Source organism: Triturus cristatus, chromosome 4_1 (assembly GCF_964204655.1).
Source record: "Triturus cristatus chromosome 4_1, aTriCri1.1, whole genome shotgun sequence".
NCBI lineage: Eukaryota > Metazoa > Chordata > Amphibia > Caudata > Salamandridae > Triturus > Triturus cristatus.
Window position 1 is genome coordinate 291,491,935 of NC_140585.1, and position 576,716 is coordinate 292,068,650.

The 576,716-nt window shown below is 46.1% G+C and overlaps 2 protein-coding genes and 2 non-coding genes across 5 annotated transcripts; 2 read left to right on the forward strand and 2 right to left on the reverse strand.

The window, feature by feature from the left end:
- The first annotated feature begins 18,802 nt into the window (after positions 1-18,802).
- CREBL2 (cAMP responsive element binding protein like 2) lies at positions 18,803-312,942 on the forward strand. Of its 2 annotated transcripts, XM_085652104.1 has the most exons (5): positions 18,803-19,054; positions 121,939-122,136; positions 172,048-172,195; positions 262,499-262,594; positions 310,934-312,942. In XM_085652104.1, exons 1-4 carry the CDS (start codon positions 19,040-19,042, stop codon positions 262,570-262,572), a joined length of 435 nt encoding a protein of 144 aa, XP_085508230.1. In that variant the 5' UTR covers positions 18,803-19,039; the 3' UTR covers positions 262,573-262,594; positions 310,934-312,942. The 2 variants fall into 2 exon arrangements, with proteins under 2 accessions (XP_085508230.1, XP_085508231.1); XM_085652105.1 differs by lacking the exon at positions 262,499-262,594 and having other exon boundaries at positions 18,806-19,054.
- LOC146854308 (small nucleolar RNA SNORA69) lies at positions 297,138-297,275 on the reverse strand. Its single transcript, XR_014981546.1, has one exon. It is a non-coding gene; the product is annotated as a small nucleolar RNA SNORA69 (small nucleolar RNA).
- A 78,411-nt stretch (positions 312,943-391,353) lies between the features above and the next one.
- On the reverse strand, positions 391,354-545,962 carry GPR19 (G protein-coupled receptor 19). Its single transcript, XM_085650536.1, has 3 exons — positions 545,679-545,962; positions 421,881-422,062; positions 391,354-394,267 (listed from the first exon to the last, which is right to left on the reverse strand). Exons 2-3 carry the CDS (start codon positions 421,967-421,969, stop codon positions 392,983-392,985), a joined length of 1,374 nt encoding a protein of 457 aa, XP_085506662.1. The 5' UTR covers positions 421,970-422,062; positions 545,679-545,962; the 3' UTR covers positions 391,354-392,982.
- Positions 462,659-462,812, forward strand: LOC146854310 (5.8S ribosomal RNA). The gene has a single exon (XR_014959043.1). It is a non-coding gene; the product is annotated as a 5.8S ribosomal RNA (ribosomal RNA).
- Positions 545,963-576,716: the final 30,754 nt, after the last annotated feature.

The following is a 576,716-nucleotide window of genomic DNA, read 5'->3' on the forward strand; positions in this document are numbered from 1 at the left end:
TGTGCCAACTGTCATAATGTACCTATGTATGTTTGGTGAAAGTTCCTTCAGCTGTTTTAAAGTTATTTGTAAATATGTAAATGCCCATTGGTATATCTGGATATGTATATATTTGTAAATGTTTGCAAACAAAAGGGGCGTTTATGAACATGTGAGTGTCTGATTGGCCAGAGCCTCTTAGTATGTCAAGAATTCCTGTCATACAAGGGAAACACGCCCTTATGTAAACAGGAGAGCTGTTACATAACTCAAGGGAAACACGCCCTTATGTAAACAGGAGAGCTGTTACATAACTCAAGGGAAACACGCCCTTATGTAAACAGGAGAGCTGTTACATAACTCAAGGGAAACACGCCCTTATGTAAACAGGAGAGCTGTTACATAACTCAAGGAAAACACGCCCTATAAAGGGAGGAACCGGGAGGTACAAGGCTGTCGGATATTGTGTTTACACCGACGTACCTGCTTCGTGAAGAGCAGTGTTCCGGAGTGGTGCTCCAGTAAGGCAAGAACGGAGGTAGGTCGAGTCGTTACTCCCTGGGCCGTGTCTTGCCCCATCGTCACCTGTGAAGGACCCGGAAGCTCTACCGGTCAACCATTGAGCTTCGCTTTTTGACTCGGCTGAGTCCAAGCGCAGTGGCGCTTTTGCTGGTTGGAGTCGTAACTCCCAGCCCGACCAGAGACACAGGGACTGCCAGCTGTAACGCACACCAGGAGGTGTTTGCCGCGTTACAGACTCGGAAGTCCACAGGATCGATCGAGCGGCTGCTCTCGGTTCAGTCTTCTTGCTTGTGATTGGGGTATCGGTGACGCATCACCAGGAGGTGACTCCGCGTCCCGGTGCAGTCTGAGGAAGAGGTTGAGCGGCTGCTCCCTTCAGGTAGAGACCCCGGCTGGGTGTTTCCCTGACTCCTCGATTCTCCCCAACACTCTTCGTGCCCCTCACAGCCTACCGATTGGCATTGTCGGCCATTTCATTTCTGCCCTCTGTTGGCATACGCCGGGATCGGCGTATATGCAGAGGACGGTTAGGACCATCCGTGCTGTGGGCTGGTAACGTACTTAGCCTGGAGGATTCCAGTGACTATAACCTTTGTTTGTTCTTTGTATTTTATTTGCCTTCATTAAAAGAACTAACCCTTCACAAGTGGTTGCGTCCTCATTGTCGTGTCTGTTAAACGATCCTGAGACGTTCAGGGCGTTACAAAATATCCGACCTTAATAACACTAACTGTCTCCCGGTCGATAACAGACATGGCAACACTTGATGATGTGCTGGCTGCTTTAGCGGCCATGCAAGTTGAAGTGGCTGCCTCTAGGCAAGAAACAGCCGATGTAAAAGCCAGACTGGATGCTATCCAATTGGACCCGCTCACGCCCAGCACCTCCCTCACGAACCAGACCCCTGCGGTAGTAGTGGAAATGCCGGTAGCCATCCCCTTGGCAACACCAGAGAGGTACAGTGGGGATCCTAACACAGTGCAGGTATTCCTCACACAAGTGGCGCTACATTTATCGTGCAAACCAAAGGCGTTCCCCACGAGTCAGGCTCGTGTGGCTTTCCTTATATCCTATTTGGCTGGAAACGCGGCACATTGGGCCGTACCTCTGGTGAGCAGGGACGACCCCCTCTTATGTGATTGGGGTGCTTTTCGCGAGGAATTCCTGAAGGTATTCGACAGAAGGGCTGACTCGTACACGGCGGACCGTGAAATGCTTGAGTTGAGACAGGGATCCAACGACCTGGTGCAGTATCTCAACGCGTTCCGAAGGCTGGTTGCGGAAACCAAGTGGCCTGTTGCTAAACAGACGGCGCTCTTCCATCAAGGGCTGTGCGATGAGCTCAAGGACGCCGTGGCTCATATTGACCCTCAACCCAAGACATGTGAGGGCCTTATCAACCTGGTATTACGGCTGGAACATAGGCTAAGTGAAAGAAAGGGGGATCATGGGAGAAAAGGAAAATCCCTTCCATCCTATGTGACGGTGGGAAGTCCTGAAACTTCCACCGCATCCAAGGGAGAACCCATGGACATCAGCGCAATACGAGCGAGCCTCACAGCCACGGAGAAAGAGTCACGCCGTAAACAAGGATTGTGCCTATATTGTGGCAAAAAAGGCCACTACGTACGTGAATGCCCTGCCAAACCGAAGACGTCACGTTATCGGGCCAACCGGTCGGTAACAGCCGTGGTGGACATACCGGCGGAAAACTAGAGGACTCCAAGACCAGAGAAGGGGCATCTCGGAGTCACTCATCCATCCCTTCACTTTCCAACTCGGTCACTAAGGGACAACGACACCTGTTTATCACGGTGCACGTGGGAGTGCATGACCAGTGGATACCCGTTGTGGCCATGGTGGATTCAGGGGCCACTGGCATGTTTATGGACCACAACGAGGCATGCAGGCTAGGGCCAGTGCTTCTTCCCAAAGCAGTACCCGAAGACGTCTATGCGGTAGACGGAAGGCGATTGGTGACGGGGCCCATCGGACAGCACACGGGGGTCCTTCCGATGAGATATGGGAGGAACCATTTGGAACAAATCGATTTTAACATCATCCGAGCGCCCCAATATGGCGTCATATTGGGATTGCCGTGGCTACAGAAACACAACCCCTTTGTGGATTGGCCAACACATCGCATCGAAATGACGTCACCGTATTGCATCCTGCATTGTGGAATAAGAACGGAATCCCTTGACGCAGATGAGAGCGGGAGTCAGACGGTGGCTACAGCGGCAGAAAAAGATGTGGCTCTCCCCCAGGCTTATCACAGTTTTGAGGATGTATTTGATGAGGTGAAGGCGGAAGTGCTACCACCACATAGACAGTTTGACTGCCAGATCGACCTGGTGCCAGGGGCCAGCGTTCCCAGCGGCAGGCTGTATGCCCTGACGGAGCCTGAAAACGTGCATCTCCGGGGGTACCTGGATAAACTCCTCAAGCTAGGATTCATCCGCCCGTCCAAGTCTCCGGCCGCCTCGCCACTCTTCTTCATCCCGAAGGCTAATGGGGAGCTGAGAGCCTGTGTGGACTTTAGGGCATTGAATGCGATAACCATAAAAAAATCGGTACCCCTTGCCTCTCATCAGTGTACTTCTGGAACAGGTCAAGAAAGCTCGTATCTACACCAAGTTGGATTTGAAAGGGGCATACCATCTGGTGCGCATGAGGGACGGAGATGAGTGGAAGACCGCCTTTAAGACCAGGTTCGGCCTTTTTGAGTACCTCGTCATGCCGTTCGGTCTGTGCAACGCCCTGGCAGCCTTTCAGTACTTTTTGAATGAGGTATTCAGAGAGGAGTTGGATATCTACGTGGTCGTATATATCGACGACATCCTCATCTATTCGTCCAGTGTGGAGGAGCACGTACACCACGTCAAAGCTGTGCTCCAAAAGCTGAGGGAAAACATGCTGTTTTGTAAACTCAGCAAGTGTGACTTCCACGTCACATCCGTGGAATTCCTCGGAGTGATGCTGAGTCCAGAGGGACAGGAGATGGCAGAACGAAAGATCAAGGCGGTGAAAGAATGGCCGGTGCCCCAAAGCGTGAAGGACGTCCAAAGTTTCACTGGCTTCGCCAACTTTTACAGGCGGTTTATAGATGGATTTTCAGGAGTGGTGGCCCCAATCACACAGCTACTGAGGAAGTCCAAGGAGTTTGTCTGGTCCCCTGAAGCGAACAAAGCCTTTGAGGCCCTGAAAAGCGCCTTTGGTAAGGCGCCGGTGTTGGCTCACCCCGATCCGGATCTCCCCTACGTGGTGGAAGCGGACGCGTCGGATGTGGCGCTGGGGGCTATCTTGTCCCAACGCAACCACGACACAGGGGTGCTTCATCCCGTTGCGTACATGTCCCGCAAACTCAACGACGCCGAACGCAACTACCATATTGCGGAGAAGGAGCTTCTCGCAATCAAGGACGCCTTCACCGAATGGAGGCATTGGTTGATGGGGGCAAGACATGTGGTATCGGTGTACACGGACCATCGGAACCTACAGTTCATGACGGCCACTAGACACCTTTCTCCCAGGCAGCTGCGGTGGATGATCTTCTTTGCGGGGTTCAACTTCCGCATCACATATCGGCCGGGGACGGAAAACCGGAAGGCGGACGCCCTGTCCCGTCAATCTGCAGTTAAGGAACCATTGCCTGCAACCGAGCGTTCCATCATTTCCCCGAGGATGGTATTGGGGGTTATCCAACCGGATACTTTCCTGAGGGGAATAAAGAGAGGGATCAGGTCATTCGCATGGCGGAGGTGGCTCCTCAGTCACAGAGAATGGCAGCTGAAGGACGGGATACCCCTGAAGGGCAGGTGCCTATTGATACCCACGCCTAGGCTAAGGAAACAAGCATTCATCTGGTGCCATGACTCTCCATGCGCAGGTCATTTGGGCTTTGAAAAAACGGTGGCTAGCATGGGACGGCATTTCTGGTGGCCAACCATGAGAGTGGATGTCAGGAGGTGGGGACAGGAGTGTCCTACGTGTGCTACCATGAAGGCCGACCATGGCCGAACCCAAGGGCTCTTACATCCACTTCCGACCCCGGATAGACCATGGGATAGCATATCACTGGACTTCGTGGTGGGCCTACCGGTAGACCAGGGGATGACGGCAATACTGGTGGTGGTGGATTACTTGACGAAAATGGGGCACTTCATCCCCTGCAAGAGAGTCCCTACGGCCGGGGAATTGGCGTCACTACTCCTAAAGAATGTGGTACGACTGCATGGATTACCTGGGGTGATCGTGTCGGACCGGGGGTCGCAGTTTACTGCGCAATTCTGGAAGACTTGGTGCACTGCGCTGCATGTTAAGACCGCCCTGTCCACCAGCTACCACCCTCAAACGGACGGCCAAACCGAGCGCCTGAACCAAACGCTCAAACAGTATCTGCGATGTTTTGTGGACCAGGGCAGGGAAGAATGGGTCGACTTGCTATGGGTTGCAGAGATAGCCTATAACAACGCCACTCACAGCTCCACACAGTCATCTCCGTTCTATAGCAACTATGGCCAACATCCCAGGTTCTTGCCATTTCTACATCCGTTCAGAGAGGACAGGATTCCCGCCACAGCGGACAGGGTGGCACACATAAAGACACGTTGATGCGCTCAAGGGCTGTCCTAATAGAGGCTAAGAGAAGATACAAGGCTGCGGCAGATAGGAAGAGAAGGCCCGGGCCACTGTACCGCACTGGAGACTACGTCTGGATATCCACAAGAAACATGAGGTTTCGAAAGAACAGTGTGTTCCATCCCAAGTACATGGGCCCCTATCCAATTACCAAGTGTATGGGTCCCGTGAACGTGAAGGTGTGCTTGCCACAGTCATTGCGGATACACCCTGTCTTTCATGTATCATTGCTCAAACCAGCACCCTCCAAGCCGTCTGGGACACCTAGGCCGGTATGCGTGGAGTCGGAGGTGGAGTATGAAGTGTCGGGCATACGGGCGTCCAAATGGCGCAGGGGGAAGCTGTGGTACCTGGTTGCGTGGAAAGGCTATGGCCCGGAGGAGCATTCATGGGAACCGGCTGAAGGGGTTCATGCTCCGCGCTTGGTCTCCTTGTTCCATCGGCGTTTTCCTGCCAGCGCTGGACCCGTGGGGAGCCGCTGAGAGGGAGGATGTACTGTCAAGAATTCCTGTCATACAAGGGAAACACGCCCTTATGTAAACAGGAGAGCTGTTACATAACTCAAGGGAAACACGCCCTTATGTAAACAGGAGAGCTGTTACATAACTCAAGGGAAACACGCCCTTATGTAAACAGGAGAGCTGTTACATAACTCAAGGAAAACACGCCCTATAAAGGGAGGAACCGGGAGGTACAAGGCTGTCGGATATTGTGTTTACACCGACGTACCTGCTTCGTGAAGAGCAGTGTTCCGGAGTGGTGCTCCAGTAAGGCAAGAACGGAGGTAGGTCGAGTCGTTACTCCCTGGGCCGTGTCTTGCCCCATCGTCACCTGTGAAGGACCCGGAAGCTCTACCGGTCAACCATTGAGCTTCGCTTTTTGACTCGGCTGAGTCCAAGCGCAGTGGCGCTTTTGCTGGTTGGAGTCGTAACTCCCAGCCCGACCAGAGACACAGGGACTGCCAGCTGTAACGCACACCAGGAGGTGTTTGCCGCGTTACAGAATCGGAAGTCCACAGGATCGATCGAGCGGCTGCTCTCGGTTCAGTCTTCTTGCTTGTGATTGGGGTATCGGTGACGCATCACCAGGAGGTGACTCCGCGTCCCGGTGCAGTCTGAGGAAGAGGTTGAGCGGCTGCTCCCTTCAGGTAGAGACCCCGGCTGGGTGTTTCCCTGACTCCTCGATTCTCCCCAACACTCTTCGTGCCCCTCACAGCCTACCGATTGGCATTGTCGGCCATTTCATTTCTGCCCTCTGTTGGCATACGCCGGGATCGGCGTATATGCAGAGGACGGTTAGGACCATCCGTGCTGTGGGCTGGTAACGTACTTAGCCTGGAGGATTCCAGTGACTATAACCTTTGTTTGTTCTTTGTATTTTATTTGCCTTCATTAAAAGAACTAACCCTTCACAAGTGGTTGCGTCCTCATTGTCGTTTCTGTTAAACGATCCTGAGACGTTCAGGGCGTTACATAGTAAATCCTAAAGAGGAATTCTAGCCAATCAAAAAGAATGCAGCTTCGGTACACTAGATGCTGCATTATGCCTACAAAAGATGAACCCTAGAGCCACCTTCTTGGGCAGATCTCTCCCCAGATGATATATCAAGAAAAGATCCAAAAACTAAAACCCCACCACTGTACTTTGGATAGGACGAGGGCAGGATACAAATACATGATAAAATAGCATTTCCAGGCCTTACTGCCCCTGTGTTTGACATTTCTTGACCTTTCCCGAGTGCAGGGGGTTTTGTTTTGCTTTCCTCCTCAGGCTTGTCTGAGGGATGAATAGGGTTATTTGGTGCCCCAGCCTTGTCACCTCCCTTGTTGGCAACGGTGGTATTTATTGCATCACAGGCATAGGCAGGGCTCCTCCTCTCCCAAGGACGGGTGTAGGGTGTGTATTGGTTGCACCCCGACTCTGCCCAGGAGCAAGGAGAATTTTTTACCCCCTGCCTTGCGCAACATAATAGGGAATTCATGCCTCCTCGTCTAACAACAAAGGTATATTTGTTGGCTCTGCCTTTCCCATGGGCAGGAGTAGCCCCACCTTGCCTAAAGGTGGGGTGTAATTATTTATCCAAAAATGGTGTTATGGAATTTGTCTCCTTGGAAAAACAAAAACAGCCGGCAACAGGGACCCTGTTTTCATTTTCGAAATTGGCAGTGAAGCAACTGTGCATAGACTGCTTCAACCAAGCAAAAATGAGGAAATTAGGACAAATTAGGCCCCTGACTGTTGCCTTTCAAACATCTGGTGACCAGGGGACTGTGTCAGTAGGAATGCTGTCCTAGACCTCCTTCAACCCCACAAAAAAGAAAAGGAAGGAGTTTTTGACTGCTGTACCCCTGCCCTATTTGCAATTTTAATTTAGGTAGCAGGGCAGCTGTCAATCATTCCTGGCCCTCTTTCACCTTTAAAAAATTCTGGTGATGGATGATTGAAACTATGACAACTGTCTCACTGCCCTTTGTAAATGTGAGCAGGGCATGAAGGAAGCTGTCCCGGGCTTCCCTTAACCATGCTAAAATGAGGTTGAAGGAGGCACAAGATAACAGATAGCTGTCTGCTACTCTCTTTGCAAATACAAACTGACCAGAGGAGCAACTATCAGTTACTATGGGTCAAATCATCCTCCCAATTCTTAAGCATGGTGTAGGATGTAAAGCCACCCGACCCATGTACAAGACAAGGGTGGGCATGATAAACACCTCACACTTGGGCAAGGAAGGGAGGGCGGCTACTAAATACCATCTTTGTCCTTTCCCTTTTTATGCCAAAATATTTGAATTATTGATATTCTGACATACAACCATATGGAGACCCTGGCAGGTTTTTCATAAAGTGCAGTAAACCTAACTTTGGTCTTAATGAGTTTTTTTTACCTGCTTCTATGTTTTAGGAATACAATATTTCATACAAAGCTGTGAATGTTATAAGTTGTTTTTCCTTTTATTGATCTGTCTTGCACATTCCTTCGCTCTCTCGCGTAACGGTGGCCTGCCTATTGTGAGGATCACTTTAGGGACACACTTATGTGATAGGGTTCCTCCAGGGGTTGGGAAAAGAGGGGCGTTAACTAATAGAGAGCAAGCTATGGGATTAAAAACAAAATGTGTCCTCAGTTTATGCTAAATGTTACTGCAATGCTTTAGATCTGGATAACTGCAGTTGGCACTTTTATTATGATGGTGTACTTTAAGGGAATTAAGTTTTCTACTATGTTCATGGGTAGGAAGGATATTGAAAATGAGAGAATGTATTATTGGTTATAGAGTCTTGCGCAGAGGTCATTCTCCTTTTTCCAGATACATTTTTCATGCCGACAAATATTCTTTTTTATCCAGTATACCTCAGTGCGTTAATTGCTTCTGTACAAACCTCAATAATGCAGAGGGAGAGTATATTGGTTATAAGAAGAGGGGGGATAAAAACTCTTAAGAAGGGCAAAAGCCTTATTGGACGATCCGTCCGGTGCAAAAACTACTGCAGCGAAGATTTATGGCTCCAAAACCAATATACATCCATCCTATATGAGCTCCACTCTATTCTGGTGGAAGCAGGGGGACTTATGTGATCCCCAGAGACTGAACAGAACATTGTTAGAAAAAGATTGATATGCAGTATTTGCTGTTAGAAAACCATGTACCATATCAACAAAGTAATTTATATGACAGGGCTGCTAGAGCTTGAGGATGCATGGCAAAAGATGTTTCAATCTGAGCCTGATTTTATATTTGTTCTGCATGGTATCACTGGTGTGAGAAAGTGGCTCTGTATATACTGTTCCCAAATAGGTACAGGGTGTACAGAGTCCACAGTCCCCAGAGGCTTGGCAGAGGCTAAAGTTAGATATAACCCTACTCTCTAAAGTGGTAGCTTGGTCGAGCAGTAAGGCAGTATCAGAGGACAGTGTAAAGCATTTGTTGTACACACTCAGTCCGCAAATGGTCTCACACACTCAATAACTGAACTCTAGGCCAATGGTTTATATAAAAAAAATATGCTTGTTTTATTTTAGAACCAACAATTGGAATTAAAATATACTTTCTCAGAATGAGATGCTTTATATAAATACTTTTGCAATATGCAATTGACTTTTGTAAACAGTTACAAGTGGTTGCAATAGGCAACACTATTTTAAACACAATAATGCATTGAGTTCAATGGAAGTTTCATGTTATTTGCCACAGATTACTTTTAGGATTACTTTTGGAATTCCAGGACTGGATCCTAGATTCAGTCCTGGGTCAGTACTTGGATTGGAATCAAGTGATAAAAGTCGACTTAATTACTGTGATGATTTTTAGACAATATTTTGCTATTTTAAAAGTTGACACTTAGAAAATATTTCATAGAAAACAGTCAATGATTCCCTATGGCAGAAAATTCAAGTTGCAGGTATAGTATGTTCTCGTTACTTTTGTAATCCAGTACTGGGTGCCTAGACTCAGTACTGGGACCTTTATCCAAAACAGGTAAGTAATTACGTTTTCAGATATTACACGATTTTTAAAGAATATTTAAAGATTGCAGAAATCGACAGAAGAAATTTCACAGAAAAACAGTCAATGATTTCCTATTGAAGAAAATTGGGTTACTGGTAAGTACAGTTGTAAGTAGTTTTCAGAGTCAGTGCTGGGCACCAAGATCCAGCACTGGGAGCTCACCTAAGAGCAGGTGAGAATTTTCGCTTTCGTTACTCGGCTGATTTTTGGTGAATATTTTAGGTTTTGAAAAGTCCACACTTAAAAGAAATTTCAGAAAAAGCCAGTCAATGTTACCCTATGGAGAAAATGTAGTTATCGGTTTAAAGGTAAGTACTCGACTGGCAGAGTTAAGGTTCTGGGCATAGACTCAGGGGTCTCCCAGGGTCAGGTAGGTACAATTAGTTCACCCCCAGCGGCACAAGGGTGACCGGGTGCAGAGATAGTTAGGCCCAATGTTATCCTATGAGAGGTTGGGGGGCCTTGGTTGGTGGCTGCTGACTAGCAGGACACGCGGCTGTGGGAGCTGGGCTCCTGGTCACTTACTCAGGGCAAGTGGGGAAGTAGGTAGGTGTAGAGGTTGCACTGCCAGGGCCACTCGGGCGGCTAGGTGTAGGGTGCTTTTGAGCCTTCAGGCGCTCAATTGATTTCAATGGGAAATCTCTGGTTTAGAAAAAGACTGCAAGCTCGGAGATGAGGATTCTTCGGGTGCCACCACCACTTCGAGAGGTAAGTTGGGTAGTTGGAGGATAGGTAGGTACCCCGGGATTGGGCACAGGGCGGCGCTGGGCGCCGGGTGCAGGGGTGCCTTTTGGTATCGGGAAATCTTACCCTCTGTTGATCGCGGTTGGGGGGGGCACCTTGTTCTGAGGCTGCAGGCTTCTTCAGGAGTGTCGAGGGATGTCCTTGGGTGCTGGTCTCGGGGTCATAGTCGCTGTGGGGTCGTCCTCGTGGTCTTTGTTCCCTCCGGCACAGGCCAGGCTTCGCTGGTGCAGAGTGTGCTGGTTTCGCGGTTCCGGGCTGCTGCCAGGGATTAGAAGTAGATTTTGAGTAGAACCTCTACTCATGGGAGTCCCAGGGGCTTAGAGTCAAAAGGTAGCCAGGTCCTCCGGGATTTGTGAGGTTGCTGGCCACAAGAGATGCCGGGTTGGAGGAGGAGCAGGTTCGAGGGTCGACAGGCCGGTAGGGCTGGGGCCAAAGCAGTTTGTGTCTTCCTCTTCTTAGCAGCTGCAGGGCAGGTCTTCTTTCTTCTAGCTCTTCTTCGGATTTTGGAATCTGGGGAAGGAAGGTTCAGGGTGCCCCTAAATACTAGATTTAGGGGCGTTACAGGTAGGTGAAGGGCATGGACCAATGGGTCCCTGTCCTGGAGTGGGTAGAAGCCCCTATCCTGCCTCTCTCCTGTGGGAGAGGGGCAGTAGCCTAGTCCTGATAGGGTAGGGCTTCCCATCTTCAAGATGGCGAGAGCCCGGAGATGTGCTTCACCTCGCCTCCCCCACCTGAGGGGTGGGGTTGGCAGGCTGGCACATCCCCTGTCCTTATTTGGGGTTTCTGGCCAAGCTTCCCGCCAGAGTGGGGGATTGCAGTGGCCTGGGGAAGCTCACAGAGGCGGCATGCCTTTGAAGCTTCCCCCTGCCCATCCTGGGGGAGGAGATTTAGCACCTCGCCCAGGATGTGCATTGTTGCAGGCCCAGGAGAGCAGGGGCTCTCCTACCTAGGGGTCCAGCAACATGTCTGCTGTGTGGCAGCCTAGGAAGCCTCAGAACAGACGTGGATGGTAGGTTAGGTTTTAGGGGGCATCTCTAAGATGCCCTCTGGTGTGCTTGGTACATTAAATCCCACACTGGCATCAGTGTGGGTTTAATGTGCTGAGAAGTTTGATAGCAAACTTCTCAGTCTTCAGTGTTGCCATTATGGTGCTGTGGAGTTCGTGTTTGACGAGCTCTCAGCACCATGTACTCTTAAATGGCAGCACTGCACTTACAGTGCCCAGGAATGGACCTGGGTACTGTAGGGGCACAGGGCTCCTGTGCCCACACCATTGGCATAGGGCACCCAGCTAGAGGGGTGGCTGATATATATATATGCCATGGTAGTGTAGGTGATGGGCATGGCACACATGGATGTGTGCCATGTCGACTCTTTGTTTTGTCTTGCATCCAGACACTCAGCCTGCAAAGGCAGTGTGTGTGTGTAAGGGTACAGGGCCTCTAAGGGTGGCACAATGAGTGCTGCAGCCCTTAGATGCCTTCCCTGGTCACAAGGCCCTGGGTACCTAGGGTACCATTTACCAGGGGCTGACATGTGGCCAGGGTTGGCTTTAAAATAAGTGCAGTGTAGACGGGAAGTCGATGACTCCCTGAATGCGGAGAACTACGGGCGCACCCGAAACCGTGGGTTACGGATCACGAGGTAAACGCACTAAGTGGGCTTTCTTGGGAAGTTGGTTAAAGAGATGGGTGATTATGTTTGGTCGCTTTCTTTGGTTACATTGTTATGTTACTTTAGTCACAATCACTATGGGGAGAACGGGGGCATGATAAATGTGGGGATCTGTTTTTTAGTTAAGTCCTGAATCATTTGTAGATTTTGTTAATGCAGTATGGTTGCTTATGCAGTTTTTTTCGATTTATTGCAGTACCCCTGACGAAGAACGTTTAAGGTTCGAAATGCATTGGGTTTTTATAAGGGCCAGCTCGAAGGAATGTTTGAAGCACATGTTCATGTTTAAGCATTCGCAGCATGAGACATTTGAAAATGCTAAATAAAACATTCTAAACCTGTCATCAATGTCTCTGGAGTGACTACAAACGATCGAACAATTTGGGACTTTCATGTAACGTTGTATTGAGTACTATTGAGTAAATTGGAGCACTTGGATTAAAAAGAAGCGCAGTATTGAGAGGAAGGTTCCTCAGTCCAGCAGTGCAGCAGCCGGGGGCGCAACAGTCGCCTCCCTTGGTAGATTGTATTCATACAGATGCTGTGTAAGGGACGATACAGCTAGCTGCTTGCACGCACGTATTTTCAAAAACTTAATTAAATCGAACTAACAATGAAGAAGGGAAGGTGTGCAGTCGCCACTTTGATAATGGATTTGTATTACTTGACGTCCCGTCAGCGAGTTGCACCCCAACAGAGCGTTAAACAACGAAGAAACACGAAGTCTTAAAGTATCACCCCAGAGACTGTACAACATTTAACCAGCACGAGCAAATGGCTAATAGCATTATATTGGTTGGACTGCATCGCTTAAACAACTTGAATGTAATACCTATGCTAATTCACCATGGACTAATATCGCAAACAATTGTTTTAGGGATTACGCTTAATTTAATCATTTTCTCATGTTTACCGTTCGTTTCATTTCATTCTTGTTCGCAACATGTATTCACAGTTTGTTTGATTTGGTGGGTATCAGGTTCTGTTTATGGGTTATTATTGACACGGGCAATGCATTATGGGACAATGAGGCATCAATCTCTTTGATGAACACACAGAGGGTATGGGAGGTCACGTGGTCATTTGCAATTAGGGAGAACATTAGGAAAATGTGTGTGATAGACGGCTTTAAAATAAGTGCAGTGTAGACGGGAAGTCGATGACTCCCTGAATGCGGAGAACTACGGGCGCACCCGAAACCGTGGGTTACGGATCACGAGGTAAACGCACTAAGTGGGCTTTCTTGGGAAGTTGGTTAAAGAGATGGGTGATTATGTTTGGTCGCTTTCTTTGGTTACATTGTTATGTTACTTTAGTCACAATCACTAGGGGAGAACGGGGGCATGATAAATGTGGGGATCTGTTTTTTAGTTAAGTCCTGAATCATTTGTAGATTTTGTTAATGCAGTATGGTTGCTTATGCAGTTTTTTTCGATTTATTGCAGTACCCCTGACGAAGAACGTTTAAGGTTCGAAATGCATTGGGTTTTTATAAGGGCCAGCTCGAAGGAATGTTTGAAGCACATGTTCATGTTTAAGCATTCGCAGCATGAGACATTTGAAAATGCTAAATAAAACATTCTAAACCTGTCATCAATGTCTCTGGAGTGACTACAAACGATCGAACAATTTGGGACTTTCATGTAACGTTGTATTGAGTACTATTGAGTAAATTGGAGCACTTGGATTAAAAAGAAGCGCAGTATTGAGAGGAAGGTTCCTCAGTCCAGCAGTGCAGCAGCCGGGGGCGCAACAGTCGCCTCCCTTGGTAGATTGTATTCATACAGATGCTGTGTAAGGGACGATACAGCTAGCTGCTTGCACGCACGTATTTTCAAAAACTTAATTAAATCGAACTAACAATGAAGAAGGGAAGGTGTGCAGTCGCCACTTTGATAATGGATTTGTATTACTTGACGTCCCGTCAGCGAGTTGCACCCCAACAGAGCGTTAAACAACGAAGAAACACGAAGTCTTAAAGTATCACCCCAGAGACTGTACAACATTTAACCAGCACGAGCAAATGGCTAATAGCATTATATTGGTTGGACTGCATCGCTTAAACAACTTGAATGTAATACCTATGCTAATTCACCATGGACTAATATCGCAAACAATTGTTTTAGGGATTACGCTTAATTTAATCATTTTCTCATGTTTACCGTTCGTTTCATTTCATTCTTGTTCGCAACATGTATTCACAGTTTGTTTGATTTGGTGGGTATCAGGTTCTGTTTATGGGTTATTATTGACACGGGCAATGCATTATGGGACAATGAGGCATCAATCTCTTTGATGAACACACAGAGGGTATGGGAGGTCACGTGGTCATTTGCAATTAGGGAGAACATTAGGAAAATGTGTGTGATAGACGGCTTTAAAATAAGTGCAGTGTAGACGGGAAGTCGATGACTCCCTGAATGCGGAGAACTACGGGCGCACCCGAAACCGTGGGTTACGGATCACGAGGTAAACGCACTAAGTGGGCTTTCTTGGGAAGTTGGTTAAAGAGATGGGTGATTATGTTTGGTCGCTTTCTTTGGTTACATTGTTATGTTACTTTAGTCACAATCACTAGGGGAGAACGGGGGCATGATAAATGTGGGGATCTGTTTTTTAGTTAAGTCCTGAATCATTTGTAGATTTTGTTAATGCAGTATGGTTGCTTATGCAGTTTTTTTCGATTTATTGCAGTACCCCTGACGAAGAACGTTTAAGGTTCGAAATGCATTGGGTTTTTATAAGGGCCAGCTCGAAGGAATGTTTGAAGCACATGTTCATGTTTAAGCATTCGCAGCATGAGACATTTGAAAATGCTAAATAAAACATTCTAAACCTGTCATCAATGTCTCTGGAGTGACTACAAACGATCGAACAATTTGGGACTTTCATGTAACGTTGTATTGAGTACTATTGAGTAAATTGGAGCACTTGGATTAAAAAGAAGCGCAGTATTGAGAGGAAGGTTCCTCAGTCCAGCAGTGCAGCAGCCGGGGGCGCAACAGTCGCCTCCCTTGGTAGATTGTATTCATACAGATGCTGTGTAAGGGACGATACAGCTAGCTGCTTGCACGCACGTATTTTCAAAAACTTAATTAAATCGAACTAACAATGAAGAAGGGAAGGTGTGCAGTCGCCACTTTGATAATGGATTTGTATTACTTGACGTCCCGTCAGCGAGTTGCACCCCAACAGAGCGTTAAACAACGAAGAAACACGAAGTCTTAAAGTATCACCCCAGAGACTGTACAACATTTAACCAGCACGAGCAAATGGCTAATAGCATTATATTGGTTGGACTGCATCGCTTAAACAACTTGAATGTAATACCTATGCTAATTCACCATGGACTAATATCGCAAACAATTGTTTTAGGGATTACGCTTAATTTAATCATTTTCTCATGTTTACCGTTCGTTTCATTTCATTCTTGTTCGCAACATGTATTCACAGTTTGTTTGATTTGGTGGGTATCAGGTTCTGTTTATGGGTTATTATTGACACGGGCAATGCATTATGGGACAATGAGGCATCAATCTCTTTGATGAACACACAGAGGGTATGGGAGGTCACGTGGTCATTTGCAATTAGGGAGAACATTAGGAAAATGTGTGTGATAGACGGCTTTAAAATAAGTGCAGTGTAGACGGGAAGTCGATGACTCCCTGAATGCGGAGAACTACGGGCGCACCCGAAACCGTGGGTTACGGATCACGAGGTAAACGCACTAAGTGGGCTTTCTTGGGAAGTTGGTTAAAGAGATGGGTGATTATGTTTGGTCGCTTTCTTTGGTTACATTGTTATGTTACTTTAGTCACAATCACTAGGGGAGAACGGGGGCATGATAAATGTGGGGATCTGTTTTTTAGTTAAGTCCTGAATCATTTGTAGATTTTGTTAATGCAGTATGGTTGCTTATGCAGTTTTTTTCGATTTATTGCAGTACCCCTGACGAAGAACGTTTAAGGTTCGAAATGCATTGGGTTTTTATAAGGGCCAGCTCGAAGGAATGTTTGAAGCACATGTTCATGTTTAAGCATTCGCAGCATGAGACATTTGAAAATGCTAAATAAAACATTCTAAACCTGTCATCAATGTCTCTGGAGTGACTACAAACGATCGAACAATTTGGGACTTTCATGTAACGTTGTATTGAGTACTATTGAGTAAATTGGAGCACTTGGATTAAAAAGAAGCGCAGTATTGAGAGGAAGGTTCCTCAGTCCAGCAGTGCAGCAGCCGGGGGCGCAACAGTCGCCTCCCTTGGTAGATTGTACACATGGATGTGTGCCATGTCGACTCTTTGTTTTGTCTTGCATCCAGACACTCAGCCTGCAAAGGCAGTGTGTGTGTGTAAGGGTACAGGGCCTCTAAGGGTGGCACAATGAGTGCTGCAGCCCTTAGATGCCTTCCCTGGTCACAAGGCCCTGGGTACCTAGGGTACCATTTACCAGGGGCTGACATGTGGCCAGGGTTTGCCAATTTGGGTTTTGTGTGTTTAGGGAAGGAACATAGGCCCTGGGCACCTGATTGGCAGGAGTCCAGGGCACACTCAGTCAAAGTACATTCAGCAAAAAAAGTGGGGGCATACCATGCAAGAAAGATGGCACTTTCTCACAACTGGTACTTTCCTATTATTGTGTGCTTTGTACCAAAGGATGCAAAGATGTTGCTAGCTCCAAGTGCCTTATCAGTTTGTCATTGATTTCTTTGAAGGCTTTCTTTTGAGAAGCATATCAGTGGTTAATAAAATTAAGTGCTAAATCTGTATTTGAAAATTACTTCAAAATTAAGATTCATCTAGAGGGTTTCATTAAGGATGGCAGGCATTGTTCATATGACAATGTAGGATCAGATGAATTTAGCAGTTTTGGATACAACCAAGGCTCATGTTACGAGATTAATCTCCAATTTGAATTAAGAAACAATAAAGTCCAGAAAACCTGAATGCAAAGTGTGATAGAGTTGATTTCTCAGCTATAAAAGGAACACTGACATCAAACTCTTCAGATGTAAGGAAGGGGTTGTAAGTAAAAATCCAGGCCTGTCAAACGGAACTAAGATACTATGAATATTCTGCCTTTTAAGGTTGAAAGCAGCTATTAAGACAAGAATAATGGGACTAGCAGTAATACAAGAACTCATACAAGTCATTGAAAACGCTCTGAACTCAGATGAATTGATAGCACTGGGATTTACTGCATTGGCAGGACGGCAGCATAGTTTGGACTTATTTTGATGGAAATATTGCTTGGCTCTGGCTAAATACTCATGGACCTTGTAGAGGGGTGTGGTGTGTTTGAAAACCAACATAAATATTTTCCTATAGGACAACTATAATTACCTATTCAGAAGTAATTGCATAGAAATGCATTGCGGTGTGAGGGCGACCTGTTCTCTGCCACCTGTTGTGTCAAATTCTGATCAGCTTGCATGATATACATAGTCTAAAAGAACAGAAATTTGAATTCAAATAGCTATTCCTGCTGAAAACACAATTGTGGAGTTGAGGGGGAGAGGTCATGCCAGGGTGAAGCTGAATCGACAACTGGTCCAGACGAACTGAGTACAGATAAGAGTCATTGTTCTTGTTTGCATACCTGTGTGCAATAAAGAGGAACCGTTTCTGCAACACTATTACCCGGAACAGTCGCCAACTTGTCGGGACTGTGCCTGCAAAAACGAGACAGTTGGCAGCTATGCATTCTATGTCTTCTTCGCTTTTCTATTTATTCACTTTACTGTTAGCAAAGCAGGTTTCTAGACGATTAGATTATACAAATAAAGGAAATTAATGCTTCGTTCTAGTCACAATTAAGTGGCGCGTATAAGAATTCAAATGTCACTCATGCCAACCTAAACACAAAGAAACGGCACACAAAAGCAAAGTGAAAACTTAGCAGCTATGCACCCATAACTTAAAAGTAGCACCCTCGCTGACCGTGAATTGAGCTATGTGTATGACAAACAGAAACCCTCTGACAGCTGGAAAGAAAGCTGATATTTAAAAATACTTGCATGTTTTAATTAACTTATGAAGAACTGTAAGCGCCCTCCCAACCAAATTCCAACGGCCGGGGGAACTGGGGAAACAGGTTCGAGTCTCGGCGTCAGCTCAACATCCTGTGATTCGGGGCAAATCGCTTAATTTCCCCGAGCCTACCAAAAACGAATGTGTCCTTGGATAAGTAAATAGTGCTCATGTAAAGCGCTCCGATACCTTCGGGTCGAGTTCACGCAAAAAAACTAAAACAGATGAGCTTCTCAACCGTGCAAATGACTCGACCTTTACATGAGCACGTTACATAAGGTCACATTCATATTTTGGTAGGCGCGGGAAGAGTGAGTGATTTGCATCAGAATCACAGGGTGCAGAGCCGACGCCGAGGCGCAGCTCGAACCCGGTTACCCAACGCCCAGATCGGCAGCTCTGGCGGTAAGGCTAAATCCTCTCTCCTTTACGCGTGTCATTTCCAGTAATTCAGACTGTTGATTCCACCACTGAAGGATCGATGTATAATGTCCAACATCAAGTGTTGTGCCATTTGAAGCAACGTGTGAGCCCTCTCTCTATCTGCCTACTCGAAATAAAAGACAGTGCATTAGGGAACTAAAGTTCCCAGGCACTGCAGGTTTCCGCTTTTCTCTGGCTGGCTGCTGGGAATTGTAGTTTAAAACCACGCCCCCTTATTGTTCGTTCGTCTTCAGTGAATAGAGAAAAGACTCACACTCCCAGAGTTATCTGCGCGCATCCTGCTTCCTGCTCGGACATATTTTCTCGCTGTGTCAGATTGTAAACAAACAGCAGGGGTATTCTTTTAAAGAGAGAAGAAGGACTTCGCACGGATTAGAGGCAGGGGCCGGCAGGCTTCTGGAAGATTCAGAGTGGGTCTGTGCAGGTGCATTCTGCGCTTGTGAGTGGGGAGGTTATAGCCGGCAGCTGCCCGTAGCAGCGCAGAGTTCAGGGCCCTATGGACGACAGCAAGGTAAGGCCAGCAATGCAGCCACAGGGTGACACATCTGCCTTGAAAGCACAATTTTACGCTTGCTTGTACGCTGCCCATTTTGTTCAATTTAGTAATGAGAGAAAGAAGAATGCTTTGTGTAAAAGGCCCGGACAGCATTTGCCTAGCACAAACTTGAAATCCGTGTATGCATGCCTGTTGGTAAAGTTTGTTATCCGCTATCGTCTCTGGGGAGAGTTGGATATAGATACTTTACATTGACAGGCGAAGATGAAGAAATGCGCCCCAAAAGGAAAAGGCTGCATGACTTGCCAATAAGTTTATAGAAACTACACTAAGGATTTTATCGTGAGGGTGTTTGTGGCATTGACTACTGGCATTAAATGCCATTTGAGGACCACATCACGTGGTTAGGTCTTCTTTATCTTAACATGTTACAAAGTATCGTGTGCCACGTTGGGTTCAGTAGCATGATTTTCTGGCTCATTTTTAATGCACGGCGGTTTTTATGTCACGAAAGAGCTTGTATTACTGTAGAAAAACGTTATTTCTTAATTGTATTTATATAGCGCTTACTACCCCTGACGAGTCGTCAAAGCGCTTTTCGGTGAGTTGCACGCTACTCCGGAACCCAAAAAGGATTAGTGGTGGATTAGAATAGGGAAATATGTGTTAATTTGAGCGGTGAACATGAAAGTCTTTTAGTTGGATTTAATAGGATAATGGAGAGATGGAAGAGTCTATAAGGTGTTATTTGCGAGTTCATTGTAGTAAGATGAGGCTTGGGATGAGTATAAGGAGGGATGCAGGAGTGAAGAGTCTTTAGAAAGGGATTAGGGAAATCAGAGTAGTAAAATGAGGTTTGGGATGGCTTAAAGATAAGCACCTCTGGCAGATGTGACTGAGGGCCAGGCCCTTTAAGGGAGCCCTCTGGCCTGCCCAAAACCGGTTTGCAATAATAGTGACCACACCGTCATCCGCTCCACTCAACACGTATGCACAGACATCACCCAATGATTACATTGACACATTAGTTATGGGTGAAGAACTGCTGCAGGTTTATTTCATACAACATAAGTATGACGATAGAGTGGGTTATCTTACGGGCGATTCAGGGCAAGCAGCCCCTCGCTGCTCCGCCCGCCTTGCGAGCCAGCACGCACGGTGGGTCGATGCCCGGCAGTGCGGCACAATTTTCAGATCCTCCTTTGGGTCACGTGATCTGTGTAATACTCCCGCCCCTTTTAACGGGGGCGGAGCGTGTTATGGCATACCCCCGGTTGGTCAGGCCCCCCAACTGCCCGAAGGACTAACGGGGCGCCGTCGGGGTCTTCCCAGAACCTCCTTCAGTTCCCGGACCTTGGCTCGGGCACCCTTACTGTACCGACTGTCGCAGAGGTACCCTTACTGTACCCTTCTGCCTCCAGATCGCCCTATAACTCCGCCTGCAACACAAGAAAAACATTATAACATTCCAGTTACGCGCTGCCTACGCCGCGCAGGGTGAGCGGAAAGGGTGGGATCTCGCGCGGCCAGGAGCGAACCAGGAAGCAGGGGGCGGGGGCGGGAGGCATAAATAGGGCCTGGTCCCGCCCAGCAGCCCGCCTCCCCGAGCAATGCCCATTGGGGCCTCCCCTCCCCAAGGCGCGGCCTCTCGAGAGAGGTGGAACAGGGGGGGGGGAGGCTCCGACGGGTGGCCACTAGAGAGCTGCCCTGCTGATGTCCCCCTGCGTGGGACGCGGGCAGTGGCAGTCTGTCCTGTGTGTGGGTTTTAGACCGTAAAGACTCCCCTGTGAAAGTATGTGTGAAAATCAATAGGAATGAAAACGAATGTTCCTCCACAGCCACAAAATAACATCATGTTATCGATTTACACTCTCTATTACAACAAAAGACAGAGTATTCAAATTCGGGTGTAATTCGGAGTCATACAGCGAAATGACGCACACCCACTTTAAAGAAATTTGTCTTCCCAAAGAAAGCGATAATGTTATCTATACAATAAAATATCATATATTTTAGCAACCGATTGTTTTATTTTCTTCCTACTTTGAGTAATCTGCAGCACTTTATAAAAAAAAGTTGCATCTTGTCAGTTAAAGTTCATTCGTTGATCATTCTACTTATGTCGCATGAAACGCATGTCTATATTTAGGTATTGTGCAAGTACGGTGAGGTCTGCCATATTCACGTGTAACCCGTAGGACACATGTAAACTGTAGGACACTACTTTTGAGCCTTTCACCTTTCTGGGACTGTTAAAATACTTAACAGTAAGGTCGACGTTTTTCAATGCTACAAAATGGGGAAATGTGTTTTTTCGAGTGCTACGTTAAAAGAACAAGTTCACATCTGTTTGTTTAATGAAAACATAGAATTTTCAATGGGCATCAAAGTTACTGTAGATGCTGAGTTTGCCACATTAACAAGCATTGGTAAATCGAATATATCATGCCCTTCAGTGGCATTGCCTGTGTTTATTTTGCCTATGCAGTCATGAATGGGAAAAATAAAATTAAAAAAGCGTTCTTGTCAAAACAGCATTAGCAAAACCAACAAAAAGAAAATTATAGCAGCGTAATGACTTATGTGCGTGCATCTTTATATCAAAGCCATTTTAAACTTTGAATCTCCTTTTCACAAGGGTGGATGCCAATATTGAACTAGTACATTAAAAAATATGAACAAAAAACACTTGGATATGAGTGGCCTTGTTGAAAAATTTAGCAGTTGGTCCCTCAAAAAATATTTTAATTTAAAAAAGAAATTTGGTGGGTATGGATGACGGGAGAAACAGGAGCAAGTCGATTGGTGCAAGTCAGCCTCAAAGCAGATACAACATGGAGTTGGGGGCGGAGAATAGGCACAACAGAAGCTTTTTGGGGCACTAAAAAAAGAATACTGTACTACTGGGTGGGGAAGCAATGGATAAGTTTAGGAGAGAAAGCGAAGAGCAGTACTCGATGTGTGGGGCAGGAATGTGGGAGAAAGCTGCTCATGGAGGAGAGAGCAAGAAAACCCAAGCACTTTAATGGAATGCTGATAACAAATGAACAAGCATTGGCGTAGCCAATAGGTCTCGCCTTTGGGACCTTATAAGTGTTTTGCCAGAGCTATTGGCTTAGTTAATGTGTTTAAGCTATGTTGTAGAGCACTTGTGACTGCCTGTTTAGTAGTAAAATATTGCAATATTTGGTGGTTAGAGGGGCTCCTAGAGCTTTGGGCCCCAGTGTCACTACACCTGCTGCACCATCTAAATAAAGCCTCTTTCAACTGCAAGGTAACTGCAATTTGAATGCCCGTTTAGTAGTAATATGTAGCAATATTAGGTGTTTAGAGGAGTTCTGACAACTTTTTCGCTCGGTGCCATTGCACCTGCTGCACCATTCAAATATATATAAAAACAAGTGTGATTATTACCCTGTTTAACAGTACACAATTTATTAACCTGAGCAAGATGAAAGATGGAGAAGGCCTAAAAGATTTTGAACTTGATTTCTGAATGAGGAAGAGGGAGAACGAGGAAGGGACATGCCATTGAAAGAGAGGGAGAGAAAAACTGGAGTATGCTTCAATAGAGAATCCTAGAATTTGCGAGAATTTGTAATAATCAGCAGAGGCAAAAGACACCAAAAATAACTTTCTGAAGTACGAACTTGATCTTGACAATCACTCAACTTTTCATAGCTCGGGATCCCTTTCCGGGCCTGTGAATACATGATTGCTGAAAGCATATTTTAATCAAGGATGCCCCGCATTTCTACACTCATGTGGAGAATCGCATTGCGTGCACAATGTTTTAGCAGTAACTTTAGGCGCACTTGAGGAATCTCATACCTGGCGCTGAGTGATTGCAGTCCGCAACATATGGTGCTTAGCAGTCTACGCAGAACTCGTCTGATTTTAGCAGCGTGTGGGCAATTGCAAAAGATTTGTTGTAATTCTGCAAAACGAGAAAGGGCTGCTGCGGAGCCGACACAAAGAATGCATGCACAGCTGGCAAAGATGTCTGGATGATATTACAGTGATGGGTGTAAACAAGACTTTGGACTGCGCTGGCTTGTATTTTATTTTGTCCTTTGTCGTCCAAATTCACTCTTTTGAGCATAATAAAAGTGGCAGCCGAATCATGTGCCACCGCACCAGTGTAACCTACCGCCTTTACAACTCGGCTTTAAAGAAAAGCATCACCGAGGCTTGGTAAAGGTTTGCACAACACGCAAAGACAAATAACATACCGCAGCGGAGCTCGCAGTGGAGCGACTAAAAGAAATCAGCACGAAAGTGAAAGCGACCGCGACACAGGCATATGTAAACAAGCACGGCCATGTTAATCAGAAACAGATGGCCCCTGCATGCAGCTGCTCGCTCCTGCAAGGTGGATGCCGTGGGAGTCAACATTTTGAGGAAAAAGGTGTGACCTGTACCAGCTCTAGGCCAATTGTGTGCTTTCTTTTCTGAAAGACAAACGCGAAGGCCAATACAATTACTGCAAAAAAAATGCCAGAAAAGTGCAGACCGCTTCCAAGAGGTCATCTCCTAGGGCAGCGCATGCGCGCTGCGCTAGGCTCGACCTACAAAAGAAGTTCCATGGTATGGAGCTGTGGAAAGACAGTCATCCAGTCAAAATGATACTAAAGAAGCTATGCACAAGGTGATGGATAAATACAAGAGGAGAAAGGAAAGCTACTGAATAAGATGCAAATGTTTGATATTGAGAAGAGAAGAAACCATTGGACTGATTCAAAGCCCACTGTAAGTATTGATATTGTCTCCAACAGTTCTTCAACGGATACCTAAAAGATGTGTAGGTGAGATGTAAGAAGAGCAAGTCCCAAAAATACTAGACCACATCAGTTATGCCACGTTTAAAAAAGAAATATATTTATATACCAATTTTGGCACTATACAAACACCATAACTGTTTCTGAGTAATGCAGGGCATCTTGGCTTATCAACGAGTAGTCAGAAATTGTTACCTTTTTGTATAGCACTACATGTTTTTTCAAAATTGCCAAAACTGATGGTTATCTATATCTTTAAGATATGTTTAGGTCTCGCCTAGCAGCGCGCATTTGCGCTGCTCTGCGAGACTTATTGTAAGGGGCTTTCAAATGCTCACCTCACGTGGGTAACCGCAAGTAATAGGCCACACACCACGAGCGTGGCCTATTGCTTGTGGTTACCTCCATGGGCGCCATATGTTTTGAATTATCATGCCAAGACACCGGCGTGATAATTCAAAACATATGGCCTGGTGCTCGCTCTCGTGTGCGCGCCACTCGCGTGACGCTGCATTTCCCTTTTTTTTTTTTTTTAAACTTCCAGACGAGCTCTGCTGAGGGAACCAGAGCAAAACGATGTTTGGGCCTAGAAGAAGCCACTCTCCCTACCTAGTGCTTAAATAACCCCGCCGACTTCTAGTGCTGCAGCGCATAAAGTTCATACGAATCTGCGTTCTTTTCTACACGCTTTACGGCCAGGACCCAAATGCTTCCCATCAGATATCCGTGCACGCCTGACCCTTAGAAACACGAAAGAGTAGAGCTAACATGACCTCACAAACCAGACACGATAGGTCAACTGTTTGTGAATCTCAAGGCCTGAAACATGAAACACGGTTGGCTGTGCACAGATGTAGCGTGACCTGCGGGGCTCAGGTTCCAACCCAGCCTTTCATCCTCGTGAGTTAGATACAAACCGCAGCCATGCATGTGCATCAGCATGTTCTAGTTGTGGAAACCGGTAGAGACGTGTCTCCTGACGTTCACGTTCATGCTTCAAGTGTCAATAAGAAGAGAAATACAGAGCAATGGCGGCCCAGATTAAACCACCACGTGGCAGCTCCCTCTGTTGTATAAACGTCCTATGCTGAAGACCCTCGAGCTGTGAATAAAATGCTGTGTTTGATCTTGTCATTCCCACTTGGGGACCATTAATATATATTACTGTTAATCAATTTACATTACCTAAAATTAACCAGCATTAGTCAAGCACGAAAGCAGCCGAGCACGAAGGCCTGCAGGCAAAAGAGGCTCACACATTTATTAAAGTCAAGATGGATTCCAAGGCCCATCTGTTAATTTAAACAGGGGAAAACTGGCTTCCGTGAGCAGCAGTCTTCGAGAAAAACCTTTTGAAATACAGTTTCTGTGACTCCCATTTCATACCTCCAACCAGCCTTTCCAAGTTGGGCTCCTTTGTAGACAGATAACTCCCTGCCCTGCTGGCCTGGTTCTAGAATCATATTTTCTCATTTTGGTTATTATCCCACAATTAATATGTTGTATACTGTGCCACACACCTTTTTACCACACACTGTACAAAACTCCTACCTAGGTTTCTTTGGAGCCCTTGCACAGGTGGGGTGAAGGTCTGTGTTGGTGGGTGGCAGTGATTAATTTGTAAAAAATGAAGGGGAAAAAAGTGATTGCCAGCCTGCTCCACCCATTGCCCTGTTGGCTCTGCCAATGAAGGTAACAGCACAACTACTAACCATCACACAACTTTGACAATTCAGACTGTTCTGGGCCACGTAAAGCTATAATAAATATGATTTGCAGGTATTTTAAAAAAAATTGTATATTGACTTATTAAACATTGTTATGCTCATATCAGAATTAGACAGACCGCGCCACCATGTGGGGACTGTCACTAGAGCCAGTGCTGACAATTGCCGGTGCCAAGCACCGGAAACCACCAGCTCAAATTGAGCACTGGTGGGTTGGTTTCTGATTTCTGGCATAGATGTGGCTTGTTCTCCTTCATGGGAGTGTGGTTGTGGTGGTGCATTGTAGTTATCCGGGCCTTAATCTCGCAGCATCTCAGGGTTTTCTGTTGCTGATGGGTAGATTTATTTTAAGCAGATTTAGATTTTTTCTTGTCCCTTACTTGAGAAACACTCTGTTTGTTTGATCCTTGGAGGTGTTCTGAACCGTAGTACACCTTCGTTATTGATTTGATTAAATATTGGAATGTCAATAGAAAAACCTCATGAGGGGGGAAAATGCAATAAAATGCTTGAAACCAAGATGAAGATTAATTGAGGGCAAATGGGAGATGCAAGCATAGACGTGGGTGCTGCTCACCCTTCTTCTTGCCCTGCTAATCCCAGCCCGAGTGCAAGTAGTTTTATGTTTCCAGGGCCGAATATTATTTTTGCGCCTCCCTACCTCAATCAGCAAGGCTTGTTTAAAGGCAGGTGCAATCTGGAACCCTCTTGTGGTCCCTTCTGTAGCCAATGTTCTGCGTTGGACCCAAAGTCCCGGAAAGGCATTTTTCTCTTTACCATCAACCAGGTTTCTTTTCACTGCAGCATTAGTTTTAAGTCCTCTGTCGTGAAAGCCCAGTCTTGATGAGGAGAGCCCAGCGACATTTAAAAATAAGCATTTGCAATGCAATAGGTCTCGCAGTTTAGCAAGTTTTAAGCTATTGACATTGTAAATGACAATGCCTTTAATTTATGTTTTTAAAAGGAAAACAAAAATAAAAGTCATTGTTATTTGCAATGTCAATAGCTCAAACTCACGTAAATGCGAGACCTATTGCATTGCAAATGCTTGTACTTTAAAAGCATGACGAGGTTGCCTGTGTATTTGGAATGGTGTGTGGCTGAGAGACTGGGGGCATATTGTGAAGGTCTGCACTCGCCCAGCGCACAGTCTGTACCATGTCAAACGTCTCGTTCTGACTCTCCCGTGTCTCTCCGCACTCGGTTTAATTTCATTCCCTCTGCCCTCCCTGTTCGTTTCTTTCTGACTCATTCTCTTATATATTTGCCGTCCCACCTCTCCCTTCCTCTTTTTATCTCCGTTCTTCCGTGCCTGCCCATTTGCCCATTACTTTATCTCAATCAATGGCTTTCCTCTTTCTTTCCCTCCCTTCAATGTCCTCCCACTCTCTCGCCTCCCTCTCTCGTCCGATCTCTGACCGTGGCTTTCCTCCCCAACAGTGTCTCCATCCTTATATATTCATCCGCCTACTCGCTTCTTGTCGCCATCTGCTCTTTCGTTGTCTCACACTCTCTCTCATACCTTTGCTTCTCCCTCCCCCAACTGGCCCTCCTCCCCTTCCCCCCTCCACAGCTCATCTGTAGCCCTCTTCTTCCCCCATCACAATTCCTGGTTTCCTTTTTCATATCCCTTTATGTTAAATTGCATCTCTTACCAAACTTCCAAACACCTCTGGCAAAACACTTATAAGATCCCAGAGGCGAGACCTATTGGCTATGCCAATGCTTGTTTTAAATGTTGTAGTCTGCATGCCTTGTATCTTAACTCCTGGCAAAAATTGTTCATTAAGTAATGACAGTGGCTAAGGCCCTTCTTACAAGTTGGGTTGAAGCACTGTTTGAGCCAGATGCTGGTAATCGGAGTTGCACGGTAAAACCACACTCCAGCGATCTTCCTTCCTTCTTTTTTTTTTTCTTTTTCTTTTTAATTTTGCTTGGTATTAGGTTCCAAAGAGGAAACATCTTAAGTTATAGTGTGGACAAATGTTGGTACTGCTGATTAATCCTTATTCTGACCTTTTGAAAATCGAAATGTGGCAATACAAATTTTCCATGGTAAAACCACAATCTACGGTCTTGGAATTACCATGAGTGAAAACTATTGGCTGCTAAATCCAGCAATTCCCAACGAGGGCCACAGTAGAGTTAGTTGTGTAGTGAATAGTATGGAGTTGAGTAATCTGAAGATGAATTCTTTATCTGTTTATTTAGTAGAGATCTAATATACGCAATATTATTTATTTTCCCATCTAATGAGGCTTCCATTGGTCAGTTCACTTGTATACACTAAGTGGAATCCCATAGGTGGGGATGGTGTGTAGATACTTTGAGTGTACATCTTGTTTTTGCGAATTTATACATTCATTGTTATAATAATGCATTTGTAGGTTTAAATGTACTTAGTAATGTGATAAGTATATTAGAATTAGTTTAGACTTTGACCATTTTTAGTTATTTTCTTTTCTCAAATGATGAATGTGGGTTTTACTATTATTGTGAGCTTTATTCAAGTATATCAAACGTGCATGTCAAGTTTGTTGAAATTTCATGGGAATATTTTTGAGAAATGTGTGCTTTACATAATATATATTAAAACTCCCTGTTGGGTCGGTCCTCAAAACTTGACTTAAAATTATTTTAAACTAAAGAAATACATGACCATTTTCACCAAAAGCATACATGTAATAGCCACATGTGAATCCCAAGAGGCTTCTTGAAATTTGGTGAACTTTAGTTGGTAGTTTTGAAACTATTAAAAAGGGAACGTAACACAAGTCTGGTGTTTTTGCACCACTCTACCGTTAAATCATCTACGGAGATATAAATAAATAGGATCGCTGGAGATGTACACCTCGGCCATTTTATCTGTTAACAAACATTATTCCCTTTAGTATGCATGGAAAGCAGTGCCAATTGTGGATTTACAGACCTACTCGTGGAAATGTAATTTGACGTTTTGGGGACCTATTTCCATAGAGGAAAGCTCCACAGAGACAGAATGTTCTCCTGTAAAAATGTATGCTGCTTTTTTTTTTAGGTCTCGCCTTGCTATCGCGTAAGCAATCGCAACGCGAGACTATTGTAAGGGGGTTTTAAAAGTGCTCCCAAAAAGCGGATTGCATGGCTAGCACGCGCACAATCACGCGCATCGTGCCGCCATGCAAACCGTTTGGCATCGCACTTCAAAGGGTCCGCTCCTCCGCCTGGAATGCGCTCCCCCTGCCAAGCATGCGCGCCACGCTCCGCCGGGCTTGTCTTGTCTCTCTTTCCTTTCACTTTCTCTTTGCGCTTGTTGAGCTTCTCATGTGTCAAAAATGTGCTTTGGTTTTGTGCCACTATTTGCATCTCCAAAGTGCTGAAGCCCTTTGAGTCCAATGGGTGTTGCGCGCCTGCTGGTAGCAAACTGACCAGATTGATTTTATTCACACCCAAACACATTAGCGCCACTTTTACAGAGTTTGCCAGTGAAGCGCTATTTTTGTTTTCTTGTCTTTGTTTTCCCTGGGCTTGCAACTAGTGCACCAATCCTGGAGGTACTGCAAAGTGTGGATTGGAAAACAAAATGTGTACTGCGGCTCTGCGTACAGGGATGTGGTGTTTTTACCATACTGCTTACGTTTTGTAAGGATATAAGCAATGGGCCCATTCAGGGCCCTATAGTCATGTCCTTAACTTTTCAGGCAAGAGCTCTCACTGATTTCTGAATAGTGAGTGTAAACGCATTAAGGTAACCATGTTGTTCCTGCTTACAATTCACATGATTTGCTAAATTTTGCATTCCCTATGAGTGTTTGCTTTTTCCAGGATGTTGTCACTTTTTTTTTGTAGGCTGCATATTGCTCTGCGTCATTTAAATTGAGCCGCATCCAGGTGTTTATAGCCGGCAGCAATTGGGTTGTAGTTGAAGGCAGTGTGAGTTTTTCTCAGTGGGGCAGTATGGTGTTCAGTGGGGGAGAGGATGTGGCACTATGGCCAGAGCTACTGAAATTGTAACTGGGGAACCAGGTTCAGCCTTAATGACCAGTCCACCAGACCACTCTCCTGAGAGAGCACAATACCATGCTAGACCTTAGAAGCCCGCGCAAGACCTTAGAAGCCCTGGTGTCTTAGCACCAGCAGGTGGACCCTAGCAGTGGCAAGTGTGGGTTAACCTTCAAGGTTTGTCCACCACAATCCATATTGAAGTTCACCTCCAGTCTTGCAGACAGGCCTATGAAGCAGCACACCCTAGAGCGACACGGACTCTGTCACTGAGGTCACAGGACACTTGAGAAGGGCCAGCTCTAGGGCAGTGCAACCGGTGTGACCGCACCGGGTGCTGACTTTGGGTGGAGGCATTATGGTTGCAAGTATTTTAAGGTTTTAAAAGTGCTTGCTGCCTCCTTCCTGGCCTCCAGCAATTTTCGGCAACAATAAAAATGTCATGATGACTCTGGTGTTTAATGTTCTTCCTAGAGAGAGATCATTTTGTCTAGTGGAAGTTCTGATTCATGGAAAGGTAGCTCAGAGGGTTAATGTGCCTGCTTCAAAGAATATGTACCATACAGATTGTGAGAAGTTGGCCTGGTATATGCTGTCCACTAGTTATAGTGGGCACCTTGTACCAGTCCAAACAACCCTTATTGATAGGTTTAAAGACAACCTTTATTGAAAGCTATCCTAGTGGTAGCTATGGAGAGCAGCCTTCAGGCTAAGTCTTGAAGGAGTGTAAAGCAGCTTGGTTTACCAGATTATAACCATTTGAATTACTAAATGAAAGGAGATCCACACAAGGTATATATAAAATATATGTATTTATTTCTAAACATTCACTACTAATCTCTTTATGAGATTAGAGTCCAAGATACACAATAATACAGTTGTAAAACGACAGTAAATAGCACAATATACAATGGGCCCTAGGGGCGGGCCAAACCATATATTAAGAAAGTGGTATAAGAACCTCGACTTCACTAGACGGTGCCTAAAGCACGTAGAATCGCTGGGACCCCAAGGAACCACCCAAGGTAGTGACACAGGAGACCCACAGGGGACGTGTGCAGTGTGAGAACACAGGCGCGAGCCCTGTACTATTTTATGGAAAAGTCACGGTTGGAATTTTAGAAGTTAAGGACACTTAGGAGAGGACTTTGAGAAAACCCCTTTAGACTTGGGGAGTTCTAGGGCCCACGGGAGCACCGGAGTACTTGAGTTACCTCACCCAGGGAAGCCGGGTGCATAGGTGTCAAATAGTGTCGGGGATCGTCGTTGATTTCAATGGCGATCTACTGCAAAGTGCTGCTGCCGTGAAGGAGAAAAGTGTCTGTTGTGATCCAAGCCTGGATCGAAGATCAGAAGAACCTGAAAGCAGAGGGCACAGAGTCTGGGTCACTTGCCAGTGACCAGGGGCACGGTAGACGAAAACCCACCGATGTTGGGTGATTCAAGTGCGAAGAGGCAAAGTTTGACTCTGCAGCCACGAGAACCAGGAGGCGTCGATTACAACCAGAAGCTGGATTTGAGCTGTCCCACAAAGGATGTCGAGTGCTGGGGTGTCGGTCCTCTTATTGAACACAACAAGCCTTGGCAACAGCAACCCACGCAGGAAGAGAAAAGATGCTTTGGTGCGGACCAGCAAGGTCCTAGGGACTCCCCAATGAATGGAGAGTCGGGACACGTCTGGAGCAATCAGGTAAGCCTAATTAGAGGTAAAGTTGCCTTCACAGGGACCCACCAGTCGATGGACTAGGGATCGCGAAGGGACCTCGAGAGAAAACACAAAGGGCCAGCTCACAGAACACTCGTGGAGTGTAGGCGGGCAATCTTCAGTGCAAATGCTGCTCTGGGTAAGGGCTATAAGTAATCCAAAGCTTAGCTGCAGGAGTTGTTGGACAGCTGATGCTTCTGCAAAGTGACGTGGTGTCCAGGGGTTCGGTTTGCACGGTCGCCACGAGGGATACGGGCCTCAGACTTGCTGTGGGCACTGTTCTACATCTAAGACCACAGAAACCCACCTCCTGTGTTGCAAAATTCTTCGGAGTCTGGCGGGAGCTTCGGAGCTGCAAACCGGTCAGATCTGTCTTTGGTGCCTGCCTTGCAGGGGAGTAACTCCTTTACTCCAAGGGAGATTCTTTACTTATCTAGTTCAATGTAGATCGTCGAAGTTCCAGGATTCAGTATCAGAGTTTCTTCCAGGTGTAATCTAAAGTCCTGTAGCCAGGGGTTCCTTTCTTATACTCAAGGAAGGGGTGGGACAAACTCTAGGGACCCACCTATGGGAGGGTCAGGAAAGAGGGGTGGCTACACCCATTTCCTTTGTCCAGTTTCGCGCCAGAGCAGGGGCTGGTAGCCCCTGCAACCGGTTTGAGCTGGACTATGCACAGGGACACCAAATGTGCCCCCAGTGCTGAACTTCAAAGCACTCTTGGAGTGCACCCACCCAGCCCCAATACACTAAAGCCTTTCTGGGAGGTGGTGACACCTCCCTGTGACAGGAAACCTATTGTCCAGGCCTCCCCTGCCGGAGTTTCGTCCAGCAACAGGAGGGCAGACTCGTGTCTGTGGCTGGCGGCAGCATCCATTTTGTGATGCCAGGGTTCTGTTAGCTGGTACCGGGTATACCGGTGCTGTCATGTCTCTCCCTCTAGAAGGGTGGGATCATACACCCACACCAGTTACTTGTGTGGGGGTATGATTCCAAAGTGTTTGACACCAAATACAACATGTTTCCGTGCAGCCATTCCGAAGTTAGCATTTACCGTTTGGTTATAATGCACTTAAGAGTGTATGGTTTGGCAGCATCACAAACCACCCCAGAATAAAGGTTCTGAAGGCTGCTGAGGGGCTCTGCTCATGCATGGGCACCCTCTCACATAAAATCCAGCACCCTGGATTGGTAAGGCCTGCCATAGGGGTGACTGATAGGTTTATATGTGCAGTGATAGGGGAGATATAGTGAACCTATATCTCAGTAAGGTGTGCATGCAGCACCTTACCCAGGCTGCAGTTACAGACCTGTGGTGTCATTTTGGAAGGCTTCCCAGGGGTGACACAATACATGCTGCAGCCCCTGGTAGGCCTCTGGGGTACCTATGCCCTTGGTACATAGTATACCATATACTAGGGACTTATAAGGGTACCCCAGAATCCAATCTGGAGTGTACCTATAGTACTTGTAATCAATTTAAGGGAGAAAGCAGATAGGCTGGGGTCCTGAATAGCAGGATCCCAGCCAGACTAAGTCGAAAACCAGCAAAACACCAGGAATAAAGTGGGGGCAACCATGTAGTGATTCCACCTTCCTACACAGATCACAAAGTGCACATAATGTAAATAGGTCAGTGGGCTACTGCTTTTGTCATAGAGATCCTTTTGTTACTTGCAGTTTATAAGTTAAAATCCTAACATACAACAGTGAGCTATTAACTTTCATCTAAGAGCTGCATACAACCTGCAAGGTATAAATTAGAGCGTTATGTTTCCCCCGCTCCCGTCTTTGATTATCCTTATGTTGCAAAAAGTGTTCTTTTGGACAGAAATCAATTCTGATTATTAAAGAGTACCCCCAACCATGGTATTACGATTTAAAATTCTGAGTTTGTTTCTCCAGACCAATCCCTATTAAACTATACTCCCTAGTAGTATGGTTGTCATGCGACTCCTACACCTTCTTGTCCTTAGTCTTATGTAACATTTTCTATACAGTGATTTACACACATATTGATTGTCTCTGAGTAATGTGTGTGATGTAAAGTGCTCTGACACCCTACACTGGTATGAGTGGCGCTGTAAATCAAATTAAATGCATTTGAGTGAGAGTGTGGTTATGGAGACTTGAGGGGCACTGTTAAAGGGTGGTAGTGAGGGAATCCATGACAGAGGTGGCCATTAGAGGGTAATGACAAACATTAATGCACAGGGCACCACCAGTGCTAAGACCGGCCCTGCCCTTGAGGCCAGTCTGCCTCAGCCATAGTTAGCTCCATTGGCCTTGTTTCAGAAGTAGTAGCTGCAACTCACCAGGGATTGGCAATGCAGAATTTGCCACGCACACCAAACTAAGTTCGCAAACTTCACAGTCTCTCTGCTTCATTCACAAGCACTTTTAACATGTGCTGCTTGCTGTGGGGTCACTGGAATTAAATATGCAGCCAAGGAGGACAAAATTATGCCACAGTGTTGGCTAAATTATGCATTTAAAAAAAGGCTGCAGCGTAATGCAGTATATTTTCTGATATTTTATTATATTGATGTGTACACATGCTAACAGTCTATGGAAAGATTTTGCCTTATTAGCACCAGTGTAACATACAAATGCAACAGTGAGAAATCAGTCAACCTTTGCAATAAGCCCTCCACTCCGCAGCAAAACAAGTCACATTTTTTTGTTAACTTTTGATACATTTGAGCTATAAACAATTTATTAGTTTAAATGGTCAGATCATGCAGCAGATCTTGCATTAGGAGGCAAATATGGCAGAGCCAGAGTTATATTGAAAACATTTGCAAACTAGGATATTTTGCCATCATGTTTGAACTGCTGTTGTGGAAAAAGGGAGAAGTGCTGATGATAAACACCATGGCTCTGCGAAAAATTGCTTGTGCTTCCAAATTTTATCGTATTTGGGACATTCTGTGATTAGAAGCCTATCCCACTTTGTGAATGTGTTTTAATGTCAATAACTCATTATAACCTTATATAATCATGTGTATCCATTGGTTGATTAAACTGGGCAGTGAAATGCCAAACATACTAAAAATTGGGATATTTGCGCTTTCTGGCCACTCCTCTGGCTCCGCCCACTGAGCCAATCCTTGGGTTATTCCCGCCCTCTGATTCTCCGCCCACAGTTCCCCTACTTTTTTTCCCCCACTTTCGACCACTGCCCCCGTGGCCAGCTTGGGTCTGTCACTGCACAGTCTGCCTGCCCCGTTTTCTTCTTTTTTACTGCCTTAAACACCGACCCTCACAACATTTCATATAAACCAGCCATTTCCGGGAAATCGCTGCTTGTTCTGCGGGGGAGGGGGTGCCTGTGCAAGCCCACCCTAGACCACATGAGCAGATGTACGAAAATGAAAGTGCTGGGCCAGGAGAATCTAGCACCCAGCGCCCCCCCTCCCCAAATGCCCTCCTCCGCGTGTCTCAGCCCGGCTGCTGCTGCAGCTCGAGCTGCTGTTTCTGGCATCTTATCTCCGACAGACACACGTTTTTCACAGGTCTTCAAAAGAGCATTTACATTCCTTTGGAAATGGTTAAGGAGGTTTTGTTCACTGATTCCAGTATCCCATGTGTCGCCACTCTGCCTATTCGCTATTTATTACTTTTTATTTCATTTCTACTGCCACAGTGGGGGAATGCATGTAGTGAAAGGCATCTCACAAGTAGGAAACGTACATTTCCCCCCCCCAAAAAAAGCATTGGCATAGCCAATAGGTCTCACTTTTGGGACCTTCTAAGTATTTAGTTATGCAGCACAATATCCTTGGTGCAACAACATTAACTGTTGCATGGCTAAACACTTATAAGTTCCCAAAGGCGAGACCTATTGGCTATGCCAATGCTTGTTCTCCATAGGGAATAACATTTTTCCTCATGTAGAGAGCCACTACAGCAAATCTAGTGGTTATCTGTTCCTTTTTTGCCTTCCAGGAAGGTGTGTTAAACCAACCCATTGCTGGAGTTAATCTCAAGCCATTTCCAGAGGGAGTTTGCCTGCATGCAAACATACGAGTTTGTGAGTCTTCTCAAAGTTCCAAGGCAAATAATGCCTTAGAAAACCAACTTCTATTGTATTGGGTGTGATTTATTAATGCAGACTCTGCACTCTTGGTGGAAAAATCTACTGTGATAAGTGCATATCCGTCTGCCAAGAATTCCTTTCTGAATTCCTGCAATGCGTAAAAATAGGCAAACTCGGGTATAAACCTGCAGTTACGATTGAATTTACCTTTGTGAATAGGGTCCTATATATCTGTATATAAGGAATATGTTATGGCTTTTTATATAGTATGGTTCGGCATGGTCGTATGCAGAGTTTTCATGCTACTGCTTTGCATATTTTTTTTAAAGGTTAGCTCTGCTGCACCACAGTCACACGACTAGGCAAACCTGTGTTCCTGGTTGCAGTGTGCTGCTTTCCAGTGCCAGTGCTGAAGGTCCAGAGCAGATATTCTGGCAGGGTGAAATATGCTCTTTTGTGCCTGAGCTGCCTCAGGACTAACTGACTTTAGGGATGCAGGTGGATGTCCCACTGGACTTCAGTTTGCAGGGAATAGGAAAGTTGTAATGCAAATGTTAAGAGCAAGTATATCATTCTCGTTGACCTAATTCTTTACTTTTAAAAGTGGGGTTCTTTGTTACCCGATATGTAACTGTAAGGCTGTGATTGGTAAATGTCCTCATAATTCCATAGCTTTAAGTTATATACTTTTTATATCGCATGATTTTGAAACAGGAATGTGTGTTTTGGAAACACGGCGTGATATAACCTCTAGCAGTAATAGTCTACTATATTACAGGACTCTGGCCTTATTTGCAGATGATGTACTTTTCCAACTTTTGGAAAATAAATAATTCAACAGCATTACAACATTTCTGTAAAATAAGATCTTTAAATCACTAAGAAGTATTTTTGACTTATGATCCAAACATAGGCTTTCCCAATTTATAGTTAGTTCACCCCAAGTTCACAGTACATACACTGTAGGCCTTCTCTAGACAAAATAATCTTGCCCTGTGTAATCTCTGGGCATGACTATACTCAAGCCCAGTGAATGACACACCCATCTTCTTAGCCCTTCCATACTAAGTCATGCCCCTGCCAGGTCCAGACTCCAGCAGCTCGACCTGCTTAAAATTATATTCACCAGCAATACATTATTTTGTGTCACGAAGATCAGCAATTGCCTTGTATCAGTCAAATGGTGTAGCAGAGTCCCTAATGCAAGCAAATAAAATAGCCTCTAGCCATTTGGTGTAATAGGAAATTATAATTGGGGTACAGTGGGCCCCTACACCAATGTGCCATGGCACCACTGTCCCATTTATAGCTAAGCTCCTGGTAATAATACTGCTTTCTACCATCTTTAGTATAATGCTTTGTGTACATACCTTGTAGTTTGTGTAAACAGATTACTTTGCCATTGACAAACTCATCTACATGTGCATATGTTCGCTTTGTTGGGTGTATTGTGTGTTCACAGCATACGTTCTTCTTCTTTTTTTTTTTTTTTTTTTTTTAATAGAGTTTTATATAGCTCAAACTAGACCCGACGATATCGGGAATTATTGCTTCACATAAGCACCAGTTTTGTTACAGATGGACACATTCATTTCTTTTTAATAACCTATTTTATTTGGTTTTCATGGTACAATCCGGGCAGTGGCCCTGCTTTTACATTTTGGAGACGAGATAAATCAAGAGTACCATAACATGCATACATTCGCAACTCCTGCAAAACTTGCAGGTAAAACAACATGAACATAGCACAGACAGTCCCAGATCCCACTAGTCTTAAAGAATTTACCTGAATGTAGGTACAAATGTTGACATGTTGTAGTATGAGTTGTTCAGTGGTCATTCGTGTGCGGGGACAATTCTCATCAGGGGTCTAGAGATGGCAGGGGAGGTAGGTCTATGCCCCGATGACACATTCATTTTTGTGAGGCACGGGGAGATGAAGTGATTTGCCCAGAATCACAGGATGTTGTTGAGCGTCGTTGCCGAGACATCTTGCGAGGGACTCTTCTAGGAAGAAACACCCTCACTATTTTAGTGTGCTACGAGGCACTTCTAAGATTCCAGACAACAGAACCTAAAGACATGTGAAATGTTCAAATGTTTCAGAACTTTCAGGACGCTTTGGAAATAAATGCTGATTGGAATTAAATGTGATTCCAGCATTAATTGGCATGTTTAGTGACTCAAACTGTTTTTTAATGCAAATGAGAAATAATACTTTTCTCCATTTCAGTTTTATTTCAGTTTGCGTTTTTAAATCTACTGCTGTAGACTACAACACCCTATCCTTTGGAGAAATTAGTTACAACAGCAGAACATATCAGCTAGCCAAGTCACTGTTTTAGATGTCAGTTTGTTTGAAAAAATAAAATGGAAAAGTGCAGTTAATTTGTTAAGGTTAAATATTCTAGCGAGTGGTATTTACCTACTCCATTTCAAATACTATATAAATAACGAGTGACTACAGCACATCATTTATTTCTTTTAAATTAATGTATTAGTAAGTAATTAAACATTTAGGGCCGAATTACGATGTCGGGCAGAGTTTCTTCTGCCCGACATCGCCTCAGTGAAGGGACCGACTGACACCTGGTCGGCAGTCCCGACCGACTAATTCGGATGCAACTGAACACTGTTTGGTCGCACTCCTATACCTTACAATGGGAGCATACATTATGACTGAAAGCCAGTCGGAATGACCGGTGGCATTCCTTTCTGACCAACGCCATCATGATGGGTGGGTTGGTTGGAAAGGAATCCGACCGGCTGATTACGATGCAGTCGGATTGGCTCCGACCGCATTGTAACCGGCCCTTTATTGTTGTAATGGAGCTATGGCTGCAGGATAAACCGGCCCTTTACATGCCCTCTTTTCTTCAAAGTGGGTATGTCACAAACTGCATAACCTCAGACAGTGGTGTATAGCATTGCATATTTGTCTATATCCTGCATGTGAAGCACCTGTCTATAGAGGCATGCTTCTAGGTAAGTATTATGTAGAATAGTTAACATACATGGATTTTGTTGCATAAGTAACCTACGTCACCAATTCATACTATGACTGATTTGAGGTGCATAGAAGACTAAATCCACCAAATGTAAGTGCCTAGTTAAAATGGCCAGACCCTCTGGAACCATGTAATCGATGCAAGTTAGTGCAAAGTTATGCATTCGGCTTACTGATGGTGGGGATGGGTACAAAGCATGATTGGAAAGACCTTGAAATCTCAGAGGGCTACGAGCTAGAAGATGTATTTGATAGCTTCTTAGTACACTGTGCATATTGTCGTTGTCCTTTCATAAAGTGCCCCATTCCCTTGTAGCACTGTTGCTTGCCCTGGAGAGCTGCATGCAGGGCCATGCGTGTATGGATGGAATGAGTGCCGCTTGATTTGGGGGGGGGGGTTGTTCCGCAAAGAGTTTGGTGATGTGTGCAAGAGCTAGTGGGTTACTCTGATCATTCGACAGCAGACATGGCTGAAAAAAACTAAGGTTACTTGAGAAGTACGTGTTGATTATTATAGTGGCAGTCAGGCATGTTACAGCTTGGCAGAGTTCAAATACAAGAACATGGCCATAGAGCTAGTGCTAGGTGGATTCGAAGGTGCTGTCAGTGAGTGTCAGAAATGTGATCTGATAGTATTGTAGAAAGGAACTAATATATTTTGGAGGAACGAGGCTGTACTGTTATGTATACCAGAGTTGAGGCACGGTAGCGCAGATTCAGGATGGCTCTAGTGTGCTGGTGCCCCAAGGAACAGCCTGGTCTTATGGTCCTAAGGGAAGCAAGGTGCTTGTGCATATTCCTCATGTGGAAAGGAAGGGAGTTCCATAGTTTAGAAGCCAGAACAGAACTACCAAAACATGTTTTTTTTCATTTTTATAGCTTACATTTGTCATTCCGTCTCAAACCTTCAAGTAAGGCGTGCTGAATCTTAGTTGAAGGCATAGAGGCCCAATCTCATGGAAGTTGTAGTAGGCATGGCTAAGATCAGAGGAAGACCAATGGGGGAAAATGTGGTGTATGAAGAAGGTTGCCAGGAGGTGGATGGCACAGAAGCGTGCTCTTTGTTCAGTGCACTTAAGTGTTTGTGTGAGAGGAGTTTTAAGACTCTTGGCCAGGGGCGATTTCCCGCTTTAGGACCCTGAGGCTGTGCCCCTCTTATGTTCCTAAATCGTTTCTGCAAATAAATATTAAATATGTTGATTTATTTAGAGCTTTGATCTTATTTCTAAATAAATCAATGTATTTAAATCTAGTCTGCCCGACCTGCCTCGGTCTGAACAAGGACCAGGATTCAGGCAGTTTATTGCTTTTCTGCAATGTGATGCACAACGCAGGGCTTACCTTTCTAAAGCCCTTCATCGCCTTTCAAGTCTTTGGTGATATTCACTGTAGGCAGTGATGCTGCCGTCGACACAGGTTCGGTGTTGAAGGCTGCATCCCTGCATAAGGCTAGATGTCATTTATAGGCATAGATCCCAACCTTTCACAATTGTCGCAGTGTAGCATTGGATGCAAGTTTGGTAAGTGGGATTTGGCACCTTGTCCTCGGTAATGGAAAGTGTTCATGCTAAACTTGTATTAGATATGTTGTCCAGAGACACGGTCACACTGACTTCCCCCACTCCAACACCCCATGTCACAGCTGTAGGTTGTTGGACCTTTAGAAGTGGAGCTGCATTATTTGTTCACCAGCGAAGTTGATCCAAAGTTCATGTAGGGCCTTTGCTCCATGGTGATGTTGCTTCAGATAGCCCCAGCTTTTGAGGCAGTCGAGCACAAAAAGAGAAATATGTGTGCATAAAGTGTTCTGTTCTGTGGAATACCAGAAAAATATAAAAAATAATTAAGTGCTAGGAGTACATTATGCCTACAATATGGCGTCTACACTTGGTGCTTATTAACATCCTGATTTTTTTTTTAGATTGATCTGTGCAGTGGTTCTAGAATGTTTTATCACCACTGAACACGTTTTGATGTAGGAGACAGATGCCGTAGCATGATACATGTTTGTAGTTGCATAAATTTGGGGATTTGGCTTGGTCATATGCCATCAAAACGGACATCGAAACAGGTCCTTAGATTCATGCCTTTAACACGATTGCCAAAAACACCTATTTCTGAACAATAAATATTAACAAGCATTTGCAATGCAATAGGTCTCGCATTTACGCAAGTTTGAGCTATTGGCATTGTAAATGACTATGCGTTTTCATTTGTGCTTAAAAAACAAAAACATAAATAAAAGGCATTGTCATTTACAATGCCGATAGCTCAAACTCGCATAAATGCAAGACTTATTGCTTTGCAAATGCTTGTTCCTCTTGCAGGAGATTTTAATATTCACCGCTGTCAGCACGGGTGTGTTGCAGAGCAGAGTTTAGATGGGAATAGGTCCAATAACTAGCGTTATGAACATTCTAAACAGGGGCATCCTGGAAGAGATTATGGCTCATAATAATTTGTTTTGTATCGACCAGATCGAGGGAGAGATCACGTCCCTTCGTTCTGTAGTCGGGGATTTCCCTCCACTATAGATTTTATAATGGCATCAGCCCTCTATCATCACGGTAGAGTAGAATAATTTCAGTGATCACAATCTGATTTCTTTTTTTTTTAGAACTAAATGGGGCTTGGCAATAAATAAAACTCAGGAAGTAAGCCCCTCAAAACTGGAAATTCTCCCCAGGGACCAAGAAAGAAGATTAAAATGGGATAGTGATCGCGGACACCTTTTTGAACAAGTAATGGTGGGAAAACAGCAGCAAGGGGTGGTTTAATTTCGCACTCAGTATGTTATTCCCCATTGTGAGCCAAAAACCGGTATCAGCACAGAAGTCACAGGTGATACACGCTGTAACTAATTCCCCCCCCCCAACCATAACAGTGAAAGTCATAATTGGGCCCCTATTTTTCTATATCTGTGCGCACAATAGCACTCCCCCCATGATATGCACATACTAACACCCATTTGAACACACCAGGGACCCCCCCAACACCGTCTGTGCAGCAGCAAACCGCGAAACACCCACAACGATAATAATAATGTTCTATAATAATGCCGGACAATTTATCCTCCAAATCATGTATCTTGTCTCAATCAATCTCATTTTGGTAAAGTGTCCAGCATCATCCCGAGCTCTGTATGAATTAACTGAAATCGAAAATAAAGAAAAGCAAGCTTTGCGAAACAAGCCATGAATGCATACACAATCACTTTGAATCCGTCCACATAGCTCAGCGAGTTAAACACTCGCCAACGAATACAAATTTATTTTCTGTTAAGTTCTGTTTTTGTCTGCGTCGGAAAATTGAACAAACATTAAATTGCATAAAAAATAACACCTGTTATTTACAGCGCTTAGAAATGCGGAAGTGCGGTTTGAAGTGCTACCTAAAGACAAGTTATCTTTACTATAGGTCTTATCTAGATGTCCAGCAGTTATTGCTTGTTCTGCATCCGTGTAATGCTAACATGAGAACTTTTCTGTAAATGCTTCTATCAGCTCCGATCCCTCCTAAGAGAGGCAACACTTCAATATGCATCTATAAACAAACCCTTGGTTCCTGGCAGCGAACTGGTGGCTCCCAATGGCTTCCACGCCACAATTCCCTCCGGTCCACGGTGTATTTTGTTAACGAGAGAGAACTCTGCTAATTACCATTAGCTGTAACAACTCTGGCAAAAAGAAGGAGGTGGGGTGCAGAAGCTTAAAACTTTGGTTCTCTTAAACAGATGTATTTGAGACGCGGTCTGGTGGCTCAGTGGGTTAATGCATCCTCTCCAGGGACCCGTGTGGGGCCTCACAGTCACAGGTTCAAATCTTGGACAAAGCCACTAACCCTTTCATCCTTCCTGTTGTGATTAAAAAGAGCACCACGAGTTCGGTAAAAATAGTATTATACTTACAGGACAAGGTAAGGCATAATCTCACGGAGGAGCCCTGTGTTGGAATGCACCCCCCACCATGCTCTCTCCTCCTCCTCTGTTGGAGACAGGCGCCCAGAGGAGAATCTGCTCCGAGCGAACCCTGGCTCAAAGCACTGTCACCATGTTGTGGTAATAGCTCGTACTGAATGAACATGGGAAATAGAACCTGAGCCCTTAACTGGGGCCGTAAACGGAGCTCACAAGCGAGTGCCCCCAGAGCCACCTGACAAGTGGAGTCTCTACAGTCCTCTTTATGGGGGGGGGGGGGTGTTCATCATTAAAACAGCGTTCCCTGTGAGAACAAAGCCGAGCCAGCTATGGGCAAAGGCTGAGTGTCTCACAAGCTCAGTAGTCCGTAAAAGTACGTAAATAGCACCCACACAAAAACAAGATGGCATCTGCACAAGCTCAGTAGTTACAGCAAAATAATATGCGTACGTATTGGCAAAACATGACTACGGCACAAGCTCATTAGTCATCATTAGTCTTTAAAAATGCGCAGGTGAAACAAATACAACTAGCGCACCTCCTGATCCGAGACAAGTGGGACTTACTTACGTCCGAGCACACACGGCTCTTAATGTAAACAAGGGCAGTGCCAGGGTCATACATACACCCAGGTGGCAATACTTCTCGCAGTAAGAAATCAGACAAGGAAGTGGCCCCAGGATGTAATTCCCTTTGTAGCGCAAGCACAACGCATGGCATCATCAGCATGCGACGTGGTCAATCTGGCGCTGTGCAACTTTTTACCATTTGCACAACGCAGCGCTGCTGTTTTTCACACTACATGAATGTTAGTAAATCTCTCCCTCAGTGTGTGCCGGTCATTTAACCCCTTCCATGCTGCGCGAATTCCGCCGCTGTGCTGACGGTTTCTTGCGCGGGCGTGGTCATGACGGAACGGTTCCGTCATGAGCACAGCTCAACCGTGGCTCATGACGGAACCGTTCCGTCATGAGCACCAAAGGGGTTAAGTACATAAATGAGTGTATTATTTGAAGTATAATATGCTTTATTCATTTCCTCGTTTCTTTATCAGTATAGCGCTCCATGCAGCTAATAAACAACTTCTTAGCGCTTCAGTATTATCTATGAACAATTTTGATTTGACTGTAAAGTAATTGTTTATAGTAAAAACGCAACATGAGCACATTTACTATATCGCGATTTAACAACTGTATTCATCGGTGTTAATCTTAAGGGTGGCACTTTAATCCATTCATGACCTAGTCCCGGTGCTGGGCACATTCCTGTAGCTCTGGTGACCGCCTGCTCAGTATACTGAAGCAGTGCAATGCCTCTGCCCCTGTTGGTACGGCAGACAGTGCTGACTTGGCGGTCGCTTTCATCTGCTTTTTCTTGAATAATCTTCCTTCTCTTTCCAGACAGTGTCGCACGCAGATATCGGCCGGTTTTTGGTGTATACGAAGGCTGTTCCCTGTTAAAAGAGAAGCAATCAGCCTTCCCATGCCACTGAATTCGGCCAACTCTATTGAACTGTGCAGCCGTATAATTCCGGTGACGATGTCTCATGCGCTGAAAAATAAGCACTGTGTGTAGGGAAATCTTTTGCTGGTGTATGTAAGAGATTGGATGTGCACTGCCTGAAAGTAAAACCTCCTAACCAAGAGCGCTCCCTTTCCTGAGACTGCACTCGCCAGGCAGCGGGACTAATAGTGTATTTTGAAGATGAGCCGGCTGTCCATTAACACCTGTCTTGGGACATACAGCTTCCGCCGGGACAGGCTGCCCTCCGCGCGGCAGCCCGCCTTCTAGTGGCGCTGGGAACGGGATAAAAAAGGCTCCCTGGCGGAAAGGATTAGCCGACCTGCAAACCGGCCACAATAGATGTTTAAACTCCACTTTCAGAAGTTCAAAGAACCGCACTACATCAAAGGTCCCTGAATGGTGGGCAGACACAAGGCCTCGGAGCCCCCGCGCACTAATGCCCCCCTCCCAGATACATTTCATACAAAGGACTGCAGGCCCGAGCCCGCAGCACGCCCCCTACGTCCCTAACACAGCGGCAGACAGTGCTGACTTGGCGGTTGCTTTCATTGGCTTTTTCTTGAATAATCTTCCTTCTCTTTCCAGACAGTGTCACGCGCAGATATCGGCCGGTTTTTGGTGTATACGAAGGCCGTTCCCTGTTAAAAGAGAAGCAATCAGCCTTCCCATGCCACTGAATTCGGCCAACTCTATTGAACTGTGCAGCCGTATAATTCCGGTGACGATGTCTCATGCGCTGAAAAATAAGCACTGTGTGTAGGGAAATCTTTTGCTGGTGTATGTAAGAGATTGGATGTGCACTGCCTGAAAGTAAAACCTCCTAACCAAGAGCGCTCCCTTTCCTGAGACTGCACTCGCCAGGCAGCGGGACTAATAGTGTATTTTGAAGATGAGCCGGCTGTCCATTAACACCTGTCTTGGGACATACAGCTTCTGCCTGGACAGGCTGCCCTCCGTGCGGCAGCCCGCCTTCTAGTGGCGCTGGGAACGGGATAAAAAAGGCTCCCTGGCGGAAAGGATTAGCCGACCTGCAAACCGGCCACAATAGATGTTTAAACTCCACTTTCAGAAGTTCAAAGAACCGCACTACATCAAAGGTCCCTGAATGGTGGGCAGACACAAGGCCTCGGAGCCCCCGCGCACTAATGCCCCCCTCCCAGATACATTTCATACAAAGGACTGCAGGCCCGAGCCCGCAGCACGCCCCCTACGTCCCTAACACAGCGGCAGACAGTGCTGACTTGGCGGTTGCTTTCATTGGCTTTTTCTTGAATAATCTTCCTTCTCTTTCCAGACAGTGTCACGCGCAGATATCGGCTGGTTTTTGACGTATACGAAGGCCGTTCCCTGTTAAAACAAGCCTCGATCTCTTGTCTTTATGGGGCCATGTGTTTTGAAACACATCGCCCCATAAAGATAAGAAAGCTTTCACGGCAGAAGGAAGGCAGACGAGCCCGTCCAAATGGGACGGCTCCGAAAGCCGAACGAAAACGTCACAAATGGCTGGCCACCGTTTAGCATAAACGGTGACGCCGGCCACTGGAAAAGAGGGGCGGGGCCTAATGCCCTTTACAGAAAATACCCCAAATCATTAAATCTCGCCAGCGAGACTGCGCAAGTGCGCAGCCCACGCCAGGCGAGACCTAAAAATAAGTAACTGCCTGTCAGCTATTTAGTTCCGGGTTTCTGTTTCATGTGTTTAATCTTGCACTCCTTTAAGAGTATTAGCTATTTTCATCATGTTGTGTTGCTATGGTTTTTTTCCAGGTCATCTTACTACTCCTGTATAGTGCACACGTTGATCCGAGCCGTGCCAGATGATTATGACGGGCCGCGATTGAGATCTCTAGCGCTGAGACTGAAGGAACTGTCAGTTTCCCACAGTGCTTGTCATTAGGTTTCTCTCTCTGCAGAACAATGGTCACGTGTTCCAGTTTTGATTTGAAATTCTGGGTAAATTTGTATGAAGGGGGTACACAGTTTTAAAATAATTACAAGGCAAAAATAAAAGAACATAAAGTTCTTTCATGCAAGTGCAGTGTACGTTTGGGGACGGTGTAGTGAAGGAGATGGAAGGAAGGAAGTGCTTTCAAAATCCAGTGAAATGAGGTGCCTAAGAAGAAACTGATGAGGTTTAAAATCTGCAGATGGACAAGAAATGGAGAGAAAAAGTGCATACATGTCATACATTAAAATAGTGCACGTAACTTATGACCAATGCTCCTTCCACAGACCTCAATAATATTTAATTCAATCTCTCAAATTCATTATTGAAACCTTGTCAATATTAATTATTTCTAACATAATCATTGTTGTTAATCCTAACCAGTTGACAACCATTGACAAAGCCAATAGTCCTGGCAGGTTTTCGGTGTATTTCAGTTCTTGTGTTATGTATTCTGGATGCAATACCAGAAAGCTGAGAGAGAAACCCAATAATCGATCGTGTGGCACACTGTGGGAATCACAAATTTAGATTGATATGTTTAAGCCATGCCCCGTTTAGAGACCCCCCACTTTTTTCATCACACTTGAAGCCCTGTCTGTACATATTTCTATATGACTAATTGCAGCCAGCAGCTCTGTGTGATCTTGTTCACGTATCGAACAGCTGATACATTGTCCATCTTCAGTAACACTGCACACCTCGCATTACTCTTCATAAAACTCTTTATCGCGGAAGACCCTGCTAACAACTCCAAACAATTTTATATGGGGTTTGCTCTCTTCTGACCAAACTCCACCTGTCGTAACTGAACCACAGCAAGCCCCTCAACCTTCTAGACCTGTATCCGATTCTGTTACTGTCTCGGGGCACCCCCCACCCCCTTAAAATAGCTTTTCCATTTCATGGCTCCATGTTCTTTAACCACCAATCCAATTCCTCTCTGCCCTCTTTAGATAGATTAGTTTCCTCTGAATATTTCAAACCACTCCATAAGTGTCTGGCTTTCAATCTCTGTAGTGCACAATAAGTTAATGGTCCTGGAAAAATATCTTAAATCGTAGCTGGGAGAAAACCTATGACTCTTGTCAACCCTCTCAAAGATACTTTCTCTGCAACCAGAACTTTACAAATATCCTTCCTTATTCTTTTCAACTTCTCCTGTGGTAATTTTATTGACCATCCACTGTATCCACCAGAAAACCCAAACACTGTGTCACCTGTCTTGGAACAAGACCAGACTTCTTCCTGTTCTCCACAAATCCCAGATTCTCGAACAACCTTACCGCCATATCAGTTTACTCCTGGAGTTTCAACCTGCACTGATCCATCAATAAAATGTTGCCTAAATAAATAATCAGTCTGATTCTTCTCTCCCTTAAATATGCAGCCTCAGGCCAAAGAACCTTCGTAAAGCACCGTGGGACAGACGACAGGCCGAAAGGAAGACAAACAAACTTCCACATCTTTCCTCCTCATCTCAATTGTAAAAATCTTTGATGGGGCTCCCACACTGGAATCGTCAAATATGCGTCCTTTAAATCCAAACGAGTCAACCAATCTCCTATTTGTAACACATCTCCCACTAAATGAATACCCTCAATTTTGAAATGGTGATACTCCACCCAATCGTTCAGACTTCCCAAATGTATTACTGGCCTCATCCCTTTGTCTTTTTTCTCTACAAGAAAAATGTTGCTGACAAAACCTTCTAGGTACTCTTTTACTTCCTATATTGCTCCTTTCCCTACCAAATCCTGAACCACCTTGTCACCACTAACACTGTGAGTTCCACATTGAACCACAACATCTCTGAGAGATGGCTTTGACATGGCTGCTTTTCAAAGTCTATGAGACATGTTCTATTATGTTATTTTAAATTTGTAAGGCGTGCAGCTACCCCATTGTTTCCCGGCACCAGCCTGGTAGGAGGGAGCAAGGGAGCAGAAACATTACAAGTTAAACAGCTATGTTTTCATACATTTGCGGAATCTCTCATAAACGGTTTCCTTTCAGAGTGAAATAGGGAGAGAATTCCATAAGGATGGTCCCAAATAAGAAAAGTTGTAAAAAAGAGAGAGGGACTCCTTTTAACCAAACGAATATGGTTCAAACAACAATATAGAACAGAAGGTTTCCTTTGGGTTTAATTCTCAAAACTTTTTTTTTATTGCGCTAATCAAAACCCCATCTTGCACCAATCAGAACCACACAAATTCGTGCCACTCCTCACTTGCCACACACACAAAGGAAGTATTATACTAAGCCCAAGGTCAGAATGCACAAAAATCGAAAATAGATCTATTTATTAATCATATAAAACACAAAAAGTACATAAAAAATGCAAATTGGCAAATAAATTTAAAACCGCTCAATACATTAAAAATATCCCAATGTTTTCTATATGGAATCACACGTAGTAGTAGATCCTAATCTATAGCAAAATTACCACAACTATTCTAGACAATTCATAGAAAAAATTACACTATAACCACACAACATAATCTGTTAGCGAGAGAACACACAAAAGATAACACACTTTGTCATTGAGAGCTACACATCTGTGTTCAAAACAGTAATAGCTAGAACCCGATACTGTAAAACTTATTAGTGATCTGTAGTTCCAGCCACTCCACGGATTGTGTGACGGATAAGAAAAGGACCGACGCCTCATTCGCATAAGTTTGATTCTGGGGACCGTGAACATAGCCTGTTCCGCAGAGCGCAGGGAACGTGAAGGTGTATAGGTTTGGACTTAGGATTGCAGATGGGGTGGGGCTAGACCAGTTTTGATTTTTAACATATAGCTCAGGGCTTTGAATCTAATACGATTCTCCACCCTAAGCCAATAAAGGTCGCGAAGGGAACCAGAAATAGATGCCAACTTAGGAACATGGCAGAGCAACCTGGCCGCCGCACTTTGCACCACCTGCAGTCACCGCTTTGTTAGAGCCCAAATGGAGGACATTGTCGTAGTCCAGCCTAGATGTAACAAGAGCCTGGACTACTGTTCCCTTGAGTTGAAGGGGGTAACATCCAAAGAATTTTCTTCAACCATTTAAGAATGGCGAAGCAGGTCGACGCCACCTTAGTAGCTTGTTGTTTCATTGATTGCTGGTCGTCGATGATAACGCCCAGTTTGCGAACCTAGTGGACAGGTCGGGGTAAATCACCCATTTCAGGGGGCCAATGCTGGGGGCCCCAGAGGTCTTGTTGCTTCCTGAGAATCATAACTTCAGTTTGTCCTCCGTTCACCCCTTCAGCACGGCGCGGATTACCGCGCTGTGCTGAAGGGTTCGTGCGCGGGCGGGGCCATGACAGAGCGGTTCAGTCATCCGCGCAGCGCAACCGATGCGCATGACGGAACCGCTCCGTCATGCGCATCGAAGGGGTTAAGTTTGAGTAGATTATTTTGCATCCAAGACGCAATTTTCCTCAACCAAACTGGAGAGCCAATGATTTAAGTTCTATAGATGAAGAGAGAAAATTATCTGCGGCATAGGAGAAAAGGGACAGTCCAGCCTCTTCAGCAACTTCTGCCAATGGGCGGACATAGACATTAAGTAGCAAGGGGCTCAGCACACAGCTCTGTGGCACTCCATAAGGGGACAGATGGAGTTTAGAACAGGCCGTGGAGGAAAAAACCTGAAACGTGCGATTGATGAGAAAAGAATGCAGCCATTTTAGAGCTGAGCCCTCTAGCCCTAGCGATTGTAGAGCTCTCAGCAAAATAGTATGAGACACCGTATCAAATGCGGCGCTCCGGTCCAATGAAATGAGAGCCACTGTATCACAGAGATCCAGTCGGTGACGCAGCATTTTGGTGAATCCTAGCAGCGTGGATTCAGTAGCGAATCCAGTTCTAAAACCAGGTTGGGAAATATGGAGGAAATTTGGGCCTCAAAAAAAGAGGACAGCTGGGAGTTCACATGTTTTTCAAGTATTTCGGAAAGAGCTGGGAGCAATGAAATAGGACGAAAATTGTGAATGTCTCAGTAGGGTCCGCATTGGCCTTTTAAAAAGGAGGAGCACCATGGTGTGTTTCCATTCTCAGGGGACCACGCCCTCATGTAAGGTGGCGTTAAGGAGAGAACTATAATTGGCGCATGTATGGGAGGCTCAAGCTGTTAGTACTGAGATGGGGAGTAAGTCGCACCGGGAGCCAGATTTGATATTTGCCAGGAACTGGTTGAAGGAGTTCGCTTCCAAGAGGGACCAGGCCTCCAGTTTGTTGATGGAAACCGTATTACTAATAGACTCCAATGACAAATCACTAGTTACCTAGGGGGTGGTAGCGGCTGGGTGTAAAGTGTCTGACAAATTATCGCTGGATAATGCGGAATATATTTTCTCGACTTTGCTCACAAAGTAGTGGGCCAGATCATCACCTTGCATTTCATTTAAGACTAAAGGAGTAGTTTGACCTTCCGACCCAGATATCCTATAACCGTTTACAAAACTATGGATCTCTTGTTACCCTTAACCAATTCCTAATAAATTGTGCAAGTCTGCTGCCCAACTTTTGTGGGGTAACAAAAGGGTCTTGTCTTACCTGCGTTTTTATAACGTCTATCACCATGTCCAATTCTTCCTCTATTCCTCTGTCTTTGAGGGTAGAATCTGCCTGCTTGATAAGAGGTCTGAAAAGTACTGGGTCTAAATGAAACCCTAGTAATGCCTTGTCCTCCGCTGGGGAACCTACCTCCCATTCTCCCGGCCCCTCCAAAAACACTTTTATTGAAAACTCTTTAATCTCTCTTTGGGACTTATGTAAAGAGCTAAATGCTCCCATGTATTTAGATATATCCTTAATAAAATCGTCCTCCAACAACAACCCATTTGCTGAATGATCACCATTGTTATTCGTTAACTCCACCAACTTTGGATCCATTTTTAAAAGAATACTCTTTCTACGTTCAACCGATAAGGCAGTGGATTGCTGTACTTGGTCAAAGATGAGCATAAAGTCGACAAGCAAGTTAAAAGAGCTGGGTTGAGGGTTGTTAATGCGGTGTGATGTGTTCTCTAAAGAGGTTAGTCTTCAATGTTTTCCTGAATTGTAGCAGCATTGTGGCAGTCTCGATGGATGAAGGGATGTTGTTCCCAGATCTTGGGTGCATAGATGGAAAAGGCCTGTGTTCTGCTCTCATTAGCTTCATATTTTTGTATCAGTAAGGGTTTGTGGAATGTTTACGACTGATAGTTCTGTTGTCATGGTGCTACTCTTGGAACGGAGTCAGAGTGGCAGTTGCTGCTGGCAGGCGAGAGGAGCACTACGTAATAAAGATTTATGAATTCATCCTGCTGTATTGCTTTTTTCTTTTCTACACTTGCTTTCTTATTGTTTTCTTTTTAACACTTTTTAGACCTCAGTCAGACGGTAGCGGGTATGCTGAGATGGTGAACTTGTTTTCAAGATAAGATAAGCAGGTAGTGCTCATCGTGATAGTATTATAAATCGCTGACCTAGATTTTTACTGCAACTAATTTGATAAGCATGAATAATAGCATTACAAAATTTCTCATGCCTCGCTACTCCTCCTTTTTTTTTTTTTTTTTTTTTTTTTTTTATTTTTTCCTTCCTCACACGTTCTTCATGTAACAATGCGTTATGTCTCCAATTTGTTTTTAACTTACGGATTGTGTGAAATGGCCCCATGCTGAAAAATTCTCCTCTTTTATGGTCCAATCCCCTTGCAGAAGTCTTACCTCCTACAAACGTTGTTTTCCGTCTTTCAGGCAAAAGCAATTTACCATGTTGTTAACTTTTGGTTTAGCCTTTGTCTTTTGCAAAAAATATGTGCTTAAAACATTAATAAAGAAAGGAAAAAAAATAGAAAATAAATAAATTGGAGGTCTTGAAAATGACTCGCTGAGGCAAACGAGGAGGCTGGGGTGGATGGTCCAATAAGATGAGGATGGACTATTGCTCCAAACGATTTTTTTACTGGACCTAATGACCGGCAATGATTAAGGATTTGCGCTTCCATTTTGTAGTAATGTTCCTTAAAGAACGTAAGTTGCAGAAATGCTGCCCTCTGAGACAGTTTACTTGGGTTTCGTCCATTGAACTAGGTTTGTAGTTGGCAATCATTTTTTTGTATCGAAAAAGGAGCTACTCAATAGTGGCTTAATCTATTCTATATTTATGTAGGGCCTACTACCCCCGATGAGTATTAGAGGTTCTTTGAGGATCGGTAATATCCTCAGTGTGTGGATACCTTCACGGGTGACAAGTTTCGACCTCTACAAATGTGTTACATTATACTACTTCTTGGAGCCCTGAGTTGATTTCTAGTGTAAGTTGTACATGTTGCAGTTATCTATAATATAAAACATTCTAAGAGTTAGCCTTCAATTAGTTGCATATTTCTAAACTAGAGGAAAGGTAGTTGTTAATTAAGATTGATGCAGATGGTTAAGTTATGTATAAAATTGCTGGCAGCATAGAATGTGTACATACACTATTGCTTGCCCGACTAGACACCGTTATTGGGTGGCAGCAGTGTTTTTAGAGAATATTTGTCCTACGTACTTTGTCTTGGGCTTATACCTGCTGGGTCAGTGAGAATGGTGGAAGAGCTCAGTAGGACGTACTTGTGAAGGCCATTCAGTATAGGACAGAATTGAACATGGACTGACATGGTTTCATTTAGGAAGGGTTTTTTTTTTTATTTGGAACTACAGAGTTGTTTTCTTCAGATTATATGCCCACAGAAAGTTGCTGGAATTTCTTTGATGCTATTTGAGTTTCCTTAGATCATCATTCCCGTTTCCAGATTTTGCCTGGTATTCCCTCTTTGAGATGTGCTAGATATGTCATTCCGGGAACCATAATTTTTATATACTGGTCTGGATTATGTGGTCCTTTCAGTTTTTGAGTGTTACTCTAAGTCCCAACTTCCTTTTGCCTGTGAGATCCTTACTCTATTTTACTCTGCAAGGTTCAAGTGTTGAATTGCCACGTTTTCAGCTTCCTTCTAAACTTCAGGAGACTAGCGGTTGCATATATCATTGCTAAAAATGAATTCCGTGTTGTGGATGAGGAGAGATGTACACTTACGCTTTTCTTATATGGTGGAACAGTTAGTTGTGCAGTTGTGTTGTATATATTTTATTTAATTCATGGCCTGGGGACAGGATGCTTCCAAAATCTACTTGCCTGTAAAACAAGAAAATCCACTTGTCCCCACTGGTGCCATGCAGTGAGGGGAGAAATTGCCATGTTTTCATAGTCGAAAGGTGCCAATACTAGCTTCTCTGATCATGTCAGATCTTACTTTATATCAGGATTCGATTCCAGCAAGGTTCTGATTTTGCCATCTTTCAGAAAATTTACATATGCCCTGATTTATAAGTTGTCTAAAGCAGAATCTCCGATTAGAATTCCATATCAGTCAATCATAAGCAGGCTTTTTGTTTCCACATCTGAATTTACTCGGCGCAGGTACAACAAATATCGTTTTACTATCCTGAAACTTATTTCCTTCCCACACAAACATCAGCCATGCCACACAGAGGCTTAACTCGTCTATACAACAGTCTCCCCTGCTTTCTCCCACCCTCCTTCTTTCCTCCGATCGGCGTTCCTCAGCTCCCAGTGTTGAATGCTACTGATGGGTTCAAGAGAATAGGTGTTGCCTCTCCTCTTTATGGTTCAGGAACTTTTATTCAAGGTGAACCTGAACCGGATCCCTAGAAGGGAAAGAGGGGGTGATACGACGAAAGAGGTTAGACTCCTGGAATTTGATAATCATCCTGGATTCCAGGAACTCCCCCAATTCAGAAGTAGTAAGTACTCCAACTCAAAAGTCTCAATGTGCTGTTGGCAAATGTTGCAATGCCCTTCAGGCAGATATTTTGCTCCTTTCGCCTTCCACTTGCTTATGATACAAATCTGAAAATTATAAAGTAGAAAAAGTGAATACCAAATTCTTACATATTTTTTTTTTTCAATTTTTTACATTACCACATAAAATTAGACAAGTAAAAGTGAGAATAAAAACATCAGTTAAAATTCCTTAGATCGATTGCGGCATATCCTTAAGAGAAACTTGTATATCAGTTGTTGATACCTCAGCCTAATTGTACTGCTAGTGCCTCATCACTATTGTGTCCCTTCAGTTGCATTGTATTGTATTTGATAATCATGCTGGATTCCAGGCGTCTTAACTCTTTTGTCCTATCACCCCCTCTTTCCCTTTTAGGGATACTGTCCAGGACAATAAATGATAGCAGACTATTATTTTAGTTGTGGTGTTTGGGAGAAAAAATGTTTCGCAATAGGTTATTGTTTATCCTTGTGTGTTATTGCCCTCCGATGCTCCAAAACACGCTTTGTGTATGGTACTTCCAATATAATAATTATCACAGGGGCATCTGAGGGCATATACCACGTGTTCGGTATTACACGAGACATGTTTAGAATTTTTTATTTTTTATTTAATAAATCTTTTTATTAACAAATTCGACATAGAAGTACAGTTCCGCGAAAAACAATAGATGGAATTACAGTGGAGCCAATTACTTATACAGATACAGTAGGATAATTCATTGGAAATCACGGAGAGGGGGCATCATCGCAGTCGAAATTACGGGGTGGAACACAAATATTACCACGGTATTCATTCCAGGGGTCCCATATCTTGGACCATTTTCGGGGGCAGCCTTGGGCCATGTCTGCCGTCTTTTCCCTCAGCATACACCAATCAAGGTCCTTCTTCCAGTCTGTGGTTGTGGGTGCATGCAAGGCCCAACAGAGCTGAGCGTTGTTCCTTTTGGCAACCATGTAGCAGAGTGTGACCCACTGTGTAGTGAGTGTGGTGAGGTTCGTGGGCTCCCAGATGTTAAGGAGGCATCTGCGCGCTTCTGGCCTAATCTCAACCCCCAACGTTTAAGCCATCACCTTGTGTATCTTTCGCCAGTATTCTTTGATTGGCTCACAGTGCCAGATTATGTGCATGAGCGCGCCCATTTGGGTGCATCCCCGCCTGTAAGACCCATCCGTTGGCCCACCCATGTGTATCAATTGGGGACCTGTAATGTAAATTCTGTGCAGGATCTTCAGGGGGGGAGGACACTGCGATTTGCCAGTGTTAGTTGTCTAATTCAATACCATCTCCGGCCCACTTTTCTCGTAGTGAATGCAGAGGATCTTCCATATTGTTAAGGAGTTTTTGATAGGTGAGGAATGGCTTTTTCATGTAAATGGCCATCGAGTAGTCTGTCTTCTAGTGGGGATGAATCTGGAGGAGAGGAGTTTCGGGGCAATACTGATTGCAGTGCGTGTCGGACTTGCAGAAATCGGAAATGCATCAAAGGGCTTCACGCCCCCTGCGTCCCAAAGGTCTTTAATGTGTGATATACCTATTAGTTCCCATTTGTCAAAACCCTTTGAGTTCCCCAGGTCTCCTAAGCCCTGCGAGTCCCATAGGGGTGTAGCGAGATTTAGCTTATGGCTCCAACCGAGTGACTTGGTCGCTGAATGCCAGATTTGAACTGCGTGACTGGTAGGACCAGTAAGTGGATACCGGCCCAGTTTGGAGTATAGTGCTCGATTGTAAGTACCATTTGGGAGAAGCCATCGATCCATGTTGAACCCCGGGTCATCTGGGCGGCCGTATGTACCGTGGTTTATGGCAGCAAGGTGCACAGCCCAGTAATATTTTTTAATGTCGTGCAATCCTATCCCTCCATCGTACCAATTGAGCGTGAGTTTTTGTAAAGCAATATGTGGTTTCCCGTCCCATAGAAGGTCCCGCTGGAGCCCTTCTATTTGTTTGAAGAACGAGTTTGGGACCGGGTCAGCCGAGTTTTGTAATGTGTACCTGAAGCGGGGCAGGGACATCAAAGGGCCACCCTGCTCAACAGTGAGAACGGGAGTGACCTCCAATTCACGAAATCTCGTCTGAGCCTTTGCAGTGGGGGAACAAGGTTACGGGCATATCGAAGGGAGTGATCAACGGAGATGAATATACCCAGGTACTTGAAGCCTTCTGTGACCATCTGTATCTGGGAATTTTGGGGTAGCGGAGAAGGACCTCCAAAGAGGACATAGAGGAGAGATTTTTGCCAGTTGATATGAATCCCGGAATATCTGCCAAAAATGGCTAGAATATCAAACCGGCATCTCTTGGGGGATGTGAGATACAAAAGAACATCCTCAGCATATGAAGAAATACGGTCCTCCCAGTCCGAAGACCATCGCGTTCCACGAATTACTGGGTCTCTCGGATCCACGTTGCAAGGGGCTCAAGGGCTAGTGTGAATAACAAGGGAGAGAGGGGACATCCCTGACGAGTCCCTCGGCTAAGTATAAAGGCCTCCGTTTTTTTTTTGTTTGTTTGTTTTTTCTTTTTTTGTTGTTAACGACTACTTGAGCCATAGGTTCACTATATAACAGATGCACCCATCGGCTAAATCCTGGCCCAAATCCCAGTTTTGTGAGCACGGCAAATAGATCAGGCCACTCAACCGTATTAAATACCATAGCGGCATCCAGAGAGACTGATTGCATCTTCCCGTATGGTCGGTGCCCTACCCAGAACACCGTGAACTCTGCGCAGATTTAAAGCAGTGTTTCTTCGTGGCATAAATCCTGATTGATCAGGGTGTATTAGGTTCCCTATTACTTTGATCAACCTATTATCGAGTACTTTACCGAGAATTTTAGGTTCTGCATTCAACAGTGAAATAGGGCGGTAGGAGGCGCAGGCAGTTTTGGTTTTCCCTTCCTTGTAAATTTTGACAAATCTTTTTGAATTTTAAATGGTCTGCATTCGGTGGAGAGCTTGACCTCTTTGCAATTCGTACTGTACTTACAGGCATTGCATCTGCCACATACAAAGAACCCTTGTACAGTACTTTGTTGCATGTCCTTGGGGAGCAAAGCAGGACACATATCGTTCAATGATTGTATCTTTCTGTATGTTATCTGTAGATAGTCTTCCAGATGTCCATCAAGATCTACATCAGTCTTGAGGACATTCCAGAACTTTCCAAGACATTTTTGTACCTCTTTGGATTTCTTACTATAGGTCGTGATAAACCTCTTTGGGCTTTCTGTTCTCTTTTTTCTGTTTATCTTTTGACTTTATCAAACCAATTCACGAAAACCACTTAGTATTTGTGTTTTGGATAAGAACATCATGCATCCATCTTCTGTATTTGCAGAAAGATAATAATGAACTAATTCTACACTGAATGAGGAATTTTTTCGCTGATATGAAAGCAAATTGTGATATCAAACAAATCATTTGTTCTCTTGACCTTCTATCTTCTCCAAATTCTGCTTACAGCCTTGATAAAGTTACTTGTAGTAACGAAACACGTGTCGGCTGTCTCTGGGAGAAAGAAACCAACTTCATCATTTGGACTTACACATCGGAATATGTTCTTTCGGAAATAAGAATAGAGAATATAGAACATTCATCCAATTCTGAAATGTTTTGTATGGACTTGACTTGTTTATTCATACCTTGTAATGTTAAGTACATCACATGAAATTCTCATGTCACATATGAGATTAAATTTTGTAAAAAAGAATCTCTGTATGATGTTCTTCCTTTTGAAATAAGGACATTATATACTGTGGTCTTAATTTCTGAAAACAGAATAGCATCCAATATCATCAGAGTGTTTTCACTAAAGAATTGTTGAACTTTCTATGACAAATCTGTGATATATACTTTTCACCATCACAAAAACTTTGGAGTGCCGGGGTATAGCTATATGCATAAACCTTATACTATTCGTACGCTCCAGGTCACAATCATTCTTCCCGTTGGTTTTCAACAGATCTTCTCTAGCCCTAATCTCTACTTTGCTACAGGCTTTGGATATACATTCATGACAGCAACCCCTCGTAATAAAGCGTTCAATCATCCTGTCCTTCTCAGTATTGTAGCCTTCCATCGTGCTACAGTTAAGTTTTTCTCTCAGTAATTCACCAAGAGGGATAATCTTGATGAGATTAACTGGATGGCAGTTTCCGACATGTAATAAACTATTACCTGCCGTTTTCTTTCTGTATAGGAAGGTATTGAGTTTGTGATTGTTCACCTCCTATTTGTACATACAAAAATTTGATTGTTTTCATACTCAATTGACTTGTGAAAGAGAGGTTAAGTGTATTTTCGTTTAGCATGTCCACAAAGACATCTGCTTCATCTTTGCTGCCCTCCCAAACACAAAAAATGTTGTCAATGTATCTAGCCCAAACTTTTACATGTTCTTGAAATAGGTCATGAACACTGACCACCTGCTCCTCTCACCAGCCAAGTTAGAGACACGCAAAGCTGGGGGTGAAGCAGGTGCCCATCGCTGTCCCGAGAGTCTGGCGATTAACTTCATCATTAAAAACGAAAAAGTTCCTCGTCAGACAGATCTGTTCCTTACAAAATGTCTGCTTGCTTCTATGCCAAGATCATGAGGGATACTCGTATAAAGACTGACATCAAGATACATCAATACACAATTCTCATTCCATTTTACCCCCTCAATTAATCGTAAAAAATCGCCTGTGACCTTCACAAATTATGGAAGGTTTTGAACCAAAGGTTGAAGTAGTGGTCTACATACCTGGAGGTATTCTCCAGGCAAATCCCTCTCACAATTGGCTCACAATTGGCTTTCCCGGGCGATTAGTCTTATCCTTTATGTAGTTTGGGCAGGAGGTAGAGGACTGGAATTTTAGGGTATTTACATTGTAAAAAGTTATATTCCCCTTGCTCTAATGGACCGCTTTCCTTCCACTCCCATAACTGCTCTTGATATTCATTATTGGCTTTCTCATAGACATTTTTCGAACTTTACAACCGGTACAGAGGGGTAGCATGCAAAGGCGATGTGAAATTAAGACGGCGTAATTAAAGGGCGAATGGAGTCTAGAGTGTGACTGAAGGCGGTTACCTCCGGACATTCTTACAGCGTGAACGCGTTTATGTTAAACACGTTTAACATACAATTATCGAGATGGCAATGTCGAGGAATGACGAGACGTGAAGCGACAAGCAAAATGTTTGAGAAACAAACTTTGCTCTGCAATAATGAACGAGCTGATGCGTCAAGTACAACAAGTAGTGGTACCTCGAAAAAGGCATTATGGGATAAACTTTGGAAACTACTAAAGCAGGAGCAGAACAAGTGGTGGGAAGCAACTACGTTGCAGAAGTACGTGGAGGTGGCCGTGTCCCACGCGGTCTCCGCGTTATTATTATTACGCCCACCTTCAATGACCCCAATCCTGACCTTGTGGAGGAATAGGCAGCTGACAACCATAGCTGCTCAATTGTAATGCTTCAATTATTAGTTAAATATGCCACAAGAGATTGTGATAAAATTACCAAAGAAATTGACGACACAAGCATTAAGTTGTAAGCATGTTGTGAGGATGATGAATTTCAACGTGATTTGTCCAAAATGGAGTTGAGATTGGATAAGATTGAGAAGGAAATCAGAGAAAAGAAGCAACAAATATTTCTACGCTATCTCGTAGATTATGAGAAAGGACAAATAATGACTTTCGCAAAGCGCTATGATCACTTACGCAGTACTTCGCCAATGAAAAGTAAAATACCTGAAACCACTCCAAACTTGGAAAACAGTGATGAACAGGCACTAACCAATGATGTAACCAGAACATGCAACCTGCGGTAACTGTGTTGACGGAATGGTGGAAGCTGGAGTAAAAGATCAAATTTTAAAGGAGTTCACAATCATGGTACAAGGCAGAATGGCTGCTCAGAAAAAACAAGGTGCAAGTGGACAGAGGTTGCGGTCGTGGAGGAAGAGGCGACGGAAGGTTAACCGTAATGCAGAGAGAAGGAACAGAGAGCCCGGTGGGATCCAGAACAAGGGGACAAAAACAGCAACCAAAATGATGGATACAGCAACAATTGATAAACTGTAATTAATCTTTCAGAACGAAAACTCAACAATACGGCAATGGAAGTACTCTCTTTGGGACTAACATTCTGTCCATCGGCAGAATTTGACTACACCCAAGCATGCATAGACCTATTCCAATTTACCAGGAAATTGCGTCGGAAGAAGTGGTTTGCTACAAGAGTAACGCCACAAGACAGTGATGTAAGTGTTATTCCAAGTGATATTCGTATTGGGGATATTGAGCTTTTACATACTTTAAATGAACTGGGAGGTTAACAAAATTTTATTCCAGATCCATACTTTAACCTTATTAATGAGAATGTTAGTTTGGATCTGAGCCACAACAATGGCTTCAGACCCAAATCTATTTTCTTACCACAAATTGTGAACTAGGCAATAGATATCCTTGAAAAAGGGGCGATCAAAGACCTTAAACTATCAAAAATAAGAGGATATGGCAACAACAACTTAACAAAAACCCAGAAGCTACCTGTTAAAAGCCTGAGAGATAACAGAATTGTAATTAAGAAGTCCGAAAAGGGCGGCAATATTGTTATATTATCGAAAGTAAAATATGTAGAAGAAGGCGTGAAGCAGATTAGCGATGTCACAAGATATGAAAAAAGTTCGAAAAATGTCTGAGAGCCAATAATTAATATCAAGAGCAGTTATGGGAGTGAAAGGAAAGAGGTCTATTTGAGCAAGAGGAATATAACTTTTTACAATGTAAATACCCTAAAATTCCATTCCTCTACCTTCTGCCCAAACTATACAAGGATAAGACTAATCCCCCAGGAAGGCCAATTGTGTCCTCGAGCGGGAGTTGCCTGGAGAATACCTCCAGGTATGTAGACCACTACTTACAAACTTTTTGGTTCAAAACCTTCCATCATTTGTGAAGGACACAGGCGATTTTTTTCATGATTATTTTGGGGGGGTAAAATGGAATGAGAACTGTGTATTGATGTGTCTTGATGTCAACAGTCTTTATACGAGTATCCCTCATGATCTTGGCATAGAAGCATGCAGGCATTTTTTAAAGAATAGATCTGTGTCCTTTTTGTTTCATACCGAAATGATAATTGCTATGATGTATACCTGTCTGACGAGGAACTTTTTTGTTTTTAATGATCAAGTTCATCGCTAGATTCTTGGGACAGTGATGGGCACCTGCTCCGCCCCCAGCTTTGCATGTCTCTACCTTGGCTGGTGGGAGGAGCAGGTGGTCAGTGTTCATGACCTATTTAAAGAACATGTAAAAGTTTGGGTTAGATACATTGACAACATTTTTTGTGTTTGGGAGGGCAGCAAAAATGAAGCAGATGTCTTTGTGGACATGCTTAACGAAAATACACTTAACTCTTTCACGAGTCAATTGAGTATGAAAACAATCGAATTTTTGGATGTACAAATAGAGGTGAACAATGATTAACTCGATACCTTCCTATATAGAAAGAAAACAGCGGTAATAGTTTATTACATGCCTGAAGCTGCCATCCACTTAATCTCCTCAAGAGTATCCCTCTTGGTGAATTACTGACAGCAAAACATAACTGTAGCACGATGGAAGGCTACAATACTGAGAAGGACAGGATGATTGACCGCTTTATTGCGAGGGCTTACAGTCATGAATGTTTATCCAAAGCCTGTAGCAAAGTAGAGATTAGTGCTAGAGAAGATCTGTTGACTATGTGAATGCAATGGAATTCACGGCACGGTACAGGGGTGAAAGCCGTTTGAAGTTCTCTTTATTTCGATACTGTGTGCTCGATACAAATGGGAAAAGTAGTTTTGACTACTTGTCCTACTCTATGCCCGAGTGAACTTTGGACAATATAGATCATGGGTAGAGTGAGGCGCTTAATGAGTCGGAAGTGCTTCCCGATAACCACGATCACACTTGCAACTATCCATTTGTAAATAAATTTAAAGAACCCAATGCATGGCAATGATAATTGCCAACAGTACAATGTTGCTTAGATTAAGGCAGAACGGCTATGTTTTTCTGCAATTTTGTTTAAAACGATAATCTTTCATGAAGTCTGTTTTCACTTATTATGAAATTGAATGTCACATGATTTGTGTATAAAACTTTATTGTTTTTTGCATTCACACTACTCATGACCAAGGAGCGGACGCTCCGAAACGCGTAGGGTGACTTTGCTGCAATAAAATCGCGCTAAAGAAAGTTTGTGGCGTGTTGTCTGTTGGATTTATCGAGACAACGCTTTTTGTTGGATGAATAAGGGCTTGCGACCCTGCCCCGGCCCGCCATTGCAAGCGGCTCTGGTTTGAACGCAACTGAACGGTTGGGGAGATATATATATATTTTTTGTACATGAGGTGGGGGGGACAGCTAAAGCGTCTCCTAGGCTCATGAATATTTTGACTACAGGTACAGGATTGCGAGTCTGCTAAAGCGGTCTCTGTGTTCCTGGGAAAACCAAGCTATTACTTTCTGCCAAAACAAGAGTGGGTTCTGCCCCAGGAGTGTTTCCTGATGTAGCAGGATACCTAAGCAGCATGAGGCTTTACTCTGCTCTGTGCAGTGTTTCGACTTCGGAAATACTTTCTGCAAAATCCTGATCCACTGTTTGTCACAACTGATTGAGTAGCTCCCCCACTAATTTCGGAGTTCACTATACAGACACTAAGCTTTTGGAGCAGCCTCGAAGACCAACTAACTGGTCTGCCTTTACTTCACACTATTTTTGTACAAAAATAGAAATTGCACATTCTGGCATTTATCAATGGGAAATGCTTTTTGAGTTGCATTGCTCCAGCACATCTCATATATCACCTCTTGTGACCCGAATCCTGCTGTACCCTGCTAAGTATATGGATCTTTGTTTGTGACGTTAAACTCAATCACGTGGAGTGCCTTGTCCCCATGGGAGCCTGTGTCCTGCTCCATTGTTCACAGACCCTCGGCGTCCTTCATGGATGCTTGCCCTGACATAGCTGGGTCTCCCCTCCCCACCCTCCTCTCCCCTAGGGAAAACTAGCCATAACTTAGTAATGGGCCAATCAGTACTCATACCCCTCTGCCATCTTTGAGCTTGGAAAGCTTCTAAAAGGCCAAACAGAAGCGGCGGCCAAAAATTGGAAATGTATTTTTTGAAACACTCGACTCTGTCGGTCGAGTGACTCAACTTGTTGGCTTAGAGCCACATAATTGTACTTTCATTAGAGTAAAAAGAGCACAGGTCTGGGGGTTAGCCCACCTAATTTTGCCACCATTTTAGAATGTCTGCACATTATTTTATTTAAATTATTGCCACTATTCAAATATTAAGAGCAAGGATAAAGAAATTGGAGCTCTGCTCGCTGAACTCCCTGAGGTAGAACCACCTATCCGCCTGTGACCGTGGCTTGGTTCAGGAGGGCTTCAGTGGGGTTCTCACAACAGTCAGGTTAGCCCAGTTCTCCATGTTGCCAGTAGGAAAGGCAAATGAGAGAAACACAAGAGGTGCAGTGGTGTTATACAAGCGTATTCTAACAGATGAGCTTTAACGCATCTTTTAGAATCGGCTTGCACCATAGAAAAACAAACCAGCATTGGCATAGCCAATAGGTCTCGCCTTTGGGACCTTACAAGTGTTTAGCCATGCAACAGTTGCATAACTAAATACTTATAAGGTCCCAAAAGCGAGACCTATTGGCTATGGCAAGCGGCCGTGCGGCCTCGAAAGTGAAAGTGATCGCAACCGCGCTCAAACATCAAAGCGGCCCTGCGGCCGCGCTAGTTAAAGTAATCTCGGTAAAGCGCGGTTCGCGCGCCCGCGCACATGCACTGGCGCGCGCACATGCACTGGCGCGCGCACATGCACTGTAGCTCTAGGCTGGCCTGGTAGCACTTTTTGAAGCCCTCTCAATAAGTCTCGCCAGACCAGCGCATGCGCTGGGTCAGTCAAGACCTAAAAACTAATGTAAGTGATGAGGGTGAGAGGGCTTGCATGCGACACAAAACCGGTAGTGAGGGAATTGCAGTTAAGTGGTAATTTAACTTTCTGTATAATGCCATGGATTTGATTCAACGCACATCCAACCCAAAAAATATATATGTGGCTCATGGGGACTGACCCAGTAGTGCCCACTCGCAGTGTGTTACTCCATATATAACACAGTGTTTATCTGATGAAGTCTGACGGCTAAAGCTGTCAGTAGGTGAAACCTAATAAGTGCAGCTTTCTGATGAGACGAAGTGCAGTGGCATTTAATAGATGTAAGCTAAATTTAACATGTGGATACAAGCACAGGTTTCAAATGACATGGAGTCCTGCAGCATCAGGCTATTATTATTATTATTATTCCAAAATTTGTAATGCGCACAGCTACCCCAAGGGGTTTCCCGGCGCCAGGCGATGGTAGGGAACAGAGACGGAATACACAAAACCCAGATTAGAATAGCCAGGTCTTTAGTCTCTTGTCGGCCTAAGATAGGAAAAAGACCGGCCTTTAATACGGGCCAGGTGGGTTTTCGGAACCACGAACCGGATCTGTTGAGCATATAAACCTTGATGTCAAACCAAGCTATACTTAACTTTGAACAGTAAAATGGACCCTGTTGATACTGTGGAGGCACACAGTGCCATCACCACAAAAATAGCAACTCCCTTTTTTTGGGCTCTTCAAAAACGTGCTTGTTTGGAAGCTGTGTCTAATAAGCTCTTATATGGTGAAAGTAACAGTAAAACAATGTTTTCAAAAGCACATAAAAGCATGATGTACAAGGGTATCCTTCGAAGCCTAGCTTCGACTTACCAGCGCCCAGAGATGTGGCAGAACCTAAATCTTTGGATACTAGAGAAGTAGGTAGGAATATGATTGTGATGTTTAAAGATCTGCGCGGTATCAGTACTATGTAGTAACGGAGGGGGGCTAATGTGCTTATCACTGATGTGCCTTGTGGATGTAAATTCGCTATGTTTGACAACGTTTGGATAACCTGCTGTCATCCGTTCTTTTTCTAAATTACAAAGTACAATAAGAAGTAATAGTGTGTTTGGGTGAGCTCCTTCAGCGATTGGTTTTCATGTAGTTTTCAGTAAATTGCACGTCAGATCTACATACCAAACAATCAGTATTTCAGATAAATAATTTTCGGACATTCTTAAGGCTGTAAAGTCGGTGAAAGGTGCTGGGAGGCAAGGCTTCTGTTCTAACGTATTCAAGTATTTGAATTGCTAGCTCTGTTTGTACCACTAATGGAAAAGCATTAGAATGACATTAACCGCATTACAGCGTCTGATAAACTGTTCACACCAGCCAGCTGCACTAACCTCTCTAGTGTGACTAACGGAAATGATTTGTCAGCTGCAGTATTCAAGATAATCTTCTGGTGCTCGCAAGCTGGGATGCACCCTTTAGACACTAGGGAATCGTGGGCCTTAGGCCCCTGAGCATGGCCATGCCCCACCCAGGACATTAGCAGATGGGAGGTGTCTACTTCTAATGTGTCAGGGGGTGGGGGAGCATAAAACCTACTTAACACCAGGAAAACACAACTTTTTTTTTTTTTTTTTTTAAAGGAGGGTATTCAACCTTGTCCCCACCGTAAAACTGTCCCAGCAGTCTTTCTGCCCCATACTACCCTTGGGCCCCCCACACCTCCAGCTGGGGGCCAGATGGGCGAAATTGCACCCTTTCTGTTGGGGAGTCGGTAGAGGTGAAGTCTTCTCATGGTTCTTGGTTTGATCCATTCCTGCTGTGTGTGCTAGGCCGAGCCACACAAATGGAATGCTGTTTAGAGCAAGAGAAGTATGGGAACGCAAGATGATAGGAATTTTGCGGATTTCTGCAGGTTACTGAGCCTTCTTTCACTGAAAAGATAAAGTTTGGCGTTTGCAGGGCATTCTGAGCTAGAAAGGTTAGTGGGTTATTTATCATCCTCTGATAGAGACATCTAGCCACAGATTACTTACCTTAGAATTTCCCAGGTGTCAAGCTGGATCCGGAAGACTTTTGCTCGAGCAATACCCTTGCGCGCTGGTTGGTGGCATTGGTGGACTCCGCGCAACATCCTCCGGTTTGTCCGCGTCACCTATAGAGATGCCACCTTGGCGCGCTGACGTCGGTTCTTTACGTGCCAGCTAGCGCGGATCCGTGAAGAAAGCCTCTGTCACTTTTGGACAGGCTGTTTTTTTGATGATTTACCTATTTATTTATTTATTTTTTAATATAAACAGATTTTATTGTGTCAAATGTAATGCAGCGCTCTGTAATCCAGAAGCTTTCTGTTGCAGTATAAGATGCAAAATAATGGCATTGACATTTAAAGTATACATTTTCAGAAAGAAACAAAGCATGAACAATATAAGCCGCCCCCCCGTTGCACTATTTCGACACTGCATCCCAAGCGTCACTCCCACACCCGCTGTACCAAATTAAAGTTTCCACTGAAACGCTGATTTTGTCGTTTTAAAAAAAAAAAAAAATTATTTTTATTTTTGGTGTGTAAGTTTTTCCACAATGTCGAAGAAGACTTCTGGATTCAAACCATGCAGCGCCTGCCATTGTCCCCAGTCGTTGTCGGATCCACACTTAATTTGTCTCTGGTGCCTGGAGCGCGACCACAACTTGAAGTCGTGCTTGACTGCTGGGCCATGGCTCCGAAGGCTTTGAGGGTGCTACGCTCCACGCTGTTCGCCCTGGAGGTTTTGTTCTCTGTCCTGGTTGAGCGTAAGGTCCAGGCACTGCTCTGGGAGTCCTAAGTCCTCGTCCTCCTGAAGTCGTCAGTCAGGTAAGAGGCATAAGAAACACAAGAACTGAAAGCGTGCCTCAACTTCTCCCCAAACATCGATCGACGTGACGGAGGAGTCTCGATGCTCTAGGCCTCATTCTGTGGAACCTGCGCTTGAATCGTCTCCATTCTTCCCTGCGTTTGCGGGAGCTGGAGTGACCCCCGCCCAGCTTATAGAATTCTATGATGCCACATAGTTCATATTTGGGCAGCCTGACCCTTCCAGCGTGCCTCGGGCCTGGAGTCACAGAGGGGGCTCTATCTGGTTCTGTGCCAGCGGCTCCAGCCCTGGTGCCCACCAGTGGATCCAGTGGTAGATCCTGACCGGCGGCAGTCATGCCACTGCGACCTTCCCTTGCGCTGAGACTTCTGCAGGCGCCCACTGTGGCGCCAACCCCATTTATATTCCTGACGACCTGGAGCTAGATTGGTACCTACCGCCGACTGTTCCGGCGCGACAGCACCCTTGGGGCCTAGGTGGGTTCCTCAGCCTTATTTTGAAACTCCCTTCAGTGGAAGTCGGGACTAACATCTTGACAGAGGTCCTGCAGCCAGGTGTCTCCTCCTCTTAACCCCTGCTACCTTTCAACGAGGCCTTGACTGATGTCCTTTTGGGAACCTGGTCCAATCCCAGCACAGGGGCTCTTGTGACTAAGACAATTGCCCGCTGCAATGGCCCTGCACTGGGCGACCCAAATTTCCTCACCGACCACCCTACCCCGAGAGCTTCTCCAAGCCTCTTCCTCACAAGGCGAATTCCCTTCCGCACCCCTGGACAGGGATTCCAAGAGGCTGGATAGTTAGGGCAAGAAAAGGTTTTCTTCCACCTGCCTTGCATTGCGGTCGGTGAACCCTGCATGCCTATTGGCCCGTTACGCCCACCCCTTGTGGTAAATGGTTGCGCAGGTGCTGCGTGTCCCCGAGGAGGCCCAAGCCCTCAAGCAGTATCAGACTGGCGAGATGCGGCAAAGTTCACCATGTTGCGGGCTTGACACCACCGACTCACTGGTCAGAGCAATGTCATCGGATGTGCGGCGCCACACCTGGCTGAGAAGTTTTGTTTTTTCTTGGTACGTCCAGGCTTCTTAAGGACATGCCCTTTGATTGCACCCATCTCTTTGGAGACCAGGCAGTGCGTTTTAAGGACTCATGGGTTACGGCCAAGTCCTTGGGCCTCTCAGCGACCTCCCATCCCCTGTCTGCTTTGCGCCCCTTTCTTGGCCACGGAATGGGCATTCAGCTGCACCGGCCATATCCTATCTACAGGACTGTACAAGTTCAGCAGCCTCTGTGCTGCCATGAACGTGGCTACTTTAAACTCCTTGAATCAGGCGTCCAGAGGTCGAGTCGGTCCACTCCTCCCTCCAAACCTTCCTAGTCCAGCCCTTCGATCATAGGTGGTAGAATCAGCCATCACCTCCACCACTGGCAAAACATCACATCAGACAGGGGCACTCTTCAGATAATCCAAAAGGGCCACTCTTTCCCCTTCGACTGCCTCTCCCACCATGCCTCCAATTTACAAGCGGCTGACTGAGGACTGCCTGAACTTGCTTCAGGAGGAAGTCAGGACTCTCTTGGCCAAGGGAGCCAAAGAGAGGGTTCCGGCACCAGAAGTAGGCTGTGGTTGCTATTTCTTCTACTTTCTGGTCCCGAAAAAGGACAAGGGCCTTTGTCCTATTCTAGATTTGCAAGCCCTCAACTACTTCTTCAAAAAGGAAAAGTTCAAAATGTTCACACTTGCTGAGGTTCTGTCTGCCCTAGATCCCGCAGACTGGATGGAAGCGTTGGACTTACAGGATACCTATTCCGACATTACAGTCCTGCCTGCCCATCGGCGTTACCTGAAGTTCACGGTAGGCCGCAAGCACTTTCAGTGCACAGTGCTCCCCTTTGGTCTTACCAGCAACCCGTGGGTGTTCACCAAGGTGATGACAGTGGTCTCAGCTCATCTGCGCAGATCGATGACTGAGGGTTGAAGGCGAGCTCGCCCCAGACTGTCCTCTCCCACCTCCAGACTACGGTGAACCTCCTGTTTTTGCTGGGGTTCACTATCAACGTGCCGAAGTCACACCTGACTCCCTCTCAGGAACTCCCTTTCATTGGAGCTGTTCTAGACACAGTGCAATTTCGAGCCTATCTTCCCGAGCGGCAAGTCCACGATATTCAGGCAATAATATTAATGTTTAGCCTCTAGCCTGGATTTCGGTGAGAATGATTTTGAGGTGCTGGGCCTCATGGCTTCCTGCATTCTGCTAGTGACCCATGCCAGATAGCATATGCGGGCTCAGCAGTAGGACCTGAACTTCTAGTGGGTGCAGCATTAGGGGAATATCTCTGACATAGTCCAGATCTCGGCGAGAACTGCACAGGACCTGCAGTGGTGGCTGACCAACCGTGATTGGGTCAGAGGCAGACACCTCTCCCTTTCCCAACCAGAGCACACAGTAGTGGCAGATGAGTCGCTTCTAGGATGGGGCGACCATCTGGGAGAGGTGGAGATCAGAGGACTCTGGTCTCTGGTGGAATCCAGACTCCACGTCAACTCGCTGGAGCTCTGAGTGATTTGCTTGGCATTGAAAGCTTTTCTTGCTTCCAAATGGGAAACCGGATTTGGCTGTTCACAGACAACACCACTGCTATGTGGTACTGCAACAAACTGGGCAAGGTGAGGTCGTGGACCCTTTGTCAAGAAGCACCGCAACTCTAGACATGGCTGGAACAGCAGGGTATATCCCTGGTGGTTCAACACCTGGCACAGGAGAGATTAGAAGACTTATCTGAGATCCTGTGGTGGTCGGACATGCCAGCTCCTGAAATGCAAAGAAGGGAAAATATTAAAACCACTGCGACAAATGGGAAAGCAGAGAAAGGAGCAGTAGAAACAAGCGAAGTACTTTTACTTGTTAAGGAGCCTGCAGAAAGAGGAAAAAGATAAGGACTTAAAACAAGCATTGGCATAGCCAATAGGTCTCGCTTTTGGGACCTTATAAGTGTTTAGCCATGCAACAGTTGCGTAACTAAATACTTATAAGGTCCCAAAAGCGAGACCTATTGGCTATGCTAATGCTTGTTTCTGTTTATTACTGCTCTGTAGTAATGGCGGCGCACGGGTGCCACCATTACTACATAGAAGTAATAAACAGGAGAAAAAAAAACTGGCTCACGAAGAACATCAAAGCGACCGTGCGGCCGCGAAAGTGAGGCGCCCGCGCACATGCACTGTAGCTCTAGGCTACAGTGGTAGCACTTTTTTGAGCCCTCACAAAAAGTCTCGCCAGACCAACACATGCGCTGGGTCAGGCGAGACCTAAAAACTACAAAAGGAGGGGTCAGAGGCAGAGGGAGATCGACAGGAGAACAAACTGAGAGACCGGAGAGGAGGGAGAGAACGTGAAACGGAATAGCCCCAACACCAGTGAAGAATGAGAGGCCTCTGGAGATAATGGCGAGGGAAACGTTTTGAAGGAGTTGTGGATCCATTTTCACATGCGGAGCTTAAAGAAACGTGGTCCAGCCAACTGCCAACAGTCACCCCGAGGACGACCGCGTCACACCATAAGTGCAGAGCTGACCCTGCCAGAGAAACGTCAGATCCCAACACACTCCAGGAGGAGCGTGGCTAAGCAGGTGCATGCTCGCATGTGGGGTGTGGAAGGGAACTTTAATGTGGGGCGAGGGCCCGAAATTAGAATTGTGCAAGGTGAATGAGACTATGCTAACAAACTAAGTAGTAACTAGGTTTCAGGAAGTTGTTTTTTTTTTTTCTTGTGCCAAAAGACGCTTACTCTGTAGGTATAACTGAAGTTATTTTGGGCAATTATTATTTGGTTTAAGGGGAGAGCCCAGTTAAGACACACGCTCTGGCAAGCAAGCAGGGATATCAATCCTAGTAAAAGAGCGTCTTTATATAAGAAGAAGAAGAAAAGAAATATCAGAAAGAAAAGAACAGGAGAAGAGGAGGCAAAGGGAATTTAATATTTCTACTGGACATATCAATTACCTGTGTCTTTTTTTCCGAGGGCTCTGGCTGTGGAGAGCAGTCCGTCTATCTGATAAAAAGCAGGAAGAGAATCTAAGATTTTTTTATTTATTTTTTTAGACACAGACTGAAAATACCACGTGGCAGCCCCAACCAGTTGAGCGAAACTCACTATCCTCTTGATATAAAAGTGATGCAAGAACTGTACTGCGATAATAACGACTGCACAATCCTTAACTTACTTTTATTATTTCTATTATTGTATTTGGAACCCCATTCCCACATCTCCTCACTTGTAGAGGATAGGGAAAGGGGTTTGTCTCTCAAATATAGAAGCAACACTACAGAAGAGGAACTGAGCACAGTACATCAGTTGGGCATTTAAGGAATTGACATACTTAGTTGAATTCTCCAGACCTGCATGTGATGCACCATGTGTCACCTATGGAATTAGGTCTTCTACACCAGCTGTAGCCTTTAAATAGTAGTGTGAGGTATTACGATATAGACTATTTTCCAGAAGAGTCCACAGTACTCCTGACCAGGTCTTACCAGTGATGAATAACACTAACACATCTTCGCTTTTCTGATTATTTTATTTTCCCCTTCTACACCCGACGTATTTATCACTTCCATTTTTCCCCAAATTCGGGTTCGTCATATGTTTTACCCTCTTTGAGGTCAACCAGTATTAGATCTCTGATGATCTAGGGCAAGGAAAGACCGATGCTGTATTGGTTATATCCCTTCTGGTATGAGTAAGGGACTCTTGCAGAGCTGCAGCCTGTGCCCTAACTGCCAAGTTCATCTGAAGGAAGTTTTACTCTACTACAGCTCATACTGCATCTCTTCTTTGTGTGAGGGGAATATTTTTGCACTGCTGCTGCCCATACTGTGTTCTTCTGTGCATGTTAGTGAACTTCTGCTGTGTGTGTGTGTTTTTGCAATTCAAAAACCAAACGTGTTGGCGTTATCAGTGGCTTGTTATATTTTGGTATTAGGAAACATAACTTTGTTACTGGAGTTGGATCTGGGGCATGTAGATGCAGTATGCTTTACATTTTATACCTGCATTAAAACATTACATGCTTCAGTTGCCTTGGTTACGTACAGGCCCTGCGGATCTTCTTGTATGCAGATTGTCAATGCATCCTGGAGTTTGCAGCCTCTCGGTACTTGCATAAAATAAATTGCAGTTATAGATGCACATATGATATTTGTCTCTCGAGATTTGTGTTACAATTATGTTTTTACTGACCAACCAGTGAAACTGGGGAAGATGTTGGATCGCAATTTAAGATGTTAAGAAATAATTTTGCGAGGCTTGCAGTTCGTTGAAGCTAAATGCTGATGGTCCATGCACCATTGCTTAAAAACGGTTTATTTCCATTACATGCATTTACTTCAGTATAGTTGTGGTAGATTAAATTAATAAGAGTTAGGTGTGCTCATTAGTAGGATTGTATGTGAGTTCATGTAGATGTTTGGTGGAATTATAAATGACCTAGACATGGTGAAGGGGATTTGGACGTCTGCCTTTCAGAGAACCTGCACAGATGGATTGCATCGCTGCTGCCAGTGTTGTGTGTACTTCGCACTGCTACTTCTCTTGCTGAAAATGCGCACTGTGTGAAGGAGTCTCCAAATCTTTTTATGATCTTTTTGTGAACAAAGGGATATTCATCCAGCCCATCTTATTTGAGAATGTGCTCCAGCACGTGTGACATACTTTTGTTGGTTACATGGCACATATAATCACAGCAGAAGCGTACCAGTGAGAGAGACTTCCTCTAGGTTTTTCCCAGTCACCCCTTAACTCCCCCTCCAATTCTGCCAACCCCAACTGCAGAATGCAACCAGCCCCACAGAGTTGTCCCCACCCAATAGTCCGTAACCATATCCAACAAGACTTTTTTATTGGGGGGTAATCTTTTTATTAACTGTGCTCAAGGTCTCATACAATTCACAGCAGTGTTCAATTGGCATGTAAGAAGACAACCTTACATTGTACATTCGAAGGCAAACTTGGCAGTATAATGGACCGGTTACAATTACTCCCCCTGCCCAACCCCACCCCGCATGGCTCGATACTTCCGCCAATGCCCCCCACACCTTCTTCCATTTCTTGGCACATCCCCAGGACTTGTAAATCGTTTCCTCTGCTCTCTGACACCAGTCCAAGTTTCGTAGCTATTGGTCCCATTGTGGGGGCGCCTGCGCCCCCAGCAACTCGCTATATTGCGTTTTACCACCCCGGCTGCCATAGCCAACCAGAGCTTGTTATACCTGCACCAGTCTGTGGTCCCTTTGATCATAAGTAGTAGCCAACTGGGTTCCACCGGGACCGGCGATCCCACTACTGTCACCATCGTGTGTGCTACTTTGGTCCAGAAGGGTGCAATGTTCGGGCATTCCCAAAGAATATGGAAACATTTAACATCCCCCTGACATCCCCTCGCACACAGGGGGGACAGGCTCCTGCCCCATGAGAACAGGTGGGTTCTCTGGTAATACACCCGATGCAAGATTTTTAATTGCACAAGACGGAATCTAATCCGGATTGCAATTTCGCAGGGGCTTTGCAGGGCATCCTGCCAATCGTCCTCCAAGCCTCTGATATCCCCCTCCCATCGTTCCCGCAGGGCCAGTAGAGGGTCGGGCATGTTGTTTATGAGCTTGCGGTAGATAGTTGACGTGGGTTTCCCTAGAATGGGGTTGAGCAGGAGCCTGTCCTCCATAGGAGATTATTCCGGGATCGAAGTGTTTGAGTGTATGTGAGAGCGCAGGGCGTGTAAGGCGCAAATAGTGATAGTTATTGGGAGTCGTGTAGTTGGTACTCTTTTTTTGAGATAGTCAAAGGATCTAGGGGTGCTCCCCTTCCATACATCGCCCAAGTAGTCAATCCCGATTAATTTCCATCCCTTGAAACCGGTTAGTCTTGACACCTCCGTAAGCTGGTCTCCGAACCAGAGCAGAGTCCTACCCGTCAGGGTGCCTGCCCACCCCAGAAATCTATTGGTCTCCCTCCAACTCTGGAGCACCACCCCGTGTGCGAAGGTAGATCCCTGCATTGCTTTCGCGAGTACAAAAGAGCCTCGCAGTTGCCCCTCGGCATGACATATCTATCCACCCTGTAAGCAGGTTCCGACCCCACCGCATAAACCCAGTCATTAACCACCTGCAGCTGGGAAGCCCAATAATACAATTGGACGTCTGGGAGGGCCAGCCCCCGTTGTACACCCCTCTTGTGAGCTTTCGCAGCGCTATTATCGGGTTCCCACCATCCCAGAGCAGCGTCCGCAAAGCCTGGGAAATGTGCTTGAACACCCCACCGGGGAACAGGTATGGCGTATTTTGTAAGATATAGATATAGATAGATATATATATATATATATATATATCTATCTATCTAATATATCGCGGCAATGCCAGCATCTTAAAGAGCACGGCCCGCCCCATCAGGGATAGAGGCAAAGATCTCCGGTGGGTGACATCCGATGCTAGTCGCGCCAGGTGGGGGCTCCAGATTTTTGGTGAAGAACACCGCTTTGTCCCTGGTGACGTACACCCCCAGATACTTGAATCCCTCAGTCACTATAGAGGCAGGACACCTCGTCAGAATCCGCGGGGGGGGGCACGAGAGGGGGTAGATCAACGATTTGGCCCAGTTAATCGTGTAACCGGAGTAGCTACCAAACTATTTGAAGAGATGAAGCGCCTGCGCCATTGAATGGTAGGGTCTGGTCATGTAGAGGACAATATCCTCAGCGTATAGGGATATACGTTCCTCCCACTCATCGGTGAGTGCCAGGCCCCAGAAAAACCTGTCCCTTCTAATCCAGAGGGCCCGTGGCTCCAGGGCGAAGAGGAGAGGGGACAGGGGACAGGGCACAGCCCTGCCTGGTGCCCCTGCGCAGAGGAAATGCTCGAGACATCGCCACTGGTTGTTCAGGTGGCGAGGGTGCACTCTACTACAGAAAACCGGCCCAGACGCTGAAGAACCATAAATAAGTACGGCCATTCGATGCTGTTAAAGGCCATTGAGGCGTCCAGCGCCATCAATGCTGTTTGGGTGTCGCCCACGTCTTCCGTCATGTACAGAACCCCGTAAAGCCGTCGTAGATTGTGGCGAGTGCTCCTGTGAGGCATAAACCCTGATCAATATGTATCAGGTCTGGTAGAAGGAGTGAGATGGGCCCATAAGACGAGCATTGGTCGGCCGGTTTCCCAGCCTTGTGGATGACCACGATCGTGGCTTCTCGCTGGTCAGGCGGGAGCCTCCCCAGTTTTCGCGCTTCAAGGAACATCTGTCTTAGGGGGTTGATTACTATGTTAGCCTGCCTCTTGTATATTTCCACTGGGAGCCCATTGGGCCCTTGCGCTTTCCCAGCCTGGAGGGAGTTAAGGGCTTCGCCCAGCTCCAACCCCGTAAGATCAGCCTCTAGGCGGTCGGTTTGCTCCTGGGACAACGTGGGTAGGGCAAAGTCCCGTAGGAACTCCTCACAATCCAACTCCGTCCTGGTGCACACCGGGGTGTATACCCTCTCATAATATGATGCGAAGGCCTCTGCTATGTCCTTACCGGTGGATGCCAAGGACCCTGACTCATCCCTTACTTCGGTCACCCAGGATCTCTCCTGATCCCTGCGTTCGAGCCACGCCAGTAGTTTCATGCATTTGTCCCCCACGTCATATATCCGATGTTGCGTGGCGAGGGCGTAGGCGCGTGCCTCGCCCTCCGCCAGCGAGTGAAGTTCCTTTAGCTTGAGGGCGAGCTCATGGCAGTGCTCCCGCGAGGGAGTCCTGCTGGTACCCTGCTCCAGAGATTCAATATCCCTTTCCAACTGTCTGATCTGTAGCGCTTCCTCCTTTTTCTGGGCGCAAATCAGTGCTTGGGCCTGGCCTCTCAAGACCGTTTTATAAGCCTCCCACAGGGTTAGCTGGGAATCGACCGAGCCCTGGTTCTCAGCAAAGTATAGCTGGGATCCCTCTCGTAGCTTGTCGGTTATGGATTAGTCTTTGAGGCGCCATGGGTCTATCCTAGGGCAGGCCGCCCTAGCAGTTCTCGCCCCTTTGAGGGTGACACCTACTGGTGAATGGTCAGAGATTCCCCGGGCCATGCTGCAGGGGTCCGCGAAGTCGCCCAGTTGGTCCCCCCCCCCCGCGAAGAGATGATCTATCCTGGAGAAGGACCCATGTCTAGCGGAGTAGTAAGTGTAGTGCCTTTGGGGGTGAAGGAGGGGTGCGCCATATGTCGCGAAGACCCATTGCTGTGGTGAAGCCCCACAGGCCCATTTCCCCCCGTTGCTCTGTCTTTCTCCTGAGCGATCTAAGTTCGCATTCATAACCACATTGGTGTCGCCCCCCAGTACCAGAGTGCCTCGGGGAAGGTCTGCCAAGTGGGTCCCCAGTTTAGCATACGTCAGGGCAGGCAGTCTGGGTGGGATGTAGCATGAACTAAAACCTACCGTAGGCCTCTCCCATCTGGCTGCCACTGCTGCCATACAGCCAGAGTCCTCCGTCCATGTGCCTGTTGCTACAATTGGCAGGGCATTACAGACTAGTATCCCCACCCCCCTGGAGCCAGACGTGAACCCCGAATGGGCCATCATCTTGTACCCGAAGCGGTCTAGAGCCCTGTATTTATTACCACGTGGATGAGTCTCCTGTAGGAGCACTACGTCTGGGGAGAGGTGTTTCATGTGTTGCAACACCAATGTCCGCTCCATTGACGTTCAATGTCCATATCTTTATATGTGCCTGGTCACCCATTGAAGTACAAGGGCCTAAGTTGCCTCGGATCCTTTGCATTCCACTGCATACTGTTACAATTAAACAACAAAACGTTTGAATGAGAGACGCCATGAGTCGAACATGAACATTCTCTCAAACCCCTCCCCCCCACCCCAGCCCATACCCCCCTGCTAAGTGGGCCCCCAACCACCCACCTGTTAAACTCGCAGAGTGCCTGTTGCCCCATACTCCCCAAATCAACTGAACAAGGGACCGTAAGCCTGTATCCGCGGAACAAGACATACTTTGTCAACGGAGTGCACACCCCATGGATTGTATTAATGGTCCCTACCCCGCCACCCCCCTGCCCCATGATCTAGTGCTGGAGTCTTTAAATGTTCACCATCAGTCACAATACGAACCCAACACTTACAGCTTTGAAGTCCATAGTTCCTGTGCCTTTTGCCCGACTTCCATCGAGTCCCGGGCTCAGGAAGCAAGCCCCCCCCCCCTTCTCTCATATCAAGAGCGCCCCATGTTGTCACTACCACTATAGGCACTTGTATGATGTCTACTCGCTCTGGTGGGTCTCTCGTTGTAGAGTGCTGTTATTCTGAGACCCCTGGCCAGTACGGTTGTGGGTCGATCGACGCGAACCACTCTGGCGGCCCACGGTCTGCCAGCCCTCCATTCAGTTGTTCGCCTCAGTCGGTGAGTCGAAGAAGTACGCCTTTTCGCCATCCAGGACTTGAAGTCGCGCAGGTTACAGCATCATATATTTTACTCCTTGGTCTCCGAGGGCTCTCTTGACCCCTTCGAACGATCTGCGCTGGCGTTGGACGTTTAGCGGGAAATCTGGGAAGAAGCGAATTGTGTCGTTGTCCAACTGTAGGTCTCTGGACACCCGCGATGCCTGCAGCATGGCATCCCGGTCTCTATAGTTCAGGATCTGGGCAATGATGGTGCGTGGAGGGGCCCCAGGCTTGGGCCTCCTCCCTCCCCTCCCCCCTCCCCCCCCCCCCAGCGCGCGGTGAGCCCTCTCTACCGAGAAGAAGGTAGAGAGGCGCTTCGGCTTGAGATGTTTGAGTATGAGATCCTCCACAAAGCAGTCTGTGGACGGGCCTTCCATGCCCTCCGGGACCCCCACTATGCGGATATTATTGCGCCGCGCCCGTACCTCCTGATTGTCCAGGCGGGCGGCCATGTCCGCTTGATTTTTCGTAAGTGTGGCAACCTGCTCCTCGAGTCTGTTTTGGATTGTAGGCTGCCAATGCCGCATTCCGCCTCCGCAACCTTGTCTGACATCTTCCTAAAGTCTGCGCGGAGTTAGTTAACTTCTTCAGTTACTGAGTCCAACTTGGGTTCCATGGTGCCACGCATCTCCTTTATGGCCTACATAATGTCTGAGCAATGGATCAGGCCCGTCATCGGCCGCCTCGCATTGCTGGCTCCTGCCTTGGTGGTCTTCCTCCCTTCCCATGTTGACCGTATATTTGTCAATGTGGTTTGTTTGGCCCTGTGCTGGCGGCCTGGTGCGGCCCATGACCTCGAATATCAACTCGGTGGTTGACTTGGCCCACCGGTCACCCGGGTCGGAACCCCCACTCCCCCGGGGGGATGTGGGGTCCCTTGAGGCTCAATTCAGTTCACGCTGGGTGGCTCGGTGCCCCACCCCGCTGATCACAATGACTCTGGACCTCACGTGTCGTCTCTGACTCCTAGTTGAGCCAGCAGCCGGATGGTACCCGTCGTGGACTTATGCGCAGTTCGGCCCTGATGCACCCGGGGGGGTTCTCTGGAATTGCAGCGTCGTGGTCTCCGTGCAGCGCAGGGGTTAGCACACTCTGTCCCTCCGGTTTCAAGGCAACTGTTCTCACAAGAGCCGGTGTCTCCCAGTTGGGGTAACCCCACACACTCCACGCGCTGGGCTCCAATGCCCGTGAATGCTCCGGCTGTCACCACTCCTCGGCTATCTCAACCGTCCCTGCCGTGGTGGGTCTGTAGGTGTGTGTCCCGACGTGCACTGTGCCCGTTGTTGGTGTGATCCGTGTCTTGCACGATCTCGCTGCAATGTCACCCAGGGCAGCCTCCTGTATGCAACCGGCGCGGTAGCGCCACTCTCCCACACCTCTAGGACGCTATCCGGGCCTCGCGCCCCTGTCCCGTACTCGCCGCTGTCGTGGAATGGGCCGGGGTGCATCCAAGACCCCAAGCAGAAGGGGCGCCACCCGTGTCACACTCTCACCAGGCAGGGAGCGTCGGCGCCAGACCGTCTCCCCCCTGGCTCGTCAGTTCAGCGGTCCCACTAGTCTCCGTCTGCCTGGGCTTCCAGGCCTATGCCTCAGTCACGCTGCCCCAGCCGCTCCGTAGTCTTCTCTGCGGCACCCACAGATGCCGCAGTCGGCCGTAACTCCGTGTTACACGCGGGGCCAGCCGCGGCACTCCTACCTGTGCCTCACCCGGCACCGCTCAGCCCTGCGTTGTCAGCGGCTCTCAGGAATGCACCAGCTCGCACGACCAGCCGCCGTTGTCGGAAAGCCTCGAGACCCTAGGACGTGGGGTCTTCCTCAGGGGTAAGCCGCGGCCTCCCCCGGTGCCAACACTCTGCAGCCGAAATCGCTCCGCACTGCAATTGTCCGCCTGCAGCCCCCCAGGGCACTCCGTCTGATGCGAGGCTTCAGTAACGGAGCTTGGCGGCGGCTGGTGCCATTTTCTTTCTTCTGGGCTCGCTGCCCGAGCTCCCAATCGGCAGCCGGGGAACACCCGCCCTCGGATCGTTTCAGGGTCAAATGCTGATCACCAACTCTCCACTGCTTCACAGGGCGGTAGGTGCCGTTTTGGGACCGGATAATGTCGGATTATGGGTGTATTGTTATGATCTGCTACCGCAGCTCTCCTAGTGTACGGCCATCTTCCTTGGCTGCAGGCCACGCCACCCCCATATCCAACAAGACTTGTCATAGCCCCTCCTATATAGACAATGAGTTCTGAAAACAGACCTGATCACTCACCCAAGTACATCAATGAAAGAGTCCCAGTGCTCTCCAATGTGGGGAAAGGAATGAATTTCAAGCTCCACTCCTAAGCTATATGTAGAGGGGTTTCCATTTAAGATCGATCGATCGATCAATAAATATGTGCATTCATGTTGCTAGTCAGCCGTATGGGTCACACTCAATGATGCTACTGAGTCCTCATTGCTCCACTGCTTTTTTCCAATTATTAGCTATTCTTAATTTTGCTGCTTCCAGGCACTGAAGGCACATGTCATTCATGGTTCATCGTTTCTTTAAGGCTCATCGGTTTCAGTCCCAAAAGCATTGTCTCCAGTGTGTGGGGGAGGAGGTAGGTCAGAACTTTGTGTAGCAGCTTTGAAAATATCCTCCCAGAAACGGTGAATGACAGGGCAGTTCCACCATATACGCAGCGCCTCGCTGAGGGCTCCATGTCCCCTCCAGCATCTAAGAGGCAGCATGATACATACAATGTCATTTGTGGGGGTGTAGTGCCATCCATACCAGACTTTATAATGTAATTCCCTCCCGAGAATGGAGGCTAAGGAAGAGTGTATGTCTTTTTGCGGTCTGTCCCAGCGCTTGTGTGCCCCCTGTAATCCAAGGATTTGTTCCCATTCTCTGTTGTCATACCAAGACCGTGATGTGTCATTTGCTAGTAAGAGCCTATATAAGGTGGCCCTTGTCACGCTGATACCTATGAGTTTGGGAAATACTGTATCAAAGGGTATTTTGGACCTAGTAGCTCCTGTTCAGACCGAGTGGTGGGTAACCCAATTCAGGAGTTGTGTATTTCGAAGCCTCTCTGTCTTCGGGAGCACAAAGGACGCTTTCCATTGAAGAAAGGATTTGGAAGTTGTATTATCAAGCGTATCTGATCATTTTACATCCTCCCTCACTCCATTTATGAAAGGCTTGACCCTCCAGAGCTGGTGTAAAAGTGAGTCTCAGTGGATTTGGGTGTAAGGAGATGGGTAAGATACTAGGCCTCTCAGCTAGACGTATCTATCCCATGTCTTGAGGGTAGTAGATACTTGAGTACTGATATAGGCGTTGTGGTCTGCAGCATTTGTTTAGCCAGACTAGGTCACAGAGGGGACTCCCCACTATGGCTTGGTTCATCTGCCGCCAGTTCTTTTATGACTCCATGGTGGCCCACTACTCGCATTGGTGGTGCAATATAGTAATGGTGAACACTGGGCGCAACCAAGCTGCCTGACTCCTTTGGATGGGGTTAGTGATCGGTCTAGGAGAGTCTAGAGGTCTTGCTCTTCCAAATAAAATACCTTGGGCGTTGCTGGATACCCTTCAGGTAGGCCGGGTCCAACTATATCGAGAGGGCTTGGAATAGATAGAGAAGGTGTGGGAGGACGTTCATTTTTACTAGATTGTTACTACCTAGCCAGGAAAGCATCAAATTGTTCCAGGAGTGGAGATCTGATCTGTCATTGTCCCCTCCGGGCAGGGGATGGTTAGCCTGAAAGAGTTCTTCTGTTGTGCATGTGAGCTGAACTCCTAGGTATTTGATGGAGGATTTAGTCGATCGAAATGGTAATTGTGTCGTGATTCCAGCCTTTTCCTCCATTCCCAACATCTGGTTGAGTATCTCTGTTTTGTCAAGGTTAATGTTATTGCCTGAGGCTTTCTCGTTGGCCTGAAGTCAGTTTACGACCTCTGATAATGATGTAGGCGGGAAACCTAGCGTGAGGAGGATGTCATAAGCATAGAGAGATATTTTGAAAAAGCGCTTCCCAAACGTGATCCCTTTCACGGCTGGTGACTGTCAAATCAGGCCTGCCAAGGGCTATGTGAATGCAAGCAGATGCAGGGACAGGGGGCATCCCTATCTAGCACCTCTAGAGACGGAAAATGGCATCAAAAGGTGGCCTTTCAGAGCAACCCTGGCAGGGGGACATACACAGTTTGAAAAGAGCATAATCATGAACTTAGGTTCCATGCTCCTTTTCCGCGTCCAGGGAGAAGAAGATTGCTGCAATACGTTTAAGAGAGGCCTTCTCCATCAAGTGGATGGCCGCTCGTTGGTTGTCATGTTTTTGGCGTTCCTGTATGAATCCACTCTGCTGTGGGAGTGCTAAGGTGGGAAGCATTTCAATGAAGCGTATGGCCAGGACTTTCATAAACAGTTTTGCATCTATATGTAAGATGACTATTGAACATTAAGTTGCACACCAGTGAGACTCTTAGCCTTCAGTATGACCTGTTACCACTGCTTCCCCATCGTCTTTGTTACGCCACCCAAGGTGGCACAGCAATTAAATAGGGCTGTAAGTTTTAGAACCAGTTTGGACAAGTAGGTTTTATAAAAGAGGGCCGTGAGGTCATCTTGGCCTGGAGTTGTTTTAAATGTCAGAGATTTAATTGTCAGTCTTATTTCTTCAGACATGATGAAGCCTTATAAGGAATCTCCTGCTGCAGCTCGGCCTCTCTGGGCGGCTCTGGGCCTCCGGGTCCAGTTGTACACTGCAGAGGCCAGTTCAGAGTCAGTCATGGTTGCTTTCAGGTGGACGCGCACTGCCCCGGTTTTGTGGGCACCGCTGTTGCCAAGGCTCTATTCTCCTCTCAGGGATTTCCCTATCCTTACTCTGTGGTTGAGTGTCCCCACGGTGGTCCTCCATGGAGATCCCCTATAGGGTCGCTGCCTTGCATACCTCTGTGACGGTGTGGTGTTTTCCTTCAACTTCAAAGAAGAGTTCAGAGGGAAATGTACTTTTCTAGCGAATGCTGTCCTCCCGGAGTTTGAGTTATGGGGCAAAAGTCGGCCCTTCATCGGAGTGTCAGCGGGAGACGTTTTGGTAGATCTTGCAAGAGTAGTCTTGAAAGCTCACCTCCCTGTGTGTTTCAGGACTGCTTTTCAGACAAATAGTGAAATTCAATGGGCACTCTGTTAGCGCTGTTGTCTAGAGTCCCCTCGACGTAGCCTACCAAGACCCACCTCTGGATGGTCGTTGCCCAGAAAGGATGAGAACACTCCCACCACGAAGGGCAGAAGGTTAGAATCTGGGCTCACTTCACTAAGCCCTCAGAGTCGCAGGTTCTCCCTCCTCAAGCCGTTCTCCAGGTCTTCCAACTTACCGACGGCTCCTTTTGAGTTTTTCTTCCAGCATGGAGCACCTCTCTGCTGTGTGTGTTTGGCCGGCTGTGAGGACCTCCAGCCACCCCTCTGTCTCTATGGTTTGCTGTCCCAAAGATTACACAACCCTTCAGAGTTTGGCTAGTTTTGTGCTTCTGTCAGCTCGAAGGTCTGCGAGGCCTTTGGAGAGGTCTTGTTTCCATTCTTCCCGCAATTCAGCCTTGAAGGTGGAGAAGCTGTCCAACAAGTTGGTTTTAGTGAGCACCATGGTGAGGCCAGCATTAGCGGGTTACTGACTGTAGGCATTGGCTGGGGTCGATCCAGGTAAGTGAGAAGGCTGCAGCAGGAAAAGTGCTTCTTAGGGGGTACATAAGTATGTATCCCCATGGGATCCCACAAGGTCTTGTCAGCCTCGAGGCAAACCCCAGGCCTCAAAAGGTGATGTGACTAGTATGTGTGTTGGTCTCTTTTCACCACCCTCTTCATAGGAGTGGTTTCTTCTCCCAAAACATCATCCAAATGCTGTCTTCTGCTAGGGTTGCTTAGAGGGAGGAGGGGGCTCTACCAGCCACAGCACTGCCTCGCAGCCACCACCAGTCTCCATGATTCATGCTGCATTTGTTATGGCCAAGGAGAGTCCCAGGTTTCTCCATCAGGTCCACTCAGCCTGTATCACAGTGGCAGGTGTTCTCTTCTGTGTGGAACCGGCCTAGCAGCGCGCATGTTGCGCAGTGAGCACATGAGGGCTGCCCTCTGCGGGCCCAGCAGTTGCCAGTGAGGCAGCCGTTCCCTCTGTCACGATGAGTCTTTTCAGGCTGAGAGCCCCATCCACAGATCAGGGGCCAGCCCTATTGTCGCCTTGGGCTGCAGGGTCCCTGCTCCCAGGTTAGCAGAGCACGGCATCGGCCCCTGCTGTGTGTGCCTTGTTTGTCTCTGCCGTGATAGGCCTGTGTACGCAACCTCGCTTGATGCAGCCTGTGATGGCCGCACTTTTCCTTAGCGCACAATGGCAGTATCTTCCTGGGCTTTGGCTCGCAATTCCTGGGTCAGAAGAAGGCTCTGGGCTCCATGACAGCAGTCCATGTCCACTTATTTGCAGTGGATGGACGCGAGGGACATCTGATTTGGTATGGCCACTGGGAAGCGTCTCACATTTTCCTCCTATTGACCCTGCCTCTGGAATCTCCTGTTATTTAATGCAAGGCAAAATATTTTGTCCTATGTCTTTTATTCTAATATAGAATAAAGCAGCAAAAGTAATATTCAGTAAACGGCAAAACATCAGAAACTATAAATCTGTGATCTAATTGGTTGAGTGCAAAGTAATGCAGAGCAAAGCAAATGCAAAGTAACGCAGTGTAATCCAATAAATGGTAATCTAATCTGTCATTCCTTTCTGTAATCTAACGCAAAGTATATTATTTGATTTGTAGAGTGCATGATTCCTTAGCTTCTTAAGAGTCGTATAACAGAAATAATTACCTAGTAGACAAAAGAGAAATTGCTTACTAAAGATTCAAGGTTTTTAGTACGCACATCGGTTGACGCACATTGGTCCCAGCGCAAAGATTTAGAGGTAAAGAATTAGAGTTTCATTGCTGCAATAGAAAAGGAGCTGTACCCAAAGGTGGTCATTCTTGCTCTGGGAAATAAGAGTAAAAAGAAGGTTAGAAGACCGAAGACCGTGCATGGGATAGTAAAATGTGAATTTAACGGCCATAAAAGTAGGTGACTTTTCATCTGTGGCTTTGTGCATAATATTCTATGCTATTGAATGGCACACGAGTGAATGTGCAGTCAGTGTAGGGATCTGCTCACAGGTGTAAAATGTGCTCTTTTTACTGTCCCTGTAACAATGCTGGCAGCCTTGTTTTGAAATAGCCTAAGGTGGTGGTGGCGTTTTTTCCTGTTTAAAGTAAATAGAAGTTCCATTGCAAGTCTCCATTGTAGGAGAGCATTTGTTTCTGTGATGGGTAAGCTTGTATCAGTAACTCGGAAGATATGTTTAAGAATGCACAGTTGGACAAGCAAGCATAGGACTTGAAACTCCTGTGATAACACCCCTGGATTCTACACCACCTTGGAGGGCATTGTTGTGTAGCCCATGGTTTCCAGCCACATTGACTTTCTCCACTCCAGATTTCCTGATGAGATAAGCAAAATCTCAGTCTTTGTAGGATTTAGCTTCAAAGTTAGTGGCTATCCACCAAGAATGATGGCTAGTAGAACTTCGGCTAAGGTGCACCTACCTTGGTTAGGTGGTTGCCCATTGGATGTGGCAGATCAAATATAAGCTGGGTAATGTCCAGTAGAAGCAAACCCAAGCTGATGTACTGATGGTGCAAGAGCACATGTGAAGATTTAAAAGAAGAAAAAAAAGGATAGATCTTGTGGATATCGCACTTTTCCTTCCGAGGAGAAGACAGTAGTGCGATCATCCGAGATCTCCTGGAAAGGAAGGATTTGGTCCAGTCCAGACCTGTCAAGTCAGTTGAACAAGATATTCTTTTCAATGTTGTTGAAAGAGACTGAACAAAAAAATTCAAACTTTGACCCCACCGTCATTGAGTAGTATTAGGTCATCTGTGGTGTTACTGTGCTTGATGCCAATCAATCAAACCATTTTCTTCTGCAAAGTTTTGTAATTGGTGCAGCACCACATTTTTCGGCCTTGCCTGACTGCACAGCTGAGATAGACTTTATGTGATCAACAGAGAAATTGCTTTAATAAAAGGTACTTTGACTTATAAACGTTCCCATCAAACTTTTAAACGCTTATACAAATTTGCCATCTTAAGTACAGTAGTTGTGTACATTAAAGTGCTTTTCCATTTTGAAGAAAATGCATTGGTTTGATATTGTGAGTTAATTATTGTCGTTTGGTTCCGAGTTTCTAGCCCACAACACCTTGCCGAATCAGCCTTCGACTGCCGTGCCTCAGTAACCTTTTAGTCCGGTTTTACATTTTGAACACTTACAAATGCACTCACTGACGAATGCAGGAGTAGAGGGGTTTGTATTTAAAGACACTTCATGGGTCTCAAGGCACTTGTTGACGCTATTTCTGAATAGTTCAGATCGATGTGCCCTGTCACAAGCTTCTTTCATCTTCTCAAGTACACTTGGTTGTGCACCAATTCCATTGCACCAGATCAGGCAGACACTTTCTTGGTTCTTGCTTATATTCCCAAGTAGGGGCGCAACTTGACACGAACTTCGGAAGGGGCTAACACTACCAACCAGGTCTGGCCCTAGCACTGGTCGCACACAGTGCAACAGTCTTTTTTTGGCACCCCCTCCCCCCATTTCCTCCTTCTCCATGATTTCCCTCACTACCACTCACCAACAATGCACCTCATCTCTCTGTAGCACCTTCCTGACAAACATTTCATTTTTTTTCATAATGGTACTCTTAGTTTACTCACACTCAGATCTGTGATCTGCATGGCACACGTTCTTTGTAGCAGGCACATTAACCCACTGCGCTGTGTGGGTGGCAGGAGTGCTCATGTGAGTGCACGGTGAGCGATGCGCCAGTGTGAGAGTAGGGTAAGAGGAGTGACTGCAGGCTGAGTGAGGTAACCATATGAATTTGGGTGGGGATGTAAGTGCAGAGTGGGACTGAAATAAGTGGATAATGTAGCCGAGGTATAGTAATTAAGTAGGTTTATTGATTAAGTTCAGGTCTTAAGTACAGAATCATAGAAGCCCCACCAGGAGCAGCTCCCTTGCTGCGCAGCCCATTGACTCAACTGACACTCATCCACCAGGCAACCCCAACATTCTATCTTCTCATCACACATACCAACATTCCACTGTTCACCCACACTGGCTGAGCAGCAAGACAGATAAAAGAGGGAAGATGCATTGCACTCAAACCAAGATACAACAGGGACGAATAAATGCATGGTTAATGAAGAGCTTGTTTGATTGAGATTGCAGATTGAGCAGTGAGGGGTACAGGTGAGTGAAGTGTCACGTGAGTGCAGGGTGAGTAGTGTGCTTGTGTTACTGCAGGGTGAGGTACAGGGTGAACAGCACAAGTGCATTGTGGGCTATGTTCCCTCTAAGGTGCGCGCCTGAGTGGCCACGCAGCTCTTCTTACTCCACCGTGCATTTCAGTTCCAGGAGCGCGCATACTTCTAATTCAGTAAGGAATGTAAAACACTGCTAAAGTCTGCCACATTCTCCCATTTAAGTGTGGGTTGGACCAACTTCTTCCACCTCCCAAACACGAGGGCAGGGTGTAACAAAGTGCATCTTTAACTGGCATTCTCACTGATTACTTTGTGATCATCCCCTGCAGAGAACCACTTTGTGTTTAAACAGTGCTTTTTCACCTTTCTCCTTCGCAAATCAAATGCTCGTGGGGGACCATGATGGGACTAACAATTTAAAACAATCTTTGCTGTTATGAGGGGATGGAGAGTAGTGGATGTATGTGTGTGCTCCTGCTTAGCAGATCTTCCAGTTTTTGGGAGGGAGACCGGCATGGACTGATAGCAGTACAGTTACGCAGGCGTGTGTGTAAGAGCCCTCATCATCACACAGTAGGTAAACTTTCGAAGCAGCCACAATCTGATTGTCCAGTGAGCATGCATACATTTGGTCTGTCTGTTGCGACCCTGATAGATTACAGATCTCCTCGAGGTCAGGGAAGCTGTGACAGTAAGCCACAGAGACAGTAAAGTCATGGAATCCAAGTACAGCGAAAAAGGGGCTGGGGCAGAGAGAGTAGTGTGTGAGGGGTGAAAAGTGAGAGAAGGAAAGGAAATGTTTTTGTGTTTGATCTGTATTATGTGCTTTCATCATGCTTACCTGGGTCTCCTTAGTTAAATTTATTCAGAAGGAGGCCCAAAGAGAATCCGTAAGAAATCATAATTTGGCTGCTTCTTGGAGTGGGCTGTTCAGTGTATCCAAAAACACTCCCTCTCACATCACGTTCATCCCTCTCATACTAGTGTTCTGTCCACAAGTAAACCACAGGCTACAATTGTAGAAGCGGAGATATTCAAGAAAGACTGTCTGTTTGGGCTTCAGTGCTGGCGCTAAATGTGTGGAGGTGGGAGAGACAACAAATTAACAAGCAGGGCCGAGCCAAGGGTCTGACTTGGATCTTAGAGTCCGTGTACGAGTAGATTCCTGGAAATATCTACTATGCAATTCCCGCAACAAACATTGTGTAAAATATGGTAAAGTCTCTTAAAAATTCAATTATTTCTTTACCATGTGAAAGCTTTAACATTAATAAGGCACCGCACTAAGATGTATTTAACAAAAGTGATCGTTTTGTACAAGTGGCAATCTGAATTTACATACAAGTGCTTTTATACGTGTTACTGGAAAAAAAAGTTTTGGTTAAATAAAGAATTTGCTTAAATTCACATAATTTAAGCAGGGAAGACGCATTTGATCCAGATTTTCAGGTTTTGCTTTGTACAAAGCCAAGAAATGGGTCTCAGTTAGTCTGTCCATACTTATGTGTGTGGTTATTTCTTGGTTAAAAGACAGCACACTGTGCTGTTCTTTGCCTCACACCGAAGCGCAAAGTTTTCAATGACTTACTGTAAGCCATAATATCCACAATTTGAATTTTTTTTTACAAAAAAGGTTTTTGCGGTAGGAGAAGCCCATGCATCTTCCTTTTTCTGTCCTCGCTCCAGTATAACATTTGCGCCCTACCACATTTAAAATACACCAACCGCCACTGCTTTCACATGTTGCGAAACTGATTCAAAATGAAACATTTTGAATTAATTTTCAAATAACCCTTCATTGCAGTGAACACAACTAATTTTAGAAGCTCACGCACCACATGCACATGAATAGCGAATTTTTAGTAGTCTTCAGCGCACACAGCTTTGGGTACATCTTCATTGCCGCACATAGAGCGAAAAAATTAGAGGGAACGTTGATTGTGAGTGCAGAGTGATTACTGTGAGTGCAGGGTGAGCAGGTGAATGATGTGAGTGCATGGTGATCAATGTGAGTGCATTGTGATGGATGTGAGTGCAGGGTGAGCGTGAAAGTGAAGGGCGAGAATGAGGAGTGAGTTGTCCGATTGCAGGGTGCATTCCCAGACACTTGAAGTAACTCAACTTGTTATTGACGGCAGCGTAGGGTTTCAGATAGTTAAAGTTAAACTATTGCCATTATGGCATTAATCTGGGATTGAGGGTGGAGAAACTAAATAATGTGCTGATCCTGCAACAAACTTCAGTTTTATGATTAGAGTTGCCAGATCATTATTTCGATGTCCCAGACGGTACATAAATAAGCAGTCGCCTAAAGTCGTATTTTCAGCACTTCACTATGCATACTTCAGACAACAAATATAAATGGAAAACACGGTTAATTGTGTGCTCTTTGGAACTTACCGAAGGGGCAGAACTTGGTGCAGTGCAGGCTGCTGGTTCCTGCGTTGGTCACCGGGCTGATCCCTCCCTCCCGCCACCGCAGCTCCTTTCATCGCGGCCGCAGTGAGGAGGATAGGGACTACAACCCCCAGGCTCCCTTGCGGCCGGAAAGCCGCCAACGACGTCTGCGTGCACTGAGGCGCATTTAAACTCAGCACTCCCCCGGCAGAGCGGGTTCTCTTTGGAACTTACCGAAGGGGCAGAACTTGGTGCAGTGCAGGCTGCTGGTTCCTGCGTTGGTCACCGGGCTGATCACTCCCTCCCGCCGCCGCAGCTCCTTTCATCGCGGCCGCAGTGAGGAGGATAGGGACTACAACCCCCAGGCTCCCTTGCGGCCGGAAAGCCGCCAACGACGTCTGCGCGCACTGAGGCGCATTTAAACTCCGCACTCCCCCCGTGTCACGGGACCGCGCGTGGACAGTGCCGGGCCAAGCCCGGGCCCTCTGTGGCCCTCAGAGGCACGAGGAGGCCGGGCAGGGCCATCTCCTTTGGCTGGAAAACCAGGTACTGTGGTAGATCTATGTGCGAGACTATAGCGTCCCACTCGTCAAGTGTGAGTGGTGTACATAGCACATTATTCCTATAAGTTGGACATTGGAGTGCTTAGTCTGGGGATATCTAACGATAGATCTGATGTGCCCTGAATTGTTGTGCTGTTAAATATCAAATATTATCTAACTATTCTGCTGCGAGCATATCGGGAGATAAGGGATTATTGATAGAAACTGTATTATGGCCTCTAAACCTAAAACACGCTCTACTAAGAGGAAAGCAAGTACCCCGCTGATCGCCACACAAACTGGGCCTGACACTAATATTGCAGTTGGACATACAGCCCCCCCAACTGCAATAGACCTAATGTTAAGGAAGGTTATTGGGGCAGTAAATGGGGAGATTGAACGTACCCAGAGACACCTATCAATGACCCCCACAAACAATTCCCATACACAAACGCAGAGTAGACCATCGCAAGTCCCAGATATAAATCTTTGTGAAAGTTTACAGGATAACAGTCCGGATGTTTCATTCGAAGCTGTCCCTTGTGGTCAGCTGGGAATAGATGCCGGGTCACCGCCTGGCAGGACAGCAAAAAGAACAAATACTACAAAACATAGGTCGTATAAACGGGGTCCAAAGAATACACATGCCAGGAAATTGAAACCAACGAGTAGGGGAGGGAAGATACAATTAATAGAGGATGAGGTTATGGAAATAGAAACACAAAGCCCACTAATTCCGCCAGGGTGGCTTCACCCTGTAATTATTGACCTTCAAAAACATCTTGAAACCTTCATCACTTCCCAAATAAAACCATTAATTAGCAAACTAGATAAAATTGCTAATGAATTGCAAAAACAGGTTAGGCTGAAGGAATCTATAAATCCCAACCCTATTGGAAATCTAACATCAGTGACCCCTTCGTCAAGGCCAGCCCCTATGAATAACAATTGCACAAGTAACGAGCCATGTACTATTGTACAAGTTCATGCACCACCTAAAGTCTCAGTGCATTTGGAGGATAGAAGCACTACTGAAAATGGGAATTATGTTAATCACAAAAATCAGGTCCAGTCCAACCCGACGCAGATGCTGTTAGGGCAGGTCGCGACTCATAGTCAGGATGATAAACAGCAGAAAGGCTATCAGCGCAAGGATAAAACTCACCTCCCCCCCCCCCTCCCCTCGAGTAAATTTACCCCCCCAAGCGAGCCCCTATGTCGTGGTATTTGCCGGGGTACCCGAACTCGGGGTGGGGCAGAAGGAGTCATACTTAGAACTAAAAAACAAGATCATAAATTGGTTAAATATACATAGGCCTCTACAAGGGAGGGAAACTGGAGAAATTATTCATGTGAGGAGAGTACCTTGGCTAGGAAGTAGAGGGAAGGATATTGAAGGGGATTGTATTATTGCAAATTTCAGGAATCCGAATTTAGTAGGGTATATACTGGGTAATTATAACAAAAATACAACCAGCACTTTACGATCCATGCCACTAGGCTATTTCTATCCTAGAAACAGTGTCGTCCATCCCCTGATTTATAACCAGGGAAGGAAGGAAGGAGGAATAGATGGACACAGGGTAAGGAATCCTGAATATAGTGATCCACCGTTATCAAATCTGGGTGGCCCGCAGTGGACGAACAGATTCAGTCCCCTTCAATTCTTGGACGAAAATGACTGACTACTTAATTTAGAGACACAATCTGTGGGGAAGGAAATAAGGATATCTACGGATATTATTGAATTAACATCTGAGGGAAGGCATACACTTAATGCCCTAGAAGTTACCCCGCTAAAGCAGGACGGGGAGACACAAGATCCCCTGCCCGAGGGGAGGGAGGCAGATAAGTTAGGTGCCCAGGGTTTAAGTTCGATCAGGATACTGGGGGGGGAAAGGTGAAAATAACATCCTGGAACATAGCAGGTTTAGCTGGAAAAATCGCAAATATAGATTGTAGGAGCCTACTAAGGGACTCTCATATAATAGTCTTACAGGAGACCTGGGCGGTTGAGCCTGATCTTTACCACCTGGAGGGCTATAAGTCCTTCTTTGTCCCAGCTCCAGAGAGTAGGGTAGGCAGAGCAAAAGGTGGCTTAATAATGTATGTTGATATTAATCTCAAGGGGAGATGGACATTGCCATCTTGGACCTCATATAACCTCCAAGCGATAACATTCCAAGGACAAGGGCTGAGGGTACAGTTATTTAATATTTATAACCCAGGTTTAGTAAGCGGCAGTAACGCCGTGTTAGAGGAACTAGATGTTAGATTAAACCAGGAAACTGATTTTAGGAAAGGAGGGGGAGACCCATTTGTCCTCTTAATGGGTGATCTAAATTGTCACCTTTGCTCACATTTGATACCGGTAACTATAGACTGGGATCTTTGCCCAGTCATGAAAGGGCCACATTTTGAGCACAGTACTGAGGGTACACTACTAACTAAATTAATAGGTACTCACACATTAGCACATACTATTGATTTGGTAACCCCAGGGCCAGAGGGTACTTTTGTACCAACTTTCAAAGGAAGGCGATGTTCGTCTATTATAGACTATATACTAATATCCCCCTTTGCAAAACAATGGATTATGGAGGTTAGCATTAAATGGAGTTCCTTTAGTGATCATAATCCCTTAATCATAGAATTACTCCACAAGGGCCATTCCGAAATGAATAAACAAATGGATATTATTTTACAGCCAACAGATCAGGGAAGGCGCTTAAGGTGGGCGAAAATTAATGCCCCTGAATTTTATACCACACTGCTTGTAAAGGGGAAAAAGTGGGTCGAGGATTGTCTAGATTTTAAGACAGAGGGAGCTGACCTAGTTGCTGCTTTTAGGGAACTAACTAAACTGGCCGAAAAATTACTAGAAGCAAAAGGCCCTAGAAAACCAGGGATACAGCCAAGATGGTTTGATGCTAATTGCTCGCGAGCATTAACAAATTTAAAAACAAGCCTCAAGGCAAACCCAAGGGATAAGGCGGAAGTGGCAAAGTATAGAAAAATGTATAAAATTAAGACCAAAGATAGGAAGGCTACCTTACATGCAGAAATTTGGGCCGATTTAAGAGAGGCTGGAGAAAAAAGGGATTTTACAGAATTTTGGAGGATTATTAACAGGCCCTGCTTCCATGACCGTAGTGCCCCGGTCCTCAGCACAAACATACTTCCGCAGCAATGGGTGACCCATTTTGAGAGTCTCTATAATCATTCTAAAGATCCTAAACAAGAAGGGGGATGGGATGGCAAAAGGAGCCCGGTCCAAGATTTTACACTTACTGAGATTACGCAGGCAATTAAAGGGTTGACACCAAATAAAGCTCCAGGGTCTGATGGTACTCCCCCCAGATTTGTATCGAAGTAATATCGACCTGTGGGCGCCAATTTTAACGAGGGTGCTAAATGCAGCTATTAAAACAGGACTCCCGAGATCATGGGCTACTGCTTTAATTGTGCCCATTTTCAAGAAAGGAAATAGGGATAACCCCCAATGCTACAGACCCATATCGTTGATCGATGTTTCAGCCAAAATACTTGGGCGGGTGGTTTTAAATCGTCTGATGATTTGGACTGAAGAGCACCACATAATAGCCGATACACAGTACGGTTTTAGAGCGGGAAAATCGACCAGTGACCAATGTTTAAATCTATATTTATTGGTTGCCAAATACACTAGAGCAAGTAATGGCACCATCTATATGGGTTTTATGGACCTGGCGGCGGCCTTTGACAATGTGAACAGAAGTAAATTGTGGGAAAGGATGAATACCTTGGGTATAGACCGGGGACTTATAAACATCTTGAGAGAGCTGCATTGGAACACCACAGCTATGGTCCGTTTTAGTACGGAGAGGGGGCAAACTGATTCTTTCCCATGCACTAGTGGAGTAAGGCAGGGGTGCATTCTTGCCCCCTTTTTGTTCTCATTATACATTAATGATCTGGAGTCAAGCCTTATAGCTCAGACAGCTGATTGTCCCAAAGCAGGAAAGCGTCCAATACCAGTACTTTTGTACACGGATGACGCGGTCCTGCTTGCCCGGACCCCGAGAAGCCTTCAATCACTGATTAATGGATTTGTAGATTTCATGGAAAAATTAGATCTGTCCGTAAATCTGAGCAAATCCTTTGCGCAGATTGCAGGCAAAAAATCCATTAAAAAAACGGTGTTTTAAATCGGGACGCATACAATGGGCATTATAAGCACCTTCCCCTATTTAGGCCTTCTCTTTGACGGTAAAATTCAATTTGATGCATTGCTGGAGGAACGTTGCACTAAATTGGTTTCCTCATGTGGCGCAATTATGAACTTTGCCCAAAGGCTGGGACGCTGGTCCCCAGAACAAATAATGAGCCTATATAGCTCAATAAGCACCGCCAAAGCACTATATGGAGCCGAGGTGTGGGGCTTTAGGGACGCTAAACATTTGCAATTAGAGGAAGATAAATTTATTCGTAGAATCCTTAAGGTCCCACATTCAATACCAGCAGAAATTGCACTCGGTATCCCATATATTATAGATCAGGTTAAGATTAGACCGGTTTTGGCTTGGCTCAGTATTTGGGCCAACCCAGAGGTGGAATTAAGCAGAGAAATTCTCATTGACTGCACACAAAGGGATAAAGGAATGCAAATCCTTTGGCTGAAATATGTCAAAACAACCTTAGAGTCCATAGACCAGCACACCCTCTTTAGTACCCCGGCCCTAATCTCCAGGAACAGTAAACCTCAAATAAAAAAATTGTTACTTGATAAACTGGAAATGGTCAGAGCAACTAAAGCTTTAGCACTAAAACGATCAGTTGTAGCGCACTGTTTAGTTAAAGATGCAGAGGGTATGGAACCCTATCCATTCTTGATGCATAATCAGCAGGATAGGTTTTTAATGTGTCGTTTTAGGCTCAATTTGTTACCTAATATTTTATCTTACCCGTCTGGTTTTACTGTAACTATTGAGCAGAAGGGTGCCTGCGGCTGCGACATGTCTCCGCAGGACACCCTTCATTTTGTACTATTGTGTCCATTTTATCGTTTTCCCAGAGGTATGTTTTTGGTTGATATTTTAAAAAATGGAAAATTCCGCCATGCTAAAATAGCTTTGTTGTTCCTTCAAAGAGCAAATGACATGCATACTTTATGCTCAGTAATAAGTTTTTTGAAAGCGGCAGTAAGATTAAGGAACACAAGAGATTAACCGAATTGGAATGTAACATTGCACTTCATATGAATTGTAACAGTCTGGCCGACGGTTGTTTTTTATACTAATGTAATGTACAATTATGTGTTGTTTTGTTTTTATAACATGGATTTTTTATGATGATTTTTTTAACCATCGAAATAAAGAATAACTGAACTGTGTTGTAAGGCTGCCTGAATGATCCATGATTGATAGTTTAAGGGAACAAAGACAGAAAAGTTACATTACAAATGAATACATACTTTTTTATTTATATCCCTATTTCGTGTCAAAACGAGGTCTTTGCAGTCTCTTTAAACATCACATGGCTGGCATTTTTCTTTTGGCAACCCTACTTCATATTCCTTTTCATGAAATGCATTCTCACACTTCCGCAGTAAATGTAAAATACAAATGGAAGGAATAGGCAGAGTGGGCAATATTTCCATTATGCCAGCATAACCTCGCGTTACTCAAAACTCTTGTAATTACGGTATCACGTCACGTGGCGTTGGCAGCAAAAAACGTGATAAACTCATGACAACAAATGAACGAACAGAACAGGAGTGGCTGATGTTAGCAGTGCTTGTGGTTTTTGGGCTTTTTCTTTAACTCCAAATGTGTCCTCTCGTCCAAAATAAATGGAAGTATGCATTTCAAGCTAAAATATAGGACTAAATGACTGTTTCGCATACTTCTTATGAAATTGTGAATAATAACACAAAAGCAAATTATGCACATTTCACACATGACCAGACCTGCCAACTTTAACACAAATCTCATCCTGTGATGCGTGGGTGGGGCCACGGAGGGGGCGGGACCTTGTGCTGAGAAGTACCTAAGAATAGGCACTTTTGCCCCATCCCCACCCCCAAGCCAAAGAAAAAGAAAAGCTTGCTGAGGCTTGTGCCAATGTCCCGGAGTGTTTTCACGCCCTTTAATGGACGGTTCAAAGGCTCGGCAATCAGCTGGAAATACACTGTTAGCAGTGTTTTTCAGTTCGTTTTCCCATCCACCTTGTGTTATGGACTGCTCGCGGGGAGACCATGTGATGGTAGCCTCAATATCGTGTGTGACAGGGTGGCACCGTGCGAGTTGGCAGGTGTGCATGACAGATTTGCAACGGGGAAAAAGTTTTAAACCACTAACCAATAGTAAATGAGCCACTCTAATCTTTCAGAAAGTGATTAATAGACACAAGTACCGCACTGTTGAAAGTATTGTTACCTGAGATGCGGGTGCTAACTTTTAAAACTGGCTGGACAATAAAGATTTCTCACACCCGGCTGCTCCATTATATGGCACTAATCGTTCAATGGTGCTGCAGGGCTAATGTGGTGTGGGGTACCTGTTTAACAATTCAAATTATTTATTTTTTTCTAAGTGACAACTTGTTTTTCTCCATAGCTCTTCATAACACACGTTTGCAGTTTGTAAATGCTATGAATAATAATGTTATTAACCAAATAATGGTTATCAATGTAATTACCTGTGGAGGGTTGAGCCTAACTTGCCAGCGTCCGAACTCACGTCATCTGACTCCACACATGTGAGCAGCTAACATTCAGATCACCGTTCCATCCTGCCGGCTGTAGGTTAAAGTAATCCAATTCACCTGTTCTCTAATGTCTTTAAAATAGGTACAGTTTCCTTCCCCAATTAGATTTCAGATTAACGAAACGCAAATGCATTGGAAAGAGGGTTGAGTAATCCTCTACAGAGAAATGCGTGCTAATTTAATCGAAATGCATGAAGTCTGAAATCCAGTGATGATTAAGAAATCGGAGCACTATTCTTTTGGAATGAAGTCGTGGGAATTGTTATGTAATCTGCTTAATCTCATTCTGTAAACCCGTGCAGAGTAATGTAATTTAAGTAATCGACTCTAAAGTAATGCGTGATGATGGAATTTGAGCATCGTGCTGTTATTGAGTACTCTGCTTCTTGAACAAATGTGGGGCAAAAATTCTCAACCATTTTTACAATCGAATAAGTAAAAGAGAGCAAGAGCAGATGTATGTTTGGTTCTGTTGGGCCACTGCTGATGCGTGTCTAGTTTTATCTGACTGGACGTTTGATGCAGAAAATGCAATATTTTTGTGGTGTAATTTTTTTAAATTCTTTTCTATTGAATAAGAAAAACAGAAACATAACCGCGGACAATAAGGTGATACAGTGCAGTCGTACATTTACCATTACCAATTTGTCGCTACCTTCCAACATTACCATTATGCTACATACCATCAACTCTACATTGTGACCGCTGATTTTCAAGGAGTTATGCATTCTTGCAAAAGGGGCTCAGTAAATGGTATAAATGACACCCCCCCCCTCTCGTTTAATTCCACTCCCGCCAAAACCTTGGTACAGCCTCTCTCTTCATATATCGCCCTTTCCGTCTGCATTCACCAGTCTATATCAGCCTCGCAGTCCCGGAGCCTCGGTACCGTGGCTCCTTTCCAAGCTCTGGCTAATCAAGTTTCGTTACCACATTTCCAAGGGAGACCCAGATCCTCTCTTTAGCCGTCAAGTCAGTTGCATCCCACATATTGAGAAGGCGGGGGGTGACTTCCATAGTTTTCTCGCAAACTTCCCACATTTTTTAGGTTATTTTCTCCCAACACGACGTTATAATCGTGCATTCCCACCACTGCTGTAAATACGTGCCAACCTGGCCACAGCCTTTGTGGCATAATGAGGAGCTTAAAATACCCAACTTAGCCAACACTGCACTAGTATAGTAAACTCTATCGAGGAGCTTGAGCGGATTAGTTTGAACCTGGACCGAATTGCGACTTCTCGAGGGGGTGGTTTAATTAATTTTAATGTGTGGTTTATGTTTCCATTCTGGACAAATTCTGAACTTTGAGAAGCCAGAGCTTCAGTGATGGAGCTCAGATGTGTTTTTGTGTTTTACTGATGTGACTGTTATCTCCAAATTGCAGATGTGACTTTAAATGGCACCCTATTCGCCGTTTAAGCGTCTCCCTGAGATAGCGATTAAAAGCAAACTGTTTGTGTCTAGTCAGAGAGCATTTAATGTGGATTAATCCTGAGGCTCGCCCTTGCCGCAAGAACCCCTTTAGACCGAGGTGGAGCATGGCACAGGTTGATGGATGACGGTCTCGTAGCAGTGAAAGGCTTTGGGAAAACATGACTGACTCCTGGGACTGTGAATTCAATCATATATTTGTTGTGCTGGAATGACATTGTAGGTGCTACAGTGCTACTTATGTGCGCCACACAACTATGGAAACTCCTCTTCCCGCATTTTTATTCCACTGCAGTTTTCTTTTATTGGTGTGATTTTCTTCCATAGATGTGGTCTTGAGCTAGTCTATCCAAAATTTATTTTTTTGCCCTATTATGTTCGTTCACTGGTTTCCCTTACTCGGAATGCTGCATGAGAGAAGGGAGAAATATGATTTAGGTACATGAGTAGAAGACCAGACATTGGTGTGATGGACAGGTGAAAGGAGATTCAATTCCAATGAGGCGGGAGCTATCCCATTCAGATGTGGTCTACTCTGGGCACAAGCCCTGTACCAGCGCAAAAAACCTAAATTGCTCGGGAATGTTATTTGACTCTTACCTATTTCACCCCAACTGAATGCTGCGTGAAAGAGCACCAACAACCCTTGCTACTCTGTAACTTACTACAGTGTTTACAACCTGTCTTTGAACCTAGCTTAAAGTAATGATGCTTTGAAGTATTGCAATTTGAATACCTCTATCCTCCCAATACATTGACTGGCAAACCGCAAGCAGTGCACAATTAGGCAGTCAGAATGTGCCTCAGTTTAAAGAGAGCATTGGCAGACCCACTAGTGCTAACATTAACACACTAATCTTCGTAGAATGTTGCCCAAACAATCAAACGCATGCTCTGTGCTAAATACAAAACTTTTGTCAAGTTGTCACCACATGCGCATCTTTATACTGCACTGGGACAAGTGACCTTCACATACAGGTTCTCATTAGAAGAAGCAGTCCCATGATGGTGTTGGCTGTTACGGCATCACTGAGTGCTGGTAGATCACGGTTTTGCACATTAAAGTTGACCTCTTGTGTCTCCTTTCTGAATCAGGTCAGTTATGCAGACACAGCGTGCATCATGAACATAGAAGAGGGACTAGCATGACACAAGGTAGTGACAGAGCGGCTAGAGCGACAGGATAGAATGTAATTAGGATAAAGTATAAAGCTGACACACAAATGATAGAATCTGATACGACCAAAGGTGACAAAAAGCACTTAAACTCTTATTTTATAAATTTTGCTGTAATTTTCAATATTGGGCCAACACTTTTTAGTCACATCAACCAAACGTAGTTTTGTATTGCTTGGAGGTAAATGAAAGGCTAGATGCAATCGTACCTTGGTTATAAATGAGACTAGAAGAAAGCCTGCATCGAGAGCGGACTCTGCTGTGGTTAGCACATTCACCTTGTTGTTTACTACATGAAAGATGTAATTCTCCAGCACAGAAAACGAAGAGCTGTTCGGCATCAACGACTTTTCACAGGTCAGTCTGTGGTAGGTGCTGAAATTGCACTGAAAGCAATTTGATCCTATAATGGTGTCGATGTCTATACGTTTAAATTGAGCTTTTTCGAGAGGGCCGTTCTACAGTGTAGTCCGTGATTGTCTCTGTGGTTGGGCACAAGTGATAGGATAAGCATCTTAGCTTGATTTACATATTGGGGAGTCTTGAGGTGTTCTATGTTTTAATGTATAAACTCTGCAGTTTGCAGATTAAGTTGAGTCTTATACAATGTATGTCAAGAAGGGAAGAAACAACACTGGCAACAGGAGGCTGGGAGGAGAATAGTCAACACGGACAATGGGAGGGTGCGAGTTGGGTAAGTGAGTGGGAGGGAAGATTCCACACTGACAACAGAGAGGTGGGAGTGAAGAAGAATAATAGAAGAAGCAACTTAGACAACGAGTAGGAGGAAGAAGGTAGAATAAGCAACACTGACAACGAGGAAGAATGAAGAAGCCACGCAGACAACGAAGGAGGACAACAAAATATAGTACCTCAATCACAGTGCGAGCGCTGAAGGACACTAATCAAGATGAAGCAATCTGTACTTGGTCCATGCTTCACACGAAAGACAAAGTAAAGTCTGCATCTGCTGGCGAATAACAAGGCAGCAAACAAGAATGACCATGAAGTCAACGAATAGTAAGCAATTTGCAGGTTCCAAGCCCCTTGTAGTAAACAAATTGCAGCTCATGCAAACTGTTCTAGGTCTAAAAATATGACCATGTGAATCTGTCCTTAAAGTGCTATATTAGGATCTAGAGCATGTTTAGGTTTAAGATTCTTAGTAATTTCGACGAGCATACCTGGACCAAGGGTATCCTCTGGAGCTTGCTCCATAATGTGAGCACACAAGGATTCCATATGTAGCCAAAATGCCTACAAGTTTAGGAGATTGTTTTCAGAGCAGGTCACTTGCTTTGTACGGGGCCTGAGGCTCTGGAACGATTTACACCCAGCACCAAGAGCACAACCAAATTACATGATTTATAAGTGTGCATACTCATCCCCAAAGGGATGTCCTTGCGTAGTCCAAAACAGAACGGAGAAGAATCTACAGCAGACACAAATGATGGCAAAAAAGTAGCGCTGGAAAAGCCAAGTTTTGGTGGACTTTCTGAATGGAAAAATATTAGGAACAAGTCACAGGTACAATGATCGAGCTTTCCAGTAAACTGTATTCTAATTTAGTCCCATCTACGCCTTGAGTCACCAATGCTTTAGCCACAGTTGGAACACTCTTCAGGAATATATGTAGTCCGGCTTTCACAGTTTTGCGTATTATTTTACTGCACAGCGCTAACCAACCCAATCTATTAATTGCCATATGTTCGAAAATCTGTTAAAGTGGTCAATACTATATAACACAACTGAAATAAACTGATGCTAAAAAACCTGCAGGGCACTACGTGGAGAAAGTGCTGATGTTTAATGGCGTAACATGCATTTCCCAGTAGTTGGTTATAGGCTGTGGTTTAGTAGTAACAGTACTCGTTCTACAGTCCTTCTAGTTTAATGGCCAGTTATATTCTAACTATGGGCATCTGCCTCAAAATTCACTACTGCATTTTCTCACTGGTTGAATTCAAGAAGTAGACTCAATAATAAATAGGCATGGGAAGATGTGATCAATGTCAGTGTAAGCTCCCCTTTGAACAGAAAAGGCAGCAAACACTACCAAAAACAACTCTACGGCACATGACCCATTTCACACCAACCTTAATGCATTAGATGACCTGATCAGTATGAAAACATAGTTCCTTAACCTACAAAACAGCCCCTCGCCAATTGATGACTCGGTTGAAACATGTTAACATTGCATGAAGGGGGGCGTGGCTTGGTGAGCCAAGATGGTGGACGCACTTTAAGAGTGCTCTTGGACCCCTCCGCCATCCGCCTGTAATCCTGCCCTTGCCCGAGCCATCTGGGCCTGATTGCTGCAATCCACTTACCGCTGCATCTCCGGTGATACCGTAGCTGTCCGGAACCTCCGGTTTCGGTGCCCTGCTGCTGCGATCCGGCTGGCCGTGCCTCGTGGCCAGGATGGCGATTCCGTCTTCTTAATTGCAGTCCGAGCAGACATCGAGGTGCTCCGCCTGGCTTTGCATTGGATGCTGCGGTGCCCGGGGCCGTTCCCCCCCCCCCCCCCGTGCCTCTTGGACTCCCGGCTGTCGCGGTGAGGGGCGGCCCTGCTGTGTGGTGATCCTGTGGCCTGTTCTGTGGAGGGGGGCTCTCCGCCCGTTTCTAGGCCTTCATCCTGCGGCCTGGCTGCGGCTTCGGCTGTCATCTTGAACAGCGGAGGGGGCTGGAAGGCGGCAACCGCTGCCTCAGTAGCATCGGGCGGCCTTGATGATCCTGTGGCCTGGCCCCGCTGGTTTCCTGTCGGTGCGGGGGGTGTGAGCCCGGTCCGTCTCGGGGCCGCGGCGTCCTCTTTGGCTGCATTCCTGTTGGTGCCTTGCTTGCTCTCCCCCCCCCCCCCTTCAGCTGCAGCACCGGGCAGCAGGGAGACTGGTAGGCGGTGCTTGCTCCCCCCTGGACGACGAGTGGCCTGTGATCGACAGGGGACCTCATGGATTGGGACTCCCGTCTGTGGACTTGCCTCGGGGGCTGCCGGCATTTGGGCATTGTTGTTTCTCTCCTCCCGCCTCCTTGCTCCTTCGGTGGCCTGTACTCTGGCCCAGTCTGCGCTCCTATCCTGATTTCACCTGGAGGTGCGGCCGCGAGATCGGCTGCCATACCGGGCAGCAAGGTCTGGCGGACGGCGGTTGCCCCCTACACGGGGTGCGGCCTGCGGGGAGGGGCTTGGACCAGCGTTGCCTCTGCTGTGGGCCATCATTTGCGGTGCATGTGCCGGGAAGCGGTGATCTGTTGCCTCCGGGGCCTGGATTGTCCTCACCAGTGTTGGAGGCCGCCATCAGGGATGCGGCCTGTGGGGCGGCACTCCCCTGCTGAAACTGGTCTGGAGGCTATGCGGTCCTACAGTTGTTGCCAGATCGCTGTAGGTGGTGTCTCCTTGTTACCCCCTGGGACCCAGGCGGGTGCCACCAGCGCTGTGGACCCCCACCAGCTGTGTGACCCTCTGAGGGAGGAGGTTTCTTGTCGCCAACGAGGCCCATGAAGGTGAGGAGGGGGGGTTGTTGTGGCATCTAGTTTTGAGCGTCCTGATTACACACACCACCCCCCCCTCCTCTCCGGGCCACGTCAACAACTGGGGACCTGCTGTCGGGGATTTCGGCCGCACGCACCGAGTGGCGCCCGTTTGGTTGCTTGTGAGGGCCCACTGATCGGCATTTGTGGCGCTGGGTGGTGGCCTTGGGCGGCGGCCCCTCACCCACGCCGCTGCACCCAGGAATCTTGGCTCCGAAAGTGGGGCGTCTTGTTGCCTCTCTTGCTACTGCCTGAGTTGTGAGGACTGCGGCCTCGACCAGTGGGGCCCCACCTGTGGCCCTGGGGCCTGGACTTTAGTCTTCTCACCCTCCCCCCTTCCTTCCTGAAGACTCGCTCTGTCTGGGACGGCGGAGTCGGCCGCACACACCGAGCGGCAGCGGTCTGGTCCTAATTGTGCCTTGACGTTGCTTGTCCCACCGCTTGACTTTAGGACGCCCTCAGGGGCTCGCTGGTCCCCCCCCCCCCCACTACGGGATCCACCTACAGAGTACCCAGGCGCTGCAGCTCATCGGGGTGCCACCATGGGCAGGACGGACCGGTCGGCAAAGACTCTTGCCATCCAAACAAAAATGGACTGTTTCATCACCTTGGAGGCAGGCGCAACTGGGGGAGCCGCGGAACAGGAGCCACCGCCCTCAGCGGAGTTGTCTACTATCCTGCAATCCAACCACACTTCACAAACCTCGGTGGAGGGCAAGATCGCAGAGGTGCGCGTGGACATGACTCTTATCCGGCAAGATCTCAAACGCCAACGCCCGGATCAAGGAAACTGAAACCCGTATCTCCACAGTGGAGGACGATGTACAGCAACTCAAAGGGCAGGTGGCCTGCCTTCAATCTCACACTCAGGAGCTGCACCGCCAGGCAGAGGACGCCGAGAACAGGTCCCGACACAATAATCTTCGCCTGGTGGGCTTCCCGGAGGGGGCGGAGCAGGGCCGCACAGCAGACTTTCTGGAGAAATGGGTCCCTGAGGGCTCACTCTCTCCTTGTTTCGCGATTGAGCGGGCCCATCGGTCCCTGGCCCCTAAGCCTTCTCCGGGTGCGGCCCCCTGATCAATCATAATGCGGGTCATTTATTTCAGAGACCGGTATGTCATCCTGTCAGAGTCCCGCAAACAGCAACGGCCCCTATACGAAAATCGCGCTATCATGATTTTCCCAGACTACACCTGCGAAGTCCAGAGCCAGCACTGCTCCTTCGATGACGTTAAACAAAAGCTGAGGGCGCTCAATATCCAATACCGTCTCCTCTTCCCGGCATGCCTGTGAGTGGTATTCGCCAACAAGACCTTGTTCTTCGACCACCCATCAGAGGCCTGGACCTGGGCGATGGAGGAACGCCTGTCGCACACTGATGAGCGAGGGGGGGGGCCGGGTGAGGACCTGCTCGCCTCCTGCTCCCCGGCCCCAACGTAACCGCTCCCCCAGGCGTCGTGGACAGAGGCGGACCCGCTCGGACTCCCTGCCGTGCTGCCCCCTCCAATCGAAACTGCTCTCTGGGGAACCTTCCACTGGGAGGCGCTCAGGATCATCTGATCACTTGGCCCATGGGGACGCTTCGCCCTGACCCTCCTTGCATGTTCTCCCGGATACAGAACTCTCATGCAGCCCAATGCTCTTGAAAGACCCTGCTTGAACTCGCCTCTACCTTCTGGGTGTGGCTCCGCGGCCGGAGGGTGTGCCTGGTCTTACCACATTCCTTTCCTTCCTAATGGTCTCGTCTATGCACATCCTGAAATGAGGAGGGGTCCTCCACGCTTTTCCCATTCCCAAGCATTTAGTTTGGTTGTTCTCTCTCTGGTTTGTTGTTAGGGCGACAGATGCTTCCGTTCCTGAAGTGTAGAGTGGGGGGGGTTGGACCGTTGTCCCGAATTTTATCCTCAATTTTGGTTTTTTTGTCTTTCAGTTCTACCACACCAGCATTCATGAAGCACCCTGACGTACACCCGATACGACAGACAGACCATTCCTCCCCTTCCAGACTTGTGGTCCCACTGCCAACCCAAACATCCTGTCTGACACCATTAACGAACGCCCCCCCTGCGCATCATGTCCTGGAATGTTAATGGCCTCCTGGACCGCTTTAAACGCATGGCTGTCCTCCGATACGCGCAGCGCTTAGGGGCCGACATCTTACTCTTACAAGAAACCCACCTGCTGGGTAATCACTGCCCCTTCTTAACGTGGTACGGCTATGATAGTGTGTGGCACTCGGAGGTTTACAAGGGGTTCCCGAGGGGTGGTGATCCTGGTGAAATGCTCCCTTCCTCTGGTGACTGTCCAAACGACTCTTGACGGCCAGGGCACTTTCGTGGCCCTCAGTGGCACACTAAACGGCAACCCGCTTAACCTGGTGTCCCTTTATTCTCCCCCCTCGATGCTGACGACGATCCTAGCGAAGTCTGACCTTCTGGCGTCTCTGCCCCCTGGTCCCACATTCCTTGGGGGCAACTTTAACGCGGTCTCATCACCCTACCTCGACACGACAGGCCTTCCGTCCCCTGGTAGAATTGCGCAAGCCAAGCAGCTGAGGTCTTGGTCCGCATCACTAGGTTTATGCGACGCCTGGTGACTATGGCACCCTCACTCCAAACACACACACACACACAAGCACGCGCGCACACACACACACACGCACGCGGCACACACACGCACGCGGCACACACACACACGCGGCACACACACACACGACGCACACACGCGGCACACACACACACACGCGGCACACACACACACGCGGCACACACACACACGCGGCACAACACACACACACGCGGCACACACACACACGCGGCGCACACACACACACGCGGCGCACACACACACGCGTGGCACACACACACACGCGGCACACACACACACACGCGGCACACACACACACACGCGGCCGGCACACACACACGCGGCACACACACACACGCGGCACACACACACACATGCGGCACACACACACACACGCGGCACAAACGTGGGACACACACACGTGGCACAAACGTGGCACACACACAAACATGGCACACACACACACACACGCGCGGCACACACACGCGCGGCACACACACGCGCGGCACACACACGCGCGGCACACACACACGCGCGGCACACACACACGCGCGGCACACACACACGCGCGGCACACACACACGCGCGGCACACACACACGCGCGGCACACACACACACGCGGCACACACACACACGCGGCACACACACACACGCGGCACACACGCGGCACACACACACGCGGCACACACACACGCGGCACACACACACACACACACACGCGGCACACACACACACACACACACACGCGGCACACACACACACACGCGGCACACACACACACACACGCGGCACACACACACACGCGGCACACACACACACACGCGGCACACACACACACACGCGGCACACACACACACGCGGCACACACGCGGCACACACACACACGCGGCACACACACACACACGCGGCACACACACACACACGCGGCACACACACACACGCGGCACACACACACACACGCGGCACACACACACACGCGGCACACACACACACACGCGGCACACACACACGCGGCACACACACACACGCGGCACACACACACACGCGGCACACACACACACGCGGCACACACACACACACGCGGCACACACACACACGCGGCGCACACACACACGCGGCACACACACGGCACACACGCGGCACACACACACACACACACACACGCGGCACACACACGGCACACACGCGGCACACACGCGGCACACACGCGGCACACACACGCGGCACACACACACACACGCGGCACACACACACACACGCGGCACACACACGCGGCACACACACACACGCGGCACACACACGGCACACACGCGGCACACACACGACACACACGCGGCACACACACACACGCGGCACACACACACACACACGCGGCACACACACACGGCACACACACACACGCGGCACACACACACGGCACACACACACACACACGCGCGGCACACACACACACACACGCGCGGCACACACACACACACGCGCGGCACACACACACACACGCGCGGCACACACACACACACGCGCGGCACACACACACACACGCGCGGCACACACACACACACGCGGCACACACACACACACACACGCGCGCGGCACACACACACACACACACGCGCGCGCGCGGCACACACACACACACACACACACACGCGGCGCACACACACACACGCGGCACACACACACACGCGGCACACGCGGCACACACACACACGCGGCACACACACACACGCGGCACACACACACACACGCGGCACACACACGCGACACACACACACACGCGGCACACACACACACGCGGCACACACACACACGCGGCACACGCACACACACACACGCGGCACACGCACACACACACACGCGGCACACGCACACACACACACGCGGCACACACACACACGCGGCACACACACACACACGCGGCACACACACACACACGCGGCACACACACACACACGCGGCACACACACACACACGCGGCGCACACACACACGCGGCGCACACACACACGCGGCGCACACACACACGCGGCGCACACACACACGCGGCGCACACACACACGCGGCGCACACACACACGCGGCGCACACACACACGCGGCGCACACACACACGCGGCGCACACACACACGCGGCGCACACACACACGCGGCACACACACACACGCGGCACACACACACACGCGGCACACACACACACACGCGGCACACACACACACGCGGCACACACACACACGCGGCACACACACACACGCGGCACACACACACACGCGGCACACACACACACACGCGGCACACACACACGTGGCACACACACACGCGGCACACACACACGCGGCACACACACACGCGGCACACACACACGCGGCACACCTACCTCAGCGGCACACACACACGCGGCACACACACACGCGGCACACCTACCTCAGCACACCTACCTCAGCGGCACACGCACACCTACCTCAGCGGCACACACCACACACACGCGGCACACACACACACACACACGCGGCACACACACACACACACACGCGGCACACACACACACACACGCGGCACACACACACACACACGCGGCACACACACACACGCGGCACACACACACACACACACACACGCGGCACACACACACACGCGGCACACACACACACACACGCGGCACACACACACACACACGCGGCACACACACACACACACGCGGCACACACACACACACACACACACGCGGCACACACACACACGCGGCACACGGCACACACACACACACGGCACACACACACACACACACACACACGCGGCACACACACACACACGCGGCACACACACGCGGCGCACACACACACGCGGCACACACACGCGGCACACACACGCGGCACACACACGCGGCACACACACGCGGCGCACACACGCGGCACACACACACGCGACACACACACGCGACACACACACACACACGCGGCACACACACACACGCGGCACACACACACACGCGGCACACACACACACGCGGCACACACACACACACGGCACACACACACACACACACGCGGCACACACACACACACACACACGCGGCACACACACACACACGCGGCACACACACACGCGGCACACACACACGCGGCACACACACACGCGGCACACACACACGCGGCACACACACACGCGGCACACACACACGCGGCACACACACACGCGGCACACACACACGCGGCACACACACGCGGCACACACACACGCGGCACACCTACCTCAGCGGCACACACACACGCGGCACACACACACACACACACACCCCTCAGCGGCACACCACACACAAGCACGCATTGATGCCATCTTCGTCCCTTCGACGGACTGTCTTTTGATTCAGGACGTCTCACTTCTTCTGAGAGGTATCACCGACCACTCGCCAGTGATGATCCGTACAGGTCCCCCTCCCCGTCTCTGTCCGGCAAACATGGAGGTTAAATGCCTGGTTTCTTCAGGACAAAGATTTCAGGAAAGTGGTGAAGCGGGAGCTAAAATAGTAATTTCTCTCTAACGAGGGCTCCATGTCCTCACCAGGCAACCTATGGGAGGTGAGCAAAGCCACGATTAGGAGGGTCGCTAAGGGCCAACTCAAGCTCCAGCGACAAACCCAACTGGAGCAGATTACCTCGCGGGAGACGCAGGCCCCTCACCTTGAACGTGCCTCGGCCCGGTCCCCAGATGCTTCCGACGCAAGACTTCTGTCCTGGCTCCGGTTGGAGATCAAGCAGCTGTCGCTGGATGCGGTCAAACTCCTCTGTGGCCAGGGTGATGGACGTGGAGGGTGGCCGCCTTCCATGTGTGGATGCCGCCGTTCAGGCCGATCTGGACCGTCCCATTTCCCGTGAGGAAATTTGAGAAACAATTGCCCTGGTCTCATCCGGCAAGACACCGGGCCCAGACTGCCTTCCTCAAGAATACAATGCTCACTACCGGGATGTTCTCATCCCCTACCTAGACGCACTGTTTCGCGAAGCTGTGGAGAAAGGCTCCTTTCCTCAGGAAATGGACATAGCCACTATTGTGGTCCTTCCGAAGTCCCAGCCCCCCCCTCATCACAGTGCGCAGATTACCGCCTCATCAACACCGAGGTCAAACTGTTTGCCACCCTCCTTGCCCAGCGACTCAAATCCCACCTGTCTACGTTGGTCCATCCCGATCAATGTGGGTTTATGCCCTCTCGCGGCACCCGACACTGTCTTCGCAGACTGCACTCCGCCTTGGCCCATCACCACCTCACCCCATACCTTGCGCTTCTCCTGGTAGACTTTGAGAAGGCCTTCGACTTGGTGGACTGGGGCTTCCTTCAAGATGTTCTTGACATGATGGGACTTGGTCCCCGCTTTCGGGCCATGGTCAAGGTTCTATACGCCCTCCCGAGGGCTTGTGTTCTAGTAAACTGAGTCCTGTCGGAGCACTTCTCAGTCTGTAGAGGGACAAGGCAGGGTTGTCCCCTTCCCCCCCTGCTTTTTGCCTTAGTGATGGAGCCCTTGGCGTCCTTGATGCGGTCTTGCGATCGGGTGCGGGGGTGGGAATGGCCCAGCGCTGAACCGGATAAAATCGCCTTCTACGCAGACGACGTCCTCATCTACTTGGCAGATCCTGCCCGGTCTGGCCCCCATTGTCTTCGTATCTTGAAATCCTTCGCACAGGCCTCGGGCCTCTGGCCTCCGTTTGAATCCCAACAAATTGGTCCTGGTTCCCCTTCACCTCTCCCGGGACTACTTTGACTGGCAATCCGAAATACCTCTACGTCGTCAATCATTCAAGTACCTGGGGATCTGGGTAACCTTGCTGCCTGAGCTCAGCTGGGCCCTCAATGTCACTCCACTGGTGAGGCGGGCCAAGGCGGACCTCCAGTGGTGGCAGTCGTTGCCCCTCAACCTCATGGGGAGGGTGGTCATTTCTAAGATGATGGTGCTTCACCGCTTCCTTTACATGCTTCAGAACACCGCCATGTGCTTTCCCGGGGCCTGGTTCCGTGAGCTCGACAAGCAAGTTCTTATGGGGGAAGGGTAGGTCCAGGCTGGCGCTCAGTACTTGCAGGATCCCCTCGTTTGATGGAGGTTTGGGGATGACTCACCTTTACGTATACTATTTGGCCACGCGACTCCTCTCCATACATGACTGGTTCCCCAGGGGGTTGTCTGATCCGGCCTATAGGCTTGAACTAGGCCTTAGCTTGCAGCCGTCGCCCACGGAGGAACTGTTTTCCCCGCTGCGGGGCCCTACGGAGGCAGGTGCTGCCTTCGCTCGGGCTGTTTCCACGGCTGCGGGAATCCTGCGCATGGGCGATCCAGCTGCCCATTTCCCCGCGGATCATCTTCTGGAGGTCCTCCATCAGGGTTCTTGTGGTCAGGAGCTGCTTCTTCCCTTCGAGGCTTTGCTCCACACTTCTCTTTTGATGGCGGCCCATCACAGGGGACCCGATGCCCCAGCAACTTCTGCACCGCCACCGTCCTGCTCCGCATGATTCTGTCTGTGTTTCCCTCCACCCCTCCACCAGGGGCCCTCTTTTCCAGACTGCCTTTCCCTCCCTGCCATCGATGTTGTCTTCCCCGTCACGGGAGGCCCGCTGGTTGGATTCCTGAGTGCGCAATATCTTCGCCTCCACCAGTGTGGCTTTGAGGGCCCTTAACACTGTGTATTGGCTAGGGCCGCTTCTTGCTTGTGGGATTCGGCGGAGTCCCTTATGTCGGCCGCTTCTCCGAAGGGTGCCTGTGTTGTTGGATGGCGGGGAGCTGGCGGCGTTTCTTCTTCGCTCGGCTCTGGACATTTCGGAGGTGCTTGGTCGTACCGTGGCTTCTTCAGTGGCCTTTTGTCGTCTTGCCTGGCTACGGGATAGTGTGTTCCCAGAGAACGTTAGGGAACGGCTGGTGGACCTTACCTTTGATGGTACGCTTTTGTTCCACGGCCCTGCAGATTCCGCCATTCAGAAGTTTCCACCGCCACCACGGAGAATGCACATCGCACTTTAGAGTGACCCGATGTATCAGACAAGGTTGTGTCCTTGCCCCCTCTTATTTTCATTATATGTAAATGGAGTGGATTTTTTACTACATAGTCTTAAAACAGATGCCCCTGTTGTTGGTAAACGTGTAACACCGGTTTTGTAATACTACGCTGTCCTGATTTCTAGGACTGCAAATGGCCTACAACTTTTGATTGATTAATTTACTAACTTTGACTAATACAAACTTATCAATTATTTTGTCCTAGACTCTAGTAATGATGTGTGGAGAAAGTAAAGCTAAAATTATAACCCATTAAGTCAATGGTGCACCAATTGAAAGGACTACAACTTTCTCTTGCCTGGGGCTAATTTTTAATTGTAAAGGTTCATGGAATGCACACGTCAATTTATGTAAACTAAAATTCCTAAGAACAAGTGAGGCCATTTTTAGATTCTCACAAAAAATAGGCAATAAGCCAGTGCGAGAGATTTTAAAATTGTATAGGAGTAAATGTATAACTGGGGTCTGCTACGGCGGATCGCGTTGGGGCATGGCGAATACTTCTCCATTACAAATATTGGGAAAAAAATTCTACGAACAGTATTATCAGTTCCTAATTCTACAGCTATATATCATACATAGGGATATGGATGTACCTTTTTTAAGCGACTTGATTTATGTGTCCGCCCTAATTCTATGGTACCGAATCTGGATGAAGGAAGAAACTCATTTTACCAAGGATATTATATGTGATTGCTTAACACTTGATTATTGGAAGAACATACCTTGGCTGAAATACATTCACAGCCTCCTTATTGAGTGTGATGTGAGTGCTAACATTGAAGATCCAATGAGTTTCGAGAAATTTAGTATGGGGGAAGTAAAAATGTGTTAAACCAAATGTTAATTTGTACCAAGACGGACCACTGTCTCCAGGCACTCAGCCATATATTATTTTTAGAAGAAATACCCAACATAGATTTTATTTAACTAGATTAAGGCTGAACATTTTGCACTTCCAAATTGCTTTCCTAAAGATGGGTAAATGGAGTGCAAATCTTCCGAAATGTCCGTGTGATGGAAAGTCCATCCACAGCACTGTGCACTTTGTACTTTTTTGTAACTTTTATAGGGATCCAAGGAATTTAATTTTACGCCCACTTTTTTTCACGAATAGACTGTACTTGTATAAAACCGCCTTTTATTATATTTGTGACTTAGAACATGTTTACATATGTAATGCGGTAATCTCTTATATTCAACTAGCCATTAAGCGAAGAAAGGAGTTATCCTATTTGGAATCTCCTTGTTTATGAATAAGTTGTACAGCCCAATTCTAGTCTTTTTTACGCATGTTTTAAATGTATTTTATTATTTGGAAAAATAGGGGACCCCTACTCGACTAATAGACTTGCTATATGTAGGGAAAAGAGCTATTTAGATAAGTGACTATAGCAAGTGAATATATATAACTAGGTGTATAGTAAAGAACTAATCTATAAAATATCAAAAAGTGATATAAAAAAGAGAGAGAATATTTTCTTACACACACAGGTATTGATTATGTAAAAGTAGATTTAATATTAATCTTTTCATTTTTATCCATCATTCATCAGATTAATTGATTTTGTTATGTATAAGACATAAATTAATACACAATTATCAAATTAAAAGAACAATAACACTTTATACATCACTTATGTCTTATGCGGGTCAAGTTGAAAGTCTCCAAAGCCCCCCGTCCCAGCAAGCACGTAGCAACCAATAGTGCAGAGTCATTTAACTCACTTGTGTTATTAAAGTATAAACCTTAATGGTGGACCTTGGAATCTAGTTTTCTCAAAAAGAGTAATGAAAAAGAACAGGTAAAAAGAAGGCTTCCTGCATGAGCGATAGATGAAGACATATAGAGAAATATAGATCATTAATAAAGGTAAAAATACCCAATGATGTGTCTAGTAGTGAAAAGAGATGAGAGATATATAGGCAATGAGATGTACTTACTAATAGGTGAATGTTCTTTGCTGCCGGTGATCTTATGTATATAAGATTACGTGAAAATATCCAAAAGTACTCAAATGTGGGATATCAGTAGGGATGGGCATTGGTACTGAAAATTCCAAGAGAGATAAAAAGGATGACACAAAATATTTTGAATAGTTAATATGGTAAAGAAGTTTAGCTTCATATGATATATCACAATTATGTCTACACTTACATTGAAAAAAAGGAAGAACAGAGATTTTTGATACGTGTCGATATGCTTTAAGACTCTGTAGCGTCAAATGACCAGATATAGTTGCGATGGTTTGTAAAGAGATAGAAGGGTACCTAAAATGATGGCCCCCGCACCTAGGAGCAAATAAATGAATGTTTAGATAAGTAAATGAGACATATGTAAAGAGACTCAGCCGCCTATAGACTGGGATGTAACAACATACTACATGTTAGGCAAACATACCTTAGAGTTGTTTATAAGTCGATATATGGATGGACTCTGTAGCGGCAGGTATCCAGATACGGTAATGGTAGTTAGATAAACAGAGGAGGATGTATCTAATGATAACCCCCAAACCTAGACACAAATGAATCTATAAGTCAGTGGAAGATATATAGATTAAAACGTCTCTAAATTAAAGTGTAGAAACATACTAAACGTTAGGTAGACATACCTTAGAGTAATTTATAGGTCAATCTTTGGATAGTACCGATAAGATTCACGGCTCTGGAGCGGTGGCCGGTCAAAATGCTGTTCTTTTTATAGGCAGAGAGCAGGATAATGCAAATATTTCCGCCTGAATTCAAAAGGATAGAAGCATAATATATATATAAGTAAATGGGTATGAAAGCTAGCCGTATCTATTCTGAAGATATAGCTCGATTCTATATTATGCAAACGTACCTCAAATAGATTCCGCATCGAAATACGGGCAGCGCCGCTAAGTCTGAGAAAAATTCTCTGCTAGAAGGAGAGCTAATGTAAACGTCTTTTATAGGCGTCTAAGTTTAAATCACGCGCCAAAACAGCAAAGACATCATAGAGTCCGAGAGGGTAGACCGTATACTCTGGGCTGGGTGATAGAAACAGAAAACGGACATACGGTGTCACGTAGAAATGGTATATGCGTTAGTTGGTAAATAAAGCAAAGACAGATGTATACGATACGGCCCCCGAAAAGAATCAAGTACAGAAGAATAGGCACTAAATAGATATAAATATAAAAATAAGGTGGTATATATAGGACCACTGTTGATGTCTCTAAAAATATGTAGACATAATGCTCATACCAGCCGTAATCGAAACAAATAGTTGTTTTACGAAAAATAGCGCCATATTAACATGGAGCAACCCTAACCCAAGGTGGGAAAGTAGTGCTTATGATGTAAAACCATGTGTAGCCAAAATAAGCAAATTGCTTACTATCAATTATAAGTTAGTATTGGTAACATCTAGAGAGAAAAGAAGAGAAGGATAAAAAGAAGAAAAAAATGTTCATCCAAGCTTTCAGTAGGGATTCAAAGACCCATCAACTAAAGAAAGCCCTAAAGGCAATATAAGTAAGTAACTGCCTGCTATAATAGCTAAGTCAGCCAGCATAGATACTGTGATCAAGACGATATCTATAAAGGGCCAAAGCCTAAGCTTAGATGATAGCCCGATCCCAGGGTATCTCCAAATTAAGTCCCTTTTTGACTGTGTCAAGATAAAATATCCAAAAAACTTCACGTTTTTTTCTGATCTTTTTTGGGCCGAGTCCTTCTTTGTTTATGATTTTTTCCAAGATAAACCAACGAATATTATTGCCGATCTATGTTCGGTCAGTCTGGTGTTAAGCGATCTGGACGTCTCGCCCACGTAGCCTTTGTTGCATGGGCATATTAGTAAATAGATGATGTTTTTAGTTTTACAATTGTGCATTCCTTTCACGGTGATGTTTCGTTCATTAAAGAGGAGTTCTTTGGATTCAATTGTAAAAGGGCACACTATACATGTACCACATTTATAATTGCCCTGAATAGGTAGCATGTCATCAATACTTCTCTGTACTGGCTGTTTCTTACTGGACATGCGAGATCTTACAATAAGATCTTTGAGATTTTTATTTTTTCGGTAGGCAAAAAGAGGTTTTTCCACTGTGTCAGCTTTAGTTTTGTTAATGTTGAGCAAGTACCAGTTAGAGCAAACGATTTGGCGAATCTGCTCATTTAGTAGTGAGTGCCGTGTAACAAATACCAGATTTGCTTCTTTTTTTCTACTATTGTCTTGTAACAAGTGCTGACGATCGTAGAACCTAGCACGTTTATAGGATTCTCGTACGATTCTGTGAGGGTAACCTCTATCAAGGAACTTCCTTTTCATTTCAGTAGCTTTTATATCGTAATCCTCAACTTTAGTACAGTTGCGCCTAAGGCGAAGAAACTGGCCAAAGGGGATGCTACTTTTCTGTTTAGTTGGATGAAAGCTTTGATAATGAAGCAAAGTATTGCAAGCAGTAGGTTTTATAAACAAATCTACATATAGCTGACCATGATCGTGCTTAATAAGAATGTCCAAAAACTCTACATGGGTATTGCTGATATGGGATGAAAATTTGAGATTAAGGTCACAAAGATTCAACCATGTGATGAATTCAGCCAGAGTGTCTTCATTGTCATCCCATATGAACACAATATCATCTATTTAACGGGACCAGTGTAATATAGATTCGAAGAAAGGCGCTACTTCATTAAAAATGAATTGTTGTTCAAATTTAGACATATAGATGTTAGCTATTGTAGGGGCGCAAGATGCGCCCATACTTACTCCTTTTATTTGTCTATATAACTCGCCTTGAAATTCCAAGGTATTTTCATGGAGGATGATTTTAAGGCAATTGATGATGAACTCCGAATTACATTTGATGTCATAGAGATCAATAAACCATTCAACAGCTTCAATAGCTCCATCACATGGTATATTTGTGTACAAACTTTCCACATCTAATGTGACAAGCCATTGTCTATTAGAATTGAACGGAGTGCCTTCCATGAGGTTCATTATCTGGCGGGTATCTAGAACATATCCAGGTATTTTGTGTATAGATGGTCGCAATATTGCATCTAAATATTTAGAAATAGGCTCAGTGATGGATCCAATTGTGGTGACAATGGGCCGAAATGGAGGATCCACCTCATTTTTGTGTACCTTAGGGGTACCATAAAGACTAGCCATTCTAGGGTTGTTTATATTGAGATAGTTAAACTCTTTTTCACAAATGTGACCATGTTGTAGGGCTCTAGTAGTTAATTTATAGATTTTATTCTTTACTGTTTGAGTAGGATTTCTTGTTATTTTGGTATAAAACCTATTGTCCATGAGCATATCCTCAATTTTGTCAATATACTTAGCTGTGTCTAGTATAGCTATCCCTCCTCCCTTATCGCAGCTTTTAATCGTTATTTCAGGGGAGTTTTTTAACAGATTGAGGGCTTCATATTCTTCAACTGAAATGTTATATGGTGTTTTTGGGACATATTTGGTAGCAGTAGTAAGTTTGTTAAAAACTACTTGCTCAAAAATACTCACCTCTGGGGCAATCTGTTCTAGAGTAGGGGTGAATGTTGATTTCGGCGCCAGTCCTGACCGATTAATATCAAAGACCACAGTTTCTGTGTTTGAAAAGAACCATTTTAAACGGATTTTTCGAAAAAACGACATTAGGTCATTGAAGAGCTCAAATTTGTTAAGGCCCGAATGCGGCACAGACTATAAACCTTTAGATAAGAGAGTATAGGATGCCCGGCTAAGGGTACTGGTGCTTAAGTTAAAGATGGGGATTTCTTTCATTGTCTCCAATACCGAGCGTTCCGGGTTTCTAGGTATTGGTTCTGATTCGCTGGTTGATGGCCACGAAATGGTGTCTGGTATTGTGCACGGGGTTGATATTATTGTTGATATTGTTGTGGAGGTTGATACTGTTGTTGGTAATGAGACTGATATCGGGGGCGCCAATTGCCTCTGCTCTGGTTTCGTCTCCCTAAAAAAGGGCGATAGCCTCGATTATATCGTGGACTATAGTTATTACCCCTATTTTCAGACGGCAATATTCTATCCTCACTATCGGAGTCTGTTGTATCCGAAAAAGTGGTGACTTTTTTATTGAATGATCTATACTGTTGTTGATAGGGGTTCATATCTGACCCGGATAGATCTAATTGGGAGTAGTAGCCATCTGCAAGATATGGGTAAATGTATTCTTTGTTAAAATTCCTCACATCTTTTTTTAGCTTGTCTGTTTTACGTTACAGAAGGTAATCGTTATAAGAGCTTAATTCAGCATCCAATTCCTCCAATTTTTTTTTAGCATTCTCAATCGCTGTTGTGGATTTAATTTTATTCTCTAGTTCTGATATTTCGTTAAGTAACTGTAAGAATATTTCCTTAGCCGTCTCGACTATGAGCATCATCAGATCCCTTGAGCATCGGTTGGCAATGAGGGACCATTTTTCCAGAAATTCTTTAATTTGGACAAACAGACCTGGGACGTTCTTGATCTGTAGTCCGGTTGGAATGATTCCAGCCCGTAAGTATTCTAACATAAATTGGCCATGGAGTTCAATCCTTTTGGTCTTCTTTTTGAGTGCAAGCAATTTTTGAAGATCTTCATTATGGTTAGGGTTAGACGGGGGTCTGTTATCAAAATTAATGGCGGCTCCTACCATCGATTACAAAGTAATCGTCAGAAAACCCAAAGGTTTTCAGATTTGACATATTTAGTTAGAAAGGTGAAAAAATTATTATTATATACCTGCAGGATAGGTACCAGCAAGTGGATAGGGGTAAAGAGACCTTAAAAAAAACCCCAAACAAACGACAAAAGAAGTGATAAATAAAACCAAAATTATAAGTAAAATTAAAAACTAAAAATCTTTATACTGACAAATATCGGTTAGCGATTAGCAACGAAACATATATGGCACAACAGTTAGATGGCAAGTATAAGTGCTAGCCACAACTAAATATAAGTAACTCACATAAAATTCTAGAGACAAACATGAAACTCCCCTCATAGACAGGCTACGAGATTTACTATTTGGAAAAATAGGGGACCCCTACTCGACTAATAGACTTGCTATTTGTAGGGAAAAGAGCTATTTAGATAAGTGACTATAGCAAGTGAATATATATAACTAGGTGTATAGTAAAGAACTAATCCATAAAATATCAAAAAGTGATATATACCTATTCTTTTTCATTACTCTTTTTGAGAAAACTAGATTCCAAGGTCCACCATTAAGGTTTATACTTTAATAACACAAGTGAGTTAAATGACTCTGCACTATTGGTTGCTACGTGCTTGCTGGGACGGGGGGCTTTGGAGACTTTCAACTAGACCCGCATAAGACATAAGTGATGTATAAAGTGTTATTGTTCTTTTAATTTGATAATTGTGTATTAATTTATGTCTTGTACATAACAAAATCAATTAATCTGATGTTTTCTTTTATGTTTTTCTCTTATGTCTTTTTCCTATGTCTTCTTCATTTGTATCAGTAACATATGGCATTAAATGTTATAAATGTTGTTTTTGTATTATATGTATATATGTATATACTTTTATATATAGATGTTTATAAAACTGTAAAAAAGAGTATCAATATCTATCACCTAGGTGTATATGTATTATAATGATATAAAAAAAAAGTAATCCCTAATGCATATTTTGTCTATATATTTCATACAGCTTTAAGCAATAGACGGTTTCCTGACGAAGGCTGAAAGGCCGAAACGCGCGTAGTGTTCCATCGACCGCCTTGGTTGTTCAACATCCACTGTACTGTTCTGATAGACTCCATGTCCATACTGTTTACATAATTGCCTAAAGAATATGTACTGTATGTAAAATAGTAACAAAATGAATGATGGATAAAAATGAAAAGATTAATATTAAATCTACTTTTTCATAATCAATACCTGTGTGTAAGAAAATATTCTCTTTTTTATATCACTTTTTGATATTTTATGGATTAGTTCTTTACTATATACCTAGTTATATATATTCACTTAAATGTATTTTATGTCTTGAAATTCCCATGCACTGATAAGTAGTATTAATTGATTATGATGTATTTACTTTAATATGTAAAGGTGAAATTATATCCGAAAATGTATAAATTACTGTTTAATTTACGATGAACTGGCTCTTGTGATATAGAATGCTTTTATGGATATTATTTTTAATATACCGAATAAATCTTGGTTAGACTTTGACTCATTTACTTTAATGAAGTTATGGGCTGTTGATGTATTTTGTGTATATGGTTTGAGTTTCTACTCCACGCTACACTCTAAGAGTAAGACTTGACTGTTTGAGTTTGCTACCCCCCTGAAATTCAAAATCTGAAAAGGAGACGTTTGGTAATTCATTGAGCTTTCAGTATTAATGTCTGTTTCCTTTGATTCCAGTGGCAACAGGCAGTACTTGTCGCAAGTATTGCCAGGTCACTTCCTGCCCCACTGTCTAATTCCATAGACTCTGAAGAACATACTCTAAAACTTAGTAAATGCATAGAAACTTCTCAGTCATGGCAGCTATTAATTAATCACAAATTCTTACTCATATGTGCAAAGCAGCTAAAAAATGAAGGGCTGGATCTTTTAATGCAACTTCAATCATTACCACATCTGTAAAATAGGTTGAAAACGTGAGGAGGTAATGCTTCCTGGGGTAAAAAACTATTTATGCTGTGGTGTTGACTAAAGGGCATAACTAAGGTGTGATCTACCCCTGTCATTATTCCCACAGTATATCACTTGCCTCTCTACCACTGCCTTCTTGCTTTCATCTCTCACTCTTCGACTTCTACCACTCTTTCTCTCTTCTGTATGTCCCCTTTACCCTCTCACCTTCTATCTACCTCTCATTGTCAGACACCCTCTCACAGTTATCCCTTCGCAGCTATCTCTGATTCTGTCATTGCTGCCGGTTGTTTTTGTCAGATCTATATCTTTCTCTCACCCATACTTCTCATTCTCTTGCATATTTTTCTGGTTTCTCTTTTTCTCATTCCTTTATCTAGGTTTTGCGCTCTGTATGCTAACTTCAGTAGCTAGTCCCTCATATTGGTTGTGTTTTATTAAGTAGGAAAAAATCGAGAGGTGAATACAGGATTTCAGCCACCAGGAGCGATCCTGAGCAACATCTCTGTTGGTAAGGTTCCCTACATTAGGACCCCCAAACTCCCATGTGGAGATCGCCTTTTTGTGACCTTACATGAGTTGTTTGGGTAATGCAGAAAAACCTTGTGACTGGCAACCTTTTTCAGCTGGATGCTGGTTATCATAGTGTAGGGAAGGGGTGCCAGTCTTCTGACATACAAACTATCTTGTAGGCAAGAGACTCTGTAGCATAGTCGAGTTGACCCCCAGCTCCTCATATGGTTCTTGTAGAGCCAAAGCTACTGTGACATCTCAAGATTGAGCTTCTTGCTCCTTCTGGATGCAGTGTTTTAGTCGATGATATAAGAGGACAAGCAAGCCTCCCTCCCTTGGTGCAGGTAAAGAGACCAAGTCAGTTTCTGGTGCACTGTAGACTTGCAGTGGGCGATTTGAGCACAGCTCCTGCCGCTGTTAGTCTCTCTTCCAGATTGACCTGTCATGTCTATCCCCTGATACTCATCCCTGTTGTAGAGCCCAGCTTCTTTGCTGCATAGATGGCACTTCAGCCTGAGAGCTACGAAAGTGGAGACCCTCGCCACCAGAAGTGTGTAGTTTTGCTTACCCCAAAGTTTAGATACATTATTGTATCACTCCCCTCTAGAACACCCAGAAACAAAGACCGAGATGCAGGCATCCACAAGCACCAGACCCATCAGGAACTATGTGACCCTGCCACCTTTCATGCTGGGTGAGTTTCTAAAGGAGCAAGAGTGGCTCATGTCTCCAGGATGCAGCTTGAGCTCTTGAGTTTCCCCTGTCCGGATGTAATCTTCAGGCTTTCTCCCCTTCCTCGGGGAACAAGTCTGTTATTCTGATCTGAGTCAGGAGATGCTAAAGCCCTCCAGATGTGGTTGTATCTTAAGTGTTGCTTTTCCTTGATGCAGCTCTTAGTCCTTATTTGGGAATCTTCTGTGGGGGAAATAGAAGGCTGAAAAGTTCAAATTGATCTCTCAGCATCCATATTCACTGGCTCTGCTCCTGCAGATTGCAGTGCAGTTCCGGAGCCCAGAGAACCAGCCCCAAGGTACATGTTTACTCACTCACTCACTCACTCACTCACTCACTCACCACCACCTGACCCACACGGATACTTTCAACCTCATCACATCTGTCTCCAGGATGGGGTAGTGCTCTCTTTAATACAGCCCTCACCCCCCCACCTCCCTCTAGATATATTCTCACAAGCTGTCTCACTTGCAAGATCCCTAGAACGGTACCAGGTGGATGCCCTTAGGTTGCCTAAAGTCAAGTCCACCTGCATCCCCTCAAGACGGACTACAACCAAGAGGCCATAGGTGTAGGCAGTATCACATTTCTAACATCACTCTTCTCTCCTAATTGCATATTAAACTAGGGACCGCCTGTTGCGGCCGGCATGACTCGGGGGTGGAGGGATGGGGTGGTTAATTTAATAATTAATAAAATATATCAAAATTACCCTCGCCTCTGGTCCCACCTCACGTCTTCTCTCTCTGCTCACAGGAAGCAGCCTTAGGCAGCCTCCATCTCCTCCCCTAAGCCAATCTCCATGCTGCAATGGCAGCGTTTTGATTGGCTGGAACGCCGACCGCACAGGCGTCTATGGGGAGGCTGTTTTCTCCATGCAGCCTACATGGAAAAAACGGGGGAGTGTGCATGACTGGTTTGGTCGGCCCAGGGGCTGACAAAACAGTCAGTGCCCACAACATTGGGCTAGCCACTCCTCCCTGATCTGCCCCAACCGCCCACCCCAACCAAACCCTTCTTCTGATTTCTCGCAGTGCGAGAAGCAGAAACATAAAATTATAATAATACCATTTGATATGTCTGCTTCTCTTGCAACGAGAAAGCTATGGGGCGACGCTCCCCCGCCCCCCCCCCCCCCCCTCCACCCACGTGGAGAAGCCGCCTCTTGGAGCCATTGTGCCCCAGAAAAGTGAAAATCTCTACGGGTAAAGCCCATTAGATTACATTTCCCAAGTGTTTGCTTAGCAGTAAAGAAAAACCATAATTATTATTTTCATGATCTCTTAGCTGTCGAATACCTGCTACAGTTACTGTTTCTAATTGAAATGTGACTCATAACTTACTGTGAAGACGAAATTCACAGTTCTATGCCAGAAAAAGAATAAATTAATGCAAGCCAAATACTTTCAAGATTACTCAGTTGCTATAAGGAGTGATTTGATGGTGTTAAGCAGGAGTACTTTGCAACAGCAAATAACTGGATTAAGTAATGATTGTTTTCCGGTGTCTAGTCAAGACCTGTTTTAATGCTGTTGCCTTCCCACAGGTCTTTGGGGGAAAAGTAAAGAAACCTGGAAAGCGCGGTCGCAAGCCTGCCAAGATTGACTTAAAGGCAAAACTTGAGAGAAGTCGCCAGAGCGCCAGAGAATGCCGGGCGAGGAAGAAACTGAGATATCAATACCTGGAAGAGCTTGTCTCTAGTCGCGAAAGAGCCATCTGTGCCTTGAGAGAGGAGCTAGAAATGGTATGACCTTCAATCTCTGCCTATCTTGTCAGTTAATAACACAGCATGTGTATTTGTAACGTGCATGTTTCCCCCTTGGGGCATTTTGGCGCTAAATACCAGATGTTTAATGCATTACATGATTTTATGCCTTCTTTCTATCGGATTTTGTTTCTTATAATGTCGTCATACATTGTTGCATGCATCCATATGTTTCCACGCACACTTCCTTGTCATTCCATTGACTACTATTGTTTTCCCAGAACGTTGACACTGTGTTTATGGTATATGAACACTTGAAAAGGTGTGCACAGTAATAGCAATGTGGAAGTATTTGGGAATTTCAAATTAATAGGGGTCTAAGGCATATACAAAAATGGAAACTTAGTTCATGCAAACTGAACTTAAGTAGGTTTGTTAAACTGATCAGAGAAAGGTTTATGAATTGAAATTAGGTGGAAGTTTAGAGGAGAGAACTGGAGGCATATAGAAGAGAAAAACACCCCCAAGTGTTACTGCTGAAAATGAAGTTAAGGCAATTAGAGCTTGGTAGCATTTTACTTGAATAATGGACCATCTACATACATTTTGGGGTTTGAACTTTGGAAACAAATTACTAGCATTTTTATTTAATTTTGAAAACGGGGGGGCTGGAGATGGTGATGAAAATTTGGCTGCCTTTGTGAACGCTGCCCATGTTGAGAGGATGAGGAATCCGTAGTGGCAACTATTTAGATGGAAATGTAGTCATATAATACTTTTTTTTTTTTAATTCAAGTCGTTTTATTGAAGTAGAAAAACAAAAGTAAAGACAATACAATAAGTCTTCCGTTACAGAAATGATTCGATTTCAGTTATTGCTGAACAATTATAAAAGCAAAAAGCAAAGAACAAATAATATAAAGTAAATTAACTCTTGCTTGCATCATCGATATACAGATATATATACAACGCTCAATGTGAGGATGTGGCGATTTAGGCTCTAGTGGATGATCACAAACGTACTCTTAAATATCACCGGCCAATGTATCCAGACCACAATATAATACCTCAAGGCGGCTCATAGTGAAAGGAGGATGCGTCCAATGATTTCCAAAGCTTTCTATTAGACGGGCTCCAAGTAGATGCTTGTAGTGCCGGATTATTAGCACCTCTCAGAAATGATAACCACTCCTGCCAGATTTTGAAGCTTACCTCACTTGCACTTTTCCATTTGCATAGAACCACTTTACATGCCAATGTTCGCATCAAATCCAAGAGCTGGCGATCTTGATCAGTTGATATTTGTGGGTCAAGCGCCCCTAAAATTACATATACAAAGCCCCGTACAGGCCTTATCTTGAACACGTGATAAATGCAGTCAAATATTTTCCCCCAGTATACTCTTAGAGAAGGACAGTTGAATAGCATGTGTGCAAGATCACCAGAACCTGACTGGCAGTTCCAACATGTAGGAGAATCCCTTAATTTACATTTGAAAAGCTTATCCGGCGTCCAAAATGCTCTGTTAATTAGCATGTATTTTGTTTGGAATAGGATGGGTGATACTTTGTGTGTAAGGGCCATCTTGTGGATCTCATCCCAGTCAAAAGTTATGCCTGTTAGATTCGGCTCAGCCTCCCATTTCGATTCCACCTTTTTGTGATTTGTCTTGGGCAAGGGCAATAATAGTTTGTACACCCTCGAAACGAAGTGGCCCGCATACATAAGATGTGGGAGATGAAATATTAACCATGGTGTATATGGAGAGAAATTACGAGCGGTTAGTATCGCTTTGATTTTCAAGAAGTCATAAAAATCCATCGGAGTAAGATCATACTTCCGTTGCAAGGTCGAGAACGGGAGTGGATCTTTATCATCGTACAGATCCTTCGCCAAGTTAATGCCCTTCTTGGACCATGATTCCCAGAATAGTCTACTGCCATTATGTTTGAGATGGGAATTTCTCCACAGGGACATAAAGGATGACTTAGGGAATGTCAACTTCGTTTTATGTGTTTGGTCGAGTCTGAGCAAAGCCCGTCTAGTATTTAGCATGATATATTTGGAGTGTGGTAAATGCGACAGGTCCATAGTAAGAAGGGTTTCAAGAGGCGCATGATCCACTAGCGACTCCTCAATATTAACCCATATTGGTGTATAAATTGGGGATTTTATCAACCACTGAGCTCCCTGTTTACAAAGAAATGCTGTCTGATAGTTCCTGAACGAGGGGAGACCCAGGCCGCCTTTATCTTTTGCCAATTGCAGCTTCTTTAGTGATACCCTGGCTTTCTTACCCCGCCACAGGAAACTACCAAACAGTTGATCTACCTTAGCAACAAAGTTGTTCGAAAACATCATAGGGAGCATGCTGGCCAGATAGTTAACCAACGGAGTAGACATCATTTTGAGCGTCTCCGCTCTACCCCACCAGGAGAGGAATTTTGGAGACCACCCTTCCAGCAATGTGGATATCTTTTTAAGAGTCAGTTCTTCATTTATTTTCAGTGTGGAGATCAAGTCTTTATCAAAGTCTAACCCCAGATACTTAAAGCACTGAGGCTGCCATGTAAGACCGGAGTCCCCAATGATTCCTTTATCACCAATATTGTTCAGGAGTTTGACCTCCGTTTTGTCTTTATTGAGTTTATACCCAGAAACTCTGGAAAATTCCTCAATATCAGACATGAGTGCAGGTATGGCCTCATCAGCTCTCTCTGACAGAACAAGCACATCGTCCGCATACGCCGTTAATTTAACAGTGCAGTCCCCAAACGGAATACCTGCGATTTGAGGATCATTTCTTATGATATAAGAACGGCTCAATTGCCAATAAGAACAATGAAGGAGACAGGGGGCATCCCTGCCTCGTGCCTTGCTTTAAACAGAAGGCGGAGGAGAAAGATCCACCAGCCCTAACTCTTGCTGAAGGGCAGCAATATAGGGACATTACCAGTCTTGTGAATGATTCCCCTAAATTGAATTTATGTAGGACTGCTTCAAGGAAGGACCAGTCAACCTTGTCAAAAGCTTTTTCAGCATCTAGTGTTATTGCTGCTGTGGGTGTGCCTAGGAGTTTCGCTTTTTCTAAGACATGTGCCAAAATCCTTGTATTGTCACTGGACAACCTATTTTTAAGGAAGCCTGCTTGAGATGGGTGGACTAACTGGGGAAGGACCTTCTGGAGGCGAGCGGAAAGTATCATAGCCAAGATCTTACAGTCTATATTAATCAGTGAAATAGGCCTATAATTTTTCGGGAGCAACGGGTCTTTCCCATCTTTAGGAAGTACTGCAATTATTGCTTCAGCCAGTGTGCCTCTGACCTCACCAGAGTTATTTATTTCTTGAAATAGATGTAGGAGGGGTTCGACTAATAGGGAGGGGAAGGTTTTGTAAAATTTAGCCGTAAAGCCATCCGGTCCTGGTGCTTTCCCTGTTTTCAGATTTTTAATTGCATTCTCTATCTCTAGAGTACTAATCGGGCCATTGAGACCAAACTGGTCCTCAGCAGAGAGCTGTGGGAGATCGCATTCATCTAAATACTTCTTAATCCTGTCTTCCTCCACCGTTTTATTCTTTGCATCAAGGTCTTCGTAGAATACTCTGAACACCTCTGTTATTTTGTCTGGGTCCGAATGTGAGGACCCTAAGGCATCTTTAATGACACTAATAGAATTCTTCTGAGCCTTAAACTTCAAGTACGAGGCTAGGCTCTTGCCAGCCTTATTAGACTCACAGAGCTTAAATCTCCTTCTTTTATCAAGCCAAACTCCCGCTCTCTCGCTAACTATTTTATTATATTCATATTTTTTATTTGCCAAAGCATAAAGAGACATATCATCCCTATCCTTTAAGTGTTTACTCTCTAGGTTTACAATTTCACTCTCCAAGGACTCCAAATTCGCATTATAATTTCTGTTCATTGCTGACCTGATTTTGACACACACTCCCCTTATGGTACTTTTCACCTAATGAGATCAGATGTGTCCCCCTCTTTGTTAATCTGCAGGTAAGAAGAAATCGCATCTTGTATTGTGGACCGGTGCTTATCACTATTAAGGATTTCATCATTCAAACGCCAAGACGTCTGACGAGAGGAGGGTTTAACATTAGCAATGGATAAGGAGATGCAAGAGTGGTCAGATATTACACGGGGTTCTATGGTAGTAGACTCTATTCTAGGGACCCCGTTCTGTGTTATGAGGATGTAATCGATTCGGGAGTACGAAGCATGTGGTGAGGAGTAAAAAGTATAGTCTCTCCCTGTGGGATTTTGAAGCCTCCATGTATCCACCAAGTGAAAGCGTTGACACAAATTGAGGAAAGCTTTATGTGATTTATTTGTTTTGAAGGGACAGTGTGAGTCTCTATCTAAAGTTGCATCCATTGGAAGATTGAAATCCCCGGCCAATATGTGAACAGCATTATCCGGGATATTCTCAATGTGCCTATTCAGATCCTCCCAGAAATTGAGTTCACTAGTGTTAGGAGCATATATGTTCGTAACATAAAACTCTGTATTATCCCTACTTAGTTTGACCGTAACCCACCTCCCGTCAGCACTCGCTTCGGAGGACAGAATCTCTACCTTAGATTTCCTCGCAACAAGTACCAGAACACCATTCTTTTTGTTCACAGCCTCAGCGCCCACAATCTCATTATAAAACTTATTCCTCAGATGGTAGAACTGCTTAGCCTCAAGCTTCGTCTCCTGAAGCAAAACAATGTCACCTCTCATTCTCTTTACATAGTCTAAAATCTTTTGTCTCTTGACAGAATGGTTCAGACCTTTAACATTAAGAGATAATATCTTCAATTTGTCCACATTACATACTCCCAACGGAGAACTAATTGCACTATGTGACATCAGTAGGTCGCGTCTTCATAGCGGTAATTATATATCTCACATGGCACACACAGTTAGTGCGATAGTAGAGCCCATCACCTCCCCCACCACCGAGCATTAAAGCAATGAAGACTATGCAAGCACGAGGAAGCAAAAGCAAAAAACATTGAACACACACCCGACCCAAAAACCCCTCAACCCCCCACCCTCCCCACCCCAACTGTACGTAGTAGGCATGGTGACTGGAGAGAGATTGCGCTGCAGCCTCCCCGTGCGTGACCATTTCAGAAAAAGTGTGGAACAGAGGAACTAACACAGTCGACCTGAGGCATGATGCTAACCAGGGTAACATAGACAAACCTACATCCAAGGACCAACATCCAGGGACCTCTTCTGCTGGTCTTAGAGCGAGTTACAAAAACTAATATTAAGCAACTAACGTAACCCTTCTTAACACCTCATGTTAAACATACCCACTAGTAGTCAGATCCTTAGTACTTGACGCTCATCATATTGATAGGCATTAATGGAAACATACTACATATCAAAAAGATCAATAACAATTGCATTCAACCAAAAGGCCACTCAATGGTGAGTGAACTTAAGCAGAGAATCGTACTTTCAATACCCCTCCACAGTAAGGAAAAGAAGCACATATGAAAATCGCATGGAATGCGTGGGCAAAGATCGTCCACTTGTAACCTGAGGCCGAGGCCTGGTCCGCTGCACCCTCGGGGTTACTTGTTTCCATGTCTAAGTCTTCCGGGCCATCTAGCATGCGTTTCAGTTTCAGGGGATCTGAAAAAATGTGCGGAGAGCCTTGGATAATCACACGATACTTTGCTGGGCCCATGAACCCATATTGGAAGCCCCTTTTCTTCAGCAGCGGTCGGAGTGCCAAGAACGCCTTCCTGACGTCCACCGTCTCTTTACTGTAATCCTGTGAAATGTAGATTTTATCAGATTTCCACAGTATATGGTTGTTTTTACGCATATAGCCGAGAATTAGCTCTACATGTTGGTAGCGTAGTGGCTTACAAACAATAGCTCTAGGTCCTTTTTGATTCTTATTTATTCTGCCCGGCACTCTATGGGCCCTATCAAATTCAAGCGGGTGATGGAAGGTCATGTTAGTAGCTTGGGTGAACCAAGATTCCAAAAAGGCCACACAGCTCCCATGTTGATCCTCCGAACCTTCCGGAATTCCAAAAATACGTAGATTCCCCCTTCTGTTCCTGTCCTCCAACTCCACGAGTTTCCGTGTTGTTTGATCCGCAGCTATGCATAGGCGCTTAATGGCATTACATGACTTGACTTCCATGTCCTCGAGTCTGCTAATCCTTGATTCTGCTTCTATCAGCTTTGCATTGGTGTCGCGGTTATCTTGCCTGATCGCTGCTACTTCTTCTTTGGTCGCTTTTGCCAGATCCCTTACTTCATCTAGTCTGTTAAGTATCATTTCTATCGGGTCAGGGTTGCTTTTCCCCCCTTTGCTGGGTGAATTTGGATTCGACTGGTCAGATTTGAGCCTCTTCAGGCTTTTCGTTAATTCTTTATTATCTGCCATGGCTGCTTGTCGCGCAGATTCCTTGGTCGTTATAGACGGTCTCCTTGTGTTTCCAGCCGTCCCCTATGGAGTGCTTACGATCGCCGGCCTCTCCGACTTCTTCTGCTAGCCTAATGCAATTAAATGCACAATGATCAATTAAATCCACCCACGCGTGGCAACATGATCGCTCTACCTGTCCGCTTCCTGTGTGTTTGTTAATTCGCCGTGAGGAAGTGCGCACTTTCATATGAGGCCGGAAGCTTGCGCCGCCATTTTGGGAGCCAACAAGTGTGTGCAAGGCCTTGCACGAGTATATACATGATCTCAGCCCAACAGTTGCATTTGTTCTAGAGTGCCTTCCAAACAGCTGAATTGCGCAGCTACTTGATGCATCCGTGTATTAGGAATGGGCGTGAGTCACACAGGTCTAAGGGAAGATATCACTGAGTTTTAGGTCTAGGACCTCATGATGTAGCGCAGGACCTGCTTTCATGTGCTATACCAGACACAGCCGAGTTCTATCTTGTTGTTAGTGGCTTAAAATCAAAGTTCTACACAGTCTCATCCTCATTCCGATATTACCACTATTAGGAGAGTTATTTAAGCGCCAGCCGCTACTGATTAGATGGATAAACTGACCCATTTCTACCTCCCATAGCGTTCACCGGTTAACAGCAACAGCGTCTGAGGCAGACAGTCTAAATCGTACGATCCATCCGCCCTGTTTTGGTCGCTAGTGGCGCCCAGCTTTATGTCTTTATGAGTCTCACTAGTTGACGGAGAATCATCGTTAAGCACATCTTGCTCCTCGGGCGCCGTTGCACTTCAGTGGAGATTCCCCGTCTAAGGAGCGTGTGCCGCCATTTTGTGTGCGCGAAAGCGCCAGTGATTCCTCCCGCGTCTGAAGCCGCCCGACAACAACTGCTTTACTCACGATTCCCTCCGAGCACTGACCTTCCACCACAGCTCCCAGCAATCATTACCGATTCCAATCGGGAGTCTTATAAGCCCTTCCGCCGACACTCTGGGCAGCCACACGGTCCCTTTGTCCGCCTCATTCACCACAGCCACCGGAGCGGAACATTCGGAGCGCCGGAAACACCGCTTCCCAGCATCAAAAATCCTCAAGCGTGCCCTTCAAATGTTCCCCTCACATTCCGATTACCAATTCCACGACGTGTAGTGGTGTTGGAGCGGTAAGACACGTCCCACCTCCGTTAATTGATGACCGCACGGGCAGAGAGAATCACAGAGCCGCCATCTCTCTCTCGGCGTCCAAACCACGCCCCCAACGTAGTCATATAATACTAACGAATGTGTGTGTTGGTTGCTATTTTACAAAAGAAATGCTTTTAAGAAGTGCTTGGTATGTAACCTAGAACACACTGGTGCACCAAGTAGTATAACATTTTGCCCCATGTGGAATGTGCTGGGATGCTAGTAGGTTGGATACTTTATAGAAAGTGATAAGACGCAATGAGGTTATTGTAAAAACTGAAGGAACTGCCCCATTGGGAATGCAAGTAATCAGTGAGAAAAATCGGTACATGCCAGACCTAGCATTGAATATTGAAGGCATGGTGGCAGAGGGGCCAAATGAATAGATTGTTTTCAGTTCTAATTAAGAAGAAAATGGAAGAGCTTTTGACACCCATATTTTGGTGTTCTTTGCGTAATATTGAAATTAATCTGGGCAAATACACAAGTATGTGCAGGGTAGCCAGATATTCTCTGGACTTTTGCAAATTGGGTACCTGTTGTCCATCTGATGGCTTATTGGTGCATGAAGTTATTCATGCCTCATCCTCCTAGATGCCCATTCATCATTCAGAACTAGGCTAAGCAAGCAGAAGAAGACCAAGAGGAAAGGGAAAGAAAAAAAAGAACATTCGTTCATGTAAAGGAGTGGATTTTTGCTTCTATCACCAAGACCACCAGTCCTGGGAACAGTCACCTTGGTTTGACAGACCAACAGTGTCTCAGGTTTAAAACCTTAAAGTATTAGTAAGTATATTTGGGTCACACATTCGTGATTAGTAACATTGTAAACTGCTATTGTACCATACTGTGGGAGGGTGCTCAAAAACAATGCACGTTGATACCGGGAGGGGCAACAAAGAATTAAACGCAAGGATAGTTCCTAATACTATAGGCTCTAGCATGTCACACGATTCATGGGTTCTGTGTAACCAATTTAAATAAAGCATATTTGTATAGATTACAAAAGTCGCAATAATAGTTGATTGTTATTTGTGTTCTTCCTAAATCACAATTTAGATTATACCCCTTTGCTCCCCATTAACCTTATGTTGAAGCTTGTGCCCTTTTTTAGTGGTTATCTGTTGATCCGTTTTAGTATCAAGATAGACTACCAGCATTACATATCTTGTCACTTGTTTAAAACTCCATCATACAACTTTTTTCCATATTCGTAGCTCATGATAATTTTATTTTCACATCTCGGATCGTATCGTAGACCCATTCTTTCAGTGCTGCACAATTAAGGGAAAAATTCTATGAACTAAGATCATTATTGCTACTCTTTACCCCTTGGAGTTTCAGTATCTAATTCTTAAATAGTGATCACTTTTTCCTCTTTTATTCCTGATGAAAGTGCCCTGCTGCTAGACCTGTTAGCCTTTGGGTGATCTCCCCCGCCCCCCCCTAAATTTTTTTCCTACTTCCCTCCTGTTTGCCGAAATTTGTTTTTTTGGTCTTTGGACTTTGTGCACTTACCAGTGCTAAAGTGTTTGTGCTCACCCCACCCCCAAACATGGTAAAATTGGCTTACACCCTGTTGGCACATTTAATGTACTCGAAGGTCTATAGTAGAGTAGTACTGCATGTAACCAGATCCTGTAAATTAAATGCTACTAGTAGGCGTGCAGCACCTATTGTGCGGCCCACTTAAGTAGCCCTTCAAAACATGTCTCGCGCCTGCCATTACAGCCAATTCAACTTGGCAAAATTACCCGTTTGCCAAGCTTAAACCTTCCTTTTTAGGTTGAGCCTAGAGCCAGCGCGCATGTACTGCTCTGCAAGACTTATTGTAGAGGAGTAGGGAATAGAAGCCCTGCCCACTCTCCAGCCATATTTACCATTGGCTTGTGTCATTGTCTATCGTAAATGCTGGCTTCTGATTCATCAACAAGCTTGTTAGTCCCTCCTTAGTAACGCCTCCTCTCCATTTGTCACCTCCTCTTCATTTGTCACCTCCCATGGCGACTGGCCCCTTTACTTTGGTTGTTACACAGTATGTGTTATTTAGACCTTGAGCACTATTTTCTTTAATGAGGTTCTCCTTCTGCAGGCATGACATGCTTTGGTGCCTTCTTTACTCCCCTCCCTCCTGTTGTTGTGCCTTGTTCCCTACCCCCTCCCTCCCGTTGTCTGTACCTTCCCCCAACCCTAGATCACCCTCCCGTTGTCCATGCTTTCCCCCCACCCTCCCGTTGTCCATGCCTTCTCCCCATCCCGTTCCCCGTGCCTTCTCCTTGACCACCCTCCCTCCCGTTGTCCGTGATGCCAAGGTACCCCTCGTGATCACAATTCTTTCATGCGGTTCTCGGGATCTCAGTAGTTTTCTTTTATTAGTACGTAATGTGATTCTGCAACTTTTTTCATTTTTTTGCTGTTTTCAATTGTAGCTTTTAGCATTTTCTTTGACTTTTCGGACGGTTTGTTCTTAAAGTTGAATATGCTAGATTCTCAAACATTACAATGTGCGAGGGCGGATTTTTCTGTGCTTGTTTTGGTGGATTAATCAATCCACTCTTGGGATCGTTTTGGCCCCAGGGTCACAGGTTCAATCCTCGTGAGCCCACTCCACCTTTCATCCTTATTAGGTCGATAACATGAGTACCACTGCGTTGTATGGCAATAACCATTATTTGTTAACAGTCCCCAAAAGACGCCACAATGAGTTAACAAGCTCTGCACTTTTATGTCAACAAGAGAGTAAATGAAGGCCCCTTTTAGCTACGAATATTCCCACATATCGGCTTACCGAGAAATTCCCATGCAACTCCACTCCTCTGGAAGCTGCATTGGCTGCCCATGAAGCTTAGGATTCAATTTAAATGTCTCTGCGTGGCCCATAAGGCACTCTTTGGCAAAGCCCCAGAGTACATCAAGCAGCGCCTGAAGAGGTACGTCCCGGCCAGAACCTTACGCTCAGGTCAGGCCTCCAATCTGTTTCAACCCAGATTTAAATTAAAGACCAAAGGAGGCAATGCCTTTTCGGTGATTCTTCCACAACTCTGGAATGAGCTACCGGCTAATCTGAAGGAGGACTCACAGCTACTCTCCTTCAGGAAAAAACTTAAGACGTTCCTTTTTAGGAAAGCTATCTCCTCGGCCTAATCAGAGACGGCATGGGGTTTCGGAGTGACTGTACGTTATGTTCTTTCTGTTTTAAGCACTTAGAGACCGGCGGTGATAGGCGCTATACAAAAACTCTTTAACATAACGATGGCCGGGGCTCTAATCCAGGAACAATGTTACAGCAGGTTAGAGCAGGGTGCAACGGAAGTCGTGACTCAATACGGATCTCCGGGCATGGTGTATCAAAGGTTTTTCCATTCAATGTCAATGATTGGGAAAAGCTTTGCTACATAAAGCATCAATGTTGTACTGCAAAATGTATTTTGGCGTGCTCACTGAATGCTATTTCAGTACTGCTGCCAGTGAGTGCGGCAACATAACTCTCTCACTTTGAGTCGAGAAGGCCCACTCCGCCTTTAATTTGGGTCAGATCAGAGAGAGGCCCCTTGGAGGCGTGCCTCGTACCGTTGCCAAACTTGCATACTGACCAGTTTCAAATGGTTTATACTGCGGCAGTTTGCATTGTCTTGTTTTTTATATACTTTGGCCTTTTATATGCCCTCACCTCACTAGGCAAGGTCGTGGACCGGATGTTACACTCCATTTCCAAGGCAACACAAAAGTTGACAAGATTGGGCCTGATTCCGTCAGCCTTCAGACCACCAGGGGACAAAGACCTGGGCTCCGCGTTCACCCAGAGTTGTTCACACAAGCAAGCATGTGAAGCAGTACTTTAAGGCCTGGTCTGTTACTACACAAGATAAAGGGAGTCTGGGACAAGGAGCTGGATCCAGGTCTAGTGACTCGTGCTTCTGAAAACTAGAATCGTCGCTCGTGGGAGCCACAGTTCCTTTATGAAAAAGGTAGAGAAGGAAGGCGGAGGCTAGAGTTGTTCAAATTATGGTGTCTGGGGACAGTGTGTCCTTGTCTTGGCGCCCTCACACACCCCGAAGGATGTCATGCTTCCATCATTTGGCAATGCTTCTTGTCGGGCTGGCGCTGCAATGCCCTATGGGTCCCACGAAGGGTTGCTTTGTCAATCTTTTCAAGTGATAATGCCGTAAGGGGGTGTGCGAATATGAGTGGCAGAGGTTTTCTAGTGTGAAGTTAAAAGATGGATGGAGGGGTAGCTAGTGAATTTAATAAGAGATAGCCACTCTGTCATCAGTAAAAAAAAAAACAAAGGTTGTGCTGCTTGAGGGTGACAATGGCCCTTGGTAGCTAGATGAGTGTCATATCCATACTGGTCATTTTGTAGGTCAACCTGTTTCGTGCAGTTCGTGGTCTCAGGAGATGCTTTGCGCTTCTTCATGGAAAAGTGCAGTGGGTACTAGTGTGGTGTAGTGGCCTCTCCGTTAGACGTAGTGCCACTAGTTAAAGAAGAATAAACTGGAACGACAAAGGAGACAAAACGAAAAAAAATGGAGAAGCATGTATAAACCCTTGCTGAAGGGTGTAGTTGGAGAAAGGAGCAAAGGTCCCCCATTGGTCGACCGTATGCTTGTGATAGTTATCAACTACTGTGATTTCCAGCAGCTTTATGGGTGGTGAGCTATCAATATATGGTGTAATAGTGACGCTCAGGAGGATGAACATACATTTAAACATAAAATAATCTCAGTAGAGATCATGGCGTGATGTCGATTATGCCGGCATTGACAGACAAACTCATATTGCATTACGTTGGGTCAAAAACTGGGTCAAGGACCCGGCGCACTGGTTTCACAGCCAGTGTGAAGTCGGTTGGTATAGTGGTAGAGTAACGCAGTATAATGAGCGTAAGCGTATACATTATTCTAGGTAAACCATTGATGGCAAGACCTCAGGTCACTGTGTTAAAATGCGGCATGGCGTGTGCTTACCTATATAGAGCGGGATAAGTGTCCCATGAGGTGCAGCTTGAGGGAATCCTCTATCTGTATGAGAAGTCAGAGTTAGGTGCTTCAACTCCTATAGAGAATGGTGCGGCTGTCCGCGAAGACCATAGATTAGGGAAAGGGCTGTACATACAGTTATCGTAGAATCTGGAGGTCTGTTAACCTACCTGAACTGTTGCCGCCTCTGTAGGAAGTGCATTATATCTCCTGCTGTATTTGTGCTAAGTCATGTTGGCGGTACCTGGGGTGTGTCTGTGCGCGCTGTGGTAAATATTTAAATTACCTGTACTATTTTTTATGCGGTAAAGTCTAGTAAGAATAACTCAGTCAAAATAAGAGGCAGGATCCGTGGTATTAGAGGTTCTGAAAAGGGCTTTATTCCTTACAAAGGAATTATAGTTCGAACTAGGCAATCTTATTCCATCACCCCGAAGGTTCAGGAAGGGATAGGCAATACATTATTGACAAGTAACAATATATATAGGGAAAGCATTGCATTAAGACAGATGCAGGAGGCGTAACAGCTGATAATACAGATAAGAATACACATACGTAATGAAAATAGGCGTAAATACAGGCGTATACTAGAAACGTCATTTAAAATGATGTCACAAGTGGGTGGATCCATAAGAGAATCCTGCAGTGTCAGCAGAAATATTTGGCAGAGATGCGCGCGCAGCCGCATGACGTGTGATTGACGTGCAACTAGAGGGTGAAGGGGAATGGACATTTAGCTCTACATGTGGAGACAGAAGTCTGGGGGGTCAGGTCAACCTATTCCCAAATAATATCTAATATCTTTGTTTAAGGAACTGTTTTATCCAAAAGGAAAGGTCTCTCGGACGGAATCTATTCTATACTGACTGTTAGTGCATGTACAAGCGTCTATGTGTCTACACGAGATGCGAGGGGGCAGGAATCTTCCATGGTAACAGGGGCTATGAATTACTTGTATAAAGACAGCAAGGCCGAGCCCTTTGCTCGGTAGCTGGAAGGATGTTTACCTAAACTACTAGACAGGAATGCATTGGGTGAGGAGCGGAGCAGATAACTTGAAGGCTGAATACAGTTTTTGGCAGGCAACAGGCCGCGTCAGGCACCGTTAGCCGCGCAGAGAGTAAGACAAAGTTCATGGACACGGATGCAGGTCCAGGCTGGAGCATTTCAGAGGCAGAAGCAGGAAAAGGCTTGATGACAGAATTCAGGGCCTACTCGCCCGAACTGTAAAACGTGAAAAGTGAACCATATAAAGTCGGTGGCCAATCATACTTAGGAATGGACTATTTGACCCATTCATGGCGGATCTGAAAGAGGACATGTTGGCGTTGGACGCACATGTATTTGCATCTTCATAGCTGGAACTAGAGGGAACATACATGTACTTGTAGCATGTACATGGAGCCGTTGGGGTCTAAGATAGGGGACATAACTGGTCATAAAATTCATATTTCCTCATTCCCTCCTTGTCCCCTACGGACTCTTATGAAATATCCATTTTCATCAATCCATCAATCTGTTCATATAGCATCATTTGTTCTTCTTTCTTCTTCCGGGATCTTGAATGAAAATTTGAAGGCGGGATACACAATGTGGCACACAGACCACAAATCGCTGGCCCACATTGTAGACACAAGCAACAACTGAATAGTATGAGAAAGCCAATACCTAGGAAGGATAGGATCCTCCATCCCCAGGCTGACAACACGCTCCAGAACCAACCGGACCAAGTCCAGGTGCCTGGATTCTGGTGTATCTGGCTTACGATTTTATGAAGTCGAGTTATGGCTTTATATACTGACGGCGCGTTTTCTGGTATGAAAACACAGCAACTTGATCCGATGACCCTACAAGCTCCGCCCCTATCGGCCAGAATGACGTCAAGGACAAGACGATTTTGAAGAACAACAATCCGCATCGCAGACTGCTCCTCTGTTAAGTTGCCTAAGGCGGAAGTAGTTTCATTCACTACTGCTTCAAGGGTTCTAGTTAATCTACGTATCAGCTTACTATTAGTGACTGTACCTATGTAGGGAAAGAAACCTTTATTGAAATCTGTGTATTGCTCCCATGCTGTTTCAGTGTAGTAGACAATCGGGAGATCTCTCTGCTGTCTATTGTGTACTAAATGGGTATTCCTATGGTAATCAGGCGGGGCTAGGAAAACAGGTGGCAGAAGGAATGCAATGTAACAGGTACCATCCCAATCTAGGGGTAGGCGTATGTATGCGGTGTGACCACAGATGAAGTAGGAGTGATGAGAAGCTCTAAATGTAGACTTGCCTTTATCACTGAATTCTATTACAGTGGTACATTTACTATGGCCCATGGGTATTGAACCATTCTTTCTTACACATAATTCGCCTCTAACTGGAAATACTGACATAGCGGGCAAGATTGGTGTAGCTTCGGATTCAACATTCAGGATCATGAGATTAAGTGTAAAGTTACCTAATCCATATACTTCATTTTCTAGATCAGTTCCTGTTCTTTTGGGAAATCCCTCCTTGTTAGGGTAGCAGACCTTAAGTAAAACTAGGTTCAGGTTTCCCCAAACCCAGTTGTCTTGATAAACTACTGAATTTGAATCTAGGGAATTAATCAAACTAAACCATGCTCCACAGGAGCCATTGTGTGTGAACGGATACGGAAAGAGGGGCAGAACTCCCTTGTATTTCTGATAGGGAGGGAGTCGGCCACATATCCAACAATTTGTAGCATTGCTGGTCTGATGAGAATGATGTAACATACTAATGAATGTGTTGTTGCGCAGCGCAAATCTATAGGACAACTCATGTGGGGGTAATTCGCTAAAAGAGTGTTCGGCAGTAGCATTGAAAGCACGCTTGGAGATAGGGTAATACATGTGTAAAAATATACTGACACTAATAATCAGAAGACTTAGAAAAAACATAATCAATAATGTCACTATGCAGTGACTACGAAGTGATTTACAGTACGCCTGTTTCTTGAGCTGTTCCTGTCTATTTCTCTCTCTATTTCGGTCTAGAGGATACATGTCAGAGACAACTTCAACCGATTCACCTTGGAGAGGACTTAAACAATCAAATTGTCTGACTTGCTAGACCTTAGTTTCAGTTTATAGTTTTGTTTTTCGGTGTTATCAACCAGGGGGAGTTTTGAGTCAGTCTGTGAGGGAATGCAGGGCTGATAATTCAAGTCGGATGATAGTCCATGAAACTTTTTGATATGGCTCGAGTGCAACCACCCTTTACGTCCCTCGATCTTCACAGCTGTCCTTGTGGTCAATAAGACGAGTTTAGGCGACTGCCAGCGAGGCTCCAGCGGGTTCCTTCTGTCGAAATTCCTTACAAATACGATATCTCCCGGAACCACGTCATGGGGCTTCACCTCAGTGTTATCGGGAAAAGCTGCAGCTACCTGTGAACGACAAGATTGTAGTGCAGACATCAAGGAAGCCAGGTAATCTGTCAGCATATTACAATCAACATCAGTTATTTTACGAGGTATAGGCGTCCCCCACATATTTGGTGGTCTACCGAAGATCACCTCATACGGGGATAGCCCTGTTCGAGAGTGTGCTACCATTCTCATGTAAAAGAGCGCAACCGGTAAAGCTACTATCCAGTCGACACCTTTTTCTCTACATACTTTGGACAGTCTAATTTTCAGAGTTTGATTATGTCGCTCCACGAGACCTGCTGCCTCGGGATGTCGGACACAGTGGAATTTCCATTGGTAGCCTAATAGGAGTGAAACGTGTTTCATTAGCTCGGATGAGAATGGCTGGCCATTATCTGAGTACACGACACGGGGCAAACCATATCGTGGGAAGAATTCTCGAACTAACTGTTTGGCGGTAGTCGGGGCAGTGTAATCTGAGACGGGATACGCCTCTGTCCACCGGGAAAGAGCGCATACAACTACGAGGACATATTTGAATCCTCGACATCGTTCCATCTGGATATAATTCATCTGGAGGACTTCAAAAGGGTTGTCGGGGGGTTGAAATCCACCCTGTTCTACAGGTACGCCTTTTCCTGGATTGAACTGACAACAAATCATGCAGGTACGTACTTTCTGTTTAGCTGCTGCTCGCAAGTGTTTATTGAACCAAATGTGTTGAATACTGTCTAGCATAGCTTTCTCTCCTAGGTGTGCTGGACTATGTATTGTGTTAATGATGACTTGAACCATTGAGTCGGGGAGAAACCATATAGATTTTCCCTTTGTCATCCATCCTTGATCCGTTTGGATCCCTCCTAATTCAGTCCATTTCTTTATTTCTTCTGGTGTAGCATGTGTCTGTATGTCAATTACATCAAGGGCGGGATCCTTAACTGTCATGCAGTGTGTTGGTGTCGGAACTATTGTCTTTGTCGTGTCAGTTGGACGAGTCTGATTCTGAGCAGTCTGTTTAGCTGTTCTGTCAGCTAGGTCGTTACCCTGAGAAATAATGTCAGTTACTTTTGTATGGGCTTTACACTTCATAATCGATATTGCAGTCGGCAGATGTATTGCATCTAACAGAGCTTGAATAAGGGGACCGTGCTGGATGTGGGCACCGTGAGAAGTTAAATAACCTCTCTCTCGCCAAAGCACGCCGAAGTCATGGACGACTCCGAATGCATAACGTGAATCTGTGTATATGTTGACTTTCTTATTTTTGGCTTGAATACAGGCTTGTGTCAGAGCGATGAGCTCTGCTGCTTGAGCTGACAAGGTATCGATACAATTTGTTTCAATAATTTCAGTGTCTGTTGTGACTGCATAAGCGGCCACTAACTCTCCTGTACTTGTTCTCATACATGAACCATCTACATACAGTGTCAGGTCTGGTTCTGATAATGGAATATCTGTCAAGTCTTGTCTGGGTTTCGTCGTAATAGTAATAACTTCAATACAATCATGTGCCAATGGGTCTGTTCCACTTAATGGCAAAAGTGTGGCAGGATTTAATGTACTACAACGTCGGATTTCTATGTGTGGCTGGAACAATGTTAATTCATAACCCGTCAGTCTTGCTATAGTCAAGTGTTGTGTTTGGGTCCGGTTCAAGAGAACCTCTACTGCGTGTGGTACTTGTACTGTCAATTGATGTCCTAACACTATGGCATCGCTTTGTCTGATTGCTAAAGCTGTTGCTGCGACTGATTTCAGGCACGCAGGAAGAGCCTGAGCTACGGGATCTAATGTACTGGAAAAATAAGCACATGGCTTATGTGATCCTGCTTGTTCCTGCGTGAGTACTGACAAAGCAGTACCTTCTCGTTCTGTAACAAAAAGTGTAAAACGTTTGCTGTAACATGGTGTTGCTAAAACAGGTGCTTGGCATAAAGCTTTCTTTAAGCTTTCAAAAGCTTGTGTATGTTCCTGAGTCCAAGGGAGGACAGTCGAAGTCGCTGCCTCCTGTGTTGTCAACTGAATGAGTGGTTTCGCTAGAAATGCATATTGAGGGATCCACTGCCTACAGTACGAAGTGAGGCCTATGAATGCCCGTACCTCCTTTTGTGTCTTGGGTGGCGGCATGTTGACAATTAACTGGATACGGTCGGGTGTAAGCTGTCTTCCCCCCTTGGACAGCAAGTGCCCAAGGTACACAACTTGCTGGACACAGAATTGCAGCTTTGAAGGGGACACCTTGTGCCCCTTGTCGGCTAGGAAACGTAAAACCGTCAGTGATGCTTTCTCACATTCAGGTTCGCTTCGGGCGGTGATCAGCAGATCATCGACGTATTGAAGCAGGGCAGTGTTAGCTGGCATGTGGATACTGTCAAGTTCTCTTTTCAGTGCTTGGCTATAGATGCTGGGGCTTTCTGTGAATCCTTGAGGTGCGCGTGCGAATTTAAAACTTCGTCCATTCAAACTGAATCCGAACAAATATTGGCTTTCCGGATCGATTGGGACGCTAAAGAAAGCGTTCTTGAGATCAATTACAGTAAAGAACGTTGCTTCTGAATCTATGGCTGTTAGCAATGAAGAGATATCTGGGACCACGGGGTATTGTGGTACAATGCATTTGTTTAATTCTCGCAGATCAATAACTAATCGATATACTGGTGGTGCTTTTGGATCAGTTCGTTTAAGAATCGGAATTATCGGGGAATTACATACATTGGAGTCGGTTTCCACGACCACTCCTTGTGCAATGAGCTCGTCAATGATTTGCAGTAAAGCCACAACAGCATCTGGGGGTAATTTGTATTGTCGTATTCGTGGTAGTACCACTCCAGTTTTTATTGTGACTCGATATGGTGTAATGTGCATACAACCTACATCAGTGGGGCCTTGCGCCCATAAATGTGCAGGTAGATTCTGTAACCGGTGATCCATGTCTCTAGACACGTAGTGACCTTTAAAATCACGCAAAAATAGTCGTGCTCCTTCCGGAGAACAACATATTACAGCTCCTAGAGCCTTCAATGTTTTTATACCTAACAAGTTTTCTGGACATGATTTCGTAAGTAATAGATCTGTAGTCCGTGTTAATGGACTGACTGTAAATGCAAGTGGTTGCGATACTTCGTTAACAGTAGGCTTTCCTGAAAAACCAAGGGAGATATTTTGTGAGCCTGAGAGGGGTGCCCCTGGAACTTCGTTGTGACTGATAGTGGTTCTGCTTGCCCCTGTATCGAGTAGAAACTTTCTGTCTTTTCCTAATACTTGACTCTGTACATAAGGACCCTCTTGATCTACGGGAACCTCAATAAGGGGTAGGCCAACTTCCCTCTCTAGGCTATTTCATGTGTAGCGCTGATACTCTGGGTAGTCATTTTGTGCATACTGGTACATCTGTTGTGTCGTGTTTTGTGTTGCAGCAATAGGCTGTGGCTGTTGTTGTAATTGTTGTTGTGGTTGTGGTGCGGTCTGTTGTACAGCTGGCATAGGCTGTATATTCTGAGGTACTTGTTGTTGGATCTGATCCTGTCTAGGCGGACGTGGTCTCTCTTTCGTTATACCCGTAGAGATATTATGTTTCAGAACTGCGCAGTCGTGTATATAATGACCTGGCTGTTTACAATAGTTGCATGTCCCTCTAACAGGACCCGCTGAATCATTGGACTGTGTCATACCCTTTTTATGACCGTCAGCTGGAACTGACTGGGCAACAAGCATTTTCATTTTCGTGTCTTTCATACGTCTTTGTTCATGTTCTTGTTCTTCTCTAATTCTATTGTGATGATATTGTAACATTTGTAACATCTGTGACGGTGTGTTACCTTGCCAAGTACTCTCGAATTTCAATACTCTACTCTTAACTTGGGGCAGGGAATTCTCAACTAATTTTGTCACAAACAGATGTGGGTATGACTCACTACTAGCTTTTATGCCACTATTAATACCAAAACATTTTTCAAATCGGGAATAGAAATCACTAGTGTCTTCATCTTGTTTTTGTTTACAGGCTGAGATTGCACCCCAGTCTTCCTTTTTCGTAGTTAATAAACGTGGTAGTACCTGCACTAGTAATCCTGGTAATGCTGTAGTCCTTTCCCCAAGCCCTGAACCTGCAGCTCGGGCCTTTTCTTCGTTTTCTAATGCTGTCCAATCTATCTTTTGGTCTCCCACCTCCCATTCCTTTTCTTTGAGTTTCTCGTAAATACCGGCAGGCAATAAAACTTTCAATATTTTCATAATGTCGGGATAAGTATACTCTCCCATGAGTAACATGTCTTTTATCTCACGGTGGAAACCTGCTGGGTCTTTGTCATGGCTAGGTACTACTTTCTTCATTTCTAATAATTCAATTTTAGTTATGGGCGCGTACACAAACACGCGTTTAAAATTATTGTCTTCACCTCTTATAGGGTGTACTTCGCGTAAGGGATTCTGTCTGTCTATGTGATACATTTTTCTTTCCAACTTGGGGGGAACTGAAACATGTTCTGGGCATACGAAGACAATGTACTGGTGTCGATATTCTAGAATTTCCTTAATTAAATCAGTACCTGAACCTCTCCATTTATTCGTGAGTAATTCTATCAGTATATCAGGTAGGGGACCAGGATCGGAGTGTTGGCTTCTATATAATATAACGAGGTGTTGTATCATGTATATACCAGCTAAACGCTGTTCGTCTGGGGTGAGATTCAAAAACGTGTGTGCTAACGCATCATCACTGTATTTTTCAGAACTGTCAGCCCATTGTACTGCTGACCTGGCTAATTCTTGTTCATCCATAGAATCGAGCATATGATACCCCCTTCGGTCTCGGAGTAGTTTATCAGCAGTCTGGAATAAGTGTTATGGGGACTTCGTGTTTAACATAGGGGTTTGGAAATGTCTGTTACATTCTGGACGTATTGGACGTATCGGGTCATTAAAGTATCTGGTATTGTTACAAGGTCTTCCCCTACCTACATAGGCTATCGTTTCTAATTGTCCTGTGGGCAATTCTGATTCTTCCTCCTCCTCTCCCTCTGATTCAGTTTTGTCTGCCTCCAATCTGGCTTTATGTATTCGTTCTACTTCTTTGCGGATCTTTCGGCACATAGCTACTATACATGTCTGTTTATCATGTTTTCCCTCTGATATATTCTGACCCCATCGGGTAAGTACTTGCATTTCATCCTGATCTACCTCGGACCTATCTCTGTTTCTGATTTTTTTTTTTTTGTTTAAAATATTTTTATTGCAGGAATCCGTAAATCGTTACATAACCGGCCAACATTATATATCACGCCCGATCAATGAGACGCAACCCTCCTTTCCCCCACCGTAAGTTACTTACACAGCCATTCAGCCCACAACCCTGGGGTCGGGCGGCGAAATTCAATGGGGGCTCAGGAGGATGTCGAAGCTGGCCCGGAGAACCCGCTGTCCGTCATCTGCTTTTCCAAACAAACCCATAAACCCAAAATAAACCTATCTCTGTTTCTGATCAAGCAGTTTATGAAGAAACGTAACAGTTGTCTCTGTATATCCGCTTTCTGGTATTCCATGGCTTCGTCAATACTTTCAGGGCCTTGCCCGGTTTGGACAAAGCGATATATATTGTCTAGATGATTAATCATTCCTGGTAGTGTCGTTAAATACATTGACGCTCGTCGTATACGTAGTGATGATAGCAGCATTCTGTCATTTTTACCGGGCACTGGATCATATCTACAATCTACAAGATGTTCTTTAAACACGTCGGACGTTGCTATTTGGGGTGTATGTTGGTTTGCTAAATCTCGAAGAGACGATTTACTTCGTGATGGTGGCGTGGCGAAAATTGCTGTCGCACCTTCTGCCGCACCTTCTGAGGTGCTAGGCACGAAAGGATTTGTGGGATGTAAGGTAGAAACTGTGGATGCAGGAAAAACGGTGGAAACAGATGGACCTACTGGATTGTGCGGAGGAGTTTGTTGTTGCGGAGCTGGGGTGATCTCGGTGTTGAGCACCATCGACAGGTGGCGGGTGTGGTGGAACATTAGCATATTCGGGAGCTACATCGTCTAAATAGGAAGAAAGGAAAATATCTTTTGCGGTCTTGGGATGTGCTTTAATCGGGAGTAATGGGGGTGGCAAATTTTTCGGTTTTTCCGGGGTGGCCTTAGGTAAACCTTCGGCTAAAAGAGGATACATACCATTCATAAGAGCATTTCGTTGTCTGTCTACTTGTTCGGTTTTTACTCGGATACCTTCCTCAACTAATACGTTTTCTCGGGCTCTATTTGAGTTCTCCCTACTTTTCTCTTCCAGTCTGAGCGCTTTCTCTGTGCGCCTATGCGATTCTTTACGCCATAACTCAATGGCATCTTTCTGTGACTGTCTGGCTTTCTTTTTCCATAATTCTTCTTCTACTCTCATGATGCAATCTGCATCCCATGTCCCAGCTGCGGGCCACCTCTGACTTTCTGCTAGATCCTTGGTGTAGTCCACCCATAGGTCAAGATATAATACGGCATCTAGGCCATGTTTATGATACATAAAGTACCCTGGGGTGTCCCTAGGTGGAATGGGAACAGCTTCTTCGAGCACTCCTTTTCTAGTTTTGATCTGTCTTAATTTTGAAAAGAACGGCATTTTTAAAACCTTGCTACTTGATTCTTACTTGAACTGGACTTGAACACAATTAATACAATAAACACAATAATGAACACTCATTCATACCACAATTTTTAGACACTGTAAAACATTTAACATTTACCATTTAACTTTTAACGAACAATGATAATTAGAAGAAAACCAGTTACTGACATAATACTAATACTAGATAATATTGAATATATACATGAACATACTGGATATACTGCTAAACAGTACAGATACACTGCTAAAACAGTACAGATACACTGCTAAAACAGTGCAGACCGGATCTGTGTACCCAAACCCGTCAGGACCGGCACAAATTAATGTGCACGTCTAACTGCCTCCCCAGCAACGGTACTCACCGGGTAGCACGGAACGGAAGGCCTCGGAACTGAACTGTACTGGACCGGACTCGACGCGACTCGGAACTTCGGAACCTGGTGGGCCTCTGTATACCTCGGATCTTGCTCTCTCAGCTAGGCTCTGGTCGGGATACTTCGCACTTCTCACCGCCTCGTCTGGGTGTTGATCGCAGCCTCAGTCACCCCCGCTTGGTCGGAGGGAGATACAGGAAATCCTGCGGGTACGCGTTGTTGTCCGTCCGGCTGTGGCAGGAGACCGGGCCTGCAACGCACCTCCGGCGCGTGAGATGAGAAAGTGTCCCTGTTCGGGCGCCAATTTATGTGGTAAATATTTAAATTACCTGTACTATTTTTTTTATGCGGTAAAGTCTAGTAAGAATAACTCAGTCAAAATAAGAGGCAGGATCCGTGGTATTAGAGGTTCTGAAAAGGGCTTTATTCCTTACAAAGGAATTATAGTTCGAACTAGGCAATCTTATTCCATCACCCCGAAGGTTCAGGAAGGGATAGGCAATACATTATTGACAAGTAACAATATATATAATGAAAGCATTGCATTAAGACAGATGCAGGAGGCGTAACAGCTGATAATACAGATAAGAATACACATACGTAATGAAAATAGGCGTAAATACAGGCGTATACTAGAAACGTCATTTAAAATGATGTCACAAGTGGGTGGATCCATAAGAGAATCCTGCAGTGTCAGCAGAAATATTTGGCAGAGATGCGCGCGCAGCCGCATGACGTGTGATTGACGTGCAACTAGAGGGTGAAGGGGAATGGACATTTAGCTCTACATGTGGAGACAGAAGTCTGGGGGGTCAGGTCAACCTAATCCCAAATAATATCTAATATCTTTGTTTAAGGAACTGTTTTATCCAAAAGGAAAGGTCTCTCGGACGGAATCTATTCTATACTGACTGTTAGTGCATGTACAAGCGTCTATGTGTCTACACGAGATGCGAGGGGGCAGGAATCTTCCATGGTAACAGGGGCTATGAATTACTTGTATAAAGACAGCAAGGCCGAGCCCTTTGCTCGGTAGCTGGAAGGATGTTTACCTAAACTACTAGACAGGAATGCATTGGGTGAGGAGCGGAGCAGATAACTTGAAGGCTGAATACAGTTTTTGGCAGGCAACAGGCCGCGTCAGGCACCGTTAGCCGCGCAGAGAGTAAGACAAAGTTCATGGACACGGATGCAGGTCCAGGCTGGAGCATTTCAGAGGCAGAAGCAGGAAAAGGCTTGATGACAGAATTCAGGGCCTACTCGCCCGAACTGTAAAACGTGAAAAGTGAACCATATAAAGTCGGTGGCCAATCATACTTAGGAATGGACTATTTGACCCATTCATGGCGGATCTGAAAGAGGACATGTTGGCGTTGGACGCACATGTATTTGCGTCTTCATAGCTGGAACTAGAGGGAACATACATGTACTTGTAGCATGTACATGGAGCCGTTGGGGTCTAAGATAGGGGACATAACTGGTCATAAAATTCATATTTCCTCAGCGCCCAGCACGTGACTTGGGTGTCACGTGAGCGCGTCAATGGGATAAATAGAAACTCCATCTTGGGGTGGATTCTTTCAAGCAAGGTCACAAGTGCAATTCTAAACGGTGAGGAATCTGCGCTATTTTGGAGTAGGTTGTGCTGATTGTGTTTTTTTACATTTTTTTATTTTAAAAGTTTTATATAGCGCTAGCTTGACCCGTAGGTATCAGAGCGCTTTATATACATACTGTAAAGAAAAACAGACGGAAATTGCATTACAAAGTAGGCAGGCAGTAAGGAAGAGCAAAATCAGGGATAGAAAAAAATACAGCATGGAAGAGAAGGTGGTTAAAACAGTCCGGTCACCAACTATCCTTGAATGTCAAGAGAGAGGAGTAAACTCGGATATTGAAGTCTAGGTTAGTTGACGTTGGTCAGGAAAGTATTTTGTTAAGGAGATGGATTTTCAGGTCCCTTTTGAAACATGAGAAGGAGGGGTTGCATCTGAGGACTCTAGGGAGAGCGTTCCACATCCTGGGAGCGTTGCCAGAGAACGATCGGTATTGTGTGGTTTTCTTTTTCAGTTTCGGAGGAATAAGGAGTGAGTTGGAGCTTCTCAGCGTTCTGGATTGACTTGCTCTTACCAGTTTGTTGTTCAGGTAGTTAGGGGCTGGAGAGTGAATGGTTTTGTCTGTGATGCAGGCCAGTTTGTAAATACACCTCCCTTCCATGGGGAGCCAGTTGAGGGAGTTGAGAGCTGGAGTGATGTGTTCAAATCTTTTTACTCTGGAAACGAGTTGAGCGGCCATGTTCAACACTGCCCTTAGAGGGGCTAGGTGAGCTTTTGGAGTCCCTGTAAGGATGGCATTCCCGTAGTCGATTTTAGAGAGAACTAGGGATTGGACTACATTGAGGTCATCATGGGGAAGAAAAGGTTTCAATTTGTTGAGGTGTTTTAGAGAGAACAGAGCACTTTTTGCAGAGTTTTGTGGGCCTCCATAAATAAGTTCTTGTCAAGGGTGATGCCTAGAGACTTAACTGAGTCGGATAGGACGATGGGGCGACCAGATTCTTGAGCCACTCTTGGATTGGCTGATGGTTGCTTTTTGGAGGGAATAGGATTAGTTCTGTTTTATCTGGGTTGAGCGTTAAGTGGTTAGCGTTTGGATCTCGGTTAGAGTGGCATTGAGGTGTTGGATGTTGCTGGGAGGCTTGATTTTGAAATAGATTTGGGTGTCATCAGCGTAAAGGTGGAAATTCACTAGAGCTTTTTTCAAGATGATTGTGAGAGGCTCCATGAAAAGATTGAAGAGGGCCGGGGAGAGAATCGAGCCTTGCGGGACCCCAAGTGTGACTTTTGTTGGCTTCGAGAGACAGGAGTTGATTTTAATTTGTTGCGAGCGGTGTTGAAGGAAGGAGGTGAACCATTTTAATACTGTGCCATTAATGCCGGAGCGCTTCGACAAGGTCTCCAGAAGCGCTGGATGATTTACTGTGTCGAATGCCACAGATAGGTCAATAAGGATGAGTATGCAGGCATCACCTTCATCTAAAGCCTTGTGAATATCGTCAGAGATGTTGATTATAGCTGTTTCCGTGCTATAGCCTTTCCTGAATCCTGATTGAAAGGTATCGAGGAGGTCGAACTCATTAATGTGATTGTTGAGTTGGTGGAGAATGCATTTCTCCAATGTTTTTGCCAGGAATGGGAGGTTGGAGATAGGTCTGAGGTTGTTGAAATCATTAGCTTGCTTAGCCTCCACACCGGCCCCAACAGCGCTAAGGATGCCTGGCTTCACCCTGGGTGTGCCCAGGAGTGGACACTTCACAGGGAAAGCCAGGAGGGGTTCCACAGCGGTATGAGTATCAGCGCCAGGAAACCGCAAAGGCGACACCGCAAGGTGTCCGTCTGGTTACAGTGCGCCCCATAAGTACCTTGACATTTACCTTGACATTTACATTAGGGTCGTCCCCTTTTTTTTTGAGAATGGGTGTGATTTGTCCAAGTTGAAGGGAGTCTGGGACACAGCCTGAGGTGTGAGAGGCGTTGATGATTTTTGTCCAGAAAGGGGAAATTGTGTGGTTAAGATCTTTTATGATTGTGGATGGGATGGGGTCCATAGTGTGGGAGGAAGGTTTTAGGTTAGAAATTATACTGAAAACCTCATTTTCCGACATTAGCTCAAAGTCGGACCAATGCGCATTGTTTTTTAGCTGGAGGCAGACCCGATTGTCCTTGGTAAGAACTCTTTCTGAATGATCAGGGGTGGTTAGAGTGGGGCAGGTTAAGAGCTAAGGAGGGTTAGAGATTTGGATGAAGGATTGATCAATTTTCGAGACTTTATTAGTAAAGAAGGTGGCAATTTCTTCACAACGCTCATTGGTGGCTTTGATTTCTTGAGAGGGAGTGCAGTTAGTTTTTGACAATGTTGAAGAGTTCTCTCGATCTATTTTTCGCCAGATCAAGTTGGCTGCGGAAGAAAGACGCCTTTTCACTGAGAAAGAAAGCAGTTCCTGTTTGTTATATAATATGTGCGTTTCACAGAGATTATCGCCATCTTGGAGTATGTTGTACTACATGTAATGGAAGGAGTCGAGATACAGTAGAAGGATAATGGGTGCCTGGCCAGGTCGTGTGTGGCGTAAGTGACATGACCCTAGGTTGTAGCGGCTGCATATGTATAATGTTACAAAAGTGGACATAGGAGATTTGGGGTTATCTAATCGGAGGCCAGTGTGTGTAATCACAAGATGTATGGCCCAATTGCTCTGGTGTGGGTATGTGAAATATGGTAGCAGAAAAAAGTGGGTGGGGAGTCGAAGAGCAGAAGAGTGAAGTGGGTCTGCTTAGGGTATCCGTATTGCTACTGTGGCATGTGTTCTAATCATGGGCAAGGTATGGTTGACGGTACATTGTTCAAGTTTGTAATTCAATCCATGGAATCTCATCATTCAGTCCATTGACATTATAGTGTAGTCTGAACACCATCGTTCTTTACGGAACAGCGTAGCGATGCTCCAGGCCGTGTTTGCTTCTAGGATGGTCCATTGAAGTTGGTCTGTGGTATGCTTATGTTCTATGAAATGGGTGCTCATTTTAGTTGTGCTGCGACTGCAGCGGATGTTGCTTTTATGTTAATTTATGCGAGTTCTGACTTGTCTAGTGGTTATGCCCACGTAGAGGAGGATGCATGGGCACCTGATTAAATACACACAATTTTTAGGTCTCGCCTAGCGCAGTGCGCATACGCCGGTCTAGGAGAGGGTCTCTTGGAAACACTCCAGACTTCCAAGAGACTTCTCCGTGTGGGCCGGACTCCTCCCACACATTCCATTGGCCTTTGCGTGTGGCTTTCAATATTGAAAGTACGCAAATGGCCAAAGGCGGGTGCATGTCCTGCCTTTCCTCTAAACTATCACTCCCATGACCTAGGGGTCTCGGTAGCGAGCAGCGGCCCGCAGTGTGCCTGCTGCATTCCTTAAATTCCTTGCAGCGCACGCACCACTCGCGGGCTTGTTTTTTTCCTAGCTTTGCACCATCTGTCATCTGGGGTGTCTCCTTCTCTTGTTTGCCCTCATTGCCCCCAACCTTTTGTCACACACGGGCTGAAGTGGTCGCTATTGGGACCCGTTGCATGCCCCCAGTCCCGAGGCTAGCGCACAGTTGCGTCTGGGCATTTTTGCTGCTTTATTCCATTGCAATTACGGAGTGGTGCTATTATTTGGATTATTATTATTATTATTATTATTATTATTATTATTAATATAACTGTTATTTTGCCGCCACCCTTTGATTTCGCCACCTCTCCCCGCCTGTGTCCATCACACTCCCTTGAATGGGCGTGCGGCTGTCATTCTAGCAGATTTCCCTTCCTAGTACACAGAGGCAGCGTGCCACGTGCAGCCCGCGGGTTCAGTGAGTCTGGCGTGGGTCGGGTGGGCGTTCACTGACCCGGGACACAGAGGGCGCACCTTGGAGCGGCTTCTAGCCGCTGTTGGCGGGTCGCGTGGTTCAGACCCGCCTGGAAGGTGTTGTGCACGGCCCTCCAAGCCTCGGCTCTGCCTCCTGGGCAGTAAGATGGACTTGAACCTGGACACTACGGGCTCCATGGCAAGGGCACCGCGTGGTCTCCGGGGGAATCTTGTTAACTTTAGGGGCCTGTTATCCAAAACAGCCTTTCAGCAACATTGCGCAAATGTCATTTTTTAATCCTGTGTAATTCCAAGTCCTAGAAGGGAGCATAAAAACAAGACTGGCTTGTTTCGAGGCGCTTATGTCTGATGCAGCCCAATGAGCAGGTTCTAGGACCTTACCCTTCCAAGACCTGCCTGATTCCGCCGTCACGTTTCAGACGTGTGTGTGCGTGCAAGACTTCTGCTTGACGTATCTGGGGTTGTGTAAATTCGCGTGCCTGTGCCGGCAGAAGAGTAGGTGTGACGTGACTGCGATGCAAAAGGGTTAAAGGATTCCCATTTGGTAATATGGTTACAGCGTTTGTCCATTTGAAGGCAGAATACATTAGTGAAAGTGAAAGGGTTAATCGACTAATGCAAATGTCTCTAAGCACACCTCTCCCATATGCATTTCCCCAGATCCTCACTATGCAGGGCAGAAGAACACCAACATAGATATGATCGTAGAGCAAGCTCATCTACCTGTCCATTTTTTAAAAGCATCTGACTGGTAATGTATGTGTACGTGTATATATATATATATATATATATAAATATATATATATATCTATATATATATGAGATTGTGTGTGCACGCGTGCATGTAGACAGAGGCACACACGTGTTTACATTTCACGATATACATGTAAGCAAATATAATTTCTAAATTGGCGACTGTGTGTCTGTACTTAGAAGATGCAATGCTACATTTCAGATAGAGAGGTTGACAGATAGATAGATACCCTCCCCTGGATGCAACTACGCAAACACACACGTGAAACGAGTTCTTCGCAGAGTATTTATATAACAAACAAAAGTACAGAATTTCATAAACCTATTTTTTGTTTTGCCAGTCTCTCGTAACATAAAAAATTAAACGTAAACCTCAATTAATGAAATAGAGAAGGCAGAAACACAGCGCCCTGTGCATATATTTTTTTTAGATTTTTCTGTGTTGATACCCTTGCCCACACACAAACGACGGCATGCTGAAAAAGTGCACTGTGTCCATACACATCATTGTAATGCTCATGTAGACGATGCTCTTGTCACAGGTACACGAGATATGCACGTGTGTCTCTGTGCACGGATTGTGACCCTAGTACACAGCAGGCATAGTGAGTAGTACATCCCTTGTGATGTTTCTTCTAATGCTCTCTATCAAATGTCGATGTGTTTATAAATGTATACCTACCCTAATACCCCAACGATCACAGAATAACAATTCATGACAACTGAGTCATATGATGAGCGTGACATGTAGAAGTAATACAGACGTATGAATTAGAATCCGGCTACACACACAAATTGTGTTAAATGGTGTACAATGTGTGTTCGTGCTTTGTTTGTTAGCATAGCCGATAGGTTTTGCCTTTGGGACCTTATTAGTGTTTAGCCGGGCAGTACATTTTCCTGGCTTTAAACTCGCGTAAATGTGAGACCTATTGCATTGAACCAATGAGTGATACCAAAACGCAACAGTTTCTCCCAAAAAACGACTGTTTTATCTTGCAACTGCTCGCTCTCTGCTGTTGACGTACCTCCTGTCGCACGTCAGTCACATTTTGTATTTAGCACCGTCACACATTTTGTATTTAGCACCGTCATCTGAAAGCTGCAACGCTACACACTTAAATGGTCCCAAAGGCGAGTCCTATTGGCTATGCCAATGCTTGTTTGTGTTACAATTGGTGTGTTTGCGTTTGGTCCATATAAGATCGCCCAGCTGTATTTCCTTAGTGTATACCAGTGCGCCTGGTCCTTGACCCAGTTTTTTGACCCAATGTAATGCATTATGTGTTTGTCTGTCAATGTCCGCATAATCGACATCACGCCATGATCTCTACTGAGATTATTTTATGTTGAAATGTATGTTCTTCCTCCTGAGCGTCACTATTACACCATATTGTCACAAGCGATACCCTCCAGGGGTAATGAGTCACGATACTCGGGACTAGGTGGGTCTGGTTTCTTTATTGTTCCAAGGTACAAGACACACTATAGGGGGTTGCTACGACGTCTTCCTGCTTGGCTCGCCTTCTCTTGGTAGATGTCCCACTGGCTTAGGTTCCTCTCCGACTCTCCAGGGCGATATACCAAAGAAAACAAAAAGAACACGGGAACACACAGGTGAGATGAAGGACCTTCTACTGGTAGTGAAGTAGGGTAAGGGGAGTGAAGGGTCACCGGGGCTGCCACCACGTAGTACTCAAAGAGAAAAAGAATCTTCGTAGGTGAAGATGAAGGGACAAGCGTGAAAGAACGATACCGGTGTCCAAACACTCACGCCTCTGTGACCACCCCAACTCAAGCCTACCCCGTCCCTCCCCGTGGAAAAGCAAAACCCAGGACTCGGTCCCGTACCTTTCCCAGCCACGCTCCTCCGGGAATGTGGCGGGGCGAGTCGCGTCTCCGTTGGCCTCCTGGCTTCTTCGGATCCTCGTCCTCAGCTTCCTCGGTCCCTCCGCTCGTTTTCTCGCCGTCTCCTCGTCGTCCTTGCTCCTGTGCTTCCTCTCTCTCTCCGCTCCTGCTTCCTCCACCGGCTTTCGCGCTGTCTTGGTCTTCCGGGTTCTCTTTACAGGCCAACACGTCTCCGGATTGGACTGCTGTTGCTGACGTGGTTGTGACGGGCTCCTCCCACAGGGAAGTCCAGTTCGGGTTAAAGGGCCCGCTCTCGTCCTGTGGCCGGGGTGGAAACGAACAGTCATTATCGTCTCCAGTCCGTTCCTCCTCCGGAGTGACCCCGTGACAATTCCCTCCCCCTGGAGTACCCCGATCGGGGGAACAAGGGAAACGGGGGAGAAAGTCTGCATTTCCCTGATGCGCCCCTTTTCGATGCCTAACGTCTATTTGGAAAGGTTGTAAGGCCAGAAACCAGCGGAGAATGCGTTCATTATGGCCTCAGTTCCTTTGTAGCCAGGTAAGGGGAGCGTGGTCTGTATACAATATGAAGGGTCTACCCTCTAAGTAGTATCGGAGTTTCTCAACCCACCATTTAACCGCCAGACACTCCTTCTCTATGGTGGAATACGCTTGTTCTCTTGGGAATAGCTTTCTGCTGAGATAAAGAAGGGGACGCTCATGGCCATTCTTGTCTGGTTGTGACAAGACTGCCCCTATCCCTATACCAGAGGCGTCTGTTTGTAAGACAAAGGTGTTGTTGAAGTCCGGAGTCACGAGCACAGGGGAGGTAGTTAATGCGTCTTTTAGGGCTTGAAAGGCCTGGGCTTCCCGATCGGAGGGGGCTTGTAATCTGGGGGATGTGTGTGTCTTACGTAATAGGTCTGTAAGGGGCCCTGCTATGGTAGCGAAGTGGGCAATAAATCTACGGTAATAACCGACTAAGCCTAAAAAAGCTCTTAAGTCCCTCTTGGTTTTCGGATAGGGAACTGTCTGGATGGCGGTCACCTTCTCAGTCTGGGGAGCGATGTGTCCCTCCCCCCAAGAGATACCCCAAATAACGGACTTTCTGAAAGGCCACCCTTGATTTCTTGGCGTTAACATGCAACCCTGAAAGTCTCAAGCTATCAAGGATGTTCCCTAAATGGAGCAAGTGTTCCGCTCAGGTCTTACTGAACACCACAATGTCATCAAGATAAGCCCCCGAATACTGTAGATGAGGGGCCAGGAGGGTGTCCATGGCCCTTTGAAAGGTGGCTGGGGCTCCATGCAACCCAAAGGAAAGGACGGTAAAGTGGTAGTGGCTGGACGGGGTGGAAAAAGCAGTTTTTTCCTGGTCGGCTGGGGCCAGTGGTATCTGCCAATAGCCCTTGGTGAGGTCGATGGTGGTTATATATCTGGCCTCACCAAGGCGTTCTAGGAGTTCATCTACCCTGGGAAGGGGATACGCATCTTGCTTGGACACTCGGTTCACTGCCCTGAAGTCAATACAAAACCGGATGCTACCATCCGGCTTGGGTATCAGGACGACAGGAGAACACCAATTGCTGTGAGAGGGGACTATAACCCCTGAGGCCAACATCCTCGTGATTTCGTCTTGGAACGCGGTTCGTCGGGTTTCAGGTATTCGATACGGTTTTTACTTAACCACTACTCCGGGTGGGGTGGTTATGCAGTGTTCTGCCAGGGAGGTCTTTCCTGGCTTGTCAGAAAACACGTCTGAATATGTCAAAAGGAGGGAACGTATCTCCTCTTTTTGTATAGAAAGGAGATCAGGATTTATGGGGGTCTCCGTGACTGTGTGCGGTAGGGGGAAAACTGCGGACACCGTATGGTCTACGGACGGAGGGGGTCCCAACCATTTTTTGAGCAAATTGATATGGTACATTTGTGTCCTGTTCCGGGTCATCTGTAAGATGTAAGTGGTTTTCCCTATCTTGCGGACTACCTTGAAAGGGCCTTGCCACTCCTTATTCAATTTGTGGGTGGACGTGGGTAGTAGTACCAGCGTCCAGTCACCTACGCTCAATTCTCTCCACTTAGTACCCCGGTCGTAAAAGGTTTTTTGTTTGGTCTGTGATGCCAATAGCTGGGTATGGGCCAGTGTTCTCAATTTATGTAATCTGGTTTGCAACTGTCGGGTGTAGTCAAGGAGGGCTTCTGCCTCCTGGAGACCTTCACGCTCCCAACTATCTTTGGTGATCTCAAGTAAGGTTCGTGGTTTGCGGCCAAAGAGTAGCTCAAAAGAGGAGGTCCCCAAACTAGATTGTTTCGGACTACGGAGAACAAAGAGTGCTAGGGGGAGTAGTTGATCCCAATCCTTTCCATCCCCAGACAGAAGTTTTTTTAAGGTAAGTTTTAGACTACCATTATAGCGTTTGACTAGTCCGTCTGTCTGGGGGTGATAAACAGAGGTGGTTATATGTTTGATCTGCAATTGGTCGCAAACTTGTTTTAGGAGTCGTGATACAAAGGGTGTGCCGTGATCGGTGATGATCTCGCGGGGAAATCCCATATGGGAAAACACCTCTACGAGTCTTTGAGCTATGGCAGCAGAGGTGGCGGCTCGAAGGGGGAAAGCCTCAGGATATCTGGTGGCATAGTCAATCAACACCAGAGCATACTGGTGTCCGCATGCTGACTTGGGCAACGGACCGATAATGTCCATACCCAGTCTATCAAAGGGGGTGCCGATGATGGGCAAGGGGTGTAAGGGAACTGGAGGGGGAACATAGGGATTACGACGTTGGCAGATTTGACACTCCTGACAATACTTTTGGATTTGGGAATAGACCCCAGGCCAGAAGAAATGTTGTAAGATGGCCTGCCCGGTCTTTTCTGCTCCGGAGTGGCCCGCCAACAGGTGGGCGTGTGCAAAAAACAAGATCTGGTCCCTGAACTCCAGGGGGACCACTAGTTGGGGAACTGCGTCTTGTTTTGAGAGGCGATATAGCAGGCCATTTTTCTCAATAAAGGTGGGAAAGGTCTTGTGTAAGGGGTTCTGGGGGTCTCTGGCTTTTTGCCATGCATGTGTGAGGGTGGCGTCATTCAACTGGGCCATCCTGAAATGGTTATCTCTCGCCCAGGGTTCGGGCGTAAGTAAGACATCATGTTTTGGAGGACCCAGGGCCGCGTGCATTAAGGGAGTAAAACACGGGGTGTCTATCCCTATGATTAGGGACTCCGGGAGGTTCTCCAATACCCCCACTACTACCTCCACCTGCAAATTTCCCTCAGTAGCTAATACCAGCCTAGCCAAAGGGTATTCCTTCACATCCCCATGTATGCACCGGATATGCACGGTTTTCCCAGGTAGAAGCCATGAAGGATGTACCAGTTCTTTCTTCACGACCGAATGCCTGCATCCAGAGTCAAGGAGAGCCCTTACCACCCGCCCATCAAGAGTTACACTTGCGTAGAAGATCGGCCCAGTTTCTTGGGCGAAAAAGACAGAGCGGGGTGCATAGCTCACGTCCATTGGTTCTTCCTCCTTCTCTCTTTTCTTGCGACAGTACCGGGCAATATGTCCCCACTCCCCACAGTCATAACATTGGGGGCCTGAGTATGTCGGGTTTTCCGGTCGAGACATACGAGGACGGTTGTTTTCGGGTAGGGGTCGTGAGGGTTTTTTCTCTGGCTTTCCCGGGCCGGTTGGTCGGATGTGTCTCTCAGGTTCTTTTACAGGAGGTCGGCCTTGGGCCCTGGCGTATGAAGTCGCCATTTCAATGGCTTGTTACATAGTTAGTCCCGCGTGCTGCTTTAACCAGCGTTGGGTTGAATACGGGAGGGCCTCCACAAATTGCTCTAAATAGATCTTATTCATGACCTCTTCCATGTTGGCTTCATGTGGTTTAAGCCAGAGGTCAGCGGCTCCCTTTAGCTTGAAAAATAGTGTCTTTGGCAAATCACCTGGAGCACCACGTTCTTGGCGAAACTTTAACCTGTGGGTCTCGTCATTCACTCCCAACCTATCCAAGACGTACTGTTTCACAACAGTATAGGTGGCGGTTCCATCCCTGTTTACCATTTGATAGGCCGCTTGGGCTTCTCCGGTTAGGAGTTGGGCAAGGTAAAAAGGCCAACGGTCCCCTGGCCTGGCATTGGCCCTTGCGGCTCTTTCGAAGTTAAAAAAAAATGCCAAGGGGTCGTCTCCCGGTACGAATTTCTGCAGGGGGACCACTGTCCCGGGTGGATTGCTGGCCCTACCCTGTCCCAGGGTGACCAGAAGTTGGGCATGTCCGCGGCGAGTTTTAATAGACTATCGGCTTGATTCTGGATTGCCGAAGTGAATACAGCACGATCCGCTTCGGCCTGACTAGAGGATTTCTCCACTGCCCACTCGAGTTTGGCCTGGCCCTCCTTCATCTGATGGATAAGGGCTTCCATCCTGTTTCGGATGTAAGGTGTTACCTGCTCCTATCTGGCTCGCCACTTGTCACAAGCAATACCCTCCAGGGGTAATGAGTCACGATACTCGGGACTAGGTGGGTCTGGTTTCTTTATTGTTCCAAGGTACAAGACACACTATAGGGGGTTGCTACGAAGTCTTCCTGCTTGGCTCGCCTTCTCTTGGTAGATGTCCCACTGGCTTATGTTCCTCTCCGACTCTCCAGGGCGATATACCAAAGAAAACAAAAAAAACACGGGAACACACAGGTGAGATGAAGGACCTTCTACTGGTAGTGAAGTAGGGTAAGGGGAGTGAAGGGTCACCGGGGCTGCCACCACGTAGTACTCAAAAAAGAGAAAAAGAATCTTCGTAGGTGAAGGTGAAGGGACAAGCGTGAAAGAACGTTACCGGTGTCCAAACACTCACGCCTCTGTGACCACCCCAACTCAAGCCTACCCCGTCCCTCCCCGTGGAAAAGCGAAACCCAGGACTCTGTCCCGTACCTTTCCCAGCCACGCTCCTCCGGGAAAGTGGCGGGGCGAGTCGCGTCTCCGTTGGCCTCCTGGCTTCTTCGGATCCTCGTCCTCCGCTTCCTCGGTCCCTCCGCTCGTTTTCTCGCCGTCTCCTCCTCGTCCTTGCTCCTGTGCTTCCTCTCTCTCTCCGCTCCTGCTTCCTCCACCGGCTTTCGCGCTGTCTTGGTCTTCCGGGTTCTCTTTACAGGCCAACACGTCTCCGGATTGGACTGCTGTTGCTGACGTGGTTGTGACGGGCTCCTCCCACAGGGAAGTCCAGTTCGGGTTAAAGGGCCCGCTCTCGTCCTGTGGCCGGGGTGGAAACGAACAGTCATTATCGTCTCCAGTCCGTTCCTCCTCCGGAGTGACCCCGTGACACATATATTAATAGCTCACCACCCATAAAGCTGCTGGAAATCACGTAGTTGATAACTATCACGAGCAGAGTCAACTAATGGGGGACCTTGGCTCCTCTAACTACACCCTTCAGAAAGGGTTTATACCTACTTCTCTTTATTTTTATTTTTTTTCCGTTTTGTCTCCTTTGTTGTTCCAGTTTATTCTTCCTTATCTAGTAAAATGTAAATGTCCAGTATTTGTAAAGCGCGTACAATTACCCGAGGGCGTCAAGGCACTGGGGGGCCGTCGTGAAGATTAAGCGAGCTATTGCCCAGAGTCAAATGGTGCTGGGCTGATCTGCTGCTGGCACCGGGGATCGAACCGTGAGCCCCCGGGTTCCGGAGTCAGCCGCCCTGGCTGCTGCGCCAACACCCACTGCACTTTTCTATCGGTCCTAAAGAAGCGCAAAGTATCTCCTCCTGAGACCACGAACTGCGCAAAACAGTTGACCTACAACATGGGTATGACACTCGTCTAGCTACCGAGGGCCATTGCCTTCCTCAAGCAGCACAACCTTCATTTTTTTTTTACTGATGACAGAGGGCTATGCCTTATTAAATGCACTATCTACCCCTCCAGCCATCTTTTAACTTCACACTAGGACACCTCTGCCACTCATACCCGCACACTTCCTTACGGCATTGTCATTTAAAAAGATCTCTGACAGTGACCCTTTGGGGGACCCGCAGGGCATTGCAGAGCTGGGCCGACGAGAAGCATTGCCCAATGATGAAGCATGACCTCCTTTGGGGTGTGTGAGGGCACCAAGACAAGGACACACTGTCCCCAGACACCATAATTTGAACGACTATATCCTCCGCCTTTTCTCTACCTTTTTCATAAAGGAACTGTGACTCCCACGAGCGTCTGCTCCGTTACTAGACTGGTTTGGTATTACGTAAAGTGGTAGAGCCACGGTAGTGCTATGCTCCTATCTTTGGCAGTGTTTGTGATTTTACCCTGACAATTTAATGGAATATGCGGTTTTTGGTCAGAGATAACGAACAGTATTTGTTGATGTCTGAAAAGGAACTACCCACACATACTTCCAACACAAACAAAACAACACAACCACAAAACACCACAACATACAGCATATTGCAACTCATTGTCCTTCGTAAATGCTGGCTTCTGATTCGTTAATAGGCTTGTTAGTCCCTCCTTAATACCGCCTTGTCTTTGTTTGTATCCTCCTATCAGGACTGGCCCTTTTACTCATCTTGTTACACGGTTTTAGTCTGTAAGCACTAATTTCTTTAAATCGTTTCTCCTGCTGCAGGCACAACATGCTTCCCTGCAACATTCAGCGCAGGCTCGGCATGCTTTCCTGCAACATTCATCGCGCCATAAACGCTTTCACTATTTAAGCATCTCGGGAAAATGGTGGGCGCTTCTTTGAATAGGTCTTGCATTTACAAGAGTTTGAGCTATTGACATTGTACATGACAATGTCTTTTATTTGTGTTAATTATCAAAACATATAAATAAAAGGCATTGTCATTTACAATGCTAATCGCTTCAACTCTCGTAAATGCGAGACCTATTGCATTGCAAATGCTTGTTTAATACATGGGGTCACCCCTTAGGTAGGCCCTACACTGCCCTTAGGGAAGGGTGCAGTGTATGTAGAAACTCCTATTCTCTTTTCACTTGTGCAAGGCTTACCTCGCCCATAGGATAACATTGGGTGACTAATATATTTATTAAGGGATACTTTTTGTTTGAGAACAGTTAGAAATATCATGTTAGTCCATGTTAATGGTAAAGTCTGATTTTTAAAGTCACAATTCTGAAAATGCAACTTTTAGAAAGCTGGCATTTTCTTGTCACAGTGCCTATGTCCTTGGTCACATGACTGAACAGTTGTCTCTTGTGTGTTCCTCCCAAATAGTGAGAAAACTGTGGCCTAGATTTTTCCAGGATGGGAGGGAGCTTTTCTCTGCTCTATTTCAAAGGAGCTGCCTTAGCAAACTCACAAAGAACTTCACACCAGTCTTTTGTCTCCCAGACTTCTTGGAGCCTGGGCAGGGAGGAAGGAACTTGTGCAACCATCTTGGGGGGAGGTGGGGACTCTACAGATTTCTTCCACTTCAAAGCTGGCACCATGTGTAAAGATAGAACCCTCAGACAAACTCTCCAGTTCACTCCTAAACCTGTACTCCAGAGAACTGCCCTACATCTTGAGGCCTGCTTTGTTCCTCGAAGGCCTGCCCTGCTGCTTGATCCAAAGACTCCCAGAATGATTCCTAGGGTCAGGTGGCTGATTTCCTGTTCTGAGCTACAGTGACACAACAAGCTCCAGAGGCCTTCCTGCAACTGCCCAGCTAATCTGCTGCAATGGACATGTAACTGGACCTGCTGGCCTCTGCTGGGGTGAGTTCCTGATCTCCAGGGGGTGCCTCCCAAGTCCTAGACCCATGGGTGACTTCAGTTTAGCTCCTCCTATGCAGATAAAAGGAGACATTCTAACATTTTGGGCTCTTTACAAACACAAATGGGCCTGTTGATAGTAATGTACTAGATCTGGCAGCAGCACCAACCATCATAAAGGTAGGCCAGGAAGTCTGAACGTCTCCCCTCCTTAGCAAGGAGAAGAGAGAGAGCAACAAGGAATATTAGGCAGAAGTTAGACTGGTTGCAGAATTTGAAGGGAAGTCAGAGTCCATACACGATTCAGATCTGTTATCCAGGAAGGACGAAAGTTCTTGTCCTGATAGTCCTGTGGGTGGAATTTAATTGCTCAGACTTTCTTCACCTACTATTACATTGTTGTGTTACTACACAAAGTTTTTTTTTTTTTTTTTTACTATGTTGTCTTCTTTGGCTTACAACTTGTTATACTATGGTCAATTAACTCGGAATGATGTTAGATCTGTTCTAATTTGGCTCTAATTATACTTGCCACTGCTGTGGTAGCCTCACCACACTCATAGACTTCTCCTATTCAGTCCCTTGCACCATGTCCTTAAAGTCAAATGCACAGGGATGCTGGAATTCTTGACTGAGGGGTGTGCATCATGTGTTTTGTTTTTCACGATTAGTTCATTGTGCTACTCACCCCAACAGCACTTTCCTTTCTTTACTATGGTGCGGTTTCGTTGTACAAATTTCAAACATTACTATGACACCCCTAACTAGCAATGCGGAGTGTGACGAGGCTATCTCAGTAGGTCTCATGACTCATACCAACAGTACTTCTGTTTGTTTTTTCTTTGCGTATCATACCATATCATATGTCATGTCATATCTGCCACTCTCTCTGTGTATGAGGCCTTGTGAGATGCCTAATGTTTTTTTCAATTATATTTACAATCAGTATGCTTCATGCAGGACGCTTGATTTGATTGGGACTGCTCAAGTTAGGTTTTCTCAATTTGCCTATTACTATGTGCATTTACAAGACCATACTGCTCTTGACCAGAACTAAGTCGTACTTCTCATATCCACTCGCTTACTGAATTTTCCACCCATGTACTCTGCATTAGACTGGTATGCGTTGCAGGCGTCCTGCTGCTTCTCCCATGCTTCACTATGATTCCCCATGCATTCTGTTTCCTACAGATTTCCCCTGTTGGGTAAAGTCCCTAGCAGAGGTTCGGCTGACCCTGGGCACTGTGGAGCCTCACATGGCTCTTTGCTTTTTCTCCAGGTTTCTTCCCAGCCCCACTTATTCCTAATTCCCCTCCATTTAGGGGGACGTCACTACAAAGCTTATACTCCCTAACCTGCATGATATCTGCTATTGTCTGCTTTTAATGGCTCCATATCCCAGACAGCATTTTAGGGAACAGACTCCTCTACCAATGTCCTAGTTGAATGTAATCTCCCTCAACATCAAGGGACTAAGCCGACTATTAAATAGATCCAAAATTCTTCACTATTGCTAAACCTAACAGGAGATATAGTTCTCCTCCAGGAAACCAAGATAAGTTTTAAAGAGGCCCTACTGATGAGGAAAGGTTGGATTACGTTATCTGCTCCAAAGCGCATGGCAAGAAAAACCGGGTTCTCAACCTTTTGTCTAGATGGTCAGGCCTAATAGTTATTTCATCAGATCACGATTCCAACGGAAGATGGCTTCTATCTAGATTAAATAAATGGTAACAGGATCTGTATGTGATGAGTGTGTATGCTCCCAACATTGATGACCTGCCAATTGGCTCTCTTAATAAAAAAGTGAAATGACATTCCATCAGTGACAGCTCATTTTGGGAGGGGATTTTAACCTGCCATTGGACCCAGTCTTGGTGTGAAGAGCACAGGTTGGTCATCTGTTGTGAGCCCTGGGTGTTCAGAAGCTGAAAGCTGAATGTCTGTCTGACTCCTAGATGCGTGGGGATTGCATAACACAACAGGTAATGACTTACCTTCTTTTCGCCTCCCTACTCAAGCTCCTCTCATATAGATTAGTTCTTGGTAGATGCCTCACTTCTTAAAGTCACTTTTGATGCCAAAATCCACCCTATTCAAATCTTGGACCATGCCGCAATCTGTCTTATTTAAATCACCCGATTTGAAAGAGAAAATAGAATATGGCAGTAAAAGTTGGAGATCCTGGATAATGAAACAGATGTTGAGAAACTAAAGAAATATTATTTTTCATAGGGACAACAAAGACTTTGGTTCTTCCCCTGTGATACTTTGGGACCCGTTCAAATGTGTCATTAGGGGTCACAGTCTTAAAAGAATTGCAAATAAAAACCGAGACATTAAAGAATTCTTACAGTTCCTAGGCGTTTACATCGAAAGGAAGGAAGATGACTTCAGACATTCGGGTGATAAATCCCTACCTAAGGAAAAAAAACAACTAAAATACACATACAATACCAGCGTCCGTAAGAGAGCTCATCTCTTCATTCAGACCCAAAAGTCCAAACACTTTCTTTTCCTCAATAGAGCAGGTAAAGCTTCGACTGATGCACTCAATTATCAGAACACAAACTCCCAAATTACTCGTAGTAAGGCGCAAGATGGCTCACGGAAAGTTGAAACTGAGGAAATCGTGTTTTGGATATATACGAGAAGCTCTACACACCACATCATACACAGGACAAATACAGATGTTTGGATTTTGTAAAGTCCCTTGTCATCGCTTCGATCTCTGACCTTGAGAGAGAACACCTAAACACACCTTTTACTTCTGATGTGGTTATTAAAGCAATAAAATCAATCTGCTCCGGTAAGGCTCCTGGTCCGGATAGGTTTTTCATCAGCTTTTACGGAACTTTTAGGAACTCAATCATTATGCATCTTAAAAATACTCTGGACAATTTTGCACTCTGGCAAGGTGACTGGAACAGCTTCTGATTCCACGATTGTCGTTATCCCCAAAGAGGGTAAAGACCATTCTGATCTGAACAACTTTCACCCGATTTCATTATTATATATGGAAGTCAAAATCTTTGCCAAAAAGCTTGAAAAATGATCAGAACTGTCCTTCCTTGAACTGCTCAGAATTTTCAAACTGGATTTGTCAAGGGGAGGCTACACGACCCTAACGAAAATTGAGGGGGCCCCCCTGCAAGGTATGTGAAGGGACCCCTCCGGACTCTTATCAGGAGCTCTCTGGCTGAAGTACTGTGCCTAGAGGGGTGCCCTGGAGCTTGCCCCCCCCCCCCCACACCGCAGGGGCTGCGGGGGCCTTTGTTATACCACTGGGAGGTTCGCCAGAGACCATATACACACCTTTTTCCACATCACTGGCGAAAAAGCCAGTTTCTCTTCCACACCATCTGTGATGCTCGCCGCCGAAAAGGTGTTCAATAAAGTTTCCTGGCCTTTTCTCCAGGCTGTCCTTGAAGCTCATAATCTTGGTAACTCATTTACTAACATGGTCGTGACCCTTTATGCTAACTCGAAAGCTAATATTAGAATAAACGGGGCCACCTCTACCTCCTTTAGACCTCACCAATGTACAAGACAGGGCTGCCCCTGTCTCCGCTGTTGTTTTTACTTTTCATTAATCCAATACTTCAACTTCTCAATTCATGTTCTGAAATAAAAGGGCTTACATTTGACTCCAGTTCTTAGAAGACCGCAGCCTTGTGGATGATATCCTGATTTTTACTGAGGACAATGAAAAGGTGATTCCAAGCATCACCAAGAATATCCAGGAGTTTTCTAAGGTTTCTGGGTACACTTTAAATAAGGACAAAATAACAAGTTACTTACCTTCGGTAACAATATATCTGTAAGAGACATTAGTTAGTGATAGATTCCTTACCTTAGAATTACCCCCAGGCGTCCGACTGGATCCGGAAAGTTTTCGTCCGCAGTACACCTGCGCATCGGTAGGCATCGTCTTGCGGCGCCGCGTACGTCGGTGGCGTCTTAGTTGCCGAGATGACGCCGCTGGAGCTACTTAGAGGCGCGCTGACGTCCGTTCTGTACACGACTTTCCGCGCCAGGAACACAGAGCCATGCAAGATACTGACCACTGGTGCATTGAAACTAGGGCCCTGAAAGGGATGACCTTAACTCTAGAAATCCGTTCGCACAACGGGGAGGATAGGCGGGGCGTTAAGGAATCTATCACTAACTAATGTCTCTTACAGATGTATTGTTACCGAAGGTAAGTAACTTGTTCATCTGAAAGAGACACGTTAGTGATAGATTCCTTACCTTAGAATAGATACCCCAGCAATACCAACCCCTGTGGTGGGTCTGCGAACCAAGTTCACACCAGAAAGTCACGGAAAACAGAACGGCCAAAGAAGCCGTCTCTCTGGACTTGGCTGTCCAGGCAGTAATGCTTTGTGAAAGCGTGCAGCAAAGCCCACGTGGCTGCCTGACAGATGTCTTGCAGGGGGACACCACGTCCCAAAGCAGTAGTAGCTGCTGTCGCCCTGTTAGAATGGTCGTGCAACCCCACTGGAGGTTCCCTGTTAGCTAGAGAATAACCGGCTTTGATACACAGGACGACCCAGGGGGAGATAGTCCTCTTGTGTAAAGCCCGGCCTTTCTTGGCGCCTACGTAGCCAACAAAGAGCTGGTCATCCACTCGGAACTGTTGTGTGCGATTAAGGTAAAAGGAGAGCGCACGTTTTAGGTCCAGATGGGGGATCCTCTCTGGAAGGGTGCGGAGGCGGAAAGAAAGTGGGCAAGGTGATAGTGCAGACTGCGTGGAAGGGAGTAACAACCTTTGGCAAGAAGGAAAGAAGAGTGTGGAGCACAACCTTGTTCGGATGAACTGACAGAAAAGGAGGTTTACAGGAAAGAGCCTGGAGCTCTCTCACACGCCTAGCAGAGGTGATGGCAACCAGGAAAGCAGTCTTCAAAGTTAGTAAACGAAGAGGACAGTTGTGAAGCGACTCAAAAGGAGCGCACATCAAATGAGTAAGAGCCAGATCCAAGTCCACTGTGGCATCACAAATGGAATAGGAGGGAAAAGGTGAGTAATGCCTTTGAGAAATCTATTCACGACAGGGGACTTGAAAAGAGAGGGCTGATCAGGGAGCCTGAGAGAAGCCGATATTGCAGAAAGATAGCCTTTAATAGTGTCCAGAGCAGAGCCCTGCTGGGCCAAAGAAAGAAGGAACAAAAGGACCTCTGATAGAGGGGCAGAAAAGGGATCCACGGCCTTTGCTGTGCACCATGCCACAAATTTGTTCCTCCGGCAGGCGTATACCGATTTAGTTGAGGGACTCCTGGCTGCCAGAATGATATCACAGACTTCAGGAGGCAAGTCAAATGGAATCAACAGTCGCCGCTCAATCTCCATGCATGGAGGTGGAGGCTGGACAGGTTCAGGTGGAGCACCGTCCCCTGCTGCTGCGACAGGAGATCCTCCTCGCATCGGGGGATCCACGCTCATACCAGTAACTTGGGATACCAAACTCTTCGAGCCGAGTCCAGGGCCACAAGACTTGGGCCCGGTCATGCCTGATCTTCTTCAGCACTCTGGGTAGAAGTGGTATAGGCGGAAAGGTGTACAATAGACCTCAACTCCACTCATGACGAAAAGGGTCCCCGAGTGAGTGCCGACTTGGAAATTCCAACGCGCAGAACTGCTGACATTGCGTGTTCTCTTTGGTGGCGCATAGATCTAACTAAGGCTCTCCCCACTGTTGAAAGAGACCTTGCACCACCTCCGAGTGAAGACTCCATTCGTGATCCATCATGCACCTGTGGCTGAGTTTGTCCGCCCTGGCGTTCAAAGAACCTGCCAAGTGTTGAACCACCAAGGAAATGCCATGACGTTCCAGCCATGTCCAGAGATGCAGAGCCTCCTGACATAGGGTCCACAACCCCACCCCGCCTTGCTTGTTGCAGTACCACATGGCAGTGTTGTCTGTGAGCACCTGCACTACTCTCCCCTTGACAGAAAGAAGGAATGCCTTCAGTGCAAGTAGGATCGCCCGGAGGTCCAGTAGGTTGATATGGAGCCTGGACTCCGCCGGAGACCAGAGGCCTCTGATCTCCGCCTCTCCCATGTGGCCGCCCCACCCTAGGAGGGATGCATCCGTCACCACTGTGTGCTCCGGTTGGGGAAGGGAGAGTGATCTGCCGCTGACCCAATGCTTGTTTGTCAGCCACCACTGCAATTGCTGTGCAGTGGCCCCCGTGATCTGGACATACTCGGACAATGCCCTTGATGCTGGGCCCACTGGAACTTCAGGTCCCATTGCAGAGCCACCTGGCATGATTGGTCAGCAGGATGCAGGAGGCCCTGAGGCCCAGCAGCCTCAAGGTCATCCTGACCGAAACCCAGGACAAGGGCCGAAAGATCGGAATCATAGCCCGAATGTCCGGGACTCGCTGTTCAGGAGGATAAACCAGAAACTGCGCCGTGTCCAGAACTGCTCTGATAAAGAGTAGCTTCTGAGAGGGAATCTGGTGCGACTTTGGCACATTGATGGAGAACCCCAGCAAGTGCAGGAGGTCGGCCGTCGTCTGGAGGTTGGAGACGACTGCCTGGGGAAGACAGAAACCCCTGATCTGTGCAGATGAGCTGCGACCACAGCCATCACTTTTTTGAACACCAGAGGGGCGCTGGTAAGGCCAAAAGGGAGTACGGTGAACTGAAAGTGCTTGTGGCCTACCGTGAACCGCAGGGAATGCCGGCAGGACGGGGATATGAAAATAAGCGTCCTGCAAGTCCAACGCTACCATCCAGTCTTGCGGGTCTAGAGCAGACAAGACCTGAGCAAGTGTGAACATTTTGAACTTCTCCTTCCGGAGGAAGCGATTGACGATCCGAAGGTCTAAGCTAGGACGCAGGCCCTTGTCCTTCTTCGGAACCAAGAAGTAGTAGGAGTAACAACCACGACCTACTTCAGGCTTCTGAACGCGCTCGATGGCCCCCTTGGCCAAGTGGGCCACAACTTCCTGCTGGAGTGAAGTGATCTCCCGACATGCGGTGGTACTGAGGTGGCATTGCTGGAGGGGTAGTCTCGAAGGGGAGGGAGTAGCCCCTTCGGACTATCTGTAAAACCCACCTATCAGAAGTGATGGTGCACCAGTGGAGGAGGTGATGGCGAATCCTGCCACCCACTGGCATTTGGGGGGGGCCTGAAACACCGGACTAGGAAGGTTTGGAGGCAGTGGCGGCAGGGGTGGTGGTGGACTGATCCGCCCGCTGGCCCGTGACCCACCTCGGGGGGGAGGGGGCCCCCATGTCCGCGGCTGCGGTGAGACTGTTGCTGCGCAGGCCTGTGGCTCGTAAACGAACGTGCTGGAGCGCCCCTTTCTTGGCCACGAAAAGACCGAAAAGCAGAAGCCGAAGGAGTGCGCGTGGCCGAAAGGCTCAAGAACTTGGCCGTAGCCCGCAAGTCCTTAAAATGCTCCAACACGCTATCTGCCTTATCACCAAAAAGGCGAGTGCCATCAAAGGGCATGTCCATCAGAGTGTTCTGGACATCCCTCGAAAAGCCAGTCATCCTCAGCTAGGCGTGACGGCGTAGCGCCACTGTTGTGGAAATCGTTCTGCCCAGCGAGTCGGCGGTGTAAAGGCCACAACGAATCGTGAACTTGGCTGCGTCTTTCCCTTCTGCAATAGCCTGAGAGAGCACTGTTCAGGCCTTCTCCGGACACTGAGGCAGCACCTGCGCCACCATATCCCACACAGAGTAGGAATAACATCCCAAGAGGCATGCGGTGTTCACAGACCGCAACGCTGAATTGGCAGAAGAGAATATCTTCTTCCCAAAGTTCTCCAGTTTCTTGGATTCCCTGTCCGGAGGTGCGCAAGGGAATGCGGTGGGGGATGCAGAGGCTTGGACAACCAAGCTCTCACAGGCAGGGTGTTAGGAGAGGAGAATGGGGTCGGCCGGGCGATGGCGTCGGGCCACGTTCCTATCCACAGGAGCCCCTGTGTTGGGCCTGGACTAGGTGCCCAAAAGAACGTCCGAAAGTATATCATTGAAGGCCAGCAGTGGCTCCGCAGAGGAAGACGCTGGCCGAAGCAATTCTGTCAGGAGGTGAGTCCTGACTGCCACTGTAGGGAGCTCGAGGTGGAGAGCCTCGGCCGCCCTACGCAACACCTCTGAATATTTACCACCCTCCTCCGTAGCCACGGTAGAAGGAGACCGTGTGCCAGGTTCTGGAGAAAAATCCAGTCCACCTGCGTCCTCCAAATCCTATTTCCAGTGCAGCTCTAACTCTCATTGAGCTGTGAGAGGGTCCTCGGACCCCTCCCTGGCCTCCTTAACCTGCGGAGCAGGTGGGAAAGGAGGCGGGTGGATAAAGAGATAGAAATTCCCCATCGGCGTCGGAATTGTCATTGATCGACACCCTTCCGGCACCGTGTCCACGTCGGGAAGGAAGCCGGGTACGGCGTCGGGCCGGTGGCTGGCCAGTGCGGCGCTGGCGGCGCGGATGCCGGTGGAGGTCGTATGAGGCCAACCGATAACTGCTGTGATCCAGGCATGGATCCACGGGGGGTCTCGCGGCTCCAAGGCCGGCGCCGTCAACAGGGCCAGAGCCGGCGACGAAGGAAGGAGAGGACCCCCGGTCGGGTCCGCGTGGCCCGAAGGCACGCTAGCAGGGCCCGACAGGCTAAATAGGCAGGCTATAGCAGGCAGGAATTCCTGCAGCTGGGCCAGAGTCTCCTACGGACCCCGGAAAGACTGGTAGGCTGTTTGCAACTGTCTAGGCTCCTCCGGAGCTGCGGGGGATGGCATCACCCGCACCCGTGTCGCGTGACAGGCTAGGGGAAGAGGAAGAGCGACGCCGCTTCTTCAACTTCTTGTGCTTCGTCTTACCTGACCCCGAGTGCGAAGACTTCGTCAAACGATGGTGGCGGCTCCGCGACCGGTCCCTTGAGCTCCCACGGGACCGGGACCTTGAATGGCACAGAGCCGACTCCTGGGCCTCAAGCAACTTTCGGGACCGCTCCCGCAAAGTTTTCGGAGCCATGGCCTGGCAGTCGGGCACGACGAGGGGTCGTGGTCGTACCCCAGGCAGTAGAGACACTCGCGGTGCGGGTCTGTCACCGACATCATGCGGGGACAAAGCCTCGCAGGACTTAAAACCGGGCATCCCTATACACCAGGAGTCAGAGACTCAAAAGAACAGACAAAAGTCTCAAAAAGCTCAGTCAAACTGGGGGTACCGCTCTCTCCGGATCTGCGCTTGCTGGTACGGAAAAAGAAAGACCTGACGTCCGCGTGCGTGGGCACGTGTAAGTAGCTCCAGCGATGTCATCTCGGCGACTGTGCGCAGGGGAACTGCTGACGAAAACTTTCCGGATCCAGTCTGACGCCTTGGGGGTAATTCTAAGGTAAGGAATCTATTACTAACGTGCCTCTTTCAGATCTGAGGTTTTTCCTTTGGAACCCCATATGCTTCTCCTCTCACACTTGGGCGACTCTGGCCTTTAGTGGCAGCCCAAACATCATTTGGTTCTGCAAAGATCATGCTGAAGTGTTGCATTACATTGAAGCTCAGACTATCGCCAAAGTAAAAAATCTTCTGCCATCCAGGTCTCTCAAGTATATTGGTGGGGTAGGCTCCAGACTCTTAAGATGAGAACCTCAATTATGAATTTTGTGTCTCCTATGCCACAGATGAAATTATTTCCCTCCTTTTTTCAGTAAATGCAAAGCTTTGCAATCTCAGAATATCTTTGCAGATACCAGGGCTGCTTTAAATCAAATAAATAAACATATGCCAGACTCCATTCAGAATTCTAGCCAACCTCACTTTGGTACAACCCTAAAACATATTCAGATGTGCTAGGAGTATCCCTCAATTATAGGCTGCCAAAGGCATTAATCAAATCAAAGGCCTTTACGATGATAAGTCTCCTCTGCACTTCTCACATTTGACACAGCTATGTAACCTTCCTAACTTGGACATCTATTCTTTCCTGAAAATCAAGGTAAAATTGTCCAAGTTCAAACATGTTGTTCAGCTTTCACTGTTGGATCATCTAGCTATTAGGTCACATAGCCGCCTAGATCTACGAAACCATGGCAAATCCTCCCCCACACTGTCTACAATTCTACTTGCCAAATGGGCTAACCATTTTGATTCTGCTGTTTTTGAACACATCTCTGGAGACAATTGGCAAAACATTACCCGGCCATCTCTGCGCAATAAAATAGCCCCTTCTTTCCTCCAGTCAAAATTCTTTACAATGATCCTACTACACTGGACCCCATCTAGGTTACACAATCTAAATCTGCGGCAGAAGGACTCCTGTTGCAATTGCGACAAGAGTCTGGCTCTTACCAGCACATGCTCTGTGTCCCCTTCTTGCTCACTATTGGGCTCCAATACAAACCAATCTCTCGGGTATTTTCAATACTCTCATTAGTTTAGATTTTCTGATGGTGGCTCTGGGTCCCTGGGCCTTGAAGACTAGCTTAAACCTTAAAGCCATGGACATGGCTCTGCTTTACCTTCTATTGGCGATTGCAATGAAAGTAATCTTGTCGGAATGGAAATCATTTAACCATCTTTCCTTCAAGAAATGATGGTCCTGGGTTACTTTTTTGAGAGGAGGCCATGGCTCTCATTCAACACATCATTCCTACCCTCAAATTGCTAGTGGAGTCTGGAAATCACTTAACAAATTTGTAGAATCCAAAAAGACCACTCCGACACATCTACAAATGACGGTCTTCAGAACCTAGACATTTCCTCACTCAGTGTTCCCCCTCCCTCCCCAGTTTTCTTCCTTTCCCCCTTCCACTGCCCCTTATAATCTTCGGGGCTCTGGGCTACTCTTGCCTGATAACTCTTAACCTCCTCGTGAATATATCAGACAGTTTTCACATTACAATAGCCCCATAGAGTTCTACCTTATTATGCTTCCAGTGGCTGCAAATATCCCCATTTTAGCATTTTGATATCTTGCTAGGGTGTTGGTTGTTTCCTACCAAGGCTACTCATGTATGTATTTCCACAAACCTATATTGTATGGTCTCTTGATTTGTTCTGCCTATGTTTGCATCACAGACCCTCTGTAATATTGGACTGTTTGCATGTTTTCTTATTAAACCCAATAAAGCTTACAGAAAAACAAAAAAAAGGATTTCTCGAATAGACTGCACATTGTTCAGTCTTGAATGCTGCATTCTTGGTGGAGGAACATGGCTACCTTTCAGACATTTGTTATTGTTAACAATTTGGCATTTCTTGATAGATTAAATGATTGTCACCTGCTTTGTGTCTTCACAGTACAAGCAGTGGTGCATGGCCATGGACCAGGGGAAGATCCCTTCTGAAATCAAAGCCCTTCTCACAGGAGAGGAGCAGAACAAGGCGCACCTTGGCTCCACCAAGCAGACCAGGGCTGTTAAAGCGGAGGCCAACGGAAACCGTTGCTGTAAGTGCCTTTTGCTTTCTCCTCTTTGACTCTACAGGAACACATTTACAGATTTGCTGTTAACCACTGGGATTTATTTTTCCAAATTAGGCATTTTCTTATTTAATGTTGAACTGAATAATAGTCCCCTACCAGGATCCCTTTAGAATTAAGACACCTACACGATTACTGTTCTTATAAGTCTGCAGCATACGCTGATGATATTCTGATTCTTTTACTGAGTACATTGAAAAGGCGATTCCAAGCATCACCAAGATTATCCAGAAGTTTTTGAAGAGTTTTGGGTACACTTTAAATTAGGCCAAAACTGAGGTTTTCCTTTTGATCCCTTATATGCTTCTCCCCACACTTAGGCGACTGGTCTTAAGTGGCAGCCCAAACATCTTAAATAATTACACAATCACTGACCAATTTCACATTACATCTTCAAGAATTCAATTTAAAATACTAAATGTTTTGTGAAAAATAAAACTTTAGAGACTATCATGTCAGCCGACAATTAAGATGGAAAAAAACACCACTTGTAAACTAATTTAGTTATTCACTATCAAAGCTGTTCTTAAAGTGTCAGCTCAAATTTTCATCATTGGTGTCCTCATGCTTACATTCGTGAAATGTAGAATATAGAATTTTTTAGTTTGAATGTAGGTATTGTACTGGACTCTGTGCACCAGTTTAAAAAAAATGTTTTTTTATCAGAACATTGGTTCCTTTATTTTTGAATAAATCAATAAATATGGCAACTAGATACCTTGTTAATTTACACAATAGAAGTGGTCCAATCTAGTTTGCACAATGACCCAAGACTCCTTTGTATTAACATACTTAATAGCGGGCATTATATGTTGAGAGTGCTAGGTACGGAGAAACACAAACTCAGAAGTGAAAACTGAATGCAGTGGTTGGAGTTGTCTATACTAATAAGAACTTATTACTATGTAAGGAACTCTTACTCGCTTTGATTCAGCCTCCAAGGCTCTCGCAGAGCTGCGTTGGCTGCCCATCATTAAGCGTATTCAGTTTCAGGCCTTATGTATTGCATTTAAGGCCACACATGGCAAGGGTCCATGGCAGCAGTCACAACATTTTAGACCCTACATCCCAGGCAGGACACTAAGATCATCTAACAGTGGCAACTTCTCTATCCCCAAGATTTCAAAAGTAAAATGGGGAGTTTTGCCTACTCCACTGCTAAACTTTGGAACTCTCTGCCCACTTCTCCTAAAAACGAACATAACCTGCTTCAATTTAGGAAGCGTTAAAAAACCTGGCTTTATTAATGCACCTTCCTAAAACGACTGTCTACTGGTACATCCAGCACCTAGAGACCTTCGGGTTTTGTCGCGCTTTATAAATCTCTCATTTCATTTCATTTTAGCAACATTAGAGTAATGAAAAATGGAGGAAAAACAAAAAGGTTCAAAACCTGTTCCTTGCAGTTTGCATGCTACGCTTTAGATGCTTTGATGCTGGCACATAGCTCAATCTTCTATTTAGAATGATTGTAACTTATGAAGTGCAAGTAAGAAAAGGATCTCTGTCAGAAAAAGACTAAGCTAGCTACATAATATAGATGCTTAGGGAGTTAAGATAGAGGTTAGACTAAGACAAGTTTCAAATACATTGACTGCATTTTGCACAGCATTTTCTCATTACACCTTCAAGATTTATGTACTGGCATGTATATTTATTGTTTGCTGTTTCATTTTCTTATTTAGTTTTTTTATTTATTTATTGCATTTTCATTTATACAACCGTTCAAACAAAACAGGTTCCAGTAGGTGTTAGATATTGTAGAACGACCATACACAGCAATAAAGTGATTCATCTTGTGGTAATAACAGTAGATGCAAATAAGAGTAATTAAGACATCAATAGTATTTCCCTCCCGACCACCCACCACAATTCCCACATGGATGCATAGTGAATGATTAAAACAGCAGTTATCAATGCAACACAACAGTAGTCAGGGCCTATTACTCAGTCAAGCAGGGCGTACGCTACATTAGGAAGGTTGTGGGCATGGGCTTTCTGTGCACGAGTTGTGTATGTAAGCTCTGGATATAAGGCAAGCTTGCAAGATGGTGTATGTTTCTTTATATTGGCTACAAGTTACTGGCAGGGTTTAGAGGACCCACACATAGGGTGGATGTCGCAGGTGCTTGATTGCTGTGTTCCGCGTTCTTCTGTTAATAAGGTTTCCTTCGTGGCAAGTCTAAATCATTTTGGAATCCCTCCAGGAGTAGATTCCTCTCTGATTGTGGTGATTAGAGGTAGGATCCTGATTGGGGAAGATTGCACTTGAGGAAGTGTTTCTGGATCGGCTGACTAGATGTTTGATGCTGCGAGGATCGCATATGCATTCACTACCAGTCGTGCTGGAACACACATGCATTCCAACATAGAACTAGTCATCTGTGGCATCTGCTGCCTTAGGTACGTTCTGCTGTTTTGGAGCCTGAAATATATGGAGACTAGTGGCATTTTGAGATCCTCATGCTCTGATTAAGGAGGATTTCTGTTTGAAGGCAGTGCTGTTCAACATGTAGAGCTATTGTCTTGGCAACGGAATGGTTTTGGAGTAGTGCTTCTTTCTTCAGTAGTGTATCATTCAAGGGCAATAGGCTGCTGCACTCCTTGATTGGTAATGCACTTACCTTCCAGAACTTTAACATGTTACCCTCATTTGGTTTCTTTTTGGGATCGAGTGCGAATTGACCCTTTCATTTCGAATCCTACAAGTGATGCCAAAATGTCTTGTTTTCTCTTCAGAATACCTGAGCAAGACTTCAAAATACCAGGAAGCAATGTGAACTCTCTTCAGAATAGTATTGTACACATTTTAGGATACCAAAATACAACATAAACAAGGCTCACCACAAATTTTCAAGTAAAAGGGAATATTTATTGCAGCAAGTTCTCATATATCAAATGGCAATAATGCACATTTAAAATAAATGCTTATAGTGAATGTATATACACAAGAAGAAATGCATAGAAAGATAACTGCATGTACACAAGAATAAGGTAATAAGAACTTGGAATGTATCACTGGCTGCCTGCTTATCTTCATCATCCTTACCAGCACGACTGAGGAACCCGTTTTCAGACTCAGGCAGGGAAGTCTCAACTCGGCACAATAGCCCTGGGCAGTGGGTCCACTCCCTGAAGAATTCCTGTCAAAGTTCCAAGAGGTCTCTGTCTTTATTCTCTTTACTAACACGGAGGGAGAATTCTTGAAGCTCCCCCTTCCTTCATCTAAAGCGTAGGTGCTGGCTAAATACTCTGTCGAGGTCACTCAACTGGCTCCGAGGAGAGCGGAGGCAGAATTCCTCACTTTCTCATCCTTTGACACTGTGCGCCTCCCACACTGTTCTTACAGCTTATCTCTCTTGCTTGGTAAAGTGAGAAACCTAAACAATTCTGTGTGTGCGCAAGAAACCGGGGCCTACCTGTGTTTGCAGCTGAAAGGCAGGGTAAGACAGATACAAGATGAAACTATGCTCACTAATGTATTAAAGCAACTTTAAGTTAATGATGAACACATGCTCACACCATGTATTAATGCGTGTAACATTACACTCCACCCCTTGACCATTGAATAATAATTAGCCTAATTTATAGGCGAAAAATTCGTAGTTCTAGTATGAAAAAAATATATAAAGTTAGGCACACATTGCATACAGCAATAAATAGATATCAGAATACAAATTCTGATGAAAACGACGCTTGAAATATAGCAAAGTTTCCCAAAATCAGGCAACCATACAAATAACCAATCCCACCACCCCTTGTCCACGTCTTGTTTTTACTCCCTTGACTAATTCATGCAATGCATTAAGATGTGAATAGATGGAAGTGGAATGGTCAGACAAATTGAAACAGCACAATCCTTCAAAATGTGCACAGCCATGGTTGTTTTAACAGCAAATAGTTAATACCAGCTCAATTTTGAAATGCAGCTTTTCTTGTTCCCTGAACATCCAATAGCAATTCAGCTAAAGCAGTAGAAGTTTCATTTATATTTTTCACCATTAAACATGCAAGCTTGTTTATTATCTTAGTATTTAACTCAGGAATAACTACTATGGACGTAGCTAGACTAACATATTCAGTTTTGGATAATAAGGTTACTTTAGAATTAGTCTTTACACAATTGAAATGTGTCTCTAGCATAGTGAGAAAGTGACGCTTAATGCAAAGGAAACATCATAAGCCCTAATCGTTTTAAGGCACATGATCCACCAGTCAGGTTCGCTGGAATGTAGATATATGATGTTACCACATGAAAAGAGCCATCCCTTCGGTAATTTAATATGCATTTGATACTAGTGGTTGAGTCCCTTGGTTGTGGGCATCCCTGGATTCTCCCAGTCCCCTCCGGCCCAAAACAGTCCCAATAGAGCATTCAGAACATAAACACAATGCTGTGATCTATAAGTAGTATTATTAATTCTCGCAAATAACATTTATGAGCAGGCACATGTTCTCCTTTCTCCTCTCCAGGTCTCAATACAACTAAGATGTTGCTTTTCCTGTTGCTGCAATTTAAGCAGGTTCAGGAGGGTTGTTGGGGGATTCAATCCATACTTTGGATCCTGGGTTCTTATCAGTGGCACCAAACCCTCCTTCGCTCGTACAGTAAGAAGGGCTGGGGCAGTCCCCTTCTTAACAATTCCTCCATAAACTGGCATGATGATGATAATCTGAGCAATTCGATCTCCTAGCTACAGTACTAAATCAGTGTCTCCACTGTTCAACCATATCACTTTTATCTCTCTTTGGTAATCAGTCTATTACCCCTCCCAGAATTTGGGAGCCTTTTAAGGCAAGCCCGGAGCGAGGGGCAATCAATCCAAAATGCCCCTGGTTTCAATGAAAGCTATACCTCTGGATTGCAGTCTGTGCATCTATAAGGCATGTCAATCTAGACCTGCTGCTTCTGGGGTGGCCTGATATGGAGCCAAGGGTCTGGGAGTTGTCTCCCAGTACAAGATAGTGTTGGTGTCCATGTGAGGCTGAATCTGCAAAGCTGGTGTTAACATTTGCATTAATAGAGTTTCTGCATTTGTCAAAGGCCTTTTGCTCAAAATTAACAATGCCTCATGCAAGTTATCTCGCCAACTTTTTAATGACCCATCTGACAATTCTTTCAGCTGAGCATTCAACCATCCATCATCCTCTCAATGAGGCCTGCAGCTTGCGGGTAGTCGGGAATATGATATAGCCACTCCCTGTTGTGCTGTGAACAATAATCCTGCACAATTTGCCTTTGAAATGAAGAAGCACTGCCAGTTTGAATCTGCGATGGAATACCATAATAAAAAATAAGCATATTCAGTGCTTTTGAGGTATTCTGCTGAGTGGTGCATTTACATGGAAAGGCTATCAAGTAGCCAGAGGAAATATCCACTATTGTACACACCACTGAATTTGGCATTGGCCCAATGTAATAGATCTGCCATATCTGTCCTGGCAGCTTTCCCCTACTTAGCTGACCTCTCAATACCTGTGGGAATATTCACTGCCCACCCGTTAGTGACTTTCTCTACCAGGTGACCACATTTGCGGTGGGCCCACTTAGCCATTCCCACCAAATCAGACTCCTGTTTCGCCACCTCAGCCTCCAAAATTTTGACTTTCATCTGCAAAGGAATTACACCACCGTTCTAATGAGTCTGTTGGGCAGTGGGTATCTACATGATATATAGTAACTGCTTTTTGGTAACAATTCCCAGATCTCATGTCACAACTCCTTACCCCACACCTCTTTTGATTGTATCATCTAGGTATGAGCATTCCATGTGGGAAGCCAGGTGGCAAACCCATTAGCATAGATCATGAGTCTGTGTAAATTAAGCACTTTCCAGATAATTCTTGTTTCAAAGCCTGATACACACCATACAGTTCTGCATACTGGCTACTCTTTCCATCTCCATTAGTAGTTAACAATATCTTGGTCACAGGATTATGCGACAATGCTTTACAGTGTCTCTTAGCACCCACATATCTGGCTGGGCTATCAGTAAACCATACATGTCTCTTGTCTTCTGAAGACAATGCTGCAAACCGCTCACCCTACTTCACTGGGGATTCCTGTATCTCAGGCACATCCTGTAACCTCTGTATCTTCCACTGCGGCCTGTGCCACCTGCTCATGCCGCATACCTTTTCGGCCTACTCAGGCCCTATCTTGTATTTACCACTTCCACTTGATTATGATGGCTTCCTTCTCATGCTCTATTCTATGATTTTTGGGGAACTCGTCACCCATTGCAAATATAGGAATCTCAAGTCTCAGAATCGCATTGTGCCCCAGGCTCAACTGCTCAGTGTCCACCAGGGCCCAATAACATGCAAGCAGCTGATTTTCAAATGGAGTGTACCGCTCTCCAGCATGTGGTAATTTATTTGCCCAAATTCTACAAGCACCCTCTTCTTTCCTTGCTTTCGCCACAAACTCCAATAGGCATACTGCTCTTGACTGTCACATTAGACTCAACACCCCAATCTCGTACTGGCCACAAATCCAAGGCAAGATATATATAGCCTCTTTTGCTGATTCAAATGCATTTTGTTGTGACAAAGGTGCCAAAATCTGAATAGCAATTTTCATTGCATCCTCTTTCATTCTCTGCATTACATCCCTTATTGTGAACCAGGGCTTATCAGTTGTCGGTCAATCTGACTCAGTTGCGTATTTGTGTAAACTTCCATCTTCTGCTAACTGCAGTAAAGTCGTCTGTGCGATTCTCTGAAAATTACCAAAACTCATCTTGCACAACAGGATCATTGCTTAGTATACAAACCTTTGCCTCCTCTTCATAATGTAAATGCACTCCCTGTGCCTCTAAATCAAACAGGCCACCATCAATGTTTTACCCAACCTCTGTCGGAATTTGTCTATGATTTCACTAATCTCCTGCTGTGTGAAATCCTCCAAGGAGTTCAGCACAGGCCCCTGTGGATTTTGTGGGTGTTGCTGTAACTTTCACTAGTATATTGGGGATGAGCTTGCATGGTTTTCTGACCCTCTGTCTCATTCTTGCAAATATCCTGAACACACTCTTCCCCTAGAACCTGATGAAAATTCTGATGAATCCCATATGTTACCATCCTGTTCCAGGCCTTTAAAAACTCATAAAACTTTAACCAGACATGCAGGTCTTGTGACTTAAATAATATACTCAACCTAATTGTAATGCTCTTGAACTATAACTGGTTTATTTGTTTATCACATATGAGAGCATCGTCAAATACGTGAGGCCAGCATGTCTGCTGTATAAAAAGAAAAAAAAAGTATTTTGTTTGTTTTAATAGACTGAACGTTTGCTCCACATATTATACAAATCTAGCCACATATAGAATAGACATGACCCTCTGACTTGCCTCTTAGTTCATTAACAGCATTGTCATCCGGGCTGGAGCAGGAATGTTTTTCAAATCATGTTTAAAAACTATCACTTTTAATAAATACATAACTAAAGCATGATGCGGTAGCACTCTGTCATTTTCAACCCGCAGATTTTAAGTTGAAATGGTCACAGAATTTCCCGCTTACATGTGGTTTAACTGATAACATTATATAGTGTACGAACAGTAATGTTTGGAAATCAAGTTTCTGCAAATATGTGTCATTTGCACATCACCAAGTACAGTGTTCTGAATTGTTTTGATGTTAATAAGGTTTTATTAAGCGTGGCAAATGCCAAAAGGCGTTTTGGCGCTGACCACAGAACAGGTAGCAGTACTGCAAATAGAACAGGCCTAAACAGATACTTAAAAAGGTCAAGTTTTAAGTTGCTTTCTAAAGCTGGATAAATTAGACTGAAGTTTAAGTTCCAGGGGTAGAATGTTACACGGTTTACATTGTAGTGGAATACACAAAGCTTCTGCCTCCCCATGAGACTTTTTTGCAGTAAAGTATTACCAAGGTTCTGATGCAGAGAAGCGCAGATGTCTTCTATGTGCATACCACTTAAAACGTATCCGCAAAGCTTTTGGGTCGATCCTGGTGAGGGATTTATGAGACTGTGGGTTAAAGGCCATCCGTTTCTTGATACGGAGCAAATGAAATTCCTTTGGAACATGTTACACTGAGTGAATTTTGGGACTGCGGCATTCTGCACCAGCTGTAGTCTATCCAAAGTGACTGAGTGAAGACCCTTATACAGAGCATTGCAGTAGTCCAGTCGAGCCAAAACCAGAGCAACGACTACTAGTTTTTGTAGCTCGCTCGCGAGAAAGGGGAGAATTTATCTTAGCATTTTTATTATAAAAAAGCAGAACAAAATGGTTTTGCTAACCTGGCCTCTAAAAGTGATATTAACATTAAACATTACTCCTACGTTCTTGCCATAGGCGCTGGTCTCAGGTGAGTTCCACGAGCAGAAGGCCACCAGGAGGAATTCCAAAACAAAGTGCCTTTGCCAACTAGCTTAATTCAGGCAAAACTGAGGTTTTACTAAAGGCAGTTAAGCCTCATCCACTTGACCACCTCAAATATACAGTTGTTAAACCTCCTGGCAGCATCTTCACCATTGCTCAAAATTGGGGCAATAATTTGAGTATCATCAGTATAAGCAATAGTGGAGAAGCCAAAGGATTTGAGTTTAACAAAAGGGGCAACATAATTATTAAAAAGCGTAGGGCTCAAAGTAGAGCAGAGTAACAAAAAAGGTTTAGACTTGAAATCACCCGGACAAACCATCTGTTCCCTGTTTGAAAGGGAGGAATCCAGATGGTCAAGAGCTGCGTGACAAATCCCAATGTGGGTTAAGCGATCGATGAGGAACTCATGGCTCACCATATCTAATTCCGCAGACAAGTCGAGAAGAAACACCATTGCCTTCCCGTCTTTGTCTAAAATAATCCTGATCTCTTCCGAAGCTACCACTAAAGCTGTTTCCGTACTGTGGTTGGATCTAAAACCATGTTAAGCTTCATCCAAGAGTGTATGCCTATTCATAAATTAAGAAAGGACATTGTTAAGATGCCTTGCAAGCATTTTAGCCACCATGGGTAAAAGCGACATAGGGTGGTAATTTTGATCCTCATTGGGATTAAATGAAGGTTTTTTTTTTTTTTTTAAGAGGGGTAGTATCAAAGCCGTGTTCCATTTATTTGGGTACTGAACAGTAGCAATAACGCTGTTTGTCAAAATGGTAGCAACTTTCTCTCCTAGCTCTTGTTAAAGTTTTGGCGGACAGGGTTCAGAGGGCAAGCCTGATTTTAGTAAGAGCAAGAAGTTTGATTGTCCTTCCTTCAGTAACCAGAGGAAACTCACTGAGCTCTGGTTTATTGAGCTTGAAAGTGTTTTCGCTGGAAAAGGATGGGTGACTAATAATGTTCAAATCAAAATCATTATTAACTGCCTCTACCTTGTTTCTAAAGAAACCAACTAGGCTTTCACACAGTACTTGGCCAGGTAAAGCAGTAGCAAGGTGAGAAGGGCTTGATAGCTTTTAAACCGTTTTAAACAGCTCTTTTGTAGAATTTCTAGCTGAGTTAATCTTATCAGTAAAGTACCTTGTTTTGTCAAGAATAACTATGTTTATACCCTTGTAGGAGTTTTTTATATTTGCTCTTTTCTATTAAAATATAACTATTTCTCCGATTTCTCTCCTGCGTACGGTATCTTTGTTTTAATTTTCAAAGCTTAGGAGAGAACCAGGGTGCCGTTAGTTTGGCTCTGTCACTTTTTGCTTGTTTCAGAGGGCCTAGTTCAAAAACTGCTGAGCTAATCCAATTTATATATTTGGAGGAATCCGCATTCGGTTTATTTATCAAGAGGTATCGTAGAGGTCAGAGTACTCTTGAACTACTTTATATCCATTCGATTCCAAACTAGCTTGTTAATAATCAAACGTCCAGTAGCAGTGGTATTTGGAGTAGGAATGTTTAAGCTAAAACGAATGGCTTTATGATCTGCCCACGTTATAGGCATTGCATTATCAAATTTTAAGTTTGAATCACTGGAGAAAACACCACCCAGGATATAACCTGCCTCATGCGTGGCGGTGTTCACCAACTGTTTAAGATTAAAACAATTCAAATTGTATTATCAATTGTGCAGTTTCTGTATTGTCACAATCTTCCAAGTGAAAATTAAAATCCCCTAAAATGGTGTACTTAAGGTAGTACACACTAGAAAGCATAAACTCATTTGAATCAGTAGGAAAGTAAATTTTGCCCCTGGTGGCCTTTAAGTCAAAAGACCATTAAAGCTGACCTTGTTTGCTCCTATTTAAATCTTTGTTTGCATCACATTTCTTAATTACAAAAATTTAAATCATGATTCCTGATATATTTTGAAATATTTGTACTATTCATTACAGGCTATTTAAATTTTGTGAAGATAAACAACTGACCTCTTCAAACACCTCACTTGACAAAATCCTCTAACTGTAGTAAGAGCGAGAAAAATAAACTCAATTTTCCAAGCAGCAATTAGTAAAACAAGCATTGAAGATGCAATAGGTCTCGCCTTTGATTAAGTTAAAGCCATTTGCTTTGCTAATGGTATTGTATAGCAAAGCAAATGGCTTTAACTTAATGAAATGCGAGACCTATTGCATTTTTATTGCTTGTCTGCTCTGCTCTGTAAATTTGTCCTTCACCTGAGTGAATCAGGGGCTGGGTTGGATTCATTACATTACGAACAGTGGAATCTCAACATTCCTCTGCCGGAGACACATTACAGTCTCCCTCAAGCCCACGTAGCTAGTTGTATCAGCAGGGACAGGAGCCCAAAACGCCTGATCTTAAGAGGGGCCCCATCGCACATTATTATAGACTATACAGCATCAAAGTAGGCAGAATGCATCTTTATGGGCCAGAGGGAATATAAGGACTAGAGTGACACGTACCTTGTTGTTTGCCCTGAGGAGGCTGATACACACTGGGCAAAACGTGTTAACATTTACTCAAAGGAGCAGGGCTTTAGGTGGGCTGAGTCCTGGCCGTGCTCAGCATCGGCAGTTCTAAAAAAAAAGCAGGTGCTGAAACGGCTCCCTTTCAAGATCTCTATTATTGCCCTCATCCTTTGAGTGGAAAATAAAATCTTAACTTGTCAGCTGTACCACTCTTCACTGTCTTTGATGCATCTTTAAAGAGGCTCGTTACAGTTCTTTCACAGTCTCATCACTTCAGAACTGGAGCATTTTAACTACTATTTGATGCAAATATGCCATTGCTGTTGCTTATTTATCGTATGCAACTAACAACCATTGACAAAGACAATAGTCCTGGGTTGCTGGAGGTGTAATGTTACTTGTTGTATTATATATCTGGATGCAAACTCGGACAAAAGCAGCAAAATACAAGTGGGTCGGAACAATGTTAAGCAGAGATTTCGAATTTGTGTTTTAAGCCACACCTTTAATTAGATCAGCCACGCCCCTTTGAGAGACACCCAGTTTTTCATCCCACTTAAAGCCCTGCATAGGAGCACACCCAAAAATAAGAAATTCCACAAGGACCTACATCCGGAGGAGATCACTTTTGGAATGTATCCTGTTGCAGGGGCATTTCTGGGAGTGGCAAGGTATGGAACAAGACACCCCAGAGGGCAAGTAACGCATAGGCTCTTTGTGGCCAATTATGTACCTGGACAACAGCAATTCAATAAGTAAAACTCTTTAATGGCACTACACTATACAAGAGCCAGTCAACCAACTCACTGCCACATGAAGCATTCCCACAAGCCACCCAAAATAAAGACATGTTCCACATTTCACGGACATAAATTAGGTAAGCGTGGTACACTGATGACCAAGGAGGAGAGGATATAACAAGGGCCGACTGAACAGCATACTTTTTTTTTTACCTCCTCTTTCACAAGAATTTGACACGGTGACCTCAGTCTACAAACAATTGCATTGAAATGCTTGTATTAATATCGAATGACCGTGGAACGTGTTAAATGTACTAACGTCATTGATACGCTTTGTATTTAATCACAAAATACAATGGCTTGCTTACCCGAAAACCAGCGCTCTCCGCAGCCTCTTCCATTTGTTTAAAACCCCCACCTTAATCGTGTGGCCTTCGATTGCGAATGGCACGACATGCCGCTATGCTAAGAAATAACGAAATACACCATCGCCCAAGCAGCACCTTACGTTGACAGCGCGTGCAGAAGTTCACAAGTGAACTTCTAATTTGGGGATATCGCGAGAGGTAGGAAGCACTGTCGAAACTGATATAGGACTAGACTGTTTATAAAGAAACAGAAAGCGGGAGGCACACTAAGCGGCTCTGACGTCATAAAAACGTTTATGGACGTGTATATGCCACTAGAGATGTCGAAATTGAATGGTTTAGTTAAAACTGCAGTTTTCTATTACACAGTAGTGTCCTCTCTAAGATGGCTTTCCCTTTGACGAAAAGCCAGGCTGTCCTCGCCTCGTTCAGAGTCCCTCCGCTCTGTTACTCGGGCTGCATTGTTAGACGCCTATGTCAAGGTGAGCTATACTTCTTTGTAAATATAAAGAGTATCCGATTGGAATAGGTACACTTTGCCGTGAAAAGAAAATACCGTTATTGACATTCGAAATGTTTAGTGTGGGACGGCTTATAGGTATATAAGCTTGAAATGTTTACGTGCAGCAACTCTGTTAATAACAAGCGAGGTACCACAAAGTCAGCCGCGTTTTTACTTTCGCAGCGCGATGTAAAAGTAAACACACGGCTGACTTTGCCAAGCTGAGTGAGGGGAAAAAAAAAATGCGTAGGGAGTAATGAAGAGGAGAGTACCACGCCGCCGGTAAAAGAACAAATCCCGGTGGGCGGGGCCAAAATGAGACAAGGCGGCAACAAGGAGGGACTAATAAGCCTCCTTTTACAATGAGAAGCCCGCGTTTTGCATGCAAGATGATGCTGGCCAATTAAAAAGATGGGCGGGGTTCAACTCCGCCTCTGAGAGCTTCGGAATCTGTATTGATTCCAAGAAGCTCGCGGATGCCGAGAGCAGCGCATACGCGCTGCTATCTCCAGCTGAGACCTAAAAAGACCAGCTTGACCTCTTTTCCTTGAACAGACCGCAAGTGTGTCAAGACTAAAACAACATTTACTGACCTCTTTATTTCTCATTCGCTTTCTGAATTAACAGAACACCTGCTCCTTCCCAGCTAAAGTTCACTTAACAGAACAGAAAAGTAGGTTCTAAAAATAGCTCGACCTGATCAAATCTGGCTCGCCATTGCTAGTAGGTGAGTAGATTTTTCAAGGCCTGCACTCCTTTGGGTTCCAATTTAAGCTGGCCTTAGCAATAGCCAAATGCACCTTTCTCTTGTTAACCCTTCCTCTCTGTTTATTTTTATTTATATTGTGCTACACGTATCGCTGCTTTTTCAGCCACATGCTGATAAGTTTCTAACTTCTCTTGCCATAACATATTCTGACATGACCGCTGTACAGAAGTATTCTTCGCTTCCACTAGCCTTTTTTCCATCTCTTCGTGCTCCTTTTCTAACTAAATACATTTTTCATGCATTTTCCTGTAAGCATATAAGAGGATCCAGCCTCTTCAACCCAATGTACAAAACTCTTTACCTTTTTCAATTGGAACTTTTTGCAAGCAAATTAATATATCTTCTGGCTGCACATCAGACATACACACACTCCAATTCTCACTCAACACAGCACTATGCGACCACTCATGAGCAGGCTAACTATATGAAACTATTTCCCACCCTGGTATTCGATTTGGTGTCTGGGAATCTGCTTTATCCATTTTTGTTTTTCTGCCAAACATTCTGCCCCTTTCATTTCGAATCCTACAAGTGATGCCAAAATGTCTTGCTTTCTCTTCAGAACACCTGAGCCTGACCTCAAAATACCAGGAAGCAATGTGAACACTCTTCAAAATAGTGCTATGCACGTTTTAGAATACCAAAATACAACATAAACTAGGCTCAACACTCATTTGTCAAGTAAAAGGGAATATTTATTGCAGCAAGTTCCCATATATCAAATAGCAATTATGCACATGTAAAATAATTGTGTATAGTAAAAGTGTATACTCAAGAATAAATGCATTGGAAGATAACTGCATGTACACAAGAATAAGATAATTAGAACTTGAACTACATCAACGACTGTCTGTTCAGCTTCATCATCCTTGCCAGCACGACTGGGGAACCCGTTGACAGTCTCAAGCAGAGAGTCTCAACCAGACACAATAGCCCTGGGCAGTGCATATACTTCCAGAAGTGTTCCTGTCAATGCACCAAGAGGTCTCTGTCTTTATACTTTTTACTAACATGGGGAGAGACCTCTGGAAGATTCTACTCCCTTGATCTGCACTGTAGAGGCTGGCTACACACTCTGCATCAAGGTCACTCAGGCTCAGATGAGAGCTGAGGCAGAATTCTTCACTTTCTCATCCTCAGCCTCCCACACTGTGTTCTAACAGCTTATCTCTCTCGCTCATTGAAGTGAAAACAATTTTTTGTTTGGCCAAGTAACATTGGCCTGCCTACGTTTGCAGCTGAAAGGCAAGGTCAGACAGATACAAGATGAAACCGTGCTCACAAATGTAATTGACGCAACATGGCGTCAATGGTCAACACATGATCATTACACCGCTACAACCCAGAGTAGCTCCTACTGGGGGGGTGCGGGGGGGGGGGGTGGGTGTGTGTGTGCGCTTCCCCCCCCCCTGCCACCCTCCAAATAGAAGCTTCCTGATGTCTTTAGTGAGCAATCGTGTTGTGATCTCTGTAGGAAGACACCTGGAGCCAGGAGGTATTCTTAAGCCATCTTTATTCAGTCTCCAGTTCAGGTTACATCTGTCTCTACTCCAGCCAGCCTAGTGTGGTACCAGCCCCACCAGGAGCAGCCTCCCTAGCTGCTCAGCCCATCTTCAACTGCCAACACTCATCCACTCAGACACCCAGGCATTCCATGCATCACAGGCACACCAACATTCTATGACCATCTCACGCTCTGGCTGAGCAGCTAGTGGCAGCAGGGCTGGACTACAGGTTAATCAATTAAGTAGGATATAACATTATCCCTTTTTCTTCAATGAAAACAAACATGCAAGTGAAAAAACATCAAGGAAGAACTATCCACAAGAAAAATGAATAATGGTACAAGTCCCACGGATGCAAACATAAAATTAAAACATCGCAGGAGAAAGAACCATTATACAAAGAACGGATAAGATAAATACATTTGATAAACAATATCTCCCATCCCTCTCTTAAAGAAATAACAAACATTTTGAAGCAAGAATAACATTACCCGAAATACATTTGAAGCATTATGCATTAAACACTGTGACGTAATGCACTACAACAGAAAGAGTAAAAGACCCCACACAACCAATGCCCAAAGTCATAACCTAGAGTAGCACTAAAGATAGCATACCCTACTACTACAATCCCAAAAGAAAGGGAACTAAACATGTATATGGGTCGTCACCCATAGAAACTCCCGTGAAAGGACGTACAATAGTACTGCGCGCAACTACAACCCAACCCTGTGTGAGGGTTAACCATAAAAAGATGTACATTAGTACTGCGCGCAACTATCTATGGACTAAACCATAGCTCTAGCCTGTGTGAGGGTTAACCTAGGTACCATGCATGTAAGGGAACTGAACCAATGTCCCAACCTCCTTGTGGAGATTACGTACCCCCATGTAGGAGTAACCAAACGAAACTGATAAGAGCTCCTGACCCCCTTGTGGAGGTTACACACCCCATGTAGGAGTAACAAAACAAAACTGAGCAAAGGGATGTTACCCACAACCTTCCCTCGTGTAGGGAAACAGTGTGATGACCACCCACAGGACTAATGGAAGACCCTTCCTCAAACTGTAATCCTGTGGCATCACGACATCAACTATACTGTTGAAGAAAATTACAAAAACTAACCTCTAAGAGATAAGAACTCTATAGGATTAAACACAGCACACTAGGCCAAGTTGCGAAGATAATGACATAAATCAACACTGTGAACATTTAGATAGGTAAGCAGTACCATAAGTCATAGGTTATAAACCACACTGTAGTCAAAATTAATGGAGTACGTTCTTGTGTGTGGAAAACCCCTCCCCCCTCAAATTTGTTGATACAGACTAACCCAGTCAGATGACATAACTTGCCAGAAATACGGCACAGAATTTTTATAGTCAGCCAGTCTATGACAGAACATATTAAGCACACTTTTGAAAAAAAAATGAGTTCAAATACAATAGTAGCTGAGACGTGAAGTTACCGCTGAAAATGTCACTAAGTAGATTAGAAATACAACCTGTTATTTAAAAGGAAGAATCCATTCAGCTTTGAAATTGTAAAAACAGAACCTTCCGAAGAAATGCTGCACAGATGAGATGATAATCAATTACCTTCTCAGAGCGCCACAAACTTGTGTCCAAATGCTGCTCAGCTGATCAGTGTAATTATTTCCTTTTCTGCGCGCCGCTCAGCTGTGAAGAGAAATGAAGAAAGCTTTCCGTGCAAACAATCTTTTAATGCACTCACACGCAGCATTGTGAAGATAAACGGCATTCCAGAAAGAACTCAGAGGATTGATGATTGAATGAAACACGAACACCGTGGTTGGCAAATGGAAGCTGAGTGGACGGCCAATCTGCAGCATACAGGAACCACCAAATTGGAAAGCAATAGCGGCCGCCAGCCACAAGATGGTGGCACGTTTTCAGACGCAGAGCCGAATGGCTAACAGGACGTCTGAGCATACAGGGCATGGAAGCAAGCAGCATAACACGGGTAACTTGTCCCCGGCGTCACAAAGATCCACGGAGGCATCATGGGTGAAGGTAAGACTGCGCGTGGGCTGGAGACAGCGTGTGCTTTCATTTTCAAATCACAAGAAGGCAGTTGAACTGCCAAACGTCGAGGGGCTGTGAGTCAAAATATTATAAAATTGACTTACTTGAGCATGAAAAAAACATTTTGGCAGGGAACGTCACCTCACAATTGGCATCCAAACAAACTCGTAAACAATAAGAGCTTCGTTCTCAAAAAAATGTACACAGCTGCCCCTGTGCTAGCGAAAACAAGTGCCCGTGTGGGGATATCTATTCCAATGTAGACAGGAGCTAATGTGTAGATGCCACAGAGTGCCCGAAGACATAGAGCTGGCACCTTGCCTCTATAGCAGACATCGAGAGGCTGACAGACTTGAAGCAGGTCGGTCCCTTGTCTCTCCAAACAATCTGCTGCACAGTAGTACATTTAACAAAAAAAAAATGTAGTCACTTTCATTGAAAATCCATGACTCTCACAATGGTCATAAGTCCTTAATGGAGCATTCCATGAATTATCTATGCCCAATTCTTGTGATACCACACCACAGCAGTGTAGCGCTAGTAGGTACTAACATTGCTTCAGATTCCAACATGCTGCAAATGTCCCAAAGCACCAAAAAATCTCCATCTGTGCACTAACGCTGTTTTTCTGACCTCTTATTGACGAGGAATCACAAATTGTGCCTTTATCTTAAAAACACTGTAGACTCTGTAGAGCGCTGTGGCTGGAACACCAGATGTGGCTGTAGTGCAACTACTCCACCAACTCACTGTAATCCTTTATGTGGCTGTAGTATTCCCAGGCTGTAGTGTCCTTTGATGAGGACACTGCTCTTTGGGGCTGTCCGTTGGCGAGGACACTGGTGGGGCTGGCGCTGGCTTTCCTGGGAATTCTTTCTTTATATATGTAGTAGCTTGTAGGATCTCTTGGTTTCTCCTTGTTTCCTTTGTAGTTCCTTTGTTTCAGTGGTTCACCAAGAGTCTCTAGGGTTCAAGTCCGCTCGTCGCCAAAATAAATGTTGTGATCTCTGTAGGAAGACACCTGGAGCCAGGAGGTATTCTTAAGCCATCTTTATTCAGTCTCCAGTTCAGGTTACATCTGTCTCTACTCCAGCCAGCCTAGTGTGGTACCAGCCCCACCAGGAGCAGCCTCCCTAGCTGCTCAGCCCATCTTCAACTGCCAACACTCATCCACTCAGACACCCAGGCATTCCATGCATCACAGGCACACCAACATTCTATGACCATCTCACGCTCTGGCTGAGCAGCTAGTGGCAGCAGGGCTGGACTACAGGTTAATCAATTAAGTAGGATGTCTTCAGTGAGCAATCGGGTAAGCGTAATCTCAGAATATTGTCACATTGCCATTGTGAATGTGCTACAAACTGAGAACTAACAAGCATAGGCTACACTTTCAGGCACATTGTGTAGTTTAAATGCTTGCCCTATGCATTGTCTAAGTTAATGTGTCACTTTACTACTTGTTACGTTGCAGAGTGATATTTGTCCTACATGTCATTTAGCTGAAATTATTGGCAACATGCCTTATACGTCCTTACTTTCAAACCCACTAATTATAGTTGTACATACATCTCTACCTTTGATAGTGGATCATTTTCTTAGTGCTGTTTCAGGCCAGGTTAAAGTTCAAAACTGTCTGTACTCTGAGTGGGGTTTTGCAACAACCAGATGTTCTTATTTCAGTACTGACAAGAGTCACCTAGTAATGCAAGCTCAAATTCCCCCCCCCCCCCCCCCCCCCCCCCCATTGTTCTTCACCAATAACCTGATTATGAAACTTGGAACTTTCCAGTGATGCACTGGTACTGATCCGGTCTACTCTGCACTCGCACTTTGCAGCAATGAAGCTCATTCATTTTATTTACAAGCAAGATATGATTCTCATATAAAAAAACCTAATTTCTCCTATTTTATTAATGTTTGGTGATGCTGCACAGCAACAGTTGTTGTTTAAAGTGACATTGGAAGCTACTTAAATGCCCCAAACAGTGCCACATATGTTTAAGAAAGTTTTCAGTATCATTTTGTGTATGCATTATGATTCCACTGGGGCACACCACTGGTTGAGATATAAAAATTATTTTGCACTAGAAGTAAGCAAGCTGCCACATTTAGTGTTGATTGGCCTGGTATTTAGATTTGTAAATGAAGCAAAAATAATCAAGTTACGTTTCTTCATATGAAATCATGTTGAATCCAGATTCTTCATTCAAATCTTATATAAATTTCATGTCAAGAATCTACAATCCCTCCACAGTTTATATAGCTTTAGGTTTCACGATTTTGCACATGATTGGACGTACACGGTTATCATAGTGTACAAGGCTTTTTACAGACTTTGAGATTTTAGTATGACCACAGTATCCTACTCCGCCGACACAGCTTTAGCCCCTTGAGGATTACCCTTGGGCCTTCTGAAAGTGTCTATTCAAAATTCATGGTATTAGTCTCGTGTCTGAACATGTCAAATTACGACTCCCATTACGCTTGTCAGCAAGATGTGTCCTGGATTCAGTCTAGTTTGTGGACTATAACAGTTTGCTACAATTCAGATTCCACACACATTGAACGTTGGTGGCCTATTATCACTATATTCTCCCAGTGAAAGTTTATCATTTATTCATATCCACTTCCCCGATATGTTATTACATTTTACAACTGAAGCAGAACCCTTTCTATCATGTTTTATTTAATTTGTTATTGTATTTAGCCTCATCACAAAGAACATGTGTAACATACTTTTTTTTTAGATGATGTGTCTCAAATATCTGCTTTATATCAAACTTAAGAAAACTAAAGTTTTCTAAAATTAGGTTCTTTTACTTTACATATAAGCTAATTCACGGAGGTTGATATAAATATAAAAAAGTAAACCAACCGTTTTTATGGTGACTGTAGTGTCCACCTATCCTGTCCCCCCCCCCCCTCCTCTTCCTTACCCAGAAGCATTATTGTAATAAGCATAGAGTAGGCTGTCTAAAATCTGTGTCACCTTACTCAACCAAAGAGTCGTTTGGCAGCCAGTTGCACCATTCGGCATGCTTTTAGTAGTAATCAGGGAATCCTCAATGTTGCTCATCTCTCTGTATCCAATCACTGTGTCTTCTATGCTATTGCTAGCGTTGCCTATGGTCCTGGTCTGTCTGGGAGAGGTGTTGTACAAATCTGTCATTCTAACATTTGCTCTGTTAAAAAACATAAAACACATGTTCAGAAGTTGAAATCCAACTAGCTTTTAATGCAAAATATAAAGCAACAAAGCAAACAGATTGAAGACCCTTGTCATTTCAGTTGACCAGGGCACTTGCAAGAAAACAGTCAGTTGGCGCAAAAGTAAAGAGTGTGAGTGTGTGTGTGTGTTTAATTCAAGTCAAGTCAATACAACAAGGCCATGAGACAAACGTGTTACTGTTAACTAAAACCTATCTAATGTACAGGTGTCAGGTTCTCACCTTCAGGAGAATATACCATTGACAAAATACTGCTTCCCATGTCTGGCTTGAAAACATAGTTGTGCTATTTGGAAAACGTGCAAGGTACAATACTGGGCTCTGAATTCTGGGTCATTAGAGCCATGAAAGCCGGCAAGCATATTCATGGTCATGGGAAATTTCAAGCTAATATAAAGCACATACATATTTCCCTAAATGGTTGATGCATTCAGAATTACGTTATGTTTTTGCTAACACAACATGTAACCAGGAATATATAGGCTTTCCTGTTTTCAGTGTCTTATTTTTGGTAAATTCTGGTGGGGTTTTTCAGTGTTTTCAAGTGATTTCAATACCTTAAACAAACCCGTGGTTATACATTTTCACACAGTTAAAAACAATAGAAGCAGAGTTTTTACGGTGTATATGGAACATTTTGCTTTTTTTATTGCTTGCTTTCTGCACTGATAGAGCATGGTATATAGACAGTGTACCTACGGTGTGTATGAGGTCCAAATGTATTTTTACAAATCAAACTTATTGTAGTACACCATACAATACTTCTTCAATGAGTCTTTGGTCATGCACGCTGCTCTTTCCTTCCCATATAGACTTTTATCAGTAGAGTGTACTTTTTTTTCACATAATTATCAATAAAGATCCTCACATTTCTTGCCTTTGCAATGATCACTCAGCAAAAATTCTGTAAACGGTTGCCACATGGAGAATATAGTATTTACGGCCTCTAGGACTGAGAACCACCAGCTAAGTGACACAGTTGGGATGACCCTTTCTTTTTTCTTTAATGCCACACAAAATTAGAAATATTTGCGTTTTAGTTCCTGTGCACCAGAATTGACTAAAAAGTCAATAGCATTCTTCATTCATTCTGAAGATTGTAAAGATGCTTTGAGCATACCATCTAACAAGTGGCGAGGATCTCTTACAGGGAAGCTCAGGTATCGATTTTGACAGGTCATCAATCTTTTTTTCATATACATAGCTGAATCACTGCAAATACGAACAATCTCGCTACAATCTTTGTTGAACTAGTAAGAACCTTTTGCAGCATCATTCCATGTGACATTGCGTTCCATGTTTTCTAAAAATCTGGTGTAATGTTCTGGATGCTTGGTGACAGTACTCTTTTCACCTATACCTGTCTCTACACCTTGCATTGAATATTTAAAGCTTGGGGTGTTTGGCAATTCACCTACCATCAATACTGACTCGCTAGAAAAAGGGGCTGACGTATCAAGGGTTTTTACTGATTCTCTGTGGGTAAATGTGATGGTACATATTGGGAAAGATTTTTATGAAACCAGCCATTTTACGTAGCGAAAGAATCAAACGTTGCCAAAATATCAAATATGATTTCGATATTTCCTGATTCTCTGCAGTTTATAAAATAATTAAACAAGAACTAAAAGATGCTTCTAAACCCTGCTTTTTTAAACCAAAGGCCACAAAACTGAAAAAAGCAAAAGGAAAAAGAAACAATATTTTATTGACATCTCTAAACAACAAATTCAAGCAGAATAGTGTTAGACCAGTCTTTATCGCTGCTATCTTATAAAACAAAGTTACACTGTCACCTTCGGGAAGAAATAAAAATGACCCTTTCACTCTCCTTTTCCTTTCTCTGAATGGCCTTTAGTTTGTGCAGGTGTTTTTTCAGTGTCTATATGTTTACACTGGTGAGGGCTATTTCCCTTTTGGCGGGGTTTTATCAGTTATTATAGTTTTTTTTTTTGGTAAACTTTATTTTCTGTTTATATATTATAAACAATAACACACAACTGGCATCAAATCAGTGTATGCAAGCAGATCGACGACCTTTTTAGCGGCACTTAGGACTACAGGCGGCATCAGGGAGGGAAAGGACTCATGGGGAAAGGACTCATGGGGAAAGGAAACTATAACACACAATTATAACACCAAGAGGGCATGGCACTGATGCAGGTGGTGAACATCACTAGGGTCGACCCTCTCGTTCCCTGTCTGACCCAGACCCAACGGGCGTGTCCAACCCACTGCCCTCACTGTCAGTTGTGCCCTGTGGGGAGGGCTCCTCTTCTGCCAGCCCAGACGCACACATAACGCGCCAGGCCATTAAGTCGTCCTGTAGCTTCTCATCCCTCCGAGTGAGTTGCATGTGGGTTTCCTCGGCCAGGGACCACTCTCGGACATCTCTAAGCCAAGTGGGTACCTCTGGGGCCCTCTTCCCCATCCAAGTTATCGCCACCCTGCGCCTGGCTAGTACCAACATTAATTGTAGGAATTTATACGAGAGTTTCTTTTTCTTGGGTTTCCGGACTAATGCAAGCAGACAATGCAGGGGTTCACGCGCCATCCGAAGGCCTGTAGCTGCAACTATTCGCTCCACCACCCCCACCCAGAATTGTTTGATCAAAGGGCAGTCCCATGCTAAGTGTAGGAAGCCCGCTTTCTCCGCGCCACATCTAGGGCATCCATCTCCCCTATCTCCAGAGATACGCTTCAGGGATACCGGGGTTAGGTAGGTGCGGTGTAAAAAATTAAAGTGCGTCAGTTTAAACCTTGCATTGCATGAAACCGTACGTGTGAGGGAACCTATGCGTGCCCATTGTCTCTGTTCCAGCGGAATGTCGAGATCCGCCTCCCAGGCAGCCCGGGATGGTAGCACCGGGGGGGGGGGGAGGGGGGTTGAATCCTGATTCATGGCCTTGTACAGGAGAGAAATCAGTTTACGCCCTTTGCCGCAGGAAAGGAGGATGTCCAAGGTGTGGGTCCGTGGCGGAGCATCTGGGTACTGGGACCAGGTGACCTTCACCACATCCTGGAGTCCCCGGTAGTGTAGGAATTGTCTCCGTCCAAGGCCAAAAGTCTCTTCCGCCTGCTCGTAGGTAAGGAAGGTCTCGTTAGGGTAAAGGTCAGCCAGAACTTCGCAACCTCCCTCCCTCCAAGATTGAAAGGACATATATTGCCCCATGTCGATAAAGGGGGCCAGTATCCAGATCGGGAGCTCCCTGTGAAAGGGTGCCCTCCGTAAGACCTTCTCAACAAACCGCTGCCATATACCGGCCGTGTGTCGCACAACATAGGGAAGGGACGTGTCCGCCCCCCCACCCTGCATCAGGGCGACCTGTAGTGTCTGGATGTCTACCCTACCAGAGAGGAGGCGTGTCTCCCAATTGTCTGTGTCTGTAAACCAACGGGCCGCATGTTGTAACTGGGCCGCGTAGTAACATAGATTGAAGCGTGGAGCTTCAAGGCCCCCCCCTCGAAGCTGCGGACAACGGTGTGAAGAGCTACCCTACTGCGTCGGCCCACCCATAGCAGGGACGTGAGTAACGTATTGAGAGTGCTGAAAACTCGTGGGGGGAGCGGACATAGCGAGTTCTGGAGGACATATAACATCCTAGGGAGCATTAACATCTTGGCGACAGCCAGCCGTCCCATCAACGCGAGTGGTAGAGAATTCCAAAAAGACACTGACCGCTGTAAGGACGTGAGTATCCGATCCACATTCCAAGCTAGCACCTGAGTGTCCGTCGGCGCCTCCTGCATTCCAAGGTAACGGAACCCTTCATGTTCCCAGCGCAGGCCGAGGTCTGGTAGGTCTCCCAAGGACACCGAATCCAGCCCCGCCAATGGAAAGATCAGTGACTTACTGCGGTTAAGTCGTAATCCAGAAACCTCCCCAAACCGGTCTAAGTGTTGCAGCAGTATCGGCAGTGCATGCCGGGGAGAGGCCAAATAGTACAAAGCATCGTCCGCATATAGGGAGATAACATTGCACGTGTCCCCCACCCTGATACTCCACTGTTCCATATCTGTCCGAACCCGGACAGCGAAGGGCTCTATGGCTAGGGCAAATAGTAATGGCGAGAGGGGACACCCTTGGTGTGTACCCCGTCCCAGCCGCCACTCCTCAGACCACCCTGGCATGGGGGCCGTATACAAAATGTGAATCCAGCGACAAAAAGCGGGACTTAGTCCCACAACACGGAGGACCTAGAGGAGATAACCCCAATCGTCTGTGTTGAACGCCTTGGCGAGGTCAAAAGACACCAACACCATTTGCTCCTTCCGACCACGCACCTCATGTAGAATGTGATTCAACCGCTGCAAATTCATAGCAGTGTTGCGCCCCGGCATGAAACCGCACTGGTCCTCGTGGACCAAGTGAGTCCTGTACGGCGCCAAGCGTGAGGCCAGGAGCTTGCACAACATCTTAACGTCCGTGTTGATCATCGTGATCGGTCGATACGATGAAGGCTCGTGGGCGTCCCCTCCCGGCTTCAAGATCATGCACATTTCCCCCAGCGTCATGCTCGGCGGGAGAATCCCGCACTCGAACGCCTCAAGATAAACCTGCAATAGGAGTCGGGGAAGCGTACCCTCGAATGCCTGATAAAACTCAGGAGGGAATCCGTCACTACCCGGGGACTTGGCTCTCGGCAGGCGCTGCAGGGCGGAGCGTACCTCGCCCTGCGTTAGAGCTTCGTCCAGGTCCTCCTGCGCCGACTTGGGGATAGATTGCAGGGTCAGTTCCCGAAGGTAAGGTATATAAGATGCCTCGGTAACGGCGGGGTCCGCGGCATACACCCGCTGGAGATGAGACTTAAGGACCCGCAGCAGTCCCACTTCAGAGTGGACCAAGCCCCCCGCAGGGCCACAATCCCTTCCGGGGCTCTTTCCCGTCGAAGAATCCAGGCCAAAAGTCGACCCGACTTATCCCCTTCCCTATGGAGACGCTGTCTGTATTGTGTGAGGGTATATTTATCAAGTCTATCCAGAATATCATGGATGCATGTTCGAGTGTCATGTTCCCCCTCCCTCGCCATAGTGTCAGGGGCCTCAGAGGTCTGTAGCTCCAAGAGGCGGCTTTCTGCCTCCTGCAGCTCCAGTTGGAGCTGCTTCCGAACCCCATAGGTGAGGCTCATGCACGCCCCTCTCACCACCGCCTTTAGGGCGTCCCATTTCGTGGCTAGTGAGAGATCCCTCTCACCCCAGTTAAGGTCAACATAGTCAGTTATGGCAATTTCTAGGTGACGCCTCCCCACCTGGTCCTCAAGAATCTCTGTTGGTAACCTCTAAGTCCGTGGGCGACACAACAGGGCCCCCCAACTCACCACACATGCCACAGGGGAGTGATCAGAGAGGAATCGTGCCTGATGCGTCACCTCAAGGGACATGGTGGCCTCTGGATTTGCAAGTAAGACCCTGTCCAAGCGACTGTGTATTGTGAGTGGAGGAAAAACAGGTGTACACCTTCTGAGTCGGGTGTCTCCGGCGCCAGACATCCTGGGCTCCTATGTTCCCCATGACCTCCCGGAGTTTCGCGGTCATTCGTGGTTTCGTGCCAGCACGGGGTGGGAACCTGTCAAGAATGGGGTCGAGGACACAATTAAAGTCCCCCAACCAAGTAGCGGTACCTCCAGCTCCGAGACCAGGACCTCCTGCAGGGACTGAAAAAAATCTGGGCCATCTGTGTTCGGTGCATAAGTGTTCAGTATAGTGACATCCCTCCCATCCAGTTTAGCTCTAAGGAGCAGGTACCTCCCATGGATGTCAGCTTCCACATATTGGACGGCAAACAGAACCCCGGGGCCACCCAGACCAGGACCCCCCTGGCATATGTGGAGAACGAAGAGTGGAAAACCTGGCCCGCCATTTTTTCCCCAATTTCTGAGCCCCTTCGTCCGTGAGGTGAGTTTCTTGGAGGCATGCTATCGAGACCTTATGCCTGCGAAGGGAGGACAGGGCCCTATATCTCTTGGTGCATGTACCCAGCCCTCTTACGTTCCAACTCAGAAATGTATGCCCCATGTGAGGTGAAGAGAGCGGTCCCGCCGTATCCCACGTCCCATATAGCCACCCGGATCCCGTGCCCGAAATGCAATACATACAATGCCTAAAAAAAAACAACACCCCCCCTAAGAACACCCTCCTCCCTCCCACGAACAATTTACTGACAACAACAAAACATGCAGCAATGCCCTTCCCATGCTGGTGCCAGGACGTACACAGCCAACCCATGAGCCCAAACGGGCTGAACTACCCAACAAGTGGAGAAGAGAGCCCCCCTCTCCTAAGTCCAGCTCCAGACACAAGCCAGCCACCCCAAATCATTATGCAGAGTCTCTGCCCATCTGAGTAAGTGTCCGGGGAACTGCCAAGGAAGAGCAACCGGCAACCCCCACTAATGGTGACAGCGGCAGTCCAGGGACTGCAGGCAAGGCCCCTAAATCCCTGCGAGGAGGGAGGGCAGGCGGCTATGTATCGGCTCCCCCGCCCCAGCAGTGGGAAATAAAAAACAAAGGATATCAACTTCCTGAAGGCAGAACCGAGGAGGCTGCAGGTGAGTCCATGACGGTTTCAGGAACTGTATCAGTGGTTAGCTGGAGAGTTTCCGGTACCAGTTCCTCGTCCGGGGGAGCGGTCACAGAGAGCGTGAGGTGGTCCGCAGCCCCTGAAGACTCCAGGTGGAGGGCACCGTCGTCTCCCACGTGATTCGCTGTCTCTCCCCCTGGGTGGAATCCACTGATCGATTCCTGTGCCTGTTACCCCGTCTCCTCGGTGGTCTGGACCCCCATGTACTCCGGGCCCCCCCACATGCACCCTGTGGGAGGGCCTCCCCCCCCAACTTCAAGCCACTCCCATACCTCCTCCGGGGTGTCAAAGAAATGCGCCTTTCCTTGGGATATGACCTTAAGTTTGGCAGGGTAGAGTATCATGTACTGCATGCTGAGTTCCCGGAGTTTTTGCTTGACGGAAAGAAAGGCTTTCCTCTGTTCCTGGACCTGGCGGGTATAGTCCGAGTAGATACATACTTTGGCATTGTCAAAGGTGAGGTTCGCCGCTTCCCTCGCCGCTTTCAGGATACAGTCTCTATATCCCGATAATTCAGGATTTTAGCGATATGGGCCCTCGGAGGAGCACCTGGCGGCGGGACCAGTGCCCTATGGGCTCTTTCTATCACGAAGACCTCGGACAGATCCGTGGGGCAGAGTTTTGTGCATATCCAGTTCTCCAAGAATCGTTCCGCATTACCCATTTCCGAGCACTCTGGAATACCCAGGACCCTGATGTTGCTGCGGCGCGCCCTCCCTTCCGCCTCCTCCGCTCTGCGCTCGAGTGCTCCTGTCGCGGTGGTGAGCTGCAAGACCGTTTTCTTCAGGGAAGCTACTTCTCCCTGCAATTGGACGATATCCCCCTCCGCAGTAGAGACTTTATCCTTTACTTTCCTCAAATCCGCCCTCAACAGGTTTACATCAATGGAGACTGCCTCTATTTGTTTCTCGAGGGCGGTGCGGGACCCCTGTATTGCCTGCAGGAGCTCTGCCCGACAGGGCTCGTCAGCCGCATTACTCTCCCCATCCAGGCCCGTCTGACGCGTGATGCGCTGCGAGGGGAGACGTTGTGTGGTATATTGGGTTATGGTGTTGGGTTGAGAGGCGCGGGGCAGTCTGTCCTTACCCATCGTGTTGGCTTGCGAGGATCACTCTGGGGTCTGCAAAGGCTGCCCAGCTCAGAAGCATCCCAGGTCCACTCCCCGCAATATGTCTGCCCCGTTAGCGAACCAGAGGAAGTACTGCAGGAGTCCCACGGGGGGAAGAGCCCGGGCCCGACCCCAGCCTGCCGCCTTCACTCCCCTCTGTCTTCATTCACCACAGTACAGGGGAGAACCCATTTGCCGTCTGGCCTCCGCTACAGGCCACCGTTTTTCCTGGTACACGTGGCGGCGCTCCCACCAGGAAACCCCTGACAGCGCCTTCTCCTGGGGACAGTATCGCTGACCCTGGCCCTCAGGTGCGCCTCCACTGTGCACCGAGTGCCACGCAACAGTCTCCGGAGCCTCAGGGCAAAGCAGGAGTCAGCAAGAGCCAGCACCCCGATGACAATGGGCACCTCCGCTGCATCCACCAAGCGCTCAGGAACAGCCACCGGGAGAGCGCCAGCTCCGGTCCACGCGTCACACCCCCTTAGATGCAGGCCGCATCCCCGGCCTTGCGTAATTATAGCAGTGTTCCCGGCCATCAGTCGGCCCGTCTCTAGCCAGGGCGCCGCCTCCACTCACCCTCCGCCGCACCTCCGGACGGACCCCAGGAGCAATCGGGGGAAGGATCGCCGCCCCGGCTTTCAGTTGTGGTATTGCTGGCCACTAGGCGCCTCGCGGCACCCCGCGCAGTCCACCGTCCACCTGTGGGGGTCAGAGATGATGCAGAGGTTCAGCCCTCCGCGGCAGGCCCCCGATGACAGTGGGGGCCTCCCCCCGCAACAGCAAGGTGCTCAGTGCAGTCCTCCGGGTGCAAGAGAGCCACGATCTCTGGACCTCACTCACGCCGATACAGGCCGCATCCCCGGCCTCGCGTAGCTCAGGGCCGCCAGTTGAAAGGCCACCGCGTCGGGATGTCTGATCCCCGGCCGCCGGCCAGGCCTGCTTCCCGTACAGAGTGTTCTCCCTGCTTGCAGGAACCCAGACACACCCACGGGTCCGGTCCAAGCTCTATAAGAAGGATATTTGCAGGATTTATGCGGCTGGCTGGTCGGGAGCCGAAGGAGCTCATGTCCTGTCGGCCATGCTGCTTGGCCACGCCCCCAGTTATTATAGGTTTAAACCTAAAACGGGGCAGCCTAGGTATATGTAAACCCGATCTAGAGCTTAAGTTTGTATTCACAGTTCTTTGTTGACCAAGAAGAGGTTGTTTAAAATATCCACCATATAGTGTAAAGCGCACACTACTCACCCCTAGGGGTCTCAAGGCGCCAGGGGCCGTCGGGGAGATTAAGTGAGATGTTGCCCAGAGTTGCAGGGTGCTGTGCTGGCACTGGGGATCGAGCCGTAAGCCCTGTGCTCCGGAGTCAGCTGCTCTGGCCACTGCACCACACCTCTCCCTTCCTCTGAATCTTTTCTCTTGTCAGTTTCAAGTGTGCTTTTTAGGCTTCCAGGATGGACAGTGAAGCCTTGTTGCATAGGGTCTCACTGGTGTATGGCTATTAGTCCTCCAGTTGTGATAAGATCATAGTGGCCTCTTCATGATCAAACCAGTTTTATGCTTTCATATGGTTACTACCTGGTTAGATGCCTGTGGGAATTTTGATGTTCACTGTTTTCTTTACTAAATATTATGCGCAGAACCACTTTCAAAGCCTGTAAAATGTGGTTGTTTCAGCCCTGTTATTTCCGGATTAATAAAATAATCACTACGTTTAATAACGGGCACAACACAGCTTTTTTTCCTATGCACATAATCCACTGTTACCAGTAGCCACTATTTTGCCAATATATATTTCTTCCTTTTATTCTGATGAATGCCTAGTTCAACACTGTATAACGTTTGCTCAACTGTAATGGACATTTTAGAAATGTGTATGTTGAGCAGGGATGTTGTTAAAAATCAGATAGTTTAAAATTCTGTCATTTTTCACAATTGCATCGTATCCATTGAAGGTAGATGGGTCGCAAAAGTTTGTAAAAATTGGGTTGTGGTTCTAAAAACTTTGGGAAGCACTGAGCCAGACCGCTTCATCTCCGAATGGTAATACAAGCAAGCCTATTCTTGTTTTAGCCCTGGTGGGCCTCATCAGTGAGGTTCAGTCTGTGCACTATTGGACTGTGAGCTACAGCATCACATGCAACATTCAACCATAAACTGCTGCACAACTCCTGAGTGCTTTGGTGCCAAGGGAAGACGTTGGGAGACTGGCGCCACATCGATGACCTGTTGCACACTGGCAGGAATGATCCAGTGATTGTAGTTATTGATTGCAGCCCATTGAGGATCATGACTTCTATCACCTCCAATATAGATTTGAGCTGGAACCCAAGACTTTTTGCTTTACATTTCTTAACTGTCAGATCATGATACGTCAGATAGCTCTCTCGACCTCTAGCATCAGCAGACCATTTTACACACATATGACTGAACCAGCTACTCCCTGCCTGGCAGTGGCAGAGTGACTACTTTAATGTTAATGAACTTAAAGTTCAGACTCATTGTAAGTGAATTAATTTTTCTACTGCTAAGAAAAAACGATTGCCCTTTTTGAGTGTGATAAGCTTCAGGAAGTAACTGCATAAGTGACCAACTCGCTAGAAACAAAAAACATTTTAGCAATTTAAAAGTGCATACCGTACAGAAAATGAAAAATACTTCATCCCCAACTATCAGGCTGTGATAATGAAGGAAGGCATGATCTACATTGTTATCTACCATATGAAATCAATTTGATCTAGTGTTTGTTACTTTTATCGTAATCAATCCAGTGACTTGTGAAGCACGACTACTCACCTGTAAGGGTCTAAAGGCGCGGGGGGCTGCTGATCTGTCAAAGGCACTGTGGTTCAGTTGAAGAGCCAGGTCTTGATATCCTTCCTGAATTGAACCAGTGACGGTGATTGCCTGTGCTGGAGAGGCAGGGTGTTCCAGGTCTTTGCTGCGAGGTAGGAGAAGTATCTTCCTCCAGCCATGGTCTTGCAGATACGTGAGATGGTGGCCAGGGCAATGTGGGCGGAGTGCAGGTATCTGGTGGGTGCGTGGAATGCAAGGTGGCGTTTGAGGTACACTGGTCTCGTGTCGTGTAGGGCTTTTGTAGGTGTGTGTGAGAAGCTTGAAGGGGATTCTTTTGTTGACTGGGAGCCAGTGGAGGTCTCTCGTGGCTGGTGATGTTACTGCGGTGGGGGATATTGAGATTAGTCTGGCGGAGGTGTTCTGAATGTTCTGCAGTTTCTTGAGGAGTTTCTGGGTCATTAAGGCGTAGACTGCATTGCCGTAGTAGAGTCTGCTGCTGATGAGAGCGTGGGTGACAGTCTTTCTGGACTTGGTAGGGATCAACTTAAAGATCTTTCGGAGCAGGCGTAGCGTGTGGAAGCAGGATGATAAGACTGCGTTGATCTGGCAGTTCATGGTGAGCGAGGAGTCCAGGATGATGCCAAGGTTTTGTGCGTGGTCTGTGGGAGTGGGGGGGGATCTGAGATCTGCGGGACACCAGGAGTTGTCCCAGACGGAGGGAGTGGAGCCCAGGATGAGGACTTCGGTCTTCTCCGAGTTGAGCTTGAGGCAGCTGCCCTTCATCCAGGTAGCTACAGCCTTCATCCCGTTGTGGAAGTTGTGCTTGGCGACTGTGGGTTTGTTGGTGAGGTAGAGCATTAGCTGGGTGTCATCGGCATAGGAGACGATGTTGAGTCCGTGGTCCCTAGCGATGGCTGCGAGCGAGGCCATGTAGATGTTGAAGAGTGTGGCTTGGGGAGAAGCCTTGAGGCACTCCGCAGATTATCTCTGTGGCTTCAAAGTGGAACAGAGTTAGTCTGACTCTGTGTTCGGCTGGTGGGGCAGGAGCGGATCCATTCCAGGGCTTTGTAGTGGAAGCCGGTGTCGTGGAGTCTTGTGCATAGGGTATACAGTGCGATAGGTGTCAAAGGTGGCAGAGAAGTTCAGGAGGATGAGGGCTGCAGTTTTGCCTCAGTCGAGGAGGGTGCTGATGTCGTCGTGGCTGCGAGGAGGGTAGTCCTGGTGCTGTGGTTGCTTCGGAAGTCGGATTGGGAGAGGTCCACGATGTGGTTCGCTTCCATGAACTTGCAAAGTTGGGCATTGATGGCCTTCTTGATGACTTTGGCTGGGAAAGGGAGCAGAGAGATGGGTCTGAAGTTCTTGAGATCCGTTGGGTCGGCAGAGGGTTTCTTCAGCAAGGGGTTTATCTCTACATGTTTCCAGTCTTCCTGGAAGGTGGCAGAGTTGGTGAAGCAGTTGATGGTGTGGCAGAGTTCTGGGGCGAAGAAGTGGATGCTCTTCATGGTCTTGCAGGTGTCGTCAGCGGTGAGGGTAGTCCAGCTGAGCAGGGTCTGCTGGGTTCTGATGGTGTAGTGTTTGGTGGTTGCGGGTGGGGTGAAAGGGTCTTGTTAATTGAGGCTGTTGAAGCTGTTGTAGATCTCCTTAATGTTGCGGTGGAAGAAGGGATTAGAACAGGAGTAAAGTAAGAATAATCCTCCTCTTGTAAATATAGGCAGTTCTGAACAAAAAGTAACTTGTTTTTAAATTGCTGAAATAATTTTTTTATAACCATCTCTGAAAAACTATATATGCATGCACTCTCATGAACTGCAAAAATGTTTTGTTGTACAATACAATGGTCTGTTTTGCACACTTCTGCCATGGTGTATGCATTATATGAGAATAAATACAAAAAGCTTATGTTCACAATGCCCAACTAATCACTTGCATTAAATAAAAAAAAAATATTTTGTACTGTCCGAGAATCTTGTAGTGTGATGGCTATTTGTAAAGCAAACCAATATCAAAAAGTGTCCTGTCGCTGTGTAGACTAAAAATAAGAATGCCTATTGAGGATCAGCTAGTCTAGGAAACAGCCAGGTCTTCAGAGCAGTGAGTCATACAGCCTCAATTAAAAAGGGAATGTATTCTAGGACATAGCTGCTGGCTCTGAAAAAGTCCGACCTCCCATCTGAGTCCAGCAAATTCGAGGAACCATCAGATGGAGGTCATCAGCTGGTCATGGCCATCGGGTAGGTAGATATTGGTGAAGAACAAATTGCTTCCTTTCGGTGGTGCTCTTTCTGGTGTATACTCAAATTGCAGATTCCTCTAGAACCTATAGAGTATGCCACAAGCGCTAGACTGAACTGGAAATTCTCTTAGCAGTGTTCCTGCATACTGTCGACGTGCGGCTCTGTGTTGAATCCATACCGCTATGGAAGTGACTGAGTGGAGCCGCATACGAGTGCCACCCCAGTGTGTTGACGTCAGTTTCTTGCATGACAATTTCCATGCCCACAGTCGTCGAGCACTATCTATTGTCAGTACCAATGTGCAAATCTCTAACTTGGTACTTTTTAGATGGTAAAATAAGAAGATGCTCCTCAGAACTGGGAGATGTTATGGTAGTCAGGAAACTGAGGTTAGAGAGACAGACTCTCCACCTAAAAGGGTGTTACTGAATTTGTTCTTCTAATGGAAACTTCCAGCTGCAGAATACTCGCCTGTAGAATAGATACCGAAGCACAGTACCTTCTGTAGGTCTGCGTAGTGAGCTCTGATCAAAATGTCCTGCAGGACTGAACATCCGAAATGTCCCTCCCATAGGACCTGGCTGTCAAAGCAATAGTACTGTGTGAACATATGCACCCACCCCCACGTCCCAGCTTGGCAGATGTCAAGGACAGGCAATTTGCGTGTCAATTCAGTGGTAAGAGCCTTTGACCTAGCAGTATGGGCTCTTGGGTCCTAGAAGAGGTCTCATTTATAAAAAAACAAAAAAAAACAATCCTGGCGGTATAACATTGTTCGAGGCATGTGAGCTGCAGATTACACACTTGTGCATAGATCGCCATCTGGTGTTGGGCCCGGATGTTTGCAGTTTGTTTTTTCCTCTTGGAAAGTCTTTGGAAGTCACGAGGTCAGTGACTCCTCCTTTGGATCGTATTGCGCATGGGCTTCGGCTCCATCCTCAGATTGTTTTTTTCCGCCATCGGGCTCGGATGTAATCTTCGCGCTCCGGTTCCAAACAGCTTCCAGTTCGACGCGCAATCCTCACCCTAATTCGCGGTATTGTTTCGATCGCGATCTCCTCACTCGATGTGCCTTTCATCGGCAAGAATCCTTCCGGTCCAAGAAAACGATTCGGGACCGAAGTGCCAGAAGAACCATGGCACACTCTTCGACGGCGATCCCGGACGACATCTTCGGGGAAGGTGCCGACGCTCCAGAACACACAGACGAGGAACTCGTCAGCGCATCCGAAGCCGACGATTCAGATGTGGAGGACATCACTCCGGCACAGAGAGACATGAATACTACTCTACCCACCCCCCCCCCCCCCCAATACCCTTACCGGCACCGAAAAAGGCTTCGGTCACACCTTCGCCTTCAGGCCTAAGCAAGACCAAAGACACTGCTTCCCACACCACACCTTCGGGGCCGGTAAAGAAGCCAATTAAGCCTTCAGGTGGCTCGGGTTCAAGCCAGCCCACGGTCGGAGCCAATAAACACTCTTCGGCACCGAAAAAGAAACTGGCCTCCATCTCGACACCGAGCCCCACACCGAAACACTCTGGGTCGAGACCCAGCTCCTCGGCACCGACCCCATCTTCGGTACTGACAAAAGCCCACAAGACCACCGGCACCGACACTTCGAAGCCGAAATCCATCTCAGCGTCTACTAAACAATCAGGACTTTTCCAAGCATGGTTCCAAACAACGAACCAGCACCGACAAGCCTAAGAAACCAACGGCCCGACGCCTTCGGCGCCGACGGACCAACCAACCTCTCCAGAACTATTCGCACCGGATCCCTTACAAAAAACATTAACTAAGGATCCCAAAACTGGACATTTGATGCTCTCTATCAAAAAGAGACAGAGAAACCTCCTCCGCCTCCACCTCCAAAAAGGAAGGACTCTGCTACCTCCCCTTTCAGACAACCTTCCCCACCTCCACCACCTCCTCCACCCCCACCTCATCATTCCCCGACCCCATCCCCGGATGATGATGATCAAGGGGATCCATACGATGACATAGGGGATGTGCCCCAAGATATACCTACAGGGGACCCCACTCGATCCCCAGACCCATGGGATGATTATAATATCCCTGATGTCCCTAACGTCCCACAAGACGATCTTTACCCTTCCAGACCTTCTTCACCAGAAGACTCCTTGGGATTCAACCATTTACTGCAAAGGGCGGCACACTACCACGGGGTAGATTTACATACCGACCCAGTGGAGGAGGATTTCCTCCTAGATACATTTGACACCACACATAGGACCACCTCCATACTGCCTATGCTTAAGGCTGTTCTAAAACATGCTCCGGAGGTCTTTAAGGACCCAGTCAGGGCCAGGGTCATTAACCCGCGCATTGAGAAGAAATATAAAGCCGCCCCAACAGATCCTCCTACATCAGAGGGCGAGGGCCAGCGCCACTAGATTCCTTGGTAGTATCCACAGAACGGAAAAGGGCCAACTCCCAGGCGTCCGGTGACGCACCACCACTTGACAAAGAGTCTAAACTCTTGGACGCATCAGGCAAGCGTACTGCATCTCAAGCGGCCAATATATGGCGTATCGCCAATATACAAGCACTACTAGCGAGGTATGACAGGGCCCATTATGACTAGCTAGAAGCCATAATGCACCATCTCCCTGATAAATACAAAGCTAGGGCCAATGAGCTAATTCAGGAGGGCAAAACAATTACCAATACCTCCATACGTTGTACCTTAAATGCAGCAGACACAGCCTCTAGGGCTATCAATACTAGTGTCCTCCTCCGTCGCCATGCCTGGCTAAAGATATCTGGTTTTAAACCAGAGGTACAAGCCTCCATCCTCAACCATCCCTTTGACCAGGAACATCTGTTTGGCCCCAAAGTGGATGACGCCCTAGAGAAAATGAAAAAGGACACTGACACGGCAAAATCCATGGGAGCCTTACAATCTCACCCTCCCAGACGCTCCTTTCGCCGCTCTTCCTTTCGGAGCACATCCAGAGGCTACTCCACTTCATACAAATCCCCTACTCAGTCCACCTTTACAAGGGGTTACCAAAGATGCGGCTACAGGGGCAACAATAACAAAGGCAGAGGCAAAACAAACACCACCCGCCTACCCAATGACTTCCCTCCACTTCCCCCAGACCATCACACTCCGGTCGGGGGCAGACTCCAACATTTCCTTCCGGTCTGGACTACCATCACCTCAGACAAATGGGTAACGCAAATAATTCTGTCAGGCTACTGCCTAGAACTAACATCTGCCCCCCCCCCCCCCAAACATTCCAACCAGACAACGCCCAATGTCACCAGAACATCTCCTGCTGCTCAAGCAGGAGGTAATCTCCCTCCTGGACAAAAAGGCAATAGAACACGTTCCTACCAACCAACAAAATATGGGGGTCTACTCCCTATATTTTCTCATACCAAAACGGGACGAGACTCTACGGCCCATCCTAGACCTTCGGCCCCTAAACAAATACATACATTCAGACCACTTTCATATGGTGATGCTTCAGCAGGTACTCCCGCTACTTTCCAAAAATGACTTCCTCACCACTTTGGACCTAAAAGACGCTTATTTCCACATTCCAGTGCACAACGCTCACAGGAAGTACCTCAGATTTGTAGTGGACGGCAAACACTACCAATTCAAAGTGCTTCCGTTAGGAGTCACAACCGCACCACGAGTATTCACCAAGTGCCTAGCAGTGGTGGCAGCACATCTGCGAAGACAACACATTCATGTCTTCCCATACCTAGACGACTGGTTGATAAAAGCCAGTTTGTACAATCAGTGTGTACAACACACACACACACCACGATCCAGCTACTTCACCAGCTGGGCTTCACGGTAAACCACGAAAAGTCCCATCTACAACCATCACACATAAAACAATATCTAGGTGCCACTATAGACACCCCAAAAGCGCTCGCCTACCCCAATCCTGCCAGGATTGCAAGCATTCAGGCTCTACGCACAAAATTCATAGCACAACACTCCCTTCCAGCTCGGGTGTTCATGCAACTAATAGGGATGATGGCCTCTTGCATCTTCATAGTACCTCACGCAAGACTCCAGATGCGTCCTCTCCAAGAGTGCTTAGCGAACCAATGGAACCAGGCCCAGGGTCAATTAACAGATCTGGTGTTGGTAGACGGTCGTACCCATCGCTCTCTGCAGTGGTGGACCACCACAAACCTTTCCAAGGGTCGACCATTCCTGGACCCGGTTCCCCAGATAGTACTAACAACAGACGCATCGCTCTCCGGCTGGGGAGCTCATCTATTACAATTCACCATGCAAGCCAAATGGACACTTCAACAGAAGCTACTCCATATCAACCATCTGGAGTCCCTAGCAATCTTCCTAGCCCTAAAATCCTTTCAAACACAGATTTCAGGCAAGGCAGTCCTAATCCGCACAAACAACATGACAGCCATGTATTATATTCAAAAACAAGGCGGCACACACTCTCCACAGCTCTCTCAATTAGCACAGAGCATATGGAGATGGGCCATACCCCAGAAAATCTTTCTCCTAGCCCAACATGTCCCAGGAGTACAAAACACTATGGCAGATCTACTCAGCAGACGAACACAAAAACTCCACGAGTGGGAACTTCACCCACAAGTTCTTCACCCATACTTTCAAATGTGGGGGCATCCACAGATAGACCTCTTCGCCACCCACGAAAACACAAAATGCCCAAGCTTCGCCGCCAGATACCCACACCCATTGTCCAAAGGCACTGCGATCTGGATGAACTGGTCAGGCAGATTTGCGTACGCTTTTCCGCCTCTCCCACTCATTCCACTAGTGGTGCGCAAACTACTACAGCACTCCCTCATACTAATATTAGTAGCGCAACTTGGGCCAGACAACCGTGGTACACCACACTGCTGGATCTATCAGTAGTACCGCATCAAAAATTACACTTCTCTCCACACCTCTTAACCCCTAACCATGGAGAGATCAGACACCTGGACCCAACTCAGCTCAACCTTACGATCTGGCTCCTGAAATCCTAGAATTCGGGTACCTAAATCTTCCCCCTGACTGTATGAACGCCATCAAAGAAGCTAGGCGCCCTACCACTAGAGCGTGCTACGCCGCCAAGTGGAAACGTTTTGTTGTCTATTGTCATAACAAAACCATCTATCCCCTAGATGTGTCCATTCAACACATCATAGGCTACTTACTCCACCTACAAAGGTGCAATCTAGCCTATACGTCCATTCGACTACTCCTCGCAGCCATAGCAGCTTACCTACAAAACAGGCAACATCTCTCACTCTTTAGAGTACCTGCCATTAAAGCCTTCATGGAAGGCCTTAAAAGAATAATTCCCCCCAGAGTGCCACCCTCACCTGTGTGGAACCTAAATATCGTTCTCACCAGACTAATGGGACCTCCTTTTGAACCACTACACAAATGTGAACTTCAATTCTTAACATGGAAAACCGCTTTTCTTGTAGCCATCACTTCCCTCAGAAGGGTCAGTGAGATACAAGCATTTACCATTCAAGAACCTTTTCTACAAATGCACCATAATAAGGTGGTTCTCCGTACCAACCCAAAATTCCTCCCCAAAGTAATTTCTCCTTTTCACTTAAACCAATCTGTAGAACTACCAGTATTCTTCTCGCAACCACAAACTGTTGCAGAAAGAGCTCTTCACACACTAGATGTCAAACAAGCCTTACTCTACTACATCGAGAGAACACAACCTTTCCGTAAGACCAAACAACTGTTTGTCTCTTTCTCTCCACCACACAAGGGCAACCCCATCTCCAAGTCGGGGATAGCTAGGTGGATTGTCAAATTCATTCAGATTTTCTACCATAAAGCAAAACGAACGCTATCCGTTCCCCCTAAAGTCCCTTCTACACGTAAAATAGGGGCTTCAATGGCTTTTCTAGGAAACATCCCATTAGATGATATCTGCAAAGCAGCTACATGGTCAACACCGCACACTTTCACCAAACACTATTGTGTAGATGTGAAAACTAAGCAACAAGCTAGTGTGGGCCAGGCTGTACTCAAAACATTATTTCAAACCACTGCAACAGATACGGGTGGTCGCCGCTAACGGTGGGTACTGCTATATAATCTATGCACAAGTGTGTAATCTGCAGCTCATATGCCTCGAACGGAATATGCTACTTACCAGTATGCATCTGTTCTTGGCATGTAGAGCTGCAGATCTACACACGCCCACCCGCCTCCCCGGCTACCTTTATCTGTTCCAGTTTATCTTATTTAGATAACACACACATGGGCATCTTCACTGTTATTACTACACTCCATCTTTCCCTGCTGGCGAAAAACAATCTGAGGATGGAGCCGAAGCCCATGCGCAATACGATCCAAAGGAGGAGTCACCGACCTCGTGACGTCCAAAGACTTTCCAAGAGGAAAAACAAACGGCAAACATCCGGGCCCAACACCAGATGGCGATCTATGCACAAGTGTGTAGATCTGCAGCTCTACATGCCAAGAACAGATGCATACTGGTAAGTAGCATATTCCTTTTTTGTCAGGTCTGATGGTATTCTTATGAATGAGGAAGCCTCTTTTGTTTTTTAAAGATATTTCTATTGGCATTTGGGTAATCATACAAACAAAATATCTTACTGACCAAGTCATTTCCAAAAGCTAGAAATTGATAAGGGTCCATGGGCACATACCAGATACATAGTAACAGATGTTATATATGCAAGCACAAATGCATTTAGTGTGCATTCCCAAGTATCTGTGATTTTTGTAACAGGCTGTATTCTGGTGTTCTCACCCATCCGCAGTGCCCCCCCTCCCCCCGTCCCCAAACTAAAGTAAGAACAACAATGGAAAATAGACTTTTATTTTTTATTTTTTTTATAGTCAAATGTATTGATTTTGCAAAGAGATAATGATAAAAACATTAGCACAAACAGTACAGCATGATCAGCAGCACCGCATCGTGCGGTACTCGGCTAATAAGACAGACTTGCGACAATGTGCTTTTTTTTCCGGAGGGGCACATAGAATTAGACCTGGGGAGACAAGGAATTAATCAATCCAGCATTCCCAACCATTTACGCCAGACCCTCCGGTGTTTGGCCGGACAACCCCTGGCCTCATATAGTGGTAGCTCCTGTGCAGCGCAACAGTCCACTCCTCTGCGCCCATTTACTTATAGTGGGCATGGTGGGATTTTTCATGCCACCGCGATGTCCCATTTGGCCACTACAAGGGCGGTCCCCAGAAACATTTTATCTGCTCTTGACCGTTCTAGTCCGTCAGTGACACCCAGTAATATGTTCAGCGGGTTGTGTGGAACCTCCCATCCCAGCACTTCTGTGAGTTCGCCTCCAGTGCTGGCCAATATGAAGTTATACATGGGTAGGACCATACCATGTGGAAGAAATCTGCAGGTGCAGCATCATATCTTGTGCATGTTGGGTGTGAAATTAGGCCTGCTCTGTGTAGGCAGGCAGGGGTAAGATAGGAGGCGTGCAGGTAGTAAAGCTGGACCAGGTGAAGTCTCGCTGAGACAGTGATAGTCTTGGAGGCTATCCGAGCGTCCCTCCAATCCTCCTCCTCCTCCTCCTCCAGAGGGCCCAACCATGTCTCCCACCTAGCTCTCAATTGGTCAAGGGAAGTAGGACCATTATTAGTTAGGGAACAGTATATACGTGAAACTCCTCCCTTCCCGAAGTTGCCCATCGTGATTTGAGCTTCAAGGGGGCTGTGTTCTGGCAGTGATGTGCCGGGCTTTATATGCATGTCTAGGGCAGGGCAGAGTTGTAAATATCTGTTGAACTGGGACGGGTGAAGCCAATGTCTGGTTTGCAAGACAGCAAAGAAGCAAATATGGTCACTGACCTACACGTCTCCAAGCTGCGAGATGCCAATGAGGTCCCAGTTTTTAAAACCTTCTAAACCCCCCACAGCCATGTGCCCTGCCAAAGGGGTGTTGGCTGAGTCAGTTTGTCCTTCTATTGGATGTGTCGTAGGGAGGTGCCATAAGGACTGCTCGGGGTCACCTTGGGGAGGTCCCCGGGAATGGGTGATCCATACATCATAGCCTGAATTTGAGAGAGGCTTAATTCTTTGAGTTCGGTCCTGTAACCAGGGTCAGACCACCCCCTGTTGAACCAATTGTGTATTACCAGGAGGCGGGTTGCAAGATAATATAAGTAAAAGTGTGTTAGATCCATGCTGCCGTCAAAGGGTGGGATCTGGCAGCGCGAGCACCCTACGCGGCCATAGGCCCCTCCAGAGAAACCTTGTAATTAGAGTGTCTATTCCCTTGAACCAGGCTCGGGATATATGGAATGGAATATTCTAAATGACCTAGAGGAACCGGGGGAGGATCATCATTTTGAATAGTGCTATCCTCCCTAGCGGGTTAAGTGGTTGTTTTTGCCACTTCTTTAGGTCCAGCTTGGTTTTGACGACCAGAGGAGTCACGTTAAGGGTCCAGGCCAGGTCAGGAAGTAGGGCGACCCACATACCTAAATATTTGAAGGATTGCAGTCTGATAGGGTTAGTGGATTGCCAATCAAAACATTCCCGTGCGAGATGCAAGGGGACCAAAGTCGACTTGGCTGACTTCAGGTGCAGCCCAGAGACCCATTCAAAGGACTGCAATATATGCCGGCATCTAGGACCGGATCAGGCCGGGTCTGCGAAAAAGAGCAGGACATCATCTGCATATAAAGCCATTTTGTCTTCATGTGATCCTACCCAGTTCCAGCCCTGAACCCGGTATCTGAGCGGATGAGTTTTGCCAGGGGCTCCATTGCCAAAGCGAAGAGGAGGGACGAGAGGGGGCAACCAAGACATCCTCCAAGTAGCCCCAGTCGACCGAGTCAAATGCTTTGTCGAAGTCGACTAGGGTACGCCAAGTAGGGGGTCAGTGACTGTCGGTTGGCCATGGCCAGGTGTAGACGCCACAGGCAGTGTCTGGTACTCCGTGCCGGCACGTGAAGCCGCATTGGTCAGGGTGGACCAACTTGTTAAGGTGCAGCCTAAGGCGCTGAGGGAGAACTGTGGTGTATATTTTGACCTCCGTTGTGATCAGGGAAATGGGGCGGTAGCCAGTACATGCTGGTGAAGGTGGTTGCGTTTTGGGAATAATTGCTATTGTGGCCGTGTCAGTCTCTGGAGGGGAAGAGCCTTTTTCTGTGGCCTCCTCATATAGGGCCGCCAGGTGTGGAGTAAGTATGTTGCTGTAAGCGGAGTAACATTCCTGTGGGTAACCGTCCGGGCCAGGAGTTTACTGGCCGCGACCATTGAGGGGCCAATTGTATTTCTTCGCATGTAATCGGACTTTCCATACATCTGACTCAACTGTATTGAGTTTGGGGAGGTGAATATCCTCTGAAAATAAGGCATATCTAATGTTTCTCAGGGGATGTAGACCCCAGGCGTTAGGGGGTATGTTATGGGTGGTCTGACCTGGCAGGAATAATCACTGTATGTGTCTTGTGGTGTTACTTGCTTTTTTATTATCACTCATTGTCACTTATAATAGTACACCTAACAAAATGTTGGCCTTGGAATATCAAGTGTTGTGCATAGGATGTCTACGTAACTATGTCTTCAACGTTTGTTGAAAAAATACCAAAATAAAGTTTATGAAAAAGGTTTTTTAATACTATTGTGAATCTCTGTTGCATGCTTCAGGAGAGACTTGAGCTTTTGCCAAGGCACATTTCAGAGAGGGCCTGCTGTTCCGTGCAAGCCAGACACAAATATCAGGCAGGAATCAACCTCAATATTCAAACATCCCATAGGACAACAACAACCCATTAGAATAGGTCTGTCTGTTCTGATTCTCCTAGGATTTGCCTGCTTCTGCTGACTGTGAGAGACAGCAAGACTGGCACTGGATGGGCACAGGTAAGCTTATCTATGGCTCACTTTTAAAAAGTCCAAGCCACATCATCCAGCATAAGTGGATAGCTTGACCTCCACAAGCCTTAAAACAAAAATGGTGTCCTGAATCGACAAGTTCTACTCTTCTCAATCCAGAACCCACAATCCCCCCCCCCCCCCCCCCCCCGACAGGTTTCTTTACTAGTGCAAGATGCAATTGTAACAGATTGGTAATTAAGGTAATAATATATTCATAAATTATGTAGAAGTGAGCATTTAAAAAACACAAAAGTAAAATGTATTTAAAACAACAACTACTCTGTTAGCAGTACCTAAAGGACTTTGTGTGAGATACAATAGGATTTAATTCCAGGTAGTGCAGCAAGGTTTTAGACTTAGTCCATTGTCTTCGTCATCCAGCAGGAGCGGAGAGCTGGACCACTACCAGCCTTGAGAAATAAATGGCGGCCTGGATCAACAAGTACTCCTGTATCAATCCAGCCCCCAAACAAGGTTTGTGGTACAGCACTAGTGCCAGACAAGATTGTGATATTAAAGTTTAAGCTTTAATGTCAGCACTGATCCTATCTATCCCACCCAGCCCAAACACATGCAATCTCTCTAATGCTCAGCATTAAAAAAATAAAAAAACTTTGCGGCTGTTATTGAAATTTTTTGAATCAAATTATTACTCAAGAGTAGAGATCCTAAGGCTTCAGTTAGCATTTAAGCATTGTTCGATGAGATTGTGCCCAGAACTTTAAATGTGTGCTTCAGTCAGTTTTACCAGCAGTGTTTATGCCTCCTGGAACGCTGGAAGCAAAACAAGATTTGACCCTTGAGATATTTTTCTGGAGAATGCTGGTACATAGTGGTACCAGCCTGTTGATGTAAGGGGCTGGTGTATTTTTTCAGATACCGGTGGACTGCTTCCAGTTCTCTACTTCCGTTAAAATGCGAAAATGTGGATTTTGATTTTTGCCTAGATGGCTTATTAGGGGTGAACTGTTTCCAAAGAAGTAGCCCAGATACAAAGTGATCATTTATTGTTCTTTATTTTAGGATTAACTTTCAGTGTGAGACAATATACCTTTCATCTGCATGTAGCTGTCAAAATTCCATGTTTCAAACTCTGTTTGGGTTATACCTTAACCTGTTTGGAGTTCGATTCTCCCCTACCTTCGAAATTGCAAAAGAAATCAAATTGGAACTGCAGCTTTTCTCAATTCTTAGAATAACCCTGCTGCGCCACTGGCTCAGCATGGCGCGATGTCGGATCTGAGTGAAAAAGGCTGTAATCTCCTGATTTTATGGTTTAAATCTGTTTTATTGATTTTTAAAGGAAACCAAGAACAAACAGGACCACATGCTCCTGAAAGACAGCGCAGTGCAGACAGTTAGCGTCGGCTATAGTAGCATTACTAAGTAAGATGCAAGGAGCGGGTCAACAACAAGGGCTCTTAACAGCCAACACAAAACCCCAAAATCAGAGCTCCACGCAAACCCCCCCCCCCCCTTGTCCACAGTTTATGAATAAAAATAAGGAAAGGAAAAAGGGGACGGTCCCCGATACACTTCAGCGTGGCCTTCGAGGCTTGCGTTTCGCAGGAAGTTTGGAATCCGCAAGGCGGAGAAGCCTGAGGTACCGGGGGCACGTCAACTCCCGGTACTCCGTTGTAAGGAGAGACAGGAAGGGCCGCCAGAGCTCTGGGAATTCCTCCCCCTTGCCCGCAAGAGTGAGGGACAGTTTCTCCATGCCCAAGATCCTCTACAGCTGCTGTAACCAGCCCGAGTGCGGAGGAGCCTGTGTGGAGCGCCAATGTGCTACTATATTCTGAGTGGCTGCCCCTAGGGCAATGGCAATGAGGTGGCCTCTCCGGGATTTCCGGGGATATGTTAGCGGGTTGGGTAGGCCAAGGAGGACATAGGCTGGAAAGCGAGGAAGCTGCGTATCTAAGTGAGCATCTACTTCATCCAAAATGGTTGCCCAGTAGGACTGGATCACAACTCCACAAAATATGCTCCAAAGTGCCCACCTCCCGCAGCCTCTCCAGCACCTATCACTAACGCGAGAGTCAAAGCGGAGGAGTCGTTCCGGTGTGTGATACCAGTAGGTGACGACCTTGGTCAGCGTCTTAGTCCTGCATGGTATGCCGAGTGTCGGGCGCTATAGTATATGCTATCCCATTCTTTGTGAGAGAGTCCTCCCCAGCTCCCGTGCCCATCTTGCCCGTCCGGCGTTATAGATGAGGGTAGTGGTTGCAAGCAGATGTTTATATAGATCAGAGATTAGTTTTTTATCGTAAGACAGCGTAAGCAGCCACTTCTCATATGGGGTTAAGAAGCGCTGAGCCCCGGCTTTAATTTGTGGCTGAAGTGCCCAGTGTCGGAGTTGCAAATATTGTAGCCGATCGGACTCTGGAACGCCATGGTGTGTCTTGACTTGTGGGAAGGATAGTATGCCCTCTAGATCAAACAAGTGCCCCAAGGACCGACAAGAGGTAAGACGCCAGCTTGTCAATGCCCTAGGATCCAACCCAGGGGTGAAATCCAGATTGTCAAACAACGGGGTCATGGGGGAGGGGAATGTGGTTAGCCCATGTGAGGTAGCAGTGTGGTCCCAGGCCTCTAAAACAGTGCTCGTGATATAAGAGGCGTAAAGGTTGGCCGGCCTATGCTGCTTCCGGAGAAAGGGGATACCCTGTAGAGGCTTCGCCGCAATCGCCTGGTCCTGAAATAGCCAATGCTTTTCGGATTCTTAACTGCTCCACTCGACCAGATAGCGGAGCTGAGCCGCATAGAAGTAAAGCTGCAAGGACGGTATGCCCACCCCGTTCCGGGGGGAGAACCGCAATCTCCTGCTTAAACCGAGGTTTGCGCCCCTGCCATATAAAATGTGCTAGGTCGGACTGGGTTTGTTGAATCCAACCTGTGGGAGGGCGCAGCGGGAGAGTGTGGAAAATATAAAGAATTTGGGGGAGTATGGTCATCTTGACAGCCGCGATTCTGCCGAGCCAAGAGAGGGGGTAGTGCTTCCATTTGCCGAGTTCCCTGCGGACATGTGCTCAAAGCCTGTCGTAATTGGCCGTGATGGTGGCTGGGATTGTGGGGCCCAACTGCACCACCAGGTAGGGGACCAAAGAGTCAGACCACTGAAGCGGGTGTTCTTCCTGTATTCGGGCTAATGTGGGCGTGGACAGTGAGATGTTTAAGTCGGTTGATTTGTCCACATTAATCTTAAAGCCCGAGGATAGGGCGAAATTATGGAGCTCAATGAAGAGGGCCCGCAGTGACTGAACGGGGTCAGTGAGGGAAAGAAGAATGTCGTCCGCATACAAGCTGATCTTATGTATGTCTCCCCCAAATTTGATCCCTGCTATAAGAGGGTGTTGTCTGACTCTCCGTGCCAAAGGCTCCATGTAGAGCGCAAATAGGATAGGCGAGAGGGGACACCCCTGTCGGGTGCCCCTCTCGATGGGGAAACGGGAGGACGTCTGTCTATTTACCTGGACTGTTGCCTGGGGCCTGTGGTAGCAATTCAATATCCGGGTGCGCAACTTGTCCCCAAAGCCAAACCGGTGCAGGAATTGCTCTAAGTAGGGCCAGTGAACCCTGTCGAAGGCTTTTTCAGCGTCAATCGCCAGTAGCATATACTCCCCCCTGCGTGCAAGATGCTTTTTCAATAAGATGGAGTACCCTCTTCGTGTTATCAATGGTTTGCCGCTGCGATATAAAGCCTGCTTGGTCTGGCTCCACCAATTGAGGCATGTAGGGGGCAAGACGTGTCGCCAAGATGCTAGTGTATAATTTAATATCAATGTTTAACAAATAAATCGGTTTATACGCGCCACAACTTGTAACGTCCTTACCGGGCTTTGGTATAACAATGACCGAGGCCTCCAGCAGTTCTTCCGGGATCGCCCCCGCCTGTGCAAATGTGTTTAAAAGGTCACGCAGTAAAGGGGCTACCTGGTAGCAAAAGGCTTTATAAAAGGCCGCAGAGTAGCCGTCCGGGCCATGCGATTTGCCGAGGCGGAGACGGGAGATAGCCGCGACCACCTCCTCCAATCCAATATCTCTTGTCAAGATGAGCGGCTTGGTCCGCAGTCAGAGCAGGTATCTGGGCCGCTTCCAAACAATTAAGGCTATGCGACATATCAAGGAAGTCTCCCGAATATAGCTCAGCGTAAAACTCGCGGAAGGTCTCTGCTATAGCGCTATCATCTGAGGTGAGCTCACCTCCCGGCTGACAGATGGCCTGCACCCCTTGCCGCTGCCTCCCCTCTCTGAGTTTGTGCGCCAGAAGCCGGCCACACTTGTCGCCCCCGGTATAGTAAGAATGGCGAAGGCGGAGGGCCACATATTCGGCCCTATCCTGGTTCAGCGCCGCCGGCTGTTTCCGTTCCGTACAGAGCTGGCGCCAAGCCCGAGCGGCGTTGGTGCATCTGCTCCAGCTCCGCCACACTTTGTGTGAGTTCGGCCCGTTTCCGGCTACGCTCCCTGTTATCTGCAGTGGAAATTGCAAATGAATTCTCCGCGAAGGACCGCTTTGAGGGCAGTCCATTGAGTCGCGAGCGAAGTGTCCGCGTTAGCGACTAGGTATTTTGCGATGGCTACTTTAATCTGATTCACCATGGAGGCGCGGTGGAGCAAGGAGTCCCGAAGGCGCCAATGCTGCAGCGGCAAGTGCGTGGGTGGTAGTGAGAAGGAAGTCATGACCGGCGAGTGGTCTGATAACGCCGCGGGGAGAATCTCCATCTCCATCCATTGTCTGCAGAGAGGTGGAGCACAGAATATAATCGAGTCTGGCATAGGTCTTATGTGCCCCTGAATAAAAAGTGTATGTGCGGCTCGAGGGGTGGAAGCGCCGCCACAGATCCACCAATCTCAAGTCACGAATATGCGTCAAACCGGACCGAGAGAGGGTCCCCACTTGGCTAGTGCGCTGGCACGAGCGATCAACAACATTGTCAAACACTAGATTCAAGTCACCCCCAAGTAACAGGCGCCGTTCCGAGTTAGCCGTCGCTTCAGTGAGTGCGTGATGGAGGAATTTGTTCTGCCCTTCGTTGGGAGCGTATACCGAGCCAATCACAAGCGACACCCCAGCCACCAGGAAATGGTAGTTAAGCAAGCGACCCCTGATCTCAGCACCCTTCTGAAGGAGTTTACCCTGAAAGGACCAGGAAATGAGAATTGCCACCCCGGCCGATTTAGTGGAGCTAGAGGAAAAAATCTGCGTTGGGAGGGCACGGGACTTAAGCCTATGGTGATCCTTGGCAAGCAAGTGAGTCTCCTGTAGGAGGCAAATGTCAGCAGCCGAGTGCTCCAGGTAGCTCAGGACAGCCCTATGATTAACTGGGTTATTCAATCCCGGACATTGAGGGTCAACACTTTAAACGGTCTACTTGGCATCTAGCGTACTAAAAGGGAATGAGTGATAGCGAGCGCAGCAGGGACCCTAGAAGGGAGCAATGTGGACAGGAGCGGGCTGTGACTACCCAAGCAACGCTCATTGGGACCTACAAAAGAAAACGTGGACAAGGGGGACCCTCCCAATAACAATGAAAAGGGGAAACAAGCATTTGCAATGCAATAGGTCTCGCAGTTACACGAGTTAAAGCTATTGGCATTGTAAATGACAATGCCAATAGGCATTGTTATTTGCAATGTCAATAGCTCAAACTCGCGTAAATGCGAGACCAAATGCTTGTTTCTTTTTCTGTCACCTTAGTACATCAGATTATATCAGTGCATTGAGAAGTATTTTTGAAAAGTGATAAATTACAAACATGACTTTACAAACATTCATGTTTCCGCCCACCCTGACAGCAATGCCAGTCGTGAACTAAGAGGCAAGTCGGTTATGTGCGCCTTTTGGGCAGTCTGGGTTGCTATTATACAGAAACAACATTATGGTTTAGTAAATCAAACACAGAATGTTTTGCACAGAACAAGTCCTGAAGTCTAGTATTTGGAGGTCCTTTTATATGTGATAATAAAGTAAAAGGAGGGAAAATTAAATAGAAAAAATTGCCTAGGATCACACTGTTTGATCAGGTGGGGAAACTGGGATTGATACAGATTTTCTGGTTTAACATTGTGCAATTCAGCCACTAGAAATACATGCTTCGCCTCACATACACCCACCTTATCTCTCCCTGCCCCCTCGACAGCCACCCTGCTGGCTTCAATGTGGCCCTCGGTCAGGTCATAGACCAAACTTTTTGACCCCTGGGAAAATGTTTGCGAATACTCATGTTTTGGAACATGTTACCTCTTGTCAGTAGATGAAGAGTCCATCGTTTTTAAATAGATTCATTTTGCGAATGGTGCATGGTTTATAAACAAAAGTAGGTACCAATAAAAACTTACTAAACTCTGCAAGCCATATTGGAAGTTTCGATACACGTTCTTGCACATCACGAACACTTTGAGTTGTATTTAGAAGATGTTTTATTGTGCACAGATCCTTATCTGGTTAGACAGCAGGACGCATCACGTGTCTGTTGGCACTGTCTTGTAATTTGCACTTTCCATTCATAAAGCATGTGACGAAGGGCGCCGGGGTTACATCGTGACACTCCTGGAGGCGACAATAAAGGGATGCGAACAAAACGCGCGGCGGACCCTTTAAGAAGAAAAAGGCGGGTCCAGCAAAAAGGAAGCCGGGCACATTCTTATCGCCGAAGCCCCTGGACCAAAAGCTAAAGTAGAAGAGGACCGTGAAAAAAAAAGAGAAATTCTCGTCGTTTGAAACCCCCTCGTCGCCGAAGGTCTGAGAGGTGTTGTTGTCCTTCTCGTTCTTACTTCACCGGGGAGACTCGGTCGTTCTTTGTGAGCCGCTGAAAAATCGCCGACGGGCTGAAAGGGGGAAGTTAGAAGGGACGGTGCTTTTGCTGGATGGGAAGAAGACAGACGTTGAGGACGAAAGTGCGCCACAGACAGCCCCGGCGCCCGGCCAGAGGGGCGCGAGAGCACCCAGCGCGAGCTCAGGAGGGCACAGGTGAGCGCGCGCGCCCCCCGTCAAGCGGCAGCGGGTGTGCGGAGGTAGCGCGAGGGCCCCTGAGGGTGAGGAGAAGGAGGGCGTGCGCGCGCCAGAGACCATCCGGCGCTGGTGGCGGCCGGGGTCGAGGCTTGAGACGCAGTGGCCCCGGCTGCAGCCAAGGGGGCAGAGCTCGGTGCAGCCCGCGTGGAGGCGAGAAGTTGTGTGTTGAGCCATGGGAAATTGAAACAAGTGTCTTGTGATGAAATCGTTCACAAGTGGCGAGCCTGGGCCCCGGAGGCGAGAGGAGTTCAGCACATCTTCAGTTTCATTAATGCGTCACTCGCAGTATTAGATAGAGACGTGTTAAAAGTGGGAGCACGCAAGATCGCTTTGAATTGTGTTGAGCAAAAGGGTTACATTTTAAAAAGATAATTTAGACTGTAAATCATCAGTTATGCACCATCAATGTCCGTTCCTACTCGCTTTGTTGCTGCCCGTCGTTTTACATTTTTCATTTGAAGCACTTTGCAACCGTTTTTGGCATCTAAATATGACACACAAGGCATATAAACCACAGCTGGGAAAGGGTTCATTAAATTACTCATGTTCTGCTGTTACTGAAACATATTGTTCTATTCAAGCCCACTGCGTTCCAGTGACAAACAAGCCAAAAACAAGGAGGCTGGCGATTACAGAAAAGGGTTCATTATAAGGGAAGGCACATACAAAACGTGGTTTGCAGGAGCTTATTCTAAAAGCAAAGTACTTTAATAGGTAACAGGCCAAAAACAGGGAGGCTGGTGAGGACGAAAGTGAAACTGCATACTGGATTGCTGAGGGAAGGGAGACAGGAGATGTGCACGCCGCGTGGCTGTAGGCGCGTACACCAACTCAAATCCGCCGAGACCATGCGCGTGCCCATCTCCTGTCCCACTTCCGAGGCAAGTCAGCAACAATAGATCTCGCTGGCGACAGCGCTTCGCGCTGCGTTCGCCAGGCGAGACCTAAAAAGGAGGAACATAAAAACATCCTGTATACCCAGGTACCCAATGTCCCTGAAACCAATCCCAAACAAGGAACAGCCAGTCCTGGTATTTGAAAGAGTCCATCGACCCAGGACAACAGGTCAGTCAGCCACATAGGGGTTTACCTGAGGAGGACCCACTCCCCCTGCCGCCGCCCCCCCCCCCCCCCCCCCCCCCCCCAGCAGAGAAGCGTGAAGCATATACGGCCCGGTAGTAGGACAGTCAGTTCTCTGTCGCATCCTCTCCAGAAAGAGGCATGCCAGCCCCAACACCTGGCATGCCTCCGCAAGTGAACGAATCTAATAGTCTATGTCAGAGTGGCGAAAATGGTGCCCCCAGGAATAGGAGACTCCCTGCTGGTGAAGATGTTCAGTCACCGGACGAAATTGGCGGCGCTGCTGCAGGGTAATCAGGGCTAAGTCCTGGTACATCACTTGGGAGTGCCTCTGGTAAACATTCGGGTGAAGTGACCTCGCTTTTGTGAGTATGGCCTCCTTGGTACGAAGGTCCTGGACACACACCAGAATGTCCGCTGGTAGCGCGGGGTGGCCCCACTCTGTGCGCCCTGTCCAAACCACCTCGGTCGGATGGGAGTCCCCCAAGATGTGGCTAAAGAGGCCCTGTGTGAACGCAAAGAGTTCGCGGGTGTCTTCTGAGGCCTTGACCCCCCGAATTCGGATGTTGTTTCTCCGGAACCGATTTTCCAAGTCCTCTAAGTGGGTCTGGATGTCGAGATTCTGGTCCCGAAGTCGAAGCACCTCCTGCTGGAACATAGAGAGGTTCGTCACTGTAGTGTCGCAGCTCTCCTCCACCGCGGCCACTCGTTCTCCCACACTGTCAACATCTCGACGAACCTCCCTGAGCTCCGCGGCAAACTCCGCCCTTACTGATTGAATGTCCTCTCGCAGCGTGAGAAAGAGCGACTCAAGGAAGACTTTAGTGATAGGTTCATCCCCGGTGGGCGGGGGAGACCACTCCGCGGGAACATCCGGAGCTGCGATCGCCATATTAGATGTGGATTGTGCTCGAACGAAGATATCTTTAAGCGGCTTCCCTTTGCCGGTCTTGGCCATGGACATTCTGTCGGGCCCTCACACTTGACCGGGGCGCCGATCTCGATCGCTGAGCAGGTGCCCCCTAGAGCAGCGCTGGCACCGCTCTGCCGCTGCAGCGCCCCCTCCAGACCGGGGGGGGGGGGGGGGGCCGCGATCCCTTCACCTCCAACCCGTATGCCGTCCCGCATCCAGGCTGCCACTCCCAGGCACCTCCCCTCCGTAGCGTGGGCCCAGCTGCCAAAAATATCACCTAGAGTTACTACAGGAGGCACAGAGGAGAAGCCAACCAAGTCGCTCCCACCGCTAGGCCACCATAGGCCCCGCAACCAGGATTAGGCCGACTCCAGGTCCCGGCCGCTCACTGCAGGCTCCACTGCGTCAGGCCAGCCAAACGGTCTTCCCACGTATACTGCCCCCTGTTGGATCAGAGGGGGTTGATGCGCTGCGTAGGCCCACAAGGCAGAGTCCGTCGTGATTGTCCGATGGGAGTTCCAGGTGGGGGCACCACTGGACTCCCTAGGTCCCTGGCACCTAGGCACCGCTGGCAGCGTGGCTCGTGCCTCCCCCTCTCCTCCACGACCCTACGTGGCACAGACCCCACACTCAATGTCTCCTACCTATTTCACAGGCAGTCCATCCTGGGGGCGCCACCTCCCGTAGTATAGGGCCACTCAGCAGCTCCAATACAGGCAATGCATCGCAGGCAGGGCCATGTCGCCCCAGGTTCCTCCGGCCGTCCAGGGGCCTGCCAGTGAGAGGGCCGATTCGCCTAGGGGTCCAGGAAGCCCCGCAGCACGTCAGCCAGGCGCCGGACCTCCCGATCCTGGAGGCCCGGGACGTTCCCCGCAGCGCGTGCCGGGCTCCACCGCCGCTGTCTCCCCTCCAGCCGGTTCCTCTCTACTACAGGCCGGGGGTCAGCACCACTCGTTCCGGCTCAGGGCTGCTCCGTCGCTCCTCCCACGTGCAAAGGCCAGCTATCCAAGGTCGAACCACACGCCCGCATGGTGCTCCAGGAGGGCAGCAACCCTAATCTGCTCCGGTGTCCCAGGAGAAGCAGCAAACCCGGGCCTCGCTCCAGGTGCCCTGTGCTGAGGAATCGTCGGGGGCAGTGGGGCCGCGGAAAGTAAGGCGGGGGCAAGACGCAGGCCTCTGGGATCCCAACCTGGACCGCCGCGTCGTCTAGGCCGCCCGCACGCGGGCGGCGGGAGCCACCACACCGCCTCTCTAGATTGGGTCTCTTCGCTCACCCCCGCAGCCCGGACCTTGCACCTCGCTCCAGTCTAGGATGGGCATGCATCTGCCCCCAGTGCCGGATGACGTCTTTTCGGGCCCCCAAGGGCCGAGCTATGCTGTAGTGGGTGGACGGCGGGCAGGAGCCTGTGAGCGAGCGTCCTATCCCGCCGCCATCTTGGCCACGCCCCAATCTCCTGATTTTAATTTGAGCTCCTCTTGTTTATTTGTGCAGTATGGTCATTGCTCGTTGTATGGCTGCATTGCCAACAGTCACACGAGCCTATAGATTATACCACCTTCTTGTTACTCTAAAGAACTGCTGGGACAGGTACCAAGTGTATGTTCTGAATGTCGACCGTCAAGATATTTATTCAAGAAACAATGCTTGCTGTGGGGCGTGTAGAGATGTTTCAGCCAATTACTTGTTGCTTCTTGCATCTAGTCTATAAATTATAGCTGGGCACCCAGATGATCCTGCTGTGCAAAGAGAGATGCCAGATCTGCAGGCTCAAAAGCCTTAGTAGAATGGCCTGGTCTCTTACTACCTGGTAGGAAATTCATAAATGCTTTTTTGGTCTTGTAACATAACACATGCTGGTTAAAATGTCAAACGCAGAGACTGAAAAGAACAAATATGTAGTCAGAAGATGGATAGGAGTGGGGAAGTCAAAATAGTTTAATTTCTGAACAAGTAGCATACATTAGCCATAATTTAATTTGGCTTTACTTCAAAAAGTTGGTAGTTCTGCAAGGAAATTAAATGGCTATGATTGCAGCAAACCCAAAAACTCTGAGAAATGCCATTACAGTGCCCTACAGCTGTTAGTCCTTTAAAGGGGGTCACTAATCAAGCATAAATGGTTGTGATGTTTTCCTCCACATCTGAAATTGCACCCTTTTCTAAGGCAGCTACAGTCCATCCAGCCTGCTGTTGTACTAGTTCTCCCAGAAAAAGCACCCTTCAGTGTCCAATCTTCTGGAGCACCATGGGCCAGGGAGCAGCACAGCATAACTATTTTACCTATCGGACAAAACACTCATGATTATTCTTTTCTGAGGTGGAATAGCAAGGGTGGTGCACTGTGGTGCCGCACCAGCGCCTGTCTTTATTTACAGCCTATTTTTGCTGGCAGGACTGTCGAGGCTGGTTGGCATATTTGACAGAGCAGTGACTGATTTTGTGTGAGAGGATGTACCATTTCTTCTCATCCTTTCTGTGCCCTCACATTTTCATACCTTGGATCACTCTCATCTGGAATAGTTCCCTTTCATTTCCATATTGTTCCTCATTCTTCACTCATCCACTTCAGCCACACCGCACAACCCCCATGGACCACCACTGCGTACACTTCCACGTCAACAAACACACGCCGCCCAAACCTGCACCCGTCCTCCACGAAGAAACTGGAGCAAGGTCACCGAGGAGCACCTCAACTCCACCCTCAACCACGATGCCCCCACCACCTCGACCGACTCCAGCCTCGCAGCCAAAGAACTCCACAGAAGGATCACCAACTGCGTAGACTAGCTTGCACCCCTACGTAAGCCCGACACAGTGCCCCAGAAAGGCCACCTGGTTCACTGCCGACCTCCAAGAATCTAGATGCACCTGCAGACGTCTCTAGAAGAACTGGAGAAACAGCAAATCCTCGCAAGACCGCACTACCTACAAGAACGCCATGACAGAATACCTCCAACGCATCAGATCCACCAAAAGGATCTTCATTAAGAACAAAATCAACTCCAGCAACTCCAAGGAACTCTTCAGCATCATCCAGTAATTCACCAAACCCCCCAATGAAACGACAGACATCACCCCCTCCTAGGACCTCTGCAACAAGCTCTGCTCCTACTTCCATCAGAAAATCAAGAGCCTCTACGACCACTTCAACGACCAGACACCTGACTCCGAAATCACTCCCTCCTCTAGCAACGCCAGCCAGCCCAACATCATCTCCTGGACCCCACTCACCACCGAAGACACCGCATCAACCATGAAAGGCAGCCACTCAGGAGCCCCCATGGACCTCTGCCCCTGCACATCTTCCACAGAGCCGCCACCATCGCTCTGAAACTACAACGCACCATCTATGCCACCTTTGAAACCAAAATCCTTCCCGACGACTGGAAATGCGCAGAAGTCAGACTCCTACTCAAGAAGCCCTCAGCAGACCCCATGGATCTCAAGAACAACCGACCCATCTCCCTCCTCCCCTTCGCAGCCAAAGTCACCGAAAAGACAGTCAATGTCCAACTAACAAAATTCATCAAAGAGAACTCCATCTTCCACCCCTCCCAATCTGGATTCCGCTGCAACCACAGCACCGAGACCGCTCTACTTGCCACCACAGACAACATCCGCACCCTCCTCGACCTAGGGCACACCGCAGCCCTGATCCTACTCGACCTCTCTCTAGCCTTCGACACCGTCTACCACAGCATACTCACCGCCAGACTCCACGACGCCGGCATACAGGGAACCGCCCTCAACTGGCTCCGCTCCTTCCTTACCGGCAGAACCCAAAGATGCAGGCTGCCACCCTTCCTCTCCGAACCCACGGAAATCAACTGCGGAGTACCCCAAGGATCGTCGCTCAGCCCCACGCTCTTCAACATCTACATGGCTCCCCTCACCGCCATCGCCAGACAGCACGGACTCAGCATAGTATCCCATGATGAGGACACCTAGCTCATCCTCCCCCCCTCACAAGGGACCCCACCACCACCAGACTCCGCATCCAGGAAGGAATGAAGGAAAACACATCCTGGATGAGCAACAGCTGCATGATGCTCAACTCAGAGAAGACAGAGGTCCTCGCCCTTGAACCCTCCCCCTCTGTATGGGACAAAACCTGGTGGCCCACCGCCCTTGGCAGTCACCCCATGGACCACGCTTGAAATCTCAGTATTGTACTCCACTCCTCCCCCTCAAGCACCCGAAAGGTCAATGCCGTCGCCTCCACCTGCTTCAACATCCTCCACACCTGCGTAACCTCCACTGGCTCCCCGTTGAGAAGAGAGTAACCTTCAAGATGCTCACCCACCCCTACAAATGACTCTACAACATAGGACCCCAATACCTCAATGATAGAACCTCCTTCCACATACTCAAGAGGAAACTCTGATCCGCTGACCTCCCCGAACCCCCGTGCATCTGCAGAGCAAGAACCGGTGGAAGAACCTTCTCCTACATTGCGGCCTAGACCTGGAACGAGCTCCCGATCGACATCAGATGCGCCCCCACACTACTCATCATCAGGAAGACCCTCAAGACCTGGCTCTTCAACTGACCAGAGCTTCTCCCTCCTCCCCCCAGGGCCTTGAGACCCTCACGGGTGAGTAGCGAACTTAAAATTCCCTGATTGATTGTGTGAATCTTGCATCTACTGTGTGCTTTTGTTCACTCACCCATTCACCTGGTACCTCACGGGCATCCCCATTCATCTTCTGTCTCACTGATCTCTCTCATCCATCATGTGCATTCGTGCATCCTGTGTAGGTAAAGAAACAGTAGCAAGCTCTCAATTAAATCTAGGGTTAAAACATTCTAGGCATCGTTAAATAAGCAGGTGTAACCACAAAGTGTGCCACTAATAACAACTGACTGAGACATTATCTTATTTCTTGATATGAAAATATTTTATTTAGTTATTAAAGTTCTTTTTGTAATTTTTAGTCTTGATCAGTTGTATTAATATACATATGTACAAAATGAATAAATAAACACTTAATATGTACATAAAAAGAAGAGAAAATTAATCCAAATAATACAATCAATACTTGTATCTTTCTTAAAAGCTTGACAAGTTTGATGAAGGCTAGCGGTAGATGACAATGCTGGGGGTCGCGTAACTAGTTAATGCTTATTTAATTATGCCTACAATGTTTTAACCCTAGATTTAATTGAGAGCTTGCTACTGTTTCTTTACCTACATAGTGTTTTCCCTGCGATTAGCAAGCACATTGTATTTGTAGGGGTCCCCCTTTTTCTAAAAACATTGGTGCACCCTGGCCTGGTTGCTTTCCCCTAGACAGCACACCGTGTACATCACTCCAATTCAAGCAGAGGACGGCATCTCTGTTACTCAAAGCGCTGACATCCTCTCCACCTTCTTGTCATATTACACTCGGCTATACACTACACGTTCCCTGGCGACTGGCGCGGCCCTCTCTGATTATTTAGAGATTACTATGGTGTGGATTGAGGAGGAGCAGCAACACTTGTTGGCTCTCCTATTGGCATGGATTAGAAAACAAATGCCATTGACAGCTTGGATGGCTTCAGTGCACCCGGCATGGATGGTCTTAAAAGTGTATTTTATAAAACATACAAAACTCTTTTAGTCCCGCACCTTTTGGAAGTGTACGCAGAGGCGCTGGACTCAAGCTCCCTCCCTCTTACTATGCGAGAAGCTGTCGCAACTCTGCTCCTCAAACCAGGCAAATCACCTGATAGATGTGCTTCATATAGGCCTCTATGGCTTTTAGGTTTAAATCTTTTGATTGTGATTGTTAACATTATGAAGCAACACAGTAGAGGAGCGTAACACCATCGGGCCACGCAGGGCTCAGCCAATTCAAGGTGAAATGCCATAAAATATGAAGGCTCCATTAAAAAGCCACTATCCCGCCACCCCCCTAACTGAAAAAAAAAAACAGGGAAAGAAACTAAGAAAGGAAAAAGAAAGGAAAGGGAGAGCACTCTTCCCACCCCGAAATGTTGTCGTCCTTGAGTGGCCCTGCAGGGGACGGCGCATCCCAGAAACGCAAGGAGGTGTCATGTAGGGGTGTCCGGCGCGATAAGGTGTAGAAGGCGTAGGTATTTAGGGCAATAGAGCTCTCTGAATTCAGGGGCTAAAAGCCAGGAAGGGTTGCCAAAGATCGTTAAAGGAGGAGCCCTTGCCAGCCAAAGTAAGAGAGATCTTCTCCATGCATAACACATGCCATAGGCGCTGGTACCACCCCGTATGTGTGGGGACCCGGGTGGACTTCCAATGCATGAGTATGTTCTGGGTGGCCGTGCCAAGGGCAATGACAATCTGTTTCCCCTTCCGAGACTTCAGTAGATAAGTGAGCGGGTTCGGGACACCCAGCAACACGTATGCGGGGAATCTGGGGAGTTCCGTGTCTAAGTGCCTGTCGATCTCATCAAGGACGTGAGACCAGTAAGCCTGGATGAGTGGGCAGTCCCATAGGAGGTGGATCAGCGAGCCCCTCCAACAATCCGGACTATGTGTAGGGTCAACCTGGTGCAGTCACTCTGGGGTGTAATACCAATGGTATACGAGTTTAGTGAATGTTTCAGTCAGGCCTACGTGTTTTGTGGTGTGGCGCGTCCTATAGCAAGCGCCCTCCCATTCCTGAGAAGTGAGGTCCTGCCCCAGGTCTCTCTTCCACCGTGCCCGGCTAGCGTGATAAGTGTGAGTGAATCTGGTCAGGAGGAGCTTGTAGAGGTCCGAGATCAGTTTCTTGTCTGAGGGGCGCGTAATGAGCCAACGTTCAAATGGAGTGAAATGTCGCGAGGCCTGTGCTTGAATATCAGGGTGCATGGCCCAGTGACTGATCTGCAGATAGTGCATGCGTTCCAATTCGGGGAGGCCGTGATCGGTCCGGAGTTGCGGGAACGGGGCAATCTCACCTTTTATGGAACAGTTGACGCAAGCTGCTTCTCTCCACAACAGGAATGCTCGAGGGTCCACGCCGGGTGTGAATTCTGGATTGTCCCATAAGGGGGTGAACGGGGAGGGAAAGGTAGTGAGGGAGTGCCGTAAATTAGTCCAGTCCCACACTGCAAGCGTGGAGCTCGTCAGCAGGGAAGCATACAAGTTAGGTGGGCGGTGGGGTCTGGGCAAGAAGGGGATCTTCATTAAAGACATGCCAGCAACAGCCCGATCCTGGAAAAGCCAGTGCTTCTCGGATTCCGTTCTGCTCCATTCGACCAGATATCGGAGTTGCGTGGCAGCATAATAAAGCACGAGATCTGGGACCCCAAGGCACCCCTCGTGCGGCGGGAGGAAACTAGCCGCTTCATTCGCGGCCTACGTCCTTGCCATATGAAGGAGGAGAGGTCAGACTGGACCCTTTGTACGGGAGGCGGGAGAGGCAAGGTCTAAAAGAGATGCAAGATCTTGGGTAGAATGGTCATTTTGGTGGCAGTGATGCGCCCTAGCCATGATATCGGGTAGTGTTTCCATTTTTGCAACGAAGCACGGACGTGTGCCTGCAGAAGTGAATAGTTAATCTGCCTCATAGCCTGTAGAGTCGGGGCCACTTGTAAGCCCAGGTATGAAACCGCCTCATCCGACGAGCGGAGGGGGTAGCGGGCCTGCAACTCTGCCAAGAAATTCGGCGGCAAAGACCGATTTAGTGCCGTGGATTTTGCTAAATTAATTTTAAACCTGGAGGTTTTCCCAAAGGTCTCCAGCTCCCCCAGAAAGCTCCCTAAGGTAGTCGTGGGGTTCGTAAGAGTGGCCAACACTTCATCCGTGTAGAGGCTGATGGTATGTGTGTCCCCTTCGAAGCGGATGCCAGTGATCTGAGGGTGATCCCGGACTCTCTGAGCCAAGGGCTCCATGTAGAGAGCAAAAAGAAGGGGCGATAGAGGGCACCCCTGCCTGGTGCCTCTACGGATGGGCAAGGGTGCAGAGGTATAACCATTCACCCGGACAGTTGCAACGGGAGAGCGATAACAATTTAGGATGTGTGTCCGCATCTTGTCGCGAATACCGGCGCAGTGAAGCCGTCAGGGCCAGGCGATTTGCCCAGTTTCAGGGGAGCTATAGCAGCAATGACCTCCTCCACCCTAATCTTTCTCCACCTGGGAGGCCTGGTCGGGGGTCAGACTGAGGAGGTGAGTCTGAGCTTGGTATGAGTCAATGTCAGCTGCCACGAGCGGCTGTTCGTCGAATGGTTGTGTGTAGATCTCACAGAATGTGTCAGCCTTAGCCGTGTCATCTGTATGAAGTGTTCCCGAGCGTCCCCTGATATCTTGGACCCCGTTCCGTTGCCGGACCTCTCGTAGTTTATGCGCAAGTAGCCGCCCACACTTATCCCCACCCACATAGGAGTGCCGTAGGCGCATCGCTGCGTATCCCGCCCTGTCGCGATCCAGCGCTGATAGTTGCGTCCTGGCCACCGTCAATTGTCACCAGGTTAGCGGGGCCCCAGTGCGCTGATGCATCTGTTCCAGTTCCCGTGTTTTGAGCGTCAGTTCCTCCCTCGTCTTTCTGCATTCTACATTGTCTGCCGTAGATATAGCAATTACTTCCCCCTCCCCTAACCACTGCCTTGAGGGCCTCCCACCTAGTGGAGAGAGCGGTGTCTGGGTTGTCATTATGTCGCAAATATTCATCTAGTGTTCACTGTAGGCGTGTGGTCGTGTCTGGATGGTGCAAGAGTGTGTCCCTGAAGTGCCAATGTCGAATCGGAGGGTGCGTCTGTGGAAAGGCTAGGGTAACCACCACTGGAGAGTGGTCCGAGAGGGTCTCTACCGGGATATCGGCTGAGAGGGGGATGTCTAGGATAGGGTTAGGGCCCAAGAAATAATCTAGTCTGGCGTAAGTTTTATGTGCGTTGGAATAGAAGAAGTCTCTCATGTCAGGGTGAAGGTGTTGCCACAGGTCTGTGAGTCCCAAATCGTGCAATTTAGTGTGTCCAGACGGGGAAAAGGCACCAATTTGGCTAGTGCGTTGAGCCGTGCGGTCTAGGGCATTGTCGAATACTAAGTTAAGATCTCCCCCAAGCAGGACATGACGGTCCGGGGTGGCCATCGCTTCTATCAATGCCTCACCCAGGAAACGCTCCTGGCCGTCATTGGGGGCTTAAATGGATCCTACCGTGAAAGTGCGTCCCTCTGCAGTGAATTGGTAGGTGAGGAGTCTGCCCTGTATTTCGACCCCCTTTTGAGCTACCCGCCCCCGGAAGTGTTTCGAGACCAGAATGGGCACCCCATCCTTCTTCGTGGGCCCGGAGGATTGGAATTGGGTCGGGAAGGAGCGGGATCGGAATCTGACAGTCCTTGGGAAGAAGATGTGTTTCCTGGAGTAGACAAATATACGCCCCTGTAGTTGCAAGATAAGAGAGAAGAGCCCTCCGTTTAATTGGGTTATTGAGGCCCCTCACATTGAAGGTGAGGATCCTAATTGAGGAAGGAGGTATTCAGGGTTGGAGGGAGTGTATGCATCCCACAGGGGTCGTGGCCTGGCCAGAATCCCGAGAGATCTGAGGAGAGCCACCCACGATGAGACTGTGCAGATGCCATACAAGCCTGCGAGAGCCTCCTGCCAAGGAAAGAGGGTGAAGAGTCCCGAGAAAGATAAGAGACCCCAACAGCGGGAAGAAAAAAAATAAAATAAACAAAAGGATAAAAACCCTACATGGCGCAACCGGCACCAGAAACGATTCAGTGTTCAAACATTGTCTGTCCTCCGGGGATGAACAGAGGGAGGTGATCGGGCATTTGTGTGGCCAGTATCAGTTCTTCCTTCTCTACACCCCCCCCCCCCCCCCCCCCCCCCCAACATATCGGAAAAAAAGGATATTGCCAAAAGTCCAAGACCGGTCAGTCAACAGAGGCCTTGGCCTGGGCCCCGGGAAGAGCCTCTAGAGCAGCACACTGTTCCATCTTGATCACCGCGGGGCCCACCATCGCTGGAGCCATGTTCCGTACGGTCCCCCCCTACCAGAGTCCTCTGGGAGGGTGATTGCAAGGAGCTTACTGGCTTCGGACAGAGATCGAAGTTGGAAGAGCTTGCCATTGTGTCGGAACACCAGGCGAAACTGGTGCCCCCATTAGTAGGGGATGTTGCATTGGCGAAGGACCTCGGTGAAGGGGCGGAAGGTCCTGCGTTTTTGGAGAGTGATGGCTGCAAGATCTTGGTACAGGGTGGGCGTCTGGTTGCGAAAGGAGATTTGCTGTAGGGAACGAGCTTTACGTAGAATCTCTTCTTTAGTGTGGAAGTCCTGAACGCAAACAAGTATGTCCGCAGGGGGTGCTTGCGCAAGTCTGGGTGGACCCACCCTGTGGGCACGATCCAGTTTCAACGGAGTGTCCAGGGGGTTACCCAGGATGTGGTTAACCAGTTCTCGCACATAGGCGAAGATGTTCCCTGCTTCTTCATTGGCGCCCACCCCACGGATCCTGATGTTATGGCGCTGGGAGCGATTCTCCAAGTCCTCCGGATGAGATTGCACATCTACTTGCTGTTAGTGGATGCGGAGCACTTCCTGCTGCAGGGCCGTCATCTGTGTCTCTGGAGTCGCTTTTGTCTTCTAATGATGCCACCCGTTCTCCGATGTCGTCCACGTCTTTGCGAACCTCCTTAAGCTCTGCGGTAAGGTCGCGCTTCAACGTTTGGAGGTCTTCACGCAGGGTAGCGAAGAGCGACTCCAGAAAGGCCCGGGTCACTGGGCCCTCCGACGAGGACGCCACCTGCGAAATGGGGTTCGATCGGTCCGCGCCGCCAGCACTCCCGCTCTGCGCCTTGGAGAACATGTCCTTCAGAGAGTTCTTATCCCCAGTGGTAGACTTGTCCCTCCTTTCCCTGGTCAGTGACATGATAGGGGGCTCCTTTACACGAACCGTAGAGGCCCCCGGGACAGCGGAGACAGGTCCGTCCAAGTTTGCGCCTAGTGGGCCAGGTATATCAGCCCGTCCTTCCGGTGCTGCTACACGGGCCGAAAGAGTCGTGGCCCCCAGGTGCTAGGTACGTCCCAGGGGAGCCGCAGGAGCTGTCCAGAGGTGTCAGAGTGATCACGGTGGTACTACGTGGCAGGGACCCAGCGTGCAAGAGTATCAGCAGAAGAGGGCAAGGGCAACGTCCCAGAAAGTGCTTTGGGCGCAAGCCGCGCCAGGCCGGCCGCAGCTAGGCCGCGAAGTGTCTCATCAGCCAGACCCACCTAGTTGGAGCGCCGCAACAGAGAAGGCCCACACGCCCGGATAGTCCGGCCCCAGCCCACTGGGTGAACGCAACCACAATGCAGGAGGGCCGCCTGGTGTCAAGCCCGGCCCATCCCCCAGGCCGTCAGAGTTGTCTCGCTCACCTGAAGAGACGCCAGTAGGGCCTGTGGGGGCCGAGTCTGCAGCACAGATGAGTCAGCGAGGCGGGAGGTCCCCTCAAGATGGCGCCGTGGTGTCCCCGGTCACGCTGCTGCAGGTGGGCCGATCGGGGTCTGGGGGTCAGGCAGAACAGCAATCCGGAGGTCTCCGCGGTAAAGGCTCTGGGTGGAGTGCAGGAGCCGCCCCGTGGTGCGAGGGGAGGCCGCAGTGTTCACGGGCCGGCCTTCGGCGAGGCGTCCCACAGCAACGGATCTGCGGGGGCCTCTGGGGTTGTCCCCTGGTTCGTGGAAGTAGACACGACCCCCGCGGGAGGTGCAGAAGGCCCTGGAGCTCACCAGGTCCGCCCCGCAGATCCGGAGGCCAGAGCGGGAGGGGCGCCGCGGTGCTCGCGTGTGCCGCAGGCAGGGCGAAGGATCTCCAGGCCGGGCTTCAAGGCCGCGCCTCCCTCAGCGCATCACTCGTCGTCTCCACTGCTGTCTCGACCCTGCGCAGGCCCAACAGCCACAGCCAACGTCGCGGGAACCCGGGAGTCTCCCGGTAGGGCTCCACATGGACCTGGGTGCGGGAGGGAGCTCAATTGCTGTTCCTTGTGCTGGGAGAGGCCATAGGCCGGTGCAGAAAGTCGGTGGGTGGAGGAGCGAAGACGAGAAACGTCCTAGCTCTCCACCATTGTGGCCACGACCCCCATCCCCCTATCGCTTTTATGCCAAGACTACAAGATATTGACGAAGGTAATCAGGACGCACATATCACTTGTAATTGACCAGATCATCTCCCCCCTTCAATCGAGATTTGTCCCAAATCAATCAACTTTGGTAAATTTGCACACGGTATTTGCGGTTATTAATCAGTTTGACCCGGCTCTCTCAGCTGCCACGATATTGTTGGACGTTTGATTCTTTGTAGTGGCCTTTCCTCCACGCAGCGTACAGCAAATTGGGCTTTCCAAATAATTTCTGTGCCCTTATACTACTTCTTTATGCTAACCCTGTCGCTAAGCTGGGGAACTCTCGGACCGATTCCCCTTGACACGCGGCACCAGGCAGGAATGTTCAGTCTCACCCCTACTATTCATCATTGCTATGGACCCGTTGGTGCGTCACTTTCAGGAGCGGCACCTTCAGCGGGGGCTGCAGTTTCATCGGGGTCCTCTCCTGGCTTCCTTATACCCTGACGATATCCTTTTATTTGTGCAAGAGACTGCTTCTATTCTTTCCCTGATCATTAGGGAGGTGGTGCGATTTGGCGTGTTCTCTGGTCTAGTTATCAATTGGACTAAATCGGAGATTTTCCCATTGACGGACGCTACCCTTCCATTCACAATGGACTTCCCCCTGCTCTGGTGCAATGACCCACCCAGTAATCTCAGCATTTTTTTTACACCGCACAGCATCAGAGGTCATTTGCCTTAATTATGGCCCAGCCATAGATCGTCTTGCGGCACAGATAGAACACTGGATAACGCTCCCATTATCGATTGCTGGCAGGTTTGCAATTAAGATGGTGGTTGTGCCCTGGTGTTAATACCCGTTTTTAAATGTTCCTATCCCACTCAAAGCAACTTTTTTTAATACCCTTTAAAGCATGCTGATACGGCTGGTTTGGGCTGGGCCACAGGCGGGATGGCAGATGCTCACTCAGTCAATTGCACGGGGGAAGGGGAGGTTCGGATTGCCTGACTTTGGGGAGGTTCGGATTGCCTGACTTCTGTCTATACTACCTAGTCGCACAGATGCACTATTCTTATTTTTGGTACCACTCAAATGCGCGATTACAATGCCTGAAGCCACAATATTCGCAGACCCGCCATTCTCCTCTTACCACTATTTTCCTGCGTGGTCTTTCGAACGCCAGTGGAGATTCACACATTACAAACCACATGCAGGGCTTGGAAGCAACTTCGTAAATATCTGCAAGCACACCATTTGTACTCCTCACATTTGCCAATACTTGATAATCCATGGTTGTCCCCGACCACCCAAACCCTGACACCGCGTGTGCTTTCCCACTGTCTGCTTCAAACCATTGGAGATGTGTTTCGGGGTGGCCAGATGTGCTCAGTTACAGATTTGATAGAGGGCCGCGAGACATCCATTTTAGACCGATTTCTTGTGCATAGAACTCTGGCCTCGCTTTCTGCTGCCCTTGATGGCAGAGGCCCCGAGTTTCACCCCCTCTACAATAATCACGTCGGCAGTCTCCAGACTGTATCATCTTGCACAGTTACTCTGGAAGTGGGTGGGAGGGTGCAGGTGGCTTGGGAGGGGGACTTGGGACACCCCTTGACCAACAGGACGTGGGCGTATTGTTGTGAGCAGATTCGTTATGTATCTAATAACTACAAGCACAAACTCCTGCACTTTAAATACATACATAGGGTCTGTGTAACTCTCTCACTTCTCGCAAAAATGGATGGTACAAAGCCGGGCAATTGTCAGAGGTGTGCGATGGCACATGCTGATTTCATTCATTTAGCGTGGAAGTGCCGCCCTGTATTAGCATTCTGGGAGGCTGTGTTTAGTCATTTGACATAGATGATTGAGGCTGAGCTGACTCCCTCTCCACCGCTTGCACTGCTGGGGTGTGTTCGACCACTTGGGTTTGGGTTCGACGCTTTGCTGCAATTGCTTTGTTGATAGCCAAGAGACAGGTTTCTCTACACTGGGGCAGGTCCGCGCCACCAACACTGAAGGCTTGGCTAAGAGACTTAATGTACTGCGACACCACAAGCGATATCTACGCGTCCCTATTGCCTCGCGCCTCTCAACCGAAGAACATTTAGCAGCCGCACCGATCTTACTTGTTGCTCCACCCTGAACTCACGGACAAAGGTGCACTTAATTGCAAAAATTGATGCTATTCTGGTTATGACAAATGGATCTACCAATATCTGTCAATGTATGTACCTGCATTTTTATTTGGTTATTAGTGGTCTATGAGGCACTGTTATCTTGCATGTCATTATACATGTCAGCTTTCTATTGACGCGCACTATACTTTGTGTTGTGGGACTTGCTTTTTAAAACAGAAATTGGGGGGGAAAAACGCAATAAAAACAAGTTTAAAAAAAACCATAATTGGCATTCATCTCTTCTCTCATCTGACTTGTGTGTAGCTTCTATCTAGCACCCCTCTCTTATCCATCCCTGGGCTTCCTGTCAACCCCCTCTTTCCTGCCATGGGTCTCAGTCTCCTCTCATCTGCTATGTGCTGCAGTCCACTGCCTCTCATCCATTCCGGGCCTCATGCTGTTGTCTCATCTGCCTTAGGCACTGCTCCTATCCATCATTCCTCTAGAGCTTTGTTGCGCTGATCTTTGTGCCAGTCACCTCATTCCTCCATCTTGACTTGTTACACTCTTTCATTCTTCTTGATCCATTTTCATTTTAGTGTTGGCTTCCTTTCTTGCCAACCACGGTCTCCTCTCATCAAGTTTGATGCTTGCCTTTTTCTCATCCTTTTTGTATTCACGCTTCTTCTTGCCTCTCCTAGGTCCCTTTCCAAATCTTTTGGCACACTGCTCATTCATCTGTTCTATGCCCACATCGCCTTTCCATACTACTGTGCATTTGTGGGAGCTGAACCCCAATCTCCTGAACTTCAAGATCGAAAGAACCCCCAAATCTACATTATGCTGTACAGCTCCACGGGCCTTCTCAAAGATCTAGTGGCAAGAGACAACCCTCCTCCCATTAATACATAAACTTTGCAGAGTAAATCATAATTAGTAACCAGGACTAGTCAAAAACTGAGTTCTAGATCAAAATTACGTTTTACACCAGAACCATTCAAAGAAAATTGCGTATTCTGCCATAAAGGCTCAGATACAGAATACAGAATAACAAATCATTACAGAAACACTAGTTGCTCATTGTAAGTGTCAAACCATAAAGATTACAGCCCTCATCCTACGTAAGGAAAAATCTTAAATTAATCAGACAGAGAATATGAAATGTTGCCCCCCACCCCATCCTTCAAAGCCAGTGCTTTTTATACTCAATTTATGCATCTTAATTAATAAAACCACTAGGGCGGAGCTTAGCTCGCAGCGAAGATGGCTGCTTGAGCTCGGAGCTCCGGCGAGCTACCCAACCGATCCTGCAAAAATCCTGCCCCCACCACCTAACAGAACACTTCGCAGCAGTAGCGGAGACGCCTACCTGGCCGCGCTACCGTTTGGCGGAACCCTGAGCCTGGGAGGGCTGTAGATCGACTGCGGGAGCTGGTGACGCCGAGAGCGTGCTGGGCCGGAGATCCCCGGCCTTGCGTGCAGGCGCTGACGGCTGTGCGGAAGTGTGCGTGGGGCCGGCCGCGCGAGGTGGGGCCGGCCCCAGGCTGCTTGCCGTCACTTGCGGCATCGGAAGAAGTAGCCCTGAGGCGCGCGCAACGGAGGGGAACACCAGCGTGAGTGAGGAGACAGAGAAGCTCGCGGCATCGCGGGGACCCGCCTGAGAGCTCCTGAGGTGCCTGCATAGCGTCTGGCGCGCGGAGGCCCTGGCGAGCCGGCGCATGGTCCCAGCGGTGAGGTGGCGGCACGGACGGATGCTGAAGCGGTGAGTGCCGAGGGCGGGCTGCCTGGGGCACGCAGGTGGTGCGAAACAGTCGCTCCCTGGCCAAAGATTCGGACTTGGCTTGTGCTGCAGCTTGGGATTCCCGCATTGACGTGGAGGCTGGGGGGACCGCGCTGCGGCAGCAGAGTAGAGGCCGCACGAGGTGAGAGCCTGTAGCCGTTAGGGTGGTTTCCCGGCTGTGGTCCCTGCAGGTTGCAGATAATAGCAGCGAGTGAGACCTGGATGTGGTGGCGGCGTCTCCCGGCACGAGCCCCTGGTTGGAATATTGGACTCTAACGGAGTGTGGCTGTGGCCTGGCACAGTGCTAAACGGAGCAGAGCGAAGAGGGGTGCAGCGATTGAGAGACTGGGCCCCCGGGCGCTTGGAGGAGGCAGCAGACGGGGTGCAAGTTGTGTGGGCGGTCGCTGCATGGCGCAAACGGGTGGATACTGTGGAGCGAGGCCCAGCTGTGCGGCGAGGCGCACGGGTGCGCAGGCTTGGCGCGCCCTGGGGTCCGAACCGCGCTACGAGGCGCTGAGAAGTGAGATGGGTAAGACTGATAAATCCCAGCCCAAGTTGACCTTCGAGCAGCGGCGCCCCAAAGCCCAGGCACCACTGGAGGGGGCGTCGGGGGGGGTACACCTGCCCCCCCGGAGGAAGAGCTGGACATTCGGGGGCTATTGCTGTCGATGGAGAAAGGGTTGCAGAGTGGCATAACTTCCCTCGGAGCCAAGATCGACGCACTATCGTACAGGATGGATCGTATGGGCGAGCGTATAGACAAACATGCGGAACGCCTGGACCAGTCTGACAGACGTCTCTCGGAGGTGGAGGGAGCGCAGACGTCCCTGGATGTGGACCAAAAGAAACTCGCGCGCCAGATGCAGGTGTTACAAGACAAAACGGAGGATTTAGAGGCCCGTTCACGTCGGTGCAATTTGCGCATTACAGGCCTTCCAGAGACGACGGCGACAGGCCGCATGGAGTGCTTCGTGGAAACGCTGCTGGTCGAGCTGCTGGGAAAGGAGGTGTTTTCGGGGATGTTCGTGGTGCAGAGGGCGCACAGATCTCTGGGCCCCAAGCCCCCACCGGGAGCGCCACCCCGACCGATCATCGCGAAACTGTTGAACTACAGAGACAGGGATGCTGCTCTGAGGGTGGCCCTCGAAGAAAACCTTGACATACGAGGGGTCCACTATATCACTCTTTCCGGACTTCACAGCCAGAGTGCAGGAAGCTAGACGTCAGTTCGCCCCAGCCAAAAAACAGTTCCGGGAGTTGGGCGTGGATTATGCGATGCTGTATCCGGCCAAAATGCGGGTCAACAGACAGGGCAAATCACATATTTTCCAGGACCCCAAAGCACTGCAGAAAGCGCTGAAGGACTGGACTAAGGAGCAGCGAAGGAGCCCCGCGACGCAGCTTCAGGAGGGTGCGAGGGATGGCGGACTGGACGAGCAGGATTGACCCCGAAGGGCAGGCAAGACTGGTTAGAATTCATTGACTGTTGAGCAGAGTTGAGCTGGGGTGGGTGGGTTGGTGTGGTTTGTGAGGATGGGGTCAGATGATAGGCAGAGTGGGGCCTTGTACATATCCTCCTGCCGGTGGAGCGGCCGCGGGCGAGTGCCCACTGTGGGGGTTTATCTAGCCGGGCCCGAGTGCGACGCCCACAGCCTGAGGGGTTTAAATATATTGTCTTTCTTTTGTTTAGTGTTTGCGGGAGCTCCTGAGCTCTTAGGACCCAAGTACAGCCGCGGAGCCGCGGTCTCCTATGGCTGATGGGTGGTGGACGGGCAGATAGAGGCTCGCCGGACCGGGTGGTTGCCGTTAGTGACTAGGCGCTTCCACACTAGGGTGTGAGCGCTGAGCAACCTCCGCCCACGAGTGCGTTCCACAGTTTTCAGTGGGTCAGTAAGTTGGGGGTAGGGAGGCGGGAGGTTTAGGGCGCCCATTTATGGGAATCGGCAAGGCCAAGTTGGGGCGGGTCTGCTGTGGGTGGGGGTTCCAGATGCAGGGTTTTGAGGTTTACCTGTCGGTGTGCACTGAACTGTATATTTGTACGCGCCTGCTCCTTGCGACACAGAGCTGCGGGCGATAGGCGCCCCGGCAACAATGCTGTCCACGACCGGCACAGATATGTCTGAACGCCTTGGTACTCTCAGAATTCTGACCTGGAATGTCAGGGGCCTGAATGATCACCGTAAGGTCCGTAAAGTTATGCACTACCTTAAGAGACATCAGATAGATATAGCTTTCCTTCAAGAAACGCATCTTCCTAATAATAGTCCTATGCTGCGCTCCAGGGAGCTCTGCGACGTGCATGCGGCGGGGTTCACAACACACTCTAGAGGGGTACTGACTTGGGTCCGCCCTCGGGCGGAATATAGAACGCAGTTGATCGCTACGGACAGCGCAGGCAGATTTGAGCTAACGCGCTTTCAGGGCAGAGGTTAGGATGTACTGCTGGTTAACTGTTATGGGCCGAACTATGATTGCCCTGAATTCTACACAGCGTTGGCAGGCACGGTTAGGGACCAAGGAGCGCGGAATGTGCTGTGGGGAGGAGACTTTAATGTAGTTCTGAATCCCGGGATGGATAGATCGGGTGGACCGGTACGGGCGCAGTCAGCGGCGGCGAAGGCGATTATGCGAGAAATGCTCTGCTTAGATCTGGAGGATGTATGGAGAACTCGTAACCCGGAACAGGGGGGCTTCACGCACTACTCGGCATACCACAGCTTGCACACGCGGATAGATTATTGGCTTGTGTCATCGTCTCTCCTTTCGCAGGTGCGAGCTTGTGCGGTGCTCCCGCGCACACTTTCTGACCACTCACCGGTGTTGATGTCATTGGCCGCGCCCAGAAAGACGGCTCGCCTTTTCTTTGGCGATTTCCCCCATACTCGCTGCTGGACCCCCTCTTTAAGGAGGAACTGGCGGAGGCCATTGGGCAATTTTTCGATACCAATCTAGATTCCGTGGACAACTTCCAGACAATCTGGGAGACCTTTAAGGTCTATATCCGAGGCGTAGCGATGGCCAAACACTCGGGGGTGCTACAAGACATTAGGCAGAGGCTTACGACGCTGGAACGCAAACTGGAGGTCCTGGAGGCTAGACAGCGCGAAACAGAGGGTGAGGGCGTTCCTGAGGAGATGAAGACACTACTGGCGGAATTTCACAAGACCGCTGATGCAGATGTACTGCATTTGGGGAAGTACGCTACCGCCAGGGTGTATGGGGAGGGTGATAGACCGGGATCGATATTAGCAAATTTGCTCAAAGCCCGTAGACGTAGATCCGTCATCACCCAGGTCAGATCGGAGGAAGGTTTGCTCTTAACGGAAGAGGAAGACATAGTTGCGCGCTTTCAGTCATACTACACTAAGCTGTATGCTTCTCAACAGACTGGTATGGAGGATAGCATAGGGGACTACCAGGACTATATTAAGCTGCCGTTTCTTACGAACGAGCACAGGGAATTTCTGGCCCTGCCGATTTGAAAGGGATGAAATTCTAGAGGCACTAGCAGGCATGAAAGCGCATAGCGCCCCGGGAGCGGATGGCCTCACTGTTGCATTCTACCGAGCCTTTATTGATCAGCTCCTCCCACACATATCGACATTGTTCGATGACATGTGCGTTAAAGGGCACATGCCGCCATCCATGCGGGAGGCTCTCCTGGTTGCGATTCCAAAACCAGGTAAGCCGCCAGAGGAATCCAGTTCTTACAGGCCGTTATCGCTGCTGAACGTTGATACTAAATTATACGCGAAGGTTTTGGCCACTCGCCTGGCCCTGCTCACCCCGGAACTTGTAGCCCCTGAACAGGCGGGGTTCGTCCCCGGCAGGAACCTCACGTACAATCGGAGGACGGTGTTTGGGGTCATGCAACATGTGCGCCCAGATAGGCGTGCATTAGCTGTCTTTCTTGATATGGAAAAAGCTTTTGACTCGGTAGAGTGGCCATTCATGCAGCAGGTCCTGACAAGAATGGGGCTGGGCCCGGTCTTTTTGCAACTGATCGGGGTGCTGTATAGCGGCCCCACTGCGAGATTACGGCTGGGAGACCGAGTTACGGATGCGATGCCTATTTCGAGAGGGACGAGACAGGGCTGCCCCCTGTCGCCTATCTTGTATGCATTGGTGGCGGAGCCATTGGCGTGTGCTCTGCGCGAATATCATAGTCTAAGGGGAATTAATTTTTCAACTTATAAGATAGTGGTCTCCACATACGCGGATGATACTTTGCTATACGTCAGGGACCCAGAAAATAACCTGGCCCCTGTGCTGCGGGAGGTGGTTCAATATGGAGCGCACCCAGGTCTGAAGGTGAACTGGGCCAAGTCTATAGTGTTCCCGTTGACGCCGGTCACGGCCCCATTTGACATGGAATATCCGCTGCAGTGGTCGGACGACGCGGTCTGTTACCTGGGGATCCAGCTTCATATGGACTCTGAGGTAGTGCTGTCTGAGAATTATGGCAGGGCTATCCGTAAACTCGAAGATGACGTGGAGACTTGGATCAAGCTGCCTCTCTCACTGCTGGGACGCATATCCATCATGAAGATGGTGGTGCTCCCTAGGTTTCTGTTCTTGTGTGCAAACATCCCCATGGTGCTATCGCGCGCCTTCTTCGCGAGGCTGAAGGCGTCCTTGCTGAGGTTGGCATGGGCGGGCAAGCGGGCACGAATCAGCTGGCGGGTCCTGACGTTGCCCTACCATCTGGGCAGCCTGGGAGCGCCGGATCTGGAACTGTATTACAGGGTGGCGCAGGGTGCTCAAGCGCACAGTTGGATGCATGGGGACGGGGCCGTACCGTACCTCAAATTGGAGACTTTGTTCGCAGCACTGCTCCCGCTCCCCGCTGTCATTTTTAAGCCACCAGACCGCCGAATGGGGTACTTAGACTCTTTGAATTCAACCCGACATGCTTGGAGCAATATATTACAGCGCACGTCGGGGGCGCAGCTTTATTCACCGGCAATGCCACTTGACTGGGCGGTTTGGCTGTCCCCCTGCACAGAAGAGGGGGTGGAGCGTTGGGTGTGCACACCATGGGAGACATGTTCGTGAACGGCGTAGTCAAGACATGGGAGGAAGTGGCAGCATCGGAAGGGGGTGGCACGCAGTTGCAACGTTTCCAATACCATAGAGTCAGACATGCTTGGAGACAGTTGCTGGGGGATGACATGGCGGAACCAGCGGAGGTTCCGGAGTTGTCCTTTATTATTAAGAACACAAATCCCCATAAGTTGATCTCTAAATTATATCGCACGGCGCAGTCGCAAAGGTCGCAGGAGTTTACTAAGGCCCGACTGGCATGGCAGAGAGATGTTGAAATTACAATTGACGACGCCATGTGGGCATACTGCTGCACGGGTATACGACGCATCTCCCTGCATGGCAGACACCGGCTGGTCCATTTCAAATATCTAAACAGGATTTATTATACTCCGGAGCGGCTGCATTGATATGGCCTGCGAGAAGAGTCGGCGTGTGAAAGATGCAAGCACCCAATGGCAGACTTTATGCACCTGGCGTGGCACTGCCCGGGTATACGCAGCTACTGGGAGGCGGTCTATCAGCAGATAGCAGAAGTGGCAGAGGTGGAGTTGGCTCCAGATCCGGCTGTGGCCCTGTTGGGACACTCCAGGGTAGTACCAAGGGCGGCGCGACGTTTGGTAGATATAGGGATGCTTGTTGCGAAACGGCGAGTCGCGATGTGCTGGATGCGGGGCCCATTACCCACAGTGGTGCAGTGGAAACGTGATGTACTCTACTGTTGTACTCAGACAGAGAGGTTCAGTGAGCTGCTGCCGCCGCACAGCCGGCCCAAAAACTTTTGGGGATTGTACGCAGCATATATTGGCAGGGGGGATAAGGAAGCGGAAAGCGCCCCGGGGTGTTCTGGCACGGAGGCAGTTGAGAGAGAGAGGCTCCTGGGGAGGGTACTAGTGGGGCGGAGGCATAAAATCCGCACTGGAGGGACCAGATTAGAGGCGATGAAGATCTTCAGGGACGCTTCAAGGTGTCGGGATGTGGGTGGGCAATGAGTGCAAACTCCTGAAACGGTGGTGACTGACAGGTGACCTCAACTGTTTAGACTAGGTGGGTGGGCTGGGGGGGGCCTGGTGGCATCCCAGGGCGGGGATAGGGGGTTTAGAGTTTATTGCCAAAGGTACGAAACAGAGAACACCAAGAAGCAGGTAAAATACGCTCAGGCCTTGCTACTGTCAGGGGGTCGCTCCGAAGACAAGGATTTCAAGGGAAAGCGAATTGGAATATTGCAGGAGCTGTGCCAGCTGCACACGGTGTTGTCCGGCCTCCGGGATGTGGGATAACCGGTGCTGTTGGGTTAACATTTGCAACACTGTAGCCGGCCCCCGGGTTGTAGGCGCAGAGCTCTGTATGTTAATGTGCCTTTTTGCAGTCAAAAATAATTACAAAAAAAAAAATAATAAAACCACTAACTTAGCATGGCATGAATATGGTTAGGTCACATTGGCAAATCAAAAATCTTTTCGTAAAATTGAAAGGCTCTTAACGCCAACGCATTTCCTAAAGTAAAGGATATTCGGCTTTCTTCCTCTGGAGATGTACAACTTATAGGATTTATTATTCTACATGCCTTCATCAGAACTAATGGTACACAATGTAAGTTTTATTCACAATACGTGCTTTTTTAATACTAGAGCACATCGACTTGATTTCTCCTTGTGTTCCGCGGAAACTGTAGGGGAGAGAAGACTTGCAGCGGGTAACTGATTGGGAGAGGGGGAATGAGCAAGAGCACGATGAACAAAAAACGCCAAAAGCTGCATCCACTTAAAAAGAATTATAGTGTCTCGCAGGTTAATGTGATACAACTATACTACATTATTAATCCCATTTCTATATGAGATAATCATATTGCTTTAAGCACAAAATCATTAATGAATTGGTTACGGTCATGTACTTCATAAAAATGCTTAATTCAGATAAATAGTCACCTACATTTGCACATCTGAAAAAACTTTAATACTCTCTGGTACTGACTCACCCATCTTGCGTCTTGCTGTTCTCTCCTCCGTCTCCTGCTTGTCTATGAATGGTCTAATGGTTTGGTTTCCCCTCTCATTTGCGGTATGCCCACATCTAATCGCAAAACTTGTGAAACACGAGTCATTCACTAATTGTAAAACTAGAAATGTGATTTATGGAATACGTTGCCCGTGTAATTTGCTCTACATAGGAAAAACGAATCAAGAGGTCAGATTAAGAATTTCTCAACACAAATCCAGAATTAAAAAAAACATTCAAACAGCTCCATTAGTCAATCATTGGAGATTGAACAATCATTCTGAAAAGGATTTAAAATGGACGGTGATCTCTAAAGTAGAACAAGACCTTAGAGGTGGAGACCTAGAGATAAAATTATCCAGGAGAGAAGCAATGCTGATAGTGAAATTCAACACAGCGGTTGATGGGCTGAATGAATTATCAGAGATTTATAAACTGGGATGAGGTTATTTTTCTGCTACGCCACCCCGTGATAATAGCCATCTAGCGCAGAAATAGTCTTGGTAAGGACCTTTTAACGTAGGTCATTCATGGATACTTTTGGCGATGTTCCGTTCTGGGATGAGGTGACGCCACCCGGTGATAATAGCCATCTAGTACAGAAAGAGTCTCAGCAAGGACCTTTAAACGTAGGTCACTCATGTAAGCCTTAGGCGAGGTTCCGTTGTGACCCTAATTAAGTAAAGTCCTAGCCGACTAGGGCAATAGGCATGCCCAACTGCGACATCCTGATCCCCTTTGAAAATATAAAAAACACACTTGAACACCAGCCACTAAAACCGGCGTCGAGAAGAAGTAGGGTTGAAGCGTTAAGCGTATTTAGGCCCCATGATTGACATAATTTTGATGAATACATTGTGGTCATCCAACCGCGGGTGAAACTACATATCCCATGAGCATGGATAAGGAATATATCGTAATTCACGTTCTGTGATAAATCAGTCTCCTTATGATTTTGATTAAAATATGTGCCAAAATAAACGGACTGTGAGTCAAATTTAAATTCATGCCTTAATTTCGACAAGTGCCTTGGAAACAGGAGCAGTGGCCTACGGCGGTCATTAAGTCCGCATTGAAAGATTGGGTAAAACTACATTTCCCATGAACGCTTAGTACCCAAACCCGGAAGTGCGGCGCATTCAAGAATCACCACTGTCGGTCTGGCAATCACTGACACTACAGCCCGCGGCCGTTGGATTAAGAAAGCAGACCACGGAGCTACAGGACTCGTCCCAAGATGTGATAAGGTAATACTTTAGACAGGGAAACTAGGTGAATATTTCGCCCTAGAAAAAAGTGTGTGAGCCTAAGCCTTCTTCCATCGTTACAGACTTTGCCACGAAATTGGTTTAAAGACTGATACAGGACGAGTGGGGCCTGCACCCACGATTTCCCAAGTGAGTTGTAAGTCCTCTAAGATCCTCACAAACGCATTCTAAAACGCATTACATCAGTTTTTAATGGGGTTGTAACAAAAGGTGTTTTGCTTCTAGGAAGGAATTACTGGGAACGCCATCAAAATTGAGAGGAACAGCCAAACAAATGACAATGTAAGAGAAATGTCAGCTTTTATGATATAGTGTATGAAGGTGGCGCAGTGAAAAATTGGCATTGATATTGGTCCATTTTTGATTCTTGTCTTTTGATATAGATGGCAATGTTGAATTTGCTAGATCGGCTGATCTAGACTACAATTGAGGTAAACTAAAGTCTCCATAAGAGGCGCAGAATGTAAAGGGAGGGCCCCTGGGCATTTAGTTTCACTGAAAGAGTTCTTTTCTTTTCCAGCTTTTAGGTCCTGATGAGAACCCCGTGATTGGAGGGGGTTTGAAACGCGTAGACCCATTTCTTTCTGGGCCATAAGAATTGTCAACTATTTCAATTGTTTGATACATTGTATATAGTGTGTAGTATGTTTTCTATGTGTATTGAACAAATATAAGACTTTTGAAAAAACTTCATTTTGGTGCGGAAGGATATTTGGTGTGTGAGTCCTGGATGATGCAGTGAGTGAAAACAGTGGTGAATGAGAATGTATGGAGGTGCATGAAGATGGTGGAATGGGTGTTAAAAAGGGAAAGAGTGGTAGCCAAATGTATCTGAACTAGGAGGTGATAGTGTGTAAATGTTTTAAGACTTTTTTGTGATGTATTATGTGAAATTAAACAAAAGAAACTTTTGATTTATTCAGATGGAAAGAGAGGTCAGTGGTACATGTTTGTTTTTCAATATGTCACTGTGCTCTGGTCCCCCTCCCAGGATCTGTAATTGACCCTTGCTGCTGGTAGTTAAGGACGGACTGTAGGGACCACTAGATTTATTTGGGCGTAGTTTATTAAAGGGAAAAACAATGTTCAAACAGAGGCTGCTGAAGACCTCTTATGCAGTCAGGTTTAGACAAAGAAAAGTAAACTAAAGTCCTCCAGAAAGGAAACTGAACGATGCCCCAGGTCCGGTGGTCGCTTCCTCCGGTTTCTCTCCTACTCGCTTTACGTCAGCTTCTTAGGTTTTGCTGGGAAAAGGTGGCGCCCCGGGAGACAAAGGAAACAAAAGAACAACCTCCCGTCAGTAATAGGTCTCTCCTTGGATGTGACAAGCCCTCCACCTGCTTTTTATCACCACGGTTTGTGAGGGTGGGGAAGTTGTGAGGGACGGGTCGGTCCTGGCTAGTGCCCCGGTTCTGGCGTTCCCCTGGCTTTCCCCCTCCCCGTTAAGCGCTTCAAGTAAGTCAGGAAAGGCACTGACCTGAAGCTACAGTCCTCCAGGACTGTAGCATGGGGTGTCTCGGCGTCCTGGCTCTCCCTGGGACGACTGGACACTAGAGCGGTGTCAGCTGGAAGTCCACGGCGTCTCTGCTCTTCCTCTTCGATGCTCCCTCGCTCCTGCCTGCTAGCCTCGATTCTCCCTGGGTCTGCTCCGCGTTCTCCTCCGTCCCTCGCTGCTCTCCTCTCCTCGTCCGTCCGTGTTTCTATGGTCCCGGCGTTCTCCTCCGTCCCTCGCTGCTCTCCTCTCCTCGTCCGTCCGTGTTTCTATGGTCCCGGCGCGTGACGTCAGCTCCGCGCCGGCCGGGAGGACTAGAGCGCTTCCGTCCTCAGGGCGGGCCTCCGCCGCCGCCATCTTGAAGGGCACGGAGGGCGAGTCTCCCGTAGTGCCCGGATCACAGTCACCTCGTAAATAAATGAGTGAACAGGTATCAGTATTGGCAGTTCTGCTGTTTTATGTTCAATGGAGGCTTGGCTTTACTGATTGGAGCCCAAATCCTGTTTTGCTACTAAGACTGAATAAAGCACATAATGGGGATATACCTTGTAGGCCGTTAATGTTTGAGCGGAAGAGCGCTGTGACAAGCAGTGGTGTGCGGCTATTACAGTGAAGTGTGCTGTTGAGACAGAGCACATGTGGCACGACCTACATGGGGAGGCTTATGGCACCGCCAATGTGTAGCACGGGACTGCTGGTCTAAAGCGTATGGAACAGTGCCCGTTCCCATCATAGACTGTGCGGTATAAAAGTTCACATAGCAGACACTGTAAAATGCCAGCACTTCGTCGTTAAAGTACTCTGGTAGCAAGGTACCTAACTTAAACCGGGAAGAAAGGCTACACAGAAATTGCCTATCTTGTGTAAGGACACGCTAGAAGAAGTGGACTACATACAAAAACCCGCCAGAACTATAATAGCGCTGGATAAAGAGTGCTACCTTCAATCATCCTGTGCGAGGGTAAGGCGGTACGTGCTGCTGCGCTAGAGTGTGTAATATATTCCATCATACTGTCTGTGGTGTGAGCAAATAAGGGTGCTATACATAACGTACACACACCCCTGGTGCTCATAATTACAAGCTTGTTTAGCACCGATCAAGGAAAGATGGGCAAAACAGATAAGCAGAAGTCCAAGCTCCCATTCGAATCCAGACTTATTACTAAGTCCCAAAGGCAAGTCGCGTCGGATACCGAGCCATAGCTGGAGATAGGTACCGGGAGTAAATTAGAACGTATGATGCTTGCCATGCAACACAGTTTGCAATCGATTGACAGTAAAATAGACACCCTCAATCTTTGAATGGACAATATGGCAACAAAGCTCGACAAACATGGCTCGCGAATAACTGAAGCGGAACAACGCATCTCCACTACAGAAGACCAGGTTGAGGTCGTTAGTGCATCATGCGCACAAATGTAGAAAATCCTGGCAGTGATACAGGCAAAGAATGAGGACCTTGAAGCCAGGTCCCGGCGTAACAATCTCTGTATCACAGGAGTGCCTGAATCTACCAACACAGGTAAAATGGAGCTATATGTTGAAGCCATGCTAAAAGAAATGTTGGATGCGGAACGTTTTTCGGCCATGTTGGTTGTGGAGAGGGCACACAGATCCCTGGCGCCCAAGCCTGTGCCCTGCCGCGCCCCATAATCGCCAGACAACTGAATTATCGTGACTGTGACACTCTGCCATGACTGGCCAGGGAAAAAGGTACTACAACATATCTGGGCGTAGAGGATGCACTGTTCCCTGACTTCACAACAGCAGTGCAGCAAGCGAGGCGTGAGTTTCATCCAATAAAGTAAAAGTTACAAACACTGAAAATTCAACAAGCCATGCTGTACCCAGCAAGGCTTCGGATACAGCACAAGGGCAGAGCCAAGATTTTTACATCACCAAAAGAAGCCATGCAGTTTGTGAGCCAGGTGGAACGGCAAGAGTCGTCAAGGGCAGCAGGCGGGGATGCAGACAACTAGGACCAAGCGTGCATACTGCACAACACAATGGGACTGGTAAAAATAGTAAATTTGATGACTGTCGCACGTATGGATATTGCTGACATACATTACTGTTTATATGAACTGCTAATGATGATATGGCACATAGTCTCTGTTAAGGCATACAATATATGTGATGTCAGTCTTTATCAGTAGTTTTTTGACATTGCATATAAACGCCAGTGCTGCAGCAGTGTTTTTGCATGAGCAGGGACTCCAAGATTGCATGCACTATGGAACAGCTGGATGGGGGGAGCTTATATAATCACCCCGGCCTCCCCTTGTAACAACGTGGCGGCACGGAGGCTACTGGCGACCCCACCTCACCCCCACAGAGGGTAAACCCCACATTGACTTATGGTTTTGTTTGGGCACTGGATAAGGTGTCAACATTTGATTAGAGACATGCGATTGCATGAATGTGTTCTTTTGGTTTAAAGCGGGTTTCCTTGGCATGATTGGGATGCAGGAGTGGGTGGGTGGGGTGGTTGGGGAACTATATATGAGTGAAAGCATGTTGGGCATGGTACAGTTGTGGAAAACAGCACATACAGCGATAGATAGCTCTGATACACATATTGGCGCATTAGGCAATGTAACAGATGGCAGATGCTTCAAGTAATACTTCAAGTAATTGAGGCCTCTCACATGAAATGTTAGAGGCCTCAATCCTAAGAAAACGCTACAGGTTTTGGCTTATATAGACCGGCATAATGTTAAGATAGCTCTGTTGCAGAATACTCGCCTCACAAAACATGCAGTGAGAGAAGTGGCAACTAGATGGGCAGGTGTGCGATTGGTGTCATCCTACTCCTCTTATGCGAGGGGTGTAATGATGTTAATTTAAAAAAATGTACCCTTTGAAGTTACACATGTAGAAGAAGATGAACAAGGGCGATATATAGACCGGCATAATGTTAAGATAGCTCTGTTGCAGAATACTCGCCTCACAAAACACGCAGTGAGAGAAGTGGCAATTGGATGGGCAGGTGTGCGATTGGTGTCATCCTACTCCTCTTATGCGAGGGGTGTAATGATATTAATTTTAAAAAATGTACCCTTTGAAGTTACATATGTAGAAGAAGATGAACAAGGGCGATATATATTAGTTCAGGGTAACTGAGGTGGTACACTAATAACTATTAACGTCTATGGACCTAATCCAGATGACCCTGTTTTTGAGTTAAAATACATAAGCTGCCTCCATTGGCAATTATTTGTCGGGGTGGCGTCAATATTGTGCTAGTATCTGATGAGCGTATGACCACTGCGGAAATCACACCGAAAAAGGCTGCACTCTGTTAAGGCTGGTATGCGAAATCTGGGTCTGCTGAATGTCTGGAGGCAGGGACACCTTGGGGTGAAGGAGGGAGCCTGCCATTCATATGTCCATCAGTCGTGGTCGTACCTCGACTTCTGGCTGGCCACGAGTGATGTGAATACATGTATTACTAAAGTCCAACATTCACCGAAAACACTGTCAGATCACTCCCCAGTTCTGTTAAACATGGCAATACCCACGCACGCACCCTTGCAATTTCTATGGCGTTTACAGTCATCCTCGCTACTAGATCTAGTCTTCCGTGAAGGAGTGAGACACGCAATTACGGAATACTTTACATACAATATACGGTCAGTGCAGGCTATGGGAACGATATGGGAGGCGTTTAAAGTGACAATATGCGGTGTTTGCATTGGGCTACAAGCGGGGGCTCTCAAATCACTGCGAGGCAGAATGAAGCAAATTGAAATGGAACTGGGCACCTCGAAAGACAGTATGAAATAGCAGCTGACAAATCCACATTGGCAGACATTCGAGAGAGGATTACAGAATATAACGAGAGGGTGGACCGGGAAGTGCGCCACATGTAAAGGAGGTGGAAAGCCAGGTACTATGGGGAAGGAGGTAGGCCTGGAAAATCCTTAGCCAACAGAATTGCAGAACCATGGGCAAAAAAAACACATAGTGACAACAGTCTCCAAAGATATCGCTGCACATTAGGACACACCAGGAATACTCCGCGCATTTGTGCAGCATTATCAGACTATGTACGCAGGCAGACAATCAGAGAGCGAAGATGATGTGGCGCAATATCTGGAGGATATAGCGTTAGTTTGACTATCGCGTGGGCAGCAAGATTTTTTTAATGCACCAAATAGACGAAATTCGAGAGGCCATCACTGCGTTGCCTAATGGAAAGCTACAGGAACCAATGGCTTGCCAGCAGAGTTCTACAAAGAACATATTGACTTGCTGGTCCCCTACCTCTATGACATGTATATGAAGGCGTATGAGCAACAGCCTCTTACGGCCACGCTTCGGGAGGCATTGGTCATAGCATTATTGAAACCAGGTAAGCCTCCTGACAACTATGATTCATAGAGACCCCGGTCCCTGATTAATACTGATGTGAAAATCCTCGCAAAAGTGTTGGCTACTAGATTACGTTTATTGCTACAAGTAATGGTGCTTCCTGACCAATCTGGGTTTGTGCAGACTCGATCTACGTCGCATAGCCTGCGGACGTTATTTACAGTGCTGCATATATTAGAACCAACATTACCTGCGGTGGCAGTACTACTGGACGCCGTTAAGGCTTTTGATTCTATCTCATGGACGTATATGTTTGCAGTGCTGCATCTTATGGGGGTGCCCTTCATTTATACGAATTGGATCAAACTGCTGTACACTGACCCCCCTGAAGCGAGATTGGCAGACCTCTGATGCATTTGTAATACAGCGTGGTACGAGGCAAGGGTGCCTGCTATCGCCTTTATTATTTGTGAGCATACTGGAGCCTTTAGCATGCATTTTAAGACCGAGATATGCAAAGGCGGCATTACGTTTTTATCAGCGACCGCTAGCAGTCTCCATGTATGCAGATGATATGGTCCTATACTTTCGTGAACCCAAGGCCCATTTAGAGCAACTTATCCAGGAATATGTGCGGTTTGAGTGGTATTTAGGGCTAGGTAGTAACTGGTCTAAATCGATTGTTCTTCCATTGACTGAGGGCACACCACACATAGAGCTTGGATATCCTCTGGAATGGAGCACAGACCCGGTAAAATACCTGGAAATATGGATTCACAAAGACCCGCGGTGTTTATACAGACCAATTATGGGAGGGCTATACCGCGACTTGAAGAACAAGTGGATAGATGGATAAAACTGCTGTTGTCACTAGCAGACAGAATAGCGCTGATAGATGATTGTGCTCCCAAAGTTTTTATATTTATTTATGAATATTCCCATCCACTTAGCACAACATTTCTTTACTACACGTCGTTCACTACTAATCACATTGACCTGGGGACGTAAAAAGCAGAGAGTGAAGTGGGAACTATTAACTCTCCCGTATGACCTAGGTAGGTTCAAAGCCCCCAACTTAGTTATTTTATTTATGTGCTCAGGCGCATTAAGCCTACTATTGGCAACAGGCTCCTGCTTTCACCCCCACATGTTGCAGTGGAGGCTGGCGCAGTGCATCCAATACCGCTCAAAGCTATGGTTGTGAATAACAGTACTATATTCGATAAAGGGGAAATAGATACAGTACAGTGTACCGTACGTGCATGGAAGGAGCTTGGTAGGCGAGCACAGAAAGTCCCATTATATGCTCCAGCTATGCCACTCTTGCATCATACCGATATCTCAGTGACAAGGGAGACTGGCGCACTCAAGGTTTTACATGAGGTAGGATTACACACAATGGGAGATGTGTACAAAGAAAGGAAATGTATAGACGCCTCAACTCTAATGGCGGAAGAGACTAGGTCTGCAATGACGTTGTTCATATATAGCAGATTATGCACAGCTTTGCGAACATTATACCCACACTTTCCCGAAGAACCGCAGACATTGGGGGCATTACAGTTAAAATACACTACACAAACGCGGTCAAAACTTATCACACGTCTGTACTGCCTTTCACAATTAGATGCAATGATTTCAGGGGAGGGGCCGTTAGATAAGTGGAATGCTGTTCTCTCTGAACCGCTGACTGTGGATGAACGGAAGGCATGCTGAAAGGGCAACTAACAGCAAATGGGAATCTTAGAATAATTCAAATGTATTATATACCTGCACAGCTTCATAAATATGGCTTGAGGGAGTCCGCATGCTGTGTGAGAGGTAGAGCGCCCAACACGGATTTCAAACATTTAGCATGGGATTGTCCTAGGGTTCATGAACTCTGGATGCAAGTCACGCACACTCTGACAAGAATGTTGGAAGAATCAGTTGAGTGTACTCCACAAATGTGTTTATTGGGGAAGGTCACCGGTATTCAAACTGTTATTCGTAAATTCGTGGCTATTGCATTGTTAGCGAAGCGTAGAGTTTCCATCCACTGGGGTGGAAGGCCCTCACCAACACATAAAAATTGGAGACCAGATCCGGTGTATTGCCGAGATCAACTTACCTGCTGTGCTGAAGAATTACCAAGTGTGTCTAGACCATGTGAAATATGGGGCCCATTAACTTCTTATCTACCAAATATGCCTGATGACTAATGCCTTTCTGTGAACTGTAAGAGATATAATATTGCTGCTGTATACTAGTTGTAATCAGAAAATGGCCGATAGATGATTGTTGTGATGCGCTGGTCTGCCCAATTATGCTTTGTAATTATGTACTAATGTAGACTACTTTTTGGGTTATTTATGTTGTGAAAGTGCAATAAACACAATAAAAAAATAAAAAGCATAATTACAGAAAGTGATAATTGTAAAGATGATGAAGGGAGTGAGGGGGTCAAGGAGTGTTTCATGGGGCACCTCCTTTCATCCTCCCTGTCAGATCTAGACTGGGGTGATGTTTTGTATGGACTTTGAAGCAATCGCTCAAACCGCCATCAAGAATCTGATGCAGGAACTTGGAAATGAGTAGGAGAGGATTGGAAACAAACAATCCCATTCCCTTGCTTCCTGAACTCCCGGTTAATATCCTTGATTGGTGGAAGTGATTGAGGCGAGTGGGGCTGGCTGGGAATCTTTCCTGCTCTCCCTCTAATCAATGAAACAGCATGGAAGTAATCCCGATGCTTTCTCATGAATGCCTCAAAAGAACCTTGGCAATGTCCAGCTTCCCTCCCTAGAGCAAAGAGGATGTGGTCGTGCATGTAAACTTTGATGTCCTGGGGCCATGTTTTTATGATAGGCACTTCACGAGAAAAGTGAAGGGTTTAAAAGATGTCTGAGTAATGATGGGTTGAGCATACACGCTGTGGAATATGGTGTATACGAGTATTAAATATTCCGATGTAGTAGCTCCTGGAAAAAAGGCAGAAGTTGAAGGCCTCACCCAGATGTGACTGTAGAGCCACCAGGTAGCAAGAGTGAAATGACATTTGCTATTCTTGCCAGCCATCAAAGTATTTAAAATACCAGTCTACAGTGCTACTTTGAGGTAGTTCTCTGAAATTGCTTTTTTAGTTTAGTATAGAAAATATCACAAGTAATAACTATTTCTTTAGTTGCATTACAACCATTTCAACCTGTGTCATTTCGTTTTTTCAGTCTCTACTGTCTGCATATTCTCAGTCTGTGGGATCACTGAGCAATAATGTCAGATTTGTTACAAATAAACATGAACGAATAAACCAGTACAACACAGTAGTACCAAAGCGTCTTTAATCCCCTTATGTAATGTCTCTTTGGATTGTCCTTCCCTGTTTGTTGACAACCGGGGTTGCTGCATTCTCGTTTCCGGGCTGTCTCACCCTACTATGTATCTAACCTTCTTAGGTCCCCTCAAAGGATGTCCGTATTTGGCCCCATAGGAGACCTATGGGTCATCTCTGTATCCAGTGCTTAATTTGAGTTGCACTCTTATCCTCCCAGTTCTTTGCGATGATCACTTCTAGCTAATTTGCTTACATCTTCTTTCCAAATCTTATGTGGGGGGGTTTAATCGCCTCCTCCAATGCATTGGTTCTCTTTGCTAGTACCAAGACTAAACAGATAAATCTGTTACCTGCTTCTTTGGCCTTGCATAGATTTCCAACTAGCATAACTCTGGCATATGCAAACCCTTCCTTTGGTGTGTTGTCTCCAAGTGGTCCGTCAAACATTTCCAGAAGTGAATAATGTGATTGCGCCATACCATGCGAAAGGGGTCTGCATACGGATGTTCACACCTGGGGAATTTAATTGATTAATTGTTTTGGTGATCATATAGATTTTGTGCTGATAGTTAAAACTGTGTGTTTAAATCTTTTATTTCTTGACATGTATTACGTGTGCTCAAAGGCCTGTTCACATTCCTCAGTGCTCTTTTGAGTTACAGGAATATTATCCAATAATACTTTAGCTTTTCCTGCTACTTTTGGAGGCCTTCGAAAATGTCATGAAAACCCCTCAGTCCGGTTGTTCAATTTCCAGACATTTTGCCTCCACCATAATTACATATTCTGTGTACAGAACCCTAGCAATACTAATGATCTTGCACAGTACAAATTGAACGACAGAAGAACTAGGGCATCAAAAGAAGCAAGCCAGCTCTCGTGGGACATCTCTCCCCAAGAGGAAACTTCAAATTACCATTGTCAGCTGGATTCCCACGTCCGGTGAGACTTAAGTATTTCATGAAGATCCTGCAACCATTTTAGTCCTCACTCGAGACCAAGGAAGCTTTTAAATGTTGAAGAGGTAGTTGGAGGGCCATTTTGGATGTACTCATATAAATGGCACACCAATCAATACCTTCTGTGCTGCTCTTTAACGCACCTCATCTGAGAGCCATTTCAACTGCATACATTTCCTTCCATCAATTAACTGCTGAGTCTCAGTTGGTGTTCCTCTGTGTCTCCCAGGATTCTGGATCTGTGGGAAGAGTATATAATAAAGGTAGATTAGGAAAATCTGTCTAAAAGAACTTTATGCAAAGGATAGAGCAGACATTTTAAGGTCAAGACCGAAGAACATTACACATCCGTGCATTCTATCTGAACGTCATGATACAGATCATATGTAATTGTTCTTTTAGCTGAAGTAAAGAACAAATCGAAACGTCTACACCACATCAGATTTAAAAATGCACTTTAATAACACAAAATGATGGTGCATCTGTTCTGGAATGTGCAAGAAGCTGTAACCAGAACAAATCTTGTCATTGATGAATCCAAATCATTTGAGAAAATGCTCTACCAGAAAATTACAATCGATCAGCTGTGCTGGCAAGAAATTGTCTCTAGGCTTACAGATGTTAAGGCAGGTAATCTTGGTTCACCTAGGGAAACATCAGGTGACAAGAGCAGTTAGGAACACTACGTATTTACTAAGCTAGTATTCATTGGCAGAGGACCAGCCTTTTGATGAGGTCAGTCCTATTTGATTTGTCACTACCCTTACCCAAGAGTCTTTCAGTTTCACTTTACAATTACAAGTATTATTCCAGGGGTCAATGGAACTGGGATTGCCAGCATCAGTGTGTCTTTGGTGGTGATGAGGAGACTATGAACACAGTGACTTCTGAATGTAGTACATTTTATACTTTGAACAAGCGTAAAACCTGCTAGGGACAAAAAGCATCCCACGCAGGGCTACGGGGGCTGGAGGATGAAAAGTGGTGACGAGGCCTGCTGGAGGTGACAGGCTACTGCACGTTTGTAAATGCGTACTGAAGGTGAGAAACTTACAAGGGGCATGAAGAAGTCTGAGGGGTGCTAGAAAACTGTTGGTGTGGAAGCTAGGATAACATGGATGAGTCTGGTATGTATTGGTTGGTACTGCTGTTTTAAATGTCTCCACAGTAAATCTGTCATTTTGCAGGATTCATGTTATTGGAAGAAACATTGTGACCTGCGACTGCTACCTTTGTATCTAGTGTAAGGACAAGATCGACCATGTGTACAGTGATCTACAGAATGGGCAATGCAATTTGTTTGATTAAACTGACTGGTCAGATGTAGGTTTTACTGACGGTTTAGTCAAAAACACTTGTCTGCAGTGGTTGAAAGTTTGAGGAATCGTGTTCAGGGAGGTTCTATTAAAAGACCTAAGCATACTGTCTAGAAATACTAGCAGTGCTGATTATTTGTGTGGTCTTCAAGTCCTTGGCTTGAGTACAGCCTTCTGGTGTGAAGTTGTATATAGGTGAAGGTCGGTCACCTCCTCTGGTGTTATTTTGATTTGTTGTATTTTGTTATTTAAATAATTGTAAAATATTACTTTTTGCATTTTCTATACAGTTAGCACATTAAATGGACTACCAGGGTAGTGCCAAGGCACTGATCTGGAAAAGTTGTTTTGGTCTATCCAGTATTTTATCCTCTTTATGAAATGTCTTGGCGTGTTGTCTTGTGACAGAAATAGTTCAGTCTAGCAGACTAGAAAGTAAAGATAGGGTAACAATGAATTGAGAACCACCAGCATAAAAGAGATCGCTGAAGCCAAAAGAATCCAGTGTAGCCGAGAATATTGAATCTCTTGAACTTGCTTCAAGGACTTCAGTTTCTGGACTCATCTTGCATAAATCTATTATACCCCTCAAGGGTGAGTGGAGATCTTATTACATACACTGGCTTGTTAATGTTTTAATTCATAGTCGTTCTCCCGGCTGCGTTCAGAAAAAAATGAAAAGCTTTTCATTTGAGCTCGTCAGGTTAACAAGCTCCTCAAGAAATGTTATGATCGTCTTTTTTGAGGCGTTTTAGCATTAATTGGCGTTCTTGTAAGCTGGTTGTGAATTTTTTTTTTTTGTCTTGGTTTTGCCATTCTTTGTCCCCCCTCTGGAGTATAGCCTCTGTACCATCGTTTTGACTGGCTGACTTGTATCCTTCCGCTGCTCACTTTTTTCAAACTGCTTTTACTCTTGCAGCACTCCATGAGAGTGAAAGTGTTTTCTAGCTTTCTTCAGTATGTATTTGTAGAGTGCTGCTTATTATCCGTGAGGGTATCCAGGCGCTGGGTTGCTGAGCTTAGTCGAAGAGCCAGGTCTTGAGTTTCTTCCTAAAGTCCATTAGCAATGTTCTACTTCACCTCTCCAAATATAGGAACTCCCCCCTGATCATTGCCTGTTGCTCCTTTCACCAAAAGTGGGCCTTTTTTTTGTTTTATTTGTTAATATTTTTTCTAATGGTCCAGCAGCTCCCATTTGCTGGTGGGCCTCTCTGCTTTAAGAAATGAGCTATTGTGCAAGTGATTTTTTTTTTTCCTGTTTACAACTCAGTCGATTCCAGCATCTTGAATCAGTAAATTAAAAAAAGGTACATTTATCATTCAGTTGGCATGTGCATTCTTTTTCTTGCATGCAAGCACCCACTAATTGACTTGCCTGACTTTATGATCTGTACAAGCTCATGCGTGTGGCACATCATTGCAACTTTCTATTTTTCATTTCATTTTTTCTTTTTGACGAATCTGCACAGCATTGACGAAGCCAGTTGGTCATAAAGACAATACAAATCTGCTTTGCAAATCTCTGTGCCCCTAGATACCTGTTGTATTTGTTTCAGTATTGTAACAGGCCTCACTACAACTCTCAATTCTCCCTTACAAAAAAAAAGTAACATGATTTCCTTCAGCAACAAAATATACATGTCGGAAAGATAAATATTTATACTTGCTAGAGAGAAGATGGTAAAATATTTCTATTTTTAAAGTACTACTGGGAAACTAAGTCATAGTAAAGGAAGCGGCATAAGTTGGCCATTTATAATGGTAGATCCACTTATACTAAACCCATATTTCGACGTTTTAATATTTTTCTTTTTGCAATGGCTCTGAAAAAAATCTAAAGTTTTCAGCAGCATTTCTACATTGTTGCAATCGTTTTGAGAGGAGTGTATTTATTGGTCTGAAAGGGAGTTTACCATAAGAACCATTGCCTAGTATTGACTAAGATAAATCAAGTTGAATCATCAGTCTCTACGACCAAGATGGCTTTAGCCTCAACTCGTTTTAATAATTGTCCTTTTCATTGATTTTATGAAAGAAAAACTTAATAAAAACAAGCATTGGGAATGCTAATAAGTCTGGCTTTTGTATGGTAATGTGATGTGATACAAGTAAATAGCATTGGAATTATTGTTTCTTTGCATGGAATTAAAGAACTGTAGTATAATATTGGTGTAGGTTAAAAGGTCAGGTGACATTTTCACTGTCAAGCAGAACCGAAATATTCATGTAGGTTAATGACTGCCCTCCTCAGATCTATGCTGCTGCCAGAGAAAAACATAAATTATCTAGTTATATGAGAGACTTTATTAGCATTACAATGTTGTGTGAGCCACCGAAAGTTCAAGCTAAATCAGCTGGATATGTAAAATGATGGCATCTGTGTGGAGGGCAAAAGCTTTTTAGAGGAAGCACACTTCTACCCAACCAAAACCTGTACTCCTGGCTCTCAACGCGTGGCTGTAGTGCTCACATGATTTTCCAGCGACCTCTGCGCTGTCAAGCCAGACCTTAAAGGAAAGAGCAGTCCCCTTGAATGAAACTCACAAAATTGCCATCCACCCGCCCCCTCACACCCTACACTTAGCTAACATGACTTCTCACTATCATATGGTGAGGCACGGACCCTGTCAAATACCTATATATATTTTTGCATATATTCGCAATTTTTGACCTTGATCTCTCCACCTTTTACTATTTCATGTGAAAATTGCGAACTATTCTGCTAGGCAACCTTGGTCCAGTAGTTACATATGAAAGTAAACTTGTGAGTACATTTACTTTAGTTGTTTAAATACCAAAATAGATTTGATCAAATAGTATAATTTATTAATTGTTCATGTTAAGAAAGAAGTTTTAAAACCTCTGCACTGCTTTTACATGTTAGGTTAGCAACTGTATTGAATAACAGAAGTGTTAATGCGCACTGTTGATTTTTCTTTTCACCATTGCAGACTGTTTGACATATATGCAAGAAGAGTGCTCTGTAACCTTAGCTTGGGCTGTAGGCTAGACAATTGAAAAGTATAATTAATCCGTAATGGAGGGGAGGGGCTAACTTGTTCCCTTTTTTCTAGGGATGCAGCAGGTTTGCCTGTCTCCAAGAGCTGGACACCCCTCCTGGGGAATGACTGTAGTGATGAAGAGATAAATTGAAGTCGTTGGGATTCACAGTAAGTAATTTGGCATTTCATATTCAAATATATACATAGCTCTCTGCTAAAAGCTGCTTTTGCTGCCTCGCCAGCCTCATGTTTCCCCCTAAAATTATAATCAAACTGCATAACGTCATAGATGGGCTTTTGATCAAGCCTCGTCAGCCATTTGTCGGCTCGGATGTCATTAGCATTCTCATTTTGCTTCCAATAGTCACGGCATACAGCATAAGGCAAAGAGTCTGCCTACTTCATCCCATTGATGCCTTACACTGGGGCTGATGGCATTTTGTTCATGTGCACAGCTGACTGAAACGGGAGTACACAACAGTGCCTGGGCCACTGTATCTCTGCTGCGATGCGCCCGCTTTACTTTTATACTTTTTGTATGTTTCACAGTATTTTTTACATATTTTTGCCAAATCATGTTAAACTGCATGCTTGCCAAAGTTAGACCTATTTGCTTTGCCGATGTTCGATCTATTGGCTTTGCAAGTGCTTTTTCTATGGTGTCTCACGCAGTGCTTTTCCAATTGATGCTTGCACCTCAAGTTCATCGTTTTAAGAATATTCACAGGTGCGAAACTAGGCCCACAAAACTCTAAGTAAGCCAAATTGGGTGCCAGCTGTGTTGCACGGTCTGCGAGACACGGAGCTACTAACAAAATCACCTCAAATTGACTGAGAAGTAATGCCAATCTAAAGGTTTGACAGTTTTATTTCTGTATTTTTTTCTAACTTTATTATTTTTTTTTTTAGGCAGCAAAGCAATTTAATGATTTAGAAACATTTGAAGCAAACTTAACCACTGGCAATTATTTGTGGGAACATTCCTTTCTATCGTTTTGAACTTGTCTGTACTGTAATTAACTGGTATTAACTATATGCAAATCAATGTTCGCCCCATTTCGAAAGAAAGATGCCAGCTCAAAATGCTCAGGCAGGTTGCCGATAACACAGCAACACAAGCTTTCTTTTTAGGGGCTGATTTCCATAGGCTTGTCTCCCGTTTCCAATAGCTAAGACATTGAGTAATGCAGAATGGAGTCATTCCACAGTCAAAGAAGAAATGTTTAGAAGTGCATCATGAGTCTTAAAGGCAAGTACAGCTTTGTATGGAAATGTGTTGCTCTCCTCAAGTGAACCTGGTGGCATACGTGTAGTCATTAGGTCTCACCTAGGTGGTGCGCATGTTCTGCTTTAGAAGGACCTTTAGCCAATCGGTCTTTACTTTTCAAGCACTGCATTCGTGCTTGTGGGGGCATCCACCTTGCGGGAGCGAGCAGCGGCGCGCCACAAGCACGAGTGCAGTGCTTGAAAAGTGAAGACTGCTCTCCCAAGCGCGCGCGTGCACCACTCGCGGGCTCACCTCCTGCTCCCCCTCTCTCTCTCACAATCTCTCCGCTTCACAGCTCCGCGCTTCATGTTTCATGAAGTGCGGCCACTCACTTGCTCCGCCCTCTCCGTCTCCCTTTTTGCTCGCACACTCTATGCCAATGCTTGTTCTTATTATTAATTAAGGAAAAGGAGTGGGGGAAAGGAACTGATATCACCCAAACCTCCACCAGTGACGCAGCGCAACGATAGGCTTTTACCAAAATAGAAATGGCTGTGTATAACCCTGTCCCCCCCCCCCCCCCCCCCCGACCCCCATCAGACTTCTCTGTTGTCTGAGTTTCTTTTACCCAGGAAGCCCCTAAGGCGTCTACATGGCCGGTCAGTTCACAGTGTTGCTCTCTTCCCGGGTCTTCTCTCCCCTTCACGATCGGCTCTGCGACATAGACTGCTGTCTGTACCAGGTGTGAGTCTCACGGTTTGTGTTCCTCGACCAGGCTCCTCGCTTCAGAAAAACTCCTCTGCCGGTTCTTTGGTCTTGAATCTTCTCTGTTGTTCGGGCGGTGACAAGGTTCTCTCCAATGACTCGGGTTTTGAAAGGTCCGCGCTCTCTGAATCTACTGTAATTAGTGCTCATGATGCGATGACGTGAGCATGCTTGGCCAAATAGTTTTTCATGCCAACCGAAGGCAAGTGAATATTTTGTTAATGTCTGTAATTTCAGACAGCTGGTGGAAGAAGCAATTAGGCTATGATGAGATGGGATGTCAATCACTGCTCCTAAGGACGAACAGAGGCCTCTTTTAAGCAAGCAATGGCATAGCCAATAGGTCTCGCCTTTGGGATCTGCTGCCTAACTAAATACATATAAGGTCCCAAAGACGAGACCTATTGGCTATGCCAATGCTTGTTTTTCAAAACATTGTAGCTCCAATAGAAAATGGAAAAGACCTCGTTTTTGATCAAGGTGAGATTGAGAAATAGTCTTTCGAGTGGAGTTTGACATTCTAGATTCCCACACATTGCTTTACTGAGGAAAAATAGTGGACATGGTTTTAGCTTGGTCTGTCAGGGAACAAAAACATTTGTTTTGGGGGAGTTTAACATCTGGGTGGATGTCCACGCCTACTTGCAGGCTAAACATCTTTTGGAAGACATGTTTTTCTGAGCTATAGTCTGGAGCTTCTGGAGCTCACCCACGTGGCAGGCTATACCCTCGACCTTGTATTCTTGAAACGACTCACCGCAGACACTCCATCTTACTTGGACAGGTTATTGGATTAACAATGTCGCACTCGAGGTAACATTTCCGCCGCTTAGGTCTCAGCTTTTCTTTGAGAAGAAAGTTTTCCGGGGCATGGAGTAGATTAGATATTACTCTAAGTTGCATTTTTTTTTTTACTTGTAGTTGGGCACACTGTATTACAGGAGGCCTTTAAAATCTTTGCCATAATTTTAATACAAGCCTTACGACAACTTCGATCATTTCATTTCTCAAGTTGCTGAGGCCTGAGTCGGATTGTGAAACCCCAATCTCTGGTTGACTTCCTCTTGCAACTAGGAATTTATAAACTTTGTCCATTTAATGACAAAGCTACTTTCTTTGGAAAGTCTGTTGCATAGGCCAACAATTTCCACCTGGTGCTTTATTTACCAGATAGTTTCACAACGTGGTGGTCCGGACTGTAGCATGTCGGGGACCACTGTTTCACAACCTCTGTGATAGCTTTGCTATCTTTTTCCATACAAAGGTTAAAGACATCGATAAAAGCATCGTTCAGAGCAGAGTGATGCCTCAAGAATTAGAGCAGACCACATTGCTGCCAATCATATTCATTGAGGCCTCATCTCTGATGTCTGTGTCCACCCTTAACAACTTTTTAGTGTGGATCTCCAGACAATATCTGTTCATCGATAGTACCTGCCCTCACAGCCTCCTTCACCTCTGGTTGTCGCCATTAAAAGGGAAGGAGGCTGAGCTTCATTAGTGGGAACTAAGCGTAAAATCATTTCACTTATTCAGGCTGCTGATAGGATTTCATGAGAAATTAATTTTCTGATTTCCGACCAGAATTCTTGAAGAGTATCAGTTGTTGAATATTAGTTAAATGGATTCAAGCCTTTAGGGACAGAGTCCGCACTAGTTTCCACTATTAACGGTCTCTGATGTGTTCCGGATCAAAGCTCACCCATAACCCCCTTTCTGCCTGATGCATCAGCTGCATTTAATATGGTTGACCACTTCATCTTGATACAGCAAATTGAGGAGTTCGGTATACGTAGAACTGTCACTGTCAGCCAATGGTTTGTCTATTCCTCTCTAGCAATGTTGGGTCTCCAGTCAATAGCTAGATAAACTGCACCTGCAGACAAATAACACCATCATGCAGATTGATTCTGTAAGAAGCATCAGTGAACTCACACCATCAGACATCTGTTTTTTAATGTAAGGTGAAGGGCAGTCTGCAAAGCATAAACAGTGCAGTTCCCTAACCCCCACCGGTATGAGCTCCTTCTAGCGAAACTGTTGACAATGCCATAATCGGGCAATATAGGGAGATGCAGACATATGTGCCACTGTGCCAGGGGTCTTCAACCTTTTCGCTAATGAGAGCTACTTGAGATCAATGAAAATTGTCATGAGCTACTGAAAGCCAAGTAACTCTTGCATTGTTACCAGACACCTTCTCGTGCAGCTTCATAGACTTTAAACCGAATGTCCATGGAGCCTGATACTATGGTTTGAACAATCTAGTGTGACTAGGGGTACTATGATAGCGCTGCCATGTGCGTCAGTGAGTGCATGGTCTGTGGGGATGTATGCACGTGTGTGAATGAATACGATATATGTGTATTGGTGACTGAGAGCCTGTGTCATATATACTTGTGGCATAGGATATATATATACCTTTTGCCATATGTGGCACCATTACATGTAAAACACAGACATACAACATTGTTTTTTTTTTTTTAATGGTAAGCATTTAAAGTGCTGAAAAATATTTTGCAAGGATGTTCTTAATACAGAACATTTTTCTGCACTTTGAATTTCTCCCATTGAAAAATAAATTACTATTTTTCAATTGAAAATATGCTACTCACTCTACAAGCCACGAGATGCCTGCTGTTTTGTTAATGTGACACTTTGAATAGGAAGAAAATGAAGAGTCAACCTAATCATTAAGTTAATTCTTCATTTTAATTTTCTCTCATTTAAAAGCATTCAGAAATACCATTTTGTTCTCATGCTCCAGTATTGAGTTGAGAACACTTATTTAAGAGTTAAATACCTTAGTGTACAGTTCTGAACCTCTGTTACCCACACGGGTGATAAACTTGAGTGGAGCACTAATCATTATCAGGCTCTGCTATCTGCAAGTGGATAATGATCGAAAATATACATAGCCTTTCCTTAACTTTGGAAGCTACTCTGAAGGTTTCTGCGGGCTACCAACTGTTTGAAGATACCTGCACTATGCAATACCGTGGCTAGACAGAATGGGGCGCCTGCCACCCCACACTTAACTGACACCTAGTGGGAGTTTTGCTGCAAGCTCACTGGGTTACTGTCACCTAATTATAGGTTGTGCACTATCCATTTCAGTTTCTTACACAAACTTTGATACACACCTATGTCAATATGCCGTGTGGGAATGCGGGCTGACCTAAGATGCAGTGCAACCAAAGCCCATTTTGTCCATGTGGTGTATGGTACTGCCCGCCGATATACAATTACTGGATAGTGAATATTAGAATGCTGGCTGATGATCACGAAGTTCCTTGACCCATCCAGGTAGCACTGTTGAGCGACAATACAGACTTTCTGCTGCCAACTAATAGCAATCGCCACATTGCTAGCAAAGAAGAGGCTGGCAATGCACAGAGGCTCAGGGGACCTTGCCTGGATTGGCTGTGAGACATGTCCCACTGTACAGTTGGATGCCTATTGGGATCTTTTGCCTCCCAAATCTGGGCCGACAGGCCTTGGGTCCACAAGCTCTGAAGACTGGAGCAATAACAGCACAGTGGTATACCCAGTAATGCACTAAAACAGGCTTACGCAAATAAGAACATTTCCCACACAGCTTAACTTTAGTTGAGCCAAACTGACATCTGATGAGACTGTCACGTTGGTCACCGGAAGGAATATTGTAACCCATAGTAACTACAAGGGATCAAATGCTGGTGACATGATCTCAATGTCTATCTTGTGTATGGACTTGCATATATTATGTGGGAAGTTCATGTCTGTCTGTAGCTGGGGACCTATTATGCATAAAGCTTTCATTGTTGCAACTTAAACCAAAAGAAAAATCTTACCATTACCTCTCACAGTCACTTAATTGTATCACCAGCTGAGGAGTCTGAAAAATATTCTCTTTCATTCCCACTCATCCTGAAGCTTGCGCGGTTAATACATTCAGCATTTCCAGGCTATGAAAATGCATGCTGTTTAGGCCAGAATGTGCAGTCCAGCTTATTTTCTGATTTAGGAAATGGGACCGGGTTTCTCATGGCAAAACACACAAGATGATGGATGGAATGTTACACATTGGCAAAACATTCACCCCCTGTCACAGATCCGGGTTTAATCCATCGTTATTTTGCTCACCACACCACCCCAGTTCAGACATGGCCATGTGCAAATCAGTCTTGACCCTGTGCCTCATGGGAACAGTCCAGCCCGAACTGCCAAGCCATGTCTTCCCTGGACCGGAATCAAGCATCCTAGGACCGGTTTCGGGGTTTCACCCCTCTTCAGCCAGGATAGCTTGACTCCAGTGGCGTAGTGAGCACGGGACCCACGTCTGGGCATACCCTTCCCACATAGGGCGAACAGCAAAACACACAAGATGATGGACGGAATGTTGCACATTGGCAAAACATTCACCCCCAGTCACAGATCTGGGTTTAATCCATTGTTATTTTGCTCACCACGCCACCCCAGTTCAGACATGGCCATATGCAAATCAGTCTTGACCCTGTGCCTCATGGGAACAGTCCAGCCCGAACTGCCAAGCCATGTCTTCCCTGGACCGGAATCAAGCATCCTAGGACCGGTTTCGGGGTTTCACCCCTCTTCAGCCAGGATAGCTTGACTCCAGTGGTGTAGTGAGCACGGGACCCACGTCTGGGCATACCCAGACGTGGATTAAACCCAGATTGGAATAAGAGGAATGTAAAATGCTGTAATGACCTGAAACCTGTGATTCAGAGATTGGTTGTATGTCCCAGAGGTGTTGACGGTAGAGGTACAGGGGAGCCCCCTAGTTGAGTTGCCGAAGTTCAGAGTATTAATGCTATTAAAGGCCTTTCCCTGCTGTCCAGTCCATACTGGAACTGACCAGGTTCCCTCTGCTGGCCTAGAGGAAAGTGAGGGCCGACCCCATGTACTGTCCACAAGGTCCTATTTACCTTTTGGTATGGTCAGAGTGCTCCCCTCTGCCTAACTTTAAGATTCGCCAGCCCCAACACAGAGACCTTTGTCAGTAGTTTCCCTGGACTTGATTCTGAGCAGCACCCGATGGCTGGCTTCACTGCACTGAACGCCGAGCAACATTCCAACATAGACGCTGACAAACGTTTTTGATAGCTTCACCGGGCCAGATTCCAAGCAGCCTCCGATAGACCCAGAGAACCTCACTCAGTGGCTCCCTATTGAGCCCCCTCCTTGGATCCATTTTGCTGCCTGGCCAGATCGAAGACCTTCTACTTCCAGGTAATAATTGACGTCCAAAGGTAACTTTCTGACCGGGATAAATCTTGTCCCTGTATTTTACCTGTGCTTCCTTGTGGTCAGCTTTAACTTTAGACTTTGACCCTGTGTAGTGTGACCAGATACCCCCGATTAACGCTTTGTGCTTTTTGCCTCTATTTTAAACTCAAACCATAAGAACCTATACCTCCCGTTCTAGTTAGTGGATTTTTGTCCTTTTGGTGTCATTTTTTTATTAGAATATTCCCCATTTTTAGGTCTCGGCTAGCGTTTCTGCGCACATGCGCAGCTCGCTCAGCGAGATTTATTGCACATGAGTACTTTCTGAAGAGGGCTTGAATCCCCACCCCTTATTCCCATTGGCTTGCATCACCGTTTATGTTAAACTGTGCGCTGCCATTAGGAATAAGGTTTTCAGTGTGCCTCCTTTTCTGGCCAGCCCACCCGGACTGGCTGGCCTGCTTTCCGTCTGTCGTGAATTACTTTATCTTTATGGGGCTATGTGTTAGAAACCCATGGCCCCATCAAGACAAGAAATCGCACGCGGTAAGGATTCGCTCCTGTTTCACAATCTCGGAGCAAACAATGGCGGCGTGCCTTGCTGCTGTTTGTTGCGATCGTGAGGTGCATCTTTATATACAGTGATGTTCAGGGCAGGCGGATGGAAAGCAACCCCTAACAATTTCCAATAGGCCTGCCTGGGGATAAAAACGACGTTATGTGGCCATTGTTCGTTTTGCTTCTAGGTTCTCTCAAAATAAAACCTGTGGGCTACATGATAAATCCCTGTATGGGCCATTGGGACTCCTTCGCAGCAACTTTTCCCCTGGCCGTGCTAATAATTTTCTGTAGAAATGGCTTTAAACATGGCTTTAAGCCTTGCTCACCAGAATGACGAAATATGGCACCTTTTCTCATCAGACTAAAATTGTGGGTCAATGGGTCAAGCAGGACTCGGAAGCCTAGCATTCTAGAAGGTTCCTTTTTTCTTTGCACCTGTATGTGTGGGATCACCGTTGGGAGAGGGGCTATCAACTTAATTCATTCCTCAGACTGAGCTCCCTGGTGGGGAGTGAATACATTGAGAAATCTGCTCCCACTTGAGTGTGACCCCGGAATCAAAGCCCCGACTGATGTTGTGGGCATACCTTGTACCCGCATACTTTTTAAAGGTGGCATGCTGCTTTTAGAAGGGGCATTTTACGAGCTGCAGGTGCGCTATTAAAGATCTTTCATAGGCATTCAGTGCGCCCCCCCCCCCCCGAGACATTAAACAGTACGTGGGAAGCAGGCGAGCTTTGGCTGTCTCAAGCAGCCAGAGGGCTGCAGAAGACGCCTCGGTGCCAAGAAGCTGCATTGACAGCGAGACATCTCCAGTTTCTCGTTGCATCGTCTGTCTGTAAAAGTTAAATGACCCTAAATGTGATAAAGATTTTTGGACACTTTTCGCCATGAATCACGGGGTTACACGTATTTGTCTCCGGTGATTAGTCTGTGTTTCTGTCTTGCTTTTTCTGCGATGTCTCTTTTCAAAAGACATGGGGTAGCTCCTTTATACATGATCATAACTGATCAAATTTGCAGCCTTTGAGCCGGTAGACGTGGGTTTGAATCCCAACTTGTGTGATTCTGGGCAAATCACTTTGTCTCAATTTACACTCGTTCCCTGAGTTGCCAGAAATTGGGAACTTCTACAGACGTTTCAGTTTATTGATGGGAACTCAAAAATGAATGTATTCGCAATCAACGACTGTGTCCTGCTACACATTACGATGTATGCCCGTTTGCCATTTCTGTGTTTTTACTCACCATCAATTAGAGATAATTTGACCCAAGTCCTATTCCACAGAAATATTTTATTTTTCATGTATTGTTTGAAAACCTTGAGAAACGGGAACGTCTTGAGAGCAAAATCAGTACCCCGGTTTGACTACAGAGTAAAAGGAGGACTTGTGTTTTACGGATCTCGATCTGTGGCAGAGACAGAGACAAAGGCGCTGAAATCTTTAAAAGAAATTACTGCTGGAAGATGGCTGCCCGCGGTCTAAGAGCACAAAAAACGAGACTCACCACCTCGGTACATGAGGAGATGGGTGAGAAGGAAAAGCCGGAGAAATCGGACCGATCCGACCCTTCTTCAAAAGGTAAAAGGAATCTGGGCATGAGAAAGGGTGCGAATAAACCTGGAGGGGGCTCTGTATATTTAAAGGAAAAGGCAATGGAGAACGCTGGGTCAGCTATCACCAAACATTTTCCAATTCTTAAACAAATGCCCCCTCCTAATGTAGATCTCAATGAGTTATCTGTAACGCAAGGAGCTACATTATTCCCGCAATCACCACAAGACAACGTTACCGCGGACGCGATACCCGAGATGTTAATGTCTGAACCCGGTCTCCTTAATCTAAACAATGTTACTGCTGCATCCATTTCTCTCAAATCTTCTAATACCCTTTTGGACGTAACTGATCCCGCCACCTTCTCTACCTCCTTGATCACACCTAAGTGTCCTGTGGAAATCTTGACGCCCGGGGGGCTGGCTCCACAAACTCCAGACCTAGTTAGTGAGAACTTTTTCTCCGTCTCGGACGGATCTCTAACTGAAACCGATAACGAACAATTGAGCTCCACCGGAACCAGCAAATCGGAAGGAGAGATGGATCAATCCGTCTCAAGGACTATTAAACAAAAAAAAATATCCACCAAGAAACGTAGTCCATCTAAGCGGGTACACTCAGAATTACATAATCTCTCCTCGGGACTCTTCTTAGACAAAGAGGCTAAAGCACAATCACCTGTGAGCTTAATGCGCGATAACGAAACTCTTCAGGAGCCTTCTTTATCCACAATTTTTGCTTCAATTAAACAGTTCCAGGAAGAGGTCAGATTGGACACTCTTGCAGCAAAGGGGGCTAGTAAAAAACTCCATGGTAGCATAAGGAAACTAAATAAAATTTGTACTGATATTGGTGATCGGGTTTCCATGGTAGAAACTCGCACTGAGTCCCTAGAAGTTGAGGTCTCTTTACTTAAGGAACAAGGAGTGTCCCAGGAAGCTCGTCTCTGTGACATGATGACTAAGCTCGAGGAGCAGGAAAACAGACTACGAAAGAATAACCTAAGGTTGTTGGGGATACCGGAAGGTGTAGAGGGAGATGATCCCAGAGGATATATCGTAAAACTTCTTCGGTCCGCCTTTCCACTGCAGACCAACTGGAATTGGGATCAGGAAATCCAAAGGGCTCACCGCTTCCCCTTTTCTATAAACCCAAATCGGGCTAGCAATAACTCTGAAAAAGACAGACCCCGAGTTTTCTTGGTTTTCTTCGGTAATTTCCTCCTAAGGCAACTAGTCTACGACCAGGCTAGGCCTAATTCCCAGAGAGAAGTAGATGGGATTAAATTCTTTGCAAAACCAGACTATGGGCATACCACGGTGGAGCGAAGATGGCGACTACGTCAACTAATATCCCCCTTTCAAGGGCAAGGTGCCCAAGCCTTCCTGATGAACCCTGCTAAACTGAAAGTCATTTGTGAGGGATCAACTCGAATGTTTTTTTCCGAAATTAAAGCTGGGGAGTATCTAAAGGCATTCACGGGAAGAAGGAAAAAATAAACCGTTCAGATCATAGGAAATGCTGGGATTACTGGGACAAACGACATTTAATTCATATTTAAAAACTCTAATCTGGGTGGGGTCTTAGCTTAATTTGTGTGGTGGCAGGGGGAAACGGGGGGGGGGGGGGGGGAAGGAAAAAAAAAAATCATATCCTTGAACTTTCCTCGTTTGGGCTACCAATAGAATATGTAGATTGGACTATTCTGATGACTTTTTTTTTCCTTTTTTTTTTTTTTGGCAACTGGGGGTCTCACATTCGCTTCCATTATTCAGGGAATCCTGACTGTTCTTTTTTTTTTGGAGGGGGGGGGGGGGTTGGGGTGGGGGTTGGGATCCGGGTCCAGGTCCTTATTGAATATTTTGGGGGTAAAAGACAATCCGTTAGTATTTTATTTAACAGCTAATGTTATCTTTAGGATTTAGATTTTGGTTTTGTTCAGTTGGAAAGGCTATGGAGTGGTGGATGAGGAGGGGGGGGATTTGATAAACTCTTTTTTAAAATGGCAAGAAGTGGGACATGGGATCACTGGATTTTTCATAAGGTATCAGCCTGGTATTATTAGCATCTAAAAAAGGTAGGGAAAAAAAAATCATAAACACATTAAATAAACTTAGTATAGTTTCATTGAATATCTGCGGATTGAATGACGTATCAAAAAGGCAGAAAGTTGCGCAGGTATTACAACAGATGGGTGCAGACGTGGTATGCCTCCAAGAAACTCACATCGAAAACTCCCAGAGATCCCTTTTAAGTACTCTCGGGTTCAAACTTATTGGGGCAACCTCGCAGGGGGCTCGGATAAAGGGAGTAGGGATCATGATACGAAATTCATTGCCAATAGTAATCAATCAGGTTAAATCCGATGTACTAGGGAGATGGGTTATAGTACAATGCTCTTTACCTCGCAATCCTGTGTTTACGATCTGCTCAGTATATGCTAGCAATTTAGACGATCCCGGGGTGATAAACCATGTCAACCAAGAATTGGTACATTGGCCACTTCCGATAATATTATGTGGAGACTTAAACTTAAATCTCTCTAGTACATGGGACTCTCATAATTCTTGGCGTTATGTGGGAAGGAAACCTAAAGTGTTTCGGGCATTGACCAATTTAATAAATACACATGGTTTAATAGATGCCTGGGCTCGCCTTAAACCTGATCAGAATGGCTTTACCTTTTTTTCCGCTCCTCACCGGTCTTTAGTTAGATTGGATTATTTTTTTATATCCGCTGCCTTTATTCATGGCTGTTCCATTGATATTTTTCCTCGACTTTTGTCGGATCATAATCCTCTCATTTTAAGTTTAGAAGGCTGGGGTATTCAAAGACCGGGAACAATTTGGACTTTTGAAAAGGCTTTGTTATATGACAATAAATATCGAGAACATATGGCGGGTTGGTTACAGGAATTTCAGGAAATTAATATTGGGACTGCATCAGTGACGGTGGTTTGGGACACGCTTAAGGCGGGCATAAGGGGCAAACACTCCGCTTCTCTATACGAAAGAATCAACAGGAAAAAACTCAAATTAAAAAATTACATCTACAAATGATAGAAGCGGAAAAAAAACTAACTCAGGCGGTTCTGACAGGTATAGGCTTAGATGAGGCACAGACTCTGGTAGCAGTCTCTAAATCAGAAATGGGAGCTGTCCTAGCGGAAAAAGTAGCTATCAAATGGGCTGCCGCTAGAGAAAAATGTTATGAGTGGAGCGAGCGTATTGGACATCAGCTTGCCATCTCTATAAGACAAAGGACAATAATAAATACCATTACTTCTATTAACAGTGAGATAGATGGACTTATCACAGATCCGGAAAAAATACAGGAAGCTTTCAGGCAGTATTATGAAAAGTTGTACTCAGAAGAAGTTAAAGGGGCATCTGAAGACTTGGAAGTTAAAATAGGAGAATATCTTATGGGAACACTGCCAGATAAAATGAATATTGAGGCACGCGACTTGCTGGAGAATATTCCTGTGTGGGACGAGGTTGCACTAGCACTGGCTAGTCTTCCGAACGGTAAAGCATCAGGGATGGACCACATACCAATCGAATTTTATAAAATCTTTTCGGACCAAATTAAAGACCTTTTTACTAGTGTAGTAAGGGCTATTTTTGAGGGAGCCGATCCACCTAACTCTTGGTCCCTCGCCAAAATTGTGATATTTCCCCCAAAAAATAAATCCCCTCTTGAGATGACATCCTATAGACCGATAACATTAATAAACAATGACTCTAAAATCTTCTCAAAAATTATCGCTATGAGAATATCTGCAAATATTGAGTCACTAGTATCTAAATGGCAACACGGATTTATTCCAAAAAAAGGTACTACTGAACATATACGTCGGACTATTACCTTATTTGATGCTGCTGAGGTGGCAGGAGACCCGATCTCGCTAATACTTCTTGATGCCGAGAAGGCATTTGATCGGGTCTCCTGGCAATTCCTCTGGGTCATCTTGCGGCATCTCGGATTCGGACCAAGAATTATTCAGGCTATCCAGGCACTGTACAAGAACCCAACAGCTAAAATATCTATTAATGGTCAATTGACTAAAGCAATACAAATTACAAGAGGGACGAGACAGGGGTGTCCTTGTTCACCCCTACTCTTCGCCCTCTATATTGACCCGTTAATTAGAAGAATTGAAATCAACCCTTTAATTCCCCCGATATCTCGGTTTGGCATAGACACTAAAATCATGGCTTATGCCGATGACATCGCCATAATTACTCCGGCACCTGCACTTGCTATCAGGACTTTGGAACAAGAAACTCAAAAGTTTGGAATGATTTCTGGGTATGCCCTTAACAGAACAAAGACACAGAACGTTGTTAATAGAAAGATAACTTGGACAGATGACAGAATCACAAAGAAAGCAAAATATCTTGGAGTTGATATTGTTGCTGATTTGGATTCTCTGGTCAATGAAAATCTGACCCCTTTGGCCACTAATATGAGACAAGCACTCCGGAAAATTGATAACTTGCATCTAACTATATTGGGAAGATGTAATGTTTTAAAAATGACATATTTTCCTAAGTTGTTGTATTTTTTTCGTGCAATCCCGCTTATTTTTAACAGACATATATTGGCAGTTTTTGAACAAATTTTTTCTCAATTTATCTGGTCTTATTCGAATCCAAGAAGGGCTTTCAATCTTCTCTCTTTACCTAGTGAGAGAGGAGGCTTGGCTCTTCCTAATTTAAAACTATATTACTGGGCTGCCTCTTTACAACATTGCTGTGAACTAATGCATGAAGAATTGTCTTTTTCTCCCTCAGGCCTGCCCTCTCCCTATGTTCTGTTGCTGGGGGAAAAAGTAAAGGGATGTCTTTGGCGTCAGCTGCAGTATAGTTACTACAAACGAGTGAAATTCAAGACAATGATCTGCGCCTATCAGGTCTTTCGTAATGTTCGTAAAATATATGGAATTAATAGGCTAAGTTATTACTCTCCACTTAGAAATAATGACAATCTACCATTAATTTTTAAAAATACATATCTACGACACTGGTATCATGCTGGGGTACGAAGATTGGGAGATTTATGTAGGGCAGGTCGTTTTCTGTCATTTGAGGAACTACAAATCGGTTTTAATCTAAGCAATGAACAGATTTTTTAATATCATGCGATTATGAACTACCTCGCAAAGAACTCTGAAGGTTCTGCCGGGTTTGTAGCGTCAGTCTTTATGGATAAGCTACTAGGCTCTAAAGTACCCGGGATCGGAGATATATACGGTACTTTGAATGAGCTAAGACCAGATGATCTAAGCAAAGTAGATACTAAATGGCAGCTTAAATTGAATATCTCTTCTAATGTTTTCTGTTCCGCATTAAGTCTAGCACGTACATACCTGCTATCTCCCAAATTACAAGCACAATTTTATAAAACTGGATTTTTTTATGTATATTACTCCGAATAAGATTTCTAAATGGACAACTGGGCCTGGAACTTCCTGCCCTCGTGGAATATTGTGCTGACTCTGTACATATGTTTGCTACATGCCCAAAACTTGTGCCACTTCTGAAAGAAACCCAACTGTTTTTGAACAGAGTTCTTCTATCAGATATTCAACTTACACCAATTACTATTATGCTGGGGTTATATGAGACACTTAGTGTTAAAGAAGGCGGAGCTTTGTTATTTGTAGCCATGACTATTCTGCGGATATGTATTGCCACGCAGTGGAAAGACCTGAATCCCCCTTCTTTTAGTCAATGGCAAGCTAGATTTCTTGCTACGTACAGATTGGAGAAAGCTGTTTATACTAAAAAGGGAAGAAGAGCAAGAGAAAGGGGGTTAGTGGTTTGGGAACCTTTGACTAGATGGCTTGTGTCTTTGAATACTTTTGAGGAATAATGTATATGCTGAGTATTGTTTGTTTATATTTGTGATTTATTTATCTCTTCCTCTCTCTCTCCATTGTATCCATTGTTTCTTGCTTTTATATGGATTTAAGATCGCCTCTATTTCACTGTTCTTTTTATTAACCTTTGTTACTTCTTGGACCCGGGGTGGGAGGGTGGGTTGAATTGACGCTGTTAAAAATGACTTAATTTTGTCTGGCAAACGATGGTGAAAAAACAAAAAATAAAAAAATTAAATAAAAAAAAAATAAAAAAATGAAAATCCACATAATTTCCCTCCATCATTTGGGCGTAGAGCAGAATTAAAAATCACCTCCCAAAATTATAAATATGTCCTTTGCCTTGTCGCTATAAATAGTTTTCAAATCATTGCCCATTTCCTTCACAACTACGCCAAACTGATTCGGGGGGATGTTAATGTAAAAATTTGTCAGGGCGATGCAGTACTTCCTATCATCGTGGATTAGAATCAGTTGCTAATAGGTCTCTTTGTAGGAAAGTGGGTTTCTGTTGCAGTAACCTCCACCCCCCCCCCCACACACTTTTTGCCAGACTACTGATGCACTTTTTCTTGGTGTGCCCTGTGTCCCTGGCAATCAGGTTCCCAGGACCTGTGTTCTTTCCCCAAAAACAAACCCAATTGGCATCTCTGGCCACATGTCAGCCCCTGGTAAATGGTACCGCAGGTACCCAGTGCACTGTGACCACAGAAGGCTTCTAAGGGCTGCAGCACTTACTGTGCCACCCTCAGAGGCCCTGTACCCTGACACTCACACATTGCCTTTGCAGAGTGCCTTGGTGCAAAACAAAGTGAAGAGTCGACATGGCACACATCCCTGTGTGCCATGCCCACAAACCACTGCCCTGGCATACATCAGTCACCCCACTAGCTGGGTGCCCTATGCCAGTCTTGAGGGTACAGGTGCATGAGCCCTGTACCCCTACAGTGCCCAAGTCCATTCCTGGGCACAGTAAGTGCAGTGCTGCATTAAGAGTATATGGTGCTGGGAGTTTGACATTACGAACTCCATAGAACCATAATGGCTACACTGAAGACTGGGAAGTTTGGTATCAAACTTCTCAGCACATTAAACCCACACTGATGCGAGTGTGGGATTTAATGTAAAATGCACAACAGAGGGCATCTTAGAGATGCCCCCTGAAATTCGACCAACTACTAGTGACCTGACTGAGTGGCTGCTTAGGCTGCCACCACCAGACATGTTTCTGGACCCCTGGGTCGAGAGCTCGCTGCTCTCAAGGGCCTGAAACAATGCACATCCTGGGACGAGGTGCCAAGCTTCCTCCCCCAGGATGGGCAGAGTTCACGAAGGAGAGACTTCAAAGGCCTGCCACCTTTGTGAGCCTCTCCAGACCATTCGCTGCTTTCAGCAACTGATCCCCACTGGTTCTACCCCCCACTTTGGGCGGGAGAATCGGCAGGAAAAAAGTGAGGAAAAGAGGTGTGCCCAGCTTTGCCAACTCCACCCCTCAGGTGGGGGAGGCGAGGTGAAGCACAACCTCGAGTACCCGCCATCTTGAGGATGGGGGGGACTCAGCCAACCAGGGACAGGCTCCTGCCCCCTCCCACTGAAGAGTGGCAGAATAGGGGGTGTACCCACCCCAGGGAAGGGACCCATTGGTCCCTGCCCTTTACCTACCTGTAACGCCCCTAAATTTAGTATTTAGGGGGCACCCTGAACCTTCCTTCCTCAGATCCAGCAACCACAAGAAGGAGAAGGAAGAGAAGCCGTGCAGAGCTAACAAGAGGACGACGCCCACTGACTTGGCCCCAGCCCTACAGGCCTGTCTCCCCTCGAACCTGCTCCTGCAAAGCCCCGGCGTGTCCAGTGGACAGCAACCTCAAAAATCCCGGAGGACCTGCATGCCTTCACTTTCCAAGCTGTTTCTCGCGTGAACACCGGACATGTTTGAACTGCAGCTTCTGGTGCCAGCCAGGAACTGCAAATCCCGCACACTCTGCACCCGCCGAATCCGACCCGAGCTCGAGTTGACAAATACCACGAGGAGGTCCCCCCGGCGATCCTGACCCGAGATCCGGCAACCCCTGATCTGCCTCAAGCCTCCCAACGACGCCTGCAGCCTCAATCCAGAGGACCCCCACCGCTACCAGAGCGGGTAAGAAAATCTGACGTCCCAAGGCACCCCTGCACCTGACGCCCCACGGCCTTGTATGCCCAACCCAGCGGTGCCTAACCAACCCTCAACATCCCAACTTACCCCTCGAAGTGGTGGTCACTCCTGGAAGATCCTAGTCCCCGAGCCTGCAGTGTTTTTGTCCCGGAGAATCTCCATTGAAATCAATGGGGCACCCGACCTAAAAACAGCACCCTGCAACCAGCTGCCCTAGTGCCGCTGAGGGTGCCCCTTTGGTGCTAACTTGGTCCCCAACTTGCCCTGAGCTTAACCCTAGGAGCATTGCTCCCCCAACCCCGTGGCCTGCTTGCCAACAGCCACCAACTGGAGTCCCCCTATCCTCCTTAGGATAACATTGGGACTCAACACTCTGCCCCCGGCAGCCCGAGTGCCGCTGAGGGTGCAACAACAGAGCATCACTGACCCTGGGAGACCCCTGAGTCTAACCCCAGAACTCTAACTCAAAAGACCGATTACTTACCTCGAAACCGATAACCAGTTTTTCCTCATAGGATAACATTGACAGTTTTTCTCCCAAAAAATTTCTAAGTGTCAACTTTTGAAAACTAAGAATATTCCTTAAAAATCACACAAATAACCAAAACGCATTTTCTCAACTGTTTTCAGGAAATGTCTCAGTGCTGAATCTATGTATCTAGCACCGAGTAAGAAAAGTAACGTTAAAGTAAATTACCTGTGAATTGAATTTCTTTCCATAGGATAACATTGGTGATTCTATGTGAAAAAGTTTCTAAGTGTTAACTTTTGAAATACAAGAATATTCTTTAAAAATCGTACAACTAACTAAAACGCATTTACTCAATTGTTTTCAGGAAATGCCCCGGTGCTGAATCTAGGATCCAGCACTGTTAGTTAAAGTAATCCGAAAAGTAATTTAATTGCATTTTACTGAAAAAGCGTATTGATTCCTATGTACTGAGTCTACTAAGTTTGTGCATTGCATTGCAACCCCTGTAAACTCTAATTGGTACAAAGTCCTACTGTATTTTGAAAGTATTCAACAACCTCTTTTAGCTGAAAAGTATTTATATGCTTACCTGTACCAGGCTTGCTTGGTTCTAGAAATAAAATAACAGTATATTTTTTATACAAAAACAATTGGCCTAGAGTTCAGTTCTTGACTTTACTGACTGAGTGGGTACATCAAATGCTTAAGACTGTCCTCTGATACTGCCTTACTGCTCGACCAAGCTACCACTTTAGAGAGTAAGGTTCTATCTAACCTTAACCTCTACCTACCTCTGGAGACTCTTGGATTCTATACACACTGTACCTCACTTTGGTGCAGTATGCATAGAGCCAGTTTCTTACACTCTTCAATATACATTTCTATTTTTCTCACATTCACCCTGTTGAATACATAGGTACAGAGCCCTCCCACATACCGCATCTACAGCTGCGGTATGAAAGGTTTTAAAACCATTAATGTGTACTATATATTTTACACAGGTTTCTTGAAAACACGTTATATCAAAATTTGGTATAAAGTTGCACCATAGAGGATTAGTTAACTTTGACCGTATACCTGAGATGTTCCAGGAAAACAGATTACAGGAAACGCTGTGAATGTTACATGAGGGTTTTGCTACTGTGATATTTTTAGAAGTTAGTGCACAGTTGGTGGTTAATGCCGGATTTGAACTTGTGATAAGTTTAGAGCGCTCAGTCAGATTTTTAGTGCCCAATGAGACTTCTCTCAAGTTAGGGTGAGCCGGTAATAAAGCATGATTATTTATTTATTTTTGTGTATATTCAGCAGTGGTTCTACCTATATTTAGATTATCAGACCTGTTACTATTGGGGTCCTCCTTACGAATAGGATGAAGGTCTCTAGGTTGAGGTAGTCAGTCTGTCTTCTAGGGGTGTTAAATGTATCAAAGCGATTACTGACCGGTACCCTATACCGCACTGTACCTGGATATCTCCCCTCTATAGGGTTGGTCCACTGTGCCTTTGGAGGTTGGTAGAAATACCTTTGGAGTAAGATATTAATTCCCTGTGCCATAATAGAGCGGTTACCAGCCCTTTCAAGAATAGACTGCACCAGGTGGGGGGACCTAAAGGTTAAAACCACACCATCGCCTGCTAGATATTTATTTGTTTTACCAACCCATCCTATTCCTCTGACCATTTTAAATTCCGAAAAAGATAATTTGGACATAGCTGCCATTTTGCCTCTAGCGTAGTCAAATGCTTTCCAAATATCTATGGACATAGCTAGAGCATTTGGCCGGAGCGATTTATGTTGGTCTAGGGCATACATCAGCTGACAGATATCCGGCATCGTGCTATGGGTTCGCATAAAAAACCTTGTGGTCAGGTGGAATTAACTTGCACATGTGCAGCAAAAACCAGAATTGCCAGAATCTTACTCTGCATCTTAGTGTGCGTTGAGCATGGACAACGGATGAAAGAATTCACCAAGAGAGGGTCTACCCTTTTCAACAGGAACATTATCTAGGCCTCTCACGGAAGGGAGGCATGCCCTGCTGCCCCACTGCGTTAAATACTGCTACCAATAAGGGGGCAATTACTGATGAGTAGGCAGGGTAAAATTCCATTGGCTGGCTGTCCCTTTAATGACTACCTGGACTTTCTGTTTGGTAATTTCCTCCCCCAACTGCTCTACCACAGCTGGGTCCGGGATCGATGGGGAGGAGTCTGGGATGTAGTTTAATACCGTTGCCTCATCTTTCTGCGCCCCTGCCACTTTATGCGCCGGTAGTAACTCAAACACCAGATTGATAGGGTCGTGTTTGAGCAGGAGGACATCTGCAAATCTCGATCTTGAAAGATGGCGTGACTACCTGTCTCCTCCAGAAGGAGCCAGGCCAGCATCTCTCACGAAGGCGCCAGGCCAGCATGCTCCCCGATTTATCCCTCTCCGCATGGACGCTCTCAATATAGCCCTGTAATCGTATTTGCGCAGGCAGTCCACCGTTGTTAACAATTTTTCCCATTTGGTAAGCAACTGTCCATGCCCTCGGGTATTTGCCCAGCTCCAGGGGCAGCACTGCCTCTTGTGGGCAATTATCAAAGCGTAGCTGGATGTGCACTCCTGCCTTCTTGTCAATACAGTAGCCACTCTTCACAATTTTAAAGGCCTCGTATTCTATCCCCTCAGAGTAGGTTGATCCCTCGTTATCGATCCAATAATTTGTCATATTGTCATGGAGGAGGGATCGGAACGCTTGGTTCTGGAGCAGGGCCAGATCTAACTGCCAGGTCGGGATGCAGGCCCTTCGAGGACACCCCCAAAATACGCACATTAGGTGACAATGATCTGAGTATGTCCAAGGAAAATAGTTTGCATACATAACCTTTTTGTGCGTTGCGGTACATCTTAGTATCTTGTCCAATATGACCTCTAGGTCATGTAAGCACAAGTGATATAAATACACCCAAACACAAGGGTTCCTTATCCTCAAAAGAATCTGCTAGGCCCCAGTGCAGCAGCCAAGCGCACATGGCCTCTGCCAGTTTAGCCACAAGGGCCCGTCATAACGGAAGATGGCATCTGTGCATATGGAAGTCTGCAATGCAATTGAAGACTCCACCCATAATGCAGGTATAAGGTAGCATGGATGGAAGGGGTAGGGCCAAACTGTCTAGTAATGAAGTCTGTATTGGGAGCATATACATTGAGCAATGCAACGTCCTTACTATCTAGCCGACCCAACATCAGGACGAATCTACCGTCCAGGTTTACTTTTGTCTTATGTAATTGAAATGGTACCCCAGGTCTAATATAAATCAGTGCCCCCCTCACAAATGCAGAGTACGCGGTGTAATTGCCCCCTCCATCTCCTATAGAGTGCTCTGCCTTCAACGCTGGTCAGATGGGTGACCTGCAGAAATGCTACCGGTGCTCCCTTCCATTTTAAGTAAGACTGTACATTATGTTTAGCTGGAGAGGACAGGCCGTGCACATTGCAGGTTATCAGCTGGAGTCTATTGGATATTCCACCAAGCGTCCAAGTGGGCTAGACGTGAATCACCCTGGACCCAAAAGGGTCATCAAAATCCCAGTTGCTAGCTATCCAGCGCATCCACATCTGCCAGATATACACCACACAATAAAACAATGAATGTCGAAACCAGTAAACAAAAACCCATGAAAAGTCACCCGGCTGAGACAGATACATCCTGTCCAAGCATAAATAACCACGGCCCAACAACAATAGTCAACCAAGCCCTCCTTGGACCTCTCTAGAGATGCAAGAGACCAGTCAAGCCAGCAACCAATTTGAATAAAACACATTAGTTCAGTACGCACACAGCTCAAGGTCTGTGACCCAGTGCCCGCCCCCCAGCTCCTCACAAAAAAGGGAGAAGTGCAGCAAGTTAATCGGACTTCAAACTGTGGGTGGGTGAACATGTTATATCCTTTGAAGGAAATAGCAGTAATCCCCACTTAGAGGTCAGATGATGTTGTCCACTGTGCCTGGGTTATCCCCTTTGAGAGTATACTCTAGCCTAGGCACTGTGAAGCGCTCAGAACTCGCCACAGAGCCCCTACAAGAAAATGGGGCAGGATGCGGAGAGTTCCCACAGAAGCGCGGTGAGGCCGCTATCTCCACAGTTCTCATCCGCTCTTCCACCGCGTGCTGCTCAGTTGATCAGTTTACTCCTTGACTGTGAGATCGCTCACACATCTGACATTGCAGTGCCTTGGGATTATAGGTTTGGGTCGTACAGTCTTTATATCATAGCTTTCCAGCCAGTCCCAATCTGCAGTAGCCTCCAGAAAGAAATGTGTTTTCTCCTCAGCCTGCACTCTCAATCGGGCATGGAAAAGCAGTGAGTATGGCAGCTTCAATTCACAAAGACGTCTCTTGATTTGGAGAAACGAGGCGTGCTGTATTTGTCCTTGAAAGGTAAAGTCAGAGTACATTGAGACGGTTGCGTTCTCCACTGCGAAAGGGCCATGGAGTTGGGCCATGTTGCAGTAGAAAGTCCCTGCCCTGGAAAGGGAGGAGGCGAGCTATGACTGGGCCGGGTGGGGCCCCAGGTTTGGGAGAGGAATGCAGGGACCCTATGCACCCGATCTAGCGCGTAGAATTTGTACAGACCCTCAGGGGCCACTCCGTCCTGAAGCCAGTCCTGTAAGAAGTAAAGTATGGCGTCACCCTTCAATCCTTCCGGCAGAACCACGACCATGATATTATTGCGACGGCCCCTTCTTTCTGGTTGTCCAGTAGGCAGTCACACTTTGTATGCACCTCTAAATCTGTGAGACGGCATTCCATTATATGGGTCTCTGATACCAACGCTTAAACCGTAGTCTCCAAGGTCGATACTCTCCCAGCCACCTTTTTATGGTCCTTGTGGAGCAGAGAAAAGTTAGACTGCGATGGAGTATAACTTCGCCAGCAGTTTGCCCAGTTTGGAGTCCATGTAGCGTGTATCCTACCTTTGGTGCCCTGCTTTATTCCCTCTCGGGGTGCACTTGTTATGGGGTCATCCATGTTCTTCTGAGTGCGGCCCATGACCGATGAGGAAGGGGTGGACGGGGGAGGTCCCACCCCAAAAGTAGTACAGGCAATCAATGATGAGGCTACCGAGCGTCACCGTTGCTTTCTTTGTCTCTGTAGGTCCCCAAGGTCAGAGTGTCGGAAGAGACATATCCCCACCAGAGTCCTCCGGGGAAGCAACAATGTCTCCAGGGGGCGAAGAGCATTCGAGAGGGAGAGAAAGTAGTATGAAACTACTTTCCTTGTGTATGGGATGTTCTTGAAAGGCACTGAGTCGATCCAGGGGGTGAAGTCCATAGGAAAGGGGTGAGAAGTAGATGCCCCCAGAAGACACCATGACAACCTCCACCTGTGCCCCCAAGAACACAGTCAAGGGGGTAGGCCCCCACTGCACAAGTTGGATGTCCCAGACTCCAAAAAGTTCAGCCTCCTCAAACTGATGGGCCGCCCGACTTTAAGGTGTTCAGTTAGGTCCCCAACAATATGATGATGCCCGTTGCTCCCAACAGACAATGGGCTTCCCCCACAGGTGTTTTGAAAGAGAGGGGGGGCACCACCAGCTTTCCGGGCCTTGCATGGTTTCCTGGGCTCACAAATGCAGGGGGAGGCATCACGTTAGCTGCCTCCCCCACAGCTGATGCTGAGCCTCGCGGCTGAGAAAACGCACACGGAGGCAGGAAGAGGGGAGGGGCCATTCAAGCAGCACCCGGGTCCTCTGGGCCCTCTCCCCCTAGATGTCTGGGGGAGCCGCACAAGAAGGTCCCCAATGCCGGCACTCAATCTCAGCCGTGGGTGCCGCAGTCAGGAGTAGCACCGGGGCTGCACCTGCTCAGTGCGCTTCTTTGACCAGCTCTGCAGTCCAAGGCTGCCTATGGAGCCACCATCTTGTTCCGACTGACTGGCTATCTGACCTTTCACAGGCGCAGGGCTGCAACCACCCCCACACCTGCTAGCATCCTCGCTGTTACCGCTCTCCTGGGAGCTCCTCAGGCAGAAAAAGTGCTGCAGAAGAAAGGGTCTGTTTTTTTTCCTGCAAATGGCATCAACGTAGGGTTTGCGGTGCTAAAATCTCCATCTTCCCAGCTTTCAGGAACAGGCAAATCAGTGTCCCCTGCAAAGCTCAAATGTTGCCTAAAAACACACATCCAATCATTTTTATGAGGAATAGTCCTGCTATCTGCAAGCAGCTACAAATGTCCTACCACCCAGTGTTCTCCCAAGTCTCTCGAGAAAGTCTGCCTCACTTGTTTGGGTAGGGCATGTGCCAGTGACATGAAAGGGCGCCAAACGCAAGGTAGGCGCATTACATTTTTCCACTGAAAAACAATGTGGTTTTTGCAATGTGGGTAGCTGTGGATTTTGGACCCCAGTTCATTTTTTAAAGCTAGACACACGAGGAATTCCAGCATAAGGTGACTTGCGTAGTTATCACCAGGTTTTCTTTTACCCAGAATCCCCTGCAAAGCTCAAACTTTGCCTAAAGAAACACATTTTCCTTGCATTTCTGTGAGGAAATGTACTGCAGTCAGCCACAAATGTCCTACCACCCAGCGTTCCCCTCGGTCTCCCGATAAAAATGATACCTCACTTTGGGTGCCTATAGCAGATTCAGCCTCAAACATAGAAAATGAAAAACTGAAGGGGAGCCAAAGTGGGACTAGAAGGGCAATCTCTACATGTTTTGGGCTCCTCCCTGTCACAGGCACTTGGCCCACACACACACGTGAGGTACCATTTTTACCAGAAGACCGAGGAGAACACTAGGTGTTAGGAAATGTGTGCTGGCCCGCTGATCCCACAACTTCCCCACACAGAAATGTGAGGAGAATGTGACTTTTGGGTAAATTTGAGGTTTGCAGGGGATTCTGGGTAAGAAAACGTTGGGGAATCCACACAAGCCACACCTCCCTGGACTCCCTTGGGTGTCTAGTTTTGAGAAATGTCTGAGTTTGGTAGGTTTTGCTATATGGGTGATCAGCATTGGACCAAAAATGTTGGTGCCCCCTTGCAAAATCAGGTAATTTTGTGGTAGAATATTTTTATGTCTCCACAATATGTTTTTGACCCACCCACACAAGCGAGATAGCATTTTTTTTTTGGAAGAATATGGCATAGAAATGCACGGAAAATGTGATTTTAGTCACATTTTGAGGTTCGCAGGGCATGGTGGGTTGGAACACTTTAAGGGATCTATGAGAGGCACACCACCTTGTACTCCCCTGGGTGTCTAGTTTATGAAAATATCTAGAGTTTGTAGATTTTTCCCTACAGACAATGTACACCCTGGCAGAGAAAGACCGAAAAGTCCAAAATTACTTTACAACTATCTATTTCTCAAGTACACACACATACTGACTGAATTTGGCACGAGGGTGAGTAAAAGGTTCAAAATGTAAATTTTATTAACACGAGATTTCACTCTTGTGAGTTTCTACCTGCTGCTGGTGGCTCCTCCCTTATACATACTCTTCCGGTATGGTTATGGATCTAATTGGCTCTTCGACCTTTTGTTGTTACCTTGTTGGGGCCTCTGTGTGATATTGTTTGAACAGGATGGTTGTATGTCTCACTCCTTGGAGGGTGGTGCGCTACATAGGAGGGGACCTTTTGGAATTGATCAGCATTTTGGCAAAAAGCGTGCACGTTTGCATTGCTTTCTATTGCAACGCATGCACATTTGGCGTTTGCCTTGCGGGAGCGAGCTTTGGCACCATCTGTTTGTAATTATCTTGATCGCACTTTCAAAACAGATGGCGCCCTGCTCGCTCCCGCAAGGGAAACGCCAAACGTGCACGAGTGGCAAGGTAAACGCTGCGTGTCTTGCACTGTCCGGCGGCCATGCTTCTCTGCAGTATCCACTCGCACTTCACGCCATCCTCTGCGCTGTCAGTATTTCCTCTTTGTACTGTCTGCCTGTCTTGTAACTCATTCTGTGCGCTGACTGTCCGTTCTGCAGCTTATCCTCAGCGCTGTCGGTCAGCCCCGCAACCTTTCCTTAAACCGTCGTGAGCGGTTCGAGTACCCTGTCGTTCAGGAAAGACGCCTGTCGAAGCACTCCACCCCCAGCCTGCCATACACAACCCACAGAGAATAATAAAAATAAAGAGAATTACTAGAATAAGGCCCGTGTCTCAGGCCTGTAGTATATGCAGAACTACCGCTATAATCTAATAACCAACATGCATGTTTATTGGCCCCTGTAACTTCAAGTTCCCATTGATGCGCTGGAAGCAGTCGATAGGAGATATGTGCGCTCAAATTAATTAGCCCGCTCAAAGAGCCGTCTCAATGTGGGGGTACTTGCGCTTATGCACATAAATGGATAGGGTTTAAAGTCCAGCTTTTAGCATCCTTTTCTGACGGCCTCTCTAGCTTTCCTAGTTCTGAAAAATATGTAATTAATTCTGCAACCCCTGCGGCAAACCTGGAATATAAACGTCCTTTTTGAGGTATTTTTCATGAAGTTGGCGGCTGCCGAGCTGCTTGTTAGGAGTGAATGAAAACCTGAGAGACGTGGCGGGCGGTGGACTTGGTTTGGAGGAGGGGAAAAAGAAAGCATCGTCAGACGAATGGCTGCCCTGCTACCTATCGGACGTTACCGGCGGGGGTGAAGTGACTTAAGCGAGCCTGAACTGAATTTGAAAAAGTCCACCTATATGTGTACGCTCACTGGTTTCAAGTTGCATCTTGATGGGTGTATCGTTTATATTTGTACTAATAGTTATAAAAACCTGCAAATACATTTAATGCCATCTTGTTATTCCTGTGCTATGTTTTTCATATTATGTTCAATTAACAATAAAAATGTTGGAGCCAAAAAGTATAAAAAGGTAGATGTTTAGGGGATTCCGTGGCAGACCGTCTAGTTCTTTCGGTTGCCAGTGAGAAGCTGTTTTGTAAGTGCTGCAAGATTTGTGTCGGCGCCTTTGGTTGTGTTTCCTTTTTGTTACTGCTGTGTACACCACACTAGGTATTAGTGTTCTACAGCTGAAAACCAAGTGGGACGCTTACATCGGAGAACACTTGCACATGTCGACTCCTTTGCAAATGCTCTCTGGTAGTTTCAGAAAACTTTCACAAAGGGGAAGGAACCCGCTCTACACGTCTCTTAGCAAGTAAGGTGGCTCGGTGAGTTAAAGCTGGCTATTTATCACATGTGACCTGAAGGTCACCAGTTCGAATCCTGGCGAGGCCTGCCTACCGTCCTCATCTGAATCGAGTATACAGGTACATCGAGGAAACTGCACCTGTTTACAGGGCTCATGAAAGGTAGAAGCACTCATTATTAAGCCATAGAAAAAGGTAACTGAAGTGTGCACGACTGTTGTCCAGGTTTTATAATGAGTAATCTAGAAAGTCGACAAGTTTATCATTGGTCCCGTTTCAGCTAACACATAGAGAGTTCCTGCAGCTTTCAAAAACATCAAACGTAATGCGATACCCATGCTTTCAGGACAATTGTTAATCTAAATTTAGTGAAAGCAGGACACCTGGCTCCTCTCTCTACGTGGCAGACAGGAAGAACTTCTGAAACAAAAAGAACAAATCCACCATCCCGTTGTTTATGCCCCCACCCACCCACCTCCATAACAAAAATAATCAATAACAAACCAGCATTACAACAGGCAGGAAGAAGTTGCCAGCTTCACCAGGAGAAAAAGACTAGAAGTCTTTTTATGTTAATTCTTTTTGGACACAGTCGTTCAATTGTACATATTGTCGTCTTGGTTATATATTTATAACGTAAAATGTTTAAAACACTTTTTTATTCAAACTTTTCAACATGCTGCACAGCAGCCGCAATGCTCTACACCATAGCTTAAAGAAATTGGCAAAAGCAATTGCTCTGGCTAAACACTTTTAAAGATCCCAAAGGCGAGACCTGGTGGCTATGCCAATGCTTGTTTGCTTAGTTGTGTGTATTATTATGAAGGATCGGAGTCTGGACCGTTCACACCTACCTTTGCTTGCTACATTCACAGGCAGATTGGTGGTTGTGGCCCTTTTAGGTCAGGTCAGTTAGATTTAATAGATTGCTGGTGTGTATTTCATCCGGAGTCCTGCGCATATTCTTATCGCTCTAGTTTCCATTATCTCGAGGTGTACCTTGATCGGCTTTTCACATACAGGTCCTTATATGACTGGGTGGTGGGGCAGGAATACCTAGCAAAAACGTATTCTGATAATGCTCCTATGCTAGGCACTTTTAGTTGGTCTCCGTCCAACCCTAAGGTCCCTAACTGGTGTTTAGATTCGGGCTTTTGGACGATCCGGTCTTTTTCGCATATTGTTGGGGGAACACAACACGCAGTATTGGATAGATAATGCTGGGTTGAATTCCTCTATCGGAGTGGCGTGGGAAGTAATGAAGGTGGTACTCCAGGGGCACTGTACTTCTAGTAAAGTAGAGGTTCGCACTCAACTCCTCTCTGAGATCCGACGACGGGAGGCTGTGCTGGATGGGCTCCCCGGTGGATTGGAGAGGCCTCCGGATGTTAGAGGTGTTCTATTGGAGGAGCGAGAGAAGTTCTTTTTGTTAGTGGAACGCCGATTACGAGGCCTATGTGGCTAGGGCAAATGCAGAGCAAGAAAAGTCCGGCAGAATGCTGGCTTGTCTTGCCTGTGAGGGCAGAGTGTCATTCAGCACTCTAGCTCTGGGACCCTCGGAGATTAATGCCATTTTACTACAGCACTATCGCGAGTTGTATTCTTTAGGATCAGCGTGCGCAGAGGCAGGCATGCTGAATTTTGTCTGGATTCTTAGCTGATAGTCATTGACTCGGGTGGCAGAACAGCTGGGTGTGAAGATCACAGAGAAGGAGGTTTGTGGAGCAATCAAAGTGATGGCAAAGGGTAAGGTACCTGGCTTAGTTGTGTTCCAGATTGAAATTTATGCTGCCTTTGCATTCAATGACTCCGGACAGCGTGGACAAGTCCTGCCTTCACTGCTATATTCTGATCACCCCCACTCTATGCTTAATGCTGATTATAAAATACTGAGTCGAATATTACCTACTCAGTTCCTCCCCCACATGTGTCCTTAATTCATACGGATCAAACTGGCTTTATTCCAACGTTTAGCACCATGCCTAATATTCGACTATTGTTCCTAGCACTGGATTGTAGGGAGTTTCTCCCCTTGGTGGCTCTGGTTGTCTCAGTGGACATCAAGAAGGCGTTTGATTCGCTCCGTTGGGACTTACTGTATATTACTATTCTTAATATAGGCCTGGGCATCCCTTTTGTTAAATTGACAAAACTGCTTTACACTGGCCCTCTAGCCACGATTTGCCCTGGTGCTTTGGTCTCTGGCACTTTCGCAGTCGAGCAGGGAACTCTGCAGGGCTGCCCCCTCTCTCCCTTATTTACGTAATAAACCTGTTGCCTGCACAATTTGTCGGGGACTTAACTATCTGGGTCTAACTATTACCGCCAGCTGTACATACTTGTCTCTATATGCTGAAGACATGCTACTGTATCTTCAGGGACGAGATGGTAACCTTTCGGAAGCGTTTACAGCGTTGTCTGTTTTTTGGGGCCTGCTCAGGACTTCAGGTCAGTTTGGACAAGTCGTGCCTCTACCCCCTGCAGGATGATGCCCCTGAGTGAAGCTCTATCCCCTCAGCATAGACAATGCGGTGGAAGCGAGATATGGTGTGGTACCTTGAAGTGGCAATATACTGCTCTCTGGACTTGGTATATGAGGGAAACTATGGGTGAGTATTGACCGTATTGTGTCACTCCGTTAACTTCTGGACCATGCTGCCTCTATTGGTCAACGGCTGTGTGGTTCTTTCAAAGATGATTATGCTACAGTGTTTATCTTTTTGCGACACTCTCGTTAGAACTGCCTCAGCGGTTTTTATGGGAACTTGATACACTATTCCTTTCGACTGGCATCTTCCATTTTCGAACTATATTCCTTAGCAGCTCAGTTGCAGTGGGTGGCATGTGGTGTCTTTCTCAGGGAAGGCGTGGGGACTGCGTTGTGTGGCTCTCCCTTGAAGGATTGCCTGTTGGGCTTTATATAGCGTCCAATGCCTGCCCCTAGGGTACGGGCCTTGAGCGTCTTGATTAGGACTGTGCCTTTTGTCTGACCCAGCTCGTTTTGTCACTCATACTCTGATTCCATACATATGCGAGTTACCTCTCTTAGTAGTTAGGTGCTGAACCTGCCCAGGGTGGTGGCCGGTCTCTGCGAATGTTCGTCTGCAGGGCTGGAGGTTCTGGGGGACCTTTTTGCAGGTGGAGAATTGTTCCTGTTCTCCAATCTCTGGGAGACTTATGATATACCAGTAGGCCATTTTCTGCTCCATGGCACCCTGGTTTACATAATACAGGAGTGGTGGACTGCTGGTGGCGCGGAGCCCTTAAACACGACTGCATGTGCCATTTCTGCTCTGTAACAGGCCGAACGATTGTGGTCGCATTGCTTTGTAGGGCTTTACTGGAGGGGGCCAGACGACTACTTGTAGCCTTACGGGCCTGCTGAGAGACTGACTTCGGAACGCCTCTTTCCAATTCCTCTTGGAGAAGAATATTAAAGGCTAGTTTCCAGGTGTCTAGGAACGCTCTCTTGAAACCTATTCAATTCTTCTATCTTCATTGGGCCTACTTAACCCCGCATCTTATTCATGAAATATTTCCGGCTGCGCCCTCAAAGTACCCTCGCTGCCTGACCTAGGGATGTACATTTTTGCCACATGGTTTGGTCTTGCCCGCTTTTACTTCCTTACTGGACTATAGTTTTACAAGTGATGAGGGGAGGCACAGACATAAACTTCCCTGTTAGCCCCACATTATGCTCACAGGGCCTTTTTGAATGTTCAGCGGCGAGGGAAGTTACTGATAGGTTTCTGGATTTGGCCTTAATTCCCGCTCGCCAGCAATTAACCATATGTTAGAAGTCTCCTCTGTGTCCTGATGCTTATTGCTGGGGGCTAGAGCTGTTGAGATGGGCGGATTGTGAAAAGGAGGCGTTCCACCCTGAGTAAGTTACGGGGGTTTGAAGGATCCCCATACTGCCTGCTTGGGATGCCATTTTGTTAGCTTGTCCGCAAGTGGACTGCAGGGGCCATGTGCTCCAGACTGCAAACCCTTCCGACTGCTCCTTGCCAGACTCAGAGGGGGTGGGGGGTGCAGCACATTGGTCTGGACACCGGCTGCCTCTGGGTAGTGGCACTCCTTTATATCTGATCCCCCAGGTACACTCCCTGTCCCAGATGTGAGCAAATGTCGCTGAGATAGGAGACTGATGTGCGTGTGATGCATCTGGATGAACCTGATTGCAATTGCTTCACAAAAACCTAGACCAATGACTCGCATCTCATGAGCTGTAAAACCGCGTTAAGGCACCAACTGCTTTACAGACCATTCACACATCTTTCATATGTGACACACACAAGACCATTCATAGCGACAGCCACGGGCCCAGCACATAACACTCACATCAGTAGACAGAGCCATTCAAGGACCCATCACTTTCATACACCCACAGGACCAACAGCAATCACACTGGCTGCCTGAGTGTGTGGAGTGGCATTTGGCTAGCATTGTGTGTAGTGACCAGCAGCAAGTTACTATTCACATACTGCAAGTCCACCGCCAGCCAAGCGCCAGTCCACGCACACCGCCAGCCAAGCGCCTGTCCACGCACTCAGCCTTCACATGTTTTTATATCAAAAAAGAGAGCGCCAACCAATTGGAAGTAGATGTAAAACTATATCTACAAACACAGCAGCTCTAACTAGATACATCACACTGATACAAACCATGAAATCTGAACAACAAATATAATATTATACAGAACGTTCAGTTTTAGGCTCACTGTTGCTCCCAATAACTCAGTCGCGTGTGGTACAATTTAAAACATGCGGGCTCACACAGTCCAGGATTAGAAGGACACTCTGGGCAGTACATACAACTCTATTTCGGCACACCTCTTAGGACACAGACTCTTCATCTTCTACTGGGAAAGCGTGTTTTTTAATTATTTTTTGGCATGGGAGGAATTTAATCAGGAAAGTGACGATCTAGCCACATCCTCCACCATTCCAGCTCTAGGAACACTTGCCTGTTCCACTATAACGAGGTTGACTATCGCAAACTGCTAAAATGTAATCTGTGAATCTGGAGAACAATCCTTGAATATAACAAAGGCATTGAAGGTTGCTTGATTAAACAAATGGATAGCTAACTTCTCATACCATATGTAAGCCTTATGAGCAACATTGTAATTCCCTAACCTCCAATCCACTCTGTCAACACCACCCATGTTATTATTGTACTCTAAAATGCACACAGGTTCACACTTTAGTAACCTGACCCTTAACACTCACAGGTGAAGTATTTTCATCATGAATGGTTATCAGCATGTGGACATCTCTCCTGTCTGCAAATTTCACAGCCAGGCACTGCACTGTCCCCTCTGAAGCTTTCTCCATACAAGCTCTTTGTGGTAACCTTTACGGTTAGAGCGGATTGTGCCACAAGCAACAGTGTCTACTTTGGACAATGGCACACCAGTGTGGAAGTTCTCTGTATATAAATTGTGACCTTTGTTAAAAAGTCCTCTCCCAAGTTTTCACACTATTTTCTCACTAACTCCAAAAGTGGATGGACAACCAGGGGGGTTAATAGTGGAATCCCAACCAGTTTACACCTTGAAAATATAGACCTATCCAGTACTGCTCTCAGACAGCATATACATCTTAATTCCATAATGTGCCCTTTTGCTAGAAATTACTGCTTAAAAACCAAACAGCGTATGAACAGGACCAAAGATTCATCCACAGCTATTTCTTTCCCTGGAACATAGATCACTGAAAATCGATCTACAAGGTGATCAAAGACAGGCCGAATCTTAAAAAGACGGTCACAGTCGGGTGATCTCATGGCAGATCTGAAGCATGATCAACAAAATGCAGCATCTGAAGCAGAGGCAAATAGCGATCATGACTCATGGAGGCAGGAAATGTAGCCGTTGCCATCAAGGGACTAGGAGACCAATATGTAGAAAGAGATGGCTTCCTTATCAAGCCCATCAAAAAAGTTAGACCCAAGAACTTCAACTTATCCCAAATGTTGGGAGTCCACCAGATAGCTCTAGGGTGGGGCTCAAGTCTGGCACTGTTTTCTATTAAATACTGTTCAGCATACAAATTTGTCTGGTCAACAATCTGAACCCAAAAATATCGTCCATCAACAACTGAAAGAAATTAATAGACTAAAACATTTCAGTATTCACTCTACACCCTGCAACACCAGTAAAGGCTGTACCATGTTTGGGCAACCCAGAGTTCAGCACTTCCAATGGGAAGCCTTTCAGACTCTGGCTATAATCCAGATGCCACTTGCTGGACTATCGGCAAACCAGTGTCCTCCTTTAAGAGGCACTTCCTCCGCACGGTCGAATGATGGAACCACACATGGGATTACAACACATACCTTAACAACGCGATTATTACAATGACTGAGTATTTACCACGCATGCGTTTTCAATGCATATGCCTTTACCACGCATGCCTTTACAACGAAAAAGTAAGTATTTAGCAGGTAAGTATAAAGTGTATATATGTGTGTGTGTGTATATATGTGAGTATATATGTATGTGTGTGTATATATGTGTGTGTATATATATATATATATATATATGTGTGTGTGGGTGTGTGTGTGTGTGTATTTATATATATATATATATATATATATATATATATATATATATATATATATATATATATTCACTGAAAAAACCATAGGTTTCACACACGTTATAGTTAGGAATTAGCATTGTTGTCCAGTGGCTTTCTATCCCCCATGAGGGCAGATAATCCTAAAATGATGATCGATCTGACCCCCAGGGAGCGTAGAAAACAGCCTAAATACTGCTCGAATAAAGGGGAGCGACCCTTGCCCAAGGGACCACTCCCCGAAATATGAATGTAAAATTCCCTGTTGTCTAGTGGTTAATTTCCCCAAAGTGGTCGCTCCCCATAATCATCTTTATATTAAAGTCCCTGGCAGATCGGTTGAAAAAATGGCCGAACGAGGCGGGGCTTGGGGGGGTGGGGGGAAGACACAGATATTATATGCCCCCATGGGAGCGACCCCTGACTAATGGGTCGCAAACCCAAAATCCTTAAAACTATATCCCTGTTGGTCTAGTGGATAGATACCTGCTCCACGATCACGGCCCCACCCGCAATCAAGGCGCAGGAATCCACTCCAAACAGGCACAGCACGTCCACGGCTGCATTTGATGATGTCTGCGCATCGTAAGCACGCCGATGTCATCAGATCGCCTAGGGGGAAGTTGGGGGTGTCCGCTCCCATCTCTGGTGAGGGGGTTTAAAGGAGCGTCCCACGGAGTGAGCACCAGCGCTTTCACCGTGGGTGGGTGCGAGGAAGGAACAGTTTTGTCCTCCGCACATGTCCGCCGTGGCTGAGAATGGAACGGTTCCATCCTTAGCACGGAACCGGTTAAAGGATTGAAACAATGTCATGCAGATAGACCAAACGTTAACAGGGCCACATATGCATAATCTAAGCCGTCTTCTTCATTTTTTGTGGGAGTGTCATGAGGTATTGCCCAATTACTACACATTTTGTCATCCTAGCGTCCTCAACCCACAGTACTAACTCAGCTGAAAAACCCCAATGTTTCACTCCATCATTAACAAATGTTAATTCACCCCGTGTACAACTAGCTCAGATAGTTCTATTGAGAACTGCAATCTTAATTTGAACAAATAAATATATATAGAATCTCTACATATGGCGTCTCGCTTTACTCAAACCTTTGATAAATATTTAAATATAAAACAAAAGTTAAGATGGCAGTGCCTACGTCGAAGACTTAATGCCTGTAGATATTAAAAATGAAAATCTTTGTTTATGTACAAGTGAAATCAAAAAACTGTTTCAACAGCTTTACTCTCAGTAGGCTTAATGGCAACGCTCCCACAAAACAAAGCGCTATGATTACAACCTGCTTTTGTGCTAAATTGTATACGATTCTAGTGTAAAAAGATTCAGTCGTCTTTATTAAACCGAAATGAGATTTTTCAACCATTGAAAATGAGAACACTAGGCGGTTTCTAGAGTCCCAGCAATGCAGCAAAAAGCAAGAAAGCGGTTAGGCGGAAGCAGCCACCAACACCAGTAACAGAAAAGCTACTGTCTGTTGCTTAAGTTGTTCTAACAGTTCATATAAAGGCGCACCAACTAGTAGCTTCAACACCCCTCAAAGTACTATGCTAGCAGATGAAGTTGTGATATTCTAGCAGGTCACCACAATACTGTAGAGTGTGTGGAGTTACGGCCTGAACTGCAGATTTTGGAGCTGGAGGAACCAGGTTCAAGTCTGTCTGCTCAACATCCTGTGATTATCCCCAAATCAAATCCCCATGCCTAAAAAATGTATGTGACCTTTTGTAATGTAACTGGTAATGGTCAGAGGCTAAGGAGGCAGAATCGGTGAGCCTGTGCGGCTAGTGACACTACAATGTAAACCGAGTAGAAGGACAAACATGCAATTTATGTAAAGAGATCATTACCCCTAGGACACTCAAAGAGGGTTGTTATAGTACTACTTGGTCAGTGCCACTGGGCAACGCAACAGAAAATATATTATCAAAATAAGCACTCTTTCTGAGGAAGTACACAATGTCTGCCCAATCAGATTATATAAACATAGCTCCGACATGTGGGAGGAGCCAAATCCACGCCTTCCAGTTAGTTCTGACATAATTGTCGATTGACAGCTGCGCTGCCTAGTCCGGCTGTAAAAAGTGCATGCTTATTGCTTGTTGTTTGGAGAGTTCCCCTAAACTGAGAGATTGGTGTAGAGGTATGGTCTTTTGCTCAGCTGCGGAAAAATATTATTTATAAATAGATATGCTGCAAAACCAAATACCAACAAATGTGGTCAGTGGCTATCCAATCAGTCAGAAGGGTGATTGATTAATTGTCTTTAAATATAGGTGATTATCACAAGTTTGTCAATGGTGATAATGGGTTGGGTCTTTGACTTGAGACTTCAGGTTACTGGTTGCACTTCGGTTGTTAAAAATCTAAAAGAATAAAACTGTTAAAGTGGATGCTGAAACGGAGAATGAGGGCTTTTTAGCAGCTGGGGACTGGAGTTCCTGAGTAAAGCAGCTATTTTAGTTGATGGGTGTCCATGCCCCCGAAAGGGCACACCTTAAAGGCAGCAACAGCTAAAAACTGTCCTCTTTTAAGAAGAAAGAATGCTTTACAAAGGACTTATAGAAAAAAACTCCCCTTCATTGTGTTAATCTGTGTTTCTGTACATAACTTCGCTTTTATTAGAAAACCAAAGTCTCAGGCTAGAGAAACTGGAGAAAGGCAAAGTCCTGTCCTGGCAGGTCAGAAACAGTTGGTGCTGATGTACTTGTTTGTTACTCATCCACAGAATCTGTTTAATCAGAAATATATTTCAGCCAGTTGTTAACCAGTCACGGACTCCAGCACACTCTCAAACTCTTTTAGACATACACCCGCTCACTTAATATGTGAGCATGGAGGCTATGCTACAGAGAGCTGCTTCTGCAGGTTGGGCATTGATCGCTAAATAGCTCTTAGTCTGGCTTTTGTGAAGTGATAAATGAGGCTTGCACTCAACTTCTTGGTCTTTGGATTCATAGGGCTTTGTCCCGCTCTATTTTTAATATTACGGAGAACGTTGATGTGGGTCTTTCCTAAAACCCTTCTTTTCCAGGTGTTAGTATTCTGTTTCCTATTCTGTATTTTTTTAAAATTTTTTATTATTGTTCCACAAACCGACAATTACAATGTATCACAAACATAGAACAGTTTAAATCACATATATCTCGTTCTGTGATATCAACTTATATTAGTTAAACATCAAAATAATCTTTTAAAGGGCGCCAAATTGTAAGACCTAAGTTTCTTTTGCGAGGTTTTTTTTAACAAATATATAGTAGTTTCAGTATTATACAAAGTGAAAAGCTTAGATCGCCATATATCAAAACTCGGGGCTTGCGGTTGCAGCCAGGCTGTTGCTATGGATAAGCGGATTGTGGTAGCGATAATGAAAAGAAAAGAACGAAACTCAAATAGAGGATGCCCCACAATAATTTCATCCCCTATACCCAGTAGGATTAACTTTGGTGAAAATACTACAGGTTTCCTGAGAACATGGCCGCGAAAATTTGAGATTTGATTAAAAAAACATGTTAAAGACGGACATGCAATAAAAAGACATGCAATAAGTCGGCTTCTCCTGCTTTACAACGAAAACATTCACCAGAGTTAGAATATAAAGGTGAATTACCCCATTTCATCATCACAGCCGGAGTGTGATATAAATTAAAAATGGTTTTATATAATTGTGTTTTTAATGATGCGGAAAAGAAAATCATATGGGCCATTTTAATAGATTCTTGAATGTTGATAGAGGCAGATGTTAACTTGCCTGACCATCTCTCATTAGTTTTATCAATGTCATCTATACGATATGTTAATAAGTGTTTATAGATAGTTCCAATGGGTGGTTGTAGTCTGATAGCATCAATAACGTCATTTGAAGACCATGGCATGGTGTGTTTATATAGAAAATCCCGAATCTGTAAATATTTAAAGAATTGATTGTTATCTAAATCGAATTGTATTCTAAGTGTATCGAAGGAAAGAAGGAAACCATCAGCAGAGACGAAGTCGCCAAGACATGTGATACCTTTAGAGTACCAGTATCGTGCAACTACATCGCCAAAAATTGACGGCAATAAGCGTGGAGCCCTGAATGGGGTATATATTGTGATTTTAGGTATATTACACATTTTCCTGACACTTTTCCATGTGTTAAAGGCAGATATGATAGTTTTGAACCGTGTATGTTTGTAATAACTACTGTCAAAGTTAGAGATCAGACAACTTTTTGCAAATGGACCAAGAGTAATATGGTAAATCGATGGATTTTCTGCCATATTGGATATTACCTCTCCGGCGAGGAGGGTACGCATTCTTAAAAGTAAGCATGACATCTGGTAGAGTGGGAAGTCCGGTACTCCCCAACCCCCACGGACAAGAGGGAGCGTCATAAAGCGTGAAGCTCTACGGATTTTTCCGGGGGCCCATAAATATTTTTCACAAATTGACTGTAACTGGCGAATTTGGGGCCTGGGGATTAATAGGGGGACAGCACGAAAAAAATAAAGTACTCTGGGTAATATAATCATTTTAAGTAAATTAACTCTGCCGACCAAAGTCAGATGTAAACTCTGCCAAGATTCCAATGCGTGTTTCGATTTATCCAATATCTCAGTCCAGTTGGTATTGACGAGTTCCTCCAAATTAGGCCTGATCTTAATGCCCAAATAGACCACTTCTTCCATAATCCTGTTATCAAGTGCAAGAGTTTGATCTGTACACAGACATTGTGTTTTGGATTTGTTAAGTTTATATCCAGAATATTTCCCAAAAGATTCAGCTAACAATTCTATGGAGGGTAAATCCATGTTCAAATCAGATGTAATAAAGGCAATATCATCCGCATACGCGAGAACATTATACTTCACGTCATGAGCTATGAAAGGGGGAATCTGTAGGCTAAGCTCGAGCATTTTAACAAAAGGATTAATATAAAAGGCAAAAAGAATTGGAGAACAAGGACAGCCTTGCCGGGTCCCTCTACTGATCAGAACCTCCTCAGATTTAAGGCCCATGGCGCAAATCCTTGCAGTTGGGGACTGATAAAATATCTGGAGAGCCAGGAGAAAGTTAGAGCTAAATCCCAAGCGAGTCATGACCTCCCACAAAAACTTCCAGGATACGCGGTCAAACGCCTTCTCGGCGTCGAGCAGGGCAAGACCCAGAAATCTGGACTCAGCCTGCGCGGCGTCGAGAAGTGCGATGACCCTATTAACATGATCTACCGTCCCACGCCCCGGCACAAAACCATGTTGTTGTAGTGAAACCAGTCCCGCAACGATAGGAGCCATGCGGTTTGCTAATAATTTCGCATAGTTTGCCATCACAGTTAAGGAGCGATATCGGACGGTATGACCCGGGTTGGTCGGGGGGTTTCCCCTTCTTCGGGAATATGGCAATATGAGCAGCAGCCCATGATTCGGTGGAGTGCCCAACCTGGCTGCCTGAAAAGTATTCAGCAAGTCAGAATGTTTCCTATTCTGTGTCCATATATTTGACATAATCTCCATTGTATGTACCTAAATTCTTTTGAGCATTCAAGGGTAATGGTTGGACGGGGAATTCTTTTCCAATCGGCTGGAAGACGAGCTTTCAATCTAGGAGCTCCACATGTTTCAGATTCCAGATTTTAAACTAGGCAAGCAGTAGAAAACAAGATGGCTGCGCAGCTTTGGAACGCATAATGGGAATGCATTATAATTCTGCATTCTCAATGAGTGTCCGCCATCTTACATGCTGAGTCGAGGGGAGTGGATATGGCGTAAGTGCTAGAGCGGCTGACCTTGAGGCCGGCGAACAGGGTTCGAGTCTCGGAGGTTCAACATCCTGTGTGTCTGCGTAAATCACTTAATGTAAAGTGTTCCAATACCTGTGAAAACCCACCCAAAATATGCAGGCACAAAATAAGCAGCGATGGAGGGAAAAGCAACAATTTCAAACAAACAGTTCTTCTTCCAAACCATAACATAAAGCGGCTTCGCAAAGACTGCGTAAGGAATGGGAGGTGGAGTGGAAGAAATAGTACCAGCATTAAATTAGACGGCCACTAATTAAAGAGAATTAATGTGCAGTCCAGCTGTGCTCCTTCGCTCCAGACGGAAGTGGTGTATCATGAGTGTGAACCAATAAGTAGCCACCAAAGAAGAGAGATGCTGCAGTCAACATATGGTAAGCAGCAGGTGGGATTACACTCCATATAGTAATAACAGCAGGTCTTCCAGACAGCTCATGCGCGCTGCCTAGGCACGACCTAAAAACACTTTTAAAAAATCCTGCTTGGACCTACTTTGCCACTCATACTGTGCTATTTGTAAGGTCTTAAAGGAGATCTGCTTTCTTCCTCTTGATCACTGTATTCAAGTGGTTATTGGGCTCAGCCTGTCTTTGCTAATAGATGGGGGAATCCGGTTCTGGTACCTTCCTAGGACACCCATTGTGTGGCATCAAATTTGTGCCTTTTTCATTTTAAATTTCTCATTGTTTCCAGTTTGGACTCGCCTCTGTTGAAACTAAGCAGCAGTTTAAGTGCATTTAAAAAAGAATGGGAATTGTTATCCTGAGTCCATTGGGGGTGCTGTCAGTAAGCATGGGGGTGGGATTAAAAGTGTGGCTAAAAATATCAAAATATTCTGTAACCATTTTGTCAGTCTTTTACCTTCAAGTAACTGCCTATACAATAACCTATGCCTTAAATGAAAAATAAATGCAAGTTAAACTAATCAGTGAGAGATGTACTATTTTATGTTGTGAAACCTCTGGTGGTTAATTTGTTAATGCAATCACTGCAGATGTCCGTGCATGTAACCAGAGAGCCACAACATTGAATTCTGGTTGGTGCTTTGGGGGAATAGTGACTTTTGTTTTTAAGTGCACATTAATATTTATAAGCACTATGAATATATACGTTATTGCTTTAAACTTTCATTACGCACAGGATAAGATAGGCTGCCAGAAAGTGTACAAAAAGATATAGTTTTAAGATGGTGTTTCCGAAATATAGATCTGAGTAATCAAAGTGTACCTAGTGCAAACATTTTTTTATAACTTTCCATTTAAAGCACTCCACAGCTCATCAATCAAAGCCAATATCGGTTTCCAAGTAGCCTTTAAATTTGCAGATTAAAGAATGTGCACATTTACATTTCTTTCAGGCAGCAGACACCCTGGCAAGAAGGCTTGTTTATTGTTCAGCTATCCTTCCATTCCTCAGCTTCACAGCACCCTGAACTCTCTTCCCTTCCACTTCAGCTGAGTTGTCTCGAATGTCGGCGTCCTAGGACTACTGCTTTGTAACAAAGTTGGGGAGCTGTTTTTGTCATATTAAGAAAAGTATGGGCATTTTAAGCCCCTCCGATCCCGCACACTTTGACCTCTGGACACAAGAAGATCCTGCAAATCTCTAGTCTCCCCTCCACAGTATCCAACTGACCTACACCTGCTGTCTCCCCTGCCTTCTTCTTTCCAGAAGAAAGTGTTGATAAATGTAATATTTAAATCCATTTCATCCACTCATACTTACTTTAAGCCACATTCTGAGCCATCATGTTTGCTAATTTTGCCATTACAGACCTTGTTGGCTCTACCCCGTAAGGGTAGGGTGGCCAAAAATCTCAGATTTCTCCATGTTGTCTTGGTTTTCAGAGGTCTTTTCCAGCGTCCCAACGGGTTTCTCAGTTTTAAATGCATGTCTAGTTTTTGGGAAGAGGGATGAGCACTGCGGAATACCAGTATTGAAAGTCCACAGACCACTTTGAAGTTGGAAACAAACTTAAGTAATTATTAATCTTAGTTTCAGGCACTGCAGCAGGTGGGAAGCTGGAGCTTCAGTTCTTGCTCCCATCGGAGAGAAGGGGACAAGCAGTGCTTAAATTGTAAAAATAAAAAATATAAGCGGGAGGGCCCTGGTCAGGAGCCCACTGCAGCTTCCACCACCCATTGCTCTTGCCATCACAGCCCATGACCGTACTAACACAACTACTAACCATCACACTCTTACAAGTGTGACAAATTGGACTAATCTGAAAGAGACTATTAGTTATAGATTCCTTACCTTAGTATTTCGCCCAGGCATCAGACTGGATCCAGAGAATTTTTCTTCCGCTGTACCGCTGTGCGTCGGTAGATGGTGTCGGTCGACTCTGCATTAGTCGTTGGCGTCGTGATTGCCGGAAGGCATCGCGGTATCTACTAAGACATCGCCCCGGCGCGCTGACGTCAGTTCTTTCTTTTTCCGCGCCAGCCTGCGCAGATCCCGAGAGAGCGGTACCCTTAGTCATTTTTTGGCTAACCTTTTTCGACTTTTGTCAACATCTTTTTTGAAGTCTTTACAACTCCTGGTGCACGAGGGATCTCAAGTCGTTGGACCGGCTTCAAGCCTTGTGACTCTGGTCACAAGCTGATGTCAGTCATGGATCCGCACCTCGTGTGCCTTTGGTGCCTGGATTGCGAACACGGCCCGACGTCGTGCTCAGACTGTCAGGCCATGAACCCGAAGTCTTTGCGGGAGCGGTCCCAAAAGATTCTGGAGGCCCGGCAGCCAGCACTGTGCCGCTTGAGGTCCCGGTCGAGAGGGAGGTCATGGGACTGGTCGCGGAGTCCCACCATCACTCTTCATCTAAGTCTTCGTGTAAGTCGAAGCACAAGAAGAAGCACTGTCGCTCTTCACCTTCTCCACCTCCGTTGGACGACGCAACGCGAGACGCGGAAGGTTATTGTCCTTCAGCTCCGCCCACGGAGTGTGCTAGGATGACTCGGAGCTTCCCTCCCTTCCCGGGAGCTGGAGCGTCCCCTGCCCAGCTTTGTGCCTTTTACGAGGCCCTCCACTCCACCTTTGGGCAGCCCGACTCCGCCGGCGTGCCTTCGGGCCACGCAGACTCTGCTGGGGGCTCTAGGCCTTCGATGCTGGTGAATCCGGGCCCTGATGCCGCTGGGCCCCCAGAGATCCAGGCTTGGATCCGTATCAGCGGCGGTTGACCTCACGACACCTCCCCCGGTGCCGATTCCAGTGACAACACCTCTGCCGCCTCCGATGCCGGTTGGGTCCCTGGCTGACATCGACCCCGGCCTCCCCCTCCAACCGAACACTGAGCCGGACCGGTGTTGACCGATACTTTTGTACCACTGTTCTATCCTGGCGTTCCTTTTCTCCCTGAGTGGCAGCCTGGAGAGGATGAGGAGGACTGGGAGGGGTCTGTGGACCCTCTGGCAGACCAGCTAGAAGAGCCGGATTGGAGAAAGGAGTTGGGTGATGCCAGTGGTCTGGATACCTCCCCAGACCTTTTTATGCTTCCTCCCCTTACCGTGGCCACGGAGGTGGGAGCCTCTTAAGCTGTGGTGTTGTGTAGGGCGGCTGAGGCCTTGGGCCTCGAACTTCCTACGGTGGCAATCCGAACTAACCTGACTGAGGTGCTTCAACCGGCAGCGGCCTCCTCGGAGCCCCTGCTGTCGTTCAATGAGGCCCTCACCAGCATCCTTCTGGGTACTTGGTCCAAGCCCAGCACAGGGGCTCCTGTGGATAGGATGATGGCCCGACCCCACCGCCGGGGTGACCCCATTTTCCTCTCCTAACACCCTACCCCTGAGAGCTTGGTGGTCCAAGCCTCGACCTCTGAGGGCATGTTCCCTGCTGCTCCCCCAGATAGAGAATCCAAGAAGCTGGATAATCTTGGGAAGGAGATGTTTTCCTCCACCAGCTTAGGTCTGCGGTTGGTCAACAACGCGTGTCTCTTGGGCCGCTACACCCACTCTGTGTGGGACATGGTTGCACAAGTGCTGCCACAGTGCCCGGAGGAAGCCCGGACTATACTCGCCCGTGCGGTTGCAGAGGGTAGAGACGCAGCGAGAGCTGCATACTGCCAACTTGCTAGGTAGAACGATTTCTACATCAGTAGGCTTGAGACGCTATACCTGAGTTCCACTGGCTTTCCCGGGGAAGTCCAATCGACCCTTTTGGACATGCCCTTTGATGGCTGTCGCAAGTTTGGCGACAAGGCGTACAATGCGCTCGATCGCTTTAAGGACTCTCTGGCTACGGCTAGATCCTTGGGACTTGCTGCCACCTCTCGCCCGGTTCAGTCTGCCTTTCGTGGCTACAGAAGGGGTGCCCCACCACATTCCACTCAGGGCCACAGGCCAGCGCAAGCTACTCAACTTCAGCGCGGCCTGGGACATGGGACCCAGCGCTGTGGGTCATGGGGCCAGCGAGCAGGCCAGTCCACAAGTGCCCCCCTCTGCATCCGCTCCAAGCCTTCCTAGTCCGACCTCTCAGGGCCTCCAGTTGCCAGTGGGTGGCAGGATTCCCCATCCTCTCCCCCACTGGCACATCAAGTCGCACAGGTGGGTTTTGCAGGTAGGCCGAAGGGGCTACTCCTCCCCTTTGAGACTACCCTTCCCTCCATGCCACCAACACTTCATCGCATGTTGGAGGATCACTTGGCCCTTCTCCGTCAGGAAGTTTCAGCTCTTAGCCAAGGGAGCCATCGAGTGAGTCCCTGTGCCAGAAGTTGTGGTTGTTATTCCCTCTACTTCCTGGTGTCCAAGAAGGACAAAGACCTGCGTCTTATCTTGGATCTCAGGGACGTCAACCGCTTCCTCCGGAAGGAGAAGTTCAAAATGTTGACATTGGCTCAGATCTTGTCTGTTTTTGACCCGGGAGACTGGATGGTAGCGTTGGACTTGCATGATGCTTATTTTCACATCCCCGTTCTGCTGGCCCACAGGCGTAACCTACGGTTCACGGTAGGCCACAAGCATTTTCAGTGTACCGTGCTCCCCTTTGGCCTTGCCATCGCCCCGCGGGTGTTCACGAAAGTGATGGCGGTAGGCGCAGCTCATCTGCGCAGATCAGGGGACCCAGTCTTCCCCTATCTCGACGACTGGCTGTTGAATGCGAGTTCGCAACAGGATGTCGTTTGCCACCTCCAGACTACGGCGGACCTTCTGCCCTTGCTGGGGTTCACTATCAACATGCTGAAGTCGAACCTTATTCCCTCTCAGAAGCTCCTTTTCATCTGAGCAGTTCTGGATATCGAGCAGTTTCGGGCCTACCCTCCCGAACAGCGAGTCCGGGATATTCGGGCTATGATACCGATGTGTTAGCCTCTATCCCGGATTTCAGTGAGAATGACCCTGAGACTGCTGGGCCTCATGGCCTCCTACATTCTGCCAAGTGGCATATGCGGGCTCTGCAGTGGGACCTGAAGTTCCAGTGGGCTCAGCATCAGGGAAATCTTCCCGAGGTTGTCCAGATCTCGGAGGGCACTGCACATCAATTGCAGGGGTGGCTAACGAACCAGGTTTGGGTCAACAGCAGATTCCTCTCCCTTCCCCAACCAGACTTCACAGTGGTGACAGATGCATCCCTTCTGGGATGGGGCGGCCACATGGGAGAGGAGGTCAGAGACCTCTGGTCTCCGGCGGAGTCCGGGCTCTGCATCAATCTGCTGGAGCTCCGGGCGATCCCTCTTGCACTGAAAGCATTTCTTCCTTCTGTCAAAGGAAGAATAGTGCAGGTGTTCACGGACAACACCACCGCCATGTGCTACTGCAGCAAATCGGGCTGGGTGGGGTCGTGGATCCTATGTCAAGAGGCCCTCCGACTCTGGATTTGGCTATTACATCAGGGCATGTCCCTGGTGGTTAAACACCTGGCAGGTTATCTGAACGCCAGGGCGGATGAGCTGAGCTGCCGGTGCATGATGGCTCACGAATGACTTCTTCACTCAGAGGTGGTGGAAGGTCTTTCAGCGGTGGGGAGAGCCTTGGTTAGATCTGTTCGCCACTGAAGAGAACGTGCAATTCTGCGCGTTGAAAATTTCCAAGGCGGCACTCGCTTGGCGATGCTTTGTGTCACGAGTGGAATTGCTGTCTTTTACACGCCTTCTGCCTATACCACTTCTGCCCAGAGTGCTGAAGATCAAGCGCGACCGGGCCCAAGTCATTCTTGTGATTCCGGATTGGGCACGAAGGGTCTGGTATCCCGAGTTCTTGAACATGGCCATCGATCCTCCGATCAGACTGCCCCTTCGGAAGGATCTTCTTTTGCAACAGCAGAGGACGGTCCTCTACCGAACCTGTCCGGTCGCCATCTCCTTGTGTGGAGATTGAGCGGCGACAGTTGACAGCTTTTGACCTTCCTCCCGAAGTCTGTAATGTCATCTTGGCAGCCAGGCGTCCCTCCGCTAAATCGGTGTATGACTGTAGATGGAACAGATTTGTGGCATGGTGCACAGCAAAGGCTGTGGATCTCCTTTGTGCCCCTCTTTCAGAGGTTATCCTCTTCCTTTTGCCCAGAAGGGCTCTGCTCTGGGCACCCTTAAAGGCTATCTTTCAGCCATTTCGGCCTTTCTTCTTCCTGATCAGCCTTCTCTTTTCAAGTCCCCTGTTGTAAATAGATTTCTTAAGGGCATTACTCACCTCTTTCCTCCTATTCCTTTCGTAATGCCCCAATGGGACTTAAATCTGGTCTTAACTTACCTCCTGTGTGCTCCTTTCGAGCCACTACATAATTGTCCTCTCTGACTCATAATTGTCCTCTCAGACTCTTGACCTTAAAGACTGCTTTTCTGGTGGCCATCACCACTAATTGCAGGGTGAGTGAGCTTCAAGCCCTTTCTTCTAAACCTCCTTTCTTGCTGTTCATCAGGACAAGGTAGTCCTTCGAACTTGGCCTTCTTTTCTTCCCAAAGTGGCTTTGGGATCCTAGAAGAACAAGTTACTTACCTTCGCTAACGATATATCTGTAAGAGACGTATATTAGTTATAGATTCCTTACCTTAGAATTACCCCCAGGCGTCAGACTGGATCCGGAGAGTTTTTCTTCAGCAGTACCCCTGGGTGTCAGTAGGTGGCGTCTGTCGACTCCGCGTTCATCGTTGGTGTCATGATGGCCAGAATGACGTCCGTTCTTTGCATGACATTCCACGCCAGAAGCGCAGAGCCATGTAGGACACTCACCACTGGTGCACAAAACCAGGGCCCTGATAGGCAGTCCCTTACTCTAGAAGTCTGTTCACAGAACGGGGAGGATGGGTGAGGCGGTAAGGAATCTATAACGAATATATGTCTCTTACAGATATATCGTTACCGAAGGTAAGTAACTTGTTAATCTGAAAGAGACTATTAGTTATAGATTCCTTAGCTTAGAAAGATACCCCAACAATAATAACCCCAGAGGTGGGTCTGAGAACTAAGTTCACACCAGAAAGTCCTGGAGAACTGAACGGCCAAAGAAGCCGTCTCTCTGGACTTGACTATCCAGGCAATAATGTTTAGTGAACGTGTACAGTGATGCCCACGTGGCAGCCTGGCAGATGTCACTGAGGGGGACTCCACGTCCCAAAGCAGTAGTGGATGCCATCGCCCTGGTGGAGGTTCCTTTTTCGCCAAGGACTAACAGATGTTAATGCATAGAACGACTCATTGAGAGATGGTTTGTTTTTGCACGGCCCAACCTTTCTGGTGCCCACATAGCCAACAAAGAGTTGATCATCCACCCGGAATGGTCTTGTGCAATCCAGATAAAATGAAAGCCCACTTTTTGGATTCAGACGGTGGAGCCTCTCTTCCCTCCTTAGAAGGATGCAGACGCGGGAAGAATGTGGGGAAAATAATGGTCTGTCCATCTCCCCGTTCTATGAACTGACTTCTATAGTAAGGGACTCCCTTGTCTTGCATGGCTCTGCGCTTCTGGCGTGGAATGTTGTGGAAAGAACTGACGTCAGCGCGCAGAGTCGGTGTCTAAGTAGATACCAGAACGTCATTCTACACCAGACAAACCGCGCCACCCTGTGGCAGATTGTCATAAGTGCTAGTGTTGACAACTGGATGCCGAGCACCGGAAACCATGAGCTCAAATTAAGCACTGGAGGGGAGGGGGGTGCAGTCACAGGGATCGGCAGCACTGAGGAGATCATTCCACGCTCCCATAGCTTATGTTTTAAAAATAACTTGTCTTGTAAGTGAAGACTTCAAATCGACCGGAGCCTATAACCTTTTGAAAGAGTCTATGCTGGATGCCCAAGATTCACAATAATTATCAAGGTACCATTTGTAACCTATGCGAAAACGTAGCTTAAACATTGGTCTAGCTTTAAAAGTAGCAGAGCTGGAGTATGTAAACATTGTTATGAACTGCAATCTTCAGATCAGTTGTCAGTGTTTGATAGTCACTTCCACCATACACTTTACTATATGCTCATTGCATTTTCATTGTCATCCTTTATTCCTGCTTCTATGTTTAACCTAGTTTTGGCCAAATGGTCTTTCCAGCCGTAACTGTTAGACCACGTCCACTTCATAAAGGAACACACCACAGACCGGTTTCAACCCTGTTGGGTCTAATTGGTGCTTGTAGCTTGTCTCATTTGACACAGAAAGCTACTGGACTTGTTTAAGTGCCACTTAGTGACTCGCTGAAAGACAATAAGTCATGGATGGAATGCTTGAATTGACCTCCCTTACTGGTAATGACTTGACCACCTTCAAGTCAGTCTTTTATCTCTTACTGTGCTACTGCGATCAGTGTGGGTTTGCTTGTATTTGTGTACAAATGGAACGTGACAATGATTTACTTGTGGACAGTCCTTTTATATAAGGACTCGGATAAGCTAAAAAGATGGAATGCAGTGCACCTGTTACAAGTGGTTCAAAATAATGCAGTTGTTTCCAACTGATAATTGTTTGCCAAGTCTTATCCCGCCCGAGGGCTCTTCTACCTTTTCTTTGTATATCATCGGCCGATGAACTCTTTTGATGACAAAATCTGTCCACATAAGTTCTGAATGTCACATGTGCTACTAGTTCCCTAATTGGGTAGTAAAAGAAAGATGTCTAAATGTTCTGTGATTGAAATTGTGGGCCTTGCTATTTAACCCACGTAAGATGAAATGGTTGTAAATAAAATGGAGTTGTAAATGACCCGTCCTTTGTTTCCTAGGTTAAAGTCTGGTTTCTTTCATTCTAGGATGCTTCAGTTGGAATATGCTGCCTCTAACGCTGCCCTTCCGGGTTCTGCACTTCAGCATGTTATATGGGAGAAGACTTGGTAACTAGACTCCAGAAGGATCCAAAGGTGGTTTACCCTGACTTGCCCAGCAGTTGAAATTCATTTGTAAATGTCTAGGTGCCTCATATCCTGTTGTGGGGTCTGAAACTGCTTCTCAAGAGACTTGGATAGGTTGACTAGGGACATGCTAGTCGGGAAGGCCTGCTACGACAGGATGGCTTCCTAGAGGTTAACCCTATTTTCTCCTAAAGATTTTCAGACATATTTTTGGGGGTGAGGAAGACATGCCAGGGCTGTTCCATTGCATTTTGCACCTTTTGAAAGAAAAAAAATAGAAGGCCAAAGACCACCTCTATGGGAAAGCTGATCTCTGCTTTTAAACTGACACCCTGGCCACATCTATGCTGAAGAGAAATATTTTTTATTTTATTTTTGTATGACTGCTATTTATTGCCTGTGTTTTTTTAAACTGATGATAGTTAAGGAAAAAAATGCTAAAACAAAAAGTGGGTTTGCAAGAAGTGTATGGGACTCACATCTAAGATTTCAGTCCCTGCTCTCCCCAAACCTTAGTGTGGCCTTGGGCAAGTCGTGTTAGCCTTTTACTTGTTGCTTTGTGATAACTGTGAGCTCTGCTTAGCAGGAATCACTATGTTCAGTTCGCTATACAAAGTACCAAGTTCACTGCTGCCACCGCACATGGTCCTGCCGTTGTTGAATGCTGCCAGACCTAAAAGAAACCAAAATAAATCCCCATAGAAGGAGAGATGCAAAGGAATGGACTTGCTTGGATTGATCTTACGCAGCAACATTGACAAGCACCCTGCACACCCCACCAAACCTTGGGCACTACTCCTTTGAAAATAGAATTGCTGACACGCACAAGTTTATACAGTTTTATCTTTCTGATTACCATTTTGTTCCCTTGACCAGTCCAAAATCTGTACTGTGTTCTCTCCTGTGAAAAGCTGAGTTTTAAAGTGATTTGTACTGTAATGTAGAGCACAGGTTTTTGGTGAGCTATATGCAAACCCTTCTTCAGGCAGTTTTTAAATATGGCCTAGCTGAAAGTGATCATGGGTCCCAAGTGCCTGTGTCCAAGGGCTGGGACATTGAAAGACAGCCTTTCAAATTGTTGACTTGCAGATGTCTCTGTAGTCCTAATCAACTTGTGCTCCACCTGGGCGTTGTTCAAACTGTGGCTAAACTTAGAAATAGTAATTGCCCATGGTGTGACAGTGCCTTTATATGGACTCTGTGGGTATCCCTTTCCATAAAATACTGATCATTGTTCTTCATACCATCTTGCTTCAGCAAATATATGTAACCGGAGGTGAGGTACTAGTGCATGTCGAGCTGTATTGTCAGCCCACCCTCTACTCTATTTTTTCCCACCTCAGTGATTAGCAAAAGCATACATCAGATTACTTAACAGTAGTCTTTGTTTTGTCACCCATCTCCATTCAATGCTTGTTCCTGCTTGAATGGATCACTGTGAAGAAACATGTACTACCATCTTCTGCACGCTTGGCTGAAACCATACCCTACCTACTACTCCAGACCATCACATGTGGATTGAGATGGGTCCGTCCACCTCACCTTGTGTGTTTCCAATGCTGTCACTGCTTAAAGCCTTTCTGTTAAGTTCATGGGCTTCTTTGAAGTGGAGGTCTCTTGCTACTATAACTTTTGTATGGAACTGGGCAGAATTATATTTTCACTTGTTAGTCTGTATGCAGTTTACAGTATTTACTTTCAAAATCAGTGAGCTGCTAAAATGTTGGATCCAGTTGGTTTGTGTACAATTTAGGCTTCTGAAATAAAAAAATCTTAGTTGTTTATCTGTTGTGAAATAGGCCTTTTTTGTACAGCTTTTTTTGTTCCAAGAAATGTTGCAGGGAGATATGCATAGTTTTGTACTGTCACGTCACTTTAACATAAAAATTCAATAAAATTATTTCATTTAACACATTCGAGCGGCTTTATTTGTTGTATACTGTCAGTCGATTCTGCAATTGTGATTTTATCTAAAGCGAGCTTTTTGACTGGAGAGGTTTATATGAATAGTAGTGTGATGAGCGTGAAAACAAAACCATTTGCCAACAACTGAAGTATATTGTAATGCAAGATCATTGGTGTTCTTCATAAGTACATCAGTGAACTGCTCACTATAATCAGTGTATCCTGAACAACAAATCAGAGGCGACTTTTTAAAATCCTTCACTTGTGAGTGTTTTTGGGTGGAGGGTTCAGTTTGGTTCCTGGGATGCCTCTCATTGAGGAACGTAAGTGGGTCTTGCAGTGCAGGGCTTTCATCTTGCCATATAACAAATAGGTTGTAGGAGTAATTGTATTTTGTTTCAATCTGCCTTTATTGTTTTCAGCTTTGAACAAGGCAGACAGTTGCATTTTATCGGGCACGTTGCATGATTACAAGAGATTGCAATCCTTGCATTCCCGCAGCAAGGCATGCATTACAACTTCAACATTGATGTGGGATATTGTGTGTGACGTAGCTGCTCGTGTTTCTACAGACAGTGCGTACTCTGTTGTGTGTGTTCGCAATTGTTTGTGGAGCGCTTCGCCTGTGGGCTGACCAAGTGTGTGCCATGATTGGGGTTGTTGACTGGGGAGGTGGGGAATAATGTCGGGGACAACTAAAGACTAGGACAGGTATTAACTGGGAATGGCACCCTAATCTGTTGGAGTAGTGTTCATCGGGTCGCGGCAGTATGTGACTTGGATATACATCCGTTTCGTCACGTGTGGGCTCTGCCTGGTATATATCTAACTATCCGGTACATGGACGGGTCTACCATGAAGTCTCGTCTGTGGAAAGCTCCCTTTGCGTTTTCGTTGGATCTATGTTAGGGGCTGTCTGTTGTGTCCGCAGGTGTCGTCTCTGTGGCCTCCTCCCCGTCAAGCAATTCCTGTAGAATTGTGTCCTAATGTACTGCAATAGATATTTTACACAGACCCAGCGTGTCCTCTCTACACAGTGCAACACTTTCTGCCTTGGACCACACGTGTCGTGAGCGCTTCCAGGCAAGCACAGCAGGAGGTTGAGGGGATCACCATCTTTTAGTGATCAATCGTTTCGCTACGATTAATCCCAGTGCAATGAACTGGGATGTTACTTGTAAGTTTTTAGTTTTACCGTAGAGGTGCAGTATACAGGTTTCACAGTTTAGAGGGATCGTGCGGCTTGTGTAGTGGCACAGGGAGGACACCACTGATTCCCAATAATCCCCCAGATAAGGTCAACTCCATATCATGTGTAACAGATCTGCATCTATCAACTGGCATCGCGGGCAGGCAACATTAGCATGGTCATAGTATTTGTTGATTTTTGCCAGGGTGAGGTATGCCCTTTGGCTAATGTAATATTGTATTAGGCGAAATCTCATGTTGCATGGTTCATTGTTCAGCCCCTCCAGAACCCTGCTCCATCCTGCGTCCGTGAAGGGCCGCAGTAGATCGCCTTCCCAGTGCACCCGTAAGGGGAGTAGCATTGCCGCCGTGTGATGCGTGAGGAGAGAGGTGAACCATTTAATCAGATGGTGACCCCGCCCCATAACCTGTAAGTATTGGATTGTCAAGTGCATTGGGGGTTCTCGTAACATGTCACCCCAGTGTTTATGAAGTGCGACTATGATCGATCAGCGTGTTGGGAATTGCCATTGTAGGATCCCGTAATTCTTTGCTAAAAGGGCAAAAGACATCAGTTTACACTCAAGGTAATGAACCCCAGCGTCGTGAATCCCTCCTTCCTGTAGGCATCTTAATTTGCATGTCTCGATGAACGTGTGACCCTTGGGTGCACCCAGTAGTGGGAGCACCGGCGTATGGTGTTATGTTTCATATGATGAACAGGCCTCTGCGGAAACATGTGTATGCTACCCTGAGTAATAACTGTGGCAGGGTTTTCTGTTTGTTGCATGGATGAAATATTGAGAGGAGCGTCTGGAGGTTCAGGGGTGATAGATGTTTTTCTGTGTCGGACAGATGGCGCTCGGAGAGCCACTGGGCTACCTATTGCAGTTGCGCTGCCAGGTAGTATTGTTCAAAATTAGGGAGGGCAAGCCCGCATTGGCTTGTCGGCAAATAAAGTTTCCAAAGGGTAACTCAGTTACGGGAGCCCCCAGGATAAGCCCCCTGATAAATCCCTCTAGGGTTCTAAAAAAGGCTGGTGGAATGTATAGTGGAAGGTTGGTGAAGAAATATAATAGCCACAGTAAGACTATCATTCTGACCAGTGCTATACGGACCGTAGTCACCAGGGATTTGAGCGGTTTGAGTACATAGCGCTGTCAAATTGCCTTTGAGTAGGTCATCAGGTCCTTAAGTAGCGGAAGGTGTTCGTCTGCCATTCTATATTGGCATTATTGAGTACGTAATGAGGGTTGGAACATGTGCCATCCAACAGGAAAAGGCAGGACTTGTCGGCATTTGTTTTTAGCCCAGACAGGGAAGCAAACTCCCCTAGGACATGTTCCACCTCTCCCGGGATTGAATGCAAATCTTTAAAATATAAGAGGAGATCATCAGCATACAGCAAAATTATGTGCGGGCTATCTCCCAATGGGTTTCCCCATTCTACCCCTCTTTTCCAGAACGCCAACGCTTGAGGCTCCACTGCTAGCGAGAACAACAAGGGGGATAGCGGACACCCTTGTCTAGTTCCCCCTTGCCCCCTTATCGGGCGGAGATGTATGGGCCTGTCGGTACTCATCACTGGCTCACGATACAGAAGCCGGATCATGTTGATAAATATTTCCCAGAGTCCATATAGTGGCAGTACCGCAAACAGCCCCACCCCAGGGTATCGAAGGCCTTCTCAAGGTCTAGGATCAAACCGCCTGAGCGGGGTCATCGGTCCGGCATATATTTGGCACCTCTGGAAAAAGTGTCGGAGGCTCAGTGTAGTGCTTCACGTTGGGACATATCTGTTCTGGTCATCGTGAATGAGAGACTGGATTAGTGGCGCCAGCCGATCTGCCAGGACTTTTGCTAGGATTTTGTAATCGGTGTTCAATAATGCCGGAGGCCTATATGAACCCAATTCCGTGGGATCCCTGTCGGGCTTGGGGAGCGAGACCAGCTGCGCTGCATTCATTGATTTCGGGAGGGTAGATTCTTTTATAGCTACAGCATATACCGTCTGGAGGTGTGGTACCAATGTCGCCGCATATGTTTTGTAAAATTCTGTCTGGAGCCTGTCTAGGCCAGGAGTTTTCCCAGTTGCTAACGTCACTATGACCCCTCTTATCTCCTCTGACTCTATCTGGGTGCTGAGTGTTTCTCTGTATTCTGGTGTTATAGTGGGCAGATGTATCGTAGTCAAGAAGGCACTCGTTCTTTCCTGGTTGTGCGGGGTGGAGGATTTGTATAAGGTTGGATAATGTTTTGTCAGTTTGGCATGTATTTCGTGCTGAGCGTATACTATGAGGCCTGCTGTGGTACATATTGCGTGAATGGGATGGTGTGGCTGCTCTTGTCGCGATAGCCACGCCGCAGCCTTCCAGATCTGTCGGATGTTGCATGCGTGCGTGCCAGTGGTCTGTGTAATTTAAGCAGTGCAGTTGCTCCAGCAGTTCAATGTGTTCATTGCGTTTCTTTTGTATGAGTTGCGGATCCCCCGTGCCTAATGCCATTTGAGTCTCACATAGTAGTATCTCCTGTTCTACCAGCCCTAACTCTTGGGTTAACTGTCTGCGTATGTTCCAGGTGAGTCCCATGCTGTGCCGCCTAACAACCACTTTAAACACTTCCCACTCAATAGTCCTGTTACGCACAGAACCTGAGTTTGTGTCAAAGTATCCAGCCGTGGCTGTCCCTAGTGAAGTCCTAAACACTGGGTCCTCTAGAGCCGCTAATTGGAGACGCCAGGTGTAGGCTCGTTTCCCAGTCTAGTTGCGTCAACTGGGGGTTGTGGTCTGAGTGTGTGGGGCCAAGGTATTTCGTGTGTCAGAGAAGTGGCAAAAGTGAGGGAGAGCTTACTATCCGGTCCAGTCTCACATCGAGATCCTGTACATGGGAGTAGGAGTATAGGCGGTTATCTGGGTTTCAGTCACGCAGTACGTCTGTCAAAGACCAATGTGCCAGCCAAGTGGTATGGGCTAGTGCGTTGGATGATGCCAGTGTGAGTGTAAAGGAAGGGAAGGAACAATCTAGGGAAGTATCCAGGACCGAGTTGAAGTTACCCCAGAGTAGCTATGCGATCTCGCTCCAGGGCGCAAGCGCTTGTGTGAGGCGGTGCAAGAAGGCGACTTGGTCTATATTTGGGGCGTATATGGATCCAATCAGGATAGGTTGTTGTAGAGTAATTGTTACTGTTTTTTAAAAATATTTTTTTATCATGATGGTGGTTCTGGTTCCTTTCGTATTTGCTTTTTCATTCTTGCATAATGTTTCCATTCTTTGTTCATTTGTCTTGAAACAGTGTTTTTTTTTACAAAGTATGTATATATGTATGCAGGCCAGATAGTACTTAAATTTTTTTAAAATGTGAATTATTGAAGTATTTATTGAACTAGACGTTTGCTTTGTTTGGCGCAAAGCAGCAGATGCTGAGATTTTTATTTGAAAATGACGTTTTATATAGGAATCCACTAGGTCCATAGATTAGTATTTAGTTCCTCGGACACTGGTAGTACAGCAGGACTCACCAAACCTCTGTGGTGTATGTCTATTTTGAAAGTTCCATGTGATGTAGTGAATTTTGTTGTAAGGACGTTGTCCAGGGAATTTCTGATTTGAGACTAAGCAGAGAGAGGTTTGCCAGATGTGACTGACAGCAACTTCTTACTTGAAAAGTTGCCTATTCCTGATGTTTTTAAACTAATTGTTGTTTCTGTAAGCTTTATTTTTCAAGGTTTTTGTTATACTATTTTAGTAAGTTCCAGTTTTAAAAAGCTTGTTTACTTTATGAGAGTGACTCAATCTGTCTCGCAGAGCACCTACAAGAAATTGGGTGGGCTGGACATGCTAATATTAATGATTGTGTTTATCGTAACTAATGCTTTTGATACGACCTATTATAAACTGAATTTATTTTACTTAGTGATTGTTGATGTTAATACTATCCTGCGTAGATATATCACCTTTAAACTGGAAAAGAGGGTTTACAAGAAATCGGGGGGACTTAACCTTAGGCAATCCGGAGAGTAGGACCCTTCCACTCTGCTTCTATTAGTTCCAGACATATGGTTGCTTAATGCAAGTAGAATTAACTAGAAAATGGTATCCTCACAGGTCGGTTATGAGGTAGAGAAAGTTGAAGGCAGGGATGAATATACAATAAAGAAGGTTTCCTTGTGAGTATTGGGGCTGACCAAATGTTAGTTAAGGAGATGTCCAAGAGGAGAAGGCTGAAGGTTATTTTTAGATTCTGGTAATATCACCCATGGTTTTGAAAGGAGTAGAGGTAGGTAGTGGGTCAAGGACTGCATTGAGATCTTTAGAAAGATAATAGAACTGGAATTGCTGTATTATCCAATATTCATAAACCCGTTCCATAATTGCTTAATGGTTGGTTGTATTTCAAGATTGGGCCCTTTTATTGCCCGTATAACCACTTGCGCCTATTTTTGCAAAGATGTAATTCCTCTCTTATGCCCTCTTCAAACCCTTAAATTACTTCTTTTACCGAACTAAGCTTTCTTTATTTATACCTTTTTGGGTGATTGCTTGCACCTGTTTGGAGGACCAGAAAATGCACACATGGGAAAGAGATTCTGTCAGTGAAACACTGTAGGAGAGGACCTTCATCAAGTGCCCAATCCTTGGAAGCAGGTTTCACATCCTATCTAGAAAAGTATCACAGCCCAATTACCTTTTTTTATAATCTGTTGGTAGGGAACAAGGAACACCTTTTTTTGTTCAGACCTAGAGTTTTAGCGGTCTCACCAGCCTCGTATATAAAACAATCATAAATGAAAGTAACCTACATATATGCATCCATAGAGTCTCTTTGTGCCCGTCATGTTCATGCATAGGTTTGTTCAGCTGCTATCCACATTTTGCTTCCATCTACCACAGCATAAAGCATTGGGCAATGGGTCTGCCTACTTCAACCATAGGCTCTATTGAACTGTGAGTGATGGCATTTTGCCTAATCACCTACACATCTGCCTGAAAAGAGGTTCACATCCGTTCACGGACTGGTGTGCCAATACTTTACTTGTTCATTGCTTTTTCTTTACCTCCTTTATCCTCTCAAGTTTAATTCATCATGCCTTCAGGTTACAGTAATTCAGAAAGTGTAATTTCTTTGTGCCGATAAGAATATTTTCATATGATGATCATTAAAACTAAAAACATTTCTGTACCTGCTGTCAGTTCAGCTACCTGTTCAGTAGCACCTATGCTGGTCTATTAACATTATATGGGATATATTTTGTTTTATCTAACATGTTTATCATATCTTTGATTTGACACATTTCTTTTCATTTTGTAGTATTTGCTTTAAATAAAATTAAAAAAAGCATCACATGTGCTTGCCAAAGCCAGGCTTATTGGCTTTGACAATACATGTAATTGTTTTAACTTTCTTGTTTTGCCTCTCGAGTATCTGATTGCACGAGTGTGGCTGGAACGGCCAAGATAGCGGCTGCTGAGCCCGCCACTCTCTTGCCACCTACAGTGGGTGCCGGTGTGCCCTAAATTTAAGTTTTAACCTCAACCACAGCCAAAGGGATCTTCCTACACAGGGAGGCAACACCTTTCTCATCCTACAAGCCATTCAAGACTCCAGGGCCCAACTGGAAACGAAAATAGGCGAGATAAAAGTCGACGTAAACCTACTTCGCCAAGACCTTCGACAAACTGTAGAGAGGGTCTCGAAGGTGGAAGAAAGGATCTCAACTAAAGAGTATACTGTGAAGCATTTATCTTCCAAACTCGTTCCGGATATCCTGAGACACTAAATCTCTTCAAGAAAACACCAAGGATGCTGAAAATAGGGCCTGCCGCAACAATCTCAGTTTTATCGGCTTCCCCGATGGCTCGGAAGGCCAGGCTCCTGAAGAATTTCTCCAAAAGTGAATTAGATCCTGGGTCAACCCTAAACACCTCTCTTCTTGCTTCATCATTGAACGTCCAATCCTCTACCTGGCCCAGAAGCCTCCTCTCGGAGTACCACCCAGACTAATGCTAGCACAATTCCTAAATTATAAGGACTGTGATGCAGTTCTTTGATGCACCAGAACCAAGAAGGATCTTCTGTTCCAATCTGGATGTGTTATTATCTTCCCAGACTATACTCGCTGGGTCCATATGAAGTGTAAATCCTTTGAACAAGTCTAACTCACACTGCACAACATGCACAAACACTACATGCTCCTACATCTCGCCAAGCTGCAAATCGTCCACGAAGACATAACTATTTTCTTTGAGTCTCCAAAAGAGGCATGGACGTGACTTACCGAGCAACGGCCGCTCACAACTAACCTGTCACCTCTGAGGGCCATCCAAGGCCTCCAGTAAATCTGATCTGAGCCCCGGTGGATTGAGTGGGCGCCAACAGAAACAGTCACTCCGTAGACGACTAGGTGGACAAGAACTGGACTTAATCTCGGACTGCGAGGGAGAAAGAAGCCAACAGTCAGCAAGTGCAGATCAGGCAAACCTGGAGCTCTAATTCTCCATCACCAATATATCCTACACTAGTATTGACAACTGTGGTTTCAAGAGTTCAGATGGGAGGGGCTCCCGGCCTGACTAGGTACCGCTACCCCTCACTGTTCCTTAGTTGGTTCCACACAGTTGAGAATGGCTGACAGTTGCTTCTTGGGTTTAGGGGGTAGGGGAGTAGAGATGTGGCTTTATATATTTTTTTTCTTGATTTGTAGGGTCCTGCTTGGTAATTCATCCAATGTTGAGGACCCTGTTGTCTGCAGCCTCGCTGTGGAATGGCCACCGCCGACCATTTCTAGGCTGTCCTCCACCAGGACTGCCAGGAGTGTGCACAAGGACGTCCACATGTCACTTCTTTTACCACAACGTCTCAATCTTTGACAATAGTGACATGGAATGTCAAGAGTCTCTTTGCATTAAACGGGTAGTGGTATTCCTATTTTTGCGACGCCACAGGCCATCGATAGTCCTCTTGCAGGAAACTTACCTTAAGGGACAGAACTGTCACTTTTTGGCCCGTAAGGGATACAATGGGGTATACCATGCAAGGGGGTCCCAGGCGTGGCTATTCTCCTACAGAAGTCCCTGCCCTTGACCATCACCAAAGTCACACATTAACTATTAGGACGTTCTATAATAAGCACAGTCACATTAGAAGGCACTATACACAATATAGTAAGCGTCTATATCCCTCCTGACCTACTACACACCATGTTGAAAGTCTTCAGGACACTGGTAGCAGCGCTCCCCCAAGGGGTAACGATAGTGAAAAGGGACATTAATGAAAACATGGGGGTAAAGGAATTGGCATGGCCCACAAGTTGGCACCCCTAGACATATCTGAGGCTTGGGGGACTGGCACTGGGCCTGAGAGATGTCACAAGTGTAGCATCTAGAGGCGTTGGAATATACTCATGTCTCCGCGGCCCATGACGTCCAGATCCTGCATCCACAATCTGTTCCTCCCTGCAAATGATCTGCGCAGTTCTAGGGCGACAAATCCTACACCGGGGACTGTCAGATCATGCCCAAGTCCTTCGTTTTTATTCCATCCCCACTGACACACGCCCCATATAGCGACTTCACGCCTGGTTTCTACAGGATGAAAACATTGGTGGCCCACCTACTGATGGAATTTCAGGTGTTTCTTGAGCTGGACGTGGGATTAGTGTTCTCGCAGGTGGTCCTGTGGGAAACGTGTAAGGCCTTCCTTAGAGACCTAGCCCGCTTTTAAATCCGGGTACTCCAGTGTGGCAAACTTAGCCATGTTGAAGACCTGGAAGTGTCAATACTTGACAGGGAACGCAAGAGGCCAACAGCCCTGTCCATCCTGAAACATCAGCTGGAGCTGGACAGCGCCACCCTTCGCCGGCTTTGTTTGAACGCCGCACGCTAATGTTGGATGGCATCCCTATAATGTATGTATAAATAGGGCGACAAGTCCAGCAGATTATTGCACTGGCTCGCCACGCGCCCATCTGATTCAAAGGTTATACCCTAGCTGCAGGATGGATCTGAGGGCTGGATCGAGGATTCCCTGGAGATTGCAGTTGCATTTGCCTAAAATTATGAGACCCTTTATTCCCCTGTGAACAGGCCAGACCATCAGTCGGTATCCCACTTGGTGTCGGTCATTCCTGTGTCACGCTTGACAAGCTCGTACAGGACTGCCCTTGATCAAAAGATCTACTTGGAGGAGATTGACGAAACCTTGGTGACCTTGAACCCTGGCAAAACACCCGGTTTGGGCAGCTTCCCATTCGAGTTATACTGTAAGCTTTGGCCTACTATTATTCCACCTCTGTTCAACCTGTATTCTGAAGCTATTGCCCAAGGCCACTTCTCTACAAATATCAATCACGCTGCATTTGTGGTCATGCTCAGGCCGGGGCGCTCACCAATGGCTTGCACCCCGTTCCGACCCATCTCTCTAATAAACAGTGAAGTTAAACAGTATGCCAAACACCTGGCCAACTGTTTGCTTACAGCCATTCCGCACTTGGTTCACCCAGACAAGTGCAGATTTATCCCTCACCGGGGTACTGTAGAGAGGTGTGGCTCACTGGTTAGAGGCGGCAGACCCATAAGCAGAGAATTGGCCAGGGACCAGGGTTCAATTCCCGACGCGGCAGGGTTGTGGACCAGGGTCAAAACGGATTCGATAATTCTCGCCTCGGTACCTACTCTAACCAGGAACACACTCGGCAACTCTGGGCATTAAGCTTGCCTCATCTCTACAACGGCCCCCCACAGTCGCTGGGGATGCCTGGTTTCACCTTGGAGATACCCAGAAAGGGACCATCTCACAGGGATAGCCAGGACGGGTTCCCCAGCGGTCTATAGCGCCGGGACACCTCCTCGTGAGGTAGCTGTTCGCGCTCTACACATATCAGTAGTATTATTATTATTATTATTATTATTATTATTAGGCACTGTATCCGTAGAGTCCAGATAGCTATGGCCCACATAAAAGCTCTAGGGGGCCTGGCCGCCCTCGTTTTATTTAATTTCGAAAAGGCATTCCATTCGATAGATTGGACCCATCTTGAGGAAGTCCTGGTAAAAGTGGGTTTTGGGTCCTGATTTCATGCATACATGAGGGTCCTCTATGCCGGGTTATGGGTTTGGGTGCGAGTCAATGGTAATCTTTCCCGCGAATTCCCCAGCTGAAGGGACACCAGACTAGGTGTCACGTGGCCCATGGGGACATTGTCGTCTTCCCTAAGTTAGCATGAGCACGCTGCAGACTGTCCGCTGCTTTGCGCATGTTACTACACAAATTTATTTTGCAAATGCCTCTTTCGATATTTTCACATGAGAACCTACCGCTGTGTTCAAGCTTTGTAGGTTCCTAGGATTTAGTCTGAACATTGTGAACAAGGTCGAACAACAATGCATCTTGTTGTTCTGTTCTGGTCAGGCCCTAGCACCTAGACAAAACATACAGATGCAGCTGTTTGGGAATGCGTACTTTGGTCATATTGGAACACACAGATAGGCAGCACACACTTGGAGAGGGACCTTTCCAGGGAGGAGAGCATGACCGCACCTATGATGTGGATCTACCATCTATAGACTGAGGTATGGGGTCTGCAGATAACGCCCAGAGCTCTTCTAAAATATAATCATCCTGCTTCTATACAAGGGGAGGGAGGTTAGGCTACGTTGTCTTTCATTATAACCGCTCCTTTTATGATTTACGGACTACTTGCTATGCGAACTGTATTTGTGTTATGCGTTTTTCTGCTTATTGTGGCACGTATTCTGCATATTACAACACATGAGTTGAAATACATTTTTTAACTTGTTTGTGTCTCTGTCCGATGTAACTGTGGACAAGTACATGATTGTGAGCGAGAGGGTGTGTCTTGCAACCGCGATTCCTGAGAGTCAGGAGTGTTGTGTTCTGGGGTATCCAATCACGTGTTCCTCTGTGAGTGAGTAGGAGGGCAAGTTAGACACTATAGCTAGTCGTTCCTGGGCTCATGGTATTAAGGTGGTAGGATGACTCAGTCACTATATACTAAGATCCCATAATCCTAGGCATAGTTATGTGTTTGTGCAGAATCCCTGCAACAAAGGTTGCCCTCTCTCCCCACTAGTATTTGTGCTGGATATAGACCCCCTGGTCGCATTCATCAGGTGTGATGCCGAGGTGTGGGGCTTTGACTGGGGTCTGGCCATGGAAAACCAAGTGGAACTTAATGCCAATGATCTATTGCTATTCGTGTATTGTCTGGCTGAAATGGGTCCCAGACACTTTCAGATCCTGGGGTTGTGTGGAGAAGCCTCTGGATTACAGATTAATTGGAGTAAATCCCTCTTGGTCCCAATACGAGGGGACCAGCAAGATGAGACATGGCAGTCCCAGATCCCGATATGTTGCTGCGTTAGCTTCCTATACCTCGGGGTGCACAGCACTTGGGAGCCAGATCTCACCTGGTGACTAAACCTCCAACCTGTTATGCGCCAAACGCTGGAAGATCTGACGTGCTGGAACACTCTCCCTCTTAATATTATGAGCCAGATCGTCCTGTTTAATGTTATGGTCCTCCCTAGATTACTCTGTTTTGCAAACATACCCTTAACCATATCTCGAGCTCATAGTTTGATGCCCTGCAGGCCATGGGATGCAAGTTTATCTTGGCCGGTAAGGATCCTCGCGTGGCCTGGTGGGAAAGTTTTCAAGCGACATATGACGAGGGCTGGACAATGGTTGATGTCCGACTGTATTACTGGGCAGCGCCGCCTTCCCATTAATGACTGGCCACATCAAGGGTGGGACGATCCGGCCTACAGGGGAAAATTAGTACTGCTGGGCTTAGACAAGGATATGGGCCTCCTGTACGGAAATCGTGTTGTCTCCTCTCCGAGATAAAACAAACAACTATTCGTGCATGGAGAGACACGCTACGCTGGACTGTGTGGAATCGTAAACTTACACTAGAAACTCAGCTGTGGAAGGACAGGTGGTTGGAGTAAGTTTATTCTTTGAAGGGCTTCCGGGGATGGGACTCTATAGGAATCTCTAGAGTGGGAGATGTCTGGGAAAAGGATCATATAAAGTCTTTTCAAGACCTCAGATCTCCGTTTCAGATGCCAGCCTCCAAGTTCTTTCACTATTTTCAACTTCGCCATGCCATCTCCCTATATTAAGCTGAACTGGATAATAATTCCGAATATAGCCCCCTTGAATGTAAGATACTTATGGTATATCTGGGGGGTGGCTGGGATATCCCAAATATACAAATCCGTGTTTATCAACTCCCCTACAACACTAGATGACCTGAAGGTTAAATGGGAGAGCTGGACGAAGCTGATTGGAGAGATGCATGCATGTCTCACCAGATCCTGTCGATATAGTTTCCATTTCATGCAATGGCTGTATCTCCACCAGTCCTATTTGTCACCACATCACTTGCACCAGGTGCCACGATCCAAGGGGTGATTCCTTCCACATGGTTTGGTCATGCCTGGTAATTCACACTTATTGGTCTACCATTCTCAGTACACACTCTGTGGTGGTGGGGTTTCCCACCAAGTTGAATCCACGTATCACACTGTTGGGTATTATGGAAATTACCCTCACTCTAGACATTCCTCTAATGAAGCCAAGACCATCTTCCCCCAAGTCTTACTCCAGAGTAGGTCAACTGGCCATTAAAGGATAGCTGGCAAAAACATAAAAATTAACAGTGGCTTACTCGGGAGTGAATGACTCTGCTTTTAGACACTCCACAGCTGGTCTTTTATGGGGAAACATGTGATGGTCTCTAATTATGTTATAGAACATTTGCATACTCTCAGAAACCGTTCAGGGGGCCCTACATCTCTACAAGCTCATCTCAAGATTCAAGTTACAAAATATATATGAGAGTAACTCTTCAGCTGTTAGAAAGCTGGGATGTTTTCAGCTTAATATCATGGAAGAACTCCCAAATGATGTTAAGTCGGGGGATCCCATCTCTCCAACAGCGTGTCCCCTTCTCCCATGCTCCCTACCCTCTTTGTACAAAATAGTTCTAAAAACTGACTACTTCCTTCTGGTACTCTGCCGCCGGATACTCCAGTTACCCCACTTCCTTCTTGGCACTATTCCTCTGCCACCTCTTTCCATCGTTATGTAGGCCTTGGGATTGCTATATTCTCTAGCTTTTTGGTCTCTGTTGCTCGCAGGCTTGAAGTTCCTCCAGCATGAGAGGAGAAACTAACTCCCTACCAGAATAATGCACATGCAGACTTTTTTTTTTATCTCAAGCCTCATTCTATTACTATGATCTCCCAAACAACCATTTCCAAAATCTTCCCTCGTGTAACCCTCCTTTGACTCGTCCCAAAACTCATTTTACTACTATGATCTCCCGTTTCTATTTCTAGAGACTCTTTCCTCCTCCATCTCTCTTTTTACTCATCACAAACCTCATCTTACTATTACCGTCTCCCAATTAACACTTTCTACTCTTCCCTTTTTGATACCTCCATTATCCTTTTCAACCCAACTAACACATTTGCTTGTCCACCGCTTAAATTAACTCACATTTCCCTATACTAAGCCACCCCTCATCCTTTTTGGTTTCCGGAGTAGTTTGCTATTTGCTGAAAAGCGCTTAAGCGCTATATAAATACAATTGCAATTACTTTCTGTAAACCTGTGCTGGTATTCGGACCACAGTTGCTTGTCCAGGCTGCTAAAGCGACCCCAGAAGTCTGATGGTCTCTTCACACTCTTCTCCCACACACTCCGTTTCAGTGGCCAATTGTCCCCGGAAACACAGCCGCCATGTTGATGTTGCCTCCTTGACAGATTTAGCAAACGTTCTAGAAAGGTGAGCTGCTGAAATAATGACAAACACCATATGCAAATACTGGTAAGCAGAAGTGTGGTGAGAGATGAGAGGTCTGAGTTACGCACATAAACCTAAATTGCCTGGGTTTTTGTTGTGATAACTGGCGATCCAACCCATTCAGAATAGTGTACGGTTCAGTGGCTTTATCATCACAAACTGTTGTAAATGTACTTTAATATCGGCCCTAAAATCAATAGTACACTATTGACCCACCAGAGAACGAACGGCCTTACTTTTCAAAGGCTGCTATCACACATCCCTTTGTTACCAAACAATTTCTTATAAAATTCCTTAATTTCCTATATCACCTATTTTATTTAAGAAGTAAAGTAGATTTCAGTGTCTGGCGCCTGTAGCATTTCTTAACCGATTAAGCTTTCATGCTAATCTTTTCGTCAGCTAAGGTGACACTTTCGTTAAAGTAACTCCCGTATCAATGTCATCCTGCCGAAAGGGCAATGGTTTAATAGCAAGTTCCAGGTCATGACTCGAATACACCGTTCTCTGTAGCAGTACCTAAACCATGACCGTAATGCAAATAAGTTCATCTTTTGTTTTGAAGCCGGACTTTCTCTGTAAACACTAGTCTGCTCTCTTTCACCCACCCGCGCCTTTTGTATAGGAGCAGTCTGTATACTTTTCGTAGAAAATATACACATTTTGCAAAATGACTGCTCCTTTAGCACTTTTTCTACAGCCCTTTTTAGGTCTAGGACCGTCCGGTCTGCCGAAGGCAGAACCGGAAGTCGGAGATTTAATGTTTCTGAGAGTGGCTCCTTAGCCCGCCTCTCTTTTTGCCTCTCCTCCATTGGCTGGCTTCCTAAACGGCGGCCAGCCATTGGAGGAGAGAGCCGTCCCTCCAAATAGGCTCTGTCTTTTTCAGATTCGGGGGCGTGTTCCTTGCTGTTCTTTCCACTTTTTAGCCACGCCCTTTTAGAACAGCAGGAACACGCCCCGAATCCGAAAATAACGCTGCCTTTCTCCGAGGCATTTCTGCAGCGGAGGGGACTGCTCTGCTGGACCTGGTATGTCGTCAGCAGTGGGGATGCCTCCTGCCCTTGAACCCCTGCTGAATGTAGAGGCGAGGCCCTCCCTCCCCTGGGCCTTCTTCATTCGATCTGTCCCCGCAGTGGAAGCTCCCACCCCGGCACCGCCTCTCATCCTCTCCTCAAGCTGTGCTCGGCTGCACGTATTCTGGGCCACGGTTTCATCATCACTACCAGGCCTGCTCTTAAAGGGGCCGCCTCTGCATCAGAGCCGGCCTAGGTCCCCGTGCCTGCACGAGAGCTTACATTGCCGTCGTGCTGAACGGGAGATGCAAAACTAGCACCGATCCCTTCTGTTTCCGTAGCTGCCAAGCAGACCCATGTAGTCGCATTCAGCCAGCGTCCCGTTACATTCTGGGACTTTAATTTTACTTTCAACATTGCAGTTATGATCGTAAACATCCCAGCATGCACATTTTTCTTGACTGGAAATTCGGAAATGTAACTATAAACGCGCACAGTGCCTTTCTACACCCGTTAACCCCTCGCCTTCTGGATTCGTCCAGAGAAACTACTCCGCTTTCTTCACCTACCACCCCTTATAAATACCCAACTATCGATAGCCAAGTATGTTACAACGGGAGCCTGTGATAACTTGTCCCACACCAGGCACGTTCATCCAGGCATGCCTCTTTCGTATCTGCCCTGGGCGTTCTACTCTCTGCTTCCGGATGGTGAAAGCAGAATTGCAGATTATGGACTACAGGTGTGTAGGTGGGGGAGGACGTCACACGTGCACGGAGCTGATCAGTGGATGCACCCGCTGCCAGGGCTTTAAGTGGGCCGGGTTTTGAACCCAGTAACTTAAATGGGCATTGAGGGGTCCTATGTTCATATCAAACTTACTGGCAATAACTGACATTTCGGCAATTGATGTTAAAAACATTGAGTAATCCATGTCATTGAACTAGTGTCTGGGTATAGTTCACATCTTTAACACTATTAGGCAAGATTAACCTCTTCAGTGCCCATGACGAGATAGTCTCGTCATGGAGCACGGTTGCGCTGTGCCCATGACGAGACTTATCTCGTCATGAACCCCACCCACTAGTGCAACGCCCGGCACAGGAGGGGGAAAGGGCGTGGCACTGAAGGGGTTAAGCTACTTCCAGGGTGTTGTAGTTTATTGCTCTTAGAGTGTGTTATTTGAAATAGATCGCCTCTAGCTGTATATAAAGGCCGCGGTTGCTCTGGAGTGAAGCAGAAGGCAGGGTTTCCCACGCTGCCGGTCAGTGGCTCAAATGTGTTTAGAATACATGGCCATCCAATTCCTGGCCTCTCAGCAGAGTGCAGAGCAGTGGCCACATTCCTGTGTGATTCTGTCCCAACGTGTGCAGTAGGTACACAGATGTCGAAATATTGACTTGGAGAATGTGAATGAAAATACAGGGCTTGCAGGTGAGTACGCGCGTCGGATGCGTTTGGCGGAGTAGATGCGATGAGGCGGATTCAGGAGAGAGTGAAGAGTGCTGATAAAAGGTTTGTGTATAGATGGACGGAATGTGGATAGGAAACATCAGTGAACATCTCCGGAAAGATTGAGACACCAAGGCCACTATCCCTTCTATAGGCCACCGTAATGTTTAATCCAGTCTCATGTGGAAAAACTGAAGCATTTTCAATATTGCCAACAATTATGTTCACTCGTTTATCTTAAATAGCTGACAACCACTGACCTAGTCAAATAGGCCTGTCTGGTTTTAGGTGTATGTTAGTTGTTATATTTCTCTGGATGCAATAACCAAGCTCAGAGGCAACCACATACTGGTTGAGTGGTACAGTATGCTTTTTTTTTCAAGTTTAAGTTTATTATGTTTTGGCTCTCAAAGAGGGCCACATAAAATAAAGACACAATTATACAACAATTCTTACAATAAAATCACAGACAAACAGATGAGAAGGAGATACGTCATATACACTGGTCAGACAATTGACAAATATTTCTCTATATATCATTCAATAAATATTTAAGAAACCTTTAAAAAAGTTAAAAACTTTGAAACAGAACATTTCATTTGGAGGACAATAAAGTGCATGAAAAAAGGTATTTACATTTAAAATTCCTAATTGTGAACAAATAGGTTTCAACCATTTGTAACGCAATAAGCGTAAAGCAGGACAGATAAACAAAACGTGATTACGATCCTGTACAGCATTATGACAAAGATTACATATAGGAGATACCCCATACCATTTAGCTAAAAGTGGATTTAGTGGAAGCAAATCTTGTCTTAAAAGGTACCATAACCTATGGACTCTGTGGGGGATATTCCATGTGAGGTATTGTTGAGGCAGCTTTAATGTATATGTATTTAAAAGAAGTTGCCTTTCCGATTTTCCTTGTTGGGCAATCATATCCAATTTATAACTGAGCTCCCAAGATGCACTTTTTAATTTAGACTTTAGTTCAGAGGGAGTAAGTAAGAACAGAGTACTTACATCCAACTCTAACAGAGTTACTGCTTCTCTAAAGTTTTTTACTAACAGGGAAAACTCATTGAAATTGCCCAGAAGCTCATTTTTTATGGCTTCCCGTAAGGAATCCTTTTTACCTCTAGCTAAGCAAGCTACCCACCTTACCAGGGCTATCAACCCCTGTACCCAACAACTTCGGAGTCCGAATTCCAATCTACATGAGGATACAGAACAAGCTGTATTAATGGAAGTAATTCTTCTTAATATCTTTCCTTCCATTCTATGTAAAAATCCCCAGTGTTTTAACTCCACTAATTCCAACCCATACAGTAAGGTTGCAGGGATCTTTGCCCTAAATACATCCATAAATAGTGTAAGGTGTCTCTTCCCTGTAGCCTTGTACAAGGAGCATAATCCCATACCATGGGCTAATGCTTTACGCGAGTTATGGTCTGTATGGAATTTCTCACTTAAGTTTGCCGAGATTATTTTACCCAAGAAGGTGTAGGTTTTTACCACCTCTAAATTATGTCCGCCTATGGCCCATCTATAATTTACAGACCTACATTTTTTCTTTCCAAAAATACACATGATTTTACTTTTCGAAGCATTAATCTTCATGAAATTTGCTTCTGCAAATTGATTTAAAGCATATAAGCGGTTAGACAAGCCCTTCGGAGTTAAATCTAATATGAGGATATCATCTGCATACATTAAAATTGATACAGGTGATCCTCCAATTATCGGGGCTATCCCACCGCACACTGAAATGGAAGAAGGAAGGTCTGCCGTATAAAGAGAAAACAATATAGGGGCCAATATGCACCCTTGTTTCAGCCCATTAGGTGAAGGAATAGATTGAGACAAACCTCTTTCTCCACCTTGTAATACCTTACACCACGTGTTCGAGTGAAGGGCTTTTACAAGTTCGAGTAAGTGTAACGGCATCCCTAGGATAGCGAGCTTTCTCCACAGGGTTGGTCGGTCGACCTTATCGAACGCTGTGGAGAAATCAATGAATGACGCATAAATTCCACCACCGCGAACACGTACGTATTTATCGACAATCACCTGTAATGCTGTTAAATTATCAAGTGTACCATGCTCTTTACGGAATCCAGTTTGTTCCAAAGGTAGGATGTCATTCAATTCCATCCATTCAGAAATTAAAATCAAAAGACATTTTGCAAAGATTTTCCCTATCGAGTCCAAAAGAGCAATTAAACGATAGTTCCCAGGACTATCCCTCTCTCCTTTTTTAAATATCGGGATTAATATACTTCCCCTCCAAGAATTAGGGACTGATCTCTTTAAAAAGCAAGCACGGAATACTGGAAGAAGAATCCTACTCCAGGAAGTAACGTCTTGCTTTATTATAGACATGGGCAGCTCATCCGGACCCATAGCTCCGGACGCACTCATACTCTTTATCACCGAAGCGATGGTTTTCTCAGATGGAGGCTCTATATTAGGCTGACTATTTAGGGCTGGATCCCAGCTGTCCCCCTCTACATTATTAGAGGCATACAAACTAGATATAAATGATATCCAGACATTCTCAGCAATAGAGATAGGGATAGGGGAAGTTCTTACCCCACATCCTTTCCCTATTAGGGTCCAAAATTCTCTAGATTTATTAAAGGCCGATGCCTCTCTTAACCTGATCCAGAGAGAATCTTCTTTTTCTCTTTTTAATTTTATTCTAAGTCTAGCTCTCCTTCTTCTTAATAAGGCTATCTTATACTCATTTTCCTTAGTTCTGCTAATGTACTGTTGCCTTACGAGTTTATTTATTTCCTTATTTAGGGGTAGTAATAAACTGGGAGGGAGATATAGCTTCTTAGGTTTACTTAATTTCCTAGCTCTCGTGGTAAGGTTTTCCTTAAGAATTTCAAAATATAAAAATTCCCTACCCTGCCAATCATCTAATTCAAGTAAGGTTTGGGCAAGAATATTTTGTACATCTTTCATAGTGGAAGGGTCCCAGAAACACCTTCCGGACTTGCAATGTATAGAAACACCTTTATTAATTATAGACCGTGATTCAGTATCTGGGGTTTGTATTGACACTATTATATTAATCACATTATGATCGCTCAAACAAGATTGAGAGATCACCATGTCCTGAACATAAAAAAATGAATCATAATCCGTAATTACATAGTCCAAGATAGATTCACCCCTAAAAGAATTATGTGTAAACTTAGCCGGAGTGTCAGAAGGCATCCTACCATTTACAATTAACCCCTCTACATAACTGAGTTCTTCAAGTAATATCTTTCCTCGTTTGTTAGTTTTCATTTTACTAGGAAAGATTGCTTGGGGTATATTGTATGCTTCTTCCTTAAATTTACTTCTAAATATGTCTATACTCGAAGTGGACACTTTACTATTTAGGTCACCCATAAGTAAAATATATGGGGGGTGATCGAGCTCTAGTAATTGTTTTACATAAGAAAACATTCGCTTCAGAACGGTATTAAAGATCTCTTCGGGTGGGATATATGCATTAAGGATTACAAGAGAGGACCGTCTACCTGTGGACGCTAGGTTATTAATAGTTATTGATTGAAAGAGATTACTAGTGTCCTTATAATGGGAAAATTGCCATTGTAATGAATTTGATAAAAAACAGGCTATTCCTCCTTTCGCGTGCCCTTTTTTTGAGGGTGTGGCAGCGGCCTCAAATACAAAATAATTTTTCCCCCCATAAAGAGAATCTATGCACCATGTTTCCTGAATACATAGCACATCTGCATTCAGAGAAAATAGATAATCAAACTTCTGAGGACAATTATGTAATCCTGCAGCATTCCAGGATATAATTTTTAATTGTCTGTTAAAGATGTAAAAGCGGTCTTAAGTTATTCGATGTGTTACTGGATAAAACTCCTGGGAGCCAATTCCAGTGTTGATTATCTTCTGTCATGGAAGTAAGTAGATTTTCAGGGGGAGAAAGTACCTGAGAGACCATACGCTTTCCTCTAGAAACCCGTATCTTTAGATCTTTATTATGGATGGTCGGGTCGTCTTGCCCAAATCCCAGCTCAGAAACTCCTTTTCTAAAGAACGTATGTTTTCCATTATTAAGAAAGGGTAGCACATCAATCCCTCTACGTTGAAATGATTCCGCTTGTTGGAGGACAAGATTCGCAATTATTTTTTAACAGAATTTTACCCTTGCGCGCGGACCATTTTCAAACCCCATTATTGAAACCAAATCAATGTCACTTGACAAAATAAGTTTTAAACATTCAATGTCCTTGAAGGAATTCAGCAACCATGATCTGTTCATATTAAGGTCTAAGTCGAATAAGGGGAGAAAATCCAGTGACAAAGTATCCACACATGGATTAGAAGTTTTTAGTGGTACAGTAGATGAATTTGTGGTCACATGCGCTAAAGGCCAAAAAATAGATGCCGATGGATTAAGTACTATTTTTTCAATAGTCGTATTACTTGTAACTTCATCCCTTAATACTAGAGGTTCTATCCCACCAACCTCGGAACAGAGGGGTCCTCCATCCAAAGTGCTAACACCAGGGGGGCCCTCATCTAAAGGGTTGGTGAGACCACCAGCAACCTCTATAGATGAAGTCTCCAGTAATAAACTATCTGGAGTTTCTAGAACATCAAGTACTTCTGTATTTACATGCTTTTGAAAAATAATTTTCCTCTGTCTTTTCTTCTTATATTTGCGAACAGGTTTCCTATTTTTCCCTTTAATCTTTCTGCTTTTTTCTATTACTGTCCCAGTAGTCACCACAATACCTTCAGGTTCTTTTTTATCCTGGATAAAAATAGGAAAAAGTTTGCTTCCAGCGGTTGGATTAACCACTGCCGATTATTCTTCCTTCAAAATCGATTCCGATTCTTTCCTCAGAGATAAAGAGATTGGTAGAGAAGAAGTTGAGGGCTCATGAATATCTACTTTTAATAACAACCCCGCTGATACATTTTTTCTTAATGCACTGTTACTATCAATAACATTCTGGACAAGAGGTTCAATAGGAAAAATAGACCTGTTCACAGCATTTTTGGTAGTTAATGCTTTCAATATTTGTTACTGAGTCCATAATACAGTCAGTGCTCCCAACAAATGTATTCAGTAAACCTAATATGGAGGTCAGTAGATGTTCAAGTGCTATCAGGGAATCAGAAATTGGTTTTTCATTTTTTATATATTCGGGTGCAGTAAGAGAGCAAATACCTGATGGGTTAAGTTGAGGAGATTTCAAATCACTCTGCAGTGAAAAAATGTCATTAGATGTCATAGAGGGGGTGCTACTATATAACCGTAATCCTGAAGGCGTTGCTCCGTTTAAGGAAATACAAGGATCAGGCTGTTTCAAGACCCTCTCACCCATATAGCGACCACACAATTCTAGATCAATACTAGACGGAATAGAGATTTCTTTTATATCCTCCACCTTATCTTCTGTATCCTTAGGAGTATTATACTGAAAACCTTTCGAATCTGCCTTCAAAAGGACTGAATTATCTCCTTTAGGAAGACATGCTGGGATGTCTACATCTTTAGACAGGAGTAAGGTGGGAGAAACTTTTTCCGTAGCTAACCTAGAGTTAGTGTCGAAGGCTGCTTCTAACTGCGGTTCCGTCGTAGTTATTATCTCATTGTCAGTAATGACTGGAACTTCCATATATTTATTCTCTGGTTTTTCCCATAATTTAAACAACTGCATCTGTCCCTTCAATTGTAGACTATGTTCAAAATTATTCCTCAGGGGGTTGGATCTAGTTTTGATACATGACCTCCCCCCTAAGACTCTTCCAGAGCGTAGTTTTTTTGCTGTCATTTTATATCAAATAAAAGAATAAAAACAAGAACTAATACACAAATAATTTAACCAATGATATAGTAAGAATCAACAGTCAATGTATAGTTTATATATACGACCAGTCAATAGTTGTATGGTTGTATCCCCCTCACCGTTTTATCGCCTTCAATAGCTGTGGAGAATGTACATGCGGTGAACAGCAATATGGAAATAACAGGGCCCTGCCCGGCCGACCTCGGCCACAGAGGGCCCGCCCTTTGCCCGGGCTTAGCCCGGCGTCCGCCCGCGCGCGTCCCGCGATGCGGGAGGTGTGCTTGTTTTTATGGCGCCTCCGGGCGCGTGATTAGCGTCACCTGGTCCACACTCTGGGGCTGGGGATTCTGGGGGCTGAAGTTTTTCTCCTCTCGGCGGCCGCGTAGTCAGCAAAGCGGCGGCGGGAGAAATGAGAGCCAGCAGCAGCCACGGGACAAGCAGGAAGAGCAGGTAACTATCTGCAGGGTTCCAAATTTCGTGACCACCTCAGGACAACACCCGCTCCCCCGGAGGTGTGCTTGTTTTTATGGCGCCTCCGGGCGCGTGATTAGCGTCACCTGGTCCACACTCTGGGGCTGGGGATTCTGGGGGCTGAAGTTTTTCTCCTCTCGGCGGCCGCGTAGTCAGCAAAGCGGCGGCGGGAGAAATGAGAGCCAGCAGCAGCCACGGGACAAGCAGGAAGAGCAGGTAACTATCTGCAGGGTTCCAAATTTCGTGACCACCTCAGGACAACACCCGCTCCCCCGGAGGTGTGCTTGTTTTTATGGCGCCTCCGGGCGCGTGATTAGCGTCACCTGGTCCACACTCTGGGGCTGGGGATTCTGGGGGCTGAAGTTTTTCTCCTCTCGACGGCCGCGTAGTCAGCAAAGCGGCGGCGGGAGAAATGAGAGCCAGCAGCAGCCACGGGACAAGCAGGAAGAGCAGGTAACTATCTGCAGGGTTCCAAATTTCGTGACCACCTCAGGACAACACCCGCTCCCCCGGAGGTGTGCTTGTTTTTATGGCGCCTCCGGGCGCGTGATTAGCGTCACCTGGTCCGCACTCTGGGGCTGGGGATTCTGGGGGCTGAAGTTTTTCTCCTCTCGGCGGCCGCGTAGTCAGCAAAGCGGCGGCGGGAGAAATGAGAGCCAGCAGCAGCCACGGGACAAGCAGGAAGAGCAGGTAACTATCTGCAGGGTTCCAAATTTCGTGACTACCTCAGGACAACACCCGCTCCCCCGGAGGTGTGCTTGTTTTTATGGCGCCTCCGGGCGCGTGATTAGCGTCACCTGGTCCACACTCTGGGGCTGGGGATTCTGGGGGCTGAAGTTTTTCTCCTCTCGGCGGCCGCGTAGTCAGCAAAGCGGCGGCGGGAGAAATGAGAGCCAGCAGCAGCCACGGGACTAGCAGGAAGAGCAGGTAACTATCTGCAGGGTTCCAAATTTCGTGACCACCTCAGGACAACACCTTGCCTTTCACCGAGGCATTTCTGCTTCGCCTCGGAGAAAGGCGGTGGTTTTCATGGCGACTCCCTCCCCCTGCTGCCTCCTTTGTTGTTGAGAGCCCCCTGCAGGCTCTGGGAGCCGAACTTGCGCAGCGCCTCTCACCTGTGTCGGGCTGCTGCTCTCTTCATCCTCCTGGGTGGGGTCGGGGCTAAGCCGTTCCTGCCCATACGCTCTCCTGCTTGTACGGCGACACAGAGTTGTCAAGATCACCCCGCCAACTACTCACTTTCTTGGAGGTGCCCTGTGTCCAGCTCCGTGGGTTAAAAGGTCATTAGCTCTTCAGGGTGTGTTATTTGTACGGTCAGAGCAGGAGAGGGGGGCGGCTGAAACTGGTAGCATCCACGCTCTAAGCTCCTCTCTCCCTCCACTCTGTTCCCCTTCCCTCACACGCTAACCTCCCCCCCACCCCCCTTTACTTCCCTCCCATCGCGGCCACGCGCCCTCTCTGTCCATCTCTCGAGCTCCCTCCTTGGCGCCACATTTCTTCTTTTCTCACCTCCTTTGCTCTCCTTATCAGTTCCTCTCTGCCTCTCCAGTTCTGCTGTGTCACTTCCTCCCTCTGTGTCACTCCCTCCCTCCTTCCTTGTGACCCCTCACTTCCTCCTGCTGCACTTCACCTCACACGTTTCTCTTCCATCACCCAGCTATCTCCTCTCTCTTCCTTTGGGTCACTCTTTCCCTCAAACTCCCTCCTATCTTTCACGTGCGCTTCCTCTTCTTTCGTGCCTACCCCCCCTCCCGCCCCCAGCAGTTACACTTCCCTCACCAATATCTCTCTTCATCTTACTTTGTCTTATCTTCTCTCTTCTCATACCCTTTCCTCGCACCCCGCCCCGTCTCCCTTTCTGCGTCTCGTTCTCTCCCTGCTCTTATCTCGTTTTACCACCCTCTGCCCCCTCCACTACCGCTCCTCTTTCTCTCTCGGCACCCACTCTTTTAACTTCCAGCGGTGTCGGCTCTCCCCCGCCTTCCCCACCCCCACAGAGAAGGTATGTATCACTACCTCACAACATCCCTCTCCCTCACTCTCTCTATCTCACTACCTCACTCTATCTACCTCACTCTCTATCACACTACCTCACTCTATATCTACCTCACTCTCTCTCACTACCTCACTCTCTATTTCAATACCTCACTCTCTCTCTCTGTATCTCACTACCTCACTCTCTCTCTGCTAATGCAATAGGTATCACATATGCAAAAAAAAAAGCTAATGCCAATAAAAATGACAATGCTATTTATTTACGGTTACAAAAATAATTAAAAAAAAAAATGAGCAATACCAATAGCTCTACCTATAATATTGCCGAGACCATTGCATTGTAAATGCTTGTTTCCACATCCTTTCCCTATTACCAGTGTCCGTAGCAGCAACAAGGATGTGCAATCTGTGTGCGTGGTTACTGAGGCATATTGCGACATGTATGGATTCCCTGTTCGATCGCTGGATTTTGGAGTAGGTCAGGATTTGAAGTAAAGCATTTGAGCGCTCGGAGGTCAGTTGTGGATGCAGGTTACCCAGGGCCTTCGATACAGGCGCGGATTACACGTTGCTGGTGTGTAATTTTTCTATGAGGTTAGAACTAACATTCTTAGACTGGTGGCAGTACCGGTGGAAGCGCAGAGTCGTGGGCCCCTGTAACACCACCTCAGATGGCAGAGGTGTTTTAAATGCATGGTTTATTCAGAAAACACAGGAGCCCACTGCCTCCGACTCAAACTCCCTCCACCAGTCCAGTGAAGATGCTGGCCACCGGCCGGGGAGAAGCTGGTGACAAAAAAAGTGAAAATACAACAAGTGAAATGTAATACTATTAACGTGAAATATAATTGCTGTGATAGCACAGCCACAAAACTGATACAGCTGATTTCTTAGTGCCTGATCATAATATGACCAAATATTGTTTTTGTGAAATGTTCATTGAGCGATTACATGTCTGTTGTGTGCTGAAATTCACTTGAGGTCGCACATAACATTTGATGCTTCCAACCACCCATTCAGGATGGTCAGACTACGGTTTCAGACATTTGAGAAAGCACCAGATCATAAGATTTGACCTCTTTGGTACCAGAATTATTATTTTTTTAATCCGCTGCACGGTTGCAAAGGAACTGCTTAGGAGAGCCTATCATCAGTACCGCTACAGACACTTCCAACGGTTATCTGATCTGGCCTCCATTCACTGATTACGTCCACTATTGCAATAAGGAAAGCCATAGAGTAGTAGAAGAGTCTGTGCCTTGAGCCTATCAGAAGGTTTCTGGTTTAGCATGCTTCACTCCTTGTAGCAGAGGCCATTGAGAGATGCAAATGGTGCTGCTCCATGGTGAAAATTCTAATGGACGGAATACAAACTCTGCTAGATTAGTTTGCAGCATATGGATGTTTAGACACTGGAATGTGTGACCTTGATTACATGAACAGCATACAGTGATGGTGTTCTATGCTCACGATTACAGAAATTATCTCCTTCTCCTATATATACACACTGAAACGTGTGTTGGTGGCACTTTTTAGAAGGATGGCTACTGTCTTATAGTAAACACACAATCGTAACAACCCAAAGACCCTTAGACAGTGTCCTCCATCATAATGACATACTGCGCACACCCATCCAGTTTCTATGGTCCTCAGAAAAGCCAAGATGGCCGCCGAGTAGGAGCCTCCCGAGGAGCTCCCGGTTTGGGGATTACCAAGTTGGTAGTTATCCCCATATAAACCGTCTCACCGGCCCTCCTCCACGCTTGCCCTTGGACCGGACTGCGCAGCCACACCGAGGCACACGGTTGAAGCTGAATCTGTCTTCTACTTACCCTCTGAATCGACATCCGTGGCTGCCCAGGTCCGTGCCTACGCTGCCATAACAACAGCACTGCTCAGCGTAGCTCCAGGACCAGTCCATTGCTGTGGGACAGATATACAATGCAGCGAGCCCTTGGTTCTGCCACTGCTGGCTCCCACCGATCCTGCGCCTCATGCCTCCAAAGGTTAGAGTTCTCCTGGTGCCTGTGAGCGACCCTCGGGGCAGGGGCCATTTGCAGGGGCTCTTCGGCTGCCCAAAGGTTCTCTGCGATGTGTTCATGCCTGCGTCCGGCGATCTCCGTCCATAAGAACCGGATTGGAGCCCACAAGCCACACCTTGTTCGGTGGGCCCTTCTCCTCTGCTCCCGACGACCGATAGCTCGCCTGATGCAAATAGGGGGCTGGGAGTACTGCCTCCTTTCTGGGCTCCGACGCCATTTTGATGCCTCTAATGCGGTTACCGCTAAGACTTGCCTTAAGTCAGGTTGCTCGGCAGTGGTCACCGACGCCATTTGTCCTCCGGAATCGGTCTCTTTGCTGCCTGTTTCACCTGGGTCCTTCCCGGAGTACGGCAGCCTGATGTGGGATCGCCAGAGCCGGCCTGCATTTTGGACCCCTGGATGCCAGTGACACTCGCGGCGGACCTCCCTGCGACCAGCATCTTCGGCAGAGATTACCACCCTGCGATCCACGTTCCGTGCGGCGCCGTGATCCCATGGCCAGCTTTTTTGCATGAGCGCTGTAACAGTTACAGCTCCCTTTATGTCTATTTGTCTCGAATGCTGAACACTGCGTGACTTTGAAATGGTGGAAATATGAAGACATCATATAAGCGTGACATTGCCTGACTTTAAAATGGCGGCGCTACAAAATTATCGTGATTACTGTTCCCTCTCTAGTTATATCGAGGGTGGAAATCCAGGCTTGTAAATAGTGGTGGTGTTGCAGCTTCTACATTTCATGTGGACCGTCGCACTACACAATTGATTTCTTTATTATGGGTTTCCTATGTCAAGCACGCAATGGCTGCTAGTACAATAGGAACTGACTGCCGAACCCTAAAATGGCTTCAGTAGGGTGCCTTCAGGTGTATGCTTAGTTGTATACAATGGGCTTAATGCTAGGCCTGCATACCATGAGGAGCACTGCATCACTCCACTGATTTCATTACTGGGGTGATCGTTTTGTTCTTTCCCATACCGATTGCAGAAGACCTGGGGCCTTACTGCCGGTCCTTAAAATGGCGTCTATCGGGTACCTTGCATACTAAATTAGTAGTCCTGTGCCCCTGGTCGCATAGTAGACCTCCTTCTGCTCCCCACCTATATCTTCCTAGATGGGCCTCCCATCGCCCTGTGTGCCGTCCAGGGCAAGTCTTTAGAGCTGTGATGAGTGAAGGGATGTCTTGACTGCAGTGAATTAGAGGCCCTAGTCACTGACACTGTACAGCAAGATCTCTGCGCCTCACAATATGCTACCATTACGCCCCCTCACCTTTCCACTGAAACACCCAGGAGTGATGTGTTCGCTCACCCCCTGATTCTCTTCTGGGCTCCCATCCCCACTAGGAATCTTTTTCACAATGGAGATAAGTCCCGACCCCTATGGTTCCAATGCCTTCATCATTAATTACCCAACTGACCTCTCCAAGAATGCGGCAAAGAATACAAATATGACATACTCCAAGCTAGACCAGAAACCCTAATCTCAGACCCCTACTTCTGCACCCACAAAGGTTCTCTGGTTAATGACCTAATCTTCTGTACTAGAAAACAGGCTTGTTGGCGAACTGTGCTCTACTCCATGCTTCAAATAACAGGATCTAAGAAAACCTCACATGGCCTCAAACTAACAACGTCTCCCTCGTCCACCCTCAAAGCCACCACCACTATCACCCTCTACAATAATGGTTTCATCCTAATCCAAGCCTCTAACATCAATTAAGCTAAAATGGCCAATATTTACCCCACTCTCAAAAAAGCGGTTCACGGAAACTACACTGACCCCAATTCAACCACCACGTTTCCGCTAGGCTTAACCAGTACTCCCCCCCCCCCCCCCCCCCCACTCCTCCCCCCTTAATAGTTGAGAGTTCCCAACTCTCCCTAAACCCCACACCTCCTTCTGCTGATCCCATAGCCACCTTGTCCCCAGGCGGATTATGTCAACCCACTAGAGCACCCTCTCAGCTGGTTGACTGTTCTATGGGCTCAATCTCCTCACTGACTGCCAGTCCGATACAGGATGACTTTCGAGATGAGAGGCTCCCTCAAGTCCTATAGTCTTCTCCATCAACAGACAATGTCCCCTTTCCCTGTTTCTACAACTTTGCCACATGCTAGACTAGTCTGGGCAACGAACCCCCCCCACAGGCCTTAACAGGCTTACACCGAGGCCCCCCGTCACCACTCGCTTTTCCCCCACACCTTCCACCCCATGCCCAACACACAGACCTGTCTGTGCGCCTTGATAATGTATTTCTAGTGTTACACATTCTCAACTCTGAGCTACATGACCTGAAAGCCCTCTCAAATGATCTTTTCCCCATGATCAGCTCTCTCCTCACCTCTGCAAATTGGCCTAGAGCGTCCACTAGGGATAGTGATCACATGGATCAGCCTTTACCCCCCTCCATCCCGAAATCCATTCCTCTACCCAGCACCCCCGCCAGCCACAGAGAATTTGAGTCCCAGCCTGCATCTATTGATCTCCCTGACCCTCACAACTCTAACGCAACTTGGTCCAAATCTAACATGTCCCCGCCGAGACAAATACTTTCCATCCTTTCTAACCCGAACAGAGAACCTCATCACAATCTTAGATGCAGCAATACTGACAACCTCACCCATGTGAATGTCACCCAGACTCCTCCCCCCCCAATCCACTTTGAATTAAATGTGTACTACTTAATTGCAGATCAGTCAGTAAACATGCCTCCGATATCTTTGACCTCATCCAACACAATGATTTAGACATTTTCATCCTCACTGAAACTTGGCTAAATCCCGCTTCCACTCCTATCTTAGACCTCCCACTCATGACCTAATTAGACTAGACAGAGCTCTGAAGTTGGATGGTGGCCTAGCCTGTATTCACAGGAACACACTCTCGGTTTCTCTTTTAGAAACCTCGTTGCCCTCCTCCTGTGAATACCTCTGTCTCAGCATATCAAGTATGAACCTATCGGTTTGCAAACTTGACACCTTTTACCACCCCCCGGGAGACAATCTCCCTTTCATTGAGCAACTAATGGAAATCATCTCTAGCAATGTAGACTCATCGGTGTCCCAAATCTTCCTTGGTGATTTCTACCTTCACTGGTCTAACCCAACGACCCCCGCTGTGTCTTGCCTTAAATCTTTCTTAAATGATCAAGAACTGACTCAGCACTGTAACCAACCAACTCATATTAAAGGAGAAACTTTAGACCTCATCTCTAAAGGGCAGAATATCACCCTAGATTCCATTTCCCCATGTGACTGGTCCGACCACCACAGCATCCTCTTTTATATTAACAGGGAAGTGTTGATGAGGAAGGCTCAACCATTGAAATCAAAGATATGGAAAAGGGACCTCAGATCAATAAACTGACGAACTAACTGCTCGCTGTAAATCTGCCCTCTCCTCCCAAGTTGACCTGGTCGAGGTACATTCACTCACCAACACCTACAATTCGGCCATATCCAACATCATGGATAATATTGCTCCACTCCAACAAAAAAATGCTTCAACAAAAATATCCAAACCGCGGTATAACGAAAACGTAAACACGGAATGCCGCAACCTTGGGGCAGTTGAACGTTCCTGGTGAGCCAATCCCTCCTTGAACCAACTAAAACTCCTTAGAGATGCCAGGAGCCTCTACAACAAACAAATCAAGAGTGCTATGGCTGCCTACTTCAGATGCCAACTGGATCAAGCGGCAAACCGCCCCAAGAAACTTTTCGAATTGGTCAAACAACAATCAGTCGTTGGTTCTAACCACTCGGATCCTGTTGGCAACCCACCCTCATGCAATGAACTGGCCGCTTTCTTCACTGAGAAATCAAGACTCCTCTCCACTGACCTCGCCTCTAAGAAGGCTCTATTACCTTCTTTCAGTGCCGCCTCACCCATTGACTCCTTTGAAAAGCGTATATCGACCTCCAGGAATACCAAGAACAATGCGTCATGGGGCACCTTTACCCCATTTAGTGAAAATTACATCAACAAGATTCTTCAGAATATCAACCCTTCCAACCACTTCAGTGACCCGTTGCCCCCCTTCATCTTCAAAGAAATCAAGAATACACTCATCCCCACCTGGACAAGGATTGTAAACTCTTCCTTATCACAAGGCACGATCCCCGACTGCCTAAAAGCAGCTCAGGTAACACCTATACTAAAAACTAACGCTGACAAATCTGATCTCAATAACTTCTGCCCCATTTCCAACATCCCCACCTTAGCGAAACTCCTAGAAAAATATGTGCAATCCCAACTTTGTGTTCACATAGAGAATAACCAACTCCTAGACCAGCATCAATCAGGCTTTAGGAAGGGGCACAGCACCGAATCGGCTCTCACTCACGTTATAGATGACATTTTAAAAATGCTTGAGCAAAACGAATCCTGCCTCCTGATCCTCCTTGACCTTTCCTCCAAATTCGACACAGTTAATCATGACAACCTCCTATCCATCCTGCAAAACAGAATGGATTTTCTGAACAGGTGTTTCAATGGTTTTAATCCTTCATACATCACAGATCACAAAGAGTCAAGGCAAACCACTCTCTCTCCCAGCCCTCTCCTGTACTCATGGGGGTCCACCAATGGTCCGCTCTATCTCCTATTCTTTTCAACCTTTTCTTAGAACCTCTTGTTAACTGACTAAATTCCATGGACATTCTCTTCCACATGTATGCAGACGACACTCCACTATATCTGAAAATCTCATCTCTGGAAAACATCATCTCACTCAACACTACCCTAATGTTTACTCAAAACTGGTTAACGGAGAACCATCTCCTGCTCAACACTTCCAAAACAGAATTCTTGCTCATCTCCCCTCTGACCCCCATCCCCAAGCTAGACCTCTGGCTGTCTCACCTCACTGCTTTCAACTGCACTCCTCATCATAGACTCAGCCAAGTCTCTCTGAGTCACCATGGACATGCACCTGAATATGAAAAATCATATCTGCAATGTATGTAAAGGAGCAAACCACTTGATGAGGTCACTCAAATATCAAACCTTTCCTTCCTCTAAATGATTTCAAGCAGGTGGTCCAAGCGCTTGTCTTGCCGAGGCTAGATTACAGCAGTGCTACCCTCTGTGGCCTTCCCAAATACACCCTGGCTCCAATAAGGGAACAAACATATATCCCCAGTCCTAAAATCCCTCAAATGGCTGCCCTACGAAGCACAAATTCACTTAAAGATTGCTATTCTGACGCACAAAGCCCTTCACTTCAACACTCCTATGTACCTTGCGCAAAAACTTAAACTATCCGGTGGTGTAAGAGCCTCAAGAAGCGCTTCTTCCTTCCTTTTGAAACCACTCATCCTTAACAAAAAGAGAGTTTGTCACAGAGCCTTCTCCAGTGCTGCCCCAAAGATCTGGAACTCTTCCACCGGAAGTACGCAGAATCTTTTTATCGACGGCGTTCAAATTGGAAGCCAAAAGATGCCTAATGAACAAATTCTTACCCTAATAGGGATAGGCTCACGTGCCCGTTGACATTGTTCCTACTACCATTGTACTTCCATCTGATACTGCTCTTCTTTACTGCATACTGTGATCCCCCCCCCCCCCCATTGCCCGCTTACACCTGTTTATTGTATTACCCTTCTGGGTGCAATTGTACTGTTATCTGCGACCATTCCTGTTTTTTTTCTCTCTCCTACTTGATATGGTTATTGCATTTTTGTCCTTCCTCTCATCATATTGTAAAGCGCTCTGATATCCCTCGAGATCTTGTTCGCGATATAGAAAACTTTATAAATAAAATAAGAAAGGGCACTTGGCAGTGGGCTAAATGTATAGAAACTCATGGGTGGTTGACATTACATGTGTATTGTGCATGCTTCTTTTAATGGAAGCTGTTGCATTGCCAAAGGTGATTGATATGCCCTAAAGGACATCAGGGTATATGCTATCTTTTTTCACCTGAGAGTTCATGGTCTGTTGGCAAAATCTTGTGTAAACCAAAAAAAACTTACACCTGCCTTAGAGCCTGCCCATTACTTACCATTCGGTGACCCCAGTGTCACTCTTGTTTACTTACTTCTTATTGGTCAGCACATCCAGCTCACCTCCTTGTTCGTCCTGGGTCAATAGCTTTGACATTGTTTTTTGTTTTTACACTAGTTGCACAGCAACTTTGACTTCTGTGCAACATGGCATAGAGAAAAAAACTGACGTGGTCAACGTTGGTCGTGTCATTGCGCTTTTTGTCTTTACTTTAAGCCATGTTGCAGAGCAGCCTGCTCTCTAACGGAACATTGACAAAGCCAATAGATCTTGCATAGGTGAAACTGGTGAAAGATACACAACTCACAGCTATTGAAAGATATGTTGATGAAGGCGGCAAATTGCCTTGTTGTTTTCCAGCGGCAGGCACAACCCCACTGTTGATGACAGGCACAGAGGTGGCAGCTTTCTTTTTTTTTACCGTGCTGCAGCCAGTCTCGTGGGCAGACAACTGGTGCCTCTGGTCTGCTTGAAGCCATTGCAGGGCTCTCTGTACAGTGGAGAAGGGTGAAGTGATACTCTGCACAGTGCCATCGATGGAAGGCAGCTCGTGTCGCCAAGAAAAAGTGAACCTGAATTTCTTTGCCTTTGATAATATTGCGCTGTGCGCCCCGGACAGTGCATTGTCACTGCAGTCCACCAAAGGAATAGTGACTTTCATTTTGGTCTTCTGTTTTTTTTACTTTTTGCTTCATTACCCAACAACATATATCGAAAAAAACGAGTTCTAGTCTTGTTCCCAAAAGTTCTTCATAGCAAAGGCGTGGCTAATGCGAAACCCTTTAGGGTAACATTTCATTTCCTATGTTTTCCTTAACGCATCAGGAAGAAACACAGGCAGCAGGCTGGAAGGATCCCATCTCCTCACTGTGTCTCTTTTTGTTGAGCTCGGTCATCCAATGGCCCGGTTGGCCCAGTCCATCGTCAGCTCCAACCTGTCTCCACCTGGCCCAGGACTCCCCTCGTACACCTTGGTTCTCCTCATAGCCCTTAACTCCCACTGAGCTGGCGGCTCTTCAACACCTCCTCTGCTAGTCAACCCCTACCCACTGCCCCATACTTTCCTCACTACATGCCACTCGCCGTACCCTCCTCACTATACTACACTCTCCTTACTCGCCTCACTACACGCCACTCTTATTACTCTCCTGACTACAGGCCACTCGCCTATACTCTCCTCGCTACACGCCACTCGCCCATACTCTTTACTACAGGCCACTCGCCCATACTCTCCTCACTACATGTCACTCGCCCATACTCTGCTCACTAAACGTCACTCGCCTTACTCTCCTTGCTACACGCCACTTGCCCATACTCTCCTCACTACACGTCATCGCCTTACTCTCCTCACTACACGTCACTCGCCAGTCTTCTCACTACACGCCACTCGCCTATACTCTCCTCACTACACGCCACTCGCCCATACTCTCCTCGACTTTGCAGTTTCTCAGCAGCACAATGCTGTAAGTGTGTAGCGAAGGGATTGCTTAAAAAGCACGCCATAAGACAGCATTGTTTCTGTAGCTTAAGATGGACATTTGAAAATCCCCAGTGCTAAACTTGCCAACGTAGCTATGTAAAGCCTTGCCTTTGTTCAAAATCACAAGTGCTATGACAACTCGGCCTAAGGGGTAGTGTTACACCAACCCATAGGGAAAATGTGAGATTTTTCTGACTGCAGTGTACCTTCGAAAGACTAGTCAGGCTGAAGTTTACTTGCATGCCAGGCGACCCTGCCTGTGGCAGGCATCCCGTGACTTCAGTGGCCCAGTTCATTTAGGACCGCACACACTTCTGCTTAGTTGCAAGTTTTACCACCATCAAGGGCGACTCAATATTTTACCAATATCTTGAAGAGACTATCAGTTATAGATTCCTTACCTTAGAATTACCCCCAGGCGTCAGACTGGATCCAAAGATTTCTCTTCAGCAGTACCCCCGCGCGTCGTTAGCTGGTGTCGTTCGTCATTGGCATCGTGATTGCCGTAATGACATTGCGGCATCTACTTAGACGCCGCCCCAGCGCTCTGACATCAGTTATTTCTGTTTCAGCGCAAGACAGCGCAGAGCTGGAGAGAGTGGTACCCCTAGTCACTTTTTGACTAAAGTTTTTTTTTACTTTTGTTGACGTCGATTCGAGTCGTTCGACTCCTGATGCACGTAGGGATGTCCCATCGCCGTACCGGCTTCAAACCTTGTGGCTCCTGTCACAAATTGATGTTGGTCACGGACCCACACCTCGTGTGCCTCTGGTGCCTGGAGCGCAACCACGACCCGAAGTAGTGCTCCGACTGTCGGGCCATGAACCCAAAGTCTTTACGGAAGCGGTCCCAAAAGCTTCTGGAGGCCCGGCAGCTCAGTCGCTCAAGGTCCCAGTCGAGACGGAGGTTGCGGAGTCACCATCATTCATCTTCGAAACCTTTGTCTTTGGGTAAGTCTAAGCACAAAAAGAAGGTGAAGAAGCACCGCCTCTTCGCCTTCTCCCCGTCCGTCGGCCGACATGAACCGGGATGCGCAAGGTAGTCGTCCTTCAGCTCCGCCCATGGAGCCTGCTGGAGCAGCTCCGAGCTTCCCTCCCTTCCCGGGAGCCGGAGCATCCCCTGCCCAGCTTCGTGCTTTTTTCAAAGCCCTCCACTCCATCTTTGGGCAGCTCGACTCTGCCAGAGCTCCTTTGGGAACCGCAAACTCGGCTGGGGGCTCTAGGCCTTCGATGCTGGCCGCACCGGCCTGACACCGCAGGGCCCCTAGGCATCTAGACCTGGATCTGGATTGGCACAGGTTGACCTCACAACACCACCCCAGGTGCCGTTTCCACTGACGACACCTCTGCCGCCTCCGACATTGGTTGTGTCCCTGGCCAGCGTCGGCCCCGGCCTCCCCCTCGATCTGAACACAGAGCCAGACCGGCGTCGATTGACGCTGGTTCCAGCGCCGACCGGGACGTTTGTAACTCTGGTCTATCCTGGCATTCCTTTTCGCCCGGAGTGGCAGCCAGAGGAGGGTGAGGACGACTAGGAGGGGCTGTGGACCCTCTGGTAGACCAGCTAGAAGAGCCGGACTGGAGAAAGGAGTTGGGTGATGCCAGTGGTCTGGATTCTTCCCCAGACCTTGGTATGCATTCTCCCCCTACCGTGGCCATGGAGGAGGGAGCCTCCTACGCTGTGGTGTTGCATAGGGCGGCTGAGGCCTTGGGCCTTGAGCTTCCTATGGTGGCAGTCAGGACCAACCTCCTGACTGACGTGCTTCAGCCGGCAGCGGCGGCCTCTGAGCCCCTGCTGCCGTTCAACAAGGCCCTCACTCACATCCTTCTGGGCACTTGGTTCAAGCCCAGCACAGGGGCTCCTGTGGATATGATGATTGCCCAGCGCCACAGCCCGACTCCGGGCGACCCCATTTTCCTCTCCCAACACCCTACTTGGTGGTCCAAGCCTCATTCCTCCAAAGGCGTGTTCCCTACTGCTTCCCCAGATAGGGAATCCAAGAAGCTGGATCATCTTGGGAAGAAGATGTTTTCTTCCGCCAGCTTAGGACTGCGGTCGGTGAACACCGCATGTCTCTTGGGCCGCTACACCCACTCTGTGTGGGACACGGTTGCCCAAGTGCTGTCACAGTGCCCAGAGGAGGCCCGGACTGTACTCGCCCGTGCGGTTGCAGAGGGTAGAGACGCAGCAAGATTCTCCATTCGATGTGGGCTGGATACTGATGACTCGCTAGGTAGAACGATTTCTACATCTGTAACATTGAGATGCCATGCCTGGTTGAGGTCCACAGGCTTTTCCAGCGATGTCCAATCGACCTTTTTGGACATGCCCTTTGATGGCCGTCGCCTGTTTGGCAACAAGGCAGACAATGCGCTTGAGGGCTTCAAGAACTCTCAGGCTATGGCCAGATAGTTGAGTCTTGCGGCCACCTCTCTCCCCAATCAGTCCGCCTTTCGCTCCTTTTGTGGCTAAAGAAGGGGTGCCCCACCACGTTCCGCCCAGGTCCACAGGCCGGCGCAAGCTACTCAACCTCTGTGTGGCCGGGGACGTGGGACCAAGCGCCGTGGGCCTCGGGGGCCAGCAGGCAGGTCAGTCCACCAGTGCCCTCTCGGCATCCGCCTCCAAGCCTTCCTAGTCTGACGTTTCAGGGCCACCAGTTGCCAGTCGGCAGGATTCGCCATCATCTCCCCCACTGGCATAACATCAGGTCGGACAGGTGGGTTTTGCAGATTGTCCGAAGAGGCTACTCCCTCCCCTTTGAGATTACCCCTCCTTGACACCAACTCCATCGCATGTCGGAGGATCACATGGCCCTTCTCCGTCAGGAAGTTGCAGCTCTCTTGGCCAAGGGAGCCATCGAGTGAGTCCCTGTGCCAGAAGTAGGTTGTGGTTGTTATCCCCACTACTTCCTGGTACCCAAGAAGGATAAAGGCCTGCGTCCTATCTTGGATCTCAGGGACGTCAACCCCTTCCTCCGGAAGGAGAAGTTCAAAATGTTGACATTGGCTCCAGTCTTGTCTGCCCTTGACCCTGGAGACTGGATGGTAGCGTTGGACTTGTAGTACACTTATTTTCACATCCCCTTCCTGCCGGCCCACAGGTGTTACCGACAGTTCACAGTAGGCCATGAGCATTTTCAGTTTACCATGCTCCCCTTTGGCCTTACCAGCGCTCCTCAGGTGTTCACGAAAGTGATGGCGATGGTCGCAGCTCATCTGAGCAGATCAGGGGTTCTAGTCTTCCCCTATCTCGACGACTGGCTGTTGAATGCGAGTTCGCCCCAGGCTTTAATTTCCCCACTCCAGATTACGGTGGACTTCCACTTGCTGGGGTTCACTATCAACCTGCCGAAGTCACACCTGATTCCCTCTCAGAAGCTCCTTTTCTTAGGAGCAGTTCTGGATACAGTGCAGTTTCAGGCCTATCCTCCTCCCGAGCAGAGTCTGGGATATTCAGGCTATGCTATCGATGTTTCAGCCTCTATCCCGGATTTCGGTGAGAATGACCATGAGGCTGCTGGGCCTCATGGCCTCCTGCTAGTGGACTATGCCAGGTGGTATATGTGGGCTCTGCAGTGGGACCTGAAGTTTCAGTGGGTGCAGCATCAGGTGAATCTTTCTGATGTCCAGATCTCGGAGAGCACTGCACACCAATTGCAGTGGTGGCTAACGAACCAGGATTGGGTCAACAGCAGATCCCTCTGCCTTCCCTAACCAGACTTCACAGTGTTGACAGATGTGTCACTTCTGGGATGGGGCAGCCAAATGGGAGAGGTGGAGATCAGAGGCCTCTGGTCTCCAGGGGAGTCCGGGCTCCACATCAACCTGCTGGAGCTCCGGGCAATCCTTCTTGCACTGGAAGCATTCCTTCCTTCTGTCAAAGGAAGAGTAGGGCAAGTGTTCACGGACAACAACACTGTGATGTGGCACTGCAACAAACAGGGCGGGGTGAGGTCATGGACCCTATGTCAAGAGGCTCTCCGGCTCCGGACGTGGCTGGAACATCAGGGCATGTCCCTGGTGGTTCAACACCTGGCAGGTTCCCTGAACGCCAGGGCGGACAAACTAAGCCGCTGGTGCATGATGGACCACGAATGGTATCTTCACTCTGAGGTGGTGCAAGGTCTCTTTCAGCAGTGGGGAGAGCCTTGGTTAGATCTTTTCACCACCGAAGAGTACCCACAATGTCAGCAGTTCTGCACGTTGGAATTTCCAAGGCGGCACTCGCTTGGCGATGCTTTTTGTCGCGAGTAGAATTGCGGTCTTTATTACGCCTTTCCGCCTATACCTCTTTTTCCCAGAGTGCTGAAGAAGATCAAGCGCGACCGGCCCCACAGTGGAGTAACGAGCTGTGGGGGATGCGGGGGCCTGTGTTACGCCCCTGCGGGCTCAAGTCATTCTTGTGGCTCCGGATTAGGTGCAAAGAGTCTGGTATCTTGAGCTCTTGAACATGGCCATCGATCCTCCGATCAGACTGCCTCTTCAGGAGGATCTTCTGTCGCAGCAGCAGGGGACGGTCCTCTAATCTAACCTGTCCAACCTCCACCTCCTTGCGTGGTGAAAGAGCGGCGACAGTTGACAGCTTTTGACCTTCCTTCTGAAGTCTGTAATGTCATCTTGGCATCTTGGCAGCCAGGCATCCTGTCACTAAACCGGTATACGCCTGTAGATGGAACACATTTATGGCATGGTGCACAGCAAAGGCTGTGGATCCCCCTTCTGCCCATCTTTCAGAGATTCCCCTCTTCCTTCTTTCTTTGGCCCAGCAGGGCTCTGCTCTAGGCATCCTTAAAGGCCATCTTTCGGCCTTTCTTTGCCTTCCTGATCAGCCTTCACTTTTCAAGTCCCCTATTGTAAGTAGATTTCTTAAGGGCATTACTCGCCTCTTTCCTATTATTCCTTTCGTAATGCCCCAGTGGGACTAGAATCTGGTCCTAACTTACCTCATGTGTGCTCCTTTCAAGCCCCTACATAATTGTTCTCTCAGACTCTTGACCTTAAGGACCTCTTCTCGCAGGGTGAGTGAGCTTCAGGTACTTTCTTCTAAACCTCCCTTCCTTGCTGTTCATCGGGATAAGGTTGTCCTTCGCACTTGACCTTCTTTTCTTCTTAAAGTGGTTAACTCTTTCCACATAGGACAGACCATCACTTTGCCCACCCTCTTCCCGCCCCCGCATCCTTCTAAGGAGGAGGAGAGTTTCCACCGTCTGGATCCAAAATGTCCCCTGTCATTTTATCTGCATTGCACAAAACAATTCCGGGTGGATGATCAACTCTTTGTTGGCTATGTGAGCGCCAAGAAAGTTCGGGCCAGAAACGAACCATTTCTCGATGGGTCGTTCTTCGCATTAAAATGTTATTGCTTGGTGAAAAAGGAGCCTACAGTAGGGTTGCGTGCCCATATCACCAGGGTGACGGCAGCCACTACTGCTTTGGGACGTGGAGTCCCCCTCAGTGACATCTGCCAGGCAGCCACGTGGGCGTCACTGCACACGTTCACTAAGCATTATTGCCTGGATAGCCAAGAGAGACGGCTTCTTTGGCCGTTCAGTTCTCAAGGACTTTCCGGTGTGAACTTAGTTCGCAGACCCACCTCTGGGGTTTGTATCGCTGGGGTATCTATTCTGAGGTAAGGAATCTATAACTAATAGTCTCTTTCAGATGAGCAAGTTACTTAACTTCAGTAACGATATATCAGTAAGAGACATATATTAGCTATGGATTCCTAACTGCCCCACCCATCCTCCCCGTTCTGTGAACTGACTTCTAGAGTAAGAAACTACCTTTCAGGTTCTTAGTTTTGTGCACCAGTGGTCAGTGTCATGACGCTCTTCCGGGTGCCAGGAGTCTGCACATACGTAACGTAGTAAATTTGAACAAACAGTAGCCCTTACTCCTAAAACTTCATATAGCACCAAGTGGGGCAATTTCTGATATTTATCTTTACAGGGATTTTTTTTGCATGGTTTTAATCACAATTAAGTTTCGCACATAGTGTCACACTTGAAGCATTGGATGTCGCACATAAGCAATGGTAATGTCAGACATAAGCTATCTGAGGCTTGGCAGCTATGCTGGCTGTTAGTGGCCGGCTTGCTCTTGAGTGTAGCAGATGCAATAAGAGACTCTGGCCCTACAGATTCAGTCCCATAATGCTTTCTCTTGACCTGTTCTTTGCAGGTTTTTGAGTTGCTCCTAAGTGGAGGTGCAAACATTCCATGACTTTTCCTCCAAAGGCATCACACAAGAGTACTGCCCCATGGTCTACTAGTATAGTGCTCTTTGTGTTTTCAGTGCACCACACCTTGTGGTGTTTAGACCTTTTCCATTGCTCAACATGCCCTTTGGGTTCTTTTTCTTGTTGCACAAGGTCATCTTGTATTCTTTTTGCCCTTAGGATTGTGTGTTATCGACTTTGTTGATGTTTAGTACCCTGTTACTTTGGGATGGCCTCCAGTCGGTGTCCTGGTCTTTCCTCTCTCTCGTCAGTGCAAGCACCTGTTTCGTACTCTGAACCTGATGGCAGGGTTCCAGAGGTTTCTCTGGAACCCATAACCCAGGTCCAGACCTGTGCCATTCATTTGATACTAATTCACCTGTTTATTGCAACTTTTTCTCTGGTTTGTTGAGATTTTCTGTGAGCCATCCTCTGTCAACCCTTCTATTTCCCCATCTAGGAATGTTTACCCTGAAGGCGTTTACCGCTTTAACAAATTTGGCTAGGCCCTAGATCTGGCTTTCGCACTTTTTATCTGCTTCCATCCTCCTTATTCCCCTTGTGGCCCTTTGCCATTTCACTTATGATTCGCACCAGTTTTCACACTGAATGGTCCTTTCGATTACCTCAGACTGGCTGCCCTTGAGCTCTACGAAACAGGCCTTTTGCCATTCCTGGCTCATACATGTCCGGAATGAGTTTTTTCGACTCAGAGGTTCGGAATTGGGGATCCCCTGGCTGACATGCATTAGTTGAGTGGTATTTCTTTAGGCTTCCCTCTTACAACCTTTCATTCATTCTGCAGTGGGAGATATGAAATGGTTTCCCTACTAGACTTTGGGTATCTTTCCTTTAAATCTCCTCCTTTTTGGTAGGTCTTTGAAGAACACCTTGATTGGCTATGGTTGACGAAACTATTTTCTTCTGGTGAAGGACTGTGCTTGTTTCTTTGCTTCTTAGCCTGCTGCTAGTTTCTGTCTTATCCAGTGTCTTTACGAAGCCACTATTCTCAATCCGGTTGAATATGTGTTACGTGCCTTTTCAGAGGATTCCTTAGATTCCTTTGGCTGCTCCTGTTGATTCTGGTGCAATCCAGAGTCCTACATTTGTACATGGTGAAGTACAGTCTGCTCCTGTGGCTATCCTCCCTTCACAGGTCTAGCTTTAACTTTGGACGATTTGAGCAAGACATTTTGATGACCTCCCTTCCAACTGTAGGTCTTTAAGGTGGTATATTTTACATTATCTCTCCTTGTTTGTTGATTTTAGTCTTTAAGGGCTCTCCTTCACCCACTTGCATTACCGGTTCCCTTTATGGGGTCCTTTTCTTTGGGAAAATGCCTTGAAGACTAGTCCTCCCACTCACTGTCAGTCAGGGCTTATCTTCTTTGGGTTCCTGTTACATGTGCTTGCTTTATTCAGACATCCTAGGTGAAACCTATCCTGCTCCTCTGCAGGGAGTACTATGCCTTTCTCATTCCATTGTAGAGTATCTTGTAGTTTATGTATTCTTCCTGTGTTTCTATCACTTACCTGTTTCATGTTATCAAAAAACTGTAATGCAGTTCCTTTATCTTTTCTGAACCCATTCTCCTTATTGCCTCTTTACCTGGATCTTTCCGAAGTAGTACATTGAAACATCACTAAGTCATTGCACTCCCTATTTCCCCCTCCCCCACCCTGATGTCTGTCTTCTTATTGTGATTAACTAATAATAAGATTTGTGAAGCGCACAGCTACTCCGAGTGTCCTGACGCTAAAATACAGAGTGAAAGAGAGCGAAAAATACCCCCCAATTACAATGTGAATAAGTAGGTTTTTAGAGCTTTACGGAAGGCTAATTCAATACCCATCCAAAAGAAGACACACATTTTCCTAACACGCATCAATGGGTACCAAAGCATTATAATTTGCTTTCTAGCGGGGCTTTACAGGCGAAGAAACACCCTATCTCCAGTTAAGTGCCAACAATGCCACATTAGACTGTTCTGAAAAGGGAGAGATGACACCAATGGACTGATCTTGCATCATCTGAAGCTTTCGCTTCAAATTCTTGTTTACAGTTGGGGGCTTTGCAAATGTTTTGGAGCTTTTCAACTCATTTGCTTGTCTGCGGATCGGTGACATGCTTGTTCCAGAGGGTAACGTTGGTTTCAGCACTCCTTTCTGAAAGTGTGAGGCAGTCTTCAAGAGAGTGGCCTTCTCTCAGATTCTCCAACTCCTCAACAACTTTTGTCTCCCATCAGTCCAAATAGCTGTTCTGCTGATGAGAAATGTGTTGAGTTCATAGGCTCAAGAAGGTAGTTGGCCAGTGGTGGCAACCGTGTATGGCAAATGCTGATGTAGGTGGCTAAACTAGCTCTGGCAACAGTGTGGGGCATGTGTTATCATTCAGATTGTGACTGTGATTTACAATTGTATGCTCTGTACTAGATGTTGGATGCATCAGTTGACTAGTATTCATTTGTTGCATCTACTGAGTTGGTCATGCTTCACTTTCAAACTAATGGATCATGCCATGGTGGTGCACCACACAGTTTGATTGCTAAAACACTGATGTTTGTGTGACACTGCCATCTTGCTTTTGTCACATACATCACTTCCAAGACTATTCTCAACTTCCCCATTTTCTCCAGTATCATCCCAACGGACCCGACTATCCAGGCAGTAGTGTTTGGTGAATGTGCAGCGAGGCCCACGTTGGTGCCTGGCAGATGTCCAGGACCAGAACTCCATGTGTTAACGCAGTGTTCGCAGCCTTTGCTCTGGTAGAATGAGCATGCAAACCCTCTGGGCGTTGCTTTTTGGTCAATGCGTAGCAGATTTTAAGGCAGAGCACGATCAATTGGGAGATGGTCATTTTCTGTACAACCTCCCCTTTCTTGGCCCCGAAATACCCCACGAACAGTTGATCGTCCACCTAGAACGGTTGGATTAAGTCAAGGTAGAACCGCTCTTTTTTTGGGTCCCACCCGTGGAGTCTCTCTTCTTCCTTAAAGTGATGAGACGTAGTGTAAAAGGTAGGCAAACTGATGGACTGGCCTACGTAGAACAGGGTGACTACCATCGGCAAGAAGGATGCTTGAGTCTGAAGGACCAGTTTGTTGGGGGAAACCAGGGAGGCTGAGAGGACAGTGCCTGTAGCTCACTGACTCCGGGCAGTTGTAATTTCTGCCAAAAAAGCTGTGTTGATGGTGAGGAGCCTAAGAGGACAAGAATGAAGTGGCTGAAAGGGAGTGCACATTAAGAAAGTAAGAGCCAAATTAAGGTCCCATTGAGGCATAAAAAATGGAGCTGGGGGGAAATGTAATGTAGAATAGGGGACTTGATGAGAGAGGGCTGATCTGGCAGCTACAGAAAGGCAGAGATGATGGTTAAATAACCCTTCTGGGTGACCAACGCAGAGCCATGCTGGGCTAGGATAAGGAAAAATAAAAGAACCCGGGAAAGAAGAGCAGATACAGTATCAAATCTTACCTAGTTGCTTCTAGCAATAAAATAGTACGTTTAGGAGGTAAAGCTTTCTAACACCTGGCTCCATCTTTTTGGAATGTACTCCCTGTACACTTGTGACAATGTTCATATCACCTACAATTTAGAAGGCTCCTTAAAACCTTACTATTTTAATCCGTTTTCTTATGTAACTGGCTGTAGCAATCTGATAGCGAGGAGATACCCCTTGGGGTGTGATTCAGGCGCTTTATAAATAAATGGATCAAATCAATTCAAATAGTTTCTCAGCCTAGCATACCACAAATTTATTTCAACGCCTGGTGTATGCTGTCTTGATGAAGTGATGCCTGGCTGCCAAAATAACATTGCAGACTTTGGGCAGAAGATCGAAAGCTTTCAACTGTTGCTGCTAAATTTCCATGCATGAGAGCCGAGTGTTAACAGGTTGGGGTGGAGAACCCTCCCCTGCTGCTGTGACAGAAGATCCTCCCGAAGATGCAGTCTGATCGGAGGACCGATGGCCATGCTCAATAGATTGGGATACTAAGCCTTCTGAGCCCAGTCCGGAGCCACAAGGATGATTTGAAGCCCAGTCGTTCCTGATCTTCTTGAGAACTCTGGGCAGAAAGGCATAGTGGAGGCCTGAGCGCCTCTCAAGACAAAAAGCGCCTCCTAGTGAGAACCGCCTTGGAAACTTTGGTGCGCAAAACGGCTGACAATGCGTGTTCTCATAGTGGTGAACAGATCTAACCAAGGCTGTCCCCACTGCTGAAAGACATTGCACCACCTCTGGACGGAGGACCATTTGTGATCTACTAGGCATCTTCAGCTGAGTTCATCCGCCTTGGCGTTCAGAGAGCTTGCCAGGTGTTGAACCACCAGGGATATGCCCCGGCGTTCCAGCCTTGTCCTGAGGCTCAGGGCCTCTTGACAAAGGGTCCATGACCCCACCCCACCCTGCCCTGTTTGTTGCAGTACCTCATGGCAGTGGTGTTGTCTATGAACACCTACACCAGCCCTCCCTTGATGGAGGGTAGAAAGGCTTTTCAATGCAAGCCAAATCGCTCGGAGCTCCAATAGGTTGATGTGGAGTCCGGATTCCGCCAGAGACCAAAGGCCTCTGATATCCACCTCTCTCAGATGACTGCCCCATCCCAGGTGTGATGCATCTGTCACTACTGTCACATCTGGTTTGGGGAGGGGTCTGCTGCTGACCCAATCATGGTTTGTTAACCACCACTGCAGATTTTTTGCAGTGCCCTCCAAGATCTGGACCATGTTGGAGTGATTCCACTGCGGCCATTGTAACTTCAGGTCCCACTGCAGAGCCCGTAAATGGCAATGGGCATGTGTCACAAGCAGGATGCAGAAGCCCAGCAGCCTCAGAATCAGTCTCACAGGAACCCAGGATAGAGGCTGAAACATCTGTATAATAGCTCTAATATCCTGGAATCTCCATTCAGGAGGATAGGCCCGAAACTGAACCATATCCATAACAGCCCAGATGAAACAGAGCATCCCAGAAGGGGTCAGATGTGACTGACTTCAGCACATTGATAGTGAACTCCAGTGAGATCAGGGGGTCCACCATGTTCTGGAGGTGGAAGATAACTGCCTGGTACGAGCCCGCCTTCAACCGCCAGTTGTTGAGATAGAAGAAGACTGGCACCCTGATCTCTGCAGATGAGCTGCAACCACCACCATCACCTTGGTGAACACCCCAGGGGTACTAATAAGACCAAAGGGTAACAGCATATTTAAAGTGCTTGTGAACTACTGCGAACCGCTGGCAACGTTTGTGGGCAAGCAGGACAAGAAAGAGGAAATAAGCATCTTGGAAGTTTCAACGCTACATCCAGTCTCCTGGTTCCAGGGCAGACAAGGCTTGATTGAGCATTTTGAATTTCTCCTTTTTCAGGAAGAAATTGAGAGGGGAGAAGGCTAGGATAACTGGGTGAACTGCTCATGAAAACATTCCAGATCCAGTCTGATGCCTGGGGATAATTCTAAGGTAAGGAATTCGCGGCTAGAAGTCTCTATCAGAGGTGGTAAGATTTTTTTTTTTAAAATATATTTTTGTTTCAGTTGTCTAAGAAACATTTATACCATACAACAATAACAAGTTGCACTTAGGTCAGACATGTTAATTCAGTATTCTCATCTCCGGTATTCTCATTTGTTCTTAATACATGTTAGGCAAGTAACACCATGTACAATTCCCCTATACTTTGGAAATACCCTGGTTCCCAACCTCGCTCCCTCTCTCTTGGTGTCCAGAGCCCATTCGGTCTCACCTAGTCCTGCATTTCATTTTCAGTGATTTGAATGTCATCATTGCTTCCTGTTAAGCCATAGTGATTCATCCGATTACTCCATATTTTAGTAGATTTCTTGGGGCACCTTCTGCTCCTGTATGCAACCCGTTCTGTTGCCATTTACAGGTCCATACCACGATTCCATTTGTATAGTGTCTGGATCTCTTGTGTACCCCAGTGCCGTGCTATATCTCACTTCACCACTACCAAGCCCAGCGAACTAAAGAGCAATTGGGGTCTGGGAACATCATCATCACATGGAATGCCCAGGAGGATAAATTTTGGGTCTGCTGGAAGTAATATTCTTAGTATCGCATTTTATTTCTTTAATTATCTTATCCCAGTATTCCTTGATGCGGGGACATTCCCATATTGTGTGTATAAAATGTCACTGCCTTAGTTGTGAGGTCTTACTGCAGTTATAGCCTCCCAAGTGGTGCATATTCTGGTCTCTCTGTTTCCTTTAGTCTCTCTGCTCCCCACGCGTGGCGTAGTTGGGCATATTTTAAGAATTGGTAGTTATGTAGTTTAAATTCAAATCTGAGGGTGAAGAAGGATTTTCTCTCTCCCCGTGCAGTGATCTCTCCCACTGTGGAGATCCCAAGTATTTCCCATGTTTCAAAGCCCTGGAGCCCACCCACCTCTCTAAGCAAATGTTTATTTCACAGCGGTGTGGTCCTAGTTATCTTGTGGGCCCACCCCAGTGTCCTAGTGGTCCTTTCCCATACCTCCACAGTGACTTGTGTTGCTGGGAGCAGCCTATGGATCCCTTGCCCTCCCTACAGGTAGTGTAGGAATGTGTGCAGTGTCAGTCTCCCTTTCTAATCTATATGTGGGATGGTCCCATACTACATGTATCCAGTTGTTTACAGGTGTTTGGTGGGCCACCCAATAGTATGCTTCAATGTCCGGAAGCGCTAATCCGTTGTATGGGTTGAGCTGTAGCGTTTTTATGGCAATCCTTTGGTGACCCTTTAACCACAGTAGTGCTCTGAGTTCGGTGTCTATTTCCCTGAATATTTTTCTAGGGAGAGGGTGGTATGTATTCTCAAGAGCATATAGGAATTGGAGCAGGGAAATCATTTTAAACATGGCAGCTCTGCTCATTAGGATGAGAGGTCGGTCTTTTCATCTGTCCGCATCCTGTTTAAAATTCAATAAGACCCACAGGATGTTGTGGCTGCGGCTGTGGTGGGAGAAAGACCCCAAGGTATTTACCCTTTATCCAGAAAACCGGCCATATTCCTTTATTATTTGGAAGACTGTGGGTATCGTTGTGTCTGGTTTCGTTACAAACAGGAGAATATCATCTGCAATAGTGCATATTTTTCCTCCGTTTGATCCTCTGGTTTGACCCTGAAGCCACACACCCTGGGGTGTTGTCTAATCATGCCCGCTAGGGGTTTAATCACAAGTGCGAATAGGAGTGGAGATAGAGGGCATCCTTGCCTAGTCACACGGGATAGCGGGAACGTGCGGGAGGTCTTACCATTGACTCGTACTGCTGCTATGGGTGCAGTATACAATAAAATCACCCATTTCCTAAATTTCAGGGCGAATCCGAATTTGGCTAGAGTGGAGTCTAAAAAGGGCCAATGCACTGCATCAAATGCTTTATCGGTATCTAACATCAGGAAAGCATGCGGAGTATTGAGATTTTTAATCGCCATTATCCAATTGTGTGATCTGTGGAGGTTCCATCTAGTTGCCCGGCTGGGCACGAACCTAGACTGGTCACAGTGGACAAGGATCGTTATGACCTGTAGGTGTTACGTGGCTAGGATTGTCACAAGAAATTTGACATCTGTATTCAGCAGAGAGATGGGGGCGATATGAGTGGCATCTGTCTTTGTGTTTGCCCTTCTTGGGAATAGTCATGATAGTGGCGGTCCGGAGATCTACTTGGGGAATGCCCTCTTTGTAGGCTACTTGATAGAGACTCAGTAGGTGAGGGCTCAATAGGTCTTTACAATTTTTAGATAGCTCGGCAGGTAGTCTATTTGGGCCCGGGGTTCTTTCCGGTCTAAGCCGGGCGACAGCCTCACTCATGCCAGTGTCAGGTCTCCATCTAGTGTGTTCTTATCACCCTACTCTATTTTGGGAATCTTTGTCTTTAAGGTTTTTGTCAGTGGCAGCTGTGTCGCAAAATATTCTCCTGCCATAAAATTCTTCATAGTGTTTGGCAAATGTGCTAACACTATTTGCTCATCTGTGGAGTGAGTAACTCCCTGGTCATCTTTGATTGAACCCACCCATCTAGTCTCTGCTTCCTTCTTACTAAGCCATGCCAGCAGTTTTCCGGCTTTGTCTCTTACCTCGTAAAGGTGGTGTAGTGTGGCCAGTCTGTCGCCTTGCCTCTTCCTGGGCTAGTTCACAGTATTTTATCTAAGGGCTTCCAGATGTCTTGAGGTCAGCGGATCTGACCTGTCTACAATCTGTCCCTTCAGTGTGAGTATCTGATGTCCCATTTGCTTCATTTTCTCTCACCTCTTTCTTTTCCCATGCTATCCGGTTCTATGCCCTGACTCTCAGTACAGTTTTGTACGCCTTCCACAATGTGACCCCAGAGGCTAGAGTACCCTTATTTTCCTACTTCTTTCAAGGAGGCCATCCTAGTGCCCCTCCTCAAAAAACCCGGGGCCGACCCTGCGGAGCCGTCGAATTATCGCCCCATCTCCCTCCTCCCATACTTCTCTAAACTAATGGAGGCCCACGTAACCCGGTGCCTGTCAAACTTTATTGAATCTTCCTGTCATCTTGAGCCTAATCAGGCCGGCTTCAAACCTGCCCACTCTACAGAGGCCGTCATCCTGGCAGTCCTAGACACACTCAGGAGCAACGCGGATGCGGGGCTCCCCCAAGCCCTCGTTCTCCTGGACATTTCGGCCGACACGGTGGATCATAACATCCTTCTCCACCGTGTCGAGCAGGCAGGCATCCAGGGCACTGCTCTTGAGTGGGTCAGGTCCTTCCTCACTGGAAGAACACAGGCGGTCCGCCTGGGTCCCTACACTGCCAAAAAAAAAAACACGTCTTGCGGAGTGCCCCAAGGCTCCTCCCTTTCCCCGCTTCTATTTAATCTATATCTCCGGCCACTGATTCAATCTCTTTTGAAATGGGACATTATTGTCTATAATTACGCCGACGATCTACAAATCATCCTATCACTCAACTCACCACATGCCATCAATACGTTTCACGCAGCCATGATTCACATCCAACTCTGGATGAACCAGAACCAATTGAAGTTGAACCCCGGTAAAACTGAGCTCCTTCTCCCTGGACTCAGTCACGCCCACTGGGGACCGCAGTTCTGGCCTCCGGAGCGTGGCTCTTCCCCTGTCCCGGCAAAAACAGTAAAGAGCTTGGGTGTAATCATTGACGCCGAACTCTCCCTTAGAGCCCAAGTTGGAGCGGTAGTCTCATCCTGCATGTACCAACTTCGGAGGATCCGCAAAGTCCGCCACCTACTTCCCCCTGCGGCACTTACCCAAACTGTCATCTCACTTGTGCTCTCCCGTCTTGACTTCTCCAATTCCATTTACCATGGTCTCCCACAATTCTTGCTACATCGCCTCCAAGTCGTCCAGAATCAAGCGGCCCGCTTAATTCATGGAACCCCCAGATGGCAATCAGCCAAGCCTTTGCTCCATAGCCTTCATTGGCTCCCAATAGACCAAAGGGCAGCCTTCAAGGTGGCATGCCTCACTTTCAAAGCCCTTCACTGCTCTGGCCCCACGTTCCTCAAATCTTTCATCCGTCCTCATTGTCCAATACGTAACCTCCGATCAGCTCACCGTCATCTGCTAGTCACTCCTAAAAATAAAACCAAGAAATTCGGCGGTCGCCGTTTCTCCTACCTGGCTCCCGTGCTTTGGAATCTCCTTCCTCTTTCAATCAAATCCTCCTCTTCCCTTCTGAACTTCAGGAAATTGCTAAAAACTCACCTCTTCCCTCCCCCTAGCTAGAATCCCGCCATTCATGCTCCCTCCTCTCTCATTCTGTCTATCAGCGCCAGGAAGCTTCGGCGTCAGTGCGCTTTACAATTGCACCTAAGATAAGATAAGAAATGTTCGGTGTCTGACCGGAGACCACGTACGATCCGATGATTTTGTAGATCCCAGGTGTTCAATTTCCACTTTGGCTGCGAGTCTAGGGTCTTAGCCCCCAGAGGTGGTAAGATTGAAGTTTGTAGTTCCTCCATTGGATTAGTACAGTAGTAGTGATCTTGCCAGCAGCCTCTTCACTGGCAGAGAATCTGCAAAGCACAGACTTACCACTCACACCATGAATCAACAGATTTGCACTGACCTCTGTTTCAGTTAATAGGTGCTTGAACACCTCCTTTAGCATGCGTCCATTTTTGGCAATTTCATTTTGTTTAATCTCTTTTGCAATTTGTTATACTCTATGTACTTATGTATTTCTATATTACAGTAGTTTATTATTACTTGTCACTGTATTCTCCCATAGAATGTTTATATGTTGCCTAGCTACCTTGTTATGGAATCCTGTGATTCAAAAGGAGTTATGAGAGCTGTTGGAGTTGGAGGTGTCTAGCCCCTGCTCTCTAGTCTGCTGTGTAGCTTTACTGCAATAAACTTCAGTTCAACTCTCCTTTCGTCACAAGCTGATTACTACAATTTATGGCGACGACCCTGTCTGGCTACAATGCAACACGTTGAACCCTGCGTGCAATCAGCCTCACCTGTTGCGGAGTCTCGGCTAAATTCTGTTTCATCCCTGCGGTAAGACTGTCCCTGTTGTAAGCGTCGCTCCGCCGATGCAATTGAGTCACAAGGGATTGTGATAGGTAGCTCTGCCTTCAATGCGAGAAACCAAAAGTCAATCTGTATGGAGCGAACGCATAAATAACTGTTTTAATTGAAGTTGCTCGATTATAATCACCCCGTACATATCTACATAACGACTTTGGGACGTTTCCTCGTTTCGCTTTTGGGAAAGTTACCAATTTCACGTAGAAGGAGGCGTTTAATTATTTCCGAGCATACGCATTTCAATCAATGTTGGTCTCCTAGCAACGACGTTTTGTTCTACTGCTACGGAACGGTAGGCCCAAGTCCGTCTGAATTGCCTGACCGTACGCGGATGTTCAGTTACATAAACAAGTGTATCCTAGCAACTATACCTTAGCATCGCAGTACAACAGCGGTGCGCACGATTAGGATCACATTGGATTTAACGCGCATCACGTTGCCCATTGGCCATCTGTCAGCTGATTGTAACATTTAACTATTTTGGGCAGATACTTGGCTTGTCATTTCTAAATATAAAAAGCCAATTTCGACGATTGGCACGTCCTGGTTTTTTTTGTGTTCACAGTGTGATCCACTCTACGGTGACTCACACACCTTCAAGCTTGGCATTATTAAAGAAATGTTCACACTCGCATTGTAACATCTCTGGCATGAACGCGCGCTCATTTATTAATCCGTGTGATTCAACCTACGGTGATTCACACACCATTTTGTTTTAAAAGCTTGACAATAAGAGCAAGTTATTGTGAATCACATTAACTCACAAACTCAAGTTCACTAAATCTGCAGTAATTTACGTTTGATACAAAGAATCACGGTCATTCACACATTTATATTATAAGTTTCATGTTATCGTTTTGCTGGATGTAAAATTGTATGTTTCTCCTAAGCTGACATCTTTGACCATATATTTTCACCATTATGCAATCGGTTACTCCTCCTCCTTCCTTCCTCGAATCTCCAGGAGAACCACCTGTAAGATGGGAAATCTGGTTTGATGCTTTCCAAACGTATTTGGGAGCAATTGGTGCATCAAGGTTCAGCAATGAACGCAAAAAATGGTCATTACTTCATTCGCTAGGTTTTGAAGGTCGCTCAATCTATAAACATCTTCCAGAAATTGTTCATTTACCAGACGACGTCGTTGATGCCTATCAGGATACAATTCTAAAATTAAAGACCAGATTCGACAAGCAACCCAGCTTACTGGTTCTATGTCGCACATTTTTCAAAAGGCATCAGTCTGAAAACGAGGATGTTGACTCCTATATTTCTGTATTACGTAGACTGGCTCCTGTTTGCCAATTTGAGGTCTTCACTGACCAATTGATACGTGACCAGTTCGTTTGTCATTGCAGGGACAAACAGATTTGTCTAAAACTTCTTTCTCTTGTTAATCCTTCTCTAGATGAAACTGTTAAAATTGCCAAGAGCATTGAAACGTTGCAAGTATCTGTAAAGGAATTAGAAGAAAAATCTACAGATTCAGTAAATGTTGTCCTTTCGAATGTTAAAGGAAAAACAAACGACAACAAATCATCTTCGTCAAGAAGCATTACACATAAGTATCTCAACCCTGGGAAAAGTAATTCAGATACTCTAAATTTTAAGCAAATGTGTTATCGTTGTGGGAATCCACCCCACATTAAAGGTGGAAAGTGTCCAGGTGCCAATGTATCTTGTAATTACTCTAAGAAGATTGGACACTTTGCAAAAGTCTGCATGAAACGCAAAAATCCCAGAAGACCTGTTGCATGTGTTATAGAATCGGATCAAGAATCTGATCCTGAAATTGTATCTGTTGTGTCTTTAACAAATAAGTTGGTGTCCAGTGTTGATGAGTTGAGTGAGTGTGTTGATCCCATTGCTGAAATTATTGTTGGGGGGAAACCACTAAACCTTCTTGTTGATTCAGGTGCAAAGATCACGATGATAACTCATGATTTGTTTACCAAAACTTGGGGGGATAGACCACTTGAACCTCCGGATCGCTCACCGGTCTCATATGAGGGACTGAAGATTGATCACCTGGGTTTCTTTGAAGAAGAGTTGTTTTTCAAAAATAGGAAAATTACTGGGAAAGTGTATGTTGCAGTAAAAGGTCTTAATATTTTGGGATGGTACCATCAGGGTCTTTTCAAGATGATTCTTAGACCTGGGGCTTCTGAACAAATTCTCGTTGTGTCCGATGACCAACAGTTGTGTCAATGGAGTAAACGTTTCCCATCTGTTTTTGGAAGTGGGTTACGGACCATCAAAGGTTTCATACACAAAATTTAAGTAAAAGACGGGGCTCTCCCTATCAAGCATAAAATGAGAGGTGTACCTTTCAGTGTGAGAGATGATCTGGAGAGAGAACTCAAGTCATTATGCGAACAAGGGATCATTGAGCCCACTGAATCCTCTCTTTGGCTTTCACCCTTGGTCGTCGCACGCAAGAAATGTGGAAAACTTCGCATTTGTGTGGACTTGAGCTCTCTCAATAAGGAGATCTGGATCGACTCTCACCCGTTACCTAAAATCTGTGACCTCTTTGCAAGTGTCAGAGGATCTAGAGTCTTTTCAAAGCTAGATCGAGCAAGCGCTTACCATCAGATCGAACTTGAACCCGAATCTCGTCCTCTCACGGCATTTGTGTCACCTTTAGGGACTTTTCACTATAAACGCATGCCCTTTGGCCTTGCCTCGGCGGCTTCGGTCTTTCAGCGCGTCATGCAAAATATGTTGGGCGGGGTTACGGGTGTGCTTGTCTTTCAAGACGATGTGTTGATACATTCAAAAGATAGCTCAACTCATAATTCTCTGCTTGAGAAGGTCCTGACGATATTCAGGGTTCATGGTGTTGTTGTCAAGCCCAAAAAATGCATGTTTTTCACTGAGTAAATTGAGTACTTAGGTCACTTGATTTCGGGTGAGGGGATCAAACCAAGACAAGGGTTGCTCGATGCCATTTCTCAAGCTCCAACTCCTTGTGACAAAAGTGGTGTAAAGTCTCTACTTGGGCTATTGGAGTTTTATTCTAAGTTTATCCCTAATTATGCTACTATTGTAAGGCCCATCAGTTCCTTGCTTAGCAAAGGCTTAACATTTGTGTGGTCGCCCCAATGCGAATCTGCTTTGCAGTTTGTAAAAAGTTCTCTCGCATTAAAACCTTAGAATCCAGATTTGTCCTCCTGCATCACGGTTGACGCCAGTCAAGTAGGATATGGGGCTGTTCTCACCCAAGATAGTTCTAAAAAAGAGAACACAATTGCATTCGCCTCCAGAGTTTTGAGAAATGGGGAGCTTCAGTATTTAGTTATAGAAAAAGAGTTATTGTCCTGCTTGTGGGCAATCGAAAAGTTCCGACCCTATATTTGGGGAAGGAGGTTCTTGTTGAAGACTGACCATAAACCACTGATTTCCATCCTTGGGGGTGGGACTAGCAAATGCTGCTCTCCTAGGATTCTTCGTATGGTTTCTCGCCTAATGCAGTACCAGTTTGATGTTGTTTATATTTCTAGTGGGAGGAATCTCAGAGCAGATTATCTTTCACGTTTTCCCTTAGAGAATAACAAGGGTAAGGATTTTGTGGAGGATGTTGGGGAAGAAGATTCTGACGATTGCTTAGTTGCCTCACTGGATTTACCCGAGCATGGCATCGACACTGATGAAAGTTGGGTTAAAGCTCTTTCTGATGATGATACTCTACAACAAGTTTGTGGGTTGGTTAGTTCAGGGTGGCCCAGGGAACGTGCTCTTCCTCTTGCTATACAGCCTTTCTGGAAGGATGAGGCAGAAATTTCATTCGAAGATGGTGTGTTATTAAGAGGGGACAAACTCATCGCTCCTCAAAGCCTTAGGAAGAACATTATTGTCAAAGCCCACGAGGGCCATTTAGGATCCACGCTCACAAAGCGACGTGTCCGTGAATTCTTTTGGTGGCCCGCAATGGACAGTGAGATCAATGAGGTAGTTGACTCGTGTTTCATCTGTAAATCTGCTGACGAGGGTTTGATAACTTCCACTCCTCCTCTTCTGCCCATTGAGTGCCCCTCTGAACCATGATCCAAAGTAGGTTTAGATGTCATGGGACCTTTAGAGATTCTACCTGGAGGATGTCGTTTTATCCTAGTTCTAATTGATTATGCCTCAAAATGGCCTGAAATTAAACTTGTTCCAGAAGCCTCTACGAACAACATCATGTTTTTGAAAGATGTATTTTTAAGGGAGGGGTTTCCTGGAACCATGGTTACTGATAACGGTTCTCAGTTTACTAGTGGCGAGTTCGATTCCTTCCTTAGATCATGTAATATTCAACACACTAAAAGTTCTCTTTATCATCCCCAGTCAAATGGACTAGTCGAGCGTATGAACAGAGTTGTGGGGGATTGTATTAAGTGGGCCAAGTCTTGTAACTGTGATATCATTAACTCTCTTAATAGTATGTTGTCGTTCTACAGGACCACTACACATTCCACAACCAAAATCACTCCTTTCGATGTTTTAAGGGGCAGGAAGCCCAACACTAGCTTTAAGCCTGCATGGATGAACAAGTGTATCAAGGCAGTCCCAGATATTGACAGTCTCATGCTTCTTGTCAAAGAAAATGTTTCTAATTCTCAGGTTAAACAAAAGTCTTGGTTTGACAAAAAGAGGTGTGTGAAGACTGTACCTTTAGCTGTTGGAGATCTGGTCCGTATAAAGTCGCCTTTGCACGTGATGAAAGGTACAAGTAAGTTTGGTTCTCCCATTGCTGTCACTAGGTTGGGGAGGAATTCTGTGCAGGTTGAAGGGGGGTAAGTGGTGGAATGTCAGTAAAATTGTGAAAGTTAAGAGTGTTCCTAGTGTACCTACAACAGGTTCCCATGTACCTCCCAATAGTGAGAGTGTTGTTCCTTCTGGAACGTCTCTTAGGAAGAGTACAAGATCTAAAGTTATTCCTATGAGATACCGCATTTGAAATGTCTTGTTTTATCATTAGGTTTCTTTCCTTTTGTTCTGCAATCTTTATTCTAGTTTATTTCCCCTTTATTTATGATATGTTTTTCTTCTGTTATGCGTCCTCTTTAGATAATTTCTATACTTTTTATTATTAATGAGAAATGAGGATATGTTATACTCTATGTACTTATGTATTTCTATATTACAGTAGTTTATTATTACTTGTCACTGTATTCTCCCATAGAATGTTTATATGTTGCCTAGCTACCTTGTTCTAGAATCCTGTGATTCAAAAGGAGTTATGAGAGCTGTTGGAGGTGTCTAGCCCCTGCTCTGCTGTGTAGCTTTACTGCAATAAACTTCAGTTCAACTCTCCTTTCGTCACAAGCTGATTACTACACAATTCACATGACAACCATCCTGCTTGGCCTAGTCGGCTCTTCATAAATGTGAGAAGCGCAACATAAATCAAAGTAGGAGGAAAGCTTGGAGAAGATTTTGCGTAAAACAAAGCATATTTGTAAATAAATGACACATTTTTACTCCTAGGTGCACCTCTGGTTCACAAGGGCAAAATTAATAAATGAATACATAACCTATTTTTAAAATGTATTTATTTATGGTGGTCCAAACGCCATACATTGTTAAGAATGTGGTGGAATGCAATGAAGTTCAGATAAGACAACAAGGCGAGTGGGAGCTGCTGGGATGAAAGCGCCCAAACAAGTTACCAGAAAGCAAAGAGAAACCAAATGGACAAAGAAATTACTAACAGAGAAAACTTTGCACATACCTAACATAGTGGTGGGTAATAGTCAGCTTGGAAGCCTTGCAGTTTGACAATGGTGCTTTTCACTTGGCTTCAGCAAGCCAGGGCCCCAGCCTTAGACATTGAACTCAATACATTTCACGGGTTAAGTCAAGGCTGTGCACAAGAGGGTTGGGGGAGGCCTTCTGTACAATGACAAAGGATCTGTGAAAGTTGGCGGGACTTAGGCAAAGTCATTCATATGTCAGTAGCGTCATTTGCTTTTTGTGAATTCTCGCAAGTTTACAAGTGTGAGCCCTAAAGGCACCTAGTGGGATTGTCTGTGAGAAGTGTATAAAACCAGTTGTCACATTTAAAGAAATGTCACCACGTATCTTGGGTACGTCGGCAGGGATAAGATTTTGCCGAACAAATGGTTTTATGTATTAGAATGTATGGGGAGATATTTCATGACATGACTATAGACAATGAAACGTAAAGAGCATTGCCTACAAAAGGGGCCAATGTTTGATTTCAGTGACAGTTTGAGGTGGCCAAAAGAAATGAGGAGGGACAAATATCTGTACTGGAAATGAATCAAATATGAATGATTATAGAACGAGAGCTAAGACTGCAGACCGGGTCAGGAGAAGAACAATGCGGATAGAAACATGAACATATTAGTGCTTTAGAGGAAATGTCCAAGGGCAGGAGCAGGCTGCAGAATGACATGAGGGCCAAGTGAAACCAGAACACTGATCATCTGAATGCAGGACCTCCAGGAGATACCAACACTTTGTAAGTATTTTAAAGAGTTTCCTTGCATCCTGTGTAGAGCAGAGTCTAGAATTTGTAACAGAAGATGATTGGAAGATGAAGGGACTCTTTATGGGGACCTACGCCCGCTTCCCCCAAGAAGAAACATCAGAGGTTATGAAATGAGATTTGAGGATTTCAATATTCATTTTTTCTATAGATATTAGTTTTTCTTCCAGAGATTGATATCTGTGTATAAGCCAGTGAAAGAGTCCAAAAACACAGTTTTCACACAGAAGAATGCTTACAAGAATTGGTAAGAACACAACAGAGCACTAAGCAAAAGTTGAAGGTAAAGTCTACAGTAGAGACTTTGGGTTGTCATATTGATAGTACAATGAAGACGGTGAAGCAACATTCCAAGATCGCGATGGCCTTTGGGTCCGATGAGAACTCCGTAACAAACGAGGATTTGAGATAGAGTGAGATCCCTGAAGTTCAGACAACATTTTTTAAAGCAAGCACTCCTAGACAACTTTTCATTCATACTGCTGTGTGGGCCCTTACATGGGGAACACTAAAATAATTGTTAGGTTGAGGCAGCGCACAGGAACTGCTACATACTTTTTACATCAAACATTTGGAGGCGATTCAACATTTGAGACGACCACTGGTGATAAATTAAAGGAGAAGCTCCTCGTTCATGGAGGCAGTAGCACTTTCCTTGTTGGTACACAGCATGATACCTAAAGACAAAAGGTTCCTTGAGGGAATAACAACAGATAGATTGGCAGCCCTTCTTCAGTCACCGAGTTTGGCAACAGGAGATGCAAAATGGACAGAGTTCATTCTGTATGCCAGCAAGAGATGGAGTCGGCACCAAACACTGCTGAGCCTGTCTGGGCCTCCCCGCTTTAAGAGCCGAAACAATAAGGCTGTCTTAATGCTGTTCCAAGTGAGAGGCAATGTTAAACCATGAGCGTTGAGATGCTTATTTAAAAACAAATGAAAAGGCAGAAAATGTCAACAAAAGTATAATAACACTTTACTTTAAGAATTTTGTCAAAGATTAAAAAAATAAAAATATTGTGTTTTTTCTTTAAACTCTCGTTTTCATGTAAAAAAATATCAGAAAGTCTGTTCCTCCCAGAAAGTAATAATGATTGTGGTGAACTTAAAAGATGGAATTTTTTTTTCTATAAATCAACTGACAGATGGGTACACATGCAGTCTTCATTGGCCCAAATTAGTTACAAAAAGTGCATTTCATCGTGACTACAGAGAAAGGGGTCATTCTGACCAAGAAACCCATTAGAAAAAAATCTTAGTCAAGTGAGATGTGAGTGCCACTAAACTTCACATTTTCAGTAGTTTTAGAGAAAATCTGTCTAATTACAGGTAAAGCTATAGTGGCCCTGAAAACTGTGTGTTTGTTTAATGACGTATCCAGAGTCTTGGTGCAGAGCCACTAGGAAGTGCTGTATGTTCAAAAAGCCATTATAAAATGAATTCAACGATACGTTATGCCAATACTGATGAACTGGTCAATACGCTATCTGGGGGTGCTACGCTCAAAAAGGGCTGCCCTAATAGAGAAAGCTTAAAACCTTGTACTGGCATTTCAAAAGAAATAACGATCACTACGTTCGACCTCATGTCTTCATTTTAGAATATTACCGGCTTTGAATGGGTCTTCCTAGGGAACTATTGGGAGACCTTCATCTCTTGTACCCCCAAGGTCTTTCTATTCAGAGAAACGATACTGTTGACCCTTATTGTTGAATGTTTATTGTATATAGGTGCCGAAGTAGGACAGTGGCTTAAACTTTTACTCCCACTAGTGAAAATTCTAACATTATAACCCAATATTTTTCTTTCTTTCTATGCTGGGGGATGGGTGGGCATGGAGGGCAGGGGTGGATCAATGCATCAGGTAGCCTTTAGGCAAATGCCGCTCTATGAGTGTTTTTTTCTCTTGAATAGCAAAGGCAACAGCTCAGAATTTAAACCATAATACTATCTGTGCCAGTTTCATGTTGCAAATATGACATATCAGATGGGGAACCATGAACATGGTTGTTTTCGGCGCAGAAGTATTCAAATCTAAGCCTTCACTGCTTCCTGGCTGACCTCTACCCCTCGCAGTGTCCTCCCACGGTTCGCAAGGGAGGACGGGCATTGGTGGAGGAGACGATGAGACGGGTGTAGCGAGCTATAGGGGAGTGGCATACTGGGGTAAAAGGTGATACAAGTGGAGAAGCGGTAGGATATAGGGATTTATGTGGGTACTTGAGTGGGAGGTACAGTCGGCGACTAGGAGCAAAATATGGGGCATTTACTTTAGAGAGCTGAGGTCATTCCTGTTAAACGGAAGTAGCCCTTAGAATATGAATGTGAAGAGCAAAAATGGTATGGAGTTACTGTGTGATCTCCATACACATTTAAACTTCCAATCACAATTCGATAACTTAAACTATACCCAAGAAGCACATGTAACTTTTTTCTTTAGTCATCGCTATACAACACATGCCTGTAAACCTGGATCAGCTGGGTGTCACAACTTGACGCTCGGTACACGGATGGAGTTCTCCGTATGCCAAAAAAGTCTCCCTTTAAAGAAGGATGCAGGGCCCACAGCTTGTATTGAGAATCCCACATTTTACAATGCAGTGTTTCCAAATATTTATGTCAGGGGCTTGGTTTTGGGTTGGCTGTTCCCTTCACATCCTCTTTGCAACTTTCCTGTGTGGGTGACAAAGGATGGAAAGATTTAGAAGAGTGATCCTCCTTAGACCTTTCAGACAAATCAATATCCCTGACCAGTGGGGTATATATATATATATATATATATATATATATATATATATATATATATATATATATATATACATATATATATATATATATATATATATACATATATATATATATATATATATACATATATACATATACACACACATACACACACTTCTGCCAGCGCGAGCAATGATTTGGAATATCATTTAAAAGGCACACGTTTACTCCCTCTTGGTTTTGTGCTGGGGCTGAAGGGGTGCAGTTATCACAAAGCCATCATACACTACAGAAGAATTTACATTCAACCTCATAACATGTACTTACAAAGTTTCATGATACTGAAATGCAGTAATTATACCAGAGTTCAATGAGGCTGCAATGTCTTGGTGTAATAACAACCAAAGAACATCTGACTAGCCACCTGGAAGTGAAGAAACCGTGAGATCCATTGTGACAATGAACAGTCATGACCGCGTAAGATGGCATCTAGCCATCCATGTCAAATTCTCATGAGCACGGACTCTCGCATCGGGCACATTGCTTTAACATATGGCTTAATTTTGTGGCCTCTCAACATGATTGCAGGTGCGGCTAGATTCGATTTTAGAACTTCTGGGTTAAATAATACACCAATAAGACAGCCTATATTGGTAATGCTGTAGAAAGGCAACTGTGATAAATTAGTAGTGGATGGTACGCCAATGCCTGTATGATGGTTTTAGTGAGAACCGAGAGATGACCTTACATCCTTGTTCTCAGTTTGGCATAAGTAATTTTGAATACACGTGGACTAAGTCTTCTAAATGCACTTATCATTACAAGTGTACATGAACCTGAGTAAAGAAAACATAGGTAACTTGGACTGAGGCACAGTGCTTCCCTGACACCCTCTTGTTTTTTGTTTTCCCTTGGGAGCCTGGCTCAGCCCAAAGCTGTGTTTGCCTGAAGCTGCCAGTTCTACTCTAGCTGCAGAAAGCAGCAGTCGCGTTTCCAAGTGTTGCTGTTGTGCCCTGACCATTGGCAACGGAACAACAGTGTAGACTTTAACCACCAATATCAAAGCGCAGCTAATAATAGAAGGGCTGATTTCATCCAGAGGTGGAAGGACACAGTAGAAGTACCGTATGAGAGCCGCATTGCGGATTGCCGAGGCAACTGCTTCCTGTACACAGCCTCCAGGCAATACTGGGATTTATGACGCTGTGGATGCAATTCATTTCCTGGAAGCCAGACACTGGTAACAATGTTGGATTTGTGATAGGTTATGTCGTATTTTTCTCCTGTTATTTCCCTCTTCTGGTGCAAACAAGCATTGCTTCTGTCACAGACTTATGCACTAGGTCTGACATCAGCAGAATGTTTGAGATTACATCTAAACCAGTCTTTATACTGGGAATATATGATAAAAAAGATTGGGAGAGGGTGGAGCTAGCAGACGGAAGATAACTAGTGGGCCTGTGGTATTTGTATACTAAACAACCAGAGCCATTCAGTATCGTTCATCTGAGGCATGCATCTGTCATTAACCACAAGAACTCCTATTTGGTCGGGCTTACTATAGCTGCACCTTCAACATGGTAAAAGGCCCCTATGGAATGATGTGCCTAAACCTGTCTGAACGTACAGATTAAGTATTTTATTTTTGTTCTTTGAACTATTATGTCAGTATAAGGAGATAAAACAGCCCACAGAAGAAGTCAGGATGCTGAAAAATAACATCTGCAGTCTAACAGGTCTGGCCCTACCAGAGTCCCTGCGTGCCAGGGGTTAGCCTCAGCTTCGCACAGGGACCCAACCTCTTATTACCCCTCACTCAAGCTTTCTACACACTTGAGGACATTTGCAACTGAAGGGAAGAGGACCAGAAGAGCAGGCCTCTTCTTTGACGGTACTGGTGTTCATTGTCGTGGAAGCCTGGGGCAGGGCGAGTGAGAAACATCAAAGAAGTGTTTATTAAGGCACCAAAGTGTGATGAGACCTAGTGCGGAACCAGGACATGACCAAGCTCTATTGAGTCGGAGTGATGGGAACAAACCCGCCTCAGCGAGTTGGCTAGATATTGGCAATGCGTTAAAGTCAAAAGGTGAGGTGTGCCTAAGCCTTGCAGTTCGGGCTAGACTGTTGCCTCTGGAGCAAGCTCTGGCTGATTTGCATATGGCTGTAACTGTCTTGAAATCACTCAACCGAACAATGATGGGATAATTTCCAAGGGTCTCCTCAGTGGTATAGAAGTGAAAACTCATGCATACCTGGATAAACAAATCCACCAGTCACAATCACTATCAATGACTCAAGACTCCGATCCCAAGCCGCTAATTCAAGCATTCCCCCTTTATTCACACCTTTATGTTATCCATACGTTGCTTGTTTGATGTACATTAGTGCTCTATGGTTACGGTCAATTTATGCTCGACCACTCCGTCAAGGACCCTTGTACAGTGTAACAACTTTGTGACCTATATCCCTATGCATCTTCCTTATGTATCCTATTTTAATATGCAGCTGAAAGTATGTTCCTTTGCCCTGCGCTAGGCTTCCTCGATTCTTACTATCAACTTTTGGAAGCCTTTGTAATTGTTTGTTCTCCTCTACTGTACGCCTCTGAGCCAAGAAGCTGTTACGTTTTGTAGTGTGTGCAACATGAGCAACACAACATTTTTTAGTCATTGGTGCATTCTTCCCACGTGAGAAAGGTGTGTACTCAACAAAACTGAACTATCCTTTTGGATAAGTTCCAATGAGGATCTCGTGCTATTTCTTCTAGGAAAGACCTGGCCTAGCACCTGTGCCAGTCTGCTCCTTTTGAGGTGGGAGAGCTTTAAAGTAATGTTTGAGGTGGGCGTGGCTAAGATGGCAGCATGGTAGGACGCAAAATTGTGTCCCTCTGGCACCGCCGAACTTCAGTGTTGTTCAAGAGTCTGTTCCGGGGCCCTCCGCACCAAGATTCTGATCGGGGTGCATCAGAGCACTGCACCGAGCCCCCGGGACGAGTCTCCTGCCTGGCGACACAGCGAGAGCAGACTCTTGCGCGCCGCCGGGTGAAGGCCTAAGCGGAGCCGCGCATGATCGGAGCGGCGGCCCGGGGCCGTGCAGGACTGGCGCGGCTCAGACAAGGTGGTCGGCGGCCCAGCCTTTAAGGGTGATCCGGCGAGCGCGAAGCTGCGCATTTTGCCTGCTGTACTGCAGTTAGTAGCGGTGACGCCGAGGTAGAACACGGGCGCCATATGGCATCACTCACCGTCGTGGAGCTCCGATGTGGTCCGGAGGCCAAGCGGCCGTGCCGGTGCAGATACTGCAGTGAGTGGCACAGTGGCGGGAGCTTGGCGACCCCCTGGATTTGACCAGCGCGGAGCAGCAGATTGAACACAACGATCGACTGAGATTGCTGGTGTTGGCGGACCGTAGGAAGGAGTCCGATGCGGGTCTGGAATCCTCTCTACTGTCTGATGTAAGCGCATGGGCGCGCAGTGGAGACGGATCCGCCATTTTGGGTGTTTCGCTGGTGTGGTGCCCCTGAGAGCGTGGCGGCAGCGCGACCCTGCTGATTGGCGTAACACATACCAGGGCTAAGAGGTACGGAGGCTTGTGGCGTTTGCTGTCCTAGGAACTGGAGGCGGCCGACTGCAGGGTGCGAATGGCCGACACGCGCGCTGCCTCACAGAGAGTCTGGGAGGTACCACAGACGGCTGACCATCTGCCCTCTGGCTGGGGCTGGTCGCTGGGAGTTGCTGCTGCGGTTGGTTCTGGAGGTTAGAGCTGGCTACTGGAGTGGTGCAAAATGGCGGCAGCGCGTGCCAAGAGGGAGAAATCTTTGAAAGAGCTACTCCTGAAGCAGTCCGGCTCATCCACCACGCCAGGTGAGAAGAATTCCGGAGTGATGGACGGCGATGACTCCCCCACCACTAAGGCGTTCATGGTAGAACTGTTCGCTGCCATAAAAGAGGACATTCAGGAGCTCAAGGGCCAGCTCGCGGCAGACTTAAAAGAGGTGCGTCGTGATGTGAAAGAAATTGGTGCGAGCGTGGCGACTCTCGAAGAGCACGACGTCAATAGGGAAGAGGACCTCCACCAACTGCAACAAGATATACTGCACCTTCAGGAGCAGCACCTTGATCTTCAGGCCTACGCTGAGGACCTGGAGAACCGTTTCCGACGGAACAACGTGCAAATCAGAGGCGTACCATGGAAAGAGGAAGGGGCTGATCTCGGGGCCTACGTTGGAGCCCTGTTTCAGCAAGTGTTGGGAGAGGAGGACGTGGTCGACATCTGAATGGACCGAGTCCATAAAGTGGGCCTCCCTCGTGGTAAAGCACCACCGTGTGACGGGACACTACGGTCAGATCAGGGGGCACAAGGGGGTACGGATTGGTGGACACCGGTATCGCGTATTCCTAACGTTCTCCCCTCTCCACAGGACGAGTGGGCATCGGATACTGAAGAACGGCTACTGTTAGCCGATGCGGTGCCCTTTAATTGGGATGATCTGGGAACACAAGCCCCGCCCCTAGAAGACGTCTTGCAGCCCGGAACTCCAAAAGGAGGAGGAACCAGGAAGTGGACGGACGGCGATCCCAGGAGGGAGGACTGAGACGAACGGAGCGGCGAAGGAGACGAGGACACGGACGAGGCAAGAGAGCGAGAGAAGGCGGAGAAAGGAGGAAGGAGAGCCGAGAGGACCAGCGGCTACGGACCCCGCGAAGCGCCCAGCCACGTTCCCAGGGGAGGAGCGTGGCTTGGACAGGTACGGGACCAGGTAGCGGGTTGGATTGGAAGGCGGGAGTGCCAGCGTTAACCGAACGACCCTTAGTTTAAAGCTATCCCGACATTCTTTAGTTTATAAACCCCTCACCTCTACTGACACTACTTTTTTGTTCTACACACTTAAGGTGATTCCTCACTCCCGGTCCCTGGTGGTAGGCGCGACGCGCCTATAGATATCGAGACTAATATCGGCCCTTATCTTTCTCTTCCTCTGGGGCACACCGGGAGCCGACCTCGTGACCAAAGAAGGGGCCGCCAGAGGGGACCAGACCATCAAGAGGCCCACGGAAGTCTAAACACCACGGATCCCGCCACCTTTGCGAGGGAAAGGCTATCCAGCCGGACTAAAAGAAAACTCATAACAATAAAACCCCATATACCAAGACCTCGTGTAGCGTCCCTCCTTGACACCCCGTCACACACCGCCATATATCCTCGCGTGTGTTCACAATTTTCAACTGAAAGAGCACATCATTCGAAAAGCTAGAGAGGCCCAACCCATACAGGTCGTTGGCCACACTCCGGCCATATTCCAGGACCTGGCGGCTTCCACGCTTATCAAGCGGCGAGAATTCAAGGTAGTGACCACTCACCTACATGAACAAGGCATCCCATACTCGTGGGGCCACCCCTTCTGCATTATTTTTAAACACCGGGCGAAATTGCAACTGATCCGCTCCCTGCCCAAAGCTATGGAAATCCTCGGTCTGGAAGGTACACCTGCGATGGATCAAGCAGAGAAGTCGAATGACCCCAATGCCCGCCGTTCAGCTTGGTGGCAACAAGTGGGGAAGGCAAAGGCCGTGGTGAAGCCCGATCAGGCCACAAGAGACAAAAAACGTGAGGCAGTGATTGCCTCTGTCGCAATCATCAGCCGGTCCAGCCACACCATGAGGTATGTCACTGATGGCTCCGGAATGGGCGTGCAGATGGGTGCCGGGGGGACAGGGAGGACTGTCCTATGAAACTTACTGACAGCCTTTTCGCGGGCGGGTGGGTTCGTCTCAGGTTGGCCCTGGGCTGGGTGGCTCCCCAGGCCACGATCCCCCAGATTTCATCCACCTTGATGTTGATCGGGGCTCACTTCCCAGGTAAAGTCGTATCCACGGTTGCAGAGAGATTATTAGCGCTCAGGGTGCAATGGGGCGGGTCTCACTTCACCATAGCTTCGCTTTACGCCCCTAACGTGCAACAGGAACCATTCATTCTCACGGCGCTTGCAGAGGTTCTTATGTCTCCAGACGCTGCGATTTTACTAGGGGGGTGGGACCTAAATCTTGTAATGCACACAGACCTAGATAGGTCGGGTCAGCGCACGCAGCAGTCTGGGGCATTCACTCCATCAGGACGGGAATGGTTAAGGGACAATGGTCTGCACGATGTTTGGCGTACGCTACATCCTGCAGAGCGCGATTACACTTACTATTCTGCTTCACACAAAACATGTGCACGATTTGTTCACTTCCTGGCCTCTACTTCCCTACAGCAACACCTTCACACAGCCACAATAGAGCCTCGCTCCCTCTCCAATCACGCCCTTATTTCAGTCCATATGCCCGCACAACGCTCGCAGGCGTTTCCCCCTGGGTGGCGACTTAGGGAGAACCTCTTACACTCTGAGGATACGGTGCAGCCAATTAGACAAACCATAATAGACTATATCGCATAATGACGTGGGTTCTACGTCTCTGTCAGCTGTATGGGAGGCCCTGAAACTTGTCACGAGGGGAGAATTCATTGCCATTTCGGTGACATATAATAAACTTCATAAGGAGAAAGGCACGGAACTCGAGAGGGAGGTGGGGGAACTCAAATCGATCCACAAGCGCACTGGTGCACCACGAGTGTGGAGGGAATTGGAGAATCGCAGATGCCTGTTGAAGCACTTAGACATTGACAGGGCGGAAGACGCTCTTCTCCGCCTCAGACACAAATTCTACCTTAGCAGCGATAAGTGCGTAAAAATGCTAGCCCATAGACTGAGAGCCAGAACGCATGCGACCCAGATTCAGTCATTGCGGGACCATGCCGGAGTGCCGATGAACAAATTGTAGATATTTTTCGTAGCTTCTATAACAGTCTCAACACCGGGCCAGGCCCCCCTGTCATTGACCCCAGCGCATATCTGGACACCTGTGGAATCCCGCCCCTCATTAAAGCCTCGGCGGAGGCGCTCGACTCTGAGATCCGCATAGAGGAAGTGATTTCAGCCATCTCTAGACTGAAACTGGCCAAATCGCCGGGCCCGGACGGGCTCATGGCTTCCTTCTACAAGACCTCTTGCAGGGAGCTTGCTCCCTTTTTAACCAAATTGTTCAATTCCTTTTTGGAGTCCGGTGGGGGGGGGGGGGGGGTTAGACATCCTCTATGTCGGAGGCAGCGATATCCGCCATCCTGAAACCCGGGAAAGACCCTCGGGAGTGTGGGTCTTATAGATTTATCTCTCTTCTTAATATAGATGCGAAAATCTTTGCAGGTATCTTGGCGGCGCGAATGAATCCTCTTATGGCGGACTTAATCGACCCTGACCAATCGGGGTTCATACCAATACTGCAGGGTTGGGATAACACTAAACAACTTCTCCACCTTATTGATAGTATACAGTGATCGGGTAGGCAGGCATTCTTGTTATCGATAGATGCCGAAAAGGCATTAGACAGGGTTAAATGGGACTATCTATTCGCGGTGCTGCGCAGCTATGGGTTCGGGGAGACTTTCATTAAGTGGATCTGGTGCATTTACTATGCGCCCATGGTGTATGTGAGGGTCAACGGTAGCAGATCGGCGTTCTTTCCCATTTCCCGGGGGATACGCCAGGGGTGCCCCCTGTCCCCATTTTTATTTGCGCTTTACATGGAGCCATTAGCCCAGTGCATAAGAGCCAACCAGTGTATAGTGGGTTTGAAATTAGGAGCGGACACCCATAAAATAAGTTTGTATGCAGATGATGTGATCCTCTTCCTTTCACAACCGGAGTCAACCCTGCCCGCTTTGCTCGCTGAACTTTCTTCGTTTGGGGATGTGTCAGGGTTTAAGGTTAACCTGGGCAAATCCAGCATTCTGAATCTGACAGTCCCTTCTGAGGAGGTAGACAGTTTGCAATTACAATTCCTATTCCAGTGGACACAGACGGACATAGTATATCTGGGAGTTAAATTCCCCCCGACCATTGCTCAGTCAGTTGCACTCAACTACACAACGTTACTGGAACACACGGCCAAGGCGCTGGACGCCTGGTCGCGGCTAGCATGGTTCAGAAGGATTGCGGTGGTGAAAATGACCATACTCCTGCGCATCCTCTACGTATTTCAAATGCTCCCTTTGTCTCCCCCGCCCAGAGCGTTAAAGCAATTGCAGGCCCTTGTCAATAAGTTTGTTTGGGAGGGGAAAAAGCCACATCCCTCCCTTACTCAGATGGCGAGTCCGAAATCGCAGGGAGGGGTGGGACTAACCATAATCAGGAGCTACTATCAAGCAGCATGCCTCAGATACTTGGTGGAATGGAACAGACCATTATCCAGCAAGCACTGGAACTTCATGGACCAGTCTGTAGCTGGTGTCAAAATTTGGAGGGAACTGTGGTTGCCACGCAAACACGGGGCTTGGGGCCTATACTCCTCCCCAGTCACGTCGCTGACGCTTAGGATCTGGGACAGGGTGCCTACGGCGAGGGGCTGGACTTCCTTTCCCTCGCCGATGACCCCCATTGTGGACAACCCCGATTTTCCACCTGGGCAGGCATCTGCGGTATTCCAGAGATGGCGGGAGGAGGGTTGTAAGAGGGTTGGTTCCCTCTTTGACGTGGAGGGGGTGGTCCCCTTTGAGCAGCTCAAGCGGGGTTATGGCCTCCTAGCAAAGGATAAATATCCCTATTGTCACCTAACGCACTGGATCACTAGGCCTTGTAACTATGCTCTCATGTTTAGGCACCTCACAACGTTAAAAAAATAGCTGCTTCGCAAACGAGACGACCGCCGGCTCATATCGGAATTGTATGCTATGCTTACTGCACGTTCCACTGAGCAACACACACGGGCACAGGTGCGCTGTGAAACAGAAATAGGCCGGACGCTAACTCCTAAAGAATGGGTACACATCAGTTACAGAACACACCACACTGAACATAACACAGCAGGGGCGGAGTCCACCTTTAAGGTTTTTTCACATTGGTACTACACCCCAGCTTGCATCCACTGTTGGGACAAAAGCAAATCAGACCTCTACTGGAGAGGCTGTGGGATGTCTGGCACCCTGGCTCACCTGTTATGGCATTGTCCAAAGTTTGAACGCTACTGGACAGAGGTCGTTGATAACATTGACGCTGCGTTCGCGATTTCCTTGCCCCACTCCCCAGAGTACTCTCTCCTTGGCATCTCACATCCTAAAACCTTCCCGTTAAAATCCATACGTGGTAGACAAATAGCACTGGCACTCTTAGCGGTCAGACAGGTCATCTTAGCCCAGTGGGGCACGACGTCTATGCCGGACGTGCTGTTTTGGAATAATTGCCTGTGGCATCTGTTAGCTATGGAACGCATGTCTCTTAGCGTAGAGGGCAAGGGGAAGGAATATGCCAAGCTATGGGCGCCCTTTTTGCAATTGTTAACCATGGATATGAGGGAGGTGACTTGTCCTAAATAGCTACAGATTCTTAAACTACTCCCCCTAGAGAAACGAGCCTAAAACCAGACACTGGCAGCGTCATCATGAAAATATCTCAGACCTATGATTAGCAGCCTTGATACACACGGCAAGGCAAACACTGGTGCGGAGAGGGGTGGGGAGGGACATTGGGTTTTGGAGGGATTTTGTGTTGGTATTGTTGACCTTTTGGCATTTCTTTTCCTGTTTGTTTCCTTCATTCTCTCACAATTGGAAGATACAAGCTGCTGCATTGCTTGACACGCAGTCTGCCTCCGGGTTGTGGGCGTCAACGCTGTGTATTATTGCTGCCTATATCTCACTCTGCCGGTCTATGGATTTAGGCAGGAAGCTGTGTTCATTTGCTATAACTTCCACATAATAAAAATGATTAATTCCTAAAGTAATGTTTGAGTTAAACAATAATGGAATACCACCTGAGGTCTCCCCATTTAGAGTCCAAGGGGCAGCACTTTGATTGTGATTTTTACCACCTGTTATTTTTACTTTATATTTTCATAGACTTCAGTCCTACATCATATTTAGTGTCATTTTAGCGATAAGTACATAAGAAGATGTTCACAGTACTGTAGAACCTGGAATAACTGCGATGATTGCAGCTTGGAAGGCTTGCACATCGGAATGTATGTCTACCCTTGGAGAGATTGGGGCGATTGTGGGCATAGGTCTGCCGGCGTAGATTAGTGGAATGAATAGCTCAACCATAGCTGTAGACAGGGCCTGGAACTACTATCTGAAAACTGTTGTTCCTTTAAACAGAAAATCTCAGTTGTAGTTGATGAAAATGTTGACTGGGGAAAAAAAAAACACCCTCTTTGATGGCAATCACAGAATCTTGAGCAAAGAATGTTTGCTCATGGAGGAACAGGGACACTCTTCCTCCAACAGGGGGTTGAGGTCTGAGGTTGTGCACAGCTGAACTGAGGGGAGGTGACATTCACTCTAAAAATTCACTATGGCTGCGTGAAGGAATCTTGCCAAGAGGGAAACGGTGTAGGAACATGAAGCCAGGACCCAGGCTAATAGCACAGAGTGTTTCAAACACATAACTTGATGAGGAAAAGCCTTCTGTAGTAGGGGATCTCTGTGTATAGTCATAATCTATGAATAGTCCCGCCCATGTGCGGGGACCCCGGAGCAATCAAAATATCTCTTAAGCTGTCCTGCATTTGCAAACCTGCAAAGACACTTAAGAGACAGACAAAATAATACAGCCTAATAACAATATGGCTGCACTGGCCAGCACTTCCTCTGAAGTGAACACAAAAGCCAAAATAAAGTTTAAATGTCTTTTTTATTCACATCTGACATGTTCCTTTATTGTATCACACTCCCTTCACCAAAATCCCTTTAAACAATAGAGAGGAAGGGGTGGACAGACAAGCCCTATAGGCTGTCATTATGTGTCTGCTAAAGGGATACCGTGCCTTTAAGAAACTCTCCAGAGACCCCCGGTATCCCAGGATGCACAGCCAAAGCAAGTTACTTTCAGTTCTTTTTTCCGGCTCCTGCTAGCAGGACCCTGGAGCTTGAGCTCTACCCTTTTGGGTGGATATTTGGACTAAATTTTGGATTTTTGGATAAATAGTGTGTTCATTTGACGTCTAGAGCCTTTCTTTACTGCATCCTACATTTTGGTGCAATTTGCCCACTCTTAGCATGGCTTTATTTGATAAATGCCCTGAGTGTGGGAGGAAAAAGGCCAAGACGGACCCACATGATGTCTGTATCCTCTGCTTGTCATCCTCACATGTCCCTGCTACGTGTGCCATCTGCAAGACCTTCTCCAAGAGGACCCTGAGGGACAGGGAGAAGATTCGCCTCCAGGGACAGGAGAAGCAGAGGACAGGTGGGACTTCGGGGCATGGAGGATCTCATTCCCCTTCCTCTGCCCATGCTTCAGCCACTGGAGGGACCTCCGGGCAGAAACAGCAGCAGAAACGACGCCTACCGGCTGGAAGATCGCGTTCGACGTCGAAGGCGACGACGTCGACGGCGAGAGGTAAAGCACCGGTGTGTTCGCCGTCGATCCCGGGCTCTGGATCGCGGCGTTCTCGACGTTCGACGTCGAGAGAGGGGCCGGCGAGACTTAGGACTAGGTCGCCGTCGAGGATTCCACGGTCGACGTCGACACACCATCGACGTCGTACCGAGCCCCGCGATGGATCGGCGCCGACGACATCGACGCCGAGACACCGGCGACTGCCGTCGAGACGAAGGGGGTCGCCGTCGAGGCAAAGATCGCCATCGAGGGACAGATCGCCGTCGAGGCACAGATGGCCGTCGAGGCACAGATCGCCGTCGAGGCGCAGATCGCCGTCGAGGCACAGATCGCCATCGAGGCGAAGGATATCGATGTCGAGGCACAGATCGCCGTCGAGGCGAAGAAGATCGGCGTCGAGGAGACGTCGTTCACCGTCGATGTCGAGAGACTCTCCGTCGACCCGACGTTCGACGTCGAGGGGCCACCGTTCGCCGTCGAGGGGACGCCGGACGGCGAGGAGACGCCGGACGAGGTCGACGATCAGTTCGACGTCGGTGACATCGGGGAACACGTCTTCGGTGATTACAATCTCCAGTCGTGGATCTAGGAGGCGACGGCGCTCCCCCTCTTTTACTTCAGCACGGGATAGGCCCGCCAAGAAGAGAAGGGTGGACGGGAGTCCGGACAGTGCTGGTCCTCGTTCCCCTGCTAGGAGTGATGGAGCTCCGCAGCCTCAGAAGCCTCCTATGCCTCCTCCGCCTCCTCCTCCTCCTCCCCCCCTCCTCCTCCCCTCCTCCTCCTCCTCCTAAGCGGCCTACACCACCTCCACCACCGCCAGTGCCGCAGCTTCCGCCGTCTCCTCGGCTACCGGCGGTTCCTAAGGCTCCACGCAGACAGAGGTCGCGTTCTCGCTCTCGCCGGAGGTCACGGAGTAGACGCAGGTCGTCCACTCATACGAGGCATGGACGACGGAGGTATAGATCTCGTTCCAGAGGCACGTGGGGTACGGACTCTTCTGGCAATGGACGGCTCTCCCCTTCGCTGTCGTAAACTCCGCCTACCCGAATCTCGCCGGTGGATGATATTGCCACTTTCCAGGATGTGCTGATGAGGGGGGCGGCGAAATTGGGAATCTCCGTAGCAGTCCCGGTTCCCACTACCTCGGTGATCTTTGAGACATTGCACAAGGCTCACCTGTCACGCCCCCTCCTTCCCTTGGTTCCGGGTTTGGAGGAACCAGCCATGGAGGTTTTCTTGACACCTGCGGTGGTGAAGTCTGCTCCCTCACGGTTGCAGAAGAAGTACAGGGCCCCTGATTCGGACCCGGCCTTCCTCAGGGTGGACCCTCCCCCGGACTCTGTCATTGTGGTAGTGGCTCGCAAACAGCACTCCACGACGCCCTCTTCCACGGCTCCTCCAGATAAGGAGAGCCGCAAGATGGACTCCTTGGGGAGGAGAATGTGCTCTACGTCGGCCACGACTATGAAGGCCGCTAGCGCCTCTGCCCTGCTGGGTCGCTATGACCGATCGCTTTGGGACTCTCTGCAACAGTTTGCTGCCTCCCTGCCAAGGGACAAAAGGGAGGACTTCCAGGAGGTGCTGAACGAGGGCATGATGGTCTCCAACCAGATCATCAGTGCGGCGGGGGATGTCTCGTTGCTGGCGGCCCATGGGTACTGTCATGGAGTGCACATGAGGAGACATTCCTGGCTGAGGCTTACCTCTCTCAAGCCTGAAGCGCAGCAAAAGCTTGCAAACTTGCCTTTCTCTGGCTCGACGTTGTTCGGGTCTCATGTGGATGACGAGATGGCCCGCATGAAGGCCGAAGCAGAAACCCTGAAGGCCGTGGGGTTGGAAAGACCCAAGGAGCAGAAGAAGTCATTCCGTTCCTATGGCAGGCGTTATTCTAAGCAACGCGGTCAAGGGCGCCAGTCTGGTCACCAACAACAGCACCAGCAACAACAACAGTTCCCGAGGCAGTCCTTTCAGAAGCGCCAGAGGGGCAGAGCCCAGCATCAATCCTCGTCTGGGAACAAAGGCCCAGCCGGGTCGAAGCCCTGAAAGGTCACTTCCCCCTCGTCCGTTACCCGCTCCGGTGGGGGGGGAAGTATTCAGTTCTACCTGGCAGAGTGGAGGACAATAACTCAGGACAAGTGGGTGCTGAATATTGTTTGCAATGGATACAGTCTTCGTTTCACCAGCCCGCCTCCTCAGATTCCACCAGTGCGCTCCCCCTTCATGGTACGGGAGATCCAGGGGGAGGCGGACGTTCTGTTAAGGAAGAAGGCGATAGAAACTGTTCCTTTGAGGCAAAGAGGACAAGGCCTTTACTCCAGGTTCTTTCTCGTCAGAAAAAAGGACAAGAACGAGTTCAGGCCTATTCTAGATCTGCGTCAAGCAAACAAGTGGATCCGCAGAGAAAAATTCCGTATGTTGTCCCTGCATCAGATTTACCCTCAGTTGCATCGAGGAGATTGGCTGTGCGCCATAGATCTGCAGGACGCTTACTTTCATGTGGCGATCGCACCAAAGCATCGCAAGTTCATGAGGTTTATGGTGGGCAACAACCATTACCAGTATACAGTACTCCCGTTTGGTCCGAAGTCTGCCCCACGGACGTTCTCCAAGTGCATGGCAGTGGTGGCAGCACACTTGCGGAAGACCAAAGTGTTTGTGTATCCATACCTGGACGATTGGCTGATCAAGGCTTCCACGTTCCGGGAAGCCCAGTGTCACTTCAACAGGACAGCTGCCTTGCTTCATCGCCTGGGGCTGCACGTCAACATGTCGAAATCAGTGCCGATTCCTGTGCAGTGTCTCCAGTACTTGGGGGCCTCAGTCAATACCTTGAACGCAAGCGTGTGTCCTTCGGAGGAGAGACGCTTATCGATCCGTGGGAAGGCCCTGCACCTCCTCTCAGCCCACTCTCCTACAGTGAGGACGGTGTCCTCTTTACTGGGGTCGATGGCTTCCTGCATCTTTCTCACCCCCAATGCACGTCTGCATATGAGGCCTCTGCAGGAATGTCTGGAGGATCAATGGGACCAGAGGCGGGGGCGTTGGGTGGACAAGATTCATCTGTCCCAACACGCTCTATAGTCTCTGAAATGGTGGTGTTCCTCAGAGAATGTCTGCAAGGGGACTCCCTTTCACAAGGATATTCCGGTCCAGACCATAGTGACCGATGCGTCTCTCCAGGGCTGGGGAGCGCATTCGGGCCCTCTTCAGATTCAGGGGACATGGTCACAGACGGAGATGACTTACCACATCAACTTTTTGGAACTCAGAGCAGTACACTTGGCCCTGAAGGCGTTCCATCCATCCTTCAAGACGAACTCCCTGCTAGTTCAGACGGACAATACTACTACCATGTATTACCTCAACAAGCAGGGCGGCTCCCGTTCACGCACGCTGTCTCGGGAGGCACAGACGATCTGGAATTGGCTGGTGGCCAGGAACCTGACGATCACGGCAACCCATCTGCCGGGAGTGCAGAATGCCCAAGCCGATGCGCTCAGCAGGCTCGTTCAAGAAAATCACGAGTGGGTGCTAAACGACGACGTGCTAAGAGACGTCTTCGCAGAGTGGGGCACTCCGGATATCGATCTGTTCGCTACGGCAGAAAACAGCAAATGCCGCGACTTCGCGTCCAGGTACTACCAACCAGGGACACTGGGGAATGCCCTATGGATCAGCTGGTCCAACAGCTTTCTCTACGCCTTTCCACCCATTCCCCTGATTCCGGCGGTGCTGATCAAGCTGTCACAATCCAGAGCCAGGATGATCCTGATTGCTCCGGAGTGGCCGAGGCAATGGTGGTTCACCGATCTTTTTCACCGGTCTGTTCTGCCACACCAGCGCCTGCCGTGTCGGCCGGACCTTCTCACGAAGTTCGGAGGACAGATGGTTCAACCCAATCTCTCGTCCTTGAGTTTGGCAGCATGGCTCCTGAGCTAGTACAGTATGGACACTTGAACCTACCTCAGGACTGTATGGAGATCTTGAAAGAGGCGAAGCGACCGTCTACGAGGACTTCTTACGCCTATAAGTGGAAGAGATTCTGCTTATGGTGCAAGGCAAAGGACATTGACCCTACATCCTGTAAAGAAGATGTTATTTTGCCTTATCTGCTGCAGTTAGCTCAATCTGGGCTTAATTTTCAGTCTATTAAGGATCATCTCGCAACTTTGACTGAGTATAGAAAGGGCCCTTCCCAAACCTCATTTTTTCAAATCCCTTTGATTAAAGATTTTTTGGAGGGTTTGCGTAAGGTGTTTCCCCCTGTTAGACGACCTTCTCCACCATGGGAATTGAACGTGGTGTTGTCCAGATTAATGAGGGAGCCTTTTGAGCCTATTCATAAGGCTTCTTTGCAGCATATGTCCTGGAAGGCTGCCTTCCTTGTGGCCATTACATCGGCCAGGAGGGTAAGTGAGATTCAGGCTCTGTGTTGTCAAGAGCCGTATACTATATTCCATGCTTCTAAAGTAGTGATGTGTACTCATCCTAAATTTTTGCCTAAAGTGATATCTGATTTCCATGTAAATCAAATGATAACTTTGCCTACATTTTTTCAGCATCCCTCCTCTCCGGCGGAGAGGTCTCTGCATTCACTAGATGTGCGTAGGGTGTTGAAATTCTATCTAGATAAGACAAAAGACATCCGCAGGTCGGATCAACTGTTTGTGAATTATGGTTCAGTAAGAACTGGTCTAGCTACCTCAAAACAGTCCATCTCCAGATGGATTGTGTCCTGTATTCAGCTTTGTTATCAGAAAGCTAATAAGACGTTGGGGGGTAAGCCTACAGCGCATTCGACTAGGGGCAAAGCATCGACTACAGCTTTGCTTAGGAATGTTCCGATTGCTGACATTTGTAAGGCTGCCACCTGGAAGTCGGTCCATACGTTTACAAAGCATTACTGCCTGGATTCTGATGCTAGGGCAGATGCGCAGGTTGGACAGGCTTCGCTGAGGAATTTGTTTGCACAGTAGTTTGTTGGTGTTTGGTTTTTACTCCACCGCTGTTTGTTGGTTGGGATGGGCTTGCCATTCTATTCATATATTATGACTATACACAGAGATCCCTCTACTACAGAAGGAGTAGTTTCTTACCTGTAACTCCAGTTCTGTAGTAGGGGTATCTCTGTTATAGTCATAAGCGACCCTCCCTCCTCCCCGGTGGAGTAATTCTGGCAGTATCAGGCCTGTTGTTATACACCTTCAAAAAGGACTGAAAGTAACTTGCTTTGGCTGTGCATCCGGGATACCGGGGGTCTCTGGAGAGTTTCTTAAAGGCACGATATCCCTTTAGCAGACACATAATGACAGCCTATAGGGCTTGTCTGTCCACCCCTTCCTCTCTATTGTTTAAAGGGATTTTGGTGAAGGGAGTGTGATACAATAAAGGAACATGTCAGATGTGAATAAAAATGACATTTAAAATTTATTTTGGCTTTTGTGTTCACTTCAGAGGAAGTGCTGGCCAGTGCAGCCATATTGTTATTATGCTGTATTATTTTGTCTGTCTCTTAAGTGTCTTTGCAGGTTTGCAAATGCAGGACAGCTTAAGAGATATTTTGATTGCTCCGGGGTCCCCGCACATGGGCGGGACTATTCATAGATTATGACTATAACAGAGATACCCCTACTACAGAACTGGAGTTACAGGTAAGGAACTACTCCATCTACGCCTTAGTGATACGTACACTGAAATATTAATTCTGGTTGGAACACAGCAGTGCAATCACATTTGCATGGTCTGCTGTAATGGAAACCGTCAAAACCCCAGCTCTGATGATAAGGACACTAGAAATGTTTGTATTCAGACTTCTCATTTACCCCCCATAACCGGTTGTAAAAAGAAACTATTCCAACTAACATTGTTCAGCAAGGCACTGTCAAACCTTGAAACAGAACACTCAGTGCGGCTAACCAGACTATTCGGTATAGGCAGTTGAACTACTGCCACTTTGCCTATAAGGAGTTACCCAAAACGTTTAGTGATAGGTTACAGTGTCCATGAAGCAACATAGGAAGGTTGGCTCTCGATTGGAAGAAAAATGGTCAAACCAACTCCAAATTGAATACGCTCCACTGGCTCTTGGTGGAAGCCAGAAGCCAGGATTTAATTTCGAATATTCTGGGAACAGACATGGTCCCAAAGTACATGGAGAAGACCGCATGCTAAGTTCTAATCGGGTACCATCAATCAACACATTAACCACATGTGAACAGAAAATTATTGTGAGTACAGAATCCAAAGCTCTGGAATGCTCTATTGCCGGCGAGGCCAAATTATCTAGTATTCTGGAAATTACTTTATAGTGAGCTGACACTATGGTGAGTTGAGACCTTTAAAACCACAATACATAAAATCCAATCAGTGGATTCCTACTATGGGAGAAGAATATGAGCTGTGTCCGCCTCATAACCAAAGTTCCTTTCCAGACCTCCACCAGCTACAACCCTCTATCCCACATTGGTACCTTAGCAAGCAAACTGATATTGAAATGCTAACTTTCCCAACATAAGCGCAGCCTCAAATGCAAGAAACAGCGACCCAACTATACCCAAAACAATACACTGTTCCGAAGTAGCCCAAAAGTGTCATGGGGGTGAGATATTTAATATACAAAGTTCGTATTGTCGAGGGTGACAAAGTTACTTTTTCTTTATCATCTTAAAATAGAGATTGCTAAACAGCAGTATCTTCTCCACGCTGTTTAGGTGGTGTTGGGGACGAGCCAGACCCTTAGGAAGGGTTGGCCAAACAAATTAACCCAAGATGGAATGACCGTGTACAGATTAAAGGAGTTTGTCCCACAGAACCAAGGTTATCTTTTCCCGAATAACAAGTTATGAAGGGCCCGAGAATCCCATTCTTGAGAGAGTCTAAGTAATCTCCAGATGATGTTAATGGATGTGTAAACCTCGAAGATTAGCTCCTGAACATATGGTGGAGGTGAAAGAAACTGGGGCTGCAACACTCGCAGCAGCACGGAAGTCTTGGCCAACGCCAGTCCTGCACGTAGTACAGAGGTCCTCTGACTGCGTACATCAAGTGACCAGTTGACTGTTCCTTGCAGCACCGCTCCTCTCTTCTGCACAGGAGGAGAAGGCTCTTCAGTTACCCAGATACTATTAGCAAATGTGACAGTAATTCAAGGGACGTAAATATTCTAAGCAGGAAATGCAAACTAGATGTGAATCGGCCAACAAGACGTGCCCTTGAAATCCAATATTCTTTACTCCCGCAGTACCTTTAATTTGTGATGAACGCAAAAAAGAGAGTAAAATCAAAACAATTTTTATATGAGAAATAAGCCCAACCATAAAGGGAAAACGGACACAAATTGTTAAAAACACTGCCCAAGACAACTCAAATGTTTCCAAATTCCTCATAAAAGCAATTTCTTAGGAACTACTGTTTCTTGCCAGTATCTGTAGTTCCGCCTCGGAATACAGAGTAGTCCAAGGCTTTGTATATAAACACACAAGAAGCTTGACTGGAAAAACAACAGTAAAATACTTCGAAAAATAGAAACTGAGTGGAATTAGTTGGAGACTTGCAAGCAGCAAGGGTTAGGCTTGCTCACATAGGGCGAACGCACACTTGCCCCCCCCCCCTTATGATTTTTTTTTTTTTAAGGGGAAATATTATTGGATTCTGCCAGAGACAATAGGAGTTCCCCGAAATCTGTGTGAAGGAAAGAGAACAGGACGTCAGAACACGGAGTCGGAAATGCGCCCTGTTAGCGGCCCTGCAACTATAGGATGCAGCCGAAATACAGCTGCAGCCCAGAGGCTTGGACCTCCAGGCACTGGCAATGTCATGGTTTCTAAAATAGATGGTTGGGGGCCTTGGTAAGCCTATGGAGGGCCTGGATTCATAAAACCCTAGTGTGTTTTATTTCCTTGTAAGGAGAGTCTTTAGCTCCTGTAAGCGAGATTGTCTTTAGATTGTGGAGAGTGGGTAGGCCGCCAAGTTTTGAACTGAACCTTTCCTACTACAAACTCATTGTTGCCCCAATGCAAACAACTTTAGTAACCGCCTATTGTATAAAGCGAGATTCCTCAAACATAGCCCCACTTTAGGGTTACTTCTGGGTGGGAGAAACTTCTTTTAGGCATCCCAGCCTGGTGCTGAATCTTATTATGGCTTGAATAAACTTATTAATAAACTAAAATTGACAGCCCTGTACCTTGTTACATATGGCTACCATCCCATGACTCTGCGAGTGTTGGAAATTATGGTGCCCACTATTAACCAACATCCAACCCTCTGTTGCTGCGGAAAAACATATTTTTCCCAATGACCACACAAACTATTGTTCCATTACACAAATGTATTTGGCGGGTTTGAGTTTATTGGCCAGGCAAGCTTTTTCTCCTTTGATTCCCTGTCAAACGAGTCATAAATGGAATCTTTGGTGATTGTTTTAGCAGGGGCGGGTATTTCGTAAATACCAACATAGTTTTTTTTTGCCACCCTGGAGCTGGTGGTGATGGTGTAGGCATTACTGCGGTAGCACTTCATGGATGACATGCAGAATGTTTCCTTCATCCCTTTCCTGAAGTTGGCATTGTAGATAGAGTACAAGGTGGGCTTGGATGCAGAAGAGCTGAAGGAGATCCAGGTAATGGCCATAAACACCATTGAGCTCTTTCTGTTGTCAGCTTCACTGGGATGCCAGAGCTGAACTATGTAAAATGGCAGCCAAGACAGCAGAAACACAGCGTTCAACATCAAGAACATCTTGATAGTTTTTACTTTGGTCCTAGGGACGATGTTCATAGTCCGCCTCACAGTCCGCCCGTCTGTGCCGATCCTCCAAATGTACTTGATGACCTTCTGATAAAAGAGGACAATGAGGACACACGGGAGGAGGTACCCCAGCAAGAAGTGAACCACACTGTAGATGGCACCGTCCCAAGAGTTTGGTAAGAAGTAGTTGCAATGATTACCTAGATCAGAGTTGTAGAAGAAGAAGACAGGCGAAACAAATGCAGCATCAAATACCCATGAGGCGGCAATCATTTTCTTGGCCTTCTCGCGGGACACCTTGAAGCTCAAAGGGTAGACGATGGTGTAGAAACGATCTACACAGATTGAGAGCAGGACGTATATCTGGACCCCTGGAGCCAGATACTGAAAATACCTCACCAGCTTGCACATGACCCCACCAAGTGCCCATCGACCTGAAGTGAACTGGAGCAGCACGAAGGGGGTGCTGCCTATACTAAGCAGCAGGTCAGCACAAGCCAAGGAAACCACAAAATAATTGGTTGTGGATTGGGTCCTTCGACTCCTGTGAATGACCAGGCAAACCAATGCATTCCCAAAGACGGAGAGCAGCCAGAGGGCACCAAAAACCAGGCTGGCTGCAACGACTTCCCCAGGCATGAGTACTTGCTGGTGCTCCTGTGAGGTTGTGCTGTTGGCACCATGCCTGCTGTTCTCTCGGTAATGGCTTGTCATGTCAGGGCTCAGCAGAAGCATTGGGTGTTCGGACGGACTGCTGTTCTGCAGCGGCAGAAGAAGAGTTGGGACAACAAAGGGTGGATGACTGTTGTCCATTCGGAGAGCAAAGACCATGATGTTCTCTTTAGCTTTCTGATCTCTACAGGGAAAAGAATAAGAACAATATGTTAAAATAACACCAACCAGACCATCTATATACAATTACCATAGTTCTGATTTTGCCCCATCTTCTCTTCAAGTATGTACCTCGGCAAAGGCTTCTACATCCTGGGTTTCAGCCTGAGGGTTGGCTAGACATGTACACTGGTGGGCACATGTTACAAATCCTCAGTCCTTTTCAGTGACTGAGGCTTCCTCTCCGATGGACTCAATGCAGGCCAGTGAGCCTCGCTTGGCTAGGTGGCAGGCAGGTTAATGCATGCTGGTGGACATACTCTAGGGGTCTGGAGCAGGCAGGAGTACAGTCAGTGCTTAATTTGTACAATAATGAGTACCGCTGCCTAAAGCTCTGCTCAAAAGCCAGTAGACAGCACTATTATGTCAGCTCGCAGAATACTAGTTCTAGGCTACCTAATTTTTTATTGACCTCAAGCCTCTTTAACCTGCTACCAGACACTCTTTGTCACTTTATTTTATTCTTGCAGGTTACTGAATTCCCCCTTACTGAGGGGTTTTCCATCTTTTTTGACCTTCTTCGTTCCCCTTTGTGTGTGTTTCCCTCTCTTATTCTTGGGAAATACTCCACCGGTTTAAATTAAGCATTGGGTACAGTCCTCCGCTCACAGCTGGATTTACAAGACAATTCCAGAGAGATTATTTTTGATTTCCTTGCAATGCAGACGGAAAGGTTTTTATTTTATTTTAATGCTTTTCCCTCTGTATGGCAATGTTACTTTAATATCAGTAGAAAAACATGGAGGGAGCCTGAGTCAGTAAATAGGAGGGGAAAGGAGTCCGGGAATAATCAATACAAAAAACAGAAGCACATTCCCCCCTCTGATACAATCTATATAGGCAATAAGTCCATAAATAAAGATGTGCCCACAGACCGAAAGGAGTAGTTAGATTATTTTTTCTTTCATTTTCATTTATTTATCTAAAATGATACTATGCATTATAGTGTTGTAGTGAAATCACTACTAGTTAATTACATATAAAACCAAACATATAATAAAAGTAATTTAGAGAACACAGTCATATGCCCAACACAAAAAACTACAAAATACAGTACATATACCAAATTCATACATATAAAAACAACAATGGACAAAAATAGCACAGTACAATATAGCATACATAAAACACAGTAAATCAAGCAAAAGAGCGCTCTTTTGCTTGATTTACTGTGTTTTATGTATCAGAGGGGGGAATGTGCTTCTGTTTTTTGTAATGTTACTTAATATTCCCTGACACCGCTTGGATCAGCTGTTTGAATTACCAGGAGCTGGTCTGGGGAAAACAACTCCATGACGTTTTTCCAATAAGGGCAAACCTATAAATGATTATTGTCTATGGACCTGCGCTTCCTCTGATAATTCAGAGTCATTAATGACTGTCAGCCGATTTAAGAATGTGACTGAGCACACACAGTTTGCAGTTACCTTTCAAACAGGGACATACATCTCGGTGGATGAAATGTCTAGCACCCAGTTGTGGATAATTCTCAGGGAACTAAATGCTCTGCCACCCAAGTGTGGATACCTGTAGGAACAGCGTTCAAACTTCCCGCCAGTTGAGTTCTGAAGTATGCAGGAGCCTCTGAAGTTCAGAACGGAAGTAAAGACCTGGACCTTCCTGAAATCCGGATACAGAACAAAGGACTTCGAACTCTACTCGTACTACAACAGCGTGAAGTAGAGATTCCGTCTTTGCACGCATGCCTGGCGGGTCTCCCTCGTCTCACCTTAAGATTCCCCCACGAGCACGCAGAATGGCCGCCTCTGGCGTAAACAGCAGATTACGGGGTGTGATAGGGGTTGGCACTCCAACACACAAAATAAAATTCACAAGGGACCTGCATAGAACCGTATAAAAGCCAACCACTAAACTATGCGTGCTCTTTCTCACTCTTTCAGAGGCTGTGATATGTTACTGCTTTCCCCATTACCACCTGTATTCCAGGGGTTTATCTGACAACTAACTGAATCCCCTGCAGTTCTACCCACTTTCCAATATATCACATAGAATGTAAGTGCCCACCCAGTTCTACCTACGTCCCAGAGCCACCTGCCTGTTGAAAAATGGGTTTATTTCTCCATGAGTAAGTTCCCATCCGGCCCTGGCAAGTCATTTTAATTTATTTAAAGTGTTTATAAAGCACAGTATTTAGCAAACCTTCTTGGCGCTAGGTAAATCAGAAAAGCCAAATGAACTAAATGAAACACTGCACTCCATTCTGAATAACAAAGTTTTCAAAGTTTGGCGCTGCTGGGCTACACGGAGGACATTATTGTTGCATATTGCCGTTTTATTTTTCACTTAGTCTTCTATTGGCCAAGAGGAGAATAGCATGCAGATGGGGAAGGGGCAGAATACCTACATTTAAGGAGTGGATCAATGACATGACATTTTGGCAGGAACAGACGCTCACATATGCTGAGCTCCTCCCTTTGACTTCACGCCCAAAAGATATAAGGGACCCTTTCAAAGCGTATCTACTGTGCACCCTATAGATGCCCCACGCACGACACAGTCACCCTAAATCGAGGAAAGCCCTGCATGTTTCAACTGACACTGAACTGCACCCCTAGCACAGGTTGTGTTAGCCAGCTACAATTTCCTGTACAACTTGGCAAAATTGCTCTCTTGTTTTGGGAAACTTTACTGTATATGACTGATGTAATGCTGTATAATTCTATTTATGACGTTTTGGAAGCTACTGTGTACCTATATGTGTCTGTTCAAAATGGATGAGCATGTATCTACCCAAGAACTGTATGTGCTGAGTTGGGTTCATGTTTAATAAATCTTAAAATAAAAAATAAATAAAAGTTTTCAAAGTTGTCGCAGCGTGAGAGAGAGCATGGCCTAAAAGATGAGGAGATCTTATTTCTAAGGACTGATAACAAATATTTACCATTGGAACAAAGATGAAAACTGAAGGGAAATCCCAATGCACAATCTTGTGGGCTAAAACCCTGTTTTTAAAGAGAATCCCATGTTTCACTGGTAACCAATGCAATTGTTTCAGAATAGTTTTAGGAATGGGCCGGGCAGCTGCCTTTTGAATGAATTGCAGCTTTCGGATAGATTTGGTAGGCAGGTTCAAGTAACAAGAGTTAACACTGTCTAAGCGAAACTGACTAAGAGTAGTTACCACCTGATTATGCAACCAGTGGGAATAAAAGCATGATTGATTTTTCTGTGTAATTTCAGTTGCCAGAAACGTGTGCCAGTTACCCTAATAATTTGGAGATTGAGGAGGCATTGGCATCTAGTAAAAATCCACGATTTTACACGACTGGTACAGGAATGGGAGCTGATTCAATAGAGGTGGGCCACGGAGATGGATTACATTTTTGTAATCAAACCCTCTGTTTTCTGGCAAGGAACAGATCTGGATGACCTTGGGGATGATTATTGCCAAACGTAACATTGCCTGATTGTGGGGAGCAGCGTCTGCTCCAACTCTGAGACTGGAAAAAAGGCTTGGACTGGTGCATGATGGCTGAGAAGGTTGTTTATGAAAGCAGGGGTTGCCCCAGAAAACAGGTTTTGGGTAAGTGGAATGTCTGTAGGAGAAGTCCGTGCACAGACCCTTTCACACTATTTGTTGAAGCCTCCATCTCAGGGTTCGATGTCTTTAATGTACGGAGAGGTGGGACCAGACCGGAGAGCCTGGAGTACCGGTGAAAAAAGTAAACCTGCATGTTCTATGACCCATTTGTGCACACGGCTACAGTGGGATCTTTGTAATCCTAGGATTTATTGTATGATCAATAAAAAGAAGTTAAAAAAACTCTGTTTCCTCATGATTTAGATTGAGACAATTCCGAGCCATCCAACGTCATTGATTGGTCATTACTCGTCCTTGGATGAAGTTGAATAACAACTCAGGCTCATTGACGTTCGCGTGAGAATGGACTCCTATGTCCATTAACACCAAAGCCCGAAGAGCAACAAAGAGGTTAAAAGAGTAGGGGGACAATATTGAACGCTGTGGGACTACCAAATATACCAAAGGATGGAGGGGGCCAAGGCCCCCTGCCAACCCTTCCATAACGATTATGTGGTACTTTGAAATTTGGGACCGCGTGGGAGGCAGGGCCCTATCCCTGTCTATTCCGGTATTAGCGAACCGCGAATGGTCAATGCGGTATGTACAAGTGCTTTGTATAACGTTTTAGCGATAAATGCACTGTGTATACGATATTATACATTGACTACGTGGGTTCCATCTTAGAGCGGTGGCCATCTTATGGTTGCCCTCACATAGGCTACACATTACAAACAAGTACGGGCCTTTAGAACACATGTACTTTCTGTTTGACTTCTCTGTGACCCGTGCAGCATGGCTCCGCTGCCCCAGGTCAGTCCGGTCTCACGAGCTCCCCGTCCTACGGCCACCTGCGATTAGCATCAGGGTTTGACACACCATAAAGCCTTTTCATCCCACACGAGCCTCCGGCTAATCTCTTTCACACTTGACTCTTCCTGCTTTATGGCTTGTTTTCCAAACAGGAGATGGCTGTGTTTATTGGGGCCTGTTGATATCTGATGTGGGATCTGAGCCTCGCTGGGTAAATAATTGTGGGCTGGCTAAACTGGAATGTGGGATGGTCATCATGACTCTGCCTTTTCGTTTGTAATGGATACATGTAGATGACCATATTGTAAAACAAGGAATGTATCCTGAAGCATGATATTTTGTATTTAAGGAGAAGCCCGTTTCTGTAACTTGAAGCAGTCTCCTGAGAACATACATTGTGTTGTACTTCTCGGATACCTGTAATTGGTCTGCAGCCAATAAATCGATCTTTGACTTCACCTAGAAGACTCTGTGTTTCTGTAGGTCTGAAACAGGAAGAACCCGAAGTCTTAGGGTGTGTACCCCTGCACCGCTGGGCTTTAAATTCCCCAGTACTTCAGTTGGCGCCCAACGTGGGGCGATTTCAGCGTTACCAGTCCAAGCCAGAGGTTCGTGAGGAGCTTCGTGTGGAAATTCCGGAGGAAGGCCACCACTTCATCGACCCCTGCATGTCGACGTGGTCCGAAAGTCTTTTCTGCGAGGTTCTCCGCGTCCCGACGGCTACAAAGGACTGCTGCCCTGATTAATCGCCCTGTTTTGGACCCTTGACGATTTTGGTAGAGCGAAACAATCGAGAGAGTCTTCTGGTGACGCCATCGATCATCGATATTCAGTTAAGTATAAGTGGAGCGTCTCCCAGTTTGTTTGGTATCCTTCGGGATTTTTGGTATCCTTCGGGATCATTTTGATTTGGAGCTTGCAAGTGCCAAAGCCAGAGGACTCGTGTATTCACGAGACTATCGTATTCGATAATCCTTTGAAGTTTGAAACTAGACTAGTGAGCGCAAGATGCCTGGTTCTAGTGTATTTGGAAGATTGTTTTGTTTGGGTTGTAGAAGGGATTCATGTCCGGTTCCTCCAATTGGAACTCCAACTTATGAGCTTTATGTAAAACATGGCGTGGGCCCCATTGCATATAATGAAGTATGGATCCGATACACCAGAAAGGACGGTGTTTTAAAATGGCCCCAAAATGGTAGTTTCGATACCGATATTTTAGATAATTTGGAAGTTAAATTGTTTCAAAAGAAAGCCCGGCCGGCGATGTTTGATTCTTTCCGCCTATGGCGAAAGGAAGCCAAACAGAAGGAAATTAAGCTAGCAAAAAGGAATAAGAGAGAAAGAGGTATGTCAATGATGCAAGCAGCTGTGCAATTTAAAGATAATGAGGAGGAACAAATGAATGAGCAGTTACATAGACAGCGCAAACTAGGGATCGATAAATGTTACCCTGTTTTGTCACCCCTTGTGCAAGATGAAACAAAAGAGAAAGAGAAAGATTCCCTAATGTCCCATTTGCTAAGTTCGCCACCCCCGTATGCGCAAAATGCCACAGCGCCTCCACAGCTTGTAAATGTGCAGCCTCCAGTAAATATGCCGCAAGCCTTCCCACAGCCGCCAGCTCTTCCTCAGCTGGCTCCTATCCCTGCAGTGCAGCCCTCTCAAGGGCCGCCACTTTTGTTACCTGTTGCTCCTGCGCTTCCTGCGACTTTGCCTAGTACATCAGCTGCCTCCCCTGGCGCTCTTTCTTACAGTACCCAGGTACCTGTATCTGAATCCGCTTTTCTTCCCTCTGTCTATCCCCCCGTTTTCGCCTCAACTTCTCCTTCAGCACGACAACGACTAGCTAATGTAGTTACTAGTTTAATGTCGCCTCTCTTTCGGTCATCTAGTGTGACCCCTGGTTTACAACGTAAGCAATTGCGTAGTCAATCAATCAATCATGGAACTTATATCGCGCACTACTCACCCGTAAGGGTCTCAAGGCGCTTGGGGAAGGGGGTCTGCTACTGCCCTGGCCCTGGCCCTGACGAGAAAGAGGTGTTAGATCATCTGGCGCGTAGGTGGATTGGTTTCCCTTCACTCTATAATTTGGAATCAGTTGTTAACGTTTTCCACCAATGGGATGCCCCAAAACAGCGGTATGTCTTTGACAAAATGTGTAAATGCCTCTGTGAGGAATTGGAGGATCATGGTTCAAACACAATCCCGCAGGAATTGTGTCGCGTGCGATTTGATTTTGGAACAGGTATAATTGTGGGCCCCGATGTAGATAAAGCGGTTGCGACTTTACTGTCCTTCAGGAATGGTGATTGTCAGCAATCATTGTTCGAACAGGAATTACCTGTGGGGAAGAAGGTAAAAGCGCGCCAATATCCGATGCGTGAGGTTCCCCCAGTTTGGAGACCTGCTGATCCAAATGCTGCTCCACCTGTCTTAGCACATTTTCAGCGTGTTTGGGTACATGTCCCATGGAAGCGTTCTGAGGTGTTAGCGCTTAAGCAGACGTTGCCTGACCCCCGTAAAAACCCTACAGGATATTATAAGGAGTTATCACAAACTGCAGAATCGTGTGTCATGAATCTGGCTGACATAGATATGTTGTTTGGGAATGTGGTTCCACAGCCTTTATGGGGATCCATTCGTAATGTAGATCACGCTGCAGAATTGGGTAACACATGGGCTAATATCATTGCTGCAGACGCTGGCCAAGTTGGTGGCGCGAAGCCTGACCCTTTGGTGGCAGAACTCCCTGGTAGAATTATTACATACATGAAAACTTTAATGCCAGCGATGCGCGTAAATTGGGATAAACTGTCCGCATGCAAGCAGAAGAAAGATGAGACAGTGTCCGATTTCTTTACAAGGTTTGAAGAAACGTTTATCGACCACAGTGGTCAAGACATGAGTAGTGAAGGTGGCCAACGGTTATTTGTGGATAAATTTGTGCAGAATCTACTTCCCGAGTTGTGTAAGAAATTAAAAGATTCAGAGAGTTCTTGGGCTGTTTCCTCTTCAGCGCAAATACTGGCTACTGCACAGTACTATGAAAATAGAGATAAAGATGAGAAGGATAGAACAGATAAGAAAACGAAAGAACTGAAAACGAAGGTCCTTTTACAGCAGGCTTATCCGCCACGTGGAGGACAGAATAATTATAGGCAAACCCAAGGTATCTATCAGCAACCCCAACAATTTCAGAATAATCAGCAAATGAATGGGTATTATCAACCACGTATCCCTGTAGGTCCCAATCAATGTTCATATTGCAGAGAGGAAGGTCATTTTAAGTATAGTTGTCCTAAATTAATGCAGCGTACCAGTAATGCGTATGGCGCAAGAGGTAGAGGTGGTCAGCAAGCTCCTAGAGGCAGAGGGCGTGGAAATGTTCCCCAGAACACGCGTCCTCTTCCGCCTCAAAATACCATAAATAGCTTTGATCAGCAAGCCAATGCCACTGGTAATACAGCTCAGTACTATAATAATGATTATTATGCAGAAGACGACAATGTGGAAGGTAATGATTACTAGGACAGCCATAGACAGAGAGAGGGAGTTGTTTCAGTACCAGTGGATCAGAGTGGACCGTATGTTAAGGTGACTACAGCAAATGTAACAGAGCCCTTTCTGCTGGATACTGGTGCTGCAAAGAGTTCGTTTATGCAATCAAAACTCCCTGGCGCGCCTTTGTCTGGCGAAATGAATGTTTCAGTAGGTTTTTCTGGCGCCCCAGTTAGGAACCCGATTTCTAGTCCTATGCGACTTTCTGTTGGACCTTGTGAGCTAAAAGCACCCCTCATCCTAACGACAGGTTGTGGTGAAAATCTGTTAGGATTAGATTTGTTGAAAAGATTGCATGCGACGCTATATTGTTCTCCCTCAGGAGTACAACCTACATTAGGTAAGGAAGTGATTTCCCCGGTGTATTTGTCTAAGAATGCAATGCCACCTGAATTGTCATCCCTTCCGGATGTCCTTTGGGCTACTGGTCCCAATGATGTGGGTCTTTTGGAAATACCGCCATACGTGGTCACTTTAAAAGCCAATGTCAGATTGCCACGTATTCCCCAGTACAAGATCTCCAATGAAGGTCAGAAAGCGTTGTTAGCGATTGTCAGTGATTTGATTAAAAAGGGTGTAATTGAAGAGACAAGAGGCAACGTTTGCAACAGTCCTGTTTTACCTGTTTTAAAACGAACGGACCGGACCCTTCACAGCCACCTGTTTACAGATTTGTGATTGATCTTAGAGAGGTAAATAAGATTGTTGTGCCACAGTTTCCAGTTGTCCCTGATATAACTGCCTTGTTAACTATGATTCCAGCCTCCGCTGCATGGTTCACAGTGATCGATTTAAAGAATGCTTTCTTTAGCATCCCAATTGCAGAGGAGAGCAGGGACATTTTTGGCTTCAGTTTAGGAGGTCGAAGCTTCCGCTTAAACGCGCTCCACAGGGCTACTGTGAAAGTCCATCAATATACAGTCAGGCTTTAAAAGCGCGGCTTGATGCACTTGTTTTACCTAGTGGCGCTATCCTTATTCAGTATGTTGACGATTTACTAATCGCCGCGGATACTGAAGAGATTTGCAAAGAAGCTACATTGTCATTGTTGCGTCATTTGTCTGCCTTTCATCACAAAGTTTCTCTCTCAAAACTGCAATATTGTCGACAAGAAGTGACCTACTTAGGTCATCTCTTATCGAAGGAGGGAAGGAAACTGACCCCAGAAAGAATTCAAGCCATTGCACAATTGAGTGTGCCAAGAACACAGAGAGAAGTGCGTGCTTTCTTGGGCATTACTTCATACTGTAGGCACTGGATACCAAATTTTTCTTTGCTGGCAAAACCTTTGTTAGCACTAACATGTAAAGACACACCGAATCCTATTCCATGGTCTGAGGAGTGTCAGAAAAGTTTTTGGGAATTACGTGATGCATTATGTTCAGCTCCTGTGTTGGGTACCCCCGACTACAGTAAGCCTTTTACATTGTATGTTCATGAAAAAGATGGTTGCGCATTATCAGTGTTAACACAGCCTTTTGGCGACAGACCGCCTCCTTGCGCATATTTTTCGTCAACCTTGGACCCGGCAGCGAGGGCATTGCCAAGTTGTTTGAGAGCCACAGCCGCAGCAGCTATGTCTATTCGACAGTCTGCTGGACAAGTGATGGATAATACATTGATTGTTATGGTTCCACATGCTGTGGACACATTGCTAAACTGGACCAAGACACAGCACTTAACTAGTGCGCGATTGTCAGGATATGAATTGACACTGTTAGCAAATCATATACACATAAAGAGATGCAACACGTTGAATCCAGCTACATTATTGCAGATTCCAGCACACCTAGATGAGATTGAGCAACACGATTGTCTGTTCAGAACAGAAGAAGAGACAAAAGGGAGAATAGATCTTAAAGATACTCCCCTGACTGAGTGTGATGGTACCTTATGGGTGGATGGTTCGTGTTTCAAGCTTCCGAATGGTGATACGACTGCTGCATATGCTATCACGACTTTGCACACGATTGTTGAGACTGCACGAGTGCCACATAATTCGGCTCAAGCAGCAGAATTGATTGCCCTTACAAGAGCATGCGTGTTGTCTGAAGGGATGAAAGTGAACATATATACTGACAGCCAGTATGCCTTTGGCGTGGCGCATAGTTTTGGGCGATTGTGGAAAGAACGTGGGTTCCTGACTTCGCATGGAGCTAAAATTCAGAATGGCAAGTTGGTGAATGATCTCCTTGAGTCACTGACCCTACCGTTACAAGTTGCGATTATGAAATGCAGTGCGCACAAGAAAGTTACTGATGATGTTGGTCGTGGTAATGCATTTGCTGATGAAATCGCGAAAGAATCAGCAAAAGATGTGAAGACTCGAATGTATGTTGCAGGCCCTGCAAGATGGGTTAATGATGTTGGAATGTGTGAAAACACGATAGAGAGTGTGAAGTCCCTCCAAGCTGAAGCCACAGAGAAAGAGTTGAGCAAGTGGAGAGAAAGTACGGGTAAATTGGATGAGAATGGTTGTTGGGTTGATTTGTCAGAACATCGGCGATGGTTGTTACCTGATGCATATGTGCTTCCAGTGGTTACTATGGCACATGGAATGGCACATATCAGTATGAAAGGAATCTGTAAGTTGTTGGCCCCAGTATGGCAGAATATTGGAATTCCCAAGTGTGCAGAGAATGTAGTCAAGAATTGTATGGTATGTTTGAAATACAACCCTGGTAGGGGAACCCCAACTCCAGCTGGTCATTTTGCGCCTCCATCATATCCATTTGAAGTTTTGCAGCTAGATTTTATCCACATGGAAAGGTGCAACAACCTGAAATATGTATTGGTTGTTGTTTGCGCTTTTTCACCAACAGGTGCATGATACTCTCCCCCAGGCCTCTGAAGCTCCAGGACACCCTATTGACCCTGGCACGTGGGTTCTCATCAAGAACTTTCAGCGAAAGAGCAACGATGAGCCCCGTTGGATTGGCCCTCACCTCGTACTTCTGTCTACAAGATCAGCTGTTCGAGTAAAGGGTAAGAAGAATTGGATTCACGGCGCCCACATCAAGAGGATCCCTTTGCCTCTACCATATGACCAGTGGGTCCAGGAGGGTATCGCTGACTCTGAAACAGACACTGTACCTCGTTTTGTACCATTTAGTGATGCACGCATAAGAGGCACAACTTCAGCGCAAGAGAGTGACGATATTTTACAAGAAGCTGTGCCACCATCAATTCGATTGGACACCACAGAGCCTGAACTCTTGTTCCAAGACCAGACAGTACCTGGCCGTTTCCGCTACAACTTGAGACCAAGGCCTATGGACAATTAAATATTCTTTTCCCTTACCCTTTTTGTTTTTGATATTATAGCTCTCCCATCTGAAGGACTTTCTTGATTTTTGTTTTTCGAACCACCATCTGGGTTCAGCCGCAGGGTCGCGGTGCCAAGACTTTGGGGTACAGGCCGAAGACGTTAGGTCAACGGTTCTGGTTGGTCTAGGGCGTTCCCTGGACTGACAGGCGTACTCCTTAGCAGAAGAGACTCGCCCGCCGCAAGCGGCACGATTAGAGGATGGAGTTTTTCAAGATGGAGAGACCCGCTGAGGAAATGAACTTTAAAGCAAAAATATGTAAAATAATGAAGAGCAAACGTTTTGTATTTTTATGTCTGTTTATATTATGTAGTATGATGGTGTTTACTGTAGGATTTGTATTCTTCTCCTCTCAAGAGCCCATTGTACCCACTGTACAGCCTATACCTCCTCCTACTGCCTCCTTGCACTCTTTTCACCCTCTGCCTGAACACGAACAAGCCAGACGATCAGAGTTTGTGAACAACTCGTTTATTCAGCTCCTGCACCAGCACCAACTAGTCATGAATACAACCAATTGCTGGGTGTGTGGGCTAATGCCACATACCATTAACAAGGGTATTCCTTATCTAGTGCTGCCGTTTAGTTACAATGGATCATCATGGGCATTCCAGACCATGTTTCTTTTTGCATTAGATGCCTACTCCCCGCGACAGCCGCGTTCCATCAGACCTAGCACAAATAATAAAGCTTTAATGAAAGGAGTTGCCGATATGAGCGGCGATATCGACGCATACTCATCTATTCCCAAGGATGAAATGCGAGCTTATGTAGGGTGGAACGCGACGGGGTATAGTATTAGTCTGGGTGAAAGACAGCGAAAAAACTCATCCCCAATTTGTGTCGTACCCCACATAGGTCGGTTCTGTTTACAAGGTAATGGTCAGAATCCAAGAGCTCAACTGGGGAAAAGTGACTGTACTGAAACGTACACTTTTCCATCACAGTTTTCCACCTGCGTTTTTGGCTGCCAAGGGTACATATTTTGTCTGCAATGACCGAGCATATACATGGTTGCCCCCTGATTTCTCGGGCACATGTTATATTGCAAATCTGCTACCGCCGACATTTACTGCTGCCTCTGACTATCACAAGACCAGAGTTGTAAGAGGCGTGATTAGTAAGGAGGATACTGCCGGTCAGGAAGCGGGAGATTTCTTTTTGGGTTTCCTGCCGTTTTGGGGTCCGATGGTCAATAGTAGGAACCTGAGACAACTGACTCGTGTGGTTGAATCCACTGTTAATGTAACGGCTGGTGCCCTTGGTAATTTGACAGCTGAGCTCCAAGCGGATCGCCTCATGACTTTGCAGAACCGCATGGTTCTAGACGTTATACTTGCAGACCGCGGTGGGGTATGTAAGGTTATCCAATCTAGCTGTTGCATTTTCATACCAGATAACGCTCCAACAGTTTATCAAGCCATCTCCAAACTGCATAAAATATCTGAATCCATACACGTGGATAAAGGAGATTGGTCACTGGTGGGGTGGTTCTCGGAACTGATATCTGCCTGGGGTTGGAAAATTCTGATGGTCAATGGAATGATCTTAGCCATTCTTTTCCTGTTCTGTCTGTGCATACAGTGTGCTCCTGCGATATGTGGCCTCTGTGCTACATTATGTGTAAGGAAACCTGTATCGAGGGACGAGCTAAGTAATAGGATGATGCTACAGCAACATCTCCATGACTTTGTGAATATTGACCTAGACTCGGATTGAAATGAGTATAGTTATTGCCTATGTAAGGGCAAAAGGAGGGTCTGTGGTACTTTGAAATTTGGGACCGCGTGGGAGGCAGGGCCCTACCCCTGTCTATTCCGGTATTAGCGAACCGCGTATGGTCAATGCGGTATGTACAAGTGCTTTGTATAACGTTTTAGCGATAAATGCACTGTGTATATGATATTATACATTGACTACGTGGGTTCCATCTTAGAGCGGTGGCCATCTTATGGTTGCCCTCACATAGGCTACACATTACAAACAAGTACGGGACTTTATAACACATGTACTTTCTGTTTGACTTCTCTGTGACCCGTGCAGCTTGGCTCCGCTGCCCCAGGTCAGTCCGGTCTCACGAGCTCCCCGTCCTACGGCCACCTGCGATTAGCATCAGGGTTTGACACACCATAAAGCCTTTTCATCCCACACGAGCCTCCGGCTAATCTCTTTCACACCTGACTCTTCCTGCTTTATGGCTTGTTTTCCAAACAGGAGATGGCTGTGTTTATTGGGGCCTGTTGATATCTGATGTGGGATCTGAGCCTCGCTGGGTAAATAATTGTGGGCTGGCTAAACTGGAATGTGGGATGGTCATCATGACTCTGCCTTTTCGTTTGTAATGGATACATGTAGATGACCATATCGTACAACAAGGAATGTATGCCTGAAGCATGATATTTTGTATTTAAGGAGAAGCCCGTTTCTGTAACTTTAAGCAGTCTCCTGAGAACATACATTGTGTTGTACTTCTCGGATACCTGTAATTGGTCTGCAGCCAATAAATCGATCTTTGACTTCACCTAGAAGACTCTGTGTTTCTGTAGGTCTGAAACAGGAAGAACCCGAAGTCTTAGGGTGTGTACCCCTGCACCGCTGGGCTTTAAATTCCCCAGTACTTCAATTATTAACATCCTCAGAAGCTAGAGTGGGGGGGTTGTACAATAGCGGCTTCATAACCGCAGTCTTCTAGGAGCACGGGACCTTGCGTGACTGAAAGATTGGTTAAACTAAAAAATAGAGTCAGAGAACATTTACTGTGCTTTCGTAACTTTAGCTGTATTAAAAAAATCTTTGGGTGAACCAGACGCCTTTTCTGATAAAATAGTTGAACTAACCTCCAGAGCGGAGACATCAGATAGAGTCAACAACGATTTAGTAGGACAGCCAAGTTCGTATTTTGTAGAGATAGAGTGAAAGAAACAGTACCTTTACTGAGGTCAGTTCGGATATTTGTGATTTTAGTCACAAAATGAGCTGCCATCTTGCAACACATTTTGTGCTGAGAAACTTTGGTGGTTTTGTTTGAAATGGAAGCAGCCTTATGAAGACGTTAAAAGGTTCTTTTGGAAGGTTAGAAGAGTTTAAAAAAAGTCTGTATCAGTAAAGTACCTACTTTCTGTCAGGGAAATCTTAGACTTCTATTCAACTAATATCGACAGATAGACCCGCTTATCCTCTAAAGCATAGGAGATGTTTTTGAAATGCTAGATCTTTGCTAAAACAAGAATTGCGTTGGTATTTACTGTTTGGTGCCTGCTTAAATGTTCTAGAAGGCATTTAGTAAGGTTGTTTTTTAATCTGGGCACAAGAATAATAATAATAATAATAATAATAATAATACTGAAGCTTATAAAGCGCGACAGCTACCCCTAGCAGGGGTGTCCCGGCGCTGGAACATCAGGTAAAAAATAGCGTCAGAGATGGTAGAAGGCTAACCGCCCTTTATTAATCTGCCCTAAAGAGCCACGTCTTCAAAGCCGTGCGAAAACAAGTTTCTGAAACCGCCTGCCGCAGGTGACCTGGCAGAGCATTCCACAGTAAGGCCGTTCAGACCGTGAATGTTCTGCCACCCATGCGTGATTTCACAAAGCGTGAGGTTCGTACCAATACATGGGAATTAGATCGCAGCGCACGATTTTGCTTGTAAAAACACAGTCTTTCCTTCAGATATCTCTGGCATTTTCCATTCAAAGCCCGATAGGCCAATGTCATGGTCTTAAATATGATTCTTTTCTCCTCTGGCAACCAGTGGAGCTTCTGAAGATGCGGAGAGACATGGTGTCGAAACGGTATACGACACACCAGTCCCGCAGCCGCATTCTGAATCATCTGAAGGCGCTGAATGGCATATTTGGGAAGGCCAAGATACAGGCCATTGGCGTAGTCTAGCCTAGATGTAACTCTGGCATGTACTACTGATTTGCTGCAGTCTTCCGGTAAAAAGTGCAAAACTTTCCGGAGATTTTTTAATTTGCTGAAACAGATTACAGAAACCTGCTGTATTTGCGCTAGGAAGGAGAGGTCAGACTCCCATCTCACCCCCAAATTTCGAATCCATTTGGCGGGGGAAGGCGGTGGCCCCATTTCTGCCGGCCACCATAAGTCTGCATCTGGGACTGGGCCCTGCCCAAAAAACAAAACTTCTGTCTTCCCAGCGTTGAGCTTTAATTTATTAGAGTTCATCCAAAGAGCTATGTCGCGCAAGCAACCTTTAAAATTCTTAAAAATATCGGCCGTCTGCTCCTTGAATGAGAAAACCAACTGGGTGTCGTCAGCGTAGAAAATCTCTTTCACTCCCCAGTTGGCAATCAGAGAGAACAATGGGGCTAGGTAAAGGTTAAAAAGTAGAGGGCTCAAGGCTGAGCCCTGAGGGACACTGCACCAGAGCTGTTTTGGATTGGATTCATATGGCTTAAGAGCAACTCTCTGAGTGCGCCTACACAAATAGGATGTTAGCCAAGTCAAAACCACCCCCCCAAAGCCCACATCTTGTAGTCTCTGGACCAGTATGTTGTGGTCTACGGTGTCGAAAGCCGCGGACAGATCCAGGAGCACCAGCAATGCTGACGCTCCTGAATCCAGCGACCACCTTACCGACTCTGCTACCTCAAGGAGAGCGGTCTCCGTGCTGAAGCCTGCCCGAAAACCAGACTGTGTGTCATGCAGAGCACCACTCTGTTCAATAAAAGTGGTCAGTTGACACTGAACCAACTTCTCCAGCATTTTACCTGGGGCTGGAAGTAGAGAGATGGGTCTACGGTTGCTTAGATCATCTGGGTCCCCATTAGGTTTATTTCTCAGGGGGAGAAGTGTCGTATGTTTCCATTTATCGGGAAAGATGCCCATTTCCAGGGAGGAGTTCCATGTATGAAGTAGCACGCCCATCAGGGAAGAAGATAGCATATTCCACAGTTTGGGCGGGCATGGATCATCTGGAGCACCTGAGCGGCATATATGAATAACAGCTAGAGCATCCTGAGGTGAGGAAGTTGATGAGCATAGATGCCTCTGCCACAGCTGGGGATACATCCGCTACCATAGTTGCCTCAGATGGCACAAAGTTGTCATAAACCTTTAAAATTTTATTATCAAAATGACTGGCAATTTTTTCACACAAGGCTAGAGATGGTCTCACTTCAGTCTCTACGCCTTGGGTTTAAAAAAGTATTGGACTAATTTAAAAAACCTCACTACAGGACTGGTCTGCGTGCTGGATGCGAGCAACGAGATAATCCCGCCTGGCTGCTTTTATATCTTTATGAAAATCTTGTAATGCTTTTTTATAGGACGCCTTGGCTAAATCACAGTAGCTCCGTCTCCACTGGCGTTCCAGTCTTTTACACCTACTTTTTGTATCTTTGAGGACATTAGAAAACCAGGGAGCAGTGGGGGACAGTCTGGTAGATTTCACTACTCTGACCGGCGCAACTGACTCCACCGCAGTAGCAATCCATTGATGTAAAGAGACTGCATCTGCATTAGGGTCAGAAGATAGACAGGGATGAGTGTCCTGCAAAATGGCGCTTAATACTGGTTCGGTCAAGTTATTCCAAGTTCCCTTGGCTTGCCCCAGATTGGGCACAGTAATCACAAAAGGGATCAGATGGTGATCTGACCACGTTAGAGGGGCCGGAGTCTCCATATTGATGTCAGAGAGATTGGAAAAAACTAGATCTAAGAAGGACCTTATATTTATCCTGATCTAACTTATAGTCAAAGAAAGGACCTTAGGAATTTATTCGGTGTATGTAATTCAAAGGAAAAAATGTTCCATTCACGGATAGTCACCATTTGTTTGGCTGCATTTGCATTTGAGTGGGAGGGGCTTATACACTTTTAACTTTAACAGAAAAGAAAATAGCATAAAGGTCTGACCAAGGCAAAATCAAGTCCCATTTGTGGATGCATGTGCACTGAGTAGATACAAAGACTCATCCAACTGGTCACCTGAAGTACGAAGGGGGCCCTGACTGAGAAGGGACAAATAAAAAAAAAAGATAAATCACCAAGCAGTCTACTGCTACCAGATTCTGAATATTCGGCCAATAACTGAAATCACCTAACACAATATCACGTAAATGAGGGCTTCTGAATTATCTCCAATTGTATCTGGTGGACAGTAGGTGATGAAGATATTTAAAGTTCACGTTTTAAAATCTCGTTGAGCAAATCAAAAACAATCCAGTAAAGGACTTGAAAATCAGGAGGATCTGATTTTAATTGAGGATTTCTACAAGGTCGCAACTCCACCTCTTTTTTGTTACCAACACATTCGGTACATATTAATGTAAGGCTCAGTGGGAAGAGCTCATCAGGCGCCCAGTTCTACGGCGCTAACCATGTCTCAGTTGTACAACACACCCTGATTTTATGGGAACAGCAGAGGTCTGCTACTTCTGTCCTATGTTTTACTGCCGATCTCACATTACTAAGCAAGAAATGTATGCAGTGACCATCACAGGGGCAGTAAGTATTCGAGGATGGTGTGAGAGCTTTAGGTACTGAAATAAGTGACTTGGAAGATGTTTCTCCTTTAAAGAGGTACACTTACCAGTAGCGAGTCTATGGGGGTGGAGGGGTTCATAAACTTGTCACAACTCTGCTGTAGTATATTTCACTGATGAGTTATCATTCATAGCATCTAAAAGACTCTCAGCGGGCAGCATGGCTGGCGGAGTGTAGGTGGGGACGGGTGGACAGCCTTGCATCTGGCATGCCGCTGGCACACCCGCCCTCTGCATGGATATATACAGTTTGTTGCTGGCCTTAATGTGATGTGGGGGAGGTCCATGTTAGGAACCCTCTGCTCCTGAGGTTGCTTGAGGCTTTTCCTGTACCGCAGCCTTTTTTACCTCGGGTCGCTCTCAGCTGGAGCGGCCCCATTCCCAGCACCCCTGGCCCACCAGTCCCTATGCCTAGGTCCCTACTACAGAGAATAAGCAAGGGGAAGGAGGGTGCTTCTTGGGCACGCCTCTACTGGGTGGGGGCAGGTTGGTGCTGGTTAGCTTTCTTTGGGGGCACAAGTCAGGTATCAGGCACATTAGCATCGGCTGGTCGCTGCTGTCAGACAAAAAGCTCTTCCACTCTAAGATGGGCCCCAACTTACAACAATCTGGTAGAGGATTATTTTTTCCCCTGACTGTAATGGTGCCAGAGAGATTATTTTACTTTTGTTAGAATGCCGGCAGAAGACATCTTCTTTCCCATGTATGACAATTGTATTTAGTTTTACCTGACACTGCCCTGACAGCTCACAGCTTGCCAGCAGTCATGTCAGAAATACAAATCTACGTAACATTTGGGCTTAATGCTGCCACTGCACAGCACCATTGGGGTCAAAATTAAAAAAGGCAGTTAAGAGTATGAAAATTTATTTTAATTTGAATGGTGATAGAAACATACCGGGTGGAAATCACTGAATGTGGAAGACCTCTGATTTTACATTTATCAAACGTTAGGACTGATTTGTAGTTTTGCAGACAAGGTACTCCATCGCAAAGGCGACAGAGTACCCTGTCCGCCAAACCCTCGGTCCACCGGCCCTATTTTGAGTCAGGCGGATAACCAGGTTTACATCAACAGAGTAAAATGTCTTTTGTTGACGTAAAATGTCCAATTGTAAGCCATCAGCCTGTCCGCCCTATTTAGAGTGGGAAGTTGGATTACTTTATTTAGTGTCCGTCACTGCCAAAAATATCCTAGCGTGAGGGAAAGTGAAAATAAAAGTATGACTCTCAAACCACAGGAGTAAACTCACATATTGTTGGGGCCAATAGTGCTTTTTCTTTTCCAAAAACAAACTCATACGTTTAAAAGTCTGGTGACACCTATGATGGATGCTCACCAAGCTTTTAAATGGCTTTGAATGAACCGCCGTGACGGTGGTTTATGCCAACCCATGATGTTCACCACTGGGCTGGATGTGAATTTGGCAGTTGGAATAAAGGCAGGGTGGCAGACGTAAAGTCCTCCGCCACCCTGACTGCCTTTATTCCGTCTGCCAAACTCTAAATCGGGCACTTTATTACGTACATTATCACGGAATGGCCTCTGGACAAGGAAGTGCATAATATTGATAAAGGTTGTGGCTGAGAACCTAGGGGATGGTGGTTACATTAACCGCAAAGTCGTGAGTGTTTGATGGCATAGACTTAACTATTCATAACATTTGTTATTTGTAGTAATTTTTAATACCACCAAATCCTCTGCCTAAATTAAATCATGCATTTATCTACCTGCCTAGTAGTAAATGTGAACCATGAAATAGATGCCTCGGCATGTAAGATACATATAAACTCAACACAACTGGGGCCAGCAAGCAGAAGTGCTTCATATCATTTTTTATAGGATTTTTTCTGTGCACTGGCTCCCGGAACTAGCAGAACCTGCGTTCTGATTATGTAAAACATGTACATATGTTGGGTGAGAAACGTTGCGTACTTTGTTTCACGGTTTCAGTCTAGCCACTCCGACGAACGTGGCGCAAAGGTCCACAAAGCAGCAACATATTTGCTGCTCCTTTGTAACCCGACTTCTGGTCCACCTGAGAAGCAGGGGCGGTTCCTGCATTAGAGGGTTGAGTAATTGCCCCACTCATATTTTAGCCCGCCTATTACAAATCAATAAATAAATACACTTTATTCAAACAAACTTCCAACTTTATTGGATTTTTTGTGTCCGCTGCAGTCAACCTTTAGCCCCTGGTGGTTTCTGTTTGTGGATCTGAAGGGGGTGAGGCTTCAATAACACCAGTGACCACCAGTATACATCGAGCGCAGTAGCGCAAGACCCCTAGCTTAGGGCTACAAAGTGTGCATGTGAGGTTGGAAGGCTGCCTTCCTCCAGCCAGACCGACATGCGCACTAAGGCCTCTCTCCAGCTTCACACTAGGAGACCGAGGGTTGATCAAAGCCGCAACCCCCGGTCTCCTAATGAGTGGTGAGTTTACCTGCTCATGCCAATTCTGGCGCTGCTCTCTGCATGGGAGCCCATTATAAACAATGGGGTAACCCTATTAAGTCCTTGGACCTGGTTATTGATTGATATAGAGAACAATGGTCCTTGACCAATAATTCAAGAGGAACTTATTTTGTTTAACACAATAATCAGTTTAAACATTTCAGAGCTAGTTAATGTCAGCTCACAGTTTATATTGAACAATTTGGATTTGCACAAATATAGAAGATGTGCAACAACCAATTTAAAAAACAATTAATATGTATTCAATTGATAAAAGACATAGCATGGTTCAGAAAAATGGAGAGGGTTGTAAAAGGAAAAAAGGTTGTCCCAAGGGGAATGTGTAAAGGAGTGCTCAAGGGTGTCAAAAAATTCAAGGTATAGGGGGACATAGAGTTTTAAAGACTGTACATAGAACTGATACTGAATAAATAGTTTGTTGTAGCCTGGCCAATCACAAGATAAAGTTTGGCAATTCACAATTTTTTTAAACCCTTGAGCGCTCCTTTACACGTTCCCCTTGAAACAACCTTTCTTCCTTTTACGACCCTCTCCATTTTTCTGAACCATGTTGTGTCTTTTATCTATTAAATAAATATTAGTTGTTTTGTAAATTGGTTGTTGCACATCTTCTATATTTTTGCAAATCCAAATGGTTGAATATAAACTGTGAGCTACATTGATGACATCTTTTTTATCTGGACCGGTGGAGAGGACACACTGTCAGAATTTCTACAATGGCTAAACCTCACAGATCCAAATCTAAAGTTCGCTGCCCATAGTCATACTGCAGAAGTTGAATTTCTAGACATTATAATTAGAAATCAGGAAGTCTGGAAGTTGACTTACATGTAAAACCGACTGCAAGGAATACTTAATTACATTTCAAAAATGTCCATCCTAGAAGCCAAAAACAAAGCATTCCCTTTTCCCAGTTCTTAAGGGTTAGACGCAACTGCTCTAATCTATCTGATTTTGACAAACAAGCAGTCGATATGAAAATAAAATGTTTAGAAAGAGGAAACCATCACAGACTCATCAGAGAGTCTTATAAACGTGCCATATTTTATGATAGGGACGACCTACTAAGAACAGTGAGGCGACCTGAACAAAAACAACTAGTGTGTATAACTAAACACTCGACATTGAATACCAAAGTGAAACACATAATCAATACCAACTGGCATATTTTAAACTGTGATTCTGCCAATACCAACACACTAGAGAAGCCCCTATACACATATCGCAGAAATAAAAATCTTAAAGATATCATGGTGCACTCTAGGTTTAAAGGTCCAATCTTAGTCAACCATTCATTCATAAATCTTTTAATGGTGATTTTCCCATTAAAGGAACAACTAGATGTACAAAATGTAAATCTTGTGACTCAATAATACCTGGAGAAACATTAATCCATAATGGATTTAAAATCCAAGCGACCAACATGTGGAATTGTAGAACACAAAATGTGATCTACTTAATTCTCTGCCCATGCCAATTTGGCTATGTGGGAGAAACCTCGAGAGCCATACACACCAGAATAGCAGAATAAAGACAAAAAAAACTAACGGCTCCTCTTGTGAAACATTTTCTAGACTTGCAACACAAATCAGAAGAGATTCGGTGGCGCATCTTTGAAAAAATTAATATTCAAGATGACAATGGCGGCATGAAAGTTCGCAAAAAACGCGAAGTTTTTTGGATTATTTCATTAGACACCTTCAGGAATGGTCTGAATAGCGATCTACTTCGGGAAAATGCCATCATTTAACTATCTAAAGTAAGTACATATGTAGATTTAGCCGTTCACTATTCCAAAATTATTGCTCCCTGATTAATCTGTGGAAATTAATACGTTTCTAAGGTTAATCACAAACTAATACAGAGACTTAGAATGAATAAATAACATCTATAACCTTTCCAGGTATGTGACATCTCTGTAATAGACAATATTTAAAGAACAAAATTGCTCTGCCATTGCATTGTTTTATAGATGTATAAAATATCAGGAAGGAAACAAATATCGGAGATTAACTTTACTTGTGGCCTTTATTTCACATTAAAACAAAAGACAGTTGACAGTCTAGAGTTATCAGGCCAACATAATGGAGACCTATAGTCACAGCCAACTAGGTGCGATTAGCGTCTACTGTTGTTAGATGATGCTATTATGATCTGGCTGTATATAGATTTGGCCTTCAGTAATTCATATCACGTAGCACGTATTGTGAATAGCGTCGCACGTCTCGTTGTGACGTAATGTTGACGCTGCACCGGAACTGCGAAAATCGTGCTTGCCGGCTCTATTTAAACTCCGTCAAGATATATCGCATTGTAATCCTTCATCTTCTGATATCTACCCTCCACGCCAGTTGCTTATCGGATCGAGGCAGTCGACCCATGGAACAATGCAATTAAGGTGAGTAGAATATATAGGACCCCGCTAAGATTTTATAACATAGTGTGTCCGTATTGAACAGACTTTCAGTTGCCGCATGGTTTGAAACGTAACTTAATCGTGTCCGTATTCATGGGACTTTAGTAATAATATTCAAGTTTGCAGCACTCAATAATTTGAAGATGTAGGCACCTCTAGCGAATGCTGGCATATCAACCAAAACAAATACATAAAGACCAAGCCACAGACTTTAACCAATATAGTCTGGAACCATATCAATAGCATAATTTTAACGTCTGTGGTAGGTCTATTCATGGTAGACTACTGATGCTGTATCGCCCCAGATAGAAACTACAGCTATATACATTAATCTGCTCAAGATAGGATACGTCTTACCTTTATTTCTCTCCTATTAGGGAAAATAATCGCTTTTGCACACATCCGCCATCCATACGGCATGCTACTTTGGATCTATACCTGTGAAATGTATATTTCATAAGCCAGGTACTTTTGGGCTACTCTAATTAAATTTGATTATAACGTTCAACTGAGAGTGAAGAAAATGTGATGTAATCCTAAACTCTTTAGTTATAGATCCATATTAAAATACAGAGCATTACTCTATATCCCTAAGAAACTTCATCTGATCTTCAGAAGTGATTAATGTTACCACATTCTGGTTGGACCTTCAATAAGATAAAAGGTATTCACTTTTTAACTTAAAAAGTTCTTTAACCATCTCTTATATAAAAATAAAGAACCTGATTATAAATGACAACCTGTTATACATTCACAGGTTCTCAGTCTTATTGGAGTATTTTAAAATTACAATTTCCTGGCATTCTTCATTCATGGCGATAAGATAATAAGTAAGCATTTTAAAGAATACCCCTCATCACATTGGGTGCCATATATGCTAGACTGGAACGTTTGGTGTCCACTACCCTTTTACCTCCCATACTATCTTCTTTACATTTTAAACATCCTTCCTATTCCTTTTTCCTCTATTTTCTACCCCATTTTTTAATTTGTAATTCATGTTTTAGATCTCTTCTTCTAAAAGGACTATAAAATGAAGGTATACAATGTCAATCAATATGCTTATTTTTTATGTTGCAGTTAAATGATGTAACTTAAACATATAGTTTTGATTACAAAATTGAATAATGATAATGTAAACTAGTGTTTAGTATATGTTTTTTATTAATTTCAGGATTTGTGGCTTTTCCTGACGAAGGCGTACTTTACGCTGAAACGCGGGTCGAAGATTAAGTATTTTGCCACAGGAGTGTCCCCTTTTTAAAAAAAATTGTTTTTTAATGAGATTCTTGTAATAAATGACAACATTACTGTATGTTTGTATTGAACAATATGGTTTTTACACTTTGTGATATTTGAGATGTAAAAAATAAAAACATTTTTGTACTTTTTAATTACTTTGTTGTTACATTTAGTTACCTTCACTTGACACTTAAAACTAAGAAATATTCTATATATAATCATTGCCTAGCAAGTTATTATTTCATTGTGTATTGCCCTGTCCTAGGAATTTTATTTCTATCACATCAGGGGGTCCTAGTTACTTACAAGATATAAACTGTGAGCTGACATTTGCTAGCTCTGAAATGTTTAAACTGATTATTGTGTTAAACAAAATAAGTTCCTCTTGAATTATTGCTCAAGGACCATTGTTCTCTGTAACCATCTCTGCATGGGAGCAGCGTCTTGATTGGCTGAGAACAGGGGTTGCTAGGCCTAAGTTTAGGTTCTTGTGCAGTGTGTGAGGAACTGCAGGGAAAGTGAGGCTCTGTCCAAGCATGACCAATCATTGTATGGCTTATTGTGAAGCCATGCTGTGAATGGTCATTTCTTTTCCAGCTTTGGGAATCACAAGATTGAATGCAGATTAAGATCTCAGGGATCTGTTGGGTACATACCATAGACATCTCTGTTTAAAGTATTCAGGTCCTGAGCCATGCAGTGCCTTAAAGGCAAGGCTGAGGAACTTGAATTCCAACCGTTTTTTTTTTAGTAAGCCAGTGCAGCAATGGTAGAACATGAGATACTGACTGATGTTAGGGGATGGCCAACAGCCCAGGCACCTGCATTTTGAAAAAATCTTTTTCTGAATGTTAAAAAAGAGGGCACCGCAATTGTCAATTTGTGACAATATAGGTGTGGAAATCACAGCTTTCTGCAGGTCCTGTGGAATAAACGGAAAGGTTTTCCTGAGTGTTTTAACATAAAGAAACACAAAGTAATACTGGAGATTACTTGGCCTTCAAAGGAGAGCTTGTCATCAAAATTAACTCCTAGATTGTTTATCTTGGTAACTGGGAGGGGAGATCACCTATCTCCTGTGGCCACCATTTGGGAGACCAAAAAGATGTATTTCCTGCCTCCCTCTGTGCAATCGGCATTAGAAAGGGGATGTCGCTGTTGGCGATTAAAACAAACGCTTCTCCAAGTGTGGTTTGTTGATCTATGACACTATCAGCCCCCGATTTTTCTTTTCCTTACATCATGACACTTCGAAACACTCTCCGCCTGCTCTACTGTGCCAATCTGTTGGGTGAAATGGTTACCATGAAGGTTATAAAAGAGTCGAGTGCTGTGCACCTACCACACCACTAATGTGCGTCTTCCACAAAAAAGAGGCTTTAAGATCTTTGTGGTAAGATATGTAAAGGCAGTCATCCGTTCCAGGGCTTCAGCAGCCTTGGTTCATTTATTTCGCCTCTTTCCAGACCCTTCTAAAGGCCTGCTGAGCACTTTATACGATCATTCTATAAGACCAAGATATAAAATATAAACAAGCATTTGCAATGCAATAGGTCTCGCATTTACGAGAGTTAAAGCTATTGTCATTTACAATGGCAATAGCTCAAACTCTTGTTAATACAACACCTATTTCACGTCAAAGAAGCGGCTGCCATTGTACGGGGCTGCTTGAAAGTGAAAGCGCATGGCACGGTGAATGTTAGGAAAGCACGGCCTGCCTGCAGTAGGAGAAACTCATATAAGAGAATCATACTTACAGACTAAAAAAAAAAAGAACTACAAATGGTTCTGTCGGATGACCAATTTCTTAGCATTTCATAATAAATATGTACATGTTTATTATGGAACGCTAAGAAATGGGTCACCCGATAGAACAATTTGTAGTACATTTTTTAATCGCCCAGGTTCTGAGGGACACGGGGCGACCCCATTACAGTTCATGTACAGACTAAATTAGACATACCGTGTTGCAACAGAAGTAAAAGGGCCAGTCGCCATGGGAGGGTACAAATGAAGACACAGCAATACTAAGGAGGAACTAACAAGCCTATTAAAGAATCAGAAGCCAACATTTACGAAGGACATTGACACAAGCCAGTGAAAAATATGGGCGGAGAGTGGGCGGGACTTCAATTACAAACTCCAATACAGCATGCCTCGCAGAGCAGCACATACGCTGCCCAGGCTCAAACTAAAAAAACATCTGCCGTCTGTCTGACTGTTTTTAGCCTTTGACAGACTCCATTGTCCTCAATATTTTAACTTGTGTAAGCCGCATCGGCAAACTATGAGCCTATTTAGGACTCAACTTCTATAAAGTGTGTCACTAAAATCCCAAACCAATCTGTGTGCTCGCTGTCAGTGTCTTTATGGTCTGACACATGGCTGGCAGCCTATAAGCAGGGGCGCTTTGGAATGCAATCGATAACATTCGAGCCGTTTGTCAGGTCATGAAAACATACCATCTTAAGCACAGATGTACACAAATGGCAATGCCTCGGTGTGTGGAAGTAACTGGTTGTGTTTTTTAAATGGATGCTGAAGGTGCTGTTCCAGTTGGATTGATCGGATCCTGGCTGAAGAACGCAACGTCATTCGTTCTGTCCACCCGGGCACCTTATTATCAGCTCAGGATAGCACCACTGCCACTGCCACGTCCACGCGCTCACACATGGCGGGGAACGGTGGGGGCCATATTGTGATCACGGGAAAACAATGCTCCTCTGTGCGCTAATAACATTGAAGCGGACATTCAATTCAGAGCATTCAGTCACTTAGACCGTAAGTGCTTTCAAAAAGTACATATTTTAAATAAAATAATTATTAACTTTCTACACGTAGCTTGTCCATGAAATGCATCATTTTAGTGTGAAATAATGATCCCCCTGCCATTTGTAAAATATTTAGCTTTCCCCGACTTTGAACCAAGAGAGAATTTGGGATTTGTAGTTCTCTTTGCGAGAAAGGGCTTTACAAAGCACCAGGCTAGAATGTCTGTATGCTTCACAAGTCATGCCTCACGGGTGGGGCTCTGCAAATGCCATGAACACAAATTACCCATTAAAATTCCAATCCCTAGGCAAACCTTTCTTCTAGCCGAAATTGGAATTCTGGGTAGTGTCACGAACAACAACGCACACCCGTAATTCCCCTGATTCACTTCTGAGGGCCAAACCTGCCAAGATTTATTGGAGGAAAACCTGTGATAAAATCTGATGCAAGTGGAATTTAGGGCATAAAACCACATACATTTAACATGTAATTCCTCATTCCCCAGAAGAATTATCATATGAAATCTTTATTGATGTCATACTACATTTTCACAATTGCTTTGTTAACCGTCTTGCTTTCGCAAACTTGCTTGAAAATGCACCATTTGCCCATTCTCTTTTCAAACTTTTCTCTGGTGGAACCCACCCCGATCCCCCCCCTTGCCCAACGAACCCTCTTTATGCCAGTCGGGTTCGCTTTTACGCTTGCCACAGGGCGTTCATCAGGAACTTTTACACCTTACCACTTTCAAATGTCACCAGCCGCCACTGGTGAGAAGGCACAAAGCGCTGCTGCCGGTTGCCACAACCATGCCCGAGTTTCACTACTCACTCTTCAACCCCCTGCATGACTAACTTTGCAAATATCTTGGTAGCGCCCTCCAAAAGTGACATCAGCCTCTCTACCGCCATGTCAGCAGGCTCACCTTGTTTGAAAAGAGGGTGTATTAAAGGAACTTGCCGCGGTACTGGAACACCGGTTGGTACATTTCGGTTTGCTGGACAGTCCACTCATGGTGTCATTCTACGAAGACATCCCCAGGTGGGACGAGACGGAAGCCTGTTCTCCATGTCTAGTCCATATCTGGCTTGTTTGTGGAATGGTCACCTAAGAGTGAGAGAAAACTGCGCCATCAATAAAGGGGTCACAATAAGGATGAATTAACTCGGCTGGTACGTTTCATTCAAGCTTGCTCCAGAGAGAGAGGGAGAAAGAGAGATGGAGGGAGCGAGATAGAGAAAGAGACAGAGAGAGAGAAACAACAAATCTAGAGAGGGGGGACTTAGAGTGTGTGCAGGTAAGGGAGACGGAGAGAGAAACAAGAAGAGAGAAAAATGACAGCCTGGCAGAGTGAGCGAGGCAGTGTGCGAGACAACACAAAGTGAGAGGCAAAGCTGGAAAGGGATAAAAGAGAGAGAGACGGGCAGGGAGAGCGGAAGAGTGCGACAGAGACAGCGAGAGAGAGATTCACATATTGTTCCCTCCACATCTCCCCCTCAGTGATCACTGTTGGAGGCTCCTAGTACAGCAACACTTAGACTGCATTCAAGTGATACGAAGGCAGATTGTACTGGACCTGCAAACGTATCTGAAGTTTGCAAACGCTATGATGGAAGATATTTGCACACAGTGTCAATAATGAACACGTTTTAAATTGTCGCATAGAAAGCAGACAATTAAAGTGAGGGCACTGGCAGCTGGGCATTGTTTCCTATTGTATATATTTAGAATCATGAGCGGCAAAGCCAGGCTTTAATTCATTCTATTTTAAAACACAGCATAAATCAACGCAGACACATCTGGGTTGTTAAAGAACAGGAGTGTACCAAAAAAGGAACGCCAATTCCCACCACTGAGCAAAAGGAGTTTTAATGATATGCCCGTATTGTCTTTGCAATGGTAACAGATTCCCACAGGACAAAGCCCCAATTTCGATGGGACCTAAATTTTACCATGATAAATGTATTTTATAGAACCACAGTCAACGGAGGACGAGGTGCACCTTAAACATACGTGAGTCCATGCATCATTGAGAGAAGCACCAATGAGTCTGCGTAGCTGTATGCCCGGCTCGCTGAGGAGCTTAGACTGTTGATCACAACCATCTGCTGTAATAAGCAATTCTGCATATACCGTGGCCCGAGCTGCGTTAGAACTTTGGAGTCCATTAGAGCCAACTTGAACCAGGCATGGAATAATACGAGAAACCAGTAAATAGCACACTGAGTAGGCGTTAAATGCTGGGTGTGAGAAACCACTGTGCTACCAGACATTATGCTCTGTACTAGCAAGAGCTTTTAGGCAGGTTCAAGGGCAGCTCTATTAAGAGGGTGTCCCCGTTGTCTAGACATGTTAACACAAAGATATGGAATAGCGACTTCAAACCTTAAATCAAAATGAGGCTGGGAAATCTCCTTAGATTGGAAAGGATAGTCCGTGGGGGCCACCTGGGCGTGTATGTACAAGCTGTAGTAAAAAAGGATGCCGAGCATAGGGATCGGAGTTATTAGAGCAGGCTCACAACATGAAATAGCAATTCAATTTCCAGTTGGGAGTATTCCATTGGATCCTGAACGCCACCCCCAAGACTTATGCCTTCTGTGGCCAAATGTCCACCATCACTACCCCAATGAGGAGCCTGAATGCTGTCTGTGGTCAGAATGAGATTAAGCTGTTATGAACATTATGGTGGGCATCCTCGACCCACTGAACAATACAATCCTCCCAGGTCATCCCAGTAGCCAATGCTAGTACACAGGACTGGATTTTGACATCCAAGTGGTCAACAGAGAATTGACTGTACAGCAGACCACGCCGTCTCACAATGCCTTCCGTCGTTTTCTCAAACAGAATGAACGGAAGGAGTAGCCGGATCGACCCCAATACTCTGTGAGCCCACTAGCAACAAATGAGGAACTAAGGCCATCTTCTAGCTGTTTTCCTACCTCAGTGAGGTAAGCAATTGTAAAATTGTCCCCCAATACTTGTCAAGCTCCTAAGGTGCTGAATGGTATACCATGGCCCGTTGACAGGGTCAATAAGACAAGAACTAAAATTCATCTGCTATCTTGGCCCATGAGTTAATCCTCTCACACACACACACACACACACACAGCAGCACATATGTAGCACACAGATTCGAAAATCAGGCTATGGGGTGCTGAAGGAACTACCCTCACTCTAGACATGGCTCTAATGAACGCAGGACCACCTTCCCCAAGTCTTATATAGAATAGGTAAGCTGACCTTCGAAGGATAGTTGGAAAACACATACAAATCAACAATGGCTTCCTCAGGAGTGAATAAGTCCGTTTTTAGATACCACACAGCCAGTCTTTTGTGGGGAAATACGTGATGGTCTCTAATTATGTTATGGAACATTTGCATACTATCAACCCTATTCAGGAGGCCACAGGGCCAGTTGGGGTTACTGGTTCAAAAATGCTGGAGTTCTGTCCTTTTACGCTGGAGCCTGCCCTAGTATGTCTCTGCAAATTGGGCCAAGTATATCCCTTTCCGCACTGGACTCTCAGTAGTAGCGAGGGTGAGAATTCACAGGCTTTTCAGGGGCGTTAGTGTGGAGGTTACTCAGACTCAAGAATTAACACCACCACCCAGCAGCACAATTAGACCAATGTCCAGCCCCAAGCTTCTCTTTGTAGAAACAACAAGTACTTCATCACACAGAAAACAGAGAATTCCATTACACAATCAAAAATGCATATATTCCCAGTTCATGGGTATGAGTCTTTGTGCTCTAGCTGCTTCTGCCGAACAGCTTTCCACCTGGCACTCATAGGTCCGCCTGTCTCTGGACTCCCCCCCACCCCCGCCTCCTGAGATTTTGCATTAGAGGTAGATCAGTAGGTGCCGCTCGTTCTCCTCCCATCCCCCTTTGATTGAGTGTCAGTACTAAGCCTCTTGGGCCTAGACCAGTTCAGTCTCTCACAAAGCAAATTGTTGGAGCACTGGGCTATGTTCGGCCCCGTCATGGCACCAGTGTCTTACCAGCAACAGGAGCCTCCAGGAAACACACTGCAATCTCCTCAAGAGCTGTGCAGCAGGATATAACTTGGAGGGTCACAGCAGGAGCGGAGGCTTCTGATGTGGGCCCACTTCCAGGAGGTGGGCTGCAGATCACAGCTCACTCCAGTGGGTACTTGACAGAACAGAATCATAGGTATGTAGTTCTGAGAAGGAGACAACCATGGGAGTGTCACCTACATGTACAGCATGCCGGAGACATTCACGTCCCAATACAATACATTTGTGACAACTGCCATCTGCAGCGATGCTTTAAAAAAAATCTTGGGTCTTGTTTTAATTTTGAAAATGGCAATAACAGACACACACACACGCACGTACTCGAGCGCGCACACACACACACTCTCCTAAAATAAGGCTGAATAATCTGTGTGAATCTGGATTGAAGATTGAAACGAGGGTGAACGTAGCATTTATTTGCTATAAAATTCATAAAGTAGTATTCACACATACAAGATAACCTGCATAGCCACATTGTTAAAAGTGAATACTTTGGTGTAACTGATTTTATTTATATTGTGCTCAAACACAATATGAAAATATGGGGCACCTGTCGTCTTCCTTTGGAAGTTCAAGTTATGTTTGAGCAATCTGGCGCATCACTCTATTCTTTGTGCATACCCAGTATATCCAAAGCATTCAAGGGAACTACACGTTTTGTGCACCTAAGAAATGCTGCACTAATGGAGCAGTAAGGAACACAGGAATGCATAGTGACTTTTACCAACACAGCTGCTGTAATTTGGTTATTCGTACCCACCTCAAGAAATAATCATAACACTTGTGAAGCACTAAATGCATTAAATAAACATGCACTGAACTCCCTGGTAGCTTTGGCACAGAATAGAAAGGCGTAACTCAAAGGCAATGTGCAAAGAATTTATGCAGTACCAAAACAGGAGTAAAGTCAAAATGCAAAACAAGAATCACAAAACAAATTAGAAAATAGAGTACAATGTAATAAAACAAAGGGACACCAAAAAGAAAAACATCTAATAAGAAAAACTGGAGATGTGATTTTTCAAAGTTATATGTAGAAATGGCGCCAAGAACCACAAAGTGCCAAAGATAGTCTATGGTCATGGAAGAACAGGACTGAGGCGCAATTTGACACTGATCGCAGTGGAGCGCGGGTAGTGTACACTAGCCAGGTTTGTCCTGGTCAAAGAGTTTACCTTCTGACTTTAGTCCTTTAGGTCCCAATTCACCACAGGAGTACAATTCTAAAGCCCCTCGGGGGAGGCACTTAGAGAATCACCGGGTGGCCGGGAGAAGCCAACAGGAGGGTCCAGTCCAAGTCCATTTGGCAGTGGTCAGCTGGGTAATTGCAGGAAAAGGCCTCTTGTAGCTTGTGTTCCTGCAGCTTTAGCAGGTCATCCTTAGAACCCTTGGAGTCCCCTTCTTTGTCCTGGGTATGAGGCAGAAGGTCCAGTCCATGATCCAAGGCTCTTCCCTGGTTGCAGGCAGCAGATTCAGTCCTCTTCTGAACTTTGTCAGGTCCAGGAGTGTTCTGAAGCAGCTGCCTAAAATTGTTAAATGTATGCCTGACACAAGCTAGTGGGTAAGAATGACCCCTGGGCATGCTCTAACCAATGGGGTAAAGGTTCTGAGGGTAGCCTTACCCACTTTGGCCATTTTCATGGCTGGTAGTGTGTGTGGAGAATGTATTATGGTACTCCCAGTGTCCTCCCACATCTAACACTACAAACCAGTTTTAGGCAGTATACCCAACAAACTCAGAAACAGGGTCTGGTAGAAAAAAAGCTAAGTTCAATAACTAGACGGTTGATACACGCAAATTGTTTTGGCATCTTGTTTCCATCCTTTGAAATGTGCCCCAAATGTTATAAGAAACCCCCAGCAGACCTCTCAAGCAGGTCTTAACACTCCAGCAGGATATGACACAGTGATATCCACAAGCAGCCCACTGGCTATGGGGAAAAAAAGAATGGTACAGGTCAGGGTGTTAGCTACATCTGCTTGTAACATAGTATGTCTCTTTGACGTTAATAAAGTCCTTGAGCCCAGCCCACAGGTCATGCTGTCCAGGGCACAACACCACCTCCCCACACGCAAGGCCTTTTGTCCCGCTCCTGAGGGTAAGTTCATATCTCTTTCACACCTCCAGAAATGCTAATTTCTGGTCAGCAGGAGGGAGCAAGCATAATGCAGATTTAACTTCCGGGCAAGACAAAGGTGATTTTTGAAAAGTCCCCTTTCCAAAATATTTATTACAAATCCAACTTCACCAGTGAATTGGGCATGAAATACATATTTCAAAAAGTCTCAAAATGTAATTTGTAGCTGTTTCCTAGGCGGAAATAATATTTATTAAACTTAATATTGTATCCCAATGCTTTGGTATGGAACAGTAAAACCCCGCTACAGTGAAACCAGCTTGGAGGAGCTAGTCACAGTAAGGACATGTTTAACATTATACTTTTACATGTCCTACCTTTAAAAACAATGCATGCTGCCTTATGGGCAAATATGCCAACTTAGGGCTGACTTAATAATAAGTAAAAGAAAGTTTAGGCCTGTCAAAAAAGGGTTATTTTGCTATGTCAGATTTGCTATTTAAATAAGCTCAGCCAAATTATAGTGGTAGGCCTGGAGACATTTTTTACCATGCCACTCCAGTGGATGGCACAAAGAGTGCTGCAGTCCACTGGTAGTATTTCATTTACAGGCTTGGGGTACACTTGGTACCATATGCTAGAGACTTATGGGAAAATGTCATTAACCAATCAAGAGTATACAAAATGTGACCATGTTTAAAGGGGGAGTGCAGGTACTTTACCTCTGGTTAGCAGGGATTAAAGTGTGCAGAGTTCTAAGGCCAAAAGAGCAGTCAAGGGAAAGATCTGGGATAATACCAGGCAAAAGATGGTAGTTTCCAACAGCCACGGATAACACAGTTTGGTAAAGGCAGGAAGCCAGAAATTGAGCCTACGGTTTGTAGTTGCACATTGTGCAATTCAGCTATTGTATGGTTTCATCCTTCTCTCTTCCGTTTAACACGAAAGGTCACTGTTTAGGTACCTCAGCAAGTAGTATTATTATACAGAGTTCAATAAATAAACTTATGAAAACACCTATATATGTATGTATAGTATCAGACTGATTTAAGGTGTGATACAAAGTAAAATGTGTGCCTTTCTCTCTGGAATGTATCCACAGGCACTGGAGCTCAAAAACAGTGACAGGACTTGTCTGTCTGAAGCCAACCTGTACATTCCAAGTGTCTCCTTGAAGAGCTGTTACAATAAGAGCGAACCCTGTAGGGGCTCCATGACCACCTTTGTTTTGCTAATTATTTGTGATCTCTGAGGTGTAGGGTCTGTCATAAAAAATATTATTTTTCTCAAGTCAGGCGAGCCAGTAGTCATATTAACATAAAATAGCTTTCTTGTCTTCTGTTACCCTGTTGGCTTGACAAACAGAATGATTTTAGAAGAGGCTGAACACCTCAATGACTGTGTTTTATTAACAAAACAAAGAGATCTTGAAGCCGCCCACAGAGTGTGCTATTCCCTCAAGGAGACATGATGTACAGCATGGATTCAGAGAGGCATACAGTAAAATGGTCACTTTCCACTGCACTCCAAAATATAGAGTGTGAGGGATATTGTCTAATACATCCCCCCGCTCAAAAATCTAGGGTACGGGGGAGGATACATTCCCCCTGTTTTCTGGTTCCTACACTCATGTTATAGTCTCTCCCTTTTCCCTGCTAGAAATACATGGATTGCATCCTACTGTTTTGTCCAGGAATACCTTCCACTCGTCCCCTTCCTCCTTCTGTTTGATTCTCCCATACGTAGATATCCACCCAGGTGAACCATGGTGGTGGTGTAAAGTTGAGGGTGTCTTTACCATTTAGACCTGCTGGGGTCTTGGGCCTCAACCCCAGTCTCGTCCTCTTTACTGTGTCTCCATGAAGCCCTTCCCATCAATCCTAGGTGAGCATCATACATATGTATGGATTTTCTGTTGCTCCTGTGTAGACTATGTATACTTTTCCCTGGTGGAGTAACAGTACCTACAATTGGTTGCTTTTCTGTTGCTCCTCATGTTTCAATGTAGACTCCATGTAATACTCCTTGGTGGTTTAAAAGTGCCTTCAGAGGGCTGGCTTTCTATTGCTCCCCTCCTGCTCCCAGGTAAACTCTGTATTTCCTGGTAGTTTAAGACTGCCTCCATTGGGTTGGTTTTCGGTCCCTCCTCTCTTGCCCTCAGGTAGCCTCCCTCTCTCTGAGGAAACCTCGGCAGAAGGGTAGCTGGCTCACGGACAGCTCATAGTCCACTGCCTTTGCTCCAGGCCCACAACTGTCCCCGTTTCTCTCTCTCCCTCTGAGAAAGCCACGGGAGCAAGGGCACCTGACTCGTCTACAGCTCAGAGTCCACCGTGCCTGCTCCAGGCCCCCATCCCTCTCTCTCTCTCTGAGGAAACCTCAACTGCAGGGCGCCCGCTTCGGAGGCAGCTCAGTGACCACCGCCCATGCTCCATGCTCCATGCCCGCACCTCTCCCTGTCTCTCTGTGTGGAAACTTCGACAGCACGGTGCTTGCTTCATAGATAACTCAAAGTCCATTGCCCTTGCCCCAGTCTCACACCTCTCTCTCTGAGGAAACCTCTGCAGTAGGGTACCTGCCTCATGGACAATTCAGAGTCCATCACTTGTGCTCCAGGCCCACACCCCTTTCCTTCTCTCTCTCTCTCTCTCTGAAGAAACCTCGGCAGCAGGGCACCTGCCTCTGTGACAGCTCAGAGGCCACTGTCTCTGCACCAAGGCCAGCATCACTCTCTCTCTTTCTAAGGAAACCTTGGCAGCAGGGCACCTGCCTTTTGGATAGGTCAGAGTCCATCGCCCCTGCTCCATGCCTGCACCTCTATGGTAGTGAAAACTCCACAATTCAGAAAGTTTAGTAAGCACTTTATTGGAGCATCCATGCACCATGAGAGTAGCAGTGCAACTGACCACAGAAATCTCCACAGAAAATAGAATGCACATTGAAGCATAACACAATATGACCAATAACATTGAATGCATACAACATAAAGTTAGGCTAGCTAACGGACTGATGTAACTGCATCCTAACTTGTAGAAGAACATTTCAATAGAGCACAAATTGAGAACCAAGTGTGTTCTACTAAAGAATGAACCTTACTACATACCTTTTTCCTTATAAAAAATAAAAACATAAAATCCATTAACAACAAGATTGGGAAAACCCAATACCCTACTAATACATGACGAAGTTCTCAAACCTTTTTAGGTAAAATCCTGTTCCTTTATTCTTCCAATATGTTAGGAACAGCACTCGTCATGTTTGAATCATTTTCCATCACTTCCATATTCTTTACCAATACAGTGTCACTCACAAAATCGAGTTCGTTGCTACTATACAAATCTTTGTGAACTGTTGCATTTACTTTTGCCAACCTGGCAATAATCAACCAGGCCCTATTACTTAATAATGCAGATGTTTTTCCAACTTTCATTACTCGAAACACATCCGAAAATTTAGATTGCCCTTTTTCTTACATGTATAGGTAACATGATTTTGAGTTTGTCACCCACTTTTAATGGCATTTGTCTTTTTAGCAGAATTCATATTTGTCACAATTTTCCCTTTGTTTCCATTGTCACTATTATTATTAGCCAACGTATAAATGTTTTTAATGTCAATAGTTTTACCATTAGCACATAACCAACTCGGATTGACCTCTTGTCTAGGTTTCCTTCCCTTGAGTAACAGAAAAGGTGAAAACTTAGAGGTGAAATGTGGTATACAATGATATGCCCATATCTAATCCATTACATGTTTCTTAACATCTATACGTGCATTTAGAGCCCATTGACTGCCTTTTCTTCTAAGGTTTTGTTGAACCTTTCTACTAATCCGTTCATATTCGGCGAATATAGTGCCGTACTTATGTGCTGTATATTAGCATTCTTTAGAACGGGGGTCTCCAACCGGTCGATCGCGAGCTACTGGTAGCTCGCCAAACCCCCATGAGTAGCTCGCGCCTTGCATCTCAATTGTGTAGCCTGTTCTCATCATTTAGTGTTCTGAGGCCTTTTTTCATTGCCGTTGCCTGCCATCACCAAATCCAGCTGCTCAGATTGGCCTAACTGAGCTTAGCTGGGGTGGTCAGGGCAAAGATGATGACGCTGTTGCTCCACGCCACCTGCCTTTCACAGACTGGCACCGCAGTCTTGATTGTGCAAGTCAAGACATGTGCCGGAGCAAGCACCAGGTGGGTCGGAGTGGAGCAGAAAGTCCCGGAAAGCCTGCTAGCATGCAGGTGGCGCAAGCAGTATTGAACTGCTACGAACCCCACCACCCGCCTTTTTCTGCCTGGAACATATTTCATCAGCAGATCAAACGGTAAGCGTTGGCCTGGCCAGTAAACACCATAATAATGCATTGTTCTCTAGACTCGAGCTGCGATGTGCGTCTTCTAACCTTAGCCGCTGGTATGCCACGGGCTCTTGAAAGACTGGAAATATCTTTTTCTCCCGCTTTCCAGCTCTTGGTTATAAACAGGACAGCAGTGTGTTGCAAAGTACCAGTTTCCTTTACTGAAGGCACACGATAAATCTGCACTCCTGAAAACAACGTAATTGTTCCTCTCTTCAGAAAGCTACGATTTTATGATCCAGTTTTAACTCTTTCATACCCTCTGTGGCCAAGTCATTGACAGAGCACAGGCACGCTCGTCCAAATTATGCATGTGTTTATATCCAATATTCAGGGATAGGGATGTGTGTTTTCAAAATTTGACACTTACTGCAAATAGTCACTGTGATGCTGTCGCATTTCTAATATGTGATGTGTTTCGATCAAAAGAAACTTTTTTATGGATATTGCATGAATATTAACACAACATTTCTCGGCAAAATGTCTGTAGCAGACCGTTACACGTCATCCACATTCATAATAAATTAAAGGAAAATGATATTTAAAACGATTTGTTTAAGCATCCACAGCGAGCTGTGATATTTTCATTATAGATTCTCAGAATTAATTTGTAATAGCAAGCTTACTGTTTCTATCATCCAGTAGGGGCTTTTACAACAATTGGGCAGGATGGTACAATGTTGTCCGAACTTTGCACAGGGTTTTTGCAGATTGTATTTGATTCAGGCTAGACTGCTTGGGTAAGAGATCTGTAGATGTAAGACTTTGTGCCACATCCGAGATTGTTCCAGAGCTGAGAAAGCAAACTACTTCACCCCTGAGTTGAGAAATCTTTTGATTACCTTCATGTACTAACATAGGCTCCGACACCAGAAAAAGGCACATACTTTTCTTGTGGTATATATGCAACCTTGAGTACCTTTAGTTCTGAGTGCCAGTAAGAACTCGCTCTAGTCTAGTCCTTTTTGTGTGCAGAACCCAGATTCCAAGTCTCTCTCTGTTTTGTGTTATTGCCTTAGTTACATGTGTTGCCTTTATTATCGAACGCACACCTGGTGAATATGGCCTCTTTTTGAGCTATTTGCTCAGAGTCAAGGGAAAGACTTTCTTGAGGACTTGGGGAGGCACAAGTGTTCACCAGTTGCTGAGCAAATTCAAGACGCTGTTGTTGTTTTACCCAAGGTGTAGGGACCTTAAAGACCTCAATTGGTGGAGGAACTGACGTGTTTAGTTTGCTAGGAGAAAGGGAAGATGGGGATGTGGGAGAAAACAGAGGGATGTGATTAGGTAATTCACAATTGGCTGCTGTCCTCAAACAGTTCTGGACTCAATTGCATGGTCTCCATGCCCAAGTTATTTAGCACCTGGGCTTCTCGCCATCACTTCTGGTATGATGAGTGTTGGTAAGCCCTCAAAGCCTTCTGTTGAAGAAAACCAGCATCACAAGTGTCTTTTAGAAAATTGAATTTTGTCGGTGCTTTTTTAAACTTTTAAAACTTCCAGGTGAATGGAGAAATCAGACTATGTCCGCTGTGTGCTGCTTTGGATTTTATACCTTTTAATGTAGGCAATGATTGTCGTTTCTTTTTCCTGATGGCCACCGGTGGGGGAGGGGCTCTTACCCGCCCAGATCTCAGGTTCCAAAACTTTACAAAAAAAAGAGTATGTGGTGAAGGGGAAATAATTGAGGTTCTTACTAAATGAGTCTCTTTTTTGAAAACTAGTGACTGCATATCTAAGCTAGACTTCAATAAATCACATTTGGTAAGGAATATATATGTTGAGGTTTAACTTTTGCAGTGTGTGAACAAGTTGATCGAGGATTACAAAAGGAGATCTTAGGCTTGTATCCCACATAGCTCGTTATACTTTCCAAGAATGCTTCCAAGCAAGACAAGATTTTGCTTCAGGTAGCACAACCTACGCTGTCTGTCACTTCAAAAGAGGGAGTGTGGCCCCTTTTGTTCAAACAAAAGTAAGGGTTCTGAAGAAATTAGGCTTAAAGTCAATTAAACTGGGCGTGCGGCGTCTCTCGAAAAAATGCGCGAGTTGCTTGGCTTTAAGTAGCTCACGACGATTTTCAATGACCAAAAGTAGCTCTCACTACAGAAAAGGTTGGATACCCTGCTTTAGAAACTTTGAAAACATATTTGAGGTGAACTGTGTAACGCTGTCTGATACAATGCTCTCAGGAAAACCTTTTCTGAAAATCTCTAGCAAAAGCTCAATTACTACTCCAGAATCAACTAGAGAGACCCATTTCACCTCCACCCACTTAGATAAGTAATCTATCACAACTAAAATATAAATCTTCCCATTTGAAATACCCTCATAAGGACCTAACACATCAATAGCCAACTTTTCCCACGGATTATCAGGGACCGAGGATCGTAACATATTGGAATGTTTCATTTTAAGGACTTTGTCTGAATCCATACACAATAAGTAATGCTTTACAAAGTTAATTACGTCACTCTCAATATAAAGCCACCAAAACAAATCCTTGACTTTTTTTAACAGTACCCGTTTGACCTAAGTGACCCGAATGGGCAATTAAGATGAATTATTTCCTAATACCAACAGGTGGTACGACTAACTCACCCTTCAGAATCAATTCCTTGCTGAGGGTCAGCTCATCTCTAACCTTGCAATGCACACTAAACTCTTTAGACAAATGTTTCTCCAATAGCCATCCACTGACAATATAATCCGTCAAAACTCTCAGCATTTCATCCTGTGAACTAGCCTTTAACCACTGTTCCTTCAATGCCACTTGTGCCGCTGAAAGTACCACTTCTTCAATGGTTGCTACAAACATTCTTCTTGAGGAAAAACACACTTTATGGGTTTGGCATCACCTGTTAGTCTCGACAAACAGTCCGCTCTTACATTTTGCAACACTGGTATATAAGCAACAGTAAAGGTATATTCATATAATTTTGCAAGTAACCACACTAACTTGGACGATGCCTTTCCAACTCCATTCTTAGACAACAAGGCTATCAATGGATTATGATCAGTCTTCAATTTAAAAGGCTTACCCCACAAGTATGGTTTGAAATGTTCCACTGCCCATGCACAGCCTAGCACCTCTCGTTCTATAATGGAATATCTGGTTTCTTTTAAAGACAGTGGCCTAGAAGCAAAGGCAATGGTGTTCTCAACCCCTCCTTTAACTTGGCTCAAAACTGCACTAAACCAGTGGTGCTGGCATCAACAGTAACTATGTTGTCAGCAGACTGAGCAAAAGGAGACAGGGGTTTGCACTCCACAATATCATTTTTTATAGATTTGACTGCCTGGGTGTGTTCATTAATCCATTCAAATTTGACTCCTTTCTTTAACAACAATCTTAATGGTTGCACTATATCTGCAAAATTGCACACAAACCTAGAATAATATTCACAGAGTCCCAAATACAATCTGAACTGATCTTTGTTTTGTGGTTCACTCATATTCCATATGGACTCAAGAGATCTTTATCTGGAGATATACCTGTTCCTTTAATTTGATGACCCAAGTATTGTACTTTTGATGCACAAAACGTACATTTGTCTAACTGAATGGTCATACCCTTTTCTTCCAGTATCACAAGTACCATACTCACAGCCTCACAATGTTTGTCCGCTGTATCAGAATATATCAAAATGTCATCCTGTAATGCCACTATCCCATCAGTGGTCTTGAAGAGACAATTCATCAGTTTCTGAAACACTGATGCGGCAGATGACAGTCCAAATGGTATCCGAACATATCTCGGCGTGCCTTTAGGAGTTATAAACATGGTAATATGCCTAGAATCGAGCAAAAACTCAATATGGTGGTACGCCACTTTTAAATTTATTGTGGTAAAATATTTAGCCCAATCTAATTTAGCTAACAGTTCCTGAACTTTGGGTAAGGAATGATATTCGACCACAATTTGATTTATTAACAAATCTCCAGTGAATGCGCAGCCTGAGATCCCCCCATTTTTTTTTTAATAACCAAAACTATGTGAGAAACCCATTCTGACGCATCTACAAGTCCAATTACCCCTTCATCACACAACTTCTGGATAATTTCTAACAATCCATGCCTCACAGATAATGGTACATTCTTCATCTTAAATTTGGTAGGTGTAGCATTGTCCTTCAACTGAATTTTATGTGAAAAACCTTTCACTTTCCCTAATTCCTTCCTAAACACTTCCTTGTGGTTATTAGGAATCCACTCCACATATTTACTGTCAACTTCATAGACACTCTTTACCATCAGCAACTCTTCCGCCATGCACACTTGTACTTTGGCATTAGGATGTAATGTGATAATAAATCTTCCCTGATGTCTCCACCAAGGACATGCAGCTTATCCACAGCAATGTACACCTTGCCAAAAATGGTTTTGTGTTTGAAAGATACCTCAGAGATAAAATACCCCAACATTTTAATTTCCTTCCCTACAAAACCATACACATGTTTGCCATTAGGTTCTAACTTTCTGTTCTCCCACTTTTTGTAAAAGAAAGAAAGAATCAGAAATAATAGTATAAGGGGATCCTGAATCCGCTATCAGCTCTAAATATTTCCCATCAATATTAATTACAAACGAGGGTACATACGGTTCGTTATTAATCTCACTTGCTTCTATGGTGGTACACACAACAGGACTTTGCACATTTGAATCTATGTTTCCCTCTCTCCACCAAGTACAGTATTCTCCAAACCTACTTCATTTTCCACCACCTCCTCCATAGTCTGTTCCAACACACTGGACATCATTTTGCTTGTACTCTGACACATAACTCCAAAATGTACAATTTTTTTACATTTAAACTACTTTTTACCTTTTGCTGGACAATTTTTTTAATGAATAGAGTGTGATCTCGAACCATAACAAGTACACCTTTGTCTACAACCTGTAACATTTGGTGCATATGGTTGAAATACTTTCATTTTATGCACAGCTGACTTTTCAATAAATGCAAAACGATTTGCCCACAATCGAATTAATTTAACAAAAATGCTCGCTACACAGGAACCCTCCCTGCCGGTCTCTGCTGCAGCACTCAGATCAAAATATGCTCGCTGCACCAAACAATGTGTGCGTGTCACTGAACCTCCTCTTGCTGGCCTCCGTCGTTGCACGCAGATTCAGTGTGCGTGTCACTGAACATCGCGCACATCCAATTAAAACTTGAGGCTGCTGATATGCAGTGGATGACACCAACGGTAATGGCACTTGTTCCTCCTCTCATGCCTCCGCTTGTGTCACGGTCCTTCGCGCACTGACACTTGCTCCAACTAGCCTCAAATTGAGATTCCGGTGCTCTGCAAGTCTCTGCATATATTCTGATCTGCAACTACTGCACAGCTGCCAAGGTTCCAGAGTGCCACGTGTGACATTTTTGTAATTTCAATGTAATTATGAGTGACATTCAACGACTATTAGTGACACTTTCTCGCAAGCAAAATCAAGCAATGAAGACGAGGGGAACATATATGGAAGGGCACTCATCTAGTATCCTTGTGAGCTGATCGTACAGTAAAATAATTGTGTAATTGTGCAGTATATTTTAAGTGTTTGATCTGGAGGGGCACAGACTGAGGATTGAAAACGTACCACAGTAGTTGGTGCCGGACTGGGAACTGAAATCAGCCCTGGCAAAATTTGGCAGACCAGCCCCCGTCAAATTTGGCAGACCAGCCCCCGTCCAGCGCGTAGCGAGCGAGCGAAGCGAGCGAGGCTGACCGCTATTAGGGGGGTTTGGGGTGGTTCTCCCCCCAAGAAAATTTTGGAAAACAACCGACCAAAATTGTGAATTTTACAGCACATTTTTCATTACATATTCAATTGTATCAACTTTCAAACCACAGTAAATAGTAGATGATGACCTTCAAGAGCACCAGGTTACCCACCCAGTCATATGTACCCATAGACATTCTTTCAGAGAGCACCTTTATCAAGCTTATGAGTGAACAGGACGTCTTTCTCGTTATCTCCTCCAAGTTTCTCCCCCCAAATTTCCATTATTCCCCCCTTTCCTTTCCCTCCTCTCCAGCATTTCCTGGCGTCACTGGGGATTTCAACATATGACACTGGCCTTGTAACCATAACATACAATTATCTCCTTTATCAGTACAATTTAGTGATCTTGTGCCATGGGAGGGGGGGGGGGGTCACAGTGGTGGACATTTAGTGTGGTATGGTAAATCTGGTCCCATTCTCAACAGATCAGTATTACAATTATTCAGAGATAGCAACGAGATTGTTGAGCAGGCAATGCAATGCAAACTGTAATGGGAATGTTTTGAAAAGTTAGGTAGAAACTTCAATGCGGAAGGCCGGTGTTATTTCTATGAGAATGCGTGATTTCTGCTACTGTACGATACCTGTGCCAATCAATGCCACTTAAGTGATCTGGCCTCAGGCTCTCCTCCTTACTGCAGCATGATGTTCTATTTATATAATTTTGTAGTGGCAGGCCACATGAAGTGAGTCAGTGTAAAATTGCTATAGATTTCGCATATTTGTGTGATTACATATTTGATTGCCGGCCTCAGTGAGGTAGCAGTATTTGCGAGATAAAGAACACAGCGCGGAAATAGAAGCCACTGTTTTGGGGGAGGTCGCAGATTATCTTGTTGAATCAATGCGCTGCTTCAGAATGTACAACCGCATAAAAAGCTGCACCGTATAGAAGTGCGCGATCCCGGCTACTTGGAGAAGTGTCCAATAGCAATTGGTTTCATCATGACAAAGAAGTAATAACTTTCCTGGAAAGGTATTACTTCTTTCCTCCCCTTCAACACTGAAGCGACCAATTTCGGCTTTAACATGCTGGTATAGTCACGTCCTGCCCCCCCCCCCCCAAACCTCCCTCACTGCACCTACCAGCACGTCACCGCCTCCCTGAGTGTGTGTCTGTTTATGTGCGCCAGGGTCAGGAGGGAGAGTGTTGTTTGGCACATGGCTGCCAAGTGCTAACTCGCTAGCCAAGCGGAAGTAATTGGGGCCGTTTCGGTTTCCTCACACAGCAAAAGAGCAGGCCCTAGCAGCAGGAGGTGACTTTCAAAAGAGGCACTAGCACTGAACACACAAGTGCGCATTTTACCAGCGCAAACTCCTTTCTTGTGAAATCCGGCCTGAAATCCGGAAAATTAAACAAAATATAGGTCATGATTCATGAACCAACTGAGCCAGCGCTTAGGGAACGCACCGAGGGCGACCTTCAACAGATGGAACTGATCAAGGGTACAAAGGCCCATTAGAGGTCAAAAGTTACATTGAAGAAGATGGTAGCAGCGCTAAACCCTTTACTCTATAACCTGCACCATAAGATGTTAAATTACAATCCTATATCAGAATCGCGAATGATCCTGGAGCCCATATGACACTTCTTGTAGGCTAGCTTCAAATTCTGTTTGCATTAGTTGGTGAAAACTTTATTAATAAGAACGTGCACGAGGGGCACACTTTGGAGTGCTTTAATAAAATGCTGCTCTCCCGAGAGATGTGATTTGTCTAGTACTGTTTTTATTTAATGTATCCCCATAATGGTAGCGAGAGGAGAATGTTGCTGCAAGGGTGTGGCCCTAAAATAAACACCATCTTTAAAGAAAAGCAGCTGCCACCTTTGACTTGCCTATGTCTGTGTTTCAATGCAATGCCCTCTTCTATGTTGAGGTCACTCGCCGATATTGTCGATGCGATGCTGAAATTACTGAGATAAGTAAAGGCATGTAAATATTGTGCGCAGCTCATCATCTTGTCGCTGTGTGCCTTGAATACGAAGCACACATCCTACAGCGAATACAAAATCAGGCACCGTGTTAGCAGCCGGTTAAGATGCGCTGTCTCTCAGCACACTACATCGGTTATTTAGCGTGAATACTGACTGCACAATCACAATGACATCTAGATACAAGAAAAATCCATGTGCACCACACAATAATTTGACACCGAATTGAAACATCTAACCTAATTCAGGAAACAATGCGGACTACACTAAAACAACCACCCTGATGTAAGGATTGAACGTGGCGCTGACCAGGCTGACTGCCACGTGTTGGCAGTATGTTCTGTTAAACTCGGTAATCCACATGGCTCGGACTCCTTCCCAAAAAACAGACTTATCTTTCATGTTCAGGACAAAGCCTTTGTCCTGAACATGAGCTAAAAAAGGCCCCCCACGTTAGCCTAAGCGGCGCAAGTGCCAGAGCCCAGTGGCAACACCAGGCAGTGGCCAGTGGAAAACAAAACAAAATTTAAATAAATAAACTCTAGAAAGCCCTGTTGTCTGCTTCAAATATATTTTTCAGCACAAGCCCCAAGTTGGGGCTTGTGCTGAAAAATATATTTTAGGCAGACTTGCTGACCCCAACCTTCGCCCCAGTTACAGCCCCCCAAGAGTCAAGCAGCACAACAGCGCCACCAATGGGAGCACAGTCACACATATCCACAGTGCTGCACTAGCATAGCCAGACTCTCGCAGGCACAGGCAGGCACAGGCAGGCAGCCACCCACCCACCACCACCTCGCTCCGGCAGCAGTGGACTCCGCCGGTTGAAGGAGGAACCAAAGGGTTGCCTGCAAAAGGGGGGTGTAGGTAGCAGGCCCGGCTCCAGGAATTTTTGTTTGGGTGGGCCAAACGCACATTCGGGTGGGCCACTGCTGGCCCGATTTATCGCTTATATATCTAGCCAGGCCTGCTTCTGGGCCCTACTTTTATCTCTCCTTAGTCTTACAAGGTACAGTAAAACACACTCTTTCTAAATGTTATCACTCTAAAAAAGTGCTTTTCTTCCATGTAATGTCCCTTTGATGGGAAGAGGAGGTTTCTAAGGTGGGAGTATCTAGCAAGTGACTCTACTCGGGCTCCCTCTGTGCGAGCCTTCAGGGAGAAACCCTCTTCATTACTACCTCCACCTGACCCCTGACTGTGCAGCGCACTCCCTTACAGACTTGATGATCCACTTTTCTACCACCCCTCTACATTACACCTTATCTCACAGCTGACCTTGGGACCCAGCCCCATATCAGCCACCATTCAGTTCCACTTTCATTATTCCCAGTACAAAACAAAAGTAAAATCACCTTCAAACTTGAAACATTGAATATAGCAGTAAATGTAATCAGCATGCATGTTAAAGTATGCTCTACAGTTGTACTAATCACATGACTGTTAATTAAATAAACAAAAACAGAAAGGCCCTGACAGGGCCGGCTTTAGTGCTGGTACAAAAGTCTTTTTGACCTCTTTCTCTGTAGATAACTTACCAACCACCCTCCAACAGTGCTCTTCATCTCTCCGTAGCCACTCCCCCTCATGGCCTCCTCCTCAGACTCCCTAACTACCACCCTCCACCAGTGCCCCTCATCTCTCCGTAGCTCCCACACCCCATGACCTCCTCCTCAGATTCCCTCACTGCCAACCTTCACCAGCACCCCTCATCACTCCGTAGTTCCCCCCACCCCATGACCCCCTCATCGGATTCCCTCACTGCCACCCTCCACTAGTGCCCCTCATTTCTCTGTAGCCCCAAACCCCATGACCTCCTCCTCAGATTCCCTCACTGCCATCCTCCACTAGTGCCCCTCATTTCTCTGTAGCCCCCCCACCCCATGACCTCCTACTCAGATTCCCTCACTGCTCCCTTCACTAGCGCCCCTCATCTCTCTGTAGTTCCTCCCCCACCCCGTGAACTCCTCGGATTCCCTCACTGCCACCCTCACCAGTGCCCCTCATCTCTCTGTAGTTCCCTTCCAGCCTGTGACCCACCTCCTCCTCAGATTCCCTCACTGCCACACTCCACTAGTGCCCCTCATCTCTGTAGTTCCCCCTGCCCCATGACATCCTCCTTGGCTTCCCTCACTGCCACACTCCATTAGTACCCCTCATCTCTCCTGTAGTTCCCCCACCTCATGACCTCCTCCTCGGTTTCCCTCACTGCCACTCTCCACTAGTGCCCCTCAGCTCTCTGTAGTTCCCCCCCACCCCGTGACCTCCTCCTCTGACTCCCTCACTGCCTCCCTCCCTCACTGCCACCCACACCCTTCATCTCTCCGTAGCTCCCCCCACCCCATGACCTCTTTCTGGTATTCCCTCACTGCCACCCTCCACTAGTGCCCCTCATCTCTCCGTTGCCCCTCTCATACCCATTCCATTTGTTGTATAGCACTACTCATATCAGTGTAAGGTGTCACAGTACTTTACATAACAGCACACATTATACAGAGACAATAAATCAGTTTACGCGAAATGTCACATAAGCTAATGAGGATTACAAGTTGTAGAAATCACTTCATCCATTCTGGTGGGCAGTATATTTTACGGGGGTTTGGTCGGGAGAAGCACAAAGTCAGGATTTAAAGAGTACTCCAGTGGTCAGGGTTGGCTTTACTGATAAAAATGTATAACTGCCCAAACAAACTCTTTTTAGTAACATTAGAATAATGAAAGAATGGAGAAGTTCTAACTACATCACAACACAAAAAAGCGAAGTTTGTATGCAGTTTTTTGATGACAGTTCATTGGTCACTGTCTTATGTTAAGATAATAACTTCTGAACTGCAAGTAACACAAGGATATCTGTGACAGAGGTAGTAACCCACTGAGCTATTCCCATAAAATTCAGTTTATCTGCATTTACGAACTACAAACCGACAAATGGTTGCTCTGCAGCAGGATCGTAATTCACAAGTTAACAGTTTTTATTGTTGTTGTACATCGGTGGCAGATTCACTGCGAGGGCTAAGGAGGCTCATGTTTGGGTGGGCCTGGCCCACCCTCTAGAACCGGGCCTGGTAGGTAGTGGTGCTGCTAGCATAGCCGGAGTCTTGCTCGCAGGCTCAGGCAGGCCTGGCAGCCTGAGCCAGCCACCACCTCGCTCCGGCACCAGTCGGCAATGGCATCGCCACCGTGTTGTCCGCCCCCTGGCCCCTGCTCACGAACAGCAAGGAGGCCTGCCTGCTCAGTGATCTAAATGCCTGGCTGACTCTAGTCTAAGTATATCCACAATCCAGACTCAGGGGCCCCCAGGGTGCTAGTGCGCTGCGCAGACTGAACCGGCCGTGCCGGGGATCAATAAAAAGGTATAAGCGATAGGTCAAGGCCCTGGGCCGGGCCGCCGGGGGAAAGGCCTATACGCTATACCCTTTGTTTAATCCCGATTCCCGGCCCGGCCCACAGTAGTGCCAAACAAATGCCATTGCCAACCAATGCCATGTTGAATTTATCATGTTTCTTCCAGTGATAATAAATAATTTGCTAAAGACACTGTCACTGACTCACCTCGGCGGGCGGCGGGCGGCGAGTCGACGGCGGACAGTCGGTACTAGTGAGGGAGGGACAGGTGTCACAGGCAGCAGGCAGAGGCTAGAATTCTGAATTAGAAATAAATTATGGGGTGCCCGTGCCTCGTTCCCTCAGTAGTCTCTGTCTTCTTTAGTGGCTGGCTGTTGTTGGTCTGGAATGCTCCTTGGTCGGGGTCACGCGCACTTTTTATTGTTGTAACCCCAATGCGCATGTCACCACAGGGCCGCCCCATCCTAAGGTGGGTGAACTGAGACCGTGGTCCTCGCACACGCGCGGGCTGGCGCCGGCGGAGATTTCTGCGACTGCGCGCTGTGCACGAGCGCGCCCGAGTGACGACCCACCCGTAATGCAGGTGATAAATAATAAATTATTGCAGCAGGCGAAGGCGAGTGATGATGTCAGTGAACTCTGATGAATGAATCTCATTTTTTATAGATAAAATTGTGCTTTTTCTGTCCCGCACCCACGCGGAGTGAGGAGAGACACTGTGAGAGAGAGTAGTGAATGTGATTTCTATCTTACTAACGCCGTCGGCGGCGTCGCACTCGCGTCGGACCAAAAAAAATCGGCCCCAGCAATGAAACCGGCCCCCCTGCCAAAAAACCGGCCCCCACCCCTGGCAGCCTAACGGGGGATTGCCCGGTGCCCGGCATTGCCAGTCCAGGCCTGGTTGGGTTTGCTAATAAGAATACATTTATAACCAAATTAATCCCTTTTAGCAACATTAGGTTCTGTGATATGCATGAAGCACGTTCTTTGCAGCAGGCACATTAACCCTTTAGTCTACTGGTGAGTCAACTTGCACTGGGCAAATCTCTGATCTCTCCCAGGAGGAACATTAAACCCCACGTTCTCTTTGACTTAACAATGGAGTCAGTGCTGGGAAAATAACTTCTGCTGCTCGGCCTGTACACTGTAGCTGCAGCCTGTGGGGTCACTGTCACTGCAGACAGCTGCTTAGACTGTGGGCAGTGCTGCGATGTGCTAGAGACAGTCGCCAGACCGAAGAGAGCAGGCCAGCACAGTGACCTAGATTGTTCTGACGCTCTTCTCCGCATACCATAGAGTTCTGCGTTGCATCTAATCTGCAGCAGTAGTTTGTGATTTTTTAAGGCAGGAACAGCATGCTTTTTTTCAGAGAAGGGTCTGAATTTTCGACATCTGTTTAAATGCGTAGTTCATTCATGGTTAAGCATTACTCTGCCTCTTCGGAACGGATTAATTAGGGAGAATGGTACCCTGGCTCAAAGTTTACTTTGCCCCATGACAGCTGTGTGTCTCTCTTCTACTGTTTAATTTTTTTTTATATCTGCGTAACAGAACAACCTCGAATCTCAGTCAACCCGATCTCCTTTTGTAATAACTGTAGTAGCTGATCCCGGCACCTTTGGCCTCTTCAACAGTGGGAGCGAAAGTGTGAACAATGTATGTTCTGATCCTTTACGAGAACCTCTTATTGATTGTTCTTTGTTTAAACTAGAATTCCATTTTAGCACACACTGAAACAAATCAATGCGGATCGATAATTTAATAGAATGCACATTGAGCAGTTCCTAACAATCCCCCTATTACTATCCTTCATTAGGAACTGGGTCTAGTGCCACTATAAGAGTATGCCAAATAAGCCCCTCTGATGCTGTGGAGAGCCACCTGTGTTAAGCCGGAAACTGTACTCAATAAGAATATAATTAATGATTGTGAATCTTTAGATAAAGCTTGTAAATGTACCTGGTTGAGGTATGTGAAAGATCATCTTGCCCTGACTGGGAGAGAGGACTGCTACCGTATCCATCACTATTGTCTAACATCTCTAAGAAACAACTAAAATATTCATTTCTTACCATAAGGGCAGAGCATAGGTTGCAGATTGAGAAAGGGAAAAAGAGGGTAGCTAATTTTCTCCCCCTTGTTACCACCACTTCTATAAAACCATATCTCACATTTTTATTTACTCGCGTACAACGTTTTTACCTCATCAGATTTAGGTTTGGCATTGCGCACTATTTGGTTTCTTATCTAAGATGTACATTTCATGTTTATCTATAAGTATATTTCCTCAGCTGTGCGCTTAAGACAGCTGGTGGGAAAAGAATATGGTTTTATACACAATAACTGATTTATCCCTTGGTACATAAGACGTTGTATCTTATGTTTATTAAAATGGTTTATAGTGATTTTGTAATAATCTCTATGGTTTTACATTTTCTCTGCATCGTGTTAAAGTTTTAATATTTGTGTTTTATTTGTTTAATGAACTTGCCTCTCCTCTTGCAGAGCTTCCTATGATATAAAATGTTTGGTTATTTTGATTTGATTTTTTTGCCTAACTCAGAATGGAATTTTTATGATTAGAGACACATCTCTTACATACATTGTTTGTGCAATGCTTTTATCATTTTTATTAATTGCATCTTTTATGGTTATATGTCTGTATACTGAATAAAGATAATTTGATTTGATTTGCACATTGAAAATAACAAATTAAGACCAATAGCATTGAATACATACAACATAAAGTTAGGCTGCCTAACGGACTAATGTAACTGCCTCCTAACTTGCACTAGAACATTTTAATGGAACACATTTAGTCAGTCAGTCTGTCAAAAATCTTTATTTCGGCCGCTAGGGCTATAAAAGCACATGTAGTAAAAACAATACATTATAAACAGATTATAGCAGCATCCTTTGAGATATCTATAATTGGATAGCACTTTTTATGTGAGTGTACATTCCTATCTGAGATCCTAACTTAGCAGAGACAACTCTTCTAGACGTCATCGGACAAAATGTTGTGCAATATACATGCAATATATGGTCTAGACATTAGCCACGAGGTAAAGGACAATGTGTGCATAAACATGAGGCTAATTTTAGGCAAAAAGATCAATTTCATTAAGATAAGATATCTTAGGGGGACGCGTAAATAATACATTGTATAGCCAAATGTTAAAAAGTAGCAATTTCATTTACAAAGACAATAGCGGTAGAGATAAAAAGATGTATTTAAAAATGTTAAAAGTTCCTATGACTAGTTATTTACAAAGTAATAGTATACCAGAGGCACAATGGTTAAATACATTCAATTTGAAGGAGAAAGTGCATATCCAAAAGGGCGTAATAGATAATGTTAGACTGGAGTTGGCCTGTGAACTCTTCTTTAGGATAGCTCTCCGAGTATACCACATAGAATACGAAAAGCACAAAGTGGAAAACACAATGGGCATATCAGTGTCATACTTGAGTAGCCTAAAGACCTCGGAGCAGTGTCTAGACCCCAGGTTCCTGCACACCTGTAACAGCCAGCGAGACCTTGACCTCCTGTAAGCAGGGCAGAAAAAAATACATGCATTTCAGTTTCCTCTACATTCTCGCACGCAGGACAATCCAGACTGCGGGCACCCGACCACTTGTTGGTGAAAGATTGGAGCAGGAGCACCCTGTGTCTGAATTGGAGGAATAGCTTCTTCGCAAGAAGCGACTGGATGTCATCTAACGTCGATTCTAGCCTATACTGTATTTTTACTTCCATAAACCTAAGGGTTAAACGCCCAGGCGAATTCCCCCTCCATAGCTGGGCCAATTTATATTCACTATAGGCCTCAAGGAGTACCTTTCAGGGGGTCACAAGGCAAGTTTCTTCAGCAGAGCTCCACAAATTTACCCTCCCCAGCGCCTGACAGGTGTTCCTAATATGTTTTCCCGCGCCTTGGAGGCTCATAACATCTCTCAACTCATCCCTGTATGGGGCTAGTTTGGGAGTACTCCAAAGGCGTCGCCGGAATAGAAGGGGTCCTAAAGATACTTTGTCTGCGATAGAACTGATCCCAAGGTCCATTCTAAGGGGTATAAGAGGAGAGCTAGGGGGGAGACCCAAAAGTTGCCTAGCAAAGGAGTTCTCTAGAAGCGATAAGGGGGTAGTTGGGCAATGACCCCATAATTCTGCTCCATACAAGGCGGCGCCCCTTGCCTGTACCTTGTAGAGTTCTGCCACAAGGCCTATCACTTTGTGTGTGCATTTCTTGTATACCTATGAGATACCCCCCGTGGACTGAGACAGCTTTAGGCTAGCTTTCTTTATTTGAGCCCTCCATTCCAGTTTCTCAGTTAGTGTGATCCCCAAGTACTCAAAAATAGAAACCTTCTCTAGGGCCCTTCCATCTAAACAGGTGTTTGAGCGAGTGCTGTTATTCGCATTAAAGACAATATACTTTGTTTTCTGAAGGTTGATCTCCAGACCCCTGTTTCTACAAAAGACACTAAATGCATCAAGAACCCTTTGCATGCCCATAGGAGATTTCGAAAGCAGGATGGTGTAATCTGTGAACATCAGGGCAGGTATTTTGCGGTTGGCTAGCCTAGGGGCATCAATATCCTTTCCAGCCAACAATGACTCTATTAAGCCATTAATAAAAAGGGAAAAAAGAGTCGAAGCCAAGACGCAGCCTTGGCGTACGCCTTTCTCTACTGGGAAGGGAACTGAGTGTTCTCCATTTTTGCCATACCTTATTTGTGCAAAATTACTTTGATGTAGGCGTTTCATCTGATGGCAAAGATACTCTTGAGCTCCCATATCCAATAGTATTCCCCACAATTTATCCCTCGGGACTAGATCAAATTCGGATTTAAGGTCCACAAATATAAGATAGAGGCTGCCACCCTGTATGATCACAGTTTTCCAATATAGGAGCTGTAATCTAAAAATGTGATCTGTAGTGGAGATCTCAGCCCTAAACCCAGATTGGAGAGGTGTGAGTACATGACATTCTTCTATCCAGAACTGGAGTTGCCCCAAAAGTGCATGTGCAAATATTTTCTGGCTTACATCTAGGAGACTGATGGGGCGATAATTGACAGTATTATGCAGTGAACCCTTTTTGAATATTGGAATAATGTCTGCTCCAACCCAAGTGGTGGGAATCGCCATTCCTTGTAGGATGGCATTAAACAGGGACCACAAGTAGGGGGCCCAGACAGAAGGCTTGGAGCGAAAAAGGTCGCCAGGGATCTTATCCAACCCTGGCGCCTTAGCTGGTAATATCTTGCCCAGTGCTTCCTTGTTCTCCTTTAGGGAGAACAGGGGCGTGTCTCGATGGGTTGGCTCTAGGTAGGGGCTCATTGCCACCAACCCGACTTCCTCCTCTGCCGTTGCATATAAGGATTTAAAATGGGCTCTCCAGACTTCCTCCCTTATATTTGGTGATATGGCCGATTTGCCTTCAGGGGATCCTCTATTAATCAGGTTCCAGAATGCCCTCATATCATGGTTATCCAACGCATTTCTGAGTATATCCCATTTTTCACATTCCCAGCTACTTTTTGCCTTAGCTATGGCAGTTTTATAGGTTGCCCTAGTTTCCTTAATTTGTGGCCTGTCATTTGTTGTAATGGAGGCTAAAAGAGCTGCCCTACAGTGTTCATTGTACCATGGATGTCGTGGTTTTCTGGTCAGTCTAGTCCTTTTGCTAGTGTAGAAAAAAGATGCCAAGATGAAAAGCAAGTCTTGGTGGTTGATTGACAATTTATTTTGGGAAGTTGGAGTACCATTAGTCGTGAAGAGTTAATACGCAACAGCAAGAAAAGGAATGATTTGTTGGTATAAAGAAGCCAGCTTGTTCTGTGATTGGGAGAATTCCCCCCAGCGTACTCTCCTCCTTCCATTGGCCAACATTAGACTGGTGTCAGGTTGTGGTGATGTATTAGGAGTACCTCCGACATACGGTGGGATTACATCTAACACAAGAGCATTATGGTCACATTGTGGCGAGGGGTGATCTTAAAGTCAAGGAGCCTATGCCATGATTTAGTGTCAACTAGGATGTAATCTATATTCAATGCCTGCCCTGGTCTATTAAAAGTGGGCTTCTCGGGGCTATCCGAAGCCAGACGGCCATTACATGCCCTTAATGAGAAACTCAATGTGAGTGCATGCATCTGTAGGGCCAGCGGAGTCCAAGCCCGAATGGGCGGAATGTTGGACTCTGGAATAGCCCAGAGTGAATCTTCCTCACTTGAGATACTTGTGGCCAGACTGTTCAGGGGTTCGAACTGACAATTAAAGTCCCCACCTATAATTACCCAGGAGTTATCCGGGATTTTTAAAAGAAAGATGGTCAATTGGTCAAGGATGGGGGAAACTTGGCCATAACAGACCGGCCTTGAGTAGACATTAATCAGAGCATTTCTAACTTTTGTGGTAAACGATAAAAAAATACAGAGAATGTCTCGTGATGAAGTCTCTATCTGTTTAACCTCACAGCCAAGGTGCACGCCAACCCAAGTGCACAGTCCCCCAAATGGTGTTCCCCTAACCCCCTGGGTGGCTAGAATACTATATGACGCATAGCCCAATCTGTGTGTGTCCGCCCTTGCCCAGGTTTCCTGGAACATGCATATCTCGTGTTGCTCTATGAATAATCCCCAATCTGGAATATCCAGTTTGGGAGTGAGTCCTGCTATGTTCCAGGATAATACCCGCAGGCCTGGTGGGCCCACTTCATTGGCTATAGTAGTTGAAAGAGGGGTACAAGCCCTTGGGTAGACCTGTTGTGGGTCGTTGATTCCCATCCACCCCATCAGACTTTGATCGTTGCCCAAATTACGATTGTTAACTGAAGCAGAAGGGGACTTTGTCATGGATGGTAAGATGTTCTTAATTACCTGTGAATTCTGTTGGAATAGATGGGGCAATAGGTGACCAGTGGGGGTCTTCTCTTGATTTTTACTAATTACGTCTATCGCTCTTCCCACAAAAGCCATCTCCTGATCTCCTTTCTGCTTCCTACGGCCTCCCTGCTGTACAAGCTCATCCTGGTGCAATGATCCCACTCTGGTCTCCGGTTGGGGACTGGGGCTTAGATATAAAGGTCCGGTACGCATTAGTCAATCAATTGAATCTAGTGGGCTGTATATTTGAAACGGGGAGGTTATAAAAAAGTGGTCTAGAGAGGTCCTGGTTCGTTCTAACAGATGACCCTTTCTGATTCTTCATCCCCCAATCATTACCTGCTCTTCTTGTGTTATGAGGCATAGTCCAGTGGGGGAAAAACATCCCAAGGGGAGGGAAGCTATACCCCCATTCTCCCTCTGGTAGTCACCCTCTAAAAGGGATTGCGCAACCCGTGTATCTCTAAAATGTATCACTATACAATCCCCGGGAACATCCTTTGGTCTCCATCCCACTCAGCCTACCCTGCGTGTGAATATGATTTCATTTGCGTCTTGTAGGAGAATTGCCTATGGTTGGCCAACCAAAAGATACATTTGTTTTTAAGCTCAAAATGGGATTCCCTGCACCCCCTATTCAACTCTGGTTTTCCTGTTAACCCAATAACATTGGGAGTTGAGGCCCGGGTAAGATTAATACATGTTAGGGCAGACCCTATTTCAGGGGCTCTTCACGGGGTACTATCATTGCGTTATTCCCATAGGTTGAACCTTGCTGCTGGATATCTGGAATTTGCGATCTTACCAGTGGTAGCCTAGGGATAATTTTTGTTGCTGGCCATTGGGAATGCCCCTGGTGGTGGGTGCTTGCGTCTGATCTCTGAGGCAGTGGGATTCTTGAGCATGGGTCTACAGCCTCCTGATTGATTAAAGTAGGCCTAGTAGAAATAGTCAAGGTATTAGGTGCTGGAGATACTGGCTTAGTAGAAAGAGAGGCTGATTGTAGAACTACAGTTTTTGTTGACTCGATCCCCTTAAGAATTGACTCTGCCTTTCCCCCGACCCAATGGTCAACCAATGTTGTTAATTTGACAACCCGGTCTATAAGAATATTAAGTTTGTCCTTTACAAACCTAAATTGTGCTTAAAGATCCATCACCAGGTTAGTCATCCAGGCTGGTTGCTCAAGGTTCACCTGCGGTATGTCCCCTGGTCCAGTTACCCCCATATCGCTGTTCGTTGCTTTGTTCACCGTTTGTTTTTTCCGCTTTGGACCCAAGTTTGTAGTGAGTTTATGTTTCCCTTTTTTTTACCGGCATTCTCCGAAAGCATCTCAGCAGCATGTGATACGCAAGCCTTTGCACGTGTCCTTGGGAGTTCTGATGGTGAATCCAGCGTTAGAGTTAAGGGCGAGGAGGGACTATCAGAATCATGAGTGGTGGTACATAGGGCTATGACTGGGGTTAATGAAAGACGCCTTTCTGTCCGCTCAATTTCGGTAGCAACAGCTCCAATTGCCCTTTGTAGCATTTTATTAATTGAAGTTGGTTGTAAGGGAGGTGCAGATTGCGGGGTGGCAGGATTTCTCACTGTGCATGTGCGTTTACCCATAACTGCTGATGGCAGTGGCTCGAGATTATTAAGAAGAGAATTTTGGCCGAAATAGTGCTTCCCAGAAGTTCGTATTTAGATGTTGCCCAGGAGTTAGATTGTTTTTTAAGATTATGACAGGCTGCAAGGATACTGGCCACAGAGAGGAGGATGCTCCCTAAAGCTTCTCAGGGTGGCAGATACAAATCAATTGATAATAGCACTAACCTTATGTAAACAGTCTGATAAAGTTAGAGGCCCTGTTGAACCCCCTGTCGGTGCCAAGAGGGGTGCACCAGCCCAGTGTCTTCCGGACTCTGACGGGCCCGCCCTTGGCCCGGGCAAGGCCCGAGATAGCCCGCGCATGCGGCTCTCCTTTTCAATCAATTAAAACATTTATAGAGCGCGCTACTCACCCGTGAGGGTCTCAAGGCGCTGAAGGGAGGGGGGGTGCTGCTACTGCTCGAACAGCCAGGTCTTGAGGTGTTTCCTGAAGGTTAGATGGCCCTGGGTCAGTCGTAGGTGTGAGGGGAGGGAGTTTCATGTTTTGGCTGCCAGGTAGGAGAACGATCTTCCTCCGGTGTTGGTTCTGCGAATCCGTGGGACGGTGGCGAGGGCGAGGCTGGCGGAGCAGAGTTGGCGGGTGGGAGTGTAGAACGAGAGGCGGTTGTTGAGGTATTCGGGGCCCATGTCGTGGAGCGCTTTGTGTGCGTGGGTGAGGAGCCTGAATGTGATCCTCTTGCTGACAGGGAGCCAGTGCAGGTTTCTCAGGTGGGCGGATATGTGGCTGTGGCGAGGGATGTCGAGGATGAGTCGTGCGGAGGCGTTCTGTATGCGTTGTAGTCGTTTCTGAAGCTTGGCGGTGGTTCCTGCGTATAGGGCGTTTCCGTAGTCCAGTCGGCTGGTGACGAGGGCCTGGGTGACGGTCTTTCTGGTTTCGGTGGGGATCCATCTGAAGATTTTCCGGAGCATGCGCAGGGTGTTTTCTGCACCTTGAGGTGCTGTGGGCGTGTTCCTGGTGTCGTTCCATGCTGCGCTGTCTTGTGGGCAATATGCTTTAGCCCCCAGTGCCTCTAATGACTTCCTGCGCTGCTGGAGTGCAGGCTCTCCTTTTCTGTGCCTCCAGGCGCTGTGGGCGTGTTCCTGGCGGCGTTCCCTGCCCCGCTGTCTTATGGGACATATTGAAAACAAAGTGTGTTCTACTAAATAATGAACTTTACTACAAGCAGCAGGGTGCCTGCCTAGTGGACAGCCCAGAGTCCACCGCCCTGCGCCAGACCCGCACCTCTGTCTTTCTTTCCCCTCTCGAAAGCTCAGAGCCTGCCCCTCTGTCTCCATGCCCACACTTCTCTCGGAAGAAAACTTGGCAGCAGGGCATCTACCTCGTGGACAACTCAGTGTCCACTGCCCCTGCTCCAGACAGCACCTCTCCCCAATCTCTCTCTGAGGAAACCTCGGCAGCAGGGCGCCTGCCTCGTGGACAGTTCATAGTCCACCGCCCGTGTTCCAGACTCGCACCCCACTCCTCCCCGTCTCTCTCTGAAGAAACCTTGGCAGCAGGGCTTCTGCCTCAGTGACTGCTCAGAAGACACCGCCTCTGCTCCGGGCCCGCATCACTCTCTCTCTTTCTAAGGAAACATTGGCATCAGGGTGCCTGCCTCTTGGACAGGTCAGAGTCCATCGCCCTTGCGCTCCATGCCCTCACCTCTCTCTGAAGAAACCTCAGCAGCAGGGCACCTGCCTTGTGGACAGCTCAGAGTTCAGCGCCCTGATCTAGGCCTGCATCCATCCATTACCTCCTCGTCAGCCCTCCCCGTCCCAGTCCTAACCAGATGAGCATAGCTCCTCCCACCAGACACTCCCAAGCAACTTGAAACCCATCCCTTCCCTCCAGGCCACACCCATACCCTGAGTCATATATCACCGTGACCCGCCACTCCACATCCTGTTTGTTTTTTCTGCGGAATCACTTCCGGGCGGACTTCGACGGGACAGGAGGTGCTGGGACTTCAAGCCTCCTGTCAGGTGAGTGTGAAACGGGATGTTTTAGCGCCCGTTTAAACCCCTTATGTGCCGTTTTAAATTATTGAGGCATTTACTTTGAGTCCCTGCTGTAGCGGGACCGTGGGGTTGGGGGGTCAGGACTACCTGGTGTGGGGTGGTGACTCCCTGCTGCGGCCTCCTCTCTTCCGGGTTTGTTCCCTGCTCTAGCGGGATCGCCCGGGGGGAGGGGAGGTGTGTGAGGCGCGGCTTGCCTTTCTGCGCGCTGTGGGCGTGGCAGTTTTGGCTTCTCTGTTTTTCGTCACTGGGGGCATGTCTCCTGTTTGTTTGGCAATTGTGATATATGCAGTTTGGTTTACTAATTACCGTTTTTCTGCAAGGCTGTCCGCTTCGCGCTTCCTCGGATCTTGGAGTTGGGTGTTATACTCCTGCTGTTTGGGGGTGCTGCGTTGTGGGAGCCCTGGGGAGGAGTTTACCCTGTCCTCATGTCTGTCTCTATTTGGTGGGGGTCGTATGGGGTTTTTGTGGCTCTTATCTCCTGCTGCTCTAAATAGTCACTGTGGCCTTTTGATTTATGTCTGAAGCTCTGACTATCAAGGTTACAGGTTAAATTCCCTTTGATTCTGTTCAGAACCGATTTCTCGAGTGGGCTTTGGGGGTGTTTCTTACCTTGTTCACTGGTTCCTGGTGCGAGGGCTTCTGGGTTTCTTAGTTTCCTTACGGTTGGGCCCTGTCCTGTCCTTTCCTTTTATGGGATGGGTGAAAGTCTCTGATTGGCCGGTTGATGGGCCGGCCTTCAGTCCTGTGGGGGATTGGCTGGGGATCGGTGGAACTTTCCCTGGTTGGCCTTTACTACATTTTTTTTTTCCTCCTTGTTGGGCTCGGTATTTATTGGGGTCTGTTTCTCTGTTCTCATGTTCACAACATGGAGGGTAGAGGTGCGGACGTACGTGAGCTCGGCTGTGTGGATGAGGGGGTGGTCGCTGGGTCTTCCACTGCTCCTTCCTTGATGGATATTCAGAAAATGATTGAGGCGGCGGTGGCGGCTGCCTTTGTGGCTCGTGATCCCATTGGGCCTAAGAAACAGAAATTGGATGCCTCAGCGGAGGTCGATCCAGACATGGACTCTGATGAGGAGGTGAAGGGTTGTTTTGTCCAGGGGTCGGACCTTCGTTGTGTTCTGCAGCATGTTCGGAACAATTTGGGGTTCCCTGGTCCCGTGGCAGGTGGAGAGTCTGAAGACTTCTTCGCTAATTACCTAAAGAAGGAACCTGAAAGCCCCCCCATTCATGCTTCTGTGCTGAGGGTGCTGGAAGGGGAATGGAAGGATGTGGACAAACATGCCTTTCCCCGGTTTCTGGCTAGGAGGTATCCCTTGCAGGGTTTCACGGAGGAATTTCCAGCTGTGGTAAAGGTGGATTCCCTGCTTGCTGGTATGGCGTCTCAGAGCCTGGTGGTGTCTGAGGATGCGGTTCCCTCTCATCCTGGGGACAAGCGTGTTGAAGGGGCCTTGAAGCGGTCCTTTGCTGCCTCTAATCTTGCAGTACGGTCCGCGGCTTACACCAGCTATCTTGTGCAGTCGCTTCTTAAGGACTGTCAGGGTATTTCTGCGCAGCTCATGCAGGATGAGGATCCCTCGGAGTCTTTATCCATGTTGGAACAGCAGTTGCGTTTCTTGGCAGATTTGTCCTTTGACTCCCTTAGCGCTGCAGCGGCGGCTGCGGGTGCCTCGGTTGCTGCTAGGAGGCAGTTGTGGCTTAAGTCTTGGAAGGCGGAGGCTACTCAGAAGGCTGCCGTGATGAAGATTCCCTTCACGGGCTCTAAACTGTTTGGTGAGCCGTTGGAGGCTTTGATTAAAAAGACTGCGGAGGACAAGAAATTGTTGGTTCCGGTCCGCTCTTCTCAGAAAGGGAAGTTTGCAGGTTATAAGCGGGCTTTTGGGCAGGCGTTTCAGTCAAAAATGGCGGCCCAGCCCTTTCGGGGTAGGGGACGTGGCCGGGGTGTCCCTTCCTTCCACAAGTCCCAGGGTCAACAGGGTGCTTCCTCTTCGGCAGGTCCCTCCAAGTCGTGACTATGTGATGTTGGGGTTGCCGGTTGGGGGTCGCCTCACTTCTTTTTTTCCTGTCTGGGAGGAGTTCGTTCGGGACCAGTGGGTCCTGCAGGTGGTCCGGCTGGGCTACAGAATAGAATTTGGAACTCCTCCGGTGGATGTGTTCAGGTCTACCACTGTTCCCAGGTCTCCGGCAAAATGCCGTGCTCTGTTGGACGGAGTTCGGGACTTGGTGTCCAAGGGGGCTGTGGTGAAGGTGCCTGTGAGTCAAAGGGGTCGGGGGGTTCACTCAATCCTGTTCTTGATCCAGAAGCCAAATGGGGACTTCCGTCCTGTGCTGGATCTGAAGGCAGTGAACTTATGTATCCCTCATCGGTCCTTCAAAATGGTGACTCTTCAGTTGATTCTTCCCTTCCTGTCGGTGGGGGATTTCCTGACTTCGCTCGATCTCCGGGACGCTTATTTTCATGTGCCTGTGCACGCGGAATCGCAGAGGTTCCTGCGTTTCTGTGTGGGGGTGGATCATTTCCAGTTCCAGGTATTACCGTTTGGCCTGTCTGCTTCCCCTAGGGTGTTTACTAAGGTGTTAGCTCCCTTGGTGGGTTTGTTGCATGCTCGGGGTATTCAGGTGTTCCCTTACTTGGACGATTGGTTGATTTCTTCCTCTTCTTTCCTTCAGGCTCAGGCTCAGTCCATGGAGGTTTGCAGTCTCCTTCAACGGTTCGGGTGGATTCTGAACTTGGAGAAATCCCATCTTCACCCCACTCAGGATCTGCTGTTCATTGGGGGGGGTGTTCAACACCCGGTTGGGAAAGGTCTTCCTGTCGGAACCTCGCAGATTTACTCTTATGCACGAGCTGAGGAAGGTGTTGGGGGCTCAGTCTTCCACGGCTCGCCAGTGGTTGCGTGTTCAGGGGCTGATGTCAGCTACTGTTATGATTGTTCCTTGGGCCCGTCTACACTTGTACCCCCTGGTGAATCATCTTCTGGGGCATTGGGATCCAGCCTCTCTGAATTACGAACAATTGATACCGGGGGGTGTGTCCATCACCCGAGAGTTGTCCTGGTGGCTGGTGGATTGGAACCTCTTACAGGGCTCGCCATTTGTGTCCCAGGAGAGGTTGGTCCTGACGACCGATGCCAGCGAAGTAGGTTGGGGTGCGGTCTTGGGTCAGGAGTCGGTACAGGGTCTCTGGTCTGTGCCGGAGGCGGGCATGTCCTCAAATTGGAGGGAGTTGAAGGCGGTTCTGTTGGCGTTGTCTCATTTTCTGCCTTGGATCCTCCAGAGGGATGTGATGGTGCGGTCACACAACACGGTGGTGGTGTGTTATATCAACCGCCAGGGGAGCGCGAAGGTGGCTTCCCTCAATTTGTTGGCGCGAAGTATCGGCCTTTGGGCGGAGTCTCACTTGCTGTCTCTAAGGGCTTTGCATCTACCAGGGATTTTGAACACGGAGGCGGATCGCCTGAGCAGGGTGTTTCCCTCCCTGTCAGACATGTGCCTGACTCAGGAGGTGTTTGGTTGCCTAATGGCTCGGTTCGGGATCCCGGTGGTGGACCTGTTTGCCACTCCGGGGAACGCCTTGAGGGAGAAGTATTGTTCTCTGGTTCGATCTGCGGCGGTTTGGAGGGTGGATGCCCTGTCCTTCCGGTGGGAGGGGGGTCTGATGTATGCCTTTCCCCCTATTGCTCTGCTTCCGCGTGTTCTCCTGAAGGTCAAGCTGGATCGGGCTTCGGTGATCCTGGTGGCTCCGGTTTGGTCCAGGAGGCCTTGGTTCCCTCTGTTATTGAAGTTGGCGGTGGGGCCCTGCTGGAGGTTGCCGGTGGTCCCTTGTCCCTTGTCATTTCCCCCTCTGTCTCGGGAGTGTCTGGTCCGCCTGCGATTGGCGGGTTGGCTGTTGAAAGGATGAACCTTGTGGCTTTGGGGTGTTCTCCTTCTGTGGCGGAATTTATTCAGAGGTCCAGGCGCCCTTCGACTCTCAAGTCCTATGCCCGGCATTGGGTTTCTTTTCGGTCTTGGTGTGAGGCGCGTGGGTGGTCCGCGTTGGAGGTGGATCCGGTGCGTGTCTTGGAGTTTTTGAAGGACGGGTTTGACTTGGGTCTCGCTGTGTCCTCCCTGAGGGCTCAGTGGGCTGCTGTCCGGGCCTTTCGGGGTTCGGTCTGTGACCCGGTGGTTCCCCTGGTGTCCCGCTTGTTGCAGAGTTGTTTCCTTCAGAAGTCTGTCATTCGGGCCTTTGATCCTAGTTGGGATCTGCCTCTGGTTTTGGGGGCTTTGCAGGTGGCTCCCTTTGAGCCTCTGCATGAGGTGTCTTTGAGGTTTCTGACTATTAAGGTTCTGTTCCTTGTGGCTATTACCTCGGCTCAGAGGATTGGGGAGTTGGGCTCCTTGCTTTGTTCGGCCCCTTTTTTACGTTTTTTTCCTGATCGGGTGGTTCTGCGGCCTGATCCTTCTTTTGTTCCCAAGATTCCTTCCTCTTTTCACTGCTCTTCGGATCTGGTGTTGCCTGTTTTCTGTCCTGATCCTCTTTCGGAGGTGGAGGTGCGGCTGCACTGTTTGGACGTTCATAGGGCTCTGGAGGTCTATTTGTTGCGTACTGCGCCTTTTCGTAAGGTGGAATCCCTTTTTGTGACCTTTGGGCTGGCTGGTCAAGGTCTGAAGCCTTCTGGGGCTACCCTCAGTCGTTGGCTACGGTGGGCTGTGGGTGCTGCGTATGAGGCCTGTGGGGCGTTGGCTCCTGGTTCTGTTCAGGGGAGGTCGACTCGGTGGGTGGCGGCTTCCTGGGCTTGTTTTCAGGGGACTTCCATGGCCGAGATCTGCAGAGCTGCTACCTGGAGTTCTCCTCACACGTTTATGTCCCATTATCGTTTGGTGGTTGGGGGGACTGATTCTGCTGGGTTTGGGGACGCTGTGTTGCGTTCTGCTCCGGTGGTGTGACTTTCTATGCTTATTAAAGTATATATTTTCTACTGAGTGAAGTCGATTATTGCTTTGGTATCTGCTCATCTGGTTAGGACTGGGACGGGGAGGGCTGACGAGGAGGTAATGACCGATTACTCACCGGTAATATTCATTACTCCGAGTCGTAGCCCTCCCCGTCCCAGTCCAGGTTCCCATCCCTCCCTCCCTGTTCGGCTTCTTGTGCTTGGTTTATACAGGATGTGGAGTGGCGGGTCACGGTGATATATGCCTCAGGGTATGGGTGTGGCCTGGAGGGAAGGGATGGGTTTCAAGTTGCTTGGGAGTGTCTGGTGGGAGGAGCTATGGTCATCTGGTTAGGACTGGGACGGGGAGGGCTACGACTCGGAGTAATGAATATTACCGGTGAGTAACCGGTCATTCATCCGTCCGTCCCAATCTCTCAAAATACCTTTAGAGCATCTACTTTGTGGACAGCTTAGAGTCCACCGCCCTGATCTACACCTGCATCAATCTCTCTCTTCCTCTAAGGGTACCCCGGCTGCAGCGCGCCTGCTTTGTGCACAGCTCAGAGTCCCTCGCCCTGATCTATCTATCTATCTATCTATCTATCTATCTATCTATCTATCTATCTATCTATCTATCTATCTATCTATCTATCTATCTATCTATCTATCTATCTATCTATCTATCTATCTATCTATCTATCTATCTATCTATCTATCTATCTATCTATCTATCTATCTATCTATCTATCTATCTATCTATCTATCTATCTATCTATCTATCTATCTATCTACTCAGGATAACTCGACAGGAGGGCGCCTGACTCGTGGACAGCTCAAAGTGCACCGCCCTCAACTAGGCCCACATCTATCTATATCAGTATGTAGGGATAGATGGGGCAATAGGTGACCAGTGGGGGCCTTCTCTTGATTTTTACTAATTACGTCTCTCGCTCTTCCCACAAAAGCCATCTCCTAATCTCCTTTCTGCTTCCTACGGCCTCCCTGCTGTACAAGCTCATCCTGGTTTTATATCCCTTCCCTTCAGGATACCTCAGTAGCAGGGCGTCTGCCTCGTGGACAGCTCAGAATTCATCGCCCTGATCTAGGCCTGCAACTACCTACGTACCTGTCTGCCTGTCTCACTGTCCTGGTACCTCGGTAGCAGGCCGCCTGCCTCGAAGACACATCCGAGTTCACCCCACTGCTGTAGGCCTGCATTTATGTTTGTCCGTCTATCTCCCTCTCAGCAGCAGGGCGCCGTACTATCGGACAGCTTCAGGCCCACACACATCTCATACTCTGACTAAACCCCGGTTCCTCGGAGCACACCTTCCCAAAGAAGCGCCTGTTAAACTCGCCCGCTCGGGAGAGCAGTAATTGCCTTGATTAAAGCTCTCCAGGTATTCAGCACCGCGGCCAGCAGCCTGGGGCTGGGAAATGAGGCCGCCCTTCGGTGACTAATGACGATTCCCTGAGCACGCGCCGCTGTGTATGAACAGCGTGGATTAATAGCCCGCCTGCAGCGCAAACACTGCCTGACAACCCCTCGGCACCGGCCGCCCTGACACGGATGTGCCTTCTGTTCTGTGCGTGCTGCGTTTCGTATTAACAGACCCCACCCTTGCGTGCTCGCCACAGAATGTATGTGCTTGGTGAGGGTTTCAAGTGAATAACGTGTAGAAGGCGATGTAGGTAGAAAGAAATGCACAGCATTGACCTGGGTGGAGAAGGAAGGTTCACTGACGAGGATGCTTACCGAGGGCCTGACAGATTGACTAGCGAGCAGCGTCGGTACCGGGGCGCGCCCGGCAGCTCTGGCGACAAGACTTACAACAACCTCCTCCGGACAGACTGTAGAGAGAAGAAAGGCTGACGGCGTTTCCAGATATCGCATCGGAGGCCTACGTCATGTTTATATAGGGAGCCATACCTGCACTCCGGCAGCTATCTACCTATTTCTCATCATTATAGGAAGATAATAACTGAGAACGACAAGAACAACATTCGGGAAAGGAGCAACACGGGCAATCAAAGGGGGGTGGATCTGCATTTAGAAAGCATGCCGGAGTACGCCACGTAAAGAGTGATGCACCACTGAATATGCAGATCAGCACCAGCCACGTGCCATTTATAGCCGCCCCGCCGCCAGCCTACACAACACCAGCCCCCTAAACATCTGCTGTCTCTGTCACAGACTCCGGCACCGCCTCACTTTCCCACCAATCTTCCGCCTTTTCCCAAATGAATTAATGTAACCACAAATGAATGTAAGCAAACATGATACATCAGGAACACTACACCATGACAGAGAGTATCCCCACGTGTATTAAATAGGGCTGGGCGGAATTTGTGTAGCGCCATTTGTGTAGCGCCACTACGCAGAATTTTGGGAAAAAAGTGTGAAAAACGAGCGCACGTCCTGAGGGTCCGTGTACAGGGGTCCCTCGTGCCCGGGCAGGCTCCCCGATCACCCCAGCCTGGCTGGCGTTGAGAAGCAGGGACCGGCCTGAGGTTTGGGAGCCCCCGTCCTGCGGCCTGCCAAGTGTTCATCTGCCCAGGACAAGGGTCCCTTGTGCAGAGCCCCGGAGACCTGCAAGGGCAGGCGGGAGCCCTACCGCTATGGCTCAGGTCAGGGCGGGCAGATGGGAGTCCTTTCGGTCCCAGTCATCTGGTTGCACCAATCCCCTCGGCCATCTAGTCGCACACAATGCTTTCCAATGGGGCCACCAGATTGCCGGGCCACCCTGGAAGTCCCGATGGGGGCCCATTCGCCTCCCCGATGCCAGCCAGGGCTCCAGGAGGTCGGGCACCTCCGCGCCCTGGGTCCCCTCCATCACTCGGTGCGCACGGGTGCCATGAAAGAGGGGTGGCTTTCCTTTGGATTACTAAGGGTAGGGTATGCCGGAACACCCCTCCAGGGCTGGCAGTTCTCTGCCGGGGACCAGATGGTCTATGCCCGGGTAACACCTCCCAGGCATCAGGGTCTTCCTCCTCCGGCCCGCGGCGTGGCAAAGTGCCCGGGATGGGCTCTATGGGTCCCGGGCAGTCCTCCCCCGGGCGTCCGGGCCCAAGAGCTCCGGTGGTCCTCCCTGTGTCTGAGGCCCAGCTGGGGTCTCCGAGCCCCTGGGAAGCAGAGCCTCCGAGCCCTGCGTGGGCAGGCGGGTGCTGTACCGCGAAGGCTCGGGGCAAGCAGACGGGAGTCCTTTCGGTCCCAGCCATCTGGTTTCACCTTTCCCCTTGGCCATCTGGTCGCACGCAATGCTTTCCAATGGGGAGACCAGATGGCTGGGCCGGCCTGAAAGTCCCGATGAGGGCTCATTTGCCTCCCGGATCCCAGCCAGGGCTCCATGAGGTCGGGAACGTTCGCGCCTAGGGCCCCCTCCGTCACTCGGAGCGCGCGGGTTACCAAAAAGGGGGGCAGCCTTCCTCCGGATTAGTAGGGGCAGGGTATGCTGGGAACACCCCTCCCGGACTGGCGGTTCTCTTCCGATGACCAGATGGGCTGGGCCGGACAACACCTCCCAGCAATAACAGGTCTGTGATGCCCTTAGATGTTCGGGGCTGCACACGCGCTACACTGAACGGATCAGCGTGTGTATACCTTCGCCGACAGGTGCGGGTAACCCGCTGAACCCCGTTCATGATAGGGATTGGGGATTGCAATTATTTCCCATGAACGAGGAATTCCCAGTAAGTGCGGGTCATAAGCTCGCGTTGATTAAGTCCCTGCCCTTTGTACACACCGCCCGTCACTACTACCGATTGGATGGTTTAGTGAGGTCCTCGGATCGGCCCCGCCGGGGTCGGCAACGGCCCTGGCGGAGCGCCGTGAAGACGATCAAACTTGACTATCTAGAGGAAGTAAAAGTCGTAACAAGGTTTCCGTAGGTGAACCTGCGGAACGATCATTAACGGCGGAGCGGCAAGAGCGACCGACGGCGCCAGCCCGAAGCCCTCGGCCGCCTCCTGTGAGCACGCACCATAGGCACAGGGGCGGAGAAGTCCACAGACGCATGGGGCGCTCGGGTGAGGACCGGGACTTCGGCAGGCCTCTTCCCCCCCGGGGAAGGCCCGACCGACACGCGAGGGACCAGGGACGGGGGCAGCCCCCATCCCCGGTCCCTCTCTGAGACGGAATCCAAGCTCACCCGGCACGACTCCCCCCCAGATAAGGGACCGAGGGCCTGCGAGGGGACCCCGGCTCCTCTCGCTGGGAGGCGTGCGGGATGGGGAGCTGACTGGCTCTTCCCTTCCGGTGCCTCCGACCCAGGTGAGGGTGGGGGTGGGCTGATTGCCAGCCTGCTGGCACGGCTCAGGCCACCTGGCAACGGACGGTTGATGTGTAGGTGGGGCGACCCTCCCTCGTTGCCAGGTATCCGGTTCGACCTGGTCTCGTGTGGCCGGGCTGAGGGGTTTGAAGACTCGCGTGGTCCCTCCTGGGTTACCCTAGGAGGGACCGGCGCCTGCGGGGCTGCCTGCTCCTGTTGCTCCAGGAGCCCACTCTCTAGCCCCCCCCTTGTGGACTCCCCGGCCGAGCGCCTAGCAATGTTTTTCTTCTCCCAACGGTGCAGTCTGACTCCCAGAGGAGAAGCCTTGAACAGGGCACCCGGACTGTCTCGCCGCGTGGGCGGCAGACGGACGGCGTCGCCTTCCTCCCGCCTTTCCTGCGCCCGCAGGTGGGCGAACGTTTTCGAAAAGTTGCCTTTGACTCTTGGCGGTGGATCACTCGGCTCGGGCGTCGATGAACAACGCAGCTAGCTGCGAGAATTAGTGTGAATTGCAGGACACATTGATCATCGACACTTCAAACGCACCTTGCGGCCCCGGGTTCCTCCCGGGGCTACGCCTGTCTGAGGGTCGCTTGATCGTCAATCGCCCCTATCCCACCATCATCATCTCCTTCTGGTAGTGTGCCTTGTTCAGAGTCACAGCTGAAAAATAATGAATCCTCAGTTAGGGTGACCTCCCCGGTGGAGGCACTGGTGCAAAGTCAGGCTGCATCTTAATTATTTCGTAGTGTGATATCAGTCAAGATTGCGCTAAAGTAGGTTCGGGCTCAGACATTGGGACCACAATTGGATCCTGTTACACTGCTTGTGACATCGCACTGGTATCGACATGTGGCAGCCTTGCACTGGTTCAGGCACTGGTTCAGGCATCTGCATTGGAGTCAGTTCTCGTGCTGGAACAGCTTCCAAGGGGTCAGTCGGTGCCAGGGAAGGTTTCACTGGTGGTAACCAGACTGGGAGCCCCTGTGGTCCTTGGGGCCAGAAGGCATGACAGAGGACGCCACAAAAACGCACTAAAGATACACATAATGGCCTCTTTGAAGGCTTCAATTTGCTGCAGCATAGCCAATGGCCAACCAAACTCGAGGCACATTGGGGATGGGATCAGTTGGAGAAATTCTAAAGTGAGGAATCATACTTGTGCTTGTGGCGGCAGTGCGGAGCGGCGCACCATAGGCACGAGTATGTGCTTTGAAAAAGAGCAGACTGCTCTCTCCAGCGCGCGCGCACCACTCGCAGGTGCACTCCTCCGCCTCTCTCTCCCGCTGCAGCGAGAGGTGCGCGCGCTTGTTTTCTTTCTGTCTGTGTTTGATGCTGTACAGTCTTTTTGACATTCTTCCTTATTGATTTGCAGCTCTATGTACTTTTACCAGAATATTTAATCAGATCTCATTTTATACGAACTGGGTTGTGACATTTAAATCGGAAGTGTTGAGGCTCGTTTGGGATAATGTAATAACATTTTTTACAAGAATTTCCAGCTTACACCCTGAAAACTTAGATGTACATTTTCTGTCATCTGTGATGCAAACCCTGCCTTAGGAAACAGTTAAAGCAACAGCAGCTCTCTGCAACAACCATTCATTTTCAGACACTACTCACCGTACTTTATAACTGGAGCTACAGGCAGCTACAATATAACATCACACATTAAAAAAAGCTTTTCTACCGTTTCCATCTCCGAGCCTGAAGATCAAGCACTATTGAAAAGCTTGCATCACTGCAGCTTTTATCAGTAGGGCCTTCCATTATTGTGCAGCACATGCTTATACTACAACACATTCTCATTACACAACCTGTACTTCACACAGTGCCTTCAAACGTAAACAACACTTTCAGAAAAACAACAAAGATTGGCATGCGATAGTGGGCAAATTACCCGAAGATATTTTACCAGGATTGGAATTTTTGATCTGCACAATACACCGAATCTATGCAACAGACACAGAATCTTTGCAACAGACACATTAACTCGCTGATTTTCCTTGAATACAATCCTATGCAAGTTACACATTATGCTCTCCAGGAAGCACACTACATGTTCAAGTTTTTGGTGATAATTCGTAACAGTAACGAGATTAGGCACACAATTCTGTAGCAAATGCATTTAACTAGAGCCATCTTGTCAGTGCTGCACCCTGAGATTTATTGAAAACACGATATCTGCGCAAGTGCCTGAACTCAAGCAGCCATCTTAAGTGCATCATGATGGAAGCAGTAAAATGAGCTAGAAGAGTTTTAGCAAGGCTCCTGTTCTTGTGTGTGTACTGTACAGGCTGCTGTTTTTCAATGAATGCTCATGCACTGGCGTTCATAAGCGGTTTGCCAGTGAAACCGCCCCGAATGACACAACCTGTCCACAGTCTGCTCTCATTATGCTCTTTACCGTCACACCCCATTCTCCGTTTGTGCGTTCCCATTGTAAACATTTTCGATTTTATGCGCTCTTGCCATCCTCTTTACTTTTTCCTCTGCCTTTTGAGTCTCTTTCCAGATACAACCTAAGCCCGCCTCTCTCTCTCTCTCTCTCCGCCGCTCACTCACTCACTCTCTCTCTCACTCTCTCTCTCTCTCTCCCCCTCCCCCTCTTCCTTACAACGTCTCCTACCCTTCTGCTCTTTTTGCCATTGCCTCTCTCAAGCTCTACGTTTGTCTCCAAGGCTTTAAGTGGGGTGAAAAAACTGGGGGTCTCTCAAAGGGGCGTGGTCAATGTATTTATGGGCGTGGCTTAAAAACACAGAAGCTAACAAGCATTGGCATAGCCAATAGGTCTCGCCTTTGGAACCTTATAAGTATTTAGTTATGCAATACAATATCCTTGGTGCAATCAACATCAACTGTTGCATGGCTGAAGGCGAGACCTATTGGCTATGCCAATGCTTGTTTTGATTTAGTCGGTCACCAGAGACGATAGGAATGGGCCTGATTGGATTTTATTCTCCTTGTCCCCCTGGAGGATCACATCTTCAGGCTTTCTCTCTCCAGAAACACAGCACTCAGAGATTTTTATAAAGAACGAAGCAAGGCAATAATTGAAAACAAATTTTGTAAAGTGAATGGAGTTGCCCATGCTACACGCAGTATGTGTTGCCAGCTAGTCACTTTCTCTGAAGCAGAAGATGCGCTCCAGTATACTGCAGGCTAGAGAGGTGCTGGAGATAACGGCTGCTCATGTTGGTGCACAAGCGATAGTGTGCTGCATGGCTAATCTCTTATACGTTCCCAAAGGCGAGACCTAATGGCTATGCCAATGCTTGTGTGGGACAACATGCTCTTCAATCGTATTTTGAATGCAGGGGTTCAGCTGGAGCCTGTAGAGCAAAACCTCAAGGATTGGGGTGAAGCTGGAAAACCTCATGCCTGATAAGGGTGAATATTGGCCCAGTATAGGTCAGGGGCGGAGCAGACTTACCACGGTTATCCTACTGGAGGTATCTCTACAGCTCCCCTACTGCAGGTGATTCTTGCTCACTTCGTGGCATGTCTAGCAACCTGGGTCACACGGATCCCACTGGCTCTAGAACAACTTGCCTCAGGTCACCTACATGAAGAACTTCAGTCAACTGAGCCTAGAACGCGCCTTTTATCAAGTCAAGAGGCTACTCCTCTCCTTGGCCAATTCAACTTTCTCTTTTGCTAGTAAGTTCAAAACAGCAAATATTTCTCCAGAGTGAAGAGAATGGCTAATGTCAAAGGTTGTAGCCCTGGCAAATATAGTTTCAGAACTAGTGTGCAGTATCCTCAAAGTCTAGTCAAGTCCTGAAGCCAAAAGGCTTCATTCATACAAATTTGGGGGCATTGGCAGGAAACCAGAGCCAATCAAAATGCAACTTTGTTGTCTTTTTAAAATCTTATTACAAACAGGAGGAGATGCATGCAAGTCTTTGTCCTGATCTCCAAGCTACTTGGAATGTGGGTCAGGCTGGACAGGACTGGTTAAGGTTACTTGAGGACTGAAGACAGACTGGTTGGTAAGTGGCATCCTGCAGAACATGAGGCACGAAAGAGATCCAGCAGAGCTGAGAACCATCTTCTGTAGGGAATAGAGAACGATTCTTCTAAGGCACTCGGAAGAGCTACAATATAAGGGAGGAGACACTAAACAAAGTAACACATAGCCCCCTTCACAAAGAGCCGCCGCACTTGTTGAGGGATCTCCGTCCTGCAGTTTTCCATTGTGGAGATCCCACCGTGCCTGCGGAGCCTCCTCCACGAATGTGGAGGCTCTTTGTGAATCGGGCCAGAGAGTCAAGTTCACCGAGGATGGAGCAAGAAAAAACACCATGACTACGGGGGAAACCCCCATACTGTGCAACCCTGACAAAGCATCCCAAATGGATGTCAATATACAAGTCCCTGAAAACATATGCAAGAAACACACACACACACAAAACATACACACACAATACATACATACCATGTGCCAAAAGTTAAGGCAGGACTCCCATTATGAGACTGATTGGACTTTACCGGGTAGGGCAATAGACAGCCCCCTCACCAAGGGTGCTGGTAGAAAGGCTGAACCCCTAAACTATAACCTCCTTTCACCAGTCACCTCACATCTTGGTACGAGAAGGCAGTAGCCATCTACACTACAGTTGGGAGTCACTTTTCTTGCTTTCAGGACAGCATTGCTTAATAAAATGTGGGCCAGAGAGTCCAAGGGCAGGATGGGGGCAAGATGCAAAGCAGGGCAGAAAAACCGACATGCCGCATGGAACAGTTTTCTAACCATAAAATGGACTTAACTCTGCACATTAGAGAAACCTGCTGACCTCACAATGTGGTGGGCTGTACCATTCAACACTGGGGTAGGCTGTACCTTTCAAATATCAGCCTCTCCAACCTTTACAAGTAGCCCCAGAGAATAGGGGCCAAGGGTGAAAGTAGAAAAGGAGGTACACTGACTATGGGGAACAAAACACAAACTTTAAAGCTAGAAAATGGAAAGCTCACAGTTAACACTTGAGAACTGGGATGTAGCATAAGCAAGTAAAATTATGGGCTAGAGAATAAACGGGTGGAGGTAGGCTTGTAGTTTTGGGTGGGCAGAACAGCCAAATACCAGCAAAAGATTGTGGCGCAATGTTTCTGGTAACAAATTGGGTTGCAGAAAGACAGCTTGGGTACAACAGATGACATTGAAACGCCAGATCAGTCCAAGCTCCCCTGAGCCTTAAGAAAAGTTGTGAACCTAGGAGGAATTAGACTAACGAGGGATCAGGGCACCTTGGAAGGTGCAAGTGCCAGAGCTGAAGGAATTTCTCACTTTGTGTGAGACTGTCCCTTCACCCTTAGCTTCACACCAACCTGTGCAGACTGGCTCAGGGACAGTGAAAGAAATGCCTCCTAAATATAGCTTTTAGGTGAAGAACGAGGCCTCTGTTATCCCTTTAAGACACAAATGCAATCCAGAAAAGGATAACCGAAAAGATCCCAAAAACAAAACAAACAAGAATTTGCAATGCAATAGGTCTCGCATTTACACGAGTTTAAGCTATTGGCATTGTAAATGACGATGCTTTTTATTTATGTTTTAAAAACGAAAACAAAAATAAAAGGCATTGTTATTTGGAATGTCAATAGCTCAAACGTGCGTAATTGCGAGACCTATTGCATTGCAAATGCTTGTTTTCTGAAGAGGCTATCTCGAGTTTGCTGCTGTACCAGGAACCAATTAACCTAGCCAATCTAAAAGTCTGTTGCTATGCAGCATTTTTCAACTGAAAACAAATCTCTTAAAAACACTTAATACCCCTTACACAATAACTTTTTGCACCTGCCCCATTGTAAATGCTCTGAATCAGACCATCACCCACTTTTTATTGATGTATTTATTTATTTGGTTTTATATAGCAATAACATGACCCAGGGGGTAAAGCACTTTACAAGACGAAGGATAAAAAGTAACAAGGTTACAGTAAAGCCAGGACAACAAGACCAATGAAAGAGCAGTGACTTCACAATTGTGTGCATTATACAATTACTAGTCCTAACAGTATATACACGTACCAGCCTTTGCATATGCCATGAGATGAACAGTGAACTCCAGCGCCACTCTAGCCAGGCTAGTGAGTCTGAAATAATCAGGTAACGCTGGAGACCGTAGCCAGTTTAGACTGTTAAATTTGCAGTGAATTCAGCAGACCTTATGTCAGATCTATACTCCACTATTGCCGCATTTTGACCATTTGGAGACCTACTTTATTTCAACAGGCGGAATGTGCTTTCGGTGCCACAACCTACCAATTTTTTCTCCTCTACCACACCAGCCGTGAAATACTTCAAATATTGGAGTGGGGACTTATTAAACAGGGACATACGACTTCTCCATGACAACCTTGCTCCTCCTCCTGTGCACCGCTGTAAGAGGCAGCACGGACATTCCACTGCCTCTAAGAGACAGCTGCAGCTTACTAGGCAAGCATCGTGTGTAGCAGCACATCACAAGTTAGCGGCTCTTTGGGGTCGGGTGGTGGTTGAGGGTAAGGCCTTGCGTCCTCATGGCCCCCTGCAGTGTAGGATCAGCCAACCTCTGCAATCTGGCTGCCCACCTCCACTGGGCTCCCATAATGTAACCTGTTTATGCAATGTCCTATTGTAGGCCTTCTAGTATTGTGGGGACAAAAGTAATGCTTTCTATTAAATATTTAATACTAACATTTGAGTGACAACTATGTCATGTCACGTTGGAGACATTTGTTTACTGTAACTTCAATGTAACCCCAGTGGTTGTTCTGGCGTCTGAGCCGGTTTAACCTGGGGAAAAGTTCTACTGTCTACAAACAAGATTTACAACATCCTTGGAAGAGACCGACTTGGAAAAAACACAAAAGCTGATAGATTTACGATATAAGTGATATGAGATCTTGATATCCTGTCATAGAAGGCCTTTTTAAATAGCACCTCATTACTTGAAATGCATGTAAACCTACACACCGTTTGTCCTCCGTAGTATATCAAGCATTCTTGGGGAGGTGGGCGATTCTTTCTTTTCGGCACTGCATGAGAGGCTCAGATCGGTTTGGGGCATCACGAAAGTAACTGAATATTTCATGGCAGCCCTTCAGAACTGCTTTGAAAACGTCGGTCAGCAAAATTGGGGTCGACCTTCCAGACGAGCACAGGTTCACATTTTCGCACATTATACCAAGAGATGTGCCCTGAATGGCGCGCCACAGGTCTCCAAGTCTGTGTTCGTGGCATGTGGCTGCCCACTTTTGCACTCAGCAAGCCAAAATAATGGACTAGTGGGAGGCCAAGCTGGTATTAAGTAGCTTTTGTGCTCGCTTACTTGTACGCCTGGCATGGAGAAGCAGCAAAGGAAAGGCGACCTTCATTGAGTTATTTCACCAATTAGCTATCACCCCTTTAGGTTTCTGAGGGTTCTTCAGATAAGTCTGTCACCTGAAGCCGACAGCTGCGCAGCGGGTCAAAGCCTTTCAGACAAGGACGCTGCAGCGCTGCCATTTTGTCGCCTGTGTCATCGGCGAGTTTTTTTTTTTTCCTTTTTCATGTTATATTCCAGCTGAACCCTGCAGGATCCACCATCTCTCACTGCAGCAGATGATGTCTCCATGGGGTGGGGAGCTCATCCTTCCTCGTTATGCCTCATCCGCCACAGGGCAGCTGTATCGCACCTCCGTCTGAGCACTACATACAGGCGCCAGCTCTCCTCAGGCAGCCGTGGACAGCCAGCAACCATCGCGAGCCGTCTACCGCCACTAAAACTACGGCTAGCTTCACTGCTTGCCAGCAGCAGGTGCGAGTCACAGCAACCGAGCAAGGCAGAAGAGCCCTGCGTTCTAGGAATGAACAGGCTGCAAGGGGGTCCCTCAAGAGAGGAGCTCAGCCGCAGCTGAGCACACAACATATTCCAGCACAATTTTACCAAGATACTACGAGGGGGCACTGGGTAATGCTATTCATCCATTCCCTTGTCTTTAGAAAGCCTTAACCCCTGGCGGCAACCAAAGACGGCACAGCTTATGTGGCATAAGACCCACTTCGGGACAACCTTAACCTACATCGCACACATTGCTTTTTCAAGTGGAAGCAATTGGATCCACTTCCTTTCTGCGGAGTGCAACCAAAAGAACAAGCGCCCGCCATTCCCGCTGTTTATTTTTGCTAAGTGAAAGCGCGATGCAAAAATAAACACGCGGCGCCCTGTCTCCTTTTGGGACGGCGCATCCGGACTGGATCTCACGCCTCCATGAGATAAGAAATTGCTTCACGACAGCCGTGAAGCAGGCGATCCAGTCCGGATGGGCAGGACCAAGAGGCCTAAGGGAGGCAACCCAAAAAGCTCATTTTCAATGGCAGGCCTCCGTTTAGCACAAACGGTGACGCCAGCCAATGGGAATGAGGGGCGGGGCTTAAAGCCATTTTCTCAAAATCCTTGTTCACAATAAATCTCGCCGAGGCGGGCAGCGCTTTGCGCTACAACACCACGCGAGACCTAAAAAAGAGTAGGTAACAGGACTTGTAGATCCAGACGAGAGATCCACTAAACGTCCACGTTTGCAAGACAACTTTCTGTCCACACATATTTCTGAAAAAAGTATATTCAATCCCACCTAATCTAGTTTTCATATGAATTTGTGCAAATGCTTGTACGGTATTTACTTTAACGGTGTTCCTGTGCACAGAGCAGTATTAAAACGTTTCTCCTAATTAGCCTGGTGAGGTTACTGTTAATTTTCGGACACACTATTGAAAACTCAGGAGATTTTCGCCAAGAAAATATTAGGCAACGTGTACAAGGAAGGGGACACATCTAAGCTACTATCTAGCCACCTCCAACTGCACTAGTCTGGCAAATTCTACATCCTAGAACATAAGGGCGTTTCTAGGCCAGATTCGAAGAAATAGGATCTGTGGCACGACAGCGCTTTATTCCTAGTTTTTTGGCCTTCTCCAGGACCCTTAGGGCAGCACCAACGCAACTACAACTTCACATTTTCCTAAACCTGGTATCACAATGGAATCCTCTCAAACTTTAAGAGAGTATGTTCTGCAGTGACCGAGAGGGGCAGCAAGCCACTTCAAGGTCATGGGGAGAGGTGAGTGTGCATTCATAAGAGCCAACAGGACCTAAGAGAAATAAAATTTCCCAGTATATTTATTTTTTAGGCAACAGCGCTCAGCAGTCTGGGGCTTGAATAGTCTGCAAATTGACTATCTCTGAAGCGCTGAAATCCTACGTCTTGAAACTTCTCTCTTCAGAAAACAAGCATTGGCATAGCCAATAGGTCTCGCTTTTGGGACCGTATAAGTATTTAGTTATGCAGCACAATATCCTTGGTGCAACAACATCAACTGTTGCATGGCTAAACACTTATAAGGTCCCAAAGGCGAGACCTATTGGCTATGCCAATGCTTGTTTTTGTTTTTCATAAGAATACGGTTTGCTTCGGTGAAGTCTCGGCGAAGGGCGCCCCCACCCCACAAATTTGAATTTTGTGCCTCCCCTTCGCACACACTAAAAGTCCAGCTCAGTAACTCCTTCGAAAAAATAAGACGCATGATATAAAACATTATCATGGCACAATGTCTCTGAAGCGGAGGGGACAAGGCTACATTATGCCTGTTTTTGCCTGACCTCCTTACGTATCTTCGAAGAAACACAACAGCTCAGCTGCAAGTTACTGGATAAAAACACGTGCAGACACACAGCTCTGGGGTTCAAAGACAGGTAGGTAAAAATCGGTTCAGCCTCCTGACAGGTGACACTATATCACAAAATATGTGAGACCATCGGGTCTCACAGATCATATCCTGTCGCAGGACACTTTGAGAAATTCCATAACAAGCGACCCGATGGTCTCACATATTTTGTGATAGATGCCGTTGAGAAAAATCCCAGGGGAGGCAATAGGGAAAAACAATTAAGGAGATTGGAGTCACGTTATATAATTGAATTGAATTCTAAGCAGCCAGATGGTTTGAATGTTGAAGAGGACATGTACACTCACCTTTGATAATTAGTTTTGAATAATCGTTCCTAACCAAATTTTCTGTCATGAAAAGCTTTCCATGTGCAAATTGACTCAAGATGTAACAAATTAATACATTGTATTGGCAACACAGCCCACTGGGGCTAAAGTCTCGGAATAGGTTCCTGGAAAACATTGCTTAACAAACAACATGGTTGGATTAAGAAAGCCCACTTGGGCATTACTCATACCGTTTATTTCACAAGTGCAATGGATGACAGAACAATGTTTTCTAAAATATAATCACTGTCGGTCATGATTTACTATTTTAGTTTTATACTAATGAAATCGTATTGTGATGTGTATGCCAACAACGTAGGACTATATGTAAAAACTACGAGTCTGCCTTCTTATACACTCACTATGTAGTTGTATAGTCACGTGGAAAGCCAAGTTAAAATGGTTGTGAAAACTTTACTCAGCGTCAGTGAACAAGGGTGCTGCGCACTCGAAACGCGTTTGACGAATGGCTGACTGAAGGATTAAAGCATTTATCCAACCGCACACGGCTTCGTTTTTCTTCCGGATACATGGGAGAAGATTTTTTCCTTATTTGATAGAGACCGGCTTCCGTGCGCTCCATTGGCAACGAAGCAACTCTCGCTTAGGAGGAGGCATTTCATATACGGAAGACTCCAAGGCATATATATATATATATATATATATATATATATATATATATATATATATATATATATATATACACACACACACACACAAACAGACGCACATGCGATAGATATATTCATTCACACAAACAAATGGACAGACAAAAGCACACGCACATATTACGCACATACTTACAGATATATTCACTGACACACACAGGGATAAAAACACATATAAACAAACGCGCATACTCACAAACACACACACACTAACATGCATACATACACCCATGTATAGAGAGACACACACAAAAAAGCATAAACGCATACACATATACACATGCGCAAACACACGTACACAACACACACATATGAAGGGCCACTGGAGTTATACAGCGGGGAAGGCCAAATTATACGGCAGCAAGGAAAGGCAAATTAGGCGGCATGATATGCCACATTTTGTGATACTAATGCATCATTAGTTTATCAGTTATACACGTCACCACTACCCGGACAGATGTTTCACTTCATTAGTACAAGTTTAACACACAAACCGCGATAAGCATCAGAAAGATAACCGGGTGATGCACTATAGGAAATCGATAATTAGGCGGGAAGCGCGTCTGCAGAACTGCATAATTACAGTCGTCCTGCACCTATGTCTATATCTGAACACACACTAGTAAACTCACATATACAAACATGCAGGCTCATTAATGCAACTACACACATGTATTAAGCAGTATAAAAAAATACAATTAGATTTGATTAGATTCGATTCTATAAAATTAGATTAGATTTTCTGTGGCAAAGGTAAGGAGATTCCAATATTCACTTTTTGATTACAATTAAAATATCTTGTGTACAGATAGTAAAGTGTTAGAGCATAAATAAAAACAAATCTAAAATAAAACCAACAATTAAAATGAATAGGTATAGCCAGGCACTAAAATATTTTAACTTTGCAGCCAGTACCAGGGCTTTTACCCAAATAATACGATCAACAAATATCTGCAACTCCCCCACCCCCCTCCAGGCAAAAATGTCTGTTCCTGGCTTCCCCTGAAAGGAAAGAACAAATGAAAATAAAAAATAGCGCCCAGCAGTTCATGGATGCATAAAGCGCCCGGCCTCTTTGAGAAAGAACCCAGGTCAACATTTCGATTCTACCCGCAGCCCGGCCCACGTCCGGGAAAGGAATCAATTGCAGGCCTCTGAAGATGACCTTAAAATGTTGTTTAAAATGTTTGCGAGCTGAGAAGCCACCAAGATAAAAGGCGCGCACCTTTTATTGTAACATTTTTGCACAAGTCTATTGAAAACTCAGTTGTAGTGAACAGACAACAGAGCACACACACACAGCAGAAACGAGTAGGAAATAGCGAAGACGTGGTTCCTGTAATATTTTAGGAGTAGTGTGGCCGGCTTACAATCGAGAACAAGCATTGACTGTGTGGGGTGTAGGCAGTTAGTTCATGTAAGAGTTCTTGGAGGGAGAGTAAGGGGCTAAACGGGGACCCGCTCTATACAGTGCGGTTGTTTACTTGCTAAAGTCGAGCGCGACCCGTTTGGCGCAAAGTTGAAGGATGAAAGGAGCAGAGCCTCATTCAGTGATTAGCGAAGTCACGCTTCGGTTCCCGTCCGGCTGAGGTTTGCTGAGAGGCGGGGCGCGTGCGCTTGCAGGAAGAGGGGGTGAGGAGGAAAGAAGAAAGATGGGCTGGGGATGAAGGCATCCCAGTCACGTGGTCAGAAGCCGCGACGGCAAAAGTGAAAGCAGGCTGGCGAGTGGTGTTCGATGTGCGCGCACCATGAGGAGAGAGGAAAGCCAGATGGCGCCTCTGCTCGTCATTGTGCGTGTAACCGCACGCTCTATGCCAGCCAAAAAGCTGTGGTCGGCTTTTTAAAGCCCACACACTAAATGTCTCGCCAGAGCAGCGCATGCGCTGGCTCAGGCGAGGCCTAAAAAGGGGAGTGGTAGACTCTCAGAGTCTGGCCTCTGATTAACAATCTACCCTTTTCTAGGGGTCCCTGACAGTCTAACTTTATTTAGCTCGTTGATCAGAATGACATGATCTAAGTCTTTTAGAGAGATCTAACAGCAGCAGCTCCGTTGGGAGGCCCTGGTCTCTTATGGTCTGTAGTTCATCGAGAGTTGCTATGTGGACTGTTGCAGGAACCAGCCTGGGACCAACCTTAATTATCAAGGGTACTGGCCACCAACTTAGCCAGATGTTGTTCCATCATTTGGAAAAAGCTGGAAGTTCAATCATTAATTGGCCTAAAGTTCTTCAACTCTACAGGGTCAGAGAAAGAAAAGTAAACACCAATCTGGAGGATAAAATAAGCAACAATTTGTCTTTCATATACATGATGTATTTGCACCTTTTCCGGCATTACTGTTCAAGCAGTCGTGTTGATGCGTGTTGCTGTTTTTGTGATACCGCAGGATGTTTATTTACAAGGGCTAGAAACCAGCAGTCATCCTTTTCAGAACTCCTGAAAAGCATGGCAGTCTTTTCAGTTAGTATTGATTTGTGCCACATAATAAAAACTGAAAAATTCTGACTCTGGACTTCATTGAGTGAGACGAAACACGTGCTTGTACTAATGCGCAGTGCATGAAACGGCAGCAAAGCAGTGTGCTCCTCGAATGTGTTACTCAAACTGGACAAGCGCGTGCTGAACATGGACTCACTATGCGCCAGTAAGTCATTGCCACTGCCTAGTGCCGCTGTTTCACCCGCGGTGGGACGGCGGAGGGATACCTGTTCATACTAAGACCTGATGTTCCTGGAGAAAGACCTTGCCAAGTGTTTTTTAATCCAGGAGCCATTGGCGAGTACCTTCCGCATTCGCTGCTCCCTTGGTGGCTTGCCTAACAGGCCTCACGCACTCACGTCTACCACAGGCTGCAGAAGTACTTTAACCTTACCTCCACCTAGAACGTAAACGTGAGTAAAGGCTCCTGCCATTGACGTGTCCTTTTGAACTTTGGTAATTTCTGCAGGCTTTAAGAGCACAGCAGTGGGGGCATTTGTGTGTGCGACATCACGCGAGTCAGTAATGTAGTGCATATGTGACACTATTTTTTTATTCTTTGTGTTTACTTTGAAAATACGTGTTTGACTTGCTAATTGTGATGGAGCAGGTAGTGCAAAATTTTGTATACCTCCTCTATTTTTGCATGAAAATACTAATTATATAATCTACTAACATTGTCGTGTGTTGCCATTAGGGACATTTTCTGTATGAGAGAGATGTATGGTAGCGAAGGTCACCTGTGAAATTTTGGTCTTGGGTACCAGGAGTCCAAAAGGCACTCTGATTACGCTTATCACTGGAAAGGTAATAGGTGTTCCCTAAGCTTGCTAGAAGGATAAAGTAGAGGGTAGTGCTACTTTATTAACGAGTGTCATAATTCTGTAGTAGGGCAGACTGTTCGCTGCTCTCGGGAAAGACAGAATTCTGTGTGAATGAACTACATTTTCCGTATGAAAGTGCGTGAATGAAATAGCATTCAGGTTAATTGTGAAACTCTGGTGTTATTTCTCAGGAGCAGAGCGTCTCCAACTAGGTGTCTTAATTCTGGAGAAACGGTTAGCTAATGCTTGTTAGAAGGGTAAGGTAGTGGGATGTGCTACTTTATCAACGGAAGTAACGATTCTGTAGTAGGGCAGAGGTAAGCGCTGCTCTTGGGAAAGACGGAATTCTTGTAAGAAAGGTCATTAACTATTCTTTGTTAGTGAAACAGATATTGGTGGCGTTTTTATGTCGTTACTAACAGATTTGTCAGTCAGAAAAAACGAAAGAAAGTTTGCCGATAAATTTTGTATAGGAGGGGTCAGCAGAAGCAGGAGTAGCGAGAAAAGCTGACGTCAGAAAGACCGCGCTGGGATTGGCCAGTCAGTAAGAAACGTAGACGCTCCTGATTGGCGTGTTAGTGTACGCTGCGCTGGGATTGGAGAATTACAGAGTGACGTAGACGCTCCGGATTGGTGCGTTAGTGTGAGTCGCGCTGGGATTGGAGAATTACAGAAGTGACATAGACGCTCCGGATTGGTGCGTTAGTGTGAGTCGCGCTACGATTGGTTAAAACAACAGAATAGTCGTAGGGAAAAACTAGCGATACATGGAAGACAAAATTATGTATTACGATCCACCAGAAAAAGACCTGGTTTGGAAAGATCAAGAGTTTATTCAAAAAGGACAAACAGATTGTGACTAGAGAGGGACAGTTGCTTCCTCCACCAAAATCGCCCGCATACTTCATGGTTGCGAAATAAGGATATCACACATGTATTTGGTTCGACAATTGGGCAAAGTATACAAAAGATGATGGAGTGTTAGCATTCCCGGAACATGGTTCATTTAATTTAGCGGTTTTAAGAAATTTGAGAGAGAGAATGATGAATCTAGAACCGAGACCTAGACCAACACAGTTTGAACCATTAACAGAATGGGAAGATGAGATGCAAGACAGGGAACGGCAGAGGAGTGGCGGAAGGTACAAGTATATGTTTGGTAGATCATATGGACAGGAGAATCATGATGATATAATAAGGAGATGGCGAAGCGCAAATATGACTGAGGGTTTGTTTCCTGTGAGAGATGCTGAAGAAATTACCAATAGAAAATGTATGGAAAAAAGAAATAATATCGAGTAAAAAGGGAATGGTGTGCATGAATCGGAGGATGATGTTCTTGACGACAAGTTTTATAAAAATCCACACCCTTATCAGTCAGATTCCACATTATTGACACCAAGTGCCCCAATGAGAGAGACTCCACGGAATATAAAATTTGAATCAGTATCACAAGAGACAGGAAGAAACAATCCTTTTAAAGAAATAGAGCAAAAACAACATGGTAAAGCGGGTAATGAAAATTCAGCTGAACTAGCGAAAACCAGTTTAGAATTAACTGAAAAAATTAGGGAATTGACTAAAAATTTGGAAGCCGTAACTGTTCCTGTCACCATAGGACCTGTAATGCCTATTTTTGATAAACAGAAGGAAAGTGAGCATTGTCTGACGATTCCTTATAACAGCAATAAACAAACAGAGAGGCCAGAAAAGAATATAGACAAGAACCCATGGAGACAAACAACAAGTATTTCAGAACAAAGTACACCTAAAAATTTGACAGTAAATCAAAGTTTAGTGGATAGGATAATAATGACGACAGAATCAGTTCCAGGAACACCAGAGAGATTAGCAAAACAAAATACTGAGAAAGATAGTGTAGGGCCTACTTCAGAAGAATTAAGTGAATGGCTAAGGAGTTTACAGCAGAAAGATAAAGAATCCCAATCTATAGATGTGGCCAAGTTAAAGATTGTTTTGGAAGAATTAATAGTAGGGACTATCCCCACGGAGAAGTTAAAAGCCTATCAGGACGAAGAATTGCTATTTTTATGTAAAAGTTTAACCTGGAGAGCAAGGAATCTACATTAAAGACTAGAAGAAGTAACAAATGAAATGGGCATAGACTTTGAAAGAGTAAAAGCTTTAAAAATACCCTACAGAGTAGATTTTTCTGAAAAGGACATTGAAAATTTAAACACCGCAGGAAGAACAACTCAGATTAAAGATATAATCATTTTGTTAAGGAAGTTGGGAGATGTAGATAAATGGAAAAGTAGGTGGTTCCGGAAACGAGCAGATGTTTCAGACAAAACCTTTGCAGCTTTCCCCGTAAGAGAAAAGGAAAAGGTAGTAACAGAATGTCCCATGAGAGAAATTCCAGGAGGAGGATTTGTACATGTCCCTTGGACTAGACAAGATATTTTGTCACTTACCAATGATATCCCTCGACTACGCGAAAAGCCAGTCGAGTGGTATATGCAAGTGGATAGGTTCGTAAAATTATCAAAAGTCTTATGGATTGATTTAAATAGTCTTTTTGACATCATAGTACCAGCAGATTTATGGACAGAGTGCAAAATTATGATTAGCTGGCCTACACAAGAATACCCTAGAGACCCAAAAACGGGAGCTCCTGACCCCGAAGTAATGAAAAAATACGAACAGGTAATTGCCTTTCTGAAAAACAAAGTACCTCCCAAAAAGACTGATTGGGTAAAAATTGACAGGACTCATCAGGAAGCTAAGGAGTCGGTACATGCTTATTATGCGAGGTTAATCCTCGCCTTTAAGCAGTTTAGTGGTGATGAAAATTTGAGTGAAAAAGATTTAAGTAATTTTGTATACCGATTTGTATATGGGCTGCGTCCAGAGATAAGTGAAATGTTAAAACAGCATACAGTGGACTGGCAAAATAGGAAAATAGATGAAATACTGAGACATGCTAAATATTTTAGTGATGAAATTGAAGCTAAACAGCGTAAATTAAAAGAAAAAGCTATGTGGGCACAGGTCAAGGTGGCAGAAAGACGGGAAGCTCAATTGATTGAACAGGCATGAAAAAAAAATTTAATAATGGAAAAGGAAAGGGACAATTTAATATAGAAGAAGCCAAAAAGAAGTGGCCATGTCATAATTGCAGAAAAATAGGGCACTGGAAATCCGAGTGTAAATTTCCCCTGAGTACTAATGGTGATAATGCATCATTGAATTCGCAGGTGCAGAAAGAGGTGAGTTGTCCACCACAGCGACAGCAGCAGATTGTTGCCCAACAGAATCAGGCGCCAAAACCGCCTTTTCCACAGAGCGTAAATCCTCAGAAATACAGTAATGAGACAGGATTCTACAACGAAGAACAGGTAACTAAACTGCCGCGCGCTAGTGCTGTTTCGCATTATTGGCTACAACGCGATGAGAGTGAGTCAGAAGAAAGTTATTGACGGTGCCGAGGGGAGGAAGAAGAGTGCGTACTTGGCGCAACTCTAGAAATAGACCAGACAGGTCCTTTTGTGGATGGAAAGGTAGATGATGAAAATATTATTTTCCTAGTAGATACTGGTGCTACTCGATCCACAGTCAGGTCAGCTGATGTTAAAAACCTTCCTCTCTCGGACGAAACAATCCAAGTAGTTGAAGTATCCAACAGACAGATTAAAACGTATCTTACTGAACCAGTAAAGGTTAACATAGGGAAATTTTCTGAAATGCACCGCTTTGTCGTGTGTGATTCAAGCCCTGTAAATTTGTTAGGAAAAGATTTATTGTGCAAAATGAATTGCGCCATATTTTGCAATCCGGATGGTATAGCTTTTGAGACCCCTGATGAAGATGTACTGAATAAAATGACTACGGCCAATATGGAAACCGAAATTACTGAAGCATTTGCTGTATTTAACCCTAAAGAACTACCAAAAGAACTGAAAAAGACAGTAAAAGCAGAAGTCTGGGATTTCACAGGAGAAGATGTGGGATTAATGAAAAATGTAGATTCTGTAAAAGTGACAGTAAAAAAAGGAATAAGTTACCCAAATATTCCTCAGTACAAATTGACGCCCGAAATAATTGAAGGAGTTACTCCTATAAAAGAGAAAATGATCAAACAAGGTATTTTGAGAGAAATAATGAGTAGTCCATGTAATTCACCAATTATGGGACTGAAAAAGCCTAATGGAACATTTAGAATAGTCCAAGATTTGAGAAAAATAAACAAGATTGTTGTGTCATGTTGTCCTATTGTACCAAATCCATCTGTGATTTTGTATCAGATTCCACATGATGCAGAATGGTACACAGTGATTGATTTGTGTCATGCTTTCTTTTCCATCCCATTGCATCATGACAGTCAGCAGATTTTTGCGTTCCATTTTGGCGAACGTATTTTGGCATGGTGCCGAAACCCACAGGGGTATGCAGAGAGCCCCTCAATATTTAACCAGATATTGAAAAAGTTCTTAGAAGATCTAGAAATGTCCGAGAGCTCAGTACTAGTCCAATACATTGACGACCTGCTTGTGGCATCAAGAACACGAGACGCTTGTGTAGTGGATACCATAGCATTGCTAAATCATCTAGCAGATGGAGGACTTAAAGTATCCCCTTTGAAATTGCAATTTTGTCAAAAAGAAGTACAATATTTAGGCCACAAAATTGAAAAGGGACTGAGGAAAATAACAGCAGGGAGAATCAAGATAATAAAAGGAATGAGAGCCCCAATGACACAAAGAGAAGTAAGAATGTTTCTTGGAATGGTTGGATATTGTCGTCAGTGGATAAGTAACTTTTCCCTGATTGCAAAACCTTTGGTACGCCTGACAAGAAGTGATGTAAATGACCCCATTGAATTAAATAGGGAAGAACTAACAGCCTTTAAACAATTGAGAGACAGTTTGTGCGAGGCACCAGCACTTGGTATGCCTGATTATGAAAAAGAGTTTGAGCTATACTGCAGTGAAAGGAATGGATGTGCACTTTCTGTATTAATACAGAAACATGGAAAACTGAGAAGACCAATTGCATATTTTTCAGCTATACTCGGTCCTGTAGCTGTAGCATTGCCAGGTGGTTTGAAAGATGTAGCTGCCACTTGTAAGAGTCTGGAACAGAGTGAAGGAATTGTGATGGGATATCCTGTGCGAGTGTTTGTACCTCATGATGTGGCAATCCTTTTAACAAGGAGCCGCACTCAGTTCATGACGCATAGTCGGCTGACTAAATATGAGAAAGTCATATTAGGTGCAACAAATGTGAGCCTTGTGAGATGTCTGAATGTGAATCCTTCAACGTTATTGCCAGATGCTGAGAATGTGGAAGTCAGAGACGATGTGGACCATGACTGTTTGGATGTACTTGATTTCTGTACCAAACCACGTCCTGATATAAAAGATGTACCTTTGTCAGAAAGTGACTACGTAATGTTTGTGGACGGGTCATGCTTGAGAACAAACGAAGGAAATCTGAGTGCAGCATTTGCAGTATGCACAGTTGTAGCAGTAATGGAAGTCTCTTACCTAAAGGGAGTAAAATCAGCCCAAGTTGCTGAACTTTTTGCTTTAACCAGAGCTTGTAAGTTGGGAAAGAATGTGAGAGTGACTGTGATAACTGATAGTCAGTATCGCTTTGGTGTCGTGCATGACTTTGGCCAAATTTGGTCAAAGAGAGGATTCTTGACTTCAAGTGGAACCCCCTATAAAGAATGCTGAAGTGGTTGGGAAATTGCTTGAGGCGATGCAGCTGCCTAAGCAATTGGCTGTTGTGAAGTGTGCTGCATATTCGAAGACCGGAGATTATGTAGCAGTAGGGAATAGGTATGCAAACGATATGGCTCAATATTGTGAGAGAAACCAGAATTCGGTGAAGAGGGCAAAAGAGAAGGAAATGAATTCATATCCCTTGTTGTTTACTAACATTGCGAATACATGGGAAGAAGTGATGCAGTTACAGGAAGAAGCAGGAGATGAGGAAATGAGACAATGGGTAAAAGCAGGTTGTGCACCAAGAGAAACAGATCATGTGTGGGTTTATCGGGATGGAAGACCAGTTATGCCTGATAGCATGGTGTCAGCCATGGCATGGATTTATCATGGACAAGCACATGTAGGAAGAGACGCAATGATTAGATTATTTAAACAGACATGGTATAATGCAAAATTCAGACTTGTAGCTGAGCGCCTTTGTCAAAGATGCCTTATTTGTCAAAAGTTCAATCCTGGAAGGGCCTTTCACCAGAATGCAAATTGACTTCATTGAGATGCCTCCCTGTAACAGGTTGAGGTATGTTTTAGTGATGGTCTGCCTGTTTTCTAGATGGGTAGAAGCATATCCCACAAGAAGAAGTGATGGAATTACAGTAGCAAAACTGCTTTTGAGGGAATTCATCCCTAGATTTGGGTTTCCAGTTGCAATTGAATCAGATAGAGGAAGACATTTCCATAATTAAATAATGAAGCTAATTTGTGAAGCATTAAATGTACAACAAAAACTGCATTGTGCCTATCGCCCAGAGGCATCTGGTGTGGTGAAACAGGTAAATGGCACTATTAAAAACAGATTAGGAAAAATGTGTTTAGCCACAGGGCTGAAATGGCCTGATGTCTTGCCTCTGGTACTCATGACTATTAGATCAATTCTAGATAGAAACACAGGTTTGAGTCCCCATGAGATATTAATGGGGAGAGCAATGAGACATGTATGTATACCAGTCAACAAGTTATTGCCTATCTCTGATGACTTAGTGTTGGATTACTGTAAGGGGCTGGCTGACGTCGTACATTCTGTGTTTCATCAGGTTGGATCGGATGCCACCACCCTTCAAAAGAAGCCAGCTCATGATCTAAGCCCAGGTGACTGGGTAAGAATTAAAGTGCACAGACGAAGGAACTGTTTGGTCCCACGTTGGGGAAAACCACGACAAGTGATCCTAACTACGACCACAGCTGTGAAGTGTGCAGGAGTAAAGAACTGGATCCATGCCAGTCATACCTTGCGAATTTCAAACCCAGTGGATAACAAGGAAGGAGAATATTTTGAAGAGTCAGAAACTAGTTCTGAATCTGATACTGAGGACACCAGAACAAGACAAAATCCTGAAAGGGGGGAGTCAGAACCAAATTTGACCATTGCCCCAGAGAACATTCCTTTGAGAAGAAAGTTGCAGATCTCAGACACCAGCTCAGATTCAGAAACTAAACAAGCACAAGTACATACTGGACAAGAGAAAAGCAGTGAAGAGACAATTAAAGACATTTTCGATAAGGAAGTCCCTGATGAAAAGTTGAGAGAAATTCCACCTGAAGTAAAAGAAGCAGATGGTCAGGTGCCAGATACGAGAGTGAGGGAAAGATGTTTGCGGCAGACCCCCGAGGAGTTGTAGGGAATTCAAGCATCCATTTAGAGGAAGGGACAGTTAGTCAGCAGGAAGATTGTGTGCAAGAAACACGAGGAGGGACAGAAGTAGAGAAAATTGAAAAAGTGGTGGAAAGAAAAACAGTTGAAGGTAAGAGTCAAGTTGAAACAGAATCAGAAGACAGTGATGAAGAGGTACCTGAAGGTCGAGTTCTGAGGAAGAGAGCATGGAGAGCTGAGAAGAATGATAAAGAAAATAAATTGAAAAGATCAGCAAAAGATGAAATTTGGCCAAACAAAATAAAGAGGTTGAGATACCAATTGACACAAGTGAATTTACCTAGAGCTGAACAAGTGAATAAAGTATCTATCAAGAAAAGTTGAAAGACGAGGGTAAAACGACAACTGAGGAAAATAAGAGAACAAGAAAACCTAACCAGAAGTATAAGTCGTCGGAATGGTCATATGTGGCGCTGCCTGAAATAAAAGAAGAGGCGGATAGCCAAGAAAATCCAGAGGTGACTGAACCAGAAGTGGTTGAGGAAATCCTGAGAGTTATCTTGTCCGACATTGGAGAAGAAGCGGATGTTCAGGAAGTTCTGTATCAAGATTGTGAGAGAAAAGTGAAAGACGATCAAATGCCAAACTGAAAAGACTAAAAGTGATACTAATGGAAAGACAATAAATAGCTGGAAAGGACATAACTGATAGCACCAAGTAGGTGCTTAGAGCCTTGGGTTAGACAAAACTAGTTGTGAAGTAGAAGAGGCTAAGTCAAAAGACACTGATCTTTTTTCAAAATGGCAAACACAGAAAGTAGAAAAACTAAATGTGTATTTCTTAGAAGATGGTTCAAAATGTGTTGTTGCTGTACAGGATTACTAATGCTTCTGTGGAGTGTGTTAGCGCTAATGGTTTCATTTAAGGTTACACTAGAAACTATGGAAGGACATAGTAAGAATAAAACTAATGTAGAAAAGATTCAGGTTGTATATCCAACTAAAATAGATAGAAATTACTTACATAAAGACATGTCCATAAATGATTTCTCTAACAATGTATTTTCAAAATTATTGGATGAATATGTAAAGACGATGGACGTGAGGGACTGCTACGTCTGCATGCAGTTACCTGCATCTGTGTCTGAGGGAGTGACCGATCATCACCTACCAGTAACGTATGGAATAACATGTAGTGTAATAGCAAGTTTGTTTTACAAAATAGGGAAATTAGAATATTATTTTTCAGATGTAGATAACATATTTTCACAAGTACCTGTAATTAACAAATTAAATAAAGTAAAACCAGCAAAGGTATTAGGTGAATTTTTCTTAGAAACTAAAGAACTAACATTAGAGTCCATATTTAGAAATAATCTAACTTGTAGTTTAAAGAAGGAGGAGAAGGTGTTCTTGGATATGGTTGAAGAAAGGAAATTGAAAATGCAAAACAAAGCATCTGAGGGAAGAGAGGAAGAGACAGTCTGGGATGTTGAAAAGGAAAAACATTTGAAAGGAGAAGCTAGTCCAACAATGGCTTTAGATTGGCCTCAGAAAGAAAAGTTGTGTATTAGAAGGAATCAAACTGCATATGATAATTATTTTGTAGGTAACAGTGATTGCCATGATACATATCGAATCATGGGTGGATGGGGATTTAAAGGAGGAAATGATCCAGTTATTCCTGGATTATATTTTATCTGCGGGAACAAAGCATATTATCGATTACCAGATCACTGGTTTTCCCAAAGATATTCAATGTGGGAAGAGGAAGAGATGGTGTACATGAGTTAGGTAGACAACTAACACGTAGAAAGAGAGAATCTTGGTCAGAAATTGTGGGAGACATTTTTTGGAGCATTGCTACCAGCAGTGGGAATATCTCTGAATGCACAAAAAATTAGAAAATTATCAACAGTAGTGGATCGCTTATCAACAAGCACCGCTGGAGGATTTTTATTGGTAAATACAGAAATGGGTGCCATGGTAATGCAAAATCGACTTGCCCTTGATATAATTTTGGCAAAAGAGGGTGGAGTCTGTGGAATGCTGAAAGTTCAACATTGTTGTACTTACATTCTGACGAAAGTCAAGATCTAAAGTCATACATTAAAAATATAACTGATTTGCATGAGGAAATTGCACCACTGGAGGTTGAAGGTGTTTGGGAAAAGATTGGAAAGAAATTATCTTCTATTAAAGATTTTCTAATAAAATTAGGTAGTACATTTATAGGTAAAATTTTATTTCCACTAACCTGTGTAATTTTTCTAGTATTAGATTTAAGACTAGGATGTTTATGTTGCAAAAGAAAGAAAATACAGAAACATTTAAAAAGAGAAACTTTGAAAAAGAAAGAGAATACAAGAAGAGAAAGAGAATTTGAAGAAGTAGAACTAGAAGAAATGAAAGATAGTATGTATAGAAAAGCGAGAGGAGAAGAAATTGGGGAAACAGAAATGTGAACTAAAATTTAATGAATTCATTTTCTTAAAAAAAAAATAAAATTACAAAATGTTAGGTATTGTGGTGATAAAATCACCAAAGGGGTGATTGATGGAGCAGGTAGTGCAAAGTTTTGTATACCTCCTCTATTTTTGCATGAAAATACTAATTATATAATCTATTAACTATAATATTATTAAACGAGTATTGCATGTATACTAATCAATATTATTAAAACTTAAACTACACGTGGGATTTGCATTTTGCATGGCTAAATAACCTTTATAACTAAAATCTGTACGCACATTAATAATAGTATATGTGGTAATAGAATACTGCATGATATATGTTGCTTTGTGATGTTGCACCCTCGAGGAGGATCGAAAAAGGTGAATATAATGGCTTTAAATGTTGCTATATGCTAGATAAATACAGGCACATAGAGGGATTAGTAAGGGGTTAACATTAAATTCACTATTTCTATGTATTAATTACTCTTTTGTGTTTGTTTCGCTTAAGTTGGCATCTGGGCCTAAATCCAATATGGCTGCTGTCACCACACGCCAAAGTGGCCACTGTCTCATGAGGCGCGGAATCAATTGCGCATGTGCAAGTGTTTATCCTGAACCTCTTGGCGACCTTTGTACGACATGTCCCCGGTCAAGGATATGAAACGGGACATCCGCCAAGACAGGAGAACAATCAACCTTACAGTAAACCGGAACAAGCCGTCAATTTTGCTGTCCAATGACCTCACCCCTCGAACTGTATGAAAAACTGGGAATGAAAATCATACGATCCCAACCAGCCAATAACGACTGTCCTAAAACTAAAAATTGTATCTTCTTCAACTTACTTTGATTATAAAAGAATGGTAGAATAGGAAGGGGGGGTTCGTTCGTTGGTCGTTCGTGGGTCGTTTGTTGATCGTCCATGGGTTGGTCGACTTCTTCATTTTTTTGGAGAGAGCTTGTTTTCCACCTTCGTTGTGACGCCTTTTCTGATGATCCAGATGCTGCATGACCGCTTGATGACAGCAAACTTTTTCTAAATCTATGAAGTATGATAGATGCTTGCACGATTTCTGGTCCTTTGAGAAATTGGGACTGTAACGTGCTGAGCCAAGAACTTTGAGCTTTGGCCTGCTTTTCGGACAATTTACGACAAAATTTGGTTATACAGAGCCAATGAATTAGAGGACTTCAAATAGCCAGATTAGGTAAATATGATGTTCTGCGATTTACTTGAATTAATCTAGAAATTCTAAACTTTGACGAAATAAATGCAAATATAAGTCATTATGAAAATTTAGATAAACAAATATTGATTAACAAGAAATATGAGTTTGTGGTTTATTAAGAGAAATAAGGATTCTGAGTCTTAAAATGTGTTTTAGCTGGTTCTAAATCACCATCAACCAATCCAACTAAATTGGTCCATTGACCAAGTGGATGGAGTGCCTTGATGTTTAGGATTAAGGATCTATAGGCAAAGGATGTTAATGTATATTTTGTAAAATAACTTTTCTCTCCCTATAGGTTATAAGGTTCCCCCACACATGTCCAGCGCTTGAATTACTCATCCCTCCTGTATGTGCAGACTCGTGAGAGAGAGACGTGTGAGTGTTGGTGTTATGGGCCCCACCAATGACTGTGTGTGTGAATGAGCTAGTGTGACGTTGGGTCTGCGACGCAGGGAGGGTATCGGTAAATGTTATTCCTCAGTCTTCCTGGTCACGCGCTGGATCAATTGAACGAAATGTTCCTGTTCCATACCTCTTTCAGACAGGTTGCAAGTGGAACGGCGGGGAACAGCTCGTGGCGCAGATGTTAGGCCTGCATCATACATGGCGCCCTGAGCGACTGATGGTTTTTAGCCAGGAGTTTGGGATCAGCCTGTGACGTAGATGTTAGGCATGTATAGTGCATGACGTCGTAAGCCAGCAGCAGTTATCACTGTGGGATTTTTTTTCTGCTTTTAGTGTCGAGAACCTCAGCGTCTGAAGAGGCCATGACGGACTCATCGGCATGAAGGGCACAAACGTGCCTGGGCATAATGCTGGGAAATGCCCAAATTAAAGGAGAGTGGTCCCAAGGGGCCAGCCGGCACACCATATAAGTTAGCCCCTTTGGTGAACATGCCAAACATCACATTTAAAAAATGCGACAGACCCGCACCTGGACCCTGGAAAAGGTGGGTATGGATCCCGAGCTGCCTGGTCTGGCTCAGTCCAAGCTGTGAGGAGGGTTCTGGCAGTGGCGCCGGAATAGGCGAAGCCAGAGAAACAGGAGACGCTTACCTGGACGCCATCGAACCCCTCAGCGCCGGAGAATGTACCCGAGTCACTGCAGAGAAGGAGAGGGCGAGATGTCATCTTTTCTATGATGCCGCTGGACTGGAGAAGCTGACCTCGATGACTCCGAAAAACAACGCCTGGCTCCATGACGCCACTTCTTCTTGTGCTTTTTTGGATAACCTTGAGGTGTGCGGGTCGGCACCTTCGACTTTGTCCTCTTGCAGCCTTTCTTTTCCTTCTTCGTTCTGGCCTTAAATAACTTCATCTCCCTCTCCTTAAGAGCCTTCGGATTCATTCTTCTACAGGACGAACACATCCTTCGACGTCATGATCCAACAACAGACACCAAAAGCAATCTTCGTGGGGATCCGTGCTGGACATATGACCTCCACATTCCCTACAAGGTTAGAACCCTGACTTTTTCTGTGTAGCCACTGCAGTGCTACAACCACAGATAGACTGTAAAAAAGTAAATCCTACAAAGAAATGGAGAGTCCTAGCAAAACCGTTACACGTGGACGGCATGGAAAAAAGGGAACTGACGTCTTCACGCCGACGAGGTTTGCTTATGGTTTCGATGACGTCATACGGAGTCGTGAGCGGAGCCGTGCTATTGTGATGTCCTCGTCGACGTGAAAGAGCTATGAAAAAAGTTTCCGTGGAATGCTGGTGCAAGGGTAATTCAAAACGTGAGGAATACACAAGCAGATGTACCCATCAGAATCATGAAAATCAGTAATCCAGAAGGTCTTGATTTGCTATTTTTGTGTCTGAAGAATATCAGTTGATGGTGCCATATCCAAATGTCAGGAGGGATAAGGGTTTCTTGGCACCTTCTGTTAATACAGTAACAAAGCTCTGAAACAAAGGGAAGTAATTGTCTCTTTGTGTTTCCGATCTCTGCTGTCAGCAAAACATGCACTATCTCTGAGAAATTTTGAGTTAATGTATGCACTCAAGATGCCAAAAAGAAATGCACAGACCACTTGTGTACCGTCAGAGCGCAGCATAGAAAGCAGCATCCTGACACGGCGCCTAGATGTCCCAGATGACAAAAACTAAATCCTCACAAATCTGAGTTTCTCCTACTACATCCAAACAAACACTATGGAGTTCCCGAAAGATGATCCACCAACCTACAGGAACTCAACATTCCCCCTAAATTTGTGACGTCTGCCAGGTGTCTTGGGTTTTGCAATGTACGTCCCTCATCTTTTACACTCATATCAAAGGGGTCACTAACAATGTAAGAAACCAACCAAAGCTTCTGTGCAATATTACACTCTTCTTCTCCAGAAAGACCTTAAATCTGCTGTGCAAGGGCCAGTAATACCATAAACTGAATATAGCACTGCCTTATTTACTGGCCTTCCCTAAACATGCCTTGCACAATCAGAGCAGTGCTCTATTCTGCAGGCGGATCGCCCTTTGATGGTGAACCACACTCTATAGGAAACAGCGTGGTGTATTCTAACTCCCCTTGCCACCTCATAAAAACTTGAGCTATTTGGTAAGAACAGAGGTCTAAGAAGCCAATCTTTATTCTATCTTAAATATCCAGGCTTCAGAAAGACACCTACCCTCAAAAGTTTGTTCTTAGGAAACGGACCATGAATTTGGAATGCACTTATAGTTCATAACACACTGGCTCACTCCTTACACATTTCCACATCTTACGTCAAAGGCAGCTCTTAACTAAGCTCTAGTCTCGCTCCTCTCTCACAACGTGTCTCCCACCCCCCACTCTTCATACTACTGTCTACAGATGGGCCATACTCTCCTCTTCCTAGACACCACGCATGGTGCAATCTATGTTAGATAATAACCCATGCTTTTACGTACTTCATGTTGTTTGCTTGAAACTGTTTAACAAATATATGCCTGCTCTTCAGTAGCTAAAGGTTAAACTGTTATCTACTTTTCTTACCTGATTGCTATTTACAGCGCTCTTTCATCCCTGCTGGGTCTTTGATGAATAGAGAATAATGCATCAACCTGGGCTTCGTCAAATATGTTAGAAAGATGGTGAGCTAGGCAGTGTTTGTATTTCTTATAGGTGCCTCGCAACAAGGACGGGCTGGAATTACTTCAAGAAAGTAAAAACTGGCAAATTCAGCTCCTCCCACCTGAAAGGGTAGTCAGAAGGTTCTTCACGTATAGACTGTCCCTGCCAATTCAGATTGGTCTACTTTGGAATATTAGCCTACAAAACACAAGAATGCCTCTTTTCTAAGCACTAGCAGTATTTCAAATAACCATTGTGGGGGAGAGGTGCCAGCCAGGCTTTTGGCCTGTCATGTTGCAGAGTCTCAGCTTTCAGCATGCCTTCCAGTTTCTGATCCAGTACTTGCGACTATGAGCAGGAGAGCTCGGTCACCATAGTGTCCTGAAAACTCAGATCCCGGGGGCACAGGTTGGTCCAGTCCCAAATCCTCTCGGATGCTGGCTGTGCTTGCCCCTCCCCCAGCCAGAACAACCAAGATGGACCAGCAAAGGTGAAAGATGACGTGATGAGACCAGGCCATGAGGGTGTCTTATAAAGTGGATACCACATTCCAAAGGGCTGGCAGACTGACACATCAACCGGCGTCAGGGTAAAGAACTCCACATCGCACTCTGGAGTGCTGGGAAGGTGAGCCTGAGAGTGTAGGGAAGTATGAACAGAGACAGACAGGGCAGTAGGGCCCTTAGATGCTGGTGCAGCTAGCTGGATACTGTTAAACTCTGCAGTACAGAATTAAACAGAGGATTTTTTACTGGATAGAAGGTTTTGTGAACTTGTCGGAATACCTCTCTCCCATGACCAATAATGCTTCCCAAAGAGGCCAAGACTAAACAGTCAGACAAGAGAGACTTTTTCAACAAAAAACAAATGTAATCTCCCCGCGGGAAATGAGAAACACTATTGGGAGCATTGATAGGAAGGTCTCCTCGATCGTGAAGGGTCTTGAAGAATTCAAGGTAAGAGTGGACAGAAATTGATTGAAATTAGTAGGCCTTGACCAGCAACTGCTTAAAAGTTGAGACTCTGGGGGTGCTAGAGGGTGCTCAATCATTTTACAATGGATTAGCATCCTATACGCTAAACCCACCACCCGTATTAAAATAAATAAGTATGTCTCTGATGCGATACCAATTAGGCAGGGAACAAGACAGGGATGCCCCCTGTCACCACTCCTTTTTGCTATTGCGCTTGAACCGCTGGCTTGCAAAATCAGGCAACACCACCAGCATGCGGCATTGAGCTTTCTGCAGCGACCCATAAATATCTCCCTATATGCTGATGATATGTTGCTTTATGTCCGGTAACCGCAAGATAACTTGTCTCCGCTACTACGGGAGTACATTAAATTCAGCAGACAATCCGGACTCCAAATAAACTGGAGTAAATCTAGAGTCATCCCCCTGACAGAAATGACAATGCCACATCAGGTAGACTTTCCACTAGAGTGGCGATCAGACCCTGTTCGTTACCTTGGAATCTGGTATCACAGGGACCCAGCAGTGGTCATTCGCACTAACTATGGCACCGCCATAGATAGGCTAGAGGACAAAATAGATAGATGGATACATCTCCCACTATCCCTAGCAGACAGAATAGCTGTAGTAAAAATGGTCATACTACCACAATTTTTATATTTATTTAATAATATTCCTATAACCTCACCAAAAGCAGTATTCCAAAGATTGACATCCAATGTGACGCGCCTCATCTGGGCTGGTAAGCAAGCCCGCATCGAACTGCGTGCGATGACACTTACATACTCTGCAGGCGGGTTTAGGGTCCCTGACTTTTTGCTCTACTATGTATGCGCCCAGGCTCAATACGCACATTTTTGGTACCATCCAGTCAGATATCTCCCACACACGGCGATAGAGGATGGGGACGCCCACCCAATACCACTTCAATATATCTTGCCACACCCTCAAGCACTTGTATCGAAACAAGAAATAAACACCATCCGTGCAACAAATATGGAATGGCGGAGGATGGGGAAGCTGGCGCACAAACTCCCGCTATACGCACCAGTGTTACCTTTGCCACACCATCCGGATCTATCGGTAACTCAGGAAAAGGTGGGCATGATACTGCTACAGCAGGTTGGAATAGACAAGATGGGTGACTTATATCATGACGGAACATTTATAGAACTTGACGACCTTCACTATATTAGCAACCAAACGCTCCTATTTAGATTCACTTATCATAGGTTGCGAGGAGCAATCAAAGATTTATATCGCACGTTTCCAGCGGAACCGCCTATTCTTCAAGCATTACAAATGATCATCACTAACTCGCACTACATACACTTAGTGACCAAGCTATATGTGCTACTAAAAACTGACATAGCAGAAACCACATGCAAAGCACGAAACAGATGGTCGATAATCTTAGATACACCTATACTGGAAGAGGAATGGTCCCAATGCTGTGCACTGACTGAACTACTCACACCAAATGGTAATTTAAGAATTATTCATTTTAAGTATTTGCACCAAACATATCATACACCGGCCAAACTAAAGAAATGCGGTCTCCGCACAGAAGCGTGTTGCAAAAGATGCGGTGCCGATTTTATACATCTAGCATGGCAGTGTACATATGTTAGTAGATATTGGGAATCTGTAATAAAAATGTTAAGTGCTGTGTTAGGAATCAAAATCGACTGCACAATCCGTATATGCCTACTAGGCCTGGTGTCCAATTTGAAATCCGCTAACCGTAAACTTTGTGTGATAACCTTACTGTTGACTAAACGAAGGTTGGCTATGTACTGGAATGGCAAGAAATACCCCACATGTAAACAATGGTTACAAGATATGATATACTGTAAAGACACATTGAAAACTTATGAAGAAGAGCTTCCATCAAGATAGAAACCGAGAGACTATTGGCAACCGTTAGTGCTCTACCTACAGTCCCATCTGATTGATTGATTCCCCCTCGATGTATACTATGTTGTGTTATGTACATAATGTAAGGACCGTTATATTGCATTACTGTGTCCCAACCACAGCTCTGCAATTGAGAGATATGAGTATGTTCACCTGTATGTTTAATTTGAATATGATTTCTCTTTTTGTTTTGTAAATCATCCAATGTATGGTTTTGACTAAATATATCATAAACTTTAATAAAAAAAATAAAAAAAGTTGAGACTCTGTTGCATGACCAGGAAGAAGCCCTGAGGCCAAATTAAAATTTCTAAGACTGCACTGTCTATAGAAAAAGTGGAAACTCTGGACAGTTTGGCTAGGGACTCAAGGCTGAGAATACTGGGGGGACTATCCATGTACTACAGTCAGAACTACTGGAGAGTGAGTGATTTCCCCCTATGAAATCCGCTAAGGACAACATTTACCAATGAAAGGATCTGCAGGAGACTAAAGGGGGATGGGCAGACAGGGAACTGTCCTTGTAGAGATGGGCACCCCTCACCAAGGAGAGGCGGTGATACGTGAGGATTCCAGGCATGGATGCCTCCCTTTTAGCGGTAACAAAGTGCTAGCATTCCCAACTTTAGTATAGTGATGCAAACCAAAAGTACAGATCTTCAAATAATCACGAAAGAGTTGTTGGTGGCTTGGCTGGAAGTCCCGTTATGGTTCCCTCACGAAGTTGAGGGTGCATTTCAAAGGGAAGAGCTACGCATTTCATAATCTGCCAGCAGCGCAGGTGTTTGTGAAGAGAAAGGTCCAACTGTCCGACAATAAGGGTTGCATAGGGCTTGAGAATGCGACCCGACTCCCGGGCTGGAGGATCTTGTGGAGATGAAATGCTACTGTGAGAATGGAGAAGGTCCTTCTTTTCCTTCCAGCTCTCCTATTTTGCCCTCCAGTTTAAAGCTGCGCCAACAATGTGCGTTGAAAGGTTTCTGCTGCAGCACATAATCCTATGTCTTGGTTCTTGAGAGTTTGCGAGCGTTGGAAGATCACTTATTGACCACATTCTACGCCCAATAAAAATGTTTAAAGCATAAAATAATCAATATAATACTCTATTCTCTTTGATGTTACAAAGTGTAGGCCATTAAAGTCTTGGCCTAACCTCCTTATTTATAAGCAGTCTTGTCAGAAGGCCTCTCTGTTCTGCGTTCACGTGAAGAGTGGCCTCTGTTTCACAGATTTAATTTTGACGTCTAACTGCAGAACCACAGGGCGGAGAGCTGCCCCTCTTGTGTGTTTACTTTTTACTACTAACTGAATCAGCATCACCCCCTCCCCACCCCAAAATGAGGCTTAGGCAGCAACTCGAAACACATTGTGTCAGAAGCAGTACATTTAGTGTACCTCAAGGTCACTCTGAAACAGTTTCTGCCTTCATTTTTTTTTTTTTTTAATCTCTTTTATTGGATCTTTTTAATACAAACATGATATATTAAACCAATCATACATTAGCACAATAAGATATCAGTATTTCTGAGAGCATGGTTACATTGCGTTTCAATATTAAACAAGTTATTACGTGGTAAAGCATCGCTTGCAACAGCATCTCCATGTTAATAAATGTGCTTTGTATCGCTTATTCGCTACTCGCTGCCTCTGATTACAATAGACACCGCTGCTTTGCAGATTTACATTGTAAATGCAACTCCCAGCTGGAAAATGTATCGTTGGTGTGCTATGTTCGTAGGAGGTCTGTATTTGGGTAGTGCTGTGTTGCGTAATGATCTAATGACCTGCAGCGGTGTTTAAACCAAGAGATAATACACTTTTATTTTATGCTAACAAAGTAATATAAATTGTGAAAGAAAAACAAAAAAACACATACAAAATACTAAATGAACGCCATCTAATACATGATCAGGTGGGTTGGGATTTATGCGTCGAGGTAGGTTGAAGCCTGTGCTTGACTTGTGTTTGTGTATGGATTTAGCTGAGTTGTGACGTAGCGAGCGCCCTTGGGGTATCACGAGAATAACTGACTGCACAATATATGTTGAGGGAAGAGGGTGTCTCGTTAGGGTGTTTGTGGTGAGGGGGGCATCTAAGGGCCCACAACTTCATCAATGTCACTGGCTGGTTGTGAAGATGCAGGACTATCTGTGCCGTCAGAATGCATTAGCGTTTTAAGGATAACATCCCAGGACTGCGCTATTGGATACTTGCGTAATCCCGCAGTTTCCTCTCTATGTAATGTAGTGCTCTCAGCCTGCGCCCACACCGTGAGGGATTTTGCCCAGCTGACTTGTGTTGGGGGGTCGGTGTGTTTCCATCTCTTCGTGATTAGGCGCTTTGCCGTTATTAATCCTAGATCCCTGAATCTGAAAGTTACTTTATTTTTTTCCGTCCGCTGACATAGTCCTAATATGCAAAGTTCCCATGTGCGCTGTAGCGGCATCTTGGTGCACTTCGTTAATGTCTCCGTAACTGCATGCCAATATGGCTGAAGCGAGGTGCAGGACCACAGCATATGTAAAAGATCAGCATCAGTCAGTTGGCACCGTGGGTAGTAAGAGGTAGTGATATTGAAGTATTATTCATTTTATCTGGGGAGAGGTACGCCCTGTGTAGTATATATGTCTGCATGAGCTTAAATCTCGAACTACGCAGTATATACGTGGGGCCAGGGATTATCATGTCCCATTCCTTATCTGTCCATGGTTGCCCCCTATCTTCAGCCCATCTCTCACGGAGACTCGTCAGTGGTTTCAGTGTATGCGCAAGCAGAGCTTCCACCAACCAACGGACCACGTGCAAACCCTCACCCATGACGTGTAAGTATTGTAAGAGCTGATGTGTTTGTGGCTCGGCTGTCATATCTCCCCAGGCCGTTGTCAGAGTCTGCATTATAGCAGCGTGTAGAAGGAATTGACCTGTAGAGATATTATTTTCTATAGCTAATGTTTCAAAAGTTAGAAGGGTGCCCTCTGCATATAGATCCCCCACCGTTTCTAGTCCTGCCTCGTGCCAAGTCATCATTTCCGCTTCAGACACTTTCTCTCTGCCTCTAGGAGTTCCTACGAGTGGTATCAATGGGGCATAGGGGAGTGTGTCGCAAGTTAGCTGAAGGCTCCTTCGATAACACCTGTGAGCTAATTACATTTGAGGTGGGCGGGGGAGTCGAGTAATGGGATGGAATAGGTGATAGATTTGAGATTGTGTCCACAGTGGTGATGTTGTAGCAGTGTTGTCCAGATTTTTGCCACTCATCCATTTTGCTACCCACTGCAATTGGGATGCTAGGTAGTAGAGCTCCATGTTTGGAACTGCCAGCACACCTTTGCTCGTTGGCGCATACATTTTCCATAGTGCTTTTCTAGGCCTTCCTTTATTCCAAATTAAGTCTCGAAAAATACTTTCCGAGTTCCTAAGTATCTTGACCGGGACATATACAGGGAGATTTGAGAAATAGTTTAACAGTCTTGGCAATATTATCATCTTAGTTAGGGTAATGCAGCCCATTACGCTCAATGGAAGGGTTTTCCAGAAATGTACCTGCGTTTGGATGGCAGCGATGGCTCTCATTATATTGCCGTCCAGTACGTCAGTAGGGGATCTGTATATGTAGATTCCCAGATATCTAAAAGTTGTTGGATACCAGGTCAGGGTAGTCCCATTGATTATTATATCTAATTCAGTCATGTTATTGCTAAATGAGTATACTCCTGATTTTTTCCAGTTTTCTCGAAGCCCGGACATTTGCTCAAATTTTCGGAAAGTGTCGGCTATGCTGGGGGGTATATTCTGTAAATCTCTTATGCACAATAATAGACCGTCCGCATATAAGGAGACTGTATGTAATCCGTCACCTAGTGGTATGCCCCAGTTCGCGCCACTGTCTCGAAGAATTACCGCTTGGGGTTCCATTGCTATGGGGACAGTAGGCACCCCTGTCGTGTCCCCCGTTATATGCGTAGTGCATCTGAGAGTAACTTACCCGTCTTAACCCAGAACGTGGGGGCGTTGGTAGAGTAGTCACACCATCTGTATGTATCCTTCCCCTAAATCATATTTACGCGGTACTGCCGCAAGATAAGGCCATTCCAGGGCATCAAAGGCCTTCTCTAGATCGAGCACTAAGCAACCGGATCGTGGCCAATTATCCGTAGCGTATTTTTGTATTTTGAGCTCCTAGTGGGGACAAAACTGTTTTGATCGGGATGGACTAATGTTCTAACTATCGGGGCAATGCGCTTGGCCAGTATGGATGCAAATATTTTATAATCTGTGTCGAGAAGCGCTAACGGGCGATAAGAGCCAAGAAGTTCTGGATCTCTACTTGGTTTAAGTAGGTAGACCAGCATCGCTTCATTTTGTGTGGTTGTAAGGGAAGAGTCCTCAATGGCGGCTTCATATAAATTTAACAATTGTGGTGTCAGGATGTCTGAGTAAGCCTTATAAAACTCTACAGGCAAGCCATCTGGGCCTGGTGACTTGACATTGGACAATGAAAAAATACTCTCTCTATTTCCTCTTGCGAAATGGGTTCGCTAAGTTCCTCATTTTGTCCTGGAGTAGGCTGCGCTAGCGTTAGCTCTGTGAGATAGGACTGGATATCTGTGGGTGTAGCTTGCAGTTGGGATTTATACAATGTGTTGTAATGGGATGTGAATGCCTCATGTATATCTGTCTGAGAGCACAGTGTGGTACCCTGTGCTGTTCGTATGGATGTGACCAGTGAGGTTGCCACCTCCTGGCGAATCAGCCACGAGAGTACTTTGCCCGCCTTATCACCCTGATGATGTGTCCTTGCAGAGTGAGCTGCATAATTTAAACAGCGTAGCCTGTCTAACAACCGAGAATGCTCTTCTCTGTCAACAACTAAAGATCCTGCAGATTCCCCGGCTGTCCCATATTCACTCACGGGTAATCTCTGCTCTATGTCAGTTAGCTTTCTGTCAAGCTGTCTACGCATTCCTGCTTGTGTACCCAAGCAATGGCCCCTCATCACTACTTTAAATGCATCCCATTCTAATTGCGGTGTGCAGGCCGTGCCAATGAGCTACGAAAGGGTGCGTCTAGTAATGTTTCAGGTTGTAACCTCCAGGTTGGAATTGGTGGCCTGGTATGCTCCCACTCTAGGTCTAGTGTGCTGGGGTTGTGGTCCGAATGCGTCTGTCCTAGGTAATGTGTCACAGTGACATTTGGCTGCAGGGTGTTTGAGATCATAAAATGATCGAGGCGCACATGTAACCTGTGTGCTCCCGAGTTATAGGAATATATCTTGTCAGTTGGGTTTCAGTGTCTCCATGCATCTACCAAGTGCCATTGTGTCGCCCAGTTGTTCAATGCTCGCATGGCAGTAGATATGTTAGTGCCTGTAAGGGGAGGAAACGAGCGATCTAATGTGAGATCGAATACACTGTTGTAGTCGCCTCCTAGTATCAGAGGAGTGTCATGCCAAGGAGCTAGTAACTGTGAAATGTGATCCAGAAAGACCAACAGTTTCTGCCTTCATGACGGCCACTAAGCTTACCTGGCAGCCTCCAACAAACGATGCCTTCGCATTACTGTGAAGTCTGCAACAGCTGACGAGTAATCAACCGTGGATTGCTGGTGCACCGCATCTTTCAGAACATAATTTACGTCATGGGAAAGGTCAATCAATGGATCCATCAGAAAGCTCATTGTGGAAGACAGCATAATACATTTTTTATGAGGAAATAGTTTTCTGAGGGAATCCGACAAGTCCCCTTCTGCCCAGCCTCATATAATCTCAGTTATTTTAACGCCTCATGCAGCTGTACCACTTGCTGACGTGGCTACGCTTTAACACGTTGTGGTGCTCCAGCTCCCAGGATTGGTGCCCCCGCACGCAAGCCCCTGAAAGCATACCTCTTCAGCTAATCCTTTCCCCGACGCCTCGGCTCATGAAGGCTTCTCTTGTGGGGGTCCCCATTCCACGCGCCCAGAAACGGACTCCCCTGCTTCAGGCATTAGAAAGTTACGAGTTACAAGGGTAACAACGGGTTAAGCTTTTGGTCTGGTTTGATATTTTTTCCGACAGTGTGCCTGTTACACAGGCTTCAGCGTGCACCAAGTGTCACAAACTACCAGGGGCCTAACAAAGGCCCCCGCAGCCCCCGCGGTGCGGGGGGGCCCAGAGCTCTAGGGGGCCCCTAACTCCTGTTCAGTATTGCTACGAGCCAAGGGTCCTGACAAGGGTGGATCTGGCCTGAGAGGACAATGAGAGACCCTGCAACTTGTGGTACCAGCTGAGACACGGTGCCTGTGTGGTCTCTTGTGGAAAAAAAGGGACAAACAGTAAACTTGAAGGGGGAAAGGTAAACGGCCGCAGAACGTCAGAGCTGCAAGAGGATCAGAGCACTCATCCTTCCAGTATCACACCCTGAGGGTTTGCACGTTATTGTACCCTGGTCATATACACGGTATTGTGCATGATACCCTGCCAAAAATATTGTGCACGGTATCATCCCCAGATAATCAGCAGCCAAATAATGTGCAGGTTCAGGGGCGTATAACAGTGCCGGCGGAGCAGCAGTGGGGCACTCAGCAGCCCCCATTCACGCCAAGGTCAGTGAATATTTGTGAGATGGGAGACTCCGAGGCTCTTCATCACATTGCGCAGGGGGTCCCATCATTTCACATTACACCCCTGTGCATCATTTTACATTACACCCCTTGTGTAATATGGGGCTGTCAAGACATACTACCCTGATAATATGCAGGATAACCTGTCCAGACAACGTGCAGGGCGTTGATGATTGATTTTGTTATTTGTTTGTCTGTGGGTGCCTAACTCTGCTAAAAGTCAACATTCTTGCAAACATCAGTGCGTTGGTGCAGATATACCCTGGCGTAGTGGAGCCTCAGGGGCTTTGACCACCTTACAGAGTGAGCTTATGTTCAATGTCCACCGGAAACCAATATTTGGACCCAAGAAGGCAAAGTTGTATTTCGTCGTCCCCTGAAGTTTGGTTCTAGTGGTTCTCAATGCTATGACAATTACTCCTGCAGGGTACATCGATACGTTTTAAACTGTCATACTGCAACAATGTGCCAGCTATGGTACCTTGATAGCGCGCAGAGCAGCATTCTTGCTACTCAAATAAGCCACTGGTTATTGAACCCAGGTAATGTTCAGAGTATTGTACCAGGGTGGTGTGCATGTTATTATACTCATATTATGTGCAAAGTATTCTACCTTCAGAGCGTCCGGGTACCAGATAATCAGACTCAGTGAATATTGTACCGATATATATACTACTCAGATAATCTGCAGCCCAATGCAGGCTCCTTATTTGCAGGACGGTGTGCCAGATAATGTGAGCGGCACTGGAAGGAGTGAATAATGTTAGGATTTGAAATTATTTATTGTATTAGTTTAAAAACAAATTGCAACAAAACATGAAGACGGAGTAATTGCTTTGTAACAAATCAGTATATTACTAACTTCTTAAGACATTTGTTAAAGCATTATTTAAATAATGTAAAAATTCGTTGATAAAACGTTAGTTGCTAAAGCTCTGAATTTCATGGTGCAACCATTGAGTGTTTGAGTCCGACCTTCAAAGTACAACTCGGTGGCTTCTTTTATTGTTCTAATGCTGCTTCGCAGTGCTTAATTTGTAAACCAATAAGTGCCGGGGCTCTCGTCGGGAGGCCAATGCAGCTTGCACCACACATTGCCCCTGCCAGTTGGAAATGACAGTACAAACACAGCTACTAACCATCACACACAGCTGTTGTGCTAATACCTAAATTAGCCAGACAGCGCCACCATGTGGCAGACTGTCATAAGCCCCGGCGGTGGCAATTATGTACTGGTGCTTAACACTGGAAAACACCGGCTCAAATTAAGCACTGCTGCTATGACAAAAATCAGTCTTAAATATTTCTTTCACAGGTGAAGTAATTTAGGGCACAGGGAAAGTAAATGTTTGGTTGTTTCTGCTTGATGTTGACAGACAGAGCGTTTGCTTCTTGCCAGAGTAATTTCAGGATCATTCTAACCGAGAAGAGAAATATAAAGGAGTCTGAACCTTAAAAAGGACTTTACTGTAGAGTCCAAGTAAAATTGTCTTGTCTTGGTGTAAGAAGGTTGTAGATGCTTGGTTTTATTTTCTATTTTGATGATTGTTTTAAGTTCCCCATGAAGTGTCTGATTTGTATAGTCTTTCCTATTAGCTAGTCACATTCCACCCTCATTTGAGAGAGAACTGAACTTGCTGGTAGCTGGTTATCTATCAGCATTGCTGTTAATTGTTGATTGACCAAATAATGTTTTTCCCCAGTCACTTTATACATTTACTTTTCTATATGATCTTTAAATTTTTCTCTACTGGAGGGAAACAGTTGCAAAAATAGTTGATAAAACGAATATTGTCGATGTCAATTACTAATGAGAGACGTAGAGTCTTAGGCCAATATTACGAGTTTGGCGGTCCAATGGACCGCTGAACCCATGCTGGTGGTCCAGCTGCTGCATTAGGACTGTTGCGGATGGACCGCCACAGGACCGCTGCTGCTGCCAGGGATCCTTGATCCATGGTGGAGGCTCAGCGGTCTGAGGCCCCTGGTATGCTGGTGGGGCCGCTGCGGTACCACAATTTCTATTAGGTGTTTCCTCACTGTTATACTTTTCATGGTAGTGCGACCACCATGAAAAGTGTGGTGGTGAGGAAACAAATGAGGCCCTACAGGGCCCCCTGTTTCTTTTGTGCCATGGGGTGCATGCAGGGGGGGCACATGTCCTGCAGGACCCGGCTTTGACGCTCCCATTGCAGTGCCTTTTTCAAAGGCACTGTAGTGGGACTGCCAGAGAACCGCCTGCTAGAGTGAAAATAAGTTGTATCCTGGCGGGCGGCCTTTAATGGCTTTATCAGTCTCGGAGCAGGGCCGCAGCATGGCGGCCGCGCTCCGAGACCACCAAAGTCATTATAAGGCCCTATGTCTTAACTGACCAGTGAAAACGTTGGGTATAATTCCTAGATAATTTGCAGCATTTTGTATCAATTATACTTTTCATTATCTCGTATCCAGGTAATAATGTTGTGTGGTTTTTCTCAGGTAATGTTCAAGGTACTGTACCAGACATTGTGCATTGAAATTTACCGAGATAATATATGTGGCATCCTATCTACATAATGTGCAATGATGTTTACAGAGTATTAAACCCAGATAATTTACAATGTATCCTTTTCAGATAATGTGAATGGTACTGCTCCCTGAAACTGTGCAGGATGTCATGCCCATGGAATTATACTAAACAATGTGTAGCGGATGGTACCCATATAATATGTGGAGTATTGTAGCCGCACGATCTTTGGGTATTGCGCCAAGATAATGTGCTGGCTTTCTACCCATCCAGTGTGTATTGGATCATACCTATATATTGTGCATGGTACTCTAACCAGAACATGTGCAGGTTATTGTACCTAGTTCATAATACCATTGCGGTTGTTCTACAAAGATAAAGTCAAGATATTGTACCCAGAAAATATGCACGAGAATCTCAACCGATGGCATCCAGAGTGATGTGCCCAGATGGTATGCAGGATATCATACTCGGATAACATACAAGGTATTGCGCCTACATAATATGCACGATGTTTTAACTAGTAAACTGTTCCTTGATAATGGGCAGTTTTACATTTTTTATGCAAATAAAAGCATTTGTGTATTGTACCCAGAGTTTCAAACTCAGTTAAAGCGAAGAGTATCATATCCAGATTTTGTGCAGGGTATTGGAACCAAATAGTGTGCAGGGTAATGTCCCCATATAATGTGCAGTGCATTGTATAGGTAATGTGAAAGTAATCGATATCCCACCTAATGTGAAGGGTATTAAAACCATATAGTGTGCAAGGTAGCCTACTCGGCTAACATTCAGAGCATTGCACTCAGATATCACGCCCAGGTAAAGTGTATGGTATAATGTATAAAGTATGGCACCCAGATAATGTGACTGTATGCTCAGTTAATGGGCAGGGCCTTCTTATGCAGGCAATGTGTAAGATTTCCTTTTGAGATACGGTGCTCCAATAATGTCATATACCAGGGGCGTAACACAGGCCCCGCACCCTCCCAATGCGGGGAGCCCCCGAGCTGCAGGGGGCCTCCTCAGCACAGAACTCCGGATTAATCCGGAGTGGGGGTCCCTCCGTATACCTTGCAGGGGGGGGGGGGGGGCTCAACTGTCGTTACGCCACTGCAAACTACAGCTGCATTTTGTAAAGAGCTTATCAGACCTTAGAGGTCAGGAGAGACAGTGACTTCTAATTACCCATTCATTTGTGTCCTTATGCAGTGTGAACAGGGCCACTGCAGGCGGAAGCCTTCGACACCACCGTAAGAGACCGTAAAACTGCAACAAATTGCCTCAAAAGTGGCATTATTGCAGTGAAAAGTGGAGGGCTCAAACAAGAAAATTTCAGTATGCCAAAAACTCCATATCTCTTGCACCAGCCGCATTCCAGTGGACGCAGAACACTGTCCCCATCTGCTACTGGCATCACCCGTGAATTTTATGACTTAATTAACGAAACTTCGTTTCTTTTACTGTCTTTAATGTATATCGGTTTCTAAAAACCAGCATTGCCTGATGGACTCATCAGAACAAACACAATTAGTTGTCCACTTTTATGTGTGAGTAACTCATCAACTCCTTCAGCCCAGGTGTTTTCTCTGCAGTCTTGGATTTGTAGCTCTATTAATCTCACTGGAAAATTAGGCGACTACAAGTCCCACAATACACAGAAAAGCACTGGATTGGATTAGTTATTCATAGAACTGGTAAACCCAAGAGCTCCGACCTAGTGTGTGTACCTAGATTCACTGACTTGTTTACAAGCACTGGCTATATATTTGTACTCTCTTGACTGCTAGTGCTGTAACCAGCAGCTGTATATATCCCTAACCTCTTGACTGCTAGCACTCTAACTAACAGCTTTATATCTATACCCTCCTGACTGCCAGCACTATAACCAGTAGCTATAGATCTATACCCTCCTGACTGCTAGCACTGTAAATAGCAGCTATATATCTAAACCCTCCTCACTGCCAGCTATGTAACCAGCAGCTATTTATCCGTACCCTCCTGACTGCTAGTACTGTAAGTACCAGCTATTTATCAGTACACTCCTGACTGCTAGCACTGCAAGAACCAGCTATTTATCAGTACCCTGCTGACTGCTAGCACCGTGCCAGCTATTTTTCAGTACCCTGATGATTGCTATCATTGTAGGTATCAGCTTTTTATCAGTACCCTCCTGACTGCTAGCACTGTATGTACCAGCTATTTATCAATACCCTCCTGACTGTATGTACCAGCTATTTATCAATACCCTCCTGACTGCTAGCACTGTAAGTACCGGCTATTTATCAGTACCCTGCTGACTGCTCGCACTGCTGGTACCATCTATTTATCAGTACCCTGCTGACTGCTTGCACCGTAAGTACCAGCTATTTATCAGTACCTTGATCACTGCTATCACTGTAGGTACCAGCAATTTATCAGTACCCTGCTGACTGCTTGCACTGTAAGTACCAGCTATTTATCAGTACCCTGCTGACTGCTTGCACTGTAAGTACCAGCTATTTATCAGTACCCTGCTGACTGCTTGCACTGTAAGTACCAGCTATTTATCAATACACGCCTGACTGCCAGCTATTTATCAGTACCCTGATAACTGCTATCGCTGTAGGTACCAGCTATTTATCAGTACCCTGATGACTGCTATCACTGTAGGTACTAGCTATTTATCAGTACCCTGGTAGCACTGTAAGTACCAGCTATTTATCAGTACCCTCCTGACTGCTAGCACTGTAAGTACCAGATATTTATCAATACCCTCCTGACTGCCAGCACTGTAAGTACCAGCTATTTATCAGTACCCTGCTAGCAATGTAAGTACCAGCTATTTATCAGTACCCTCCTGACTGCTAGCAATGTAAGTACCAGCTATTTATCAGTACCCTCCTGACTGCTATCACTGTAGGTACCAGCTATTTATCAGTATCCTGATGACTGCTATCACTGTAGGTACTAGCTATTTATCAGTACCCTGCTGACTGCTATCACTGTAGGTACCAGCTATTTATCAATGCCCTCCTAGCACTGTAAGTACCAGCTATTTATCAATACCCTCCTGACTGCTAGCACTGTCAGTGCCAGCTAGTTACCAGTACCCCGATGACTGCTAGCACTGTAGATACCAGCTATGTATCAGTACCCTGATGACTGCTAGCACTGTAGATACCAGCTATTTATCAGTACTCTTCTGACTGCTAGCACTGTAAGTACCAGCTATTTCTCAGTACCCTAATAACTGCTATCGCTGTAAGTACCAGCTATTTATCAGTACCCTGATGACTGCTAGCACTGTAGGTACCAGCTATATATCAGTACCCTGATGACTGCTATCACTGTAGGTACCAGCTATTTATCATTACCCTGCTAGCACTGTAACTACCACCTATTTATCAATACCCGATTGACTGCCAGCACTGTAAGTACCAGCTATTTATCAGTACACTCCTGACTGCTATCAATGCAAGAACCAGCTATTTATCAGTACCCTGCTGACTGCTATCACTGTACCAGCAATTTATCAGTACCCTGCTGACTGCTAGCACCGTGCCAGCTATTTATCAGTACCCTGATGACTGCTATCATTGTAGGTACCAGCTATTTTTCAGTACCCTGATGATTGCTATCATTGTAGGTATCAGCTATTTATCAGTACCCTCCTGACTGCTAGCGCTGTATGTACCATCTATTTATCAATACCCTCCTGACTGCTATCACTGTAAGTACCGGCTATTTATCAGTACCCTGCTGACTGCTTGCACTGCTGGTACCATCTATTTATCAGTACCCTGCTGACTGCTTGCACCGTAAGTACCAGCTATTTATCAGTACCTTCATCACTGCTATCACTGTAGGTTCCAGCTATTTATCAGTACCCCGCTGACTGCTTGCACTGTAAGTACCAGCTATTCATCAGTACCCTCCTGACTGCTAGCACTGTAAGTACCAGCTATTTATCAGTACCCTGCTGACTGCTCGCACTGCTGGTACCATCTATTTATCAGTACCCTGCTGACTGCTCGCACTGTAGGTACCAGCTATTTATCAGTACCCTCCTGACTGCTTGCACTGTAAGAACCAGCTATTTATCAGTACCTTGATCACTGCTTTCACTGTAGGTGCCAGCTATTTATCAGTACCCTGCTGACTGGCTGCACTGTAAGTACCAGCTATTTATCAGTACCCTGCTGACTGCTTGCACTGTAAGTACCAGCTATTTATAAATACCCGCCTGACTGCCAGCTATTTATCAGTGCCCTGATAACTGCTATCGCTGTAGGTACCAGCTATTTATCAGTACCCTGATGACTGCTATCACTGTAGGTACCAGCTATTTATCAGTACCCTGGTAGCACTGTAAGTACCAGCTATTTATCAGTACCCTCCTGACTGCTTGCACTGTAAGTACCAGATATTTATCAATACCCTCCTGACTGCTAGCAATGTAAGTACCAGCTATTTATCAGTACCCTCCTGACTGCTATCACTGTAGGTACCAGCTATTTATCAGTATCCTGATGACTGCTATCACTGTAGGTACTAGCTATTTATCAGTACCCTGCTGACTGCTATCACTGTAGGTACCAGCTATTTATCAATGCCCTCCTAGCACTGTAAGTACCAGCTATTTATCAATAACCTCCTGACTGCTAGCACTGTCAGTGCCAGCTAGTTACCAGTACCCCGATGACTGCTAGCACTGTAGGTACCAGCTATGTATCAGTACCCTGATGACTGCTAGCAGCTATTTATCAGTACCCTTCTGACTGCTAGAACTGTAAGTACCAGCTATTTATCAGTACCCTAATAACTGCTATCACTGTAAGTACCAGCTATTTATCAGTACCGTGATGACTGCTAGCACTGTATGTACCAGCTATTTATCAGTACCCTGATGACTGCTATCACTTTAGGTACCAGCTATTTATCATTACCCTGCTAGCACTGTAACTACCACCTATTTATCAATACCCGATTGACTGCCAGCACTGTAAGTACCAGCTATTTATCAGTACCCTGCTAGCACTATAATTGCCAGCTATTTATCAGTACCTTCCAACTGCTAGCACTGTAAGTACCAGCTATGTATCAGTACTCTGATGACTGCTAGCAGCTATTTATCAGTACCCTAATAACTGCTATCACTGTAAGTACCAGCTATTTATCAGTAACTTGATGACTGCTAGCACTGTATGTACCAGCTATTTATCAGTACCCTAATAACTGCTATCACTGTAAGTACCAGCTATTTATCAGTACCCTGATGACTGCTATCACTGTAGGTACCAGCTATTTATCATTACCCTGCTAGCACTGTAACTACCACCTATTTATCAATACCCGATTGACTGCCAGCACTGTAAGTACCAGCTATTTATCAGTACCCTGCTAGCACTGTAATTGCCAGCTATTTATCAGTACCCTCCAACTGCTAGCACTGTAAGTACCAGCTATTTATCAGTACCCTCCTGACTGCTAGCTCTGTAAGTACCAGCTATTTATCAATACCCTCATGACTGCCGGCACTGTAAGTACCAGCTATTTATCAGTACCCGGCTAGTACTGTAAGTACCAGCTATTTATCAGTACCCTCCTGACTGCTATCACTGTAGGTACCAGCTATTTATCAGTACCCTGATGACTGCTATCATTGTAGGTACCAGCTATTTATCAGTACCCTGCTGACTGCTATCACTGTAGGTACCAGCTATGTATCAGTGCCCTGCTAGCACTGTAAGTACCAGCCATTTATCAATACCCTCCTGACTGCTAGCACTGTAAGTACCAGCTATTTATCAGCACCCCGATGACTGCTAGCACTGTAGGTACCAGCTATTTATCAGTACCCTGATGACTGATATCACTGTAGGTACCAGCTGTTTATCAGTACCCTTCTGACTGCTAGCACTGTAAGTATCAGCTGTTTATTAGTACCCTGATGACTGCTATCGCTGTAGGTACCAGCTATTTATCAGTACCCTGATGACTGCTATCACTGTAGGTACCAGCTATTTATCAGTACACTGCTAGCACTGTGAGTACCAGCTATTTATCAATACCCTCCTGACTGTCAGCACTGTACGTACCAGCTGTTTATCAGTTCCCTGCTAGCACTGTAAGTACCAGCTATTGATCAGTACCCTCCTGACTGCTAGCACTGTAAGTACCAGCTATTTATCAGTACCCTCCTGACTGCTAGCACGGTAAGTACCAGCTATTTATCAATACACTTCTGACTGTAAGTACCAGTTATTTATCAATACCCTCCTGACTGCTAGCACTGTAAGTACCAGCTATTTATCAATACCCTCCTGACTGCTAGCACTGTAAGTACCAGCTATTTATCAGTACCCTGATGACTGATATCACTGTAGGTACCAGCTGTTTATCAATACCCTCCTGACTGCTAGCACTGTAAGTGCCAGCTATTTATCAGTACCCTGATGACTGCTAGCACTGTAAGTACCAGCCATTTATCAGTACCCCGATGACTGCTATCACTGTAGGTACCAGCTATTTATCAGTACCCTGCTGACTGCTCGCACTGTAAGTACCAGCTATTTATCAGTACCCTGCTAGCACTGTAAGTACCAGCTATTTATCAGTACCCTCCTGACTGCTAGCACTGTAAGTATATTTATCAGTACCCTCCTGACTGCTAGCACGGTAAGTACCAGCTATTTATCAGTACACTGCTGACTGTAAGTACCAGCTATTTATCAGTACCTTACTGACTGCTAGCACTGTAAGTAGCAGCTATTTATCAGTACCCTGTTGACTGCTAGCACTGTAAGTACCAGCTATTTATCAGTACCCTGCTGACTGTGGCACTGTAAGTAGTAGCTATTTATCAATACCCTGCTGACTGCTAGCACCGTAAGTACCAGCTACTTATTAGTACCCTGATGACTGCTATCACTGTAGGTACCAGCTATTTATCAGTACCCTCCTGACTGCTAGCACTGTAAGTACCAGCTATTTATCAGTACCCTGCTAGCACTGTAAGTACCAGCTATTTATCAGTACCCTCCTGACTGCTAGCACTGTAAGTATATTTATCAGTACCCTCCTGACTGCTAGCACGGTAAGTACCAGCTATTTATCAGTACACTGCTGACTGTAAGTACCAGCTATTTATCAGTACCTTACTGACTGCTAGCACTGTAAGTAGCAGCTATTTATCAGTACCCTGTTGACTGCTAGCACTGTAAGTACCAGCTATTTATCAGTACCCTGCTGACTGTGGCACTGTAAGTAGCAGCTATTTATCAATACCCTGCTGACTGCTAGCACCGTAAGTACCAGCTACTTATTAGTACCCTGATGACTGCTATCACTGTAGGTACCAGCTATTTATCAGTACCCTCCTGACTGCTAGCACTGTAAGTACCAGCTATTTATCAGTACCCTGATGACTGCTATCACTGTAGGTATCAGCTATTTATCAGTACCCTCCTGACTGCTAGCACTGTACCAGCTATTTATCAGTACATTCCTGACTGCTAGTTCTGTAAGTACCAGCTATTTATTAGTACACTCCTGACTGCTAGTACAGTACCCAGAAGACTCACCCGTGTTTAACAAACAGTACCAGTCACCCCCAGTGTATATGCAATTGGCACAGTTTTGTGTAATCAGGAGCACAGGCATCCTCGTGATCTAACATGCAGCAGTGACGACCTGGTTGCTATGGCACCACGGGAACGCCGAAGTAGATCATTCTTGTCGCTGATGGTCACCATGGGACCCTGGCAATTGAAAGCACGCGCACAGGGGAGGGGCTCAGGGGATTCCAATCAGCCTGGACAGGGCAGGAGATCTGTCACAGTAGGAAGCGCAATATACATCGTGACCACCTTGGATAAGCATAAAGGAGATTTAAAAAGAGCCTTAGCTTGCCACTGCCACGTCATTCAAAGTACAGCCACAAATCTAGATTGGAAAATACAAATCTGATGTTTTTCTTGTGATCTGCTTCCTTGATGACGACCTAGGAGCTCCTTCACCGCCCGTGGAATTACACCAATACTTCAACACAAGTCCCACTGGCAATAGAGGAATATGCCTTAACCACTACCAGCACCAGATCAAGGCCCAGAAAGGTACACACACGCGTAACCCACGACCTCAAGCCGTCCTACAAGGGATCCGCTGAAGCGTCCTCCTGGATGGAGGCCCCTCTCCCCTTCCTCTTTTAATGTAAACATGCTCTGGTTGCTGAAAGGGGTTATTTGTTGCACACTCTTATGGAGTTTTCTAAGCCTTAGAATGGACACTGTGTGTTCCCGTATAATGCATTCACGGATGTGGTACTTTTATCCGAGCAGGAGTCTGTCTCCTCCTCAAGAAGCCCAATGTGTTCGAGAACAGATGATTTTCACTTCTTTGCCAGTCTATTTTTCCAAGATTGAACGGTGCTCTCGCCATTTAACCCAAGTTTGCCAACTCACAAATACTGACGAGCTCTCATTGTCCGGGAATGACCACAGTGCTTTGGCATCTGTGCAACGTTACTTTTTCTCATAAAAAACAGTGCAGGATAATACCTCTCGAGGTTTAGAGTGTTTTGGAAAATGCACAACGTGTACATTCTCCGCTCCAGGATAGGTGTGTCTTGGAGAGAACACAATATGTGTGTTCTCTTCAGGTTTGGTGAGTTTTGGAAATAGACCATGTGGCTAGTCTCTTCTCCAGGCTTGGCGTGTGTTGCAGAATGCACAACGTGTACCTTCTCTTCTCCAGGTTTGGCGTCTTGCAGAATGCACACAGACCATTTTCTCTTCTCTAGGATTGCTGTGTCTTGCAGAATGCACACCAAGTACATTCTCTTCTCCAGGTTTGCTGTGTCTTGGAGAAACCACAATGTGTGCATTAATTTCTCCAGGTTTCAGGTGTTTTGCAGAATAGACAATGTGTATATATTTTTCAGGTTTGGTGAGTTTTTTTTTTTAAATGGACCATATGTAAATTATCTTCTCCAGGCTGGTGTGTCTTGGAATATGGACTATGTGTATATTATCTTCTCCAGGTTTGGACTGTGTTGCAGAATGCAAAATCTGTACATTCTCGTCTCTATAATTGCTGTGTGTTGCACAATGTGTACCTTCTCTTGGTTTGGTGTCTGGCAGAATGCACACCGAGTACCTTCTCTTCTTTAGGAAAGCTGCGTCATGCAGAATGCACACCAAGTACATTTATTCTCCAAGTTTATTGGGTCTTGGAGAATCTACAATGTGTGCATTCATTTCTCCAGGTTTGAGGTGTCTTGCAGAATAGACAATGTGTATATATTCAGCGCAAACACAATGAGATGATGGCCGAAGCGCTGAAACTTTTCAGACACTCACCCCCAGTCACAGATCTGGGTTGAATCCAACATTGTTCTTTAGCTCACTTCGCCACCCTAGTTCAGACACAGCTATATGCAAATCAGTCTTGACCCTGTGCCTCATGGGAACAGTCCAGCCCAAACTGCCAAGCCATGTCTTCCCTGGACCGGAAACAAGCATCCTGGGACCGGTTTCGGGCTAACAGTCCTCATCAGCCAGGCTAGCTTGAATCCAGTGGCAAAGTGAGCAAGGCACCCACGTCTGGGCATACCCTGCCAACTTAGGGCGAACAAAGCAAACACAAGGAGATTACATTCTCTTCTCTAGGTTTGTTGTATCTTGGAGAATCCACAATGTGTGCATTCATTTTTCCAGGTCTGAGGTGTTTTGCAGAATATACAATGTGTATATATTCTTCAAGTTTGGTGAGTTTTCTTTAAAATGGACCATGTGTATTTTATCTTCTCAGGTTTGATGTGTCTATTCTCAACTTCAGATTTGGCTAGATTTGGAGAATGGGCCATGTGTATATTATCGTCTCTAGATTAAGGAGTGCCTTGGAGAATGCACAACATACAATACTCTGCTCCACATTTGATGTGTCTAAGAGAACGTATTACGTTTACATTCTCTTCTCTCAGTTGGGGTACTCTTCCTGGTTTGGTATGATTCGAGAATGTACACTGTGCTTATTCTCGTCTCTGGGGTTCAGGAGTTTTGAAAATTAATCATGTGTATATTATTTTCTTCAGGTTTGGTGTGTCTTGGTGGACGGACAATGTGTATATGCTCCACTTCAGATTAATGTATGCCTTGGAGAATGCACAACATATACTCTTCTCCAGGCTTGATGTGTCTCAGAGAACGTATTATGTGTACATTTCTTCTACCAGCTGCGGTATCCTGGAGAATGCACATTCTCTTCTCTTGGTTTGGTATGCTTAGAGAATAGGCACTGTGATCACACTCTTCTCTATGGTTCGGGAGTTTTTAAATTAATCATGTGTATATTATTTTCTCGTTTGATGTGTCTTGGAAGAAGGACAATGTGTTTATTTCATTTTTTGGGGGTTTGGTGTGTCTTGGAGAATGGAAAATATGTACATTTTCTACTTCAGTTTTGGTTAGGTCTGGAGAATGGGCCATCTGTATAGTATCTTCTCCACGTTTGGAAGGACTTGGAGAATGCACAACATGAACATTCTCTTCTCCACGTTTGGTGAGTTTTGGAGAATAGACCATGTATATATTCTCTTTTCCACGGTTGGTGAGTTTTGGAAAATGGACCATGTAAATATTCTATTCTCAAGGTTTGATTAGTTTTGGAGAATGGACTGTATGTACATTATCTTCTCCAGGAACATTCTCTTTCCAAGACTGAAGTCTGGGAGAATGCACAACGTGTACATTCTCTTCTCCAGGTTTGGTGTGTTTCGAGAAAGCACAACATATACATTCCTTTCTACAAATTGCTGTTTCTTGATGAATGCACAACTTGTACATACTCCAGATCTGAGGTGTCTTGCAGGGCAGCCAATGTGTATATTATCTCAAGATTAGGGGAGTTTTAGAACTTTACCTCGTGTATATTATCTTCTCCAGGTTTGTTGTCTCTTGGAGAATGAACAATGCGTCTATTCGGTTATAGATTTGGTTAAGTTTGAAGAACGCACCATGTGTAAATTCTCTTTTCCAGGTTTGTTGTGTCTTGGATCACAGACAATGTGGGTATTCACTTCCTCGGGTTTGGTATTCCTTGGAGAATGGCCAATGGCAGAGTATGAACTACAGGTTACATCATCATAGATATAAGACATCACACTGCTGACTTTAGTTGTGAAATTTAAAACACTAACAGATCTGCAGGCTTCGATCTCTCACCAATATTTCATCATATTTGGGATGTACCTAGAGGGCAGCAGCAGTGCAAGACAATCTAGCTGGGGTAAAAGCTTGCAGGAAGATAGAAAGGGTGGAGCAAACAATGCTGCTCTAGACAATACAAGACGTTACAGGGCCGATTACGATGTCAGTCAGAAGGCTACTAACGGCATTCGGTTCATCCGAATCTGTGTTGGAAGCCTTGTTTCCGACCTACCCGGAAACATTTTTGACCGACCGATTACGATGTTTGGAAATCGTTAGGACTGTCCGACTCGGTTCCCACTTGTGTCCGAACAGCATTCGGAGACTCCGAGTCAGCCAGAGGTGACTCATACGTCTGTACGGACCGCGTTTCTGCCCGAGCTATTACGACGTCGGATTCAGACATCCTTTTCAAATCGGTCTGCCCTACACGGATCGGCTGTCAGAATCTGAATTTGGGGGCCCGTAGCAGGCCCCGCTTCACCCGGAGGCCTCCGGTTGGGGGCCGTGGGTGTACCCAAGGAATCCCCCTATCCAACCAAGCACAGTGGGCAGGCACCCTGGGGTGCCTGCAACAGGGTGCAAGGTTTTCCACAACCACCCCTTTTTTCAATGGGTGCCTGTATTGTCTGTCGGAACACAGGCTCTTATTGAAGTCAATGGGAGTCCGACCGAACGGTGTTCGGAAATATCGTAATTGGTCCGTCAGACTTCCCGAACCCGAGTCGATCAGAAACCATTCCTAAACCAAGTCGGTCGGAATGCTTTCTGACCAACACCATAATGAGGCCCTATATGCTGGTGCTCACCCTCTTGAGAAGTGCTGGGCCATAAAGTGTAGTAGTGTTGCTGACAAATGCTGTGCTCATGCTTTGAACAGCCAGAGGTGATGGTAAGCAGCCCTTGCTTACCCATTTAGGAAGCGACAACTCGAGCAAAATGGAGCTTTATTCCGAACATTAACCATCTGACTGTCTCTGCGTGAATTTAATGGTTTGCAGTTAGCTCAGCAGGACAAGCTCCGATGTGATACAGTGCTACAGGACATTGGATGTGCCTGAGCCGCTGTGCTGAAAAGTGAAGCAGTGGAGATCTCGCACTCCCAACAGAGCCCAGAGTCTGTGGCAAATGAAATTGAAAAGCAAGGGCAGGATTTGCATGGGGGTCCTCAGCTGACTCTGGAAAAAATCATCTTGACTCTTAAATGCGCTTGACTTCACCGAAGGCAAAAACAAGTACAAGAACAGGAGATGTCAACTGCGGTAAATTGGGGTCAAAGCTACTACCCGTGGTTTGCAATCTGGTACCTCATGTACTGCCCTGTCCAGTCCAAGTGTCAGAAGTCAAGAAAGTAACTTAACCATTGGCAAAGGAAATAGGTTTGGCTTGTACTTTGAGGTCTCATTGAAATATGTAAGAAAAGCCTTTCGATGTGGAAAAAACAGAACAATAGTTTTCTGTTTTCAGTGCATGTATAAGGGAACAAATTGATTGATTTCAGTGTATTTTTGATGTGCAAAATAGCCCCTCATGCACTTCAAAGAAAGCACTCCATTGGAGACAGGAGGATACGTGAAACAGCCAATACTATGAGGTAAGAAAGTAATGATCCTGCAGCAGGAGCTGAAACTCTCTGTGTGTACATTTTAAAGAGTTAGTAAAAATAGGCGAGGAGACAGCTCTGCTGTCAATCCAGATCTTAAGACAAAAATGATACAGGACTCTGAGAGAGCTCTTTACATTCTGTAGTTTCCACTCCTTTCTCTTTCCCTAACCACTGCTTAGTAATTAGGAGACTGCTGATTGGCTAAACGTAGGACAACAGGTCTAAACTGTCATCAGAAGATCAAATGGGGCGTGAAGTCACTCTTGTGTTATGAAAACAACGTCTCCAAAACCTGACCGCAACATGGACATTACTTCACAGTCGACAATAATAAGCCTTAAAAAGTCTTTGCTATGGTAAACCGGACAAACTAAAGCACCCACTCCTCGAAAGGGGACAAAAGACTGATATTTAAGACTGACATGCCAGTTAGAAACAGGTGTTTCAATAAAGTATGGCAATGTGTTGTGTCTGTGTGTTGTGTGATGAGTCTGACTGGTGTGAGGATGCTCTAATCCTGCTCTGGAGTGCACGAAATGTAGGGTTGACAGTATTCACGCCTGACAATATTCGACGACACACCGATGGAAGGTCTCACTGCAAGGGCTGAGCTGCAGAGAGCTGAAGCTCTATGGGAGGGGAAGGGTTGGTTCCACAATGTAAACTACGGACCTTCTTATCATATATCTGTAACTGAACATGAAGAATAAAACAACTTAAAGATATGAGCTACACGTGGACAATCAGTCATCTTAACAAAGTGCTCCTCACAGATGGCTCAAATAATAGTGACAAAGATCAAGATTTGACAAAAAAGAAATCAGAAACAGAGTCCTCAGATTTGGCATTTATGGGGAGTGCCAGTCCATGCATAAGTGGCTATAGTGTTTCTGAAGGTTTTTATATGGTGCTGTTAAGGAGCGTCCAAGAACTTGTAGAGGGACAAGAAGGACATACAGACAAGTATGATGTTAATGTATGTGGACAACAGTGTTCTGTTGAACTTTACTTCCAGGTACTGGACAAGGCAGTAAATGTCCCTTTTTGCATGGTCATCCCCATTTTGTCTGACTTTTATTGATGGGTTTCAGACTCGAAACACTAGGGCACTACTATCCAGTTCTTAATGTATGTGCTCTGCCACCTAAAACATGGAGCAATTGACGAATCCCTGATTGGGGTATTTTACTGTCCTATGAGGCCATAGTTCATGATGCAGAAACTACACCCATGGCGTGGTAAGTTAAAAGTCACCTGTGGACTGCAGCACTTATTGTGCCATCCACCAGTGTGACAAGGAAAACTTGGCATCAGGCCTACCATGTGCACCCTGGCAGCAGTAGCTTGAATCCTGCTGCAAAAACCTGTCAAAAATCACCCCTTTAACAGGTAGGAAAATGAGATTTTAAAATGTAACTAAGGAACCCCTAAGCACACCTTTCTGCCCACAAGGTAGGGTGCCTAATCTTTAAGAGTGGAACATATGAGACATTAGAAATGGCATGTTGTCCCAGTGACTATGCTCAAAATGATATTGTCAATAGTCAGGCTGTAACTGGCACACAAGAAAAGTCAAAGTACAGTTAAATACTTTAATCTATAACTTTATATACTTTAATCTATAAATCTTGGCCTGAACTAGCTACAGACTCAAATACTCATTTTTATATTTTTTTTAAATCAAATTTAATGGTGAAGTTCAATTTTATTTAATATTTTTCAATAAATGTATGGGAATTGTAACTTTTAGAAAGGTACCTTTCCCCTCCCTGAAGCTGCTGAAGGCTAAATTGCATTACCACTCTAACCTCTGTCCATCCTGTACTTGGCCTGAAAGAGGTGTGAAAACTTCCTAGCACGCAGACAAGTTGTGGTGGGCCCAGGAACGTAACTTCAAAAGGGTATGCCCTGTAACAAGTAAATTCTGGATAACATCTTCAGGATAACACCTGGAAAGGGCTCAGCCTTTGGCCCCCTAACATGCTATTAACCCAGTGCAAGGAAAATTACCCTCAGAACTGCTTTTGAGTGACCACAGAGAAGAGGACTGCTCATTACCCTGCCACACCTCTAGGTGGACATGCAGCCACTGCATAAGAGGACAATTGTTTCCTCGTCTTGGATTTTGCGAGTGAGGGCCACTGTGGGATTGTTTGCAGAAGGCCAAACAGGAACTGCTGAAGCGTTGGGGAAGTTTGACCCTGAAAACCTTTACCCTATTGGTTAAGGAGTGGGCAGAAGTCATCCCACCTACTAGCTACTGCCAAGTATGACGGTGGCTCCACAAGACATCCTGCATAGAACACTTTCTGGAAAAACTGCACTTGTTGTTTGAGTCGACTCCAAGGGTTAGTTGGTTGACCTCTTGTGTGGTTCCAGGGACAGAATAAACGGCAAGAGGCCTTTTTCCTTAAGTACCAAGCTGACAAATAGCAACTGGACCTGTACTGGCTCCTGCTGTTGGCCTCTGCCTGATACGCTGTTAGACTCCTATTGGCTCCTTCGAGATCCCGGAGGCCTCAGAATTGTACTCCGGCGGTTGTTTGGCCACCAGAAGAATATTTCGAAAATTTTGAAATCTTTTCCTCCAGAGCTTCAGAACTTTAGCAAGACCCATTGGAAAAAAGTATCTGACCAGCAGTTTAATAGCACTGGACTGGATTTCAGATTTGTCTAGCTCACAGGTCCTACACCTCCGACAAACCGACTAAGTCCCATTCTGCATTGGGCATTAGAAATTTGTTAGTGTGAAATCTCCAAAGCACCAGCAGGACCAACACCCTTGAGATATTGGTCTTCGGTTCCACAGCAGAAGCAACAGTTTCAGCATATTCAGCAACAATCCACTCAGGGAGAATTTTTCTTCTTGAAAAGTGACAAAGACTCTTTCTACATTGGGACTTAGAAGAAATGTCAAAGCTTTTGTTAAAAAAAGTGACAATGTCCCTTTCTGAAATGTGCGACTTAGAAACTTTTCAACTTTTTGACTTCCAGACTTTCACTGGGCCCAATCTACTTGGTGTATCCAACGCGGGCTATTCTGTGTACAGTCTCTTGTAACCATTGACTTACATTGGGTGCATTATATTTTCTTAGTGCTTTTCATTTAAATTTTTTTAAAATGCATATCTCAGGTCCCCCTCATTGCTCGCCCCTTTTAGATTTCAAGACTTTTTTCTGCTGTACAACTGGGAGCACTTCGACCGGTTTGTTCAGATACTTGTCATGCGTCTCTCGACCCATCTAAAAGTTTACAAACCTGCCCTTTATGCAACTTCTCACTTAATGCTCACAATAACCTCCTGCAGACTGCTACTGGCAATGAAACCCGTTCAATTACATCAGGGAGTAGTGTGACCACCATCCCAAGTAATAAACTAGATTGCACTTCTATTGTATTAAAGTTTGCTAATTACCTAGTCACCAACAGTTTCTCCATCATTTTTTGACGGACCACACTGGGCAGCATGAGGCCTCGCTCCCTGTCGTTATCACGGCTTTGCTGCCAAATTACTCCTAGTAAGAAGGAACAGGACAGGGACACCGGGTAGCGTGATCACCATTGTGTTTAAAAATAGTTTCAATAAAGGTAAAAAGATATGGGGTGCCTGGGCAAAGTATAGAGGCCTTTGATAAAGGCCGTCGGGAAGGTTGTGTATTGACGTGGGAGAAATGATGCTATGGTTTACGACAAGAGAATGAGGTTATCTAATAGTAGGTGCTTATGACGGGGTGCATATCGAGCATTGAGAAACCTGTATCATATGTCTCCCCTAATATGTCATTTTTGAATGGATATTGAGCTGAAGCTTGTGTTATGTTCAAAAAAAAGATATTTTTTTTTTTTTAAATAGTTTCAAATGCATTACCCAAGAATCAATATCGGCCTGTGAAGCGATGTCCTTTTCGCTGAAACTTACACATAATTTCACATTATGAGGCGCATTAATATATCATCCACCGGGCAATGCCGGAAACAGGTGCATGCTGCTACCTGACCTACTTGCCCCATATCCTTAGATGCTCACATTTCATATTATTAGGAGACTTGAACATCAATTTTGAGGACAATGTATGCTGGTCCGACCAACCCCAATTGAGGACCTCAAAACACTGAGCCTGGATTTAATTAACTCTGCACCTATGCACAGAGCAGGACATCTTTTACAATCAATATACAATCGCTGGATTCAGCCCCTCCTATTACATCATTGTGGTCGGATGACTATGCAGTACCTTTCTCGGTCTGGACATGCCATGTTCAGGACGGAGTGAGGAGTGGGCCACAGATTAAAACCGCGGCTTGGTCAAGACTGGACAATGCAAGCCTCAACAGCAAACTGGGGAACACAGTGCCCAGTTTGGCCCAAGCAGGCGAGTTAGACCAGCCCAAGATTGACGACTGGTTGAGGGATTCCATGGACATAGTCTTTGCCAGCTAAAATCAGTCTCTTTGTCAGATCCCACCCTCTAGCTCCTTGGTTCACCAAGGCACTATGCGTGGAAAAATCAAGATGTAAGGCACTGGAGATTTGCCGACGATGAAGATAGTAAGCTGGAGAACGACCTTTACAAAGCGGTCGTTACACCGCGATAGCTTTACAATGCGGTCATTACAACGCAAGTCGTAACAACGACTTGCGCTGGATGGCGCTCTACACTAAGGAATAGTATGATTTACTATTCCAACACCTTCCCTACTGTTCCACACACTGGAGTTGGAATAGTAAATCATACTATTCCTAAGTCCAGCGCCTCTGGCGCAAGTCGTTGTAATGACTTGCGTTGTAACGAACACGATGTAAACACCGCGTTGTGAATGTATGCGAAGTAACATCATACATTCTAGTAAGCTTGTATATAAAACAACACTGATAAAAAAATCAAGGTCTTTGCAGAGCTGCCCGGGCCATCTTCTTTTCAGACTAAATCACCTCCGCTCAAAACTGTCCAAAAACTCTTTTTAGAGTGGTTAAGTAACTTTCCAACACTAGCAGGATTTCGCCAGTACTGTCCTAGCCTCAGTTCAGTGGAACTGGCACGTTTTTTTTGTTAAAATGGTGTCAGATATCCAGCTTTCACTAAAGACAGGACAGAAGGACACCTCCCCACCAAGTATTATCTTGGGGACTCCTACCATTAAGGACTTGACTAGCTCAGCCTCTACACAAGCTAGTCAGACACTGAATTCTTGAGACACTTTGGCTCTGCCTGTTTCTTTCATTGTTGACATGAATAATCTCTTATTCTCATAGAGATCCTCTTCCCCCTTAGACAAGCTTAGCGGCCTAGACATTCTGCAGATTTTGGTAGTACTCCTCAACTCTTCCTTAATGGAGAGGAATATTCCTCAAGCATGGAAACACGTCATGGTTCTGCCCATCCTCAAGAAACCTAATCTGGACCTTGCTAATTGGTCTAATTATAGACCAGTTTCTATGCTTCCTATCATGGGCAAAATCATGGAGAAGCATGTTAATAGACATCTCTCCAGTTTCATGGAGTCCCACAACTTCCTTCATTCCTTGCAATCTGGGTTTAGGATGGGACACAGTACCGAATCCGCACTTCTAGGAGTCATGGGACATCTTAGACAGTTCTTGGATGTGGGCGAGATGGACTCACTGATCCTACTTGATCTCACCGTGGCCTTCGACACTGTGTCTCATGGCACTCTCTTAGAGGTTGGCCAATCTAGGTCTCCAAGGGACAGTCCTTTCCTGGGTGACATCCTTCTTGAAGGATCGCTCTTTTCAGGTGATCTCAGCCAGTGCCTTCTCCGAGCGACAAGCCCTTACTTTAGGAGTTTCCCAAGGATCAGCCCTAAGTCCGGCATTATTTAACAGTTATGTGCGCCCATTGGCTGGCTTAGTGGAAAGTTATGGCCTCACCTTATTTTCATATGCAGATTACACGCAAATCATCTTCTCTTTGCCATCTGCTCAGAACCACAACTCTGAGGCTTTGAACACTGTCTAGGCCGGGACACGGTGTGAATGAGCAACTATTCGCTGAAACTTAAAGGAGATAAGACCGAGGTACCGGTACTGGGAAATACCCCATCCCTTTGGGTTCCCCAACACTGACCAAAAATCCTGCGTTCCCTTCCAGATCCACCTCCCAAGGTAAAGAACCTTGGCTTTCAGTTGGACGATAAGTTGTCCATGAGGCCTCAGGTGGCGAAGGTGGTTGCCACCTGTTTTGCCATTATAAAATGGCTGCGCATAAATTATCCAGCTTCTGCCATTCCCAGCTCAAAGGGCGGTTATTCAAGCACTCATTATGTCAAGACTGGACTATGGCAATGTGCTTCATTTGGGGACAGAAAAGCCTCCATCAGACAGTTGCAAGTCATCCAGAACTCAGCGGCCAGGATGCTCTTTAGACTCCTGAAAAGTGCATCAGCCTCTCATCTCCTCCGTGAGCTCCACTGGCTCAAGACAGAGGAACACATTCATTTTAACACCTTGTGCTATGTGCACAGAGCAAAATCAGGTGCTGGCCCACGATATCTTCATGAATTTGCTACATCTCATCATCCGGCCCATCCCCATCAATCCAGCGTATCTGATCTGTGCATTGTTACCAGAGTTAAACACAAACGCATGGAAAGCCGGTCTTTTGCATATCAGTGCCCCAAGTTGTGGAACGCCCCCACAGAATCTTTGAGAAGCTGTCCCTCGTTTATGATCTATTGAAGACCTGATTGTTTTGAGTCAATGATGCTTGGATAGAACTGACCCTTCGTTTAAGTGCCACGAAAGTCCAAGGGGGTAGCTGAACGACATATAAAATGTCTTAATAATAATAATTCACCTTCATCAAGGATTTCAGATCGTTTTTCAAGGTTGAATTGCCGAGAACACACACTTGCTTTACCTTCGCCAAGCCAAAGAAGTTAGGATCATTTGTCCTCTACAGAAGTGGAGCCTCAATTGAGGCACCTGCTATGTTTTTAATTGTAAGTGCTTCCCGTTGAGAATTCATTTCAGTGATATGAGCACAAGGGCCAGAACAGAACCTCATCTGCCTGTTTTATCCAACAAGAGTTCCCATTTTTGCACAAAATGTCTATCCAACTGGAGGACTTTCTACTGGTAAATTAGTAAGTGCTACCTCATTGGGTAAATGTCTAGTGCGTACTCTACACTACAGCTGCGTAATGGACCACAAACAAATGTCTCCAGTGACCTTGATTGCATTTAATTACGGCAATGTGGATATTCTTTGAGCGTCTTATTTCCGAAATCTGTGATAACATGAATCCTCCTATAGAATAGATGAAGAGACTACAAAGAGGCAAATCTGCACTTTGTTGAGGGCAGCGGGGAGAACCCAAGTCCCAGAGGCACTAGCTGGCTCACCTACCTTCATCGGGACCTGCGTGCGGGAGCAGCAAACAAAAGTTGCTCCCTGCATGCATGAGCAATTTTTCCATCTGAAGAGTCTGCTCTCAGCGAGCAGGAGAATTTTTTACCTCCCGCCCACTGGGAATGGACTTACTGCTTGCCCTTACTTGGTGGGAGCTGTAAATTGCTCCTGCCAAGCAAGAGCAATGAGGCTTTCCGAATCTGCTATGTCCCAGGGGTGGGCACCCCATAGCTGAGGCTGGCCCTGGGGAATGGGGTCCCCAGGGCCATTAATGGCTCTGATAGGGGGCCGCACGGCCCCCTGTTTCTTTCAGTTGCAGTGGGACCACCCTTCCCCATTTTCTGTGCCCGGCTGGGCCCCAGGGGGATCTGGTCCACAGGGCCGAAATCGGACTAGGAGGAGGGACACGCAGCCGCTCTCCCTTTCTATATATTAGCCATTCTCTGGGGGGTTAAGGGGGTTGGTGGTCCCCCATTTTGAAAGCAGCCCGGGAAGGAGGGCCGTGCGGGCCCTTCCTCATTTTCTGTGCACGGCCGGGCCTGGAGGGGGGGTCGGCCGACTCCAGAGCAAAAAACGGCACAGGGAAAGGGGCTGTGTATGCCCACCTCCACCAAATTTATTAATACAATTCCCCCCGAGCCTGGTCCGCCTGGGACGGCAATTAAAAAACAAGCACAGGAGACCGCGCTTCTTCTTTCTGAAAAAAAAGAATCTGCTCGGATTCGTGGATCATCACGATTTTGCGGCAGAGTTTCAAAAAGAAAACCTTTTTGTAACCCCACCTCCAGGCCTAGGAGGTCAAGGTATTCCTACCCTGCCCCTTTATTGTTTTTTTATTGTTTTTTCCTGGGACTCACGCTCATACTAGTCCCAAGATGGCTGCCAACAGTGGCTGGTTGAAGTGGTGGCAGCCAATTAGATCTCAGCATGAGATCTGTCAGATCCGTGGAGGATTTGTGTTCCTAGATATCTATGAATCTTTTTTCTTTAATAATTCCAAAACGACTGAACCGATTTACACAAAATTACAAAAAGGTTGCTTCCTGCACCAATATCTACCTTTTGCCATATTTGGTGTAATTCCGTTCAGTGATTTGGGTTGTAGTCATGTCTAAAATTCCTATGAGAAATTGCATGGGGAAAATGTGTTTTGGGACCTTTCACTTTTTATTGCCCCCACTTGATGAATCACTCTGAAATGTTCCAGATACCAGTTATATAGTATAGTGAGTGGCAAACTAGTTTTGAAATTTTTGTTAAGGTCCGTCAAAGGGCATCAAAGTTATTAGCAAAACAAACAAGCATTTGCAATGCAATAGGTCTCGCATTTGCAAAAGTTTGAGCTAGTGGTATTGTAAATGACAAACCTTTTATCTATGTATTGGTTTTGAAAACAGATAAATAAATGGCATTGTCATTTATAATGTCAATAGCTTAAAGTTTTGCATTGTAAATAACAATGCTTTTTATTCATGTTTAAAAAAAACTAATAAAACGCATTGTCATTTATAATAGCAATAGCTCAAACTTGTGTAAATGTGAGACCTATTGCATTGTAAATGCTTGTTTTGTGATAATGGGGTGCTCCTTGGAATGGAAGAGAGAGGGTGATAATGGGGTGCTTTGTGGAATGGATGAGAGAGGGGTGTGATAATGGGGTGCTGATTGGAATGGGGAGAGAGGGTGATAATGGGGTGATCCTTGGAATGGAGGAGAGGGGTGTAATAATGGGGTACTCCGTGGAATGGACGAGAGAGGGTGTGATAATGGGTGCTCCTTGGAATGGATGAGAGAGGGGTGGGATAATGGGGTGCTCCTTGGAATGGGGGAGAAGGATGAGATAATGGAGTGATCCTTGGAGTGGAGGAGAGTTGTGATTACGGGGTACTCCCATGATTGGAGGAGAGGGGTGTGATAATGGGGTGCTCCCATGATTGGAGGAGAGGGGTGTGATAATGGGGTGCTCCGGTGTGCTCGTTTGACCGGTGGAGATAGAGATGACCCCAGCAGAACTGAAAAGCTGAAGCACTGGAGCAGAAAAGAGGCTTAGAAATTGAATTTGAGCACCCACGGGGGGCTCCTTGGTTGCTCCTGGCCCCCACTGCCCCCATCTCCCAGAGGACAACTCTACTCGCAGAGATGGTTTCACTGCGACTGGGGTTGTTAACATGCAGGCTGCCTGACGATTGATTTGGGGAGACAGACAGGGGCACAGGATGTCTAAGAGGGCCCGAGTCACTCTGGAGATTGACTGGTGGTGGGAGGGCAGAGCCTTTGAGGCGGGAGGGCAGAGTCTCTGGAGGGACGGTGGGTGTGGGGTAGGTGGGGGGATAATAGAACAGAACCACCGGGGCAAAAAAGGCAGTATCTATGGAGTCACAAGGGCGAAGTTACTAGGTGCGGTCATTGTAGGTAGGGAGTAGAATCACAGTGGCGAGAAGGGCAGAGTTACCGGAGGGACGAGGGAGCAGTAGGTCTGGTTATTGTGGGTACTAGGGCAGAACCACCGGGGCAAGGAGAGCTAGGTCACCGAAGGCATGAGGGAGCAATAACTAGGGCCAGTGACTGAGGGCAATAGTGCAGAACCATCTAGGCAAGAAGGTGAGTCGTATGAGTAGTAAGTAGGACCCGGCGTCTCTGAATAACATGCACACGCAAGCCAGGTGACACTCAATGACACGCGTTACTTACCCTTTAGAACATCGAGGCTCACATTAGGGGAATGTCACTGTGCAATAGGTGCATAAGGTACCGTGGTTAGCCACTAACAGACTCTGCCGAATCCCGAGCACTGAATTTGGCAGTCCAATACCACCCCCGACAGACAACTAGCCCGACCCCTCTTAGTGGTCCCAAGATGGACTGGGGAAAAGCTCAGCAGGGGACCCAAGCACTTGCACGCAGGTGTGACCCTGCTGTAACAGTGCGAGCCCAGTGCTCAAAGGGGCGGGCCGGAGCAGGGTGCAAGAAACGACAACGTCTGGTGTAAATAAAGCCGGTGGCTTTCCGCGCCGGACTGCGCCGCAGAAGCTGGTTATAGTCTGACCGCCATGGCGAAGTTTGAAGTGCCTGCGTTCATCCAGCAATACATAGATTGTATGGACGTAACATCTGTGTTGTGCCAATGGATGGCTCAGTGACAAGTACAGGTAAAGTCGCAAAATGCCTGATCGGGGAGCCTAATTACTGCGAAAAAAGTAGAAGAGTAGCGAGAAAATGCTCTACCGAGGCACCTCAACAAATGAACATGCGGGAAATGCTACGCCAGCCAATTTGACCTTGTAAATACACCGTGGCCCAATGAGACTTTGAGCTACTAACCAATCCTGAAGTTCGCGTACACTCACCAATCGAAAACGTATGCGTTCCTGGCCTGCGGCAGTGAAGGCAAACAAAGAGCTCTTGCGGGTCCTGGGCTGGCAGCGGTAATCGGAGGCACACAGCGCCTTCAAGCTTCCGGGCCGGCAGGGATATCAGCTCACCACGATCCCCTCTGGTCACGGGTCGGCGGCACCCAGCGCCTCTGTTCACGATGTGCAGGCGCTTTGGCTGGCAGCTTGATCCAGCGCTGTGGAAGCGCAGACACACAGTTCTTCAGATTTGTATTGCGGAGTGTCGACGCGTGTTTATTTTTTGCATCACGCTTTTATATGATGCAAAAAATAAACACGCGCTGCCATTGCGAAAAAAAGGTACACACCATATCTTCCGCTGTGGCCTCAAATGTTAAAGCCCTTATAGTGGAATAGCATTCAGAGTATATAGTCTAACAAAAGTACTCTAACAAAACCTACTGAGAGGGCGTCGTGGGAGCTGGGATAATGAGAACTACCAGTAAGTAAGTAGCACTCACTGTGACCCCTAAACAAACTGTATGACAATCTCGCTGATTGTACCTTTCTTGGTACCTTAAATGAACGCTATACGCACATTATGTCCGTAAACTGAACAAAATAATGAAACCTGATCTACCAAACTTCCTTGTTAGCGAGCACAAGTGGGATTGACGAATTAACCAGGGAACCCCATTCATTTCCTGGTAGCCCAACTAGAACAAATAAGCAGAGCCCTGCACTTAGCTCTGAAGGTTCCCAATTACATGCGTAAGACTGACATCACCCAGTCCAGGTATGACGACGCATTCTGGAACCTCCAGTGAATGCATAAAGAGAAAAGAAAAAACAAAACAGAAAGCAGCTCCGGATCCGGGCCGGGGAGGAGACCTGGGAGGGCGAGGGCTGCCCGCGCATGCGCAGTACCTGTCACTTTCGCGTGCCCAGTGGCGGCGCGTGCAGCCGGTGCAGACAGCGCCTGTCCCCTTCCGGGGCTCCCGTGGTGAAGAGGGAGCCCCGGCGCCAGAGAGGAAGTGAGGGAGCGGAAGTCCCTGGTCCCAGGAGGGGGCCCGGGTGAAGAGCGACAGATAGCTGTGCGTGGCTCCCATGCCTAAGGAGAGAGCCCCGCGTCGTGCTGGCAGTGGTGGAGCTGGAGTGCTCCGGAAGCGCCGCAGCCAGCCGCCGTTCAGGAGGATTCCCACCGCAGACCGGGTGAGTGGGGGATTCTCCATTTGTCCAGTGGTTGTGCCGATGAAGGCACAGTGTCAATGTTTGTTTCCTGAGCGGACCCGCCGTTGCGGGCCGCTCCAACGAAAGGGCGAGTTTAAAAAAAAACGAAAGTGAAACTGCATGCTGGCTTGCGAGGGAAGGGGGACAGGAGATGTGCACGCCGCGTGGCTGTAAGAGCGTACACAGGCTCCAATCCGCCAAAAGCCTGTGCGTGCCCATCTCCTGTCCCACTTCCGAGGCAAGTCAGCAACAATAGATCTCGCTGGCGACAGCAGCGCTTCACGCTGCGTTAGCCAGGCGAGACCTAAAAAAGCTTCATCTATGGAAACTATGTCCTAACTATAAGTACCTACTGGCAACTGTATATATTTGTATATATATATTTGAAGAAAGGCTTTTCTCCTCCAAGCCGTGTCTCACACACACCCTATACACCATGCAACTCCACGCAGAAAAGGGGCAGCACAGCCATGTACGTTTCCAAAACTTGTTTCTTTTTTACAAGCAAGTGCATATGATAACAAGAAAATATGGCGACACGTTCCAGCAAGAACTTTCAACTGGCCAAAGAGTTGTCTCACAACGTTTTTCATTTCCTTATTCAGGATGTGTGTGTATATATATATATATATTCACTGAAAAAACCAAAGGTTTCAGGGGCGTTATAGTTAGAAATTGGCATTTAAAAAACCTTAGAAATTCACTGAAAAAAACATAGGTTTCAGGGGTGTTATAGTTAGCTGGACATTTCCCTCGTACAAAACCCTAGAAATTCCCACTGTTATAGTTAGTTCAGCTAACTATAACTCGCACCCCCGCAATGCACTGCTGATGACGTCACATATTACATCACTCATGACATGGTCAGTGACATCACTCATGACATCACTGATGACATCTCAAATGACATCACTGATGACATCATCCATTGAGTATGTGTTTCTGAACAGTTTTAATATGTTTAATATATATAGGGAAAGGCCTGTTGAAAATAAGTGGGTGTACAAGTGTGTGAATTGATGATTTTCTAGGTGCGTAACTGAGTCTATAAGTGAGTCATTAAATGTATCTTACTGCAGACTAGTGACTGAACTGTGTGAATGTCTGTATGTGTCTGTTTGTTGGTGTATAAGTGGCTGCATGGTTTTGTGAATAGCTATATGAGTGTCTATATGGGTTATTGATTGGTTGTCTGAGTATCTGTATGGGTGCCTGAATGTTTGTGTGGGTAGGGTGTGTGTGACTCTGTGACTAGATGTGTGAGTGGGTGATTCAGTGGGTGCATGGTTTTAAGAGTGCATCTGTGATGGACTGTATGGTTGGGTGAGTGTATGTATGGGTGTGTTAGTGATTGAATGTATATCTCAGTTGTACATGTGTCAGTAACTACATATGTGAAACGCAGTGTATATGTGTGTAAGAGTATATAACTATCTATATGTGAGAGTGTGTGATTTTGGGAGTGGCTGTATGCGCCATAGTGCAAGGATATCTGTGTCATGTGCTGTTTGTTTTTCTGCAGGAAGACACAGAATTTGTTAGTATTTTTATGAGTAAGTGAACTTGAGTGTGTTTAACTGTATAGGTGAGTAAACTGGACTGTGATTAATTATTTGCATGACTGACTAGATGTGTCAGTACCTCAATGGATGATTGGCGGTGTGTGAGTGTCTATATAGGTGTATAAATGCACAGAGTGACTGTAAGTATGAGTGACTGTACAGGTGAGTGAGTGGACATGTATGTAGACCTAAAAGTCAATGAGTGGGTGTGTAGTTATTGGTATTGGAGTATCTATGGTTGTCAAAATGGCTGTTTGAAATTTTGAGTCGGTGTACCAAAGGTAATATTAGGGTGTGAGAAGATGCACTAATTTATCACATGGATGACGTCATCAGTGATGTCATCAGTGATGTCACTGACCATGTCATGAGTGATGTAATATGTGACGTCATCAGCAGTGCATTGCGGGGGCGCGAGTTATAGTTAGCGGAATTTCAAGGGTTTTGTACGAGGGAAACGTCCAGCTAACTATAACACCCCTGAAACCTATGGTTTTTTCTGTGAATTTCTAAGGTTTTTTAAACGCCAATTTCTAACTGTAACGCCCCTGAAACCTTTGGTTTTTTCAGTGAATTTCAAAGGTTTTTTAAATGCCAATTCCTAACTTTAACGTCCATGAAACCTATTGTTTTTTCAGTGAATTTCAAAGGTTTTTTAAATGCTAATTCCTATCTATAACTTATCTCTGGAGATATCATGTTTAATGATTTTGATTGGATTTCTATATTTTTCAAATTCAGTGTGTCAATTTCATTAATTATCTTTTTTTTTTAAATACTTTTTTATCACCATTTTTTAAACTTATATTTTCAATTAATTCTTTTAAAAATTAAAAAATATTATTTGAACTTAATGGGTTTTTCAAACATATTTTTTTATATTTTTCAAAATATTTTTTTAACTATATGTGCAAAACTGTATTTTATATATTTTTTTCAATGTTTTTGGATCCGCGCACCCTATGCGCACCGTTCTCGATCCTATCGCGTTGAATGCACGGATCCTCTCGCGGTGGGTTCGCGGATCCAACGGAAAAAAAATGAAATTGTTGAGAGATAAAGATTAAGCTTAAGTGTTTTGTTCTTGAGTGGCTCTAAAAAGAGCCGTTGTGTTCATTGAGAGTTTTTGGTAAACGCCTAGGGATAGTGGTGCTTGTCTAGAATCACACTGTGAGTCTGTGTGCATTTGAGAACCACTGTGAGAGAAGCGTTTGGTAGCATCGTGTATTTGCTGACAGATAACTGTTTTAAAACCTGTCATGTTGTGAAGTTTTAGTAGCATTAGAAGACAGTTATGGCTTATGCTTTGATTAAATGAGTCAGGCTTTGACACAAAAGTGCAGTCTTGAAATATGTACCCGTCCGATCATTTTTGTCCACAGATTGAGAAAGCTAGGAAACATGTGAATAAATCTGTTTCTGCTTTTCTCCGAGACTATAGAATGGGGTCCATTTACAATAACAATCTGCGCTTTCATATGCAAGAGATGTATAGGAGAGATGGAGTATACTTTACTGATGAAGGAAACAGAGTCTTCCTCAACAACTTTAGACTCTGTATAGGTACTTACTTATAAGTACCAAAAACTCTCAATAAACACAACGGCTCTTTTTAGAGCCACTCAAGAACAAAACACTTAAGGTTAATCTTTATCTCCCAACAATTTCATTTTTTTTTCCCTTGGATCCGCGAACCCACCGCGGGAGGATCCGTGCATCCAGCGCGATAGGATGCGCGCACCGTGCACGCATTTCGCCGTTTTTTTTTTTTTTTTTAAAAGGGGGCCCCAGAGGGTCCTTCTGGGACCCCCTAAGCACCTCTAGAGGGTCAGAGTATTTCCACTCTGCCCCCTTTATATGTTTTACACACTTTTTCCCCTTGCTTCTTCAGCCTTGCTTCTACTGAGGCAGAAAATGGCCGCCAACAGTTCCTGGTTTCGAATGTAGAGACACTCGACAGCCAATTAGCATTCAGCGCGCGATCGGGAGGGTGCGCGCTCGGTTTGGGGAGGATGCGCTTACGGTGCGGGTACGGTCTGCGGATCCTCCGCGGCCATAGATATCACTAACTTTTTAACCCTAATTTTCTCAGGAACTACTGAACAGATTCACACCATATATGCAAAAGGCACGAGTCCGAACTGAGGACTACCTCTTTGCCAAATTTGGTGTCATTCCGTTCAGCGGTTCGGGCTGTAGCTGCGACAACAGATCCTATGGGAAATTGCATGGGGAAAACGCGTTTTGGGACCCCCCTTTTTTCTCGGCCCCCGCTTGACGGATCACCGCAAAACTTTCAGGGTAGGAGCGGAGCGGAGCTGGCCAAAAGTTTGGAAAATTTCACGAGGATTCGTCAACCGGCGCCAGACTTATTGGGAATAGAATGTTGCAGATTTCCTATGGAAAATAGGTCCTAACTATAACTATCAACTGGCGACCGCCAGTAGATAATATATATATATATATATATGTAACGAGTGAACGGCTCAGAAACGTGTCAGGAGAAGAGCGACTGAGAGCTGACAGCGGGATGCTGATGTGTCTTCTACCCGCTGGATCGCGGTGCTGCTCATGTGCAGCCTTGCCTGAGGGCATGGTGTTTTTCAATATATATATATATATCCTTGTTTTTCATGGCCAATGTGGATTACCATAAAGTGCCAGTCGTCTTTAACCTGACCTGTGCATATTGTTATTTTTATAAGTTTGGATACGTCACTTAAACCAAAACTCAAAGTAACAAACCCTAAGATTCTTACTATGAATTTAGCATCAGAACTAAATTAGTTAATTTCCATTAAATATATGTTATCAGGCTCCTAAATGTCATAATTGTCCCCATCTGTTAATTACTTTATTTCTGTAAAGTATATGACATCACTGTTCCTGTTGTATGAACAATTGCAGACTACACTAAAATGAAATTAAAGTGCTAGTTTTCTTTAAAGTGACATATGCCGGTAACCATTTTTAGAAATTGGCATCTTGACCCAATTCAGTAATCACTGTTTAGTCAGTTTAATTGGTGTGAATTGTGTATTAACTTATAAAAGGGTACAAATTACATTGCAGTAGCACCCAATCTGCCCCACGGGGGGCAGAAAGCACCCTAGACGCCAGGGATTGTTTTTATAGGCCTAGGGTGGGGGCTGCCGAGAATGGGCATGCAAATGCCCCCACCCTACCCCCCCAAAGAAAACAAAAGACTTTCTGTCCCCAAGGAGGCAGATGGTGGCAATAGCCCCTAATCTGCCTAAGCGCCACACATAGGGAAACGTTGGAGGATCCACGCAAGCCATACCTTCCTGGACTCTCCCGGGTCTCCAGTTTTCAGAAATGTGTGAGTTTGGTATTTTTCCCCTAGATGGCTTCCGAGCCCGGGGCCAAAAACACAGGTGACCCCACATGCAAAACCAAATTGTTTTGTGATCGGTAATTTTGATGTCTCCACAATACGTTTTGGGCCCTTGTCTGACGCGGGTACTTCGCCCACCCACACGAGTGAGGTACCACTTTTATCGGGAGACCTGGGGGAACACTGGGTGGAAGGAAATTTGTTTCAGCCCAGTGATCCCACAACTCTTTCACACAGAAATGTGAGAAAAATTTGATTTTTCAGGCAAAATTTGAGGCTTGCAGGGGATTCTGGATAGGGAAACGTTGGGGGATCCATGCAAGCCATACCGCCCTGGACCCCCCACGTCTAGAGTTTTCAGAAATGCGTGCGTTCGGTAGGTGTCCCTAGATGGCCGCTGAGTCCGGGGCCAAGAACCCAGGTGATTCCCTTGCAAAACCAGATAGTTTTGTCATAGGTAATTTTAATGTCTCCACAATACATTTTTGGCCCTTGCTTGTCACGGGTACTTGGCCCACCCATACGAGTGAGGTACCATTTTAATCGGGAGACCTGGGAGAATGCTGGTGAGATATAATTTTACTTTGAAGACTGAGGGGAAGGCTGAGGTGTAGGATATTTGTGCCGACACTGTGATTCAAACCAGAAATGTGAGGAAAATTTGATTTCTTTAGCTAAATTTGAGGTTTGCAGGGGATTCTGGGTAGGAAAACATTTGGGGATCCAAGCAAGCCATACCTCCCTGAATTCTCCTGGGTGTCTAGTTTTCAGAAATGTCTGGGTTTGGTAGGCTTACCTAGATGGCCGATGAATGCTGGGCCAAAAACGCAGGTGCCCCCCTTGCAAAACCAGGTCGTTTTCTGATAGATAGGGGGCATCTGCGTTTTTGGTCCCGGGGTCAGCAGCCATATAGGGAAACCTACCAAACCCACACATTTCTGAAATTTAGAGACCCGGAGGATTCCAGGGAGGTGTGACTTGCGTGGACCCCCCAAAGATTTCCTACTCCGAATCCCCTGCAAACCTCAAATTCTGATGGAAAAAATCACATTTTCCCCAAATTTCTGTGTGGAAAAGTTGTCGGATCACCGTGCTGACACAAATTTCCTTACACCCAGCATTCCCCCAGGTCTTCCAATAAAAATTGTACCTCACGACAGGATAGGGCCCAAAACGTATTATGGAGACATCAAAATTACCTATCACAAAACGACCTGTTTGTGCAAAGTGGGTCACCTGAGTTTATGGTCCCGTGCTCGGCAGCCAGCTAGGGAAACCTACCAAACCCACACATTTCTGAAAACTAGACACACTGCAGAGTCCAAGGAGGTATGGCTTGCATGGATCCCCCAACGTTTCCCTACCCAGACTCCCCTGCAAATCTCACATTTTGCTAAAAAAATCGAATTTTTCTCACATTTTTGTGTGGGAAAGTTGCAGGATCACCATGCTGACACAAATTTCCTTCCACCCAGCATTCCCCCAGGTCTTCCAATAAAAATGGTACCTCACTCGTGTGGGTGAGCCAAGTACCCGCGACAGGATAGGGCCCAAAACGTATTGTGGAGACATCAAAATTACCTATCACAAAACGACCTGTTTTTGCAAGGTGGGTCACCTGAGTTTATGACCCCGGGCTCGGCAGCCAGCAACGGAAACCTACCAAACCCACACATTTCTAAAACTAGACACAATGGGGAGTCCTGGGAGGTATGGCTTGCATGGATCCCCCAACTTTTCCCTACCCAGAATCCCCTGCAAATCTCACATTTTGCTAAAAAAATCTAATTGGTCTCACATTTTTGTGTGGGAAAGTTGTAGGATCACCGGGCTGACACAAATTTCCTAACAACCAGCGTTTCCCCAGGTCTCCCGATAAAATGGAACCTCACTTGTGTGGGTGGGTCACGTACCTGGGACAGGCAAGGGCCTTAAACCTATTGTGGAGACTTCAAAATTACCTATCATAAAACAACTAGTTTTACCGGGGAGGAGCACCTAGATTTTTGGCACCGGCCTCAGCGGAAACCTACCAAAACCACACATTTCTGAAAACTAGACACCCTGGGGAGTCCAGTGAGGTATGGCTTGCGTGGATCCCCCAATGTTTCCCTACCCAGAATCCCCTGCAAACCTCAAATTTAGCTGAATAAATCATTTTTTTGCATTTTGAGTGGGATCACCGTGCCGGCACACATGTCCTACCACCCAGCGTTCCCCTTGGTCTCCCGGGTAAAATGATACCTTACTTGTTTGGGTGGGCCAAAGGCCTGTGACTGGGAAGGGTTAAAAATATATGGATTAAGGGTATCACCTCGAATTCTAGGCACTACTTTTTTTTAAAAATATGTTTTTTGCTGATTCTGCATTGGACAGCCACACAAGTGAGGTATCATTTTTATCGGGAGACCAAGGGGAACTCTCGGTGGTAGGACATTTGTGCCAGCACAGTATTCCACACAAAAAAAGCGATTCTTTCAGCTACATTTGAGGTTTGCAGGGGCTTCTGGGTAGGTAAACATTGGGGGATCCACGCAAGCCATACCTCACTGGACTCCCCAGGGTGTCTAGTTTTCAGAAATGTGTGGGTTTGGTAGGATTCCCCAGATGGTCGCGGAGCCCGGGGCCAAAAATCCAGGTGCCCCCTTGCAAAACCAGGTCATTTTGTGATAGGTACAATTTTGATCAGGAGAGTTTGGAGAATGCGGGGTGGGTGGAAGTGTGTGGACTCACGCAGATTCCAGAACTTTCCATAACAGAAAGGTGAGTAAAATTTTTTTTTTTTTTTTTTTTAACAAAGTTTGAGATTTTCAAGGGATTCTGGGTAACAGAACCTAGTGAGAACCACACAAGTTACCCCATCCTGGATTCCCCTGGATGTCTAGTTTGCAAAAATGTATTTCTTTGCTAGGTTTCCATAGGTGCCGGCAGAGCTAGGGTTCAAAATCTACAGCTAGGCACTTTGCAAAAAAAGGGTCAGTTTTCACTGTAAAAATGTGGTGTGTCCACATTGCGTTCTAGGCCGTTTCCTGTAACGGGTAGTAGGCCTGCCCAAACAAGTGAAGTACCATTTTTATCGGGATACTTTGGGGAATGCTGGGTCGGTGGAAGTTTGTGGATCTGCACAGATTCCAGAACTTTCCATCAACGAAATGTGAGGAAAATGTATTTTTTCTTCAAAGTTTGAGGTTTACAAGGAATTCTGGGTAATATAACCTAGTGAGAGCCACACATTTCACCACATCCTGGATTCCCCAGTGTGCCTAGTTTTTAAAAATGTATAGGTTTGCTAGGTTTCCTTGGCTGCCAACAGCGCTAGGACCCAAAATCCACAGGTAGGCACATTCCGGAAAAAAGTCAGTGCCTAGAGGGCTTTCCCCCGCCCTGGAGAGGGGGGAATAAGGGGCTATTGCCCCGATATGCCCTCAATAGGGACAGAAAGACTGTAGCTATTTTTTGGGGGTGGGGGCATTGGGATGCCCTTTCTGGGCAGCCCCTACACCTACGTATAAAAAAATCCAGCATAATCGCTGGTGCCTAGTGGGTTCGCTGTCCCCCGAGGCTACTGCCCCATCTGCTTTCTGGGGGGACAGAAACACTGTGATATCTTTTCAGGAGGATGGAGGCATTGGCATACCCTTTCTGGGCAGCCCACACCCCTGAATTTTGGAAAAAATGTATCCCTGGTGCCTAGTGGGCTTTCTGCCCCCCCGGGGAGGCAGATCAGGGGCTATTGCCCTCATCTGCCTCCTGGGGGGAGGGTGGGCAGAAAGTCTTTTGCCTTTTTTGGGGGGGCACGGTGGGGGCATTGGCATGCCATTCTGAGCAGTCCCCACCCTGGGCCCAAAAAAAAATACCCTGGTGTCTAGGGTGCTTCCTGCCCCCTGGGGGACAGATTGGGGAATAATGCCCCCATCTGTCCCCGAGGGGGTCAGAAAGACTATCTGGGGCAAAATTAAATGGGGGAAGCGAAGGGCCTTGCCCAAGGGGCCGCTCCCCCTGTAGTGGGTGGATCCCTGCTTGGGGATCGCCCTCATGGGGGAAATTCCTTTCAGTTTTACAGCTTTGATTGTACCAAGATAGAGTTCAAGAATACCATGCATTTGTCATAAATGCAGAATGCTGGCGCTCTAGTTGTTCATTTGAACACTCTGGTGGAGCCATAGCATAACACTTGGGAATCAGCTAACATGCTGCTGCTTGAAGTACATGTTTTTGTCAGTCTATCAGACTTTGTTCTCACATGGCTGAGGTAGTGTAAACTTAGATTAAATGTCCTTCATTTTAGCTTCTGGAGCACCTTCCATAACCTCTTTGTGTAAATCATGAGAGAAGACATTTTTCTCTAAAAACATGGTTCATCACATCCTAAGGGTCAGACTTTCTCACAGGGTAAAATCATTTGCGAACTCACCAGAACTCTTGTGATGAGTATAAGGAGTGTAATATCACAAATGATTTATATTGCGGCTAAAATCTGTTATCTCTGTATATGCTCATTTTTATGACCCACAAAACTTGACATTCACTACAATGCATTTCAATGACGACCATGTCTTTGATTCCTGCAAGGGCTGCCACAACTTATAGTTTGTGTTGTGGCCAGACAATCAAGACTGACTAGCCCCCTTTAAACAGTTTAATCAGAGCATACTCGGACACCGACAGTCCAGATAAAGCTAACTTTTTAACAATTCCATGCCCAACCCGAGCCCTTTTTTAAACGTTTATTTCCTGGAAAAGGCTGAACGAATTTACACCAAATTACAAAACAGGCGCTTTGTGAGTAAAGATCTACCTTTTGGCAAAGTTGGTAAAACTCCGTTCCTCATGTTTCTTTTGTATCAGAGAGAATAATTTCCTATAAATAGGAGATTGCACTTTTAGACCCCCCTCCTGCCGCTTTGTAGGCTCACGCTTGATGGATCAGCACAAGACTTTCCATGAAAGAGCCGAAGGAGATACGTTTTTTTCTCGGGAGGGGAACATGATTCGTACAGATTCAACATACAGTGCCAAAGTTTTATATACACAAAACCTAAACATGTGGGGGGATTCTGGTAACATTTATGAACTACTCTGTTTTCTACATATATATGTGTGTGAAAGCGCACCACAAGAACCAGCATGTGTGATAAGCCAACCCATCAGGGCGCCCACCAGGGGGCAAAAACTCTTGAAATAGCGCAATTGTTTGTTGGTGTGTTTTCTAACCTCCAGATGCCGTGGCGCCCCTTTGAGAAAGGTCTAGGAGACCGAACTGCATGAGGATCGCCAGTGCTGCAGAATAAAGTAAATTACAATCACCGTAAGTGTGGGGCTCACTCCTTTCTGAACAGAGAGGTCTTTTGGGATAATTATCCGGCTTGGTCCTGCCGCTGAGCTACGCACCGCCGTAAAAAGAGCCCCAAACTGCCCAAAATGTGACCGTATTTGTATGTTGTGCAGAAGCAATATGGGTAGTTGGCAGCCGCCAAGGATTGTACTTTGGTCTGGTCCCTAGCAGCTTTAAAGTGGCATGCAAAGGAGTTACAGTGAACTTTAAAAACAGCAAAACATTCGGCATCACCCACTGAAGGGAAGTAATTATGGGTGTGAAAGCGCACCACAAGTACCAGCATGCGTGAGAAGCCAACCCATCAGGGCACCCACCAGGGGGCAAAAACTCTTGAAAGCTCACTCCTTTCTGAACAGAGAGGTCTTTTGGGAAATATATATATATCTTTCAAAGGTTGCCCAACAACTAAGGCGCACACAAAGACAAGCAGACTCCAGCTTTCCAGTGGCAGAGTCTTTATTCGGCAACCAGCAAACGCAAGTGAATATTTCCAGCGCCTCACCCAGACGCATTTTGGAGCTCCTGTTTCTTGTTCACGGGACCACCACATTAACATTATGGACTGTTGATTTCAGATACACAGAAATCGCTACAACAAAATGACAAGTGTGAGCAACTATTTAACCGGTCCACGCACTAGAAGGCTCCATTGAGAGTTTGAAAAAAACTGCTTTAAGGCAGAAGGCATTGGGGATAATATGTTAGCATAAGGACTTCCAGTCCCAGAAAGCAAAGCAAGAACACGTGCTCATTAGGGGGCGATATTAATGCTGATCTAGGGACGGCCTCCTCATGCATCTGCCTACAAGCCAGCTGACCCGTGAACAAGGAGCAGGAGCTCCGAAACATGTCGGGTGAGGAGCTGGAAATATTCAAATGCTTTTGCTGATTGCCGAATAAAGACTCTGCCACTGCAAAGCTGGAGTCTGCTTGTCTTCGTGTGTGCCTTCGTTGTTGGGCAACCTTTGAAAGATATGTTCCGGCCGATCCAGGTCGGGAAGGCGGTACCCCCACATTAACATTATTATCTGTTGATTTCAGATACACAGAAATCGCTACAACGGAATGACAAGTGTGAGCAACTATTTAACCGGTCCACGCACTAGAAGGCTCTATTGAGAGTTTGAAAAAAATGCTTTAAGGCAGAATCCATTGAGGATAATATGTTAGCATAAGGACTTCCAGTCCCTGAAAGCAAAGCGAGAACACGTGCTCATTAGGGGGCTATATTAATGCTGATCTAGGGACGGCCTCCTCATGCATCTGCCCACAAGTCAGCTGACCCGTGAACAAGAAGCAGGAGCTCCGAAACGTGTCGGGGTGAGGCGCTGGAAATATTCAAATGCGTTTGCTGGTTGCCAAATAAAGACTCTGCCACTGCAAAGCTGGTGTCTGCTTGTCTTTGTGTGTGCCTTTGTTGTTGGGCAACCTTTGAAAGATATATATATATATATATACATATATAGATATATAGATATATATATATCGATAGATAGATAGATAGATAGATAGATAGATAGATAGATAGATAGATAGATAGATAGATAGATAGATAGATAGATAGATAGATAGATAGATAGATAGATAGATAGATAGATAGATAGATAGATAGATAGATAGATAATGTATTTAACCTACTGTGGTCGCCAATAGGTAGTTATAGTTAGGACCAAAGTTTCCATAGGAAATGTGTGTTTTGTTGTGCCACTAGCTTTGGCGCCGCTTGACGAATCTTCCCAAACTTTTAAAAAAATGTCCCCTTTTTGGTTCAGCTGCTGTGTTAAAAGTTTCGGGGGGGTCCGTCTTGCGGGGTCCGTGAATAAAGAGGATCCCAAAACACATTTTCCCCATGTTATGTCTATGGGGTTTTGTCTTTTTTTGTTATTAACACGACTACAGCTCAAACCACAGAACGGAATTACACCAAATTTGGCAGCTCTCCTGGCCTGTTTTGACCCCGTGAATACTACCCTGAATTGTGCCTTGGTCAGATTCATGGATCGCTTCACCAAGAAGTTAGAGGAGGCAAGATGTGAACGCAATGGACTGACAGGTAACCTGTCCCATCGCCCTCACTGAGTCTATCGCCTTCGGTCACTGACCAACAGACATGCTTCCGACTTTCAATCAATGCATGGCACAAGAGGAGTTTACTTGTCCAAATAGTTTTTCTCACATAACTTCTCCCCCTTCACTTACGAAGATTCCAAACTCTCTTTTCAAAACAAATACAATCCACATAGTATTACGGACTGTGCAACATGCAACAGAAGCTTTTATGTTACAATGATTCTTTTCTTAATTCCCAACTGTTCAAGCTGAAATTGAATTAAATGTTTTAGACTTAAGGTTTTAACAATGTTTTTAACTTTACTATCAAAGCCAGTACTTAAGGACATAATGATGCTTTTAACTTATTGTCAAAGTCAGTACCTAACGAATGAACGTCTGTCTCTGTATACTGTTACAAAGGTTTTTAACAAATTATGCAATAAAGTAATAATAATATATACACCAAATTTTGCAGAAAGTTAGATGTCAACCTCTTAGCAAACCAGCTGTGTGGGACTTACTGGAGATAACAGGAGGGGTAGTTGGCCGCCAAAGACCGCCAAAGGGACTTCATCCCCCAACTAGTACTGGGCCAGAAGGCACGTTTGCAGAGTGGTGGAGAAAGGGGGCATGGCCACCTAAAACCTCACAGCAATCATGCTGTCTGGGACTTACTGGAGGTAACAGGAGGGGTAGTTGGCCCCCAAGGACCCTCAAGAGCTAAGGAGACTTCATACCTCAACAAGTAGCGTGCCAGGAGGTGCATTTGCAGAGTGCCTCTGACAAGCTCTCAGCAATCCTGCTCTGTGGAACTTACTGAAGTTAACAGGAGTGGTGGTTGTCCCCCAAGGACGTCCTTGGGGGCCATCTACCCCTCTTGTTACCTAAAATAAAGTCCCACACATCAGGATTGCTAAGAGGTCGTCGGAGGCCACGCTCCCTTTTTCCACCACTCTGCAAACGCGGCTTCTTGTGCACTACTAGTTAGGGGATGAAGTCCTCTTTACTCCTGAGGGACCTTGGGGGCCCAAGACGCCCTCCTGGTATCTCCTGTAGGTACTACACAGAGCAATTCCTGAGCGCTGGTCAGAGACCCCGCCCACTTTCTCCACCACTCTGCAAATGCGACTGCTATTTAAAAAACCTTGGAAATTCACTGAAAAAAACAAAGGTTACAGGGACAAAGGAATGGGTGGGCCTAGAAGAGATGAAAGGAACTGTTTAATTTAAACGGTGAAGCATGATAGAGTGGGAGGGGAAATGGCAACCTGCCATTATCGAAAACAAGGCAGACGGCCCAAGTGATGGAAACTATAGTCCAATGAGCATTGGCAAAGCCAGTAGAGTCTTGCCTTTTGGATCTATTGGCTTTGCCAGTGCTGTTTGGGGACCAGGGAGAGGAAATATAGGGACTACGGGGCAGCACAGGGTGGAGAGAACAACATGGATCAGGGGGCATGGGTCACAGTGCACGGGGGGGCACAGAAGCAATACCGGCTGGGATTGTGGAAGACTGGAGCGGCGGGAAGGGGTCGTGGGATGACAAAATAAAAACTCGGCAGCGCAGCTCAGATTGGAGACAGCTTCAGTGCGCATGATGGTTTGGTCGGCCTGAGACAGCCGTACAAACTATCATGCACACTGATCACAGTGAACTACCACCCCTCCTGTGCCTGTCATCCCCCATGGCCCTGCCCCCAAAGACTCGCCATGAAAGGAAAAATAAAACGATAATAAAACGTATTTATTATTGTTTTATTTTTCCTTTTCTGCTGTTTTGAGGCCGCTGGGGGGGTGACGCTCCTCGCCATAGCGGAGGAGCCGCCGCTGCGCATGAGCGAGAGAGCAACACTGAGCACGGAGGTAGAGAGTTTTCATGGAGGAGAACCACACAAGGGAGAGATCAGCACGGGGAGCGGGAGTTTGCAGGGGGAAGTGCACAAGGTAGAGAGAATCACGTGGTGCACAGCAGCACATGAGGGCAAAAGCAACGTGGAGCACATAAGGGAGTTATCTGGCAAGAAGAATACAGAAGGAGTGCAACACTGACCAAGGGGATGGGGTTTGCATGGGAGAGAAGTATATGTGGGAGACAGAAACATGGAGCCAGGGACGGCACATGAGCGAGACCTCAACACTGAGCTTATAGGGTGGTTTTGTTCCAGGGAGAGAAGCACACGAGGGAGGAAACATGAACCATAGGGAAGAAAGGGGTTTGCAGGGAAAGCACATAAGGGGAAGCACAGAATGTTTTTGGGGGCAGAAGCATTTGGGAGAGAGCAACATAGAGCACTGGGAAGGAGGTGTTTGCAGGGGGGAGGCACATGAGGGAGAGAGCAACAGAGTGTTGGGTAAACACACAAGGGAAAGAGCAACACAGAGCACAGGAGGTAGGGTGAGCGAAGATCATGAGGTAGAGTGATTGAAAACACAGCACTCTCATGGAGTGCTCAACTGAAAAGAAAATGGAGTTGCCTAAGAGGGACCAAGGGAAGCCTATAATAGGGCCAAGCAAAGGGATGGTAAAGAGGCTGTGCTCCAGAGGAGAAACAAACACAATATGGACAAGATGGGACAAGGAAAGCCATCAACTAAGAAGCGAATAAGAGTGACAGTAAGGCCATCTATGGTAAGCTATGGGATGGCTGTAAGCCAACAGTAAGTTCTTCAAATCTCAAACTAGGACCTTAGCAACCTGATAGCTATCTGGTAGGCAAGACCTAAAAATGCTATTTCCACATAGGACACCTATGAGATTTGTATGATTCATTACAGATCCTTACGATACTGCATGTCACTTCATACTATGGGATAAGCCGTTTCATATGTCTTGCAGTAGAAGCCTAGGAGATGGTATAAGAAGGTTCCTGACAAGTAAGGGAGTGTACATGGGCTTTTGGTTAAGTCACTGGCTTTGGTTTAAAGAAGCTTAAGATAAAGGTCCAGCTCAGCCACTATATATAGTGCATGATTGTGGCTAACACACAAGCCCCCGTGCCTAAGTTCATCTTCTGCAAATAGAGACATGTGAGAATTAGATTTATTGAAGGTAACATCTTACTCTTAATCCGATAAATTTCCTTCCATCGTCAGCGCTTTGGAATTTTAGGTTGCCTTGTGGAATGTCCACAACTGTCTTATTGCTTTAATAAATAGGGGTGCTGTAGGACATAATGTGTGTCCCTTTCATGCATGGCAGGGTCTCGCTCACCTATTATCACAAGTTTGCACAGAAGGTGAACTACTGCATTGACTGCACCAGAACCATAAAAGGAAGCCATCCACATTTTCTTGTGTCCCGCTTGACAGATCACCCTGAAACTTTCTAGGAAGGAGCTGTGGTGGATGAGACTTTTTTTATGGAAAGTTTCGTGAAGATTCGTTAAATGACACCTTAGTCATTAGGGAAAAATGCCTATGGAAACGCAGGAATATGTCTAAAAACTATAACAGGGCTCATATCCCAAGTTTCCCATTCTACGCGTGAGTAGTTCATCCTGTCCAGGTATTTTATTTGAATTCTGGGATTTGCGCTCCTCGCGGGTTAAATAGGAGTACAAATCCCTACGTGCAACAAAAAAGGACTAGATGGGCTACTCGCGCATGCATCTGGGAACGTTGAGAGCTCTGCTATTACACTGCGAAAGTCAGATTAGGAATATCGAAAGTGTGTGACACCAGTAATGTAATGATTATGTTAGTGTGAGAATCCCCTCGCCTAGTGATAGACGGACCGCCTCAGACTGACATAAATTGCAATTGCACGCCCACTAACAAACTGACTCACACAAACCCAAAGACATCACTTAGTGCATGAACAATGACGGTCACGTATCCAAACTATCTTCACAAACAGTGGCACTATACCAGACCCCCCTCGACCACTACAAAAAACGGAGACATTTCAGTGCGTGCCAGGTACCTTTGTGCTCAGACCTGTAATAAACCGGCGTCCTGCAGCGCCTACAATAACTGCCAGATGCATAAACTGCGCAAAGGATGCGCGCACACAGCGTCAGGTACCACGTCAGCGTGTCCCACTAACGACCGACAAAGGCCATTCGTTGAGCCATCTATCACGTAAATGGGCACGTCCACCTTTGGTGGGTATCCTAGACGCGCCCACAGGCAGAGAGACCTTATCAACAAGTAAATCCCCTTTCCCCAAGGACGCAGGTCTATCCATACACATACTTACCTATTCCCCCCCCCCCCCCAAAAAAAAAAGTTTTCAGCCATGCAGCCCCATCCCCCCCACACGCTACGAGTACGTACAGACGAAACATCGCAGTGACGGAGAATGCACCGGACACGCAATCAGAGCGCAGCCGGGGCACCGAGCAAAACAAGTGACGCCTGCTCCTCCCGCCACTGTGATGCTTAGTGCTGCTCACCCAGGCACTGGCTTCTTGTGGCGATCATAGGACTATGTGTGCAGGGGTATCCTTCTCCAGAAACCACGCCACAGCCTATTCACAGCCCGTGGCACCCTTCACTCAGTGGTTTGGGCCAGTAAAACACATCACAGGGGTTTAGCGCACAATGAGACGGTGTGGGCATATTCCTGGTTTAAAATGGGATAAACAAGACTATAAGTCGCACAAGTACCTTGATGTTACGTGATGGTCAGTCTGTATATCAGATGTTAGCACTTGGAAGCCCTAGGGCAGCCATACAAAATGTGCATAGAATAGACAAGTCTCGGTGCAAAGAAAACATGTGGCTTGGGTGGGCTACTCAATTCTGCCCTGCTGGTAATTGAGTAGCAGGCTTGGCTACTAGCAAACTTCAGAGGCCTGCTATTTCTTAGGAATCAAAAGTCAATTCAGTTTATAGGTGTAGGGGTGCTCTACATAAACACCACACACTAGTTGTTTGTGATTGGCATAATCTATTCAAACAATGACTAACCTTTGTGAGTGCAGGACTGCAAATATACTCAGAAATGTGAGGCCCGAGGCAACTCATTGTTCCCTCCTTAGGTCCTAAGGAAGGCTCTGTCAGCGTAGGGCAAACGACCGAGCACCGCGGAATGGTTCAATGCAGCTGTCTTACTGGGACGTCCATTCATAGGGAACCCCAGTAGCATGCCAAACATCCACCGTGGGAGCCCGGAAATCATTAAAGAAGTGAAGGCATCACACTGTTATTGCCTTTATTACGGTGTGTATGGTATAAAGGAGTACAGGCCAATAACCAAAGAAACAAACATGCCCCCCCGCCCCCCCCCGCCTCCTTAAGAGCTGCAAAGCAACAGGATGCTGGAAGGAATGCGAGTGCTTGAACGGATGTCTGGCAGTTTGGGCTGGATTGCACCTATTGGAGCAGGGTCGAGACTGCTTTGCACATGGCTGGGTCCACACTGAGGTGGCATGGTGAGCAAAGGAACAGTGGGTTAGAATGCCATCCCGAGTGATTGCCAGTGGGTAGACTTGTTACAAGCGTTCCTCCCATCACCTTTTATCTGTTTAATGTATCGTCCTACCTGGCAAGGGCCCAGAGGTGGGTCACATGCTCATTATGCCACTGGAACCAAACTGCACCTACTGATGAGAACCTCGTGTGATACACAGAGGGCAATATAACTATTTTTAGTGTAAGTAAGCTGGGGGGTTAAAGGGGTATATCCTCCTACAAAGATCTTCTGAGTCACTGGTTTGATGGCTGGGCGAGCCACTGCCTTTCATCGTTCCAAGGTTGCTAAAAAAACATTCCATGATGCACCATCGATTATGCCAATGCTTCGTTGCTTGGGGGTTTACGCTGGGCGATATTTACATACTCATCGCCTGGCAGTGTAACATAGGCCCCATGCAGCCCCTGTGGCGCAAGGGGGGAGGTGACAACTCTTCTGGGTGGGGTGAGGGTGGGGCGATTCGGCCGAACGTGCATAACTACACACCTGTTTAGAAGCAGCTACGACAGGAGAGCACAAATACATAAAATTATTAAAGAACTAGCTAGTGGAGGAGGTACATTGAAGTAAAAGCGGTGTGAGAAGCGTTCTGCTGGGGCAAGGGCGCCCCTTCATAGCTGCACAGCTGAGATCTACGGTCATCCTTTAGTGCTGCACCCCTGGGCCCTATCACCTACCGGTCCTTACTAAAGGTCAGGGGTGAGAGCCTCTTACACAATGGGGTACGGTTAGATTGGGGGGAGGGGAGGTTTCTCGATTGTTGTTTTATTTAAAAATGTTTAATGTTAGGTGAGTTCCTCAACATCATTAATACAAGAGGATGGGAGATATGGGTCCCTGGGCTGCAGGTCACACTGCATTTCTGCGTGGCCTTCCTCCGCACATCACAGGTCACAGCCCCCTGCCCCGAAACACCAGCCCACCCAGCCGCTTGCCTCAGTGGCCCTCGCGGGGCTGCTGCGTGGACGGGCCCTCTTGCTCCGGCCTGCGCACTGCTCCTCCAGACTCCCAGTATCCGCGGTGCCACTCCAAGGCTGTGCTGGTCCATCAGTGCCAGGTTTCTGTCCGGGTCTCCTTCTGCCTTCGCTTCTTTCAGCTCACCGAGAGCGTGCTGATCGCGACTCGCAGGTCCATGTCGCGACAGGCGGCAGGGTGTTCTCCCCAGCACCTTGATCCTCGTGATGCCGCTCTGTGAAGGCAGCGCGCCGCGCGCCCCCAGTCCGAGCGGGTAGAACCACTGCTGCGCAGAGGGGGTGGGAGGCTGCTTCGGGCCGTACCATACGCAGAGCCAGGCCGTCGGTTACCAGGTTACGCTTCCCCTCACTGAACAGAGCCCTGACATCAAGGCGCGGACGGCGAAGGAGCTGGAGCCCCTTCCTCTCCCTTTGCTTGTTTGCCACGCAACCCGTACCTGGCAGCCGCCACGCATTCCTCCATTGCCACTCGAAGTAGACGCCCCCCGAGCAAGCATCGGAAACGGGCTTTTGAGATTCACCGGGGCCCATAGATATGGTGCCAGTGTCGCTCTTGCCCCAGTTAACATCCCAGCACGAGCGGGCCGTTCCGTATTCCAGGGACATGGTATGTTGAAATGCCCATGGCGCGTGTTTTCTTCAAGCGTAACGTGTATAAACACATACCAAACGAATTTCTCGCACAACCAACTATTGTAGACAAGGAACATACTCTGTCCCACTGTAGAAAGAGTGGGGGACCCCTAAATTCGTACACCCCAAAAAGACACCTTAGCCATACGCCCACAGGTGGATGGGTCAGGAACGCGGTTAAACCTCAATTTCATGAGCCAATGTGTCGCATGACAAGGCACCATACCACGTTTAAAAAATGCAGTTATTTAAGTAAGTACAGAATCAATAAGTGAGTGAGTTTTAGGGCAGAATTTAAAAAAAAGTTAAATATTTCTTATAAAAATGTAAAAGGTACAATACAGAAATTGTAAGTATAGATGCATAAAGACTAATAGTAATAGCAAATTAGGCTCTTAGTAATAGGACAATAAAGAATCATGAGCAAAGTCAAAAATGCGTTAAGTCCCAAAGGAGTAGCAAAATCAATAAATAATCTGACAGCAGCCCTAGTAGGATCGGAAAAGTCTCAAGAGTTCTCTGGCTCACCCCAAATTTGAGGAAATCTTCTCAAAGAAATCTATTGGAAGTGCAGATTCATCATGGTGTGATAAAAAAATATATAGTTTAGATGAATCAGAGCACAGAGTTATTAATCGTCATATTGTCTAACCGCCTAAGCACTATCCCACTACATGAATATTGATTCAGCTAGAGGGACCGAAGTCATGCTGGAGACGGCAGACCAAACTAGCTGCAACTGGTAACAAAACATCAGGGAACTATTGTGAATGAATGTAATACAGCAAGCTAGCGTAATGGACCTTGAGCAGTTGACACATTACTATGCCCATGATGAAGGAGTTTTCTTCTAGAATAGCAAGAACAACATAATCGGAAATAAGCACACATGACAAGATGGCATCAAGGCCTAAATGAGGACCTGGTTGGCATTAGCTAAGAAAAGGCACATTAACAGGTCATAGCTGTAGGAAAGAAGATTCTGCTTTCACGGTTACCCCCACTTTTTGCTGGTGTTGTTCTGTTTTATGACTAGTCTGACTCACTTTGAAATCTGAAATACTCTGGAGAACATTGACTACCTCACGACGCAAACAATTGTAGATTTGTTGATGGGCAGGATGGTCAGGAGGGAGATAGAACATTAACGCGAGTAAATATACCACAATCTCCAGCCGACGACTTATATCTAATACTGTCCAAGGAACTTAAAGCTGCCGAAGTCAAAGGCCCATCGGCCTTATTGTTGTCCCATGACTTCATCCTTGGATGAGTTAACTGTATATAGTGCAGGGGACGTGTCGTATGTTACTGGATCAGCTCCTAAGGCTCAGAAGTCACCTCAAGCATCCCCTAATGAACAGTCTGAAATACGGCAGCATAGAAGTTATGACTCTAGTAACACTCTTGTCTTGGGGGTAGATAGTCCATCCTCTATTGATGTGAAAACTGGATGTAGTCTTATATCAGGATTACGAACCAAGATGTCTGAATATATTTTAAATTATGAAATCATTTGTCTATAGGAGACATGGCTGAAGGACGTAATCCACATAAATGGATACAGAACTTTTAACACTCAAGCTAAAGGGGTTTCCCGTGGTAGATCTAAAGGTGGACTCTGTATCGAACAAGCTAAATCTCATCAATATTGAGTCCCACCTTGAGTCCCCTTATCAATTGCAAATTTTGGAACCGACTGCCTCATATGCCATGATATTGGTCAACTTTTATAATAACATTCCATTTGATTGCGTTTCTAAGGTGGTTGATACATTGTATAATGAATTAAGAACCCTCTATGAAACAAACAGCACTGAGAGAATGCTTATTATGTGCGGGGAGTTTAATTGTGCTCTGTGTCCCACAGAGGATGATGGTAGGGTATGTGGTTTTAATGTAGAAGAAGGTGTAGGTAATAACCCACTTCTGCCATTCAAAAACAGGGGAATCATTTAACGACCTTGTTTTTAATCTAGATTTAGGCTTTGCAAATGATCTATGTAACAACCCTGCCATGATGCTACAAACTTTTAATGGCAGGGGTGTTGGCTCCACTATAGATTACATCTTGTCTTCAAATATATTTGCTTCTAGACTTCTCACCCTTTCAGTGGGTACGAATTCAGTTAGCGATCATTTCCCTCTATGTATCACTGTAACTTTCCCTATGAGGAAAAAATGTAGAGATGATCAGGTTGTAGATGAGGCCTTAGCTAATTTAAAACTTGCCAGACCGAATGGATATACCCATCGTTGGAATATGCTGGATCCCAAAGTGGTAACTAAACAACTACTTACAATGTGTAGATCAGCCTTTGACACATGCCTAAATGAAACAGCATCCCCTGAGAGCATTCTATCATCATTTCAAGAGGTAGTGGCAGCGGTTAGGGAAGTAATGTTTAAACTAGGTGAAAAAAGGTTAGCCCCCCCAGCGGTGGTTCGACTCCAACTGCACTCGTGCACATTCCATCTTGAAGCATAAGTTGCATAAGAGTCCAAAGGATATTGTTAAAATCAGACAGGCCAGAAAAAACTAAAAATTGACCCTTTCAGAGAGGAAAAATGCCCTCAGAAATGAAGCCTGGGAGCTGCTTACCACAGCCTCACAAATGAAAGATGGTGCCGCTTTTTGGAAAGCGGTTAGAACTCCATTTCTGTTTTCGGCTGAGGGCCCAACAATCGAAGTGTCCATTACAGAGGGTCAATGGATTGAACATTTTTCCAGGATATATAATAGCATTCCCAACGCTCAGGCCTCTGATTGTGAACACTCCGGAGTTAACTCGCAGTCACCAGATTTACACTTCTGCGTTGATGAGGTAAGCAGGGCACTCTCCCTAAGTGCTGGTGGGAAGGCCTTGGGTCCTGATGGGATCTCAGTGGATCTCTACAAGTCCAACTTCTCCTTGTGGACACCCATAATCACGCAAATAATTCATGCTAGTTGTGAGGTAGCTTTCCCATCAACCTGGGTGGAGTCAATTATAGTCCCATTTTTAAAAAGGGGAACCGTCAAGACCCCACATGCTACAGGCCCATCTCCTTACTAGATTCTATGGCTAAGGTGGTGGGTCGTATCATCCTGGAACATCTCCAGCACTGGGCAGAAGAAACCCAAATTTTATCTGACATCCAATATGGTTTCCGCGAAGGACTGTGGAGCAGAGTTTAAATCTGGCGATTCTCATGGGGAAGTATACCAGGGCCAAAAAGGGAAATCTGTATCTAGCTTTCATCGACCTTACGGCCGCTTTTGACTGTGTGAGGCACTCAAAGCTTTGGGAGATTTTAGAAGCAATGAAGATTGACAAAAACATAATTTACTTTATTCGCCATCTCTATAATGGAGCTAAAGCACGTGTGCGATTTGGCCTGCGAGGAGAGTGCACTGCCTCTTTCCATATTAGGAGGGGGGTTAGGCATCGTTGTGTCCTAGCCCCCTTCCTTTTTAATCTCTACATTAATGGGTTAGGGCAGGCACTCCTTAAAGACGTTCAAAACTTCCCACAAATAGGTAATCGCCCTATCCCAGCATTGTTGTATGCGGACGATGCGGTGATTATGTCCCGCACCCAGACTGGCCTACAAAAGACCCTAAATAATTTTTTTTACTTTATGAAGGATTTGGATCTTAGAATTAACATCTCAAAAACTTTTATAATGAGATGTGGTCATGGGATCCAGAAACGTAAGGACATATTTGTGGAGGGAATTCCAATAGCCCCAACTAACAGTTTTTCATATTTAGCTATTTTGTTTAGCCATAATGACACATGGACAAAAGCTGTTACAGCCAAAAAGCTAGCATTAATCAGAACAACGACTGCTCTTGTTAGCGTTGCAAGAAAACTGGGACACAAACCACAGCTGGAACTTCTGAAGATCTACAAAGCCAAATGTGTCTCAACTGTTCTCCACGGAGCTGGGATTTGGGGTTTTGCTGACACAAATTTAATTCAACTAGTTGAGAACTCTTTCTTGAGATATGTTCTGTCGGCATCCACTAGCACATCCATCTACGTGTGTCATATGGAGCTGGGTCTCCCATATATATCCGACCTCATAAAACTTGAGCCAATTCTGCTTTGGCACAGGATCTGGTCTAAGGAAGAGACTAAACTTAACAGGGACCTACTACAAGATAGTCTCAGGCTGGATGGTGCCCAAAGAATACCATGGGTTAAGTATATTTGCATTCCCGGCTGCTACGGGAGGGGATGGAACCGCTCGCGGCGTTGAAGGAGAAGTGGGAGGGTAGTATAGGAAAACCCATCCCGGACACGGTGTGGAGTCATATTATGCGGAGGACATGGAAAGGGAGTAGGAATGCCCGCTTCCAGCAGGTGCATTTCTTTGTACTGCATAGGGCTTATCTGACCCCGGGAAGGATTAAACGGTATTTTAAGGTACAGGATGCGGCGTGCCCGAGATGTATGGAGCTTGGAGCGGAGCTCGACCACCTCTTGTGGGGGTGCCCCCGGCTGGGGACGTATTGGGCTGAGGTGGGGGAGCTTTTGAACGCTGTCACAGATCGGGAGGTGGAGTTTGATATGGCGGCCTGCTTATTGCTCTGGTTCCCACACACGGCGAAGACGAAAGTGTCCAGTAAATTCATTGACTTGGGCCTCCTGCTGGCCCAGAGGGAAATTACGTGGCACTGGAAGTCGCGGGAGGGCCCGTCGTATGGGAGATGGATGGCTGAGTTGCTGAAGTGGGCTAGCTGTGAAAGTGTGCTTAGGAGGCGTCAGGCGACCAGGGCAGGGGATGAGAAGGGACTGGAATGGGTGAGGGCATGGGAGCAGATAGTACAGGCTATGAAAGATTACCGGCTGGAGAGCACTGAGCAGGAGGACCGGGAGGGAAGGGCTCCACGAGGCCTAGGGGCCACAGGCGAACAACCGGTAGCAGTAGCAATAGTAAGCTAGATTTCATGATCGGGGCCCCCGCCAGCAGTAATGGGTGGGTGGGAGGGTGGGGAAGGGGGGAGTTTTCGGGGTGTTGTATTAATATATTGACGGACAGCTGGGGACTGAGGCGGATGGGAGAAAAGCAGATGTTGCCATGGGAGATTTACCTGCTCTATTGTGCCGGGATGGTTAGGATACTCAGGGGCCAGTAATGTTGTGCCGCCCAGCCTCCGGGATGTGGGCTGAATGGCTGTGTAAAGTGTTACAATGATGCGAGGGCTATGAGACACATTGTGGGCATGGGTCGCTATTATGGAGTTCTCATACTTAATTCTGCAATAAAAATACATTTAAAAAAAAAAAATGGGTTAAGTATATTTGAGATTTCACTAAAGATATGGGCAATCCCGAATATTTTACTAACCCTAGTACCATCACTTTGATACCCAGGAAAGACCTCAGAAAAAATACTCTGTCTTTCTTGGATACATTACGACTGTCGGGGGAAATCATTAAGCCCAGTGTCCTACAGCACCAGGTGGTACTTACAACTTTTAATTTGCAGCCATATTTAGTATTAATTCCCAGTGTTTTTGATAGGTTTTTATGAATAAGATTCAGATTAGGGACAATACACAGACTAGTTTCTTTCCCCAATATGAATGATTGGGCTAGGGAGATACAACTATGTCCATGCAATTGTTTGTCAAATCAATCATCCCTACATCTGGTCCTATTTTGTAAATTTTATAAGGAGCTAAGAAAGACTTGGATAGTTCCGATCTTACTGAACTATGGCTTGAGACAATGCCGCCCTGCATTCATTAAGCTTCAGCTTTTAGAAAACGCGAATGTAGCTTGGAGCATGTCTATGTTTTTAAAAAAAATATTGTATCATAGAAAGAGCATTAGAATCTAGGAATGAGGAGGTGGCACATCTTAGATGTTTTGTTTTGTTTTGATATTTTTATCGTATTTCTGATTATGTGACCTAATTATACATGAAATGTACATGTTATCAGATAAAAATGTATATCTCTTTTGAAAATTGCGATGGATTTTTTTTTTGTATTTACTATGTATTTTATCTGTGCTTTTTATGATTGTTACAATACAATCGAAATAAAGCTTTGTTTGACTTGACTTGACTAGTCTGACTCAGATCCTTCTAATCAGGACTGTGACTGTGTTTTCTCCCTAAATTTGACTATGGCACATACTTTGGTACCTTCCAAATTGGCTACTTATGTACCCATGTAAGTTCCTAGTATATGGTACTAAGGTACCTAGGGCATAGGTACACCAGAGATCTCCTATGGGCTGCAGCATGTATGATGCCACCATCAGAAGACCACTCAAACTGCAACTACAGGCCTGCCATTGCAGCCTGTGTGAGTTGGTGCTAGCAGCACTTACGCCAGATATAAGTTTACTTGTATCTGAGGTCACTGCACTTAAAACCTATAAGTCACCCCTAAGGTAGGCCTTTAAATCCTGAACCCAGGGTGCTAGGTTATGAGTGTGAGAGTGCCTTGCATGAGCAGGGCAACCCCTACGAACCCCAGAGTCGGCTCTCCAGGCGTTGTAAGTGCAGTCAGCGATTTTGCTACATGTAATGGCCATTCGTCATTACGAGATGCCTAACTATGTATTGGCTGTGCCGAACCTCGGTATCAAATATATTGGAATCATACCCCAATACCGTTACCGGTGCTGGAGGTATGATTCCATGCGCTGTGGGGCTCCTCCGGGAAGCCCCTAGTACTCTGCGTAACAGCCTTCCAGGGTCTGCCAGGAAGCTAGTGCTGCTGCCGATCCCAGACACTATTCTGCCCTCCTGCTGCTGTGCTAAGCTTGAGCAGAGGGAGGTAGAATAATAGGTTTCCGGTCACAGGGAGGTGTGGACACCTCTCAGACAGGATTTAGTGTATTCGGCAGGGGTGGGGGCGCATGCCAGCGCCTCCAGATTACTTTGAAGGGCACATTTGGTGCCCTCCTTAAATACTCCAGTTTGAGCCAGTTCAGGGAGCCATCGGCTCCCACTCTGGCACAAAACTGGATAAAGGACATGGCAGTGACCTCCCCTCTGTCCAGCCCCTCCTCTGGGAGGGACCCTTGAGTCGTCCCAACCCTTTCCCTAGGGTACTTAAGGGCTTATATGTGGGTGAATCTTCTGATTCGTCATGGGACAAGATTCAAACCCTAAACCACTTCAACTTCGACCATTTGGGCATCTTGGGCTTTGCCTGAAAAGGAGGCTGCACCAAGTAAGACTCCTGCTGCTCCTGGTCTAGCTGTTCTGCCAGTCTTCTTCATTGTCTGTGCCTGCTTCATCCAGGTTCTTCCCCAGAACTGTGGGCATCAAGGACCCCGAAGTAATCTCCCTTGGAGTGAAGGAGCCACTCCCCTGCATCTGCAGGCACCACAAAGAAGCTGACCGGTCTGTTGTTCCTGACGTCCCACAGACTCTAAAAGGTTCATCAACACAGGTGGTAGTTCTGCAGCACACTTGTGGCCTGACTTGTCCTCTCAGCAAGTTTGAGGCCAGTATCCCTCGCCGGAACCGCTGGAACAGAACCCATGTGCACTGCGTTGAATTGCCGTTGCCATGGCTTGTTGGCTCTGTTCTCTAGAGATCTTCGGGCCACAAGATGCTCCAGCCTCCAACATCTCTTCCTGTCAAGATCTTCATCCTCACCGCATCCTCTGCACCGTGGGTCTGCATCTTTGGTGAGCTGCTCGAGGTTCTCTTGCGACTCTGGTCCCTTCGGCTTGTGGGTCCTCTTGAAGCTCTTCTTTGGCTTCAGTGGACTCGCCTTCTCTGACTCTCCTGTAATCGGTGAGTTCCTTGGACCTTGCTGGTCCCAACGTTGCTCCTTTTTTGGTTGCCACCCCTATGGCTGCTGCCAAGGCTTATTGGTGCTCCTGCCGGACACCGACCCCCTGGTTCTCGACTTCTGACGTGGGACATCTCGTGAATGGCTCCTGGTCTTCCGCATCTCACCTGGTCCTCACAGCTGCAGCGACAAGGTCACCGTCATCACTCCTGCATCTTCCGTCATCGGTGGTCATTGCTGTACCGTGCCTCCTGATCACCTCTGAGTGACATAGACTCTGTCCCCTCTGCTTCCATGTACTTCCCTTCAAGGATCCATCCTTGGGTTCCACCGCACTCTTTCACTTTCAGCAATGTGGAAGCAATGGGCTTGCTGAAAGGTTCAATAAGACCCTAAAGAACGGGAAAAAGCGAATAGATGGGTGGCAGAACTTAAACTTCCTGCGGGAGACACCACGCAGAACCCGCAGGAGGTGGTGGACCTCTTAGCGCACCACTATTAACAGGTTTAAACCTCCACACACATGAGAACACAGGAGGAGTTGGAGGATTTCCTTCGTGATATCTGCCTCCCTAAACTCACGGAGGCTGAATCCCAGCTTCTGGAAGCAAAACTCTCGGCGGATGAGCTAATAATGGCGATCAACAAAATTCAGTCGAGAAAAAGCCCTTGGCCCTAGCGGGATGCCCATAGAATGGTTTAAACGTAGCACCACAACACTAGCACCTTATCTTGTAGCAATGTTTGAGGCCAGTCTGGAGGAGGGGGAGCCCCCACGGGACCAAAGAATGGCCACCATAGTGACCAACCGCAAACCTGGTAAACCGCAGATGGAGTGCACCTCCTATAGGCCCATCTCGCTAATAAACGCAAAAGCCAGAATATTGGCCAAAACCCTGGCCAATAGACTTACGCCTTACCTAGCCAAATGAATACACCCAGACCAATCAAGCTTCTTGCCGGGGAGGAATACGGCCCTAAATCTGAGGCGCCTCCATAGTGTCCTAGGGCGCAAACATACTATACAAGAAGACACCATCGTACTCTCATTAGATGCGAGAATGGCCTTTGATACGGTCGAGTGGCCCTTCTTGTTTGCTGTTCTCCAAAAACTGGGCTTTGGGCCAACGTTCTGCTCCTGGATACGACTACTCTACACTAATCCCCTGGCACATGTAGTAGCAAATGGGCACATCTCCAAGCATTTTCCGTTACATCGAGGCACACGACAAGGCTGCCCATTATCACCACTGCTCCTTGCCCTAATACTAGAACCCTTGGCAACTTGGGCGCGAAAAGACACGGTCATTCGCTGGCTCCGCTGGACTGCCAGTTGTGAAGATCGTATATCTCTTTACTCAGATGATATCCTCCTATACCTGGCCTCTCCTAGACGATCTCTGTCGTGTCTCTTGGACATTTGTGAATCCTACTGGAGATTCTCAGGCTACACAATAAATTGGTCGAAATCCGTGCTATATGTCCTGCATGGCCCTCCGTCGCGACTACCGACTGGATGCAACGTGACGATAGTGACGGATCATTTTAAATACTTAGGGATACACATCACGCACGACCCAGAGTTTTTTACAACCCTAAATCTCCAAGCTCCAACAAGACACTAAACACTGGCAGTCACTACCACTGACGCTCTTGGGAAGGGTGGCGCTCTTCAAAATGATGGCTCTACCACGCTTTCGTTACGCCCTTCAAAATACACCTTTCCAGATCCCCCAGTCCTACTTTCGAGCCATAGAGGCAGAGGTCACCAAGCTCCTCAGGAACAGTAAGTCAGCCCGTGTAGCAATGGTGAAACTGTACCGAACATGGTATGACGGCAGAATAGCTCTGCCAAGTGTCCAGACATACTATTGGGCATCTCAACTAACTGTAATTAATCACTGACTGCACGTCCCTCACACAGACCCAGCTTACAGTCTGGACAGGGGGGAATTGGGAGACGGGGGCCCGTACCATGCACTATACAACAAACCGCAAACCCTGTTAGGCCCGATGAACCACGCGCTCCAGATATGGCGCGCAGTGCGTAGGAAGCTGGGATGGCAAAACACAATCACACAAGCAACGCCGCTTTGGGTTTATGACGGATTGGGTAGGTTGGGCAAGAGTAAGGGCTTTCAGCGCTGGAATGCTATAGGCATATCCAAAGTCGAGGATCTCTGGGAACGGGGGAAGATGCTTACATTTGCACAACTCCAGTCTCAATATGAGATGGTGATGGAGCAGGGTTTTTACTTTAAAACCAAATACCTGTTTCATTTTCGCATGTTATAATTAAAAGTACTACTGATTAATTAATAACTATTAATGATGTGTTGAGTCTGGTCTAATCAACCTTATTAACAGAAGAATTACACGTGGGAATGCTATTGCATGGCTAAAATAATAAGTGAACTAAGTTGGTGAGCAAACTGACAGAAATAGATGTCACTTATGTGATGTTATTATGTTTTACGCTTATAATTAATACGCATTAATGGCTTTTGATGTCCCAGATGGCTAGATAAATACATACACATAAGGGTATTAGCAGGGGAATAACACTGTATAATCATTTCCGTGCAGTAATTCTGTTTTGTGTTTAATTTTACTTAAGTTGACCAATGTGGCCTACTAAAACATGGCTACCACCCGCAGCCTGCGTTCGAGTTGATGGAAATTTTGCAAGGAGGCTTCGCGCTGCCTGTGACCTTGCCCTCCTGACGAACTGAAAAGCCATGATCATGACGACAAATCCGGGAGAGATGCCAAATGCCCCTGAACATGAAATTTGGTGCTAAACCAAATACTGACTTTATGAACTTGTAATGATCCCACGAATGGGATACAATTTATCTAAAAGAGACATCCGTAGAAGTAACAAATTAGTTATGGACTCTTTATTTCTATTTATTATTTGAGACGATCAATGTGTGTGAAAATTTACCAATGTAACCCAGTGTACCAAGACGACATTATTTCCGCCATTCATCCGTTTTGTATGATATGATTGCAACATTTTGGAATGTAATTTTCGTATAAATATTAGTAGACTAGAGAGGTCTAGTGCCACTTCTTCCCGAACTGATGATCAGAGGTCCCGATGCTGACGGAGAGAGGACGGTGACTCTACATGACGGCTAGAAACTCTAACTATTTTGCTGAGGACCAGTTCTGACTTAGGATCTGACTTTTAGCCAGAATAGGTAAATATGAGAGAAATTAACTTGCATTTAATTGGCTTTTCATACAATTTTAGATAAACAAATATTCTGTTTGAATCACTGTGTCGGGTGGTTATTTTATTGTCATGTTATTGCATTCATTTGCTTATTGTAAAATGTTTCACCAGATCTATAGCAACTAGTTGATGCCATTGACCTCAAGGTACATGCAGATTGGTTAGGTATCAGAAAGTGTTTCCCTTTATACATGGCACGGATAGAGTGGTAGGTTGAATGTTGGTGTAATGGGCCCCACCAGCGTGTGATGTGTGTATGTGCGTGTGACTGTGAAATCACTCCGTCCGTGGAAGTAGAGGGGATTCGGAATCTCCGATCTGCACCAGTTTCTTGGTAGCAGAATGATGGTTATCTATTGTCTTGATCTGGTGAATTTGCGTGTATATAAGCTTATTGATTATTGATTGATATTGATATTGGTACTAACACAGTATGTTGAAGTCGTATTAAGTTTTGTGTAGTGTGTACGGCTTCTGGGACGTAGGAAGTCGGTGACAGTTCCGTAGTAGGGCAGAGGGAGTGCTGCTCTCGGAAAAAGGCGGGATTGTTGGCCCTGTATGTAGACAGGGGAAAACGTGTAACAATTGAAGTTGCGCGTCGCATTGTCTGGGTTCGATAAGGTAGCATCGTCGTGTGTTACCATTAGAAACGTATTTTCTGTGTGAGTGAAGTGTATATGATAGCGAAGGTTATCTGTGAAATTCTGGTCTTAGGTATCAGGGATCCTTATGGTATTCCGTTAACGCTTATCACTAGAAAGGTAATAGGTATTCTCTGAGCTTGTTAGAAGGACAGAGCAGAGGTAAGCGCTGTTTTGTTAACGTGTGATATAATTCTGTGGTAGGACAGACTGTTCGCTGTTCTCGGGAAAGACAGAATTCTGTGTGAATGTACTACATTTTCTGGTGTGAAAGTGCGTGAATGAGAAGGCATTCTGGTTAATTGTGAAACTCTTAGGAGCATTCCGGAGAAAACAGTTAATTGGTGCTTGTTAGAAGGGTAGAGTAGAGGGATGTGCTACTTTATCAACGGAAGTAACGATTCTGTAGTAGGGCAGAGGTAAGCGCTGCTCTCGGGAAAGGCAGAATTCTCGTGGGAAAGGTCTTTAGCTGTTCTGTGGTTAGCGAAGCAGACAATGGAGATGTTTGTATGTTGTAACTAACAGACACGTGGAAATTGAAACAAAGTCTACCGAGTAGTCTTGTAAAGGAGGGGTAGATGAGAGAGACAGGAGACAGGAACTGAAGCTGCTGCAGCGACTGCTGACGTCAGGAAGACTGCGCTGTGATTGGACAGTGGGTTAGAACGGTGGAAGCACGGTAATTGGTGTGCTAGTGTTTGCCGCTCCAGGATTGGGAGACATACAGGGTGACGTAGACGCTCCAGGATTGGTGCGTTGGTGTGAGTCGCGCTGGGATTAGTGGACTGAGTTAGTGACGTAGACGCTCCAGGATTGGTGCGTTAGCGTGAGTCGCGCTGCAATTGGACAGGAGATCGTACAGTTGTAGAAGGACAAAAGGGTTGCGGAAAATAAGAAAATGTATTACCACGCTGAGGAAAAGAAAAAGAAATCCTTGTTTAGTAAAGTTAAGAACTGGTTTGACAAGGATAAGGATATTGTGACTAGGGAAGGACAGTTACTTCCTCCGATAAGAACCCCCGCATCCTTCATGGTTGCGAAATATGGGTATCATACCTGTATTTGGTTAGACAGCTGGGTAAAGTATACCAAAGAGGATGGAGTTTTAGCGTTCCCAGAGCATGGCTCATTTAATCTGGCCATAATGAGGAACTTACGGGAGAGGATGATGGGCCTAGAGCCTCGGCCTAGGCCAACACAATTTGAGGCATTGACTGAATGGGAAGATGAAGTGCATGAGCGAGAAAAGCAGAGGAGTGGAGGGAATTACCGGTATATGTTTGGGCGAAAGTATGATCGCGAAACCCATCATGACCGGATGAGAAGATGGCGAGATGCCAGTATGACTGAGGGATTATATCCTATGAGAACAGCAGAGGAGACAGAAGGGAGAAAGTGTACAGAGAAAGAACATAATGTAGAAACAAGGAGGTATGGGGCGAATGAGTCTGATGATGATGTCCTAGAGGACATGCTCTACAAAAGACCACCCCCGTATAGACGAGAACCAGAGGTAGGAACAGCAGTGACCCCAATGAGAGACACCCTGCGGATTATTAAGACAGAGGGTACCACCCCTGGGTTGAAAAGCAGTTGTTCTCTGGCGGAAAGAGAAAGAGAGAGCGAAAGAGAGAGAGAAAGAGAGAGAGAAAAAGCGAGAGAGAAAGAGAGAGAGAAAGGGAGAATGAAGTTGAGGATGAAAAGACCAGAGAACTAGCAAGGACTACCTTTGAATTGACAGAGAAAATCAGGGAACTGACTAAAAATCTTGAGGCAATTACGGTGCCTGTGACAATAGGTCCAGTTATGCTGATTTTCGACAAGCAGAGGACGGGCGAAAGTGGTTTGACAGTTCCATATGTGGGCAATAGATTGATTGTTCCTCCAGAGCAGGCAGAAATAAAAGCAGGAGAAACACAGTGGAGAACGGGAGAAAATCAGTGGAGACATACCATATGTGGAGGAGAATTGAGTGTGCAGACTAACTCGAGTTTGAACTCTGGATGTGTGGAAGGGAACAGAGGATCAATCCTAGAACCACAAAGAGTGTCAGAACCAGGGGGTACAGAAAAATCTATGGGAATAACTGCTGAGGATTTGAATGATTGGCTGAAGGCCTTGCAGAGGAAAGAAAAAGAATCCCAGGGAATTGATGTAGCTAGGCTACGTATGGAGATGGAGGAGCTGATTGTAGGAACAATCCCTACAGAAACGCTGAAAAATTATCAGGAAGGGGAGATTCTATTTCTATGTAAAAGTATCACATGGAGAGCAAAGAACATACATGACAGGTTGAAAGGAATAGCCAATGAAATGGGGGTTGACATGGATAAGGTAAAAGCTTTACAAAAGCCTTACCGAGTGGATTTTACGGATAAAGACATTGAGAATCTGAACAATGCAGGCCGGACAGGACAGATTAAGGAGATGATAGCTTTGCTGAGAAAATGGGGAGATGTGGAGAGATGGAAAGACAGATGGTATAGAAAACGAGAGGATGCATCAGACAGAACTTACTCAACATTCCCCTTGAAAGAGAAAGAGAAAGCAGTGACAGCTTACCCCATGAGGGAGATTCCAGGAGGTGGGTACGTACATGTCCCATGGACCAGACAGGATATTTTGTCATTTACTAATGATTTCCCTCGACTAAGGGAGAAGCCCGTCGAGTGTTATAGACAGGTCGACAGATTTGTGAAGTTGTCAAAAGTGCTGTGGATCGACCTGAATAGTCTGTTTGACATAATTGTACCAGCAGACCTATGGGCTGAATGTAAAATAGTCATAGACTGGCCCACTAAAGAATACCCAAGAGATCCAAAGACAGTAGCTCCAGACACGGAGGTTATGAAAAAGTATGAACAGGTTATGGCGTTCCTGAAAAATAAGATACCCCCAAAGGAAACAGACTGGGTTAAAATAGATCGAACACATCAGGAAGTGAAAGAATCAGTCCATGCTTACTATGAAAGGCTAATATTGGCTTTCAAACAGTTCAGTGGAGAGGAACATCTGGGTGACAAGGATCTGAGCCATTTTGTATATAGATTTGTGTATGGCTTGCGACCTGAAATCAGTGAAATGATAAGGCAGCATACCGTAGACTGGCAGAGCAAAAAGATTGATGAGATCCTGAGACATGCAAAATACTTCAGTGATGAAATTGAGGCAAAGCAAAGGAAACTGAAGGAAAAGGCAATGTGGGCACAGGTGAAAGTTGCAGAAAGACAGGAAGCTCAGTTGGTTGAACAAGCAAATAACCCAGGAAATAAACCCAGGTTTGGCACAGGAAAAGGGAAAGGCAATATTGAGGAAGCAAAGAAAAGGTTCCCCTGCCACAACTGTGGAAAATTAGGGCACTGGAAATCCGAGTGTAAGAATCCACCGTCTACTAATGATGACAATCCATCATTGAATTCACAGGTGCAGAGTGAGGGGTGTGGTCAGCATCAGCAACAGCAACAGCAGAAGGCTGTTAAGCAGCAGAATCAGGTGCCAAAACCACCCTTGCCACAGAGAAGAGGATCCCAGAAGTACAGTCAAGAGTCGGGGTTCTACGATGAAGAGCAGGTAATCAAGCCAAAACGCGCAAGCGCTGTATCTCAATATTGTCTGAAAAATGAGGGAAGTGATTCCGAGGGAGACTTTTGACGGTGCCGAAGAGAGGAGGAGGAGTGCGTACTTGGCGCAACTCTAGAAATAGATCAGGCAGGACCTTTTGTAGATGGAAAAATCAATGGTGAAAGTGTTACTTTTCTAGTTGACACCGGAGCCACGAGGTCAACTGTCAGGTCAGCTGATATAAAGAATCTTCCTCTCTCGGATGAAGCCATCCAAGTAGTTGGTGTGTCTAACACACAGATTAAAACTCTTCTTACTGAACCAGTAAGGGTTAAAATTGGAAAATTCTCAGACATGCACCGATTTGTGGTGTGTGACACTAGTCCTGTGAACTTGCTAGGCAGGGACCTGCTGTGCAAGATGAATTGCACTATTTTCTGTACTCCAGATGGAATAACCTTTGAAACACCAGATGAGGATGTCCTATACAGAATGACCATGGATAACAGGGAATGTGAGGCTTTGGGAACATATGCTGTGTTTAATCCAGATGCATTACCCTCAGAATTGAAACAGACAGTGAAAGCAGCAGTTTGGGATTTTACTGGAGAAGATGTGGGCCTGATGAGAAATGTAGATCCAGTAAAAATTACTGTAAAAGAGGGAGTGGTTTACCCAAACATTCCACAATACAGACTGACACCTGAAATAATTGAAGGAATAACACCCATAATTGAGAAAATGATTCAGCAGGGGGTGTTAAGAGAAATATTGAGCAGCCCATGTAATTCACCAATAATGGGACTGAAGAAACCTAATGGAAAGTTCAGAATAGTACAGGATTTGAGAAAAATTAACAAGATTGTTGTGTCATGCTGTCCCATTGTGCCAAATCCATCAGTGATTTTGTATCAGATTCCCCATGATGCAGAATGGTATACCGTAATCGTTTTGTGTCATGCTTTCTTTTCAATTCCGGTACATCATGACAGCCAGCCAATATTTTCATTTAGATTTGGAGAGCGAATTTTGGCATGGTGCCGAATTCCACAAGGGTATACAGAGAGCCCTTCGATATTTAATCAATTGCTGAAGAAATCTCTGGAAAGTCTAACTATGCCTGAAAATTCAGTTTTGGTCCAGTATATTGATGACCTGCTTGTGGCATCAAAAACACGTGAAGCCTGTGAAGTAGACACCATTGCTTTACCGAATCACTTGGCAGATGGAGGATTAAAGGTATCTCCAGCCAAATTGCAATTCTGCAAAAAAGAAGTCCAGTATCTAGGACATAACATTGAGAAAGGCCTGAGAAAAGTGACCATTGACAGGATTAAAATCATTAGAGGGATGAGAGCCCCAATGACACAAAGAGAAGTGAGAATGTTCCTGGGAATGGTGGGTTACTGTCATCAGTGGATAAGTAACTTTTCCTTGATTGCCAAGCCATTGATTAAATTGACCAAAAGTGAGGAGAAAGACCCATTGGAACTAAACCCCGAAGAGATGGCTGCATTTAAAGAGTTAAAGAACAGACTATGTGAAGCTCCTGCCCTAGGAATGCCAGATTACGAAAAAGAATTTGAGCTGTACTGTAGTGAGAGAAATGGATGTGCACCTTCAGTGTTAATCCAGAAACATGGACGTCTGAGAAGGCCAATTGCTTACTTCTCATCAACACTTGACCCAGTAGCTGTGGGTTTACCAGGTTGCCTAAAAGCAGTAGCTGCTACCTGTAGAAGTCTGGAACAAAGTGAGGGAATCATAATGGGATATCCTGTACGGGTATTCGTACCTCATGATGTGGCAATCCTTTTAACAAGGAGCCGGACACAGTTCATGTCTCATAGTCGGCTGACTAAATATGAGAAAGTCATTCTTGGTGCAACCAATGTGAGCCTGGAGAGATGTGTGAATGCGAATCCAGCGACACTGTTGCCTGATGCTGAATGTGTGGGAGTGAGAAATGAAGTTGATCATGACTGCCTGGATGTGCTTGATTACTGTACAAAACCAAGGCCGGACATAAGAGATTTGCCACTGCCTGAGAGTGATCATGTGTTGTTTGTGGATGGATCTTGCTTGAAAACGGATGAAGGAACACTGAGTGCTGCATATGCTGTGTGTACAGTTTCAGGAGTTGTAGAAGCATCACCTTTGAAAGGAGTTAAATCCGCTCAGGTGGCATTAGCAAAAGCCTGCAAGATTGGGAGAAATGTGAGAGTGACTGTGATGACTGACAGCCAGTATGGCTTCGGAGTTGTCCATGATTTTGGCCAGCTATGGCTACAAAGAGGTTTCCTGACCTCAAGTGGAACTCCCATAAAGTATGCTGAAGTGGTTGGAAAATTGCTAGAGGCGATACAGCTGACTAAAGAACTAGCAGTTGTAAAATGTGCTGCTCATGGTCAAGGTGATGATTTTGTCACCGTTGGGAACAAATTTGCCAATGACATAGCACAATACTGTGCAAGGAATAATCATTCAATTAATCGGAGTAAAGAAAGAGAAATGTCTTCTTGTTCCTTAATGTTTACTAATGAGGTGGGAACATGGGAGGAAGTGAAACAGCTGCAGGATGAGGCAGGAGATGAGGAAATGAAAGATTGGGTGAAAGCTGGTTGTGCACCAAGGAAAAAAGATCATGTGTGGGTCTATAGGGATGGAAGACCAGTCATGCCAAATAGCATGCTATCAACAATGGCAAGGATGTATCATGGCCAAGGACACCTGGGGAGGGATGCTATGATAAGGGCCTTTAAGCAGACCTGGTACAGTCCAAAATTCAGGCTGATAGCAGAGAGTCTCTGTCAGAGATGTCTGAAATGTCAGCAATTCAATCCTGGAAAGAAAACAGTGGTGAGCCTAGGAACAATAGGCAGGGCGGGAGGCCCCTTCACAAGAATGCAGATAGACTTCATTGAAATGCCCCAAGTCAACAGATTGAGGTATGTCCTGGTGGTGGTCTGTTTGTTCTCCGGGTGGGTGGAGGCATATCCAACAAGAAGAAATGATGGGATAACAGTGGCCAAGCTACTGTTAAGAGAATTCATCCCAAGGTATGGGTTCCCAGTGACCATTGAATCAGACAGAGGAGGACATTTTTATAATGAAATCATGGGTTTGATCTGTGAAGCATTGAGTGTACAGCAGAAGCTACATTGTGCTTACCGACCAGAGGCTTCTGGTGTGGTTGAACAAATGAATGGTACCATCAAAATCAGAATTGGAAAAATGTGCCTAGCCACAGGAATGAAATGGCCCGATGTCTTGCCTCTAGTCCTGATGACCATTAGGTCTACTCCAGACAGAACAACAGGTTTGAGTCCACATGAAATTATCATGGGACGTGCTATGAGACATGCATTTGTACCAGTCAACAAGCTGATGACTATAACTGATGACATGATTTTGGATTACTGTAAAGGCCTGGCTGATGCAGTTCATTCTGTGTTTCACCAGGTTGGAGAAGACGCCACCACACTTGAAAAGAAACCAGCCCATGATCTGAGCCCAGGGGACTGGGTAAGAATAAAGGTCCACAGAAGAAGGAATTGCCTGGTTCCAAGGTGGGGAAGGCCAAGACAAGTCATTCTGACCACAACGACTGCTGTGAAGTGTGCTGGAGTGAAAAATTGGATACATGCAAGTCACACATTGAGAGTTCCAAATCCAAGAGACGGCACTGGAAAAGTATACTTTGAAGAATTAGATTCCAGTGATGATGCAGACAGTGAGGCAGTAAGAAGGAAAAAGAATCCTGAAAGGGGGGAAAGTGAGTCAAGAGAAATTTTCATCCCACCAGAAGAGGTTCTGAAAAGAACAGTACAAACCATAGAGGCGAGTTCAGATTCTGAAGAAGTACCTGAGGTTTCAACTAACAGTAACCTACACAAAAAGAAAGAAAGAAAAGAAAAGAACATTCCAACAGAAGTGACACCAGTATCAAATGAGGAAATTGAACAAGTTCCACCTGAGATAATTCCTGAAGAAGAAGGGACAGGAAAAGACAGAGAGGGACAGATTGCGGAAAAACCCAGAGGAGGTGTAGGGAACATCAACAACAAGCTAGGTGAAGGGACAAGTAGACAGCAAGAAGATTGCGTGTCGGAGACCCGAGGAGGGACAGAAGTAGAGAAATCTCAAGTGGTGGAAAAAGAGACTGTTGAAGAAAAGGAAGCTGTTGGAGAAAAGAAAACTGTTGATGAACAAGAGGCAACTGAAACAGAATCTGATGAAAGTGACAATGAGATACATGGAGGACGAGTTCTGAGAAAGAGAACTTGGCTTGGAGAAAGAAACAATAAAGAAGGAAGACAAAAGAGAACTGCTAAAGGAGATCTTTGGCCCAATAAGATAAAGAGACTGAGGTATCGACTGACACGAGTTAACTCTTCGAAAGCTGAACAAGTGAACGAAGTGTCAAGTCAAAATCCAACTAAAGAAGAAGAAACAAAGATACCTGAGAGAACTAAAAGAATAAGAAAACCAAACCAGAGGTATAAGTCACCAGAATGGACGTATGTGGCACTGCCTGAACAAGGAGAAGAGGCGGACAGTCAAGGAAGTCCAGAGGAGGCTTTACTGAAAGTGGTTGCTGAAGAAGAAGCTGTGGGAATCCTGAGAGTTATCTTGTCCGACATTGGGGAAGAGACGGATGTTCAGGACCTAATACAGTTTGATGATGATGAAGAAACAGTGAAAAGTGATGAAAATCCAAATTGAATAAATCCAAAGGAATCATTTGGAGAAGAAAAGAAAGAAAGTAATACTAAAACTAGTAGATTGTAATAATCTGTTGGGTACTTGCTACCCTAAAGTTCGGTAGTGGAGTAGAAGAGGCTAAATCAAAAGACACGGTCAAATTAGCAAGATGGCTGACACTAACAATAATCAAAGTAGATGTACTTTTCTGAAAAGATGATGCAAGATGTGCTGCTGCTGTACAGGATTATTAATGCTGCTTTGGAGCGTGCTGGCTCTACTGATTTCTTTTAGAGTAACTATAGACACGTTAGAAGGACATACTGAGAACAGGACTAATATAGGGAAAAGTTCACAAAAGATAGTACCAACTAGAACTAGCAATGTACATATACATAAGGATAGGTCAATTAATGATTTTTCTAGCAATGTTTTTTCAAAATTGTTGTATGAATACGTAAAGACAATGGAAGTAAGGGATTGCTACGTTTGCATGCAATTACCTGCCTCTGTTTCGGAAGGAGTGACTTATCATCATCTTCCGGCTACGTATGGAATTTCATGTAGTGTGTTGATTAGTATATTTTATCAGTTAGGGAAATTAGATTATAATATGTCTAATATAGATAATATTCTTGGGCAATTGCCTATGAATAAAGAACTGAATCCTGCAAAAGAAGCTAACACTTTAGGTGAGATTTTTTTAGAAACTAGAGAATTAACCTTAGAACAAGTTTTTAGAAACAATTTAACTTGCAGTTTGAAAGGAGAAGAGAAGAATTTCCTAGACATGGTTGAGAGAAGAAGATTGAACATGCACAAGAAAGCAGAAGGGCATAAAATGAGTGAAACAATGTGGGACATTGAGAAAGAAAAAGAATTGAAAGATGGAGCCAGTCCAACTATGGCTATAGATGCACCACAGAAAGGCAAATTATGCATTACCAGGAAGAGATCCCAGTATGATTATTATTTCATAGGGACTAGTGAGTGCCACGATACATACTTTATTGCAACCGGATGGGGTTTTAGAGGAGGAGAAGATCCCGTTTTTCCGGGAGTGTATTATATTTATGGGAACAAGGCTTATTACCGTTTGCCCGACCATTGGTTTGGCACATGTTATGTTGGCCTGGTCTTTCCCAAAAATGTTCACATGGATAGAGTAGACGATGCTGAACAAACTAATCCATTGACACGCTATAGAAGAGAAACATGGACAGAATTTGTAGGAGATATTTTTGGAGCTTTGATACCAGCAGTGGGAATTTCTTTGAATGCCTTTGGCATTCGGAAGCTGTCAACAGTGGTGGATCGCTTGTCAACAAGCACCGCTAGAGGCTTTCTTTTGGTAAATACTGAAATGGTTGCTTTGCGCGCTATGGCGATGCAAAATCGACTTGCCCTTGACATTCTTTTGGCAAAAGAGGGTGGAGTCTGTGGAATGCTGAAAGTTCAACATTGTTGCACTTACATTCCTGATGAAAGCAAAGATCTAAAAGTCTATATCAAAAATATTACTGACTTGCATGAAGAATTAGTACCACTGGAAGCTGAAAGTATCTGGACTAAAATGGCTAATAAGATGATTGCTATTAAGAATTTTGTAGCTAAAATAGGTAGTACCATTTTTGGTAAGATATTATTTCCATTAACGTGTGTTATTGTTGCATTATTGATTCTTAGATTAGGGTGTATGTGTTGTAGATATAGAAGAAATAAAAAGAAAACAAAACAAGAACATGTTAAAAAGAGACAAAGGAAACCAGAAAGAGATCCACAAGAAATAGAATTAGAAGAGCTAAGAGAAAGCATTTATATAGAAACTAAGAAAGAAGATGAGATGGAAACAAGGGTTTAAAGATAAACAAGAAGACATTTTGAAATCTATAAAAGGGGAATTAAATTGATTTTTGGGTTTTTGATTTTTGTGGTGATAAGATATCACCAAAGGGGGGATTGATGGAGCAGGGTTTTTACTTTAAAACCAAATACCTGTTTCATTTTCGCATGTTATAATTAAAAGTACTACTGATTAATTAATAACTATTAAAGATGTGTTGAGTCTGGTCTAATCAACCTTATTAACAGAAGAATTACACGTGGAAATGCTATTGCATGGCTAAAATAATAAGTGAACTAAGTTGGTGAGCAAACTGACAGAAATAGATGTTGCTTATGTGATGTTATTATGTTTTGCGCTTATAATTAATACGCATTAATGGCTTTTGATGTCGCAGATGGCTAGATAAATACATACACATAAGGGTATTAGCAGGGGAATAACACTGTATAATCATTTCCGTGCAATAATTCTGTTTTGTGTTTCATTTTACTTAAGTTGACCAATGTGGCCTACTAAAACATGGCTACCACCCGCAGCCTGCGTTCGAGTTGATGGAAATTTTGCAAGGAGGCTTCGCGCTGCCTGTGACCTTGCCCTCCTGACGAACTGAAAAGCCATGATCATGACGACAAATCCGGGAGAGATGCCAAATGCCCCTGAACATGAAATTTGTTGCTAAACCAAATACTGACTTTATGAACTTGTAATGGTCCCACGAATGGGATACAATTTATCTAAAAGAGACATCCGTAGAAGTAACAAATTAGTTATGGACTCTTTTTTTCTATTCATTATTTGAGACGATCAATGTGTGTGAAAATTTACCAATGTAACCCAGTGTACCAAGACGACATTATTTCCGCCATTCATCCGTTTTGTACGATATGATTGCAACATTTTGGAATGTAATTTTCGTATAAATATTAGTAGACTAGAGAGGTCTAGTGCCACTTCTTCCCGAACTGATGATCAGAGGTCCCGATGCTGACGGAGAGAGGACGGTGACTCTACATGACGGCTAGAAACTCTAACTATTTTGCTGAGGACCAGTTCTGACTTAGGATCTGACTTTTAGCCAGAATAGGTAAATATGAGAGAAATTAACTTGCATTTAATTGGCTTTTCATACAATTTTAGATAAACAAATATTCTGTTTGAATCACTGTGTCGGGTGGTTATTTTATTGTCATGTTATTGCATTCATTTGCTTATTGTAAAATGTTTCACCAGATCTATAGCAACTAGTTGATGCCATTGACCTCAAGGTACATGCAGATTGGTTAGGTATCAGAAAGTGTTTCCCTTTATACATGGCACGGATAGAGTGGTAGGTTGAATGTTGGTGTAATGGGCCCCACCAGCGTGTGATGTGTGTATGTGCGTGTGACTGTGAAATCACTCCGTCCGTGGAAGTAGAGGGGATTCGGAAGCTCCGATCTGCACCAATCGCACCGGCAGAACAATTCTGTTACTACCAAATAATACACGCCTTAGAGGCAGCAATCCCTCCTGACACTAACCTGCCTGAGGCCTCACCACTGGAAAACAGACTGCTCACGGAACATATGGATAAGAAGGCAATCTCCATGGCGTATCAAAAAATTATTAATAACATGCCTGACCCCATGCAAAAGCTCCGCGATAAATGGGGCGAGGAGTTAGGAGAATTAGACGACACTGACAGGCAGGACGTACTGGCTTCACCTAGGGAGGTGGTGATCCCATCCAGACTCCGCCTGATACAGCTTAAGATCTTGCATAGAATTTATTACACAAGGCCAACGCTTTATAAAATAGTGAAAACTGATAACCAACTTTGTTTGGGGGGATGTGGGGCTACCGGCACTTTCTTCCACAATATCTGGGACTGCCCTGCGATAACAATATACTGGACATCAGGAATGAACATGATCACACGATTGAGTGGAAGCCCAGTCACGCCAGAGCCCAAACTTTGCTTATTAAATATATGGGAAGCCACAGACCTTAACTCCACAAGGCAAACATGGGCAACCCTAGGAATGATGTCAGCTAAAAAAAATATCGCTAGGCATTCGGGAGCTACCGCAGCCCCCATACTCACGTAGTGGTGTAAAGATATGGATATGGCGATCGTGGCGGAAAAGACTGTTTTTGTACACGGGGGATGCCCGAAAAAGTGGATACGGCTATAGGAGGGGTGGAACACCTATAGAGGTGGACTATGTCCCTTGCCAACAATACCCTCAAACTAAATCCTTACCTGTAGCTCTAACAAACCAACTAACTGTAATGATGCCAATTTGTAACATTTAACTAATGTGCCCTTTCTTTCCGGAAAAAAAAAAATATATTTTTTAAAATAAGGCCCAGTCTAAAATGGAATGTCTTACTACCCTGCCTTCTCTTTGCCTACAGAGAGGTTCCTCAGAAGGGGATGGACTACAGCCCATTTGAACTTTCGTTTGGACATCCAGTTAGGGGTCCATTTTGTCTGGTTAAGGAGGGCTGGCAGCAACATCTCAAACCTGCTAAGCAAGATATAGTGGACTATGTCCGTGGCCTGCGTTCATGAATGGCTGAGTACATGAAAAATGGCAGCAAACACCTTGAGGACAACCAAAAGTTTCAGAAAGCTTGGTATGATCCAAGGGCTCTACTGGTTATTTACCAGGCAGACGGAAAGTGTGGGGAGTGGAGTGGCCCACACACCAACCGCGAAGTGCACATTGGTGACAGTCTGCCTGTATAAAATCTACAGACAGCCTGATCATGTCAGAGACTGTATGAGGACTGGTGTCCAAACGTTGATAGAATTGGGGGTCATTGAGCCTTCAGATAGCCCTTGGGCTAGTCCAGTAGTCCTTGTGCCAAAACTTTACATCCAAGATGGTAAACGAGAGATGAGGTTTTGTGTAGACTAGAGACAGCTCAATGAAGTCACTAGGACTGATCCTTATCCAATTCCCAGGCCATATAAGCTAATTGATACTCTGGCCTCAGCCTAGTATATTTGACCTGACTGCTGGCAAATCAGACTCTCTGAGGACGCCAAGCTGAAAACAGCATTTCAACCCCTAGTGGGAATTATCAATTTATTGTAATGCCTTTTGGCTTACAGAATGCACCTGCCACATTTCAGAGGTTGATGAACAACGTTCTTATAGGTCTGGAAGAATATATTGCAGCATATCTAGATGATATTACTGTCTTTAGCTCCACCTGGAAGGATCACCTGGTTCACCTTAGAAATGATCCGGCGGCCCTGCAGAAGGCAGGCCTCTCTATCAAGGCCACAAAGTGCCAGATAGGGCAGAGCAAGGTTGTGTTCTTGGGTCACCTGGTAGGTGGAGGCCAAGTTCAACCATTGGAGAGCAAAATCCAGACCATAATGGACTGGGTTGCTCCCACTACCCAGACTCCGGTCAGATCTTTCTTGGGCCTGACTGGGTACTACAGGAGGTTTGTTAAGGGGTATGGGTCAATAGTGACTCCCTTTAATGATTTCCCCCAAAAGGATGCCTAAGAAAGTTTAGTGGATAGTTCAGTGAGCTGTCAGAAGGCATTTGATGACCTGAAGCAGGCCATGTGCTCTGCTCCCATTCTGCAAAGTCCTGATTACTCCAAAACCTTCATTGTCCAGACAGATGCTTCTGAGATGGGGTAGAAGCTCCTTTATCACAACTTAATTCAGAGGGCCAGGACCAACCAGTAGCTTGTATAAGCAGAAGGTTGACCCCCAAGAAGAAACGTTGGTCAGCTATTGAGAGGGAGGCCTTTGCCATGGTCTGGGTCTTGAAGAAGTTGAGGACATACCTGTTTGGTACTCACTTTATTGACCAGAAAGACCAGAAGCTCCTCTTATGGCTTAAACAGGTGAAGGGTGAAAATCCCAAACTTTTGAGGTGGTCCATTTCCCTACAGGGTATGGACTTTTCTATAGAACATAGACCTGGGAGTAACCATGCCAACGCAGATGGACTTTCCAGACTCAATTGGCAAGGTTAGTCTCATTTCCTTTCATTTGGGGGCAGGGGGTTGTTTAGGAAAGTAGGATCTACTTTCATGGTTACCCCCACTTTTTGCAGGTGTTGTTCTGTTTTATGATTAGCATGACTGGGATACTGCTAATCAGGACCCCAGTCACTGTGCTTTCTACCTAGATATTACTATGTTAAGTACTATGGTACCTTCCCAATTGGCTACTCGTGTACCCTCGTAAGTCATTTTAAACAATTCATGTACTGTAACAATTTTAATTAATTGAACAGTTAATAAATATTCTTTCATATTCATACCCATGTAAGTCCCTTATGGTACTAAGGTACCTTGGGCATAGGTACACCAGGGGTCTTCCATGGTCTGCAGCATGTATTATGTCACCCATGAGAAGACCACTCAAACTGTCACTACAGACCTGCCATTGCGGCCTGTGTGAATTGGTGCTAGCACCATTACAACAGATATAAGTTTAGTTATATATGAGGTCACTGCACTTAAAACCTATAAGTTCCCACTAAGGCAGCCCTTTCAATCCTAAAGGCAGGGTGCTAGGTTATTAGTGTGAGGGTGCCTTTCATGAGCAGGGCACCCCCTACAAACCCCAGAGTCGCTTCTCCAGGCTTTGTAAGTGCAGTCAGCCATTTTGATACATATAATGGACATGCGCCACTACGAGATGGCTAACTAAATATTGGCTGAGCCGAACCTGGGCATGATTGGTATCAAGTATGTTGGAATCATACCCCAACACCGTTACAGGTGTTTGAGACATGATTCCATGCCTTGGGGGTCTCTTCCGGGAAGCCCCCGGTACTCCCGGTAACAGCCTTCCAGGGTCTGCAAGCAAGCTTGTGCTGCTGCCAAGCCCAGACACGATTCTGCCCTCCTGTTGCTGAGCTGAGCTCAAGCAGGGGAAGGTAGAGCAATAGGTTTCCTGTCACAGGGATGTGTGACCCCCTCCCAGACAGGACTAAGTGTATTGGGCTGGGTTTGGGGCACTTGTCAGCGCCACTGCACTGCATGATGGGCACATTTGGTGCCCTCCTTGCATACTACAGTTTGAGCCAGTTCAGAGAGCCATCGGCTCCTGCTCTGGTGCGAATCTGGATAAAGGACATGGGAGTATCCTCCCCTCTGTCTCGCCCCCACCTCTAGGACGGACCCTTGAATCGTCCCAACCCTTTCCCTAGGGTACTAACGGGCTTACCTGTGGGTGGGGACAAGATTCAAACCCAAAACCACTTCAACTTTGACCTTCTGGGCACCTTGGACTACGCGTGGAACCGAGACTGCACCAAGGAAGACTCCTGCTGCTCCTGGTCTCGCTGTCATGACAGTCTTCTTCGTCGTCTGTGCCTATGAACATCCGGGTTCCTCCCCGGGACTCTGAGCATCACGGAACTCCAAAGTATTCTCCCTTGGAGAGAAGGAGTCACTCCCCTGCATCTGCAGGCACCGCAATGAAGATGACCAGTCTGCCGCTCCTGACGTTCCACAGACTCTTAAAGGCTCAGCAACACAGATGGTACTTCTGCAACTTCCTCAAGGCCTGACTTGTCCTCTCAGCAAGTTTGAGGCCAGTATCCTTTGTCGTAACCGCTAGAACAGAACTCGTGTGCTCCACGTTGACTTGCCATTGCCAAGGCTTGTTAGCTATGTACTCCAGAGATCTTCGGGCTAAAAGAAGCTCCAGCCTCCAGCATCTCTTCCTGCTTAGATCTTTGTCCTCACCGCATCCTCTGCACCGTGGGCCTGCAATCTTTGGTGAGCTGTTCTCAGTCCTCTTGCGACTCCGGAGCTTTCAGCCTGTGGGTCCTCTTGATGGTCTTGTGGGTCCACTTGAGGATCTTCTTTGGCTCTAGTGGGCTCCTCTGCTTGCTCGGGGCCTGCTCTGACTCTCCTACAATTGGTGAGTCCCTTGGACCTTGCCGGTCCCAACGTTGCTCCTTTTTGTTTACGACTTCTTTTGCTGCTTCCAAGGCTTGTTGGTGCTCCTGCCAGACACCGACCCCCTGGTCGTCGACTTCTGATGTGGGATAGCTCATGAACGTCTTCCACAGAGTTGCTTGGTCCTCACAGCTGCAACGACAAGGTCACCGTCCTCACTCCTGCATCTTCCGTTATCAGTGGTTATTGCTCTTCCGTGCCTCCTGGTCACCTCCGAGTGTCATAGACTCTCTTCCCTTTGTTTCCAGGTACTTCTCTTCAAGAATGCTTCCTTGGGTTCCCTGGACTCTTTCACCTTCTTCGCCAGCGCCATCTTTCCTGAAGTCCTCCATTGTTGCCTACAGCAGTTACCAACGTCACTTCGCACCTATGCACCCGGCTTCCCTGTTGTAGGCATCCTGGTTCCTTGTGTCCCCAGCTCTTCTGAGTCTTCTGGTCCAAGTCCCGACTTTGGTCTCAGGCTGTATTCCACTTCTTTAGTATATGGTTTGGTCTCCCCCTGGAGACCAATGTGTATTTGTGCTTACTTACCTGTTTACATTTGAAATATTGTGTGCATTGTTTTGATATCTCCAGTTAGGAGATATACCAATGTGTTAGTGAGTGTGTATAATGAATATACTTATTTTTATACCTACTCTGTGTGGTTCTTTTGCATTTATCCGACACTATATGATTAGTTCTGGTAAAACAAGCTGTTTAACACTCGTCTGGACTAAGCCTGAAGGCTGCTCTCCACATCTACCACTTAGAGAGCTTTGTGTGGTTGTCTAAGACCACTAAAAGCACTATAAGGGTTGTCTGGATTAGTGCAGGGTGCTTCACTTAAATACGTGTGCACCATATACTAAGCCAGCCTCCTACAATAGCAAAATAGTTTCAAAGGCAATATCATCAGGTAAGTGTACACAAGTAGCAGCATCTCCTGTTGGGTGAAGGAGCATACCCCGTCTGCTGAGGGTGCAGATAAAGTGAAAACAATTTGTAATAAAATGACTTGGGTTATTTTCCCCGGCACTGCAGCTTGTCTCGCTCACCACTTTTTATTAATGACACTACTGATGTACACTTGTACATTTGAGTGTAGATCCATATTCTGCATGTTGTTATTAAATGCACAACATTCCCACAGAAGGTAAGACAAGGTGCTGTTATTCTTTAGACCCAAGGTAAACTAAGACAGAGAGTCGATGAACAATATGCAAAGGCTGCTTACACTAGGAGTGTACAGCAATGGATCTATTGTATTTACTCACTATACAACCATCATCAGCATTCTGACTGAAATACAACTGGAAAGAGGCTTTTCAGCTCAGTTTGGTAACGGTGCCGAACTTGGATAGGGTGATTGACACATAAGCCAGGTGTAAAGTTACCAGGATGCAAATTTTCTTGTGAAACCTTATCAATGTTCAACAATTATTTTCCTCTAGTTTCTTTTCCTTTATTGCTTCCTCTTTCCTTTCCTTGTATCTATTTTAGAGCTTCCGTTACACATGATTTTACGTTGAGGTAATATGGAATGTTAGTGGTGTTCTGTTGTGATTCAGGTTTAAACCTTTTAACAGTAGTTTTATTCTGCTAACTTCTGAGTGAGACTATCAAAGGGGGTAATTCAAGGTATCAAACAACACGTCAGATTAAGCTCAACTTGATGCCAATGTCAAAATTAATGTAAATTGTTTCCACATGCAACGTATAGAAAGTTGCCACTCTGTTGCCCAGTTTTCCAGTGGCCATTTGATGAGGCTGGCCACAAGACAGCCTTCTGCTTGACTGGAGAGACATGCCAACAGCTCCCAGGACAGGTAACTAAAGAGGCCTGCCACTGGAGGAGGTACTTACTCTTTCTGGCAGGAAGCCCCAATGGATATTGGCCCAAAAGGTGAGCTTCAGAGGGGAAGCTGGCTTTGAAGGGCAAATGGTGGACACACTAGAGAGGGTCTGCTCTTTTGTTCAGATAGACAGGTTGATGTCGGGGACAGAGAAGGGGAAAAAATGGCCACACTGTTTTTTTCTATTGGTGTGTATCCCTCAGATTGCCAATCCTCTTGAGTGGGCTACCCAGCTCCACATTCCAAGAGAGTGGGGGTCCCGTCATCATGGGGGTGGGCTGAATAGAGCACCTATGGCGTAATAATAGACTGCACAGCCTCTGCTCTGCGGGGGGCCCGAACTCTAGGGGGCCCCCTCCAGCACTGTGCATGGGCAGCAGCTGAGAGCTCCTATCTAGGTCAGGAGAGTGGAGGGCCCCTCTATGTACTTTGCAGGGGGCCCCCTCAGTTTTTGTTAAACCACTGTAAAGCACTCTGGGATAGCTTGATACCACACTTCACAGGAAGTTGTAATCAGGCAGTAGTGAACCAGATAGCCCATTGGTAAGTGACCAGTACCTCCCCTGAGGGCACTTTGTGGGTATAAAAGGGGCACGCCTGGCACACAGAACTCAGTGCTCACTTGACTGGAGAGGAGGATCAAAGAAGGACTGCCTTGCTGACCCTGGAACTGGCAACGAAGAGGCTGCACCAAAGTTGAACTGCACCTCCTGTTCGTTGGGCTAACTGTGCCTGCTGAGTCCTGCTCATGGAGAAGTTGTCCCCCTAGACCAGTTAGAAGCTGAGACTTCAAGAGTCAGTTGGCTGACTCGCTATTCGCAGCACTGGGCTACAAAATCTGAAGTAGCCAGTCTGGCGAG

What these genes read in the sequence shown, in the direction of transcription:
- CREBL2 (XM_085652104.1), top strand. An exon ending in TGAGAGAGGAGCTAGAAATG is followed by an intron (nt 122,137 to 172,047) that starts GTATGACCTTCA and finishes GTGTCTTCACAG; the next exon opens with TACAAGCAGTGGTGCATGGC. An exon ending in GGCCAACGGAAACCGTTGCT is followed by an intron (nt 172,196 to 262,498) that starts GTAAGTGCCTTT and finishes CCTTTTTTCTAG; the next exon opens with GGATGCAGCAGGTTTGCCTG.
- GPR19 (XM_085650536.1), bottom strand. Translation starts at nt 421,969, where the DNA reads ATGAGTGGACTGTCCAGCAAACCGAAATGTACCAACCGGTGTTCCAGT. An exon ending in ACACCCTCTTTTCAAACAAG is followed by an intron (nt 394,268 to 421,880) that starts GTGAGCCTGCTG and finishes TTTTCCCTGTAG; the next exon opens with AGATCAGAAAGCTAAAGAGA.